The sequence below is a fragment of the Caretta caretta genome, chromosome 15 (assembly GCF_965140235.1).
Source record: "Caretta caretta isolate rCarCar2 chromosome 15, rCarCar1.hap1, whole genome shotgun sequence".
Lineage (NCBI taxonomy): Eukaryota > Metazoa > Chordata > Testudines > Cheloniidae > Caretta > Caretta caretta.
In genome coordinates this window covers 26998734-27575449 of record NC_134220.1, presented here as the reverse complement: position 1 = coordinate 27575449, position 576716 = coordinate 26998734, and the positions used below count along the sequence as shown (strand labels likewise).

The 576716-nt window shown below is 41.9% G+C and overlaps 17 protein-coding genes and 2 long non-coding RNA genes across 57 annotated transcripts; 12 read left to right on the top strand and 7 right to left on the bottom strand.

Moving 5' to 3' along the window:
• The first annotated feature begins 22535 nt into the window (after positions 1–22535).
• Positions 22536–29970, top strand: MYL2 (myosin light chain 2). Of its 4 annotated transcripts, none has more exons than XM_048821927.2 (8): positions 22536–22775; positions 23956–24045; positions 25501–25576; positions 26437–26541; positions 27900–27975; positions 28079–28127; positions 29555–29666; positions 29875–29970. In XM_048821927.2, the coding sequence occupies exons 1-7, from the start codon at positions 22773–22775 to the stop codon at positions 29651–29653; spliced, it is 498 nt and encodes a 165-aa protein (XP_048677884.1). In that variant the 5' UTR covers positions 22536–22772; the 3' UTR covers positions 29654–29666; positions 29875–29970. The 4 variants fall into 4 exon arrangements, with proteins under 4 accessions (XP_048677884.1, XP_048677883.1, XP_048677882.1 ...); XM_048821926.2 differs by having other exon boundaries at positions 29806–29970; XM_048821925.2 differs by having other exon boundaries at positions 22539–22775; positions 29555–29970.
• Positions 29971–32282: 2312 nt separating this feature from the next.
• On the bottom strand, positions 32283–46337 carry CCDC63 (coiled-coil domain containing 63). 2 transcript variants are annotated; one of them, XM_048821447.2, is made up of 11 exons: positions 46173–46337; positions 45221–45387; positions 44312–44501; positions 42737–42856; positions 42001–42182; positions 40997–41178; positions 39418–39638; positions 36064–36138; positions 34628–34820; positions 33603–33800; positions 32283–32503 (listed from the first exon to the last, which is right to left on the bottom strand). In XM_048821447.2, exons 1-11 carry the CDS (start codon positions 46185–46187, stop codon positions 32388–32390), a joined length of 1659 nt encoding a protein of 552 aa, XP_048677404.1. In that variant the 5' UTR covers positions 46188–46337; the 3' UTR covers positions 32283–32387. The 2 variants fall into 2 exon arrangements, with proteins under 2 accessions (XP_048677404.1, XP_048677405.1); XM_048821448.2 differs by lacking the exon at positions 45221–45387 and having other exon boundaries at positions 46173–46336.
• Positions 46338–76672: 30335 nt separating this feature from the next.
• PPP1CC (protein phosphatase 1 catalytic subunit gamma) lies at positions 76673–112911 on the top strand. Its single transcript, XM_048820942.2, has 7 exons — positions 76673–76901; positions 102306–102437; positions 103770–104000; positions 108595–108699; positions 110415–110638; positions 110967–111101; positions 111701–112911. Exons 1-7 carry the CDS (start codon positions 76847–76849, stop codon positions 111788–111790), a joined length of 972 nt encoding a protein of 323 aa, XP_048676899.1. The 5' UTR covers positions 76673–76846; the 3' UTR covers positions 111791–112911.
• Positions 112912–130337: 17426 nt separating this feature from the next.
• Positions 130338–138410, top strand: HVCN1 (hydrogen voltage gated channel 1). Its single transcript, XM_048820948.2, has 5 exons — positions 130338–130541; positions 131448–131552; positions 132711–132942; positions 137448–137560; positions 137993–138410. The coding sequence occupies exons 1-5, from the start codon at positions 130338–130340 to the stop codon at positions 138056–138058; spliced, it is 720 nt and encodes a 239-aa protein (XP_048676905.1). The 3' UTR covers positions 138059–138410.
• On the bottom strand, positions 133746–156173 carry TCTN1 (tectonic family member 1). 5 transcript variants are annotated; one of them, XM_075120079.1, is made up of 15 exons: positions 155797–156173; positions 151983–152103; positions 148780–148910; positions 147722–147891; positions 146972–147059; positions 145680–145789; positions 143960–143980; positions 143215–143343; positions 142024–142149; positions 141548–141630; positions 140873–141013; positions 140397–140553; positions 139964–140089; positions 139332–139476; positions 133746–135813 (listed from the first exon to the last, which is right to left on the bottom strand). In XM_075120079.1, exons 1-14 carry the CDS (start codon positions 156113–156115, stop codon positions 139333–139335), a joined length of 1866 nt encoding a protein of 621 aa, XP_074976180.1. In that variant the 5' UTR covers positions 156116–156173; the 3' UTR covers positions 133746–135813; position 139332. The 5 variants fall into 5 exon arrangements, with proteins under 5 accessions (XP_074976180.1, XP_074976178.1, XP_074976181.1 ...); XM_075120077.1 differs by lacking the exon at positions 133746–135813 and adding an exon at positions 138312–138842 and having other exon boundaries at positions 155797–156172; XM_075120080.1 differs by lacking the exons at positions 133746–135813; positions 155797–156173 and adding exons at positions 138312–138842; positions 149530–149719 and having other exon boundaries at positions 151983–152104.
• Positions 156174–156264: 91 nt separating this feature from the next.
• On the top strand, positions 156265–168372 carry LOC125623104 (uncharacterized). Its single transcript, XR_007352899.2, has 4 exons — positions 156265–156362; positions 158349–158522; positions 163391–163489; positions 168153–168372. It is a non-coding gene; the product is annotated as an uncharacterized LOC125623104 (long non-coding RNA).
• A 3787-nt stretch (positions 168373–172159) lies between these two features.
• On the top strand, positions 172160–201222 carry PPTC7 (protein phosphatase targeting COQ7). The gene is made up of 6 exons (XM_048821906.2): positions 172160–172498; positions 186427–186606; positions 189922–190120; positions 192940–193063; positions 195796–195925; positions 197614–201222. Exons 1-6 carry the CDS (start codon positions 172297–172299, stop codon positions 197670–197672), a joined length of 894 nt encoding a protein of 297 aa, XP_048677863.1. The 5' UTR covers positions 172160–172296; the 3' UTR covers positions 197673–201222.
• A 3405-nt stretch (positions 201223–204627) lies between these two features.
• Positions 204628–226849, bottom strand: RAD9B (RAD9 checkpoint clamp component B). Its single transcript, XM_048821910.2, is given in 12 exon segments — positions 204628–205040; positions 205042–205100; positions 208381–208663; positions 209458–209580; positions 211035–211099; positions 211601–211707; positions 214423–214529; positions 218965–219064; positions 221416–221530; positions 222795–222944; positions 223977–224047; positions 226634–226849. Coding segments are annotated over 12 exon segments (1368 nt in total). The 5' UTR covers positions 226725–226849; the 3' UTR covers positions 204628–204943.
• Positions 226202–232549, top strand: VPS29 (VPS29 retromer complex component). Of its 3 annotated transcripts, none has more exons than XM_048821907.2 (5): positions 226202–226394; positions 226834–226881; positions 230162–230353; positions 231225–231460; positions 232124–232549. In XM_048821907.2, exons 1-5 carry the CDS (start codon positions 226392–226394, stop codon positions 232239–232241), a joined length of 597 nt encoding a protein of 198 aa, XP_048677864.1. In that variant the 5' UTR covers positions 226202–226391; the 3' UTR covers positions 232242–232549. The 3 variants fall into 3 exon arrangements, with proteins under 3 accessions (XP_048677864.1, XP_048677865.1, XP_048677866.1); XM_048821908.2 differs by lacking the exon at positions 226834–226881 and adding an exon at positions 227405–227416 and having other exon boundaries at positions 226204–226394; XM_048821909.2 differs by lacking the exon at positions 226834–226881 and having other exon boundaries at positions 226206–226394.
• Positions 232550–233956: 1407 nt separating this feature from the next.
• Positions 233957–314530, bottom strand: KNTC1 (kinetochore associated 1). 6 transcript variants are annotated; one of them, XM_048821899.2, is made up of 64 exons: positions 314269–314530; positions 308838–308989; positions 308530–308650; positions 307199–307314; positions 306677–306749; positions 304555–304632; positions 303841–303875; positions 303493–303603; positions 302087–302180; positions 301437–301489; positions 301035–301147; positions 300195–300249; positions 299604–299702; positions 297476–297519; positions 297311–297376; positions 297153–297228; positions 295872–295997; positions 295692–295781; positions 294291–294356; positions 293689–293750; positions 292626–292737; positions 291574–291717; positions 291287–291343; positions 290834–290935; positions 288319–288435; positions 285475–285618; positions 285170–285268; positions 284118–284221; positions 283824–283929; positions 279322–279456; positions 277119–277238; positions 274371–274440; positions 274228–274295; positions 271522–271811; positions 270281–270453; positions 269975–270072; positions 268603–268744; positions 267736–267792; positions 265193–265356; positions 264496–264600; positions 262156–262284; positions 261502–261618; positions 260129–260238; positions 259687–259897; positions 259026–259115; positions 258501–258672; positions 258025–258083; positions 257651–257867; positions 255475–255548; positions 254254–254464; positions 254037–254146; positions 253263–253309; positions 252044–252122; positions 251185–251303; positions 248304–248439; positions 244287–244382; positions 242672–242728; positions 242012–242066; positions 241857–241920; positions 238800–238929; positions 237945–238034; positions 236577–236722; positions 235073–235163; positions 233957–234778 (listed from the first exon to the last, which is right to left on the bottom strand). In XM_048821899.2, the coding sequence occupies exons 2-64, from the start codon at positions 308967–308969 to the stop codon at positions 234755–234757; spliced, it is 6651 nt and encodes a 2216-aa protein (XP_048677856.2). In that variant the 5' UTR covers positions 308970–308989; positions 314269–314530; the 3' UTR covers positions 233957–234754. The 6 variants fall into 6 exon arrangements, with proteins under 6 accessions (XP_048677856.2, XP_074976174.1, XP_074976176.1 ...); XM_075120073.1 differs by lacking the exon at positions 233957–234778 and having other exon boundaries at positions 234897–235163; XM_075120075.1 differs by lacking the exon at positions 233957–234778 and having other exon boundaries at positions 234897–235163; positions 288319–288432.
• A 63-nt stretch (positions 314531–314593) lies between these two features.
• RSRC2 (arginine and serine rich coiled-coil 2) lies at positions 314594–338250 on the top strand. 3 transcript variants are annotated; one of them, XM_048821902.2, is made up of 10 exons: positions 314594–314744; positions 321356–321512; positions 322482–322525; positions 326519–326709; positions 327376–327519; positions 332171–332293; positions 332782–332861; positions 333778–334007; positions 335508–335597; positions 337613–338250. In XM_048821902.2, the coding sequence occupies exons 1-10, from the start codon at positions 314739–314741 to the stop codon at positions 337790–337792; spliced, it is 1245 nt and encodes a 414-aa protein (XP_048677859.1). In that variant the 5' UTR covers positions 314594–314738; the 3' UTR covers positions 337793–338250. The 3 variants fall into 3 exon arrangements, with proteins under 3 accessions (XP_048677859.1, XP_048677858.1, XP_048677861.1); XM_048821901.2 differs by having other exon boundaries at positions 333775–334007; XM_048821904.1 differs by lacking the exon at positions 314594–314744 and adding an exon at positions 323388–323465 and having other exon boundaries at positions 321422–321512; positions 326497–326709; positions 333775–334007.
• Positions 338251–342073: 3823 nt separating this feature from the next.
• ZCCHC8 (zinc finger CCHC-type containing 8) lies at positions 342074–367451 on the top strand. Of its 3 annotated transcripts, XM_048822209.2 has the most exons (14): positions 342074–342298; positions 344345–344387; positions 345762–345836; positions 347693–347798; positions 349162–349239; positions 349573–349676; positions 352883–352948; positions 355239–355299; positions 356700–356842; positions 357780–357922; positions 361415–361539; positions 362643–362726; positions 363826–363940; positions 365903–367451. In XM_048822209.2, the coding sequence occupies exons 1-14, from the start codon at positions 342109–342111 to the stop codon at positions 366727–366729; spliced, it is 2160 nt and encodes a 719-aa protein (XP_048678166.2). In that variant the 5' UTR covers positions 342074–342108; the 3' UTR covers positions 366730–367451. The 3 variants fall into 3 exon arrangements, with proteins under 3 accessions (XP_048678166.2, XP_074976172.1, XP_074976173.1); XM_075120071.1 differs by lacking the exons at positions 342074–342298; positions 347693–347798; positions 349162–349239; positions 349573–349676; positions 352883–352948 and having other exon boundaries at positions 342375–344387; XM_075120072.1 differs by lacking the exons at positions 342074–342298; positions 344345–344387; positions 345762–345836; positions 347693–347798; positions 349573–349676 and having other exon boundaries at positions 349168–349239; positions 352858–352948.
• Positions 367452–367550: 99 nt separating this feature from the next.
• Positions 367551–492025, top strand: CLIP1 (CAP-Gly domain containing linker protein 1). 11 transcript variants are annotated; one of them, XM_075120065.1, is made up of 29 exons: positions 367551–373347; positions 416672–416868; positions 418578–419149; positions 434795–434919; positions 435509–435725; positions 437711–437908; positions 439751–439854; positions 441662–441722; positions 442951–442983; positions 447699–447803; positions 453356–454300; positions 456093–456209; positions 457528–457585; positions 457855–457938; positions 460123–460279; positions 460959–461124; positions 461223–461438; positions 462583–464868; positions 466196–466333; positions 468603–468709; positions 472341–472461; positions 478557–478609; positions 481407–481427; positions 484422–484439; positions 484676–484793; positions 485277–485436; positions 486270–486319; positions 489285–489406; positions 490220–492025. In XM_075120065.1, the coding sequence occupies exons 2-29, from the start codon at positions 416775–416777 to the stop codon at positions 490440–490442; spliced, it is 6669 nt and encodes a 2222-aa protein (XP_074976166.1). In that variant the 5' UTR covers positions 367551–373347; positions 416672–416774; the 3' UTR covers positions 490443–492025. The 11 variants fall into 11 exon arrangements, with proteins under 11 accessions (XP_074976166.1, XP_074976171.1, XP_074976168.1 ...); XM_048822192.2 differs by lacking the exons at positions 367551–373347; positions 484422–484439 and adding an exon at positions 378906–379060; XM_075120068.1 differs by lacking the exons at positions 367551–373347; positions 462583–464868 and adding an exon at positions 378907–379060.
• Positions 492026–495860: 3835 nt separating this feature from the next.
• Positions 495861–512526, top strand: VPS33A (VPS33A core subunit of CORVET and HOPS complexes). The gene is made up of 13 exons (XM_048821490.2): positions 495861–496018; positions 497871–497936; positions 498455–498582; positions 499344–499533; positions 501410–501526; positions 503172–503346; positions 504096–504289; positions 508646–508772; positions 508993–509060; positions 510479–510616; positions 511193–511330; positions 511484–511652; positions 512134–512526. Exons 1-13 carry the CDS (start codon positions 495917–495919, stop codon positions 512325–512327), a joined length of 1806 nt encoding a protein of 601 aa, XP_048677447.2. The 5' UTR covers positions 495861–495916; the 3' UTR covers positions 512328–512526.
• A 1479-nt stretch (positions 512527–514005) lies between these two features.
• LOC125622903 (uncharacterized) lies at positions 514006–517444 on the bottom strand. Of its 2 annotated transcripts, none has more exons than XR_007352841.2 (3): positions 517170–517444; positions 516013–516123; positions 514006–514076 (listed from the first exon to the last, which is right to left on the bottom strand). It is a non-coding gene; the product is annotated as an uncharacterized LOC125622903 (long non-coding RNA). The 2 variants fall into 2 exon arrangements; XR_012665097.1 differs by lacking the exon at positions 514006–514076 and adding an exon at positions 515092–515210.
• A 226-nt stretch (positions 517445–517670) lies between these two features.
• On the top strand, positions 517671–520841 carry LOC142069326 (uncharacterized). Its single transcript, XM_075120064.1, has 2 exons — positions 517671–517821; positions 519081–520841. The coding sequence occupies exon 2, from the start codon at positions 519158–519160 to the stop codon at positions 519290–519292; it is 135 nt and encodes a 44-aa protein (XP_074976165.1). The 5' UTR covers positions 517671–517821; positions 519081–519157; the 3' UTR covers positions 519293–520841.
• A 3088-nt stretch (positions 520842–523929) lies between these two features.
• Positions 523930–532482, top strand: DIABLO (diablo IAP-binding mitochondrial protein). 2 transcript variants are annotated; one of them, XM_048821662.2, is made up of 6 exons: positions 523930–524036; positions 525913–526033; positions 526972–527103; positions 529156–529266; positions 529422–529518; positions 530596–532482. In XM_048821662.2, exons 1-6 carry the CDS (start codon positions 523984–523986, stop codon positions 530808–530810), a joined length of 729 nt encoding a protein of 242 aa, XP_048677619.2. In that variant the 5' UTR covers positions 523930–523983; the 3' UTR covers positions 530811–532482. The 2 variants fall into 2 exon arrangements, with proteins under 2 accessions (XP_048677619.2, XP_048677620.2); XM_048821663.2 differs by lacking the exon at positions 529156–529266.
• A 2717-nt stretch (positions 532483–535199) lies between these two features.
• B3GNT4 (UDP-GlcNAc:betaGal beta-1,3-N-acetylglucosaminyltransferase 4) lies at positions 535200–540994 on the bottom strand. The gene is made up of 2 exons (XM_048821660.2): positions 540485–540994; positions 535200–537197 (listed from the first exon to the last, which is right to left on the bottom strand). The coding sequence occupies exon 2, from the start codon at positions 537168–537170 to the stop codon at positions 536082–536084; it is 1089 nt and encodes a 362-aa protein (XP_048677617.1). The 5' UTR covers positions 537171–537197; positions 540485–540994; the 3' UTR covers positions 535200–536081.
• A 2387-nt stretch (positions 540995–543381) lies between these two features.
• On the bottom strand, positions 543382–558873 carry LRRC43 (leucine rich repeat containing 43). 8 transcript variants are annotated; one of them, XM_048821701.2, is made up of 12 exons: positions 558742–558873; positions 557122–557406; positions 555507–555617; positions 555168–555307; positions 553300–553538; positions 551592–551770; positions 550511–550643; positions 548514–548653; positions 548212–548316; positions 547397–547588; positions 546248–546335; positions 543382–544346 (listed from the first exon to the last, which is right to left on the bottom strand). In XM_048821701.2, the coding sequence occupies exons 1-12, from the start codon at positions 558871–558873 to the stop codon at positions 544183–544185; spliced, it is 1908 nt and encodes a 635-aa protein (XP_048677658.1). In that variant the 3' UTR covers positions 543382–544182. The 8 variants fall into 8 exon arrangements, with proteins under 8 accessions (XP_048677658.1, XP_048677659.1, XP_048677660.1 ...); XM_048821702.2 differs by having other exon boundaries at positions 543382–543606; XM_048821703.2 differs by lacking the exon at positions 558742–558873 and adding an exon at positions 558280–558438.
• Positions 558874–576716: the final 17843 nt, after the last annotated feature.

Sequence of the window (576716 nt, the reverse complement as noted above, 5' to 3'; positions counted from 1 at the left end):
ACTTGGATTTCATCATCTCCCCCAAAACAGGCACTTAGAACCACAGAACACTACTTTGGACACGAGCACCCCATATCCATTGAACTCCAAGCGCTTCACTGAGAAAGGCAACTATTGTTATTCCCAATTTACAGAAGGGGAAACTGAGGCACAGAGAGGCAACTGGACCTGGTCAAAGTAATACAGCAGTTCAGTGCCAGAGTCAGGTATAGAACCTAGCTCCTGACTCCCAGTCCAGTATCCTACCCACTGGATCTCACTGGCTCTACCAACCCTAGTAAGTGGGAGTTTTCTCTTTAATAGAATTGAAGGGCCAAATTCTGCTCTTGTACGGTGGAGGAAATCCAGAGTAATTCTGTAAAAATCTCTAACCCCAGGGGTGGGGAGGTTATGAGACCTGTCTGTATTGTATAGACAGAGATTCAGCCATAACTAGCACTCAAATCACAAGAGCAGCACACAACACAGTATAGAAATCCATCTTCGAAGCAGCTTTTTCCTTTTAAAAATAATCATTACCAATACAAAATAAATTAAAAAAACCCACTAGCCAAGGTATATAAGCACCAAATTAAGTAGCTACATGCATTTGTTATATCTGATGTAGCTTGGTTAACTGAAAATCCTGGGTCTGGAATATATATTGATTTCAGCAAACATTTTACTGTAAGTACCAGCATCTGTTGTAGTTAATATACACCTGTTTAGTTTAAAATGCATGAAGGTTTGTTTTTTTAAAAAGCACAGAATAGAATTGTATTAGCTTCAATAAAACCATTCAATTTCATAAATATTATCCAGTGTTAAAATGCATTGATTTCCAGGGAAAGTGCATTGGTTAAAGGTAATTTACACTGGTTTGAATGGGAATGGATAAGTTTCTATACATAATTAGTTTAGTAAAATGTATCGGATTGTAAAAAGATAATAATAATCTATATATTGGTTAGAGAAAATACTATTCATAAAAAGTAAAAACACACTGGTTTTGAATAAACACGCCATAGGCTAGTTTCAGAAAAATCCTGTTGAATCTAGTGTTAGACCAACAAAATGGTTAATTCTAATAAAATACCTTGGGCTGAGCATGGACTATCTGATTTCAGCTTCTGTTTAGACCCAGATGGGCCTAGTTGCACCCAATTTTATTGGAACAGCAACTCCGTTGCATTCAACTGGGTCTCCTGGTGCTCCAGGGCCTGATTCTGCCTTCCATGGTATTGAGAGTCTGGTTTTGTGGTTTTGCTTTGGCATTGTACACACCAGGTACCCTGTGCCCCTGGCAGCTGAGGTGCGTCTCACAGAGACGATGCACGTACAAAAACCAGAGTGGGTTGAAAATCATGGAGCCAAATGTCCCTGAAAATCTGGAGCCAGAGCCACACTTTACAGCTGAATCAGACACGCCTACACTCAGGGCAGTTCAGAGCCAGGGCTCATCTCTTCCAAGGAGAAAAGGAGTACTTGTGGCACCTTAGAGACTAACGAATTTATTTGAGCATGAGCTTTCGTGAGCTACAGCTCACTTCATCAGATGTTTACCGTGGAAACTGCAGCAGACTTTATATACACACAGAGAATATGAAACAATACCTCCTCCCACCCCACTGTCCTGCTGGTAATAGCTCTTCCAAGGAGCAGCTCAAGCAGGAGGTCCAATCTGCCCACTGAGATTCAGAGCCGAGAGAAGACGTAACTGGCTGCGGGAGAGGGAGAGAATCTCCTCCTATCACTCACGCAGCACGGCCTGAGAGGCCCTGTCTCAGTGATGGTCCTGGAGCTCTTCAGGGTGAGAATTAGTCACCCCTTGGTTTTCTGATCTCATCTCAGACCCCTACAGTATGGGCATGCTCTTCTGCGTTCTCTCCTAATGGGGCCATGGCCACATCAGGCCCGTGTGGCCGCTGCAGCCTCCAGATGCTAAGCACTGGAATTCTTGGGAGTGGGGGGGTGTTTTATAGTAACCGCATCTGGGTCTTTAACAGCTGCCTCCAGTCACTTCTGGGACTGAACTGCCACCATCTTGAAATCCCTCAGCATCTGCAAGTCCCAGGCTCAGAGATTCTTTCTGGACCCATGATGCTCTGGGGTGCATTGCCCTGTCCAGTCAGCACCGCTCACTTTTGGGGCACTGCAGAGGGGAGCTGCCCAATGTTTTCCTCCACCAGCATCTCCCCGCTCCCTCCCCCCCCCACCCCGCAGGGTTTCCACCCCTAGGGATTTCCTCCAGGGTCTGCAAAGCAGAAGCAAATATAGATCCTGGGCCAGAAGAGTTTGCAACTTGCCCGCATTCACCCAAGTCAGTGGAGGCGCTGGGGACAGAACCCAGGAGTCCTGGCTTCCCCTGCCTCTAGCCTCCAACTTCACCAACATACAGGGGTTACAATACAGTGAAGCAGGGCAGATGCCCGGCAATTGGACAGGCCAGCTTCCGATTCCAAGGACAACAGCAACAATGCCGAGCAAAGCTGGAGTGCTGGGAGCGGGCGTGGTCTCAGGACCAGCCCAGTCTGCACGAGCAGATGAACCTGGAAACTTGGGGAGAGGCTGGGAAACCTGGGCTCCTTTAAACAAAGGAAGCTGTCAGGCAAACAGAGCCTTGAGGACGCACGGCTGCAGCACAGCGACTGGATGGAAGGGAATAACGGAGCAGCATTGGAACTGCAGAATCAAGTGTCTTCCCCCCTTATCTGCAGAGGAACCCGTGTTTTACATGAAAAAGCCTTTCTAATTAATAGGCCGGCCCCTCTCGAGTGTGATAAAAACGCAGTCAAAGGGGTTGGATTAACCCGCGCTCTTTTCAATTTGGCGTGTTCTGCTTGAGCGAGATGTGTGGCCTGCAACGGCGCGAAGCCCGGCTCGGCCTGGCGCGGGGCGATAACGTTCTGCCCTTTGTTACATGGCAGCTTAGCCCTCTGCCTCGGCGGAGCGGGAATCCACACCGGAGCCTGCACACGCTGCGTGGGGGCCATTTACCCATCTGGAACAGGAGCCCTTGCAAACCTGCCCTCCGCTCCAAACAGGTATTAATCCCCAGGCCAGGCTGCTGAATGATGCAGGAATGAGGAGGAAGGCAGGGCAGGGGTGGGGCCTCAGGGGTCTGGTTGCCAGCAATTAGAAAGGTGGCAACCCTTCGCTGAGCCTCCTTAGGATCCTTTGCCAGTGATTGTGGGAGAACATTTTCTGTCCTTCTGGGACTTGTGGGAAGGCACTGGAGGACTATCAGCACTGGAGTGATTTTGCCTGTGTCCTCACTGCGCAGTGGAACCTGGGTTTAACCCACACCCCCAGCTGGGCCAACTAGCCCAGGTTGATAGCATCACCACTCTTGGTGAGGGGGTGTCTGTGTGGGGATAGGAGGGGGATTTAGGGACAACACACAACTAAGAGCCCCAGATCACTGCAGTGAAGACAGACAAAGGGATTGCCAGGCTGTCTACACTGCAGCTGGGACTGAGCCTCCCAGCCTGGATACACAGAGACTTGTGCTACCAATCCCTGTGTGGCTGTCACGGCCCAGGCCGCAACTCAGACTCTCAAGCCCACCTGACCCTGAGCTCAGGACTAGCCCATGGCTCTTCTGCAGCCACAATGTCCACGCCGCGATTTGTAACCTGCTAGCAGGGCTAGAGCTAGCAGGAGCCTGAGGCTTGCTCCCAGCCGCAGTGTAGACACACCCTAAGGGGCCCCTGCCCTGGAATTGGTTTTGCCTTGTCTGCAGCTGGTTGCTGAAGACCTGGAGCTGGGTGGCTCCAGGATTTGGAATGAGCTACGGAGCTGTCTGCCTCTAGGGCTGGATTTGAGCAAGACCCCAAGCCAGTAAGGACTGGGAAATTCTTACCATCTGAGCTCCCAGGGGTCAGATTCTCCTGAGCTGCCACATCAGGTCTAATGGCCACATTGCTCAGGCCCAGGACTGAATGGGCCATGGAGACCCAAATCACCTCTGCATAGCTTGGAGTGGGTTGTGGTACAAGCTTCTCCATGCTGCCCCAGTCCTGTCCACGCTGGAGGGGCTCAGCAGACCAGGAGAAGGCCGGCACCTTCCCCAACAGGAAACTCCCCCGGGTGGGACATAAGTGAAAGGCCTACACCCATGAAGCAGAGAGGAGACCACAGGGAACGGTGTGGGAGCACTCCAGTTGCTGTCGGAAGTACTAGTGCAGGTCTCTGCTGCAGAGACCCACCGGGACCGACGCACACTCCTCACCCTGCTCCAGCCTCCCTAACACTCCCCCAGAGAGATTTCTTAGCTCCCTGGCACCCAGCCTCACTTCTCCACCCGGCACAACAACACAACACGCAGGCTGCTGTCTGACTACTGAGAAATGAGCAACGGAGCAGATGTACAGTCTTACAAATTACCACAGAATTATACATCGCCATCTGCACCCTACCGCCCGCCAGAATCGTAATGCTGCACCAGGGCTCTCCATATGTAGTCATATGTTTTTAGGATCGGAACCATCCTGTCAACATCTTGTAATCCGTCATGGATTACATAGGAGAGATTCGAGGCCACAAATGCAGTGCTGCCATAGGCGTCTGTTTCTGACAAGAGGGTAACAGGGTGCTCCGCACTTCGAGAGCATCTTTCATCCTCTGACTCCATGCATTTTACAAATGCCAACCAATACAGCCTCAGAGGGAAACTGAGGCACAAGGCAGCAACAGGTCTTGCCCAAGGTGTCACGGTAAGTGTGGCAGAGCAGAGGCTAGAAGCCACAGGCCTGATTGTCTCCACCGATGCGCACACAGCCCCTCCTGAAGTCGACTGCTCACTCATATTGCAATCAGACCCCAGGAGTTCAGCCTGCCAGTCCGTAGCTGCCACCAACTCCCTGTGCAACCTTGAGCAAGTCACTTCACTGTGCCTCAGTTTCACCATCTATACAATGGGGAGAACAGCACTGCCTCCCAGGGTATCACAAGTTCATTGAAGATTGTGATGTGCTTTGAGATCTATTGATAAGCCATTTCTAAAGAAATGGGAAGTATTCTTATATGTAAGAATCAAAAAGCATGAGCCTCTATGGCTTTACCTAGGGGACCAGGTCCATAAGCTCAGAGGCTGTAGCAGCCCCATAAATCTCCATTCCGCTAGAGAGGGGGCAGACTCACTTGGCTAACATGAATCACGTAAGCAATAGACCATGCTGCCAGCAGCAGCCCCTGGGACCATGCAAAGAGCAACTACCAACCTGCTGTGGGCTCCAGGACCGTCACCATGGCAAAGTTCCAGGGACCCACGGACAGGCCAGCAGGGTCCTGATCGTTCAAATAAGCAGCCCAAGTTCCCTGAACTCTGGTCCTCTGTGCTTTTTTACAATGCCCCCAGCACCACTAGGGGACACCAATTAGAAGTGGCTGCTGAATGACCTGCCTGGGGAAGTGGTCAGTAAGTTAGTGGCAATTGTGTGTTAACTCTCCCTGCCCTCCCACCCCAGCTTATTAGCGACAGACTGTTCAAATGCCCACCGCACACTTAGCCTGTAGTCTCAGATAATCCAGTTTCCCAGTCTGGCACTTCCACTTGCCTTTTTCTAAATCTGCTTTTAGAGTCTTGTATCAACCCCTTCCACTGCTGCCAGGCACCAGCTCACCTCCACTGGTAGGACAAAGCTGCTGCAGCTAGCTCCCTCTGAGGGCCCAGACAGGGCCACTAATACAGGAGAGTACTGAGCAGTTGGAGACCAGGTGGGAGCTGGCCCTGCGTGGCTGACCACGGTGCAGGTATTTGTTCCCCTTTGTCTCCTGGGTGCGATACAGCAGATACTCAAATCCATCCCCGGGCGAGGCAACAGGGCAGAAGCACGTCATGGCAAGTGGGGCTGCCATGCATGGTTGAAGGAGGGGCAGGGGTGCAGAGGGCACCTGTTGCATGTCTGGTTACCCTGCAGTGAAAGGAGACCATTAGCACAGCTCAGTTAAATCTCCTGCCCCAAATGCCTGGGCGCTCAGGCTGCAGAGCTCTCTCCGGCACTGGCTATTTCCCAGCTAAGAACCCAATACCAGGTTGGGATGTAGAGGACGGGCGACACTCCCATTTCCTGGGGCACTTGGCTGGGAAGGAGCCACAGAGCAGGATGGGGAGGGCAGGCAGGAAACCCCAGTTAGCGCAGAAAAGATCATGGGCTCAAATTTCAAAACCGCTACCCGCATGTTTGGTGGCTGGTCTCTCCTTGATGGAGAGAGAGTCATTTAACTCCAGCATCCCCACGCCGGGGTAAAGGACCAATAGCTCCCTAGCAGGACTAAGACTCCCATCACGCCCCAAAGCAGGCAGGTCATTAGTCCTGGGCAGAGCTGTGGAAAGCTTCCCTGTCTAAGATAGGGACCAACACCTTCTGCGAGGTTGCCTAGGGCTGGCTCAGTGGCCAAGATGGGCAGAGGAGAGTGCATTCCATTCATAGCCTCTGTGGCATTTCACTACTCTCTCCATGTAAGAGAGGAGGCAGTGTAGCCTAGTGGATAGGGAAGTAGATGGAGTTAGGACACCTGGGTTCACCTCCCCACTCTACCATGGACCTACTGCGTGACTCTGACACGTCACTTCCCTTCTCTGGACCTCTGCTCCCCCCTGCCCTGTCTAGATACGCCAGAAGCTCTGCAGGGCAGGGGCTGTCTCTTGGTACATGCAGCCCCTAGCACAATGGGGCCCTGTGTGAGTTGTAATACAAGTCACAAGAATTGTGTGGCGAGGGATGGGCAGCTCAGGCAGCATGGAAGCTATGAGATGGGTTAATACAATAGGGATACAGCAAGTACTGTTACACCCTGCCCCACGCTGTTGGCAGGGCCGGCTCTAGGCTTTGTGCCGCCTCAGCTGATGGCCTGAGCCGCCAGTCAGCTCTCAGCGGAAGGCGCTGCAGTCTCACCAGAGACCAAGAACCCTGGAGATTCAACTCCCTCCTGGTGCTCCTCACACAGAGTCCAGCCACGATGCGGGAAGCTTGCAATGCCCATGCCAAGCCCAGCCCAAGGAAAGGGATTCAGCCCCAGGTCCGTTACCCTAGCAGGACAGCCACCCACCCAGTTCATTCAGTGCTACAGCCAGTCTTAGGCAACGGCCATAAACCCAGCCTCACAGGCTACACGCTGCAGATTTACGGCTTACTGGCTGCTCTGGCAACAAACTGGCCTCACCAGAGGCCATCCTCATCTGGTGCCAGAGAAGTGATACAACTGACTCCAGTCGGTGCCTAGCACAGAGCAGGTAAAGTCTGGAGAGAGTCACCTAAAATCCTCACCTGTGTCACCAATCACAATGTACAATTCCTTGGGCCCAATTTAAGAGCTCACAGGTTGGTACACCCTCTCCCGGTGGTGCCTTGCCCACCGTCACTTCTGCTCTTGGACCCACATCATTCCAAGGACCATGGCATCCTCTTCATGACACAGCCCTCCATCCATGTCACAATCTGTGCTCCCCCCTTCTGGGGGCCTGCAGTCAACTGTCAAGCCACTTCCCCAGTGGCAACTGCAGCCAATTGGCCAGCCACTTCCCCCAGTGGTGAGTGGCCGGAGGCGGGGGAGGTGACCCAGGCCCACCCTGTGATGGGTTCCACTGAGCCCCTCCAACCCACCAGCCTGATTTCCCTTTGCACTCTACTGCTGTGACTAGCCTGCCAAGCCCTTTCCCAGGCTCCACCTCACATACAGGTAGGGACACCCAGCTGCAGATGCAACATACAGATGCTAGGATCAGCTCTGCCTGGGGAGGCTACAACTAAGAAACTGCCCAGCTCCTCTAGTGCACATCCCCCCCCCCCCCACAGTGTAAACCACAAATTATACCATCTTGTGCTGCATAGAGATCTGTACAGTGTAAACTCATGAAATTCACCCGCCTCTCTTAATGTGGAGAAGCAATGGGGCAATAAGCTGTTGTCTAAGTTATGACTCCCACACACTGGTTTGTAATAAAGCAAAGCTGTATTAGCTACAAAAGATACATATTAAATGATAAGGGATAGCAAAGATCAAAGCAAATTACCTAGCAAATAAACAAAAATGCAATCTAAGCTTAATATACTAAAGAGATTGGATAGGAGTAGCAAATTCTCACCCTAAATGAGGATTTAAGTAGGCTGCAGAGATTCTTAAAGGGCCAGCTACACTTGCTTGCAGCTTAAAAACCCCAGGTGTTCCTTTCACAAGATTCCTTTAGCCTGGGTCCAGCACTCCCCCCCAGTTCAGTCCTTGTTCCTCAGGTGTTTCCCAGAGTCTCCTTTGGGCAGGGAGTCCATGAAAAACCCCAATGATGTCACTTTCCTGCCTTAAATAGCTTTTGCATATGGTGGGAACTCTTTGTCTCCAAGCTTGGTTCCCACGCTAGCCAGTGGGTAAACACTGGTATTCCAAGATGGAGTCCAGTACCAGGTGACCTAGTCACATGACCCCGTAGGGTTACTAGCAGTCATGAGTCAGAGGCTGTTTACAGAGTCTTCAGGGAGGCTGCCTGGTGGGAGATTGGTTTCAGAGTAGCAGCCGTGTTAGTCTGTATTCGCAAAAAGAAAAGGAGTACTTGTGGCACCTTAGAGACTAACCAATTTATTTGAGCATGAGCTTTCGTGAGCTACAGCATCCGATGAAGTGAGCTGTAGCTCACGAAAGCTCATGCTCAAATAAATTGGTTAGTCTCTAAGGTGCCACAAGTACTCCTTTTCTTTTTGGTGGGAGATTAGCATCTTCCAGGACCTATTGTTTTCTCCTAATGGCTCATTGATCTGAATACGCCCTTCCCAGCCAGCCATCTCGACAGAGTGTCTTTTGCCTAGTGACAGGTTTCAGAGTAACAGCCGTGTTAGTCTGTATTCGCAAAAAGAAAAGGAGGACTTGTGGCACCTTAGAGACTAACCAATTTATTTGAGCATGAGCTTTCGTGAGCTACAGCATCCGATGAAGTGAGCTGTAGCTCACGAAAGCTCATGCTCAAATAAATTGGTTAGTCTCTAAGGTGCCACAAGTACTCCTTTTCTTTTTGGTGGGAGATTAGCATCTTCCAGGACCTATTGTTTTCTCCTAATGGCTCATTGATCTGAATACGCCCTTCCCAGCCAGCCATCTCGACAGAGTGTCTTTTGCCTAGTGACAGGTTTCAGAGTAACAGCCGTGTTAGTCTGTATTCGCAAAAAGAAAAGGAGGACTTGTGGCACCTTAGAGACTAACCAATTTATTTGAGCATAAGCTTTTGTGAGCTACAGCTCACTTCATCGGATGCATACTGTGAAAAATACAGAAGATGTTTTTATACACACAGACCATGAAAAAATGGATGTTTATCACTACAAAAGGTTTTCGCTCCCCCCACCCCACTCTCCTGCTGGTAATAGCTTATCTAAAGTGATCACTCTCCTTACAATGTGTATGATAATCAAGGTGGGCCATTTCCAGCACAAATCCAGGTGGGATGGGGAGGGGAGAAAACCTGGATCTATTAACCCCTGATAGGCCAGTATGGGGCCCACACACCATCACACAGGGGCATTGGGAAAGAGACAATAGTATAGAACGTTGCAGCTACTGAGGATTGTAACATCCTTCCCCCCTCCCCCAAAATACCAATATTTTCCGCTTAAAGCCAGTTGCCGGTTTCTCTTTGAAGCACCCGCAGAAGAGTCCGTGGTTCAGCTGCCCCACACCACGAGGATCTTGGTTACTCTGAACGGCACCTCTCCTGATGGTCACAGCTGCAGTAATGCACAGAGTTTCCTGCTGTAGCCTGCAGGTGATGCCACAGCTCAAGCCCATGCTTCTTCAACCCTATTTCTCCTCAGTCATGCTGCCACAGAAGTCAGGTCAAAACTCTCATTACCTTCAGTGAGAGCAGGACTGGGCCTTGAAAATCCTCCCCCTGTGATGGGTTGTCATTGCCCAGGACCTTTCCCAGAGCTTTATTCTGGCAATAGGAGCTTCTCCGGCTCCTGCCTGCACAAGCCCATTCTCACCGTTCAGCCAGAGACTCTTTGAACTGATTTGCATGTGGCAGGGTGTAACGATGCTGGCTTTGTACTGAGAGTACCAATTCAGGACACATTGCTTAAAGCAGGGCAGTTACAACCCAAGGCTGGGGTTCCTTTGCACACCAAGCAAACCAAACCAGCCAAACAGAGAAGACTTTGGTTTTACCCCACTGGCTAACCATAAGTCACACAAGCAATGCCCTTAGACACTCCAGTTTCCCAGTATCACCACCAGTGCCACTCGTTATGGGGACAAACGGTTAGGAAAACCAATACCCCAGTAAAAGAAAAAAGGTTCCCTCAATCCCAAAGGACCAAGCCCCAGACCCATGTCAATATGCAAATCAGATCTTACCCACAAATCATGCTGTTGCCAATCCTTTAGAATCTAAAATCTAAAGGTTTATTCATAAAAGGAAAAAGATATAGATGAGAGCTAGAATTGGTTAACTGGAATCAATTACATACAGTAATAGCAAAGTTCTTGGTTCAGGCTTGTAGCAGTGATGGAATAAGCTGCAAGTTCAAATCAAGACTGGAGAACATCCAGAGCTGGGATGGGCCATTCAGTCCTTTGTTCAGAGCTTCAGTTTGTAGCAAAGTTCCTTCAGAGGCAAGAAGCAGGACTGAAGACAAGATGGAGGAGATGCATCAGCCTTTTGTAGTCTCTTGCCACATGGTCTCTGCTTTCTTTGTCCCAAAGACACGCTATCCAGCACATGGCATAAAAAACCTTAGAGTTCTGTCCATAGGCAGGTCCCTGAATACCTTGCTGAGTCAAAGGTGTACCTGCCTTCTCTCAGAGGGTCAGCTGTAGAGCTGATGTTCCTTAATGGGCCATCAAGCAGGCTAGGCAGTGCTGATGCCACATTGTCTGACTCTAGGGTGTCACCCAGAAGCATAGCACAAGTTTGAAATACAGACAGTATAGAACCAATACTTATAACTTTAAATACAAAAATGATACATGCATACAGATAGCATAATCCTAACCAGCAAACCATAACCTTGTCCTAGACACCTTATTTGACACCTTTGTACAATATTTGCTGCAGATATATAACAGTGGTTGCAACAATGATCTATACGGTCAGAGGTTATGTCAGTAACGTCACACAGGGGTATTTCCTTTGAATCCAGGCACAGGAGATCTATCCATCTCAGGTACTTATACAGCACCTCACAATCATGTAGTGCATTTACCTTCCCAGCATCCCTGCAAGGCAGGGCAGTGCTATGATCCCCACTGTACAGATGGGGCACAGAGAAGCTAAGGGACTTGCCCAAGGCCACACAGAGACTCCGGAGCAGAGCAGGGAACTAAACTGATTCTGAAGTCCTGGGCTAGTGGCCAACCTTTCGGATATACTTCTGTGAGATTACTGTGTTTGGATGCCTTAGCCACCTACAGTCATGAAAGGAGAACAGATATATTCTAGACAAGAGTTGACTCATCATTGGAGTGCCCTCTTGTGGCTGGGCATGTCAGCCCCATGCTGACAGCTATTCCAGCCCTGCAACAACCTGCCTCTACTTGTGGTTCAGCCCCCAGCCAGGCCATTTATAGTCTCACCCCCCAGGCGCTTCTGGGTAAGGCCCGCCAAAAATAGTACAATGTTGTTACATCAGGTCTTCAGCCCACAGCTCTGGGTCTGTGCTCCTTAATGCTTCCAGTCCCAGTGTGGGGTTTACACCCCATCCCAGGTTGCTTGTACATTTTCCATACACAGAGAGCACACCATGTATTTCCAGTCTGGATGAGATTTATTTCAGGAAACAAGAAAGAACGAGTGTCAAGTTTCCTTGAGGGAGGTGGGAGGAGAGAGAGAGCATGCAGTGACTCTTTCTAACATTCTACAGCTGAGGGAAAATGCAAATAGCACCTGCCTCTGCAGAAAGATTTGGAGGAGGAGGGGAAGTCTTCCATATTCAAAGGTACACTAGACAGAAAACAGAATGCCAGCCCTATCAGTTCCACCCCTATAGACCCCACCTCCCAAGCAGAAAGGGGTTTGTGGGGAAAGGAACGGGGCAGGCGTCAGTAAACAAAGCACAAAAGAGAACTGGATTTTGAGAGCACCAATGTTCAGCAAATCTTCCGACTCACTCTGAAAGGGGCAGAGTCAAGCCTTGCACTGATGCAAAGGGCCCCCAGGCCAGGTGTGAAGGGACCAACTTCACCACAGAAGATTGTGATGATTTTCTCAGGATCCTCCTCTTTCCGATGCTCCACACATTGGAATGGCTTTATCTTTCCCGTCTGGAGACAGCTCAGATAATACAGTATCACTCCCTTGCACTTCCCTGCCGTCGTTCACCGGGGGATCTTCCCGGCCAGTGGCCATTCTATGGGCTCCGAAAACAAGTGATTTGCCCTAGTCCCAAGTAAACAGCCCTGGTGTCCTGCTCTCCACACTTCTGCTCTCACACCTGGAACACACCATGGTCCACAGCTCACATCGAGCAACGTCCCCCCCCCACACACCCTCTTTTTCTCTCCATGCTGCAGCTGGGAGGTTTGATGCAACTTTGGCACAATCCTAGACCTCTGTAACAACTAGCATCAATGGATTCTCCAGCTCTCTCTTTTGCAGGCTGCCAGCTGCTCGGCTGCCTGGACCGTCACTAAGCAGGAGAAAACACCCATGGAATGTTAAATGCACAGTGCAGCAGGCCCAGACAGTCGCTTTGGCTTCGTCTGTGCCTGCTAGCCGTGGCCCCTTTTGCAATGAGGAATTCTGCTCCTGGGTACCAGCATAGGGCAGCTCAGTCTGCACCCAGTTCTGCCTGCTCGTCCAGTTCCCTGCAAAGAGAGGGCAGCGATAAGGGACCGAGCCCTTTGGATTGAGCCTTCTCATCACTCAGTCTTCAGGCCAGAGGCAAACCTATGCATTTCCTTGTGGCAGCATACACTGTGGTCTGTTGAACAGCAGGCATGGGGCGGGGGGATCAAAGACAGAGCCCAATGCTCACACTGCATGGGATGTTTAGCCAGGTGCACGGTCAGCCTGCTCAGCTCTAGATCCAGACTTCACCGCTGGGGGTTCTCCCTGGAACAGGCTTGATCCAGAAGCCCAAGACTGAAAACCAACCCTCCCCCAAACTCTGGCGAAGGCTGGTTTGGATCCAAATCCAGACTGAAACGCTCCGGCTCCAGTTTCTAGCCCAGCACCTATTCACACCGGACTGCAAAGGGGTCTCCCACTCGCACCAGAAAAGTGGGGCTCACAAGAACTAACTGCCCAGCTCAGGGAAAGACCAAGCCCTTCAACTCAGGAAAAAGAAGCCAAAAACCCACTTGAGATGAAGACAGTGGAAGCCCGGATGGTTTAGGAGCAGTCCTGCGGCACTCAGCAGTCCGTGTGCCTGAGCCATGGTAACTTAGCTCTGAGGTAGCACTTTACACATCCCAGCACCTTCCCACCAGCTGGGGGGCACGTCACTGTGATGACTGTTTTCTGTGCATCGTGCCGTTAAATTTCTGAGGGAATCTGTCCATCTGCAATGCAGCCACCATTTAACCAGGCACGGTGGGTGCAGCATGCTGCAGGGAGTTGCACACACTGCACTCGCTCCTGGAGAACGGGCTCAGTTCCTTTTTGCTATTTGCCTTATGCTAAAATCCAAGCCATTCTGAATGAAAGTCTGCAGCAGCTCTTTGTGCATAGAAAAAATGTAAGCCTCTTGCGAGCCTCAGTGTTGGCCAATGGAGCCCCACAACACTCTGTGAGGCAGAAAGAGAAGGGCTAGTAGCACACTTGACACTGGGGAAACTGAGGCAAAGCGAGTTTAAGTAGAAGAAGGACTTTTACCACCCGCTCAGTATTGCCAGCCTACATGGGAGCTGGGGTTTGCCCTCCTATGAAGCAGCAGATGCTGGACTGGAGCCTGGATACCAGGCTCACTGTTAGAGTGCGGTGAGAATGAGAAATGGTTTTCCTGTCCTGTGGGAATTTGAGATTTTAAATTTTCCTGACCCGAATCAAGACGAAGAGTCGAAATCTCAAAAATGTCCACGATCTCAAAATCTGAAGGCCATTTCCGATCAGGTCAATCAAAGTGTTTTGATTCGATTTAGTCCCTTTGGACATTGCCTTAACCTTAAATTAACTTTCAAATTCTAAATGAAAAGTCATTTCCTGCCCAGTACTATTACTAGATGAGATAGCACAGGGCTAGGAATCAGGACTCCTAGGTTCTATTCCTGACTCTGCCACTGACTCACTGAGTGACTCTGGCCAAGTAGTCCCTGTCCCTTTCTCTGCCTCTGGTTCCCCATCTGTCATCTGTGGTTAATGACCCTGGCCTCAGAGAGTCACGTGGAGACTGAATTCATTAGGCTTTGTAAATTGCATCAAGATCCTCTGCTTGGAGCTGGGCAGAGGCTGCTACACTTGGGTGTTTCCAAGATGACTGGTCCATGTCAGGGCCTGGAACACTGTTTCAGAGGGGAGGAGAGCAAAACCCAGCCGAACGGGACAGGGGTGCAGAATGGGGAGGGAACCAGCTACTCCCCAGCATCCACAGAGGCCCCTCCACTAATGCCTGGGGATGCTTGGAGGCAGCATGATGGGGCTGAGCCAGGAAAACAGCCTCCGAGCCTCAGCAGAAGCCTGCCTGGGAGTTAACAAGCTGAGCAGGGAAGCTGCTGGGAGGGAGAGGGGTGACTCGGTGCTAGGGGGTGGGGGGGAGCCTGAGCCAATGGCAGCTCATCTACCGAGGGAGCTGTGTTGTCACTGGGCAAAGAGGAGACGAGAGATCCTCCACCTCTCCACCTTACACTGCCAGGAGCTGCAGGGAGGCTTGGCCCCTATTCCACAGGCTCTCCAGACTGAAATCCTTAGAAACCCTCCCCACTCAATACACCCAGGGGAAGGACCTCACCCCTCCTGTGGGCTGTATCATAGGCAGGGGGAGCAGGCCCATGGCATGGGTACAATGGCTGAGTGGGGCCCTGACTGCGGAATAGCTGGAAGGTTAACAAGCCCAGCCATGATCGAACTCTGAGCAAAGGCCGGTCCCCTGGGACACTGAGTCCCTGCTTGCCAGCAGCCAAGCCTCAGCACCAGCCTCCCCCAGGCCCGGGAACATGCCTGCCATTGACACGGAGCCTTGGCAGACAGCTCGCTGCACACAGCAAACCAGTCTGCCTCCCAGGAAGTGCCTCCATGTTCAATGCGATGGAGTTCGCGTTATGTTTTAACCAACAGAGGGCCCCCAAAGAGCAGGGATGGGATCAAGAAATTGCTTTTGCTGTCGAGCGTTTGCTGGGAATATAGATAGTCCTGCCCTTCTGCTAGCACCACTGAGATTCATTCTAGCCCTGGGAACTTAACCGCTTCTTGAACACAAAGTGCAGAGGCGGGAGTGACAGCCTAGCTAGCTCAGAGCCGTTAGTGTGTTATGAGTACAGGAGAATTACCCTGTCCTGTGCCCAGCTCTGCAGTAGCCAGAACCCGTCTCTGTCTCTCCTCTCTCTTTCTACACTAAAATCCTGACAATAAGTAACCTGAAGGTTCTGAACTCCAACCTACTTATCTCGGGAGAGTCTGCTCTTGGCCCGAAGCTTTGAGCCGGGTGCATATGTACTAACAAGGAAAAGAGACAGAATCCAGCACCGCGTTAGGAACTATTCTCCCTCCTTGAGCCAGCTGTGTCTTCACATGATTTCTCTACTGTTGTTATTTGAAACGGTCGGGCTATGAACTGGTTTTTATTAACCTATTCCTGCTGGAGTCATCAAACACACAGACTAACTCCGGAAAGGAAAACGTCAGTTCAGAATCCTCGGAGGGCCAAGGTCATTTTAAAGAGAGGTTCTGGACAGAGCAAACCGGCGAATGTTACATTTTAAATAATTCACCTCCTTGCGTAAAGTTTCTGCACCCTGTGTTCTGACTCCTGACCTTCGCTAGCACCCCAGCCCCGGCCTGCACTGTAAATGCGTTCCTATTGACACAGAGGGGTTATTTCCCCTGTGCACTGGCTGATCGGAGGAGACAAGAATGTCAGTTTCTAACACCTGATGGGCAAAATGAAATCACCACATATATGCCATGCATGCACCTGTTGGTTAGCTCTAGTGGGAAACGGTAACATAATGCTGCCCTCTCCTGGGCTTCAGGGGTAATACAGCCCAAAGGCAGGTGCTGGGGCTTCCTGCTGAAGCTGAGAGACCCCAGCGTTCCAAAAGCGAGACAAGTTCCATGTGGCATTTTCCTACAGGTCATTCACACCCTAGATGCGTGCCCAGAGGGGCCACAGCCTGGAAGCCTTTCCCCAAACCTCTCACATTGCAGGGGTTTGGATGAAATGGGACTCAGAGCCCAACTCCCCCAGCCTCACCCGAAAAGTTAGATATTTGTAAACTTGAAACCTGGCTGAGGAGATTTTTTTGCATCGATGGAGATTCACGCAACCCTAGAAACTTGCCCAGAGCCCACCGATCTCAACCCAGGCAGTGCTGGCAAGGCCAAGAACCACACCAGTTCCTCCAGCAACCGCAGGGCTCACCAGAAGTCACTTCACAAAGAGGGGAATTTAGGGAGGCAGAGAGAGCGGTGAGCTGGATTGTCCTTGGGACTGCGCAAAATGCCATTGACTCCACAGAAACGGTGGAAAATGCACTTGCCAGTACTAGCGAGGAGCTGAAAATGGTTCACTGTGTTTCTCGTAGGCCTTCCCAGGGAGTGGGCTGGCACACATTGGTAGGACATGTGCACCGCTCTTCGGGAGGGGAGAGGTGGTTCTAGGCAGGGACTCTGCAGGGATGCAGAGAGAAATAGGAGCTTTAGGGCTGCTACTTTTCCACTTTTTCTGAATTGGCTCCTTGTTGAGTGTCAGAGGAATCTGACTCTCTGCAATTCACTGCGAGAAGACACGGGTGGGTCAGTGTGTTCAGATCCTCAGGTCAGGCTCTGCTGCCCAGGACATGGGCTGATTCTGGCAAAAAGTGAAACCGAAACTTTAGCAGCCGCAAGTCCTTGGTTGGACGTGGCATCGCCCCTTGAGCAGCACAACAACCCCTCTCACCACACAGGGGTATTAGCTCAGTACCAAGTCAAAGAGAAGATCTCCACCTTCTGGATCCCCAGTACCACTTCCGGTAGCACACTAGCTTTCCCCTGTTGGTCTCCCAATCCTACTTCGCTTATAAAATCTCACAGATCACAGCCAGAAGATGAAGGATGAAGTCATTAAGGTTTGGGATTTGAAAAACCCAGGTTCAGTTCCCATCTCTGCCACAGACTTCCTGTGTGATCATGGGCAAGACACTTTGTAACTCTCTGCCTCAGTTTTCCCATCTATAAAATGGGGATAATAGCATTGCCCTACCGCACGGAGGTGTTGTGAGGATAAATATGTTAAAGGCTGTGAGAGGTTCAACTACTACTGTAATGGCAAAAAGAAAAGGAGGACTTGTGGCACCTTAGAGACTAACCAATTTATTTGAAACCTGTCATTATACTACTGTAATGGTGAGCCTGACACATTTGCATGTGGGTGAGTCACATGGAAGCAGATGAACTGTCCTCTAAACTGCAAGCTTCTTCACAAGAGGCTTTGTTTGGAATGAGTGAATCTACAACAGCTGGCAAGAGTGTGTTCTTTTATAAATTCTCATCATTATCAGAGCAGAGGTTGGGGGCGCAGGTCTGGGACCTGTGATAGTGCATTTTCCTGATAGTTTTGCTTTAATGAGGGCCCTGAATTTGCCCTGCTCCTCTGTGACTTGTACTATGCCAGCTGCAGACACTTTGTAGACTTTGCTCTAAAGTCTGATCTGTCTCCCTGTTTCTCTTTCATCCTCACAGTCACCCCAAAAAACCCCAGGGCAAGTCGTTAAATCCTTATACACGATCAGACTTTGGTGGGAGTTCTGCCCAAGTAAGGGCTGAATATCGACTTCAGGACTTGGCTCAAACGCCCCGTTCAAGAGTTTATTCTTATACCATCTCTTTGTCTTACTTGTTTAGCCTCTTAGCTATTTAAATCTCTTTTCCAACGCCCTGGCTCAGGGCCAGAATAGCTCCCATGCTAGCACTCCTCTTCAGTTCACAAACCCCCTATTCCATGAAGGAAAGGGGACACTGTCCATTTTGCTTTAGCCGTTTGACTTTTCTCCTGGAATGCAGTTCTGCCTTCTGGTTTTCTCCCGTTCACCACGGTGGGGACCAGATTTCACCTGTACACACCCAGCTTCTTTCCCGGGTCTTTTCTGAGCCCTTCATTATGTTTGGCTCTGTCAGCTGACCCTATAACAAATGCCATCTTGGAATAAGTGGAATAGCATGCAAGGCCTTTAAAGCCCATGTGCCTTGTGAGCTAGCTTGCAGAGGCAGCCAGGCAGAGGAAGGTGTCATTGAGAAGCGGCTGTCAGGGTATTAAAAAACGATATTCAAAGCCTCTTGGCAAACTAGGACAATCTTGCAATCAAGAAGCTAGCTCATCTTACCACAGTCCTTGAACTCCCAGGGATCTGGTTTCCCAAGTGCTTATTAAACACTGTTTCCTTTTGTTTCCAAAAGCGTTGTAACCTTCTAGCTTCCCTGGGGGAGGAGTGTTCCCTAAGCCGTATGCTACTGGGAGGGAAGGCTACCGTACCACCTATGGCTTCTGGAGATCTCAATGTAACTAGACGTGGTCTCCCATCAGGGTAGGTAATAAATAATGTCACTGAAGTCGGTGAACTTCAACTCCGCTAAGTCACCTGAAAGGTGCCTCCATTACATGGAATTACTGTTCTCATTAAGCAACAGTCATTGCTGATAAGAATCTTTAGGCTTAGATCAGTTCCCTAGCACATCCCCCAATTGAAATGCAGCCCACCATAAAAAAGTGTCCAGCTCTCTCATCTTTTTCACCAGAAGGCCTGATAGTGTCCCATACCGTGTGTCACTAATATATACTCAATGCAAGTTCTGAAACATAATTATCTGGGAAGAACATTATTCGTTCCCTGGTATCACAGAGCATAGTCATCATGTTGTTAAAGATTTAAATACAGAAACTTATCCCTTCCGCCCCACTCCCTCCCTCCGTGTACCTGGCTGGAGTAGGGCATGTGTCAGGAAATGTACAGGAAAGTTGTCACAGTGGGACACCTAGTGACACCTCATTTTAACATGATATTCAAACAACATTTTAATCTTGAATCACGCCCTAGCCACCAAAACAGCCATTTCTTGCACAATAGAAACAATTCAACTCTTTGACTGCCGAATTCTTCTCTCTCATCTCGCTTCCTCTCTGGGCTGCCAAAACCTTGTCACACCAAGAACAGCCCGGGCAGCTTGCCCGGAGACCCAGGGTATCACCTACTTTTACAGATAAATATTGATACATTATTTAACGAAAACTGAATGCCCATCATTGTGATAGCCGCTGGTACTTGACAGAGGAAGAGAAATTGCTTGCTGGTCAGTTTCCCAAGCAATGAGACCTGCAATCGATCAGCTCCGTCCTCACTCTGAGGTTGCAGGGGAAAGAGCGGGTGGGCATAGCCTGCATTTTCGTACACTGCAGGCCACATCTGGCCCTTGAGCTACACCCTGGAAGATCCCTGCCTTGACCCTGCGTTTGCCAGCAGCGGAAAGGGAATTTCAGCTGCAACATTCTGCAGCCGCAATTCCCGTTTGTAGCACAGCTAATTGGGAGGATGTGGATTTCAATGTATTGTGCTGTATTACAAAATACGTTTATTTTTAAAAGCCGGGAGCTTGTTCCTAATGTCTATGGAGTCCTAAATCCTGAGACACCTAGAAAATTCCCTGATAAATGTTCATAAAATGAAGGAAAATAAGGAATTCCCCGCGCTCTGGGGAATATCTCAGAATGCAATAAAACCAGGTTTCCTAGATAGCTCTATATTCTTTCCTGTGGAAAACAACAAAATCAGAGACTTGTGATGATTGTCTGAATTGATCACTCAGGTTTGGGTTTCTTAGTGTGTGTGTGTGAGCACATCCACATATATGTGTGCAGGTATCTGGATAAAATAAGAACCAACTGGCACCCTGTCCAAACCCCGATTCTGGGGGGTTGGGGAATCTTTAGTTAACTTGCTCTAGTTTGCACTCCCCGGTTTCAGATAGGGTGGGAAGCACATGCAGACTCAACAGGAGAGGCTGACCCCATGAAGCCCTGGAAACCCACCAAGAACCTCTCTCTTGACACTGGTGCCCCTGTTCATTCAGAGACTTTTGAGTGATCTGAGAGCAACAACCAAACAGACCTGAACCTCCATGTCTTTGAGGCTGGCCAGACACTAGCTTGGGCACTTCTCTCTCTGCGGCCCCAGGCTCCCCCTCGGCCCCTTTCTCACACTATAGCCATATGTTCTACATGCACCTCACAAACAGCGTGGGTAAAATAGCCACCCAGCTCCGAACTCCCTCTCCATGGGGCCCAACGGGCCAAAGGCAGCGTTCCCTATTCAGGCGATTCCAGCCGGAGCTGGGCAAGCTCTGAGGTCCCAGCTGCAGCTGCCTAAATATGACTGACTTTAGGCACTCCCAGAGGGGGTCTGGCCCACCGTGAGAAGCACAGCCCCCCATTTCTCCCATCCTTCCCTATTAACAACGTCTCCAGCAAACTGAGGAGTGTTGAAAGCAACTTTGCCCGGGTGTCTCGCGTCCAGTGGATGGCAATGTGAAGAGGTCTGGCCTTTATATAGCTCCTAGGTCTGAGCACAAACAGGTTCAGCTGTAACAAGGCCATTTCCACAGGGTGGCAAAGGGGACACCGGAGTAGCAGCTGTTGTTTGCATCTTAGACCCTGTAAGACAAGAATCTGCCGGGGCAGCGAAGACAGCTGAGAGCCGGGAGGGGACACGCAGGGCATTGTTTAACCAGGAGTGTCGGTCCAACTCCATTGGACAAGTATGTCTACATGTTAGACTTCAGGGGGTGGGGGTAGGGGGGATCAAATTAACAGGCTAAATATATGAAGAGGGAAAAAAAAGTTTACCAGTGAGTTCAGCTTTGTGAGTCGATGGCTCCTTGGGTTAGTGCGACCAGATGAGATGTAGCCTGTCCAGCTGGGAGGAGGATCCACCATATCTCTCCTTCAGTAACCTCTGCTACAGTTGTCTGTTCTTCCAGGACAAATCAATTGCAGCAGCAGTGGCTGCCTGGTGAAAGTGCAGCCACGTCTGGGGTGAAACAGAGCAGCTATTCAACAGCCCAGTGCAACGCTAGCTGAAAATGGACGGAAGGCAGAGGGTTAACAACTGCACTGCCTCATACTGGAGCTAAAGCCATAGTAGGCGTGTGGCATAACTGGGTAGCAGGTGGGTGCCCATCAGTAAGGACCAGTAAGAGGGTATGGGTGTGTGTGTGGGGGGCATTGTCCCATTCATGGCTTTGAGGGATAGTGCTGCACAGCCTCAGGAGGGCCACCCTGACCTGTGTGGGGCCAGACCAACCCCCAGCAGCCCCAGGATGGGGGAGGCATGAGCCACCTCCTCAGGATGTTATGCCAGGCACCTGTGCAGGGCTGAATCTGGCCCGGTGGCTCTTTGGATGTGGGGCTGCTTTGCGATGTCCCTTCACTGCAGCAGCACCTGCTCATGGTTCTGCAGCCCAACGAGCAGCATAATCCCAGCTGCACTGGCTGGGCCAAGCTCCACCCTCACTGGCAGCCACGCACTGACCTCAGCAGCTCCAAAATAGGACCATGAGATGGGGCCTATCGGGCCAGTGATCCCTGGGGGCAACTGGAGGAGAAGGAGGAGGGAGCAGGTCCCCTTCCATCAGGGAGACTGGAGACAGCAGCTGCTGGACACTTGGGTCCCTCATTACCACCAGGCAGATGGGTGGGGCAGGAGCTCCTCAGCCCCTCAACAAGAATCCAATTGAAAAAGCACCTACCCCACCACCCCAGACAAAGGGTTCTGACCCACCCAGCCCTGCTGGTGCCACGCAAAGGGCTACATCAGCCCTGGCACGGTGGCAGCTCACACCACCTGGACCATAGGGGCCTTCGGGTAGACGTGGGTAGGGTTGTGTGATTGCTATGTTGTGACAGCTGCCACATTCCATCCCAGAGGAGGCTGCATTTGTGTGGTGAGTGCTGCGAATCCCAATATCTGTGTGGTTGGTGAAGCACTCTGGGATCTCCCAGCGTGGAAGGTGCTATCTCAGAGGCAGATCTGGGTGATAGATAGATGTATCTCACTGTACATGGAAGTCACCCCAGCTCTCTAATGAGGCAAAACAAAACCCTCCATCTGAATACCCCTGGACGGGGAGAGGGGGATGAAGTTCAAATCCTGGTTCAGATCTGACATTCACTGCACTGAACCTTCTTGATCTGCGGGCCAGATCTTCAGCTGCTGTAAATCAGTGCAGCTCCAAGAGCTGGCTCTGTACGTCTGTATAGACAGACATCCCTAGCTACCAGGATATATACTTTCTAGCATGCTTGTCTCGCCCCCACCAAGCCACTGACAAATGCAGGTGTCACTCATTCTGCACAAGCTGTGCAGCACGACTCGTGTCAACATCTTCAAAGTGGCACCCACACAGCCTGCTGGCATTTCTCTAACCTTGAAAACCTCTGGGTCTCACATGTCACAGGGACAACAAGCTGTTATTCAAGATGAGACCAAGACAAAGACGGAGAGACAACAGAGCTGGGGGTGGCGGAGGTGGCGGCTAACTTACCTATTACAGCCAAAAGTGGGCATGCGTTTATTTTTAAACTGCCCTGGGCTGTATTTATTGTTTCAGCGCAGAGCGGCCTGGGGGATTGTCTTTTGAATTCCTCTTGCAAGAACATCAGGGGCCGTGCAAAGCAACTCCGGTGATGGTGAGTAACGAGAGTGGGCAGCTGCGGGAATGACAGTGAGATGAGCTTGTCAGCAGCAGGATTCTTTACTAGGAGCATCTCTAGCGATCAGTGAGAGAGAGAGAGAGAGAGAGAGAGAGAGACTTTAGTGCCCTAATGGCACACACATGCCTTATAGCTCCTGAAACAAGGTAAGCAGTCTAGGGGTATTTAATACACGGTGGCATAAAAATAGCAGCAGCAAAGTGGGTTTTTTCTTCTAGGTTAACTGCTGCCCTGTCTTCAAATCAAGAACTAAACAGAGCTTGCAAAATGGGACTGAGAATATTTTAAGGTCAAATTGGAATTCTTTCCCTTCATCCATGCACCTTCTAGGAAGTACATCTCTATCCCTCGAACTGGCACATTTAAATCTTTTTATTTTTATTTTGCAGTACCTAGGAATACCAGACATGGACCCTCTCAATGGGGTCGCTTACAAATCTGTGATATTTATTTAAAAGGAAAAGATCATAGCAGATCACATGTGTGCAGCTAAGGTAGAAAGGACCAGAAGTTCTCAATAAGGTAGAAACTTTAGCACGTGTGTTGAAACATTTCCTGTTTAAACCACAAGAATCGCAATCAACTCAATTCTGGGTTTCATCTTCTTTGGTGTAGGAAAGGGCAGATTTTAGAGCGCTTTAATGTGTAGCCATTGCAGTAACATCATTCTTAATAAAAAGTACAAAACCGTGATAAAGCTCATAATAGTGACAGCCATTGCATGAAATCTCCAAGACGTGCTTAACTATCTTTTCCACTCCTGAATGTCTATTGTTACAAGGGGAGATTTCTTTGCTTTTACTTCTCAGCCAAATGTCATTTGAACCACAGCAGATGTCACACTGTAGTGTGGCTAGTCATTTTTCATGTCGCTTCCCTACTAATCAATTTGGTCAAATGCATCAGGAGCCCAAGAAACTGAGCTCTACCCTACCTTGTGAGAAGAAATAATAACTCCCATTGCTACAGAACAGCATGTACTTTACCCCACACTTCTGAGCTGAGAAAGAGCGGATCATTTCAAGAACTAAAGTGCACCAGCATGGAGCAGTCCCTAGCTATTCATAAAGATTTAGGAATAAATTCAGGGTAGTTTAAATTTATTCCACATTGAAAAATACAGTGAGTTAATGATAGCATGCTTGAATTTTCCAAGGCACCCAAGAAAGCTAAGAAGAGATCAGAGGGAGCTAATTCCAACGTCTTCTCTATGTTTGAACAAACACAGATCCAAGAATTCAAAGAGGTAAGTGGCCTTTGTTGCAATGACCATGAAGGGTAAAGCCAAGAACCACCTATATGGTGGTATCGTCAAACTTTTTCTAAATGCTTTTAGGTTCGGTGATGTTGGATTTGGAACAAGAGTCCTAGAAGCTCATTTAAAAGACAACTGCTTTACTGGGGGGACAAACAAACGTAATTCAACTACATAATCAAATACGGGGTCTTCTCTCAACTTCATGACACTGCACTCCCAGCAGAAGAGTGAGTGACAAGACACTCAGCCAATGGCACACAAGACAGCAGCCCTGTATAATCCGAGCAAATTCTCATTGGCTGAGCTGTGACCATGAGGCAGGGCATTATTACCGAGAACTGGTTAACCCTTTCATGGGTGTCATTAGGTTACACATTTTCAGGTCTTCAAAGTTACCCACAGAGAGTCTTTGGACAGGGTGATAACATGAGGCCTTCTTTAGCGGAGTGTATCCATATTCCTCCGAGTACGATAACTGAGGACAAGGCAGTGGCCAAAACTGAACTCCTGCATGCTGGGAACCATGGGAGCCAGTTGGGGCAGGAGACCTCATGCAAGTGAACTCCCCAACCCCTGTGCTCCACAACGCCTTCTCCTGGCTGAGTCCTTCCCCCCCGCCCCACTCCCTGGGCTTGTAAACACTGTCATAGTTACTCCAGCCCTGGGCTGCAGACAGAGTGGTTACTGCTTAGACAACTCCAGGCCTACTGATGAGCTTTACAAAACTAGAGAATAGCTACCATGTGGGAGAGAACATCTGTCACACCCCCTTTCCCCCCGCACAGGACTCCTACAGAAGGAATTCTCCTACCTGTAGTGATACCTTAGGGATAATCTCCCACCCCATGGGTCCTGCACCCTGACTGAGCTTTTGGACAGGGACATCTGCTCTCTTCTAGCTGATTGGCTGCAATGTCCATCAATCAGCGAGGCCCATCCCCTGCTAGCATTCACAGTGCATCTTCTAATGTCATTCTTATGAGCACCGTGGTCAGCTGGGCTCCTAGGACATTAGCAATTGGTCACATAGGGTGAGGCAGTTGGGTGGAGACACCTGCTCTGGAAGGGATGCAGTCTTGGGCAGCTGAGCAATGCCTCAGCCCGCATCACGCAGCCACTCCCAGAGGGGATCGGGCAACAGCCTCCAGCCCTGCACCACCAGGGAGCCTAATAAATGCTGCTGTACTGCTGAACAACAGGGGCTCTTTGGGCCCGATCCTGAATGCTGCTGGAAGCCCTCGCCTCTGCTCCCACTGACGTAAATCACTGTGAGAGGAAGGTGCAAGAACAGCTGTGAACAAAGACAGTTATGTCCCTTGCCACACCACAGTTCCTAGCCAGGCTGAAATGTAACATGGCTAAACAGAGGGAGCGATATTACACTCTCAGGGAGCTGTGGGTTATTGTTCTGCATGCTGCCATTCCCCTTTCTCCCCTTTCTAGGCCTTCACCATCATGGATCAGAACCGGGATGGCTTTATTGACAAGGCAGATCTGAGAGATACGTTTGCTGCAGTGGGTAAGCCTGCATCTTACAATGCCCCTCCTTCCTCCCAGAAAAGGCTTTGATCCTGTTAGACTAATTATTAGATGAGAAATCAACGACTCTGCTTTCCATTTCATTCAATCCCTGGTTAATTGGATCTTCCATTTCCTCTGCTCAAAACTACGGGACCCAAAATCATTTCTATTACAAAGAGCAGATTATTTTACTTTCTGAACATTTTTGGTCAGTGTGGATCATTTTTGAGGCTGATGTTGTTAAATAATTTAGGCCCTGGCTAGCAAAAATGGTTATTAAATTAATTAGGGCCCAATTCCGCCAGACTTACTCCTGCTGAGTAATACCTTACTCTATGAGTAGTCTTGCTGGATTATGTGATTTATGGGGTTTATGTACATCCTTGGAGAAACATAAGGCCCGGTTATCACCTCACTTAGAAGGGTGCAAATCAGTTGTGACTGCATTGTAATCCAAAGAGGATCAGGCCCTGTTTTTGTAGCTCTATGGATGACAATAGGCAGACGTTTGGTTCTGTTCATTTTACTGACAAAATGTAGGTGGGAACTAATCATGGTGCAATTCTGTGATGTTCTCTAGACTCATAGAAATCAGAGTAGCGGATACCTCAGTCAGTGCAGAATTCTTCCCTACGATACACTTTCTAGTGCTTTGTCTGGTCCAGTTCTCTTTCTCTCCAAGGATCGAGCTTCTACCACTTCCCTGGGGAGACTATTCCCATGGTAAAAAATGCACCTTTCTATGTCTTTTAACTCATTCATAGGCTTGTTTGTGTATAAAATGGGCTCATGTACCTGAAAATCTGCATAAAGTTTAATCCATGTCCCAGGTGATTTGTCTTTTTGTTTCTTGTCTAGGTCGTTTGAATGTAAAAAACGAAGAACTTGATGAAATGATAAAGGAGGCTCCTGGAGCAATTAACTTTACTGTATTCCTGAGCATGTTTGGAGAGAAGCTCAAGGGTAAGATAAGGCAGAGGGACGAAATGAGTGGAAGGATGGTCCGGTGGCTGTTACAGCGCTTGGGGGGGGGCAAGAGATCTAGGCTGTATACCTGGCTGTGCCACAGACTCCCTGTGTGACTTGGGCAAGTCACTTAACCTTTCTGTGCCACAGTGGCCCATCTGCAAAACAGGGATAATGACCCTGCCCTACCTCACAAGGGGTGCTAAGACTTAGCGCTTTGAGATCCTCAAAGTGAAGATGCTAGGAAAGGGCAATGTATATTAAAACATAAAGTAACTTTATTTGCAGTTTCTCCCCAAGGACCTGATCCTGCACTCAATGGGTGCCTTTGCGTGCACTTAAGGGGGCTTTGGCTCAGGACCTAGGAGTCAAATCACCCTCTTCCCCCCAGCAAAGTGCAGAAGGTGAAAATGTCCCAATGCCATTCCATGGAGTTTCTCCTGCATCTTTCCCTCAGCATGGTGGGGCAGGAAATGGCAAAGACAGGGTGACAGGGTGTTGCCAGTCAAAGTCTCATACACAGGATATTCCCAGAAACCGTGCATCTTGGTCTAATGCACACAGCAATCGCTCCTATTCGTTCTCAGCCTCCCCTGCACTCTTCTCAGTTCTGCCCCTTGCCTGCTGGGTGACCTTGAGCAAGTTGCCACTGCTCTGTGCCTCAGTTTCCCCAGCTACAAAACAGAGATAGCAATGCTTACATCGTTGTGCAGCACCCTGGGGCCTCTAGATGAGACACGCTCTCTAACAGCTGCCCACACCCCTCAGAGGGGTTTGGTGCCACGGACTCCAGGCGTGCCGATGTGAACTATTGTGGCTCTTTGCTGCCTACGTCCTGACAGGTTTTCAGGAGAGGATGTTGCGTAGAGCAGCAGCTTCTCTGTGACTCAGAGTCGCTCCTGCTCAGCAGCCATATCCCCTCACCCATTGTGCAACCCAAGCTATGGGACACTGGTGCAGAATTCCTTAAGCCCACCGAGCCCGCAGCTCCTCTGAGACTAGCATGCTATAAATACACTGGGTAGATTAGCTACATATTGGGGGCAGGGAGGGGCAACATGAATGTGCATCTGTTCCTCTCCATGCCATGGGATGCACATGGCCCCGACAGCAGGGGGTGGGTGGAGAGATGCCAGCCGTTGCTGTGCATGGCGGTGGTAGGCCAGGGCACGTCCATCTGCAGGCCCCTCCCTGCAGGGAATGAGCTTGCTCGACCACACAGCCCCTGTTTCCTGGGAGATGGCACAGGATCTGCGATCCCCCTCCCCGAAGGGGATGCCACTCCCCGGTGCGGCCCGCGGCAGGCATAATCCCTGCTCTGTGCCAGCAGCGGTTGCATGTGCTCCCCATTGCAGGTGCCGATCCAGAGGAGACGATCCTGAACGCGTTCAAGGTGTTTGACCCCGAGGGCAAAGGCCTGAAATCTGACTAGTAAGTGCAGAGCAGCAGTTGGGGTGTGCATGGGGCAGGGGGAGTTGTTCTGGTTTTCTCACCGTCCCTCCCTCTTTCTGACAACATGCTCTTTTATTTGCAGCATTAAAGAAATGCTGATGACGCAGGGCGAGAGGTTCTCCCAGGAAGAGGTATGCACAGGGCTCCTTTTCACTTCCATCCTTATACAGGGTGCACCATTCAGCAATGCCTAACACTGACCTGTTTACTGCGCATGCGTGGGCAGCAGGCTCAGGCTGTAACAGGTTGGCTTACCTTTCCAGGGTAGATCACAAGTCCGTGCCTCAGTTTCCCTGTTGTGACTCAGTTTCCCCATTGGTCTGCCGTCTCCCATTTGTGGCGGGGTGATCTAGTGCTTTGGACAGAGGAACAAAGCAAGAGCCCGCCCTATGGGGCAACCACAAGAGTTCAAATGAAACCGTCCTTCCCCTGCCCTGGACTGAGCAGTGCCTCAGTGTTTCCCATAGAGAATTCTCCTCACCTCACGGCGATGATAGGGGAGCCCATGCCCGGCCTCTACGCTGGGACCCAGCCCTGGGACCCTGCTGCAATCCCAAGATCATCCTGCGGCACAATTCCCATTGCCACTTCCGACCACTACCCATACAAATTCTCTCCGGGGCTCACCAAAAAGCCCTCTACAGCCCAATTCTTACTTCTCCTCAGGGTCCTCGCACTGTTCACCGCAGCCCTCCTGGGCAGCCCCCCAGCTCCCCTATTCCAATTCTTGCCGTGTCCCTGGCTGCTCCCACATTGTCTACAGACAGTCCTTCGATTGTCCAGCCCTCATGTGATGTGGGGGCTGGGAGTACCGAGCCCAGGTCAGAGCCATGACATAGGGCTCCGGGGTGCTGGGGGGTCCATCGCATCAGGCCATTGCACAAAGTAACGATGAATGAAGCAAATCAGTCTATTGCAACAGAGCCCATCTCCCACAGCCTGTACCATCCTACATCCTGGGGTCCAATAGCACTGGGCTTTGGGGGAGCCTAGGAGCTAAATTTCACAGCAGGCCTCTCTTTCCATAACCAGTCAAACCCAAGCCCCTGGATACAAACACCCCCAAAAGGTGAGAATTCAAACCCAGCCCGGATCCACATGTCACCATCTCTGTGATGGCCGGGACCAAGCCATCTCTGAATTGTGTGGGGGTTGGCAAGCAGCACCCAGGGCTGGGCGTGGACCCAACCTCTCCGCGATAGTGATGAGCGATGGAATCCCATCAGAGCGTCGCCGTATAGGAGTGCACTGGCAAGCGCCTTCAGCGGAGCTGGGGGTCAGGGCACAGGATTAGTGTAGATCAGTGGCCTTGCAGTTAGAGGTGCGCTGGAGACTTTCCTTTCCTTCCCATATTTCCATTGCTTGGTTAACAAGCGAGCGAAATACGGGCAGGCCGCCGCAAAGGGCAGTCTCCCCGTCCCAGCCTGCTCCCATTGATGCCAAGGGCAGAACTTCCTGTGATTTCAAACAGCTCCCAGCCCCCTCCTTCACTTCTGCTCACCTGAATACCCAACCAATCTGTTTAACCCTTTCCCATCTGGGCCCATTTACACTGCAGGTCGACCAGATGTTTGCCGCTTTCCCCCCAGACATCACTGGAAATTTAGACTACAAAAACCTCGTCCACATCATCACCCACGGGGAAGAGAAGGATTAAGAGCCGGGGTTGTGTAAGTTCCTCAAGCACAGTGATGGGGGTGGCCCCCTTGTAACGCTTGCCTCCCCCTACGGTTCTAGCTGGGTTTGGCCTGACTGTTTTCAGTGCAATCGTTTGTACGTGGTCCCACTCTTGCCTGTTTTTCTCTGCAGGGAAAAGCTTACTGTCACTGGGGAACTGCATATCTGAACTGTGTCCAAATTAAATTATCCATTTTGCAGGAGGAAATCCAGCTGCCTATGTCAAGAGTGAAAAGGGTCTGTAAAATAAATGCTTCTGTCTGGGGCAAACACAACCCTGCAGAGCTCTGAGGAAAAGTGGGATGAGTGTGAGTGAGTGAGTGTGAGAGAGAGAGATCTCCCCAGCTGTGGGCTGAGTCACACAAGACTCACTGAGCCACAGCTAGACAAGGTCACCACCGAAAAATCCCTGTGACTGAACTTCTGACGACGAGACTCAGTTACAGGGAAGGTGGCAAAGGCTGGTCCGAGGTGGGTTGTACAGTTTGCAAACATCAAACAGCAGAAGCCCAGCAGGGAGGAAATGGGATCATTCTGCGTGGCTTGCTGTCAAACTGCCACTAATCTAATGATGCACGGTACATCGCTGGCATTAGTAAACTTTTCTTACTGGGCAGCATGCGCAGACCACTAAAGCGTCTCTTTCTCTCTCTGTGACGGGTATCATGTAAGGTATGGGGTGCTTAAAAGACAAAATAACTAAGGCTCAATTGTGCTTTTGATGGCAAAGCAGGGCTACCCTGCCTCCTTTTCCAACTGCTACGACTACAGCTGTTATGACAAAGCTGCTGCCTTGAGAGCACAAAGACATGCAGCTATTTTATCCTCTCAAACCCACTGGTGCAGGCTCCCTTCATTCACACCCCTCTGGAAAACCCCCTGCTTCTGCAAAGCGCACAATACTGCTGTCCCACGTGGCTACAAAACCATCACCATCCAAAGTGAGAAATCTTTCCAAGCTACTGCCATCTCTCTGGATCTCCCAGGCATCTTGTCAGAGTCTCATCTGTCCTTGGAACAGGAACTGTGAGTGAGATGTTCAAAAGCATCTAAGAGGCTTAGGCGCTCTAGTCCCCGTCCCACTGACGTTCAATGGCACCACTGTGCTCCTCAATCACTTAGGCGCTTTTGCAAATCCCACATGATTTGGGATTTCTTCATGCACAGTGCCAGGCATCCCACTAGCAACCAGGGATTCCGATCTCGCTTTCCCCCAAGTAAATTTGGAGTCATTCCCCTGAAGTCAGTGAATTTATGCCGCAGCCAACTCAGATCAGGATTTGGCTGAAAAACCTTTGTCCCATCTGCCTTTGGAGTCCAGTTGGGATCTTGAGCAAAACTTTAGGTCCCTTTATTATAGCATTTACTTTATCCTTCCTGCTGGCTTCTCTGATTCCAGGGGGAGGCAAACTGTGATTATCATCTGACAAAGTGGGTATTCACCCACGAAAGCTTATGCTCCAGTACGTCTGTTAGTCTATAAGGTGCCACAGGACTCTTTGGCACTTTTACAGATCCAGACTAACACAGCTACCCCTCTGATACTTGATCATCATGTGCTTTCCATTTGAGCAACTATGGCTGAAGGGTATTGCAGAAGGGGAAATCTCCTTGCTCTGTGTGCTAAGCGATCAATGTCTGTTTCAGACTGGAAGATCAGGCAGTAGCTAGCAGTCAAGCTGGTTGCTTCCACTTTTGAGCTTTTCTACAGTAATAATAGACCACATAGTTCTTATACAGAGCTTTTCATGAGTAGATCTCAAAGCACTTTACAAAGGAGGTCAGTATCCGTATCCCGATTTAACAGATGGGGAAACCAAGGCACAGAGACGTGGATGTGAGTTGCCTAAGGTCACCCAGCAGGCCAGTGGCAGAGCTAGGATTAGAGCCCAGCTGTCCAGAGTCCCACTCAAATGGTTGATCCACTAGACAACAGTGTCTCTCCTGCTTTCTAGTTTCCCCCCTTTTGTCTAGTTCTCTGGGATTCTCGCCAGTGTTTGTCTACAGACAGAATATTTGTTAATTAAAAAAAAAACCCACAGAAATGTTAAAAATCATGGACCAGATCGAAAGCTGGGGTAAATCAGCTCTATTGAATTCAATGGCGCTCTACTGATTTACACCAGCCGAGGAGCCAGCCCCACGTACTAAGAAGTGAGAGGCAGCCACGGTCCAATAGAAGAATCATCTCAGGTCTGAAACACCTGGAAGTGCAACATCAACTCAGGCCTCCATCCTTTAGTTTAATGTGTGGGGACTTTAAACAGGGGCCTGCCCGCTCTGTGTGGATATCGATGAGCCCATGGCAATTTGCACAGGCAGAGGAGATGGAGAAGTGAGGTCATGCCCACCTGTGGCCATTAAATGCCGATGTACTTAGTGCACCAGCATTTTGCAACACAGAGGACGTTAGTCCCAGTGCCGCGGCCAAACTGTTGTGAATGATTGTTAGACAACTGCTGCCCTCCTTTCCACCCCAGAAATGGTTGCATTTCTTTATATGTGATGCCTGCCTATAATTGGTAGAGCTTCGTTTAAGTTTGTAAAAGGCTTTGGGATCCTGCCGGATGGCAAAGCCTATTGTAAATACAAGACAGTACTAGCATTCCTGAGACTTAAAGTTAGCTTTGTTTAAATTAAGCACAGAATCAGATTTTGATTTCAAGTGAATTAAGAACCTATTATTTATACCCAGTGTATTTGCTTTTCCCCGTCTATAAAATTATCCCTCTCTTCTTCTCTTTGTCCAGTGAGATCCTACTGGACTCGTCCTTCTCCAAGTTCCCAATAATCAGGCTGCGCAAACTGCCATGGTCCAAAGGCCAATCAACTGTTTCAAAAGAAATTGGGATTATTAGGGTGAAAAATCTCTCCAGAGCTTCAGTGAAAGTCCTAACTTGTCACTGCGCTTGCTGCAAACCCAGTCTTTCTGATAACTGTATCAGAAGGCTGCTAATCTCATTAATACTATGCAAATCCAGGGGCCCATGGAGTTTCACCCACTCACATTAGTGTTAAATATTGCCCCGGCTCTGCTATTGCATTTCATTCCCATGGCCATCTGAGTATAAGGGTGCTAAGTCCCCAGACTGTCAGAAATTTGCCCACGCCAATAAAGCAGTGAACCAAATCCTGGGTAGGCAATGAGCCCATACATCTCCTATTGACTCCAGCAGGAACTGCAGGCACTAGGGAACTCCCAGCATTTGGCCCCATCTTAGAAACTATGGGGCCTGATTCTGTGACTCCATTCCTCCACTAGAGGCAGGGGTGGAGGTGACTTTTAGCCACCTTTGCTTCCCTATATTTTGGGGCTATAAAGGATCCCGTTTCGTCCCTGGTTTAATTTAGAGCAGTCCCAGGGCTGCTCTTATGCTTCACTTCCCCTGGCCACTGTGAGCCCTGGGAAACAGAGAACAGCCATAGTGCAGTGCACTCCAGCCATCCCATCACAGGAGCTGGGAGCAGGGCTGGTGCAGAGCCCTTATGCCCAGCAGGGCAGCCCCCTCCACAGGGGATATTATCATAGCATCCTTTCCACCTACTTTAAGGCTTCTTTATGCCAGGGCAATGTAGAAGGGCCTTGGCGTAGTTGAGAATCAGGCCCAGCTAGATCTTTTAGAACAGACTCCCAAGGGAAGTCGTGAAAACCCCATCACTAAAGCCTTTTCAAGCCAGGCTAGATGGAGCATTAGCCAAGATGTGAACGTATTGGCAAGTGGGTGGGAGGAGACAGTTATAATCCCGGGAGCCTTTTCCACCTCTGACTGCTACGATCCTGCCATTTGATTCACATTCCCCATTTTGTTCCTTTTGCAGTCTCCTTGCTTCTGCCCCAGCCAGGCCTCTATGGTTCTGTTCCCATGTAAGATAGGTTCTGTTCCTGTGAGCGATAGGTAGCGTCTGGGAGAGAAGATATGAGTACTTACCATCCTCTACGTTCTCTACTACATGCTCTATGGTAGGGGAAGATGGGGGTAATTTCGCTGCATCTGTACTTTTAAGGAGTCCGGTGCCACCCAAAAATGGATTCAATAAAGGGAGCGAATCCTGCTCTCCCTCGACCTCCTTATAGCGCAGGAAGGATTCAATGAGCAGGAGATCATTGGTTTTCTTTTCTATGATACCTGTGTGGGACAAGTTAAAACTGATGACCCCCCCCCCAGATTAGGGTTGCCAACTTTCTAATCGCACAAAAACAAAGACAGCCTGCCTTAGCCCTGGGCCCCCTTTGTGCCACTGACTGGACTTTTAATGGCCTAGTTGGCAGTGTCAACCGGAGCTGCCAGGGTTTCTTTTTGACTGGGCGTTCCAGTCGAAAATTGGACACTTGGCAACCCTACCCCAGACCCAGGCATAAGATACTGTTCATTCTGAGCCCACTTCTGGCAAAAGCCCCACTGGAAGGCAGGAGCCTGGGTTCTATTTCAAGCTCTTGTGTGACATAGGTTATCACTGGGTAGGTGAGACCTTGGGTTTGTGGGGCCCTATACAAAACATACTAGACCCTATGGTCCCCCCCTAGAGACAAGAATAGAACTCAGGAGTCCTGGTCCCCAGGCTTCTGCTCTAACTAGTAGGCAACACTTCTTCCCAGAGCGGAGAACAGAATCCAGGCTCCCCAGGCCCACCCCAACCACTGGAGTGCTATACAAAAGAGACCAGGTCCCACATTCCCCCGCTAGAGTCAAGAATAAAACTCAGCAGTCCTGATCCCCAGACCCTGCTCCAACCCCAAGAGCCTACATTCCCCTCTAATGCCAAGAAGAGAACTCAGAAGTTCAAGAGCCCCTTGTTCTAGCTACTAGACCCACACTCACTCCCACCATAAATGTGTGAGTGACTCACTTCTCTATCAGTGAGTTTCTCTGAAATACTTTGGGGTTGGTTTTGGTGTTTTTTTTTTTTGAGCTTTACTAAAATTTGTGCAAAGGAAAAACCACTAACAACTCACCAAAATACTGCATCAGGTTCAGATCCGTGATCTCCCCGCTCTCGCCAAGCTGCTCCATTATTTTGGTGTCCTTGCACTGTATTTGTTTAAACAGAAAGTCCACAGCGGATTTGAGCTGGTCCAGGACCTTGCTGCTCTCTTTACAGGTGTACTCATACAGGTTGGCCTCTTCGGTGGTTTTCTTCAGCTTCTCCTAGCAGCACAAAGCAAAGCCATCCTAGGAGTTATCTAGGCTACAGGGCTTGTACCATGCACAAGATACGGGCCCAAAGCGAACCCCCCCAAAACTGTGCCCCATCCGAACACCCCAAACTCTATTTGCAGCTCACTCAGGCCAAATTTCAGTTTAGGGTTGAAGGGTTCGAGGAGCATCTCCACACAGAAGGTGAGTGTGAAAGACACTGAGCACAAACCAGTGTGGAAAGGTTTTGGATTGATCTCGTCCCCGCTGTAATTCTACTGATGCCATGTGTCTGGGGGAAGTAGCCCTCTCCTGGCAGCCCCTTGAGGATGACAGAATCATAGGACTGGAAGGGAACTTGAGAGGTCTTCTAGTCCAGTCCCCTGCTCTCCAGGCAGGACTAAGTATGCAGGACATCACCACCAAGTGTTCCCTGAAAGATCATGGAGCAGGAGATACTCAGCACTTAGGAGTCAGGCTAACAATGCCCCACTTGCCCCAAGTAATCTCAATAAGTTGGGAGGCCCCAGGTGGCTGGGAAGGGCCACTTGCGGGGAAGAATGAGCCAAGGGCTCCATGGATTGCATAGACTGGGGGCCTGGGGTGACTGACAGGGCTACACCCTGAGCCCATCTGACTTGGAGGGTGGTCAGGGTTGGTGTGCAGTTCCCAGTCACAAGGTGAAGCCTGCGCTCACAGAGCCCACTCCAGCATGCTGAGCCGGAGGGGTTTCAGACAGGGGCTGAAGGAAAGGGCTGGCAAAAGCCAAAGCAGGGTCCTCTGCTCGGCTAAGCCTATCCCTGCCCCCTCGGCACACACTGGTATCAGAGCTGACAGCAGGGGAGGGAAGCGACGTCCATTGTCGTCAAGGAGGGTCTAGAACTAAGGGCACTGGAAGGGGCAGGGGCTGGACCGGAGGACCCTGAACAGTGGGTCTGCACCCCTGTACGCTACAGAGCTCTGAACCCCACTAGGGAGAGGTTTTCAGGGGTGGCCTGGAGGCAAAGGGGCAGAGCAGGACCAATGGAGGGCAATGGCCATTCTCCTCCATCGGGGGGGTAGCATTCGGCTTCAGAGGCTGCAGCACTGGCAGTGAAATAACTCCTTCTGCCAATGCCTATGTGGATAAATCCCAATGGATGGCCAGGCCATGCAGACGGTATCCAAGGGCCCAGAATTAGGCCCATACAGTACATAGCGTACTGCCAGGAGGTAAGTCACGGGCTAGCGAGGCTCTCCCAGGACAGCTCCTTACCTCCATCTCCTTGAGACTGGTGTTGCTTTTGTCATCAGCAAACTTCTGTTGGGATTTTAAGTCAAGAATTTCATTCTGCATAAAATATAAGCACATAAGACTAATAATGAGGGCTGCCCCACACTGCTGAGCAAACCACATCCTGGGACTTTGTACGTAGTAGTGTCATGGATTCATCTGTACACTACCAATGACAGTGTCTGTGTTACACCCTCAGCAGGGCTGATTACACGTAGGGTCTGCTTCCTGCAAAGTTCACTTCCTGCTCTCATTAACCCTGACTGCCAATGGGCTTGCATGGGAACAAGACAGACCAGAGTATGGCTCCTTGTCTTTTTCCACCTTCTGTTAAAACAGTCCCTTCCAAAATCAAGCAGGATTTTCTGAAAGCAGCAGCAAGTCCTAGCAGTATTCCCTCCCTGGGTGTGGGAAGAGCAAATGGGAGAAAAGTTTTACTAATCGCTGCAAATACCATTATTCTGAGCTCACATCATTGCAGCTTGAAAAATGTGGGCCAGTTCCTCATCGGCTGGTGTAAATCAGTGGGGCACTGCTGATTTACCCCAGCTGAAGATCTTGTCTTTGGTGGAGGGCCTGAAGCTCAAGGGATCGGTCATCAATCATTCTCTGCAAGGTATCTATCACCTTAGGATCCAAGTGATTGGAAACACTTTGGGGCACGACTATCTTTTTGTTCTGTGTTTGTACAGCCCCTAGCACAAGGGCACGTTTGTACAGCACCTGACACCTCCTAGGCACTACAGTTATACAAATAATATATAATAAAAAAGTGCTTCCACCCCAGTGCTATACCCCTAGTGGAAATGCCAGTGCAGTCCCTTGGAAGGTTTCAACCCATCTATATTTGTGTCTGTTGGATTGAACTGGAGGACCAGTAGTCCTAGGATCCAGTAGGACCAGTACACCCGTGGCTCTGCTCCAAAATGTAGTGACCAGCTGGAACCAGCTGAAAAATTTAAACTGGAGAATAAAATCACAAGAGATCATAAACAGCCCCATTGTGCTGTTCAACTCCAAGAGTGAAACGAGTGTTACAAAGTCAGCATAATGGATTTGTGTTAATTGCTTTCAACTGCCAGTCTGACGGGTGACTAGACCAACCACCCAATGCCTGATGGAAGTGTTCCGCACCTGGAAAGCACAGAGTATAGCTGCCAAGCACATGTTATGCATCATAAAGTTAAGCAGAGTGTGAGTCCCTAATGTTCAGTTTTCACCTGCAACAAATACATTTGTTCTTGCATTGGCTGCATGAATTAGCCACTGCTTAGGACACGTTTCCAAACAATCAGATCACAGTCACTGGGATATAACTGCTTCCTAGTTAGAAGGCAATAAAGGAAACATTTTTGGTTAGTAGCCAAGATATTTCTTTCCCACCACTAGGCTTCCCTTATCTCCCAGCTCCCAGGCACAAGTATCAGGGCTGAAAAAGTGTTTTCTTCTTTAGTGCCACACAAACAAGAGGAAGTATTGGGAGGTAAAGCCTTGGAACTAATCCCTTCATCCCGGGGAGAATTAACTATCACTGACAGCTAACACAGAGACCACTATCTCTAGGTCACTGGTTCACATGCAGGTCAGCAGTAACTGAAAGGTGACATCAGTCCAAACCCCCAGGGGAACAAGTGTCCGTAACACCAAATTCTCCACTAGACTGACCCCATTGCGGAAGTTTCCACAGAGCAGTGAAGGACTAATTGGCCTTGAGGACAGAAATCTTTCTCCCCCGCAAGAGTGGTCCCTCCAGATCTGGGAGAAGGCATACTGGCAGAGCCGCTGCACTGCCTGTGCTGTACCCTGTTCAGCAGGGGAACACACCTCTTCTTTGCTGTCATCCTAACACCCTCCCAAGCACTAAATCCCCACAGAAGATACATTTTAAAGCCCATCTTCTGAAGAAAAAGGAAGCAGAAGAGATTGGCTGCTTTGCCAATTCTGCTGTGTCCAAACACAGACCAGCAGCAGCCTCTCCCTACAGTCCCACTCTCTTTGGCTGTGCAGAAGATGGACCCACCAGCACCCTTCCCCTAAAGATCTCAGCAGCAGAGCCTGGTGGAATAATAATTCTAGGCCCATTCTGCTCAAACACAGGCCAGAGAGTAACAGAGCCCCACTGGTTTTCTCACCATATTTTAGAGGTCCAGATACGCTGGGCCATGTGCCTCTGGGCGGCACAGAAGTCAGTATGGCTACACTGGGGAGCATTTGGCCAGCTATTCTCAGCCATGCATCTCTACTAACAGGAGACGCCATAGCCACTGGGGAAAACCTGAACAGCTGAGTGTTAAGGCGTGTCTTGAGTCTCTGGGAGACCCCTGACCAGCTATGTGCAGTATGGGGCCCCATTTTCTCTGGAAAACAATCCTTTGTAGCAAAGTAAAACTTTCTCTGAAAGGCTTCATGTTTCCACCCTCCTGCCACGCCTAACCTGTCCATTTGATGGGTCCCTCCCCAGCTCCCAGTCCTCAGTAGGCTGAGAAAGTGCAACATGGAATCCCTTCCAGCTGATCCTGCTTTTACGTAACCAGAATGCATGGGGAGGCTGCAGTCCGCAGCAGTAACAGACAGCAGTTAAAGCATATGAATTAGAGCATCATCCCACAGCTGCAAGGAAGCTATAGAACACTCCATTTACCCATCAAACAAACCAGAGCTTAGACAGTGGGCAAAGTAAGATCTGGGGATCCCGTCACTAGGGGCTGGAGTGTAGAGTCTATTCAGTTCGAGTTTGGATTTGATGAAAATTTTATGGCAGGTGGGGAGCCAGGTTCCCAGGCAGGACAGAAATACCTTTCCACTGACAGAGGTAAAAATACTTCTCTCTACCACCAAAACCTCAAACCAGGGGCCAAAATCCTGAAGTCCTCCGGCACTCATGTCTCCCACAACACTCAATGGGAGTCTCGCCCCGGGCAAAGCCCTAGGAAGAGCTTTCAGGCTTGATCCCGCCCAGTAGAATTTTCTGCACCATTTGATGTCACATTTCTGTGCACATTTCCAGTGATGGCCACTAAAAATAACATCAGATCGGGTTTGGTCAGCATCTCATGCAGCAAACTCCCCCAGCTCCGCACAGCTACTGAGCATCACTCTCTTGCAGTATCTCCTCTGGGTACAAGGTGGCAGCAATGAGACGTTGATTCTGTCTCCTAGACGAGAGTTCCTTTCTTTGGATACCCCATTTATGTTCTAAAAGTCACACGCCTGCGGTGGGATCGGCAGCTGAGGCCCTAGCGTGGGCGGCAACAGCTGCAAGAGCAGAAAGAAGAAAACCTCCGTCTAAAAGCGAAACGGCAGCGTGAAGGGTGCAGAAAAGCAACCGGAACTAACCTGAATGTCCTGTGTCTTCTTCTGCAGCCTCTCCATTTCGTTGTTCAGCTCGGTGACGTAACTGAAATACGCAGAGTTCTTCTCCTCTTTCTCGATGAAATTTGTCACCAGCTGGCCAATGTCCCCGTCCTCGCTCAGCTTCAGCAGGCGCATATAAGCCACCTCGTAGCTCTCAAAGCTTTCGCCTTTGCTCTTTCTGGCCCGCTTGCTTGACTTGAGGGCTGGAAGAGATCAACGGCAACGCAAAAACTGCTGGGGCAGCAAACTACCTCTGTTTCTTGTCATTTCGTTCATGCCCATCACCGGGCAAACTCAAAAGAATTCACCTGAAAACACTGGGGATTAAATTCATGCCCCCCCAGGGGGAGCGGGGAAAGTTTGGGGCATGGAATGCAAACTCAAGAAGGCCCACAAAACCGATAGCAGGGCTGGAGAACAGGACATGCCAGAGAGACCAAGGGAGAGGATTTAAAGAGACTAAGGATACATCTACACGGCAGCTGAGAGTTGTCAAAGCACTTAAAGATAGCAGTGTGGTTGGGCACCTCGGGTGAACTCCTGCCCGACACCCTGGCTACGTACCTAGGGTGGCTAGCCCAAGCCGCTAGCTGGGCCGCCGTGGCCACATTTCTATGTCCTGAGCAGACCTAGCGCACATACATCTACCAGACCTGGGATTACACCTTCCAGCTGCTGTGTAGACATGGAATAAGGAAACCCAGGGTGGAGCATGTGGCCCATAAGCACCTGCCAGGTAACAGGACAAGTGGAGGATGGGAATTTCTCCCTGAGGATGGCAGGAGAAATTACTTCTGCCCTCAGTCCCATTGGTGCCACCTCACTGAACTCAGCTGAGGCGCAATAATAAATGATTAGCCCCCTCTAGTGTACCTGAAACTAGAGCCCATTTCCCCTCCCCCGCCAACACCTCTCTCCAGCACCTCTCTCCCTCCTATTGCCGCAAGCTCCCAGAGAATCACAGAGATGTAGGCCTGGAAGGGACCCAGGACACCAGCAGCCCAGGTACACAGCTCACTGAGGGTTGCTTAATTTAAATCCGGAGTAACACCACAGAAGTCAATGAAGTTATCCCGGAGTGAGTGGAGAATCCAGACCACGGTGTCTCTCTATTGGGTCCTTATCCTAGCTTCCCAGATCCAATGGGATTTTTGCCAATGACTTCAGCAATAGCAGGATTTAGTCCTCTGTCGACAAAAGCCCAAACGACCTTTCACATCATCATTACTTTTATGGATAATGCCACCCATTCTGTGGGAGAGGGTAAGGGGCACTCCCTGGTCCCCTGTGAGCAGGGGGTAAACCCCAGCTAAGCGTCCCCATCCCCTCACACCCAGATTCAGTGCTGGGGTTATCGGAGTGAGAGACACAGGGGTGAGAACCTCTCTGGGAAGGTCAAGACCAGGATGGACCCCAATCTGAGCGTGTTCTGTCTTCCTGTTATGGACATTCTCCTCAGAGGACAAGACCCAGCTGACTGTGACCATGAAGTTTTAAGCTGAGTCACATCAGCTTCCATATTGGGGAGAGGAGGGGGGAGGTTTGTTATCCCATATGGTACCTTCTTCCCTTTTGGCCTGTTCCTCAAAGTCTGAGCGATCCACTAATTTGATGAGCATAAAGGCTTTCAGCTTGGTCTCGTGGTCAAAGACTCGCTCCAGTTCCCTGAATTCCACATTATACTGCGCGATGTCTTTGCAGCGCCTTTCCTTCATGGCGGAAACCCGTGCCAGTGCTTCCACCCTAGACCCAGCCAGAAAGCACACAGCGCGCCCCGTTAACTAGTTAGTCTTTCCTGTGTGACAATCCACACGCATCGTTCCAGACACCGCTTCAACAATTAACTAGCAGCATGGCCAGACGGTGGCTCCTGAACAGCACAACTCAGGAGAATGGGGTCCAGAGTCCTTCCCCTTAAGGACATTGGCTAGACTACGGCCCAGGTTAGTAGTCACCAAGCATTGTGCCACCTTAGCTGCTGTTTGGGAAATGACTTGGTGTGGTTCAGTTTCCATAGGACAGAAGTTTACCACCCCATAAATCACCACTGCAATGGGCACGGATAGACCCCCACCCCCACCCCGTCTTAGCTAAGAGGCCAAGTGTTTGACTGGGCCGTCTCTACACGGTCCTGGCTGAGGCGCACTGGTAGTGGGCAGTGTGGGTGAAGACCACCCCATTCTGCCTGTCCTACGGATGAGCAGAGGAGCTCAGATTCCAGGCCCACCAATCAGGCATCTTTCCTGGGCACTAGAAAACTCGTCGAGGCCCACATTTTCACTTCGCTTTTGGTGACCAGCTTCGGACATCTAGGGCCTGATTTTCACAGGTCCTGTGCACCCATAGCTCCAGCTGAAGTCAATGGGAGCTGCCAGAGATCAACCCTTCTGAAAACCAAGTCCCGAGTATTTAACACTGAGCGCCCAGAATCAGTGGGCACTTCTTAAAATCTGATCTTAGGTGGATATTTATTAATGAATGAAATGGGCATTTGTGCCCTGGAAAGCAATACCAAATGTACTGCCAAGAGCTAGTGCGGCCTGTGCCTTTTCCTCTCCCATTTACCTTTGTTCGTATGCTTGGCTGGACTTATCAATTGCAGCGTCCATTGTTTTCCTCTGCTGATCTAGTCTTTTATGAAGTTTTGAATAGAAGTTGTCAAAAATAGCTTTCTGAAATCGCAGGTTTTCAATCTCTTCTCTGAGTGTGGCATTCGTGGTCAGGATGGTATTGAAACGGACAGTGGTCTGGGAAGACAGGTTGCAAATGAAAAGTCTGTAAGGGAGGCAGAACAGGAAAGAGGAGCCCAGCTATTATGGGTCAAACAACATAAAACAGGGCTAGGACAAACACAGCCCAGGGAAGTCTTAAGTGGGCCCTCTGGCTACCCTTGTCTTTAATACTGCAGTGCAGCCTACTGAGCCTACAGGAGAGGCCACTTGGATCAGGACAGAGCTGGGATCTTTTGCTATTGAAATCCACCTCCCCTGTTTCACAGATGATTGGCTGCAATCAACTTCGTTTTGCTGCAAAGTAGGTGTAGCCCTTGGAGCTCCTGGGAAATTGCAAACATTGCCCTTGGATGGACAAGCTTGAAAGAGCCTTGGATGTGCAATATACAGCAAGAGCGATCGGGTCAGCGAAGACAGGAAAAGTCCTTTGCATTGCTTGGGTGAACCTGAATTTTTAAATTATCTTGATAACAGAAAAACATTTTCCAAACACTCCACATGCAGGTAGCCATCTAGTCAAGGAGTTGCAGTACAAAATGTGTCAACAGCTCGGTCAAGCAATTGCTTACATGGTTTAGGCGATTCTCCAGCATCTGAATCTGCTTTTGCAGCCATTTGCTATCATTCGCTTGTTTCACCTTTGCTACAATCAGTTTTTGAGTTTTGATCTTTTTTTCCATCTCCATTACCTAAAAAAAATAAAAATCTATCTTTACGTTCTGGATTTTTGTCAGTGTGCTTAGCCATTGTAAATACCCATGTGTTGACCTGAACTACAGTAACCCACGTCAGTAATGATCTTAAATTTAGATTGCAGCTTTTATCTCAAATGATCCCTCTTTACAGACACTGAACTACAAACAGGAGTCACTTTATTTTTATGTCACCACTGAAATATGGCTCTGGGGTGAAACAGCAGCTGTTTAGGGCACAACAACACTATGCAACAGAGTAGAACAGAAAAAGAAGAATATTTTATCATGGTACCTCTTGTGCCGTGGTCCATGTCCACCTACTGTCTGTGGAGCACTTCCTGAAGGTGCGTATAATGAAATGTTTGGAGAAATGGGGAATTGGAAGAATCTCCCAACACAAAGTGGTCAGAAGAATGAAACAGTTGGAGGACCCCTGAAACTGACCCCCTACCAGCACGATGGACAATGATTCCATATTGACTCACAAGGGAAGGTGCCACCTACTGAATCTCCCAGATCACTTCTGCAGCATTTGGGTGTTCCTTGGTCTCTAAAAATACTGGCCAGACCCAACTCTGCTCAGCCTATGAGAGCTGAGGATATTTTTATTGTAAGTATTTGGTTGTTTTTTTTAAATGTCAAGTCTCAGGGCACATAAATGAATGTAACAAAAAACACAGTTTTTGCCTCTTTTCCAAGAAAAACAATGAGAGCAAGCGTGGGGTAGGGAATATTCCCCAGCAAATCCCACACTCCCTTTTCCCCATCCAGACCACCACCTCAAACCATAGTGGTGTATCGGAACACAGGGACCAGAGTCAAACCCAAAGTCACTGGGAAAACTTCCACTGACTGTAATAGGAACAGCTTAGGTGGTCCATAATGTCTTCAAATCATGTGGTCTTTTGCTCGAGAGGTGACATTATATTCCAAGGCCTGAGCTGACACATTTTATATACAAATGCTTCAAACACTAGATTCCCCTGCAAACAAACTGCAGACAGGCCAGGTTTTTTCCCCTAAGACTTTAATTATTTGATTCAGAGCTTTATTCCCTTTGGCTATTTCATGCCATGATATTGCCATTGTGGTGTTCCAACTAATTAGGTCACAATCCTTTGGATTACATTATCAATTACAGCAGAAACCTGAAAACTTATACAATTTAGGGTCTGATCCCACAGACACTTATCTGAGTAGTCCTTACTTATGCAAGAAGTCCCACTTACTTCACTGGCACTAATCAGGTGTGTAATGGATGCAGTAATGGAACCCGGGTAACAATCAGTGAATTGCTCTTTTAACAAGCTATGAAATGTGAAGACACCTGAAGCTGCAAAGCAAAGAAAGAGCTACCATCCCGGTAGTGACAGATAGGAGGGCGTCGCTTGTTTTGTGGCTTTGCTAATGTATTTCATGTTTATCCATTTAACTGTTCAGATACTCTACCTTATCATCAAGTTCAGCTATCAGGGCTTTTGTTGCTTTAATCAGAGAATCATATTCCTCTTTGGTCTGTAAAAGGAATTTAAGCTCCATACAATTTCTGTCATCTAACATCATATTTCTCTGTGACTTTGTAAGGCTCAAGAGTAATGCAATCTCTTCATGTTCCTGCTTCAGTGAATATATTTCTTTTCTGTAGAAAAAATGATAAAAATAATATTTGGCACTTAGCATCTTCAAAGCACTGTGCAAACATTATTCAACCCTTGCAATTTTAGCTTCAAGCTTCTAGCGAGGGAGAAATTAGTTTAGACAAATTATTTTAAAAATGTATAAAAGACATTCCCCTCAACCAAGAAAATTAAAAGTTTTTCAAAAAATGTATACACTTCATAGCCTAATCCTGTCCTCTTGCATTTAAAACTCCCACTGATTTCAAAGGGAGTTCTGCATAAGGAAGGATCAAGACCTAAATAAAGCATCTCTAATTATTCTAAGCAAATAGATTAGTTTTGTGAAAGCAGGAAATTCAAAAGGTTATCAAGAGAATAGTATCATATAAAGAACCCAATCCTGTAGTTTTTGTGCATCCAATATTCCCAGTGGATGAACCTGAGCTGAAGGATTGGGCCCAAAGCCCATAAATGTGTGCTTTTCGGACTACCAATATCATGTAGTATGCAAAACACAGAGGGTCATATTCCCTGCTGGGGCACAGTGGCATAGTTCTGCTGCAGTCAGAGCAGCTACGCTGTTTTACACTAGCTGAGGATCTGGCTCAGAGTGGTTTTAATGTAACTGTTCCTGGCATAAGTAAGAGCAGAATCAGGCCCACAGAGGACACGTGCAGCCCAGATTTGAAGGTGTCTTTTCTTTTTCAGCCACGGACTAGCAAAATGAAGCTGCCCTTACTCCTGATGGTACATTTGCTGTTGAGCCTTGACACCAAAAGACTTCCGTCTTTCTACCATCATCCGAAATTGCTGCTGCAGCTTCCGGAGCTCGGTCTCAGCCATCATTTCCTTCTCCTTCTCGGTGAATTCCGAAGGGTCACTTCTGGACTGGGACTCTTTCCACCGCTGGGGAAATGGTACATTTTTGCCAACATCTTAATAAGTCACTTACGAAAGTTCAAGTACTAACACTTAGTGCCTATATACAACAACACCTTCTATTAATTAACATTTCCTAGTTCAGCCTCATAGCCATGCTGAGAGCTGGGGAAGCAGTCCGACCCCTGTGTTACAGCGGGGAAACTGAGGGACAGAGAGGGCTCTGTTGTGGCTTTAAAAGCCACAACAGCATTAGGGGGTGTCCTGCAGCTGACAGAAGAAAAAGTCTGCAGGGTCTCTTGGGAAGCACATGCGGGAGCAGCAATTGCTACACTCTTGTAAAGGGTGCGGCATTGCCCGCATGCCTGACTTTAGCAGTTATTGTGTACAGGAGTAGGGTGTGGTCATGGCTGTGATACCCCCCGTGGGCTGCCTGCCGAACACCACAGCACGCACTAACACTGCTTTGCACCTGGAAGTCCGAATCTCAGGAAGCTGGCGGCCCCCAGGACAGGAGCACAGAAATGTGGGGCGAGGGCTCACAGCCCCTTCTTCCCCCGGTTCCACAAAGCTACCACAACAACTCAATGACAAAGGATCAGGCCACGGCTGCAATCAGTAGACAATCCTCCCCACTAAAGCCAACATTTATTCATACGAGTTGAAATCCTGGCCCCTGGGAGTTCTGCCACTGAGTTCAATGAGGCCAGAGTCTCACCCATGATCTTCTTGACAGCCGTGGGAGACAGTTTGTGCAGTTTTGCTCATAACCCTCCCTACAGTCTCTGATGTTGGCTTTGGGGATTTTTTACCTGTGAATCCTTCATTGTTTCCTGTTGACGTCAGCCTTCCGTTCTGGGCAGATACTGTGATAAGGTACGTAGTGAACCCTCCTCCAGAGAAGCTCTGTTCTTAAAGAAAAAATAGAGAACTAACAGGCTATGTCAGCAGATTCCCTGCACTGACTCGGGATTCAGTCTGTCTCCCTGCCCCAGCCCTAAACCCCTTTATTATCTTTGGCACATGAGCAAATAATCACAGATGGCTGCATGCTGAATAAAAGAAGAACATTTGTAGTGATGTCACTGTGAAACATGTTCCTCCTATCCAGTTTATAATTAGGGGAAGAACAGATGGTTCAAGCCTATTCCAACCCATTCAGTATCTGAGTTTCCATAGAAATCATAGAAAGGGCTCATGTTTGCAGAGCAGCTGCATGAACCATACAGCAGACATGGGGACGAAGGGGTTAAAAGAAGATTGGGGAATCAGATTCTGCCCTCAGCTATGGGCACAGAACTTCAGCAGGAGAAGTGATGGTGGACGTGAGGACAGAAGTTAGCCCTAGGATTTCCAACCCCTCTTCAAATACAGCCCGGATAGTCATTAGTCATCAGTATGGGATGAATCCTGCCATCCTTCCTCTACCATTGGCTACAATGAGAGTTTGCACTGTGCCAGGACTGAAGGCCAGATTGAGCCTGACCTTTCTGCAGGGGTGCAAAGGAGCCGAGGTACAAGGGGCCTTCTCTCCCTTCCCTTGTGGCATCTGCATTAGGGTCCGACCCTGCAGTCTGCTCCTCCCAACTCCTCCGGGGTCACCCAAAGGGGACAGGGAGGAGGTAGGGCCATGAATCTGCCCCCCACTCCCCCACTCCACACGACAGGGTTGCAGGTGGCCGTCTGTATAAGAGATGGCATATAAGGAACACTTCCCCAACAAGTTCAGGTCAGGGATGCCATCTGCTTCCAAGGGCTTGTGCTGAGTGGGACAGTTCTGTCTGCCCCTTCTTCTGGACTGCTAAAGGGTGTTGCTATAGAAGCCCACAGGGCTTGCAATTAGGGCCAGATTTTTCAAAGAACTCAGGCACATTGGATGCTGAGTGCCTTTGAAAATCTAGCCTGGATCACGGTACCTAAACGGGAGCTGGGCTGCTGGAGAAATCTGTCGCCATTTGCAGGTGCTAAGCACTTGAAAACCTGACCCTGAACTCTTTTGAAAATCTGAGCCTGGCAAACAAATCAGTGCTCATGAGGGACCCCTAAACAGTAACGTGTCAGTATCCAACACACCCTTTCTGTCCACTACTGTTGGCTCTGTGCAAGGACTGTAAGTATATTGTGGAAACTGGAAGCCTCTATCTATAGTCGGCTCTTTTACAGATACCCAGCAACAGTTAAAACTTGTCTATACTTGAGAGTTAATTCAGATTAAGGTAGGTGTAAATTTAGAGCACAATAGCTATTCCTGAATAGCTCCATGTGTAGACAAGCCTTTACACTTAACCCCTAACTTCATTGGTGGGCTTTACAGTTAAAAAATAGAGTGAACCTGCTAAAGAAAATTGAAGTCATTAGAAACTATTTGTCCAATAACTTGGTAGAAACCTCCAGCAAGGTAGAACTCTTTGACCAGTTGTGGATTAAAGTCGTTTCAGTATTTACACACTTCTTGTCTTTGGGATACAGGCACACACGCACCCCCACACTGACAACTTCGCATCCCACTCCTAGAGGAAACTTGTCACAAATCTCCTAAAAATCAAGGCCAGTCCTTGCAGAAAGGGCTTAAAAAACTACAAATTAAAGCTTGGTTTATCCGTAAACTCTCAAATTAAAGGCCAGACCCAAAGCCCACAGGAGTCAAAGGGAGACTTTCGGGGGCTTTGGATCAGATCCCGACACTTTCCTCGTCAGATACCATGGTCTCTGAATACAGCCCCAGGGCTTCAGAGCAGGTGCGACTGGGAAGAGGCGGCGGGCTGTCCAGCCTTTGTAAGGGGTGCAAAGGTTTCCTCCCCCAGGAAAGCGGTTTTTAATAGATGACATTTAGAGGCAGGGGGTGTATTCCACAGGGGAACATCAGCTCCTGCTTTCTGAGCCGGGGCCAGCCGATTGGCCAAGGGAGGGAAGGGGAAGGAAAGAAAAAGGCCCCGTCCCCGACCCGCCGCCCGGTGCGTCTCCCCGGCCCCGCAGGGGCCGCCCCAGCTGGCAGCCAGCCTAGGGCAGGGCCCCCACGCCCCGGCCGGGCATGGAGCGCCTACGCGGAGGGCGGGCTGCGGGAGCCGGGCCGGGACGCAGCTCTCCTGCGCTCCGCAGCGCGAAACAGAACGCGCCGGGCCGGGGGTTCCAGGCACACCCGGGGCCCCTCTGTGAGGCGGCCGCCTGCCATTGGCTGCCCCGGGGAGGGGCGGGGACACTCCCCGGGGTCTGCAGGCTGCAGCCCCGCTCTCCCCCCGTTTTATGCTTCCCTGCCCCTCCTCCCCCCTCTGCTTTCCCGCTGCCCCCCGGCCGCTCCCAGCTCGCTGGGATCTGACCCCTGCTGTCCAGGGCACAGATCGCCGCAAAGTGCCTCCCTATTGGGATCCGGGAAGTGGGCGGGTGAAGCCCCTGCACTGCTAAAGGATCCCCCCCCCCCACAGCCTAAGAGGGGGATGCACAGGACCTGGACACCAAATAAATCCGGGGGACAACTAATGAAATAACAGGGACAGGAGTGTGGTCAAAGGGTCAAACGAAAGGAACCGGAGGGGGACACCGAGCAGAGAACCCCGGCCAGCGCCCACTGCTCCTCAAAGGCGTCAAGGTGCCTGGGGGAAGACAGGATTTCCTGGAGCCCCCCCGGGTCACTCCTGAGCTACTGCGTCGACCCTCAGCGCAGAGCGCTTCGCTGCTAGCCCGGCCTCGTCTCTGGTCCACTCTCAACGGCCTGGCCTGGCGGGCGTATTAATGGCCCCGCACATTTTGTGATTCCAAAGGGCTTTGATTGGCACAAATGGGGTTTTGTCCTCATGTGTTTCTTGTTTCGCAGGAGGGTGATACATCACACTGGGCTTGAAGAGGTTGATTGATTTGCCTGCATCCTTGCTCTGTTAGATTTGGGCGGAACGATGGTGGTTAGATACCTTTATTCTCAGCATTCTATTTAGCTCAGACTGGTATAGCTGAAATTTGGATTTTATTTCTGAGTTCAGAAGCCAGCTCCAATTATATAATCCAGCTGATTTACACACTGTATATATATGGGTGGATGGATGCACTGGGATAATGATGACTTGATTACAGAGCCCAGAGGTAGCTGATGCATGTTTTCCCGTTCAGATATTCACCACTAAGGCTGTCTATGATGATAACCCTGACATAACATCTGCTTGAGTTCGCTTCCCTTATTTACAATGGTACCTTTTTGCACCGAGCGGGTGAGGTAATATCTTCCATTGGACTAACTTCTGTTGGTGAAAGAGACAAGTTTTCCAGGTCACACAGAGTTCTTCTCTCACCAACAGAAGCTGGTCCAATAAAAGATATGACCTCACCCACCTTGTCTCTCTAATACCCTGCAACCAACACGGCTACAACGCTGCAAACAAACTTGATGCACATTCATTTGGCTTATAGCTAATTACATTTTCAAATGCAACATTTGAAGCGACGTTTCAGTCTTTGTCGAGAATCCATCCCCCACATACTAGTGCAAGACTGGTATTTGCTTACTGCAGCCTTAGAAAGTAAAAAGTGAAGGACTCTGTTCTAGTGGTTGCCAGCAGAAGAGGCCAGGGAATCAAGCAAGTTTCTGGGTTCTTTTCCCAGTCCGGCCATTAACTTGCTGTGTTCTCCCAGCCTGGATCGATAGACTCACGCTAGCATGCTAAAATACCGGTGCTGATATTGCAGCGCTGGCAGATATTCAGCCTGGCCACATGAGCTCAGGCCCACCCGACCCCTAGAGACACTGACCTGTCTCGCAGGGGGTTTGAGAGGATCAGTTCATTAATGTTTGTGAAATGTTTTGACCTCCTTGTGTGAGAGGTGCTATAAAAAGGCAAAGTACCATAATTAAATAACCTCACTGGCCTACAGTGAGACGCTGCAGTACCTGAATAGTACTCCAGTCCCTATGAAGTCTCTATTTTGTACTAGTTGTATTGCTTACTTCGCTCTGGACTAAATGGAAATACCAGTTCACTGCTGGCAAGACAAGGGCATTTACACTCCATTTCATATGGCCAAGGTTAGCACAGTTAGTTCGAGAAAGTGAAGGAAAAAACCCACAAAAAATTCATTACTCTTAGGTCTGGTTTGCCCAGTTACTCGAAAGACCTTAATGATCTAAAGATCAAATGATCAAGTTTCAAGCTAATACTAAGCCAGATACACGCTGATAATGTATTTAATTGAAAACTACCTTTGCTGAGGAAAATGAAATGTGGCAATAGATAAACGCCAGCAGAAAATAATGAGCCTCGGGGAGGGATGATCTCAACAAAGCAGCCAAACCTGAAGCCACATTTGATCCTGGATTGCCACCAAGGCTAATGAGAGACTTGCTGGTCTTGGTTTCAGTGGTGTGTGGTGTAGAGTCTGAGCTGCTTCCTATTGACTGAGAGCTCTGGAACTGGGCTCTCTCCTTCTTAGACAATCCTGCCTGGGGCACGTTGCTGGTCCCCCTTCCTCCTGTTTAACAGGCAACTTCATCCATTCTTCCCATCCATGGAAGTAGGAGCAGTACCTGCAGCTGGTGCTACTGCAATGTTTGGGCCTAACGTGTCATAAAAGTCGTAGTTGGAAGACCCAATCTTAGAGGCCCTGGATTTCCTTGGACTGGTCCTGCTACACAGAGTACACTTCAGCTTAAAAATGCTGGTCATATTGTTCCTTGAACCCATATTCCATGAACCTATTCTCAATTGTTTAGCAGCCACCAAGGCGGTGCATTAAATTGTTGAGAAGGGAATTGATTTGGTAGAGTGTGTCTGTCACTCTACCGCAGAAACATTTACTTTACCAAAAGGGACATATGTTTTTACCCAAACAATGAACAACTGTCAGGCTTTTCTTGGATGAATGTGACTTTATTGTCTGAACGGACTCTTATGCTGCTGCTCAGCAAAACAGTAATCAGAGTGGGAAAAGATCATCAGTAACATCTGAATCCACCAGCAGCGCTGCCTCTATTTACTGGTGCCCCCAGAAAAGGAATTAATCTGTATAGAATTTCCATTTATCCAGCCCTCTCGAGTGCTGTTTTAATCCTCTTTAAAGCTATGTGCCCTGATTTAGCAGATACACATACAGTTGATTGACATGGAGGAATTATTTCAATTGCAGCTATTTAGACTAATTAAAATTACTTTTGCTACTTTGGGGACCAGATTCTGAACTCAGTAACTCTGGTGTAAATCCAGAGCAACTCACGGACTTCAACAAAATTACTCCAGCATTACACCAGTTTACCTGAGAGCATCGTCTAGCCTATCTAGATGGTATCTACAGAGGGCTGTGACCACCAGTGATACTAGGCCTGATTCTGGTCTCATGTGCACTGGTGTAACTGCACTTGCTTCAAAGGAGATTGCTTCCGATTTACGTTACTCCAAGTGAGAAGAGAATCAGGCCCATGTTTTTAATGCAAATGTAATAAATTAATGTTACTTAATCCCTATTTATAACAAATCCAAAACTTAATTCTACTTAACCAATCTTCAGTCTTTGACACATGAAATCTGTGAGTCAGAGGGCTATATATGGAACTGTCAGAAGTTTCTTTTTTGCTGAGGTTAAATCATATTCAAACTCAGATCAACTCCCGCAGCATCACCGGGCGATGCATGTAAAAACTGACAACCAGTAAGGCATACACTATGGTGGGAGGAATATTCCCAGCTAAGAGTCAAAAGGCAAAACCTAAAAGTAAAGTTCTGATCTGAGATATTCATCAGGTACTGAGGTAGCCTGACAAGTCTGCTCCTGTGCTCGTGCCAGAGACACAGTACATGTAGATTTATATTTTGGGCCTACAGTCAATGGCTTAATTAGTTCTCTGGCTTGTGCGCACAAACTAAGCTGGTCTCCATCGGCCAATTTTAGCCCTGATTTAAGTGGGTGCTACTCCAAAAACATCGCTGGATTGGCATGCTTTTATAGTGGGCTGAATTTTGCCCCTTGTGGCTGCTGTGTAAAAGCCAAAATGGTGCTTTATAAAAATACCGCACAAAACCCACAAATGTTGAAAAACCCACTGCATGAAATTCCAGTGCAATTTTTCTCTGTGTCCTTCCTTGGTTAATAAAAGATGCTAAGTAGACAAATGGCGCAAGCAACTATTATTTATTTTCATTAGTTAATACTTGTATGACAATAACACCTGGACACCCCAGTCAGTACATAAAGGAAGGCAGGCCTTATCCCAAAAACGTACAGGATAAGAAGTAACAAGCATCGCTTTAGCAGTAGTATTACCGAACCAGAAAAACAATGCTTAACTTCCTCCTCTCTGGAGGTTTTCCTAGACAGTCTATAACAGCAGCTGACACTATGCTTTAGATATCAGAAACGGATAGATACTTCTCTGCCAAGGAGGTTACATTTCACATCTTAGGAGTAATTTTTACTGAGAAGCTTTTCTGGATCTCTTCTTGTTGTGCAGCAGTAATTCCTTTTCCCTTGAAATCTCCACTTATCTGCCTCTGAATTTCTAATTGTAAATTCCTTACAAACAGGTTTCCTCTGAATTATTAATAACCAACAAGATGGAATTTCATGCAGTGGACAGACTCCTTTCGGTCTGATGATTTGGGTCTCCTTTGGGTCTGATGTGCTATTTTTAAAAGGAACATTTAGGGACTCATCCTATAGTCTTCAGACCTCCATCAGGCAGTGTGAACCTGATGGTATAAATTAGTTTTGTCCCATTCTGCTAACTTACATGCTACTTAGGCTGTGACAGATATTCGGCTTATGATGTTGAATTGAACTGGTGTGAGTCAGCAGGGATTTGTGAAAGGGAAATCATGTCAGGCAAACTTGATTCCTTTTTTAGGGAATAGCTGTTGGTCTAGAAAAAGGGAAACATTAAGATTTAATATGCCTGGATATTCAGAAAGTTAAACCAAGTGTAAGGTTTCACATGTTGAATTACTGTATGAACACTGTAAATATGGATTAGGTAATTCATTTTTAAGACAGATACAGATATGGGGCCTGATCCAGAGCCATTTGAAGTCCATAGAAAGATGCCCATTGACGTCAATGGGATTAGGATCAGGGCCCTGGTTAGATAGCAGTAGGCACTCAGACATGGCAACGATAGAAGCCACATAAGTATTTAGACATACAGAGAAACAGACAGACAGAGAGCAGACTGGAATTAAAGGCAGGAACTTTTTGTGGAAGCTGAGGAGTCATGGGGTCCTGCAAGGTTGTATATTTAAAATGTTTTTCTTCATGATTTAGACAAAGCTGTAAGAACATAACACCATCAGTGTGTTGATGATACCAAAAGAGAGAGAGTGATTAAGTCTCAGAGGGATGTAGCTGTTTTACAGGATAACATTGGCAGATTAGGCAAACCAGCCGAGAGGTAGAATATGAAGTGCAATGTGTCTGAGTGTAAAGTGATGGCACTTGGCTAGAAATGTTAACAATAAGTACAGTTTTAATAATAGTAATAATAATAATAATAATTAATATCTTACATAGCACTTTTCATAATAGAATTGAATTAGCTAATACAGCAGAGGAAAGGGTTTAGATCTCTGGATCAGGCCCCATATCTGTATCTGTCTTAAAAATGCTGGTCCTATCCAGTGTCTAGCAGCAAGAACACCAGTGGGATGTTGTCTTGTATCAGAGAAGTAAACTAATTGCTATGGGTGTCAGAAAGGAAAATCTCTCCCTCTACCCTCAATACACAGTTGGCTCCATGCATTAGATGGGCAGATGGAGATGGGGAATATTTCACTTTCCTTTAAAGCATCAGCTATTGGCCACTGCTGAAGGAAAGATTACAGTTAGATTGACCATGTCCTGACCTGGGATGGCAACTCCTATGCTCTTGTTTCCTCACCAAAATGTTTAACAGTCAGAGGGCCAAATTCATTGCTGTGTAAGTAGGCTTAACTCCATTGAAGTCAATGGAGTTGTGCCCATTTCTGCCAACACTGAATTTGACCAAGGGTGTTTAAGCCCCCCATCCCCCAAAAAGTTATCTGAACACCATGAGCCAAATTCTAAGCCCACATTGGTTTAACTTTTGCATGTGTGGTTCCATTGATATAAATGGAGTTTCTCCTGTTTTATATTGCTGTGCGATCAGAACCAGGCCCAGATTATGTTTACCGAATTGTTCTAATTTACAACATTGAAAGCAGTACAAATATAGTGGCCAAGACTTGTTGGTGCCCACCTTGCCAAGCACTCTCCTTCAGGCTTAACAGGAGTGAAACAACCATAGACAATGGAGACTTCCCCATGAGGCACTATACTGCATGGCCAGGCCTGAGCAGAGTTAACCCGGGTAAGATTAACAGTGCTTTCCCCAGGCGAAAATGCAGGGGCTAGGAGATTGGTTGCTGCTTGTGTATGTTGCAGCAGAAAGCCAGAGAAGCAGTGGTAAAAGAGCTCCTTGAGCACAGAGCTCACTAGAATGGCAGACTTGGGGATTTCTGAGCAAGGAAACTGCCTGTTTGCTTCTACTGTGTTCAGGGAAACAGGACTTTGGGTACACATTTTTTTAAATAAACAAGATTAGACCGAGAATTCCGTTGACTCGTCGCCTCAATTTCTCCTCCCAACAGAAACAACCCTGTAAAGTCCCAGCTAACCACTTGGTACAAAGAGGAAACAATATGTAGCTAGGCCATGCATGTTGTATACAGTTAATACACACAATCATTTGGACCCCACTGTGCCTGTGTGGTTCCTTCGTATTACATTTATTGTGTAAAGAGCAAAGAACACAACAAAGCCATCAGGGAACTTAGAGATAAGTGACTCTATTGAAGTGAACAACTCATGCATTTTTTTGAGTCATCAAATAATTGGACCATCTTCACTTTGGAATTTTACTCCCGCTTCCATTTTTCTGAACAGACATTTCAGTTTTTCATTCCAAAGAACAGGAGTTTTCCCAGCTTCCTTTTAACATGTTATTCCTCCCTGATACAAGGAACAGATTGTTCAGAACATTCTGGTCCATTTGCTGTTTACGCTTGCTGGCTGGATTTGCTGTTTGTCACCACATGCTCAGCCACTGAGCTTTTGCAAGATCACAATTATTGGTCACCTCTTCTCCCATAATCCTTTGGGTTTTGCCTTCTCCTTTCAGCTGCAAGAATTTCAAGTGTGCGGTTGCTGTTTGTTGGCAATTGTCTGGTGTTACTCAATAATTTCATTAAATAAAAGCTTTAAAAAATTCCAAGGGTTTGAGATGCATATTTCTCTGGACAGCTTGAACCCAATTCTGATCTAATTTGTATCAGTGTAAATCAGTAAGCACTCCATAGAGACACAAGTATAACTCCAGTGAAAGTAGGATTGTAATCAGGATTATTGTATGTTTTGTTTGACATGTTAGTATGCATGTTTCTGGTGACTAGCTCAAAGGGAGGCTGCATGAGCTGAAGGAATAACACAGGGCTGGGAAACAAAGTCCTGAATTCTAATCCTGTTTTTGCCACTGATTGGCTTCATGTGCATGGGTAAATCAGTTAAGTGACTTGACCAAGGTCACACAGGAAGTCTGTAGCAGAGTCAGCAACAGAGGCACAATCTCCAGAGTCCCAGGGCAGTGAAGAAACCACAAGACAATCCTTTTCCTCATCAATTACATGTATTAAATATCATTAACGGTCTTCTATTTTACCTTCAGTTTAGGGCCTCCTGTACAAAACATACAGAACAGGTTTTGGATCGCTGGCAGGGTGGTATGGAAAGGTACTTCACCGTACTTTCTATTGGCCACGTAGACAAGTTCAATAGGCATCAGAACTATAGCAGTTGCCTAGCAACTTAATGCAAACGTTCATCCTTATCAGAAAACATTTCTTTCAGCAACTTGGACTAGATTCACAAAAGGAGGATCAGGCCTAGCTCATCAGATGGTTTAAAAAAATAACACACACAACCTAGGAGGGCTCTGGATCTAATTTATCTGGTCGTCAGGAAAGCTGCCATCCACAGGGCTGCACAAACAGACCAAACTAAAAAAGGCAGCAGTTAGGGGTGAATGGATGGGGAGGCAAACCACCGGGAGGACTGGTTTGGAGAATGAAGGCAAAAAGTGCCCTGGAGTGGGGCAAGGATTTCAGCCATCTCTGAGAAGTGAAGGGTCTGCCAGAATTTCATTAATTCATAAAGGCTGAGGTTGAGATTTTTTAAGTGCCCTGGGGATTTTGACACAGTTCCCAGTGATGGAAGTTGTGCATCTAAATCCCCTAGGTGGCTTTGAAAATCTCAGCCAAAAGGAATAACAACCCTTTGTTCTTGTGGCCATGACAACAACCCTCCTACAAGACCCTTTCAGCAGCAGTTTGGGGACCTCCAGACACTTTGAATCCACTTACCAGAGTAAAAATTGAACTGGGAGTGGTTCATTATCCTAGATTTAGGGTTGACTTGTCTCCTCTATCTTTGTGTGATGGATCTGCAGGGCCAGTGGCACAGAAAGGGGAGCACTACCCCTGTGAGCTCCCTGCTCTTCTTCCTGCTCAAGGGGCAGCAGCTGGCTGGCAAATCCACAGTTGCAAAGGAAGGCTGAACAGGGCCATTTTTGAATGGCTGTAGAAAAGAGGCTGAAAGCCCTGTGCCTCACCACACACCGAAAGTATGCACGCCACTAACCTTGTAATTGACTCTCTCCTGGTTTATTTCTCTATCGGTTAAAATGATTAAATGCACACCTGTCATTTTGCATTACAGAAATGACATCCGGGGGCGGATCATTGGTATGGTATCGCCATCTCTGTATCTGAAAACAAACAGCCATGGCCTTAGCACTTTGGACATAGCAGGTGACAATTATCCCATGGCTGTGGTCTGTTCCTTTGAAACAAACTCTGCAGTATACGCCATTATAACAAATTAAACAAAACAGAGGAGCAACACTCATGGTGACATGCCCAGAAGAACACAAGATGGTATGGCATTTGACTTGTTTGGAATTATTTAGCCCTCAACAATATTTGTCACGTGTATGCAACTCCATATGGCACATACAGAAGTTTGAAGAAATTACTTGATGCTTGTACTGAAAGGAAATTTAGACTAAATCATGACTTTCTGGATGAGAGGGCCATATTTCCTAGCTGACTGCAGAAAAACAGCAAAGATTCACATTGACATAACCACCTTTCATCCAACAGGACTTCAGAGAACTTCAGTACAGAATTAACTAGCTGGTGTGTAGGTATACTGCTGCAGCCTGCTGGACAAAAGCAGAACTGCTAATCTGTGTCTTAGGCCCTATATGGCTCACAGCTAAGGAGATTCTCCTTTAACTCAAGGGTGCTTTTGTGGAAGAGAAGCTGAGATACCACTGAGCTTTGTGGAGTTCTCAGGGGCCTTGGTGTGTGTCATAATGACAACCATGAAGTCCTATGTGGCCATAGATTTTTTACATTACGGCCCAGATCCTCAGTTGGTGTAACTCCACACAACTCCATTGGTCCTCACTAGGTATTTATTTATCCACTTACAATTGAAACGTAGCCGCTTCTGGGTTGGAACGCAGCAGCTGCTAGTGCTCAGCAACAGTATGCAATTCTTTAGAATGGGAAGTGACCAGTGCTGTATCCAGCTGGAACTTTCGGTAGTCTGGAAGTAATTTCCCAAATGGGACTGGTGGCCAAAAGGACACAGGGGTTAACACTTCTACTCTTGAGAAAAGTGCCATCAGGCCTTTATTGATCCTAGGTAGTCATGTCTGCCATATCCCCGTCAGAAAGTTGGCATCTCCAGAAACAGAGTGGAGCCAGCAGTGTTGATTCACTACTGATTCAGAGGACAGAAGGTCTCCTACTTCATCACCAGTGTTTGCAGTACCCAAAGCCTGGTCTCCCAGCCCTGTTTAGTTTTTGGGACTCTGACAAGATCATAACCTAAGCAGCTACAGCTGCAGGAGAAGAGTGATTTCTGCAAGTGAAAAATCTCTGTGCAATAGGAGTGAACCGGATGCCTTTGCTGTTTGGAAAGCTGTATCAATTATCTGCTATTCTCTCTCTCTTTTTCTGTTACATCTTAATTAGGCTGGCACCGCAACTATAGGGTGGTTGTCATGGATCAGCTCTGAGTGACACTGCTGGCAATTCAATCAAGCAGAAGTCGGAACTGGCCCACGTGTATTAACTGAAGTGCTAGAGCTTTCCTGGCGAGCCTTCCTCAATCGAAGAGAGCACATTTAAACTCCGTTTTGAACTGACTGTATGTTTACAGCTGCCGCTGTGCATCAGAAAAGAAACCACATCGCCCTTGATCTGTGTGGGGAAACAGTCGACTCATATTTGTGTCTTCTGAGAAACCACTACTGTCATCACATGGTCACAAACATTTTGACTTAACTTGGGCTTGATCCAAACCCCATTGATATCAATGCCAGTCTTTCCATTGACTTCAATAAATAGGCTTTGGATCAGGCCCTCAGTCTATATCCAGACTGTTTTATGCCTTACATTTATTACATTTGGGGCTGCTCTCTCATAGACACAAACAGACAGGTGCAGACCTGATTCAAGCAGCTGCAGCTCCACGGAGGTCTTTGGACCATTTTCAGGGAGGATGTAAACAGGGCTGTAACTCAAATGCCAGTTGGAAATTGGTCAGGAAAAGAGTGCAAGTGAGGATGGTTTATTTTAGCTCTTTTCCAACTAAATCCCTGGTATCCAATAACTTGTTTTACAAACTCTGGGTCAGAATCTGATCTCACTCAAACTACCGTAAGTCTGGAGTAAGAGCAAATATCCTGGTTTAAATTAAGCTAATAGGATTTTTCCATTAAATTAATTGGGATCAGGATTTGTAGCTGACTCCATTGACCACAGTGGAGTTACTCCAGATTTTGGGGCAGGGATGTGTCTTTATTCTGTGTTTGTACAGCGCCTACCACAATGGGTCCGCGTCCATGGCTGGGGTTCCTAGGGTCATGACAATATTAATAATGAATAATCATAATACACCACTGGAACAAAGAAGATTGAATCTCAGACTCATCCCTTTACATGGAAAACAGAACAGGGGATATATATGGAATGGAATACTGTTGGGATCAGAACTCACTTTGATTAACCCGTCTGGCTTTGTGTAGGTCATTGTGTACAGAAATACAGTTCAAGGAAGGAGACCAAGGAAGTGCAAATTGGCTCTGTACAAACTATTCTCTAGCATTCAGCAGGTGTCTGAGTAACAGCCGCGTTAGTCTGTATCCGCAAAAAGAAAAGGAGTACTTGTGGCACCTTAGAGATTTAAATTTGTTAGTCTCTAAGGTGCCACAAGTACTCCTTTTTTTTTAACATACAATGTCGCTCTAGGTTTATGCTTCACTTGTTTCAATGCACCTTGTGTTTTCATAGCATCACACTTGCCAAATAGCAACTTATTGGCATTATGTTCTGAGATGTTTAGCTAAAAACCTGAAAGCAGTTCCTGCTGCTCCTGTAAACAGCCAAAGTTCCAAAGTCTCAATTCATCAGGTTTGTTATACATGTGAATATTTCCAGAGGGGAAAGCAAAGGAATGAGCAAAAATCTCTGCTGGGCTACTGCATATTTTGCAATGAGCTGATTTGTCAGTTACTCGGAACTAGCACTGTTCATTTTAGTTGGAGCTAATCAAGGACTCAATTTTCACCATGTCTTGATTTGTAGAAAGTGAGACATAAAGAACATGATGACACTGGTCTCGGCTTTTTTTCCCTAAAGATTTTTCTCAGAGGTACTGGGCAAAATTTTCCTCTGGATTACACTGATACAACCTGATCTACCACAGTGGGATTGCTCCAGTGTGAGAGGAGAATCTGGCTCACTGATACTATACAGTGAAGTATAGATCAGGATAATAGTATACTATCTGGCACTTCTAGAGAATCTAAGGTTACTTTGCAAATATTCATTAACCTTTACAACACAGCTGTAGGAGAATGAAATATTATTGTCCCCATTTTAAAGAGAGGCAAAAACTGAGACAGAGGGAGAGATTAAATGAGTTTCCCAAAGTCACACAGCAAATTAGTGGGAGAGATGGAAATAGAATCCAGTGGTGCTGAAGCCAAGTCTCTCGCTCTCATACACCCTCCCAAGCAAAGCAATCCTGTAGCATCATTTTATATTAGCGCACAATCACTTTCTCTTTTATATTTAGCTACCAAGTACTGTAAAGAGACATTATATAACATCCCTGAAGTATGGCGTTTTATAATTTACAAGGTCTACTTGTGATGCTTCTAGAAACACTCCTTTAGAGTTTATTCCATTGCACTGCCCAAATTCCTCTTGTTTCCCTTTGATCAGATAACGAGCTTGCACTGGGCAGTCGTGTATCTTTCTGTACATACCAGCTACAAACCCCCCGTTATTCCATCTCTCCTGCTATTAGCACCATTGTCAGCTAAATTCTAACTATAGAACCATTAGTATTGACAATGCTGCAAGAGGCAGAAGAGTCAATTGAACATTCTGTTCTCCCAGGGAGCTTGCACCTTTGGCGGATAAAAAAATCCTCTTTTGGATGGGAAGCTGATCAAGTGACCTCTGAAATCACGAAGAAGACATGAAGAGAGAAGCCCCAGGATGGCACTTCTCAGAGTCGGAAAGCCTTGTGTTACCAACATCCACGTATGAGCTACCTGCACTTGGCTGCAGTCCTGGTAACTGTACATTATGCAGAGCTCCATATTTCAGCCATAGTTAAGCAGCTGGGTCTCCAAGTCACACATTGCTACGAACCTCTGTGCTTTCCCCAAATGAAAGAAACTGCTGCATCATGACATGGTGTGAGAAGTGCAGCTGTCTGACTGCAGGAACTTTTAGCAAATGAAGATAGATGCCTGTTACTCATGGTTACAATGAAAGAATCATTCCAGCTGCCTAAATTACAGGCAGGGGGAGGAAGGGAGCAGCAAGAGGGCCCTTCCCAACTTGCACATCTGGGCCCAAGAAGGAAGGGTGAATTAGGTACAAATGAAGGCAGCCTGTGCTGAGAGCCAATCCAGCCTGCAGCAGTCCCTAAGTAGGGGAGATACAAGCCACCTCTCCTCTGTCCCTGCACTGGTGCACAGATGAATTTGGCCCACCAACAGTGCTAAACACTATATCCCTGCCCCAACTCTCCAGGAGGGGCTCGTGCTCTACCATGCGCTGCGTCTCAGTCATTCTGCGAAAGGGATCCCATCCTTTCATCTAAACCTCAGCCTCTCTGCTAAGCACAATGGGTCAAACTCTGCCCTTGGGTCTTGATTCTGTTGACTACACTGGGACTTACTCATGAGCATCCAAGGGCAAAATAAGCCTTGTCAGACGGAAAGCCCGATGGTACAGTGTTTTGTGCAGCACTAAGGCCACAGAGCTTCAGCTTGGAAGGATTCTGCTGCAGAGATCAGAGCCTAATCCACCGTGTTGTAATGCTGCAAAGAAAAAAGCCGCAGCAGCAGCGCCGCGGCTTTGATGTGCAGAGCTTCTGACAGCTTGTCTTGTCTTCTCGGAATCTAGTTCTGCAGTTCAGCACCGGAGAGCAATGTATGCATTAAAGGATTTAATAGCAAAAAGCGCTTGATGTTTTTGGAGGGCACCATTTTACAAGGGGGAGGTCCTCTCTCCTGAATACACAGGCCTTCTTTCTGTGACTGATGGGAACCATTAAGCACAGATACACCTGTTTGTACAGGAACATTCTAGGGTATTGTAAAGAGTACGGTTGCATAAGAACCAGATCTAGTGCACTCCCTCTCTATGCCTCAAGCAAGTTGGGTGTTTCTGCTTCTGTAGAGCTTGCATTTACAACAACAATTTCTTCTCTGCTCTCCCAGTGCAGAGATTTTTACACAGTGCACCCTGTTCAGCCCTTGTGGAACTCCACCAAAGCCAGTGAAGTTATACCAGGACTGCACTTGGCCTCGCATCTCCAAGGTAACTCCAGGATGTGTATCTTGGTTTTTACCAGGGATTGAACCAAGGACCTATTCTTTTCTAGTCAATATAGATTTTTACACCACCCTCACCACCACAGCATATGACATCCAGAGCTAAAGCACTAAAATACAGATTTTTCAAAAGGCTCAGCTCCCATTTAGGCACCCAAATAAGTGCCCCATGTTGCTAAAAGTTCTCAGCATGCTGGGTGCACGTTGGATGCTGAACACTTTTGAAAATCTGACCGAAGTTGTGGGGGCTGATCACTTAAAAACTTGGCCCTGAGCTCCTTTGAAAATCTGGTTTTAAGTCCTCTGGCCTCTATTCACATCCTTTGTGCACCGAACACAGAGCGGATCACGTAACACACGCTGAACAGGGGGTTCTTACATAGGCACATTCAAGGCATCTTTTGGTAGCTGTCAACTTCTAGACTTCACTGCACCACTGGAATCCTCAAGATGTGCCGGTCCTTGGCGTGGAAGCACAGAGCGGGAGCCAGATTGGCAGGGTGTGTGGCTATTCTCACCTGCTGTTTGGAAAGTAAAGATGGAAGCCACATCAAAAGATGTTTGTGGAGGCGGCAGTGACAGAGAGAGAGAGAGAGAGAGAGAGAGAACACTTTTCTGAGTAACGTAATCCAAAGCTGGGCTCCTCCAGGACAGAAAAAGCACACATGGAAAAATTATATTTAAACATAGACCAAATACAGCAGCAAAGCTGAGCCTCCACTATGTTTTTTATCTTAAATTTGTATTATGTCCACACAGGGCAGCTCAACTGCGTTACAACCTGTTTATGGAGCAACTGTATTGGAGCCATATTTAAAGGCAGTTCTGTGGGCTGTGTTGCTAAGGCAAGCCCTGGAAATTGGCCAAGGGTCTTGAACAGATAATAAGAGGCTGCTTTCTGAATAATAAACTTGGCATCAGTGAGAGGCTACGAGTGAAACTTCATATAGTAATACGTGCAGATATGAATAAGTGAGCCCTTTTGTCCAAGAAAGTGTGTGTGTGTGTGTGTGTGTGTGTGTGTGAGAGAGAGAGAGAGAGAGAGAGTTTTTGCTTCTCTTTTGAGAATACATATGGTTCAACACTTGTTTTACAATCCCTTGTGTTTCTTGGACATACTTAGCCACTAATTTCTGTCAGACTTATAAGTAACCCTGTTTTCCATTTTCCATGAGCCTGCTGTTTACACTCTAAGGAACTGTAATTTCATGCTTTGTGTGTATAAAAAGATCTTCTACACTTTCCACAGTAAGCATCCGATGAAGTGAGCTGTAGCTCACGAAAGCTTATGCTCAAATAAATTGGTTAGTCTCTAAGGTGCCACAAGTACTCCTTTTCTTTTTGAGAATACAGACTAACACGGCTGTTACTCTGAAACCTGTCATTATGATCCTGGCTCTGCATGCTTTACTTATATTGAAAAGTCCTTACAAACTCAAGCAGTTTCCATAGTTGTCAGAGTATCAGCTTGCTTTCTAGGGTCCATCTGGCCACTATGCAAAACATTTTCAAAATTGCAAAAACAGTGCACTTGGGGGGATTTTCACTGTATTATTTCCATTACCAACTTCATTTTGATATGTTTGCTTTCAGGCTGTGTGTGTGTTTTATTTCTTTTAACAAGGCTTGGCAGAATTCAATTGTTTTTTTCTAATTTTGACGGATAATATCAATGTTTATTTTCAAGCTTTTTTCTATTTTCATCTGTTTAAATTTTCACAGTGGCAGGAAATAATGGAGGAAGTGGGACAGCCAATAACTATTTAATGATAGTAGACATTGAGATTCAAAAAGTTAAAGCTTTATAACCATTAAAACACAAATTGTCATCATCACAGGTCAAAATATACAAAGTAACTATCCTTAAATCAAACTTTGATAAGTTCTTAAGCAGCATTTTTCCTACTTTGCCTGTCTGTGCATTTTGATTATTATTACTGGAAATATTTGTTCACCAGTTTGTGTGCATATGGTGAAATCAACATGTACTGATAAAACTCTAATACTTCCCAGATTAGTTTTAAACTAAAATCAAGAATCCTATTTATATCATATAATGACCTGGCACCTTCTTAGTAAATAATCTTCAACTCTGAAGTACGGCGCCTCCCCTGGCAATGTAGCATTGTTTTAGACTTTGTTCGGATCAAAGTATTCTAGAACTTTTGTTGTTATCCATCCAGTAACATCCAGCTTCTGGAGACCCACCCAAAGCCCAAAATTAGCACAACAGTCCTGGTGTGGGGCTATTTGCCTAAGTACTTTACTTATTGTGAGTAAAGGCTGCAGAATCAGACATTAAATAGTGAAGGATGAAATCTAATGCAACTGGCTTTGAAATACATGACTATAATGTTATAGAGTGGCCAGCCTGACAACCTCTAATCTTGAGAAATATACAAACAAAATAGGTTTCAGAGTAACAGCCGTGTTAGTCTGTATTCGCAAAAAGAAAAGGAGTACTTGTGGCACCTTAGAGACTAACCAATTTATTTGAGCATGAGCTTTCGTGAGCAAGCTCACGAAAGCTCATGCTCAAATAAATTGGTTAGTCTCTAAGGTGCCACAAGTACTCCTTTTCTTTAAACAAAATAGGGTTATTCAGTGGTTGTTTCATTTTCCATTTAAAAGTCAAATACCAAATTCCCTGCAGGAACCTGCCAGTTCAATGCACAACAAAAGTTCAAGATTGTTTTAATCTGTGAATCAGGAAAAATAACCACCACAAACAGTAAATCCTGTATAAAAACTGCAAGTGCAGTAAAAATTTAAATCCAACATTGTTCAATACAGGCGTTTTTCATCATCCTTTGAGGTGTATTAATTTTTTACTAACAAGATCATAACTTTATCATCAAGAAAGGTGAAACTGAAGAGCATAGCATAAATAATCACTTCATGATATGGTGCTCAAAATCTTTTATCAGGTGAACCCAGAGCATAATGAGAGGTATTAAATGCTGTTTTTCTGAACCACACCTGCTTTGCAGATAAATCATGCTAGCTTTGTCTGAGGAATTCCTCAACCTGAAGGTCAAATTCCAAAATATAATAATAGTCACATAAAAACATCTTTCCTAGACCTGCAGAAGAGCTCTGTGGAGCTCAAAAGCTTGTCTCTTTCATCAAGGGAAGTCACCCACCTTGTCTCACATAAAATTATAGACATTTCAGTTGCAGATTTCGGTCACGTGTTACAATGTTTATATTAATCAAATAGTGCCGCTAAAGCCCTGATGACTGAGGCAAACAGCAGAGAGCTAGTTGACTTGGTCAACTCTTCTGCTGCGTGAGAGACTGGGCGAGTTCTTGTTATTCTGGCTGCTTGCACCCGAACTATTATTACAGATCTCTCCTATTGCCCTGGTTTCAGGGTACAGCAAATAACAGCAGAGTTATTACAGTTTCACCAAGTGACTCACTCTATTTTGCCTTTAGATTTGATTTCCTCATCACCTTTCTGTTTTTCATGCAAATGTTATGGCTGGCACCTGCTGTATTGCAGCTAACTGGGAACATTCCTACACTTGCATGCAACTTTCATCAACAAAATTCTTGCTACAGTTAGAGAAAGCTTGCACTCCAAAGATGACCTGAGCTATCTTAAAAAAATATGAGTAGCAAGTGGCTGCAGTATGCATCAAACCAAAAGATACCATAGAACTTTATATTAACATATATTTGGTATTTAGTAACTTTCATCCTAAAGAATTGCACATATTGTGTACATACAGCCTCATTGAAATGCAGCCACTTCTGGGGTGGAGGGCTGCAGCCAGCCAGCCAACACTGGAACAGAGGAATTATTTGGCCAGGACACCTCTTCCTAAACAAAAGGTGCTCTACATAAAGTGGGTAGGATTTAGGGGGGTTAAATCTTATTATAATGATACACACACACAGGACTGCATGCTGCTCATTTTAGTTAATTATTTCAGGAGGATAAAGGCTAGGGTGAACCCTTCTGGGATATGATCTTGCAGTACTACAAGAGCATAGGTATTCCAAGATCCAAGCAGAGATCTCTAAGCTCCTTTAGCTGTAAGGTTCAGTTCAAGCCAAATAAGCATATTTGGAAAAAACAGTGTGCATATGACTGAATGATGAGTCACTGAACCTTCTATACCCACTCTGTTTAAGGCAGATGGTGGGTTTTTCCAAAGTGAGACACACTGTGAAAAACAGGGAAGCCAAAAAGGCAGCAAAGGAGGTCTTGGGACGTGCAAACCAGGCTCAGAGAACAGGACGGAAACTGAGCAAAAGCAGAGAGGACCAGGAGCCACAGGGCATGGGAGAGAAGTAGAGCGAGACCTGAAAAAGGTCCTTGTAGCTTCTGCAACGAAATGAGCCACAGACAAAATCATTTGGGAAAATGTTTGTTTTTTTTCTGTATTGTCCAAGAGGCACGTCATGCAATTTAGTGTCAGAAAGGATTCCAAGGTAGCATGATGATCAAATGATTCAGAAAGCGCATAACAAGACACTATTTCAGCAAGCAGCGTATATTTGAAAAGTGGGCTTTAATTTCAGTTGCCTCCATTTTTTGGGTGGCTGCCAGAAGCTGCACTCAGCACCTCTGCATATCAGATCCTGAATGTCTCAGGTTGGTCACGCAAAAACTGGGACACCCAAAATTAGAGACCACTGTTGAAAATCGATGCATTAAGACAGATGAGCCTGTAAAATGGGAAGGTAATACCTACCTCCATCAGAGGGGGACTGTGGGACTGTATTAACTTCTGCTAAATTCTTTGAGATTTCAGAAGGAAGGAACTTGGGAAACGCTCATTATTTATTTTTATTATCTTCATCTCCATATTCAATCAGTGACAAAACCATCTCCTTACATGTCTATTTTTACATCCTGTACGGAGTCTTCTAGCCCTTTCTGAGATGTTTGTCCTTCAGCCAGTCACTTTTCTATTGCCCTGCTCTAAATGTACATTGTCTTGTATTAGCTTTAATATACATTTTGTTTGTCCTGTATGTATTTTATTCCAAATCATTGTCTAGAGCATTGAGTGACTTTCTGGGCTTGCATGTGGAATGGCTGCAATGCAAGCAAATTCAGCAACCCGTTGAGCGCAAAGCAATAACCCCTACATGCTCATGGGCACTGACATTAATGATGGTTAATCTGCAAGGTTAAGTGGTAGACACAGAGAAAAAGAGATATTTCAACTGAAAATATAAATGACCTTTTAATGGAGGAATACGGGCTCCTTAAATTTTGACTGAGCCACTCAACAACAACAAAAAAAGGCAAGTGGGACCTTGCTGAATCCTTTTTATATTTGTTTCTTTAAAAACCGATACTGGCAACAATATTGTCCTGGGAAAGACATTTAATTACAACTATGCTAAAAGAAGTCAGCCTTTGCTTTTATTGCCTCCAGAAAGCTTGATGCACAAACAGATTCAAAATTAAGGCTTGACTATCAGCTGGTGGGTCCCTAAGGCTGTCTGGTGACCTACATGCTACTGTGGGGAAGATAAACCCCACAACAGTAGCTTACAGTGACAAAGGTGGATGAAATTCATTGGCAGAGTCCTGTAAGTTTGTATGAGAAGTGAATACTGCAGGTATGTTGCATCCTGCTGAAATAATTGTCCCCTTCATGCATGGTGAAAGCGGCTGTCAAAAGGATACATCCAAGCAGCTGTGGAACCGTAAGCTAAAAAAAAAAAGTTTACAACCCTAACGTAGGGTCTCCTATTACAGTGAGGGTGGGGAAACATAAGGGTGAAATATATTCCTGTGTGGAGGGCTAAAACGAGGTCTATGGACCAAGTGCGACCCCACTTAAGTGTTCAAGATAGGAGCTGAGTGGTCCATAGACTTTGTTCAGGCCTTCTGCACAGGGTGAAATATACCCCTACAGAGTTTCATTGTAACAGGAGAGGACCTAACAGGAAAAAGTCCCCTCCTTTTCACTCTAGCAACTGTGTGGCAAGGCCTCCAAGCCCTAACATAAACCTCAAATATTTTGGGAGCACCAACACCTGCCTTTACATACATGGTACTATCTTGAGTTCATTGGCAATGAATTCACTCCTGTTACAAACTTCTAAGGCTGACAAACCCTGGTAACTCTAATCTAGATAAACCCTCAGAGGCCCGTGAAAGCTGTTTGCTTCTTCACTGCTATTTTCTCCTCTCATATTGGGGAGCAGCTGTGGCAAGGCTGGTTCCTTTTCACATTGCATCTTTCTCGGAGCAGCTGCAGCAAGACTATGCGCTAGGAATTTCTTTTCCTTCATCACCACATGAGGTAGTGGTAACTTCTTTCTCCTCTACTGCTCTGCCAAAGGCTCCCTTGGAAATGCAGCACGCTTGCCTAGTCACAATTGTTGAATTAAAAGAGTGAGGGGAGTGGAATCCATTTATAGCAGAGGGAGACGTCATTGGAAACAGAAGGCAGCTTTACTAAAAGGAGTGAAAATCCATTGAAATGTACTGAAGTGTTTCAAGGCTGTCACTATAACCAAGACCACTAGAAGCACATTCTGACTATGGCTGTCTCTACGTTAGACTCTTCTGGGAAATCTCCTAGCATTGCCCTAGCATTGGTGCAGTCTGGCAACCCGTTTTGTAGCATTATCCAGCGCCGATTAGGTAAAGTTGAGATTTGCTGTCAACAATTGTAAAATGTAATCAGCAGTTGCTAACAATGGTCATTTCACCCCAGAGTCTATAATATCTCGGTCTGAAACATGGTTGTCAAAGTCCTAAAAACCCCTTTTTGTCAGGATTTCCTCATATCTTTTAATGCCCTTTTTCCTTTGCTGTTAGTACAAATAACCCACTGGAAATGTAATACTTAAACCTGTTCTACAAAGGAATTTTAATTGAATGTACACACCTTGCTATTTTATTATCAGCTGCCATGTCAAAATAGATGCGCTATTCATTGTCCGTTTTGCCTTGGATTTTTTGATTAAATTCCCTTTTTAAGAGGCCCAGTCCTGCTCCTATTGAAATCAGTGGGAGACTTGCCTGAGTACGGACTGGAGGTCAAGTTCGCTGCTATGCTGAGGGCCTAAACCAGTGCTAGGCACCACTTAAACCCTCCAGTGAGGATGTAAGTGGTGTTGGGGATTTGTGTTCTCTATGCACAGGAGTGAATTCCACCCAGAGTAAACATGTAATGAAGGCTTTGGGATGTGGCCCATAGCGCCAATGACAGTTACATCACAGCTTTCCCGCAGAAGGATCCTGCAGCCCTTGTCTTTATGTGGCAGAGCAGATCCCACACATCAGTCAGGAAGGCATTAAAGAGCTCATCTGGGTACAGTCAGCCTCAGTTCTGTGCACCTGTGAGGTTTGTCAAGCCTAGAGAGGGGCAGGTCCTGAAAAAGGAGGATCCCTGCCCAGTGCAGAATGGCAGGATTGCAACTCAGCGTTCCCTGTAGTGATGCCATTTCAGATATTTCAGGGGAGAAAATTCTGATCCCCACTCCCTCCAGCAGGGACCCCAATCTGGTCCCTGCTCATCTCCCCTCCTCCCACAGGGACCCTGGGTCTCCCTCACCCCAGGAGTCTCCCCTCTCTCTTACCCACACAATGCATGAGACAATGCTGCCAGGAGTCTGCTTCTCAGTGGACTTCCCTGTGCTCCGCTGTGTAGGAACAGACTCCCTATGAAGCAGGTTGTGACACCATTTGGCCTGGTCATCCTTCCATCCAGACAGAGAGGTGGTCAGGTCAAATTTCAGTGGCTTAGTGACCCTGTGCACCGGGTCGCAACATCACTCACTGAAATTTGGCCCTGCTGCCCCCCTGTCAGTAGGGAGGGGTGGCCAGATCAAATTTCAGCGGCATTGCGACCACACAGCTGGGGGGTGCTGGCTGGAGAAACAACCTGAGAGCCTTGGTTGCCCAGGCCCTCTCAGAAAGGAGAAGGGCCAGTACTTTTCTCTCTTTTTTGGCTTCCCAAAGGCCCACAACTACTTTTTGTGGGCGGCAGAAGCATCCTGACTTCTGGTGTGGGCTACTTTAACTCCACCCTGTATGGGTGCAGATGCCCTGAATAGCCCAGCTGGAGGGCTGTGCCCAGGACTCTGAGACAGGAGCACTGCCTGCCCTCTCCACAAGGGGGCACTAGAGAGGTATAGCCTACTGCAGCTTACCTAACTCAAATGAAGCCACCTCAGGGGTGAAGCTGGACTGTTTGGCAGTACCACCCGATGGCTCACAGCAGGCTTTACCTAGCTGCAACGACCAGGCGAGCTGATAGGACCCTTATTTAGATGGAAGAGTGTGGCCTACTGAGTCACCTGCGATTTCCCTGGAGATTTTTTCATTTTTCACCTCTCTCAGTGGGATGCAGAGATGCTTCCTTTTGTAACTAACTGTATTATTAGAGAAATCCAACTCTCTTAATTCGGGGTGAAGTCTGGTGGTTGCTGAGCATGGCAGCTCTCTCAGGAGGCAGATACAGCACATGTTGCACTTGATCAATACCTCTGACAGCCTGATTCTACAAAAGGCAAGAGCCAAAATCTGAAAGACGTCATCCTATGGCATTATTGCTGGATTCCAGGAAATCCCGAAAGCAGCAGGAAACTACAGGGCAAAGAAACAGCCTGCAATGGCATGTCCAAGGCATTTGAATGAATTCAGAGGGAGCAGTGATTCAAAACTGGCTTGAGTCTCACATTCCTTTGAATTCATTCATATACCTTTCGGTGTAACATTACGTAATAACAGCTTTGCTCCTGAAAATCTGCCAGTTTACACTAATAGAAGAGCTAAAAGGAGGAGGTGCGAATGAAAACAAATGAACACACGCACAAATAAAATAAAGGCAGCTACCTACACAAGGCCAGGTTCTCAGATCATGTATGGTAGTGGAAATCCAGGCTAACTGACTGACGTCAATAGAGTGACTGTGGACTGACACCAGTGTGAGTGAGATCAGAATCTGGTCCACAGACAGGAAGGGAGGGAAAGGGAACAGTGATTTCACATCCCCGGGACTATGGTCACCTAACTTCAGCATAGGGAATAGCTTGGCTGTATTGAGATTCCTGCCTTCAGTAGCTCAGTGAGCGCTCATATAGTCCCATCTTGCATTTCAGGCATACTCAAAACTCCCATTGGAGTTAGTGCTAATTTTGGATGCACAGAAGTGAACGGTCAGGCCCCTTTCAATTGTCTTTTTGGAAACCTAAACGCATGACTGTGTCTCTGGCTGGCATTGCATTTACTCACAAATTGTTAAGCCCTTTTGTTCAATGTTTAGGAATTTTTCTCCCCCCCCCCTCAATGTTTTGTTGCCCCAGTTTTGGTCTGTGGTTTCTTGCAACTCACTGTTTTGTTCTTTCAAGTGCCTCAGCTGGCTTGTTCCAGACTGATTTTTTTATTCTTGTGCCTCCTCTTGTTAAGTGGTGTTTCTTCCACTCTAGGGTACAAAGGAACTCTGCCCCCCTTGAAACCAGGAGAACAAAAATCAAGGTAAAATTTACCTTCATCCTAATTCTATACACTGCTCTTCTTTATAGCCCTTCCAGACAAATGTCCAGAGAGTCTGATTTTCCTCTCACGCTGGTGTGAATCAGGAATAACTCCACTGAAGTTAGTTAGGTTCACTGGTGTAAAATCAGTGTGGGTGGAGAACTGGGTCATGTCTCAGGGCAGCCACTCTACTGTTCCACCTGCGTCGTGCACATTTCAAGAGGGGGCTGCAAAGCAGCAGCACATCACTACTGAACAACCAGGCCATAGCGTCCAGGGGCACTTCACTGGGAGCTTTCTTCAATCCATGTGAAACTAACGCAAGCTACATTTCTGAGCAGGAGCTGTCACTGCTCCTGTTTCTGCATCTGATCGGGACTTTTCACAGGGGGAATTCCGTATGTAAGTTTCGTATTTTGAGAAGTTCTTGGATGCAAAGTGATCACAGACCAACTTGTTAAAGTGAAGGGGTGTGCTTAAAATGCTCTCCTTTGTGACCAACAGCATGAGCAGAATTGGTCAAAAATTTTCCAGCAGGATGCTTCTCTGTCACAAAATACTGGTTCATTGAAACCAAAACTTCCCGTGGGAACATGTCAATTTTTACAACATTTCATTTAGAGAAAACATTGAAAAAAGCTTTTTGATTAATTTTAAATCTTCCTCTGACATTTTCAGAATAGAACATTTCACTTTTTCTGTTTTGAAACAACTTTTTGTTTTGAAATTTCTTTGGCTTGATATTAGTAAAAAAATGTTGAAATTGAAACGAAATGTTTCGACTGACCTGAAGCAAATATTTTCCAAACGTGTCACATTGTAGGAAATTTCAAAACAAATGTCAAAAACGTGGCATTTCGTACAACATGAAAAACCTGGTTCCTGCACAGTGCTAGACAGGAACAGCTCAGCCCTCTCTAGTGCAAAACAACTGCATGCAAAGGAAAGGGCTGATGCCTCAACCCATTGTCAGACCTTTCAGTTCAGAAGGAAAATGTGGAGCTTATGTGCTTCCCTAGGTTTCATACATAGGGGCTGAGGGCACAAACAGAACTATGTATTAAGCAGTTAGGAGAGAGAACTTAGTGTAGTTTCTGGAAGGAAGCAGGCTACACATGTTTGACTATGGACTCGTCTACGTTCCGCTTTTGCACCAATTAAATGGAGGGGGCAGAGGCTCAAGCTAGTTGGTTCTAGGAGCAGGGCAGTGGTTTCTTACTTGGGATTTCTGCACAAGGAGCTGCCTGCGTACAGTTTGTCCTGACTGCTGTTCAGAGAAACAAGACTGGTGTTTATTTTGTAAATAAACAAATTACACTAAGAAAAAATTGAACTGATTTCTGTTCCAAACAGGAAACTGACTTGTGTGGCCCAAAATTTGCCCAGTGCTCAGCCAAAGGGGGCAACATTACCACCAACTGGTGGTATTGCCCAGAAATTTGTCCGTTGTCAGACTTAAATGGCCACTGTCTATAAAGAAACATCTGAGGCTTCTGGGTCAGCAAACTTTTTTAGACATCAAGATTGAATAAAATGTGGAGAAATTTTCCCTAGATAGAAACGGCAGGATAACTAGCTGTAAACAATAGGAGGCATGGAAGCACACAAGCCATGTTTGAAAGTCGAGCTTGGGAAAGCCAAAATTGATTCAGTTTTATTCTTATAATGTTTGCAAAATGCAGGTAATTCTTCATTTAATACACATGGAATTTCATAGGTTCAGCAAATATGTAACCTAAGTCAATAGGGACTTTGGCTAATTCACATTTCTTATGATCAACCCATTCACAGCAATAAAAAAAGAGCATTCATTAAAAAAAATTTGTCTCAATCTGGGTGTTGGAACTGTCTACTACAAATAATGCAGCGTATGTGCTAGTAATGGAGGAGAAAAATGGGTAAGAAAAGGCATTTCATATTCAGGCTTCCAAGGAGTTCTAAACCAGTGATTTATTTATTCCATAAATAAATCACTGGTTTAGTTCCTAGAGGAGAGGGAGGAAGCAACCCAAAGGTCTTGAAGCTGTGGAGCGAGACAAATAGCATGTCATCATGTATTTAGCAAACTATAATGCAAACCTCAGAAAAATAGAGAGGAGGGGAGATATATGTTCTGTAGGCTGGAAAGTTATTGAATGCTTGAAGCCAGCAAGCTGTTTAAAGGATGGAGGGATTTCCCTGGCTATTTCTCCCACAAACACCCTGAAACAAATAACTGGTGGTGGTGGTGGGAAAATTAAATTAAAACTATTAAAAATACTTTGGCTGTGCCCCTTTTTTAAATCAATGACATTGTTGCCGAGTGAGACTTGCTATTTTCTGCAAAGAACAATTAGTTGATTTCAGAAAAATTCATTTTAAAATGGCACTTTAATGACTGTGGTTTGCAAACACTGTATTTTATTGATATTAATTGTAGTTTAGTATTAGAACAGTGAGTGTTTACGTAGCACTGTAAATGTACCTAGTGCATTGTAAAAAAGGGCCTGATCCTAAACCCCTGGTGAGGCTACTGGGAATTGTTAGTCCTCTGCACTTTGCATGATCAGATTCAGAGCAAGGCATATTCCCTTCCCTGAAGAGTTTATGTTCTAAAGGCCAGTCCTGCATGCATGCAAGTAACTTCACACAGCTGAATGGTCCCACTGACATCTTTGCTGTCAGGATTGAATGCTAAAGGCCTGATTCTGCAAGGTGCTGTGCCCTTCCAACTCCTACAGAAATCAACAGGAGTTGAAAGTACTCAGCACCTCACAAGAGGTGCTCAGGACCTTGCAGGATTAGGCCTCTAAGATAAACAAGATGTGGAACAGCACTTGAAATATGAGAGGGGATGGAGACCTTATTGGCAAGGAGAACAAGACAGGAAAGATTGCTTGGAAACATGGGGCCAGATTCTCTGCTGATGTAACTCTACTGAGTTCAATGGAGTTAGCTGGCAGAGAAGTTGACCCAGGGAATTAAAGGAGAGATTTAAAAGAGAGAAAGGGTGTTTGGTGGGCAAGAATTGGGAAATTGTTCCAAGGAAAGAGGCAGCATGAAAACAGAGGCAAACCTGAAGATGGAGACAAATGGAACAGTAAGGAGAATCAAGAAGTTTAGGGAGTGAAGGGGGAGTAGGTGGAAATGAGAAGGTTTGAATTTAAACACACAAATTTTGAAAATACAAAAGTTGAGTTTCTCATAGCAACTCATTACACGTGGCTGGCAAGATCCGGATCTCAGTCACACTGAAGACAATAAAGTTACTTCAGATTTACATCAGTGTGGGGTTACTTTGGATTTACACGGGTGTTCTGAGATTAGCATTTGACTCTGGGGTACCCATTAGAATAGACATTCACTCCAGAGCTAAATTTTGAAGGTGCATTTTGTAATCAGCAAATGCCTGTGGTTACCTATGGTCTCTACATCTATCTCCTTTCAACTGCTTCTTCATTATTGGCTCTAAAATGTGCTGAGACTGCAAGTTTCCTGCTTCATCACCATGATCAGCTTGAACTTTGCTCTGGCCCCACCATGATAATGAGTTGTTATGATTATTATATAACTGCTGTGTAAAGAATCCAGCACGTGTACAGTGGAAGCAATTTATTTTGGAGAGGGGAGGAGGAAACTGGGTTGGCAGAGACATCCCTGCAAATTAAACTAGGAGTAAATAAACCCATTAAACAATATTCAGGCATAGATGCAAAGCAGTGAGCAATAGTAAAAGCCAGCACAGACCATCTCACTACCAATGCAATTTAATTTGTCAGAAACTCAGCTGATTTTAATTGTTTTTGACTTTGCCTCCAATGTGTTTCTACTACATGTAGAATAAAATAATTTTAAATATGGATTACAATAATAAAATATTTTTTAAAGGATATGCTCATTTCTTGTGCCTTCCTCCAAGAATTTCAAAGCACTTAACAAACATCCTGGAAATAACTACAGGCCCAGGGAGACTCGCATGCATAGTTACTCATCTGCAGAAAGTATTGGCAGGATCGGGGCCATTACTGAAGTAAGTTTCAGATCACATCTGGGAGGTAGGTCAGTATGATTTACCCCATTTTATTGATGGAGCAACTGAGACTCCAGTTGCGCTATGGGAGGCCCATGGCCAAACCCCTACACCCACATGGAGTTCCTTGGAGGATAAGCATTTGAGAAACAGAGAAATTGACTTCCCCAACACTAAACGGTGAGTCATTGTCAAAGTCAGGAATAGAATCTGTGGACCCAGTTGTGCAATATGCTCTGCGCAGTGGGAGCCGTGAACCTGCATAGGGCCCTGCTGAAGACACTGGGAGCTCCATTTGGGTATAAGGGTTTATTCCTGTTGGGCACCTTGCAGGACCAGGACTTCAATCTCCGGAAGCTCTAGTCTGTGCTCAACAGACCACGTTTCTTCAACAAACTCCCCACATCTGTGGTCGTCAGACAGTTGTTTTCCAGGGTAAAGCCAGATGTCCTAAGTGGCTGGTCAGGTCTGTTTAAAAGCAAAAAGTGGGCACCTTTAAGCAATAGAGCAAATAGTCTCAAAATATGATCTATTAATAACACAATTATCACTTGAAATAGTTATTGATCATTTTTCAGTTAGCACAGTTATCAATGGCAAATTACGATTAATATTAATTAGTTATGTGTATTATATTTATGGATCGACAATTATTATTGATATTAGTTATTCAGGATTGCCATTAACAATAATCTTCGCTCTTTTTGGCTTGATCTAGTCGATTAGGGAGCCAGACTCGCACGTCTGGCTGCGAGCGGCTTTCTGAACACACCACCCCTTTGCAATGCTGCGGGCACATGCCGGCTTTAAAGCTCCGGTCGGATCTATGTCCCTGCTCCCGCCCCCTCGCGGCGGAAGGATTTCGCGAGCGCGGGACGCTAGGAAAGCGAACTCTCTCTTCGCGCTCTGCCTATAAAGCGTTCCCGGCCGCCGTGCCGTTGCACTTAGTGTTCGTGCGCCACCAATGCTTCCTGAGAGGGGACGGCGGCCATTTTGTTCGGTGCTGGGTCGCTGCTGAGAGCGGCGGGCGGGAGGCAGGCGAGCGCCGGGCCGGCGGGCAGCAGGGAGAGGCGGGCGACTCGGCCGCGGGAGCCCGCATTGCCGCTGAGAGGCGATGGCGGATATAGACAAGCTCAATATCGACAGCATCATCCAACGGCTGCTGGAGGGTGAGGGAGCGGGGGGTCCTGGCGGCGGAGCGGGGTCTGGGGGTAAGCACGGCGGGCGGGAGAGCGGCGGGGGGTCCCTGAGGGGATGCCCTCGGCCCCGCCGGCTGCAGCCGAGGGAGGGTCCGGTGGGGCTGGAGCCTGGGGGCGGCTCGCGGCAGGGGGGCGGGCGGCCGGGCTCGGCGCGAAGGCAGGGGCCGGCGCGGTGTGTCCGAGGGCAGCCGGGGCGGTGAGGGGGCCCTGCCCCATACGCGCCGCTCGCCCGTGCCGGGCCCCCCCTCCAACAGGGCTGGCCGCAGCGGAGCGGCGCTTTGCCCGTGCCCCCGTGACCTCCCGGCTTCGCCCGCCCTGCCGTCTCGCCCCCTCGGGCCGGCCTCTGCGTGGTCACGCCGGGAGTTTCCTTCCGCGCCGGCCCTGGTGGAAAACCAGTGTCCTGAGCGGCGCTGCGGCGCGCTTCCCCTCCCCCCGCCCCATTCCCAACCGGGGGGCGATTGGGGGGGAGGAGGGAGAGAGAGGTTCAGAAGCTGAATGTCCAGTATCCTGCCCCCCGCACACATGCGCAGTAGATGAATGCTTGGCTGGGCAGTTACCGGGGGGCTGCAGCTTGTCTCTGTCTAAAGCAGTGGTTCTCAACCTCCTGGGGGGCCACGGCCAGGTTTCAGGGGATCCACCAAGCAGGGCCGGCATTAGAGTTTCTCGAGTCCGGGGCAGAAACCCGAAGCCCAGCCGCGTGGGGCTGAACCCCGGAGCCCCGCCATCCAGGGCTGAAGCCAAAGCAACTTAGCTTTGTGGCTTCACCTGTGGCATGGGGCTGTGGGCGGTTGCCCTGCTTGCTACCCACTAACGTATGCCCTGGCTTTTATATGCAGAAAAACCGTTGTTGTGGCACAAGTGGGCCATGGAGTTTTTATAGCCGGGGGGGCTCAGAAGGAAAAAGGTTGAAAATCCTTGGTCTAAAGGACAGAGATTGAGTCTGTTGTAATAGCCTTTTCAGAATAATCTGTGGGATTTTCTGTGTGGTTCTTCAGGTGGGAAAGGTTATCATTTTTAATTAGAACCTTGTAATCTGTTGTTTGTAGGAATACAAACCTCTGACTTTGGGTGTGTAATTATGAGTTTTAGTTTATACAGCCTCATATTTGATTTTTTTAAAGTGGAAGTGGGCTGCTTTTGCACTTGTAAATGCCATTTTATTGAAATGGTTTGTTCTGTCCATCTGTAATGCTTTGGGAGATAGGGAGGTGCACCCAGTGTCTAGTCTTTTCTAAATAAATATGGGGGTTGTGGTGGGTTTCATTTTTTTTATTTGGTCAGCATCTGATTAAAATGGTTTGTTTTTCTTTGGCAAAGGTACAAGGTTGTGAAGTAGCCAGTGGATATTCTCCTTGGAATAGAAAGCAAAATAATTTATTTAAAGAAGAAAACTGGATGTATCCAGCCTGTCTCAAGTCTGTCTATGCACTCATAAGTCTGGATTTACCCTGGAAGAGCTTGGCTGGGTTTTAATTTTTTTCCCATTTGGCACGAAGTAATCTAGGACTTTGTTGAGCCAGATAGTAGATAAATGCCTTTAATCTCTTCCTTTTTGTGAGATTTCTTTGACCTGGATAATGAAAGGCCAGGGCAAAGGGACAATTTTGCTGCTATAGAAACTATTAGAATTTACAAATCCAGTGGATTTGGTTTGTGATTGTGCTGCTTATATATAGAGAGACAGAGCGCTTGTCTCTCTTGTTAGGGGGTGTTGAAGGAAAAAAAATTTTTTTTGCATGTCTTTGACAAGTTTAGGCAGAAGTGTTCATGAAAAATTGCTGCTTTTTGCAGGTGTCAGCTCCTTGTTTCAGTGTGTTTGGTGTTTAATAGAGTTTAAAAGTTGTTTGTATAGTGGCTACTTACTGTTGTTGTTGTTTGCCTTGCTATAGCATAACTATCAATAGTATTTTCCAGGAAAAGAACATAAATATGTCAAAAGTTCTTTAACAAGAAAAAGTAGCTGAAATGTTAAAAGGTAGAACAAGTAGTAAGATGTATTTGATATTTTATATAATGCTTATTTGCTGTCTAAGACTTTTTGGGATTGGGTGGGAATGTGAAGGTTGCTGTCTTGAAATTAGGGTTGTCAAGTGATTAAAAACATTGTGATTAATCGCACTGTTAAACAATAACAGAATACCATTTATTTAAATATTTTTGGATGTTTTCTAAGTTTCCAAATATGTTTATTTCAATTATAACACAGAATACAAAGTGTACAGTGCTCACTTTATATTATTTTTGATTACAAGTATTTTCATTGTAAAAAAACAAAATAAATAGTATTTTTCAGTTCACCTGAAAAAATACAAGTACTGTACTGCAATCTGTCATGAAAGTTGAATTTACAAATGTAGAATTATGTACAAAAAATAACTGCATTCAAAAATGAAACAATGTAAAACTTTAGAGCCTACTAGTCCACTCAGTCCTATTTCTTGTTCAGCCAATCGGTTGCACAGACAAGTTTGTTTATGTTTGCAGGAGATAATGGTGCCTGGTTCCTGTTCAGTGTTACCTGAAAATGAGAACAGGCATTCGCGTGGCACTGTTGCAGTCAGCATTGCAAGATGTATGCATCCGATGAAGTGAGCTGTAGCTCACGAAAGCTTATGCTCAAATAAATTGGTTAGCCTCTAAGGTGCCACAAGTCCTCCTTTTCTTTTTGCGAATACAGACTAACACGGCTGTTACTCTGAAAATTGCAAGATATGAATCTTTAGCACATCTGGCACGTAAATATGTCCCTTCATGTTTCATCCACCATTCCAGAGCACCTGCATCCATGCTGATGACTGGTTCTGCTTGATAACAATCCAAAGCAGTGCAGACTGACGCATGTTCATTTTTGTAATCTGTGTCAGGATGCCACCAGCAGAAGGTTGATTTTCTTTTTTCTTGTTGTTTGGGTTCTGTAGTTTCTGCATCGGAGTGTTGCTCTTTTAAGACTTCTGAAAGCATGCTCCACGCACCTCATCCCTCTCAGGTTTTGGAAGGTTTTCAGATTCTTAAACCTTGGGTCAAGTGCTGTGGCTATCTTTAGAAATCTCACATTGGTATCTTCTTTGTGTTTCGTCAGATCTGCAGTGAAAATGTTCTTAAAATGAACAACACGTGCTAAGTTGTCATCTGAGACTACTATAACGTGAAATATGTAGCAGAGTGCGGGTAAAACAGCCGGAGACATACAATTCTCCTCCAAGGACTTCAGTCACAACTTTAATTGATGCTTTTTTTTTTAATGAGCGTCATCAGCATGGAAGGTTTCAGAGTAGCTGCAGTATTAGTCTGAATCCGCAAAAAGAAAAGGAGTACTTGTGGCACCGTAGAGACTAACAAATTTATTTGAGCATTTAAGCTTTCGTGAGCTACAGCTCACTTCATCAGATGCATGGAAGCATGTCCTCTGGCACGGTGGCTGAAGCATGAAAGGGCATACGAAAGTTTAGCATACCTGGCATGTAAACATCTTGCAATGCCAGCTACAAAAGTCCCATGCAAATGCCTGTTCTCACTTTCTGGTGACATTGTAAATAAGTGGGCAGCATTATCTCCTGTAAATGTAAACAAACTTGTTTGTCTTCGCAATTGGCTGAACAAGAATAGGACTGAGTGGACTTGTAGGCGCTAAAGTTTTGCGTTGTTGTTTTTGAGGGCAGTTATGTAACAAAAAAAAGAGATTGCACTACAGTACTTGTATTTTTCAGTTCACTTCATACTATTTCTTTTCATCATTGTTACAATGTAAATATTTGTAATAAAAAAGTGAGCAGTGTACACTTTATTCTGTGTCGTAATTGATATTAATATATTTTTAAAAACCATCCAAACGTAATACATTTCAATTAATATTCTACTGTTTTGCAGTACGATTAATTGCGATTCATCTTTTGAATTAACCTGCAATTCACCGTGACACTCAGCCAGCCAGTAAAATAGAAGATTTATTGGATGACAGGAACACAGTCCCAAACAGAGCTTGTAGGTACAACCAGGACCCCTCAGTCAATTTCTTCTGGGGGGGCAGGGAGTTCAGACCCCAGTATTGGGGCTCCCTCCGTTTCCACAGCCAGCTCCAAACTGAAACCCCCTCCAGCCGTCTTGCACCCCCTCCCCGTAGTTCCTCCTCCAGCCTTTGTCCAGTTTCCAGGGCAGAAGGTGTCACATGGCCCCAACCCCCATCCTGGGCTCTCATGTTACATGCTCAGGTATCTTCTCTCAGGGAAAGTCTCCCATCCCCAGTGCAGACAGTCCCAGTAAAACTCCCCTGCAACATTCCCAGGTCAATATTCCCCACTCCCTGCTATGTCACAGAGATTAATTGTGATTAAATTTTTTGAATTAATCACGTGAGTTAACTGCGATTAATCAACAGCCCTACTTGAAATACTACATAAATAGGACTTTAAAGAACTAACTAACAAGGTACTCAAGGATATGGCCAAGTCACTGTATTTGTCACTACAAAAATTAGCAATATTAACTAGTGTTGCATTGATTAAATGCCAAAGCTTCAACATGGAAACTTTATATAAAATCAAGAGATTCAAGAGAGGATTTTAAACTGCTTGGGGCAGGTATTGTTTTTCTAGATTTAAATCACCTATGACACTAGTTACAAATATTAACAGCATTCCCACATCAGCTAGTTCTGCCCCTTTATATGTATTTAGTGTATTATATATTTACTCCTATTTTAATATGAGCTGTAGCAGTCAGTGGCTATGTGGAGTAAAAACTTTGTTATAAATCTCAATGATATTGGATTAATGTAGCCTTCTGCATTTAATACCATTTTTTACAAACGAAGGCCAAAGATCCATTCTTGCATTCAAGTAAATAGCTGTGTTTTGAATAGAAGTGTTAAGATGTGATTTGTGTAGCTTAAAAGGGAAATAACATGTAAAACCCACCATACTATTTTAGGTTTCAGAGTAGGACCCATGTTAGTCTGTATCTGCATAAAGAAAAGGAGGACTTGTGGCACCTTAGAGACTAACAAATTTATTTGAGCATAAGCTTTCGTGAGCTACAGCTCACTTCATCGGGCATCCGATGAAGTGAGCTGTAGCTCACGAAAGCTTATGCTCAAATAAATTTGTTAGTCTCTAAGGTGCCACAAGTCCTCCTTTTCTTTATGCATATGTCTGAAACTGTTGCATAACTTCATATAATTATATCTCAATCAAATTCCCCTCAAATGAATAACAGTTCAGACTGAGTTCTCCATTGATTAAAAGTTTGCTCTGATGGACTAGCACATTACCAAAAAAAAAATCTTTTCGTAACTGGACATCTCTCAAACCGAATCTTAAAACTCTTTAGTGAAGGCTTAATCTTTAGAGCTATCTTGTATTTCAATACACCTGTCCTTAGAAACGACATACTCCTGCATTTGTAGGTAATAGTCATTCTAAATGTTTTGCTAATAAAATTTTAAGCATCTAGACAGATAATTTGGAGCTAACAAAACCTAATATCAGTGGAAATTTCCTTGTGAAACACTTCAAATCAATGAGAAGGTGTTGGGATTTAAACATTGCTTCCGTATTTATAACATACTTTTTAGTCTTGTACTCTCTTTGCCAGAGACTCAAAGTGAAACTAACCAGAAAATCTATTTTCATTGTCCAATCAGAATGAAGTGATTAAATGGTGAAGAGTAAATTACTTTGTTTTAATAATAGAATGTTAATGTAATTGAACTTTCATGAAAAGGATAAGTTATGTTAAAAATTTAGAGTGTAGAAATTGAATGTAGTGATTGTGCAGTTACCTATAACTTTTAACGTCAAAATATAAAGGAAAGAACTACAGTTGACAAAACATGGATTCATGTGTAAAAGAGAAATATAATTTGTCCAACTCTTAATACCCATTTGAAATGTCCCATTAATATGATACCTAGGAAAGATTCAGTGTGAAATGAGTTAAATTAATAAACTTAAATCTAAACAGATTATGGTTAATTTCAGTGCAAATTATTTGTAGTTCTTGGGCTGAAATTTTTAAAGACAGTTTAAAAAAAAAGTTGCTTATACTTTATTTTTGTTTTTTAAAAAGGGGTAATAATCTAACCCCATGTTCATGGACCCATAGAAATGTGGGGCTGGAAGGGAGGGACCTCAGTCATCAAGTCCAGCCCTCTGTGCTGAGGCAGCACCAAGTAAACCTGAAAGATTTATGTCTAACCTGTTCTTACAAACCTCCAGTGATGGGGATTCCACAACCTTCCTTGGAATGCTATTGTAGAGTTTGACTATGCTTGCTTAGAAAAATTTTCCTAATATCTAACCTACATCTCCCTTGCTGCAGATTAAGGCCTTGTTTTACCTTTGGTGAACTTGCAGAACAATTGATCAGTCTTCTTTTTGTAACAGCCCTTAACATATTTGAAGACACTTATCGGGTCCATTCCCATCCCCCTTCTTTTCTCAAGAGTAAACATACCCCAGTTTTTTAACCTTCCTCATAGTGCAGGTTTTCTAAATCTTTTGTCATTTTTGTTGCTCTCTTCTGGAGTCACTTGAGGTCGTCCACATCTTTCTGGGGGTCCCAGAATTGGACACAATACTCCCGCTGAGGCTTCTCCAGTGTTGAACAGATTGGGACAAATGCCACCTGTGTTTTACATACAACATTTCTATAGGTTTCAGAGTAACAGCTGAGTTAGTCTGTATTCGCAAAAAGAGAAGGAGTACTTGTGGCACCTTAGAGACTAACCAATTTATTTGAAAAAAGATAAATAAAAAGATCTTCTACACTTTCCACAGTATGCATCCGATGAAGTGAGCTGTAGCTCACGAAAGCTTATGCTCAAATAAATTGGTTAGTCTCTAAGGTGCCACAAATACTCCTTTTCTTTTTGCAAACACTTCTATAGATACACTTTGGAATATTAACCTTTTTTGCCTCTGCATGACACTGACTCATTCAATTTATGATCCAATATAACCCCCAGATCCTTTTCAGCAGTACTACTACTTAACCAGTTATTCCCCCTTTTGTAGTTTGTTTTTTCCTTCCTTGTGCAAGTGGTTCACTTGTCCGTCTTAAATTTCTTCTTACTGATTTCAGACCAATTCTCCAGATCATCAAGATCTTTTTGAATTCTAATCCTGTCCTCCAAAGCGCATGCAAACCCTCTCAGCTTGATGTCATCCACAGATTTTAGAAGCATACTTTCTATTATCTAAGCCATTAATGAAAATATTGAATAGTGCTGGACCCAGAACTGAACCCTGTGGTGCCCTACTAGATTCGCTGCTCTACAGTTCGTGAACAAACCATTGATAACTATGCTGAGTACAATGTTTCAATAAATTGTACACCCACAGTTGAGTAGTTTCATGGAGACCACATTTCAAAGTAGCTGACACTTTAAAAAATGAATCTGTATGATTGGATTTTAAAGACTTGCAGACATACTTTAAACTTTCCTCATTGTTATGTAAATATTTGACCCTTCCTTTATTCCTCAAACTCTTATAATACAAAGCCATTCGACTGGTCGCAACCTTAAAGAACAATTCAATGAAAATATAATACTTAGTGATTACTCTGCCTGTAATTGACGCTCCCTTTCTCTTCCCTTGTTCTGAGGGCACTGAGAGTTTATATACTTTTTCTGCTTATTCCCATTTGCAGAATATTCCAGTAATTTTCACAGCATACATTGATAGAAGAACGAGACTTGAAGTGGGGAGTAAGTAACAGGAACACTGTGCAGAAGAATGAAGTTTCTTAAAATTCCCCATAGTAATAGAATGAGATGTACAAAAATGTGTGTAGCAATACCTGAGCATATATCAGCTGTATAAGAATAAGAAAGGAGATGTAGTCAGCAGCAGTCAGCTTGTGGAATGGCCACTTCAAGATTGCATTTGCCTGTTGGTAAAATTAAAAGCGTTAGTTACAAGAACAGTATGCTAGGAAAGATGCCTCTGAGAGAATGACCCCTACACTAGGAAGAGTCAGTAGTGATCAGATAGCCATGAAAAGGGGTTCTAGGAAATGGCTAAACTCCCATTCTTGGGGCCAGAGATTTTTAATCAAGATATTCCAGGGTTTTCAAAGCTGGAGCATGGCTTTGAAATACCAGTCTTTGTGCACTTCTGATATTTTGTTTTTATAACTTGAGCCTTCTAACTGCTTCCAGCATTTAGTGCATCACACTACCCTTATTATATACAGTATAAAAGTAGGTACTGATCAAAAATGGAACTTGGTAGTTTGTATTGACGCTTTCTAAATCAAATGCAACAATTTTTTGATTCAAAACGTACTTGTTTTATTTTAAAAAGCCAAACACCTTAACGATTAAATGAAACATTGCTTTTTTTGAACAAAACATTTAATTTGACCTGGAACAAATCTTTTTACTCTTTCATTTGCTGAGAAACCCAAACATTGCTTTGGGTTGACTTAAAATGAGTTTTTAAATTTTATGGAATGGTCAGCAAACTGAGAAATTGGTTATTCATGCAGCTGGACTCCACAATAATATAATGTCTTGAAAATGAGATTGAAACTTGCTCAACTTACTGAGGTGGCAAAAGAAAAGAAAACAATCACAGAAAGAAGGATTAACTGACATGTTAAAATAGCTGACCAAGATCTTAAATGGGTATCTAAGGGTAGGCTCCTAAAACCTATCATAAACCATCTGTTTCTGAAAATCTTGAGAGCGCAAGAGCGTGAGTGCTGAGATCCTGGCTAATACATGAAAGTCTTCAGAAAGACTCCAAATCAGATATGCACACTTTCTACACCCAGATTTCTGTTCCTTGTAATAATACCTCTTACATGTTTGTTTGGGGAGACATCCATTGATCTCTGTAAATAGGGAAAGAGGATTTCCTGGGCCTTAGAAAGGGAGGCCTTGGGTGGGAGGGTTGCCTAGGCAGTGTTTATAAAGTTTTTTGCCTTTTTCCTAAAGCAAATAATTTGATTAAAAAAAAAAAAATTCCTCCCCACCCCACACCCCCGGCCTATTAACACTGCATCCACTCATTCCTACCTAACCAAAAGTTTAAGGAAGCATTTTCTAGCGGTTAGTGCATTGGGCTGGGACTTAGAGCCAGGAATTGAACCCAGCCTCCTATTACATACTTCCTGTGTGACCTTGGGCAAGTCATTTACCCTCTCTGTGCCTTGTTCCCACCCTTCTGCTTGAATGTATAATACTGCTGTCCCATGTTTTGTCTGTTTAGAAGGTGTTCAGGGCATGCACTGTTTCTTACTATGTTTGTACAGTACTTAGCACAATAGGGCCCTGATGCTGATTGGAGCCTCCAGGTGCAACTGTAATATATATAATAACTTACTAATCAATGTTTTAACCTTACAAAGCACTCTGAGGTATGCTTTGGGAAGAAAACTTTTTGTGGGAAAGGAAAAGTATTACATGGAATTCTTATTTCCTAACTCTTCCTTAGGTAAAAAGGCTTTCATTTTCTAGAAGTAAATGCAAATATTTTTCATAGTTTTTCAAAAAATTGAGCTATATGTTCTAAATACTCTTGCATCTAACATTTCAATAATTTCCTTGTTTTTGTGAAGATCCTTATAGGGTTCATGCAGTTGTGGAAATGCAGTCTTCCTCAAAACAAGCCACCAAGTTCAATCATTGTTGTCTTTCACAAATACAGCCACTCCACCATGTTCTTGTAAGGAGAACCACTGCCCATGTGCTCCCATAGCTGGTCATAATGCCAGAGATGTGAGTTGAGGTGGTAGTGGTGATCACTGAAACTGCAACAGTGTTTGTGTGGAGGTGTCTCCATGTTTGCTCCATGGTCAGCCTCTTTTCACAAAGGAGCTAGTGTGGTGAAGTTGTTGAAAATGGGCTTGGAGACATGTTCTTGTAGCATTTAGGAGCGCACAAATGTTGACTTCTGTCTGAACAGCTACGTGCTGAATATGAACTCGTCTGTCTTTTTAAAAGTTCACTGCACTCAGATCTGGCAGCTTGTTCTGAGACTTCTCTGGCTTTCTTTTAAATCCCATGCTGCTGACAGAATTATAGGAGCATTTTATTAAACAAGCTATTTAAGTAACCCTATTTCAAAGCTCATTGGGCAAGCCTGGTGCATGTGGGACGCATGGTGTCCCTAATTAACAAGGAGTGCTCACTAGTTTGGAATGGGTCATACCCTTTAGTATGGATATCCTTCTGCAGAGATACAGCAATGACTTATAGAATTAGATACTTAGAATCTAGGTCTTCCAACATTTATTTCTACCACTGTCACTGATGTGAGCAAGTCATAGAATATCAGGGTTGGAAGGTACCTCAGGAGGTCATCTAGTCCAACCCCCTGCTCGAAGCAGGACCAATCCCCAACTAAATCATCCCAGCCAGGGCTTTGTCAAGCCTGACCTTAAAAACCTCAAAGGAAGGAGATTCCACCACTTCCCTAAGTAACCCATTCCAGTGCTTCACCACCCTCCTAGTGAAATTTTTTTCCCTAATATCCAACCTAAACCTCCCCCACTGCAACTTGAGACCATTACTCCTTGTTCTGTCATCTACTACCACTGAAAACAGTCTAGATCCATACTCTTTGGAACCCCCTTTCAGGTAGTTGAAAGCAGTTATCAAATCCGCCCTCATTCTTCTCTTCCGCAGACTAAACAATCCCAGTTCCCCCAGGCTCCCCTCATAACCTCTACCTCAGTGAATGCACATTACTACTTAAACAGTCTGAGTAAATATTACACAAAATGCTATTTTGTTCTTCAGTCATATGTGAAGTACACACTTTCAATTTGGTGGTGCTACTGTGAGTTTTAGTCTTATCAAAGTTAATAGCCTTAGAATTTTCTCTCCTTGGGGTATGTATACACTGCAGTGTAAGCCCAGGGTTCAAACTCAGACTCAAACCTAACCCCCTTTTTGTCTGCACACAAATTGCTCAGATATAGGGTCTCAGGACCCCATGGGGGAGGAGGGTCCGGGCCTGAGTCAGGCCAGAACCCAGAGTTCAAACCTTACTGTTCTGCAGTGGAGATGCCCCTCCCCTACCCCCTCCCCTTGGATTCATGCTCTAGGAGTCTGCCAAAAGTATTCCACAGGCCGACGCTTTGTCCTCTGGACAGTCAAGTTTGTTGGGCAGTCAAGTTTTCCCACATTGCACCATGAACAGAGGGCTAGAGCATCCACGTTTTTTTGGGATAACATTAGGAGGTCTGGGATATGGATGGTTGGACTTAGACCTGCATAATATGGTGTAGATGCTGGAGCCTCAGGCTGGGATCCACATTTCAGCGATTCCTAACATGGGGTTAAAAATGAGCTTAGATGCTCATGCCCTAGGTTAACAAACCCAGGGTCTGCTAACTCAAGTTCTGCTAATCCTGGGCTTATGTTGCAGTATAGCTATACCCTTAGGTTGCCTACGCTGCATTAGAAACCCACAGCTGGCCTGTGCCAGCTGACTTGGGCTCTAGGACCCTGTGAGGTGGGAGGGTCCCAAAATTTGGGTTGCACCCCAATCCAAAACACCTGCGTGACAGTTAAATAGCTAGTTAGCCCAAGCTCTGTGAGCCTGAGTCAGCCGGTGTCTAATTGCTGTGTATGCATACCCATAGAGGCTCGAGCATCTAGGAGTATCTTTTCAGTTCCAGTTCTGAATCTGAAATGGCCACCTCAACATAGCTGCTGCTCAGTCAGCTAATAGTTGAATTTTAACCATTCGCAAGTTATTTATCCCTTTTTTGCCCTTGATACAAAATTAAGTGTAAAATTGTCATAGGAATGATCTGCAAATGCCTTTAGTTTGGCCTTACTTGTTTACTATTGGATACCATGTTAAAACTCAGGAAAGATTGTTTAATCTAGTATTGAACTGTACTGTTGCTGTTAGACCAAGTCATCTTGGGCCATGTCTACATGAAGTGCTTTGCCATTATAGCTGTGCCAGTATATTGTACTGGCAACGTGCTACTAGTGTGGACACCTCTTATGCTAGCAAAACTTGCTTTTGGCAGGAGATGTAACTTCTCCACTGGAGGAGAGAGCAACTCTGCCATAAGAGCAAAATAAGGTATATTGGCAGAAGCACAGTTTTGCTGGTGTAAGAAAGATGATCCCTGATCAACATAGCTGTGCTGGTAAAAGCCCTGGTGAACTGTGCTTTTGTTTATGTAACTGCATTACAGAAGGGGCTATTGCTGGCACAGCTGTGTCATATCCCTACATCTCATATCCCTGACTGACATAACTGTTCTGGCAGATGTTTGTAGTGTAGATATGATCTTACACAAGCTTTGGTAAAGAAAACATGAGTCCCGCATTTTTTTTAGCTGTCGGCTCTGTAAGTGTTACTTTTAACCTAATCTAAGGACAAGAAGAAATTTGGTTTCATGTTTGAAAGAATATTTTGAGTAGTAATGTATGTATAAAGGACTCGGTCCATGAGTCCCTTCCAATTCTCCCTCTACACCTTATTCCTGAGCGACATAATCTATTCTTGCAGCTTTTATCATCATAGGGCCATCTTCATTAGAGAATTGTACTGCTTCTTATTGAAGTAGTGGGATAGCAATGACAAAATGTGCTCACACTGACCTTTCTGTTTAGGGTGCAGTTCTGTCCTTTGTGCGCACAGCCCTCTAATCAAGCATTGCTGACTACTGTCCAGGGTTTTAGAGTGAGATTTTTTTTTCCCCTTCAACTTCTGGGAATTTGAGTGGTTGGAACCTGTCAGTCTTTCTTTTATGACAGCTTGAGGCTTCTGTGATGAATCTTCATGTCTTCAGAGGTCAATCGTGTAGTAGCAGGTTATTATGAAGGGAAAAAACAGTCCCAAAGGCACCATTGGTTCTGTTTGTCTCCCCACAGCTATCTTCACACATTGCAATTTAGAGTCATGGAAAGCGCCAATAGACTAGTGCTTCTGGCTAGCTCTTTTAGACTTGTGACTTCAACCTCTGATTTGTCTGATTTGACTTCAAGATGGCCCTGGGTTGCGTCAGCAGCAGATCTATGTAGAGGTGATGGTGGCTTCCAATTCAGGCAGCCTTAGAAAAGTACATGCATTAGAATGTTGACATCTGGTGAAGTGGGAATTTTCTGTAATACTTTCATAAATTATGTGCCTGGCAGTAACTTACTTGACTAGGGGTTGCTACTCAGGGGGTATAAAAGGGTTAAAAAGCTACTTTTGGGACAGATCAGGAGACATGAGGGGTTCTTACATAACTGTCTATGGTGGAACGAATGTGTCATTAGAGGACTGGCTGACACCGACCCATATCCATGGAGGATCTGGGAAGACAATGGGAGCACCAAGAACTGATCAGTTAACATCTAACAGTGAAACTCCTGCAGGCAGTGGAGTTTGTGAACTCAACCTGGCTCTGCAGGAACACAAAGGACTAAGAGGTGATAGGACTGTGTGGCTTTTGGAAGAGACTTGGAATCTCTCACCTGGGACGACAGAGAGATGGAAAAAAATGGATTCCATGTCTCCTTGGCTGTATGGAATGCTACCTTAGCCAGGATGGACTGTCTTAACCTTGATTCTCTATGCTAATGTAAAGACTTCCTGATGCTGTGTTTCAGTTGACTAATAAATCCTCCTGCCTTTTGAAAAGACTGCCTGGTGTCACTTGTTGAGATGCTTTGGTTCCTGAAGAGTGTAAAAGTCTCTGATCAGGAGTCTGGCACAGTTGGACTTGCTGAGCAGAGCTCACATATGATACAGTGCTGGGGTCCAGAGGCTCAGTCTCAAGTGTGGAGACTGAGTCACCTACCTGTAAGGAAGAGCGAGATCCCTTGGGGGCGTGGCACACTGAAAGGATTCCTCCAAGGGACTATTCAAAAGCTGGGGTGTAGCACAGGACCCAGAGGATTATCATCTTTCCCTTATATCTTTCATTCTGGCCACAGAGTTTCTCCATAATTTCTCATATCTCCCACAATGGAGAAGATTGTCTTGCTAAGAGAAACAACTAAACCAAGAGGCCTTAATCCAAGTTTCTTCTTTATAAAATAATCTCTGTCTAAAAGAGGAAAGAATCTGTCAATGTATTTTATTGACATTGGAGAATAAGACAGCATCATAAATATATCCATAAAGATCAGGTGCAATTAGTACTTGTGATGAACTATTTTATTCTGTTCTCAACTGAATCCTCCTTAGCCTGAGCCACTATCAATCCCAGAATACTTCAGTTCTTGTATGTAGAGATAGTGCTTTCAGTGCCTCTAGAAAAATATTAATTAATATGTACAAAACTATCAAGCACACCTAAAAGAAAAAAAAAAAGTGATTACATGGCCAAACTGCCAGGTGGTATCTTCCTGCATGATCTCAGCCCAAGCTGCCTTATGTTGCTTCAAGTTCAAAGAAAAATCAGAAGTTTACATCATTATGGTAACATAATTTGTGACTTTTAGTGTGACTGATCTATTTGGAGAATCCCTCAGAGCAGCCTCTTAAGGATTCATTCAGGCTGAATATGCTGCTTTCTCTGGCCAGTTCTTATTGTGGATGAGAGAATCCTTGTTCCAAAAATATAGACAACTTCTCACACCACAGGCAGTCCTGCTGACCATCTTATATTTCTGAAGCCAGGAGGTACCTTTCCAACACACCAGGACAGAGGTATCATATCTCCATCAGCAATTCAAGCAGATTATGCATATCAGCTAGTTTAGGAGTCATTAAGACTACAGAAAACTAAAATTTCCGTTCTCTGGCCTGGTTACACCTTTGAATCAAAGCATTTCAAAAGTCATGCAAAAAAAAAAAAAAAAAAGTACTGAATTTCAAGAGATTTCCCCACTTCTCTCTTTCCTTCTATCATTCTGTGGCAATGAGTTTAATGTGCCCTGGAAACAGAGCCATCAGTTTATATTGTCAAGACTGTCAGCATCCAAAGGACTAGAAATTGCTTATTCTTACATGAAAACAAGATTCTGGCATGGACATCTACAGGACAATCCCAGAAAGTTTAATACTGATTTCTGTTTCAGATTATCACTTCTAGCAAAAATAGACTCGTGCCATCTTTGGTTGGTCTAGTTTCAAATATAACGGAATGCCTGTGGACTGCATAATTTTGCTCATTCTAAGCCTATTTAATCTCCTTGCTTTTTTAAAATGTGGGATTCAGGGTTTCAGTGTCGTGGTACCTAATACGACTGACTAATGCAAGATTAAATCTGTTTCCTCTCCACAGAAATTACAGATAAACCCATACACTTGTTAATCTTTAAAGCAAAGGTTAACTTTAATATTTAAATGTTAATTTTTCTCTAGTGTCTCTTATAATGCAATTAACTTTGATCACTTTTTCTATAGATTTGTTAGTTGCTGCTGGATATTTGGCATTTTGGACAACTTGCTCAGCTCAGAAAGTGTTTAGAAAATTGCTATATGGCTGAGTAGCTTCATGCACAATAAACTATTATGAAATAAAGATTTAACTTATATTTCTATGCTTCATTACTTGCTTTGAACATTTTAATGGAACACTTGAAATTTAGTGGCAATTCCAGTAATGCCATGTAATGTCAATGCATGATGATATTACAGATATGCAGTGTTATAGCCATATTGGTCCCAGGATATTAGAGACACTGTGGGTGAGGTCAGATCTTTTATTGGATCAACTTTGTTGGTGAGAGAGGAATGCTTTCAAGCTTACCTAGAGCTACACCTGCGGGAATTCTGTGCCTAAAAATGATGCGCACAATATTTTAAAATTCTGTGTATTTTTTTGTCAAAATAACACTACATAATCACACCAGTTTCAATTATTTTTGGTAATTTATTTCAAAATACCTGTCAGCAAGTATTCCTGTAACAATACAGACAACAAAAAAGATTCAGAAAATGTTTTTTGACAAATAGATTCCTTACTAGGCATACAGAACTCTGAGTAATAATTTATTTAAACTATAATACAGAACCGTTTTCCACACACCCCTCAGAAGCAGTATAAAGGCTTGGACAGGTCGCTGGCAATACCAGGGGGTCCCTGGTATACGTTTCCCCCTCACCTGTCGTTTCGCGTATCCATCGCTCATCAATAGGGGAACGTGTTCGGATTCAGTCAGTCCTGATCCGCATATCTGTCGCTTCACCTTTTGCATGGCTTTTCTTTGGGTGCTTCCCGCAGCGTTCAGGTGATGTTGGGAAAGGAAGGGGGAAGAGCGAGTACGGGGTGTGCTTGGAGGAGGAGGCGGGGCAGGCCATTCTTTCTTATGGAGAAAAATTCTCTGGTATCCTTTTTGGCGTCAGTCACCCTTTTCAGGAATGCAACCCTGACGTACACCGGGGACCCCTGTAAAGAGAAATTCACGGAAGCCTATGACCTGTCCCTGACTTTTACTAAAAATATCCATGATAAAACGGGAAGGGGCAGGGTAGCTGGGAGCTCTGGGGCCCCCACCACCTGTGGGGACTCAGCGCTTCAGGCTCCCCCTGCCCTGTGGCGGCAGCAGGGGAGCTGCCAGGGTATCTCACAGCTCCCCGCCACTGTGGGAGGCCCTGGGACCCTGTAGCTCTCAGCCACTGGGGCTGAAGTCACGGAGGAAGTCATGGATTCTGTGACTTGCTTGACCTCTGTGACAAAATTGAAGCCTTAATTATGGGCTGTAGTTCCATGCCTCATGAGTTTGTGTCAAGTGGTAGGTGACAGCTAGGGGTGTGCTGTCCAAGTGGGTTTTATTTCTGTAGTGAAGCAGGTTCTCTTGGGATATTTGGGTGGCCCGTTCCATGATGTGATCTACTTCTCTTGTGGAGTGTCCTTGTTTTGAAGTAAGGTAGGTGGGGTGTGTGTGTGTGTGTGTGTTACGGTTTTTATCCCAGACTTACTCCTCCAGTCATACTCTGTTATCTGAGTGTCTGGCTATAGACTTCTTAAGACTTAGTGTTTAGGTAGTTACTGGATCTCTGAAGGTATATGTGGTGATCCTTGGCAGTCCAAAATATAATAGATTAAAAACACGTTTCCCCGACCTGAAGAAGAGTTCTGTATAAACTCAAAAGCTTGTCTCAGACAGAAGTTGGTCCAATGAAAGATATTACCTCATCCGCCCTATGTGTCTAATATCGGGGACTGACAGAGCTACAACATCGCTGCATACAATATTACAGATAGTGAAGCATGTATTCCTTGAGTGGTGGTGATGTTACACCTTTGACCTGCAATTAATTTGCATACAGTTAACACACTTTGTAATTTGAACTGAAGTTCAATTTCAAAACTTCAAAAAACTAGATTTGTGAGTCTGCAGCCTTGTCTACGCTAGGAAAAAATAGTACCTGTGACATCAACTGACACTACTAATCCACAAGTGTAGGCAAGCCTCATATGCTGGAACTGTGTCTATGCTATTGGCTAGGCCCTGGTCTACACTAGGACTTTAGGTCGAATTTAGCAGCGTTAAATCGATTTAAACCTGCACCCGTCCACACAATGAAGCCCTTTATTTCGACTTAAAGGGCTCTTAAAATCGATTTCCTTACTCCACCCCTGACAAGTGGATTAGCGCTTAAATCGATGTTGCCGGCTCGAATTTGGGGTACTGTGGACACAATTCGATGGTATTGGCCTCCGGGAGCTATCCCAGAGTGCTCCATTCTGACCGCTCTGGACAGCGCTCTCAACTCAGATGCACTGGCCAGGTAGACAGGAAAAGAACCGCGAACTTTTGAATCTCATTTCCTGTTTGGCCAGCGTGGCAAGCTGCAGGTGACCATGCAGAGCTCATCAGCAGAGGTGACCATGATGGAGTCCCAGAATCGCAAAAGAGCTCCAGCATGGACTGAACGGGAGGTACGGGATCTGATCGCTGTTTGGGGAGAGGAATCCGTGCTATCAGAACTCCGTTCCAGTTTTCGAAATGCCAAAACCTTTCTGAAAATCTCCCAGGGCATGAAGGACAGAGGCCATAACAGGGACCCGAAGCAGTGCCGCGTGAAACTGAAGGAGCTGAGGCAAGCCTACCAGAAAACCAGAGAGGCGAACAGCCGCTCTGGGTCAGAGCCCCAAACATGCCGCTTCTATGATGAGCTGCATGCCATTTTAGGGGGTTCAGCCACCACTACCCCAGCCGTGTTGTTTGACTCCTTCAATGGAGATGGAGGCAATACAGAAGTAGGTTTTGGGGACGAAGAAGATGATGAGGAGGAGGTTGTAGATAGCTCACAGCAAGCAAGCGGAGAAACCGGTTTTCCCGACAGCCAGGAACTGTTTCTCACCCTAGACCTGGAGCCAGTACCCCCCGAACCCACCCAAGGCTGCCTCCTGGACTCAGCAGGCGGAGAAGGGACCTCTGGTGAGTGTACCTTTTAAAATGCTATACATGGTTTAAAAGCAAGCATGTGAAAGGATTACTTTGCCCTGGCATTTGCGGTTCTGCCTTTGCAAAAGGTTTCTGGGGAGGGCAGCCTTATTTCGTCCTTCATGGTAGGACACTTTACCACTCCAGGCCAGCAACACGTACTGGGGAATCACTGTAGAACAAAGCATTGCAGTGTATGTTTGCTGGCATTCAACCAAAATCACGCGGTGGGAGGAGGCAAAATGCGACCTTGTAACGAAAGCACATGTGCTATGTATGTAATGTTAACAGCAAGGTTTACCCTGAAAGAGTGTAGCCACTGTTTTATAAAATGTGTCTTTTTAAATACCGCTGTCCCTTTTTTTTTCTCCACCAGCTGCATGTGTTTCAATGATCACAGGATCTTCTCCTTCCCAGAGGCTAGTGAAGCTTAGAAAGAAAAAAAAACGCACTCGCGATGAAATGTTCTCCGAGCTCATGCTGTCCTCCCACACTGACAGAGCACAGACGAATGCGTGGAGGCAAATAATGTCAGAGTGCAGGAAAGCACAAAATGACCGGGAGGAGAGGTGGAGGGCTGAAGAGAGTAAGTGGCGGGCTGAAGAGAGTAAGTGGCGGGCTGAAGACAGGGCTGAAGCTCAAAGGTGGCGGCAGCGTGATGAGAGGAGGCAGGATTCAATGCTGAGGCTGCTGCAGGACCAAACCAGTATGCTCCAGTGTATGGTTGAGCTGCAGCAAAGGCAGCTGGAGCACAGACTGCCACTGCAGCCCCTCTGTAACCAACCGCCCTCCTCCCCAAGTTCCATAGCCTCCACACCCAGACGCCCAAGAACGCGGTGGGGAGGCCTCCGGCCAACCAGCCACTCCCCCACAGAGGATTGCCCAAAAAAAAGAAGGCTGTCATTCAATAAATTTTAAAGTTGTAAACTTTTAAAGTGCTGTGCTTAAAGTGCTGTGTGGCATTTTCCTTCCCTCCTCCACCACCCCTCCTGGGATACCTTGGTAGTCATCCCCCTATTTGTGTGATGAATGAATAACGAATGCATGACTGTGAAGCAGCAATGACTTTATTGGCTCTGCAAGCAATGATTAAAGGGAGGAGGGGAGGGTGGTTAGCTTACAGGGAAGTAGAGTGAACCAAGGGGTGGGGGGGTTCATCAAGGAGAAACAAACAGAACTTTCACACCGTAGCCTGGCCAGTCATGAAACTGTTTTTCAAAGCTTCTCTGATGCGTACCGCGCCCTCCTGTGCTCTTCTAACCGCCCTGGTGTCTGGCTGCGCGTAACCAGCAGCCAGGCGATTTGCCTCAACCTCCCACCCCGCCATAAACGTCTCCCCCTTACTCTCACAGATATTGTGGAGCACACAGCAAGCAGTAATAACAGTGGGAATATTGGTTTTGCTGAGGTCTAAGCGAGTCAGTAAAGTGCGCCAGCGCGCCTTTAAACGTCCAAATGCACATTCTACCACCATTCTGCACTTGCTCAGCCTGTAGTTGAACAGCTCCTGACCACTGTCCAGGCTGCCTGTGTACGGCTTCATGAGCCATGGCATTAAGGGGTAGGCTGGGTCCCCAAGGATACATATAGGCATTTCAACATCCCCAACAGTTATTTTCTGGTCTGGGAATAAAGTCCCTTCCTGCAGCTTTTGAAACAGACCAGAGTTCCTGAAGATGCGAGCATCATGCACCTTTCCCGGCCATCCCACGTTGATGTTGGTGAAACGTCCCTTGTGATCCACCAGAGCTTGCAGCACTATCGAAAAGTACCCCTTGCGGTTTATGTACTCGGCGGCTTGGTGCTCCAGTGCCAAGATAGGGATATGGGTTCCATCTATAGCCCCACCACAGTTAGGGAATCCCATTGCAGCAAAGCCATCCACTATGACCTGCACATTTCCCAGGGTCACTACCCTTGATATCAGCAGATCTTTGATTGCGTGGGCTACTTGCATCACAGCAGCCCCCACAGTAGATTTGCCCACTCCAAATTGATTCCCAACTGACCGGTAGCTGTCTGGCGTTGCAAGCTTCCACAGGGCTATCGCCACTCGCTTCTCAACTGTGAGGGCTGCTCTCATCTTGGTATTCATGCGCTTCAGGACAGGGGAAAGCAAGTCACAAAGTTCCATGAAAGTGCCCTTACGCATGCGAAAGTTTCGTAGCCACTGGGAATCGTCCCAGACCTGCAACACTATGCGGTCCCACCAGTCTGTGCTTGTTTCCCGAGCCCAGAATCGGCGTTCCACAGCATGAACCTGCCCCATTAGCACCATGATGCATGCATTGTCAGGGCCCATGCTTTCAGAGAAATCTGTGTCCATGTCCTGATCACTCACGGGACCGCGCTGACGTCGCCTCCTCGCCCGGTATCGCGTTGCCATGTTCTGGTGCTGCATATACTGCTGAATAATGCGTGTGGTGGTTAATGTGCTCCTAATTGCCAAAGTGAGCTGAGCGGGCTCCATGCTTGCCGTGGTATGGCGTCCGCACAGAAAAAAGGCGCGGAACGATTGTCTGCCGTTGCTCTGACGGAGGGAGGGGCGACTGACGACACGGCTTACAGGGTTGGCTTCAGGGAGCTAAAATCAACAAAGGGGGTGCCTGTACATCAAGGAGTATTTCAGGCAGGACTGCACGGAGGGTTCCAATAAGAAATGGTGCACCTAAGTTATCGTTGTTATTGGAACAAGGAGGTTAGCCTGGCCTCTGATTGATACATGGCTAGATTTACCTCGCTGCACCTTCTCTGTGAGTGACTGCAGTGTGACCTAGAGGAATGAGTCCCCTAGACAGGGGAGGAGGCAAATGAGTACAAAACAAATCTGGTCTATTTCTTGTTTTGACCCACTCCATCTATCTTTTACATCTTTGGCTGGCAGCAGACGGTGCAGAAGGACTGCATGCCATCCACATCTCATGGCTGCTCGGCAGAAGATGGTACAGTACGCCTGCTAGCCATCCCCATCTCTTGCCTGCCTGGCAGAAGATGGTGCAATACGACTGCTAGCAATCCTCATCTCTTGCCTGCCTGGCAGAAGATGGTACAGTACGACTGCTAGCAGTCCGTATCGCCTGCCTGCTCACCATAAGACGGTTCAATAGGACTGACTGCAGGACTAAAGAGAATGACCTGGTCAAGTCACTCCAAATTTAGTCCCTGCGCCCATGTCTGCCCAGGCGCTCCCAGCCGACGCGGCCAGGAGCACCTCGGACACGATGAGGACGACTACCAGTCGTATTGCACCGTCTGCTGCCAGAAGGCAAGGGGTTGCTGCTACTGTGCAGCAAAGCCGTACCGCGTCTGCCAGCACCCAGGAGACATAAGGTGACGGTTACCTGAGCGGGCTCCATGCTTGCTTTGGTATGGCGTCTGCACAGGTAACTCAGGAAAAAAGGCGCGAAATGATTGTCTGCCCTTGCTTTCACGGAGGGAGGGAGGGAACGGGGGCCTGACGACACGTACCCAGAACCACCCGCGACAATGTTTTAGCCCCATCAGAGCGCTCCATTGTGACTGCTCTGGACAGCACTCTCAGATGCCCGATTGTTTGCCATTGCTCTGACGCTGGGAGGGGCGCTTACAGGGTTGGCTTCAGGGAGCTAAAATCAACAAAGGGGGTGGCTTTACATCAAGGAGTATTTCAGGCAGGACTTCACGGAGGGTTCCAATAAGAAATGGTGCACCTAAGTTATTGTCCTTATTGGAGCAAGAAGGTTAGCCTGGCCTCTGATTGATACATGGCTAGATTTACCTCGCTGCACCTTCTCTGTGAGTGACTGCAGTGTGATCTAGAAGAATGAGTCCCCTAAGACAGGGGAGGGGGGGAAGCAAATGAGTACAAAACAAATCTGGTCTATTTCTTGTTTTGACCCACTCCATCTATCTTTTACATCTTTGGCTGGCAGCAGACGGTGCAGAAGGACTGCATGCCATCCACATCTCATGACTGCTCGGCAGAAGATGGTACAGTACGACTGCTAGCAGTCCGTATCGCCTGCCCGCTCACCATAAGACGGTTCAATAGGACTGACTGCAGGACTAAAGAGAATGACCTGGTCAAGTCACTCCAAATTTAGTCCCTGTGCCCATGTCTGCCCAGGCGCTCCTGATCGACCTCACAGAGGCGACCAGGAGCACCTCAGACATGACGATGACGGCTACCAGTCGTACTGTACCGTCTGCTGCCACAAGGCAAGGGGTTGCTGCTACTGTGTAGCAATGCCGTACCGCGTCTGCCAGCACCCAGGAGACATAGGGTGACGGTTACCTGAGCGGGCTCCATGCTTGCCATGGTATGGCGTCTGCACAGGTAACTCAGGAAAAAAGGCGCGAAATGATTGTCTGCCCTTGCTTTCACGGGGGGAGGGAGGGAACGGGAGGCTGACGATATGTACCCAGAACCACCCGCGACAATGTTTTAGCCCCATCAGGCATTGGGATCTCAACCCAGAATTCCAATGGGCAGCGGAGACTGCGGGAACTGTGGGATAGCTACCCACAGTGCAACGCTCCGGAAGTCGACGCTTGCCTCGGTACTGTGGAAGCGCTCCGCCGAGTTAATGCACTTAATGCACTTAGAGCATTTTCTGTGGGGACACACACACTCGAATTTATAAAACCGATTTCTAAAAAACCGACTTCTATAAATTCGACCTTATTCCGTAGTGTAGACATACCCTAGGTCATTGCTACTACCATTGCGACTTTACCTGGTATGACAGCATTATATACAACTTGGGCCATTTGCCAGCTGATGTATTTTTCTGCAGACTGTCAGAGCTACTAGCTACTTCCTTCTCTATGTAATGGATGTAGATAACTCTCTCGGTGCGCCTCTGATTGCTCAGAAACACCACTGAGATAGAGTGTGTGATCAAAGATGCTCTCATAGGAGAGCAGTGTTTGAAGACTACTAGAGCTGCCTTCACAACTCAGAATTGTAATTGGTCTTTGACATCAATTACTAAAAACCCACTTCTCTATGGCCACGCTGCAGCCCAGGTGAAGATCCTCTTTTATTCAAACTCTCTCCCTGCGCAGATACAAATTTATATCCGCAGATGCGGGTGTCCGTGGATATAAATCAGTATCCATGGAACTGCAGCAGTGAAAGGAGCAGAATGTGGGGCCAGTGCCCTGTACTGTCAGCTCCTCCAGTGTGACTCTACCGCCCCCAACCCCGCCCATTGGGGCAGGCACCAGGCTCACCGGCAACTGTTACTGGTCTCACCTTTCTGTCCAAGCAGTGCGCACACCCCCCAGATGGGACATGCAGACAACTGTGTGGAAGGGATGGCAGCAGGGCTGGGGGTGGTTCAGCCATGCTGGAGGAGCTGCTGGCATGGGGTGCTGGCTTCTGGGAGTGGTGGCCCCATGTTCTGTTCCTTTCACCGTGAGTCCTGCGGTTCCGCGGATATAAATTTTTATATGTGCAGGGCTGTAATTATAGTTGGCAAGTTAGGTCTTTGAGCTCCCACCACTACCATTCTAGCCACTGATGATAGCTTTTAATTTACTGAAGTTGGGGCTTTAATCCATGAAGTTCAGACCTCTTTGATCTTGATTATGTTTGGGGGTTGATCCCAACAGTTTTCACTAGTTCAGCTGAACTAAGGGAGCAATAATATAGACAAGTTCTGCTGGCTTCTCATATTTTAGCTAAACCTGCTGACTAAAATAGTGATTAAAAATTCAGAAACCACCTGAGCTTTATCAACACTATGGAGCTGGCTTGAATGGTGGATGGGATTTTTGTAAACTTTTCTTGTGAAGACACTGCCTTGGATACTGCCACTGTTAGATTTAAGGTATTAAAATCCCCAGGACACGCTGGACTGCCATTTGAGATCTGGAGGGATGGGCCTGTAATGAGTCAACTGTTGAGGTAAAACACTTTGCCTAAGAGGGACATTTACAACACACACCCTTTTTTCCTATTTAATAGGGCAAGGAGGAGACAAATATTGTCTCCACTCTGCTGTTACTGCACAGGGCATATCCCTAGCAGGAGCGATCTTACTATCATAGTGTCATTTTAATGCTCATTTGCAAAGAGCCCCGGGAGGCAAAAGAGGGGAGAGAGATGAGATCAGTAAAACTGAGGGGAAAGCTGCACTGGTAGCATGCTAACTCAGAACAGAGTTGGGGTTTTTACTGTCAATTTAGCAAAGGTTGGAGACAATTTAAAGAAAAACAAAAAAAACTCTTAACACCCTTCAAAAACTGAAGTACCGGTATTATTGACAGACTTGGGAGGGAGCCAGTTGTGGGGATGCAGAAATGTTGGGGTACAAGGGCTGAAGAGAATATTGATGATACCAACAGTTAGTAACAGAAGGGGTAGAGGATGGGGAAAAGCAGGAAAAGAACTGAGGCTGGGATATGTGGGGCGGTGGTAAGAAACAAGATAGTGAGAAACCCAAATCCAAAAGGGCTAGGGTGAAAGCTAGGAAAAACAATGGTGCGTTGTATTTTTTGTTGTTTTTTGTGTTACAGTGAGGATCTTAAGAGTTTCTCTTGGCTATCAGTCGGGTAGCCCAAAAGCTCAAATGGAAAGTCTAGAAGATCTGCTGTCTAAAAGAGTAGAGTAGATTCCCTCTCAAATTAAATTCAATTCAATTCTTTGTAATCTTGAACCAGTCTTGTTCAGAATGAAACTACGGCTTTGCAAAGTGATCATCAAAATTTGGTAGCCAGAATGCTTGGGGACGGGCACACTGGGGGAATGCAGAGCTCTCCCTGCAGCATAGACTTCAAAGGCTTCAGTCCTGCTGGGCTGGGCTCTCTGCTCTGGGCATTGTGACATGCTGCACGGAGTCACAGTGCTACTCACGTTTGGCCCAGCCACACGTTTCATAATGACAGGGCTGTCTGGGCCAAATTTGAGTGAGTGGTGCTACAGTCCCATAAACCTAGTCACAATGCCACTCTCACAGATTTGGCCTGGATGGCTCCCTCCTCAGGGGGACAAGACTAAACTTGAGCAGCACTGCAACCTTGGAGGTTGGGGGCAGGTTGGCACTTAACAAGTCATTTGATTCATTTAACCAGTTTTTAACTTTCCACAGTGAGGGGTTCAAAACCAGGTAAAAACGTCCAACTTCAGGAGAATGAAATTAGAGGACTGTGCTTGAAATCCAGAGAAATCTTTCTCAGTCAGCCTATTCTACTAGAACTTGAAGCCCCACTTAAAATATGTGGTAAGTATTGTGACTTACTGTGTATTGGTCAGTTGACACTTGACTTTCAGTGAACAGGCGTTAACTTGGAAATATCTTTGCAGAAATATTTTGTTTCTTACATATCTATCAATAGGTGTCTTAAATGTAACTAAAATAGAACTAATGTAAAACATCAATTGTAATCAGCTGATTTAAACAAAAGGCTGTATGTAGCATAAGGGCATAAACAAACCAATGTCCAGTTAATCTAAAGAATAGTAATGAAGAGGGTAGCAAATACAGAAGTAAAAAAGTGGGGGATGAGGAGCAGAAACCCCAATGACAAAGATAAGTTGGCTGAAACTAGACTACCAAAAAAGGATGGATGGACTGCTTCTGGGCGGGGGAGTCCCAGAACAGAAGATCTTGTATGAAGCAAGCCCTGCCCTTAGCACAGTCCTGAGTGAATCTAGGGATAGAACAGAGACCCACCGTAGTACTAGGCAAGGTATTTGGGGCATAGATTCCTAGCCTGTCTAATTTATATTGTGATGAAAGGCAAAATGGAAACCACTCCAGTAAGAATACGTAACTCTTTTAAATAGTTCTTAAATTAGGTCGTTTTATTAAATCCTTTTCTGAGACTAAAGATCACCTCAATTTAGAGTAATTTGTTCATTCTATCTTATAACTGCACAGCTGGTTTAAAGTCTAGTAGTCTTTATAAGTATGATTGCTAGGCATGCTCTGTTTTTAAAAAAAGAAATCTAAACCAGAAGTGAAAGTAGCATTCACTTTAAGCCAACTTTGCAGCTAGGATTTAAATAATCTTGTTACTTTCTTAACACATCCATAAATGGTACTCAAGATTTATATCTGGGAGAGATCTTCTAATTCTTACATATGCAGCATTCTGAAATGAAAAGCTGCAGATGGATGCCATCTGGAGGCATTAAGACCAAAATAATGGGTCTTGATCATAGAATCTTTTCTCAAGCAAAGATTGGAGTCGAATGGGAGTTTACCTGAGTAAAGACTACAGGATTGGGCTCAAAGAGCTTTAACTTTTGGATTGAGGTATTAAAAAAATATGTATGAATATTCTTAGATAGCAATTCTTTGGTCATTCAGCACAACGTACTGGGTTATGTAACTTCAGTGACTCTGTATACTGCTGAATGTGCATAATTTTCATACTATGACTAGAGACAATTTGATTCTTCAGACATCTATGATGGGCAGCATGTAGCTTTACATGAGATATCAGAAATAGATGTAACTTTTCTCAAGTTTTATTTGGCTAGTAAGTCAGTCAGCAATTGAAGTGAAGTTCTCGCTTATGTACCACTTATGATTGCCTTTGTTTTTAAGGTGACATCCATGGACAATACTATGACTTACTTCGACTCTTTGAATATGGAGGTTTTCCACCAGAAAGCAACTATCTATTTCTTGGTGACTATGTTGATAGAGGAAAACAGTCTTTAGAAACAATTTGTCTCTTATTGGCCTACAAAATCAAATATCCTGAGAATTTTTTCCTTCTTAGAGGGAACCATGAATGTGCCAGCATTAATAGAATTTATGGATTTTATGATGAATGTAAGTAACATTTGTTTTTTGGTGGATGGGAGAGGAGGGTTGTTATACACTTAATTATGCCAGCTTACAAAAATTCTCTCCTGGTCTCTGGTTTTATTTGAACTGTGTACTAACTTACAGCTTCTCTCTTGCATAGCTCAGATGGCCTCTTGGCTTGTTTTAGCAGGTGAAATTTGTACCCTCAAATGATCCAGTTATGGTCTGATCAGCAAAATAGAAACTATTGCTTAGAATGACTTGTATAATTTTATTCCTGTTTAATCACTGCTGTGATTAACAGCTCTAACTGCTGTACACTGTTAAAGTTCAAATTGTAAGCCTATCTAATCTTGTATAAGATCGAAATTCTAAATTGGAGTACAAAAATATTTACCTTTTCTCTGAAGTATAAAACTTGTATGTATAATTACATTGTAAATCCTTTAGAGAATAAATGGTCCTTTATCCTATACCCCACTTACCAGATAATAAATACAAGATTTGACTTTTTACAAAACTGTTTACATTAGAAATAGCTGGTCCTTACTTTCCCTTTTCAGGAGGACCTGAATAGTGACATAGCATGAGGATGTAATGTGAACTAACTAGGATGGATTGATTTAAATTAAAGCAGTTTAAATCAACAAGCAAGAAACATTGATTTAAATCAGTCTATTTTAATCATGTTTGCATTTGTACTTTCTTTAGGAAAATAACTAAAAAGGTGTTGTTTTTTTCCCCTTTGGGAACCATTTGTAACTACATATAGCCTTTACACTAAATTTGATGCTTTCTTTCATGAACCAGTAGGGTACACTATATCTATACAAATGTATTTAAGTAATGATACAACTTAACATACATGGTGATGGTACTGCCCACCTAATAACTTTTGGCGCCCCCCCCCCCTTGCTCCAGAGACACTTTTATTATTTATCTACAGTGGAATAGCATGACTGAGGGAGCCATATATCAGAATATCTCATAGCTCACTGGTTAAAGAATTTTCCTGAGAGGTGGGAGACCCCTGTTCAAATCTTCTATGTCCTGACAGAATGGGGGAATTGAATCTGGGTTTTCCACAACCCAGGCAAGTGCTCTAACTACTTAGCTAAAACCTACAAGGTAGGTGCCACCTCAGTTGGCTGGATTTTCTCCTCCATCATCTGGATTTTGAATAAGTCACAATCCTGTAAACAGCATTTGAGCATGCCTACCAGATTGGGCCGTATACATGACTTAGGTGGCCAGATACCTGGTTCATAAATCACTCTGGGGATTTGGCAGGAGATAAGACTCCAGACACCTAGAACGAGGCAGGAGTGTACATTCCCAGAGGCAGAAATAGTAAGCTCCTAGGGAACTCTTACAGCAAAAACATAAGAGCCAAATGAATGTAGGCACCTACAGGGTTCAGCCAGCAGAAGTTTTGTGGATTGCAGTGGAGCTAAAACATACTGGATCCAATCCTATCCTATGTTTTTCAAGATTCAACCTAGTAGATCTCATCCTCATGCCTATTTTTTTCATAGATTGGAAGACCAAAACAAGCTTCCCTGCTTTTTCAACTTCCAGTTGATTTCTTAATTTCAAATGAACTAGTAATAAAACTCAATTAGCAGAATAAACTGAAATGAAGGGAAAAATCTCTCTGCACCTGTAGAAGTGGCTACTGCTGTCCAAAAGCTGGTTTAGCACTTCAGCAATATCTGGTTCCAGTTGCTTAGGCAGTGACTTCCACCACTTTAGTAGTTTGACTTTCTTTAAAAGTTGGCAACAAATATGTTGTACTATTTAATATTTTTTTGTATTTAATTTAAATGATTTTAATTGTAATTTTAGGGTTTTTAAATAAACTTGTATTTAATTCAAATAAGTCCACTTTTTTAAAGTTATCAGCTTTTATCCACCCTCTGCTGCCCCCACTCTTTAGAGGAGACAGAGAGGCAGCTCAGATTACAGGGTTGACATGTTTCATCTCTTCCAAACATCACGTTAAGGTCTTCCAACAAAGGGAAGACAATAAAGACCTGATATATTTCAAATATCGTATATATTTTGGGGGCAGGAGGAGAACTGAAGCTATCTTTGTGCATCCAAATGGAACAGTAAATACTAAAATTGACTTCGGCTTGCAGTTTTACTTCTAAACTAAAATTGTAACTGGCATTCTTGTCTCTTGGTAAAAACAATCTTGCTGACAAGTGACTCTTATTTATTGTTTTGATTCCACTTCACTACTGGCTTATTAAAAGAAAACTCTTAAGATTTAATTATTCATAGTTTGGCAATGGAATGAGGAATCTTTCATGTCTTGTTCAGATCCATCAGACTGGTAAATTTGATCTTGGTGGTCTTAGTATAAATGTATCCACATCATTCAGTTGCTACTGTGGATGACAGAAGAGGGGCCAAGGAGTGAATGGTTCATGAAGACTGAATTACCTTCTAATACAATAGAGTGTGCTGAATTCCTATTACCCCTATTGTGACTGTGGCGCATAGACCTTCTGGTCCTCTGAACATTGGTGAACCTAATCCTTTACGAAGAGGACTTAAGTCTTCATAGTCAATTTGGCAACCAGCAATAATACTCTTTAAAAGAATGTTCATGTAAACTATATGAAAGCAGAATAGAAACTGACATGCAGTAGCCCACTGTGATGCGCTTGTTGCTTTAATGTTATTTTTCAAATACATGATCAGTAATTACACAACCTTTCAAATGGAATTGATTAAATTAATGCCGCTTTCCTAGTTATTGTGCCTTGTGACCTTAACTGTTGGCTGTGTGTGGACTAAAAGCATGCATAAAGACAGTTTTTTTTCATATGTGCTGTCCACAATATACACATTTGATTTTTAAAGTGCTGTGCTATTTCAAAATATAAACTTTGCTTGGAAAATATTACCTTTTTAAGTTTTAAAATCCCTTAGCCCTTTTTATACTATTGGGAGAATAAGGATACGAATTGTGCAGAAAACTAAGACAGTTTTTTGTTTTGCCAAATTTTATAAAGCTGGCTTCATAACTTATGACTCTTCATTATTAAAACACTTTCATAGTCAAAAGAACACTCTACTTTTGATACAGTTGAGGGTTACTGGTGTCCTCTGAACTCTGAAAAAGATAATTTAGGTTTATATACCAAAATGTTAGTGTAGCTCTAATACCTTGTCCTATATTATCTTGTGCTGTGATCTAATTTGATATTGCATGCTGAGCAGTTTGGACTGTATATGTGTGGATGGAAGACCTCAAAGGAAAACCAAGGTCCTCCATGAAATTACATTGCTGATTCAATAGGTGGCCCTTGTCCCTGAGTGTTGGTGTGAACCCATTATTCCACCATGGTGTTGAGGGTAGCTTTTGGTAAACTCTGAGCCATGTATAGTGTTGCTATGTACTGTTATCACTTGCCACTGGGAGAAAGTGTTGATTCCTATATTAATTAGGCTCTTTTAGGACAAAGACTACATAAGTATACAGTGTAAATCTTAACATAATTCCGTACACAAGTTGCCCAACTTTAGGGGGGGGTCAGTAAGCAAAATACACTCTCTGAATACGTTTGGTCTATGCTAAGAATGTCTCTAAACAAGTGCTCAGTTAATCATAACTTCAGTGTGCTTAAAGTTACGTTTAAAAGCCTTCTGGGGTGAAATTAAAAGTGAAGTTATCCAGCCTGTTAGGATTTTTTTTTAAAGAGTTGAATGAAAATAGGGGGAGAACATGTAAAATACAGTAGACTTCATATGGGAGTGGGGGTCTCTTGCAACTTTATCTCACATTGATTCATCCAGAACATTCTTTGGATGAATTAATGAGGCTTCTAAATCTTCTACATATTCACTGTTGAACAACACAGATTAGTCATAGATGTCTTTATATAAAACAGCATGCACCTCTTGTGCTGCTTAGGATAACTTTTATAAAGACATAACTTTTTTTAATATGCTTAAATTTTAGGTCCAGGTTTTCTGCTAATCTTAGTTTCAACTGGATACAGTTGAGTAGAGTCTGGGTATTAGGGAGACAGTTACACTCCCTGATTCTCTGACTGGTTTTATATCTGCTACAGTACCTGCTAAGTTAAGATTCGCCTCAAGGCTGCTCTGAACACTAGTCAACAGTGGCTTCCAAGGGACAGTCTTTTAGTTACGTATTTCCAGAGTGCAGCATGCTCCCAAAATGCCCCTATACTGGGGCTGCGTGGGTCGGGGGGGATAGGAGTTGGTTGAACTGTCTCTGTGCCTGTTTGAGAAGGTATGAGCAATGCAATGGAAGTAGAACAAGCCAGAGAATCTGGCCCTAACTTGTAAAAGGTCAGTCTCATTCTACACATGGAAACTCCTACGACTCCAAAAGAAACTTTTAAGAGCCACTTGGCTTTTCTGAATTTGCTACAGTCTGAAACTCATTCAGACCTTTTTTTCATCAGCAGTAGAATGCATTGCATCTAAGAGGAGCTGATCGTGTGTGTGTGCACTCGCACTTCATTTCTACACTGTGGCAAAGTTAAGACAGCAATGGTAGTATTGTAACATTGTTGGATCCTTTCTAGTTCTCATTTGGAGACCATATGTGTTTTTTTTCTCTAAAACTGCTTTGTAGGTAAAAGAAGATATAACATTAAGCTGTGGAAAACTTTTACAGACTGTTTTAACTGTTTACCAATTGCAGCCATTGTGGATGAAAAAATATTCTGCTGTCATGGAGGTATGTGGTGTTTCTCTAGTGGTTAGTCAAGTGATTGCTAATCCCTTACCTCTAGGTGTGCTAGTTCCATGTTTGTGTTTATGCATTTTCCATAGTTGGAAAATGACTCCCTGTTGGCTTAATCCTCGTTGCTGAAGTTCTGGAACACCTGTTCTCCCAGGGGGAATATGGGAGGCTCAATTCATGCACTGAGCTGGATATTGAAGGTTGAGGTTGAGGTTGAGCTGGATATTGAAGGGTAAGTTAAATAAACCAACCCTAAATGGGTTGTCAAACTCTGGAACTTGCTGCATATATTTTTAGACATTGAAATACTTAATTGAGCAAGTAGTTTAGTACCATTTGGGATATATGGCTGGCTGCTTTTCCTGTTCCATAGATGTTCATCTGCACTCACATCTCCTTTCAAATAGAGAATCTATGCAATTTGCCAAATAGATGGCCTCAGAGACTTACATAGGTTCTAAAAAGAAGAATAAATTCCAAGGACCTCCCTAGGACATGCCAGGGGGTTAGCCTATGCTTAAAAGTCAGTCTTATCCTTTTTGAATTGTACTTAGGTTAGGTTTTTTAACAGCTGTTTATACCACTTCAGTAACTGAATGGGTCTAATGTATAACACAGTCCAAGTGTCACAGCAGTGACATGTGGCTTATTGCAACTCTTGGTATTGGTCTATAATTTGCAACAATTATAGCTTAGCTAGACTCTAGGTGAAAAATAGTATGAATATTCCTCAGTGTTACAGTAACTTAATATCTCCCCATCTTAGTATTTCATGTTACTATTCCTGAACAATGAGACAAGTACAGTATTCTTTCTATTTAAATATCTTTCCGTTTGTGTCTTAAAGGCACACTTTGTAGGTGTTCACAAATATTAAGCAGTGAGAATGATGTATTGCAGTTCTGTAAAATGCAGAAGTGACCTTTCTCATCCTTCTACCTAAATTTGTGAACTTCCACAATAGGCCACTGTTCCTGCTAAATCGTAAAACTGTGAAGACAAGTCACTAACACCTCTTTGTGGCATGATGTGGCCCTTCAGAGTACCATCCACTCGGTTCCTTCCTGATTCTTCCATAATTCATTTATAGCCTGGCGTATTTAAAGTAATGTCCCCCTAGTTGGAGTCTTAATTTGTTAAGTTGTTATACAATAGTGTCTTAGCCCTTCAGATCCAACCTGTCCCACTTGAGGCTTTCAGTTCATGCTTGTAGGCCACTCAGTTCCTTCCCCTTAATTAAGGGGTTTTAACCCTCCTTGTTGAGCTGTGCTATATTTCAGCAGCAGTCAGGCTTCTCCTCACCAGGCTTTTTCCCCTCTTCTTTTTCTCTTTTCCCTTCTCCACCCCCCCACTCCCCCAACAGTTGGGCTTTATCATGTTCAAGAGGTCCTGTATACTACCTGGCCCTCAATTTGCTAGCTTGCATGCCACTCCTATGCACTTTTTTCTTTTATGGGGCCATGTCATGGAATAGGGTTGGCCGGCCGTGGGCCCCACTGCTTCTTGATGGTGAGAGACCACCCTGTTACAGAAAGCTTTTAAAGTTGAATAAAAATAAAACTTTATAAATACTAATCACCACCAGCAAATCAACAGGGTGGACTTTAAGGCTTTTTGTGTCTTAATAGATGAGTCAAAATGTTTGTTAATGTGTGGAACATACTTTGAGTAAAACATTAACCATTTATACATCTTTAAACTCCTAACAGGCCTGTCGCCAGACCTTCAGTCAATGGAACAGATTCGGCGAATTATGCGTCCCACTGATGTACCAGATCAGGGTCTTCTTTGCGATCTGTTATGGTCCGACCCTGACAAAGACGTCTTAGGATGGGGTGAAAACGACAGAGGAGTGTCCTTCACATTTGGTGCTGAAGTGGTTGCAAAGTTTCTCCATAAACATGATTTGGATCTTATATGTAGAGCTCATCAGGTATTTTAACTTTTTTACAAGTACAATCCATGGTCCGGAGCTTCCAGTGGGATCCTAGTGCCTCAGCAGAGTCCAATTAACTTCATTGCTAATAGATCACACTGCAGGATTGGGCCCTGTATCCATTCCTAATTGTTTTGATCTACTTAGTTTAGAATGTCTGTTGTCTAGGCTTAAATGGCTCTTCTACAGCTGTCTGTGCTAGACAGTCATACTATCTCACAGCTGTATGTGGGCTAACACAGAAGCATGTCATTTGAGAAATACTGTTATATGACTGTGTAGTAAGAAACTGTTCCACTCTAATAGAGCTATTTGTCTATTAAAGGTGGTTGAAGATGGGTATGAGTTCTTTGCAAAAAGGCAATTGGTAACTCTATTTTCTGCCCCAAATTACTGTGGAGAATTTGACAATGCTGGTGCCATGATGAGTGTGGATGAAACTCTCATGTGTTCTTTTCAGGTACAGTATTTTAAGATTTTGATTTTTAACAAATTTGCTCTTTAAAAAAAACCAACATACTATTGTAGAAATAAGAAAAGGAGTACTTGTGGCACCTTAGCTTACGCTCAAATAAATTGGTTAGTCTCTAAGGTGCCACAAGTACTCCTTTTCTTTTTGTGAATACAGACTAACGTGGCTGCTACTCTGAACTCTATTGTAGAAATAGTTCTCACTGCAAATAGACTTTTACAAATGTGAAAGGTGGCTGGAAAGGCTACATTCAGTTCAGTCACTCATTCTCTCCTCAGAAAGGATCTAGGTTGCTGTCCACGTTGGCATAAAGTAGAGCACACTTCTCGCCATGAATTAGATTTTCCAACTGAAGTCTTGTCTGTTTTTCTGAATCTTACTGTCATGTGATTCCAGATTGTCTGGTCTAGTACTAGCATAACTGTTGGGTGGGCAGGGATCACACTACTCCTAGCATTGAGCATGCAGAGCTGCTGGCTGACTTTACTCATCATGGTCACCTGTAGGATGTTTTTTACAAGCAAATTAGCAGATTGGCTTATTTGCTGGCTAAATCACCATAGTAAATGACTGAATTGTCTTTTCAGATTTTGAAACCTGCAGAGAAAAAGAAGCCTAATGCTAGCAGACCTGTAACGCCACCAAGGGGTATGATCACAAAACAAGCGAAGAAATAGTAAATTTGGTACTGCCTAGTTGGGACTTGTATTATAGTATATAACCTCCATTTTTAAAACTGTAACGTGTACTGTTCAGCTTGCTCAAAATAGATAAACGTGTTTGTGGTTTTTCATTTTGATTTAATGAATGGCATTTGCTGGTTGTAACAGCAAATGAAAGACTTTTCTCCCTTCCCAAGAAGAGTTTTTAAAACTTCCCTTATGTCGGTGTTACAGCTGTACAGTCCACAGCATCTTATCCTGTCATTATGGGTAATTGTACAACTGACTTTTTTGAATCTGTACAATGAGTAGTGTAAATGCTTGTTTTCTTCTTTAGGAACTAAAGAGGGCACTAGTGTGCTGTGAGATTAGAAATTTGTTACTGTCAGAAGTTACATACTGTTTATACAAACCACTGTGAACTTTTTTTACTTTAAAAATTTGTTTTAAAGGGATTGCTTTTCTTTTAATGTCTTGTCATGTACACATTAGTTTTATTGCTGTCAACATAAGAAATAACCCTCAACCTGACCAGCATCACTGGTATGATGTATATTTAATTAAAGCACACTTCCCCTCTCATATGCTTTAAATGAAAATTAAAGCCATTATTTTAAATGTTTGTGTCTCTTTCCTGAAGCCAAAGTTTCTGTTTAAAAAGCTGTATCTACACAACCCATCAAGATGAGTTGGCAGGGCTTTACATTCAAGCCTTTCTCTTGGAGATAAAAGGAAGTTTTGACTTTAAATACCAAGTTGTAATGCTGTGCTGTTTGTGCTATTAATGGTAAAAGTAAACAATGTTTTGTACAATTTCAATATTCTGTTGAGTGAACCTTCTTACAGTTGCAGTTGTCCTGTGGCAGCCAGTTCCAGAAAGCAGTAACTTGTGGAAATGGTTCTAGATCTGCCTGAGAATTTGTCCATATCTGGCCTAAAGACTTGCTTCTGCAAAGAAGCCTAGAAAATAACTTGATAAGCCAACCAAGCTCAGGAGTTATTTCTGTTCACCAGTTTATACAAATCTAAGTCTCTTGTTTTTAAAAACAAAACTGTTAATCTTTTTTTGAACAGATGACAGTGTACAATACCATGTAGTGAAAATAATTCACTTATTAAACAAAGAAATTGTTAAATCTTCTCAGTGTCTATTTATCAGCACAATACACACCTGAATTGTCAGAAGATTTGACCAAATTAGATGAATATATTGATCTGGAAATGCACAAACTCATCTTGGAATTATGTCGGCGCTTCACACACTTGAGGTATGCTTCTAAAGGGAAGGTCTTGATATAGATCCATTATGCTTGCCTGTAAAACTTGAGTGCCTCCCCATTAAAAGTGAGATGGGAGAGTTGTGCTGTCAGACTAACTTGCTAGAGACACTCCTGTAGATCCAGTATAGTATACAAGTAAATTTAAGTTCTAAATTTGTCACTGAAAATACAGCAGCTTAAATATTTGTCTTCCATATATCAAGATAGCTGGAACACAACTCCTAGACAGTTTTGTTCGCTTTCTGCTGGAATGGGGAAAGAATGTGCTGTAAGATCTTCCTGCAGCCTTGAACTGTGCTATTTTGCTTTCCCCTCAAAATTCAGACTCTTTGATACTCCTCCCCCAATTTCACCTTTGCAACCCAAAACTTGGCCTCATATCTTCAGTAGGCTTTACTAGTATAATGGTACTTCCATTTAGTAGCAGTATAATGTGAGAGGGAATGTAAGTTTATATTTAAAGCCAAAAGCTTTAAATGATAGTAAGTTCCTGGTGATTAAGTTCCCAGATAAGAATGCTAATGGAGAAAATACTACACATTTTTTCTGAAAGACTTTGCAAAGTAGTATTTTAAAAGTAGAATGAAGTAGTTTGTCCAGCCTTCTTTCAAACAGCTTTGTCAGGAAGAACTCTTATCTCATATCTAAGTATATGGTTATCTGACTGTAATTACAGAACAAGTCTTCATCACTGTGAATGTTAGATTAATAGATTTTAAGGACAGAAGGAACCATTAAATCATCAGTCTGACTCTTTTGTATAACACAGGCTAAAGAATTTCATTGTTACTTCAATATGAAAGGAATTATATGAGGGGGTTGGCTGTGATAGCAGGGGACCGGACTCAGATAGGACTGAAGGGATCATTGAGCCCAATATTCTTTGCTCAAATGCAAGTTATCTCTGAGAGTCCTCTAATCTTGATTTGAAGACTACAACAGATTGAGCATCCACCACTTTCTTGGTGGCTTGTTCCAATAGCTAATCACCCTAGCTGTTAGCAATAAGGCAAAACATTTTAACTTTAATTTGTCTGGTTGTAACTTCTAGCCATTGGCTCTTGTTCTACCTTACAGATAGATTAAAAATCCATTTAGTACAGTGGTTCTTAACCTTTGCTGCAGCCTGCACCCCTTTGGTTCTCAAAATATGTTTTTGCACCCCTTATAAAAAATCATTTGAAGTAGGTCAGTTCTTTAAACCTAGATATATTTTGTTTGTGTATTACAGTAATTGTTTAAAAATGTATAATGTTAATAAATACATAGGTTTGATGAAACAAAGTAGTTGTACTTAATTTGTGTTTTCCATGATTTACCTTCTAAAAAAAACCTGGCATGTCTCACACCCCCAGAAAGAACATCTTGCACCCCAAGTTAAGAACCACTGCTTTAGTACCAGATACCGTCCCCATATGAAGGGGAACAAGAAGCAGTAGTGAGGATTTTTTTTTTCCCTGATCAACCTTGTATAAGAGAACTTGTAGCAAGACACAGTTCTTATGCCATGCCCATCATGGTAAGTATCTGCATCTACTGAGGCTCATCTCTTCTCCCTGTTATGCCCTGCAGCACTATTTGTTTTACACCCATCTAATGGGATAAAGTGTTAATACTGAAGTATTATGGTGAGCACTAACTAGCTAAAACAGTTAAAATATAGTCTTAAATATTGCATGTCCTTGTTACTTAGACGTGAATTCATCTCTTACTAGAGCAGATGGGAACCAGGAATGGAGGCTTCTCGCCTGCTTGCTCCTATCTTTGTGTTAAGTGGCCCCACAGTGCCCTATTTATCAGACACAGCCTTACAACATCACAGATGGGAACCATTTGCCTGATCAGAGTTCCTCCAGTAGAGTTGGGTCATATAGCTCTGGGTTAATGCAAGTCAGAATGGAGATTTGATTAGGAAGATCTCAGTGAAGTTTCTGTCATACCACGTGTTTTAACCTTGTAATATTTACAGTTTATTTTCTACTCGCATTGAATAGGGGAGTAGAAAATCCATTTGTCTCTTTGGACAAAATTACACATCTGGTTGATAGAGGTAGTTACATTGTTGTATACATGGACTTCTTGAAGGCCTGTGGCAGCACTGGTAGGACTGCTACAAGAAGACTTCAAGAAGAACCTGGAAATAGTGGAGAAAGTTCAAAGGAGGATAACAAATGTTATCCAAGACCTGGAAAACAAGTGTTAGAATGTGAGGCTTAAGGAGCTCAATTTATGCAACTTACCAAAGAGAATAAGAGGTGGCTTGATAAAAGTATATACGAGACGCGCGTGCGCACACACGCGCGATATCTAATAGTGGGAAGCTCTTAACTCATATTGACAGACATAACCAGGTTCACTGGCTGGGACTTGAAGTTAGACCAGTTCAGCCTTGACATAAGACTATGTCCTAGCAGTGAGGATAACTAAACATGGGAATATCTTACAGCAGAGGTAGAGTTGTCACCATCACAGGGAGTTCTTAAAATTAGATACTTTTCTACAGCTTGTGTGCGCAGAGGCTTGGGCTGGTCCTGGGTGTCCTTTCAGGCTGTGAAGTCCTTTCCTTCATGGCCCATGGGGAGAACAGGATTGCCTACGTTGCCCTCGGTACACTTACAACACTGGCAACTCTGCATTGACCATCACGATAATCAAAACTTAGGCTTCACCTGGTCACCTGCAGCAGTCTTGAAAGATTTTTATTTTTTATGCATAATTGGCAATATGTATCCAGGGTGTGTTTTACGTTCCTTGAAAAACAAATTCTCCACAGATAAAGATGGTGCACCAGATGGGGTGGGCCTTGCCAGAAGATACCTGGGATTACCAGACAGCCCCACCCATCCTTCCATCACTGTCTCTTGTTTGGCATTGATCATGGATAGGACAGCTCAATCCTTGTTTCTGTGAGGATTTTTCATTAGCCATCTTGTCAGGCTGTGCAGACCCTCCTGTGGGCAGCCTTTTGTGCCTATCACTGTTGCATTGCCCCTAGGCTGTTGCAGGAGGAGCAGCATTCTGTCATGAGATGCTGAGTGGATTAAAGTTGCCATCAAATAAACTTTTTGGCAACACCACCCAGCAGTTATTTCCTTTATGTTCAGAATATTTACAAATGCTCACAGAATACAGCTTCAGACATCTGTCAAAATGTGCTGACCCCTCCTGCCTTGCCCTGCAGAATCTCTCAGGCAGTAAGGTGCAAGACCTAGCACACAAGACATGGTTACAAGAGGATAAATCTCTGCCTAGGGCCACCTCAAAACTCCAGCAGTAGGGATGCTCAAAACTGCTCTTTCAATGCAAGATACGTGATCTGTGCTAGTAAGAAACCACTCTTGGCTGTTTTTAAAAATGTTTTGTCAACTTTTTAAATTGAATCATATTTTCACTCCCCACATCCTTACCTTTTGTAATAAAATATACAATCTGTGGATTTCAGTTTAAAAAAAAAAAAAAAACCCACTCTCCTGTAGCCGTTTGGCCCAACCCTGTCACGCTACATATGCTCTAAAGGCTACCTCCTATCCAGACCTTACTTATAGTTCATGTTTTTGACATCTCCAGGCTCAATTAGTATGATTCGTTCTAGGCCCAAGTGCTCTTGAAACTTCATTTTATGCAGAATGCTATAATCAGCTTAATCTTTGCTGTTAGATTTACTACTCTTTGTTTTTAAGAGTAGTTCAGAATGCTGGTTATAAAGCCCTGCATTTTCTGGGCATGGGAGAAGCTTCCCCTTGCATCTTGTTAAGGACAATTAAGAGTAGTTTGCAAGTTTGTGCTGTCTGTTCCTGATTAAAATCTGTGCCACTGGGCCACTGTCTTCACTTCCTCTTGTGAAGAGCCAGATTTGGGCAGTCCCCAGGCCCCTGAACAAGTTTGTTCCCACTTGACTCATAAGCAGTTTAAGTAGCTTTGAAGCAGCAAAATAGGAAAGTTTAGATGAGATACCTGCATTTTATTTCAGTTGTGTACTTTCTAAAACTACTGTTTTCAAATGGGTCAGAAAGAAGCGCGAGCGTAATACCTAGCTCTTTCATAGCACTTTTTGTCTTTAGAGCTCAAAGCACATCATAAAGAAATTCCGCAACATTGCCCGCATTTTACAGATGGGGTAACAGTCTTTGTTTTCGTTAGTAGCAGGAAATCAGAACTGAGTCAATTTTATGGCAGTTTTCATATTAGAAATTTGTATCAAAGTGCTACCTCTTCTTTCTGGTAATTTTGTAGAAGTTACTCACTTATAGTTAGCTAGGAGCTGGGCCTTTTCTCTATTTCTCAGCATAATATAATACCTTGCTCTTACATAGAACTTTTCAGCAGTACCTCTCAAGGTGCTTTACAAAGGTCAATATCATTATCCTCATTTTACAGATGGGAATACTGTGGCACAGAGCGTTGACATGACTTGCCCAAAGTGCCCTAGCAAGGCCTGGGGCAGAGCTGTAAATAGAACCCAGATCCTTAGAGCACTAAATGGGGACTATCTACTCAGTAACACTGCCTTCCTAAGCCTAATATAAGGCTATTAATTTGAATAAGTTGTTATCCAGTCTAATGTTCTGTGAGAACATTTTAATCAATTCTTTGGGATACTATTTTGGATAATGGTGCATCATATTTAACTTATCTGAACAAACAACAAGATGGGACTCTTGGTTTAGCATCTCCCTCCAGAGAGCACATTCTCTACAATGAATCACCTTTTAATTTCCCCTGTTTCTCTTCACCCAGACTCCCACTAAGCTATTAACATCAGCAGGGCCTTGAATCTTAGGTTGATAATATCCTGTAATAGTTTAAAACCAAGAAAACACATGATTAACTGGGCCCTTAGATGTGTATTCACTGTGCAGTAATTGAAATAAAAATATTTGAAAATGTAGAAAACATTCAAAAATATTTAAATAAATGGTTTTCTATTATTAACAGCACGATTAATCGTGATTAATTTTTTTAGTCGCTTGACAGCCCTAATTCGTCAGATGATGATAAAAGTCCAACAATTAATTTCCACTTTAGCAGCATTTCTAAAGTGACTCCCAATGCAGTGAATGGATTAAAAAATAAAATGCCAGCAAAAGGGATGCATGTGGAAGATAGGATTTATATAGTTTGGTTAAAAACCAGTAACTATTGGAGACTTGCTCTCATACTTCCCCAGAAGAGGGAGGATATGAGGAGTGTCTTGCAAAAAATGTGCAGTTAACTTTTTGATAAGAAAGAGTTTGGATGAAGATTCCCTGTTGCATCAAAGACTTCATTTATGATTGCTGGGCTTTAGGATAAGGGAGCTACACTGTTAGGCTGTTGTGCGTCAGAGGCTCCAGTTTTGTTGCTATGCTTTTCATCGTCCATGCTCAATTATTTATGGCCTCTTTTAGCTGTCTACCCTCGCTGGGTCTCTCTCATCATGTGTGATGGCTGTGTTCCTCACCAGGGCTAGGATACAAAGGGCCTCAATGCCCTGTTCAAAGGCCTCATGCTCTTTCATGGACATATGGATCATGCGGCAATTCATTTATTGCATCTTCTGAAAATGGAGCCTTGGGTTTGTAATCACCCTGATAAGCTCATCACCTCAACAACTGTGCTAATAAAGTGCCAGGGCCCTGTCAAATAAATCCACTCTAATTCATGATTATCCGGCTGACCTTGGACTAGGTTTATCCTGTATTAGAAAGACCTCTTTTGGCTCAGATCACTGTAGTGCTATCCCAGTGTTCTCATAGCAGGGGGAAAGGAAAGGGGAATTGGTTAGCTGTAATCTACAGGGAGTCAGTCTTTTTTTCATCTCCAACTTCTGAGATTCCTTTATACAGTAATTGTAAAAAAACGAGGAGTCTAGTGGCACTTTAAAGACTAACCGATTTATTTGGGCAGAATCTTTTGTGGCTAAAAAAAAGCCCCCTCTTCAGATGCATCATTTGCATCTGAAGAAGTGGGTTTTTTACCCACGAAAGCTTACACCCAAATAAGTCTTTAAGGTGCCACCAGCCTCCTTGTTGTTTTTGTGGATACAGACTAACACAGCTCCCCCCTGCTACTTTATAATTGTGTGGCACTCTGCACTTTACTGTTTTGGTGCTTTCTGCACACGAGTGGGGTAAAAATGCTTAGATGGATGGAAATTTCCAGAGTGAAATCCTGTCCCATTGATTTCAGTGGGGCCAGAATTTCAGCCTCAGTCTCTTTTGCCCCTCCTCAGTACTTTCTTTGTGCAAGTAGATGGTTGTGGGGCAAGGCACTACCACTTCTGCCTTCTGTTGGATGGAATAATAGATTGACCCTGTCACCTGGAAATAATATTAAGTCCTAAAACTGTTACATCCAACAGAGGCTCCCTCATGTTAAGAGGGCAGAGGCCTGCATTTTTGGAACTGAAAGGAAGCATTTTGAAACTGTAAACTAAATATTATTAAACTTCTTTGACACCAGGCACCGTTTGAACATTTGTTGAACCATTTTTGCAAGGAGTGGGTGACAGTTTGACTTTTTCATTAGCAGTTAACTTTGAGGAGATTTGATTTCATTTGACTAGAGAACAGCTAGAACAAAATGAGGAGGGATTTATTTTCCTTCAGTGAGACTATTTCAGATTTATTCCAACAAAGGAGAACATTAGACACAGTCCCTTAATACTTTTTGGAGCTTGCCAGCTGCTGTTCCAAAATCAGGCCTAGCTTAAAATGGGGTGGGGTGGTTGGAGAACAATCTAAGAAGAGGATTCTTCAAGACTTCTGATGAAGCATGGGGTCTGTAAAGTGAGATGGGTTAATCATGGCCTAATTTTCTAAGGCTTACACTTGTGTAATCCTTTTGACCCCTACACCTTGGACTACTTTTTAGAATTAATCTGCACACATTGTCTTCAGCTGAATTCTGATCTCTGCATAGACTCATGCTTTAATGTCATGCCTTGTCTGAATGTCAATGGCATTTAGATGTTAAAGCTTGTTATCAAATCAATAAATGCCACTTAAAAGAAATAGGTGTGTTTGCATGATATACTGTTCCACCAAATGGATGTCTGCTTAGCTAGGCTCCTTTTAGTATATAGGATGAAGTGATTCTTGTAGTAAAACATTTTCTGCTAAGGAACTGTGAGGCCTGAGAATGAAAAATGTCAGTGATAAAAAATAAGAAAAAAGTTTGGTTGAGGGGAGTGATGCAGATGGTGTGATACTTAAAGACCATTGGGGAAGGAGAGAGCTAACATTTATTCAGCAATGGAAGGAAAGCTAAAGGAATCAAACTTATCTTAACTGTTACAGACTTTCACAATAGAACTCCACTCTTCTTATCCATCATATTACCATGAGAGCAGCTTCTGCCTTAACTCTGCCAGTGAGGCCAATATGATCAGCTGCTTCTTCCTCAAACATCTATGTGCAGTCTCCCATGCTGACCCTTCAATGTGGGAAGAACTCCCAGTCAAAATCTGAAAAGCTACCACCTTACGCTCCAGGTTAGTTTGCCTCCTCCATAATGCATATAGAAAACCCTCCTCTTAGACTGGTTAGGCAAGTGGTGAGTTGTGATTATTGCTACTGATTGACTAGGATTTGCATATGTAAATCTTGGATGCAAAACCATCCCATTTTCTTTATTCCATTTTCTTGACTTCCTAAGTACTTGTTTGTCTCAGCCAACAATATAGCTATCATTGTTCCACAGTAGAATCTAAAATGCTAGTGTAGACAAGGCTATAGGGAACTCAGGTGGCAGAGATTATAGCTTCTATATTCGGCTCATCCCCTTTATCTGAGTTCCTTCCAGTAGTGCACTAAGTCAGTGGCTCTCAACCTTTCCATACAGCTGTACCTTTTTCAGGTGTCTGATTTGTCTTGCGTACCCCAGGTTACACCTCGCTTAAAAACTACTTGCTTACAAAAGCAGAGATAAAAATGCAGAAGGGTCACAGCACATTGTTACTGAAAAACTACTGACTCTCATTTTTACCATATAATTATAAAAGATCAACTGGAATATAAATCTTGTACTTACATTTCAGTGTATAGTACACAGAGTGGTATAAACAAGTCGTTGTCTGTATAACATTTTAGTTTGTACTGACTTTGCTAGAGCTTTTTACGTAGCCTGTTGTAAAACTAGGCAAATATCCAGAAGAGTTGAGGTACCCCCTGGAAGACCTCTTTGTACCCCTGGTTGAGAACCACTGCATTAAGTGACCTGACCAGCATTGTCATGTGTTGTTTAGTCCCTCATCCTATCCCAAGAGGGGAAACTTGAGGATCCTTTGTGGCTTACTTATTTACAAGCCTGAACTCAGTAGTATTCATCAATTTCTAAACTCTAGTTTATAGTTACCTCCAAGAGCCATTGTTCAGACAGGGAGCTCTAGCAGTATTTAAATAAGAAAGGGGATGGGAGTCGGAGGTAACAGATACAGTAGCTGCTATTCGTGATTACACTTATCACAGCAACCCAGGGCTTTCCCATTCTGAGTTTAGGGGATACTGTAACTAACTGTGCTACAATAAATAGCAAAGTGCAGTAACCTATGTATTTATTTACAGCCACTGTAGGTGAAGTGCAACCAACAAGGCGATAGGTGATCAGCAGCTATGGTGAAAGGTAGGGCACAAAAACTGGAACAGAACAGAAAAAAGAGCTTTCCCTCCCACGCTGGGCATAGCGACCCAGCTTTTCCTCCCACACAGGGCATAGCCCTGATCAGTGACCAAGAACTAAGGGGAAATTGTCAGGGATAGATAAAAAGCCATTAAAATAAATCATAAAACTATAAATTATGTTTGTATCTAAATGAAAACAGGGTTTCCTTTCCCTGAAACGTCTGCCGCGCAAACAGCGCAGGAGAAGCACCTTAAGCAGAGGGGAACAGACCAGATTATTGTCACTGTCCTGCAGCCGGGTGAAGTGCAAACGAAGTAAGCAAACAGTAGCAGGGGTGAGTAATGCCCGCGGAGGCACGTTCAAGTCCCCCAGCTGTTGTTAGTGGCAGGCCGAGAACCTCCCCCCTGGCTGGGAACTGCAGAATCCACCGCAGCCGGCGGGGTTTGATGTCCCCCGCACGAGCAATAGGGACTCGGGCAGGGGCCGGGGCCGGGGTCTGAGTTTCGGGGCGCACCTTGCCCCGGGGGCGCGAGCGGCGAGGTCTCCTTCGCCTGGCGTGGGGGCCGGAGCACGTGTGGAGAGGCGTGGGCGGAGGCGGGCTGGAGGATGCCCGGGGCCGAGGGAAAGTTTGCAGGAAGAATCCACCTTCCAGGAACCGGATAACGGGACGCCGAGTCCACTCCTCCAACTTTTGTTTTCTTCTTCCACGCTCCTGCTTGCACCAATGAGGGGGAAGGGGTGGAGGAAGGCCACGCATCCGGCGGAGGGTTACTGCCAGCCCTGGGGCGGGGGAGATCGCAGCTCGCTCCGGAGCCCGGCGGGGTGACAGCGCCTGGCGGACGCGGGCAGCCCGGAGACACGGTACCGCTCTGCCGGGCGGGGGACTGGCTTTTCCGGGCGGGCGGCCCCTGATGCTGCTGCTCGGGGCTGGGGCTCGCTGCACTGAGCGCCCCGGGGGGGGGCCTCCGCTTCGCAGGGCAGCGGGCGGGCGAGATGCTCCGGCCGGGGCCCCTTCCGCGGGGCGTGGGGGCCCTGCCCGGCGGGGAACGCGGCGTCTCTGAGCGGGCAGACGCCGGGGCTGCTGCTGCTGCTGTTTCCCCTGGCCTGAGCCAGGAGACTTAACGAGTCCAACAGAGCAGCCCCTCCATGGGGCAGGGCCCGGCCGGGGAGGGGGCAGACGCTGGCAGATCACCGGCAGGGGAGGCCTGGGGGGCGCTGACCCAGCCTCCCCTCTGGGTCCGTGCTTAGGAGCAAACGGCCTCCCCTGGTGCGCTACCTCCGGGTGCCTGAGGAGTTCATGGGCTAACAGAGGGGAGCAGAACCAGCGCGCCGGTGGCACGTGCCCTCTGTCCCTGTGATGTTTGTTCAGGGAGCCCGTCCCCGTAGCCTCTGGCCTCCGCACCGCACGCAAACCAGCAACCGCTGCGCGGCGCCCCCTGGGGGCGGAAAGGCGGAAAAGTGTCTCCCGGCGGCAGAGGCTCTGCCCTGGCCGTGGTGCTTGTGACACCGATGCCATCCATGCAGCCTGCCCCCTGCTCAGAGAGAGGAGCGCTTCCCAGGCCATCTACGGTGGACTAAACAGAAGCCGCCCAGTTGTGCTCCTGCTCCTTATTTTCACTGGTTTATCTGTAGATTTAAAATAATAACGGCCCCTGGCCAAGGCTCCAGGTGCCCACATGTGGCTAACTGTAAATACAATGAAAGAGAGGCATTAAAACACATTCCAGGGGCACTCAGCCAGCTGCCAGTCCCCTTCCTCCTCCTCCCCTGCACTTTCGCCAGAGATGGCCTCAAACGGGCCTTCTGCACTGGGCCTGGAGAGTGGCCCAATCTAGGTTATTTTGAACCAAGGAAGGAAGCAAGCTCCGGAGTCTTGGAGCCCAGCCAGAGGACACCCTCCCAGTCCCCCCTTCTCTTGTATGACAAGAGGGAGCCGGCTTGAGTGCAGCTATGGCGGTAAGGCATGGAGTAGGAAGGCTGGTCCCAGGCCCGTTAGGGCTTTAAAGGTCATAACCAGTAGGCAGCCAGTGCACGTCCGGGAACGCTGGTGTCATTTGCTCCCCTGAGAAGCCCCTCGCAGCAACATCTATGTGGCGGCTGGGACCGTGCCTCCCAGCCCGGGTAGACAGACTCATGCTAGCTCTGCTCGTGGCGTCCACGCTGCTAGTTTTAGCATGCCAGCTCAAGCCGTGCCGGCGTGAATCTGTCTGCCCAGGCTGGGAGGCACCCCCCCTGAATGGTTTGAAGGTGCAGCCTCATGTCAATCACGCTGCAAAGTCTAATCTTGAGGTGACAAAAGCACGGGCAACCATGACTATGTGCCCTTATCCTAAAGGAAAAGTCACCTGGTAAAAAGCGGACTGGGACACTGCTGTAAGGTGCAGTGTAATATAATATTTAATGCTTGGTCTACATGCAGGGGCTAGCAACAGCCTCTTTGGAAGAACCTCACACAAACTTTCAAGCATGTTGTTCTTTCAATCCATTTTAATCAGTCCTGAGTTGTGATCAGTGTACAAATAAGTAGTGGGGCGGGGTCACAAGCCTAAGAGGGATGGTGGACAGGAAGGGGTTATTACTAACTATTGAGCAATATTACTCGTTAGTGGGTAAACTAGACTTGGCTCTCCTTTTCGTTTTTACACCACCACCAGTGATTCATGGTGGACTGAATGCATATTTGAAGAATATTTCATTGTTTACAGTGTATTTATTGTAACAATTTGAGACTTGATTTTTTTTTAATATGTCACCTGACAAAATTTTGCATTTGTTTTGTTACTGTGGCTTTATGGGCCTGTTTTTGGCATAGCGTTACTTTCATTTTTTCAATACTTCCTAATTTGGCAGCTGGGTGTAAATATCTAATTTCTCTTAATGTCATGTAACAGCTGAGGGTGTCTATGTAAGAGGTCAGGCTGAACCAGTCACCCCAGGGTTTTGGCGAAGTTTGGACCAGTGTGAATCTAAACCAAATGTCCTGTGTTTCTGGAGAAGTTTAGACCAGGATGTAATCTTTGCCTGTGGACCCATCTGATTCATATGGGGTTCACTGAAGTTAATGGAAAGACTCCCCACTGACTGCAGTAGGTTCAGGCCTGTGTAGTGTAATTGAGTCCAGGAACTACAGAATAAGCAATCAATGAGGCAGATTTCTAATTGAATTCTATTGATGAAAGTGAAGCTAAGCTAAGGATGTGCACTGAGCGATGGGGTGTAATGTAGGAGTGGAAGTGGTCCAGTAGATACAGCAGTAGCCTGGGACTTGGGAGGCTTGTGTTCTGTTCCTGCCCTGCCATAGACTCCCTGTGTGATCTTGGACTAATCCCATAGTGCCTCTCTGGCTCAGTTCCCCAGGTGTGAAATGGGGTAATAGCACTGCTGTACCTCACAGAGGCACTGGGAAAATAAGTCTTATCTGAGCTCTTCACAGTGGGGACCAGATAAGTATCTAACATAGATTAGTGGAGACTAATAAATCGGAAAGGTAGCCATGTTAGTCTGTATCCACAAAAACAAGGAGGAGTCTGGTGGCACTTTAAAGACTCACAGATTTATTTGGGCATAAGCTTTTGTGGATAAAAAAACCCAGAGCCCTCCATTCATCTGAAGAAGTGGGTTTTTTACCCACAAAAGCTTATGTCCAAATAAATCTGTTAGTCTTTAAGGTACCACCAGACTCCTCGTTGTTTTAATAAAACAGTGACTCCCAGACCCACCCCAGGCTGTATAACCCCCTGACCAAAAAACAAACACTGAACTGTAGCATCTTGCATTTTAATCTGAAATCTCCAGTGTTCCCAAGGACTGTAAAATTGACCACACCACTGCCATGTTTCAGGAGCTATCTTCTTGTGAATGTCTGAAGCTGAAATAGTAAATGTTTGACTAGGGGAATTCTGACTTCTGTAAGAGGAATCTTGTTCTTCTTATTTTAATATTGGAAATAAAAGGGTTTTCTTTTGTTTATTGGTGCAGATCTCAGCCCATTTGGCAAGATGCCAAGATCAGCTAAAGAGATGGAATAAAAGACAACAAATAATAAAGTCCGGAGAATTTCTTTTCCTGCCTTTTGGGGCCACAGGCCTGTCTTTGTAGCTGCCCTTAAGAGGAGCTAGGGAGAGCACTTGAGAAGGGTAAAGTCCTCCAAGACACGATTTCAGCTGCAATTCAGTGAGCTATTTATTCCCAGCCAAAGGGGAGCCAGAGGCTACAGGTTATATTGCAAGGCAGGGCAGAAGATGTTCTGTAGCAGCAAAGTTGACAAGGTAACACCAGATGCAGCACCCCCATTTTATCCCATCACAGACTGGTCTAGCCCGTGTTCTAGCCCAGTTTAGGGCCTGTTCCAAAGCCCAAAGAAGGCAATAGAAAGACTCCCTTTGACTTCAGTGGCTTCTGGATTAGATCATTAACCTGGTTTGGTTTTAGGCTTCAGAGTCCTCTGTCCCTTCCCGCAGCTACATCAACTTTGGTGTTTACCTTGAACTTTCTCCTATAGCTTTTCAGCTTCTGAAGGATTCTTGAGGAAGCAGGATTGTCCCTGAAGCTGTAACTCTGAAGTTTACTCAGTACAATATGGAGGCCTTAGCCCTGGTGAAAATAAAATATCATCATAGTGACAGTTTCACACAATGCACAATCAACCTGTGGAACTTACTAGCACAGGATGTTGTGAAGGCCAAAAGTATAATTAGGTTCAAAAAGTACAAGATAGGTCCATCAATGGGTATTAGCCAAATTGGTCAGGGATGTAATCCCATGCTCAGGGCAACCCTATGCATCTGACTGCCAGAAGGTAGGAGGGGAAGACAGGTGGATCTCTCCAAAATTGCTCTGTTCTGTTCACTCCCCCTGGAAGCTCTGGCACTGGGCTAAATGGACCAGTATGGCAGTTCTTAATTCCCAGCACTAATTCTGCCTGTGTTACTAGAATCATAAAAGCTCTCCAATCCCCCATTTATTTTAGGATAGGTTGTGCTGCTCATGGTTTTTTTTCAAGTCCGCATCCTCATAGATCAGGGGTGGGCAAACTACGGCCTTGGGGCCGCATCCAGCCCTCCAGATGTTTTAATCTGTCCCTTGAGCTCCTGTCAGGGAGTGGGGTCCAGGGCTTGCCCCGCTCTGCGTGTCTCCTGAAAACAGTGGCACGTCACCCCTACAGCTCCTATGTGTAGGGGTGGCCAAGGGGCTCTGCATGCTGCCCCCCCCAAGCTCCCTTTAGTCGGGAACCACGACCAATGGGAGCTGCAGGGGCAGCGCCTGCGGACAGGGGGCAGTGCACAGAGCTGCCTGGCCATGCCTCCACGTAGGAGCCAGAGTGAGGACATGCCATTGCTTCCGGAAGCTGCTTGAGGTAAGCGTGGCCCAGAGCCTGCACCCCTGACCCCCTCCTGCACCCCAACCCCCTGCCCCAACCCTGATCCCCCTCCTGCCCTCTGAACCCAGCCTGAAGCACCCTTCTGCTCCCCCAACCCCTCATTCCCCGGCCCCACCCCAGAGCCCTCACCCCCAGCTGGAGCCTGCCCCCACACCCCAGAGCCTTCATGCTCCCCAGACCCCAACCTCCAATTTTGTGAGCATTCATGGCGTGCCATACAATTTTCATACCCAGATGTGGCCCTCGGGCCAAAAAGTTTGCCCACCCCTGTCATAGATAATCATGTAAACCAGGAGACCTGAGAAAAAACTCTTTGCTTTATATTTTGTTGAGAAAAGTTTGACAGCCATGGTTAGATCTTCCTGCACTTCTGTTTCTGATCCACTGTTACTGTTCAACAAGCATGTTGTGGTCAGAGGCCTCAACCTGGTGAAGAGTCAATTGTGATAGGCACTGCACAAGCATAATTTTCAATTAAATTCAGTTAGACTCTTTGGCATGACCCATGACGTAAGCATTGCCAAAGCATGGGGAGATGACAAGACCCACCTCAGCCATCTGTCCACAGGTGGGTACGACAGGTACTTACCCAACACTGTGTTGGGGTTTGATCCCTTGTGGCCATTACTCATTGTGGTCTGGTCTGATCAGATGACCGATTGATACATCGTATGATGCCATCTCTCCTTTCTGACAGCTCTTCCGTGTCACTTTTTGAAGAGACGTCTCTTATCGTTCCTGATCGTTTGCCGAAATATTTTTCTGGCACTTCCCCATATCTGGGACACTGGAGCAGAAAGTGTTTCTCTGTCTCAGTCTCTCTCTCTGTCACTTTGAGGGGACAGTCACTTCACCCAGGGTCATAGTAAATGATGGTCCCTGCTCCAAAGAGATCTAATTGTTTCTATCCTTATGTGTTTCAGAGGAACAGCCGTGTTAGTCTGTATTCGCAAAAAGAAAAGGAGTACTTGTGGCACCTTAGAGACTAACCAATTTTAAATTGGTTAGTCTCTAAGGTGCCACAAGTACTCCTTTTCTTTATCCTTATGTGTTCTCTCTGGGTTATGTACATTCTAATTTTTACCTTTCCAGTGTTACAATGTAGCCCAGCTTCTTAAAAACAAACACTCCATATTGCTCAACTTTGAGGATATTGACATTTTTCACAAATGGAATGATGTCCATATCCATTCACTGCACGGCAGTATTAGAGAACCCTAATCAAGTTTAACTGCTAAGAGCCAATCTCCTAGTACGCATAAATTAATGATAACCTTTATATTGGATTTCCAATAAGTATTGTTTATCTAACTTCCATGTGTTACATTTTTTACTAATCTTCCATTGTTGGTCTTAGTAACTTGGTGCCTGATGGAAATGCATCCTTTTGATGGATGAGCAGGTCAGTTGGGCTTTTTATTTTTCACCACTAGGTTGTGGGATAAGTGTTTGTGTTTCACCTCTGTAATTTTATTATTTGTTTTTAGACATTTTGAAGTATCTAGTTAACCTCCCTGCTGTTTGGCAACGCACAAGGAACAATTCTCAGACAAGTAGTATAAACAGAGATTAGCTGGATCTGTGCTGGGCCAGGTACCTTGCCCTCTTCAGGGGAAAGGACTTCCTTGCTCTAAAAACTTCCCTAAATCCCACGTTACCTATAGCATTATATCAAGGATGATGGAGGGGTAGGGGGTGTACGGAACCCTAGCCGTGGTGGTGGAGGGGCGGGGGTGTACGGAACCCTAGCCGTGGTGGTGGTGGTGGTGGGTGTACGGAACCCTAGCCATGGGTGGTGGAGGGGCGGGGGGGTGTACGGTATCAGTGAAGCATGTGGGTAGCTGCACAATGTTAATTTAACCCCTTCCTCCCTATGGCCTAGATCCTGCTGTGGGTCTGATAACTCGGGCTCTCTTTCCTGTGCAGATTCCTGATCCCCCTCATCCCTTCAAGAGAGCAGAGCACCATAGAGTAGTCCTCAGGCTGCCAAGTCCTCTTGTAAGGGATTAGCTCAAGGGCTGACAGGTTACATTCCACTAAGGTGTGCAGTAAAGGTGGGTCACACCCACAACAAACAGACACGCAATAATGATTATTTTAACTGTAATCTCAGTTAAAGTGCTTATCCATGTTGCCCCAACAGAGCCAGCCCTAGGGCAGTGGGTGCAGAGAAGGACATGACAGGAAAGGAAGGAGTAGATGGATGCCCCCTATTGCAACAGTGACCTTTGATACAAAACATACTGGGGAAAGGAAAACGCACAAATTGGTCACCAGAACCTTTCTTCCTTGTTCTCCTGAAAAGACCCAAACAAGCAGGTTCCGGGTTAAACCCACCGCCTGGTAAAGCAGCCAGGTCCAGGTCAGTTAACAGAACCCCTAGGAGCTGAAAGAGAATATGTCCTGGGGCACTGTCAGTGTTGTGGGGGACACCAGAGAACCATCCTTGCCTGTGAAGGGCATGGAGAAAGAAGGCGGCACTTGAAGGAGTAAAGCACAGAGACCCCAGACAGAGCAATCAGGAAAAATGTACCCCAGAAGCGAGAGGCAGAAACTTAAGCTACAGAAATACGCTGAGGCGTGAAGAATACGTCTTTTCCTGAAAACGTGCCTGAAGCCTTGCTTGAGTAACCGTTTGGTTCCATGACATAAGCCTAGATAGGCGTGAGACCTGTCTCCGCGAAAACTTGTGCTGCTTGCAGACAGGTGGCAATAAAGCATTTAAAGGGACTCGTTTTTCTTGCGCTATTTGTCCTGCTTATCTGTCTGGGTGTGAAAATATTTGATTTCCCCCAACCCTATGACAACATGCAGGGTATGTTAAGCAAAGTAAATGACAGTGTCTCTAAGCAATTTTTGATCACCAAGGTCAATTTCACGCCAGCCTACAAACTACCTGCTATCTTCTAAAAATAAGATACCGGTAGTAAAGCATCTGTTAGATGGGAAGGCAGACCTGGGTGTTAACCAGCTTATCTTTGTGGTGTGGTTAAGAATCTGTCAAGATTTGATATTGGAATAAATCAAGCAGGAAACAGATATAAGTTTCCATTGAGTTGAGCCTCACACTCGGAGATCTGAATGTCAGTGTGGTTCTGATACCTGAGTTGTAAGTAGATACAATATGCAAGTGTTCAAAAGGCTTTTGTTGCTTTCCCATTTCAGAGCATTGATGAGCTTGTTTTGGGAGGAATTCAGATTCCTGGGATGTTTCAGGGCAGTGGTTTACATTGTTTTACCGTTCTGACTGTGTATTCCCATAGTGTGTTTCTGCAGAGTAATGGTCGCTTAACCAAGAGCCATGTCCATGTATCTGAAACACTTCACTGTTGTGGGAGACGACCCCGTGCAGTGGGGCAATGACTACAAGAAATGGGAGGAAGAGCAGGTGGAGGAGGAAGGTGGGCAGAAGCCGGAAGATTCAACGATTAACATGAATTCCTCAATCAGACCTCGTTCCTTCCGGGATGTGATGAAAAAAGTCTTCAGTTCCCGCAAATTTCAGGTAGGGTGACAAGCAGGCAAGAGAAACCCTGACTCATCCAAGTAAGCCTGTTGAAACAATTGTATTAAAAATTCATGGAATTAGAATAGATGTAAAAGAACTAATAAATTCTAACATTGAAGGGGGCAGATAAAAACTCTTTAAAAAGACCCATAATCTCCTATGTGAAAATCTACAAATAATCTGCTGAACTAGTGCATTCTTTCTAAAATCCACGACTCAGTTTGAAGTGAGTCTCAGCATTTCCTGAGATGCTGAGCAATGTAAGGCCTTAATACATGCTTTTGTAATGGTGAACTTTCTGTGAGGTGAAGGCTGAGTGGGAATTTACCCTGAGTTCCTATGTGAGCAGGGATTTCCTAATGAACTCCCATTGCTGAGTAAGGAGAAATCTTTAGCTGATCTGGAGGGATTTTGGCTTATTTTCAGTAATACACGAGGTCACATGTAAATGAAGCAATTTCATACATTTAAACAAGACTTTGCAAATTTAGTTATAAACTACTTATTGTGGGCAGTCACCTAAACTGGAAAATCAAGGGCCAGATCCTGCAACCCTTACTAAAGTGAGTAATCCCCATGATGTTAATGAGACTGCTTCCATGAGTAAGGAATTACAGCATTGAGACAAGTAAGTGTTCCTTTCTCTGCAGCAACTGTCTGCGTTCGTGATGAGGGTCTTAGATAGGCACAAATGGAAACTAATCTAAATACAATAAATCCAATCAACAATCCAGGGCAGCCTTCATAGCTCTGCTAGTTTTCAGGCTGAATGTCCTGGTAAGATTGTACATATGCAGGCTGGATAATTTTAGCATGAATTTGTTTGTCAATTGCCCTAAATAGTGCAAATATTAAACAAAAGAGAGTATTTATTATCCTGCTGTTGTTTTCCTCTCCTCACAGATATTGGTTGTTTGCTTGGTCATTTTGGATGCTTTGTTGGTGCTCGCTGAATTGCTTCTGGATGTGAAAATCATCCACCCAGACAAACATGAAATAGCACCAAAGGTAAAATGCAGACAAACCTCTGAGTGAACCAGTCTCTCTTCTCCATGGCAATTCAAGCCAGATAGCAAGATAGGGAATTCTTCCTTCTGGCAGCCACTGGGATTGGGGGACCTCAGATCCATCAAAGTGGTAGTAGTTGGAGGCTACAAAAGATGGAGATCCCGTGCAGGGCCTAAGGATCGCACCTGGCTTCTGCAATTGAGAACTGACTAATCTACCCTTCCCCACTCTCTGGTCTGAGTCCTGCTCCAAAGCATTTGTCTCTACAGGAGCTCGAAGCTTTCCTGACTTGTGGAGTGAAATTACTGTGATCCCTGTCTGTTTTATGACTGCCCATAGAGTTCTGAAAGGCAGCAGTAAAAACTGACAAGACTGTTCTTGGGAACGCTCCAAGCAGCACAGGCCTTGTAGCTGTTTGTCTGCAGACTAAGGAAGACAACACTTAGGCCTGGTCTATGCTAGAAAATTAGGTTGGTTTAACTATGTTGATCAGGGATGTGAAAAATCCACACTCCAACCACTGTTGTTAAGCTGACTTAAGTCCCCGTGTAGACGTCAATGGAAGAATTCTTCTATCAACCTAGCTACTGCCTCTCGGGGAGGTGGATTACCTAAACCAACAGACGAACCCTTCCTGTCTGTATAGACAGCATCAGCGCAGTTGCATTTTAATTGTAGACAAGCTCCTAGTTATCCACTGTTATTGTCTTAGGACTTGCTTTTTCACTAGGAAAAAAGTGTATTTTTAAGTGGTGTTAAAACAAGCAGTGTTACAATCCTAGTGAAGACAAGGCAGTTGTAGTTTTAACCCATGTTAGCTGGTTGAGGTAAACTCTAGGAGGGACCTCATTTAGTATGTGTTAAAGGCCTTGTCTACACTAGACTTTTAAAACATGTTAGCTAATGTGCTAACATCACACCTTAAATCCTAGTTTAGGTAAGGCCTTAGACCATCCAGAGATACTATACAAATGTTTGGTAGCTTCTCTTCTGTTCAGCAAGATCCTTTTGTTACACACATTTAATCACTTTGCCTATTTGCTGGTCAATCAAAGGGGCAGGAGTACTTCTAATATAATGAAGGACATGCATCAGACTAATTTGCTAATGTTAATAGTTATATGGCTTCTACATATACCTGGCATTGTCTTTTCCCAGGTATTTCACTACCTGAGCCTTTCTATTGTAACCCTCTTTTTGGTGGAAGTTGGGTTTAAAATATTTGTCTATCGCCTGGAATTCTTTCACCACAAGTTTGAAGTCCTGGATGGAATAGTGGTGGTGGTTTCGTTTATCATCGATGTCGTCCTTCTGTTTCGGGAACATGAATTTCAAGCGGCTGGACTATTGATCCTACTTCGACTGTGGCGAGTGGCCAGAATTATAAATGGTAAGTTTATGTCAGATAGTTAGTTTCAGGGAATTTGCTGGCTATTTTTACAGTACACTTGCTGAACCAAGTTGGGGGGGGGCAGGGCGTGCGCGGGGGCGAAGCGTTCCAAAGACGTATGCAAGAGGCACATTTGCTAACCTGCATCCTGATCGTGCAGCAAGTGCCATGTGGACACAGGTGTTTTGCCCAATCAGATTTTGTTGCAGGAGTTTAGCCTGAGTTAGTTTGTAAGCTCTTTGGGGCAGGGATCATCTGTTTGTTGTGGTAGCACAGTTCCTACACAGTGGAGACCTGATTTATGGCAGAACCCAGATGCCCTAACCAAATAATACCCATGTATCCAGCACACCACTCTTAAAACATTCTTAGATTACTCACGCTTGAAGAGGGATAACATATGCGTTGTATTATGTGAGTGTCTTAATAACATGTCGGGGGGAACAGTGTAGTCTCTCTGTCCTTCTGGGATTCCAGATCACTAGTAAAATATGCATTTTGCCACTTCAGCACTTCCTCTTGTCACTTGTGTTTTCCAGACTGCTGCTGGTGGCGATCTGGATAATGGTCATTGTGCTACTTGAGAATCTTTTTCCAGTTGATTCTGGTTTAATTGTACAGTACTATGAAAATATGTACAAGCCTGTCTGCCCTAAATGTCACTCTCAAAAAAGGATTGAGAATTATTTACATTTTTTCTTGACATCAGCAAAGAAAAAATTAAAAGGCTGGCAGTGATATTTCTCCACCCCCCTCCCCTTCCAGACCTTGCTGCTACTGTAACAAAACAAGAAAAGGAGTACTTGTGGCACCTTAGAGACTAACCAATTTATTTGAGCATAAGCTTTCGTGAGCTACAGCTCACTTCATCGGATGCATAAAGTGGAAAGTACAGTGAGATTTTACATATACACACAGACCGTGAAAAAATATACATTGTAAGGAGAGTGATCACTTAAGATGAGCTATTACCAGCAGGAGAGTGGGGTGGAGGGAGAGAAAACCTTTTGAAGTGATAATCAAGGTGGGCCATTTCCAGCACATTTCCAGGAGTTAACAAGAAGGTCTGAGGAACAGTGTGTGTGGGGGGGGAGGGGGGGGAGGAATAAACAAGGGGAAATAGTTTCACTTAGTATAATGACTCAACCACTCCCTGTCTCTATTCAAGCCTAAATTAATTGTATCCAATTTGCAAATTAATTCTAATTCAGCAGTCTCTCCTTGGAGTCTGTTTTCGAAGTTTTTTTGTTGAAGGATAGTCACTTAGAGATCAGAAATTGAGTGTCCAGAGAGATTGAAGTGTTCTCCGACTGGTTTATGAATGTTATAATTCTTGACATCTGATTTGTGTCCATTTATTCTTTTATGTAGAGACCGTCCAGTTTGACCAAAGTACATAGGCAGAGGGGCATTGCTGGCACATGATGGCATATATCACATTGGTAGATGTGCAGGTGAACGAGCCTCTGATAGTGTGGCTGATGTGATTAGGCCCTATGATGGTGTCCCCTGAATAGATATGTGGGCACAGTTGGCAACAGGCTTTGTTGCAAGGATAGGTTCCTGGGTTAGTGGTTCTGTTGTGTGGTGTGTGGTTGTTGGTGAGTATTTGCTTCAGTTTGGTGGGCTGTCTGTAGGCAAGGACTGGCCTGTCTCCCAAGATTTGTGAGAGTGATGGGTCGTCCTTCAGGATAGGTTGTAGATCCTTGATAATGTGTTGGAGGGGTTTTAGTTGGGGGCTGAAGGTGGTGGCTAGTGGCGTTCTGTTATTTTCTTTGTTGGGCCTGTCCTGTAGTAGGTGACTTCTGGGTATTCTTCTGGCTCTGTCAATCTGTTTCTTCACTTCAGCAGGTGGGTATTGTAGTTGTAAGAATGCTTGATAGAGATCTTATAGGTGTTTGTCTCTGTCTGAGGGGTTGGAGCAAATGCGGTTGTATTGTAGAGCTTGGCTGTAGACAATGGATCGTGTGGTGTGGTCTGGGTGAAAGCTGGAGGCATGTAGGTAGGAATAGCGGTCAGTAGGTTTCCGGTATAGGGTGGTGTTTATGTGACCGTCGCTTATTAGCACTGTAGTGTCCAGGAAGTGGATCTCTTGTGTGGACTGGTCCAGGCTGAGGTGGGATGGAAATTGTTGAAATCATGGTGGAATTCCTCAAGGGCTTCTTTTCCATGGGTCCAGATGATGAAGATGTCGTCAGTGTAGCGCAAGTAGAGTAGGGGCATTAGGGGACGAGAGCTGAGGAAGCGTTGTTCTAAGTCAGCCATAAAAATGTTGGCATACTGTGGGGCCATGCGGGTACCCATAGCAGTGCCGCTGATCTGAAGGTATACATTGTCCCCAAATGTGAAATAGTTATGGGTGAGGACAAAGTCACAAAGTTCAGCCACCAGGTTTGCTGTGACATTATTGGGGATACTGTTCCTGATGGCTTGTATTCCATCTTTGTGTGGAATGTTGGTGTAGAGGGCTTCTACATCCATAGTGGCCAGGATGGTGTTTTCAGGAAGATCATTGATGGATTGTAGTTTCCTCAGGAAGTCAGTGGTGTCTCCAAGATAGCTGGGAGTGCTGGTAGCATAGGGCCTGAGGAGGGAGTCTACATAGCCAGACAATCCTGCTTCAGGGTGCCAATGCCTGAGGTGATGAGGCGCCCAGGATTTCCAGGTTTATGGATCTTGGGTAGCAGATAGAATACCGCAGGTTGGGGTTCCAGGGGTGTATCTGTGCGGATTTGTTCTTGTGCTTTTTCAGGGAGTTTCTTGAGCAAATGCTGTAGTTTCTTTTGGTAACCCTCAGTGGGATCAGAGGGTAATGGCTTGTAGAAAGTGGTATTGGAGAGCTGCCGAGCAGCCTCTTGTTCATATTCCGACCTATTCATGATGACAACAGTAACAAAACAGTACATATAAAAAACCACATACCCAGCAGCTGGGAACCATTTCCTTCCTGCATCACAAAGAAGCCATTTTAGCATTAAAATTTTGAAGTCCTGATCTTCCCCCATTCAAGGCTAAAACCTCAGACCTAGAGCTGTACTGCAGCCCCTGTACACAGAGCCTACAAATTCACTGTACACAACTGCCCATTAGTTGACACAGTTGTGAATCACCATTTATTTAGGACAAAGCGAAGATATTTGTGTCCATAACATGTGGCTTGCACAGATTTAATGGCCAGCTCAAGGAAAAAGGGAGAATAAATGAATTTTGGGGGTAGAAAGCAGACACTGACCTCAATCTGGAGTGAAGGTTGGAGACTGACAGTGGGCTAAAGTGAGTCTCTAATGATGCATGTAAGTCACTGCTATCTCAGTCTTAAGATGTAATCTTAGTTGAAGCTAAACGTTTTAGTCCTGTCTCAAATATTTACAAGCAAGGAGAGTTCTTATCTTTGGGGTTTTGCTTTCCCTTCCCTTTGATCCAGATCTCCCTAATGTTCATAACAGGTGTCTGTCGTACAAATAAATAAAGGAAGCCAGATCGCTCATGTTTCCTGAATTGCTGGAGACTGTGCCTGCAGCAATGCAGTTGCGGGAAGGAACGAGCTCAGACAGGGTGGGGACAGATTCTGGCTTTATCAGGATTCCATAGCTTTCAGGTTGTGTTCAGGCCAGGAGGGTTGCAGTCATCAGGTGCACGCACATGCCTTGGAATCTATGCAAAAAAGCGGTGTGGATGTTTCCATTCTCCTCTGGAGAGGCAAGAACTTGAAAATCAGGGCTGTGAAGTATGTAGAACCGGCTCCAGTAGCACTGCATATAGCAGCAGGTATAAAAAGCATAGGGTGCCAGCTTTACGATTACACTGCCCTGTCCCCCAACAGGAGGCTCTTGAGGCTAGGAAGAATTTGGTGATGCAGTTCTTTGTAAAGAAAAAGGTAGTAGGATAATTCTTGCCTCAGTTATGGGGGAGGAATTATGTGCAATGGCTTTAGTAAAGGAAAGACACTTGTATCGTGAAGGGAAATGGAATGTCCTTCTTTCAGAGGCATTTAAAGAGAAGTTAAAAGCTTTAAAGAACAAGTGAAATCCTGGTCAAGGCAGCACCCCAGTCTGTGGATCTAGACTGGATGGTCAGTGTTTTTGAACCCACTAAAACAGGAAGATAAAGAGTACTTGCTCTCCTCAGTTGTGCTTTACACTAGGTTAAGGCCAAGGCCATAATAATGGAAAACCTGAGTTTAAAATGGAGGTACAAATTGCTACTCTGCCACACATCCCCTTGAGTTCTGCTGAAGGGCTAAATTCAAAGTAGAGATTTGAATGACCAGGACCTGGTCATTGGTGGCAGAGTGCCACTTCCCAGCAGAATGCTGGCATTTGAAGCCCCTGTGGGACTAATCTGGGAACCATATTATGAAAAGCATGATTTAGGGGCAGAAGCAGAGTTTGAGAGGCTACATGGATATAAAACAAATTACTTGAGCACAAACCACAGATGCTATTAACTTCCTATTGTTTGCTGTTTTACATCATAAAACTAATCCTCCATGCATTGTTTCCTAGGAATAATTTTATCAGTAAAGACACGCTCTGAACAACGGGTGTCGAAGCTGAAGCAAGCAAATCTGCAGCTTGCTACAAAAGTTGAACAACTTGAATACAGCTGCACAGAGAAGGTAAGAAGACTCATAAAAATGTAAACAGCTGCGTGAGCTGGACTACAATCCTTTCCCAGCAACTAGCTATCTAGGAGACCAATGGCCAGGGTCATGCTCTGGGCTCTGTCTTATCCCAGCAGCTTGATTTGGGATGTTGTACCTTGGCCATGAAATCTACCCAGCTCCTATTCAGTTGGTATGAGAACACCCTGGGGCATCCTATAAACATAAGGGCCCATTCAAAAAGGGATAAAGATATTTCCAATTCCCTCCACAACTTCTATTATGTAGGGTAAGCACACATTCTATTTAGCAATGCCTTGTTGAAGAGCTGTGTTTTTTCCCTGCAGGGATGGCTACCTTTTCAGCAATGGGAGAAGAGCTCTCTTGTTGTAGCTTAGAAAGTGTTTTAAGATATGAGCTACAGTAATAAGATTTTGTTTCCAACAGGAGCAAGAAATCGAAAGGCTCAACAAGCTGTTACAACAGCATGGACTTGTCCATCAGCCACAATAAAAGACTGGCTGTGTAGGGCGAGGGAAATCCTTCCCTGAGGAAGTTCCAGTGCAAAAAATGCTAGTTTGATGATCCCTTGTTGACCTCTAAGATACTTTATATACCTCCGTGCTCTCTTGTATAGCATTGTCTATATGTAGTTTCTACTTTACTAACACTGCGATTTAATGAAAAAAGTCTGGTTAAAGGTTTTGCAAAGCTCTCATCGTGTACAGGTAGTTTTACAACAGATTATTGAAAAATTAAACCAGCATTCTCCCTTAGACAATTTTATTGCATAAATCTTTAATTGTATAGCTGTACAGTCAATGCTGCAACAAATTTAATAAAGCCATATTTACAAAGCTGTGAATATTGGGGGCATAACTTATTTCAAGGAGTTGCTGTTTTTTGCTGTGTTCTTCATTTGCAATATGCAGCAGGAGCTTGCAATGTAAGAAGACAACCAAGGTAAGAGTGCAGTCTGAGGAAGGTCACTTAGTTTACAGCTCAGCATTACTCTGTCTCTAAACCACCTCCTGCTCTATTCCCATTTGTCTTCTGTCAGAGGAGCTTCCTCGCTAATCTTTGCTCTGGTTGTATCATCCTGTTGCTGGGTAGCGTTCACTTCTAGAGGTGCTGTTGTACTTAATTGTGCAATTAGTCCCACCACGTGCAATTCTGAACAAGAGAAGAACCACATCAGCTACATCCAGATAAGTTGGGAGTCCTCAGCAGCAGGCTGGAATACTCTGCAGTGTATTATTTCTTCAGTTCTTGCTCTTCATTTTCATTTGCATGTGGGCTGCAGAAAAAGGGAACTGCATAACTGAAGCTCTTAAAATAAAACATTAAAGCAGTGGCGTGTGTAAAAGTTAGCGCACTACTGAAGAGGATTATGCTCCAAAATAACCTATCATAACAGATTATTCCAGCTAGCAGGATTGTTCTTTAGACTCAGTGCAAACTTGACTAAGGTCCTGGAAAAGGCCCACCCAGTAAGTGCACTCTTACTACGTGTGCAAGCACAGTTTTGAAGTGTGAAAACTGAGGGGTGGGATTTCAGGAGCACTTGGTGTTGGCAGAACTGCTCCCGTTGATTCCCATACAAGCAGGTCAGCCAATAATGAGGACATTGGAAAATCCCAGCCTGTTTTTTAAAGAGAGTTACAATAAGCGGCATATTTCCTACTATCTTTAAAAGCAGATGAAGCTGAGGGCTTTGTTCATCTAATGCATAGTGACTACTTAGTTTAAGAAGTAGAACTTGAATGGGTTTTAGATATATACTTACATTAAACAAATGGAAAGAAAAAATCAAAGGGTAACTTGGCATCAATTGTTGGTGGAGCTTTATAGCCTGGCTCTGCCGGTGTAGAAACATCAATGAAAGTAACAGAACTTGCTATCTGAATAGTTCTTTCACTTCCAAAATGAGTCTGCAGTAAAGATAAGTGTTAGGCTCACTCTGGTTTTATACAGCTGATTTTTCACTAGGGGTTAAATATTTAGCTGTCTCTGGTAACATAGGTACTTTGACATCACTGAATTTCCTTTTTGAGTAGTGGGTACAATTTCACTGGAAACTTGTTTGTAGCAAGGAGTCCACACTTGTTTGAATTGCAGTAAAAACTGATAGATACACTACATTCTAACAAAGTTTTATCTTGATCTCTTTCTGACAGACTAAGGGCTCTCTCCCTGCGCTCTGCGGCGACTACACAAGCCACGTTAAAGCACTGCTGCAGCAACGCTTTAACGTTGCCAGTGAAGACCTGCCCTAAGGGAAACATAAGAGCAACAATGTTTATATAACAAGGCCTCTGTCATGTACAACTCATAGGTAATGTATAATAAACCGCCACCTCTAGTATTCTAAATAAAACACATTCTTCCACTCTTAAAGCAAGCAAATTAACCACATACCTGGGCCAGTATGGTAGTAATGACCGTTGCTGAGACGTTCACGATTTTAGCTTGTGGGTTGATCAAAGATCCATATTTAGTCCACTTCACTTCTATTTCAAATGATACTGGGATTTGGCACAGACTCTGAAAACATTACAAATTAGCTTATATTGATTGATGCTTCATTCATTTTATTAAACATGCACACTACCCAACAGCTCAATGTAGGAGTTTTGTAAATTACCAGAGTAACTCTATAGTCCCCCTCAATAGACAATGCTGCTATCCCTGTGCTCTGGTACACTATTCATGCACGCATAAAAGCACTTGGGTCGTCACCTGATGTAAATCACTGTGGCTTCATTGACTTTACTGTGGACTTCAGTGCCCACTTACAGCAGCTGAGGACTCAAGTGTGCGTGTTCTTAAAAGAAAAATTAGTTATTTTCACCTGTTCTGAAGATTGGATGTGAGTGATTGGCACCCAGTCCAATACATCTTGAGCCTGAGAATTTCCAAATGAAGCTACGTATTCTGGAAAATTTTGTCCTTTCAGTACATTCAAGATGATATTGGCCAAGAGCTGACATTCTGTACTTGCAGTGATTCTTTCAGAAAAGAAAAGATCAATTTAAGTGAAATCTTGTAGGTTAGCATAACAATAATTTCCCCTTGCTCTCATACAGTGCTCTATTCTTCTGACTATAGCTGGTAATAATATATATACACACACACACAGCTATTCCAAGACAATTCCGTTAAATTACTTTTAAAAAACTAAGTACTCAACACCCACCTCCACTACTAGTACATTGTACAAAAGTTCTAGCACCTAAAGATTTTCTAATCAGGTAAATGGAACCATTACTAGTGGATTATATCTTGAGAATAGACTGATGAATGCTCAATGGAAAGTTACCCTCTTACCTTAGTTTACAACCAGATATCATATTATAACCAAATAATACTGGGGTTCTGACTCCTTCTACAGCAAGACAGTCCTGGTTAGATGAGCTTTGCAAAACAGTAAGTTGACCATGTGTATTAGTGCTCTGAATAATGCCAGATATAATAGCAGAGAGTTAAGGCAAAATATTAAATATTCAGACTGTGTTATGAAATAGGAATCCTTAGTAAAATCCTCAAAATGCAAGTGAAAATGCTACAATAATATAAGATACTCTGTAGGTAGTTTAGAAACATTACTAGAGTACATAATTAGAGCCTGATCCTGTTTCCTTGGAAGTCAATGTAGGTAGTTTAGAAACATTACTAGAGTACATAATTAGAGCCTGATCCTGTTTCCTTGGAAGTCAATGGCAAATCTCCCGCTGATTATAGTGGTACAGGAATTGAGCCAGTAGATATTTCTGAAATATGGGCTAGCAGGAATGCATACCTTTGGGAAAAGATAATGCTATAAACCATCCTTGGCAAATCATCATGAAGATGTATCAACCCAGGCACAAAATCTACTTGCCCACCTTTTACCATGCAGATGGTCTATATGCTTATATTTCATTCATTGATCTAAAGTACTTGCCCTAGGCAAGAAGCTTTTTCAAAACTGCTATAAGCCACATTTAGATGTGAAAAGGATATCCGGTAGGTCTAAATCCTGCCCTCAGAGGCAATCCAATACCATAACCGGGATTTCCACTAAGAGGGACTGGCTTTGTGTTTAGCTGTAACACAAATTACACAACATCAGTTCTTATATTTTACTTAAATGTTTGGAAGACAGAGACAGTCAATTCATTTAGGATAAACTGTCTTGAGTAGTTTGAAATATCAGTTCATACAAGACTTCTGCCTAGGACTATAAGAGGGTTTACTGAAATCAGAGCAACACTTTGCCTTGATTACAGACAGGTGTACAGTCACCTGATGAGCCTTCAAAAGGAAAACCACCAAAGCATTTGGAGGATGTGAACACACAGCTCTGAAATTCTGCCTGGCTCATGCATCCAGTGTAAGTTGTGTTCTACTTTACTGGTAATTAGTTCGGAGGGAAGTTTAATAAGGTTTGTTATTAAATTATCTTTCAGTAAGTCATCTATAATATCTTTAGACGTTACCTGAGTAAAAGTGATTTCAAAGCTTTGCTGTATTGGAAGCATTTTAGTGTTAATTGTCCCCAGGACAAAAGAAACAGCTGCATCTGTTATTTCTCCTGCATTCGTGTACGTAATAGAATAACTCACCTGAAAACAGAGTTTTCCATATTAATTAGAACAAGTAAAAAATGAGCTAAAAACCAGACTATCTACGGAATTTTTCCACACTTCTCCCATTCTTTAGGGATAAATGTGCTGGAAGATCACCACCATCTAGAAACATGCACCTTCTCATTTGCAATACCATGTAAAGTCATGTAGCTGTAGCCGCAGGATTTGAATCACTAAATCAGTACATGTCTGATCATTCTATAGTGGCCACATATTAGAAGTCAGACATACCTGCATATGGTTTTATAAAATGTTAATGGGTAAGGACTGATGGAGTCTGGGGAAAAAATAACCTTTATATTCTGGCTTTTCTCCTCATCAGGAAGGAACTTTGGGGAAAGGAAAGAGAGTGCCTACTTATCTTCCCATTCATCTACTGACTACAGAAGTGACATTCAAGGAAGTAGTTGTGGTCTAGCCTAAGAGAAAAATGTAATACTTGCAAAGAGAGATCAGTATCCCTATCAATAGATGTAGGAGATAAAGGATACAAATGTAACAAAAATCAATACATTAGTTATTGGTGAATAGGAATGATTTAATGCATCTCAGTTTCTTCAAAACTGACTTCCTGACACCATCTCTCCTACCTCGCTGTCCTATACCAACCCTCAAGTTTCGTTATTTTCAAAAAAGGTAAAGAAATAAACTAACTTGCGTTGTACCAACCCAACCAGCAATTTAATCTTATTTTGTGTATTCCTTCTTCTCCCAAGCATCCTGTCTCAGACTCATCTTAGAGTCTAAGCTCCTGGAGACTGTATCTTGTCTATGTAAACTGCCACACACAAATAGTAAATCTTAAGTAATAAGAGATGGATTTTATCCCACAGCTCCACTTTGCATTAGTGTGCATTTCCAATCCAGCTGTAGGATACCATGCTGTATGTTGTAAGGCTCTGTTGTCCCAAAGATCAAGTTTCTCTTCACCACATGTTAGCTGAAAGTGTCATGATTTCCAATAGTTTGAGAAGTAGGAGTGATCTAATACATACATGCCTTTAATTTAGTACAAAGAGGAAAAACAATTTGTGTACCTACTCCAAGAACTACATTTATGCACACTTGATTATCCAAATTCTTGGGGAGCAAAAGGACATCACTACTGTTAAGCAGAGTACGTGTTCCACTCAGAGACTGGACAGTTATGGCCTGGACAGTAACATTAACCTGAAACATAAACAAGTGTCATTTCTGAATACTGGGTATAACTGAACTGTAAGGCACACACTATCATCCTGCCTGGATGACTTATACTTTTTCCTGTTTAAATGAACTCCAACTGTTATCATTCGGAAGTCTTAGAACAGCGGCTTCCTGGAAAGTAGTAGTTTGCTTCCTACAGACAGGAAGCTACAAGCATTTGTCTGCACCCTCAAAGGGCATGCTCTAAAATCCTCAAGCGCTAGCCTGAGGTTTCTGTTCCAGAGGGACAGAACAATGGTCTTGTTACATGAACTGCTGAATACCAGTCAGATGTTCCATGTTTAATAGCAACTATGAGCTAACCTAGAGTCTATAATTATACTTGGGTGGGAATTCAATCACCAGAATTAATAAATCATCTCAGAGAGAAGCTCCAAGCTCTTGAGCACCCTTTCACTTGTTAACTGTACCACTGCTGACAGAAGATAGGCTAACTGGCTTAAACTGCACATTTTGCTTGGATTAAACAGCAAGAGTGAAATCTTGGCCCTGCTGAAGGCAATGATAAAACTTCCATTGACATCAGTGGAGCCAGGATTTCATCCCAAGTGTGTCTCATCTAAGAAATAATGTTACTTACCAGCTGACTTGACTTTGGTACCTAGGGGAGGGAACAAAAACAAGCTATTTCAAACAACAGCTAAATCATTAGCAAAAAATAGCAAATAAATAAAAAGGTAAGTGGTTAAGACTTAATTGCTTTGTCTATTTCCTTCTCCTCTACCAACAATTATCTAATATGACAATGGCTTTCACATCAGGGAAGTAAATAGAAATACCATATATTATCCTCAGTGTCAAAGTGTTAGCTACTCCTCATGATTTAAGAGCAAAATTGTGTAGTCCTTATGGTCTGATCCAGTGCCTGTTGAAATCAGTGGAAAACTTCCTAGATTTCAATGGATTTTGCATCAGGCCCTAACTTTGGCTAAACTCCCACAAACAATTAATAATAATAATAAAATCAGCAAGGAATAGGTGGATCTAAGATTTCCTTAAAAGGTTACCAAAACTTGGTGTCTGCTCTTACTATTTCCAGTCTTGCCTGCCTTTTTGCAACACAGACTCTGAAGATAAAGTGAGCAGGATATACTATGAAAGTTTAGTTGTATCAAAAAAACGGCTTCAGAAATGGCACCTCTACTTTACATAACAGTTCTTTGTATGTCATACTGCTTAGCTTATTGACAAGAGTTTATGCTGCAATAATTCTGTGGAGCTCCACGAGCTCCAAGATGGATTCTTGCATTCTGCATTAAATCACCAACTAAAACTTGTTTTTTGTTGGCAGAGGCACACAAAGCAGAATCAGAAATGTTTAGGTCCTGGGTTTGTTTGCAGTGCTGTCAAGACAATGAAGTTGGTCTTAGTAAACTGAGCAAAACTGATGGAGGTTTCACTGGCTGAGAATAATAATGAATGCCCATGTGTCATTTGTGCAACCGTGGCTAAGTCCAAGGCCCAATGTTTGTCAAAATGTCTCCTTTTCCCCGTTTTTGGAGAATAACTAAGAAGAGAAGAATAGGAAAAAGATTTATTGCTGAAAAAGTAAGTTTTAAACTAGAACAATAGTGGGTTAGACAGCAGCAGGGCTCTGTCTTGCTCCAGTAAAAAGGGGAAGTGAGGGATAGTTATGGCCAACCTGCCTTTTATGGGAGCATGAGGAGGCAGAGGGCACAGGTATGGCCCCAGACACTGCTATTCAAAAACATCCTATCTGGGCCCATGAAGTGCATGCGTACCTACAGTGGGATCCACACACACAAAGAAGAAAATTAATCTCACTCTACCAAAACCCTGGCCATTGCCACCTTAGGCACTCTAGCCCAGACCCCCAAAGGTATGTAGGCTCCTAACTTCCAGTGAAATCAAGTTAGGAGCCTAAATACTTTTGAGGATCTAGACTCTTAGCAATAGGCTCTTTATGAAGGCCTAGGCATGCACATCGAAAGTGGAAACCCATGCCTCTACAATTAAGTCCACTATCTCAGCGACAGCAATCCTAGAATCATACACAAACTCACATCTTCCAGGCTGTCTTTTGGTTATCTAAGCCCCCAACAAACAAGTGCTTTTCTTTTCTGAGCTTGAAAGGGGGGTGGGAGGGAATGGCTATTTCTACAAGGTATGATGGTTATGAAGATTTTTTCCAAATCCCATTTAAATTCCTATATAAAGTAAACAGTCATCATCCCACTTCCCTTAGGAAATGGAAATTACGTAATTCTAAAGATGTGAAGAGGAGATAGGAAATAAATACCAACTGTCAGTCAGCAGCTGTGTTTCAAAACCCTACTTACTGCTAAAATGCTGGAGTTGGTGTAAAACAGCATACTAAGTGCTTGAGTGGTGTTACAATTTCCCACATTTATCATTCTACTGCATTTCACAGCCTGGTTTACTAGAAAACCTGTAAAAAAGTATTACTGAGAAAACTAAAGAAAACACAATTATGAAAAGCAAAAGACAAAAATCTCAAGTAAATGCAACACAGAAAGTGAATGGGAAGTAATGCTTAGACAGCTGTCAATTAAAAGATTGTCTATTAACATCTCCACACTGCGCACAAACTTGCCAGTGTAGACAGGGCCTTAGAATCAGTGCCTATTATGCAGCCTTTGGTACAACTGTAGCTAAAAAGGTTTATCACTTTTGTAGTGAAAATCCTCATGTTTAAGGTTAAATTCAAAACTAAGAGTTTACCTTTTCATTAAAACTAACTGTCATGGAGGGAAAAAAAAATAGGGAATTTATTTTCCATTTCTTTGGCATTTTTACTTTTGTTTAGAGACAGAAAAGAGAGCCACACTTTTTCACATAATTTAAAGAGGATTTTCATGATTTTATCATAGATCATTAGTTATGTGCATGTATGCTCATTTAGGACATGGTCACATTCTTACTAAACGTTATTTCCTAAAAATAGAAATTTACAAAAAAAATCTACCATTAGACTTATGTTTGCATTTACAGCTCTCATAAGCTCATCATTCTTCCTTTAACTAGGGATTTCTGAGTTTCTCTTCCCCCATTATCTATCTTATGCCAATACTTTTATTTCCCATCTAGTATTTTCTGTAACATATACCATCGGTATTTATCTCTGAAGCATTTTAGGATATTGTTGGTATGAAAGTTCAGGACCCAATCCTACAACTCTTACTCAGGCAAACAGAGCTTACTCATGTGAGGAACTTCCTTGGCTTCAGTGGGGACTCCCTCCAAGGTATGCAGGATTGGGCCTTGTTTCATGTAACCCCATCCCACTTTGCATCATCACCCTCACACTAATTCTATTGCATCCATAAGGCCACAGGGGCTCAGTTTCAAAAACAGAAAAGCAACCTATTAATGGGACTCAGTGATTTATATTTGTGACTCTGAATGGCTTAGTCTACATGGAACACAATTTCTTGTTTATGACCAAAAGGAATTAAAAAAAGCTAAGTACCATTTTTATAAATGAAACTTTACCCACGGTTGAACAGGTAAGTGTGCTAGTTCATTTGAATCATCTGTAAATTGGTGTGGCAGGATAACAAAAGCACACACTAAAGAGAGGATAAACAGGAATTAGAATGCACTTGCCAACCTGCAGGATTAGCATCGGAGCACTGAGAGGAGACAAGGGGAGCAGGCAATCTCAGAAATGCATCAGCCGTCTGGATAGGAACACCATACTGCCAAATAAAGGGGCAAACCCAAGCTTGTAGATTTTCAGTACACCGAAAGATTCATAAAATATACAACAAATTTAACCAGAACTATTAACATTTTGTTTGCTTCTACCATGGCTCCCAATAAACCAAACTTCTCCACCCACCAATATCTCAAGCCAAGATCATGTTACCATTGTAAACTGACTGCTAAATTAAAGATCTGCTACAATCACTGGAAATTCTCCAGCTTATCTGCTCTTATAAAAATAAAACAAATCTTCTCAAAGACTACAAAGTCCATATTTTAGAAATTTGCACTAACAACTGACTAGATAAACCCTACTGGCTAGATTTTAATGGCATCTTGCTCTTTTTTTTTTTCTTGCCAACAATAGCAAAAGTAGCATAAGGAAGCTGCACATGTTTCCCAGATGTTAAAAATTCACTTTGATTTTGTAGAAGACTAAAGCCAAATGCTGCACTTTAGTCTTTTGCTCTGAAATTTTTATATTTAATGAAGGACTATAATGAAGTCTGTATTTTTCAGAAAAGTAACTTTAAGTTGATGCAAACAATGTTTATTCAATTATATATGGAAAGATTCATTAGCGAGAAAGTGTTTTATGATAAAAGAAAGTACATTTAAAATACTGCAAATATAAAAAGAATCAGATTATTTTTACCTCATATCTAGCAGTTTCATTTGTATCAGAGAAATTCTGAGCATCTAATTCAGTATTCAAGAGAACATCAGATTCAGCACTGAAGGTAACACCTTCAAACTGTTTAAGCAAACTATCAAAATTTTGTGAAGTAGGCATTTCAGGAGGAATAAAGGACAGTGCTTGTTTATCTGTGAAAAAATATTTTATAAGTGAGAAAGTTTTAAGTTATAAAAATTGTGTTTAGTAACAAACATTTCCATTGTGGAGACAGGAACATACCCTTAGAATTTAAAAATGGGAAGGAAAATACCAGAATAAGATGAATATTTCTCAAAGTTTTCTAGGAGGTATTAGCTGGTATCCGTAATTTGGCCCTGATTCAAAAAAGCACCTAAACATGTGCTTAAAATTAAGCACAGGATAAAATGCTTTCCTAAATTTGGGACCTTTTAGACCAAAATCTCTGATTTGATCATACATTCAGATACCAAGACATACCAATTAATGGATAGCACTTAAATTACTATTTCACAGTCATGGTGAGATGAAAAAATTACAGCACGAACTCTATTTCACTTATGTGAAAGCCCCCACAAAACTGACATCAGAAGATTTGGAAAAAATTTCGCCAGTTGCACAGTCACAACTGGAGCTAGTTAGAATTAGTTCCCCCTGCAGAAAATATTGACTTTTCATCTAAAAATTTAAACATTTTTAGTTTTCTGATGAAAAATTTAAAATTTGAGAAAAGCAAACATTTTCTGCAATAATCTTCATTTAGTCAAAAGCCCAATTTCCCACTGAAAAAAGTTTTGATAGAAATCTTCAACCAGCCCTAATTAGATCCCAATCCCATTCTCTCTATAGAGAGGCTCTGTATGGGGGCAAAACTCCTTTGATAAAACCGTTAGTGTTTTGTCAGGGCAAGGAGTATGGCACCAGACCATCACCATACAGGATAACCAGTCTTCTTGCAAGTTTGGTTACTTGCAGTTTTAGTCTTTATTTTTGTCACCCAAAAAAGTTTTGAAGATGACAACATTGCACTGCTCAGCATGAGTTACAGATCTACTTACAGTTTGTAGCATGAATGCAGAAAATACTTGGATTGTTCTGATCAACTAATTTAAATATCCTTTCAGGTGGATGTGCTGCAACATTGATTGAATATATAGCTGCTTCCTGAGTGCAAAGCTGGCTGTCACCTCTGCAAACAAATATACAGATCCAACAAAGTCAATTTTGACAATGTTATTTTAAAATCTTTATATGCATGTATTGTTATAACAGAAGGAAGGCAACAGTGGAGATGGATAACTACAGTAAAGATTTGAAGATCATTTATGCACCCTTACAAGGTTTAACATTTTATACTGTTTATCCCAGGAAAAAACAACAACAATTAGCCATTCTCCAATATCTTTCATTCACAGATTTCAAAACAGAGGGATGTGATAATAGCCACTGTTCAAAGTAGGACAGCATTTGATGACAATGATATAAAAGATGACAACTCAGATGGGATCCAATTGGCTTCAGATACCACAATGGCATATATGTTAAAGACTGGACATTCAGAAAGTGCTTTTATTCATACCAGAGAGAAGGTAGGGGATGGATCGGAATGAGGTTGAACATAGAGAAGGCTGCAAGAGGATCAGGGGAAAATGAGGTGCATAGACTTGAGATAGCAGCAGAATCATATCACTCATCTTCATAAAAAGAATATAATGAACTGCTCACAACACATAGGAGACAAAGGATGGAATGAGAAACATCAAGGAGGGGAAATATTGAGTCACTTTAGGATAGGTACAATGTGTTACCAGCATCCTCAATGAAGATCAACAAGAGAATTTGGTATTGCAGCGGGTATGGTCAATAGTGAGTGGGGTTGTCCAATAAGACCTCAGTGGATGGTAAATGTCACACTCTGAAGAGTACTAATCCCCCCTACGTTGGCTGGTGGACTTGAATATGAGATGGTGATTCCTCATATGCTAGAGAGAGTGGATACTGCAGAGTGGTCAAAAGCAGTAAAAGAACATTATCAAAATTAAAAGAAATGGCATATATGGAATTTATATAATCCTGAACACTACATTTCTCCTTTATTAAGTTATGCTAGTTAGACATGACCCATTAGGTAGAGTGTTGTAAACTATTTCATAAGGTGAACCACATCTTAACAGGCCCACATCATGGACTATATTCCTGCTCCCTCAGGATTCCACAAACCACCTCCCCTCCTATTCATAACTATAACACCCCTGTAGCAACTACAGCAGTTGCTTACATGAAAGTTACCATCTTTAAAATCAGATGTAAAAGTGAGATGTAAAACTTGTGGCCATTGACAATCCCTTGACATGTCACAAAAGATAGCTTGAGAAAAAAAGTACAGCTTGATTTTATGCATTTCTAGTTGACAAGAATAAAATATTCATAGCAGAGGATTCAACTGTCATTCAAAAAGGCTTTGATTACACCTTTCCGATATATATATAAAATACCTATAAATGGGTGGCAATATGCATTGTGGCAAGAACAAAGAAATAGCAGTCCCAGGTGGCTGAATGATTCAAAGTTCAAAGCACTGAGAATAAACTCAGTTATTCAGATTGGGCTAATTTATGCAGGAAGTGGGTTGAAGAGCTATGCTTATTGTTCTGAGAAGTCACATTGAGCTATTTTAAATACAGACTCTAAAATGAGCTTTCTTATCTCCTGTTTGAGAGGCTGATACCAGTGCAAAGCTACACACTGAAATAGGTTGTAAACAGCAACAAAAGACAAACAATAAGCCAGCATTATATTACTATCATGTTATATTTTAATATTTTACTATGTTACTTTAGAAAGGCAAAAATTGCCAATGAGATGAAGAGATTCTATGCTTGCTCCTAAAAGAGAGATCAGAGGAAAGCTCACATTATCTAATGATGGCCATGATGCTATCACATTCCTAGGACTAGGACTTCTTACAGCAAAGGGTTCCCAAACTAACACTGATGGACTATTGGTGGTCCATGGAGAGAACCACCAGTTTACCAGGTGCTAATGCTCCTAATTTCCAGCTTCTAAATTGTATTGATAGGAAGCTGCAAATGTTTTACTCTTTCTCTTAAAGATGGCACCCGCAAAAACAATGCCCTTAATGTCACGATAAGGCATTGAGTCAGTATTGACATCGAGGGAAAGGTGTAACCTACATCACGCCCTGCAAAACCTGCATTTTCCTTCAACATCTCCTATCCAAGCAACAGACAGACATGACCTTGCTTAGTTTGACAGGTCTGATGAGATTACAATCCAAGGCATAGCACAGTGAAATTAATGTAGAAGTTCAAACATCTGTTCCAAATAGCCACCCAGTGCTATAATGGATACTAAATTACCTTTGTATCTCCATGTCAAGATGTAGGCTGAAGTCATTCCTGAAGTATTAATAAGAATAGTGCCAGCACTCAATTCTTGACATCAGAACAATTAGAGGCTCAGCTCCATAGCCTTAAATATTCACATCCCACTCAAAAGTGATCTTTTACAAACCTACAGCTCCCTTTTTTACTCCAGAAACAGTTCAGTGCAAACAGACACATGTCCCAACAAGAGACCATTATCAGCCTCCCTTGGGACTTCTCTTCAGCTGTAAAGAGATATCACTAAAACTAATTCCAGACTGTGACGGAGGTATACAAACCCCCCATTGGACAGGAAGGGGTTAAAAAGCAGGACTAAACTGAAGCCTCCCTGCTCCACCACATCTGTGAGGCATTTCAGGCCTGGATGAAGAGCTTTAAAAAGAGGGAAGCCCAGCCCAGTTTGGGGAGAAGTGTAAATGAGGACAAAGACTCCTCCATGACCACAGCCAGTCTAAGCAGAACTGGGCATACCCTGAATGTCTATTTCAAAGCTCCTGTCAGTGATTTACCTGAGGGCTTTGAACCCTTATACAGATTGCTGGAGGTCCCTTGTTTGAAGGCAGGCCTGCTGCTGTCTTTCATTAGTTTGTTTATGACAGTCCCAGAAAGGGAAGACTCCCATGGGATTCAGATGAAGGCCTGAGTCTCCCAGGCCCAGTAGAGCTGTGCTGATGACTGCCTAGGTGCTGAGGACTGGATGGTGGGTGAATGCAGTGCCCTGTCACACAGCAAGGAGGTTCTGTGGGAAAACAAGCCCACAGTGCAGACCCTAGCCTGTATCCATTGAATTCAATGAGAATATGATGGGACTCTGCATCGTCGAGCTGAAAAAAAAAAGTTATTTATGAACTTACGTGACAATGTGAACTGAACATGTAGTAAAGAGACTGAAATCTGCAGCACTGCAGTCTGGGTCACAGCAGCAATTTACATCACACTGTGCCACCGAGAGGTCACAAACACACAATGTAGCAACTGGAGAGAAGAAGATTTAAAATAAAATTAGGAATGAATTTTAATGCCTAACAAAACATTTTTTATATTTTTTGTTTTCACAGTGTCCTTTTTTAACTGCAGTTAAATGTTTATATCTAAATCCTAAGGTATCGTTTTTAAAACCATGAATTATTATTTAAGATACACATTTTCTCAAGAAGTGACCATATGATGAGCAATTAACAATATCAAGGGCATACTAGAGACCTGATTCTGCATTCCTTAGGAATCCAAAACTCGTAGTGAAATAAACAGGAATTTTGAAGGTGTCAAAAAATATGATCACTACCCAATACTGATATAGAAAAAGTCATATTAATAAATGTTGATCTATTTGTTTAGATTCTAACACAAATATAAAACATTTTGTTATAACTCCCACACAATTGCAAGGACAACACATGCTCCATGTACAGTAATATATTTTCCTGATGTTTCAATATGAGTTGATTTTTTTAAAGACGTGAACTTTCTTTCTTTCTTTCTTTCTTTCTTTCCTCTTGTTTCCATATAATCTTTGCAGCTTTATCTTAAAATTTTTTCTAGTTTCAATTAACTCCCTATAGACTGCCCCTGGAGGAAAGCCAGGGCACGCTAAGGCCTAATTTGCTGATGAAGTCCAGCTTGGAGAGGAACTGGGCTGGGCTTATAAAGCCAAGATGCTGGCAACAGAGAGTCTGGCTGTAATCATTCCCTGAGAGTAGAGAGGTGAGTTTGAGACTATAGGGTGCTACAATCTGCAGTTACTCCCTGTGAGGGGGGAGGACCAGAGGATGTAGGAAAGAGCAACAGCATCTGAGTGAAAGGGGCCTACAGTTTGCAGGTATAGGGTCTCTGGACTGTAACCTGGAGTAGTGGGCAGACCTAGGTTCCCCTACTGGCCACTAGGGAAATGGCACAATCAGGGCACTGCTAGATAAGACTGCCTGAGATCAGTCCTGCAGAAGGACTTTGGCACCCTGGGGGGATACAGGCTGAATGACCTGGCTGGAAGGCTGAGTCATGAAGAGGAGGCAACAGCTCCTTAAGCAAAAGAGGAGCCACAGCTGGCAAAAGAGCATGGTGGAGTTCAACCACAGGAAGGGGTGTTAGTTGTGCAGAGGCAATCCTCAGAAGGGGGTGCCATCTGTGGTGAGTAGTGTACCCTGTCACCTATCAGTAAGTTTATTTGCTTTTCCTTTTAATCCCCATAATTGTTTCACTTAAGACAAAACCAAAACATTCTTTGGAATATCACTTTTGGAAGTGAGGGAATTTGACTGACAATATGAAATTGCCAAGTTCTGTTAGTTGTAAAATGGTTATTCTTTGCACATCCATAGTAGCTTTAACAGGATTTCAAGGCGTTTAATCATTTAAGCCTTATGGCCTGCTGTGAAGTAAGCAAGCATTACTATTCTAATTGTAAAGGCAGGGAAAGCCAAGGCTTGAACAAGTCTCTAGAGAGTCAGTTGCAAAGCAAGGAATACAACTCAGCAGGGCTAGCACCCTGGCCACTGCTCACCATTATATTTTTGTCATTTGCTATTATGTAAGGAAATATAGATTGGAGGGAGGCACTAGAGATCTTGATTCCAAAGCCTCTGGAATTTGGATCAGTGATGTATTTACCCATGGATTGCAAGGGCCAAAGGCTAGAACAGGGGTCTCAAACACATGGGCAGTTATTTCCTGAGGCCCGCCATAGGCGCCAACTCCACCGTAGCCAAGTTCTCCGTGCACTCCCGCCGAGCACACCGCATCCCTTCTCCTCTGCCTGCCTCCCAGCACTTCCGGCCGCCAAACAACTGTTTGGCAGCACTTACGACTTTCCAGGAGGGAGCGGGGAGGAGGTGGAGAAGAGGCGGGGCTGGGGCAGGGACTTTGGGGAAAGGGTTGGAATGGAGGCAGGGAAGAGGTGGGGTTGGGCCTCATGGACTAGACAAGCAGTCTGAGGTATGAAGTTCAGCATGTATGATTCTTTGCTGTGAGTAGTTAAAAGTAGCAACGTATTTTGTATGAAGTTACTTTAAAAAGTTCCTGCCATTACAGCTATGTTGATAGACGGTTAATGTAGATAATCATCAGTGTTACTGACCACATAAGGAATAGTTACAGGTGTTTATTAAAACCCCTCTTCACATTACAGTTTTTAAAAAGTTAATACATTGACTTTTAATACCATGCAATTTTTTTTTTTCATTTTTGACTATACTTTTGCATCGTTGTATGAAAAGGTTTCAGTGATGCGGCCCTTGGGCCAATGTACTAGTCCTCATGTGGCCCTCGTGGTGATTTGAGATCCCTGGCCTAGAACAACAGTAAGTGAGGGACAACAGCTGGCAGTCAAGATACAGATGACTTTTTCATAATATCTTTTTTTAATTTCAATTTGTAACTTTTAAATTTCACTATGGCCCACTGGATGCTATCTGATCACCTAGACAGTGTCCAACATGTTCTCATTAATGCCTGAAGAGCTCTCTGGACACTTGAAAGTCTCTCTCTCACCAACAGAAGTTGTCCAATAAGATATTACCTTACCCACTGTCTCTCTGAAGTTCTATTAGCTGAATTTGGCACCAAAATCCTGAATTGGAAATGTAAAACAGGGATCAATTTTGAGGGATTTTAAGTCCCCTGACATTTGGAAAGGAGTACACGTGGGCAAACTTCTTAGTTCCTCAAGTGATGTGGGGTCAGCAGCAGCTTTCAAGAGAGACAAATCAGGAGTGAAATGCAAAACACAGCTACCAGTTGAAAGATACTGTCAGGATGAGTCTCTCTCAGCATAAAATTATTTGTAATGTAGTAGTGTCTCGCAGCCCTACTAACAGCCCTCAATCCCATCATGCTAAGCACTGTACAAACACAAAACCAAAACACAGCCACTTCTTCAAAGAGCTTTTGGTCTACCGAAATCCTGAACCCCACCAAACAACCCTTACGTGTATCGGGGAAAAGCAAACTCTAAAATGCAGGTTTCCAATTTCTTATAGGAAAGTGTTTTTACTCAGTATGCAGCACCATAAATGTAAACAGGGCTTTACAGAACACAAAAATGGTAGGGTCCCTGACCTGGAGAATTTATAATGTGCTTCTGAAAAGGAGGATGCAAGGCACAAAAGTGAAGAGAAAGGTGATGTGGGGCTTTGCTAGCAAGAAGACTTTCAGTAACACCTTCCCCACAGAAGTGGGGCTTCACGGGGATGATTTCCAGGATGAATAAAAGGGCAAACTGGCCAGCAAGCGATTGTTCCAAGTCATGGGCAGGCATGGAAGAAGGCATGAAGCCAGAGGGGGAGAAGGAACCAAAGGGAGTAGTTAAGAAGCAAAAACCATTTACAAATCGATATTCTAAATACACTCAGCAGGCCCATGCTTTCATCGAGGATTCCTAGGAGTCACCCAAAGGCCCTGATGGCATCCCGCTGGAAGTGCCACCCAGGACTTCAGAGAATTGTAGGGATAGAAGCTGCAGGTGCTGGACTAGTGCTGGGAGCAGGGAGAACGCCCCAGATCCCCCCCCGCCCCAGCCAGAGCCTCCAGCCCCCCCCCCTCCCGAGCCAGACCCCACAGATCCTCCGCCCCATCCCGACCCAGCCCCACTGCTCCCCTGGCCTGATCCTCCCCCGTCCATCCCCTCCTCAGCCGGTTCCCGGCTCCCCCAGCCGCTCGCCGGGCGGTACCCACCGTCTGTGACGGGGGCAGGCCCGGGCCCAGCCCGGGCCGCTGCAGTGGCCGCAGCCGCAGGGGAGGCGGCGGGCGGAGCGGGGGTCTCTGGCGGCGGCGGCGACGACTCCGGGGCTGGGGAGGAGCCCACGCGGGGCCCGGGAGCTGTGGGAATGGCGGCGGGGCGGCGGGGAGTCTCTCGAACGGAGGGGGCGGGCGGGCCCGAGGGCTGCGCGGTGGCGCTGGCGGAGCGGCTCTGTCCCGAGATCCCCCTAACGGCCGGGAGCGGCGGCGGCGGCAGCAGCAGGAGGATCCCGAGCCTCAGCGCCACTGCCGCCATCCCGGCTCCTGCGAGCCCCGCTCGCTCGCGCCAGCGCCTCGGTAACCAAGGCGACGCCCCGGGGCCTCATGGGAGAGGGCAAGCCACAGCCCCGGGGCATCACGGGACAAAGGCCAAGCCCCAGCCTCGGGGCATTATGGGATGGGGTCGGGGTCGGGCTGGCTTGGTCCCTGTCATGGCGGAGGTCGGGGGGCCGCAGGGCCCCCAGTGTGTGTCTCCAGACTGGAAGAAGGGAGGGTGAGATGGGGTCAGTCTGCCCATAGCTTGTTGTCATTTATTATTTGTGTCGCTGTAGGAGCTAGGAGCCCGCGCCCTGGCCCAGGAGCCCATTGTGCTAGGTGCTGTACACCTCAGAACAGCAACATGCTCCGGGCCCCACATAGGTGCCCGTGCCCGGGCCCGGGCCCAGACATTCTTTAGTCTCTGTAGCACCTTCTGTAGTAGGTGCTTGGGCCGTTGAGTCCTGCAGTTCACGCCCAGGCTAAATCCCCACGGACTTCAGTATGCGTGGGTAGATGTGAGCATATTGTATGCTGCGGTTTTGTCCACCAGGAATATTCGCATTTCCCACCATTGCAGCTCCACCAGTGGTGATGGCTGTCAGGGCCGCTCCAGTGTAGACCAGCCATTGGCACTTTAATCACTTTATCATGTATCCTACTCAGAGCAGGTCTACAGGACACATTAGTTAAAAAGCTGGTGGCTCACTGACACTAGCACTCCCATCATTGCTACCACCAACAGGCCTGTATCAGTGGTAGAGCAACTAGGGAAGGTCTTAGAACGTAAGAACGACCATACAGAGTCAGCCCAAAGGTCCGTCTAGCCCAGTGTCCTGTCTTCCCACAGTGCCAATGCCAGGTGCCCCAGAGGGAATGAACAAACAGGTAATCATCAAGTGATCCATCCCCTGTCGCCTGTTCCCAGCTTCTGGCAAACAGGCGAGGGACACCTGCCCATCCTGGCTAACAGCCATTGATGGACCTATCTTCCATGAACTTATCTAGTTTTTTTTTAACCCTGTTATAGTCTTGGCCTTCACAACATCCTCTGGCAAAGAATTCCGCAGACTGTGCATTGTGTGAAAAAATACTTCCTTTAGTTCGTTTTAAGCCTGCTGCCTATTAATTTCATTTGGTCACCCCTAGTTCTTGTGTTATGAGAAAGAGTAAATAACACTTTCTTATTTACTTTCTCCACACCAGTCATGGTTTTATAGACCTCAATCATATCCCCCCTTATTCATCTCTTTTCCAAGCTGAAAAATCCCAGTCTTATTAACCTCTCTTCATACGGAAGCCATTCCATACCCCTAATCATTTTTGTTGCCTTTTTCTGAATGTTTTCCAAGTCCAATATATCTTTTTTGAGATTGGGGTGATCACATGTGCGCGCAGTATTCAAGATGTGGGCATACCATGAATTTATATATCAGCAATCTGATATTTTCTGTCTTACTATCTATCTCTTTCTTAATGATTCACAATAAGAAAATTGCTAGGGTCAACATAACTTCAGTGACTTCAGTGGAGAACAACATACAAAGTGAGGGTAGAATTTGGCCCTTAATTTGATCAAATCTCTTGATTCATAAATTGATGCAACTATTTGATGCTATCTTGAACTAAGTAATACTGAATAACTACTAAATAAACACTTAATGCATTATTGCAATTGTATTTTTAAGACTATAATTAAATATCCTTTTTTCTTAGGAAGAACTCTATGGCTTTTGGGACACTTTAATGTTTGTAATTAATTTTAACTTCACCACATCTCTGAGATATACAATCATTATACCCATTTTATAGCTGGGGAAACTGAGGCAAACTGGCTTACTCAACTCACAAAGTTAGTTGCATAGTTGTTCCAGACCTATTGTCTGACCAATAGACAACGTTGCTTTCCCAGTTAAAGGGCCATTAATGACTGTAGGCACATCAGCCACTCTCAAGTTTATTGGGGTAGCTATACAACAAAGCTCCTGCAAAAAGATTCTCACTCCTGTGCATGAGTCATTAGTGGCCACTTTTCCTAATTCCCTATGGTGTTCTGCACAACTGAGGTTAGGCTGCAGGATATTTTGAAAGATCTGAAGCTTCCTCTTCTTCTGTTTTGTCATAATCTGAAGATGAATGTTTTTGCAACAATTATTTTCTGCTTGTGACCTGACCCTGCATCATTATACAGGGCTTTCTTCTTTTTCTGATCAAGTTCATTCCTGTTACCGTAGAACCTCAGAGAAACAAACACCAGAGTTACGAACTGACCAGTCAACCACAAACCTCATTTGAATTGGAAGTATGCAATCAGGCAGCAGAGGCAAAAAAAACCAAATACTGTACAGCACAGTACTTTGTTAAATGTAAACTACTAAAAAAAGTTGTTTTAAAAGAAAACGGACAAGGTAAGGAAACTGTTTCTGTGCTTGTTTCATTTAAATTAAGACGGTTAAAAGCAGCATTTTTTTTTCTGCAAAGTAAAATTTTAAAGCTGTATTAAGTCAATGCTAAGTTGTAAACTTTTGAAAGAACAACCATAATGATTTGTTTGGAGTTTTGAACATTTCAGAGTTACAAACACCCGAGGTGTTTTGCAGTCTTTCTTGCATGCAGCCACCAGGGGCTTTTCTTGTGGCCACAGCCTCCTGGGCTGTGATTTGCGGGGGTGGGAGGGAGAGTAGTGCCACTCCTCGCCCCCATTTCTCTGGATGCACTGCCTTGGTATTTGGTTGCTGGGGCCACCTGCAGGGGTTGGGCTCTGCCCCCATCTGGCGTCAGCTAGGGCACAATGCTATAGGTGCAGGGAGCTGGTGAGTTCCCTTCCTTCCCAGGGCCGGTAGGGCTCAGGCTTTGGGCTTCACTGCTGGGGTGGGGGGCAGCAAACTCTGGTCGTGAGGCTTTGGGCTGCAGCTCTGGGCTCTGGCTGCATGACTGCAGACCCCAGGCTCCAGCCACACAGCTTCGGGCTCTGTCCCTGGGCTCTGGCCATGGGGCTTCGTGCTCTGGTCACAGGGCTTCAGGCTCCAGCCTCCTACTGCCTCCCTCAGCCAACCACCACCATCTCCCCTGGTCCCCACTGCCTCCCCTGACCCTCCATCCAGCTTAATTTTTCCCCAGGCTTGCCAGGGCAGAGTAAGTCTGTTGTGAAAAATTTCAGAGTAACAGCCGTGTTAGTCTGTATTCGCAAAAAGAAAAGGAGTACTTGTGGCACCTTAGAGACTAACCAATTTATTTGAGCATAAGCATCTGATGAAGTGAGCTGTAGCTCACGAAAGCTTATGCTCAAATAAATTGGTTAGTCTCTGAGGTGCTACAAGTACTCCTTTTCTTGTTGTGAAAAAGTGATACTTATGGTTGTTAATATCACTTTTTCACAACAGACTTACTAGCTAGTAATAAATAAATTACAATGATTTGGATGTGTTTGTGTGTGTATTTATTTGATTTTCCTAAAGTTAATTAAATATTTTAGGGGAAAGTATGAGAGCAGCCACCAGCAAGAGTTGGTGGCCCCACACTGAGATCACCAAAAAAATTTGTCCTGAGAACCCCTTGCTATCTTTATGACCACCAGAGGGCGCATTGAATTTTGTAAATAGCACATCAGAATGCTTACAGTGCCATCAACAATATCTGAATAACATAACTTCCAGTTGTAACTTTTGTGTGCGAATTCTTAAATTTTGGAGAGGTTTCAGCTGTCATACTGGAGACTGAAATATTTCCATAGACTAGGTACAGTATGGGCAGCAGCAGTGACAGCTTCTTCACATTGTCCTTTGTCAACATGCTGCACACCTGATCTGGACAGACCTCATGTAAAGTCCCTATGGTCTTGTCAGGCTTTGACTTCTCTGCTGAGACTGCCAGCAAGAGGACTAATTAGTGCCAATTGTGTTTGAGTTTTGTTAGGCAAACAACTGTCTGCCTGTAACTGTATCAAGACCACAAAATGGATGGTTCTCTATTTTAAAAAACAGCCCTCCATTGGTAACAACTGTCAGTCACTACTAATTTAGGGTGGATTTGAATTTACTTCTTATCGTGTGACAGTTTCCTTGAGTCATCCTGCTCCCTAGAAATTCATTATTCTGTTAAGGACAGGTCTCTTCAATGCACCCCACTCTACCTGAAACCCCAGAGCAGTTTACTTGCTACAACTGTATCACTTGGTTAGCCCTCTAATACAGTGTTCTGTTAAAATGTGTAAAATCCTACTTTATTTCCTTCTATAAGCAGAGGGAGGAAAGTTGATACACATTGACATTTGGGGTTTTTTTTGGTACCTTTTATCATTCTGGGTTTTTTCTGGGTTTGATGCAATTGGTAACAAGTCTATGCATTTCCTTTAAGTTAGGTCTAAGGAAAGATCCTGGTTCTTTTTATGCTTAGTTTTCACATTTGGGAAAGAAGATCAACAATGACTTAAGATATGGTTCTACTTTGGAAAGTGACTGTAAAAATGACATTGGGGGACACCATCCTTTTTACCTATCAGTGATTCTATATTGCATGTGCTCATTTTACAATCACTTTCTAATGGAAGATTTCTAAGTCAGCTTTGGATCTGAATTAAATCTGTAGTTTTGTCTCCCTCCATCCCTTCTTGTGTGTGTATAATGGTTGTGTAGGCTGAAATCTGCCCTCCTCTTGAAGACAATGTGGTTGCACAGGTGATCTTCACTGATACCAGTGCACTCACACCAATTGGGTTTATATATGTCTAATGCATTGGCACTTAGTGAACAAATCTGATGATGCACAAGGAGAAATGGAATCCAGCTGACTCTCCCGTAACTGTATTGACTCTGCAGAGTTAACCTGAGCAAAAAGCAATCACATCTTGGGTGAAAGAGGGAGGGATAGCTTAGTGGAGGGGGAGGGATAGCTCAGTGGTTTGAGCATTGGCCTGCTAAACCCAGGGTTGTGAGTTCAATCCTTGAGGGGGCCATTTAGGGATCTGGGGCAAAAATTGGGGATTGGTCCTGCTTCAAGCAGGGGGTTGGACTAGATGACCTCCTGAGGTCCCTTCGAACCCTGATATTCTATGATTCTATGAAATCCTGGCCCCAATGAAGTCAAGGGGAGTTGTGCCATTGAGTTCAATGGAGCAAGGATTTGTCACCTTACTGTTAGTCCCTAAAGCACATGGAACTCTGAAGACATGCATGGAGCAGGTCTGTTGAGTAAAAAGTGCCATTTTTACACCTTCCAGAAGAGAACCATACTTTAAACACCTCATCAGGATGACCCTATTGCTGAAGCAATATCTGCTATCTTTATTTTTATTTTTCAGTTCAATTCCCTAGATTGATTGTATGGAATTAGCATCTATATCTGCTTCCCCTGTGAAGCACATCTTTATGTCCTATGTATGTGACTAGTGCTGTAGATGTTAATGTTCACATTGGTATTCTATATAATAGTGGATGTTGAGAAATGTGGTTATCTAGCTGAACAACGTAATCTTGGAGGTTTTGAACAGTTCTTCTTTTATACATAACTCTGGAACACTGTTCGGCACCTTTTCTGTTTGAAATAGTGAAGACCTCTATCATCACGTGCTGTAATGATAAAGACTTACATTTACGTAGCACATTTCATCTGGAAGGATCCTAAAGTGCTTTATATTCTTTTTATTCATCTCTGTCATTGAAATCTGCCACTTCTGAAGAGAAACTAGAGAGCTGTCTAACATATCATGTTATACTGTATTATCAGCTCTCTCATGATTAATATTTTCTTAAGTGTTTTACCAGGGTTTCTCTGAACTTACAGGAACTGTGACACTGACAGGCCTTTTTTTTTTTTTTTTTAATCAAGCTGCTTTTTACTCATTAGGTGTTGGCTAAAGCAAGCAGCACTGTCCTACTAAGTGTGGGACCAGATAATTTAGTAAACTAAGATTTTTTTTCCCCAAAGATGTACACATACATCCAATCCACAAGTAAATTGTATAGAACAACAGATAAACACAAAGAAAACAGAAAAATAAAACTTCTTCCTGCACAAAATAAAGGCAAAGTATACCCAGAATAAAAGAGGAACAAAAATAAAACCCAGCACACATTCGACCTGAAAAGCAGGTTCCAAACAGCACACTTTGGAGTATATAGCACAGACAAACCAGGCACAATAATAATATTTACCTCCTTCACAGATGTGCTGGTAGATTAAGTTATTTAATTATTATGAAGTGATCCTCACATGGAAGGTAAGATAACCTGAAAAATCAGCCAGTTAGGTCACAAAATATTGTAGATTTCAACAAATTTTATGAAACTTGATTTTAAAAAAATTCATCAAATTTAAAAATATCACTGCCTATGTGCCCTTGGGCAAGTCACTTAGCCTGTCTGTGCCACCATTTCCCATCTGTAAAATGGGGGTGATGATAAGCTTTCCGAACTCACAGGGGTGTTGAGGATAAATACATTAAAGAACGTAAAGTGTTTTAAGATCTACTGATGAAAAGTGCTGTATAAGAGCTAAGTGATAGTATTAGTACCTGAAAGAAGTGCAAAAAGAAAACAGCATTACTTTTTAAAATAGTTCAGTTCTACCCATCTAATCTCTTATTTAATAGCACAATGAACTGTTTCATTTTTAACTATGATTTTTAACTTAAGTGTCCTTGTAAAACTATATTTCTATGCATCAGAGCAAAAGATACTAAGATTCCATCAAGCCATTTCATCAAGAGCAATTCAGTAGCACTGTTACTTAAGTGCAAATCTTGGCCTGGCTGTGTGTGTGTTTTGGCAAAGTCAACACGTTTCTTTATGCTAGGGTGAAATTGAGGAAACTTGTTGGATGGGGTCAGACACTTTCCTGGCTACATCTTTTAATTTTTTTAAGGTACTTGCACTAATTTAGAACTGGATAAGGTTCATACTGATATCCATACTTTTGAGGAAGACATTAATGTGAGATCATTTTCCTATTGAATATGCCACATGAAGGACTCTTAACTAGCCTGCCAAATGTTGCAATGTCTACTATCTTTTTAGTAGGGAAAAACTTCCTGCCAGTAAGATCTATTACCAGGGAATAGCCTCCCAAGGGAAGTGGTGGAAGACCCATTATGGCAGACTTTTAAAATCGGAATGGACAAAATCCTAAACAAAAAAAATAGTAGAATTACGCAAATACAGGATTGCATCTCAAACATCTATAATTCTGTTTTCACATGAGTCACGATTCCAAGTGATTCTAATACTGACCAAAACATACTCCAACTGTGTTTAAACCACCAGTTGTCCTCATTTTACAGGCAAGAAAACTGAAAGAGAAATTGTGACAAGTCTATGAAGAAGCTGCAAACTGAACCTAGATCTCCTGACCACCTTGTCCTGTGCCTTTACCAAGGCAGGTAAGTAACATTATCCCATATAACTGATGGAACAACTGACACACATCAAAATTAAGTAACTTTCCCAAGGCTTCACCGAGAGGCGGTAGCTGGGCTGGAATTAGGAGGTCCTGGCTCTCAGTCCAAACCATTAGACTGTGCTGCCTTCCTGAATACTTCTCTGGTAGGGGCCTAATCCTGTTGCCGTTACTCACATGAGTTTCCTCCCTGACTTAGCTACAGATAAAGATGAGAATGTTGTCCTTGACAAACTTATTTTAAAGCAAACATTGTTTCCACTCTGTAATAGAAAAGTTTAACAAGTCAAGTAGACAGATGGTTTTGATGCTAAATAAAAACAAGTCAAATAAGCCTAAAATAAACTCCATTCTGGTCTAGCAGAACATTAGCCTTTAAATAAATACTAAGGAGCCTGGGAATATTAGTCCCTTTCTCTGTACAGTGGATGGCATTACAGGTTATATTTATCAAACTCAAATCCCTAAAATAGCAGGGGAGCGGGATAGTGATGTCAGCTGTTCTTCAGACACAAAACAGGTTGTTTTAAATGTCTTAGTCTGAGCTGAAAAACTACGTGTGTGTCTGACAGTTTATTACACTGCATGGTACCTCCGCTCTTAATTCACTGCTCAGTTTACACTTTAGATAAGCTATTACCAGCAGGACAGTGGGGTGGGAGGAGGTATTGTTTCATATTCTCTGTGTGTATATAAAGTCTGCTGCAGTTTCCACGGTATACATCTGATGAAGTGAGCTGTAGCTCACGAAAGCTCATGCTCAAATAAATTGGTTAGTCTCTAAGGTGCCACAAGTCCTCCTTTTCTTTTTGTAATCTGGTTGAGCAAACTTCACAGAAATACTTCATTTTGTTTCGCAGCTTTAAATTAATGGGTATGAATGAGTCTTGGACTTTGAGGTGGGAGGATTCAATCCAGCCACAGTAACCAGGGGGGATACACTTTGCCCCAGTTTTTGTGCATTTTAGAATTGTAAGCAAATGTTATTTAGTAAGGGTCTAACCTTCCCTTGAGAGTAGAATATAGGACAGCAGGGGGCACATTTGCCAGTACAGTCAGGGGGTTTACATGGAGAGCCAGCAGCAGGAACGCTGATCAGCAGGGATCCTAAGTTTTTTCCATGATCAAAAAAAACCCAAAATTCTCTGATTTTAAAAAAAGCATAACAATTGGCTTTTTTCTGCAAGTAAAATGAAACGCTGAACTTTAGTTTCCTTATCCACAATATATATAGGTATAAATTGAACACTATTTTATTGATATATTTACAATTTTTAAGCAAGTTCAAAGTCTACCAGTTCCATCAATCATTATATTAAAATAGAATGATCCAGTCACAGTGCATTGTTTCTTTGCTGTTGTCAATGGCCCTGCTGTTTCAACCTCGTTTTAGTTTATTTTCATGTTTTATGTTTAGCACTTTCCATGTATTCTACAATTGTCTGCCTTTGAATGTAATCTAATGCCTTGCTGCATACAGTAAGAACAGCACATTACCATCAATGTGAAATTTGTTCTTGCCAAACTCAGTGACATAGTATTTAGGCATGATTTTTAAAGTTTTCAGCATCTTTTCATAACTTTAATTACGTCTGGAGGCTGAAGTGAAATTTGAGATGTATTAACCTATACGCTGTTGAGGAACCTCTATATGCTGGAAGCAGTTTATCGGAGTATGTTTAGCTGTGAACATTTAAAGCACATTCAAAAAATCAACCAAAAGAAGGGGAGGGTGTGCTCATTGAATAAGTGACACTGGTACTTTCAGTAAACTTCAGTTAATGTTTTTCATTTTTTTGCAATATGTAAAAACTAAAGATTCTCTGTACAAATGCAGATTCCGCGATTTTCTGTGGCAAACGGATTTCTAGGATCCCTGCTGATCAGTGAAAACAATGAGGAGTCTGGTTCTTAAAGGCTAACAGATTTATTTGGGCATAAGCTTTCGTGGGTAAAAAACCCACTTCTTCAGATCCATGGAGTGAAAATTACAGATAGTGACACATGAAGAGAAGGGAGTTACCTTACAAGTGGAGAACCAGTGTTGACAAGGCCAATTCAGTCAGGGTGCTGATCAGTGAGTGAAACTAGTTGTTTCTTCCATGCCATGAAAACGATCTGGTTCTTTCTTTTGTAGCAGCCCAATAATCCTCCAGAACAGAAAACGATAGTAATATTTTTAAAGGGGTAAAGCACCTGTCATCCTGCAGGATTGTATGGATCAAAAGAGATCAGCAACATTTAGTTACTATTATAAGGCTGTGTGTGTTCTCCCCTTGGTCTCTGTGCAAGCCTCAGATCTGATGTGGACCGAGGGGAGCATGAACTGAAAACTTATTCTGGCCCAAGGACCATACTTAAACTTGGAACTAGGCCCTCTCCTCCAAATGAGTTTGATGCCCCTTCTCTAATATCAAACTAGTAGGACAGCCCATTTTGGAATTCATGCCCTGTCATCCAGAAGCTAACCAGAAAATAGCCAAAGTAGTTTTTGAGTAAGTTTTTAAACAAATTTGTTCTTATGTTGAAAATCTGCAAGCATAATTTCAACCTCTAGCAGTTTTAAAGTGAGTTTTAAAACCCTCAAGATGTACACCAGTTGAAATATCAACAGCCCTCTAGTGCAACAGTAATACTGTTAATTTCATAGTAAAAAGGTTCCTTTTGAGTTGCCAGTGAGCTGTTAATGTACCATCAGTTTTGTCACTCTCACTTGAATCATCTGGGAATCTGAGTTTAAGTGCCACCTTTGATTTCTCCCTGTTCATTGTTTTGCTGTTTGCACATTCAGCTGCTTATATATTGCAGAGACAGCCTCTTGCAGATAAATGTTCATGCAGAAATTTGTCACACCTGGAAGATCCAAATCACAGCACAACTGTTATTTTAAACTACAAAGGACAAGATTTTCAGAAGTGACTAGCAGTTGTGGGTGCCTAACTTGAACACCTAACAGGGCTGATTTTTCAGAGGATAGATGATCAGTGCCTTCTGAAAATCTGGATCCATTAAGGTGTCTCAGGTTGAGTACCCAAAAACAGAAGCAACCAAAATCACAAGTCTTTTTAAAAAAAATCTTATCTAGGCCCTTTTAATACAGTGATTGTTTTCAGACCTATGTGTCTTTTGGAATACATTATTAAAAGAAAATAAATTGTTGCCACTGTTGTAGAAAAGTGTAGTGAATCTCTTAGAAAAGACTGAATAGGTTACTTAATATTACCCCGTATTTGGTACTGATTTGTAAGAAATATAATAATTTGCCCATTATGAATAGTATTGAACAATTAAACCTCAAAGAACTTACTAAAATATGGACCAGTTCAGAATCCAGCTATTAACTTTACAGGTTTCAGAGGAACAGCCGTGTTAGTCTGTATTCGCAAAAAGAAAAGGAGTACTTGTGGCACCTTAGAGACTAACCAATTTATTTATTTATGAGCTCACGAAAGCTCATGCTCAAATAAATTGGTTAGTCTCTAAGGTGCCACAAGTACTCCTTTTCTTTTTGCTATTAACTTTACATACATCCTTGGTGATATTCTCTTCCAATACTCTTTCTCATCAAACTGCCTTTATTCAAGGAACATCTGCAGTCAGCAACATTAAAAAGGTCACAGTACGTGAAAAGCATGTCTTTGATCCCTATGAAAGATGTAGAAACAAAGGAAATTAAATACAACCTACTTTGTAGAACCAGAGTCCTATTTTGACAATCTGTCTGGAGTTACTGACTTTTAATTCTTTTAAGAAAATCTAATGGGGGGGCAAGGCATTTTCATCCTAAATTGGATATTTTAATCACTGTTTGATATGGCTATTGTGAAAATGTTTTCTCATTAGCTGAGGACACATTGTAGAAAAGGTTTTAATCAATGAAGAAAGTTTCCCCCATGGTTATTCTGCATATCAAGTCAATGTCTCCATTTTGGTGTCCAGTCTGTTAACAAAGGCCTGATTGTTAAATTAGGAGTAGATCAATTTAAATCATGGGATTTATACTGGTCTAAAACTGGTAAAAGTGAGAGGAAAACCAAGACTTTGAATATTTTTGTTTTTGAAACTGTCCAGCTCCATGGGGCTGATTCAAGGCTTGTTATTTTTATCTAAGGATAATTGTGAAAAGATCAAATTCAATCACTTTCTTCAAAAAGATTAGAACTGAGGAATTGGCGTCTGCACATTTTGAATGTGTTCATCACTGTCATATTTAGGTGCTATATGTATATGCTTTATAATTATAATTTTTAGGGGGAAGGCATCAGGGGGGAGAGGGATAGCTCAGTGGTTTGAGCATTGGTCTGCTAAACGCAAGGTTGTGCATTCAATCCTTGAGGGGGCCATTTAGGGATCTGGGGCAAAAATTAGGCATTGGTCCTGCTTTGAGCAGGGGGTTGGACGAGATGACCTCCTGAGGTCCCTTCCAATCCTGATAGTCTATGACTGGAAGTCAGGAGACCAGAGTTCTATTCTTTGTGCTGTCACTGACTTTGACTTTGTAAATTGGGAATAGTAATATTCATCATAGGGAATCTGTGAGGCTTCATTAATAATTGCTTGTAAAACCATGTTACATCTTCAGAAGAAAGATACTATAAAAATGCAAAGTACTGTTAGAAATAACACTTCTTTTATTTGTCTTCAAGGACCCTGTTTTTGTGATAGATGTAGCTGTTTTCTGCATAGAGTGCTTAAAAATATAAGAAGTCAGTTAGCCTGCCTGTCAGGCTGCTGGTGGTAGCGCTTTGAGGAGATTGAAAATGGAGGATCTTGCAGAAGAAAAAACATGTTGACTTCTCTTTTGTGGAGACTTTATATTTGTTGTTTCCCTTACTCTAAATAAAAGTATACATTTTATTCTCTGTCCGTGGGGTAACATAATTTTTTTTGTGCCCCACTTTATTTACATTGCTTTCTTAAGTGGGGTCATGGCAATGTGTTATGATCATTTGTGGCTGCTAAATAAGATGACTTTATTTTAAGGGCTGTCTGTTATTTGGTACTTCATGTCTATCATCCTATACAGCTCAATATACAATACACTTTATCCCATATTTCAGCAGTAATCCTGTGAAGGATCATACATTATGATACAAATGTATGCATTTGTCTTCTGTATGATTTTGTACCATGAATAACATTGTAGGGAACTATCCCTTAAAAATAAGCTTTGTCATGCATGAATTCTGAAATAGAGGTGGTCACTATGTCCCTTAAAGTGAGGTGGGAGGGTGTGTGACATGGAATCATCTGACGAACATGAATATGGTCCTCAAAAATCTAGGACAGACACAGTATTGCCCATGCCAGCTGTTCAAAAATTGAGTCAAGCTCCAAAAAAAGGTTTTTTGTTTGTTTGTTTTTTAAAATAATAAATTTGAGGGAGGTTGTTTCTTTGTGTGTGGTTTTGATGTATTGTTTTGCCTTCTGGTGTTTGAGCCGTTAGGTTTCATGCTTTCCACTTTACTTCACAACCATGCCCGCTATAAACTTAGAAAAAATAAAAGTATCACAAAACTTGCAACCTTGTGCTCTGGGTGTCCCTAAACCTCTAACTGCCAGAAGCATTGGGCACTGGCCACTGTCAGAGATAGGATTTTGGGCTTGATGGACCATTGGTCAGACCCATTATTGCTGTTCTTATGCACAAAGCACAAGAGCTGGCAATGCGAAGGCCATAAGGTGCCTGAAGTATGGTTTATGGGTAGGGTGACCAGATGTCCTGTATTTAAGCCCTCCTGCAGATGTCCTGACTTTTTCTTAAAAACTGGCAAATTGTCCCATATTTTCTGTATGGATAGGTCCTGCTGCTGGTCAGATCCCTGCTCGCCCGCCATCCGCCTACCAGCGGTGGGCAGGGAGAGGTGGGGGTGTCCAGTGGCTGACGATGGGGGTGGGTGTGCAAGGCTGGTGGCGGGGCGAAGATGCAGTGCGGGGGGCCAGCTGCTCCCCCTGCTGGTCTGTCAGTGCAGCCCCTGCTGCATGCTGGCTCTCTGCCAGCTGCACCCTATCCTGTTTCTGGCCAGCAGTGGCTGTGCGTTGCGAGCTACAGTGCCTGGTGAGAGTGGGCAGGGGCCGGTTACGTGTCGCCTCTGCTGCCCACCCATCAGACCTGTACATGCTCCCCATCTTGCTGTCTTCTACCTGCTTTGCCCCTTTGCTCTCCCAGCCCAACTGCTTCTCCATATCCCCCCCAGCAGGACCCATCCCACTCCCAGTGCTGTGTGAAGAACCAGCCCCTGGTCCAAGTGGTTAGTTCACCAACAGCCTGGCTGGCAGGCTCCTTCCTTCCCCCACTGCCTGTGGCTGGGCTGGTGCGCTGGAAAACCCTAAGACATTCCCGGCCTGCACAGTGCTGCCACAGGGACATCTCTCCACCCCTCAGCTAAGCTCTGGAGTTGGGCAGGGGTGGGGGTTAAGCGTAAGTGGTTTCCAGCCTGTCTATAACAGCCCCCTGGGCAGGGGCTTAGCACCCTCCTCACCTCCCCAGCCCCGGGCACTGACCCCAGGGCACGCAGAGCTGTTCTGTCCTAGGCACCCTCCTCTGCTGAGCCACCTCTCTGGCCAAGTTCACTGAAGCCCCTGCAGTCAGGTTCCCTGGGCCATGGTGCACAATGCATCCTTAGGGCTTAACCCCTTCCTGCCCATGCTGTAGCTGGGGAGGGCCGGGTTATGTTGGTGGCCAGTAGCAGCTTGGAGATGTTAGCTGCTTTTTGACACTGTGGTGGCAGGAAGGGACAAGCTGTGTCCAGCCACACGGGCGGGAGAAGAGATGAGTTCTGCAAAGATGGGCCCAGTAATTCTCCCTTCCTCTCCCCCCCGAAGTAGCTCCTATCCCTTCCCTCCCATACAGTGCCCAAAGGCAGCTCTGGCCACATTCTAGGGCAGGGGTAGCTAATCTGATCCTGAGAAGGAGCCAGAATTTACCAATATACATTGCCAAAGAGCCACAGTAATATGTCAGCAGCCCCGTATCAGCTCCACTCCCAGTGCCTCCCACCCACTTGCAGCCCCGCTGATCTGTGCTTCCGATCAGCTGTTTCATGGCATGCAGGAAGCTCTGGGGAACGGGGAGGAGAGAGGGCACGGCAGGCTCAGGGGAGAGGGCAGGAAGGGGTGGAGTGGGGGCAGGGCCTGTGGGAGATCCAGGCGTTGAGCAGTGAGAAACCCCCCCGGCACATTGGAAAGTTGGCACCTGTAGCTCCAGCCCCGGAGTCGGTGCCTAAACAAGGAGCCGCATATTAATTTCTGAAGAGCTGCATGTGGCTCTGGAGCCACAGGTTGGCCACCCCTGAATTAGGGTGAACCCTGGCAAAAATCTGGGGAGGGAGGGCAAGTGACCTTGTGTCATTCCCCCCGCCCTGCCCCCCCGTTGTTGTCTTGGGAAGATGTGGTGCAAGGTACCAGGAGAGGTGGGTCCAGCCTGGGGCCTAGCTAGGCTTGGAGAGCGGAGAGCGCTGGGCAGGGGGGGTCTGGTAGGTCAGTCACCCCTACTGTGTGAGAGAGGTGAACAGGAGTGTTTGTGTGTCACCTCTGAGTGAGGGTGAGGGGGTAGGGGGTGTCACCCCTCCCCACGTGAACCCTAAAGCCTTAAAGATAAGCAGGTAAATAAAAAGAATCCAGCTACGTAGTGTTTCATTTTAACAGGGGCTCAGTCAACTTGATGTTAATTTGAATGTTTGTCCTGCATAGTTCTGATTGATTACCATTGAACGCGCTTGAATTTGAGTAATTTTACCAGGTGTCCCATAGTCAGCATAGGGTAGGGTGACCAGACAGCAAGTGTGAAAAATCGGGATGGGGTGGGGGGGTAGTGGTAATAGGAGCCAATATATATAAAAAAGCCCCAAATATTGGGACTGTCTCTATAAAATTGGGACATCCGGTCACCCTAGCATAGGGACATCTGGTCATCCTATTCATGGGCCACATGTATGGAATTACAACCTGCAGCTGCCCCCAGCTGGACTGGAGGGGGGATTCCAAGGTCTTGATCTGGGGGGACTACAAGTTCCAACATGCCATGCTCCAGCCAGGCCAGAACAGCTACTGTTCATTGCCTAAGAGGCGCGCTTTGTAGCAGCATTGCACCCCGGGAATTGTAGTCCTAAGCCTGTTGCATACTGGGAGTAGAAATCACGTTTAGACATAAAGCTGCGGGGAGCGGCAGACATAGTTTTCCTTTTTATGCAAATGAGTTGAGACCAGTAGCGAATGAGGACCCTGCCGGGCGCCCGCCCTTTCTTGGGGGCCGTGGCGAGGTCCCGGATGCTGGGGGCGTGTCCCCAGCCGGCGAGGCGGGGCCTGTGCTGGGGGCGGGGCTGACCTCACTCTCTCCCCGTCGTCGCGGTTGCCGTCCGGGCCTGACCCCTGAAGCGCGCGAGCTGAAGATGGCGACGCAGCGCAGCTGGGGGCGGAGGCGGCGCAGCGACCGCTGCCGGCTCTGACCGAGCCACCGACCCGCGCGCCGGCGGCTAGAGGCCTCTGAGGCGGAGCGAGCCGGCGGGGGGAGCCGGCCGGGGGGCGGCGGAGCCGGCTGTGAGGCAGGCGCTGAGGGGATCCCAGGGAAAGCCGGGGCTGAGGGGGGCGGCAGAGGCTCCGGGGTGCCCCGCAGGGGGACCCGGCTCCGAGGAGCGCAGGGGGCGGCGGGGGGGTCAGGGCGCCAGAGCCGAGCGGGAAGCCTGGCTTGGCCGAGGGCAGGGCCCGAGGGGGAAGCCGGGGCGGGCTGCTGCAGCTGAGGTGGCCTCGGCCCGCGGTTCCCCTCGTGCCGGCTGCCGGGCGGCCCGCGCCATGTTCTCGGTGCTGTCCTATGGCAGGCTGGTGGCCCGGGCGGTCCTGGGCGGGCTCTCGCAGACCGACTCCCGCGATTACAGCCTGGTGACCGCCAGCTGCGGCTTCGGCAAGGACTTCCGCAAGGGCATCCTCAAGAAAGGCATGTGCTACGGGGATGACGCCTGCTTCGTGGCCCGGCACCGGTCCGCCGATGTGCTCGGTAAGTGCCCAGGCTGCGCCCGGCCTCCCTCCCCACTGCCTGCAATGGGCCGCCTTTGGCACAGGCCGTGTGGGGGCCGCCTGCACCGCAGGCACCAAAACAGGCCCCCCATGAGTGTCCAAAGGAAAGGCCTTTGCCAAGCCATGGAGGGGCTGGTAGTCCCGGATTGCCCTTCCTATCCCAGACAAGGCCTTGGAGAAGTGGTGGGCTGACTGCTGGGTGGTTAGGCCCAGTCTTTGGTATCTTACCTGTAATTGCAAGGCCTAATGTGTGTGAAAAGCAGAAAGGCAACTGTTCATGCCGCTCTCTTTGCTGAAGTGGTTAAAACTGAACAGTGTTAATAACTTGAACAGAAAATGTCATTGAAACAGACCCTTCCTATTGTCAATGCACAGGATGCCCTTGTCAGTTGAAAGGCAAAGTGACATTGAGACTGGTTTCAAATGTCAGATTTCACTTTCAGCATCCAGTTTACCTTGGTTACACAGTACGGTTTAGATCTATACACAAGACTTTTCTGATTCAAATGTCATCACGAGCAGTGAATAAGTTTGGATAATTGTTGTCTGTGTAAGTAATAATATTGTGGAGGCGCGTGACCTTTCTCAGACATCGTTGAGGTTGAATTTTATTTAATTGTAATCAAAGTTCAGGGGTTGAGCTTCTCAGCAATTGAACCAGCTTTGCACCATAACTTTATTGTACTAAAAAGATCTCCGTGGAGTTTCAGCCTTTTTTGATTAGACCATAATAATGGGCCGGTGTTGGAATATTTCATGACTTTGTGATATTGGTAGTACTTCAGAATGTGGAGCTTCGGTGGTAACTTGATTACTTGAATATGTCTGAGACATTATTTCAGAAAAATATATAACTTGGTGATAGGAAACAATGTTGCTGTTCACCTTTAAGGGAGCTGTGGATGATGCTGTGGCTCTCCAGGAGACATGGGAACCTGATCCGTGTGTTCAGTACTCTGCATCTTTTCCACTGGGTCTGAGTTTTTCCCCCTTACCCCATTAAAAGTAGCTGTCAGACTGCTGTACCTGTGACCCATTTTGTCTGTTTTTAAAAGTTCAGTACATGTCCAGTGCTGATGGATGACTGACTGTTCAGTGATTAGTCTCCTCAGAAATGAAGCACCTGGGGCACTTTTTTCCCAGATAGGTGGACTCTGTGCATGGGAGGGAGAGGGAAGGTGAAAGGAAGGAGGCACTTTCCACTTACAGTGGATCTACTCACTCTTCATTTTTTTTGTAGAATATTTGGTAGTCCTATCATATTTGTGTGCTGCTCTTTTCCCAGCCCATCTTGCCTTCCTGCTGAACCCAGCAGAGAATTACAATACTGAGTTTGTCATTGCATTAATTTTCATGGCAACATTGTGACAAACACAGGATTGTAACTTCGCTGCAGGGTCAGACAGAAAGAGAGTTATTCAAAACTAAATATATTAAATAGGAAAGTGAAACAGAAAATTACTGACAGACTAATAGAATTTATAGAAGAAGCCATCTTGGCTTTTTATTGCTTTTCTAACATTAAAATGTACCAATAACTTCAAAATTACTTTATGCTCTGCAAACATTAGAACCCAATATAATTCTAGATGACATAAAAATTCATCCTTATGTCTCAATCCATATTGCTTAAAATCATGGAAATATAGGATTGGAAGGGACCTTGATAGATCTTATGCACTGAGGCATAACTAAATATTATCTAGACCATCCCTGGCAGGTGTTTGTCTAACCTGATCTTAAAAAGCTCCAATGACGGAGATTTCATGACCTCCCTAGACAATTTGTTCCAGAGCTTTACAGTTAGGGAGTTTTATTTTAAGCCCATTACTACTTGTCCTGTCCTCAGTGGTTAAGGAGAACAATTTATCACCCTTCTTTTTATAACAATATTTTATGTGCTTGAAGACTGTTATCAGATCCCCTCTTGATCGTCTCTTCTCCAGACTAAACAAACCCAATTTTTTTCAATCTTTCCTTGTAGGTCACGTTTTCTAGACCTTTAATAATTTTTGTTGCTGTCCTCTGGACTTTCTCCAATTTGTCCACATCTTTCCTGAAGTGTAATACCCAGAATTCGACACAATACTCCAGTTGAGACCTTATCAATGCTGAGTAGAATGGAAGAATTGCTTCTCAGGTCTTGTTTACAACACTTCTGCTAATACATCCCAGAATCTTTATCACTTTTTTTTTTTTTTTTGCAGCAGTATTACATTAACACATATTTAGTTTGTAATCCACTATAATCTTCAGATCCTTTCCTTTCCTGTGGTGGTACTTCCTAGGTAGTCATTTCCCATTTTGTATTTGTGTAATCGATTGTACTTTTGTACAAAGTATAGTACTTTCCATTTGTCTGTATTGAATTTCATCCTATTCAGACCATTTCTCCAGTTTGTCAAGATCATTGTGAATTCCAATTCTGTCTTTCAAAGCACTTGCAGTCCCTTCCAGTTTGATATCATCTGCAAACTTGATACGTGTACTCTCTCTCTGCTAGTATCTAAATCATATATGAAGATATTGAATAGACCAGACCCAGGACAGATCTCTGCAGGACCCCACTTGATATGCCCTTCCAGCTTGACTATGAACCATTGATAACTCCTCTCCAGCTAGTTGTGCTCCACCTTATAGCAGGTTCATCTAATCTGTATTTTTCTAGTTTATGAGACAGTCATGTGAGACAGTATCAAAAGCTTTAAAATTGAGATATATCATATCTAGTGCTTTGCCCCATCCACAACGATTGTTACCCTGTCAAAGAAGGATGGTAGGTTGGTTTGACGGGATTTTTTCTTGACACATCCATGTTGACTGTCACTTATTAACTTATTTGCTTCAAAGTGCTTACAGATTTGATTGTTGTTTGTTTCATTATCTTTCTGGGTACTGAACTTAAGCTGACCGATATACAATTCGCTGGGTTGTCCTTATTTCCCTTTTTATAGAGAGGCACAATATTTGTCCTTTTTCAGTCGTCTGGTGTATCTCCTGTCTTCAATGAGTTCTCTGAGGTAATTGCTAATGGCTTAGAAATCTCTTCAGCTAGTTCCATAAGTATTCTAGGATGTATTATCAGGCCTGCTGACTTGAAGATGTATAACCTGTCCAAGGAATTCTTAACTTGTTGTTTTCCTGTTTTAGTCTCAGATCCAATGCCATTGATGCTGGTGTTCACTATGTTAGTTGTCTGATCCTGTTCACTTTTTTTTAGTGAAAACTGAAATAAAAAAGGCCTTTACTGCTTCAGCCATTGCTTCATGAATAGATATGGATTTTGTCTTATTTTAGCTACTGTAATCACCATCTCTGGCCTCCCTTCTTCCCCACCCCTCTATCTGTTCTCAGTATTGATGCTGAAATTCCCTTGTTCTTCTGACATCACTCCATCCTCAAATATCCCTTCCCTTTTTTTAGTGTAGTAAGCTGAAGCTCTTCACCCCTGCTTTCTGTGCCCTATGTAACTTGTATTGACCTACTCTCTTCCATCTGTGCTCCTCCCAACCCTGTCTCCTTTTTTGTCTTGGCCTCCCACCTCTTGTCCACTTGGCATCTTTTCTTTCCTTAAAATTCTCTTCTGTAAACTCTTTCTGTTTCTCCAGACCCTCTTGCATTTGAAGTGTTGCTTTTTTTTAATTTGGTCTCCTGTTTTGAAACTCTTTAGGGCTAGTTTCTCATTAATTTGTTTAATGAAGAGCCTTGTACATTTAGTATTATAGTAGAGTGGAATATTAGCAATTTTGTTGGTAAAACATTTGTCGGTCAGGGGTTTGGGATAAAAAACACACCCCTAACTGACAAGTTCCACTGACAGAAGCACCAGTGCTTGTTGCGGGTGGTTTAATTGTGCCATTGGGAGGGCTCTTGCTTGTTGGCATAGAGTGGCTACACAGGAGACCTTACAGCAGCGCAGCTGTGCAGCTCTAAGGTCTGTAGTGTAGGCATGGCCTATATAAATATATTTGGACTGTTTGTAGTTGAAGGATAAATGTAAAATCTTTTTTCCATTTAGATTTGATTTTTCTTATTAGTCACTCAGTGACAAAAGTCTGCCAGATACTTTGGCAGAGTAGTTTTAAATAAACTTTAAGTTTATGAAGAGCAAGCCTGAGTGGGCTGACTGTGGGTGTGGAACCACTCCCATTCAGTGGAAAATGTGCATCGGTACTTGGGATTTATTCTTTCTTGAATCAAAAAAGAGTTGACTAACATCAAAGAGGCTACACGCTTTTTTCCTGTTTTTAATAGCTAAAAGTTCAGATAGTTTTGTTTGTTTTAGCATAGAACTGTTCAAATACAAAAATGCTGGTGACTCTGTTTCGTGTGTGCTGTGTAGTTCAAAGCTTGAAAAAATTAGTTACCTAGAAATCAGAGACTACTAAGTATATACCAATCTTTCATATCAAGATCCAGGACAAACCCCTAATGAAAAGTCATGTCACACTCATCTTGCAGCAGCTGGTAAAGGGTGTTCTTGAGGCTTTATCTTTCCTGTTAACCAAGAACTGATAGGTATCTGTTAACCTTGCAGCCATACTCTGTGACCCTGACTGGAAGGGAGAACAAATTCACCAATTTAGAGACTCCTCTTCACTGTTTTCTTCTTTGGGATTTTCTTGGAGAAAAGAAGCCAATTTCTATTACTATCCCTGACCTCTGTTTCTGGTACCTTCATGAGTATTTCCATTGCATGCTGCTGCTATCCATAGATCTCATGTGATCATTGCCAATTTCATGGCTGCCAATTTCATGCTGGCCCAGAGCAGGGCATTACTGTCCACTGTAAAATTCAAATTGGACAACTATTTCCTCTGCTTAAAATCTAGGTCTTGGGAGAATGTAGTGTAATTGGTTAGAACTTTAGTGAATAGTACTGTCCTTGAAAATGAATGTGGCAGCAGTCTGTCTAGTTACAAGGTAGTCCCCCTCTCCATTTTCTTTTTTACACTGTAACATACGTACTGTAAGTAGGTTAAAAAAACCCCACTTAGTGTAAGACCTTTTTCTGGGCAGGAAAAAGACCCAAGAGAAAGCAAACTATGGATGATCTGCAAAAATTATCAAGATAATGTCAAAGCTGTTTTGGTCCATGAGAACGGGAATGTGTTCTGTATCTGATGCCTGAAGGGCATAGAAGGCAATGTTAAAAGGATTATTTTGTTTCTGAAGACATGATTCAGAGAAACTTTTCCTGGATCGCACCAATGGTGTGCCTAGTTCCGTACACTGAGTGTAATCCAGGGAGGTTGGTGGTTGTGTGGTGTGTTTGTTTTTTAATAAATAAAAATTAATTCATGGGCCTATAACTTTTAGGTGTAACATTACTTAATATATGAATGAGCTAAACAAATATTGTCTTGTCAATAAAATACAGTTTCTTTGTAGGTATGTCAGGGAATATGGCTTCTAGCAGACCTTTTTGTCTGATGGATAATGGATATGTCAGCAGAACTCTTAAATACTGCTTGAATGTAGCCCTTTGGAAACATGATTCATACCTCTTCAGCAAAAAAAGCTTTTATTTGGTCTTTTTCTTAAACACAGTTTCTGTAATGGTGTTGAACATGATTTGTTGGCCTGTGCTTACAGTTAGATGCATGTTCGGCCACACCCACTGTTGACACTTTTCAGAGTAACAGCCGTGTTAGTCTGTATTCGCAAAAAGAACAGGAGTACTTGTGGCACCTTAGCGACTAACCAATTTATTTGAGCATAAGCTTTCGTGAGCTACAGCTCACTTCATCGGATACATACTGTGGAAAGTTTCACGGTATGCATCCGATGAAGTGAGCTGTAGCTCACGAAAGCTCATGCTCAAATAAATTGGTTAGTCGCTAAAGTGCCACAAGTACTCCTGTTCTTTTTGTTGACACTTGTGAACAATATGTAACTTTCCTTGTATACCCAAGGCATGAGTGTGGCTGCCTGAAGGAAGAATACTGTTCTGTCAATTCTGTGCAAGGAAACAAGAAGCAAAACTGAACACAGTAGCCAAAGATCAAGCCTTGTCTATGCTGGCAAAACTTTGCAAAAATATCCCACTGTTTACACTAGTTCATCTGCACTTGTTAGCAATATTGGGAGCCTTAATGTAGACAGGTGACAGCATTTTAAATACCGGGTCAATTAGATCTGTTCTGTGCAGGGATAGATGACAATGCTTAAAATGACAGGTTTCAGAGTAACAGCCGTGTTAGTCTGTATTCGCAAAAAGAAAAGGAGTAGTTGTGGCACCTTAGAGACTAACCAATTTATTTGAGCATGAGCTTTCGTGAGCTACAGCTCACTTCATCGGATGCATACCGTGGAAACTGCAGCAGACTTTATACGCTACCAGCACTCCCAGCTACCTTCGAGACACCACTGACTTCCTGAGGAAACTTCAATCCATCAGTGATCTTCCTGATAACACCATCCTGGCCACTATGGATGTAGAAGCCCTCTACACCAACATTCCACACAAAGATGGACTACAAGCTGTCAAGAACACTATCCCCGATAATGTCACGGCTAACCTGGTGGCTGAACTTTGTGACTTTGTCCTTACCCATAACTATTTTACATTTGGGGACAATGTATACCTTCAGATCAGCGGCACTGCTATGGGTACCCGCATGGCCCCACAGTATGCCAACATTTTTATGGCTGATTTAGAACAAAGCTTCCTCAGCTCTCGTCCCCTAAAGCCCCTACTCTACTTGCGCTATATTGATGACATCTTCATCATCTGGACCCATGGAAAAGAAGCCCTTGAGGAATTCCACCATGATTTCAACAACTTCCGTCCCACCATCAACCTCAGCCTGGTCCAGTCCACACAAGAGATCCACTTCCTGGACACTACAGTGCTAATAAACAATGGTCACATAAACACCACCCTATACCGGAAACCTACTGACCGCTATTCCTACCTACACGCCTCCAGCTTTCACCCTGACCACACCACACGATCCATCGTCTACAGCCAAGCTCTGCGATACAACCGCATTTGCTCCAACCCCTCAGACAAACACCTACAAGATCTCTGTCAAGCTTTCTTACAACTACAATACCCACCTGCGGAAGTAAAGAAACAGATTGATAGAGCCAGAAGAGTTCCCAGAAGTTACCTACTACAGGACAGGCCTAACAAAGAAAATAACAGAACGCCACTAGCCATCACCTTCAGCCCCCAACTAAAACCCCTCCAACGCATTATTAAGGATCTACAACCTATCCTAAAGGATGACCCAACACACTCTCAAATCTTGAGAGACAGGCCAGTCCCTTGCCTACAGACAGCCCACCAACCTGAAGCAAATACTCACCAACAACCACATACCACACAACAGAACCACTAACCCAGGAACTTACCCTTGCAACAAAGCCCGTTGCCAACTGTGCCCACATATCTATTCAGGGGACACCATCACAGGGCCTAATAACATCAGCCACACTATCAGAGGCTCGTTCACCTGCACATCCACCAATGTGATATATGCCATCATGTGCCAGCAATGCCCCTCTGCCATGTACATTGGTCAAACTGGACAGTCTCTACGTAAAAGAATAAATGGACACAAATCAGATGTCAAGATTTATCACATTCATAAACCAGTCGGAGAACACTTCAATCTCTCTGGTCACGCAATCACAGACATGAAGGTCGCTATCTTAAAACAAAAAAACTTCAGATCCAGACTCCAGCGAGAAACTGCTGAATTGGAATTCATTTGCAAATTGGATACTATTAATTTAGGCTTAAATAGAGACTGGGAGTGGCTAAGTCATTATGCAAGGTAGCCTATTTCCCCTTGTTCCCCCCCCCCCCCCCCCCCCCCCCCCCCCCCCGATGTTCTGGTTAAACTTGGAGAGTGGTCAGTTTGGATGAGCTATTGCCAGCAGGAGAGTGAGTTTGTGTGTGTGTGTCCCTGGGAAAAAAAAAGGGGGGGGTGAGAGAGCCTGGATTTGTGCTGGACATGGCCCACCTTGATTATCATGCACATTGTAGGGAGAGTGGTCACTTTGGATGGGCTATTACCATCAGGAGAGTGAGTTTGTGTGTGGGGGGGGGTGGAGGGTGAGAAAATCTGGATTTGTGCTGGAAATGGCCCAACTTGATGATCACTTTAGATAAGCTATTACCAGCAGGACAGTGGGGTGGGAGGAGGTATTGTTTCATATTCTCTGTGTGTATATAAAGTCTGCTGCAGTTTCCACGGTATGCATCCGATGAAGTGAGCTGTAGCTCACGAAAGCTCATGCTCAAATAAATTGGTTAGTCTCTAAGGTGCCACAAGTACTCCTTTTCTTAATGCTTAAAATGTCAGCAGCAGCTGGCAGTCCAGGTGCACAAGAACTCCCAATATTGCACAACACTGTGATGCTGAACTTGTGTTAGCTATGCTGGGAAGCTCTTGCAAAACTTCCCTAGTGTAGACAAGACTTCAGTGTGTTCTTGTAACTCTTAAATCTGTTGATAAGCAGTCCGCAAATGATAAGTTTGTGTTAAGCATTTAGAAAGTCCCACTCTTTCCTGTCCCACCCCCCAAAAATGGCCTCCTACTTGGCTATTACACTGATCTCCTTTCTGCTGTTGAAGTTACTAAAAATGTTGCTACAGAGTTTGAGAACTAGATCTGGCCTTGGGCGGAAAACTGACTTAATTGGGATATAAATTCTCCTCAGCTCCCCTGATATGCTTGTGATGCTCCCCAGGGGTGCTCCAGTTTGTGAGGCACCTTGCCACTACTTGCCCTCAGCATGAAGCAGTGTTGTCTATGCCTGATGTGGTTAAGCTCCCTGAAACCAGTAGCCTTTGGCCCTGCATGTACTGACTTCCAGGTCTCCCCACACCTCATCCTCTCTTTACAGTCAAGTGCTAGGTACACATGAACCCTTGAGTCTTGGGAGGGCTCCCTGCAGTATCCACCTCTTGTGCCTGGACACTCACAATAATTACCAACTAAGCTTTCCCCAAAGAGATAGTGTACCCACAGTTAGACTAACACAGCTGTGGATCAGGTCCTTTACAACAGCACAGAGAGAATGAGTAGAACCAACAATTGGTTATACATATAAAACAAAACATAAAATGCAATTGTAGATCTATGCTTATTAATGGTTACATTTCCTATTATATAAAATAGATTTTCTCCCAAGGATTCAGACTTCAACAAAGCTGCTGGTTTTCAGTCAAAACCGGGATTCAAGTTTTCATGAATATCTCTATGCCCTACAAGCAGTTTTCTCAGTAAATGGATACCAGAATGGTGTTTTTGCTTCTTATTTCCCCAAACTCATTGTTTTGACCTCCGACTCAGGATGGCTCCCTGTTGTTTGTTCTCCAGTGTGCTGGCTCCAAGTTGTCTTTTGTATCCTTGGGTTGACTTGAAATGCAAATGTAGCTGCCATTGTGTTTGACTTACAAAGTTTAATTTACATAGGAACCTAGGCAAATGTGAATATACATTCCTTTGCCTGGCAAAACCAGTTCTTCACTTCTAGGGAGTAACACACTGATATAAACTATAAGGACACATTTTCAGTGTATATAGACATACTTTTTAAAATCTGTACATTTTTGTAATATTAATGACCAGCACAATCCTGGTTTTTATTTGAGATCTCACAAGATTCTTTATAGATAAATACTATGACAGCAATATGTTGGGTGAGGCGAGTTTGTCGGGCTTGATAGCAGTTGCTGTTGTCATCAAGGGGGATTTGGGCTCACAGTGGTTTTTAATGACAGGTTTCAGAGGAACAGCCGTGTTAGTCTGTATTCGCAAAAAGAAAAGGAGTACTTGTGGCACCTTAGAGACTAACCAATTTATTTGAGCATGAGCTTTCGTGAGCTACATCTGATGAAGTGAGCTGTAGCTCACGAAAGCTCATGCTCAAATAAATTGGTTAGTCTCTAAGGTGCCACAAGTACTCCTTTTCTTTTAGTGGTTTTTAAAGCATCTTACATATGTTGGCTGAGTGTGTGCAGGGGAGGAATGTGCACAACTAACCCATCCGTTGTTAGCTTTGCATGTTTGTTGTTTTCCCCTCCAGTTAATTTATAACTACTTCCACTGAAGTTCAAGGTATGCAGTATGCTGAAAATTTAATAACTTCAAGTGATATTAGCCACACTTTGATTCACTTGGGTTTGGCATTGCAGCCTTACTTGCTTTGTGCTTTGCTCTGAGACTTCTGAGGGTCCTTGATGTACTGGGTCATCAAGAAGTTGGATGAAGACAGGCACACAGTCTATAATTTGGCAGTAACTCTGGGAAGTGCTTGTCTAGCTTTTAGCAAGATAACTCCCATTTATGAATGCTGTAGGAGAAGCTGTAATCCAGGGAATCTTGCCCTTCGCATGTTTTTCTTTAAAATGTATTCAGCTGCTTTACCTGCTGACATTATTCCCTTTTTCCATGATTTATGATCTCTTATACAGAAGCCCTGACTTAACCCTGACTAATGCTTTTGAACATAGAGTAATACATATGTCCAAGGAAATGTGCTTGTGTAGGTGTTCTGATTCTTACTGAATATCCTGAGAAAGTCAAAGATTTCATACAACTTAAATTTAGTAATTCTTCTGTCACTTAAGCAACATTTTAAACTTAAGCAATTACTGTGTTATTTGACAGGTTTCAGAGTAGCAGCCGTATTAGTCTGTATCTGCAAAAAGAACAGGAGTACTCCTGTTCTTTTTGTGTGTTATGGGTGTTCAGGGTTTGAGGACATTGCATGTTATGAAATATGATGGAAGTAGTAAGTAAACTGAAGTTAACAATGCTGTTAACTCAAGACAGTTGTTGGTTTAATTATCTTTTTATATTGATGTTCTGTGTCCAAGGTGAAAGGATGGATAGTATAAATCAGTACAGCACATTCTGATTCCTCAGCAGCAACATAACAAGTACCAGTAGTTTAGTTCTGAATTTTATTTGAATGAAATCTGAGGTGATGTGCTATTATACAGACAAGGCTTACTTGTAGGAGTATAGTGGTAGTACCTGAAGTTGTCTTAAATTCTCCCTTTTTACTGATCTTGGAGTGTCAGTTTTCAGTCTATTATTCAATGTATTGAAAAATATTCAAAATTTCTTTGCTTAACTTGAGCCTCATTGGCCTTTAAAGAAAAGAGATAAATTAAAGTAACTCTTTAATCTGAAGCTGATATGTCACATTCCTTTTATGTAAAATAACATACTTTACCCTGACAAGTTACATGTAACTTTTTTAATTTAAAAAACCAGCTGGTCTGCAGGACTGGATGGTTCAGGACTGGGAATTAAGAACCTTTTAGTGCAGGTCAGAAACAGCTCAGGTTGGTATTGTGCATTGCAAATGTTGGCTCTTTGACTTGCACTACATGAGCTGATGATCTGTCCACTTTGCAGAGAACACAGATGTCCACTGCCCAAAAAATTTGGTCCCCTTGCTAGCCGTTTTAGAAGAGAGAGGCAAACAACTAAATGAGATTTTGGGGTGGGAGGGGAGTGAGTTATCCTCATTCCTAATAGTCCTTGTAGGGAAAAGTTGAGGCACCCAGGTGGTCCCGTTTGGGAAGCTTGTATTATCAGGCTATACAGATGCTGGCTCTAACCTGCTGTTGGATTATGTAGTTCATGTCAAGGTCAACTCTAAATCTTCCACTTTGATTTCAAATGGCATCCTATGTGAAGAGCATTTTTAGATGAACAAATTGCATTTTACTGCTTAAATTTTCACTCAACTAGAGGTTAATTCTATCCTTTCCAAAATAAATCCTTTACTTAAGCATGCTCTGAAAGAGTAACTCATCATGCTCTATCATGATTAACTTCATTTTTTTTCACAAAATACCATATAATACAGAATATTCCTTTAAATTATGACTTGTATGTTGAAGATCAGACAGATCCTTCACCAAATTAAATAATGGAAACATTTTCAAATAGGATTATTTTTCTTATTGGGTATCTGCAATCTATCTTAATATGTCCTGTAGACAATATTTGAATGCAGTAGTGTTAACATTAAGAACAGACAGTGAAAGACTGTAAAAATATTTTAGCCAAACAGACAGCGCTTTAGCATTAGCTGTTAACAAACCACCACGCCGCTATAATTTAAAAGCTTTAAAATTACTGTGTGGTCAGGTGAGCCAGTCATATCTTACATACTATTGCAGCTCAACTTTCTTTTGCAGTAGTTATAGAATTTAAACTTCCTTTTTGATTGTAATTTATCTTAAACTTTTACTGCCCTGTCACTAATGAACCACACACTTAAAACAACGCTTGAAATATTTTTCTCAGCACTTACAGGGTGGCTGGTAGCCTTGGATAGTAACTTGAAGGAGTAAATCAGTTGTGTTGTATTGGTTGTAACATTGTCAGTTGGCATTTTAGTTATTGCATTTAAAAAAAAGTCTCTTTTGTTCTACCTGTCCCTTCTGTGCTTCACTTTTTTCCTTCTCTCCCTCACCCCTATATCCCCTCGTTTCCTTACCATGAATGCCTTATCTGCTCCCTTAGATTTTTCTCTCACTTCCCTTGCAAAATAAACAACCAACCCCTCCCTACCCTACTTTTGGTCAGTATCTCCCCCACTGCCACCATCCATGCACCCCTTATGCCTTAGAAATTGTAAATTTACCGTGCACCTAATGGCCAAAGGACTAAACCTACCAGTCAAAGATAATACAGAAAAGGGAAGAAGTGTGGCACTGTTGGGGAATGCACAGCCCTGCAGATTTTGGAAAAAGTTAGGATGGTGGGGTCTTTACTAGAGCACTCATTGGACCCAGTTCAGAGGTTCATCTCTTGTAGCCTCTGGCTAATAGGTGCCTTGACTTTTCCTCCCCCTACTTCCTATCTCTACTATGAGAGAGAAAAGGAACATTCTCTCTCCTCACCTTCCCATCCCAGAGACTCCAGACTGCTGCTAGAAGTGAGGGACTCTGCTAATTCACCAATCGCCAGCCTCCTGCTCCACTGTGCTTAGCTTTAGCACTTGCCACTGCTGCAGCTCAAAGCTTGGGAAAGCTTTAGCAGAGTGAAACTGACTGAATTCACGTTAGATTCAACGCTGTTCTTAGTAGTTACAGTGAGCCCTAGTGAGTTTTAATTCTCTTGCTTGGTTGAAGGTGTAAGCATTACAACAGAGGCTCTGGAGTGCTCTTTCTGCTGATGTAGAACAAAATTTTTTATTGATTTTAATAGTTCACATTTGGAAGCCTTTCTTCAAACACTTTTTTTTTTTTTAAATGGAAGTTTACTTTCTGCAAAAATTGCCACTCACAGGAAAGGGACCACCACACTGTGAATGAGCGGTAAAAGAACACCTATCTAGAGATGTTGGATGGGGAGGGAGTTTCTCTGCATTATCTTCATTTCTGTTCTATTTAAAATCTTCTTTATGCATTTTCTTCCCCAACACTTCTATCCCTCTCTTTGTGTGGGCTAAAGAAAGTGTAATTTGTATCCCTGAAAAGCTACTTAACCATCCAAGAAATCTATCTTATCGAAAAGTCAGTCTCTTCATAGATCATCATTCTAAGTAGCTTTTTTTTTTAGCTTTAGACTTTTAATCTGTTTTACTAGCTGTCAGATGTGTCTGGACCTTTACCCCACAGCTAACATTAGAAGTTCACTTAAATATGTGTACTTTCCATAGTGTGTAGTTTCTTTAAAACCAAAAATTCCCTTCCAGGTCTCTAACTATGTTCTGTTAGAATATCTCTGTGCTGTTCTCATGTCATAGTAAAATTGTAAATAACTATTTGGGAAAAAATGTTTAATACAGAAATATGGTTAGCAAACTGTGGTGTCTGTTTTAGCTATTGGACCCTTTCTCTCTCCATGCTGAAATGAATATCAAATGGTTTGAAACTTGTTTTATTAACAGTAAGGTATTTTTTTCTTCTTCTTTGCTTTTTAGGGGTAGCAGATGGTGTAGGTGGCTGGAGAGACTATGGGGTTGACCCTTCTCAGTTCTCAGGGACTCTAATGCGAACATGCGAACGTTTAGTAAAAGAAGGACGGTTCGTACCAAGCAATCCTGTTGGAATTCTTACCACAAGTTATTGTGAGCTGCTGCAGAACAAAGTACCTTTGCTTGGTAAGTGCAGCAAATATTCTACAAATATTGTTCATATGGTGCATGTCCTCTAGAAACAGGTTTGTAGATTCAAAATTGTTTTAATGTTTAAACTTTGTACACCGACAAACCAGGGCCAGCTTTTTAATTTGAAAAGGGAAACCTGAAATGAAATTACAGGTCTGTAACCCAGTAGGTCTTCTGAGCATCTTGCAGAATGGATACAAAATAAGTTCCTACTACAATCAGCTACTAGCTATATATTCAACAAAATCATTCTTAATTTGAAACCTTTTGGGAGTTTGTAGTTTTGTGACTAACCTCTGCCTGAACCCATATTTTTCTGAAGATAGTAACAGGGTACTCTGGTTACTGGGTCTCCTTGCCTTACTGCTACTTTTGAGCTTTCTGTGCACTGTGGGTTTTAGACTTCACTGAATGTTGTTTAAAGGGACTGTACTCTAAATGGCTTGTGCTGCACAGTCACTGATATTCTATTGTACGTCCGTGTCTTTGTGGGAAGAGATATGAAGCACAGCTAAAGAAATATGCTACGAATAATGGTTTGTTAAATGTTGTGCACCAAGTATGCCTTTGGATATGTGCATGTAACTCCCTTGGAAAGCAGTGGGAATTATGAATGGACACGAATGCAGAATTTGGCTCTGAATAGGCAACCTTAAAAACTGAACACTAAGGGGACACTTACAAGCTTTCAGACTAAGAGCAAGTTACCCTGCCTGACTCACATGCTTCTCACCTGACCTTAAACTTCTTTGCCAAAAGAGCTCTGTGTAAACTATATTTAGCTAAAGTTTACTGAGCTCAGGAACAGATGTTCACTTTTTATTATATATGTAAAAAATGGGTACAAACCCCAGAAATGACCTTGTGTCACTTTAGAATAGCACTGTTTAGTAGCTCCTTCAGTGGGTTTAAGTGTTTAACTATACTGGTGCTATTTGTACAAAACAGTCAAAGTAAAGAAGTGATCGACAAGGTGGACCCCTGGTAATGAGTTCTAGCAGCCGTTTCATAGAGGGAGGCAACTTCGTGCTGCTTGACCTTTCAAAATCACAAGAGCAGCATATGTTGTCACAAGATCTGCATTCCACACATGGATTTCTAGTTACAGTACCTGTTAAGTTAGAATATGAAAGTAATGAACCTTAGTCTTTTCCTGCTCTTTCTTCCCTTCAAAGCACTGTAAAGATTCACTTGTGGTGGGAGTTATTCTCCATGTTTTTATTCTTTAACTTCTTCCCCCCCCCACACCTCGATCTTTTTATGTCGTATCTTGCAGTAGTTCCTCTGCTTAAGAACACCGAAGTATGAACTCTCTTTCCTTGCTTGTGGCCTGGTGCTTGTTTCCTCAGTGCAGAATTCTGCAAATACTTGGACATGAAATAATGAGGGGGAGGGAGGAAAACTGAAGTTACTCTAGGCACAATATTTGTGTTGCAGTGCTATTTTGTCCATTCTATTTTGGACTCCATTAGTTTCTTAATTCTGGAGTCTTAACAGTTTACTTTTTGTAAGTGTAAAGTGACTTTTTGGACTTGAAGGCTGATCTTGTTGTCTTTTAAGAGTTTTAATACCAATACAAATAAGAGTTAAGACTTCATTGCTCTTCAATTGCAACAGAGACCTCTGTCAAAGGTAGAAGAGTTAATGGCCAGTGTGCTAAATAAAAGGTCTGAGTCTAGCTCATTGTAAACACCATGGTCTATCAGAAATGCAGCTGTGCTTTGAAACATCTGCTAGTGGAAAATTCAGATTTTTCTCTAATATATGGTATCAGAACGTCTACTGAAGATGGGTTCTAACAGTGTGTGAGAACTCTATTTTAGATTCAGTTGTACTTCAATTCACACTCTTTAGGAAAGACTTGTTTTTCTTTTTCTAGTTAGAATTACCACCCTCTCTATGGAAGTCAGTGTATTTCGTTCTCTCTGAAGGACCTGGACAGTGTTGGCCCTTTTCCAATATAATATTTGCTGTGGTTTATCTACTGTTGCCATCAGCAGCCAGTCCCAGATTCTACATTGGAATGAAGGAAAACTCTACAATGCCCTCAGCATGAGTGCAATATTTCTGAAATTATCAGGGATGTTTCAATTCCTCCCCTCCTTAGTCTACATTTTAATGCATCTAGAATGGTAAATACAAAAGTGTTTCACAAAAGGAAATTTAGTAGGAAGTTAGTGTACCAAAAACAAGATGATAACTTTTCTTTAAGACCACCCCCCCAGAGATAAATACCAAAGACAACTGCAAAACCATCAGTTACAAAACAAGTGATAATGTTTGAATGAACTTCTGATAGTCCTAGTTTAAAAACTTGGCATATGCTGTGGTAAATGTTACAGAAACTTTCCCAGTTGTCAGGATGTTGATCAGCCAGCTATAAAATGTCTAAGCAGCTAACGGTGCCTTGTGGCACTTATTTAAATATTGAAGCTAATTTCTTGAGCTTTAAAGCAATGCACTTATTTCTGACTGAATTATATTAAGATACCATACATTCCTCTTAAAATCTAGACCTCCTTGGGAGCCAGTCTTACCAAGATCTTTGTCTTAAAAGAAAAAAGGAGCGTGTTCATTGCTCTGCCACCAATAATGGAACAATATCTACTGACCACTTCCATTAACCTATTTACTCTATACACAACGTTTGTAGTTGTGAATGAAAGCATGTGGACTCCAGTAGGACAGTGGGGTGGGAGGAGGTATTGTTTCATATTCTCTGTGTATATATAAAGTCTGCTGCAGTTTCCACGGTATGCATCCGATGAAGTGAGCTGTAGCTCACGAAAGCTCATGCTCAAATAAATTGGTTAGTCTCTAAGGTGCCACAAGTACTCCTTTTCTTTTCACCTAGCATAGTGTAAGCGCTACAGAATCCTGCTACTAATAGCTTCACTCTAATCATAGTTTCATTATTTAGTGTACTTTCTGTAAAACAAGCCTCCTATAGGAGACTGCTGACATAGCAACACCTAAATATTGTGTAATAGGAAATATGTATTGGAATGTAGCAGCACAATGTAATGAGACAAATCAAAGCAAAATTAAGTAAATGTATTACAAATAAATCTGTAGCTGGGGTTGGAAATGATTGCAGAAATCTCAGTGTGGTTTGTTCTTTGTTCCTACTCTAATACATATTCACTTTGTTTTGTATTAACGGATATTTACTTCTGATTTTTTTTGTCAACAATAAGTGAACAGCTGGCCTAAGAAGAAAATCTGTTGAACAGATAGAGCCTATAATGTATATGCTGCTACTTCTAGTTTATCTCCCATTGAGCAAAATACTATTATTTTTTTTCCTAGGAAGCAGTACAGCTTGCATAGTAGTTTTGGACAGAACAAGTCATCGTTTACATACGGCAAATTTAGGAGATTCTGGATTTTTGGTAGTCAGAGGAGGAGAAGTAGTACATCGGTCTGATGAGCAGCAACATTACTTCAACACTCCATTCCAGCTGTCAATAGCTCCACCAGAAGCAGAGGGAGTCGTCTTAAGTGATAGGTGAGGTGGGGAATTAATCAGAAACATGGATCAAGAACTTGAGTTTTTCTCCCAAGGTTTCACGGTTCTCGTCTTTGTACTGAAACTTTGCACTTAGGCCTTTTAATAATGCTCCCATTTGAAAGGTGAATCTCCTTCCCCACTTGCTTGTCTTCAAGGTAGTGTAAGCATTTCTCAGGCTTAAATTTATCAAATTTTATAGGCTGTTGCTGTGGTCTAATCTCTGCTCAGGGTAGCAATGATCTGCTTACATGCAAGTGATTACTTTCCCTAAAGTTAGGTGCACACTGAATGTAAAGCGTTTCTGATATCCTCAAAGGGACTTGTGTATTATGGAACTGTTCTGATGGAAAATATAAATATACCTGTTTCTGTACATTGTACACCATAAATGTGTCTACTTTATGTCCAGTTCCTAGAAATGACTTCACCTGTCATTTGCTGCAATATCTGGACACGACAGGCAAATTCACGTTGTAGTAACCATGATAAAAATCCATTGCTTCTGCAATTTAAGTTGAACTCCTAACATTATTGCAATAGCAAATAGCTTTTGGCTGCCGCCTCTTTATTTGGCTGTATTTGTAAGAGCCTCAAATGCAAGTTAATAATGGCCTCCTATGATTCAATATTTGATGTCTTTTCGCTTTTAAAAAAAATATTCTGAACCAAGTAAAACTGAAGTTTTTTTAGCCCATCTAAGGTCAGGGAAGATAGCATAAAATATTTTATGCCGTAGTAAGGTGTTTTTTTTTAACTAAAATATGAGCATTACATAAGTTCCATAAAGTAAAGTACATATTATGCCATTATCTGGAAGAATACTGAAGCATGGAAAAGTAACTGCCAGGCATCTGGCTGCGACATATCTTCAGTGCAAATAAAGCTTGACATAGAGGTATAACACACAGTGCACAACTAGCTAGCAAAGCTGGCCTAATGTATAACACTCACCCCCCCACCCCCCCCATTTGACTTAAGTCAAATATAGTGTGTTCAGGTTGTTGCAGGTTTTCCTTCCCAACCCCCATGCATCATTTGAGACTGATTGGGAATACACTAATTTACATAGCCAGGCAGTGAGGTAGTGAATACTTGAGGAACAGGGCAGGGAAGCATGTGACTGCAGCTTGCATTTCAGTACAGTTAAGTTTCCAGCAGCACATTGTGTTCAATCAAAATGAGCGAAACTCCGTTTTGGCAGAACAGCGAGCTCAGAGATGGGAATGTTACAGAAGTGCACCCGGTCCAATAGAAACTAGTCATTTCAAAGCAGAGGACATGATTTCAAAGCAATCTGTATTTCAATGCTGGCTAATCATTTTTCTAAACTTAATGAAACTTCACTAGTGAAATCTAAAACACAAAATGCAAGACATACCTTCTTGTCTAATGTCTGTCTGTCCTTGGGCTATTTTTGTAACAGAGTAAAGGAAATGCTTTTTCTTGACTGATTTGGTAAATATTTTATTTAAACACTGTACAAGTTACATTTCTTAAATCAAAGATTATAGACTCATTAAAGTGCTCTTTTTTAAACCCTGAATATAGAAAGTGATAGAGCTGTGGCCAAGGAATGCAGTATGAATCTGAAGTTCTTGTTCTGAGGTTGTAGACTCCAAATTGGGCAAGGTTTGGGCTTCATAATTTTTAATACCAAAATAGTTCTTTTGAGGATGTTTTGGAAATAGTTCCAACTAGTGATTGTTCTTTGTGTATGGCTTTAATTATAGGAAAGTATACAAAGAGTGAAGGGAGGAGAGCTGTCATAGGAGTTTGAAATCCATGCACTTTAAAAGTCCCCTTTATTGCACAATAACTGTAAATCATTCTAATAGTTGAGTGAAATCTAGGTATTGTCAAAAGTACAGTCCATTATATGAAAAGACATAAGTAGCACAAAGGTAGTTATCAAGAATAACATTCTTGGAAATTAGAAAAACAAAGACTGAGTCATCATGGAATAAGGAAAGTGTGAGATGAATCAGCTTTTAAGATGCCCACACTTCCACTCTGACTTGTGGTTATATCAAGTCACCTGGTCTCTTGGACTCTTGACATTAATTGCAAAGACAATTAAAAGTCAGAGTAAATATCAGTATTTTTCTTCTGTTGACTAAACTTAATGTTAAACTGGTTCTATCCAGGGGAGAGTCAAGTGACCTAAAACTCGTAGTTTCAGAAAGGCTAGCATTTCAAACTAAAGTTCAAATCACAACCCTGCATCCTTCTATGGTGTGCTATGCATTTTTTTTTTTTTAATCTAAAAATCTCCCAGAAAGATCTGGTCTATTCCAAAATAAATACTTTCTCCTCCTGTGTATTATGCACCAGTGGACCATCTGGGTACTGCCTACTGTTGATGGTGATGTACCTAAGTAATCTGAAATACTTTGGGATCCTTCATGATAAAAGGTGTATCCAGTAAGCAGGCTAGACATTTCAATCCTAAATTAGCCTTTCGGTTACAGCCTTGTTCTGCATATTTAAGTGGGAGTGAGAAGGAAACCTTGAACTACAGTATCACCTAATGGTTACAATGGAGATATACTTGCAAAATATATTAGACTGAAGAATAGTCCAAATCAGGCATTTTAAGTGCAATTCTCTGGTGTAGTGTTTTCAGATGCCCTCTATTTGTGATCATACTTCTGTTATACTGGCTTTCATGACAAAGTACACTGCTGTATTTTTCCAGAGAACAGATTTCGTAATACCAGTGAATTGCAAAACCTATTGATGCTGTAATTGAACAGGATTTGGTACCATTAGCATACGCTAATGTCCATTTCTTTGATATGGTGGTATTCTCTTCACAGCCCGGATGCTGCTGACAGTACTACTTTTGATGTTCAGCTAGGAGATATTATTCTGACAGCAACAGATGGACTTTTTGACAACATGCCTGACTATATGATTCTTCAGGAACTGAAAAAGCTGAAGGTAACTGAAAATGAAGTGTGTGCAGTTGAGTTATAGTATTGAAATTCATCTAGAATATGAATAATGGGCAAAAGTTGATACTTCCTCTTAAATGTTCCAAGAGCAGCTTTTTTACATAACTAATGAATCAGAACACCATTGCATTAAACAACTTTATCTGGGGTGACAGGATTATTGGACTTGAAAATACAATACAATTCAGCTGTAAAAGCTGAAAATGGAGTATAAGAACTAGTATAAACCTGGTTTCAAAGTAACAGCCGTGTTAGTCTGTATTCGCAAAAAGAAAAGGAGGACTTGTGGCACCTTAGAGACTAACCAATTTATTTGAGCATAAGCTTTTGTGAGCTACAGCTCACTTCATTGGATGCATACTGTGGAAAAACATCCGATGAAGTGAGCTGTAGCTCACGAAAGCTTATGCTCAAATAAATTGGTTAGTCTCTAAGGTGCCACAAGTCCTCCTTTTCTTTTAGTATAAACCTGTATAACATCCTTGAGGAAGCTACTTTGATACTGTAATCCTGCATATTAACTTTTCAGTGGCCTTTCATATTGTGGTTTCAAAAGAGGCTTGTCTGCTGATAGGATCTTATCCCTGAGATAAATTACTGAAAGTTGTTGGTAGACAGAAAGTAAGTGACTGCCTTTGTAGACAAAGTGAGTTGGAGATGCTCTAGGAATTGTCTAAATGCTTGCTTGAAATTTTGCTCTTTTGTGGGTAATGGGAGAAATTCTCATTATTTTCCACAAGAAATCTCTCATCTTTCATCCTTTTTTCCAAACAGCATTCAAATCTGAAAGGCCCCATTTCAGTCTAAAGCTATGGCTAGGTTAGGTATTATGTTTTTTTTTTTTTTTTAAAGGTGTAGTAGATAGGGTTCAACACCTTGAAAAATGTGTTGGAGGGGAGCCTAGGGTTGACCATTATCTAACACTTTTAAAACAACATGTTCTTAGGCCTGGTCTACACTGGGGAGGGGGATCGATCTAAGTTATGCAACTTCAGCTGAAGTTGACGTACTTAGATCTGCTTACCGCGGTGTCTTCACTAGGGTAAGTTGATGGCTGACACTCTCCCATCGACTCCACCTGTGCCTCTTGCCCTGATGGAGTACTGGAGTCGACGGGAGAGCGCTTGGTGGTCGATCCAGCGGATAATGTAGACAAGCCCTTAGTCTAGAATGGTTACAATGGGTATACATGGTTTCAGAGTAGCAGCCGTGTTAGTCTGTATTCGCAAAAAGAAAAGGAGGACTTGTGGCACCTTAGAGACTAACCAATTTATTTGAGCATAAGCTTTCGTGAGCTACAGCTCACTTCATGGGATGCATACAGGGGAAACATGAGCTCCACCTATTGGCACATTTGGGAAAGACCGCAAATAGAAATCTGAGTTACGAAAAGAAAAGGAGGACTTGTGGCACCTTAGAGACTAACCAATTTATTTAAGCATAAGCTTTCGTGAGCTACAGCTCACTTCATAGCTCACGAAGGCTTATGCTCAAATAAATTGGTTAGTCTCTAAGGTGCCACAAGTACTCCTTTTCTTTTTGCGAATACAGACTAACACGGCTGCTACTCTGAAACCTGAGTTATGAAAGTTGAGCCAAGAATTGTCAAATCCTGTTCACTCCCCAAACTGTTAGGGAAATTCAGATATGCTCGTAAAAGCATGTATAAATTACAGAGACGATAAAAATGATTACATGTGAAAATAGCTGTTTGTCACCTGTCTTGCTCAACATGGAAAGGAATCCTTTCCTGAGTAAAGCAGCAGGCACTGAAAATGTAAAGATGATTGGAACTCTTGGAGGAAATGCATTATACAGAAAGCTTGTATTCTCATTGGATTTTATCACTGAATTTGAAAAAACTAACCTAGATAGTTATAGGGGAAAGCTTATTGGCTTCCTCCATTAAAAAGTGAAGTTTTTTTTTTTTTTGGTGGGTGGTAAACTTACATTGTTAGGTGCAAGCTGTCTGTGCTGGGTATCCAAACTTCTTGTATCCCACAAAAAGGTAGGTTTTATAAATTTTCATTCTGATTTGATCCATCACCCAGTGTAGGGCATTTAAAGCAGTTGGCAAAATGTATATTTTTAAGCATTTTTATGCTGCATGGTAATATAAAGCCTTTGTTCCACACTTACCCTTATTACTAAAACTAGCTTTATTTTTCCATTCCTTGGTCTAGGATGGTGCTTTGGTGCTGTGATTGAGCACTCTGCATTTTCTGGAAGCAATATTTTTTGAGTGAACACTTCTTTGGTTTAGCATTCCCTTTGCAAAGATTAGGTGTCGGGCTATACACCGGAAAGGAGCTGGATGAATGAGGGGATGCTCTGAGTAGTCAAAATAAGCAAAGGGGAAAGCCTAGTTTCTCAACAAAGATCCCCCTTTGACACTTAAAATACAGGGAAGTGTAGACTGCTGCTTTCTCCCTTCCTAAGATAAGTGGTTTGTGCATGAGTTTTATGAAATGATTATAGTGGCAGATAGAGGCTGAGATTTAATTTCCTACACAAACGTTCTTAAAGTACACTGATTTTAATTCAAGATATAATTGAGATTCCCTTGAAATAGGAAATACCTACTGTCTAACTTGTAACAGGTGTTTATATTCACATCATGTTAATTGAATCAATATTCCAATAATGTGTATGTGCCTGAATAAAATTACCTGTGGTGGGTTGCTTTTGTAAGAATAACTTGTTCTTCCATCAATTTAGAATTCTAATTATGAGAGTATACAACAGACAGCAAGAAGCATTGCTGAGCAAGCTCACGAACTGGCATATGACCCCACTTACATGTCACCTTTTGCACAGTTTGCATGTGACAATGGATTGAATGTGAGAGGTAAGATTTCCTACTATTTGGTAACATAAGTCTAATGGTGTCACATGAAATTCCTTTCTTGGATGCATGCCAGAGTTCCTGAATAGTAAGTGATCTTAGGTATGTTCTGGGAAAGAAGGATGCCCGTCATAATTGGGAGGCAGTGTGATACCATGCATAGGACACTGGACTGGAAATCTTCAGACTTGTGTTCTATATTTGGCTGTACCACTGACCTGCTGTGTGGCCTTGGCCATAGCATGTCTCCCCTCTTTATTTTCCCTCCCGTCCTCTGTCTGCTCTGATTAGATTGTAAACTCTTCTATAGGCATTACCAGAGTACATATAATAACTCTTGTTTTTATTTTAGTAGTTTGTTTGCAGAATGCTCCCCATTCATCTGACATTGTTCAGTCCCTTTGCCCTCTGTGATCCTTGTCTCCCATCCTCTGGAGAGGTCTCTAGTACCCCTTGCAGAGTCCTGAGGGTTCCATTTAATACTTCACTTTAAAGAAAGGAAAAAGTCTTCCTAATGTAGAGGGCAAGGCTCCCTTCAAGGCCCAGTGAAACCCGATCCTGTTGCTGGGAGGCTGTTAGCCTGTGTGCCTTGCTCATCGTTTCCATCTGCCTTGTGGGTGTGAATTGCTGATCTTCTTAACTCCTGCCAGCCAGAGAATCTATTGCTAGCTGTGCAGAGCGCACTCATTTGCTGCTTCCCTTCTGACTGGCTGCTGGTCCTTTGTATCCACAGGCTTAATGGGAGTTTGTATAACAAAATACCACTTCACAGAGTAACTTCACCAGAACCTTACACAGCATTCTTACAGCACCACAACCCACAATCCTTTTTAATGGGTTTTGCAGTTGAAGAGTTTGGTAATATCTTGCATTAGCAAAATGGGACAGTAGCCCTCTGAGATCCTTGCAATATATCATGTGGGTGTGTCACTGTTCCCTTTAAGTTGTGCGCGTGTGCGCGCGCACACAGATCCTAAACCCTGCACACACGGCAAAATACCACGTGCACAAAAATTTGCACAGAAGCACAACAGTTCGCACAGAAGAAATTTTTTTGTGCACGCAGCCTGTCAAAAATTAGAGGGAACATTGGGGTGTGTATACATCTGCATTTTGTATAATACAAGTCATTCTGTTACTGCAAATACATGCATTACAAAATTATAAAAGTTTTTCAAAGGCTATTAAACCCACCCAGCTGCTTTTCAAATGTGAATAACCATCTTCTTTAAATCAGGGGAGGTATCTAAATACATTCCTTATTTTTGAGTGACTTACTAGGTCTGAGTTCAGTGATATGTTAAAATTTGATTTAGTACATGTCCAGACTTGGAGGGGTAAGAAAAATCTTTTGAAAGATCATTTGAAAATAGGCTTTCCACTTCCCTGTTAAAAACAATGCTGAAGGTTCTCACTAATGCTTAAAATAGTATATAGGAAAGTGCTTTTCTTATAGGTATCTCTGATGCCATCAGTTACTTTGGAAAAGGAAGTAGAGGAGTTAGAGGCTTTCAGATGCATGTGTGTGAACGTATTACTAATTTTGAATCTAGAGCAGTTTCTTTATTTAAAAAAAAACAAAAAAAACCTCCTTGTAGAATTGTTTCAAGAAACCATACATGCCTTTTTTCATTATGTAGTTTCCTGATCTGCTCTTCAGATTAAAACATCTGATTTTTCTTAAATTACAGGGGGAAAGCCAGATGACATCACCGTCCTTCTTTCTATAGTAGCTGAATATACAGACTGATTTGCCTAAAATGTCAATGTCTGTTTTTCATTATCCTGGAGTTTCTAGCTTCATGTGTACGGTTTCCTGCTGGCAGGATCGGTTTCTTTCTTTGCAGCTGATCTCAATGGCCAGTTACTCAAGTCTGTTGCCTCTTATGACACAACTGAGATCCTTTAAAAACCACTATTGTAGTACACTGGTCTTCTTCTGCCAGCAAGAAATGAAGAAACTTAAGGCATGAAGCTTGTCTCTCAAAACTTTAGTAATCATTCACAAGGTGGGGGAACCCAGATCCATATGGTTACTACTTCTAAAATGTGACTAGTTTCAAATGATTGATTGGTTACAATTCAAAACTAGATTTAATAAATCAAATTGATAAACCTCCACAAGAGGGCGTATTACTATTCTGCTAGAATCAGCCATTATCCAACAAAGGAGATGTTACAAAGCATACGTTCATAAACATAGTCTTGTTACAGTGATAGGTGAGGGTTTGTTTATATATAAACTCCAATTTTCAAGGGGTTTATAGCTGCTGTAAACATTTTGCTCTTGGCATACATGGTGTCAGCCTTAGCCTTTTTCTAGTACAAAATTTGGGAAAAAAAACATTAGTTTGCGCTGTATGGATGCACAAGTGTTTTGTGATTTCAGGTGCTTAATCGTGATCTTATAAATGAAAGTTTTTTGCAAATAATTCGTCCATAACGGAGCCTGGTATCTCTGGATATTTTTTTTGCAGTGGGGAACTTTTTGTTTAAAAAAGGTTTATTACTATTTTAAGTTGTAACTCAAATTCACAAAAGCCAGAATATTCAAAATTGAGGCGTAGCATATCCTTAATCTCAGCGTGTGGTGATATGCCATGTATGCTGCACTATCTAAGAATGATGGGTTGCGTTAAAAACAGATAATCCTCAGCTCTGAACTTCCTTGCTTTTGTTTGCAGAAAACTTTACTGTTAACTAGGCATAGTTTGTGTTAATACCGCCATTCTTGCTTTGTATAAAATAGAATCTGTACCAAATTAATTTGATGGTCATGCTGACTCAAATGTGCACCTCTGCTTATGCTGTGGCAGCAGCAGTAAGTATGCAAATGGAAAATAGTTAACTAATAACTAGCAAAATTTACATTTCAGTAACTGATATTTAGGGTTTTCAGAATGAACCTTCATTGATGTTTACAATTATTTAATAGCCACTTTGCAATATAGCATTTCCTTATGAATTTTAGTAGCTCGCAATTGTTTTCCCAATTTCTTAAAGCTCTCTTTCTGAGGTGCATAAAAGCTGATAGCTATAAAGATCATATATATTTTTGGTCAGTTTTTCATTAACTTTTTTTGCTGGTAGAAAAGTACTTAAAAATAAATTAAAGCCATGTTTTATATAAAAGTCAGGTAACGATGTTTAGATGAGTGCAGTTAAACTTGGTCAGTAAGGAATCTCCTTATCTGAAAGGAGATTTTTACTACCTGGTTCATTGTATTAAAACTGTTAAGTTTGAGAAAATCTCAAATTGTTTAAAGAAAATTTTTTTTGGTGGAGTTGTACTGTATATTTGCATAATTGTATGTCAAGCTTTTATTTTATTTAAAATCACTTGTCATGTACCATGTACATGTCATTTTACTATATTTTAATGCATCATGCTTGTAACAGGCATTTCATTTATGAGAATGATTAATTTCAAAGCTGTTCAGTAATTTATCTGCTATTCATAAATTGGCCTAATGTTAGATATATTTTAAATCACCTTTAACTACTTGTCAAAATGCCTTAACTACCCTAACTTGGCCAAAATAGTAGTAGTTTGGTGGGGGTATGGGAAGGATTATACGAATGAAGAAAATCTTAGTGTTACTTCTGTATTTTATAAATTTATAAAATATAAAAGTAAGACTAACAGTGAGTGGCAGACAACTTTGCATAAACTCTTTGCAGTCCCTGCAAGCTGTATCTAGATACATTTTGTTGGAAGGAATATATTCCTGCTGCAGAATAGGGCTTAATTTCTAGTGTTTGAGGAATGTCTCTCAAATCTGGATGTTCTCTACAATAAATTCTCCAGTATTTACTGTCTCAGTTCCTTGTTAGAGCAGACTTGATAAATTACTATCTTTCCCTATTCTTGAATTTACTCTGATATTATGCCCCTGTGGAGCTGGACTGTTTCCTCACTTTATAATCCTGCTCAGCCCTCCCTATTCACTATTTTCTATAACTAAAAATTAGGGTATGTATGTGGATCAGATAAGTGAGTGGCAAAGGTGCTTTTTCCCTGCCCTGAACTCAGCTGTCACTGTGCTCTGCCTCTACTGATCCAGGGTCTGGAATCCTAGGTCATAGAAATTCAGCTGTCCTGTTAGTGGCTGAACTGTCTCACCTAATGAGTCTGATTCTAAATCTTGTTTTTGTGTTAATACAGTTTTTAGTCAAACAGTATATATAAAGCCATTTGCATCATAGATCATGATTTTTTTTATAAAGAACAAATTTGGATTTTAATTTACAATTTGTAAATTTATCCCTCACTGGACACACCAAAGACCAGCAAAGTTTATAGCTTTTTCCATCTGTTAAAGCAATACTGTATTATAAAGAGTTAATATTTTTATCACATGCTTGAGAATTTTGTGTTTTCTGTTTTTAAGATGTGCACTCTAAACATATCAGAACCTAATTTCTTCCTATGAATTTAAGCTGTCTGCGCACAATAAATATTTACAGAAAAGGAAATGACAGGACCCATGTACTTAAAGCAACCTTAAAATGATGCATGGAGCAGTAATCCTTCCTAGAAATTAGATTATTGTAATTTTATCATGAGAGAGACAGACACAGGAAAGATGTTTCACGTGTATTCATTTGAGATGGAAACATGAAAGATGAACAAACTTTCACCATCTGGAGAGGGTTTGCCCTGTATCAACAGCTGCTTGGTGGGGAACAGTAATCTGAAAAGATGGAACAGCTTGGTATACCAGTAACCTATCACACCAAGTAATGAAACAGCAGTTGCAGGAGCTGGGTGTCTGCAGGTGAGAGAGGCCTAGGATAATACTCTTTTGGAGGGTTTGAAATGTCCCTGGTTCCTTCTCCCATTAATAGCTATCTTTGGGAGAGCTGCAGCATCCAGTTTCTCTTAAGAGTTGCTACCTTTGCATTTATAAAAAAGGAATGGGAAAACTATCTAGAATTTGGGACCAGACTGGATGATAACAAAACTATATGAAGGGGTGTGTGAAGGTGTAGCAAAAATGATAAGTATTTTGTAATTGGAATTCATATCTCTTGATAATAGGTAACTTCTCAGTGGAAAACCAGACTATGAATGTGTAGAAGTTGACTGTGTGTAGTAGTTTCTGACAAAGATAGCTGAGATAATGAAACAAATCTGAGTCTGTATCTAATGAGGATGCTTTTGTGTTAGACTATCATTTTACCTATACTTACCTAAGAGGCAATTATGTGAATTGGATGTCTGAAGTATGCAGGAATAGTTCTGTAAATACATTTAAATGAACTGTAAAGATATTTAATAAATATAGTATTTATACTAACGTGGTTTTAAGGTAACTGACTTCAAACTTATTTTCCATTTATGCAATAAGAGCCCTATTGTGTGTTGCAGAGGAGCCCAGTCACTGAGTCTCTGCTTTGGAATGTGTCTCTATAGGATGTTTTAGTTTTCACATGTTCCGTTGTTCTAGACTTTATTTTCATTTATTAAATCCTCTTCAATAGTGAGTCACCAAGACAAGCAGTAGCAATCCTGTAGCCAAGAGAAGTAACAACCTTGTGAAGATATAATGCTGGTTTGCATTACATACTGATAGGCAAGTTCAAAGAATGCATTTCTTACATTGCTGAGAGCCTAACCTTTGCAATATTTGCACCTTAAAGAACTACCACCTAATAATCTTTCCAACATAGTTGTGGACAGCCCTCTACCAAGCCACAGAGTGACTAAATTACAAAATTTATGGTAATACACAAGAGGTCCACTCAGCTTTGCCAGACAGTCCCAGAGTACCAATCTTATTCCAAAATGTGTACATAAGGACTGTATAATGGCAAACATTCATTACTTTTGGAATTCGGTAAAGATGCATTCTAAGAAACTACACAAACCCCCACCCTCAATCAAAGTACAAGTCAAACTGAGTTCTTCTGATGTATTGAAAAGGCAGTCCTATGCCCGTTCTCATTCAGTGACGCAATCTTGAGCATAGAATGACAATGGTGAAGTCTGACTACTGTTTAGTAGGTTGCTGTGGGTAACAGACTGTTACCAGGATCAAACAACCAAACTCATTCTGATTTCTTTGGTTTTTTGGCGTGTGAAGAATTACTAAGTTCTAAAATGAAACTTTTGTACTTCACTGCATCTTGTTCCGTACTTCACAAAATGTGTCCTACAATATACAAGTCATTTAAATTAAAATACTTCTAATTTTAAAAAGATCTGTTGCAAGGCGCTGTGGAAATGCAGACTGCAACTAGTTTTACACCTAAATGCCAGTCTTGCAAAAGTTACTGGCCATTTATTATAGCAATAAATGTGTCTGGCTGTGCTAGAATTAAGGCTGTCAAGCGATGAAAAAAATAATTGCAATTAGTCACACTGTTAAATGGTTTTCTATTATTGTTTAAATAGTTTTGGTATTTTCTAATTTTCAAATATATTGATTTCAATTACAACATAGAATACAAAGTGTACAGTGCTCACTTTATTTTTTATTACAAATATTTGCACTGTAAAAAAAAAAAAAAGAAAATAGTATTTTTCAATTCACCTAATGCGAGTACCGTAGTGCAATCTCTTTATCACGAAAGCTGAACTTTCAAATCTAGAATTATGTACAAAAAGCGTGCATTTAAAAAGTAAAACAATGTAAAACTTTAGAGCCTACTAGTCCACTCAGTCCTACTTCTTGTTCAACCAGTTGCTCAGACCAAACAAGTTTACGTTTGCAGGAGATAATGCTGCCTGCTTTTTGTTTACAGTATCACCTGAAAGTGAGAACAGGCGTTCGCATGGCACTGTTGTAGCTGGCATCACAAGATATTTATGTACTAGATGCACTAGATTCATATGTCCCTTCATGCTTCAACCAATGTTCCAGAGGACATGCGTCTATACTGATAATGGGTTCTGCTTGATAACCATTCAAAGCAGTGCAGACTGACACACGTTCATTTTTATCATCAGAGTCAGATGCCACCAGCAGAAGGTTGATTTTCTTTTTTGGTGGTTCGTGTTCTGTAATTTCTGCATTGGAGTGTTGCGCTCTTAAGATTTCTGAAAGCATGCTCCACACCTCGTCCCCCTCAAATTTTGGAAAGCACTTCAGATTCTTAAACCTTGGGTTAAGTGATGAAGCTATCTGTAGAAATCTCACATTGGCGGCATCTTTGTGTTTTGTCAAATCTGCAGTGAAAGTGTTCTTAAAATGAACAACATGTGCTGGGTCATCATCCGAGAGTGTTATAACATGAAATATATGGCAAAATGTGTGTAAAAGTAGGAGACATACAATTCTCTCCCAAGGAGTTCAGTCGCAAATTTAATTAATGCATAATTTTTTTAACGGGCATCATCAGCATGGAAGCATGTCCTCTGGAACAGTGGCCGAAGCATGAAGGGGCATATGAATGTTTAGCATAACTGGCACACAGATACCTTTCAATGCCAGCAACAAAAGTGCCATGTGAACGCCTGTTCTCGCTTTCAGGTGACATTGTAAATAAGAAGCAGGCAGCATTATCTCCTGGAAATTTAAACGAACTTATTTGTCTTAGCGACTGGCTGAACAAGAAGTAGGACTGAGTGGACTAGTAGGCTCTAAAGTTTTACATGGTTTTGTTTTTGAGTGCAGTTATGTAACACAAAAATCTACATTTGTGAGTTGCACTTACACAACAAAGATTGCACTATAGTACTTGTATGAGGTGAACTGAAAAATACTATTTCTTTTGTTTGCCATTTTTACAGTGTAAATATTTAATCAAAAATAATGAGTACTATCAACTTTGTATACTGTGTTGTAATTAAAATCAGTATATTGGAAAATGTAGAAAAACATCCAAAATATTTAAAATTCAATTGGTATTCTGTATCAATTACTGTATTGTTTAACTGTATGATTAAAACTGCGGTTGTTTTTTTGAGTTGATTAATCGCAGTTAACTCAGGCGATTGACAGCCCTAGCTAGAATACATGGATTTGCTACCCCAATACTTTCAAGGTCACATGTATAGCCTTAATTCTCCTGAAGCAGTGTACTCCGTGGTTCAGGTGACTATAACCAACTATGGAGTCACTAGAACAGTGGTTCTCAAACTGGGTTGAGACCCCAAAATGGGTCATAACCCTGTTTTAATGGGGTTACCAGGGCTAGTTTAGATGGTCTGGGGCCAAAGCCTGAGGGCTTCAGCCCTAGGCAGTGGAGCTCAAGTTACAGGCCCCCTACCTGGGGCTGAAGCTCTTGGGGGTTTGGCTTTTCCCCTCCCAGCCCCGGGGTGGTGGGGCTCTGGCTTTGGGCCCCTGCCAATTGGGGCAATGGGGCTCAGGCAGGCTCAGACTTCAGTCCCCCCTTCAGGGGTCGTGTAGTAATTTTTTGTTGTCAGAAGGGGGTTGCGGTGCAATGAAGTTTGAGAACCCCTGCTCTAAAACACCAGCACTAAAATGGGTTGGGGTGATCGTGTGCATGACAACTTAAGATTCTTAATCCAGCACTACACCAGTACTGAGTAATGAAAATTTCAACTAGTTTCAAGATGATACATCCTTACAACTGGCTGACATAGAGTGGTATTGACAGAGGGTGAAAACACTCATGCATAAACCTTTATGGATGCATATTACATATTTGCTAAACTTCCACATAACCGTTGGAATATAAAATATTTACATGTTTTAACCTGTGACTATAACAGGAAATGATAAAAACACTGAAAATCATTGAGTCTTAACCAGTTCCTTTTTATTGCAGAAGAGGGAACCTGTACAACCAAATGAGCTCTGACTGTTCACTTGAGAGCTCGAAACTCTAGCCGCCTTAGGCCTTAGTGATTTTGAGTTTAACGCTAGTAACAGGCTAAAATATAAAATACAAATAACAGCAGTTTCTATTTACTATTCTAATTTCTATGTAATCTGAGAATAGTAGAAAGCCCTAGGAAACTTGCATAATGGAAGTGTTGCAAGACGTTGCTCTGTAAAACCGCCCCTAGCTATTCACTGGGCATTAAGTGTGTGTTACAAGCATAAAGACAATTTAAACGTCTGTGAAAGGTTGGACAGGCACTACAGCTTGGGAGAGCTGCTCGTTGTCAACAGCGCCTTCGACATCGCTAGCTGTGGCCAAACTATGGCGTGTGGCTGACGACATCTTGCTCCTTAAATGAAACTGCTCCAAAGAAAAGTGAACGAAACTGGAAAATGCAATATTTAATAAAGTGAGTTTTTGTACATATAAAGTATTCCTGGGATTTTTTTTTACTGCTGATTTAAGTCCTTTGGGCAAGCACATTATTTAAAAACAACAACAAAAAACACCTTAGTAACCAATGTAGACAAACACATTTAGCATCTACAGATATTTCCAGCTGTCATTAGAGGTGTACCAGTGTATAGGAATTTGCCAACTGATTTAATTGCAACCACTAATTCAGTATTTCAAAGCAAATTTGAAAGTCTAGATACGGGAAAACTGTTGAACTTATACATAAAGCTGCCTCAAAGGTTTGAATTTAACAGGGGAAAGATGTGAATATTTAAATCCTAAATATTTAAAATATTACTACATAAATGTAAAAGCAGAGATTATGCTTGTCTGCAGCTATGGTATGCATAGGACACAGTTTTTGAATATACAGCTCTCTAGAGAGAGACTTATGTATGGTAGATGGAAATGAAGAAGCCATTGGCAGACGTGGTCTTCACAACCCTCTGGAAACAGGTTTAGCTATCGCTAAACCTTTTCAGAAGGGTAGAAAGGAATGGGTCAGATGGCAGAAGAAATAATTGACAAGCCACTCCTCCCCCAAGAGGAGGAGAGAAGCAGCTGATGTAAGTAAGCACATCTGTCATTTTTGTGAAAGACCTCTGCTGCTGTCCTTGATTTTATTGCTGCATCTTCACAGACACTACTTTAACTGGTAGTGATAACTCTGGAGCCTTCCACTGCCCTAAAATAGACACTGAAAAGGCTCTGTGGGCAGGTGTTTGCTGGCATGTGTATGTTCCTGTGAGGGTTCTCTGTGCGAAATGGGGGGGGGGGGGGGAACAGGTCAGAGCATGAGGTGGGGGTAATAGAAAGCATATAGGTGTCTTCCTCTAAGGGGTGGTGGAGGAAGAATTGGGTTCAAATCCTGGTCTGAGTAGGAAGGGAGAAAAATAATAAATCCAAGAGGAAACATGGACTTTTAATTTTATATTTTCTCATATTCATGACTCAGAATACATACCTATTCAACTTGATTAAATAGTCACTCAGACAACAGTAAGATTGCTCAAAAGCACTGAACTGTGACCATGTTGGTCCATGGAAACCAACAAGCACCCACAGGTGTTGGAGAAAAGCTAAAGAGGGAAGGATTATGGCTCAGGATCAAGCATAGATCTGGAAATGCTGGTTTCTAGTAGCAACTCAACTATAGAGAGGCTCTGAACAAGTCACCTTCCCTCTGCTTCCTCTCGCTGTAAAATGGGGACTGGCTGTTCAGTGGCTGTTCAGCAATAAGTATTACAAGAGAAAAATTTGATTTGAAAAGACACTGATTATATGTTTAAGATAACAGAGATTAACAATTGCATTTTTAAACTAGCTTTATATTCCTTTACAGATCAAGCTCTTTAGAAGTTGTTTTGGTATGAAATGATGTTTTTTAAGGGATTTATGTTCTAGCCAGTCAGATTTTATTTGTGCTAGTTTCCAGCGTAGCTTTCACTTTACTGTCACCTTAACTAAAGCGTATTCTCAAATCCATAAAGCAATAGGCATCATATAAAGCTCACTATTTCTCAAGAAACCTACAGGTAAGGCCTGGTGGATTACATAGGAATTTACCTGTTACAGAAAGAAAAAATTCTAGTCCTTTATGATGGAAGAACCTCAAAAAGTGAATCAAGCATAAACTGAGGCAGTGAAATCAGCTGTACTCTAAGTAAAACCTGAAATATCCCATTCGTCATAAGCAGGGCTCTGTTGAACCCCACAACTCCATAGCTAGGAAATCTACAATTTTTCGATGATATGGAGGTCAGTGATTTCCTACAAAATTTGCCATTTTGCTGAAACCTAAAGCCTATCATCTTGTTCTATCTTCTTGCATTACCAGGACTGCCTTAAGCTGCCTCTTGCTCTCTAGTTTTCCTCATAAGAGGAGTTAATTGGCTTATAGTGCTTGCTGTCTATAGGATTGCATAGGCAGTTGGGGGTGGGGTGGTTGTCTAGTAGCCAGAGCTGGAGTTCAGTTTGCAACTAGGGCATAGGGGCAGCTAGAGAATATAAGCAGCTAAGTAGGGCGATCTGGAGAACAGCACAACAGCGAAGGTGTGAGGAATCAGGCAGATACGTCACTGAAGTAGTTACAAGCTGTCCCTGTTTTTCCCCTCCCCACAACTCCCTGACACACAATGGACAGGAAATAAGATGCTGAAATGGACTCCTAGACCACATAATGGGAACTTGGGAAGTACAGCATAGCAAAAAATCCTCAGTCCTAAAAAATCCCTGTAAAAGTAATTCTGTGGTGGATGAACTTTTTCAAATATGAACTACAGGCAGCTGTAAAGGGAAGGAGAATAGAGGGCACTGTGGGGCAGTAGACTGAATTAACATTGCCACAGAATTTGGGTCCATTGTACTGCAAAGTACATGGGGACCTGTCTATAGGGGAACTGTTTAACTGTAGATTCTAGAAATATTGAAAATCATATTGTTGCACTGAACTTGACTGAAACAGCAATTTATATAGAACTGAACACTGTGGTGTGGTAAATGGGGCTACATGTAGTAACTAAACCAGGGGTGGGCAAACTTTTTGGCCTGAGGGCCACATCGGGGTTCTGAAACTGGATGGAGGGCCAGTTAGGTAAGGCTGTGCCTCCCGCCCCGTATCTGCCCCCTCAGAACCCCCCACCCACCCAAACCCTCCCTGCGCCTATCCCCTGACTAACCCCTGCTGGGACCCCACCCCCATCCAATCCTCCCGCTCCTTGTCCCCTAACTGCCCTGACCCTTAGCCACACCCCCACCCCCTGACAGGCCTCCTGGGACTCCCACACCTACCCAACCACCCTCTACTTCCTGTCCCTTGACTGCCACCCAGGACCCCCTGCCCCTTATCCAACCCCCCTGCTCCCTTACCATGCCTCTCAGAGCACCAGGACTGGCAGCTGCACTGCTCAGCTGGAGCCAGCCATGTCGCTGCACAGTCTAGAGCCCCGGAGCAGGCTGGCGGCTCTCGCAGCCATGTTGCCCGGCAGGAGCTTGCAGAACCCACCGCCCAGAGCACTGGCAGCATAGCAAGGGGAGGCAAGCCTCCCTGGCCGGGAGCTCAACAACCAGGAAGGACGGGGCCCACGGGCCGTAGTTTGCCCACCTCTAAATAATACTAGTTTAAGTACTAGTTAAAAGTATTATTTTGCTGTCTGGACCAAACTCATTTTTCTTTAGCTTACAATGTAGATTTGATTTGGCATTCTTACCTTGTACTGATTAGAATATGAGGGTTCTACTTCCTCCACAATTTTAATGTCACCTGCTGCACTCATGTCCAATACTTCTAGGTTCACGTCTTTTTTTGAGATTATGGGAATAATATCTCCTTTTGACAGAGGTTTACTGCACTCTACAGGTGACTCCGTGTTGCTATGTGCTCTTCCAGTCCAACAAGGCTTTTTTGAAGCTATTGTTTCTGTATTATCATTATCTGCAGAATTGTTTGAGACATTTTCAGCATTATCTGCATGGGCCTTCATCAAGGTAGGCCTGAGGGATTAACAGACACATTTGAACCTGACTTTGGATGTCTTACTAGATAAAGAATAAAACCATATAAATAAATAGATATTACAAATGGCTAATGAAAAGCATGATGACTCTAGAACTAGGCTTTCATCTAGTGTGACCTTTCCCCCCAGCTAAGCTTCATGGATCCCAGGCAAAACTGACAATAGTAAGAATGCTGCTGTTTGTTCTGCTGCAAGTTCCTGATGCTGGCTCCTCTTGTAATCCTAAGGAGAGGGTATTGCACCAGTCCACTTCATGAAACTGAAGCATGGGTTTGAGAAGGTAATATAAATCTACAGAAAGCCATTTCCCACAAACTAGAAATAGGGAGAGATCTGAAAAGGCAATGAGAACGATGACACAGGCAGCGAAACAGTATTTTAAACACATATTGGCTGTCAGAAATTATGGTGACAAAGTGCCACCATAGTATTGGAAAGATAGCTATGTACTCTGGATAGGAGAGGCAGCAAGTAAGAAAGAGCGCCCTCCCCTCATTATTGGTGCACTGTCTTGGGTCTCAAGTTGTCATACCAGCTCTTCATCTTCTGGTCAGGCTCTTTAATCTGAACCTGATCATCCTTTTAATCCAATAAGACATCTGACTTGTGCAAATGCCCTAATATGAGTTACCATAGTGACGAATGCTGTAGCAGAACCAGTACATCTCTTCCCTCCCACCTCAAATCTAACAATTGGAAATTGCAAAAAAGGACAATGGATGTTCAACCTTTAGGAGCAGAATACCAAAACAATCCTAAATACTGCATTACCTTTTCTGTCTTTGTGAAAGGCATAGAGATTGCTGAGAAGATTCCCTATTTTCAATGTCAGCTAATGTAGCCAAAACAAAGCTGGCTTCTACCATCATGTCCTCAATACTGAAAGCAATTGGTCTAAAAATGTAAAATCAGAGACTGAATTGTATGTGTAAATATATATATATATATGTGGGTTTTTTCGGGGGGGGGGGGAGAGGAAGGAGGCTAGTTCATATACTTCTACGGATATATACATACAGATAGATATACACACACAAAGATGCTTGGTATAGATCAGTGGTTCCCAAACTTGTTCCGCCGCTTGTGCAGGGAAAGCCCCTGGCGGGCCGGGCCGGTTTGTTTACCTGCCGCGTCCGCAGGTTCGGCCAATCACGGCTCCCAGTGGCCATGGTTCGCTGCTCTAGGCCAATGGGAGCTGCTGGAAGTGGCAGCCAATACGTCCCTTGGTCCGCGCTGCTTCCAGCAACTCCCATTGGCCTGGAGCAGCAAACAGCGGCCACTGGGAGCCGTGATCGGTCAAACCTGCGGATGCGGCAGGTAAACAAACCGGCCCAGCCTGCCAGGGGCTTTCCCTGCACAAGCAGTGAACAAGTTTGGGAACCACTAGTAGAAAGAGTATTTCTATTCACTACTTATTTAAGAAACATGAGAAACTTCTTTGTTTCGCATTACAGCTTTATATACTGCAGTGAGTAAGTACTATGGAATTTTGTGCTTAAAATAATTTATTACCAAAGGTGCTTCCACACTTGCGGACAACTTCTCAAAGTTCAGATTTAAATAAAAAATTTGTTTCCTTAACTGTTCTCAGAAAAGGAAACTGATGACCTGATATTCAGAGGTATACTGAGCACCTGAAGTTTCCCTTGAATTCAGTGGGATGTGTGGGTGCTCAGCAATCCAGAAAAATCAGACAAATTATGTTTTGTATAAGGTCTATCATATGAAAGTAAGCTCCTTAAATCTGATAAACTATTCAACTTTTGTATTACTGTGGTTAATTACATATACAGCTCTTAACAATAAGTGAATGCTATTGGTTATTTTAGGGGGAACCACTTTATTGATATACAGTAGAACCTCAAAGTTATGAACACCAAAATTACGAGCTGACTAGTCAACTACACACCTCATTTGGAACTGGAAGCATGCAAACAGGCAACAGCAGAGACAAAAAAAAAGCAAATACAGTGCAGTACTGGGATAAACATAAACTACTAAAAAAATAAAGGGAAAGTTTAAAAAAAAGATTTGACAAGGTAAGGAAACTGTTTTAGGTGCTTGTTTCATTTAAATTAATATGGTTAAAAGTAGCATTTTTCTTCTGCATAGTAAAGTTTCAAAGCTGTATTAAGTCAATGTTCAGTTGTAAACTTTTGAAAGAACAATATTTTGTTTAGAGTTATGAACATTTCAGAGTTACGAACAACCTCCATTCCCAAGGTGTTCATAAATCTGAGGTTCTACTGTAATGGCTAAATATTACTCATAATTTAGACTGCAAATGAAAATTGAATGCAGCGCTGTTACTAAAATATTACTGTACAGTTAGGTTCCCAAAAATGTACTTTCCAGACACATCAAAATGAATTGAGACAGTAGCGCTAGTAGCCTCTGCAAATGCTAGTAGACCCTACAAATGGAAAAGAAAGGATTATTGAAGTATCTTAAAACACAAATATTAAGCACTGCATTTTCCTTTACATTTATCCCATGGATTAATCTTCATGGATTAGGGATACCAATCTACTGTTACATGTATACATTCTTGCCTTCTGTGCCCTGAGATTTCCCCAGAGATATTTTCCACATCTAGTATGAGATGCATTATTATAGCTATAGATTATAACATCTTCAAAACATGTATGATAAATTAATCTTTACTCAAACCTCAAGCTTTTACAAAAAAATTATCCTCACTTCCCTGTTCCCCACCATACTCTCTGAAGGTAAACCTCCAGTGCTAAAAGGAAGCCTGCTTTTATAGCTACCCCTCATCCAGGTAGTAATACCACTGTGCATGTGAGGCACTGTATAACAGCTGCCTCAGTGAGAGTCCTGCAGTGTCATGGTGAAACATTATATATTCTACACAAATATCCTACTATCAAGAACATTTTATTTGTATCTTTACCCTCAGTTCTTTAAGGCAAAACGTTACTTCAGAGTCTACTCCAATTTGAAAGTAGTCAAATTCATCTGGATTAAGATGTATTTTAGTGTGCATTGTCTTTGAAAAATCTGTTCAAAAATTACAAGAAAGGCAAGGATTAAAAACAGAAGGTGAAATTCTAGCCCAGTAAGTCAGTGGGGCCATGATTGCATTCACAGGCCCTGACCAGCAATTGTAAAAGTCTAACAAATAACTTACAAACATGTATACAAATATTTAATGTAAATATATAGTGACTCCGATATTGATAATTATGAAATATCAGCTGAAATATTTACACATGTTATCTTCCAAGAGTAACCCCTACTAGCACAATTACAGTGGAAAACAGTATATTAGAAAAAAGATTCCAATAATTCCATCTAATCACAAAGAACAGTAAATCACTTCTTAAACTAATTTTAAGCTTATCAAACAACTAAAAAGAATTAACAATCAAACAGGAAGTTACTAACTTGACAATGTCATGAGGAAGACTGGAATTCAGAAAATTAAGTCCCATTTAAGAGACTGTAAATCAGATGTCAAAGTTGTTTTAGGTAAAATACTCTTGAAATGCTTTGGTTAATGTAATGGTTTGTCTAACCATTTTTTTTAACTATTTAAATTCTAGAATTTACCCTGTGACCTAGAAGTTAAGGGCAAATATTTTTGATTATTTAAGTTAGCTTAAGATGATTATTAAATTAAATAAAGCATTTAAAAATATTACTTAGAACAACTTCTAATGTTAATTTCCAATTATTTTTAATGCACCCTACATTTTTTTCATCCTAGGGTTTGACCCTGAAGTCCCTTGTACAAAGTCCCACTGACTTCAATGTTGATAAGGTGTTCATTATAAGCCCTGTATTCAGCAGTTTTTATTTAAGAGTTTATTTTAAAATGTAAACATTCATATGGAGGCAATTGCTGTGTGATTTTTTTAAATAGACTTAATCGCAGTTGACAGCTATCTGAAGTATAAAAGAAGGCAAAAAAAAGTTAGATTTTTTCTTTAGATTCGGTTTCCTGATTTTTTAACAAAATAGTCTTTCACTGATATTGTACAATTGATATAAACAAGGGAAAATATTATGCAGTTCATTTGTAAGTATTAAATTTTTCACTTATAATGAACATTGCAATTCTCTTAGTTACTGTAAGAAGAATGAAAGATGTTCTCCATTCATGGGTGCTCATCTTTGGAGGGGCGCAGAAAGAAAATATAAAGACATTTTTATTATGTGTGTGTGTGTCTCAGAGAGGTGCAGAATATATTAAAGCAGTATGAATAGTGAACTCCTGTGGAAACCAGTCTCAAGTCTTTTACTCTTCCTGTTGGAATTTTCGTCTCTCAACCTCCATCCATGCACAGTTGTGCATGCAACAATAACCCTGTAGTGTTCTATAAGGTAGAAGAACCACAATTTTGTAATATAATTGCCAACTCACAAAATGTAGGATCTATAATAAGCAAATGAAGGCAGGTCTAGGGAGGCAGTGTCATCCCTTCCTCCTCCATTTCCAACACCAGGCCATTTTTCAGGGTTTATTTTTTCTATAGACATCCAAACCACCACTAAATCATATATTCAAAGGTATAAATATTGCTTTGGTTGCACAGTTTTATATATAGAATGTGGCTTAATATGTTCTATTAAGCAAATGTTTTATAATACCAAAAAAAAAAAAAAGTACGTCTCCTTTGTCCCTCCCTTCTTTCTCTTCTTACTCTCCTCTTTTAGTTGTTTCTTGATGAATCTTTATGCAGCTTTTTCTCAAATTATTCACCCTCTTTAAATATATGCTTGTTTCTAATAATGTCTCCTTCTTGAAGATGTAATCTATTTTCACTTCTCTTTTTCACAATCTGCTCCATTTCTACTATTTGAGCCTCTCTGCCCTCCCTTTCTATAGGCTTCCCTCACACCAATCCATACACCCCCCACTGCTTGCAAAAGCATCTTTTTCCTTAACTGCACCACCATCAAACTGGACCATTTCAGGAAGGATGCAAAAGTGTGGGGTCTTACTCTCCAAATGCAGTGGCAAATGTTTCACAGGAGGCACGGGTTACAAAGAACATTTATAGGTGTCTCCCTCAAAAAGTGTATGAATTGATTACACCATTGTAAAACTGTATTAGTAGCATCGCTTTCTGGGGCCGTGCACGAGAACACTATGCTTTAGAAACAAATTTATATTTTCAAAATACTTCCAAATCAGATGTCAGGAAAACACTCTCTCCATCTTATATTCTCACACATTAGTGCACAACATAACATTACTAGACCAGCTAAAATGTAATACTGCTGTCATACATTAACTTTTAGAAATATGCTCATTGCCGATGATGGCCATTACAATGATGTTATTTATGTTTAAATATTTATCTCCTTTTTAAATACAAAATTCTCCTCCTCTCCCAGTTTGTTGCTGTTTCTTTACAGCTATTGTAGAATAATGATCTCAGTTCAAGCCCACAGCAAATTGTGTAATTTTAGCTTGATGTACTGCTCTGGTGGCATCTACTATTGATACCAAAAAAAGTCTAACTGATGCACCAGAACAGGTTTCCTCAAAAACTTTTAAGGGTTACAGTCCTATTTTTGATTTTCTATCCTGGCATCTTCTCTGACCTGAAACCCTCTGTGCACCTTTAACTTCATTTAAGATATCTAAATTATCAGTTTAACTTCCAGCCATGTGATACCTTTTCCCACCATGGTGCAAAGTTATTATTTTTTTCAATTGTTTTAAAGCACCCTTATCCTTCAAAAATATTGTGAACTAATTCTTACCAATTTCTTCCTCAGTATAACTCTTGAAACAAACTTTCATTGGTGTAACAGCTACAGTTACTTCCTCTTGACAGGTTGGAAAATGAATCATTATATCAGTCAGCAGCCTAAGAAATTTTGTATAGCATGTTAAGATTAGTTTGGACAACAAATTACTATCTATTCACGTTAGTAACACAAATTAGTGTCACTGTGCCATAAGAATTGGAAACATTTCAAGAGAAAATATAGGTTGTTGTGTATTATCCCCCCTTTTAAACGTGATTTAATTGTATTTTCTTTTCTTTTAGTATATGATGATGATTTTATATATTATGCTTCAATAATGTACAATAATTATATTTTTATCTAACCAGTACTGTTAAACAGTTAATATCTAATTATCATGATAATTATGACAATCTTAATGTGATTTTGTTTTCCTTTTAGTATTAATATATCAAGAGCCAAATAACCATTTTAGATACATTTGCCATCATCATTTACATTTATGCATCACAAATTTCAGTGGAATCCAGCAGCAATATTTTTATTATTCTTACTTTGTTCATAAATTTGTAGGTGATGGAAAAGCAAAATTCTTGCATTAAATTTTGTTTACTACAGACAAACAGGTTCAATTGATGGCTGTTTCTCCATATACTGATTGCAAAAAGAAATACACTGATCATTCTTTTCCCAAGGAATCCTGACATATCTCCTCCAGCCTCCAAAAGCTCTGTGTTGTAGTTGTAGCAACTCTCTCTCCAGAAAAGGAAGGCCGGGACACAGCTCTCTCCAAAACCCCTCAACACTGCTTCCTGAGTTGACGTGTTGGGAATAATCTCATTAAGTAGAACAACAGAATGTAAGTACTTTGGGGGCAATGACCTTCTTTTTACTGAATATCTGTACAGTCTGTATAACAATGGAGCACAGAGCCACCTACTGCAATATAAAAACGAAGCGGGCAAAAATCCAAGACCACTCCCATTTCCCCTTTTTTTAAATTGAGAATGATTCCTCCCAAATCATAAGTAAAAAAAAAGACCCATGATAGAAGATATTTTATGCAAGGCACAGAATTATTAAGACCCTTAAAAGTATTCCTTATTGTGTAGCCTATCATGACAGTATCCACTTCTTGATATTTTAAAAAAATATGGCCTCATGCTTTACATCCTTTTTACTGTTTCTTTTTTTTAAAAAAAGTCAAGTGTGACAGTTTTTCCAGCTTGGCAAAAACATCTACTTTACATTATGAACTGCTTCAATTTTTAAAAATAGGTTCATGAAAAATGTCATGGATGTTTCCCAATTTGTCAACTCTATTGAATTAATGTTTAATTTTTTAAAAATCTACTCTGCACATACTGGTATTCAGAGTCATGCTATAGGTAACATTATAAATATTTGGCCTTCACATGATGTGTACCCAGTCACTTCCTACTGTGAGCTTTGCACCAAGTCTTCAAAAACACTTATTTCAGTTATAAAAACAATATCATGTAAAGTCTATTTTGTGGTTTTACAGACTTCTATTTCTATAGTATTTGAACAATGAAACTGAGAAAGGGAAAATAGGGAATTTAGACACATTATTAAAATTAATGGAAGATATGGACCTAAATCCCCTACACTGTTTTTGAAATATTATTAACTTAAATATTTAAAAATATGGGAAGAACTGTAGCTGTTTATGTGAAGCATTCAAAATGGTAGTGATGTGCTTTTATCACAAATGATATTAAGGAGGATCTTCCAGCTGGCCCATGCAGCTGTTGTTTTGTTACCAAATTAAATGATGATAATAATATTTTGTTTTCCTACAACATTTTCAAGCTGAAGATCTGAAAGCTCTTTACAAATAGTAATTAATTAATACTTTTAAGAATGCTGTGTGTTGGGTAAATATTATTACCCCCATTTTACAGATGAGGAAATTGAGGAACAAAGAGATACAGGATCCTATTCAGTGCACACTGCAGTCAGTGGAAAGACTCTAATTGACTTTGATGGATATTGGATCAAGCCAGAGCTTGCTACAGAACTCAATTTGTCAATCTTCAAGTCCTGTATTTAAACACAATAAGAAGCAGCTAATGCATTCCAGAATGTCACTGGCATGATTTCTGAAAAACAGCAAGTTTGTCAATATAAGACCAATTGAGATATAACTTTGTCAGGCTAATACTCTTTTGTATAGGTAAATACTTTTTAAACCTATATACACTTTTAATGGCTACAGGAACAGATTGCTCTTGTTCACTGCTCTAGAATTTTCTTTTCAGGAGACGAGCTAAAATCTTTCTATATAAGTTCAGCTGGCAGGGCACATTTAAGAACTGTACTTTTAGCACCCTTACAATGCTTGTTCCAAACTTGACTGTCCCATTGGTAAAAATATTTAGCTTTTTTTCTATTTACGCTAATATGATCATTGAATTTTTTTTCTGACTTGTGCTAAAACCAACTATGCACAGAAAGCCAATGGAAATTAAAAACTTTTCTATCTTCATACCACAACAAAGGCCTAATTCAAAGCCCAGTGAAGTCAATGGAAGGACTTCTATTGTCTTCAGTGCACTTTGGATCATGCTCTAAGTCTTTGCGGTATCTTCTCAAGACATATTCTCCCTGACTGCAGCTCTCAATTCTGACCAAGTCACTGGTATACCTTTCGTGTATCTTAGCTCCCTTTTGTACACTCAAAAATATGCCTGCCTGATGTACAAATTTGCATTTGGACAAAGACTATTAGATATTAAATAATCCTTTAATTATAGCATTAGCACCTGCAACAACTGAGCTGTTGTTGCTAAGCACAGTTTTCAAACTGTATCTTTTGCGAATTAACAATGAGACTGCTGAAAGCAGGGAGCATGTTTAAAAAAAAAATCCTAAAAAGAGAGCAATGTTTCAGTGAATAGTGTAGAAAGGTTTGGTGTATATATGACTGTGATACTAGTGTTGTTTTTACAGAATGTCCAAATACTTGCAAACTAATGATGATTTCTCCCCAAAGCAATATTTAATCAAAAGATTTCAAACTTCAAAAGAGTGGCTTTTAAAAAAACATACAGATAAGAACTATTTCTTTACTTCGAAGAATTGACTGAGATAAGTAAGACTGCACATCAAAATCCCTGGTATTTTCAAGTGCATAGTATAATTACTTCTGTGCAGTAACCAATGTATATTATAGTATGCAGTGTTGTTATTACCTCACCCACCTCATCTCTCTAATAGGCATTATAGAAAGGTTGATATTTCATTTTGAATTGGTAACCATTATATGAATACATTTTTGCTATAAAATTCCACTGCTTATATTCTTAATAGTAATTTTCAATAATAAGGTCTTTGCAAACAAGGCTTTGTGAGAGAAAATCAGTCTACTCCGCTGTTTTGGTAACTTTTTAGTTATTTTTCCTGTTTCAAAATATGAAATGTAAATGCTTTGCTATCATTTAGTGTCACTGTAGCACCATGATTAAATATCTCATTATCTTCTCCTGAACTGGGGGAGTAGTGTAGCTGCCATAATCAGGATTTTAATTGCCAGGAGTAATACTCAGAATATCACAGTCATACTCCTCACTCCTGACATATACCTCAGTCCCCTTCACCAAAAGTACACAACAAAGGATACTACAGTATTTTTCTTTTTTCTAGAGGTAAAAGAACACCTGTTTCACAGAAGTTCCAGTAATCTCTCCCCTATGCCAATATTTAATGTATTTATTGTGAATATATAAAATATAATATACAATTATCAATAATGCTAAAGGATGGTTAAGGTGAGGGAAGCTGACTATGTAAAAATTAAACCTTCTTACTCAACAGCAATGTTGAATATACACAGTCAAAGCCTATTTTTTGTATAAAAATAATTTTTTGCTATCTTTTACCTTTGTTAGTGCTGCCACTAGGGAAGAATAACGTGATTCATATCTAACACATTCATCATCACCAAAAAAATTGTTAACTAAGTTCAGTTTTAGAATCTTTATAATAGCAATAATGCAGGAGCCAAAATAACCCAGCTCAATTTCAGACTCCAGGTGGAGTTCGCAGCAATGATAGTCAGACAATCATCATTTTCTTTGTTAAACTGAGCAAATTTAATCTAGAAGTCATGGAGAGACAATAAATGTTGAATCCCATAATGCTTGTTACAGAAAGCCACTTTTCAGAGTAGAACTGCACTTTAAGTAGCTATTATAAAGTTTGTAATTTTACCTTTAGATTCCTTTGTTTAAACAACTCAAGCACAACTTCATTATTTATGATATTCTGTAGGAGCTTCTGAAAGCTTCTAGTTATACATTATAGACTTTACTCAAAGCTGGATTAATGGTAGGGCTGATGCAGCCATGACCTAAGGTCCCCAAGATGTAGTATTATTTAGTATAGTAGTATGAAACTAATCAAACATTGGTTATTACTATGTGACATTTAGGTGCCCAAAATATGTTCATCCCTGATTCTCTTAATTGGACCCTGAGTGAACTACTTCCTCCTATATTATTTCTAAAACAAATAATATATTGAATTCATTACCTTGATTGAATCTTCAGTACATTAGGACACATATGCCTTGAAAAAACAGCTTGTAAGGGTTCACTTTCATGAAAAGCCAGGTTATGAGTTTTTACAATACCTAAAGATACAGCATAGGTATAAAAATTAACATATGTTTGCATGTTATCTTAAACTTAACAAATGTTAAAATAACACTTTCATTAATCTCAGTAAAAAAACCCAACAAAGGTCCCATTCTGCCCTGTGTGGGAATAGCTTGCCTAAGTATAGGAAAGTCCATGAATTTTAACTCAGTTTCCTAGGAATTCTTTCATCATGAAAAAAGATGAAGGTTCCACTTCCAAAACTTGTGGGTCTCAAGAGTTCTCTCTGAATCTCAGGTGATCCACAAGAGCAAAGGGTCAGGCACGTTAGCTCCCAGAAAGTACATTTGGTGTTTGGGGTGTAAAAGAAAGGCGGAATGGTTGGCTGGTATAATAATGAAAATAATAAACTTCTATAAACATTTACTGAATAGCTATCTTAATTACCATCTACTATTGCATACAAAAAGAAAAGGAGTACTTGTGGCACCTTTTTGCGAATACAGACGAACACGGCTGCTACTCTGAAACCTACTGCATACAAGTATACAAATACTCTGAGGCTTAGGTTTTATGATAGTGTTTAGTGATCTGCAGTGGATATTGAGAGATGTCACAGGCTCATTTTCACTATCAATGTATGTGTCAGGTTCACTTTACTCCACTATTCAAATTAATAATTTTTATTAATAAAAACACAAAAGGTTATCAGATGAATAACCTTTTGCTATCAGGTTCTCTGTACATATATAGCAAGTTTATACAAATACAAATAACATTTAAAACGAATTTTAAAAAAGGAAAATTATATACTGTTACATTTTTCCAAATACACCTCTAAAATGCAAACTTTCAAAATTAAATATAACCCGAACAACAAATGGCAAGAAATCTGTTATTTCAGTGTAGCACATTAAGCTAGCACTAAATCAAACTCATTGCCTTGAGCCGTAATACATTATTTCCACTTATTAATATGAAATAGTATGTTTCAAATATTAGAAAATGCATTATGTACCATAGTTCTGCTAAGTATACTGGCAGAAATAATTATAATGGTGCTTTAAGGGTTCATTTTCCAGCAGAAAGTGATTGTGCATCTCTGTCTTGTACTGGACAGAATATGTCAGACCTTTTATAAATTCACAGAACCATATAACTTGGAGATGGAAAAGACTGATTAGATCATCTAGTCCATCTAACTACCAAAACAGGCTTTTTCCCCTATAATGCATTTTCAGTATTTTGTCCCACCTAGTTTTTAAATGTGCATGCATTAGAGCATTCACTACTTCCCTGAGGAAACTATTCCATTATTATACCAGATTTCAGTATCCAAGTTTTTCCTTGATATTTTTCCTACATTTTCCCTTTCTTAACTTCATCCAATTACTCCTAGGTACATCTCCTTGTACTATCCCAAGACCTCTTCAAATGTATCAGTTTCTTATACTGGCAGTTAGTGGAGCAGCTCCTTTGTTTTGGAAATTGAAGTTTGTGAGTTCTATTCCCCATGCCACATGCATTTATTTGGATGATGAACACGGTATAGCATAACCCACCATGGATTGTTCAAAGAATTTGAGGCATAAAATAAATCTTGTTATAGTCACCATGTTTACTGTACAGGACCCAGGTGCATGAAAGCAAACATCATTAATGATTATGATGTGAAACTGCTATTCCATCTACCAAACGCCTATTTTGTAGAACACAACTGTTATGACAAGTTCCCCTAAATAACTAACGAGCATCAACATTTTATAAAAGTAATATTACATTTTTTGAGAAAATTACCAAAAAATAATCATCTATCATATGAGTAATTGCAGCCCAAAGAGAAAATCAGTCTGTAGCAGCAGATGAGAACTGAATACACTAGTGCCTTATAAGCAAAAAGAACGAAGAGTACTTGTGGCACCTTAGAGACCAACAAACTTATTTGGGCATAAGCTTTCGTGGGCTAAAACCCACTTCATCAGATGCATGCAGTGGAAAATACAGTAGGAAGTGTGTGTGTATATATATATATTTTCTGTACTGTACTTTTCCACTGCATGCATATATATATATATATATATATATATATATACACAGAGAACATGAAAAAATGGGTGTTGGCGTACCATACTTTACTTTATAAATTGTATTATATTATACAAAACCACTTTAGATTTTATTAGGTTGCAAAGCTTTTCAGTTTGCAAAGTCAAGCACCCAAAAGATAGGAAATGGTTGCAAGAATCTTTTATAATGGAAAATGTTACGCATAACATTCTGCCAATGACAGAAAATAAGTTTAACAATCAAAAATACAAAGCTGACAAAATATTTACAAGTTTAAAGTACTTAATGTTTCTATAAAGTCATATCACATTTAACCTACCATGTTTGCAGAAGAGCTTAAAAGTTATATGGCAATCATTAACATTTGTATAAATGTTGCACTTCTCTACATTCCTTTCTAGTGTGTTTAGACATCTAAATACAGGGAGGACTGACTGTAAGAAAAAGTGCATTAATAGTGTGCACCTTAAGAGCAACACAAAGAATGCTAAATAATAGCACGTGAATCACAAAGGGAAACATAAAAAGAAAAGCAATGACAGCAAGAGTCAGGCAAATCAACACAACCACACAATTAAAACAAAGTTAAACTAGCAAAAGCACAGGAGAAAGATGGATCCATGATTTAGTTCTGTACATACAAATATGTTTGTATTTTTATTTCCAAGAACAGTATTTAGTGTACATCAGCATCATCAATTTTTCTAACCTGAGGGCCAAATATATTATTTCAAAAGGTCAAAACCCCACAATCAATATTTTGTGGCAGATTCTCTGCCCTGTTCTGCTTCCTTTGGAAAGCTCAGGCAGTGTAAAAAGAGAAGAAATACGGTTTCTGGAGGACTCCGCAATAGCTGTAAAGCCAACATAGCCACCTCCTACCCCTTCCTTCCCACAGCCCATGGTGCAGGGGAGGAATGTCAGGGGAGGATAGGGATAATGGCTGGAGTGTGTGTTTCACTCTGGATAACCCCCCTGGTCCATGACTAAAGACTGCTGCAACCTGGGCTGGTGTAGAGAATCAAGGAGTCCTGTCTAGTTGTTGGTTTCCAAGCTTTGCTTTTTTTCCCCTCTCCTGCGCTGACCTAGGTGGCTGTGTGGTAGAAGTGAGCCACCTTTTACTACCTGCTGCTCTCTTAGTCTCAGGCAGACCCTCTGAAGCGCCTATTCTGATATCTTTAGAGCTTCCACAGACAGGCAAGTAAGCAGGGAATGAAGCAACCAGAGTGACCCTCTCCTCCCACCCCTACAATGCAACAGGTGGCCAACAGGGCAGCTAATGAACAGCTGAAACAGGGATGGGACAGTAACTGCTCAGAGTGTACCTGGCTCACACCAGACCTGCTCTTGGGACAGCAGGGTAAATGATCAGAGGCAATTAGAAACATGGTGCCCCCTACTGCCTCTCTGTAGTGATGAAGCTGTTTCAAACACTTCAATTTAGATGAAACTGCAGGGCATAGCTCAGGGAACACGTCTAATCATAAATAAATACAAATTTTGTTCCTACCTCAGTTGTCTATAGGGCTACAAGTTAGAGTTTTAAAGGCCACAAATGGTCCCCAGTTCCACAAAGGGTGAATTCTACTCAAATAGAGTAATATATCATCCTGTCCCCTACAACACTCACAATTCCATTGGAAAGTTGAATTGCCTCGCTGTTTAAAAAGTCATCTTTACCAGTTCATTAAGATTTACCTTCATTACTAATTTACACATAAGGGATAACTGTCTTTTTTTCCGACACAGTTCAGGCTCAGCTGTCCAGCAGTAATGTTGAAAAAACATAGATGAAAAGAAGACACATGCATATGCTGACCTAGAAGAGTTCACTGATCTTAGAGCAAGCTAAAAATATAATTAAAAAATATTTTATTACCTTGAAACTATAAACAAAAATGGTTGAAATGTATATTTTTATTTAATTCTATTCTCCAATATCATATATAAGAACAAAACATATTATATAATGTATGTATAAATCGAATAATAAATATAGCAGATGGTTTGTTGGATTCATATACATACATCATCATCATGTTTAAACAAATCAGTTTTACTCCTCCTGCTAGTCAGAACTGGTTGATAAAATCCAGGGCCCCAATTCAGCAAAATGAATGCGTATGAACAGTTCTACTTTACCCCAGTGGGACTATTTATATGCTTAAAATTAAGCTTGTGCTTAAGGGCATTGCTGGATCAGAGCCTGTGGTAGCAAAATCTAATAGTTCCTTTCCCTCATCTAAGTGGGGTATTATTATCATGGGTCTATTAATGCTTATATGAGAAGGTTGGTTTACTTTACAAATTAAAAATATATCTCAATTTTTTATCTGATGGTCTGCAATCACCCCAACTTAAGCTATGATCTTTGCAAAAGTTAAGTAGGCTTGGACCTGGTCAGTACGCGTCTGGATGAGACCACCACAGAAATGCCAAATTCTGCAGGAAGTGGTGTTGGCGATTCTGCAGGTGGGATTCTTCCCTTTGAGTCAGAAATGAACAAATGTTGGAATATGGTCTTAAGAGGTAATTTTAAATTAGATGTAAATCGGAGACCCTGACCACTTGTCGTCATTAAAAATCTGTGGCACTAATCCTACTGTCATAGACAAATTCTAGTTTGGCAACTATGAAAAAGCAGGAAAACTATAAAAAGCAGGAACAGAGTTTCCATGGTATCGTTCACCTAGTTAAGACGATACCCAAAAAATTGAATGTGGCTATGCCAAAAATGTGAGACAGTAAGGAAGAGAAATTGAATTATGCTGTAAGGCATGTATAGAAAAATTTTCAAAAAGCTACCTAAATTAATGTAGAGACTGTATTTCCCCATAAAAAGCCATTTAAATTATTTTAAAAAACCCAAAATGCACTTACACCTTTTTCATTTGGGTCAAACCAAAACTCATCACTGATTCGTGCTATGGCATGTATTGCTCTTCCAAACACTGTAAGAGAAGACAAAAGAAATGTGGTATTTGCGTTCTGTATTTGGTTAAATAAAAAAAAAAAGGTGATATAACACTGTCTCCAGATTAATTAAAGAAGAGAAAAATTCTAACTTTCCTACATATATTTTAAAAGAAAGTTATGATGTAAGGAGGAGCATAAAGGCAAAAATGACTGTTTTACAGCAAATCTCTTCTGTATTGCTCACAACGGCAGCAGAAAGCACCATAGTATGAACTTTTCAAAAGTTGCCACCAATGCTGGGTACCTCAGTTTCAGGAGCCGAACCTGAGATAACTTGGATCTGATTTTCAGAAGTGCTAAGCACCCACAAACCCAGTTGCTCAGCACTTTTACAAACCAGCCCCAAGGTACATTAGATTGGGCTCTTAAAAACTGAGACACATAAAACCAGTGGTCACAGCTGAAAAATCTGGCCATGGAGCCTTGAAGCCATTAAACAAAAATCAGAAAGCACACCACCAAGTAAAGACAGCTATTAAAGGCAACATTTCCACTGAGTGGGACTCCAATATCTGACCTATTGAGTCCTTACCTCCCATACTTAACAGGAACTTGAAATTACCAAGCTATATTTGTTTTTATTTTGTGCATCAGGTCAGCAGTGGCGCATTACTCAATTAACAGAGTTAGTTCTTAAAATACAGTTACAAAGCCATCAGGAAGCACAAGAGCAATGGTTTTGGTCTAGGTCTTATACTGAAATTTGCTATTAGGACTACTAGCTTTTAGGCATTAAAACAGCCAACTTATTTAAAGATTATTGCTGTATATATTGAAAGAAACTTTAAGGTTGCATGGCTGAAATAAAATAGTTTTTGAAACAATATAGGAGTACCTTGATAATTTACATTAATGACTGGGAAATCCACCATAATAATCTTAAAATAACATCACGTCAAAGATGATCACCAGAATAATGTTTCCCTAAGACTGGCTTTCTTTAAAATAAAATTTAAATAAGTAAGGATAGTCTTGTATCCAAAGAATTACTACTAGTAGTAGTTTGAACTTGTATCACACTTTTCTTTCATAGATGGATTTTACAAGAGCGTAAAAACCAGTATGCCCATTTTATAGATGGGTAACCGAGGCATAGCAAGTTACATGCCTTGCTCAGGATCACACAGCACATCAATAGCAGTCAGAATTAAAGGCCAGATTTTCTGACTCTCCCTCTCCTTCGATCTACGCATCCCAGAATCCTTGGTACTGGCAGCTGCGGCACTTCCTTTGAAACACCACTGAAATTAATGCAAAGAAAGATTCTGTTGGGGATATGTAGAGCCCTAGTTGCTCAAATGACCAACAGAGTCTTTATTTAAAAGCAGACATTTTACATACCAAAAAGTCCTCCTCTTTCTAATAACATTTTAAGGTCCAACAAGTCACACTGTGTCTTAAATTACATGGCAACATCTGTTTAAAGTATATTTTGTATGACAGAAATAGACAGGTCTTAAAACCCAAATTCCAGAGGCCTTTGGAAACAACTCAATAAGTAGCTGTACTTTTCATCAAGTTGCACAAGGGTCTGCGTGTTCTGCATGCATGTGAGGGGCCACTGAGCTCTGCTCACAGGTAGGGACAATAGGGTTTTAACAGAGCTCCCATTACCATTCCCACCAGGTGTTCTCTGGGGAGACCTGTTGGGTTGATGAGAGACCTCATGCCACCGATCTCAGGCAAAATGCACTCACAAGGCTGTGTGCGTGGGTGTGTGAGGGGGAGGCCTTGCAGCAATATGGCGCCATTGGCTTCCACATGCTGTCACACCTCATATTGTTCCAAGGGATCTGGGTAGCCTTGGCTCTCCACTCCCTGCCCCTGTACATCCGCTCTGGAGGTCCGTCACCGTGTCCCTAGCAGCAGGTCTCAGCCTGCTCCCTATTTCATGGTCCCAATGATGTGCTCCCCTGAGCAGCGCCACACATCTCCCTACCTCTGAGGCGGCTGCCCCCAATCACACACTTCATGGTTCGGGGGCTGGGCGACAGCACCTCAGTCAGGCCTCCCCAGCCCAACCTCTCCCCTCACACAACAGGTCCCCAAAGGGCGGGAAACCAGCCAGTTGCTTGAGGGGCGGGGCCATCCGCTCCTCAAGCACCCGGATGGGTCTCATCCTTCTCGGTCTGACAGCGAGGCGGGAAGCGCGAGGCCTGACGGCTAAGGAACGCGCCCTCGTGTGTACCGACTTGGAATGATCCCTTCTAGCTGCCGTAGGCCGCAACCGTCCTTGGCTTCCGGAAGCCGCGGCGGCCCGTTGCTCCCTGGCCCTTTGCGGAGCGGAGCGGAAGAAGGTGACGAGTGGGCTGGAGCAGGATGGTGAGCACCCCGGGGACCGTGGGCGGTCAGAGGGAGTTCCCGACCCGCACCCTACGCTGGAGAGGGCCCTGCTGCCCTTCCCACCCGCGGCGCGTTGTTGCCCCAGGGCCCCCGCCCCGTCCCCCCGATTCCCATCGCGCTCCTGGGCCTGAGGCCTTCCTGCTCCCCTGGGATCGGAGCTACATTAGCCCCGGCGGTACAACAGAACCGTGCTCCTCCTCCCGCCCCGCGACGCTCACCGCAAGCGGACTGCGTGTCCCAAAGCTTTAATGGCAGGGACAGCGCCGTGCCGGGGCCTTGCTGTTCCTGAGGCGTAACCTGACCCAACATGTAGACTAACCCGCTTACTGCAAAGTAACAGAATAACTAAAACTAAGCAGCTGTCTAGAAAACAATCCTTGGCTTTTTATCTCCTGCTCACGTGCATCTTAATGCCCAGTTCAGACATTCATATTGGGGCCCCCAGGCATTGAGGCAACTTAGCAAGGTTCGTCTATATTTCTTTGGAATGCTGTTTCGTGTTAACCATGTAATCTTCAGCATTGTTTGCTTTAATAGTATTCATTCACATGAATAACCTTTTTCGGGAGTATATGTGACCACTATCTTGGAAGAATAGAAATCCATGAAATTGGCATCGATGGAGATTCTTGTTTGGGGGGAAAAAAATTCTGAACAGTCACTGTTTACGAAGTCTGTCTAATGTGAAATTCAAAAAGATGGGGGTAGAAGGAAAAATATTCAAAAGAATAACTGGTTCACTGGAAAGTTACAGCAGATGGTATGAATATTTTGTGACGTGGCAGCTTGAAAAAGTCTTCCAATATTGTTTCAGACAGTTTCAGTAAAGCTGATTTTTTAACACTTCCTTTCATAACATTAAAAAAATCATTGTTTGTTTATTCATATGTCTATTTTTTCCTTTTCTGTTGCTTTCTTTTAACATTGTTCATGTTTCACCCTGTTTTTTCATTCCCCCTGTCTGCAATCAACTTCTTCATTCCAATAAGGCTGGGCACAGAGTAAGTTTACTCCTCTTGGCTCTTGCTAACACGGGTGGTAGGTGATTTGTCAATGTTACTAGATGTTAAAATAGCTAAGAATTATGGAATAATTCTAGCCAATCCGTAGTCAAGACTGCAACTAAATTTCTGTTGAAAACCAAATTCTTATGTGCTTTTTGTCATGATTAAAGAAAAGGAGTACTTGTGGCACCTTAGAGACTAACCAATTTATTTGAGCATGAGCTTTCGTGAGCTACAGCTCACTTCATTGGATGCATCCAATGAAGTGAGCTGTAGCTCACGAAAGCTCATGCTCAAATAAATTGGTTAGTCTCTAAGGTGCCACAAGTACTCCTTTTCTTTTTGCGAATACAGACTAACACGGCTGTTACTCTGAAATTTGTCATGATTGTTGTCCATCAGAGATAAGTGTGATACCGTTAGTACAACAGAAGATGCTGCTTGTTGTAGTCTAGCAACTTATTTTGATAGGTTGAAACTTGAATCTGAATGAGGGGCTAAAATGGCCTCTCTCAATTCATCAGCACATATTGGATTCAGTGAGGTTGAGTGTCTCTAACTGAGAGCATAATTTGGGCCGGGTGTTACATATGTAACTAACTAGCGTTACATGTAAATCTTGTAAGATATGATTAAAGACCCCACGTATTGTTTTGTTGCCATCAAAATCAGTTATGCTACAAAATCAGCCATATTAGGAAATTGTTTTAAAACTGTTTCATTCTGCTATCAATGTGTACGGGGTATAATGTTAAAATGTAACTTTAAAAAATTTCTAATGATATGGCAGCTCAAGCATGTTAACTCACTTTTTTTAAGTTTAATGAAGTCCTGTCCACTGAACAGGTACAACACTGGCACTAGCCAAGCAAACTTCACTGTCTTGCCCACGTGCTTCCTTTTTGAGCTGGAGGGATCATCTTTAGGAGTAATAGGACGTCTGTCCACGGGGAACTAGTGGAAGGCCTTTTTATTTCTGAGACTACCAGAAGAAGTAATTGCTTTATATCACTACTGACCTGGGCTTGAACTGGTGGCTCACAGGTTAAAGATTCTGTATTACGTTACCAATTCTTTGAGTTATAATATTCCCCTCGCTTGCATAGTTTGGATACTTACACTGAGCCGGCTTTCACAACACTGGTAAAAATGCCTGAGCCCTATCTGCACTTTTACATTGTTGAGTACTGCTGCATGGTTGCTGAAATAAAATGCAAAGTACAAAATTTTATAATGTAGACAAGGTTACAGTTAGTTTATAGCGTAGCTATAAGTAGTAATATTGAACTTTTCTATTTGCCTGGGAGAGCAGCCCATATGTTTGTTTACAATGGGCTTGTCTACACTGGCAATTTACAGTGCTGCAACTTTCTCGCTCGGGGGTGTGAAAAAACACCCACCCAGCAAGTTTCAGTACTGTAAAACACCAGTGCTGGTAGCTACACCCCTCATGGAGGTGGTGTTTTTAGAGCGCTGGGAGAGCTTTCTCCCAGTGCTCTGCCGCAACTACGCAAGCCACGTTAAAGCACTACAATGGCGCAGCACTTTAGCATTGCCAGTGTAGACTAGCCCAATGTTATCACATTTTGGGTGTTACCATAAATCAACAACACTACACGTGGAAGAAAACAAGTATTATGTTGACTTATTTATCAGAATAATAGGAATGCTTGCTTTTTATCCAATCCTCATGTGGCCTGTAACAATTTTTTCTTTACAACCCTTTTCACACAGTTGTTGCATAATCAAATTAAGCTTGGCTTATTGATGCTTTGTCTGCATTAATTTTATTTCCTAGATAACAAGTTTTAAAAGTCTGTGACATTACATTGTAGGCTACATTTGTAATCAAAGATTCAGATTAAAGGTGTGATGATGGTACAGGTGATTTACTAAATAATGGTGACATCCTAGAGTAGAGATATAGACTAACAGATATTACTTGTTGGCTGATTGCATCACTTGTATTCTGTCAGCACTTATCGTACTTCATAGAGCATTTCCTTTAAGTTTTATGTATTCATAGTTCTATTCTGGTCTGGTTTATCTTCAGCTTGCAATGCTCTATTAAAATCCGCTTTTTGACAAAGCTGTACTTGATACTGTCCAGTGGAAGCTCAGATGTTTTATCATCTTGGCTTTTGACAAACTTTGCATTCAGTTTAAACACTGATGCACACTGCAGACTCATTTTAGGAAAACAAAATGAAGATTAAATATTGAAGTAAAGGGAAACTTGAAATAATGAAAGAAAAGTAGCCATAACTTAGGTCTGCTCTAAACTTAAATTTTACCAATAGAGCTATGTCTGACAGGAATGTGTCTTTTTTACTAACATAGCCAATATGTACTGTAGATGCAGTTACACCAGTATAACTGTGCTTGTACTGGTATAGATTATGCCATTTCCCCAAACCAGCATAAATTATACAAGTACAAGGACTTTCATATTAAGTGCATCTATTGCTAGAGGGTTTTGCTGCCATACCTATATTGGCAAAACCCTTGCAGTGTAGACAAGGCATCAGTCTGTACCACTCTACCTTAGTGAGACATCACTCACTTTGAGACCCACGCCCCAGTCATAAGCTCGGTTTCAGTTCTTTTTTCAATAATTTTACATCAGAAATGCAGAATTGTGAAACTGAAGATAACCAACCTTGCAAATTTCTTCTTGATTTTTATTGGCCCCAGTTAGGTTCTGTAATACTTAACTTTTTCCTGTCCTTGACACCTTGTAAGCTGGTGTTAGTATTAGGAGATCTTCACATCCCACATCGATGCAACAACCTCCCAGCTAAATTCAAAAAACTGCTGGTCCCAGGAAAGATCCAGCACATCCTCTGCACCGGAAACCTCTGCACCAAGGAGAGCTATGACTACCTCAAGACTCTTGCTGGGGATGTTCACATTGTAAGAGGAGACTTTGATGAGGTAATGACCTCTCTACAAAGACTTTTAAAAAACAGTCTGACACGTGAGTTGTTTATAACTCCCTTTACACCATTTAAGGAAAAGGACAAAATTGAGACAGTTACAGTTACTTAATAAAGAACAGGGTAAAAAGCAAATAAGCAGTACTGTGTAGTCATAACCAGTGAAATGACTTAAGCCTAGTTCTTACCCCATGCCCAACAAGGACAAAGCTGACTCTTGAATTCATGTACAGATGCCCCATGACTTACGCAATTGTTCCGTTCTGGAAAGCCTTAAGTAACTCGAATTTTGCGTAAGTCGGAAACGTGTACCCGTATGTTACGCAAAAATTTCCGCAACTCGAAAATCTTATTTCTGGCTTATGGAACTCTTTCCGTAAGTGCGAATTTGCGTAAGTCGGGTCTTGCGTAACCCGGGGAGAGTCTGTAGTTTGGTTTATTTAATTATATTTGATTAAACATTGTAATAAAATAGCTGAACCTATTTGCCATCAAATAGCTGCTGTTGCCAAAATGTTGAAGTTCCTTGGTCAAATGCAGTTTTGTAATTCTAAATTTATTTTTAAACTGTAAATAATAAATTTATTATTTCAGTATTTCTGTAAGCTTTTCAGTCTTGGTGCCACCTTTGAGTCAACATATTTGGCTTTGATGCAGTTGATTTCTGGCTGGGTGTGGTATTCCTGCTAGAATTTTCTACATTCTTCAGTGAAGAAAAACTTAAGTTGAAGAAGATCTTTAGATCATTCTCGGGAGCAGCAGATTTTTGTGTGATATGAATACATAGCAAATAACTTAATTCCTTCTGAAGATGGAGTCTGTTTCAGTATATGTAATCTGTATGTTGTATATTTGTTTTTAATTTTTAGAACCTGAATTATCCAGAACAGAAAGTTGTAACCGTTGGGCAATTCAAAATTGGGCTGATCCATGGCCATCAAGTTATACCGTGGGGAGATATGGCCAGCCTGGCACTGCTACAAAGGCAGTTTGATGTGGACATTTTAATTTCAGGGCATACACACAAATTTGAGGCGTTTGAGCATGAAAACAAGTTCTACATCAACCCCGGGTCAGCTACAGGAGCTTATAGTGCCTTGGAGAAGTGAGTTAAAATAAGTTGGACAGTTGTCAATTTATCTAGGTTTTTATATCACACCCATCATTGCTCATCAGCACTAATTTTACAGTAATAACAGTTCTCTAATACACCAGTTACCAAGATACATGTTTATCTTCAAGCCTTATACACACTAACATTAATTTATTTTTTGAAATGTCAGTATTGCATTTCTGTATCACTTACCAAAGGTTTGGGTCTAGAAAAGAAAAGGCTGAAAACAGCTGCTCAGCATTTGTGTGTATTCATTGTCACTGCCTATTTCCTGTGCACACAGACTAGAAAGTAATAACTAAAGCCTTCCTAATCTTTGTCAGGTTGAACAGATAATCCCCAGCAGTGATGTTAACTATCAGAGGAAACAGCTGCTGTGCTTAAGTTAATTTTTAGGGTTATTTCGTTATCTAGCAAATACATTGTGCTGTTGGTGTCAAGGATTTTCCTACAATACCTTCTAAATCCATTTGCTTAAGATGAGTTTGTTGAAATACCTAGTCTTGTTTTCCAACTTGTTAGATCATGCTTATAAAATTCAAATTCAAATCCAAATTCCTTGGAGCAACTCATATTAAGGAATCTAGCTTTGAGAAATACCTAATGTTGGAGTTTTATAATTACCTGATATTAACAATCAGTTTTTCTTTCCAGCAACATCATTCCTTCATTTGTGCTGATGGATATCCAAGCTTCCACAGTAGTTACCTATGTGTATCAACTAATTGGAGATGATGTGAAAGTAGAAAGAATTGAGTACAAAAAACCCTAAAATGAATCTTCTGGTGCTCTTTACCATCTCATTTCCTCTTGTTCTAGTCAAGTAACTAAGCATTCAAGAACCACAAATTGTCTGCAATATTCGATTGTTTGCAGTATTAAACACTTTCTAACTGCTTGTAGCCTATAGCAGTGTAACTGGTTTATAATACATAGCTTCCAAACAATGGCACACTCTTGTTTTCTATGTATGGTTCAGCTTGTAAAATATCCTGTTATGGTGCAAAATGCCATAGGTGTACAATGAGTCTTGTTAAATAACTACCTTTTTAATGTTGTAATAAACTTGTTTTTCAATCAGTCAGGTTTTATTTATATAAAACTTAACTTCGCCTTAATGGTTTATCATTCAAAATTATGTGGAACTGTTGAAATTGTCCTAAAATATACTGAATTACTGATACACTTGTGACAGTACTCTGCTTTTGGTAATAGCATTTACAGAACCTGCACATTTAATGCAATTTAGTAATTTATCCATTAGCTGAAGCCTCTTGACAGGAAAAGACTTGTCTAACCTGTGAAATTTATATTGGATTAAAGTAGGGTGTGAATTTAGAGTGCAGTTGCTATTCTGAAATATGCCCTATGTGGTGGAATAAGAGTTTATTGTTTGGAATTAGTTTAATCCACTTTGAAACTGGCATTTTTAGTTCAGAGTAAGTGGGCGCACAAAATTATTTTGGAATAGCTAAAATGAAGCATGTGTGGACAAAACTTAAGAAGTGAGCCATAACATGTTTGTTTCAAACCACATTTAATATTTCTCACTCAGATTAGTGTCTAAGCTAAGAGCAAGAGTAAAATGATTTAATACTGTTAAAAACTACCAGGATAAAATTAAATAATGTTAAGGTTCTGTTACTTAGAGTACAACTTCTCTGTGAAATCATAAAGTAGTTCTAAAGCACTGCACAACCAGTTTTGGAGCGTACACAAACTATCTTCAATTACTGGTACCAGTTTAACCAATGATCATCTGATTACCTTGCCTTACTTACTCCAGCTTCAAAGGAAAAAATATAACGAGATAAAATGTTAAACTGAAGTTATATAGAAGTGGTCCTGTCTGTGTACAAGAATTTAGACAGTTTTAGTTTCACTTGACTTACTCATCTTTAGAAAGTTGAAGACCATAGTTCATTTATTTAGACCCCCAAAATTGGTTTTGGATGACTAGGACTTGTGGATTTCCTATTCTCAGTTGAAAACGCTCAACCCAAGCTCCCCATAGTAGGATAGTTCTGTTGCTTATGCCTGCCACCAAAGAGAGTGATTCTCCTTTCACGTGCTGTGAGTATTGTAGGATTCCAGGTGTATCTTCTTATAACTCAATTAATTTGTTAGACAACTTCGTATGATGCAAACCCAAAGCTTTTTCTAGTTTCCTTCTCACTCAGCTTGAGTAACACTTACTCAACTTAGTCCCTTATCTGTTTTACTGTGTTGTCTGCATTAGCTGACAGCTGAAAAACAACTATTGCTAGACTAATTAAATGGTTATAACTTTTGTTAGTATGATTACTAGAATATATACATGGGTCTTAAAGATACAACCTTTCTGGGCCCTTATATCTATTTTGCATCTATTTTAAGCGTACTCAGTTTAGTGGCATGTTTCCACTCAGTTTTAGTAAGGTATTCAGTTTTCTTTGGAGGAATTCAGCCATACTTTGTCTCAAAGAAAGAATAGTATCACAATAAAACTTAATGGCAGTTAAATTGTTTATTTAAATACACAGTTGGTTTTAGAGAAGTTATCTAAAATATTAATTTCACTGAAATGAGTATCAGCTTACCCTGTTCAAGTAGCATGTATAGAAAGTCAGGGGAGAATGTCTCCATTAGTTTACATTACAAACATTAGTATTTTCTAAGTTAAGTTCAAAATTTGAGCTTTATCTGTTTTATTTGTGCCCATCCTTGAATGAAAACCAAGTCTACAAAATATTTTACATAAGATACACTAACATTTACAGTCTTGTTTAGAAACCCTTATCACATAGCTATACAAAGTGAATTTTATCTTGACAGGATTTGCAAATAGGAAAGGTTGTTTAAAAAACAAAGCAAAAAAAACCTGACATTGAGGAGAATTAGAAAGCCACAGCAATTACTTCATGTAACTCTTGAAAGCAAGTGAAGTTTAAAATTCCTACTTAATTATTTCCAGTATTGAAGTGCTGAGATTAAACCAAGTTGTATGGGAGGGGGAAGCAGAAGAGAAGGAAGAGGTCATACAAATGTAAGTGAAGCCTTTAGCTCTTTCACATGGGACAGCACACTTAAACTAATGTGAATGTCTGTTAGCTAGGAGCAATAAAAAAAATCTGAATGGTAACTTTTGTTGAAAGGGTACTTAAGAGGTTTCAGTTTTAGTTCCCCTTTAAACACCATGCATGTGACCAATACAGTTTGAAACAATCTTGCCCCTGGAAGAGAAGGGATATAGATAAAGTTACTTGCTCCTCTGGGTAGCTGTTTCCAGTAAGGGAATACAGAAGTCTACTCTGGTCCACTCAGAAACATCTGGAGGGGAAGAAAAGAGCAACACACAAGAGTTTAGTAACTTTTTATAGGAATAGAAGTATTACAAAAGGATAAGTTTTTATAGGAAAATGGGAAAGGAGCATTAAAATAGGGATAACATTCACTTTTTATGTAAGAAATATTGCATAGATTTTATTTGCATATTTGAAACTTAGAAAAATAACTAAGAGTCTTTAACTGGTCCAAGAGCATCTTGTTCTTTAGTCTGAATGAATGTCTTAGTTTAAAGAGAAAATACTGAAACCTATAAGTCTGATAACTAGAGCCTTTTACCTTCAAAATATCACAAGATGACTTATCTGCCAGAATAGGATTTCCACATCGTTTTTGATATTCTACAATTAGGGCTGCTGCATCATCCATGCTGTAAAGGACAAAACAAAGTGTCTTTCACAGCTGACAAAACTAATTTTTCTCAACTCTCATAATACTCTACAAAGCAGAGAATTTAGACAATGTGCATTTAACTATAAAACAATGCATAAAAACAAAGTTTTGTGATTTCTCTTCTTAGATATGTTTACTTATTTTCCAGTTCCCTAAATGCCTAACAGGAGTTTTGACTATTTTCCTCTACCCCTTTTCAGTAGATAATCCTGGAAGGGGGAAAAGGCTTCCTAAAACCTAGTTATTTAGGTAAAGCCAAAACCAGCTGTACCCTATAGCAGGAGTTTAGACTTACAGTGGATTTCTATCCATTTGTAAGGCTACGTTTTAGTCACAGGTATTTTTCGTAAAAGTCATGGACAGATCACAGGCAGTAAACAAAAATTCACGGCCTGTGACCAGTCCATGACTTGTACTATATAGCCCTAACTAAAACTTGGGCCCGGGGGCTGTGGGGTGGTGGCCCGGGACCCCTGCTGGTGCTGGGGGTGAGGGAGGGGATGGTTGGTGGGGCTAGCAAGCTCCCTACCTTGCTCTGTGCAGCTCCCTGGAAGCGGCTGGCATGTCTCTGCAGCTCGGGGCGGGGGGGCGCTACATGCCTGCTGCTTTCAGGGAGTCCCCCTGAGGTAAGCACCGCCCTGCACCACAACCCTCTGCCCCAGCCCTGAGCTCCCTCCCACACCTAAACTGCTGCTGCTGCTGAGGTGGAGGGTCCACAGTGGCCTGAGACTGGCCCAGCAGCAGCCAGTGCGGCTGGCCCCAGGGCTGCCTGAGCTGCTTGGGTAGCCCTGGAGCCAGATGCACGGGCCGCTGCAGAAGTCATGGAATCCATGACACACAGCCTTACCCATTTGTGATCACAAACCATCACTGTGGCAAGTACAGTTGTTCATATGCAAGAGTAAATATTTGTTTACCGCTGCTAAATTCCATAAAAACCCCCTAGAGAGCCAGTCCCACGTGACCAGCCAGTTCAACAGGCTGTTTCACAGGTCCAGTTTGAAAATTGCTGCTCTGTGGAACTTTCAGTAAGCTTACTCTTTCCATCCCAATAGAACACATGTCTAAGTCTTATTGAGGCAAGGAACAAAATGCCAACTCCTGAAGTTTGGTACAAATAACTACCAAATAAGTGATCCATTACTTTCAGACAATGCTCTCAGCACTGTAAGTAGAGTGCCAGGGAGCATGGAGGATTTCTTAGTCACCTTAAAGAAAAACATTTAATTGTCAATGCTTGTAAAACTCTTGGATACTGTGTGCTGGTATAAGTCACTAGAGTCCTAGTAAACAAAAAAGCTACATTAAATACTGTAAGATTCTGACTTCCATAGGAGTTTTTTCTAATTTTATCTACAGTGCACCACCATACTACACCTTGTTAACCTACCAGCTCTTGGTGGCAAGGTAATCCACTAATTCTTTCACTCTGTGAGTGTTCATCACATGTAGCTTCAATAAGAAGAAGTATTTTGTTTTCAAAAATCTTTCATACTGTTTCTTGTTTATGATGTTGTCCAGAATTAAACATCTAATCTGAAAGTGGCAGAAGAGTTATTTAAATATTTTAGATACAATTAATTTTCCTATACTGAGCTCTTATTTATTTGTCAAGGGTCTATCCTACTAGCTTTTTCCCACTTAAGTCTCACATAAGGTGATTGAAAATATAAGCTCTCTCATAAGAAAGGTAGGATGATCTGAGGAGTAAATATTCTTGTCTCTCAGATAGGGAAACATTAAGTTAAAAACTCACCTACAGTGAGTCAGACACAGCCAGAAAAACAGTATTGGGCTGTTATTAGCAGTTTTGTTTGGTTAGAGCCTTGCTGTGTCTAGTTAGTAGCATACTATTGATTTGACAGTTAGCTATTCTTCAAACAGTGCTGCTCTCTGTACATGGAGTGTGCTGCAGAACAGGATTGTGTAACCACAGTCAGCAAGTCAATTACAGAATAATTAACAGACTGCAAAAATTTATTTCCTTACAACTGCTACTGACTTATTTTGATAATGGACAAAGCGTACTAACAGTGTCCCTCTGTGCATCAAACTTGTTTTTCTTTGTCACCATCTTATTAATCAAGGATAACTTGCTGAACGGTGGCAAAAAGGGCTGGTACAATCCTTGGATGTGTAAATGAGGGAGAAATGAGTAGGGAGGTAATCTTTCTGTATGACATTGGTGTGACCGCTTCTGGAATAATGCATAAGGTTCTGGTGTCTACACCTTAAAAAACACACAAACAAACAATTGAACAGGGTGCAGTAGAACTGCAAAAATGATTCCAAGGCTGGAGAAAATGCCTTACAGTGAGAGTTAAAGAGCTTAGTCTGGTTAGTTTATCAAAAAGAAAAATTGAGGTGACTTGATTAGTGTATAATCCCTTCACGAGGTAAGAACACTGGGTACTAAAGGGCTCCTTTAATCTAGCAGAGAAGGCATAACAGAAACCAATGGCTAGAAGCAGAAGCCAGACAAATTCAACCTAGAAATAGGGCACAAGTTTAACAGAGTGACTAACCACTGGAACAAACTCCCAGTGGAAGTGGTGGGATTCTCCATCTCTTGCTGTCTTCAAAATCAAGACTGGATACCTTTCTAGAAAATAGGCTTTAGCCAGACACTTTATTGGGCTCAACATAGGAATAACTGGGTGAAAGTTAATAGCCTGAGATACACAGGTCAGACTAGATGGTCTAATGGCCCTTTCTCCTCTTAAAGTCTATGAATTAGGAGATTACATTAGTTTTTTACCTGTGATGCAAAGCTTGCTACCTCACCAGTGTTCATGTGTTCATCTACTTGCTGAAGGACAGTCTCTGGGTTACATGAAGATAGGAAACCCTTGGAAAAATTCGTTTGATGTTAAAGATATGCAGAATTTTATAGTCTACAAATTCTCTTTTGTTTTTATTAACTCCTGCAACATGTTCTACAGTAGAATTTATTATACACTTGCGGTTAACAGTCTGGATTTACCCCATTGTGGGAAACTGAGCCAAGGAATTTCTCTCTCCACAAAAGAATTGCATAAAGAAATACAAAAATATTGCATAAAGAAATACAAATACAATTAAATTTGTGAAACTAAAAATAGACAAGCATTTGTAAAATGTAGACAAACTAAACCTTGGATGGCTTGTAGATGTATTCACAAATTAATATTGTGCCATATGCATAGATAAATTAAAAATGCATCTATTAGTACTGCCAGTGCTATCTTCGTAGTTGTAGGAGCAGCATGCAGGACCCCATGAAGCTTTCACTCCATCCTCCTCCTTTACTCCGTAGGAGCAAATGCTGAGAGAAGGGAATAGTGAAGATACAAATTGGCAGCTGGGACACAGCTTTAATGCAAAGAAAAGGTGTGGGTCACAATATGTGAGATGCTCACATCAAATGTTCATTCTAAAGAGAGGCAAAGGTGTCAAGTGTCTCATATTAAGGAAACTAAACTATTAGACGGATTACAAGTTTTAAAAATTATGGCAAACAAGTTTGTCTGAACTAAGGCTTCACAGCACTATAGCTTACATGGGACCAGTCCCATGATAATCACACTGCTTTTTTGCAAGCTCAGGTGCATAGAAACGTAAACCACTTGCTTACCTGAATCTGTTGCTCTCTCTTCTCAGTCTGGGGAATCAGCAGCAAGCATCCCAGAGCAAAAGCTGTAAGGTCCAACTGTGCATATTGCCTTGCAATTCCAAGTATATCTAGATCACCTAGAACAGGACACCTTCAGATGGGGAGGTGTCTTAATTAATATACTTATCCTTTACTTCAGATTTTTGAGAGAAAGCTTGTATTAATTCCAGGGTTGCATGGCTTTGTACCTACTCTATTCACTAGTTGCTTAAAAAGGATATTTTTATATTCGCAGTTAACAAATATTAAGTGCAGTTGTTGTCTCACTCAGCTTGCAGCCAGAGGAAGGGAGCACACAGTCCATGCTAATGTGCCCTGCTACCCCGCATTTCTCCAGTGAATTAACAGAAATAAGTTGTTAAATAGCATTTGCTGCTTCAGTCAGGTATTATTAGATCAATAACATGCTGCAAATTCAGAAGTTAATGGGGGCAAATTAGGGAGGTTACCAAAACAGCATCATGTCTCTGTCAGGTAAGAATGCTTTTTTAACAATGTCTGCAAGAGGGGAAAAGCCAAATACGCATTCCCCTCCCCTTCCTTATGTCACTTTTTGCTTGTATCCCTCAAATACTAATCCACATAATTAAAAATGTAGTCACACCAATATTTATTGTATATCTTGACCCCCATACATTATAATATATTGCATTTTAAAAAACTGGTAAAAGAACATTAAGGTTGCAAAGTCAAACATAATTTGTGTGTAATGGAGTAAAAAAAACCCCACAAAACCCAAAAAAATCTATGCTATCATGTGAAGCTATTCTGACCCCCAGCATGGGTCATCAGTAGAGGTCAGAACATTAGTTCCATGGCACAGACCGGTACCACAGGAGCTAGTGGGAGTAACTAGTAAAAGCAGTAGGCTGATATTCTCTATGTGGACCATTCACTAAATGGGGATGAAACATTTTGCCACTGGATTTCACAGCTATTTGCTGACACCAGGGGAACGTGGAGACTGAGGACTTCTGCATTCAATTCCCGATTCTACAGAGCAGTGGATTCTAGTGGTTATAGGCTCTTCCCTGTGCCATTTCTCACCCCTCTGCATTCTTGTGTGGCTGCTTCTTTTTCCTCCTCCTCCACAATGCCGTAGCACCAGAAAAGTGGCAGAGCACAGGAGAGTCTTCCTGCTTTCAGGTCAGGTGCTCGGCAGCTGGGAGGAACAATTGGGGAAAAAGATCCTGCTGAGCCCTAGCACCTCTGATCTGAAGCATGCTCAATGCAGACAGAATCTTTAGAGAATTTAACTGCCAAACAAATCTGAGTATGTGTGAACTAGGATTTTTTCCAGGGGATTAAAACTTGGGCAAATCTGGACATATGTTCACAGAGAGGGCAAAAGGCACATACCTGATGCTAGGAGGACTGCTTTCCTGCTAAATTTAAAAGCCCATGAAAGCCAAAGCATGCAAGCACTAGAGCGTCTTAAAAATGTTTTGAACATGAGCAAAACAATGCGTTTTCCCCTAATCGTACTCTCAGAAATAGCTGAACCATTTTGGCTGAGACTTTAAGGCACATACCCAGCATGGGAAATTTCAGCCTGAATAGTTAAAGTTTGGCAGAGTTAAAGCAAATGAAAACAGGATCTGACAATGGGAAGTGTCGGGCAACCTTAAGTGTAAATTAAGCATTAATATCAGCTCTGCCTAGAATATTGTTCTAATATATAGTATAACTACATATACCAGTGATCTAAGTTAGAACCATGGCTTGAATCTCCTCTCTTTTGTGCTGCTCATGTATTTAGACAAGTACTGCTATTGCAGAGCTTCGCAGACCCTTAGGGGCCCACTGGTACAATCAAGGAAGTCCGTGAACTGATTGGTCCCTACCCCAGGCAACTGTGTGGGGGTATGAGGGTCATGCCTCCAGCATCCCCCCAAATACCTCTATATATCACCTAGCAATGTTGTAATTTATCATTAGTATCAGGTAAGCGGTCAGTATTTTAATTTGCTGTGTTTTTTTGTTGATCTGTTCAAATAATTTCTCTAAAGTAATATTTGTGATAACTATTAAAGTAATGTGAAAGAAACAAATTAAGGAGGGAGGAGTTGGGGGTCTGCGGATTTATCTATTTAAGTTTAGGGGTCCCGGGGTAACATAAAGTTGAGAACCACTGTGCTATTGTATCTTCTGCCAAGTTAGTAGTTACAAATGCAAGACAGAATTACTACTGAGCATAAGCAAGCACACTTCCATAAGTAAACATACTGCCTTTAAACAGAGCTAGGTACTATTTTGTTGAAGTTGCCACAAGAATTTCTACAATTAGCTGTGGCAAAGTTGTAGGACTTCATTAGAATGTAGACTGATACAAATGAGGGAGAACGAACCATTTATGCAGATACAATTCGATTCTGGATAGATTAACTTTGTGTATATCTATCTCTGTGTTTGATTATGAGTGCTAATACTTTAAAATGTCATGTTTATTCGCTATAAGAATATAAATCAACATGATTTTTTTAGTGCTATAAACTAACGGTCTGGGAAGTTTCTCACGCACTTCATGCTCTGTAAACATTTTTTATGATTAATTGCACTTTTAGAGTGAGATTGTGTGATGTGCCTCTAAAGGCAGCACAGAACTCACAGCCCAGTGGAAGGGACAGGGTGGCTAAGTGGCTTTAAGTGACTGTTGGATTGTCCAGATACTGGGCTTCTCCAGGGGCTGGAGCAGGCCCTGGTGTAATTCAGATGCCGTGAGTGGCTGTCTAACTTTTAGCACCTGTCCCTGGCTGCCTACGGACAGCAGTGCTGCCAAGAATCTACAGCACTATGTACTGGGCCCTGCCCTGCAAAAACCTGCGGAAAAGGGGGCTGTCTATCTTAGTTCCTGCACCACAGGGGTTTCCCCCAGTCAGATCCAGGGCTTTTAGAGTTTCTTTACATTGATTTAGCCTTTTACCAGGTGCAAAGGGTTGGAGGAGGGGTAAGAATCTCTCACACAGTATTTCCCACCTCCAATCTTCCAACCAAATGCAGGATGTAACATTTACTTACTTCAGTAGAACCACAAAACATTCACAGCATGCCTCTAACTGCTTAGGACTTGGTGGACAAGAAGCTGAGAAAAAAAAGAAAGGAGATATTGACAAACTAAAACACAGTACTGCTAAAGTATTACACAAGCATGAAAGAGCTAAGGATAAACCTACCTGCAAGAAATGGTGCCAGAATTACACTTCTCCAAGCTCGGCTAAAGTTAGGAATCTATTGAAAGTAAATAGATTTTTAAAACATCCATAACATTCACAAGCCAGCACAATATGGAATTTTGGGAATTGTCAAATTCATTTTTTTAAAACAACAACTCAACTTTGGACTAAGGTAATATCCAGTACTATATTCTAAATTATAGAATTTAAGCTGTAAGATTTTGAACACTGGGTTCTTGGATGTCTACCTTCTGAGGTTAGTGTCTAATCCCTATATTTTTCTTTTTAAACTCCATGGCTCCCAGAGGCAATGGCATCAGACACTAAATAAATCTCTAAGTATCAGACCTCCTAGTTAGTCTTTACCATACTCCTGACTTTGCAGGATTGACCTAGACAAAATAATGTTACCACCAATTTACAAATCCCTCAAAATAAGGGTCTGATGAAGGAAGAAATGATACAACCTTACAGTACAGTAGAAAATAACGATTACATTTAACAGCAATAAAATCTGGTACCATTTATTATGGAGTACTTATGTCTAGCACTTTCCATCAACAGATGACAAAACTGTTTGCAAAAAGGAAAGTAAGTATCCTTATACTATTTTAGATGAGGAACTGGGGCGCAGAGCAGATTCATAAGAGATTTACATACCTGCCATAATGAAGGAACCCCAGTAATTGCTATCAAAACTTTCCTGAGATAATGAATCTGAAAAACAATTATTCCAGTACAAAATGTCTTAGTATTTTGTAGATTTACACAAGAACCTACAGGATAAAATCATATTTATGCTCTTGACATTAAATTGTGAATTTGCAGTTCCTAAATTGGACAACCCAAGCAAACGTTAATATTTTGTATTACAAAATTAAGAATGTTATCATCAATGTATCCTGCATTTCAATAAGTTGAATGTAACATTTTATCAATTATATGTCTGTGTCTGGTGGTGTATATACTGTACTGAAATTCTTTTCCTCATTATCATCATCATATATGATTTGGACTCCTACAACTAACTTTGAAAGGAGTCATTTTCCAAAATTCATAATGTAGATCTTGAACTGTTCTGCTCAAGTTTTCACACAATAAGTTAAAAAACAAATACAAAAACCCCTGAAGCTTTAAAAATTCTCACTGCCAACAGCACAAAAAAATAATCAGTCACAGATAAGACAGCAATAACCCACAGTGGGCTTATATCTAGACCAGTGGTGGGCAACCTTTTGGCCTGAGGGCCACATCTGGGTGGGGAAATTGCTTGCAGAGCCACGAATGTAGGGCAGGGGGTTGGGGTGCGGGAGGGAGTACGGAGAATGGGAGGGGATGTGATGTGCAGGAAGGGCCTCAGGGCAAGGGGTTGGGGCAGAGGAGCGCTGGGGGGGGTGTACAAGAGGGCTCAGGGAAGGGAGTTGGGGCACAGGGGGGGTGCACAGTGTGGGAGGGGGCTCAGGGCAGTGGTGCAGGAGGGGTGCGGTGTGCAGGAGACGATTCAGGGAAGGGGGCTGAGGTGCAGGCAGCAGGCTCAGGGCAGGGAGTTGGGGTGCGGGAGGGGTTCAGGCTCCATATCCGGCTGGCGGGATTGCCACCCCCGTGGCGCTGCGGTTCCCTGTTCCTGGCCAATGGGAGCTTCGGGGGAGGTACCCACAGGCAAGAGCAGTGTGCAGAGCTCTCTGTGCCCCCTCCCCCACGGACCGCAGGGATGTGGTGCCGGCTGCTTCCTGGAGTGGCGCGAGGCCTGCAGTGCCACGGGGGTGGCCATTGTGCAGGCTGGATCCAAAGCTCTGAGCGGCTGAATCTGGCCCGCAGGCCGTACTTTGCTCATCTCTGATCTAGAGAGATGGTGTGGCATGCTGAGATGTATATCTACAGATGCTACATGCTAGCTAGCTGTGTTGCCCCTGCCTCTGTGCACTAAAAAGTTCCTTAGTGCACTTCGATGTATTCCACTTTGAAATAAGCACACATCAAAGAGCACTAGGGAACTGTTAGAGCACAGTAGCAGGGTCCGCATGGAAAGTTAGTGTGCAGCATGTTAGTGTCATGTAAATTTATACCCCAGCTTGCAGCACGCCAACTGTTGCCTAAACAAGCCCAGTAAGTTTGTATAACATGCATTTTAATTTCACTGTTTAGCAATCAGAAGCTGACGTTCCTAGTGTGTGTTTGTTTTGCATTTGCTTGCATACACAGTTGCCCCAATGCAGCATCTCTTTAATGTCCCTAAAGAACAGTATGTTTCAAATATTACCTAGAAGTTCCTTACCATATTGAAACCAAGTAGTTTCTGCAGTAAGCCACTCCAAAGTTGAGGATCATACACTTTATATTCTAAACTAAGTTCAGTCACCAGTCTGGCAGCCTAAAGCAAAACAAGACAAATTGAATTATTTCATTAAACTACATTACCTAGAAAACTACAGAGGATTCTAAGATAGAGTTATTTTAGTTTTCTAGGTAGAGTTATAAACCCCAGGGGATTTGCAGAACGTTACAGGGAGTTCGCCAGAAAAATTTCACTAATGGCGGCCAGAGGACCCCGGGCACTGGAGGCAGCAGGTAGGACCCGGTTGTAGGGCAGACAGCCCAAGCCCCAGGAAGAGCAGGGCCAGGCAGTTGGGGCTGGCAACCTGAGCCCTGCCCCCTGCCGGGGGAGCCGGCAGCCCGAACCCCAGCGCTCCGCATGGGGCTGGGAGCCTGAGCCCCAGGAAGAGCGGGGCAGGACAGTTGGGGCCGGCAGCCCGAGCTCTGGCGGTCAGCGGGACCTGCAGCCCGAGCTCAGTGGAGCTCAGCTGCCCGGGGTGGTCAACGGAGTCCAGTAGCAGGAGCCCCACGGAGTGTGAAGGTGGCAGCCCAGACTCTGGCGCGGGGCCAGTAGCCTGAGCCCTGCGGTGAGCAGGGTGGCAGCTGAGACCCCCGCCGCGCACGTGGCAGCTCGGACCCCGGTCCTTGTCAGACAGGGGAACTGGCATCCAGGGCAGAGTGAACAGGGACCACACTGTACGTGGGGGTGGTCCAAGCTAATTTGTCCCTCGCAGGGCACCCTTGTAGGGACAGACCTCGTGGCGGAAGAAAAGCTGTTTGCGAGCCAAACCAGCCAGAAGCACACTGTAGCCAGTGTTGCAGTGTTAAGGTGCCTCAGTAATTGTTATTGTCTCTGGAGTGCTGTTTTGCTTCAGTGAGACTTAAGTGAATCGTCTCATTTTCTAGTTTGTTGGTTGTTAGCAGTCTCTCTGTGATATTTTTATTAGAACTTTTGTACACAAGTTCAATGGATAAGTGGCTGAAAATGGAAAGTGTAAAGATGCAAGAATCATCTAGTGTTTCCTCAAGTCCACACTGTGGAAAAATCTAAGTCTAATGATCATGATGGTCCTGGAAAGTCACTTACAAAGAAAAGAAAATATGATGATGATTATATAAAATATGGCTTTACATGCATTGGTAATCAAGAATGTCCAAAACCACTGTGTGATTTGTGGTGATGTTCTAGCAAACAGCAGCCTCAAACCTTCTCTACTTCGGCGCCATTTAGAAACTAGGCATCCTGCACAACTTGACAAGCCTGTTAATTTTTTCAAGCGAAAATTAGCTGAGAGGAAAAGTGAAATTACCAGTTTTATATCCAAAGAAAGTACTGGTAATGAAAATGCACTTGAAGTGTCACACTGCGTGAGCTACCAAATAGCAAAAGCATCAGAAGCCCATACCATAGCAGAGAGCTTGATTGGTCCATGTATAAAAAACGTAGTTCATTGCATACTCGGAGAAAAGGCTGCAAAAAGGATTGACATGGTACCTTTGTCCAATAATACGTTATCACGAAGAATTAATGACATGTCAAATAATGTAGAGACCACAATTGTACATAGAATGAACGATAGTCTATATTATGCTACACAGTTGGATGAATCAACTGATGTAGATAATCTAGCTATTTTGCTACTGTTTGTACATTATGTGAATGATGGTATCGTTGAAGAAGACTTGTTTTGCCGACCACTGGAAGAACGTACAACTGGAGAAGATATCTTCAATCTGACTAATGCATATTTTCAAGAAAATGAAATAGATTGGTCTCGTTGCCTGGGCATTTGCACTGATGGGGCCACATCAATGGTGGGGAAGTATACTGGATTTGTAGCGCGAACAAAAAAGGTTGCATCAAAAGTCTCTTGGACTCATTGTAGCATCTATAGACAAGCCCTTGCAACAAAACACGTGCCTGAGGGACTGAAGGAAGTGCTGGACAATAGAATGAAAATGGTGAATTTCATAAAATCGCGGCCAACAAATCCAGAATATTTCACATACTTTGTGAAGAAATGGGTAGTATACACAATTGTCTGTTGACCCATACTGAAGTTAGATGGCTCTCATGGTGCAAAATCCTTGTGCGCTTGTTTGAGCTTAGAACGGAAATCCTAGTTTTTTTTTCAACAGCCACCCTTTCCAGCTTGCCAGCTGTATGGAAAATAATGTCTGGCTCCAGAGCTTAGCTTATTTAGCAGATATTTTCTCAAGAATTAATGACCAAATTTATCTCTTCAAGACCTCAATATAACTGTTTTCAATGTGCAAAGGCGAGTTGAATCCATGATAAAGAAGTTGCAGTTCTGGGAAAGTTGTTTGGAAAACAATCAAACTGAGCATTTTAGTAATCTTCATGAATTCCTGGCAGAACATAAACTTCAGTTGGTTCAGTGCACTAAAACCAATATAACTGCACACCTAAAAGGACTTTCAGGGAATACTTTCCAGCTGTGTCAGGCAATAATGACTGGATTCGCACCCCTTTTGATGATACCACTTTCTCAACACAGATATTGAACACTGAGGAAAAAGAGAAATTGAGTGAGATCTCCTGTGATTACGAACTGAAAGAGGAGTTTCAGAAATCTGTCATTGATCAACTTTTGGCTGCGTTTAAGAAACGAGTACCCCCTTCTGGCAGAAAAATCTGCTGCAGTTTTGTTACCATTTTCAACAACATACTTATGCGAGAAAGCGTTTTCCTCGTATGCACATCTGAAAACCAAATACAGAAACAGACTTGATGCCGAACCAGACCTGAGACTTTATCTTTCGCCAGTGGTTCTGGACTTCCAAGAGCTATGCAAAGCAAAGCAAGCGCATCCAGCTCACTGAGGAAATTTAAACTTAAATCCCTGGAAATATTCATTTTTAGAAAAAAGAAAAGGAGTACTTGTGGCACCTTAGAGACTAACCAATTTATTTGAGATAAGCTTTCGTGAGCTACAGCTCACTTCATCGGATGCATAAAGTGGAAAATACTTTTGAAGTGATAAACACCCATTTTTTCATGGTCTGTGTGTATAAAACATCCTCACTGCATTTTCCACTTTATGCATCTGATGAAGTGAGCTGTAGCTCATGAAAGCTTATGCTCAAATAAATTGGTGCCACAAGTACTCCTTTTCTTTTTGCGAATACAGACTAACACGGCTGCTACTCTGAAACCATTAATTTTTAGGAGTGGGTTCACAAGATTTCACAATTTAGTGAAAGGGGTTCGCGGGCTGTTAAAGTTTGGGAACCACTGTTTTAGAGAGGTTAGTGGTCTTATACAGACTTTTCTCCTGAAAGGCCAGATATATCCCCAAAGCTGGTTTAGATACACAAGCAGGATGTTAGCATGTTTAAAAATCCCCACATTTTATTTGATGTGTTAGTGTTTCTTCCGTTACCCCGTTTGTTCTCTTATTTCCATATTTTGAACTATGCCCCTCTGCTGAAGATCTGACCATTTCCATCTTATGGGTATAAAAACAGAAGTATTGTCATTGAAACTTTCCTCAGTAGGATAGTGTCCTTTCTACACAAGTAATAATTTCTCCATAGAAACTTGCCTCTCTGTCTTATCCTCAGATATTTATTAACTCAACTTTTTAAAGTTATAAATGCAGTACTGGATATTTTAATGCAGCAAATCACTGGATGTAAAACAAACAATTCAAAATGAAGTGTGTCACAGGGTATAGCTAAGGCTCCACTGCCAATTTAGCATAGTCAGATAACTAACAGTTGCTCAAAAGGTATGCACCTGTCATCCTTTGATATTTGTACCATTAAAATAGAATAGGTTTTTATATTGTGAAATTATGTATATTTTTCAAGGCCTTTTAAAAAAATATCAACAAGCAACTAAAACCTAAAAATATACAAAACATGCAGCATGTAGGCATGCGCACACACACAAAATGTATAATATAATTATTCACACATATACACCATCAAATTTACTGTCTCTTCTTAATCATACCGTGGGTTCGTGGCTATGGTTTTTCCACAGTCCCTTAATCATTCCTTCTTTAGGACTCCTGTGAAAGGATTCATAGGTGTATGGAATGTTCAATGTTTCAAACTCTGCCAGATAAATGAAGCATTGTAGAAAATATCTGCAAAAACAGAAGAGTTGTGATACTTATAGTGACAGCTGTTTTATAATCCATGTAGTTCTTACCAGTTAGATTCAAGTTTAGAATAAAGCTAATTTAATTCACTAATGATTAAAAAAATAAGAGACAGTACCAATATCAACTATAGTCTTATGAAAGCAAGTTTATTGAACACAACATTTTTCTCTGAATTAACCAAATACTGCACAATGAGAAGGTGTGACGCTATGTACCTCGGGGGAACACCCTACACCCCCAGGTTCATCTTTATAAAATGATTGTGTGGTATCCAGTGCAAAGTCTGTCATGTTAGGTGTCTTCAGAAGCCTCATGATGACCTGAGCATGGTTGTTATAGTGATATTATAGTAATTGTTACAGTAATGTTATAGGTTATAATTTCATGTATATAGTTATGAGGCTGAAAATGTATCCTCATGGTTTTAAAGCAAGCCCAGGCAAAAACTCTCCAAGAGCAGAGAGGCAGTTCACACCTCGTCAGGGTAGGTATGGGACAAGCCCAGCCCAGCCTCACAGGAACAAAGGACGCTGGCCTAGGCAGCAACAAAGGAATCTGTTAGACTCTTGAGGGAGACACCCCGCTCGCTTCCTTTGGTCAGTTTGGAACTGTGATGAGGTAATGCTCACCTGACTCTGAACGGGGGGGGGGGGGGGGGGGGAGGGGGGGGAAGCCAAGAGGGAAGAGGGACATGATAAAAGAGAGAGACTTTGTCATGCTCTCTCTCTCTCTTCCATCTACGTCTCCAGACACCATACCAAGCAACTGAAGTGCTGATCAAAGGGGAGAGCCTGGCTGAAGAGCAACCAGCCAGCCTGTGGTGAGAAGCATCTAAGTGCGTAAGGACACTGAAAGTGTTAAGATCAGCTTAGAATGCGCTTTGCTTTTATTTCATTTGACCAAATCTGACTTGTTATATTTTGACTTATAATCACTTAAAATCTGTCTTTATAGTGTGATACAGCATGGCCAGAGGGCATCAGGAGGGTGATAGAGGGGAGATATGTAAGCCCCATGATGATAAGAGCCTTATTCCCTGTAGAGGGAAGAGAGGTTGCTATAGATTAATTAGAGCACCTGAAGCCAGTCACCTGATAAAACCCCCCTGCTTCAATCAGACAGTTGGGAGGAGTTGAAGCAGAGTGATTTGGTGTTGGAGCAGAGAGCAGTCTGAAGGAGAACAATTAGGAGGGAAGCAGAGGAGAGTTTGGAGAAGTGCTGTGGCGGGCCAGAAGACCAAGACCCTAGGTAAAGGGAAACCCGGCTTGTGCAGAGTAGAGGGACTCCTCAGACACAAGGGGTTGGGAGAAACCTGGCCCAAGCAGAGAGAGAGGGTAGGAAGCCCCACAAGCTGAAGGGCCAGAGAAGGAAAGGGGAAGGAATCACTAGTTCAAGTGGTTTGCCACTATCCCTAGGGCCCCTGGGCTGGGATCTGGAGTAGAGGGCAGGCCCGGGTCCCTCCCTCTCCACCCCCCTTCTCTGGGATACTAGTGGGACAGTTAATACCCCAGATCAGGGGTGAAAAATGGCGCCCTGAACCTCCCCCACAAGAAGAGAAAGCGCGGGACCCATCATAGTAGTGCCAGCAATTTGCCACAATAGTTAATAAATTTGTTTGTTTATTCTACCTGAAGCAGTGCATTTGGTTTGAAGCGTGTCAGAGGCTCCCTTTGGGATAACAAGCCTGGTGCATATCAATTTCTTTGTTAAATTGATGAACTCGTAAGTTTGCAGCGTCCAGTGGGCATAACTGGGCACTGCAAAATGGAGGTTCCAAGGGTTGTGTCAGAGATATTGGCTAGTGTCATTCAGTTGCACAATCCAAGAAGCAGCTTACATGCCAGAGGCTATGCATGAACAGCCTAGGAGTGGGGATTCTCACAGCAGAGCAGGGTAAGGCTGGCTCCCAGAGTCAAGAATTGGAGTGACCTAGTAGGTCACCGGTCCAGATAATACCAGAGGAACATGTCACAGAAGGATGGGTAGTTCAAAATATCACTAGTGACTAAAAACTTACTGTAACTCTTACATTAGAATCTGACTCTCACACAGAGATGAATAGAATTACACAGACACATGTAGTGCACAGCATTATGCATTTTAGACATAGTTTTCTATGGATAAAATGGGCCCTTGCCCCAGATTAATTATAAAAGAAATCCACAATCCAAATTCTCAAGAGGAGTTGGAGAGCATGGCTCTATAGGAGATAATACCTTAAAAGAATTACAATTATTCATAATTTTTCTGCAGAGGCAAATATCCTCCCAAGATGCCCAAATTTAGTGTCTATTGACTAAAGAGAAGGTGTGTACCCAAGACAAGACTCCTAAAGGGACTCTGAACATAAGGCCCATAGATGGTAAGAGGAAATACTTCAAATATCATGGAAATAACCATAATCTATACAAAGAAAGTAGTTAAAATCGGCTTCATGGCCGAGCATAGACATAGAAATTTCTCAATCACTTTCAGAGTAAAAAATGGGCACTATTATTATGCAGTATTGTATATATAATACATGCAAGAAGACAAAGTGTGTACTTTTGAAATAAGTTAAAAAATGGAGGAGAAAAAGGAAGGCAAAATAATAATAATTAATAAAAAAATCAACAAAAGTACTTCCCCTCAAATAAAAAACAAAAACACTTCTGTCCTAAGAGGTTTATGGAAGCATATTTGGATTTAATTGGAATATTTTCTAATACGGAAGAAAATTCAGCTTACTTTACTTTCTCAATGGGTTTCTTAAACAGTGATTCAACCGTATCTGCATCTGCTAAGTAGATCAGACACTTAAGAGCTCTGCTTCTCTGGGCAAATGTCAACTGGTTCACACCAATAGGCTGAAAGAGAAAATATGGTTCTTGGTAAAGTACACCTATTTGCTGAATAGTAACAAAACAGGATTTTTTAAATAATTTACATATTCAGTCTAACATTCATGGGCTCTGTTTAGCACAAATGTTGTGCAGATTAACCTGGACAGGTTTCCTTTCAACCTATAAGAATTTGTTGTCCAGTTAAACTATTTGTTGAACTTCAAGGCACACTGCTGGGCCCATCTGATTTTCCAGGCTTTTAGAATGTAACAGTAAAGATTAAATAGTTATGGCCTGTTGTATTGGTTGTTTTTTTAAAATTTGCATGGACTGCTGGCTCTTGTAAAGTGGAGAAGGAACCACAGTTGTTTTAACTGTTGGGTTGGAGTTCCCCTCCTCCACTAAGCAAACATGAGCCAATAGCTTAGTGCACTATAAAGCTACCTATATTAAGTGCTCTTAAAGTTAGTCCTAATACCACCCAAAGGCAAGTTCAATCAGCAATAATTCAAAGTCCTGGAGTTCAAGGGTGAAATCCTGGCCACGAATGAAGTTAGTGGCAAAACTCACATTGACTTCAATGAAATCAGGATTTCACACCAAAAGAGAAATTATTAAGTATAAAACTGAATAATTTATGTGCATATGCTAAAGCAAGTTACAAAGCCTCATAATTAACACCAATTCCTTTCAACAGATTTATTAAAGTATAATAAAGATGGGAAATCACTAAGTGTTTTTTTTAAAGTCGTCTCTAAACTTACAGATGTGGCAGATGTTGTAATTGCAAAAAGCATTCTTGAGCTGTAATCCATTGGGCGTGGTTGAAGTAGATATATAACTCTGAAAAAAAATCATTTCTCTTTCGTAAAAGTACAGCATTGCATAGCCTTTGCATTATAATGCAGCATATTCATTTTATTCCATACAAATATATTTTACTACCAATATGAGATATGGATTAACACTGCCCTACAATGTACATGACGACAAAACTGTGGGCCCAGTCATGGAAACCCTTACTTCCATGCATAGTGCTTAATCTCACATGTAGTTTCATTATGAATGGGACTACCTGAGGGAATAAGTATCTGAAGATTCAAGCCTTATGTTCAGAGAAAATACTGATGGGATAATACAAGATGTGCAACATAGTTCTTTTCCATTTCCCTGGTGTTTAGAGAACAATGACTGCCCACTCTGATTTTGCACAATGTGGTAATCTTTAAAACCTGCTCAAAACTAATTTGTAAGAGGCAACAATTTAGCTTTTGTAACTTGTAATGAAGTAGCTATATGAAAGTGCCATCTTGTGGCGGTTCAATGATGAGACAGAACACAGCTTTATGCAAGCAAGCAGGCTGGTCAGCTGAGATGGGCTGTTCTGCCCCCCCCCGCCTTCCACCTTCTCCTTTTATTATATTTCTCCCCCCTAAGCATTACACACTGCTACTGCAAAAAGATACACAAAGGAATGTATGACGTTGATTACTATACTTATTTACCATCCTTTATCTACTACAATCCTGGTTCTCAGGCCTTGAGCCCAGGCTAAGAAAGCTTCCCACAGTTGCTGTCCCAACAATCAAGTTCTCATGGTTCATATCTAGCCCTTGTCCTTGGATAGAGCAATGTGTGCATTGCTTCTACAAAACAGTCAGGGTGTGCCCTGCCTGCTTCCAGGTGGAATAGCGAAATATGAACCCTTCACCATCTGTTCAGCCCAATCTAACATACAGCCTATTTCCGCACATTATCATCAATTAATCTACAGCATCCACCTGGATGTTTAGCAGGGCAGCAGGATCATGTTTAAAACCACAACAGCACTGTGGGCCCAATACTACATTCCTTCCCTACGCCAGCATCCCATTACAGCCAATGGGAGTTTTGCCTGAGTATTGTGTTTTATCTGCTGGGAAGCCAAAACTCATTAAAACCTAAGTTAACAAAAATTGACTATATATCAGAAGACAAACATACCTCCTGAGTTCTTCATCTTCCTGTACATCCCCAAAACTTTGAGTTTTCTATAAAGCAGAAGTGGATAAAAGTAGTTATGGAATTATTTGAACTTGCAGGTTTTGAAGGGGAAAAATCATTCAAGGGCTAGATTGAGCCTTTATTCAAATCCTGTGTAAGGGACTGTGCATAACTGTGCCACCCCAGAAGGAGCACTGGAAATAAATTTTTGACTGTCACAATTCCTCTTCTGCTCTACCCCTTGTTGCTCCATAATATATGCTATCCCTTCATCAAGTGCTAATTACTCCTCACTTTGCTGACTGCTGTTTTGGAGACACGGAATGTTGAAGCTAAGGGTCTGTCATTCCTTTTCCCTGTCCATCCATTTGCTTAGGATGGACATACAGTACAGAGTATTGGACAATGAACCCCAACACTGCTCTAACTTGCACTGGGAGCTGAATTACCCCCAAGCTGGCTCCAAGATCAAGGATGTGTAAAGCCATCTTTACTATTCTCTACGTTTCCTGAGATCTGCACTAAAGACAACTAACAGCCAGACCAGAAAATGAGGGTCCTGATCCCTATACAGAGTACAAGGAAAGCTATTTCAAATTGTTCTCATCAGGAAAGACCTAAAAAGACATTGAAATGAAGTTGGTCTGAAGTCTGTTTTAGATACATCTGCACAGCTCTATCTTCTCAATGCTCACAACCCTGGTTTGTGAGGAGCTGAGAATAATAGTTTTCTATAAAATATAAAGCTCATTCCCTCATGAATTTCCTACTTACTTCATCTGTTGGTATATTTGGACACAGCCATTTTTCAAGCAATTTATCCCAGATTTTGTTCATATCCAAGTTGTTAATTTCAGCTATTTCCTTAGCTGCTGCATGAATATCTACATATATAGAAAATGCAAATGTATTTTAAAACTCCTCATCAAGATTCATTTGTAAATTATACCCATGTAGCCCCTCAGAAATTTACTAGAGAAAGTTTACTAACCTGGATAATCTCGGCTGGTTGGATTTTGAATCCTTTGGTTTATGCTGCTGTGCTCATAGAGTAAAGCAATAAGATTTGCTGGCTTTCCAGTAAGTTTTAGATGCTCTGCAGTGCTTAATTTGTGGGTTATTAGCACAGTTTCTGTGGCTGATCTCTTGTACTGCATACGTAACTTCTTCAGCAGTACTTCAGCTTTTTCATGCGATTCATCCTTTATCAAAAAATAGGGACATTTGTAACAAATCTAAATAAACTTCCTTCCATTTAGAGGCTTGGGAAAAAAAAATGTTGACTATTCACCATAACATTCAGTCTGATGTAACAGTTGAACATGTAACTAGTGTATAAAGCCTGTTGCTTTTGTAGTATTTCCATCCGAGTTTCTAGACCTTTATGTGCCAAGCAGAGAGACAGCTCTCTGGAGCAGCTGCTAGGAATGTAACAGTAACAGTATTTTAATGATATTATTCATTGCCAATGCCCTTGGACAATAATGAGCACTGTGGAAAAGCCAGCAAAAGTGATATGTCTATATGTAATAGTAGATAAGAAACATTATGGGAAAGAGTTTGGATAAAGCTGAAGAAAACTTGGGTTCAGCTATAAGCCTAGCAAGCATAATAAACCTTCAATTTAAGCGTGGTTCTAATCAGAGATGTGAATTTTCGAAAAATGTCATCGTGATGTTTTATGTTCATTGTCTCAGTGACTCCACAGCAAGTTTCCCCCTCCCTCCTCTGTCCCCAACTGCCGGCCCAGAAATTCAGCCTGGAATCTGAGAGTCGAGTTAGGGATGTGCATGCTAGAAAGAATCTATCAGCAGTAAAGGTTCTGTAATTGGAACGAAATTAATCTGTTTATTAATAGAATCCAGCTCATTCGCTCATAGCAAAGTATGAGAATCCCCCCCTGGCTCCCCCAAAGAGTCAAAAAACCAACCCACAACCCATATTTGTTAGAAAATAACAGATAAATGACAACTGAACAGAGAGAGTAATTCTGTTGTAGATGCAATTTTTTTCCAGTCACTTTCCATTGGTGCACTTCATATAAAAAGGGATTTATTGTTTATACTGTGGAGTTTTTTTTAATTTGAATGAAAAAAGTCTTTGGTGGTTTGATATGATGCACACTTTATAATCCAAATTTCAACAAAACAAAAAACATAAAAATTATCATTTCTATATATTCAGGTATGTCCTGTGGATCTGGTGTCATTACCTTGGTTGTAGTATTCGTTAGCCATTTCTCAGCTAAATAGAGACAGAATTTCAATGCCTGAATCTGGTCAGGCCCTTAAAAAGAAAACAGTAAAGAATGATAAATATGTTTTCATAAATCCCTTCTATGGTACATAGAGCCACCTGTTTAAAATGTTTTGCTCCCTTCTCTTGGGGTTCAAAAGCATTTAGTTTAGAATATTAAGAAAATGTTTACAAGCTAACTGTTAAGGTTTTCTTGATCTAGTTTTCAATCAGTTTTCCTTAGCAAGAAAAGATGGAAAATTATCTTACATGTATAGCTAAAACATAAATGAGAAGCAAGTTCATTGTTTTAACACTTTAGGGCTGCTGGAATATTTACTTTCAAGACTCTAAAAACTATGACTTGAAATTACTCTGGTAAGTAACCAGTACCAGATTTTAGCTTTTTAGCCTTATACTTGTTTAAATCCTGTGAACAACCCTAACCTGACAGAAATTTAATAGCAAGATAAGTCTCTAACTCTTCCCAAAATGTAACTTTTCACTTTGCTTCCCACCACTGACTTCCACTTCTGCATCTGCCACTCCACCTCAGTCTTGACTTCAAAATATCAGAACACAAAGAAGACTCTCACTGATTTATGTAACCCTTGTCCCTTTTTTCCTCTACCCCTTTACTTTGTCTGGTCTCATTTATGTTGAGGACTCTTAGGGTCAGAGATCACTCTACGACATCCTGCCTCTATTTCCCTCCTTCAGGGCCCCTTACACAGACTCTACTTTTTCTGTGGTCAAAAAACCCCTCCTGGGAGCCTGGGTTTCTTTTACTGAAAATAAACTCAAACAAAAACTCAAAGTCACAAATTACAGCCCCACAAACAAATGTTCCTCTTCCTACCCCTAGGCTTTTCTGCCTGGAGAGCTGTCATTCCCCTGCTTGTTCAGGGGCTCTCCTCCTTAGCAGACTACTCCCAGCCCTTCCTAGCTGGAGTCTCAGTGCCAGATCTCAGGACTCTGCTCATTTCTAGCAGTCTCTGCTTTCCCTAATCATTCCCCAGCGTAGTCTGAACAGTACATGAAACACACAACCCTGGTGTCTCTCACCACACCCTAGCTCTCCACCACAGCCCTGAACTCCGTAAGTTTTCTCCCGTCCTTATACCAAGATGGCCACCCCAGCCCTTCCAGCTGGTGTATACTTCCACTCTTCCCAGTGGGAACCATCACAACATCCCTTCTGGGAAGCATCTTTGCGGAACCCTGGTGTCTTCTGCCACACCTCGGTGGCCTTGTCCATTCACTTCCTTCCCACTTTCAGGACAGCCATCCTAGCCCTTCCAGATGACGTACAACTCTGCTCCCCTCCCTGTAGGAACCCCCACAGGCTCTCTGCTGGGAGATCATCTTTACCAGGAGAGCATCCCTCACTCCTCTGGCCGTCTCATGGGTCCTCTGGGTCCAGCTCTCCAACCCTGGAGAGGTCAGCAGGTAGGCTCCTCCACTGCTCCCCTGGCTCTCACGCATGGGGATGCCAGCCAACAAATCCCTCTTGCTGCTCTCCTGCCTTCAGCCTTTCCCCCAGGAAACACTTTCTACATCCTTCCAGTACCTTTCAGTCTCCTGGCAGCAATCATCTGCCCTTTCTGTCTGAACCAGTCAGCACTGACTCACTAGGACTCTCTCTCCTGACTTCCTTCAGGGACTTCCCCTCATTGGATCTCTCCCTGATCCTTTACAACCACCAGGTGTTGCCTGCCTTCTCAATTGACCAAATGGGGGCACCTGCTCTGGTGGAGGGGAGCTGGACTTACTTCTTTCATTGTGGCCAGTCACATTCTGACAGGTTTGAAACATGGTTAAAAAACGAACAAAACAAAAAAACCTTTGAAGTGCCATTCAAAGTTATGGCATGACAACATAAATGTTTATTAACAAATAAACAACATGTAAAACATCACCTCCACCTATATTCAGCAACTGGCATCTTTCCATTTTTCCCAGACTAGGTTTAGGAACAAAAATGGTAAATTATTTGGGGAGGCTAGATGTAGGTTAACCTCCAAAAATGCTACACAGATGATGTTAGAAGCAAAACTAGAAAGTTGCCCATCTCATTCCCCCCTCACCTCCCAAACCAAAAAACCCCCCATCAAACCTAAAACAAAAAAACCCCAAACACATGCACACCATACCTGTTGGAAGTTCTTGTGCAATCTTGTGAGCAATAGCTACAGCCCATTCTGGATTAACTATGGATAGCAGGTAGGATTGAATGGTTTGCACTGTTTTAGTAGTTTCCTTGTTAATCACTGATGAACATCCAGCTTTTGTCAGTTCAAATACCTTTGGCTTCAATTTTTTTTCAAAGACATGCCTGGCTGCCGACATATATAGGGTATCCAGTGAAACCTAGAAGAGTATCAGGTGCAGGTTAAAAATTGATTAAGTCTGATATGTATACAATGAGGCCAACAACACTCAAAAGAAAAAACAATGCTTTTTTCCCTCAGGAAAAGAGTGAATGATTCTGAAATAAAAATTCCCCTAGACAGAGGCACAGCTTTACCTTCATTAGTTTGGAAATCAAGAGAAGAGTTGGGAAAGACTCCTCAGTAAGCTCTGCAGCTGTAAGAAAATCAGACAATGATCTAGAAAAAGTCACACTATCCCAATATAATTTCCCCCTAAGAAATGAAGTAATTTCAATTTTTTGCTAGATGTAGGAATCTATTGATGAGAGGAAGGATGATTCTCTGATTAGGGTGTAAATTCCCTCCTCCTTTATACACGCCCTGTGTAACCTTGGATAGGTCACTTGTGGGCAGGTCCTCAGTTGGTATAAATTGTCATAGCTCCACTGCAGTCAAAATGACCCTTAGTTTCTCTGTGCCACAGCTTCCCACTCTGTAAAAGGGGGGCAACAGTTCTTCCTAGGAGTGTTGGAAGGATAAATACATTAAAGATTGTACATCTGTGAGGTTTTAAGATAGTACAATGAGGGGGACTGTATATAAACACAGATAGCTAGAATACTGATCATACATATAATACTCCAGAAACACTGCGTGGTTCTAAAGAATATCAAATGAAAAGGAAGCCTGGTTTGAGCAGCTGGAGATAGGGAAATCACATGCTCTAAAATATATTGGTGTTCCAGATCCACAGGAGGGGAAGTTCTTTTATAGGATTCCAGGTGTTTCAATAAGCTCAAAGCCTAGAAGAAAAAAACAGGAAGAAAAGTTACATAACTACTGTATTTTTCTGAAGTAAAAAAATGGCCTCAACATCTGCCCACAAGTTTTGGGAATATTTTTTGCCAGGATTATTGTATAGCTATAGTGTTTTTTCCCCCCTTGTGAGCCTTTGCTGAGAAACAGCTACACTTCACTGTTTAGTTGAATGTATTTTGCCCTCTCTACAAACATGCAACTCCAACTGATGCCAGTGGAGATAGGCAAATGGAGTTATGCAAGAATCTATGTTTCAATTAGTTTAAAACTATATAAATAAACAAAGATTGAGCTAGAAGTTGTAAACAAAGTACCAGTGGCTTATTTTTAATTGTACCTGGTTAAGCTGGATACTTGTGCTATTTTCATCAGCTCTTTGTATCACTCTCAGGACATTTTCTATAGTTTCATAGTCATATGGATCAAGCTGTTCCAAGAAACAAAACAAGAAAAGAACTGATAAAATTCAGTCTTCATGGTTTTTCAAATTTTATTTTCAACTAGATACACATAATGATGAAGAACCTGAGCGCTTCAAAGCACCTTCTTATTTACTTCTGGCATTTATTACTTCCATTCTAGAAAATTAGATCACTACTCATATACCATAATCTCAAAACCTTACAAAGTGGTCATGGCATTCCAGAGAGGCCAAATTATGTCAGTAATGAACAAACAGAAAGAAGAAAAGAGAGTAAGCTCCCAGGATACACTCAAGTAAATGTATATTTTTAATTGAAACTTTTGAAGAATTTCTAGGTTTTTTTTTGTTTTGTTTTATTTTCAATCAATAGGGAGAAGGGGGAGAGAGAGAGGGAAAAAAAAGAGGAAACTCTAACACATTGTCTCTTGCAGTATTTTCTTAATTAAACTAACAAAACATTAACAGCAGTAACAAAGATCTAAATGCAGTTCTTAAAATAGCCACATTCATCAGAGTGAGAGGATAGCTATGAAAGTAGTGTTTGAAGTGACATGCGTGCTTTTAACTGTTTTACCTTGTGCAGTATTCCACTGAGGCTAATGACCAGGTCTTTTGTGCTTTTCAGTAAAGGAATTATTTTTACTGATTTGGCCAGTAGTGTGGAATGAGGCTGCTTCACAGTATCCCCTGCAGAGTCTCCTTCAACTTGATTTGCATTAGCACTCTGGAGAAGGAGTGTTTCAATGCAAAGCTGCAGTGCTGCATCACTGTCCAACATGAAAGTTCTGAAAAGGGAGAAAATGTTTTCATTTTAAATTGGCATGATTAGGGTGTGGATTTCATTATGAATAAATTCACAACAGCCAGAATTACTCATACTGCATTTTACAAAGGTGGACAGTTGTTTTTCGAGTTTGTTTATTCATAAACAGCCGATATTTAAATTGAAACAATCATATAAACACATTACTTATTATGGCAGCAATAACACAATTTTGACTTGCTTCAGATATTACCTGCAGTATTTCAATATAAGGTCTGTGTCTACATTCGGATTCTGTACCAGGGTTCTTATGAGTTCTTTCTTTCTTACTGATGGCTGCCTAAATACAGTCTGGAAAGAAATCTGCAGATACAAAAAAGGGGTAGTCTAGTAATGGTGCTTTAAATATTCTTCCACAATCAAGGAATTATTTTCAATATGCTTGGTATTACTCATTTGTACTCTTCTATTCTAACAGTTAACTTCTGTTTGTTTGAGCTCCAGAAGAAGTGGTGCTAGAACAGAGGTGGGCAAACTATGGCCTGCGGGCCACATCAGACCTGCGGAACGCTCCTGCTTGGCCCCTGAGCTCCTGGCCCGAGAGGCTAGCCCCCAGCCTCTCCCCTGCTGTTCTCCCTCCTCCGCAGCCTCAGCGCGCTGCGCCGCTGACACAACGCTCTGGGTGGCCTGGCAGCGCAGCTGCAGAGTCATGGCCTGACCTGGCATTCTGGGTGGCATGACTGTAGCGCTGCCAGCCTCTGGTACTCCAGGCAGCGCGGTAAGGGGGCAGGGAGCAGGGGGGTTGGATAGAGGGTAGGGCAGTTGGGGTGGTGGTCAGAGATCGGGGGTGTGGATGGGGTCGGGGTGGTCAGAGGGCGGGGAACAGGGAGGTTGGATGGGGCAGGGGTTCCGGGGGGGCACTCAGGAAGGAGGGGGGGGTTGGATGGGGTGACGGGCGGCAGTCAGAGGCAGGGGTTCTGGGGGCAGTCAGGGGACAAGGAGAAGGGGTGGTTGGATGGGGCAGGAGTTCCGGGGGGAAAGTCAGGAATGAGAGGGGGGGTTGGATGGGGCAGCAGGGGGCAGTCAGGGGTGGAGGGATCCGGGGGTGGTCAGGGGACAGGGAGCAGGGGGTGGTGGATGGGGTAGGAGTCCGGGGGGGGCCGTCAGGGGACAGGGGGGGTTGGATGGGGCAGGAGTCTCAGGGGGGCCGTCAGGGGACAGGGGGGGTTGGATGGGGCAGGAGTCCTGGGGGAGCCGTCAGGGGGAGAGAAGCGGGTAGTGTAGGTCAGATAGGAGGCGGGGGCTGGGCCACGCCTGGCTGTTTGGGGAGACACAGCCTTCCCTAACCAGCCCTCCATACAATTTTGGAAACCCAATGTGGCCCTCAGGCCAAAAAGTTTGCCTAGAACTTAGAAGTTTGCCTAGAAGTGCTAGAACCTCATTACCATGGGCCCCATTCAGTAAAGTATTTAAGCAAGATTCTTGCATGGGTCCTTCAAAGTGGTAAATTTGCCACAAATTTAAGTTCAGTGCACATCCTGAATGATACGTGTGTCCATGAAAAGCAGTATATTGGCATTTTAAATTAAGAATGTAACTGATTAAAACATTTAAAAGTATACTCACACCAAGTTTACCAAACTGGATACCCCACTCTGCATCAGTAATTAATTCCTCAAATTTTTGTGTCTCTCCTGCTTCACCATAGTGACTAGCAAGCTGCGCTCCAACCAGAGCTACTGCCTTAAAAAAAAAAAAAAAAAAAAAGTGTGAATTAAAAAGCATGGTCTAGTGCCTAGAAAACTGGAAATCTTGAAATCTAGGTCACTGCATGACCTTGTGCAAGCCATAAATTCTGTATTTCAGTTTCCCAATCTGGAAAATGAGAATAATAATCCCTACCTCCTCTTCTTTACATTAAGAACAGAGTTCAGATAGAATGAGATGTCACTAGAAACTCCTAAAACATAACTCTGTTTTTTTTTAAAATACACATATTCTCTGTCACTCTTTCCTTCTCTTTTCCCATTGCCATGTTATCTTTTAATCCTTCCCTTCTTCCTTACCTCAAGGCCCATTCCATTCTTTAAATTACTGCCTGAAAGACTTTTTCCCTTTAAATTACTGCAGGTACAAGCTTACTTCAAATTTCTCCAGAACACTTTCAAACCTTAGTGAGGCCAACTCTAATGCACTGCTACACTATGTAGTTAACGTCTCCAAGCAGCACTTTAATAGTATGTATATGCCAAGATAAGTATACCGCCTTTTCAGGCTTACCAGAATTTTGTTGTAATTGTGTCTTGTGTTGTTTATGACATTCCAGAGATTTTCAAACATATCTTCCTTGGGCAAAATTGTGCAGTAACCCAATGCCAGGTTATGATCTATCAAACGACAGTTGAAAACCTATAGACATTAAATCCACAATAAACATACTTTAGAAGCTGCCAGTTAAATAAATGTCCAGTTGTTATACATATCTAGTGTCCAGTTATACAAAGGTCTATTGGCCTTTTAGTTAAGTTGTATAACTGTACATTACTGGATTCACAGGTAGCCTTTTAAAACCTTGATTAAATTTAAGAAGGTTGTGAGAAATAAGAGAAAAGTACAGTAAACAGGGAGAGAGAATGCATATAGATCATACATGTCATTATTACTTTATTTCAATAGCACCTGAGGGCTCCAAATGAAATCAGATCCCATTGTACTAATCACTGTACATACACATAGTAAGAGACAGGTCTCCCTCTTACAATCTAAATAGAAAAGACAGCCAAAGAATGGGAATACTAATTCTCCCTCTTTACAGATGAGGAACTGAGGCGGAAATATTAAGTGACTTGCTCAAGGTAACATTAGATGCCTGTGGCAGAACTGGGAACTGAAATCAAGTCTCCAGGTCTCCTGATTCCAAGTCAAGTGCCTTAACCACAAGACCAACCTTATTATTTAAAGCTGATACTACGCTCAGTTGGGGCCCGTACAGCCTAGATGTGGGATTGGAGAAGTAATAAAAGAATGCAGTAATGAGTCTCTGGAGTGAGCGCTCTAGTATTCTTCAGAAGAGAGGGACATGGAGTGAGGAAAATGAGCTAGAGGGGGTTTCTCAGACCTCAAATCAGAGACGGGAAGGCCCCATGCAATGGTTCTTTCTGTATACATAAGAATGGCCATACTGTGTCAGACCAAAGGTCCATCCAGCCCAGTATCCTGCCTTCTGACAGTAGCCAATGCCAGGTGCCCCAGAGGGAATGAACAGAATAGGTAATCATCAAGTGATCCACCCTCTGTCGCCCATTCCCAGCTTCTGGCAAACAGAGGCTAGGGACACCATCCCTGCCCATCCTGGCTAACAGCCATTGATGGACCTATCCTCCATGAATTTATTTAGTTCTTTTTTTAACCCTGTTATAGTCTTGGCCTTCACAACATCCTCTGGCAAGGAGTTCCACAAGTTGTGCAAAAATACTTCCTTTTGTTTGTTTTAAACCTGTTGCCTATTAATTTCATTTGGTGGCCCCTAGTTCTTGTGTTACGAGAAGAAGTAAATAACACTTCCCTATTTACTTTCTCCACACTAGTCATGATTTTATAGACCTCTATCATATCCCCCCTTAGTCATCTCTTTTCCAAGCTGAAAAGTCCCCATCTTATTAATCTCTCCTCATATGGCAGCCGTTCCATACCCCTAATAATTTTTGTTGCCCTTTTCTGAACCTTTTCCAATTCCAATATATCTTTTTTGAGATGGGGTGACCACATCTGCATGCAGTATTCAAGACGTGGGCGTACCATGGATTTATATAGAGGCAATATGATATTTCTGTCTTATCTATTCCTTTCTTAAGGATTCCCAACATTCTGTTTGTTTTTTTGACTGCCGCTGCACATTGCGTGCATGTTTTCAGAGAACTATCCACAATGACTCCAAGATCTCTTTTGAGTGGTAACAGCTAATTCAGACCCCATCATTTTATATGTATAGCTGGGATTATATTTTCCAATGTGCATTATTTTGCATTTATCAACATTGAATTTCATCTGCCATTTTGTTGCCCAGTCATGCAGTTTTGAGAGATCCTTTTGTAGCTCTTCAGTCTGCCTGGGACTTAACTATCTTGAATAGTTTTGTATCATCTGCAAATTTTGCCACTTCACTGTTTACCCCTTTTTCCAGATCATTTATGAATATGTTAAATAGGACTGGGCCCAGTACAGACCTGTGAGGGATACCACTATTTACCTCTCTCCAGTCTGAAAACTGACCATTTATTCCTTCCTTTTGTTTCCTATCTTTTAACCAGTTACCAGTCCATGACAGAACCTTCTCTCTTATCTCATGACTGCTTACTTTGCTTAAGAGCCTTTGGTGAGGGACCCTGTCAAAGGCTTTCTGACAATCTAAGTACACTATATCCACTGGATCCCCCTTGTCCACATGCTTGTTGACCCCCCACAAAGAATTCTAGTAGATTGGTGAAGCATGATTTCCCTTTACAAAGACCATGTTGACTATTCCCTAACAAATTATGTTCATCTATGTGTCTGACAATTTTGTTCTTTACTATAGTTTCAACCAGTTTGCCCGATATGCTTACCTTAAAGCATGCTTACCTTGTGTAATAAGGCCAGGACAGCAGCGACAATCACTGAAGTGGACTTTTGTTTCATAGCAATAAGAAAGCTTTTGGCATCAGCTAGCATTTTGCCATCATGTAACTATTGAAAAGAAAAAAAAAAAAAAAAAAGGACAGGAAAGTAACTGTTAAGGGTTAAAAAAAATCACTCTTTTACAAATTATGACTTTTTTTTTGTCACTTAAGAGATATTTGCAAGTAAGTTGTAAGTTATATTTTCAGAGTGAATTAAATGCTTGAGAAACATTTCAGACTGAGAGCACTGGACACAGAAGTCCTCTGTTTATCCAGAAGAAGGATGTAATTTGGATAGTGAAACCTGCAATGTTCCCCTCACCATCCTATGGTAATATCCCTCAACCCTGATGGAAAAGAGAAGCCACATCAGAAGAGGGAAGACAGTGGAAGGGTATGTTTGTTATCAACACCCATTCAACCCCTGGTCTCCCTAAAAAGTCTCTCAAGAGTCCCAGTTAGGATAGTGGTTTTGCAATGTGCAACTGTCGTCCATTAGAAGGGGAGACCACCAGCTTGTTTCATACAGGCAACTAAACAGCTCATCAGATGGTGATGAGATGAACTTCTAGTGAGAGGTTGTGTATCACAATACCTATTCCTCAGCCATATTTGGTAGATTTACTTTCAGTGAAATTCAGCATAGGTTTTGTCCATACCTTCTCACCCAGGCACATATCCATGTTGTTTGATACACAGTGCTGAAGACAGGATCCAAACAGACAGACTATTAGTCGCAAGGCTAACTCACACTGACTGCATTCCATTAGGTTCTGAAGCAGTGCACAGATGGGCGTTTTGACTGGCAACAGGAGGTTCTGTCCTATGGAATGTTTCACCAGAAAAAAATGATTAGCTTATATATTAAGGAAGCTTGTATGTCAAGTCTAATTAAGTTTTTGACATTTACATTGAAAGCTGATTTCTCTCTCTCTACATTAAGGTATTCTTTGTTAAAAAATAATGATAATGGTGCAGATGATATTGGTAGGTCAATTTTAGCCTCCTTTACAAACTTCATGTTCAGAAGTTAATGCCTAAATAAAAAAATCCTCTTTAGGTTAACAATCAGATGTTGTTTGTCAGCTGTGGACTCTTGCAGAGACAATCAGTCATTTCTGAGCAGTTCTCTTCTCTTCGCTATGAAAGGACCTACAGGGTATTATTAGTACTAATTAGCTGGTCATCTGTATCTCAAAGTGCTTTAGAAATGAAGGTCAGTAACATTTTCTTCATTTTACAGATGAGGAAACTCAGGCGCATAAAAGTAAAAATGATCTGCCCAAGGCATGCAGGTGAGTGGCAGATACAGGTCTCTTGACTCCCAATCAAGTCCCCTATCCACTGGAGGGGAGGTACCTGGAGGAGCAGCAAGGCAGCACACAGAGCCCTGTGCCCTCACCCCCCTCCCCCGGGCTGCAGGGACATGGTTCCGGCTGCTTCCTGGAGCAGAGCGGAGTGGCGCAGGGGCCAGGGCAGCGCCCTGGTGCGTGCCGCTGCCACCCTGGAGCCCGCACCCCGAACCTCAACTCCCTGCCCTGAGCCCCCTGCTGCACCCCAAAAACCCTCCTGCACCCCAACCCTCTGCCGCACCCCTCCTGCACCCCCTGGGGCAGGGAGGGGGCAGAGTTGGGGTAGAGACTTCGAGGAAGGGGTTGGAATGGGAGCAGGGAAGCGGTGGGAAGAGGCGGGGCAGTGGCGGGGCCTCATGGAAGGGGTGGAGTGGGGGCGGGGCAGAGGCAGCGAGGAGGGGGTGTCAGTGATGCGGCCCTCGTGCCAATGCACTAGTCCTCATGTGGCCCTCGTGGTCATTTGAGTTTGAGACCCCTGTAGTAGACAATTGCTTTTCTGTTTCAAGAACACTCTTGTGTGGGTTACCATAGAGTTGTATTATGTCAATCTTCTTGTTCAATCTGTATGTGAGGTCCATTTTTGGACAGTTATATTCATTTTAGATATATTCAAATGGGCCTCTCCAAAAGTGCTGGACACATACAAGAGAGCCTCAGAGTATGAGCACCTCGGGAATGGAGGTTCTTCTGAAATGTTCTTAACTTTGAACAAAATGTTATGGTTTTTCTTTCAAAAGTTTACAACTGAACATTGAGTTAATACAGCTTTGAAACTTTACTATGCAGAAGAAAAATGCTGCTTTCCCATTTTTTTTTTTAGTAGTTTACATTTAACACAGTACTTTACTGTATTTGCTTTCTTGTGTGTGTGTGTCTCTCTGCTGCTGCCTGATTGTGTACTTCCGATTCCAAATGAGGTGCGTGGCTGACTGGTCAGTTGGTAACTATGGTGTTTGTAACTCTGAGGTTCAACTATAGAAATAAAACCCTTCCATCTTCAACCCACTCATCCACATTCAACCCATCCCTGAGGAAGTGTATAGCTTTGTGACGTGCCCTGTAAGATAACTGAGGGAGGCAGGGGTCCATTTCATATTCAAGAATGAGAGATGAAGGATCATCTTTTGGTTAAAGTACTGGATTGGAACTCAGGATAGGTTGGGTTCAATTCCCAGTTCTGTAAATTTCCTACATGGTAAACAAGTTGCTTAGGCTGTCTGTACTGCAGTTTCCGATCTTCCACTTGTATGTTATACCTCTTTCTCACCTTTTGCCTGTCTTGTCCATTTAGAATGTAAACTCTTCAGAGCAGGCGGGTGTGTTTGTACACTGCCTACAACAAGGCCCTGAGGCATTATTGTAATGCATAATAATAATACTCATTAATAATGGACCTTCCACTAAGAGTACCCAGATAAAAACCTATCTAAAGATAGACAGCTCAGGCACCCAAGTTGATCAGCTGCTGGAATAAGACATGAAGAGATGGGTTCTCCAAGATGCAGAGGATTGTCTCCTATGAAGAGCTCTATAGGTCAAAACTAACATTCAGCAATAAAACAGAAAGAAGGGCAATCTCTAGAGCACAGGTACAATATAGTTACAATACAGTCAGTACCGGAAACTAAATTAAAAGCTGTGTTGTGCACTGTTTTTAAGTGGTCCTCAGCTGTAGTTTATAACAGAGGGTTGTGGCCATGTATGGGTATAAATATTCCATATTAGTGGGAAGTCTTAACCAATTGTTTAGCATTAAATAGGTATGTTCTTGCTTTTGTGGGATTAAATTAAACACTTAGTAACATTTTAGAGTATTTTACTCTTGTGCTTTTACTATGTCTTCATAGTACCTTTAATAAATGGACAGTTTGCCAAGCTTACAGAGTCCAAAGGATACATCTTGTTATCTGCAAATGAGACAAATGTTTGTGAGCAGTGCACTAAGATCTTAGCAAAGTTATAAACATTGGAAATTACTATTAAAATATTATACTTTGAAACCAATACAAAAATAAAGCTAGAAAATTAATTAGTGCCCCGTTCTGACTGTAAGAGCTAGGATCTTTTCTGTGATTTTCTTGTGTATAACTGGATGTTACTTCGTAAGAGGGGAACCATTTTCTCATCTATGCCTGAAGAAATATAAACAGATTGTTTCCATTAACCCTGCTGGAGCTATGTGTAAATTCCTTTGCCTGGATGGGACTATAGATCTCAGACATTTTCCCATGTGAGGGAAAAAACAAAACCAAAACCACCACAGCCAAAACAATTTCCTTCATACTCAGAAAGTTTGATTTTCAGCTTACTAGTCAATTAGTATATCATTTATAAATAGATCTGACCCTATCCAAGAATGCTTATAGATAAAAAATGAAATATTTAGAATACAATGAAATATTTATACAATGAAATATTAAGAAAATGAAAGTGTATATTTACCATTCTACACAAGAAATAAATAGTTTTAGAATATTCAGTGTTTCTGATGCATAACTCAAAATGTAAGTCTCTTGACAACACCTAATACAATGCAAAAGTCTATTAATAATTGCTGAAGTTATCAAAAACCTTTGTTAGGGGGAAGACTGGGGAATGATATCGGTTTCAAAAAAATTGTGTACTGAATTATGTATATATTCCTACCTAAAAACAGTTTAATATGAAATGGGATAAAGACTGTACACTAACTCATAACATTAAGGAATAAAGATTACCAGCAACAGGCACAAGGGAAGAAATAGTTTCATATGCAACTGGGAGCGCCATCTGTGGATCAAGAACTATTCCATCTTCACTAAAGAAATCATCGTAAGTCCATTCTTCATAAGGATCCTTATCAGCTCCAAAAGATGCTGCCTAAATTAACACATTGCAAAAAATATGAACAGGTAATAAAATGCATGTAAAGTTCCATAAAGGTATCAGCTAAAAAGTATGCATGATTGTAAAACTAATAAATTGCATGACATTACAGATCAAGTTTCCAAATTTAGGAAGAAAAGATGCTCATGTCTGAAAATATGTCCTCAAGATACTTGTTTTTGCTGGGCACTGGGAATGAAAGACATTCCCTACTTCTTTTGTGGGCATAACGCCCACTAATTTTGAAAGGGAGATGTTTTTTAATTTGGCTTTTAAAAACAAAAAACAAAAATCTTGTGTTTTTGTTTTGAATTTTCAATCCCATATATTTAATCTCAACTAATTCTCCATTGAATTAATGGAGGTTGGCCAGCTGCTCCTGTATATGTGTTTCAGGCACAATTTCCATGTGCATTATTTTTTGAAAAATACTAACCAGTGCATTAAAGTGTATTCATTTATTGTTAGCATTCCAGAGAACATTTGCATTTTCTAATATTAGTTTTCACAAGAACTAAATGGAACTGAAAATTAACCATTTAAGATTGGACTCTTGAATCCCAAATCAGGGGCTGATCAAAAGCTCATTGAAGTCAGTGGAAAGATTCCCATTGACTTCAGTGAGTTTTGCACCAGGCCATAAGTGCCTTTTTTTGTTCCACTTGTTTGGTCTTTGCTAGTTAGACTGTAAGATCCTTACATTTTGCGCAGCCCAAACTGCTGTTGGCCCTCAACAAACAACAAAAACAGTAACAAAGGGATAGATCAAACTCTTGAATGGTATCTTAAAGTTGTTAACTGATGGGAGCGTCCCCAAGTTCTACATGTATTTATCAAAAAACCAACCACCCACATACATATCATTGTATAACCTGACCACTTTTTGTAAAAGCTTTTTCAGAATCAGTGTTCTATGATTTCAAGCTGTCTTGGCAACAGAAATTAATAGACATTACATTAAGAATATTAATAATGGTACCCAAACAGATGTTTTGGCAAGACAAGATGCATAATATAAGATATAATCGTTTTTGTTCTGGGATATAGGAGACATGAGGCAGAGGAGTTGATAATATCATTTAGGTCTGGATGGCAGTAGCTAATTAGCATCTATGATTAGATATTCCTCGGCAAGCTGACAAAGATGCACAAACAGTGAATATTTCATAAACCATTGTAAAAGAAAAATTTAAGCCTCAAATTGTTTAAATTGGAAGATGTTACCTTTGCTATAAATCCATAGTTTTCTATTTGGCATTGCCCGTAAATTTCCTTAGCAGCCAATGTATATTTACATAGCTCCAGAGAATCTAATAACAGATCTGTGAGAAATTAAAGTTATTGTCATTCTTTTATGTAAGTTATATATTCTCTATTATAAAGAAAATCACCATCTGGTGTCACCCATTTTTACAGAGATATGCATGCATAGAAATTCACTTTTTGTTTTCAGATTTCATAGAAAAGTGATTTGTCTGAAAATCTAGATTTCATCATGAACACAAATAAGAAACTATGATACTGGATTACCTGGACTGCATATTGTAGCTGCTTGGCATGCCATCTCATTTATCACTGCTGGAAAGTTCAGTCCTTTAGGTGTGATCATTGGAACGTCAGCTCCCAACATATGACAAAGCTTTTGGCAAGCTAAAAACAGCAACTTCCCTGTTTGTTCATTACAGTGATGTTCATATAAATCTCTTTAATGAAAAAAAGGGAAAATTAATGTTAGATTTTTATTTAAGATCAAACTCATAACTTGTCTTTCTTTTGAGGTATTAATATTAATCCAACAAAATCTAAGAAGTGAATTAGCTCACCAATAGGTGGTGCTGCTGGTCCTGAAATCTGAATAAACTGATATGCAAGAAAAAGGACAAGTGCTTGTCTATAACTACGGACTGTTGTGAAATTACTTATAAATTATTTTAGTTTAACTTCCATTTTGTGCCACTTTCAGGAAGATAACTGAAAAGTAACTGAGGGCCCTAACTAAACAGGTGTGTTGATTAAAGAGTTTCAGCTACCAAAGGCAGGATAGCTTAGGGTTTGGATGGTTTCCCTGTATTCATGGGACTCAGGAAGCTCAGCTATATATAGTGGCTGGCTAATCTTGTCTACTTGAATGATTCTTCATCCAGTACAACAGTATTAAACTGCTATAATTAAAATACACACCCTCGCTCAGCTGTGTTACCGAGATCCTTCACCTCGGCTATCTTCACTAGGAAAGCTGCAGGGGCACAGCTGCAGTGCTCCAGCTGCGCTGGCGTTTCAGTGTAGCTATTCTCTACAGCAAGGAAAGGAGTTCTGCTGTTGCTGTAGTTAATTTGCCTCCCTGAGAGGTGGTAGCGAAGTCGACGGAAGAATAATTCTGTTGACGTAGCATTGTCTATGCTGGGGGTTAGGCCAACTTAACTATGTCGCTCAAGGGTGCAAATTTTTCACGCTCCTAGGTCGACTCATCTACATCGCTTAACTCTTTAGTGTAGACCTAGCCTTAGTAAAGAGGATGGCATTAATAACCATGTCATGGAAAAACACACGGGAAGGCTCCAAACAATCCAAGGTGAACCTACTCTTGCAGTCTTGTACACAACACAGTATATTGCTTAAGTGGATCTGCTGTGCGGCTCCTCTTCCCTCTAGTCAGTCTTGCCTTTGCATTACAGCTACCAGAGCTACTATTGCAGAGTACCAGAAATAGTTTACTGCATACTTTTTCTTACCTTAATGCTAACCAGTCCTAAACTCTTCTGAAATTTTACCTGCATATCTTTAGTGCCTCTTCAATTTTTCCAGCATCTAATGACCTCAGTGCCAGCTTTGCCCCCAACTCTTGCTCTGTCCTTTGCAGAAGCAAAGCTAGTCTGTAAAGTCTTGATTCAGTGGAACGGTTCTTTGTTTTACTGTCATCTTTGGAATTTGTTGCTTGCATTTTTCTAGATTTTGCCATGGATTGGATACTTTCATAGGCTTTTATGTGCTCTTCAAGGAGCTGAGACATCAACAAATGATTCCCATAATCCTTGCCTGAAATAAAGATATCAAAATCCTCCTGCAACAAAAAGTAAAATAATAGAACAGAACTTTCTTACTCATGTGACTTACTTTAGAAATTTGTTTTGTTTAAGTTTTTACAAAGTTCCAGCCTTGCCTCAGGTTTCTCACTTTTTGAGTGGGGGATACAGAGCTTAGAAGAAGCTAGAGAGCTAAAAGCTATTGAAGCTAACTTAGAATTTTACCTAACTGACTTAAAACTTAAAACTAAAACTTAACAGACTAATAAACTAAGAACAAAGAAGCTTGGCACTTAGAAAACTTAGTAAACAAGCTCCGAAGCTCCGAAACACAAAACTTAGAAGAAGCAGCTTAGACGCTTAGATGCCTCCTTGGCATGGTGGGTCACCCCTCTTATAGGGCATGGGTGCTTGAGCCCTTCTTCCATGACCAAACTTAGTTTTCTTACCCACCAAAATGTTGGGGTACACTTTATAGGTGGGTATGTTTGTATGTATGAATAACATATACCTACATATTAATAATATTAAATTAGTTTTACATTGGTTATTTTTGTTTTTCCGGTTATTTTGGTTCTTTCCTTGTGGTGTATCTGTTTACCGAGGGCATGAACTTCGGAAAGCTCCCTAAGCCAGCCTACTTTAATGCATCCTTTATCTATTTAAGTTAAAGGTTACAGCCATATATGAACCTTATGCTTAACTTATTACTTTTTATCTAATCCCAAACGTATGTTTGCTCACTTTGCCTTAGCTCAACATACAGGATATGGCCTGTAGGTCCCTCGCAGTACAGCCAAACTACTTTAATATAAACCTATAAACCTATTATAATAAAACGAACAATTAAAACCACAAAAATATATATATACGCAAGCAAGCAGGCTAGCCCTATAGGCTACACTAGAAGGAGACTGGAACAGAGCACATTAACAGAAAACAGGAAAAGATTTCTGAGTTTTAATCCCAACTCTGCAAATGACTCACAGCATGGCTTTGGGCAAGTCACTGCTAACAAGGCAGTGACTAGCTTGGAGCATGCCATAAAAGTAATGGTGAACATCAACACCACTAAGGGCATGTCTACACAACAAGGCAATGCGCATTATGGAGGTGTGATTTCTAAAGAACATTGAAGTGTTATGCATTAATTGGTTTGTGTAAACCCTGCGACCCTGAAGGTGCACAATAAAAGTTCCCTGGTGTTCTTTAATGTAAGACCATTTAAAATTGTACCATTAAGGTGCTCTGTCCATTAGACCACAATTCCTGACTAGTAAGAATCCTAAGAATCATACTCCGAGCATGTGTCTTGCTGCACCGTGTAGATATGCCCTAACTCAAGATTAAGTGGTATGAATTTTTTTCAGCCACCAACAACATATGCCCAGGGAACTTTAGACCAGGATGGACTGATTTAAATCAGCAAGCAAGAAGCCTTGATTTAAATCCATTTTAATTTTGTTTTCTTGGGCTATTTTCCCAAAGAAAGGTTCGTTCTCATTGATTTGCAACTAAATATAGTTTTTACACTAAGTTTCACACTTCACTTTTTGCTAACCAGGAGGATATACTATATCTATACATATTTATTTAAGCAGTTATAAAGCTCAAGATACATTTATTCAAAATTCTTAATTTTTACGATTTTTATTGTGTTAGAAATGGGAGTCACATTTCTTATTTACTATATGATTTTTTATTCACAACTTCTGTCAAGCTGCATTTAGATGGAAATTGGAATTAAATTAAAAGTGTTCTCTCTGCACCTGCTAGCTAAACTGCAACGAAAAGTAATTAAGGCAAAATCATTTCTACACAACAGAAACTGGAAGTATTCACATTTGAAAAAATGTAAATACCAACATCTTTGTAAAGACTGAAAATAATATAGATACTGAATATAGTATATGACATTTGAGACATTTAATAAAATTTGAGCTGATATTTTCCCCCTGATTCTGTATATATTAAATAATCAGAAGCCTTTAACTCATAAAAATTTGAGGAGGGCTTATTGATGCAGCACATTAGTTTTATTAAATTTAAGTTATACTAAGTTTAGGTCTTAACATAGGTTGTCATAATTTCAAATTAAAAATAAACCTGTTTAAAAGTAAAAAAGAGAAACCTATTTAATGTAAATAAAATCAGGGTTAATGTATATTTTTTAAAAAATATATATATTTATTTTATCCACTCTGCTTTATATTCCTTAAAATACTAGCATGGAAATATTTTAAATGACAAAATCTCTCTATCAATCTTCATCATCCATAGCCATTTGAACATTTTAAATTTATTTGTAAGTCACTATTACACACAGAGAACATAGTAAAATAGTAGCTAAAATTACATTTTAATAGGATGGATTTTTAAAAATGCATCATTTAATAACATTACTCAGGGTAATTTCAAACTTATTTTAATTTCTTGTAACTATAAAATACTTACCTGCAAGCTAGCAAGTGTTTCAAACATTTTTAAGTTTGCTTTACATTCATCTTCCTTCAGAGGATTTTCTGTAAGATAGGAAAAATAGTTACTTATTGAGCTACTTACTGGGACAATACATAAAGGGGTAAGTTACAATTTACCTTTCTGAATGCTAAGCAGGAATTTAAGAACCTCCACAAGTGTCTTTGTTATACACATTTGTGTTTTGCGCTGGAAAAAAAATAGTGATAAGTTAATATTTCATTTGGCCTTTTGTAGGTAAATAGTCTTAGGTATACAGCTCAGATTAACTAATTCTGCTGCCATCACAATTACATCTAATATAGGCAATATTCAGACATTACTACCAATGTCAGGTAGAGACCTCTCAAGCTTTCATTATAGTGAAGACATGGTCAAGACTACTTATTTTTCTAGGATTTATTTTAATGAATCCAAAAGCAAAGGAAACAGAAATTCAATAATACAAATATGTATACTTTGTACATGTAACATTGTAGTACCAAAATTATTTACCATAGTCACAGCAATTTACTGGATTATAAATGAGATTTGAAAAAACAAAACAAAACAAAAAAACACAACACACACCTGGTAATTTAGTTAGACAAAAACAGAATCTAGAGCCTAGAATAGCCATTTTTAAAATACATTTTATTCTTACTAGTGAAAGTGCATATCCATAACTTGCAAGTATTGAAAGAGAAGGTTACTCATCTTGTAACACCCCTCGGTGGGCAGCAATCAATCCAGCGGGGGTTGCAATAATATAGACACGATAAATCAACTGCTGAGTGCTCTCCCGTCGACTCCGGTACTCCACCAGAATGAAAAGCGCAAGCGGAGTCGACGGGAGAGCGGTCAGCTGTCAACTTACCGCAGTGAAGACACCACGGTAAGTAGATCTAAGTACGTAGACTTCAACTACGGTATTCATGTAGCTGAAGTTGCATATCTTAGATCAACCCTGCGCAGTAGCATAGACAAGCCCTGAGGTTCTTCGAGGCCCTGTGGGTGCTCCACTTTAGGTGTCTTGGTGCCCTGTACTTCTAGTCAGAGACTCGTGGTAGCAGTGCCCCAGTTGATCACACACGCACGGCAGCCGTCTTGTGCCACTCTGAGCGGTTACGCACATGCAACCAACCATTACCCAGTTCCTTCTTTCTACCCCCAGAGGATCAAGCTGAAACTCCAAAGTAGAGCAGAGGAGGGTGGGTAGTGCAGCACCCACAGGGACAACCATCTCGAACAACCTCAGTTACTGCACAAGGTGATGAATCTGATGAATCACATCTGATGAAGTGAGCTGTAGCTCACGAAAGCTCATGCTCAAATAAATTGGTTAGTCTCTAAGGTGCCACAAGTACTCCTTTTCTTTTTGCACAAGGTGAGTTACCTTCTCTTCTTCTTCGCGGATTGTCCCTGTGGGCACTTCACTTTAGGTGACCGAAGAGCAGTGTCCCTCGGTGGAGAGAAGGGGCTTCGGAGTTGATGTATACATGGTGGAGAGCACCAATAGTCCAAAGTGAGCATCTGCAGCTGACTGCTGTTCCAGGGCATAATGTTTGATGAAAGTATGAGGCGATGCCCAGGTCGCTGCTTTACAAATATCAATGATGGATACGTCTTTGAGAAAGGCTATCGATGTGGACATAGCTGTAGGAGGGTGTGCGAAGTCCAGAAGAACTTGCAGATTGTAATTTTGATAACAAAACTGGATACAATTAGAGATCCATTTAGAAAGTCTCTGTTTGGAAATGGTTTGGCCTCTTGATCGTTCTGTTGTGGATATGAATAGCCTGGACGATTTCCTGAATATTTTTGTTCTCTCTACATAGAACGCCAGCGCTCTGCGAATGTCTAGTTTGTGGAGGAATGCCTCCCTGTTATCTGCGTGCAGCTTGGGAAAGAATACAGGTAAGTAAATGGGTTCGTTGAGATGGAAGAGGGAGGTGACCTTGGGTATGAATTTAGAGTGTGGGCCATAGCGCTACTCTGTGCCCGAGGTTTGTTTGGTTCCCTCAGAGTTGAGTTAGGAGGCTTAGTTTTGCTCCTATGAGAGCTAGACTGCACCAGGTCTTTTGCTCCTCGGGACGTCTCGGTACCGGACGGCCCCGGTGCCTCGCAGTCCAGAGCTCTTGATGCCATCGGTACTGGGGCAGTTTTTGTGGTCGGAGATCACGTTCTAGGAGGCGAATCATGGTGTGGCGAAGAGCAAGACCACTTTTTTGTGGCTTTTTTAGGACCAAGGACCTTACCTGCAGGTGAGGACTGGTGAGGAGGTGTCCTGGACTTGGGGTCGGAGGCAGGTCAGAGGGATCTCTTCATCATTAATAGTTTTAGTTGAAGGTCCCTAGCCTTCCTTGTCCTCGCTGTGAATTTCTTGCAGTGGGGACTTTTGGGAAAGGTGTCTCTCCCTCAGGCAACAGACACACCACACGTGGCTGTCAGCCACTGGTATTGAAAGTCTGCAGGTCAGACAGCGTTTGAAACCTGGAGAGCCAGGCATGTCTGAGAGGCTAAACTGAATAGAGAATGGGAATAATCCCAGTCTAATGCCTTTTGAGCAACTGCCCCAAATTAGGATTTACATTTGTAATTTAATTAATACTCATGGGAGGCAACTATGCAGGTCTCTGTACCAAGATGAAATGTGCCTCAAAAATATGGGGAACATTTCTGACAAAGTGGTTTTACCTTACATCATTTGCTTTTTTACAAATGGATGAATGGATACAGAAAGCAAAAGATATTCACCTTCATATCTCTGAAAGGTACATTAGCTTTTACCAATTCTCCATTAATCACCCTCTTTTTCTACGTGTGCTAAAAGCAGCATTTAGAATGATCAACGTACATGTATTTTGTGAAGTGAAATTAGTTAGTACCTCTTCAGAATTATCTGCTTCTTTCTGTAATACCAGTCTTGCCCATATAGACAATCTCTCTGCAACTTTCTCAGCGTCAGCAAGAGGCAGAGATTTTAATAAGTTTAGAGATTCCTCTCCCTGAAAACAAAAAGGTATAAGTCAAAAACAGTTTGACAAGACTTAGTATTTGCTGTTGAAAGAACTTGAATTTTCTTGTCAGTTATCTTATGCATATTATCTCATCTCTTTACTGTCTGACATTATAATGGTGCCCCACCAGATGAGAGACTTTTTAAGTTCAATTTACAACTTGGGGAGTCTATTAACTTTCTCCTTTTATAGAACAGACAGTTTGCCATAACATACAAACTCGCTAACATCCCAGAATAGTTTTTAGCATGTGTAGATCCTTTGATTCAGAGATCTGAGGGCAGCTAAACTGCAAGTTTATTTGTTGATAATTACAATAGGTAAAGAAAAAAGCAATTTCTTTAAGAGTTCTTGCAAAACCGTTGATTAGATAGCATTTGTACAATGCTTCTACATTTACAGCACTACACAAGTATGACTACTTTTATTACCACATGCTGGTAAGAAAGTGGAATAGCAGAAGTTGGCTAGTGTTGAAAAAGTGACTTTCAGATTTTTAAGGTCAGAAACTGTACTTTGGAGGGGGCCTGTCTGGTTCCTTTCCTCAGTTAGAGGAGCCTACCACACTGCAGGTCCATTACAGGGAGGAATATCCTAGACCCAGATCCTGATATGCAAGAATAATCATAGATAAGGCTACCTTTATGTCACGGAGGTCATGGAAGTCACGGAATCCATGACTTTCAGAGATCTCCCTGACATTCTCCGCATCAGCCGCAGGGGCTGTGGGACTCTGGGGCTGGCAGCCAGCGGGGCCCTGGCAGGGTTCCAGTGACAGCAGTAACAGGGGGGAAACCTCCTCAAGGTTCCAGTGATAGGTGACAGCCTTGTGCGGGGGAAAGGGGAAACCTCTGGTGAGTGGCTCGGGGCGTCCCATTTTCTCTTTGGGAAATACGTTCACCCTGGAGCTTCCAGCTGCCGCAGGCAGAAGGGGAACCTCACAACTCCCCGTCACCACGGTGGCGGGGGAAACCATGGAGCTGCAGCAGCAAAAGTCTCAGACAGGTCACGGCTTCCATGAATTTTTTGTTTATTGCCAGTGACCTGTCCGTGACTTTTACTAAAAATAACCATGACAAAATCTTAGCCTTAAATCATAGATAAAGGTGACCAGCAATTCAATGACTAAACAGTCTCCTATCATAATGCAGCAGTACTAAAGCCTTGAATTCCCTACTAATGCATGCTGAAGGTTCAGCACATTCCTGAGCTCCACTAACATCAATAGGACTTAAGGATATGCTTAAGTGCTTTGGTGAACTGTGACCTAAAATGTCCAGTCAGAAAGCTCTGCAGAAGAGGAAACCACTTGCTAGTCACAGGGATGCAGAAGGAGGGTGTTTGTGCTAGTAGAGTTGCTCAATACCCCTTCCCACAAAAAATGGTTTGTGACATACTCCAACTCTTAGGCTCTCTTTAAAACATGGAAACTGACTGGTTTTGTAGTGATAAACACCCATTTTTTCATGGTCTGTGTGTATAAAAACATCTTCTGTATTTTCCACGGTATGCATCCGATGAAGTGAGCTGTAGCTCACGAAAGCTTATGCTCAAATAAATTGGTTAGTCTCTAAGGTGCCACAAGTCCTCCTGTTCTTTTTGTGTCAAATATGGCAATTCTGCCAAGCCAGAAATGACTTTTTTTTTTCTTGCTGGCTTGGAGAAAGTCAACCACACTCAACAGCAACTGCAGAAAAGCTTCTTAGAAGATTTCTAGCATACCTTATTTTAGCATACACTGTTTTCATCCTTTCTGGCAGTGAATGAAGGAGGATTTACCATGTTTTACACTTTATGTCAAAACATAGTAGTTTCTGTAGTGTACACATGCTTTCAGTGACTATGCATTAGTTCATGGAAAACCATGATAAATTTAACTTACTCATATCTTAGTCTATATATATAGGCTTGATTTTCAATACTATCATACTGGCTACAACCAGTGTTAGTATGATTGAATGAATTGCATACACAGATGTTTGTCAAACTGCAGTAACTGTGCACAGTTCTGAAAAATAGGCCCCAAGTATTTTTAAATGTAGAGACCAAATGACTATTAAAACTTTCATACCCTATCTTGATCAATCAGGTCCACCATCCTCAAAATATAGACTTCCACACTTGGCAACATGTATGCTGCTACAATGTTCAAAGCATCTTCCAAAGAAGTAGGGGTATCTTGTTTAAGAATGTATTTCACGAGTCTCTGAAACAAGAAAACAGACATGGATACTAAATCTTGCTGGAAATGTTTAGAAGTAGAACTGCCAGGGCCTTGACTCCCTGCCTGAGGTTTTCCCCAATGCTGGAGCCTTTCATTACAGCAGGGAAAAGCTCTGGCATCAGGGAGGCAGCAGTACACTACGCTGCTAAAAATAGCAGTGTAGATGTGAGAGGCAGTCCCTGGGCATGTAGAGAGCCATGCAGGGTACATACCGTAAAGTTCTAGTGCATCTGGATTTTACTTGCCTAAACAGTGCCTCACCAACTACACTGCTATTTATACCCGTCTTAGCTGGGCTGTGATGCTGAGCCAGCAAGGGTTAAAACAACCAGCAGGCTGCATGACCCAAACATAACCTTTAAGGACATATTAGAAGAGTACTGAAATGGTAAACAGGGCCACTCTTTGTGGATAGTTAGAAAAGCCATGTTAAATAGACTACAGTCCTTGAAATGTAGGCCTGTATTGTTAGAGAATTAAGAACAGATACTAATTGTATTTATCTGTGTTTACTGATATCTTCTTAGAAGTTTAACAATGTGATCTAATTTAGCTTGCAGATGCTAAACTTCTGTTCCTGTCAATGATGTTTCAGGACTATATTCTATTGATTCAGAAATCAAAAGGGGATATTAATATTTAGATGGAACGTGTGGTGTAATATAATTGTCTTCATTTGTCTTTGAAATTTGTAGTAGACTACCTGTGAACTGTCTGATGGTTAATTGTCTTATGCTAATGCAGCGTTTCCCAAACTTTTTTGGCCACGGAACACTTTTTAGCCTATTACGGAACACTTATATTATTTTGTAGTCGTTTGATTTTCAAATAAAAAATTGCGTTATTTATGCTCAAATATATTTTATTTTATAAAACAAAGCAAAAATACAAATTTAAAATAACTTGAACTAACAATTTCTAACTGGAAAGCACGTATAAAGTAGTACAAAAATCAAGTGCAAGGGTCAAAATTAAATTCTAGATTCTTTCACGGAACACCTATTCACATTGTGTGGAACACCAGTGTTCCGTGGAACACAGTTTGGGAAATGCTGTGCTAATGAATGCAACTAGTTTCTGGTGTAAGCCTAGGAAATAGAAATTAGCTTCAAAGCAACAATATACATTACCTATTCTTCAGCCAAGGAAGCCCTGCTGTGACCACAGCTTGCTTCCACTAGAAAGGAAGTCGTACCTGATCCTGTTTTATCTCAGATCTGCTTAAATTTTGTCACGGAAAGTCTAAGTCACAAGACTGAGGTCTCCAGGTCTACTCTGGATTATCTCTGCAATTTCTCAAGGAAGAATTTGTAAAACTATGCACATGGACAGCCTATTGGACTATAACCTTTTAAATTGATTCTAGAAGGATTTTTACAAATCAGCAACCTCACCACTTCTGCTATGAAACTGACCTAAGAACTGTATTCATATCTGTATGTATAATGATCTTTAACCATCACAGTACTTTTTATTAATAAATTTTAGATTTAGTTAATAAGGATTGGCTGTAAGCATGTACGTGGGTAAGATCTGAAATATTCACTGACCTGGTAGGTAATGTATCTGATCTCTTGGGATTGGTAGAACTTCATATATGGCAAATAAGGCTTTCAGTAACCCTCACTATATTAGACTTGACTGTCTGGAGGGGAGCCAAAGGTTGGAATGCTTAAAGGGAACTGTATTTTGGCTTCTTGATAACCAGTAAGCATTACGGAAGCTATTTAGTTACTGGCTTGGTAAAATCTAATTACAGATAGGATCCTATCAAATTCATGGTCCATTTTGGTCAATTTCATGGTCATATGATTTAAAAAAAAATAAAAAAATCATGATTTCAGCTATTTAAATCTGAATTTTCAGTGTTGTAATTGTAGGGGTCCTGACCCAAAAAGGAGATGTGCGGGAGAGGCAGTCGTAAGGTTTTCATGTGCAGGGGGGGGTGGGGGTAGCGGTACTTCTACCCTTACTTCTGCACTGCTGCTGGCGGCAGCGCTGCCTTCAGAGCTGGGCAGCTGGAGAGCGGTGACTGATGGTGGGGATCCCAGCTCTGAAAGCAAAGCCAGCGTCAGCAGCAGTGCAGAAGTAAGAACATAAGAATGGCCATACTGGGTCAGACCAAAGGTCCATCCAGCCCAGTATCCTGTCTACCGACAGTGGCCAGTGCCAGATACCCCAGAGGAAGTGAACCTAACAGGTAATGATCTAGTGATCTCTCTCCCGCCATCCATCTCCACCCTCTGACAAACAGAGGCTAGGGACACCATTCCTTACCCATCCTGGCTAATAGCCATTAATGGACTTAACCTTCATGAATTTAGCCAGTTCTCTTTTAAACCCTATTATAGTCCTAGCTTTCACAACCTCCTCAGGCAAGGAGTTCCACAGGTTGACTGTGCACTGAGTGAAGAAGAACTTCCTTTTATTTGTTTTAAACCTGCTACCCATTAATTTCATTTGGTGGCCCCTAGTTCTTATATTATGGGAACAAGTAAATAACTTTTCCTTATTCACTTTCTCCGTACCACTCATGATTTTATATACCTCGATCATATCCCCCCTTAGTCTCCTCTTTTCCAAGCTGAAAAGTCCTAGCCTCTTTAATCTCTCCTCATAGTGGACCGGTTCCAAACCCCTAAATCATTTTAGTTGCCCTTTTCTGAAACTTTTCTAATGCCAGTATATCTTTTTTGAGATGAGGGGACCACATCCGTATGCAGTATTCAAGATGTGGGCGTACCATGGATTTATATAAGGGCAATAAGATATTCTCCATCTTATTCTCTATCCCTTTTTTAATGATTCCTAACATCCCGTTTGCTTTTTTGACTGCTGCTGCCCACTGCGTGGACGTCTTCAAAGAATTATCCACGATGACTCCAAGATCTTTTTCCTCATTAGTTGTAGCTAAATTAGCCCCCATCATATTGTATGTGTAGTTGGGGTTATTTTTTCCAATGTGCATTACTTTACATTTATCCACATTAAAGGATGGCATGGTATGGTATTGCCACCCTTAGTTCTGCGCTGCTGCCTCCAGAACTGGGCCCTCAGTCAGCAGCCACCACTCTCTGGCTGCCCAGCTCTGAAGGCAGCAGCGCAGAAGTAAGGGTGGCATGGTACAGTATTGCCACCCTTATTTCTGCACTGCTGTTGATGGGGCACTGCCTTCAGAGCTGGGTGCCTAGCCAACAGCCGCTGCTCTGCAGCTGCCCAGCTCTGAAGGCAGTGCAGAAGTAAGGGTGGCAGTACTGCAACCTCCCTAAAATAACCTTGCAACCCCCTGCAACTCCCTTTTGGGTCAGGACCTCCAATTTGAGAAACACTGGTCTCCCCCATGAAAACTAAGTATAGGGGAAAAGTATACAAAAGACCAGATTTCACAGGAGGAGGCCAGATTTCATGGTCCGTGACATTTTTCATGGCCATGAATTTGGTGGGGCCCTAATTATAGAATAAACCACCAGTCTTGAGGTTGTTTGCCCTATTCTTTGCAGTTTGCCTGTTTAAGCATTCTCACTATAGGCCTCCAGTGACCATGGCCACATGTGTGTTCAGTGTCTGTATTCTACACCTCGCCATAAGTGTAGACAGAGCCCAAGGGACATGAGAAATGCTAAAGATCTAATCTCTAGTTGTCTGAGAATTGCCGATGATGCATTGGGGCGGGTGGGGGTAGGAAGCAGACTAAGACTGCTTTTCAAATACTTTGCAGAGATCTGTATTGAATAGAGTTTTTCTTTACCAAGCATCTCATTAAGAAAAAGGACAGTGCACCAAACCACAGGTAGTTACAAAATCCCATTTGGATTAGAAAATGCAGGACTACATTTTCTTTCTTTTGTAACCATCTCATTCATATTATTTGTGTTTGGTTCCTTTGTACAGGATAATAGCCTGTGGTAGCATTAAACAATGGAAAGAACTAATAAGCACCTTTCTGAACATGTCTCAACAGTAGACTACAAATGCTCACTTCTAATCCAGCCAACAAGCCATTTTAGTAGTTCTTAAATTTTCCTGTCTCCCAAAAGCAGGAGAATGAGGACTAAAAGTTACATTTACTTTGCTGATTTTATTTTTACTTGTTCTGGATTGTCTTTGTGTGGTCTGATTTTTTTCAGTAGAGCTCGGCTCTCATTTAGACTATCTAAAGGAAGAGGCCAGACTTTTCAAAAGAAATAACAGAACAATGGGAGCTGCTGGGTGCTAAGAGCTTTTCAAAGTCTGGCCCCTAAAGTCTTGTCAAAATACTCAAAGCCTTGTGCAGCCTAGTAATCTTTATTTGAATATATATTACAGAAGCAAAGTAAAAATATAAATAAAAATAGTATCTCTCCACTTACCATTATCATCTGTTTGTCCTTTAAAAGATTAGTATCTCTTATTCCATAGCCCCGTAACAGCTTCTTCATCTCCATCAGTCTGGAACTTTCCTGCAATAACTTCACTCTACAAATAGATGTGTCACTATTATTAATAGCTTTGCTTCTTCTTACTGCATAATTTTTTTAAAAATAAAGGTAAAAGAGTTCTACCCTGAATTCTAATTGAAAGAAAAAACAAACCAAAAAAAAGAGTGAAGTATCTTACAAGATTTTGAAGAGATGGGTGTTAGGAGTTAAGTAATGTTCCCTTACTTGACATGTTTCATTTCCAAATGCTGCTTCACTAGCTGCTCCACAGCAGCACTCCAGGGCACCACAGCACCATGCATTATCTGCAGTACTGCATCAAATATCAGCTGCAAAGAAATCCAAATTTCTATGAAAACAAAGCTCTATATTACATAAATCCTTCAAGTGTAGTTTACCCATGACTCAGTTAGATATGGAAGGTTTCTCCCTTCCCAAACTCCATTCATACAAGGAGGTATCCCCAAGTTTTACACAACACAGACACACCCTGAAAGCCTTCAAACTATCAGAATAATTTATAGCCCAATTCTATAATTCCACATGCAGAACTCCCATTGATGTTATAGCTGTGTTTTATATTTTTATAGTTTTCTAAGATGTATGCTTTATTTTCTTCTACGTTTCTGTCTTTTGGCAACCTTATTAAAAGGGATTAGAGAGCTTCTTCCAAAAATTTTAAATAAAATATTAAATCATGCAAGGTGTGCTACAAGGTTGTATAAAGTTCTTGAAGGTAGGTCTAATTGTTGTTAGATTACTAAAAGACTCAGGAAGTTGCTCCTGCAATGCTTCAAAAAATGTATATGTACCTTAACATAGTATTATACGAGAAAAAGAATTGCTGATAATGAAACAACTCTTCTAAAAGATAAACCTAAAACTACAAAGCCATGGTGACTGAGGTAATCCTGGTGGCTCAATGATAATGCAATGCACAACCACACTGGATGCTCTCCAAAATGGCACCACTGTGATTCCCCCCCTGAAATCATGAAAATCGAGGGTGCTCTGCACCTTGCAAAAGGCCACTTGTATAACTACCCAGGACAGTGGGAAAGCAGAAAAAAAACCAGCCTTAACTAAAGGGAAAGCGAAAAGGCACCAGATGAAGCAAAGAATCCTCTTAGGACTGACTGAAATGCAGGACGGTATTTGGCCCATCCCTTACTCCTACCACGCAATGTATTCTGTTCTTGAATATAAACATAATTTTTTCATTCATAACATAAAAAACAAGCTTAAAATCCATTTGTACATTTATTTAATGTACTTACATCTGTATCAGATATGCAGCCAATGACAGCTATTGCCTTTGCCTCCCACGCAGTTTCAAACACGGATGTAGATCGTGTACAACAACGTTCTAGCAAGTCCTGAGTATTTTGATAAATAAAGTTTAATATTAAACATTCAGAATTATGGCAGAAGCATTCCATAATTTCAACAACACTAAGGACCAGATTTTTTCATTCAAGGATATCAGAAGCTGGCCCTAAATTGTAAGAGTATATAGCAAACAATCATCCTTGACTTCTTGCCTAAAATAACATCCCTTTAAAAAGGGAGGGAAAATGGATACCTTTATATACTGCAAGAGAAGTTCATCCTGTTGTAGATTATGTTCCCGTATGTATGGCTTTATAAACTTCTCCAAAATGGATGGAATGAGCTCTGGTGCCAAAACTTTATCAAACATGCGGAATACTATTGTACTTGCATTCTCCTAGGGGGCAGAAAAACAGTTACAAAAACACAAGCTCCAGAGCATGTTAGAGTAGCACAACGAACAGCATTCTTCCCTCATTTCTCTAAGGGCCTTATCCAATGCCCACTGAAGTATAAGGAAAAACTTCAGGCCCTAACGTTCATTGCCCAGCCCAAAGAAAACCAACCCCCCTACAGACTTCTTCCACAAAGCCTTCTTGTGTTGAGCTAAACTTTTGATTTCTCCTCCACTACAAGCTTGTACTGTCACCCAATAGACACTATCAGAAACTGTAAACTAATAGGGGAAGGGACGATGCCTAATCACATATATATAGCAGTTTATATCTTGAAAGCATTTCCATGCAATAAACATACTTCATGACACCCTTTTGTGGTGGTTTAATATTATTATTCCTGTGGAACTCTCTTCCAGAGGATGTTGTGAAGGCCAAGACTATAACAGGGTTAAAAAAAGAACTAGATAAATTCATGGAGGATAGGTCCATCAATGGCTATTCACTGGGATGGGATCCCTAGCCTCGGTTTCCAAAAAGCTGGGAATGGGTGACAGGGAATGGAGCATTTGATGATTACCTGTTCTATTAATTCCCTCTGAAGTACCTAGCAGGGGCCACTATCTGAAGACAGGATACTGGGCTAGATGGACCTTTGGTCTGATCCAGTATGGCCATTCTTATGTATAGGGAAAGCAAGGCACAGCAAGATTAAATGATCTACCCAAAGTCAAAGGCCTTGTCTACACTTGCAGCAGCATGTAGGGTACATGTAGCTACTTGGTATGGACACAGTGGCAAAATGAGGACAGACACATGCATGGAATTAAGCAGCAGGTCACAACTTTAACACAATGGAGGGGCGCTACCTGCCCATCACCCATATTCTCTTATACCAGGCATTTAATTGGTTCCAGTGCAGGGGTTACAGGGCTCCTTACTACATAACCCATAAGACAGGGTAAGCTCTACTCAGCCAATCTTTCAGGCCTGAGCTCCAAGTCTCATCACCCTCCCCACCAAGAGGGAGACAGAGGGTCAAGGGTCACAAGGTCTGACCTTGGACCGCAAAGGCCACTAGGTCTCACCCTATCACTTGAGCCTGAGGCCCAGTACCAAAATCCCAGGTCTTTTACCTCTGGGAACCGTTCACAGTATTCTCTTAACTGCACTAGAAACCCAACGCAAGTTGCGATGAATAAACAACTCCTGTTAGGTACTGTAGAGGGGCGAGCACCCCGCTCTGGGGAGAAAGGGGTTAAAACCAGCTCTGGGAAAGAGTTGCCCCAAGAGGCCAATCAGGTGAAGGCAGGTAGCAGCCAATCCAGGCCTGGTAGGGTTGGTATAAAAAGGGCTGTGAGCTAGGAGGCAGGCAGTCTCATTCCAGCCTTAGGAGAGGAAGGACTGCACTGGGAGCACAGGGTACCTTCAACAGAGCAGTGCTGGGGAAGGGGAAAGCTGAGCTGGGGAGCTCAGGCCTGGTGACCTCCCAGGCTGAGGCCTGACAGGAAGGCCTAAGGAGGTACTGGGGCTGCAAGGAAAGGCAGCAGGTCCAACCCCCTAGCCAATGGTGAGTGGCCATTGCAGACTGCAGTTTGTCCCTGAATAAAGGGGCTAGATGAGGACTGGCAGTGGGTCACTGAGGTGAGGTGGTCTCAGGGGAGTGGGGTTCCCTGGGTGAGGGGCAGCACCCCAAGGTAAGGGGCACTGTGGTCCAGGAGGAATGTGAGGCCTATACATGGTGGAGATAAAGGGACTGCAGAGGGGCAGGTAAGGGCAGGGAGAAACTGGCCAGAGGAGGGTGCTCCTGAGCTAGATAAGCTCATTCCTGGACTGACCAGTAGGAGGTGCCATGCTGGTGAGTCAGCAGCAATCGACTACAGGTACCAAGTGTGTTCCTACTCAACCCACTGTGGCTTGAAAGTGCTGCAAGGAAAACTCCTTGATCCTTTGCTAATGGGCATATGGGAAGAACCTCATCCCTTACCCCCCCTAAACAGCTGACTGGCTAGACCCACAGCATCTGTCAGGCTAGGTTCTTATTCCTAGTTTGAGTGGTAGAGTGGGCTGCTGGCACAGAGCCAAAAGAGGCTACACATGGCCCCTGAACTGGGCTAAATTCTGGGAAATGCTGGCCAATCAGCACTCCTCTCCCACAGCTGGCCAATGGGTGCCTCAGATTCCCAGGGGGAGGCACTACCTATTGTTGTTTGGTGAGTGTCTCCCTCCCTTGCTACTGGGACTGTCCTTTTCATTGCTGGCCCCATCAAGTTCACTCACCTGTTGATGCAGGAGGCTGGCCAATGCTGCAGTTAAACATGGGCTGTGTCCACACTGGTGCATAGTTACGTGCAGCAGTGAAAAGTTCTGGATGGGGGGAGGCTGCGGGACACTATACTGCTAAAAATAGCACTGTAGACGTGGGAGGCAGTGTTCGGGCTTGTAGAAAGGTTTGGCGTGTTTGTACTCTACACACTTAAGCAGTGCCTCACCATCTAAGCTGGTATTTATACCCAGGCTAGCTGAGTGTACTGTACATGCCATAAAGTGTACACAAACCAAAAAGTCAGTGTCAGAGCAGGGATTATTGGCTTGAAATCCTATGCTCAATCCACAGAACTATTCTGGCTCGGTGACTTTTATGACGTGCCAACCATACAGACAGTTCTCAGATATTATTTTTAATAAGCCTGCAATACTACCTTTTCAAAATCACACAGCGCTAGTTTGCAGCTGTACTTTCTGTAGAGATCTACCAATTCTTGTAAATCATTCACCAGCTTCTTTAACCGATGCACCTCTTCACAATCACCACACTTCTGAAACATCAGAGAAAAATTTCCTGAGGAACTTATCGATAATTGTCTGAAGTTTGCGTATTATGTGAAGGTCTTCGTAGAACTGCTATTTTTTTCATAAAAAACATACAATTTAAAAAGTCAGCCCATAGTCTGAAAAGGGGACATATCAGGAGCGGCAAGAGACAATTCATCTGCTTTTCATTGAGCATTTAACATGTAGGGCTCAGACGGTTTAAAGACAGCAGCTCTGACAATTACTGTGTTCTACTGATAGTTTCCACATTTTCAGCTTTTGCAATGAGCAGTTGGTTTGCTTTGTGCTTTATTTCTTGTCACCTGTCCCACCATATTTACAGGTGCTACTGTATCTATAGAATACATATGACTATAACCTACATAAATTTACTTTTATTTGCATGGACTAACCCATTATTTGAAAAAGCTACTTGCGCCTACACCCCCATTGCATGGGGAGGAGGGGGGGAAGTCCTAATTCTGTGGAATGTTTGTTTTAATGAAAGCTTAAAATCTACTAAGTTTGTCTTTCTTTTGTCGAGATACATTCAGCTTACATTTGAAAGAGTAAGCCAATTCAGTGTCACTTTCTGCCTCTACAAATAGGCATGTTCATTGCCTTTGCCATGGTCCAGAACTTTGGCAAACAGCAACAAGTTAAACAAGACTAATTAGTTTCACCATTTCTAGTCAGCAGTGACTGTCGGTAGCTACCGGTGTGGTGCTCCGCTCTTGTTTGATGATAACAGTTGGCTGCGTGTGTGTTCCCTCTGTGTGCTGCTCCAGCTCTGTGCAGATAGCTAACATAGCAGACCCCAAGAGAACCCCCAAAAACCAGACTCTAGTAAGGTACGAAGGAACCTGAGCCAGGTTTATTGTCAAATGAAGCATGGTAATAGTTCCCTATAGCCTCTACAGGGCATACGACTCTGGCAATGGACACAGCTCAGTCAGTGGCAAGACACTCCACTGCCCCCTAGGCTGGTCAAAGATATGCGCTCTGGGACCTACTTTTATACCTTCGTGGGACTGATTACTCATCATAGTTCAAATGAATCTATCCATCATGTTGTCCTTTTGACCCTGTCTTTAAGATATACCTGCCTGTTCCTTGTTATGTCTGTGGAGTATCTTGCCACTGTCTTGGCACAAGTTCCTCTCATTAGCACTTTGTGTGTGTGTGTGCACATGCCTCGAACAACCTTTTCTTGCCAACTTCTGTGAGTGGGACCTGCCTCTGGCTCACAGCCCAGCTTTGCTTATCACTGCCTGGAAGTACTTTGGTTCAGGCTTTACTTTGATTCAGGCTTCAGGCCTTAGACTGGGCCTCTGATACAAGAATTTATGTTTCAGGGCCTTCTCTTTCTACAGTGACACTCTCAAGAACCATGTCAATTTCATGCTGCTGCTAAGAAAAGCTGACAGATACCAGAATTATTAATGTAGGAGTAGGATTCAAAACAAAAAGAGGCTGGTGAGAGAGTAGCAAACACCATATCGTCCCTCTTCACTGCACCCAGAAGGCTCTAGAAGAGGGGAAGAAGAACTCCCTTTTTATTTCTATCTGACAATTTTGTATTGCTGTCCATCATTAATATCTGTGTGCCTGAGTTGGTCCCTGAACCTGACTGGTGAGCACTCACCACACGGTAGCCTTCCATGTCTTGCTAATAGGTTTATGTCCTCCTGATAATGTGTTTTGTTTTTTTTTTAAAGCCATAAATTGTTCTGTAGTAATGTTATATTGCAGGTACTATACAAAATTGTACTATAGTATATTTACTACCTTCATATATAGGGATTTATGGCAAGAGTGAGATTCTCAACTTTATTGAACACAGGAATTTGCTAAGTGTTATGATTTGTCACAAAACAAAAAGAAAAGGAGTACTTGTGGCACTTCAGAGACTAACACAATAAAAGTGACTGAAACTGCAAAAATATGTTGTATTGCTGAAGAGACAGCAACAAACAAACTGTCAGAGCTACCATAATTGATTTGGTTTGTATAATCACAAACAAGTTCAGAATGTGTCAAAAGATTTGTTGTAAATATTGTTGAGAAGATCAGTCAGGAACTTTGACATGCTATAAGTAATTCCCCCCCTGCCCCCTTATGGGCTAGGGAGAGACATGTTACATCCCAATTTCGGAACTGCAAACGTGTTAAGGCTAGCAAAAAGGACATTTTGTTAACACGGCTAAAAGATAAGACAAAGGAAGATAGGAACTTAATTCCTCATTTCCCTAAAATTAGTCTTCCCTCACCAAAAGAATGTATTTGATTGCTATTACTGGGTCTTAGCAATCATATTATAAAAAGACTACATGTTAAGATCTGTCCCAGTAATGTAAATATTTAGTCAGCAACATAGTGTTATCAATTAACTATACTCCTTACCAAGGGAATCCAACGCCAGGAAGATGCCAGGCCCAGTTCACCTGGATTTTTACTTGTAAAAAACACCTCTGCCATTTGAAGTCCATTTTCTGGCCAATTTACCTAACCAAAATATTAGAAATTAGTGAGACTATCAGTACAAGTGTAGAAATACAAGGTTTTTTTCAGCATAAATATACTTTACCTTATCAGAAACAACAAGGAGTGCGGTGGCATCTTAAAGACTAACAAAGTATTTGGGCATAAGCTTTTGTGGGTAAAAAAACACTTCAGATTCACAGAGTGAAAATTAGTAAAGTTAGAAAAGGTAGTTTTCACTCCATGCATCTGAAGAAGTGGTTTTTTTACCCACAAAAGCTTATGCCCAAACAACTCTGTTAGCCTTTAAGGTGCCACTGGACTCCTTGTTTTTTGTGGATACAGACTAACACGGCTACCGCCCTGATACTTTACCTTATCAGTTAATTCAAGATTTCGGGCTCCTTGTTCCAGCCATTTTGCTAATATTTTCTGAAATACATAATGATTAAAATGTTGTGTTAAAGAAAAACATTTACAATAATATGAAGTAAAATTATTAATTTTTGAAACAAACTATAGAAAGTCACTATTAAAGAAATGGCTTTTCTGAGTATCAAAAATACCATTTCTGCAAGAGGCTTGCATATAACAGTGTACCTTAATCTGAAAAAAAAAAAAAAAAAAGTCATCTGCATGGATGTTTCTTTTAAGAGTTTTACCTGTCCTTTTGGCACAACCCTCCTTACAAAAGGAATCACAACATTTTTAAACCACAGACACAGTTCTTTTACAGGAATGGTAGCACAGATTGTGTTAAGCAGGTCCTCCAGCATTTTCACATCAAAGCTGCTTTCAAAATCTGCCTAAGATATAAAAAGCAAAACAATTATGTTTTTATTATAGCATATGCTATTATATAATAAAGATACTGCTCTTTCTAACTTGGCTTTTTATATTACTGAAGAGTTTGGCCATTCAGTGATATGAAAACATGTCATGTTAAAAAGTGTAGTCAAGTTAAACAAAATCTAAGTGAAGTGAATTTATCACAACATATAGAACACAATCTTGCTGCCACAAACTTCAGTGGAAGCAGAAATGGGCTTACAATGTTGTTGCTTTAGAAAACCAAAAAGTTATGGATCTCTAGCTCTCTCCAGCAAGACAATGGGAAATTCAATACCTTGTGGCCAGCATTTTGGATTTGTTACATCTCAATCCACATAGCTGTTTTCAAAGCATTTTCAAGGCAGCAGTCAAGTCTTAAGCAAGCCTTAAAAATTCTGTTAGTGAGCAAGATTCATGGCCCCTAAGAAGGTAAACACGAGACAGCAAGCCTAACAGAGTCCCAAAAATGTCATCTTTCATGGCTTTGGCATCCCCCAAAATGGACTTATCTGGAATGTTACAACAGAAATTAATTTGTCTAACCAGTAACAAGTTCAGAACGCAAAGGAAATAGGATAACGTAAGTCAGCCTCATCAAAGATGGGATTCTCTCAGACTTTCTACTCGTCAAGGAGGTGTTTAATATTAGACTTTCTAGAACAACAGATTTTAAAAAAAGAAAAGGAGTACTTGTGGCACCTTAGAGACTAACCAATTTATTTGAGCATAAGCTTTCGTGAGCTACAGCTCACGAAAGCTTATGCTCAAATAAATTGGTTAGTCTCTAAGGTGCCACAAGTACTCCTTTTCTTTTTGCGAATACAGACTAACACGGCTGCTACTCTGAAACCAGAGATTTTAAAAAACACTTGAGACTTCATACCTGATGCCTAAGCCAGAGGTATTGCGCACAAGGAAGATTGCCTCCTTCTAGCTGAAAAAGGATGTTCTTGAAAATGTCTTCATTATTCAAGAATTCAGTCCAAGCAATTCCACTAGGAGTGTGATGAGGAAAAGTGTTTAGGCTTTCATGTAAAGTATTTAAAATACATACACATGTTCCACCAAGTTTTTATAGAACAAAGATAGTGGTAAAGTGAATATAGGTTTTTGAAAAATCATCTCTCTTCTATGACACACACCCACAAATTCCAATTTTCTGCTAAATAATGCTTAAAATACAGCATCTGCACCATAAAAATCTAGGTTACATATTTTCACCATGTAGGCTTGACTTAACTTCTCTTCTGGTTCAAATGGCCAGGGTTTACTTTGTACGCTCCCTTCTGGCCTCCTCAGTTTTTGTTTTGCAAGGAGGCACAATACAGCTACTTGGTGGTATATCATGAGCCCAGTGAAGGAATAAATACTAATGTCCAAAAAAAGGCTGCAGTGTGCATTTCCCCCTTCGTGTGTGGCAGAACTACCACCAACCTAATGGTTACATAGAGGGAAAATTAGACCCCACATACAAGGAAGATACACATTTTTCTGTTTAATTTGCTTGTAATTAATAAATAAATCAATCAAGGAGACAAACAGCAGAGCAGGCTGACCTCCTATGCAGATAGGAAATTAAACAAGACCATAGAAGAAAAGGAAAAAGGCTGACATACTAGATTGAGCCTTTGGCTAACACCAAAGCAGAGCAGTTCTGGGGAAAAATTGAGATTCAGAGTAAAGGAACTATGACTGATGGTCACAATTCCTTTTTTTTTCTCCCACATGCTCCTGGAGGCAGAAGTAGCTTACTGCAGCCCACTGGAGCTAGGTTACTTCCCTCTCTTTTGTGCTACCTCAGCTGTCATGTTAGGGACAGGAGTGGAGCTCTGCTCCTTTCTCACTACCTGCTCTGGGGGTGGGGTGAGAGAGTAAAAGTATGAATGAAGGAGGAGACACCAAGTGGAAAGCCCGACATAAAAAGAAAAACATTTTTTAATGGAAACCTGAATTTCTCTGGTCCAAAGGCTCCATAGAAAGTAGTTAGCCTTGCTTGAGCTCTCAGTACCTGTACAGAGATAAAGGAGTTATTTTAGTTGAAGGGAAAACTCTAGCTATTCAGAAAGTGATGTTAAGAAAAACCAATATAAAAATGATAGGTACAGGTGGTTTCCAAAATCTCTAACCAATTAGTCAAGCAGGACAATTTACGTAGTACATATTATTCCAAAAATTCAAGACGATAAATGGCTTACACTCCACCTCCTGTACACTGTCAGAATACCATTTTAGCTGCAACAGGGCTTAATAAACACAAACATTTTATAATTGTTTAAAAGCTCCTTCAGAACATTAAAAATTCAAGAGACAAACATCAGATTGATCTCTCTAGCTTCTAGAGTACTCAAGAACCATTCATTTCTATAGGAAGAGGAAGCATTTCATTCTGAAAGCAATATCTGTATCAGGATCTCATCTCATTTTAAGAGTGTTTTTAGATTAAATTTTTAAGACATTTAGACATTAATCCAATTTTTAAAATTGCCTAACTGTTTAAAGGAAGTCAACACATTTTTAAAATTAAGGCAATTTTTATTTGTTCTCTTACTTCTGTTATGGACACTTGAACCCCATCAGATAAGGAAGCAATCGTTTTGTTATCTCTCTTCAAGATCTGAAATGAATGTATTAACACACAATAGTTGACAATACTGTTGATGCATAATGTATCAGATATTGCACAGCACTGTAGAATTTTAATGTAAACACTAACAAAAAACTAGTATCTTCATAAATCAAGGACTTGATCCTGCAAGTTCTCAATCTTTCCACAGGATCTCTGCATGTATGTAGAGCCTTGCAAGTTCACAGGTATCCACTTTATATCCATGGACCATTTCTGCGGATAGCAGACAGATGTGGATACAAATTTTGTATCCGTGCAGGGAAGGGGGTGGCTTGGAGCCGCAGCCCGACCACGGTCAGAGCCAGGCAGGCAGCCATGGGGAGCCGTGGCGGACCTTCCACCTGCCCTGGGCTGGGGGCCCAAGCAGCCCCCAGGCAGCTCCACAGGTCTCCCCCCTCCCAGGCCAGCGAGGAGCCCAGCCAGGGAACCGTGGTGGACCGTCCACCTGCCCGTGGAGTGTGTGTGGGGGAACAGAGGAGGGTGTGGGCAGGGGAGCAGCCCCCGGCCATATCCCCGCCCTCCAGGCTCTCTGCCCAGCCTAGGACAGGTGGAGGGTCAGTGACTCCACACAGGCTCCCCACAGCTGCCCATATGGCTCTCCCCAACCAGGCTCTGGCAGGAGGATGCCTCGGAGCCTAGCCCAGCCCCCAGTGTAGAGTCCTGCAAATCCGCAGATATCAGTGGATATCTGCAGATACACAAACGTGTATCCGATCTGCAAAAAGTATCTAAACAGGGCTCTACATGTATGCAGTGTTTGCAGGATCAGGGCCATAATATATCTACCTGGTTCTTTTAAATAAGGCAGGAAAGTCTGGAATGTGAAAAGAACGAAAAATTCAAATAAGTGTTTAGTTTTCAGTCCATGCAAAGGGCTTAGTAAACCTGCTGCGCCCAAGACTAAATCCTGGTTTCCAATGTGCAAACGAAACCCTGTCCTGCTCTTTGTGCAGGGGAAAGAGGAAAAGGATCCCTTCACAACACTCAAGAGCATAAGGAAAGTCAGCTAGAAAACTAGTCCACACACCACATCTACAAGCAAAAATGATTTTCATATTAGGCAATGTGTCTGGAATGCTTGCTGTTGACAGTAAGTGTTAACTGGGAATATGCTTTACCCTAGCATAGAGAAGCAACAAAGTGTGCTCAACAGCATCTCCCCTTTTGCTTAGCCCTTAGTCTGCATAATTTTTTGGCCAGTCCTCCAAAACAGTATCATTCTTTGTTGAGCTGCAACATCCCTTGTAGAGTGACAGTCATTCAAGTCAAGTGGGAAAACAGAGCAGAAATGTACTGGTATGAGCAATTTCATATAAAACTTACTCTGATTTTAGCATAGTTTAACATTTCCTGAGTTGTTTCATACGTCAGCCATGGAGTATTTATGCAGTAATTCACGACAAAATGGTTATCCTGTTTGATTAAAGAAACAGTTTAAAATTCTTAACTCTAGGCTCCCTTTCAGCTTGGTTGAATGTGTGCAACAAGAGTCGTGCAACATACCTGTATTTTATGCAGATTTTCTTTAGCTTCATCCACAAGATCTAACCAAACTGTTTGACCATAACTCCCAATGGAAGATGAAGCCAATTTCTCTAAAATGGCACTTGCTTTTACTTTGTAAACAAGCTGTTTTAAAAAACAAAGGCAGACACTTTTAAAACTAGTGTCCTACTGCTTTAAAGAGATAATCTCTCTCTCTAGTTGAAAGGTCATCACATGGTCAGATCACAATATTATTCTGGAGGAAACTACGTCCAAATAAGGTGAATGTCCTCATTTAAGAAGTGCCTATCATGGTACTTCTTGGCTTACTAAACTATACATGTTTGCGCAGGAGTGCAGGGTGGGTGATAGAGTTCTCTGGGCTTTTTCCATATGATGTTTTATAAAGTTGAGTTAAGTTGTATAAACTCCTATTTATCTTCAGGACCCTGGAAAGATTAAATTCTTTAAAAAAAAAAAGCGCCTATGGCTATTTTAACTCATTATTAATACAACTATAAAGTTAACTAATCAAAACATGCTGCTAATCCCATCTATCTTGATCACCCATTAACTCACTCTCTTTTGAAGTAAAAAATTATTTGTTGATAAATTCTAATTTCTCTTGATCAATTTCAGAAAATATGTCCACTAGAAAATTTGGTTAATCATAAACAGTTAGCATTTCATATCTAAGGCGAGTGCTACAGTCCTGCTTCTGCTACCATCCGAGTCAAATGGCAAACTCCAGTGAATTGCCATAGAAAAAGCTAGTGCAGTATTGGCCCTAACGTGATTTTTTGTCAACTAAGAACAGTCTGTCTAAAGAAATAGTTCAAGTTCAGAATAAGGCCAAGAGAGCTTCCCCCGGGAGATGCTGAGGTCTCTAATAGCTAATAGGAATTGAGGGAGCTCAGCACCCTGCAGGATTGGATCCAGTATCCCAAGGAAGTTCTAATAATAATGCAATGACTCAAACCAATTAGTCTTTTTATTGTTAATCAACATACATTAAGTGCTGCTCTTCAAGCAGCGCTACACCCCTGATGCTTATATGGGTAACCTCCATCAGAAGGCATACTTTATGAAGAATGGTTCAGAGATATATTAGTTATGTCAGATGAAAATTTACTTCTTTCACACACAACTGCTCATCTTAAATCAGTTTATTTTAAAGCTAATTCATAATTTGAATGTTTTTTATATCCTATTAAGAAATTAACAAAGACAGAAACTCAGTTCATAAATTCAATCTCACAAATTAATCTCTTAATTTATTGCCAAGTATGAGTCATTTACCTCAACATCCAGTCCAAACTGAACAGCAAAATTCTCAGCTTCAGTAAACTTGTGCTTGTGAAGTAAGCGACTTAATCTAGGGAGAGAAATTAAATAAAGCGTGATAAGGTATCAAAGTTACATAAAGGGAAAGCAAAATTTCAAAACAGAAAATATACCTGTTTTCCGGCAAGGCTTCTGTTAAACTTCTCAATACTAAAACAGACACCGGGCCTTCAGGGGACCTGAAAGCAATTATGGAATTATGACATTGTATGAATATAAAATAATTGTACACATGTCCATATAACAGTAATCTAATTAAATGCAAATATATGACTTACTTTTGGTGATTTTCATTAATTCCTTCCAAAAAGTATATTGTATCCTGCAGTAGATAATTATTAGAAACTAAAGTTACAAAAAAAAGAAAAAAAAATCTCAAGCAGTACAAAGCAACTAACAATAATGAAGAGGTTATTAATTTGGAATGTAAATATTTATTTTCTCTTACCCAATATCTCACCTATTGCTGTCTCACTAATATTTTGTCCAGGATGGTTGCCACCATCTAAAACTTAAGATGGCCCAAACTGAACTCTGTCTTTCTACCCAAAATCCCCCCATTACCTCAGCTCAATTACTGGTGACACTTTCATTCTAACACTCATGCCCTCAACAGTAGTGTCATTTCTGACCTCTCCCTCACCTTCTTCCCCACTTCCAGGCCATATCACCCTGACAGATATGGCAATTTCCTGCAGTATCCTTGGGAGGCATTATTGAATTAAGTTTAAATATTTTTGAGGTCCAATGTATTAAATTAATGATTTGTGTGTTACTTTAGGCCAGGATTTTATGTAACCTCTTTGAGGGAAATGGAATGCAAGGCCTGGATGATCAAAGGAATATACTGAACAATATGCCCAGCCTGAATGGACATTTGGGACAATATGTGTAAAGTGAATTTCCTGGTAAATATCTAGGGGCAAGTGAATGCAAATTGCCCACCAATGGTTATACAAAAACCCAGCCTTTTCAAAATATGCCCCCAGGAGTGGAGCTTTGTCTGTGAGGTTCACCTGTTACATGAGGCCAAGATCAAAGGCCCAAGCAATATAAAGAAAAGATCAAACTATTCATGGTTATTCTGGTTCTGAATCTGAGACTTACTACAATGGGGGAAGAAAAAAACAGTTGTGGGGTTTAAAGGACTAACATCTACCAGAGCCTGAGGTTGGAGTCGGGGATGGGGTGATCTCTGATAAGCTTTTTAGCAAGTGTGTAGTTTCCCTTATTATTTTTTAATGTTTTTTCTCTAATGTTTTCACCTTAAAAATAAACGTACTTGCTTACGTTTGTGTGGTCACTTGTGACTGCTGATAATTATAGCTGTTCATAGCCTCTGGAAAGAATTTGAAGCACAGATGCTGGCCTGTTTAGGCAGTCTGGCTCGCTGGGAATATCTCAGTGTAGGCAGGAACTGTGCAGCCTGGAAAAAACCCGGGCAGGAGGGAGGGACGCATGGCTGTCTACCCAAGAGCCAGGAGTCTAAAGTGGAGGCCCAAAGGGACCATGGAGGGGCATACAGGTGGAGTGGCCCTGAACCATGACAGTCACTTTTTCCTTCACGTCTTTAAAAGTCAACCTGTCCTCTTCATCTAGAAAGCCAAAATTTCTGTCCTGACCTCCTGCCTTGACTATCATCATCTCCTCTTCTTTGGCTTTTTATATTAGCCTCTATTGTCTCCAAATGCCATGGCCCAAATAATCTTTCTTGCCAAGTACTTCAAACATATTATACTCCTGAGTCATTTGACCAGTTCCGCACTGTGCTGCACAGGCAATCTAGAACTTATTTAGCATCTTGAAAATGAGGACAGTAATGCACAGCTACCTACACCTCTGTCTTGGTATCCATTCACATTTCCCAATACCCACTCCACTCCACCAGTGACGCAAGCGTTGATAACCCTTTGGCTATCTCTCAGCTCCTTCTTCCAAACTGCCCTTTGTGTTTGGAATGTCCCTCCAAAAATCCATTTGTCAAGCTGTCACCTCATCAATTAAATCTTCCATAAAAACCTACCTCAGTAGCGTCACCTAAAAAAAAAAAATTTACGCTAAGAAAACAAAACCCCACAAACCATAAATCTAACAGCAAGATTTATTGGCAGCTGCCCATAATATAAAAATATTAAACTAATAAGACATGGGCTCAGCACCACCCTGATCACCGTTTGTATAATTTATCTCTTTCCTGTGTCCTTTGGATTATTTTTTAGGACATGGGGTTTTTTTGTTTTGTTTAATTTAGATTGTAAGATCATCAGGGGAAGGAATTGTTCTTATATGAATGTATAGTTTTTACCACTTTTGGGGCTCTAATCTAAAAGAAATAACAAACATAGCAACCGCTTTAGAAGTTATACATATTAAAACACTTAAATTTTTAAAGAAATATAAACATACTGTGTTAATTCCACTTTGAACCAGTGAAGAAACATCAGATACTTCCAAAGAATAGAGCAGGTGCATTGCAGGCAGTGAAAAAACCATGAGGTTTCTCATCTATAAAATAAGGGAAAAAACAAAAAGGTAAATGTAGAACTCAAAATTTGGTGCAGCCTGATAAAATAAATTAATCCCCACAGTTATTTGCAGGATTCTTTCTGGAGTGTTTCTACAGAATGAGGTAAAAAATTTATTGAGCACTTTTTGGAGCCCCCCAGAGGACAAACGCCAAAAATTTGAGAAAGTTGAACACTGTTTTAGAAGATGTCATCTATGTTTATTATATTTTTAAAAACAAGCATATCTACTAATCTCACTCCAACATTCTGTTTCAGTTATCTTAACTCCAATGCCTGTTCACATTGGGCAACTAATAGAAAGCAAAATAACGGTTGCTTTTTATACCAGTTTGGGGTTTTTTTAGTGCAAACACTGAGGAAAAAGGCAACTATTGACTACATGCACAATCAGCCATCTCGTATCTTCACGCTTTTCAACTGCTGTGTAATCAAAATAAAACAGAATATAGATAAATAAAGAGATTCGTACCTGTTTGTTAACAGGTACTGTCAAGGTTATTAGTTTAAGGCTGGCAGTCCCTTGCCTATAAAGAAGAAAAAAACCCCGAATCAATCTTATGTTAAATTATGAAGTTTATAAAAAGATACTGAAACAATCTGTAAAATTTAGGTATTCTATGAAAACTGAGATATTGTAGTACTACAATATATGGCCCTGTAGTAGCACAATATGTTACCATACATAGGATAGGAGTTCAATTTCCAAGCTTGAAACCATGCATGTGGTGGCAAACTTGGAAGAAAAGTATGGTCTAATGGTAAGAGCTAGAATTCTTGTGTTCTAATCTCTGCTCTGTTACCAATTTCTTTTGTAGGTATAGCCAATTCACCTAAACTCTGTGCCTCAATTTCATAACCTGCAAAATGAGATACCACTTATTTTCCTACTTTGAAGATAACTAGAATTTATATAGCATTTATTATGGATAATGTTATTATCTCATAGTCTTGAGAGCAATACTCCAGTGTTCAGTCCAGCAGATGAGAGTGTTGCCAAAATGATGCTTGCAACTCTAGGGGGAGGGTTCTAAACTGCTTTAATAGTAATAAGGAGAGTCACTCTGCAGGAGGCCTCATTTTTACCCTCTCTGGAAGGAAGTCAAGGATACTTGGGCTGCAGATCCAGTATTGTGCTTTACTGAGCTAGAAAAATGTCAGTGGAACGCTGTGAGAAGCAAAAATGAGATCTGTCATACGTCACCAACTGGGGATTACCCCAAGACACACAGGAAGTCAAATGAGGGTTGGACAGTTCCTGCAGTAATAGGCCCTTCATATTCCAAAGATGGTACTATAATTCTTCATTTACCTTACGACTGAAGAAGAATCTGATTCTGTAGTTAGAAGAAATTCTTCAATACGAACTAAAGGCCAATCCCAAATCAAAGTAAGAGAATAAACATCCCACATGCTCAAAATGTTCTAGAAGAAAACAAAAAGTCAGGTATCCACTTCATACTTTCTTGACATAATCAAGACATGTTTTATTAGGTTGAGAGGTCCAAAAAGGAGAACACCAATATATTTACAATACAGCAAATAAGTGTACCAGGTCTTGAAGTATTTCTATCAAAAGAATAAAGCACAGTGCAAGATCAAACTCCTCTATAAGGAAAGGCATATTTCTACCTTATAAAAAGGTTTTTTAAAATCATTAGTTAAAAAAATCATTGTAAAACAATTTCAGACAGATCAGTGAAATTATACTTACTTCCTTATCCAGGACAAACAACAAGTTGTCTATGACCTGAAATTGCACTGCATCTAGGAAAGAAAATATATATTTGTCTGGGAATAACATATTTGAATTGCAAATATTCTGTAGAAATACCCATTTACAAAGCAGTTTCTTTAAAGTTTTTTAAATGGATCTTACAGAGTCAGTCATCCTAGTAGCTCAGTAGGCCCCAATCCTAAAAATGCTTAAGTTTTCATCTGCTGAACTGCTTTGTTGGATTCAAACCAGAGCGCTCAGCACATTTTAGGAGTAAGCCCAGGAAGAACAACAATAACATTACTAAATAATGCTCCCATTCACTCCTCAGCTAGAGACAAATATTTGAAAGCAGATTAACAGGAAAAGTTTATTCAACCCTGTAAAAAATGGAAATCCAGCTGTAGGTCATACATCTTGTAATACTTCACTGCAGAAAAATCTGTTTCAAAAAGTTAACTTTGAAGCATAGATTTAGGCTTGCAGTATATACTCAACCAAATGAAATCTCCTTTTGCAATACTATATGTATTATTAAAACAGTAAACTAACAATTACAAAAAGTAGCTCAAGATATTTTCAGTTATATTCCTGTCTATTTATATAAATAGACTTCTTATTTTACAGGCAAATTTTTTAACTTTTACCTTTAATCATACTTGAATCAACAAAACTTTGAACAGACACCAGGTTTTTACTAGGATCCACCTCCCATTTGGAGAGCACACAGTCACCTTTACCCTGTTTTTAAAAAAACAAAACAAAATGTGGTTGTATATTAGAAATTCTGGTAGTTGTCAAGTTTGTCTCATTCATTGAAGTTTAATAGAAAAAGGTTTCTAGGAAGTTGCAAGTCACGCTGAGTATCCTACACATTAATAGTTAAGATAAACACATTTCAAAAATCAAAGTAGCTTTTTTCCTTTCCTATTTTCAGGAACTGACTATATCACAATATTTAAATCAATCATTCTTGCCCACTAAAATAGATTTTTGTGGCTCTTCCAAAAGCACGGAACATTTACAAACAGACAATTTGCATCCAACTAGGACATGGTGCCTGATCCAAAGCCCATCAATGGAAAGTCCTGCAATGAAGTTAATGGGTTTTGGATCAAGTAGTATGTATCTGTCGGACTACATTGAGCCCTAGTCCAGAAAAGAGCTTCAGTATGTCCATAATTTTCATTCCCTTAAAATCAATGGGACTATGCACGTGCTCAAGTACTTTGGCAGACTGGGGCTTTATATTGTACTTTGGCAAGTCTCTGTTGAATGTGGGCCTGATAAAAAAAACTCTCATTGACTTCAGTTGACATTAGATCATAGAATATCAGGGTTGGAAGGGACTTCAGGAGGTCATCTAGTCCAATCCCGTGCTCAAAGCAGGACCCGTCCCCAACTAAATCATCCCAGCCAGGGCTTTGTCAAGTCTGACCTTGAAAACCTCTAAGGAAGGAGATTCCACCACCTCCCCAGGTAACCCATTCCAGTGCTGCACCACCCTCCTAGTGAAAAAGTTTTTCCTAACATCCAACCTAAACCTCCCCCACTGCAACTTGAGACCATTACTCCTTGTTCTGTCATCTGCTACCACTGAGAACAGTCTAGATCCATCCTCTTAGGAACCCCCCTTCAGGTAGTTGAAAGCAGCTATCAAATTCCCCCTTATTCTTCTCTTCTGCAGACTAAACCATCCCAGTTCCCTCAGCCTCTCCTCATAAATCATGTGCTCCATGATTGGGCCCTCTGAGAACAAGGATTAAATGAGAAATACAAGAGTGCATGCAGATGAACTAAAATCCTGCAATGTAGTATTGTCACTAATAAAGCTCCACACATTTACCATTAACCGTCATAGCACTATGCCCAGTTTTGAAATGACAAATTGTCCCTTTAAAACTAAAATCTTGACATTGTCTTTTAATCCATCAAAAGATTACTGATATTGCAGACTATCATTATATTAACAGACATCTGAATGCATCAGATAATTTTAATCATTTTGTCTCCATAACATTTTTTTCAATAAAATATCAGTATGTACATTTACCCCAATTATCAGCAGGATGTTGTTCATCGAGTAACCAATCACAAAATTCAGACAACCAAGGGTGTGATAATCCTTTGTAGAAGTATAAGCAGTCTTGATCATTCCTTGTAACTGGAAAAATGAAAACACACAGTTATTTATGGAATAATAAATAAAAGTTTGTTAAAACTTAAACGCTGACTTTAGGATGTAAAGAAAACTTCGGTTTACCCATTTATCAGTTAGCTTTACAGCAATTAAAAAATTTTCAAACAAAGTGTTTGATAAACTATACAAATCAAAATTTTGTTAAATTGGAGATTTGTAACAGATGCACCAATTGGTACACTAGCAGATACTGCTATTTACCTTCTTTGCTGTAATCATGTCCATCTTGTCAATTGCTACATAAAAATTAAAAAAAAAAAAAAAAAAGTAAAAAACAAAAAATGTGGTTTCATAGTTTCATATTGGATAGCTATAATGCCAACCTGACAGCTCTGTACAGCACTAACAACGCTATAATCAAAGTTCTCATGCGTTTCTATTGGTCATACTATGGCGTTATAGAAAATTAACTTTTTGAAAGCCCAGGGTGGTCCTGTGCTCTTGGTGACCTCATTAAAGTAATTTCTAATATTGTTCAATATAACTAACACAGTAATACTATGACTTGGAATTCTATTCCCGTAACAAGCAATACTCTCAATAAGAAACAGAATTAGTGAAGGGAATGTAAACTATAAGTAATTTGCAGTGGGGGTTGGGTGGGAGAAATAAAAATAGTATACAAAACTAGTGGGAGGAGAGGGGGTTTAAGACTAAACTAAAATCTTGCATCATTCACAATTAGTTCACACTGTCTTAAAAACAAAAGCCCTACGAATGATTAAGACCCTTTCCTGGAAGTTGCTGAACATTCTCAGCTCCCTCTGAAGCCAATGGGAGTTGAGGTCACTCAGCACTTCACAGGACTGGACTCTGAGCCACTACAGAAAGCAGCACGCAAAAGTATTTTAGTTATTATAGGTTAATACACAGCAATCTGGAATTTAATTTTAAACATGAGTTGTATCATCATACCTTCCTGAATTTTTGCAAGTGGGAGGCACATAATGCAAAAGAATCCATTGCTTGTGAGAATGAATATGTGATAGATACCTATAAAAATAAACACAAATACAACAAACTTAAGTTTCTAAAGTCTAAAAATTATTTAGACCAAACTTTTCACCAGATTAGAGTAATTTTAAATTAGGTCAAACTAGTTACTTTAACAAATAAAATGTAAGAACATTACCAAGCACAGAATGAGATATATATATTTTTTAAATCTATGTGGGACCAAAATTAAGAACAACATACATAACACAGCCTGAGATTACCCCATGCAACTCTAACAGCAGCTGAATGACATAATTCATAGAACTTTGCTGATACTAGTGATGCTGTTAAGTATTATTGTAACTGCACAAAAATCCCCTTCTCACTAATGTCACTAAGTACATATACACCACTAAAGGCCAAATCCTGAGATTCTGAAGTCAATAGGCGTTCATATATATAAAAATAAAGTTCTCAGAACTCGTTCTAAATCAACCAAAAAGATGCTATTAACAACATAAATTTAAAATCTCACATTAGTGTCCTAAGAGAATAGATCCTAAATTCATCCCCTAAATTCCCACCAGTCAATGCTGTCAGACCAGCAAAGGAAAGGATATCTGAAGTTACAGGCTCTCCAATGAAAATGTAACACCCCAGACATTCATATCTAAGGACTATTTGAAAACATGCCTCAGCAAAGACAGGTAGTGCATAAAGAAAGAAACAAACAATCAGAACCAGGTTAGTTTCAGAGGGAACATATGCCAAATAGAGAAAAAATAAATATTGATGTCAAACTTCTAAATAACAAAAAAAGAACTCAAGTACTTCACTTAGAAGCCAGTACTTGTAAAAAGACATGCATCAGAAAAAAATTGTTTAAAGCATCCACCGGCCATTATAAAATTTTAGTCACTAACTACCTTAAACAGATCTGTCAAAAAACATTTGTTTTTCCAAAACATCAATAAGCAGTTCAATATATAAATTAGTACCACAAAAATGTAGTTACAAACAATGCAATTTGGCTTCTTTGGTTAGATTAACAGAAGTGAAACAAATTACTATTAAAGACTCCATGTACTTACAATGTATAAGGGTGAAATCCTGCACCACTAAAGTTAATGGGAGTTTTGATACTGACTTCGTAGAAGTCACGATTTCACCACAAGAATAACCAGATGCTCAGGATGTGCCTGATGCAATGTCAATTAAGTCAATAGGAGTCTTTCCACTGATTTCAGTGGGCTTTGGATCAGGCCCTATTGCCTGTGCCACCTGTCAAGTGGGGCATAATAATTAATTAAAACAATATATAAGAAACCTGAGCAGCTTCCCTGGTACAGTAGCTGTGGAAAATGAAAAGTTCTGAAGTACAGTCATTCCAAATAACATACTTATCTCCCATTTTTTTATAAATAAAAAACAAAATGAAAAATCTGAAATTAAATGTAACCAAAACACTTTAGTAAGTGATTGTGGTCTGGATTCTGCAAAAACTCATCCATGTGCTTAACCGTACACATTCAAGAAGTTCCACTGAAGTAAATGGAAATGCTCACATGTGTACAGTTAAGTACATGTATGTTTACAGGATCTGGGCTTAAAGGAGCAATGAGACAGTCTGTTAAACAATATCCTGAATGCATGTGAATATCCACTTTTAAATATTAACACACACCAAGAAGAGATGTACAGAAAAATATAACATACATAAATGGTTACTAAGGAGCACATTTCTCCTTGTTTTCCTGAAGTTGTCAGTCATGAGCTCAGTCAAGAGTTCAACCCTGGAAGTACGGAGCACTCTGGCCCTGATCCACCAAAGTACATAAGCATGTGCTTAACTTTAAGAATGCAGTTCAATGGGACTCCTCCTATACTTAAAGTTAGGCATGTGCTGTTGTGCTCTGTCAGATCAGGGCCAGAGTGCTCCACACTTGCAGGATTGAGCCCTAAGGGGTCCAGTCCAGCTATCACAGCACGTACATTTTTATTACAGATAAATTACTCATGGTTAAGATCACATCCAGCTTATTTTTTCTTCTGAGAGTTAAAACCAGGCTATTTTTAGGAAGAATTATAAGAAAAAACTTACCTCCATCTGCATTATCTTTTTCTATAATAAGGTTTAGATAAGACTTTTCATTTTCAGATTTCTGAACCAAAACCTAAAATAAAAGTCAACATAAAGACAAATTTTATTCCATCTTGGATTAAAATTATGTGCTTATTAGGAAATAATACATATTAATTTAAACCTGTACTTTTTTCCCTACAGAAATTCTGCATTAACGTGCAATTTTGAATAATAAGGAATTGGTAACATAAAAAATTACTTTAGGGATCAATCCTGCACACTCTTGGAGAAATAGTCCTTATCCTCATACAAAATGGGGCTGTTTTGTTTTTTGTATTTAAATAAAGTTCACTAGATCTGTTACGCACAGGACATTTACGCGCGGGGTGGGGGGGGCGCAGTTCCTTATAACCTAACATGCATAGTCAGCCAAAGCAAGAGTCACCTTCAAGATACTCAGTTTATTAATATTTTGATATTTGACACACACAAAAAAGCATGCAAGAAATTGAGAATGGAACAAAAAAGTAAGTTCCGTACATTAGTTAGCAAAGTTTGCTTTGATGGTACATGAATAAGATGTAGGTTACCACTTCTCTCACCGACCACAAGAAACTGTCCTTTTTGACACAAACCAACCACATCCACTTCAGTGTCTGAAAATTCCAAACCAAAATTTCAAATATTAGGTTGTCATAGATAATGCAGTTCAAGCATGAATAAGTTAGTAGTGCAGCATCTCAAATTCTTTCAAATATTTATTTTGATTTATAGAAGTCCTAAGAAAGGAGCATTCTTCCACATGCTCTAAGTCAGGGGTTCTCACAACAAATTTTTTGGTGGCCTCAGAATGTGGCCACCAACTCTTGCTGGTGGCTGCACTGACACTTTTCTACTAAAATACTTAATTAACTTCAGGAAAAACAAATCAATATGCATGTATACACATTGCAATTTATTTATGTAGGTTTTTTTTTTTTTGCAGACTCAATAATAATAATAATGCTGTGAAAAGTGATATTTGTACGTTTAATATCACTTTTCACAGCAAGTCCTGGCAAGTTAAGACCTGGATGAAGGGGCGGGAGGGAGAAGCAGCAGAGGCCAGGCTGAGCACAAACCTCCCAAAATCAGGCTTGAGACTAATATAATGATTCTAAAAATTGTCCACAATTCATTTTGTGTGAAGAGCTGGTAAATCACTGTTCTAATATCAACAGGGTTTTGTATTCTATGATATATGGTTTTGTTTAACTTTTGTGGTAATATAAATCTTTTCAATCTAAAAGCAATATTAGTTGGTCATGTTTTTTTTCTCACATATTACATACTTTCAAGGTAATAAAAATAGCAGATATAGTTTGTCTCCATGGTTATATAGATTTGATCTCCCCCAATTCTCACTCAAGATGCAAATTGGGGAGTCTTTGGATCATATCTGTAGTTTCACTTTTTGATCCCAATCCGGCAAATACACACACATCTTCATTCATGTGAGTAGTCCCACAGAAGCCATTAGGATTCGTCACATATTTAATATTAAGCTCACCCATAAACGTTTCCAGAATTGAGACTTCAGACCTCAATCCTGCAAAGAGCTTCACATAGGTGGACCTCTATACTCTGATAGATCCCCCCGATAAAGTTAATAGGAGCCTTGTTAATGACCTCTAGGGGCAACAGAGGTGCCATATTGTTTATACAAATGTTCTATTATAATGGGTTTTTTTAAAATCTAGGATATATTGATGAAGGGTACTTCCTGTATTTTCAGTTAGAAAATAATTAAAATAATAAAGCTGTTTTTAATTAACTGAATCCATAGGCAATTTTCACTTGCAGTTAGTTTAATTCCAAAACAATAAACTCACCAAATTGAATGTGCATCTGAAAAGACTGGCAAATGCTATCAAGAAGTGACACTGATCTGTCAGCCACAATAATACAGCCATCACTTGAGTTGCATGCATATAGTTTTGGATTAAACAAGACCTTAGAAATAAAAAGAAGAGCTATGAAATATAAGCAACTAAAAGTACCTTTAAAAATACAGATAAGAGTAATGCTTTTCAACAATTAAAATAAGACAATATATAATAATCTACTAGTCTAAAACAGTTTTTTTTACATAGTTCCAATAAATTCCAGCATAATAAGCTCTGATCCTGATAAATTCTACCTTTTCAGAGGAAGTTATTTTAACTAGCGTATCCTCTTGGTACAAGGCAGTTCCACATTCTTGTCTCGAACCTATGTTCAGTCGTCCACTTTCTGTGTCATCATTTGTCAGAAGTTCAATATCATTCCACATATTGAAGAACTTCTTTACCTCTGATAAATAGATAGAAATCATAGTAGCAAAAGCTAAATGGCATTAAAGCGAAGTGACATTTAAACAACTGGTATTATCACATAGAACCGACTTTGTCATGATACTATGATTCTATATTTAAAGAGGATGGTACAATAAGCTGTGTGTATCCAAGGTTAAGGGACTCTGTGATGGGGTAATCACACCACACAAGGCCTGAGTAAGAAAGAAACGGTCCATCAACCACGTGACAGGCTGCACCTGGAGGAGAGTCAGGACTGATAATGTCTAACTGATGATGAAGCCCAGCTGAGCAGACTGGCCTAGTATATAACCAGGAAACGGCCCCCAAGAAGGGTTTATAGGAAGGAACTCTATGGTCACTCCCTGAAGGGGAGGTGAATTGGCAAGAGTCCAGGAAGAGGTCTGGGGGAGAAAGCCCTGGGATCCTGCCATTGACTGTAGATTCTGGCAAGAACAAGAGACATGATAAAGTAGTCATAGGGAGCTGAGGAAGCTCCAGTGGCAACCCAGGGGTAGGTCAGAAGAAGAAGGGAAAATGGGAAAGAGCCCAGGGAAACAGAAACATGGTCTGGGATTGCTTGGACCATAGTTAGTGGACATAGGGTCCCTCAGCTGGAACCTAGAGTAGTAGGTGAGTCTAGGTTACCTTATTAGCCACTGGGGAAATAGCATAGCCTGGGCAGAAGAATGGAAGGCTGCCTGAGACAGATCATCCAGTGGGACTTGACACTCTGAGAAGGGGAAAACTACAGTGACCTGGCCAGAGGGTCAAACCACGAAGAGGGAGCCCCCTGAGTTTCAAAGAAGGACCAATTGAGTCCAGGGTACAGAGATGTCATGAGCAACCAAAGGAAGGGATGTTAGACTGGCTGAGAGCTAATCCCCAGATCTTCCCACATTGAGGTGCCCCAGTGGTGAGTAGTAAACCCTGTGACAGATACTGTTTTAAATTATTTTAAGTTCAGGTTAACAATCTGTTTAGTTCCAAGTATAACACTTTCCCCAAAAATTTTCTCACCAATTTTGCCAACAGGCTCAATATTTCTAGGTGAGTATAGGAGCCACAGTTACACAGCTCTGCATCAGTTTGTCCTGGGATAGTGGCATGAGATTGCATGAAAATTCCACCATAGCCTGTTACAGCTTGGTCCAGTCCCACTCTCTCTAAAAGGATACTTGTCTGCTATGATGGGATCCAACAGCTGAATCTTACATGCTCCTAAAGGCCCAGGGTATAGATGGTGATTCCTGCTCCAGATTTTGGGTCAGAGGTGCACTTCCCCCCCTGTGGATCCTGTTTCATATCCCTTCTGATAATGGGACTCCAGTCTGGCTACCTAGAACCAGTGCTTCGGCCTTCCTGAGCCTCCAGTAGTTTAGTCATTTTCCCTACAGGGTCCTTCTGGTTGCATGAGCTCTGATTTACCTAAGTTACATTCTTTGGGGGCAACATGGCAGTAATGCAAGAACATATAGGCTTAACCAAGGAATTTCTTAAATACCCACACACTCTACTCTTGAAAAGCTTAAGAGTTACAGATCTATGGAAGATAAACTTCTGAACATAATCCTCTTCAGTCTGATCTTGCCCCTTCTGTGAGTTCCTGGTATTAGCCCAACTCTTAAAGGATAGAGTCCCTGCTATCTCCACTTCCTCTTGCTGAGTCTTCTGTTCCTCATGGTGAATGGCTTCCTTTGCTGTAGAAGGACACTTTATAAGACTGCAGCTGTCCCAGGCAGATGTGTAGCTGAAAGGGAATGCCAGTCCCCCAACCCTACCCTTGCCACACCCCCCCCAAGCAGGTTTCTGTAAAGGAAGTCCTTGTGACAGATATGACAATATCCTGAATTAAGGATTTTAGGAATTTTTTGTATTAAAAAGGCAAGTGTTTATGTACTGTTTAGGTGTTGGAATTATTAATATTTGAAATGATATGGGAAATTATCAAACACCAATTTAATCAAATTATTTTATTAAATCAAACGGCCAAATGATACATTATACAGTTGCTCTGAACATGCCCCCAAAGCCCAAACAATAAGTAATTTACTACCTCTGAACACTAACAAAACATAAGCATTTAATCAAGACACTTACAAACAGGCTAAATCCAGGGGTGCTTAGACCCACCTTGCTTCCAACATAGTCAGATGGGTATTGGCAATGAACCCTTTAAGAGCTGACTTCTTAAATACCCTTTAACAAACACGTAATGTCATTACCAATTCACCCTTATTTCCAGTCTTAATTCAGATAAGATTTACAACATTCTTTCTTCCCAAGGCCTTTCCTCCTTATCTCTTCCCCTCCTTCCTGCTGTCCAACAGCTTTTGTTTTTGTTCAACCTGTCACATAGGAGAACACTGGTATGTGGGGTGGGAAGGTCCATGTTGGCTCATTTTAAGATAGATTTTTTTTTTTAATTTAAAACCCATCTGCAGTCACCCCTATGGGTCAGAGGTCTTCTTTTTAGAAACTATCCCTTATTTCATTAGTTTAGTCTTTGAACCAGACATCCTCCCTACTTTATTCCTTCTGGCCTTATCACTTATTATTTTCAAGGCTTTCCTTCTGCTTGCTAGTCAGGGCCTTTCCTCAAAACATATATTTTCCTAACTAGACTTAAGCTAACTTTTTAATTCTTTAATTTTACACTTGTATACCATCCCTCATATAGGATATTTCTATGGGGAAGAGAGACCACAGATCTCCAGGAACTAAGAGCAATAGATCATGATTGGGCAAACTCATTCAGTTTGTAACACCACCACCACTACGTGGAGAGATGCTTGCATATTCTAGTCAAACTAGATGCTCTAGGGACCAACAGACAAAAAGAATTTTTGGTTATACAGCCTGAGTTAAAACTGATTCAGGATTTTTTTTTGATCCGGCAAACAGACAGGACCTCTGGTCCAAGTGGGGCCCAATCCTTAGGGAAGGTTTGGAAGGTCTTTGCCCCACAGAGTCTCTACTAGACTTGTTCTGAGTAGAAGTTGTGATTAAACTTGTGACCACAAGAAAAAAACCTATATTGGGTTTTAAGGACTAATTACCAACCAGAGCCCCTGCTGGAGTGAGGGGTGATCTCTGGTAAGCTTGTTGTGTGTGTCAGTTTTTATTGGCTTTTAATGTTCTCTGTAATGCTTTTATGTTAAGAATAAGAGTGCTTGCTAAGAAAACTATATAGCAAATTATAACTTGACAATTACATTGTCTGCCGTCTCTGAGGAGAGAAGCAAAGAAGGCCTGCTTAGGCAGTCTGTCTTTTGGGGAATAATACAGTGCAGACAGGGAACTGTTTAGCCTGGAAATACCTGCCTCTTTCCCCCTTCTGAGCAAGGTATCTACCCAAGACAGGTGATGGTTGAGAAGGCTGGAGTCAAGAGTATATGCCCTTGCTGGACTATAGAAGAGGATTACAGGTGAAGTTGCCCTGAAACCTACTCTGATTGGCTGCTCTTCCCCAGGTGGCAAGTGTGACGAAGTGGGACTGTTCTTAATGTTTCCTCTGAATAGTGTGGGGGTGCCTCAGTTTCCCCTAGGCAGTTCTTAAGTATCTAGGGGGTGGGGTAAGGGTGTATGATCATTGCAGAGCCCTAGAGGGCAGGTGTGTGCAGGGGTCTGGACACAGAGAATGGCCAACACCCTGTTTCCTGGCAACTGATGGCCTGGGCCCTTCCCCCCTGCAAGGTGAGAGCTAAAGGGTTGGAGAACAAAGGAATCAGGTGACCACCTGGCCCGGGAAAGGAACAAAGCCCAGAGGAGGAGGGGCTGGAGGGGGTTTTCAGTTTGGGGCTGGCTGGGACATGGAGTGAAGTGCAGACGTGGTTGTCTGGCTCACTGCCCCCCAAAATGGACCCAGCTGAGGGGTCCCGTTCTCTGCACCTGCAAGCTCTGTTTTAGACCATGTTCCTGTCATCTAATAAACCTTCTGTTTTACTGGCTGGGTGAGAGTCACGTTTGACTGCGAAGTTGGGGTGCAGGACCCTCTGGCTTCCCCAGGAGCCCCGCCTGAGCGAACTCGCTGGGGGAAGCGCACGGAGGGGCAGAGGATGCTGAATGCTCCGAGGTCAGACCCAGGAAGGTGGAAGCTGTGTGAGCTGTGTGTCCTGAAGACAGGCTGCTCACAGAAAGGCGACTGCCCCAGAGTCCTGACTGGCTTCATGGGGAGCAGTTCCAGAGCATCGCCCAGGGACTCCGTGACAGCAAGGTGGGGGGGAAAGCAGCCAAACAACAACTTCTCCAGGAGGCAGACTTTGTGTTATCCTGTTGACTTAATGATCAGTTTAGCTGCCAAAACCATAAAGCGTACAACCCTGGTGCTTCAGAGCATAAACCACATCCACAGTCAGTATGCTCCGAGCTTGTGTCAGCATCATAGATCACATTCTCCAACACCTTCAGCACTCTAAGGCTCTCTTCAGAGATCAAATCTGAAATACACTTCACCCCCTATCCCCACATTGAGCCAACTGATGAATAGTTGGCTTGGTAATACCTTGGATGTTAGCCTGAAGCACTTTTTGATGGTGGTTCGTGCTACCACCCTTTCTCTAACCCTTTACCACCCTCACTGTGCCCAGACAGGGTGACTGAAATCACACACAAGCAGCGCTCCAGGAGCCAGGCAGAGCTCTTTCCATACAGGGGGAGCTGAGCCCACATCATTCTGAGAAAAGCAAAGAAGAAACGAAACAGCCCAGCCCACCTCACCCTACCCTACATGCAACATCCAGCATTTGAGAGGGGAGAGGAGCTGAAGAGCCCTGGAGTTGCCTGTTAGTCCTGGAAGAAGACTAGCTACAGCTGCCCTGCCAAGCCTGGGAGTGGTGGATGAAGAGCCCCAGAGGAGGCTTTGTGCAAAACTGATGGGGGGGGGGGGGTGGAAATAAGTGTTAGGCAGGGGCGGGGCAGATGTGGACGGGAGAGCTCCCGCAACGGGGGCCTGAATAACCGTAATAAGGGAGGGGAGCAGTGACAACGTGCACGACCATATAAACACGGGAGTGTTGTTCAAAAATTAAGACAAATCAAAACCTCAAAAAATCCTCATGTCGGTGGGACCAATCTCATAATTTCAGGGGGTCTGACTCATGATTCGTGAACCTTGGGGGTTGACAACGCTACACTTTGCATCATGAGCCTTAGCTCAACCCAAGGATCCTCTTCCCCCCCCCCATCAGAGAATTTTGTCCTTATGACCCCCCGAGTATCAACCTCCTCCCCCGCTCAGGGGTACTTTATCAGTACCACACCTCCCCCCAACAGTACCTCAGCTTGGCATCCAGTAGCAACGCGTAAGCCCAGAGGCACTGTATAAAGGTCTCTCTCACCTCAGTCACAGGAGGGAGGTGGCGAGCCGGGCATAGGACATAACTGCCTCAGAGGCTGAGATTCAAATTGGCGGGAATTTCCCCGTTCCTTCTCAGTCAGCTACAGGCTGCTGTAAGGGTCAAACGCAAAGTCGCGCCCGAGGAACTAACTATCGCTCCCCCCGCCCACTAGGCTTGGCCCTTTACTGCCGTTCCTAAGGTAACAGGTTCCGCCTTCATCCCCAGAATGCACTGCGGTTATCCTCCCTCGGCCATTGTTACATCCGGGTACCCGATAGGAGGCGCTGGAGCGAGCGGGCGGGGTCTGTCTCCTTCAGTCAGTGAGCTGTAGAGCCGCCGGCAGCCGCCGAGGGAGGCTGGGTCCCTCTGAGGAGCCTGTGAGGGGAGCGAAACCCCAAGCGCTCGAGCATGGCGGTAGGTGCTGCTCATCATGGGATATTTTAAGGAGCGGGGAAGCGAGAGGAATGGGGGCATCTGAGTCGGGGGAACTGGATGCGCGCGTAGACAAAATGGCGCCCGCCTCCTCCCCTTGCCGGCGCCATAATAGGCTTCGGTGTGGGGGAGGGGAGGCCACTTGCCACTTTCGCCTCTTCTTCCAGAAGTTTCTATTTCTCCCCCCTCCCGCCCCGGTTTTGCGAGAAAAGCAGAGAGTCTTGGGGACGTCTGTTTTGGGCTTCGCTACCTGCTGGCCCTCAGGGGCGGGTGCTCCTGCGAAGGGGGAGGGGGTGCCTTGAAGTCCAGACTCTCCATATTTCGCGTCCTGGCGGATCCCTCTGTTCCTCCCCGCCCCTTTATACCTTTCTCCATGTTTGGGACTAGACCTAATATCTGAACATATTTTCTAACACGCAGTATTTAAACGCACTCAAAACCTGTCCCGATGGGTAGCTTTAGTGGGAGATTCCCTTAGACTTCTTTTTCGCCTTTTCTCTTTTATATGTGCGGCTCTTAAGAGGGGGGATTTGCTTTTTTGGTTAAAGTATTGGTTAATCTTGTACTCTATTCCTGATTAAAAATTCGTGTTTGTAACTTTTAAGATGCAAGTCAAACATAACTGACGAAGAAGGAAAATGTAGTAGGCAAGTTAACATAGGCAGAATTTTCAAAAATAGGGATTTTTGGTGCACCAAACGTGAGCTGCCTTAAAGGGACTTGATTTCTTGAAGTTGGGTGTGCATGGTACTTTCTGAAAACCATGTTTCTTCAAGTTTTCTCTAATTGGGAGAAATCACTAATGTCTTGCAAAATGATTCTATCAAAAATAGAGAAAGATAAGTTTCTTTACTTTTACAGCCAAAATTTGCATTTATAAAATTGGTATTTTGTGTTTGACAAGTCAGATTACGTGAATCATTTAGTCTGTCACATATAGGAAGGAAATTAATGTCAAAAAAGTGAGCTGTAGGTCACGAAAGCTTATGCTCAAATAAATTTGTTAGTCTCTAAGGTGCCTCAAGTACTCCTTTTATTTTTATGGGAGTAAAGAGAATCTTAGATTTGCTATGCACCCCAGAGCTGCATTGTGATGGTTCTCAGGGTACCCAGAATTAGGAGTCACCTTGTTACCCGCTTGCTCCAGTGTGAGGAAGTCTTGGTTGTACTTAACTCGGTGTCATCTTCTTAACATGCACCAGCCTGTTACTCACTTGTCTTGACCATGCCAGCCATTACTGTGCCTTGCCGTTTAACAATCCCTGTACTCCAGTGCCTTTGAAGTGTTCCCCTGTGATAGCCAGCCCCTGACATAGGTTACACACAATTACCAGATCTGTTATTCCTAAGGGAACAGAACACCCCAGCTTGTAAGATTCAACTCAGGATCAGGACTTTGCTTAACATTAAGCACTTCGAAATGTTTACATTGAAAACAAAAATATATTATCGAAGATTCAGGGTGAGTAAGAATATTGGAAGCAAATACTTTATATATATAAAACAATATAACACACTTTCTAGAGACTAAATTTAACTACCAGGTTAATCTCCTATCTAAAGAACTTTATCTCACCTAAAGTTCTCTATAGTAAATACATTGTCCGTTTTGTTTTCTAGGTGCAGGATGAGGGAATGTCATCATTGCCTCATTGTCTTTGCTCATAGACAGAAAACCCACCCTTGGCTTGTTTTTACTGTGTGCTCCTTCCCTGTTGATGTCACATCACTTCATTAACATTAACTTTGTATGTAAATGGGTATCTTTGTGCTAGTGTATACTGCTTAATCTACATACAGAGAGACACACACTTTTTACCTCCTGTCTGGAGGAAAACCTGTTTTTCACCTTTGCTGGTGATTAATACCTCGATACTGACTTTAAAAACATAGCTCCTTGCATAGTGTCTGTGTATGTGTTTCACAGACCGGTGTGACAGCAGCTTTGATTTGAGATCTCACATATTCTTTAATGAACGTAAGGTACAAACCAGACTCATGACCTTTCTGTAACCCTTTGCCTGTTGGAATTAAGAGGTCCTTGGGTCACATACATGAATTAGCTTTATGATGCAGCTCATTGAGTCCATTGAGCAATAGCTTGTTTTCACAGTTAGGCCCTGATACCTGCAGGGACTTAGACATGTGGCTAAGTTTGCCCATTGTGAATAGTACAACTCAAATCAATAAGACTACTCGCAGTGTGTGAAGTTAAGCCTGCACCTAAGTTTTTGCAGAATTCAGGCCTTTCTGTGTAGTGTAGAAGTGTCCTTACTTTGCTGAGTGGTGGATGAGCAATTTTGGACATGAATAATAAGGCTTTTTTGGACTGGAGAACAGTGTTGTAATAGGCTTACAGTAGAACCTCAGAGTTAGGAACATCTCTGGAATGGAGGTTTTTTATAACTCTGAAATGTTCATAACTCTGAACAAAATGTTATGGTTATTCTTTCAAAAGTTTACAACTGGACATTGACTTAATACAGTTTTGAAACTTTACAAAAAATGCTGCTTTCCCTTTTTTAAGTAGTTTAACACAGTACTGTACTGTATTTGCCCCTTTCTTTTTGGGGGTGGGGAGGGTGTCTGCTGCTGCCTGATTGTGTCCTTCTGGTTCCAAATGAGATATGTGGTTGACAGGTCAGTTCGTAACTCTGGTGTTTGAAACTCTGAGGTTTTACTATATTTTCTGCTGGGCATGGTATGTGGACAGCAAAAAAGACAGTAAATTAAAAAAAAAAATTGTTTGACTGGTACTTCAGCCCCTCATCTCTCTATTCTCCAAAGAAAATGGGTTTAAAATTTAATGTCAGCTTTTTAAAATACATCTTAAAAATATACTCCAACTGAAGAAATAACAGACACTGGTTGAGTTGTTGAAAATAAAACACGTCAAATTTTTTTGACACCGTAATATAAATCATCCTGTGAAACTCATTAGTTGTGGGCATCTGCAAATATCCCACATGATCACTGTACCAACAGTACTCTGAAGCACTCCCTCTCTCTAAAAAGTATGAGAAACTAGTTAGAGAGCTTTGGAATGCCAAGGACTGATGGAATGGCAAATGTGGGGTTGTTATGCTCCATTATCTAAAGGTCTACCATGGTTTCCTGTGGGCTGGGAACTTTAGAGTTAAATATGACTAGACAAGCAAAAGTCAAGATATTCAATCTGGGGACTAATGCTCTGTTAATATAAGTATATTAGCAATATAAAACCAGAATTTCCAAATATCAAATTTTGAAAAGACTAGTACACAAACATTTATTTTGGGTACATAGGTGGAGGATGCTGTATCTTGAAAATCATGTGCATAATTTCTTTTGATTTTTCAAGATATATAAGTGGAGGACACCTTGTATCCAAAATACATTTTTGTGTGCTACACGTTTACAATAAATGCTATATGAGAGAGATGTGGTGTGATCCTGATAATAGAAAAATAATAATTGCTTGCTTGCTTTCTCACCCCAGGCGAGTGTTTGAGTAGAATTTTGCAAAGATGCTGGTGTGGAAGGAAGGAAGCAGTGAAAAAAGAGTAGCTGCCTGGACAACATGGAGTGGGTGGGCTAAAGCATGTGAATTGTGAATATTGAGGAGATGTGAAAGGACTGTGTAATGTCACAGATGAAAAAAGCTCACCATTAGTACACTATATATAGTAAAAGCTTTTTTAACCGGCATGCTGAGGGAGTGGGGGGTGCCAGTAAATTAAAAATGCCGGTTAACTCAGAGGGAGAGGTTTGGAGTGCTGGGGGAGAGGGGTTGCCGGGCACAGGCTCTGGGAGGGGGCGTGGGGGATGGGGGGAGCTTGAGGTGCTGGATGGGGTGGGGCACTCACCTCTGGCATCTCCCCGCCCCCTACTGCTCCTGGCAGAGGTGCGGCCAGGCGACTCTGCAAGCAGGCACACTGCCTCTGTCTGCAGGCACTGCCCGGCCCAATGGGCTGGGAGCCACGGAGGCAGCAGAGCCATCTGGCCACACCTCTGCCAGCAACGGCAGGGGCGGGGAGCTGCTGGAGGTGAGTGCCCCCCAGCCGGTACCCCAAGCCCCTCCTGCACCCCAACCCACTGCCCCAAACCCCCTCCTGGACCCAAACTTCCTCCCAGAGCATGCCCTGCAGCCCCTCCCACACCTCTGCTGGCTCCGCACCAACTGGACTTTCAGTGCAGATCAGAAATGCTGGTTTATAGAGCTTGCCAGTTGGTGAACTGCTGGATAAAAGAGCTTTTACTGTGGCATTGTTTTTACATGAATAATCAGAAGAATAACTAAAGTAGCAGGGTGCATTGATTTAAATTAAGGCAATTTAAATAATGATTTAAATCACCAAGTGGAAAACCTAGATTTTAATAAACTTTTCCATTGTACTTCCTTTATTTTCTAAAGAAAGGTGCATTCTCATTGGTTGATATAACCATTAAAACATGTTGATTTACAACAAAATAGAGCTTTTAGACTAGATTTGGTACATCTTTTTGCAACCTAGGCGGGTATAACTGTATACATCTATTTAAGCAATTATATAGCTTAGTATTTTCAGATTCTTATTAATTGTACATTTCAGTATGTTAGAAAATGGTGAATGATACATTGATTATTTACTAAATAATTAACTTTTTAGTTATGATTTGTGTCAAGCTGCAGTAGGATGGTGACTGGAATTTAATTTAATTACACACAACAGCATATAAAAAGAAATTTTAATCAACAAAACCTTTAATGTTTTGGATACATAAACTTCTTATCAAAGCCTGTTTTCACATTTAGAACTCAATGATTTATTAAACAGAGGGATTAACTAATTAATTAATTAAACAGACTATTTCAGGTCCTCGCAGGAAAATTTTCAGATATGCCTAGTGATTGGATCTTATTTTCCTAGTCTTGTTTGATTCTCTTGAAAATGAGACAGTCTCCTAAATTATTTAGGCTGACCTATTGTGCCATATTTAAAAAGCTTGACTTCAAAAGTAAGATTTTTTTTTTCCCGATTCTTTCTTTATGTAGATAAGGAGCCTTTAATTCAAAGTTGTTGATAGTCTCATGTATTCAGCAGATTAATTTTTTAATTTAATGTTGTAAGAGAAAATAATGAGTTTAGGCCTTAACATATTTTGTACTGAATTCAGATTTCATTTCAAATAGGTTTATTTTAAAAAAGAAAATCTTACAATAATTTACAGTGAAAAAAACGGATATAACCCGCTTTTCTTGATTTCCTCCCTCCCGCTGTTAAATCATTAGGTTTTTAAATCCTCCCTGTTAAAATCTAGTTCTATCCCTGAAATTGATGCTGTTTAAAACAAACAAAAAAAAATCATCAAGGTAGTGTTCCATATTTGCTGTCTAACTGATTTCTACATCTGTTTTGTTCAGTTTGCCAGTAAAAGCATGGCTTTTCTGTCAGCCATACAAACTCACCCTGGGCTTAGTCAAACTGGATTCTGTCCCTCTTGTCACCAGTAACGCATTCTTCAGGCCAAATTATGCCCTCAGTGAAATCTCTGCCACTTAGTTGTCTTCACAGGTTTGATTATGCCTTCATTTCACCTGTCAGAACCACAAATCAGTGAGAGCGCATAGGTGCAAATGAAGGCATAATCTGGCTTTGCAAAATGTCTTGGTGGTGATGCATGAAATGGAAAGAATTCATCTTAAATGTCAGATACCAAGGTGAGTTCATGGAGCTGACAACAAAACTGGGGAAGAGTGGAAAAAGCATGTTCTTGCAAACTGAGCAGATCTGATACAGAAATCATTGAGACACAATGTGTATGGATCCCTCCTATTCTTACAAACACGCATCTCACATGGAATGATATTTTAATAGTAGCACTGCTATATGGCTGACCATTGTTTAACACTTAGTAGCTTGGAGCTCTGTAAGGATACTGTTTTGTTTTTTATTTCATGTCTCTTTGAGGCCAATTCTGCATTGCAGATTTTGGTGCTTAGAGCACCATGTTTTAGCTCTGTTGTGCCCTGATTCATAACATGATTTAATCTGGCCTGGTTGTACAGCATCATGCACCAGAAGTAACCTTAGTGATATGAATTTATAAAAGCAGCATTAGGATGCACAGATAAATAACATAATTTGGAGAAATTCAAAAAAACTTCAAATGGTACACAAATTAAATGTGTACCAAACAATTCAGAAGGTGACAATTTTTCACTGAAAAGTTAAAAAGAAAACAAACCCAGCTCATTTATGAAAGTCCAGTCTTCTTCTTTAAGAGTGTTGTTCTTTTATGGTTATGCTGGTTTTGGGTGATGTTCTTAGTAATTCTGTTCTCCACACTAGACTGGATGCAGCGTATCTTGATAACGGTGCAAAGAGCAACTGTCATTTTAGTACACAAACATGGAGACAAAATGATTATGTATCCATAACATTCACTAGATAGAAAATCAAGTCATCCTGGAATGTTTTAATTTTAAAAGATGTCTGATTTAGTTGAACACTTTAAGATCCAAGGTAAAAAGAGCAGCTTATGTGCTAGTGTATCTCGTTATCTTCTCTTTGAATTTAAAAAGAAAAAAATCGTTGATCTTAAGTTTAAAATATTTTAATCTGTCCATGTAGGGTAGCGATACAGAACGAGATGGAATAGCCCCAGAAAAATCATCCCCAGAGAGAGAGAAGAAAAAGGAACAGTCAGATGCATCTAATTCTCCTAGAACCTCAAAACATCATTACTCAAGATCGCGTTCACGCTCAAGGGAAAGAAAACGGAAGTCAGGTATGGTCAATCTCAAAGTGATGTCGCTTTACCTGTGTAGGTATTTATTATAACAGATTGTAAAATGCTGTCATAGTGTATAAAGTTGATCCTGGCTCAGGAAGTTCTGGAGATGTGCAAATAAATTAATGAAGCAAGTTATAAATTATCTCTGATAGAGAACAAAATTTTTGATTCCTGTGGATTCACTACCAGCAAAACATGTAAATTTCATCCTGGCTGTGTGACTGTCCACATCCTTTTGAAGAAAACTGACATATTAGTCATATCTGCCTGAATTTAATTAATTTCTTATAGTAGAATACAATGTTTAAAAATACTCTAAAATAGAAACGTGCACACTTGCAGAACTTGAATCTCGATTTTTAAAATATAGCTTTGGAAAAGGTTGCTCTTGAAAGTCTGGTGCTGGTGGCTTAAGACTGAGAAGCTGAAAGTCTGGAACTCTACTAATTCTGAGCCTGACACTGTTTTTGAAATACTTTGTACTGAGACTTGCTAACTTTTTTAAATGATTCATGTGCTGAAAATAAAAATTGAATATTTTTCCAAAGCCCAATGGATATTTTTCTTGGAGACTCATAAGTATTAGAAATAGTTAGAAAACCTGATGTGTAAATGTCTTCTGTTAGATGTGTTTGGATTAAGACACTTTACTCCATGGTTTATATCCTAAATACAACAATTATGTTCTAGCTGATCAGGAAGTAAGTATGAAACAAACTAATCAGGCAAAAGTAAATAGCATAAACGGTGAAAAGAAACACATTTTAAAAATTCTCTGTTCTGATAATATGGTTTCTAACATAGATAAGGAGTCTTTAAGTATAGTTTTTAACTTTTGTTAAACTTTTATTATTGACTTTGTGGGGTAGAAAAGCTAAATGTAACTTAAATGAGTATAAACTAATAAAACTAGACAAGAAAGTTCATGTTTACTTGATAACTAACAAATATTTTCTTCTTCAGATAACGAAGGAAGAAAACACAGAAGCCGGAGCAGAAGCAAAGAGGTAATTAACACTTTGTAGTGCTTAGGTAATTGTACAATACATCTTTAAAAGTATCTTGTAGTCATGTGCGTGTGTGTAAAACAATATATAAATGACTTTATGGTAAGTACAAAAAAACCATTGGAAACTCATAAACTTAAATGGGTATGGAGTACCTATCATAGTGAAGCATGATTGAAGCCATCATTTTGACAAGAAGGTAATAGTTTATAGCAAAATTGCATTCAGAAACTGGTAACTTAAACTTCTTGTGGAAACAGCCAAATTAAAATTTCATATGGAGAAGTAGAATTGGTGTTCTTGGTGACTATCTCACAGAGCTTCCATTAACCAGAAGCCTTACGTCTTCTGATGCCTGACCCCTGCTCAGGGGTCTCAATGTTGAATACCCATCTACCTCAGGATATTTCTTCAAAAGAAATCCCCACTGACTAAACTCTGATGATTGCAACTTCGAGTTTTAAGGAATGCTGCAGCATTACATATGTAGCAATTTCAGCAAGAGTCAGCTGGAAGTGTGGCTGTGACAGCAAAGAGCTCACAGAGGGCTTCTTTAAAAATCGAAGGCAAGGGGAATGAGAAGAGGCAGTAGCAATGGTACATTGGAGATAACTGACTTACCTACCAGAGAAGAGGTGAAAGGAGCAAACAAGGAGCAGCAGAAGTAGCCAGGAGGGAGGCTGTCACGTGGGGCAGTAATAGGCTGGGTAGATGGGGAACTCCTAAAATTTTAATGTGGGACAGGAACTTTCCCTTCCCCCATCCCAATGGAAGCTCTGTAACAATTAATTTAGGAGTTTTTGTGAAATTGACTATATTGTTTAGATCACATGATAACATTTCTATAATAAATCATACTCAGCGTGCTAATGCGCGAAGAGACTGAACTGAAGACGCTCCAGACTCAGATAGCAAAATTATAAGCCTACTTCATGATAAGGTAACTATTAGTCATTCAAACTCATATTTCCCTTAAAAATATCTTAAATCAGTTATGGGATGTAATGGTGTTTTATTACTGAGTGTATGTCTAGAAGACTGAAATTAAAAAAAAATTCTCATTACACTAAATGTTCAGAAAGTTTTTTTTCTTCACTTATAAGTAATTCCAGCGTTTTACTATACTGTTAGGTCTCAGTGAACCTTTTACATCTTGCAGGTTGATTTAATTGATGAGCAGGTTTTTCATGAATAGGTCACCTGGATAGTGTCTCATGGTACATCTTAGCTTTCAGATTGTTTTTGCTGGGAATTGCAGGTTCTTAACGTTGTTTAATGACCCCAAACTAAAGACTAAAACATCAGTAGCTGTTTCTGAATATATAGGTCAAAATGTCTTGCATTGTATTCATGGATGTGAATAGTATTAAGTAACTGACATTAAAAATAGACTTCTGTTTAACTCAACTATATTTCCATATATTATAGCTATTTTATGAGATAAAACTATAATAATAGACTGTAAAAATAGCAAAGATATTTCCAGTTTGTTAGAAATGTGTGTAATGAAGGATCTAGTACATTTCTAAAATTTGAAATTTACCAGCAAAAGTTTAGTTTAAAGAATCTGGGTGAAAGCATCTTAAAAGCTTATTGTTGGTATTATCTAATTATGACAAGTCTGTTCCAGGCTTGACTATTTTAAGTGATAAATAGGTAGTTGGGGGAAAAGGATATTTAAATGTTCAATATTAGGTTAGAGCAGATGTAGCTGAACCTGTAAAATGACTGTATTTCAAAAACGTAGGATTTGCGCTGATACTACTATACGATTATAGTTCGATTTTTTTTAAAATGACTTAAATGGTCTAAAGAACAAGGAGTACTTGTGGCACCTTAGATGAACAAATTTATTTGAGCATAAGCTTTCGTGGGCTAAAGCCCACTTCATCAGATGCACGCAGTGGAAAATACAGTAGGAAGATATATACAGAGAACATGAAAAAATGGGGGTTGCCATACCAACAAAGAAAGTAACAGAACACCACTAGCCGTCACCTTCCGCCCCCAACTAAAACCTCTCCAGCGCATCATCAAAGATCTACAACCTATCCTGAAGGATGATCCCTCATTCTCACAGATCTTGGGAGACAGGCCAGTCCTCGCTTACAGAAAGCCACCCCAACAGGAAGCAAATACTCCCCAGCAACCAGACACCACACAACAAAAACACTAACCCAGGAACCTACCCTTCCAACAAAGCCCGTTGTCAACTCTGTCCACATATCTATTCAAAGGACACCATCATAGGACCTAATCACATCAGCTACACTATCAGAGGCTCGTTCACCTGCACATCTACCAATGTGATATGTGCCAGCAATACCCCTCTGCCATGTACATTGGCCAAACCGAACAATCTCGATGCAAAAGAATAAATGGACACAAATCAGATGTCAAGAATTATAACATTCAAAAACCAGTCGGTGAACACTTCAGTCTCCCTGGACACTCAATTACAGACCTAAAAGTCATAATTCTCCAACACAAAAACTTCAAAAATAGACTCCAACGAGAAACAGCAGAACTGGAATTAATCTGCAAACTGGACACCTTTAAATTAGGCTTAAATAAAGACTGGAAGTGGATGAGTCATTACACAAAGTAAAAACTATTTCCCCATGCTAATTTTCCCCCTATTGTTACTCACACCTTGTTGTCATCTGTTTGAAATGGGCTATCCTGATTATCACTACAAAAGTTTTTTTTCTCCTGCTGATAATAGCCCACCTTAATTGATTGGTTTCATTAAGAGTTGGTATGGCAACCTCCATTATTTCATGTTCTCTGTGTGTGTGTGTGTGTGTGTGTGTGTATGGATAGATAGATATCCTGCTGTATTTTCCACTGTATGCATCTGATGAAGTGGGCTTTAGCCCATGAAAGCTTATGCTCAAATAAATGTTAGTCTCTAAGGTGCCACAAGTACTCCTCGTTCTTTCTGCTGATATAGACTAACATGGCTACCACTCTTAAATGGTCTACAGTATTTTGTATTAGAAACAGCTAGTAAATAAGCTGGATATATTAAGAAGAAAAATTGTTTGTCATGGTTTAGTCTCCAGTGAAAAAACTGATAAAAATCAGAACTGACCTTGCCAAAGTACTTTTGGCACTGCAGCTATAGAAGGAAGAGGAGCCTGCTTTAAAAAGAGGCAATGCAGAAAAAAATTGCAGTGCAGCATTGCAGGATATCTCCATTTTAAACTAAAGTGTGAGGCCTCAAATTTAACTTTAATAAACACCTTAGTTTAAGTCATCAGTACATACTTAATCGTGGGTAGAAGAATTGTTAAACTTCAAATAAAAAGTTGTTATATGTATGTCTGAAGCTATATCTGGGTTTACAAATGTGCTTGTGTACATGGTATGTCTCTAGACATATTAAATGTACTTTATTTACAAATATCTATATGCGTGTATATACATGCTCAGACACTGGTAGAGACAGAAATGTGCTAGGTTTTTAGCATTGCTCCATTATAGATGGTGTAACCAGTAACTGAGGATGAACACTGTTTTCCTTGTAATGCTTTGAACTGTCATGTCAGGAAACAGTGTAATAATATAGTAGAACCCCTTTTATCTGACCCTCCATTATCTGGCTCTCCATATTAACCGAACAACCAGCGTGCATAGGTCCGGAAGTGGGCGGTCTCTCTTGTGGCCGCAAGATGGTGCTGCCCTGCACTTTCCCATTCTTCGGATTATCTGATTTGGCCCTGGTCCCAGTTAGATTGGATAAGTGGGGTTCTGCTGTACTCTGATGGGTGCTTTAGAAATACCTAAGATAGGTGGTGGGGGAAATGATAGTGTGTACTTTCAACATTGGGTAGATGATGGTATTAAGTAAAATAGCCATCACCCTTGACTGAGCCACACTCCTAAGGTTACTAATGTTGCATCACAACATATCATTTTTATCTTCTGATACCATACTAACTCTTTTTGTTGCACTATCTTCCTGAAAGAACCAACTTCTTCTTAAAACAGGCAAGAAGACACGAGTCCAAAGAAAAGTCCTCCAAGAAACACAAATCTGAGGACCACAATGAAAAAGAACACTCTTCTGACAAGGGAAGAGAGAGCCTAAATTCATCTGAAAATGGTGAGGACAGACACAAACGCAAAGAAAGGAAATCATCAAGAGGCAAAAGTCATTCAAGATCCAGGTCTCGTGAAAGGTAAGTTGTCTATATATGTGATTATTGAATAATAATCTCTTTTATCCTTGAAGTGCTTGACAAAAATTGAGTGCTTTGGAGTTTTATTAGATTTCCTGTGTACAGCTGAATTGTGTCTAACTCTGGGTTTTTGAAAAAAACAGATTTGTTGCAGAATGTTAACTCTAAAGTAGCAAAGATTCCCGTTTTATCATGCAATGCATTTAATGCTAGTCCAGATTTTTTTTTCCTGAGTTGATAGTAAAGTTATTGAGCCTCTTTAAGGCTTGATATAGATAGTGTCTAAAATTAATCCAGCATATGCATATTAATTTATGCAATGAATGTATATTGTATAAATATTTAATCCCTAAGCACCGATGACCGTACATTTTCTCCTACTGTCAGAGCATTGCTTTTCCTTTTTTTGTGTTTAAGGTATTAGAGTTCTGCTGTCTTAGATAAGCAACTCAAGTAAGCTCTGAAAATTGGGACTCCTGCATTGGAATGCTCTTTTTATGTTGTCTGGTTACTGCACTAACATATTGTGTATCAGTATTAATGAGTAACATTGCTTAATGAACTAGTGGCTTTCTTATAGTGGTAGTCTTTGGGGTTTTTTTCTTTCATATCCCTCACTTAAATTGTTCAAGATACTAACTTTATTACTGGAATGTATGTTTTCAGGCGTCATCGTAGTAGAAGCCGTGATAGAAAAAAGTCACGGTCTCGAAGCAGAGAGAGAAAACGCCGTATAAGATCTCGTTCTAGATCAAAATCTAGACACAGACATAGAAGTAGAAGCAGAAGTAGGACTAGGAGCAGAAGCCGGTAAGTCTTATGTTCTTAATTTGTCATTTGTGTAAATGCTGTTACTGGACCACAGAGACTTTGTCACCACTCAAATGTAGCACATTTTAAAATCTGTTCAGATTAACTGAAATGGCATAATTTAATGGAAATAGCTTTCTATTGCATTAATAGCTAGAGAGTCCAGTGTGCTAGTCACTGTACAAATTCATAAGATGATGCATTTGCCCCAAAGAGCTTACCATCTAAGAGTTGGGTTCTCACCTTTTTTTAGGAGAATGTCTCCATGGTATAACTTTAAAAAAGTGTCTTGGGACCCCACAAGTTAAAGATTGTTGGGGGGGACCCTATAATCTGAGACAGTATAGATTATAGGATTTGGAATAACGATATGAACCCACAGAATGAGAGGACAGATGGCTTTGTTAAAATTGCAGAACTAAGTCCAAAGTTATGGCTTTGATTCCCATCTCTGCCACAACTTTGCTATATGTCCTTGGAAAAATCACATGATGTTTTTAGACTTCAACTCCCATGGCTATAAAATGGAATTACTTAAGTGCAGAGCTATAGAGAATAACTTGTAAACCACTTTTAAGATCCTCTGTTGGATGATGGTATAGAATACGAAGTATAATTTGTTACTGATAGATGCGTAATTCCATTTGAACTACTTTTGACTGAATTATTTCTGGTCAAGCTCGCTTTATATTTCAATCTAACCTGTTCATGCCACGCTTTCAGTTTAGTCAGCTTGGAGTATAAAGTACTCAAAAAGAAAAAGAACAGTGCAGAATGAAAGAGGCAACAAAATTTGTTGTTTGATGTTACTAGAGTGGTGAGATTGCCAAAGTGCTTGTTAAAAATAACTTTACTGTATCTGCATCTTGTTGTTTCCAGATGGTGCTTCTCTGTAAAACACACTTCAGGAAAGGGGAGCTACCCACCTTGAAAATACTAGCTATCAAAGATATTGACCCTCTGTATATCTGGTGCACTTGACTCCACAGCTTTGTTTGTTTGACAGATCTGGAGCCTTTTGCGGTTCTTGGTGGTTGTTGTTGTGTTTTTTTTTTTTGTTTGTTTTTTTAGCTTGTATTGAGATAGTGCACTTGTATTCTTAGTAGTGTGTTTAATATGCTAATTTGCCTATGGAACTTCAAGATAAACTCACTGATGAGACTTGTTTTATTGCAATTCAAAATTAAGTACATGAAAAATTTAGTAATACCATCTTTACTACTGTCTGCTGCCCAATGAGACTCTTGCCTCATTGGAGCCAGCTACCAGCAGAATAAGGCATGAATGTTCAGAATATCAGAATCTAGTTGTATTTGCCATCTTTTGCATAATATGCTGCAGTTTTTGTTCTGAAAAAACAAATGATTTGCTGCAAGCTCTGATCCAAAATAGGTGGTAGATGCTTATTCTGTTCAACAAACTTGGGTAAAATATGCTGCAGTTTTTGTTCTGAAAAAACAAATGATTTGCTGCAAGCTCTGATCCAAAATAGGTGGTAGATGCTTATTCTGTTCAACAAACTTGGGTAAAAAACATGTGAATCATAGATGTGAAAGTGATACACCCTCAGAGCTCTCTGAGATCCTCTGAAATATTCAAATTCCCATCCTTATAACGTAACCCAAATATTTCAGGTAATGACTTTAGTTTGGAAATCTGTAGTGACTATTTAGCATTAGATTAGTTTATAGTGTCCTAGTATGTTCCACTATGAAAATCAGGGTTCTGGTGTAATATTACAATGACACTTGTGAAATATTCAGCAAACTTCATCTGATCAGCCACAGAATTCAATAGTATGGTTTTTCTCACAAAGATATATTATTTCAACATGCACTTCTCAGAAGACAGCTGAGGGGACATACGTGACATAATGAACATGCTCCTGCCGATATTTAATGTAGGATTTTAAACTGGTTTTTTTTTTGTTTGTTTTTGGGGGGGGGGGAATATGGAGAATGGAATGTGTCAGTTCCCTTAGAGTTCTAAAACTACAGACTGCATGTATTTTACAAAAACAATTCAGTATCATTTAAAAGCTGTCTTTCGTATATTTTAATGACCCTATGTCCACTCCCATGCATGTATTCTTGCTTCCTCTTCAAGAACTGAGTTAAAAAATAACTGAAACCAAGCAGCAAGTGTGCAGGAAAAATAAAGGGCTTTCAGTTTAGTCATGACCTTGCCAATCAAAAATATGCAGTGTATTGGGTTGTAATAGATCATGACAGTAATCCACTTTTTTGGTGATTGCTGTATTCAGACGTAATCAAAATCCTGGAAAAATGAGCCATTAATATTTGAAATAAAGTGTGTGTGGGTCACACAACTCTTGTGCTTTTTCTCACAGCAGTTGGGGCCTTCGTATCACATCTGAGCTCAGTTAGTCTTTTGAGATAAAACCACTGGACTGAGCTCCAACAAAAATTTAATTAGCAAGACATGGTTATACTTCCACCACAAAATGAAGCCTCCTATTTATGAAATACTGCATTCGCCGTGATACAGCGCAGCATTTATAGTTGTCAAAGCCTGAGTTACTGGTGACCATTTCCAAGAAACTCCCCAGTCTCAGTTTTCCAAGTGAGCTTTCTTTTTGGCACTTAGATTTCTGAACTCTTTGTCTTTTGGTATTTATAACTTGGTAGCAGTTCTGCCATTGTCTCGCTCAGATTCAGATCTGAATGGGGTGCATAAAGCACACAGTAACCATTTTCCAACTCTAAAATGCTCAGATACAGAAGTTAAAATTCTTTAATTTTCTTGATGCCTTGGTTGGGCACATCATTGATCAGTCTCTGATAACTGGTGTTATGACAGGTATGCAGGTGTCTCTGAAACGTATGCTGTGGATTGACTCAATTCTGATGAATGATACAATTCTGTGCCAAGTTTCACAGTGCTTGAGTCAGTATTTTGACTGTGATCTCTTCTAATGAGATAGTAAACTGACCTCTTTTGTTCTCCATTAATTTTTTTAGTGAAAACTGATCTATTTTGTAACTTTACTCAGAGTTAGTTCGCTGCAAATTGTTTGCAATCCGTGCAGCTTTGAAAAAAAGGAGCAGAATATTTAAAATAGCTGCTCTGTCCCCAACCAGCCATATTCCTTATCACAGCTTATATTTATGCTTCATTAAATGTCAAATGGCAAAAACTTCGGTCACTGTACATCTTAAAATACTTTCAGTCTGTCTGTGGCGTTATTTAAGAGCCATGTGGGGTGCTGTCTCTGCAATTTGCTGCTTGTCAAGCACTTTCAGAAATTTAGGATATGGTGGTTGTAACGTTCCTCTTGTCAAACGCCTTGCAATTGAATAAATCTTCGATGTCTTGTAATCGAGTGATCAGTGATGTTGGATGAGAGAATCGGTGGTAGTTGTGCTTCACATTGTGTCTGAGCAGCTATTGGTTAGCAGCAATATTTTTTACAGTCAACAGAAAGCGATCATGCTTTATATCAGGAATTATATTGCTGGGGAGGAAGGGGCTTACCAGACGAACTGGTGTCCAGTTTCTAACATTTTTCTTTAGTGCCCAAATATTCTGTAATTGAAATTAGCTTCCTATCAGTTTACTAACCTTCAGAAAATCCATGCTTCAGAGTTCTCTGCACTGGATAAAAATTCCAAATGAGCAGTGTTCCCTTTCAGGGGTATTTGTATGAGCTTCTGAATCCCTGGGTTCAAGGTGCTCTTCAAACTTAATCTTAATTTTACAGCTCTTAGTTTTAGCAGAACTACTTGCCAAAAAATATCTATGGAGTTATTTTCCTCATTTCTGTCTAAAGATTCAGAAGGAAAGTCTATTAGGGTTTAAAATCATCCAGTCAGAACACAGCATCTGCAAAGCAACAGGTGATAAGTGACTACCCAAGATTGGGCCTCTGTTAGCAATTTTGAAATCTTGCAGATTTATTATTATCCTGCTTTCTTGTACCGAGACCAGTGTTTTTTCCTATGTATGTAAAACCATTCCTCCTCTAGAGGGCCATGCATTTTTTCAGAGCTAAGCTCGCTTTTTGACCTTTTATCAGGGTTTTTTTTCCTACTTCACTTTAAGATGTAGTAATATCTAGTATTTGACATGATAGTGACCTATTCATAAAATTATTAGATTACTGTAAATTACTCCTTCAAACTTTTCCCCATCAAAAATAATATTTTTAGGACAGACATCGACCTGTTAGTGTTGGGTGGGGTATGGAACTCTTCCCCAATCATTTTATTGAATTTCACACCATTACTTCGTGTGTTTCTGGCAATCTTAAGATATTGGTTCAAAAAGGGAGGCTCCCATGGGCATCTGTTATGTCATATTTAAAATTTTGAATTTCATAGCGCATAAGAACTCTAGATTGTAGATTTCAGTCAGAGATGAATAAGGAGGAACTTCAGTTCTTAGAATTGAGTGTTCTAACATCCCCTATTACAGAATTCTGGCCTCAGTATTTTAATTTATTCACTCCCCCCCACGCCCCACCGATGTATTGTTTTATATTTGTAATTGTGCTTCCCACATTTTAACTCTCCACTGTGTCCTTGGAAAGCAGTTGAAGGATTTTAATGTTAAATTATTTGTGGAATATTAAAATACACATGGATTTATTTCAGTGACTAATGGATCTTTTTATTAATATGGTCACTTACAGAGAAAGAAAGAAGAGAATTGAAAAACCCCGAAAGTTCAGCAGGAGTCACAGCCGAAGTCCAAGTCCACCACCTTTTAGGGGGCGAAACACAGCAATGGATGCACAGGAAGCATTAGCCAGAAGGTACTCAATTTCATTTAAAAAAACCCTAACAAATACTACAGACCGAAGTACTTTCCCTACCTATTAAGGACAGTGCAAATAGTGACAGTACAAGATTTTTTACAGTACTGGAATCAGCCAGTTAATGCCAGTTGTGGCTTTGGGGATTTGAACAGCAAATCCACTTAAGACTGGATGAAGACCACCAATTCACTACTGGTGCCTGTGTGTGGTGTTAAATTTTACTTAGAATTTTCCTTACTGCTGCTAAGCATCTGTTTGCTACTATCTGTAATCTTTTTTTTTTTTTTTTTTTTAATCTTTAAATGTTTACAATTTAGTTTCCCCTTAGAGCTTCCAGGTTGCTGTGTAAATAATGGTAAAATTCATGTTCATTCTGACTTGTCTTACATAAATAATAGACATTTGTATGGAAGCTGACCAGTATTGCTAATCTTTTGCATGTTAATGTGTTTCAATTACTTTTTTATTATGTAAATCACTTGTAGGTTGGAAAGAGCAAAGAAATTGCAAGAACAGAGAGAAAAAGAAATGGTTGAAAAACAGAAACAACAGGAAATCGTTGCTGGTAAAAAATAAATAAATAAATAAATAAATTTTTTACCTAAAGTATTCGTACGGAACAGTAAGGGGAGGAAAAATAGGATGTAGCTTTGTTAGATCTTGGACTTAAACAGTTCTGCAGAACCAACTGAAATACCTCTAACCCTTTTTCCCTTATTCAGTGGTTAATTATGGTAACTTGGATCATATGGTGTTCAATTGCATGAGAAAATGTTTGAAAACTTCCTGTTGGGGATTTTATTGTTTCCATCAGTGCCCAGCACCACAATCACCATCCTGAGGATGACTTGATAACAAGAACTCTGCATGTTAATTATTTGGAGGGGGGACACTTTCCACACCCCATGCCTGAACAAGCACCCAAGAGCATTCCTGAGCCCCTGTTGGCCGAGGAAATGAGAGAATTGTATTGAAGAATAGTGCTCTAGTTTCCCATATGGTATTCCAGTCAAGTGCTATATTACATATTATACTTATTCCAAAAAGTATACATCACTATCTTCTGGCTTTTAATTGTTCATTGCTTAAAAGTGATGAGGGATGTGCAGTTCTTCTTTTTTAGCTATTGGTTCAGAAACAAATTTTGTGAACTTGGTATACCTAGTTTTTTTTAATTGTCTAAAAGAATACAAGGGGAGTTTTAATGTAATGTTAAATTAACTCCATTTCACTAAAATTCATTGCAGACTTCCATTTTTAACATAAACCTTGCTATTTTCTAAAGTGTATCCCATGTCTCATCCTTACATTTTCCATCTATTTTCTAATAATGCAAGGTAGAAACAATTGCTAAAATTATACTGGAGTGTTGCTCTAACTGATTATTCCTCGTGTTGAAAATTTATTCAAAACTTTAACATTTACTTTAATTTCCCTCCACCTTCTCCCCCCCCCCTTTTTTTTTTCTTTCTCTTCAGCAGCTGCTGCCACTGGGGGTTCTGTCATCAATGTTGCTGCTCTTCTGGCATCAGGAACACAAGTAACTCCTCAAATAGCTATGGCAGCTCAAATGGCAGCACTACAAGCAAAAGCACTGGCAGAGACTGGAATAGCAGTACCTAGCTATTATAACCCAGCAGCAGTGAACCCGATGAAGTTTGCTGAGCAGGAGAAAAAGCGGAAAATGCTCTGGCAAGGGAAAAAAGAAGGGGTAATTCTCTCTTTTCTACTTTTAGTGTGGAAGCATCTTAATATAAATCTGTTTAAAATGTTTGCTTTCTGTGGGACAAGATTAAACTGAGAAGAATGAAATTGCTTGGTAACACTGACTATTTCTGTTAGCAACAGCACAACATTAAATTTGGAGTGTAGGAAATAAGAAATGACCTACTCCTTGAATGTCAGATGTTAGTGATGGGGGCCATATAAGTACCCAGACTGCTCCTAAGGCATAATTAAATTTTAAAATAAATTTCTTGGGTTGCATAAAGGTTGCAAGTAAATATCAATTGCAAGATGGTCTTTGCTATGGGATATGCAGCCTGTTTTAAGCCTAAAGACACGAAGTAAAAGCTCTTGGTTTCCATGAAGTAACGTTCTGACAAAATTAAAATATAATGCTTATGCAGCCTGTTATCCTGCTTTGACACCCCCCTCACCCCACCACCCCCCCCAGAACATTATTTCTGTCATACCATCACTGTGAAAGTTGGATTATTTACTTTGGATAAGCTGTTTTTCTGGCACACTGCAGGCTTACAGTAAATGAATTCTGCAGCCTAGAAAACAATGTCTTGGGTATAAAGCAGCACATTAATATGATAACAATTTTGTGCTTATAAAATTGCAAATTTGTAGTCTTTAAATCCTTATTCGTTTTAGGCTGTCACATTTATAATAGTATTTACAAAAATACAGATCTTTGAATTAAAAAATAAAAGGTTTTGAGGGTAGTTGAATTTGAGTAGAGTTTCAACTTTCCACCTCCCAGTGCCAAGGATTTGGTATTAGTGTTTAGTGGTTGTAAACACCATATGTTGCTATAAAGAGTTTGTGGTACATCAGATTCATTGCCACCAAATTACCTTAATAAAAAGTTCAGGTTACTTTTTATATTTGGATTTTTCAAATTTCACTTTCTACTTAGTGTCTATTATAGAGTGAAAGATTGAAAAGTAGCGAAAGCTTCAAACTATGCTGTTGGACAAAATAAGAGACATTGCCAGCCAGAAAAACTCCAGTGTCCCATAAAGTATAATAGTAAAGATAAACTACACATGTTCATGTCCCATCAGCTCTACTGCAATAAAGAAGTTCAGGGGGACTCAGTCTGTCACCACCAATATGTTCAAAGCAGTAAGTGTTATCTGGGAAGGATAATCATGAACCAGCTTCCCTTCTGGAGCTCATCAGAACTCCTGCTTAGTTGTAAGAAATGTTGCTTCTGAGCAGTTATAATGAGGGTTTAGTGTTTCAACAGCACTTCCTCCCTTTCTTGACCTACAACACCAGACCTGGACTAAAAATTTGAACTGGGAACTTCTATATGGCAATAGAGAATAATACCACCAAAGTAGGCCATTGTCTAGACCCCTTAGTGTCAATCTTTTTAAGGCATCTTTCTGTCTGTTTGTTACTACTTGAGTTGTAACTTTATTGGAAATGTTCTGAAAAACTTTTAAATTTGTGTAATTGTTTCCTATTCTTGTAGGATAAATCACAGTCTGCAGAAATATGGGAGAAATTGAATTTTGGAAACAAGGACCAAAATGTCAAATTCAGAAAACTAATGGGCATTAAGGTATGGAGTTCTGAATTTCTTTGTATTTGGGTCTATAATCTTAATATTCCTTAAGAGTGTGTTTTATGACTGACTGATATCCATTGAAATTGCTTAAAAATAGCTGAAACCACATTTTGGGGTTTTCCAAAATTTAAAACTTGAATTCATGTTAAGATGCTGTTTGTGAATTTAAATCAGAAATACTTCCCAATTCAAGTAGAAGTTCTTGAACTTGCTTTGAGGAGATTCTGACTAAATTGTCTGTCATGGCTTGGAACAGAAACCATTGTAGTTTAACTCAACTCAATATTCACCATCCGTAGTTAGCTGCACAGGGTTATTAAAGGTATTATTTAGTAATTGCAGATATGTATATAAATTTAATTCAGATTATTCTTTTTTGTACGAGGGCTGTCAAGTGATTTTAAAAAAATTAATCACAATAATATTTTTGGATGTTTTCTACATTTTCAAATTGATTTCAGTTACAACACAGACTACAAAGTGTACAGTGCTCACTTTGTATTTATTTTTGATTACAAGTATTTGCACTGTAAAAAAACAAAAGAAATAATTTTCAATTTGCCTAATACAAGTACTGTAGTGCAATCTCTTTATCATGAAAGTAGAACTTGCATATGTAGAATTAGGTACAAAAAACCGGAATTAAAAAAAAAAGCAATGTAAAATTTTAGAGCCTGCAACTCCGCTCAGTCCTACTTCTTGTTTAGCCGATCACTCAGACAAACAAGTTTCTTTAACATTTTCAGGAGATAATGCTGCCCACTTCTTGTTTACAATGTCACCTGAAAGTGAGAACAGGCGTTCTCATGGCACTGTTGCAGCCGGTGTCACAAGATATTTATGTGCCAGATGCACTAAAGATTCATATGTCCCTTCATGCTTTAACCACCATACCAGGGGACATGCTTCACTGCTGCTTGATAACAATCCAAAGCAGTGTGGACCAATGCATGTTCATTTTCATTATCTGAGTCAGATGCCACCAGCAGAAGGTTGCTCTTTTAAGACTTCTGAAAGTGTTCTTCATACCTCGTCCCTCTTAGATTTTGGAAGGCACTTCAGATTTTTAAACCTTGGGGTCAAGTGCTGTAGTTATCTTTAGAAATCTCACATTGGTACCTTCTTTGCGTTTTGTCAAATCTGCAGTGTTCTTAAAATGAAAAACATGTGCTGGGTCATCATCTGCGGCTGCTATAATATGAAATATATGCTATAATATGAAATATATGGCAGAAGGCAGGTAAAGCGAAGCAGGGGACATACAATTCTACCTCAAGGAATTCAGTCACAAATTTAATTAACACTTTTTAATGAGCATCATCAGCATGGAAGCATGTCCTCTGTTTTTTTTACAGTGCAAATATTTGTAATAAAAAATAATATACACTTTGAAATCAATTACAATACGATGCAATATATAAATGAAAATATCGAAAATATTGAATAAATTTCAGTTGGTATTCTATTGTTTAACAGTGCGATTAATCGCGATTAATTTTTTTTATTTTGAGTTAATCGCATGAGTTAACTGCTTTTGATCGACAGCCCTACTTTGTACTAATAAAAAAAAAATCCATTGAGAATAAGGAAGAAACATGTTTTATTATTTGGGAGTGAAGTGATGATCAGACTAGTAAATTAGAAAAAAATTCCAGTTGTTACTGGATTTCACCTCCAACTTTAAATTGTTCTACCTTACTGTTAAATATCCAAATGTTGATTTCAGTCTAGCTTTTTTTAAAGCTGAGCAGATGTTTAGTATAATTCAATATTAATGTTTTTCATAGGTGAGGGGAACTTACTTAAAATTAATCAATTTTGCTAAATGTCATTACACTTGAATGCCCCTTCTGGCACGTAGTTCATATTATTGCTAATCATTATTGCCAGCTGCTACAAACAGCCAAGTAAAAGGTCTTGTATGAAGCTTAAACAGCTATAATACATTAATATTTTGACTGTTAATAATATTTTAATCTTTTTCTATAAATCACTTGTCTAATTTCTAGAGTGAAGATGAAGCTGGTTGTAGTTCAGTTGATGAAGAAAGTTATAAAACTCTGAAGCAACAGGAAGAAGTATTCAGAAATCTGGATGCACAATATGAGATGGCACGATCACAGACTCATACACAAAGAGGAATGGGATTGGGGTTTACATCTTCAATGCGAGGAATGGATGCAATTTGAAAAAGAACATGATTTTAAAGTCTGGGACTTTGTGAATGATTCCCGTTCTGAGGTTGGGTCCTTGTTCACCAAAAAGCTAGCATTCTAGCTTGCATGGGTGTTGCATTGACTTTAATTTATTGAAAAAGTACAATTTTTCTGTAAATATGAGATCAGTGATACTGGTGTTAGTGTTGTAATCAGGTTATACCCACTTCCATTAAACTTGACAGAACTATAGAAGGACAGTATTTTTTAGTTAAAGTTCTACTTTTTCAAACAAAGCAGCAGCTGGGGTAAACTCATACATGGATATTTCGTGTCCACTGTCTTGTGTACTTTTGTACTTTAACCTTGTACAGTTATTTTCAACTCTTGAAACATGAAAGAAACATTGTGTAGATGTTATCTAGCAGATTGGCCAATTGGCACATTAATCCAGTGCAAAAACCTGGTTAATAAACATGTTTTTCTCTAAACTGCTATTTTTAAGTTTACTTAAAAGCTTGTTTTAATGGGTTACTTTTAAGTTATCCCACCCATAAGTAATTTTTAAAAGTTATGTTGAATTTCCAGCTATTACTTTAGCACAGGGAGCTCTGTAGTAGAATAAGAAAAAAGGTGAATGTCAGAGGGGTGGTATTAAAATAATAGTAATGGGTACGGAAAATTTGTGTTTTAACTTGTCAGTTTCTGCTTGACTGTTACTGTGGTGTACCTAATGTGTCCCAATGTATTAGCAGGTTTTGGAAAACCCAGCACCTACTAAGCAAGGGATTAGTCTTCTCATGAGAGTGAAATACACCACTTCCCTGAGCTACTCCTTCATCCCTAGCCAAACCCCCTTCCTCCCTAGTCTCCTGTTGGCTAGATGCTCTCCATTGCTTGGATTCAAAGACGCTACCACTTGCTAAATTTTGTACTCTAATTAATTACACCCTTACACCAGAAAAAATCAGTGTTTTTCCATGACCACAACATAAATCAATGCTGGGACAACACCCCATACAGTGAATTTAATTTATGCTGGACCTACAAGCAGAGCCCTGCACTTGATGGCAGAGAGGCACAAGTTTCCCTCTCCCTCTTGGGCCAAAATAGGGAGCCACAAGCTGAGGAGCAGGAAGGCCTTGATCAGCTGGAGAACGAGGAACTACAGGCAGGGTGAGGCAAGAGTCTGTTCTACCACCTCAAAGAGGGCTTGGAATGGAGAAATGCAGAACCCTGCTGCTGCTCCCACAACCCCACCCAAACCTTCTGCTGAAATGATAAAGTAGCTCACACATTGCCATATCAGTTTGTTAGTCTGAGTTTTAGATGACTACTTATGCTTCTATAAGATGTGTGATTCTCATGGTTGGTCTAACCCTTGGCCTATCTGAAGACTGGACTGGCTGAGGTTTTCTCTTTTTTTTTTTTTTTTTTTTGTTACTGTAAAGTGATATAAAACTTTGTGAATAAAACTGACAATACAAAATTGGTTTCCTTTCTCAAACAGATACAGTGGAAACATTTCAATGTATAGGGAAAGAAATAAAGAAAATGTATTGAGGAGATTAAATATGGGGAACAGGAGAAGTAGTGGGTAAATTTAAACTTTCCTCCTGTGTTTTCTCTTAAGTGAGCATTCCAATTTAGTCCGTTTCCTAAAATAACTTAAAGTGCTACAGGCACAAATCTGTATGCCTTCTCAGAATATCGTGTGTAGAATTGCATGGTTGCAAGTGGAAGAAGTTTTCCATCTCCAACAAATAAGCAAAAGTTGAATTAACATCCTATTATGTCACATCCTTGAAAGTACCAAAGACCAAAATTCTGGAGTGCTGGGCAATGAAAGGCAATTGTGCTTTTTTTTCATTGTGATAAAAAAAAATTGAGTAATAGAGAATTCATCACAGAAGACTTACTACTATTGTTGTGATTGTGTGTTTAATTTAAACTCTAATAGTGATTTTTTTCAATCTTTTTTCATTTGTGGAATATAAAAAAACATGCCAAATGGATATGTGGTCCCTTTGGGAAATCTTAGATATAGTCTGCAGATCCTAAGGGGTCTACAGACCACAGGTTGGAAAAACACTGCTCTAATAGATTTGTTGAAACAGAAGAAATGTATTTATCACAGACATATGGAATCGTGAAACTTAAGTATTGAAATGGAGAAATTCCTCTTTCCACAACTTTCCAAAGTTCCTAAACAGGATTTGCTCATAAAGAAATTGCTCCGAATACTGGCCATTTTGACTTCAAACAGACTAAGAAATGGTATGTTCCATTTCTGTGTCAAAGTTCTGAGAGTAATTTCACTGTTGAAAAAGTTAGAAGTTTATCAAATTAAACTTGTATTTTTCCAACCAATTAGCAGGAACAAAGTGAGTATTAGATTAAATGTGTGTAAAAGAGCGTTACTTCTCACTTAATTTCTATTTCTTTGAAGTAAGTGTTCAAGCTATTTGGGAGTAGGAGGAAAGGAGTATTTGAATATAAAGATTTATGCTTCTCAATCCATAGAAGTTGTAAAAATTTCCCATACTGAAGAATGTGCTATTTTCAGTCAGTGACTGACAGGAGAACCTTCTTTACAAGACAATTTGGTTCTTCTATCTAGGACCCCTACCAAATTCATGGCTGTGAAAAACACATCATGAACCGTGAAATCTCGTCTCCCCCAAGAAATCTGGTCTTTTGTGTGCTTTTAGCCTATACTATACAGATTTCATGTGGGAGACCAACATATCTCAAATGAGGGGTCCTGACTGAAAAGGGTGCTATAGGGGAGTCATGGTATTGCCACCTTTCTGTGCTGCTTTCAGAGGTGGGCGGCTGGAGAGCGGCAGATGGCCTGGCACCCAGATCTGAAGCAGCGCTCTGCCAGCAGCAGCATGGAAGTAAGGGTGGCAATACCATTACCATACCATACCACCCTTACTTCTGCGCTGCTGACTTCAGAGCTGGGTAGCCAGAGAGTGGTGGTTGCTGACTGAGGGCTCAGCCCTACAGGCAGCAGCCCAGCAGTAAGGGTAATAATACCATACTATGTCATCCTTCCTTCTGGGCTGCTGCTGGCAGCGGCTCTGCCTTCGGAGCTAGGCTCCTAGTCAGAGCCACCACTCACCAGCTGCCCAGCTCTGAAGGCAGCGCTGCTGCCAGCAGCAGTGCAGAAGTAAGGGTAGCAGTACTACAACTCCCCTGACAACCTTGTGACTCCCCAGAACTCCTTTTTGGGTCAGGACCCCTACAATTACAACACCATGAAATTTCACATTTAAATAGCTGAAATTGTGAAATTTGCAATTTAAAAAATGCTATGACCATGAAATTGACCACAATGGACTGTGAATTTGGTCGGGTCCTATTTATATCCTTTAAGGGCAATCTACCATGCTTGATATAAGCAAAAATGATGAGCTTTGCGGAGTACCTTTCCCCACCCCTGTTAAAACTAGTGAGGTCTATCTTTTGAAGAAGTAAGCCGTAAGCTGAAAACAGTAACATTTTTTCAAGAAATCACTGGCCAAAGGGGAGAGCGCTCTGCTGTGCCTGCTATCTATGCATTTAGTAAAAGTATAGCAATAGCTTTTTGGTAGTCTGTTCTCAGCTCCTACCTTTCTATACAGGTGGTTCTAGCTAGTTTCTGAGCACAGGCTATGGGTAGAGATTTGCAGTATTATGTGTAATAAATAACATCAACAAACAATGCTACATCCAGGCTCTGTCATCTGAAAGATGGGTTTTATTTCTCATATTAGTTGGAAAGTCCTATATTTGCTTCTTTAAGAACCACTGTTAATATTTTGTATTTCTAGAGTGTCCTCAGAAGATCTTGAACAGCTTTTTGGGATCCTTTTCACCATAGGAGAGTAAAATTAGCATTGGATCCTATCTATGTTCCCTTTTTACATGTACAAGAGATGCTAGATCCTTCTGTGCATATATGTACATTATTGTGGCACCAGCCAAATCTTCAAATTCAGCCCAAACCATCCCCTCTGGACTACAAATCCCAGCATACAATGCGCCACCTAGAATTTAGCGGGGAGGGGTAGAAATCCCAACATGCCACGCTCCTTCTTGCTCTAGACCCGCCCCCTGGACTTCTAATGCTACACTGTAAAGCGTCGTTGGCCTATAAACCGCTATGATTAAATTGCGCTGTTGCATGCCGGGATTTGCAGTCTTTGGAGGCCACCGCCACTCTGCGGTGACGAGGCCGTTCCCGTTGGAGATCCCGCTCCGCCCCTCCTCCCCCACCCTCCGCGCTTTGAGCGGCTGCGGCGGCCGTTACCTCTGCCCTTTGCCCCTTGACCGCTCCCCCCCGCTTCCTGCCGCAGCCTAAGATGGCGGCGGAGGTGGACTTCGGGGATCGCGAGCTCTTCGAGCAGCTGGACGGGGACGAGGCAGCGGCCCCGACGGCGCAGCCGCTTCATACCCGCTTCGAGGAGGACGAGGAGCTGGAGGAGGCCAAGGAGACGCTGCGGGAGCGGCTGAGGGACTCCGAGGAGACGGTGCGGCAGCTGCGGTCCGAGAATATCCTGACAGGAGGGATCTGGGCCTGGTTTCGGTTCATCCCCGGGCAGGGAACAGCCCGAACCGCGGTCTAGTTTCGACCCTCATGCTGGTTCCTTTCCGGCGCAGCCTCAGTTCCTGCTTCTCCGGGGCCTGGGCTGAGGAGTCTCCTTGGCCCGCGAGGCACAAAACCTTTCAGCCCCTCTACTGTCCCCCAAAGGAGGGGCGCTGCCTCTTCCCTACTGCCGGGGTGGCGGCGGCGGGGTGTCTTTCTCCCTCCCTCTCAACTCTCTCTCTCCTCCTCCTCCCCCCACCCCCCAATGAACGTGGTCTCTGCTTCACCGGGGTGAGGCCTTGCTACTCCGTGGTCACTGAGTCTAGTTTGGGTTTTGCTGTGAGTTCCGCCACCTCACTCAGGTCGTAGTGATTTTCTCCGGGGCTGTGTCATCTGGGCAGTAACACAAAGTATGGCTTGATGAGCTGTTTTAAAAATCTCCTTTAAAGAAAAAAGTGATTCTAACTCAAATCATCATAGTTTGAAACAAGTCTGGATTCCTAGGGGTATTGGATGTTACAGTAAAGAAAAAAGATCCCTGGCTGGTCTGAGGGTCATGTTTTTGCGGCTGTCTCAAGCTTTGACCGTTTAAAAGATCATTTTTAGTTTGAAGGGATGGATGCAATGCTCGCCTTGTTCTGAATTACTTTTGCATTTTGTAACTTTATGTAATCCAACAAAATGGTAAGTAAGTAACTTGAAGAGCAATTCTTTTTAGAGTCATTTAAATGAAATAGTTTTTGTACAGTCCTTTTCATCATATGAGGGTGAGAGATGCGGGTTTTGGGGGTTGGTTGGCTTGTGTTTTTGTTAGTTAAACAATTTTTTACCAATTAATCTAAAATGAGAAGGCTCTCGTTCCTCAAATGAAAGAGAGTTGGCAGGTCTGAATTCCTCTTCATCCTCTTTGGCCTTGAGTTTTCAGTTTTTGTTTTTGTGGTGGAAAGATTTGGATTCTTGATCATCTTGTGTTACAACTAAAAATGTGTAAATGAGATGGAAAGTGTATTTAAAAAACAATTTTTCTCTTGGTACTTCAACCTATTTGTTTTCCAGAATAAAGGAAAGCACCAATAAGCGTCTTATAGTTTAGAATTTAAAAATCAATTTGTACATTTTTATGTTGAATTTTAAACCAGAATAAAAGCTGTAGTCTTACACTGCGTCCCGAGTTACCAGTGTCTCAGATGTTAACTTGTTTTTAAGCAAGATGACAACAAGGTGGACTCGGAAATGCTCTTTGTAGCTAAAGTTTTATTCTCCTGTTTTGTTTAGTCTAACTGCGAAGTATTTCTTGGCACTTTCAAACTGTGAAACTGTTGGACTGAGTAAAGTATTTGGTGTTTCCTTTTAAATTTAATGTTTTTTCCTTTTGTGGGGATGAAGGTATTTGTGGAGGAAATATGTATACCAGGGCCAAATGTGACTGTTAGTCCTGCCTGTTTGTATTTCTTAATTTATTCAGCATATTTGTCTTTGTATAGTGGGGTTTTTTAAATGATGATCACTGTCTGGTTCTTTAAATTTCCTTTCACAACTTATAGTTTTAGGCTTGAACTTGTCCATATCTTAGTTCTCCATTTACTTCTGACTTTCCTTGCATTGCTTTCTCTCCCTGTAATGCTTGCTTTGGTCAGTTTTATTTGAGTAATTTTAACTATAGCTTCTGCCATGGGAGTGATGTATCATCCAGAGTAGATGCCTATCAAGTAGAGACAAAATACCATCATTGTGGTATGTGTGCATATTGTGAGTCTGTGTTTAGAAAGAGACAATTTTCTCTCTTTAAATCTGCTTTTCACACTCACTTTGTTCTAGCCCTCTAAGTTCAGTTTTTTGGTTGGTGAGTTTATGAATGGCTTTATGTAGTGCAGTAAAGTAAGTGAAAGAGCCCAAAATCCTGTTCGCTGTTCAGTACAACTATTGTAAGAGTTGATTCTTTCTTAAAGTGGTATACTTTGATTCTAATGATTAATATAGAGGAAACCTGTGTTCCTTGACAAGTAATTAACATCAAGAACTTAGAAGAAAACTGAAGATTCTGACACGACCAAGGTATGTTAATATTGACTTTTCAAGTTGGAACACTCAAGCAATTGTGTATTGTAGACATAAAATGGACCTATGTTAGGCCAACTTACGGCCACCACAGCAATTGCTGCAGTTTTTCATGTTCACACTACTCTCCTTCTGTTGGCGGTACGTGTCCTCACCAGGAGCGCTTACAGTGACTTAAGGCGGGGGGATGGGGGTTTGAGAGCCCAGGCTCTCAGCTCCCTGCAGAGCTCCCAGCTGGAGCCTGGCTGCTGCCTAGGGCTCTCCCAGTGACAGCGAGGCTCCAGCTGGGAGCTCGAGCTGAGGGCTCTGGGTGGCAGCTGGACTCCAGCTGGGAACTCGGTGGGGAGCCCACGGCTTGGGCTCTTAGTACTGGGCAGCAAGGTTCCAGCTGTCAGTACTGCTGGGGCTCACAGCTGGAACACCCCCTCCCTCTCACAGAGCTGTCAGTTAACCTGACAGCCAACAGGCAATGCAAGTAACCCGAACTATGTTGACTAAGCCTTATGCCTCTAGTCCATGTGGATTTACTGTGTTAGCGGGTGAGTTACAGCAGCAGGAGAATTGCTGTAGTGTGCATGCTTACATAGTTACACTGACTTAACTTTGTAGTGCAGACATGCCCTTAGTAATACAAGATCTAATCAATGAGTATATTTAACATAGACCCTTTTAGAGCATAGGTAGCTTGCCTAATCACCATCTTCTACACGAGCACCGTGAACGTATAAAATGATCTTTTCTAGAAAAGGTTTCATTTATTGTTTGTGTTTAAAGTTATTGGGTTTCTAAAATGTCTGAGCACTCTGGACACGATCTCTGTGCATTCAGACTTGAATATGTAGAATTTAAAGATGTTTTATCTTTTTATATAAATAACTGTTGACATAACCTTTAGGAAAATGGATTTCTCTGAAATTGAGTAACAATAATGATCAGATCTGATAATCACTTTGACCTGTTGGAAATTTCTCACTGAATAAATACTAATTGAATACATATATTTGTGGTGATCTGTCAATTTTGAGTTAAACTGCAGCCTGTTGTATTTCTTACATGTGCCAATTACTAGTAAGAGGAAAGCAGTAATAGTCTTTCAAGCAACTTATTGACATTTCCTGCTGCGTTGCTTGAGGTGTAAAAACTGGATTTAAACCGTGGGAGAACTGTAGCCTAGAATAACAGAATCGGTGAAAAGCAAATAGCATTTGTATTGGCCAAGCCTACTACGTGTCTGCCTTGGGGAAAGTGAGAGTCCCCTTGACTAGTGGCATTGCTGTGATAAAATGGGTGGGCTGCTGCACACACTGTTCTTGCAGAAAGGAGGGGAAAGTAATTACACAGTAACTTTACAGTATCTTTTTTTCCTTCCAGTGGACTTTCAGTGGACAGTTCTAAGTTAGATGGACCTTTGTTACAGATTTTATTTATGAACAACGTTATTTCAAAGTAAGTAACTTCCCCTGCTAATAAAGTGTCAGTCTAATTCCCTTTTAAGATTGCCTTTGTTTGGGATTTGTTAGTGTGCAACTGTGACATGTATTAACCCATCTATGGCTGTGTTACAACAGTCTAATATAAACCTATTGTACCCTGGTTACTTATTCAGTTATAGCAAAATGTCTTTAATATCCTGTTTCCAACTGGTTTCAGAGTAACAGCCGTGAGCTCACGAAAGCTTATGCTCAAATAAATTGGTTAGTCTCTAAGGTGCCACAGGTACTCCTTTTTCTTTTTGCGAATACAGACTAACACGGCTGTTACTCTGAAACCTTTTTTTAAAGGTGTTTGACAGAACATCCTTTAAGTTCTGAAATGGGTATTTAGTGCTTATATTTAGAAGCCTCTCTTTAGATGGGCACAAGATTGGCAATACAAAATATTCTCAGACATACCTCTCCTTCCCTTCCTTTTTATGCACACACCTGTCAGCTGCCCTTCTTATTTTCAGTTTCAGCTCTGCTGCTTCTTTAGTAATCACCGTTTTTAGGGCTCGAGGAAAATGAGTCTGAGTTCCCCAGACCTCTGTGTTTCTGATAAGAAGGTCATCTGGCCACAGTGTAGTGAAACGGACTATATATAATATATATATTGCTTTCAAATGCACAAAATGAACAAACTGAAAACTTTTTCTCTAATTTTAAGTATAGTAAGGGTTACTTTTAACAGTTGTACGTACCTTTTCAGATAGAAATGTCACTTAACAGTTGTTTGTGTCCCTTTTAAATATAGCTGCTACTGTTTTGCAGTATTATAAGTAACAGAACTATTAGATAAAAGTATAAAGCCATCAGGAGTTTGGTTGTAAATAGGTACTAAAGGCTGAAATTTAGCATGCAGTCTAATATTACTAACTTCTTTGTTACTAGTATTGCAAAATTTTGAATATTCTTTTTAAAGGAATATTTGGAGTTGTTGCTAACTTATTTCTCATTTAAAACAGTCATTAGACTTTTTCTGCTGTTCATATACATCATTTTTTAAAAAGAAAATATCTTTGAAAGAATCCACAAACTGATGCTTATGGTTTGTCTCAGTCAATTTTAGAGCAGCCAAATGAGTAGGAAAAGTGTGAAGTATTGTAAAATCTGAAAAAGTTGGAGGAGGGATATAACTATTGGGTCTGTAGTATATTTCTGTTTCTATTTTTCCCTTGTCCTATATCCTACTTGGAGCCAGTTTGTAGTACTTTATCCAGTTTAATTTAAGCATTCCAAGCAATGGGACTTGTACCATTTTCCTTGAGAAAGTGGACTGTGGAATAGTTTCTCAAGTACAAAGTCTTTCTTGATATTTAGCCAATATTTTACACTACTTATGGAAGTGTCCTTGTCCTTGGTAGTTACTTATAATTTTTTTAATGTAAAACCAGATTTTTTGTTTTTGTTTGGTTTTTTTTTGTTCTAATCTTGATCTAACTATGTGGCTGGATATGTGGCATCCAGTTCCATTTGTCTATGTTTAATTTCTTTTCATTATTTAATCCAGTTCTGAAATCCACAAAAAATATATTAAATAGCATGGTTGCAGTTTTGAATTTTCTTTTTAATACATTTGTACGTCTTTCTTTTCCAATTTATAGATGTGATGTGTTGGTTACATTGGGGCAGCATGAAAGTTAGATTTACCAGCTGTACCTTAAGATGTACACATCTAGCAATAAAAGGTTCCAAAATAAAATTCTTATCCTGAACATTGAACAAAGTAACTTAATACAGTGATCAAAATTTATAATTTCAGTTTCAGGAATCCTTAAATACACACATGCAGTCTGTTGTATTCTCTTATATTTCTACCTTTTGCAGGCAGTATCATCAAGAAATTGAGGATTTTATTTCTAGTTTAGTTCAAAAATATGAGGAGCAACAGAGAGCTGAACCAGAAAGGACCCACTTCAATGTTAAGCCTCAGGTATATAAGTTCAAAGAATATAGACCTCATCTGGACTACTGTGTGCAATTCTGGTCTCCTATGTTTAAGAAAGATGAATTCAAACTGGAACAGGTTCAGGCTACTAGGATGATCGGAGGACTGAAAACCCTATTTTATGAGACAAGACTCAGAGTTTGGCTTGTTGAGCCTAACCAAAAGAAGGCTGAGAGAAAATATGATTGCTCTCTATAAATACATCAGAGGGATAAATACCAGGGAGGGGGAGGAGTTATTTAAGTTAAGCGCCAATGTGGACATAAGAACAAATGGATATAAACTGGCCATCGGCAAGTTTAGGCTTGAAATTAGACATGGATTTCTAACCATCAGAGGAGTGAAGTTCTGGAACAGCCTTCCAAGGGGAGTAGTGGGGTAAAACTTATCAAGTTCAGTCTTGAAACCAGTTAAGTTTGTGGAGAGTATGAGACTGCCTACAATGGCACGTAGTTGATCTGCGACTGTTAGCAGCAAATATCTCCAATGGCTGGTGATGGCAAAGTAGATGGGGAAGGCTCTAAGTTACTATAGAGAATTCTTTCCCAGATGTCTGGCTGGTGGATCTTGCCCACATCCTCAGAGTCTAACTGATTGCCATATATGTCATTGGGAAGGAATTTCCTCCGGGTCAGATTGGCAGAGATCCTGAGTTGTTTTTTTTGCCTTCCTCTGCAGCACTGGGTGTGGGTCACTTGCAGGTTTAAACTAGTATAAATGGTGGATTCTCTGTAACTTGAAGTCTTTAAATCATATTTTGAGGACTTTAGTAACTCAGCCAGAGGTTATGGGCCTATGATAGGAGTTGGGTGGATGAAGTTCTGTGGCCTGCAATGTGCAGGAGTTTAGACGAGATGATCATGATGGACTATTCTGGTCTTAAAGTCTGAGTTTATAGAAAGATAATGGTTTGGGTTTTTTCCCTCCACTTTTTTGGTTGCAATATCACACTGCTAGTGTATCCAAATTACAGAAAGATTTTTCCTGCTACTTACAAATGGTATATTTTTCTTAAACGTTTGGAAGGAGATAGTTCATTAAGTGAAACACGGCATTTCTCTTCACCCTCTCCTCCCAACCCTCCCTTTTCTTCTTGCCGTCCCAGAGGCCGAGCATGTTTCCTCCATAGCATTCTCAGCCCATGACACCAAGGTTCTAGCCATGTTGCATCTTGGGTTGTACACAGTATTACCACTAGCCTACAAGTCTCATACTTCATATACTAGCATGTGGTTAATTTGTGTGTACATGGCAATGAAAAGCTGGAATTGGCAATTATATCATCTGTGTTTTATTTGCAGCAATTAAGGAGTTTTTTATGTGGTTTTTTTTTGACTTTTCATATTAGCCATCCAGTATTCTGTTGGAAGAGGACCATAAAGTGACAAGCTCTAATACAATAAAAAAAATTAAGGAAGCTTTCAGTGTAAGTTAAACTTTATATTCTTCACTGGTAATACAAATAGTTCCAAAGTTCTATTTTTACATTTAGTCCACAATGTCATTATGAAGATATGCAAGGTTTTAGCAACGTAACTCTGATTGACTTTATTAGAATTCATGGTGCTTTAGCTGCATAATACTTGGAAAATTTACCTATATGTACATTCAGAAGGCATGGAGGGATGTTTTTGTTATGTTTAAATCCTTAAATAGGAAATAAACTAATTCCATTATTTTTGAAATATTAAAATACTGTGCCTTTCTAATATCAGGTAATCTGATTGAAATACTGACAATTTTCTGACTCTTTCAACAGGTTGTAGGAAGTGTTCTGTATTTTACCAATTTTTGTCTTGATAAACTGGGACAACCTATATTAAATGAAAATCCACAGCTGACAGAAGGATGGGAAATACCCAAGTATCCTGTTTAGTAAAATGGAGCTCCTTTTTCTGTTTATATAACCAAATAACACAATCAGACACAAAGTTGAGATTAAAACTTTTTCTGCAATTTTTTTTTAAAACTTCTAACTATGACAGTCTGCTGGGTCATATCAGTGTTGTATCTGAAATCAACTGAAGTATTATTATTACTACTAGTATTTCAAAAGTTTTAAAGTAGTTGGATGATAGATGTCTAATATGGTTGACTTGTTCATTGAAGGAATCATGTTCTGCATGAATGAATGTTGCATTCCCATAAACATGCTCTGCTGTCAATCCAAGAATTGCTGTTGGGACCACGTGTGACAGGCTCTGGAATGACTGCTTATTTCAGAAATGCTGGCTGTTTACTTCTATAAAGCAATTTATTTAAAGTGGTGAGGAGGGAGAGCTAACAAATCCTAAATGTACTCTGGTGTTTTGACTAAATTTTAACTACATCTTGAAATTTTTTGGGGAAAATGAGTCATATTTAAGCAGAGAATATTTTAATCCATTTTTCCAGTTGCTCTCTTCAGTATTTGAGAGCTGGAACTCAGGTAGAACATTCTTATTTATGTGATAGTTCTTAATTTCAGAAGAAATTATATATATTAAAAAAATACAAACAGAAATTGGATGTTCTATCCTCTTCTCTTCTCCTTCCCATTCACTTCCTGCCTGCAAAAAGGCCAAAGTCTGTTTAAAGCGCCACAAAGTATTTCTAGGATCTCTACATTTTGTTAGGACTGTAGTAAAGGGGGACATTCACAGTCCAGAAGCCCAAAATGTCTGCCCTATTGCTTTATAATTCTGTAAATGATTTAAAGTGTGCCTGCAGTGAGTGAGAAATCCCATCTGTTTAGCAGGCCAACCTGGGTTTGTTATGTCTGCCTTTTGACCGCATACACATCACATTATAATTTGCTCTTCCTGTCGTCTGCTTTTTCGTAAACTGTCAGGAAATTGAAATTAGCACAGCTTCTCTACTATTTAGTACTTTAGAGAGTAGGGTTCTGGTCAATGTAAATATTTTAGTGGCTTCCAAGAAAGTAGCTACATGAAAGAAGAGGATGGTTTGATGTGTCTGATAGTAAAGGAGAAGGGAAAGACTTTGCAGGGGGTGGGGGGAAATAAACCTTTTGGTCTCAACCTTGATATTTTCTTTAAATGTATCTGTTGCTTTTTATTTCTGAGGTCTGTTTACATATATAAAGGGTGACATACACCTTAATTTAGCTTCTAGTGGCAAGGCCAAAGGAAGACTCCCTTTAGGCTTAGCCAAGGAAGCTTCTGTCTGTTTTGGCAGGTGGCAATACGTACTGAGTAAGTCAAGCGTTCAGGTGGGGACTCCTTTGTACAGATATTTCAGTGAATAAGTTTATAGTGGACTGCAATTGGAATTTCTGTAACTTGAAACTAGGGCTGTCAAGTGATTAAAAAAAATTGCGATTAATCACATGGTTAATAATAGAATACCAATTATTTAAATATTTTTGGATGTTTTACATTTTCAAATATATTGATTTCAATTATGACACAGAATACAAAGTGTACAGAGCTCACTTTTATTTTTGATTACAAATATTTGCACTGTAAAAAAACAAAAATAGTATATTTCAAGTCACCTCATACAAGTACTGTAGTGCAATCTCTTTATAATGAAATTGAAATTACAAATGCAGACTTATGTACAAAAAAATAACTGTATTCAAAACCAAAACTATGTAAAACTTTAGAATCTACAAGTCCACTCAGTCCTACTTCAGCCAATTGCTCAGACAAACAAGTTTGGTTACAATTTGAAGGAGATAATGCTGTCCACATCTTGTTTACAAGGTCACCTGAAAGTGAGAACAAGCATTTGCATGGCACTGTTGTAGCTAGCGTCGCAGATATTTATGCGCCAGATGCGCTAAAGATTCATATGTCTCCTCATGCTTCAACCACCATTCCAGAAGACATGCGTCCATGGTGATGATGGGTTCTGCTTGATAATGATCCAAGGCAGAGCGGACCAACGTATGTTCATTTTCATCGTCTGAGTCAGCTGCCACCAGCAGAAGGTTGGCTTTCTTTTTTGGTGGTTCAAGTTCAGTAGTTTCCGCATTGGAATGTTGTTCTTTCAGGATTTCTGAAAGCATGCTCCACACCTCGTCCCTCTCAGATTTTGGAAGGCACTTCATATTCTTAGACCTTGGGTCAAGTGCTGTATCTATCCTTAAAAATCTCACATTGGTACCTTCTTTACGTTTTTGCCAAATCTGCTGTACAAGTGTTCTTAAAACAAACATGTGCTGGTTCATCATCCGAAACTGCTATAACATGAAATATATGTGGTAGAATGCAGATAAAACAGAACAGGAGAGACACAATTCTCCCCCCCAGTCTCAGTCCCCATGGGTCTGAGTCCTAAATTCTCAGTCATAAATTTAATAATCGCACTCTTTTTTTTTAATGAGCATCATCAGCATGGAAGCATGTTCTCTGGAATGGTGGCCGAAGCATGAAGGGGCATATTAATGTTTAGCATATCTGGCACGCAAATACCTTGCAACGCCATCTACAAAAGTGCCATATGAACGCCTGTTCTCACTTTCAGGTGACCTTGTAAACAAGACGTGGGCAGGATTATCTCCTGCAAATTGTAACCAAACTTGTTTGTCTGAGCAATTGGGTGAACAAGAAGTAGGACTGAGTGGACTTGTAGGCTCTAAAGTTTTACATTGTGTAACCAAAAAAACCCTACATTTGTAAATTATGCTTTCACAGTAAAGAGATTGTGCAACAGTACTTGTATTAGGTGAATTGAAAAATACTATTTCTTTATAATTTTTACAGTACAAATATTTTTAATTAAAAATAATATAAAGTGATCACTGTACACTTTGGATTCTGTGTTGTAATAGAAATCAATATATTGAAAATGTAAAACATCCAAAAATATTTAATAAATTTCAATTGATACTCTATTTAACAGTGCGATTAATTGTGATTAGTTTTTTTTAATCACAGTTAATTTTGACTTAATCGTGTGAGTTAACAGTGATTGATCGACAGCCCTACTTGAAACTTATTCTTGAGGATGCGCTTGTAGCTTAACCCATGGGGACATTTTTCTGTATAAAGTACTATCGCTGTCAATTAAAACAAGATTGAAATTCTGCTTTGTACAGTAGCAGTTCCTTATTGAAATCTAAGATACCAGCAAGTTTTCAGCCATATTCTCTCTCTGGACGGGCAAGAAATACAAGTAAAAGCAAAAAGGTTTGTATTTATCTTAACTATAAAGTTTTTCAGATTTAAAAACTTTTTAATAGTCACAATGCACATTTTAGGATCCAGTATGTGGGGGAATAAATTGCTTTTTATGGTCCTAAATTAAGTTAACAATATCAAATTTTGCACTAGAAAAGTTTTGGGTTGTTTGGAATATAGGATGCTCAAAAGAGAGGCAGTCAAATTGATGTGTAAGAAAAATCTGTTTCTGAACTAACTGGTTTTGTGTTTTGCTCGCTTTTTCTAGCTAGCATTTTTAAATAAATGTCCTTGTCATCGTTGCATTGACGTGCTGTCACATAGCTTTTGTTCTATGCAGCGTTTTTTGTTTTGTCTGTTTTCTCTGCATTTAATAGAAAATGATCTTGGAGTAGTTTGTGTAGCCATTGTGAGGAAAAGTAGAATTACAGCAGAGTGATCACTTTGGAAATTCCGGATGACCCTCTGCCTAGTTTTTCCAGCATCTGAAATACCTTATTTCAAATGTAAATAGTAGTCATGGGGGCAAGTTCAGTTTAGCTTTTCTATAATCTTCTGCATACTCAAGTGAAATATTACGTTTTGAAAGAAAAGTAGATTTGCAACCATGTTGCGCTGTAGATACTTCTAGATGGTGGATAAAGTATTCTGAGAGAACAATTTGCACCAAATCAGTTTGAATCATACCTTCTGAGAAAACAAATATGCCTCCCCCTTCTCCTTCAATTCTGTCATTAAAAACAAACCCCTTTTAAGAGACCTTAAAACCTAGGTTGCCCTTAAGGTTGCCAGTTTTGGCTGGATATGTTTCTGGAGGTTTCACCACATGATGTAGTCTTTAATTTGAAGATTAATCTTTAATTCCTGGAGACTCGGCAATCCTAGAGGGTTGGCAACCCTGGTTGTCCTCTTTATCCGCTCTCCCTTATCCTATTGGTAAAAGTGACCATGCACACAGGGAACTAACTAAGCAAGTGCTCAAAGAGGCACTAAATTTAAACTTGGCCCAAATATTAAATCTTTTGAAAATCAGCCTTTTTAAAATCAAATATCAATAGAAACACTTCTATGATTTAAAAAAAATTCCAAGAGCTATTGTTTTTAGACAAGATAGTATTCTCTTCAGACCCAATCACTGAAGCACTAAGAACCTGAAAATGAATCTGTGACAACAAACAAAATTAAAACTGGCTTCAAATTTCATTTTCCTAGATGAGAGAAATTCAGACAGTGAATTGAGCATATTAGCAAGTAAATGAGATTTCTAAAATGTTCTTATAATAATCCAGAGTGGTGGTATAGCATCTGAAAATAATGGTTTACAGCATATCTGTGAAGTAGATAGTGTCCTTTTAACTGAATCCTTCAACTACATCGCTTTTATAATTCTCTCCTTTCCATCTTTTCCCCCAGCCTTTGTGTTGTCTGCAGGGAGCGTGGAAGCTCCTTGCAAATGGGGGAGCAGAGTGGGAGGTACTGGGAGCTGGCTCCAGGCTGGGAAGGAGGATCCCAGGGTTGCTACTAGACCCATTCCAGCCCCTTCAGGTCCTGCTCCCCCACTTGATCCCAGGTGGCACCACAGCCTCTCCATCCACTCCAGGTCCTGCGCCCATCCCTTCAGCGGCTTCTCTAGTCCCAGGGAGTCCTGTTGCCACCTCCATGCCTCTTCCCCTCCCCCTGGCTTACATGAGTTCACATGGCAGCAGAACCCCCACAATATTTCCATTACAGGGTTGATAGCCCCCTACGCCCTGGTTGTCTAGATTGTAAGGTATGGGGGGCAGAAACCTGATCTTACCTTGCTAGCTATTTGCAAAGCAACTAGCATACTATTGACATTTATATAACTTTCATTAAAACATATTTCAGTCAAAGGAAAGAGAGTTCTTTAATGGTCACTATCTTCCTAAAGGGACATAATCTAATTTCTGTCTGGAAATATTACTTCAATTCTTATCTTTTCAGTTTTTGTTTTCTGCATTTGATAGTGCTTTATGTGGCTTTCTCCGTGATTAGTTTCTCATGTTTCACCTAACAGCAACAGAAACACTTTTTTTAAATAGGAAGATGTGATTTTTTTTATTTTTGTTTAAACTATAAAAATTGGGAGGAAGATGTATGTTTAGGTATAGTACACAAGTTACTTTACATATTTCTTAAAACTGAATATATTTCAAGTTAATGTAAATCTCTGCATGTAATAGAATAATGAAGAATAAGTATGCACTTCACTTCAGAAGTACACTTTTAAAGGGATAAACTTACAATATAAATTTATTTTATTGCTTTCCTTAAACAGGCCAAAACCTCATTGTTTTAATTGTGGTTCTGAAGAGCATCAGATGAAAGATTGTCCAAAGGTAAACTTTTCTTCAATATCTAAGATTGTCTCTGAATTACACAAAACATATTTCGGTGCAACAGGACATTTGTAGAATGGGAAGAATCATATTGGTCATGATCTTTAATTAAAGATGAATAACTGTATTGTATATCTCCGTAACACTTGTAACTTCAGAGATTTAAATCAGTATTTTAAATGAGCCTATCGTAGCATAATACACCTCTACCCTGATACAATGTGGTCCTCGGGAGACAAAAAATCTCACCGTGTTGTACGTGAAACCGCATTATATCAAACTTTCTTTTGGCCCCTCTGTTCCTTGTTCCCTGGCTGCCCTCTCCAGAGACCCCTCGCCCCCTGCCCCCTAACAGGCACTCACTGGCAGTGGCAGGAAGCGGAGCAATGCGGCCCCAGCCCACTCCACTCCGCCACCTCCCAGCTGCGGTGCTCCGCTTCCCACTGCCGGTGAGTGTGGGGAGGTTGGGGAAAGGACACCCCTGTACTCACTGGTGGTGGGAAGCAGAGTGCCGCAGCTGGGAGCTGGTGGAGTGGAGCAGGCTGGTGCTGGGCTGCTTCACTTCCTACCACCGGTGAGTGTGGGGAGGTTGGGGAAAGGATGCCCTCTGCACTCACCGGCAGCGGGAAGCGGAGCGATGCAGCCCCAGCCCGCTCTGCTTTCCTTTCCCCAGCCCCAGACATGTTGGTTGGGGAAAGGTCCCGTGCTCACCGCTGGTGGGAAGCGGAGCACTGCAGCTGGGAGCTGGCGGAGTGGAGTGGGCTGGGGCCAGGCTGCTCCACTTCCGTCGCTGCTGGTGAGTGCAGGGGGGATCCCTTCCCCCAAATCCCCTCCCCTGAGTAACACAGCTGGGGCCGGGGTGAGGGAAGCTGAGCGGGCTGCTCCTGGCCCCCCACGAATCCCCCGGGCCACTCTGGGACTGCGGGCCCCACCCCCCGCTCCTGCCTCCCAGACCTGGGGCAGGGGGAGCCCCTGACCCCTCCTGAGACCTTCTGCCTCTTATCCAACCCCTCGGCCCCAGCCCGGCACCCTTAACACGCTGCTCAGAGCAGCGTGTCGGAAGTTTACCGCATTGTATGCGAACCTGCGTTATATCAGGTCGCGTTATATCTGGGTAGAGGTGTAGTTTGATCCTTCCTTTTTAAAGAAAAGTCTCTTTACATGTTTCTAGCTTTCCTACTGAAGCTGGCAGATTTCTAAGTTACACTGGAAGTTATAATAAAAATGAAACCATTCAGTGAAACAATGAGCTGGCCTTGGTCTTTTGATGTAAGATGTGTTCCATGCCCTTGACGGGTAACTTTCAAGCAGCTTTTAATAACTTGGTTTGGGTTGAGTGAATTGTGTGCTTAAATTGCAAGTTGCATTATGGTGAGTCTCCCAACTCTATTGTCTTTAAGCCGCGGAACGCTACCCGTATAAGTGAGAAAAGAAGAGAGTTCATGGAAGCCTGTGGTGAAGCAAGTAACCAGAACTTTCAGCAACGTTATCATGCAGATGAAGTAGAAGAGAGGTTTGGGAAGTTTAAACCAGGAATAATAAGGTATTTCCCCCCCCTCCCCCCACCCACCCACACATTGATTGGGTCACTGACTTCTCACAGACGCATCAAATAACTTTTCTGCTATTTGTAATGTACAAAAGTTGTCACTTACTGTATAATAATTCTCTTGGTAACTATATCATCAGTTGTGTTAAGACCCCTTTTGTAAATGTCTTCATGTGTTGATAAATTCCTCAAGTTTTTCTTTTCATGCTGAAACTTTCCCCATTAATCCTACCCTGTCCAAAGTTTTCCCTGATTTGACATGTACTGAGTCCTCAGGTTAGTCTTTTAATGAGGGAGACTACAAATATTTCTGTGGTTCCTGTGACCCTTTTTTAGGGCCATTAACAGTTCATGCTGGATTCAGGAAATTTTAAGCTTTTCATTTAAAATGTTTTTTTCTATATAAAATATGGCTATCCTGTTTAACAAGAAGACAGCACTTCAGTTTAATCTAGCTTTACAGGAAGGATGTCTTTTGCTATACAGATTACCTTAAAGGTTATAAGTTTCATCTCACAAATCCAGAATGAATTGTGGCTCTCATAGTAGAGGCAACTTTCTAAGATCTAGATTTAGACATACATCCATTTATTTGCATTGTATAGGCAAGTTAATGTCAGAATGAGAACTGTTAGAATGTGAATTTTAGCTTTCTAATTTCCTGATTTCTCATTTAACTTTGTAATTTTTAACATTAATGTAGTTCTGCATCTAATAGAATGATTCAAATAGATATCCCAAGGGATTAACAAGGTATACAAATGAAACAACTTCAATTTTTTTTCCTCTAGAAGGTGACTGTCTTGCTTTTATAACTAGAGACTTCTGTAACTGAGTAACTTAATCTTAAATCAACTAAAAGTCTTAAAATATATAACAATGGTTCTAGGAAGATTATTTTTGAGTTTTGGTATTCCTATGTTCTATCTAGTGAAGAACTTCAAGATGCGCTTGGTGTCACAGATAAGAGTCTTCCTCCATTTATATATCGCATGCGCCAGTTGGGTTACCCACCAGGTTGGCTCAAAGAGGCTGAACTGGAGGATTCAGGACTTGCACTTTATGATGGAAAAAGTAAGTAGTATGCAGCTATGAAAGTCTAGCTGACTGTAGAGGTAACGCATTCCCTTCCTACTTTAAAGGAAGAATGAAACTACTGAACTCTTGAGTATACAAGTTTGCCAGTTGCTTGACATTGACTGTGGGTTATAATTAAGGCTAAGATTTTTGTCATGGTTATTTTTAGTAAAAGTCACAGACAGGTCACAGGCAATAAACAAAAATTCACGGAAGAGTGACCTGTCTGACATTTGCTGCTGCGGCTCGACAGTTTCCCCTGCCACCGTGGTGGCTGGGAGCTGCAGTGTTCTCGCGCCGCCCCCCTGCCCCCGCAAGGCTGTCTGTGCTGGAACCCTGAAGAGGCTGTCACCTGTCACTGAAACCCTGCAGGGAGACCTTGAAAAGCCTTGCCTGTTGCTGGACTCCTGCTGGGGCCCCACTGGCTGCTAGCTCCAGTCCCGCAGACCTAGGGGCTGAAGCATAAAATGTCACGGCTTCCATGACCTCCATGACATAAACGTAGCCTTAGTTATAATTGCCACTAGTTTAGAGAGATGGTATGAAAACAATCAAGGTTGCAGTAGAGTTACTTTTAGTTTACTCTTTTTCCTGTTTTCACATTCTCCTGTGTGGGAGATGTCCCTGTCTGGTCATCCTGGCGTTCTACTGAAGATAGACTGCAAAATAATTCATAGAATCATAGACTTTAAGGTCAGAAGAGACCATTATGATCATCTAGTCTGACCTCCTGCACAATGCAGGCTACAGAATCTCACCCACCCACTCCTGCAATAAATCTCTCACCTATGTCTGAGCTATTGAAGTCCTCAAATCATGGTTTAAAGACTTCAAGGGGCAGAGAATCCTCCAGCAAGTGACCCGTGCCCCATGCTGCAGAGGAATGCGAAAAACCCCTGGGGCCTCTTCCAATCTGCCCTGGAGGAAAATTCCTTCCCAACCCCAAATATGGCAATCAGCTGAACCCTGAGCATGTGGGCAAGATTCACCAGCCAGATACCCAGGAAAGAATTCTCTGTAGTAACTCAGATCCCACCCCATCTAATATTCCATCATAGGCCATTGGGCATATTTACCGTGAATAGTTAAAGATCAATTAATTGCCAAAATCATGTTATCCCATCATACCTTCTCCTCCATAAACCTACCGAGTTTAATCTTGAAGCCAGATAGGTCTTTTGCCCCCACTGCTTCCCTTGGAAGGCTGTTCCAGAACTTTTCTCCTCTGATGGTTAGAAACCTTCATCTAATTTCAAGTCTAAACTTCCTGATGGCCAGTTTATATCCATATGTATATGTTCTTGTGTCCACGTTGGTACTGAGCTTAAATAATTCCTCTCCCTCTCTGGTATTTATCCCTATGATATATTTATAGAGAGCAATCAATCCTATCTCCCCTCAGCCTCCTTTTGGTTAGGCTAAACAAGCCAAGCTCCTTGTGTTCATACAATTGTCCGCAGAGGCACATGACTTCACCACCACCACCACCCCGTCCTGATTTAAAAAGGAGTGGTTTGGTTACAAGGCAATATTTCTGAATGGTCCTGGGCTCTGACACTGACTTTGATCTTGGCGTGCTAAAGCTTGGATTTATAACCATTTCTGGGAGTGCCAGAGCTTCAATTTTAGGGCATGCTGCAAAGCTAATGGATTTGTCTTTGGCTTTTGGGGAATGCATGGATAGAAATAGGGATAATAGCAATAGCCCTCACATAACACATTCTTTTTCTCTGGTAGCTGTTTTCTTCCTGCATCAGATGTGCTCCTTACAGGAAAGGTTGAGACTGCTGTGAGCCAGTTTTTCTCTTAGTTTCTCCAGTCATGTTTAAAAATACCAATACTGCTTGACACCTAGCTTTGCTATGACAGTGAAGCAGCTCTGCTCTTGCTGAAATGACTTAATCACATGGTTGGAAGGATTTTGTCCCTTTGATCTCACTATCTTTTAAACCTCTGATACTAGACCATGGAGTTTGTGGAAAAGCTATTTAAGTTTCATATATGACCTGCTGTCAGACCTGGTCTTGCTTGATCACACTTTTTCAAAGTTCCGTAATTATTTCTGTATTAGTGTTTTGTACTCCCTCATTCAGACTAGTCTAGAGCATATATCAAAGCCCAAGTTCTCTTCTCTGTTTTTTTAAACAAAAAACCCAAAGACTTAATTTATTACTGAGTAGTTTGCCAGTTTCGTTACATTTTAATGCTGATTATTCTCAATCCCCACAGTTAAGTAGCAACGATACAAGACAATCTCCTGATTTCCTATCATGTGTATTACCTGACTGAGGTATTTAAGATGATGGAAAAAATAATTAATCTTCTTTTCTCTTCAGAGTGACATTATTCTTTATCAGTTGCTCTTCCAGTTCATTCTCTCAAGAAAATTCAATTGATCCAGACTGCGTCAATAAAGCCTATGACTAGCACAGATTGTTAGCACACATTTCTCCTATCCACTCTCCTTACACAGGCTTTGCACACACTTCAACATTTATTGTAAAACTTTAATTAACCTTATAAGTCTTGCTTACTTAGATTAAGTTGTATCTCCTTTCACACTCATGTCCTTAGTTAATGGTTCATTAACCACATCCACATAGAAATTGTTGCCAGAGTCTTAGATATTTGTTTCTCAGGGCTGTGTTGCTCTGTGCCTAGCTTGGTTAAATTGTCCAATTCTGAATCTGTTAAAAGAAGATGGAGGACATTCCTAGTTTATCAAGTGTTTTAGTTGGTTTTAAAACTTCAGACAGTGGTGCTTCTTGATGAAACCTCATGAGAAAATGTTCATTTTATTATTTTAATTCAGTGTCTGGCAGCAGGAAAACTATAATTTATGTATGGCCATTATAAAAATATTAATATTTCCCTTGCCCTCTTTCCTTGTTCAACTTTCTTGTTGTGGAGAAACTTTTTTCCACATAACCACCCCACTATAGTCTTGGGTTTCCTTAAGTATCACACTATTAAGGAGAGACCCCAAAGAGACCAGTATTGGAACATTACTCGAGTCAGTGGAACAAGAATAAGCAAAGCTGGTTCTTTACCCTCTTGTGTAGTGTGCCACTCTTCTTTCCTTATCTGCCCTAGCTATGCCAATTCCTTGAGGTAATGAAGACTGACTCCCACAGCCAAAAAAAAGAGAGCAATGATTTCCAGACCTGTCTTAAGTCCCTGAGTGGAAAGAACACAAGCTAGTGACACAGAACATAGGATCAAACAACAGATGTAATGTTCTAGAGCCAAATTCTGCAAGGATACCAATAGTAGTGTCAGAATACTGCTCTGGCTTTAGTTGGGACTTCAGTGGAAGCTGTGCACGCATCTAATGAGAAAATTTGCCACTATATTCCTGCTACATTGGTTGCAAACCTTTTCTCTAAACTGTATTTCAACTTTGCAACGTGTTTGTGTTTTTCTGCTGCAACTCTTTCTCTAACGTTTTTCCTCAGTAGCAATATTAACATTTATGATACTTTGTTATAGATGCTACTGGTTGTGAAACAGAAGATGAAAGATCCTATCAACAAAACAAGTGTGTCACTTACGATGTTTCTAAGTTAATAAACTATCCGGGCTTTAATATGTCTACTCCAAGTGGGATCTCTGATGTAAGTATATATGCTACACACAATTGGTGTGGTATTCTAAAACAAAACATTATTACCTACTTATGGATTATTCAAACTTTGATAGTCAACTTCAAATAAGTTTGTTTTGAATTAGCCATTATTTGTGTGTGGGGGGGGAGATTAAGTATTTAAAAGTTAATAAAGATCTCTGAAGAAACCTGTGCAATAAACAGTCTATCTGGACTTTTGCTGATGCTAGTAAACCTCCAGGAGGCTATTAATGTATAATGCTGCTTATTTCCACTATGAGACAGGAGCATATAATACTGTACCTGATGCTGATATTCAGATTGTCACTTAAATGCCAGTATTTTTAAAACAAAGCTGAATGCACGTTATTCATATGGATCTAAATTTTCTAAATATAAAAAATGTTCTTGAAATGAGTGTTACCATAGCAATGCTGTACCATATAATCTTTATCTTTGCTAAACAAAAACTACATCATAATGTGTCTCAGGAATTGATGTATAAGTTGAGTAATGCATCTTTTAACACTTGGACAAAATGGGGCAGGTTAAGAAACCAGTTAAATAGGCACCTGTTGAGCCTTGATGTTGGACGGTGCCATAAAGAATTTTTTATTCCTTACACTGTTTTCTATCTGGTGGTTAAGAGTGGCCTCCTAATGTAGCTTTGCCTCAGTCGTCTTTGTTTTGAATGTATTGTCATAGGTTTTAGCTTAACTATTACTAATAATTAGGAAGACTTTATTCAAGTTGTAGCTCTTTATGTTCACTTTTCCTCCTGAACAAAATTTTAATAGCTACACTACAAACTTTGAATAAGAGGTTTGCAACAAAATTGGCTAATATTTCATTAAAGTGGTGCTGTGTTTTCTCACCCAATATAGCTCTATGCAGCAGACCATTTATATTTGCAAGTTGGAATGGAGCTCATCTTTTTTGCTAAAAATTCATATTTAGGGATCTTCCTCCTTCCCAGTTAGACAAATTTCTGATTGGAACATTTACTAATCTCAGTCCATATCATGTGTGTCATAGTTGCATGTGCATTATTAGCCACAGCTTACTGAATGTCGAGCTTTATTGCTGATTTTTGTTTTTGTTTTTTTCCTGTAGGAATGGAGGATATTTGGTTCCATACCCATGCAGCCATCTCAACAGAAGGACGTTTTTGCTAGCTACCTTTCTAATTTTCAGGCGGTGAATATATTTGTGTTATGTTTGCATACAAAAAATTGGAAAAATCTTGTATTTCTGTATTGATGTTACCAGTTGTCACTGGTCTCTTGCCTCCAACTTTGGCCAAAGATGGCTAATAGAGGGTATTGGGTTTTGGTGTGAAGTCCTGAGGTTTTCATCAGTACAATAGCCAAAAACAGTTCACGAGACAAGAAGGTAGCCCCTGAATAAACCATTCCTCTTGTCCATATCCTTTTTAATCTTTTGGGCCGCCTGTTTGATGTCAAAAACTACTATCTTATAAAACAACTTAGACTCCTTTCTCTTTATCTGATCATCTCCTAAACCCAGTGCTGAAAGACTCTAGTTCATAGTTTGTAGGAACAGTTAGCTTTCCATTTGGATATATGCCTAAGTTTTAAATTTTGTGCGGACTATATCTGAATTCCATACTTGTCTAAAGGTCCACTTTATAGTTGATTATCATAGGCATGCTTTCAGATGTTTCATGGTTTAACAGCTTAATACTATGTTTACAGGACATATGTGGCAACTTTGTTACATAACTTTCTCTGAGACCTTACTGTAAATGTTTAACTCCAACCTAGTGTTTCTTGCTTGACGCGAGGAACAGTAGGTTTAATTTCAGTCTCCTGTTTCTTAAGCTGGAAGTACATTACAGTTGACCAGACTTTTTTATGGGAGTTGAGAGTAAAGCATTAAGTTGTTCTATAGGTAATTAAAGAACAATTTCTATGAGATTGCTACAAAGGAAATGTCCTGTTCATGTGACATGGTGGCTTCATGAGATCTAGTTGGGTAAGCATGGAGAAAAGGAGTGTTCTTGAGGCTCTAATAGGGATGCAGACAAAATTCCTTTCTCATTCACCACTGAAAAACTAAACAAGATTGCTGGGGTTTTTTATTCAACTACATTAAATGTCTCAAGTTTCTCTGACAGGGTCCATTTTGTAAGCAAAATATTGAGCTATCAAATTGAGATCAGTGAGGATTATAATTAGTATTTTTGTAGCAGGAAATCTTGCTGCCTTATATCACATCAGAGTACCTGTATATAATACTAATTTGTATTCTGTTTTCCTGGCTGACTTTTCCTCAGCCAAGTCCAAAATCTAGCAATAAAAGGTCTGCATATCCATCAAGTTCTCACAATTCAAAGAAGGTAAAAGGAGACAATTCAGCAGTATCAGTAGCTGACATGGACATGGATTCCGGTATAGTTTTCTTTTTTGCAATTATGATTTTATACTTTCAGAATAACTCTCTCCTTACTCTGTAGTGAAATGTGGACTTCAATGCTAACATGGTTATCAATATTTCAATTCATACTGAATTACTGACACATTATCTAAATGTATTGTATGATATTTTAACTGTGCTGCTAAAATAGAGAACTAACCATATTTGTCAAATGCTTGTATTATTTTGGATTACAGTTGGGTCTTCTGTAATTTACCAGTATTCTTTGTCAGAGTATTTTACTCTGTATTGTAAGAGAGTGAGGGCTATAGCTCAGCCCAAGAGAAGTGGAATCTTTAGGTTGCCACTCCCAATCTAGACTGGTTCAGTAGTGACCATTATTATTTGGGTCACTGAATAACCCACAGAAACATGAGTTGGTCCCATCCAAATTTTGGTGGACAGGTATTCTTGCTACAGCTGATGCCGTCGTTGGTATTTTCAGAAGAGACCAACTGTCAAGTGGGCATAGAATTTGAATTGCTTTTCACCCTTAAGTGAGAGAAGGCATAAGAATGGTCCAGTGATTAGGGCATTTAGCTTTGGGTTTGGGAGATCTGGGGTCAAGTTTTTCCTCTACCATAGATTTCCAGTGTAATCTTGGGCAAGTCACTTATCTTCTCTGAACCTCAGTTACTCATCTCTAAAATTAGGATTATAATATTTCTACCTCAGAGGGATGTTGTGATAATGTATACATTAGTGAGAGGTTGTTAGACTACAGTAATAGGGGTCATATAATTACCTAAGGTAGACAGAAGTGGCACAAATTGGGAATGAGGGCCAAGGAACCTTGTACTGCAGATACCTTCTCTGTGGATAAACTGTTTAGTTTTAGGGCTGTCACTCTTGCACTTTTCTAAATCCACTTTTTAGAATTAGGGGGTGGGAAATTACACATTTTGAAATCATGAATTTTACCTGATTATAAGTTAGTTTGAACTAAGAAAATTCCTGTAATAGAAACAGGATTAAAAATATACTCTCCAAGCTAACATGTGTTAGTGTTGAATATTAGTATACCATATAAGAAAGCTGGGAGGCAAAATCTAAATCAGTGAAACAATTTTTCCTAGTTCTCCCTAGATTTTTATGGTAGACTTAATCAACTGGGTTTGCCACCCACAGAATTCTCTAATTTACTGGTTACAGGTATCATTTTATATTTACTAAAGTAATAAATTTGAAGGGCTAATGTGCAAAAACAAGAATACTGTTTATATAGCACCAGACAGCGCGTTTGACCCTGAATAAGCCCCAAAGAGTTCCCTGCTCTGACGACTTAATAGTTTAAATGAAGCAAAGATAAAATGTCGTAGAAAATTCAGAAGGAGATAATTTCAATTTTTTTTATTCTAAACTGTTCCATTCTTACAACTTGTGGATTGCAACAGAAGTGAGATTTTTAGGAGGAATTAGAATGAGGAAAGCTTAATGGCTGTTTAAAGGACCAGAAAGGTTTCTTCTTTAAATGTTCTAAGAAGTCAAATTTGAGAATAATCTTCTATAGCAGTTCTCCCAGCTGCCCTTCTGGATTCCCTCAAACTGAGGAGGGAATTTCCACACATCTTGGATCTAAAATCTTTAAGGTTTGGCTTCAAACTTTGTTCAGTATTATCCATATTTAAGAGCATTTAAAAGTGCAGCTTTTAAACCAGCCATCAGGGTTCCCTCTGGAATCCAAAATGGCAGATTCAGAATGGCAAGTTTCAAGGATACTGGGACGTGCAAAAATGTAAGCATCAGGATAGGCTTTTCAGCTGATATGGAATAATACCGCCATAAGCTGCTGTTACGGTTCCAAAGGCTGAGAACATAAGTTTACGGTATTAACCAAAGAGTATATTTTAGATTTGAAATCTGATTAAAAGTAGGGTAAAGTAGGAATTACAGCCTCAGTACTACTAATGGAGATTTATTTAATCTTCTAATTTTAGATTTGGAAATGCCACACAGTTCTCTATCTTATGACAGTTTTCAGTTCCAACCTCCACTGCCACCTGGGTCTCCATCGATTGCAACTCCGCCCCCACTGCCACGAGGAACTCCTCCACGTACTCCACCCAACTTCACATCCCCTTTACCTCCAGCGCCTACTGCCTCTCTTCGCAGGAATACTCCAGCATCAACTCCTTCCAATGATTCTGCTCAGCCAAGAGTGGGGGATTCAGCCATGGATGAGGATACTTTGACCCTAGAAGAACTTGAGGAGCAGCAGCGATTGATTTGGGCTGCACTTGAGCAGGCAGACAGTACAAATAGTGACTCTGATATACCTGCTGATACACCTTTAACTGGAAACTCTGTTGCATCATCACCATCTAGGAATGAACTGGACATTATTCCAGAAGGAAGAACATCTGAGAAGCTGGTTGCAGTGGAAATTGGGATATCAGATACTAGCATGCAGATATCCAGAACTGAACATTCTAAAAGTGACCCTAATTCAGGGGATGGATTATTTGATCTAAAGGAAGATGACACTGATCATGTGGATTCTGAAGGCATGCTGGAGAACAGCACTACAGGCTCAAAATGTGAGATCAACAATGGAGGAAATGAAAGTGTTACTCATGTGGTCACGAGTGCTGAATCATCTACAAAAAATTCAAATCCTGTTCCTGACATGAGCAAGTTTGCGGCAGGGATAACACCATTTGAGTTTGAAAATATGGCAGAATCAACTGGTGTTTATCTTCGAATACGAAGTGTATTAAAGAATTCCCCAAGAAACCAGCAAAAAAACAAAAAGGCTTCAGACTAACTTGTCTTCCTTTAAGGTTTTATGGTGCCCCCAAAAGAAACTTAAAGTATCTACCAAGTTGGATAATCTCTCATGTGCCCTTTTGTGAAGAACATCTGAGTAGTTAAGAGTGGACTAATATAGTTCTTCTGCATTCTTCCCTAGTGTTTTTTTGTTTTTTGTTTTTTTTAAGTTCGTGCAGGGCTTCCATTTGACCAGGACCAGTGTTGACCATTCAATACATGAGAACTTGACTAAATCAAAACCTTCCACTAAGGGGTGAAAGGACTATTGATTTATTTGTTCAGCATATTTTACACTCTGTGATACATGAACCTCTTAAAACAGTGAGTCTTCGGTTGCTGTTTAATATTTTGGTTAAGATTTATACTATCGTTAATGGTGAGTTTCAGGTGGAATGGTGGTTTTTATCTGTGCTTTGTACAGTAGTCTGCTCTTTCTACATTTTGCTAATTATCCTGTAGATAAGTTTAATATATTATTACAGTTTTTAAAAATTCCAATATTTTAAAATGCTCCACATGAAGTCCTGGCAATCAGATGGAAATAATCAGGGATTACCAGCATTATCCTCACCATTTCGGATATTTTTTATAAATTAATTGTGGGTCAGTTTTTAAGCACCACTTCTACCTTTTGTAACATCATTCTTTATGTAAACTTGCTGTACATACCTGTTCATTCTTGTGTACAGAGGTTTAATAAATGAGTTTTCATATAAATATTTTCAAAAATGGTTGATTCTCAAGCATCAAAGCTCCAGTAAGAAACTTGTTACTACAGCTACATGAAAACGGAGGTTGTTTGGCTGTTGTCTGATTTAATTTGTCAGATATGTGAATTGTTATACATACATAAAAAAATTAGTTGAAATATGAGAATGAATGTAGTTTAGAAACCTCTGAACTTGTGCTTTGCCATAAAATACATTTAACTATTAGTTATTTTAAGTAATTACTTAAAATCATAGCGTTAAAAGGGACTGCAAAGGTAATCTAGTCTAACCCCCTGCCAAGATACAGGGTTTGTTGGGTCTAAACCATCCAATCCAGATGGCTATCCAGACTCCTTTTGAAAACCTCCAGTGAAGAAGCTTCCACAATCTCCCGAGGCAGTCTGTTCCAGTGTCCTGCTGTTCTTACAGTTTGGAAGTTTTTCTTGAAAAATCTGCTTTGCTGTAGTTTTGAACCCACTGCCTCTTGTCCTGTCTTCTGAGGCTAAAACTACTTCAAAATTGACAATTTTATACCTAAACTATTTAAGAATGTCTTCTGGATTATAAGTAATTCTAAATTCTCTTTAATATACTGTTTTTATCAAAGATTTTTTTTTTTTAAATCTTTTTATGAAGGACCTATGGATGGATTGCCTGGGCCTTACTGCAGCACTGCTGGTAGAAGGAGCCCTTCTATAGCTAGCCAAAGCTTTTGTTAACCATGTTCGTCAGTGCTGGCAGTGGGTTTGTTCTTCGTAAATGCTGGGAGGAAAAATCAGTTGCCAAGTAAGAAAGATGAATAGAGGAAGCAACTTATTTTCAAGACTCTTCGAAGCCATTTCAAAAGAAGGAAGAAGAATGTAACTGATACTAATATTAATGATTTGTTTTAACAAATAGTGAAAGATGCTAACCGGAGCTTTGAAGCCCACAGTCCTCCTCCCACAGAACAGGTACAGAATAAGCAGTGTCAGTGCAAGATTTCCAGACCACCCTTTAAAGTGTGAAATAGTTTTTCAGTTGGAAACACTTCAAAATATTTTTACAGTCAAAGATTTTTAAAATCAGAAAAAATTGGGCTGAGTTAGTATGTTTCTGTGTGTAAATAAAATGCCCTTCTGGAAGATTTTTCTTTACTAGGGGAGGATACAATAGCAAGAAGAGTGAGTTTGTTTGAACTTGTCAGGGCTATGATTGGACTGTTTAACTGTGGAAAGCAATAATAATAAGTTAGCATTTGCGGGACATTAAAATGTTCCAAACTGAGTCATTTGTTTGTTTTCTCAACTTTTGCCTTGGGGGGGGAGTTAGAATTATAGAACAAGAGAGAATTTACGCTCATTTCCTTTCCCAAATAGGTAGAGATATATGTACTGTAGTTGTGAAACTGTGGGTTACAGAGATTTGTTTTCATAGGTTTTCTTTTGCAGTAGTTCCTTACTGAGGGCTGGATTCTGCCTGACTCACATGCAAATAATGCAGCACAGGGTATGAGGTAATCAAGACCTGAAATGTACACACCTTGGGTGTGTTGAGGCACTTATGCCTTGAACATTCACTTGCAGTTTTTGAATCTCTCCCCGCACCTGGAAGGCATTTTATAGCACTTGTGAAATTATTTTACTTTTAACATGACGTGTGGCCTGTATTTTATTTACTGAAACATGAAGTTTAAAATTGTTTGAACTATACTTAAACAGCCCTTTAACACTATTTAGCCTTTTAACAATATATACAGTATGTTTACAATAAACTCATTGTGCAATTTTTTAACAGCTCAGAATAGAAAATTATTCCATAAAAGATAAATTGGATTGGGAAGAAAAGTGGAATGCAACTGTTAATTCTGCCTCTTGTTTTTAAGGGTATTGGGAAAACTATTTTGAGCCTAAAGTTAAAACACATAACTACTTAAGATATAAGCAAAGGCGGCTTGTGGAGCTTAACACTTTTCTATCGGTTGTAAAGAAGCGTGTTTGCTATTTGCTATTTGGAAGATGATAGACTGAAGTTGCTCTTCTGAAGAAATTCAGAGTTTTTTGTTTTTGTTTTTCAAAAGCTTTTCTTAGACTCATTTAAAACCTCTAGTTATTCAGGTTGAGTTTACTACTGTACATTCACTGTAACTAGCAGATTTTTTCCCATCTTCCCTGATAGTTGATGTTTATGGCAAGTGATGTCAAAATTAAATACACACTTAGATTAAAACTCACACCATCTAATTAACTCAGTTTTTAATATTGCTCACTTTATAAATGTTCAAAAGCTTCCACATAGCCACAGACATAGAAATGTACATATTGTTTGCAGCACCTTTACCGCTTTTCCCACAGGGAGTTAAATCTGGAAATTGAACTCAGGTGTGTTATAGGGCAAAGAAGACCCAAACCATAAACGTGAGAAAATTACTGCTCTCTCAAATCAGTCAGATTTGCAGTATATAGTGGATATCATTAACTCTACTAAGACTTAGAATTCCAAGCATAAAGTAGTAATGATTATACTAATAAATCCATATGGAGAACTTTTTTTCACTCCATTTAAATTCACTTCATTTTCTTATTCTAGCCATATATAATTGAATACCTACAAACATGATTTTTCTTTACAATGTAGGCTGCTAGCTTCTAATCTTTATCTCCAGTGATCTTTAATAAATCAAACTGTTTAACTTTTCATTAGCCTAGAAGTCTTAATGCCGGATCTGTCAAAAAAACAAAATTAGAAATCTGTGATTTTTGTTTTTGTGGTCCAGGCCTTGCTTCAATGAATGTGCTTTAAAAATAGAGTGGGAAAAATAAAAGTAATAGTAAGTTAACAGATTTTTTTTTTAATCAAACTCAAAATGACAGGGAGACAGTGGGCATGTGTGCAAGTCTCAGAACTGCTAATAAATCTTCAACCATAGCTTAAATTTTTTTTTCATTCCAATGGCCACTTCATGCCTTAAGTTGCCATAATTTTATAGGTAATATGTTCAGCATTTTACTGCTTTGAGAAGGCTCCTTTGCATTACTGTGTCAGCAAAAGCAGTGGGCTAAATTAATGTTTGGTCCACTTCCACCTGAAGTCAGCAGAGCTATACTAAGGTTGGATTTGGCCAATTAAGTTTTGACAGTAACAGATGTTCTCACTGCTGCTGGCACAGATATGACTGAGAATCTTAATTTCCAAATAACTTTTGGATTGACTTTAGTAAAACTTTATGAAAAGTTCAGTATGTCGTTAGACTAGACCCTTTTAAAGACACATGTATTGAATATTTCTAGCTTTGTCTTCCATACCTGCTCAACATTTGAGTAGTTATTTCTACTTTATCCCAGAATTCACCTTTCATTTCAGTTGCTCGGTTTTGCTGAGACAATGTATTTTCTTGCTCTTTTAAAATATTTCTATTCATATTATGGTGATGGGTGTGGTATAGGAACCTAGATTACTCATTCATTTTAATGAGCTTTAATAACACTTGGCATGAGATAGGTATGGTGTGAACAGACACTGATCAAGTTTTCCCACATCCCTCTGTCAATGGGATTCAGTTCTGACTTGCATCGCTCCTGCTATTCTAGTCTTGATGCTCTTTTCAAAAGAAGTTCTATAAACATTGTGCATGATTGCCAGTAGGAAGCAGGAGAATCCATGCTCATTTGTACCCCAAATTACTACATAGGAACCCAAGTCTTAAAAACTAAATACCATGTACTACCCCTTCTCCCTCTCTTCCATCACAGAACAGTTGAAAAGTTGCATTAGAAAAGTAGTATCAGTCAAAAGGGAATAATTTAAAAATGCAAACAGAATACTTTTGAATGAGAACAAATTTGAATTGACAGGTTAACACTATACTTAAACGGGTAATCTCTGCTCAGTGTCGTTTTGTTTTTTGTTTGGTCTGGTTTTTGTATTGTATGTTTTGTTTTATTTTTTTGAGGAGAGGCCATTGCATTTATTACAATATCAATAGATCAATTAGAGCAGTAGCTTGGTTTCAGGAGTGACTAGTACTTGCTGTTTTAGAAGAGAAAGATATGATGACTGTAACCAATATGAGTTTGCTGTGCAGGTTATCTGACATCAGGAAGCTTGCTCTTCTATCTTAAATGACAAATGTACTGTTCATAAACATGGTATTGGATTTGTCAGGTCTGTGAGCAGCTGTTGTCCCTGTCTCAGAACTCTAAAACTATGGACCTTAAGTATGTTTAATATCCTCTGTTAAGGGAAAAGGATACCTCAGATGCCTGCCAATGGGATACAGAACTTTAAATCTTGTAGTCACTAGTTCAAATCCAGGTCAAGTCAGAAGCAATGACAATAGATTGTCCGCTGTTTAGTGGTCTGCATACCATATGTTTCTGTGTGTTGTGATCATCTTTTTACTAAAACTGCAGTGAAATAGTCATTACAACTAGTCCCCTTCTCAGCAGGAGCTAGATATTGTTTTGCTGGATTATCCTCTTGCCCCTAGAAGTGATCACTCTAGAACAGGGTTGATGGATGCTGGTGGGGGGAGTATAGAGAAGTTTGGACTGCTGCGGCCTGTGCCCTATTTGTTCTGCTGATGAACAGGATACTTCAGTCTCCAGGGCTGTCAATTTGGCAATGTTTGCAAGCACTGAATTCACCTCAGGAAGGAGAACATCTGCCATGTGTCCTGTAATTTGGGGATGCAAATCTTATCTCAGTTTGCTCCCATTTTTGGAACCATATACTTAGAGCATTTAGAATAGTGAAATGCAGTCAATGAGACTATAGTCTTAAATATGCTTACATTAATTTTTAAATGAAATATCTGCAGTACTCTCAGTGTAACTGCTATTCTGTAGTTATTCATGTAACATTTGGTAATCTAAGTTGGTTGTAATATGTATGTATTAATAGACTATTGAGTGCTTTAAATATGAAGTTGAAACACAGATGAAATGTTATCAAGATATTTGCAAGACACACAGTAACTTTACTGAAAGGAAATATATATTACAACATAAACTCTGGAGAGATAAGTCCAAAAGGAACAAAAACCATTTAAATGTATTAAAATTGAGTTAGTGTGTCAGGCTAAATAGGGGTCCTATGCTACTGTTTACCACCTGAATCATGTACCCAGATTGTGTTGTCTTTAGATAGAAAGATTTGTAATTGAAAATGAATGACTTTGCAGATTGATTCACCTCCCTGAGAGCATATTGTGTTACAAGGAGAGAAATTAATCAGAGGAAAAGGACTAGCAATTTAGTCATCAAAAAGCAGTTTATTAGTAGGGTGGATTTAATAGCATTAAAATTAACATGTTGTGTAAATGACTATTGTGTGCTCACTAACCCCAAAATGCTTCAAATAATACAACATTGCAAAGTAATCTATAGTGAACCCTGTCTTATGTGTTTCCCCCTAAAGACTCAATAAAAAGGATTGCCTATCCAGTGGTTCTCAAACTTTTTGTATTGGTGACCCCTTTCACATAACAAGCCTCTGAATGCGACCCTCCCCTTTATAAATTAAAAGTGGGGGAGGGAGTTGATTTAATTTAACAGGCTCAGGCTGTCAACCCTGTGCCTGGTGGAGCTGGGGCTGACGGCTCACAACCCCCAGGTAATAACCTTGCGATCCTCTGAAGGGTTGCAATCCCCAATTTGAGAGCCCCTAAAAACCCAAACAAAAATATTTAAAGTGGTCACTAAAGACTGACCATTGCCTTTTGTAGGTGGGACTTTAGTGCAGCTTTCACTGTAATACATTGTAGTTGGAAGAACTTTATAAAACATCCTTGTTTTTGAGCAAGTACATTTAATTATTTTTAATTACTATTCTTTTTCCCCACTGCAGGACACTGCCGCAGAAGAAAATACACTTTTCGGTCGCATCAAGAATTTTATTGAAGTTAAAATTAGTCTGAAAATGAGGTAAGCAAACAAATGGGGATCATTTAATAGCATCTGTTTTTCATCCAAAATTATGCTGTCTTAAATACTGTGCAAAACTTGGTAGATTTTGCTTGCTGTAGACCTGCAATAAGGGAGGCATGGATTTGGATTGGTTTTTACTGGTCTGCTGAAGCAGGAGAGGATTCATTTTAGGCAAGTGAAGAATGGGGAATTGTGGTGGTGGTGTTTGGTTTTTTTTATTTTTATTTTTTTCCCCCAAAGGATGACTCTCCCTATGTAACTTTTGATCTAGCTGTGCTGTGAGAGTAGCTCCTGATTCTGGATTGGCTTACCAAGGTCACTAGTTCTGAGAGCGCTCTTTGTTACTGTTTACCCAATGCAGTGAATGGCATTTTACAAAACATGTTAGAGGAAATCTGAGACTCACCTGGCCTAACTTCAGTGTGGTGTCTGCCCCAGATAGTTCATTATTGCAGACAAATTATATATGCAACAACAGTTACGATACAAGAAGGACTGGAGAGATCACTGATGCCTAATGTAGGAAAAGCTTATTGAAAACAATTCTGTAATCTTCCACTCACCTTTGCTGAGATTAGATTCCCCCAAGTCTGTTAGCTTATTACAGGAGCCTCTTTCACAAATAAAATGTTTATCTAAATCTGCTTTACACGCCAGCATGTTTTTACACAAGTCCCACTTCTTCCCTCCCTCCTGTTTTGTCATCTGTTCATTGGACTTTATACCACATAACTACACACACACTAACTGTGGTCCTGTTACTTGTGTTTGCAAGATTACATAACACAGTATTCAGCTGGATCAGTCAAAAGATGTCCCATGCACAAGTCGTGGAGACTACAAGGAGGCAATAAATACAAATGAGAGCCAGAACAGAAGTAAAATGGAAATAAATGCAGCTGTCTTTCTTAATTAGAATCTGTAGTAACTCAATAAAACCATATTTAATGGATAATAAATTTGCACAAGAGCCTTCCTTCACTGAACAGAGTCCTGCTATGTACAGAAGGAGGAAACAATAGGAATCCCAGTAAGTGCACAGGTGAAACTGAAATTTATGAGGAGCTAGAAACTGAGTGCAAACTGGGAACAAGCAACTGAAGAAGTGAACAGGAGCATAAAGGCCAAATAAATTTCCCGTGCTACATATTGCAAGCATAGCTTATTTCTCTGCTTGACAGAATATTTTCTCTTGTGTGCCTCTATGCTGCTGCTGCTTGATGAAAGTCCACGGGGACTGAAATCTTCATCTTGCTAGAAAGCCATTCTCTGTGCTCGTTCCTTAGTGCAATAAAAGTCAAATTTTGCCATGTGTTCTATACACTGCAACTTCTAGAAGAGAAAATGGGCATTTGCCATAAAGTAACACTCTCCTTTATACACTAGAGGAATATTGCACTTTGTTTTTGCATAAGGTCACTTGTAAACTGACTTTGTATTTTATTTATAATAAACATGTGAACAGTTTTATTTTTATCATGAGATCCTATAGGATGTTTATCGTAAGAGAGCCTCAGTACAAGTAAACTCCACTTGTATGTATATTTGGTACCAACAGGGAGGAAAAATATTAAGCATGCAAAAATAGAAGGATGAACACACACCAATCATGTTTGGATTGATTGTAGAGATAACTGAAAACTTAGGAACTAAGCTTTACTATGAAATATAGCTTAGGTCAGAAGCACTGTTTGTTTATTACATCCCTAGCCATAACCAGGGACGTAAGATCTTAATATCTGTACAATATCTAGCACATTGCAGTCTGTAGGTACTACTGTAATATAAATACTAGATATAAGTAGCAACAATAGGGCTTATTTCCTACCTTTTTGTACACTAAGTCTCTCTCCCCCTAGAGGTTTATCTTTCACTACACGCTAGAAGGGCAGTGAGGAAATGCACACATTGTAGGAGGGCAGCCAGTTGCAAAATTGAGTGATAGATATATAACAAGAAAAGGAGTACTTGTAGCACCTTAGAGACTAACCAATTTATTTGAGCATGAGCTTTCGTGAGCTGTAGCTCACGAAAGCTCATGCTCAAATAAATTGGTTAGTCTCTAAGGTGCTACAAGTACTCCTTTTCTTTTTGCGAATACAGACTAACACGGCTGTTACTCTGAAACCTGAGATATATAACAGACACACACACACACACTCTCACACTCACACTACTTTTTATAATTGAAAAATGAATCTAATTAAATTGAGGACTGGATTTCTAAGGAGAGTATGCCCAAAAATGTGTTTTAAAAAATGTTTTCTACTGCTGTTTTGAAAGCTCTAATTGGTTTAGAGACTGTACAAAGATGAGAAAATGGAAGGAAGAGCAGTGTCACTTTCCCACATTCACTGAAGGAAAAGATCCTCTAGGACTGAAATAGGCTTAATTTATTGACATTTTACTATATGGTTACGATGCCAGAAGTTCTGTTCTAGCTGCATGTCACTGGGATATCCAGTGATTCAATATTAAGGGGGTAGGAAAAAGTGCAGAGTGCCTCAGACCATACAGCTAAACTATAGTAGAGCTGCTATTAGAATCTAAGAGTTCCTGGCTTCCAGTCCTGTGTCTAGTCTATATGGCCACTCTTGCCAATGCTTTACAAGTCAAAACAAAGTACATAGCTAAAGACTGGATATGTCTATCTGCAATGAATGCATATGTAATTCAATCTATTTAAGGCTTGAAAGTGATCCATAGAAATGGACTCTAGTATCAATGTGGATTAATCAATCACTTTTAGAAGTTGCCAAATAGTAGCTTTTAATATGTATATTCTATATATAATATAGAATGCTGTGATATGGTTCAAATGATGGCAGGGTGGTCCCTCCTAACTCTCCATTCTTTTCTCCAGCTGTTCCCTTTCTAGGGGTAAATACAATAAAGCTCTTGTTTCCTGTAGGATGGTTGTGCTCTTAATGGAATGAGAGTTCAACAAGAACTACATCTAAAATGATTGCACATTTTGTTATAGTTGGAGGCTTTTTAAACTATGCTTTACCCAATTCTTGTTTCATGAGCTAGGGCTTACCGTTTTAGCGTGCTTTCTTTTCCTACAAGTATTAAGCTATTCTCTATAGTTTACTTGTATATATTTCATCATTTCATGTTATACTTCTTGCATTTTACTCATTTTGGCTAGTAAAACCTTCAAATAAGGTAACATATCTTCCGATCACTACTTCTCGCTTTATAATTCCTATGTATTAGTACAGTTCTGTTTTTTTACTTTGTAGAGCTGCAGCATATGCATTTGAATTGTGATTTAAAACATAGAACTACAGCAGTTGTGTATATAGAATAAGAACTGTTAAATGACTGAACTAGTCTCCCTCCAGCTGCAGGGAAAAGCTACTTACCTAAATCAACAGATTTTTTTAATTGACTTCAATGGGAGCAGAAGTAAGCTGCACCCCTTACTCTTAATTTTAGATATTAAACTGATTTCTGTTCTTTACATTTTTATAGAGATAGTTTGTGTGTGTCTAAAAGGCCCCTTGAAACATATTCTTAGAACTGTTTTTCATATAGAATGTTAAAATGACTACATAATATTAGTGTACTCTACAACAGCAACTCCCATACATTTATCAGGAAAAACAAATGCATGGTACTTACACAGGCCAAGAGAAATACTTTGGTTCAGTGCTGATATAAACTTCAATGTGAAAAGCACTAGAGAGAGACATGCCATCTTTGATCTGATCTAGATGCTGTACACAGTGGGTTCCAGGTCCATGACTAGGCCTCCTAGGCACTACAATAATACAAAGAAATTTACACTGCTCTTTACAAAACAGTCTAACACAGGGTGGGAGTCTGATTCTGCAGACCTTAATCTCAGTTATGAGTAGAGCCCTGCAAATCTGCAGCTATGCACAGACACAAATTTTGTAGCCACACAATAGAAATACTTTTATAAAGAAAGATTACTCACATCAGTAAGGTTTGCAGAATCAAATCCTTATGTCATAAGCACAGGATGGATCAATGTATGTTTTTAAATTAAAAAGAATGCATTAGTTAAAGCATTATTTTTATGATAGAAAAATTGTAATATTAGACCTCAACCAAAACTCATTGGGGGAGGGTAGGGGAAATCAAAGTTGTCTGAGGATGGGCATCAGTATTTGATTCAATAACATTTAACAATTAGAATAAAAGCTAGTACTTAACATTTACGAATTAAAATTCTACCAGACATTGCTAAACACTGATCAGTTTATTTTAAACCAGTTATTTAGAGTCCCTGTTGCCCTCTTTCTCTTTGTGCTTTCACATGCTATACAAAAGACTGGGCTAATGCCAAGGAATGAGGCAAAAATTAAATACAAATCCCAATTAGGTTTCAGTCAGCAGCCAGTGCAACTGCTTTTTTGTCTCCCTTTTGTTTAAACAGTATCTCTCATAAACCAAATGATCTATGAGACTGCAAACTCAGGTCTGCTTCAGGACTAATACAGCAGAGGTCTAGGACAACGTTGTCTGGAAATTGCACACTATACAAGAGGTGGCATCTTGGAAGTGAAACAGAGTCCTTTGTGTCAGGCTTAAGAATTTATCTAAAACAGCTGGTGCTGCTGGCATTAACAAGCAAATCTGTTTTTAAGGTTAGAAATAGGATAATGATACGTCCTTATATGGATTACTTCATAAATGTCTTAGAAATTAAAATATTTTGTGTTTCAGGGGATGGGAATGGAAGATAAATTTGTGGGTATTAAGACAAAAGGACAGGAAGATAAAAGCAGCAACCAGTGAAGCCTCTTAAGACCTAGGCTTATTTGTATTGCCCTGTCTCATATCCTTTTCTCCCTTCTATTCCTACTTATTTGCCCCAACTGAAGCGGTCATCAGTTCGGTTAGCCACCTTCCCATCCTCTTATCTCCCCCCCCCCCCTTTTTTTTGTGGGAACAAAGCCTTTTATGAAAAGAAAATCCCTGGCGTAGCACTTCGAGTTCTCTAAACTTGCTTTTTCCTATATCTGAAAATTCTTTACGGGAGCAACAGCCTTGCTGCTGTTGCCATGGTCGTTGGGAGCCCCAGAGCTGTCCGCTCTGCAGTGGGCTGTGACTCAGCCCGGCTGCATGTCTTGTCAATTTCAAAGCCGAAGCTGTGGGAGGAACGTGTGATACTGACAAGTCGGGTCCGTGTGCCTGGGAATGACAACAAGCTTCCTCTTCACCAGTGAAGGGGGACGATCCATGGGTCTTAAGGGATGGGGCGTTTCCAGCAAGGTCTGACTCTAAAACTGTCCTTTCCGTGCTGGAAAACCTCCCTTCTACTCTCCCATGCTACCACTCCTTCCATTGACAGGGACAGGTCTTCGCCTCCTCTAGCAGCAGGAAAGTGGGGGTGGGGGGGAAGGGAAGAGAAATCCCCCACCTGGGCAAGGGCCTTCTGACATTTCCTGCCCCCGGAGGAGAACGCGAAGGACCCCCGAACCGCCCCCCCTCCTCCCCGCCCCGGTGTGTGAGCGAACAAAGGCGGAGAGGGAAGGAATGGGGGGCGGGGAGACAAAGGGAAGGGGGAAGGAAGAACAGGGGAGGGCCCCCTCTGCGGCAGTCTCCGCCTTGAAGTGCCTGAGGCCGGGCCGGGCGCAGACGGCTGTCTACCCCGCCCCCTCCGAGCCGGAGAGGCGCCACGCCGCCGCCGCCGCCGCAGAGGGGCCGGAGCAGCAGCGAGGAGGAGACAGCCACGGTGAGCGGGCCCGCTGGGGCCGGGGCCGGCAGGAGCTGGTGTGGCTCGGGGGAGGGGGGAGCCGGAGCCGTGTCCGGCGCGCGGGCCGCGGCTTCCCGCCCCCCGGCGGCCCCTCTGGGCTCAGCGCGCGCCCCGCCTGAGGGGGCGGCGGGGACCAGCCTCGGGCCGGGGGTTTGGCCCTGCCCTGCCTAGGCGGGTGGCTGGGTGAGGGGCGGGAGCGGCGCCCCGGGCCGGGGGGCGGCGGCGGCGGCAAGAGCCCCTCGGCGGCCTGGTGATTTGCCCCCTCGGCTATGGCGTTGCCGGGGTGACAGCAGCCGGTTCCGCTGGATCTAGCGAGCGGGCAGCGTGCCCGACTGGCGTGTGCCGTGGCTCCGCCTGACCCGCGTCCCGCGCGGGGGGCCGGGGCCGGGGCCGGCCGGGGCGGCGGGGCGTTTCCACAGCCCCGCTCGGGCCCAGAGCGCTGCCCGCGCTCCGTGAACTGGGGGCGGCGGCGGCGGCGAGCAGGAATCAACTGGTGTGTGCGGGCTGGGAGCGCTCCGGCCCGGGAGACCAGAGCCGGTCTGGTCTCCCACAGGAAGTGTTACGGCGTCTTTAAAGCCCGTGCAGCGCCGAGGGGGGTTTCCACGGTGCCATCTGAAAGGCCCGCGCCTGGGAACCTGTCAGAACTTTGTCTCGGGCTTGGAAGGAGCAGCACTGAGCCTTCTGTGATTTGAATGGATTTATTTTTCTGGGGTGTCTAGGTGCTCTCACATGCCCCTCGTTAGTATTTGCTAGGTGTTGATATATGGCTTATCATATTTTCTTTTAATGTGCCCGGAGTTTCGTGTTTTAAGCTTGGTTCCTCATGTCTCCATTATTTTTGGGAATTGCTGATCTGCAGATGAGACGCCACCTCGCCAACTAGGGGAACTAGAACCAGAATCAACGATTGTGTTAGAATCAAAAGTGGGTCTAGCAGCTTCTTAGTGGTTGTGGTGTTTTGGGGTTTGTTTGTTTTTGGGGGGGTTTTTTTGGTCTGTTCCTAAAGCAGATAAGGAGAGGAAGCATTGTCTAGTGGTTAAAGCATAGCACAGCACCAGGAGAATTGAGTTCTTTTCCTTTCCTAACTCTGGGCAAGCCACACAAATTGTGCTGTGCCTTAGTTACCGCAGCTGTAAAATGGGGGTGGGAAGATAAGGACATTCACAAATTGCTCTGAGATCATTGGGTGGGAAGAGTTAAAAAAGTGTGATGTATGTGTTGTATAGGAAGTAATGTTATAAATACCTTTTAGGGCAAGTAAACCCAGAAAGAGAAGGGCCGCAGGAGAAGAAATGCAGGGAGAGGACCTTAATGGCTGGTGTTCTGTTGTGTATTTTAGTTAAAGAACTCATGAGTGGTATACAACCTTAGTTTCAACAGAAAAGTTATCAGGGAGTAATTTCTTTTTTGTTCCTGATACAACATGAAATGGAATTGCAAATGAAGTAAAATGGAGAGAAACTGAGCAACATGTTTGGTTTTTTTCTTTAACAACAAGGTATCTTGGGCCGTGTCTACAGTACACAGTTTTGTCGACAAAAGTCAGCTTTCGTCGACAAAACGGAGGCATACGCACATCAGTACTCCTCCCGATGATTTAACTCCCCTGCTATGCTGACAAAAGAAAATCACTTTGCCAAGTGGCATAGAGCTCTTTGTGACATAGTTAGAGCGCCGCAGTGTCAGTGTAGAGAATGCACTTGCTTATGTCACCCTAACTGGCTTCCAGGAGGTGTCCCACAATGCCCATCATGACCGCTCTGGTCAGCGGTTTGAACTCCACTGCCCTGCAGGTACGCAGGCATGTGCCCTTCCCCAGTGTAAAGGCCCAGGAATTTTTGAAAGTCCTCTTCCTGTTTGCTCAGTGTGAACTGTTCACACAGCATCTTCCCAGCTGATCATGCTGGCTTTCCATGACAGACACATTTCCGCATGGAGTACACTGGAGCTGTTGGATCTGCTGGGTCTGTGGGGAGAGGATGCTGTGCAGTCGCAGCTTTGCTCAAGCTTTAGGAACTTTTGATATCTACAAGCAGATTGCTCACGGCATGAAGGAGAAGGGACATGCAGCAGTGCTGTGCTAAGATCAAGGAGCTGAGGCAGGCCGACCAGAAGGCAAGGGGCGGCAACCATCACTCTGGTGCAGCGCCAAAGACATGCTGCTTCTACGAGGAGCTGTATGGCATTCTTGGCAGTGACCCCACCAACAAGAGCCCTGTGGATATTTCAGGGGGACTGGAGGCTGCGGCCAACGGAGTCATCCATGAGGATGAAGTGGTGGATGAGGAAGTGGAGTTGGAGGAGGATGTGGAACATGCAACAGGGGTATCTGCTGGCATGGCAAACCAGACTTACTTTTGACTCAGGACTGGCTATACCCCTCTAATCCGCCCAGCTCATGAAGCAGGAGAGGCAAGCTCTGGTAAGTGTGCATTTTGCTTTGATACAACACAGTGATAGCTACTGAGATCTCACTTACTTTGTTATACGGAGGAGGAGGGATAAGGGATAGAAATTAACAACAGAGCCTATGCAGCTACCTAGTGGGGGCTTAGCAGAAAAGTTTGTTAATGTACCCAGGATGTTCTGGGAATCTTCCATAGAGATTGCAAGGAAACTTTTGTGTAGGTACTCTACAATCCTTTGCTGAAGGTTCCTTGGCAGAGCTACCTTGTTTCTTCCCCCGCTGTAGGAAACTTTGCTGTGCTAACCAGCAATTATTTCTGCAGGGACCAAAGTGGCAAACAGGAGAGCAGCATACAAACCTGATCTGAAGCTGCATGCATACAGGAGATGCAAGTTACCCTCAGGAGTGAGATATTGAGTTAGATTACCCCAGCCTGTGGAAAAGAGTGCCAATATTCAGAATACTCCCCCTACACACATGCAACGACCCTCTTCGCAAACCACCTGGACCCTTTGTCCGATCTTGCCCATTTCCCCCTTCCCGACCCCTCCCTCCCCACAGAACTTACCATATTTGGGACTCTCGCTGAGCTGTGTGCTAGCAAAGGGACAGTAAGAAAGAGGTGTATATGACTTTATGATTCATGGCGTTGAGTGCACTCTCAGTACTGTCTCTGTTCATTGTTTCTTTGGTTTATGCAGATGTGCCCTTGAGGACTAACTCCTACACACTGGCGGAGTACCTCCATCAGATAAACAGGTGAACCAGAAAGAGTAAGGAGGTTACATTTAGAGAGGTGCTGCTGTCAACAGATGCAGCACATAGCGAAACAAGAGCATGGAGGGAGACACTTAATGAAAACTCAGGCTGGATATCCTAGAAAGGAGACATGGCCAGGAGCGGATGATAAATGGACAGGAGTGGATGATAAAGCTACTGGAGGAACAGACAGCGCCCCTTGTAATCCACACCTAGAGCCTGGTTTCATAATGAAAGCTGAAGTTACACACAGCTGTGAGAACGTGAACTGAGAGACTGCTCCTCATTGCCATGTCACCCGTTTGAAAAACAATACATTTTATCCTTTATTTAAAGTCTAGTCTTTGAAACAAAATGAGTCTTTATTTGAGTCATGCACATGGTAGTTGCTGCTAAAATTCAAGCACAGTGGCTATAGGCAGGAACACTTGCTCACTACAATGAAACCTCAGGAAGCAAGCATTACTGGGGTTATTTAAGGTGGTAAGTGAACATTGCCTGACCAAATGCATCCCATAAAGACACACTACTGGTGCTTGTTATCAAAATGCTCCTTCAGAGCCTCACCGATTCTGATAGCCCCCCCGCTGAGCTGCTCTAATTGCCTTGGTATCTGGCTGCTCGAAATCATCAGCTAGATGATCCACCTCAGTGCTCCACCCATGGGGAAACATTTCCCCTTTTGCTTCACAAACGTTATGCAGAGCACAGCAGACTTCTGTGACCATCGGAATATTTTCCTCATTGAGGTCTAACGTGCCAAAAAGGCAGCGCCAGCAACCTTTTAATCTGCCAAAGGCACATTCAGTGGTCATTTGGCACCTGCTGAACCTGTTGTTGAAGTGCTCCTTGCTGCTGTCTAGGTTCCCAGTGTAAGGATTCATGAGCAACAGGAGCAAGGGATTGGCAGGATCTCCCATGGATCACTATGGGCATTTATACATCCCGCATTGGAATGGTCTGGTCTGGAAAGAAAATCCCAGCATTCAGCTTTCTGTACAGTCCAGTGTTCCATAAGATGCATTCATCATGAACTTTCTCTGACCAAGTGGCATTGATGTCAGTAAAACGGCCCCAATGATCCACCAGCATCCTGCAAGACCATTGAGACGTAGCCCTTTTGGTTGATATACTCTGTCGCAAGATGGTCTGGGGCCAAAATTGGGATATGGATATGCGTGCCATCTATCATCCTGCTGCAGCAAGGGAATACCATTGCCGCAAAGTCATCAATTATTTCCCACACATTACCCAGAGTCATAGTCCTTCATAGCAGGATGTGATTAATGCCTTGCACACTTGCATCACTGCAACCCCCACGGTGGACTTTCCAATTTCAAACTGATTCGCGACCGACCGGTAGCAGTCTGGATTTGCTAGCTTCCACACAGCAATCGCCACTTACTCTGAAGGCAGCTCTCATTCTGGTGTCCTTGCATCACAAGGCAGGAGTGAGCTCTGCGCACAGTTCCAGGAAGGTGACTTTGTGCATCTGAAAGTTCTGCACCCACTGCTTGTCATCCCATATGCCTATCGTGATGCGATCCCACCACTCAGTGCTTGTTTCCCGACCCCAGTACCGAGGATCCACTGTGGCAAGCTGTTCCATGAATGCCAGCACCAAACTTGAATTATTTGTTTCCATGGCAGACAGCAGTGCAGGCATCACTGATTCATTCTCTGTTTTGTAGCCCATGAAATACTGCAGGACCATCTGCGTTGTGCTCATAACGCTCATCAGCAGAATGGTCAGCAGCTCGGGATCCATGCTGCCAGGCAGAGATGGCAGGCGCAGAGTTTACAGAGGTAGTTAAAAAAATGGCACAAAACAAAATCGGAAGCCCATGGAGTGATGGGACGGAAAGAATTGCATCATGGGATGGTGAGCATGCTCCCATGATGCACTGTGATCCATTCCCAGATCTCCCAGCAGCAGAGGGTGGTGAGTGGCACAGTGGAACACCCACAATGCAACACTCTCTGTCAGTGCAAGAGCTCAGACTGTGGATGCGCTCTGCAGACACAAAGAATGTTGTATGGATGTGCACAACAAATGTAATTAAAACAGCATGTGGTTGTTGATATAACTTAAGTTGACTAAACTCTGTTGTGTAGACAGGGCTTTAGTTTTCACCATGTGTAAGTATTTAGTTACTGGCAAGTCTGTGGTTCTTTGCATACTTAAAATACATGATAGTCATAAAGTGCTAGTGGAAACAGTGTGAGTGGGTTATTAGTCCTTCTGTTGTTTAAAATATCAGCATTACAGTCTATTTTTGTTCCACTTAATACGTAATAAAGGATTTCTTGTATTGCTGGGGCTGCATTAAACTTTAGTATGTGCAATATATTTTCCCCTCTAATATAGAGTTGTGGGAATAAATTCTTTTTGAATTTTAGATCACCGCTAAGGTCAACCTTGCTGATTGTTGTATGCTTTTATTTGTATGGTTGTAGAGTGAGTGTGTGTGTGTGTGTGTCCCTTATAATTGGAAATTTTTCTTTTCCTGGAGGTGTACTATGTTTGTCTTAGACTGGGTCAATGAGGTGAGATAGGGCGCAGTCAGGGAAAAGTGCAAAGTTCTCTAGTTTTTTAGATGATACGGTCTTTGGAACTGGAGGCTAAATGCATTTAAACTGAAGCAATATAAAATACTGCATTTCATATTAACAAAGACTAGTTTAAAGTAGTGTTACTGATAATCTCCGTTTCTGTAGCACTCGTAGGGTATTCCGTTTAATTGAATGTGGCTAATGCCAATTAACACTTTTTAAAAATGTTGTAGCTGCAACCTTTTTTTGTTAAATTTTGCATGGCATTCCTGAATAATAATAGAAATTAGAGGTAGAGAAGCTCTCTTAGGTCCGATCTAGTCTATCCCCTTCTCACCCAAGTGCAGGATTCTTCTCTACACTATGCTCTCCAGATTAATTTTGGGTCTTGGTCCTGCAAATGTGCACTACCTTAAGCTCATACATGTAAGTAGTGCCATTGATGTCAATAGGATTACGCATGTCTGTAAAGTTAAGTATGCCTTTGGATTGGGTCCTTAAAAACTACTTAAAATGGGGCTTTCAATTCTTCTTTCAGGAGATCATTCCATTGCCCTCAATCTCTTTCTTAAATTTTTCCTGATATTTAGCCTAAATTTTCCCTTGCTTAAAGAGATGCCCACTTAAAAATCGTATATTAAAAACAACTTTATTTATTCATGTTACCAACTGTATATTAAAGATGAAATAATTTATTGATTAAATTTACTTGTCACTAATTATACTGTTTCTTTACTTTTTGCATTTCAGCTTGAAAAGTCAAGTAACTTTCAAATTTAGGCTTTTGCTTCTTAGTGTTGCCAGCTCTTGTGATTTTTTTATTTTTATTTTTTTTTATCATGAGTCTTGTGATATTTGGTGCTTTTCTTAAAGCCCCATCTCCTGGAGTGAGGTGATTACTTGTGAATCTGTTTTCTTTTTTTAAAGAAAAGTACACTACTTCTAGCCCTTATGGTTGTGGAGAAAAGCTTGAAAACATGAACCCTAAAGGCTCAATGACAAGAAAGCAAATAATAATAATTTTTTATTTTTAAAAATCATAGGATTTTTAAGTTCATCACATTTTGGGGAATAGAATCATGATTTTTAAACACATAGGGTCAGCAATATTGTGTTCTTAGTGCTGTGAGGTTTTGGGTTTCAAATACTACAAAGGAATGTGCTTGTTTAAATACAAAATATAAAAAAACAGTTTTTAATGTATGGAAACGCTTGTACTTGCTTTTTTTTTTTTTTTTTTTTTAAGGGGGAGACCTTGAATACTTATGTATGTGAAAAAAACTACAGACTGCCTTCTTTACATTAGCATGTTATATCACATGGTAAAATAGACACCTTTTTTCCTAGTGCAGATACAACTTTAGGGGGAAGAGTGACTAGCACCACTTCCTGGGAGGCTTGAGTGTTCCTTGGGGATCTCCTATCCATGTTCTGACCTAGCCCAAGTCTACTCAGCATATGATTAATGTTGATGTATGTCAACACCCAGGGTGGCTTGACTTTTCTTCCTTGTAGTTTAATGTCCTTTTCTTTGTTCCCTTAGTTATGTCAAGATTTTTCTTGGGATTGATTGAGAATACTTCACCTTAGATCTTTGTCAAGGAAAAACTCACGTCATCTGTCTCCCCAGTATAATCTTTTCAAATCCCACTTTCTTCATCTGTCTAAAAGATTCAGGTCAAATGTTAACTCAGGCCATGTCTACGCTACCCGCCGGATTGGCGGGTAGTGATCAATCTATCGGGGATCGATTTATGGCATCTGGTGTAGACGTGATAAATTGATCTCCAATCGCTCTGCCATCGACTCCGGAACTCCACCACAGCGAGAGGCGGAAGCGGAGTCGACAGGGGAGTGGTGGCTATCGAGGACGTGCTGTGAGGACGCGAAGTAAGTGATTCTAAGTCGATCTAAGATATGTCGACTTCAGCTATGCTATTCTCATAGCTGAAGTTGCATATCTTAGATTGATTCTCCCCTTCCACCCCCAGTGTAGACCGGGCCTCAGTACCCTAAATGCAAGCTTTTGGATGTATGAATTAATGCAGTGGTTTTCAAACTGGGGTACATGAGCTTTCGTCAGGGGTGGATGTGAGAAAAATCCTGTAATGGCGAACACCGCTCTCTATTTAATAAGACTTGGCAATCAATCATAGGTATATTATGACCCTATCTCAGATGGAGGAATGCAGTAGACTACATTATTTGGAAAGGTGCATGCAGCCTAATAGTTTGAAAACCATTGAATTAATGCAACCTTTGTTTAGGGTTTTGACATTTCTTGAGGGTCTCTGTATTGCTGACATGTAGAAAAGAGTTGGGCTCCTCACTGGTTATTTCACTGGGTATGTTAGCATGTCTAGAAATGCCTCCATTGGATGCAGTTTTGTTGTTTTATATTTTACATGTTTATAGTGCATTGGTGGCAAAGTTTGCAGACGATACTAAACTGCTCAAGATAGTTAAGATCAAAGCAGACTGTGAAGAACTTCAAAAAGATCTCACAAAACTCAGTAATTGGGCAACAAAATGGCAAATGAAATTTAATGTGGATAAAAGTAAAGTAATGCACATTGGAAAAAATAACCCCAACTACACATACAATATGATGGGGGCTAATTTAGCTACAACTAATCAGGAGAAAGATCTTGGAGTGATCGTGGATAGTTCTCTGAAGATCATCCACGCAGTGGGCAGCAGCAGTCAAAAAAGCAAACGGGATGTTAGGAATCATTTAAAAAGGGATAGAGAATAAGATGGAGAATATCTTATTGCCCTTATATAAATCCATGGTACTCCCACATCTTGAATACTGCGTACAGATGTGGTCTCCTCATCTCAAAAAAGATATACTGGCATTAGAAAAGGTTCAGAAAAGGGTAACTAAAATGATTAGGGGTTTGGAACGGGTCCCATATGAGGAGAGATTAGAGGCTAGGACTTTTCAGCTTGGAAAAGAGGAGACTAAGGGGGGGATATGATCGAGGTATATAAAATCATGAGTGGTGTGGAGAAAGCGAATAAGGAAAAGTTATTTACTTGTTCCCATAATATAAGAACTATGGGCCACCAAATGAAATTAATGGGTAGCAGGTTTAAAAGAAATAAAAGGAAGTTCTTTTTCAGTCAGCGCATAGTCAACCCGTGGAACTCCTTGCCTGAGGAGGTTGTGAAAGCTAGGACTATAACAGGGTTTAAAAGAGAACTGGATAAATTCATGGAGGTTAAGACCATTAATGGCTATTAGCCAGGATGGGTAAGGAATTGTGTCCCTAGCCTCTGTTTGTCAGAAGGTGGAGATGGATGGCGGGAGAGAGATCACTAGATCATTACCTGTTAGGTTCACTCCCTCTGGGGAACCTGGCATTGGCCACTGTCGGTAGACAGGATACTGGGCTGGATGGACCTCTGATCTGCCCCAGTATGGCCATTCTTATGTTCTTATGTTGGTGATGATCTCAGCTGCCCTGAGCTAGGTGGAGTAACTGAGGCACCACTCCCCACTTTTTGATCAACAGAATCAGAACCAGCCCTGCAGGTCACATAGAGCCTGCATTCTGAAGTAGATCTTGACTTGGGCGTCTTGGTGTAAGAGGGAGAGGTAAGGGAGGAAAATAGTGGAATGTGAGTATATCACATTTCTTCTCTCATCCTTCCCCTGCTGCCAACCTGTCACACCCTGATTAGTAGCTTAAAATTATAATTAACTTTATTCCTTGCTCTGTACTCTGAGCAATTCCTCACGTGTTCTGGGCTCTTCCAAAATGACTGCTGGGGAATATAAAATTGGAAACAGAAATTACAGATTTTTAAGGACTCTTAAGTGTTAGAAGATGGAAGGAAAAATTCTCTAGATAACCAGTTTTACACTCTAGTGATTGGAGGATAGGTGCCGTTTGTGGAAGCATGAAGAGTTATTTGGGGGATTTTATTTGAGAAATATTAACTTTCACCTTTGTTTCTAACACACAGAACTTCTCAGCCGCCAGAAAGTATTCTAATAAAATCTAATATTGACTATGGAGAGGACTAGCAATTCTTAAATAGATTGATCTGCAGTCTCCTTGGGTTACTACTGTCTTGCCAACAGCCTTTCAAGGCATGTGGTTCTTCCCATAGCACTTGTCATAGTTACTGGGCTAAATGCACCTCTGACTCCTCCTAGTCTTAGACCATCACCTCTCTTGGTGATCACATGATCCTCACACTGGACCTTTGGTGGTTGTCTCCTCTGTATCAGTCATGGCCACCTGTACAGGTCTAATCTGTGTTCAGCAGCTGCAAGTCTGTTCCCTCCTGGGACAATGACCGTGGTAACTTAGTGACCAAACAACCTCCTTAAAGTGAAGTATTTCTTTATTTTAAATAAAGGAATTTGGGCATGTACACACTACCACTTATGCTGGTATGAATAAGCCACCCCCCTGAGTGAAGCCACCCTCCTGAGTGACGTTGTGGACAGCACTTCTCCCATCTTGCGGAGGGGGTTTTATTTTGCTGATGGGAGAGCTTTTTCCTGTTGGCATAGAACATCTTCACCAGACATGCTACAGCTGCACAACAGTGCACTCTGCCACTGTAGCACTCTTAGTGTAGACTAGCTCTTTAAGCGAAAACAGGCCTGCCTCTGGGGTCTGGCTGGCATAATCCATTCCCTTACCTCACAAAACACTTACCCCTTTGTTCCAGAGAGAGCTTCCCATTCCTCAAGCCGGTCAGTCCTTTTGATCTCCAAGTTCCTAGCCTAGCAAAACAAACAGTAGATCTTAACTGGGGACAGGATCGGTAAGATCCTCCAAGCTAGTAATGTCCTCCAATGTCCTGTAGTTCCCTCCCTCCCTCAAAAAAAGTGTTTGGAGGTTGCTTATCTTGGATCCCTTCTGCTGCTTCCTGAATGTTTTTCCAATAGCCTCCATTGAGTTCAAGCATTATAGGTATGTGATAAACATTCCATTATACCATTGTAAGTTCTATCTATATCAATAACTAGGTTACATATCGGTATTCCTAGATTGTCAAGCATCTGTGATGTAATAATCACAGAAAGGTGAGAGCTAGAAAGGGATTGCTGATTTTTAATGGACAATTCTGAATGGCATGAATTGTTCTAACTGCTCCCTCCACTCCCAGAACCATCTAAGTCTATCAAAATGAATGTTTACTCTGGAAAGTGGCCTCCTTGCTTCAGCTACTTCACTTACAATTACATCAGTTAAAAGCCTGGGGTGCTGGATGTCCTTGTTTATATGCATTCCATTTTTGAGAAAAACGGGAGATGGTGGTATTATTACCACATCCTACCTTCTGTGCCTTGACTACTTTCACTCCCAAACTTTCATCAGAACAGCACATTTTTAACAGTTTAGATGCTGTGCTCAAACTGATGTACATTAAAATTTCAGTCTCCATCACAAGCTGCATTTATTTAGCAAGGGGTGTGTGTATATATATATATATATATATATTTCAGTGTCAGGTGAAAACCAACCACTGTAGGTAAACAGATGACCTGTTTGAATCTACACACACTTTTAAAGGTAGGGCTACAGCAAATCCTTGTCTTTTAGGGGATCTGTAGAATCAAAACTTCCACACTGTTCACCTTTCCCACGAGGGTTAAGAGATTTCAGGATGCAACTAACTAAGGGTGGAAGTCGATTGTTTTGTAAGGTAATGGGACCAAAGATCTCCCAGTGGCCAGTCGTATCGCTTCCTTTTGTTCTCTTGTCAGCATTCTGCTCATTAAATTAATATTTTTCCCAGCAGGACTTAATCTCCTTATGTTGAAAGGAAATTGATTTTGTAACTCCACCTAGTTACAGGTAGGAGGAGGGAGCCTTTTCATCACGCAGTACCTAGATGCAAGGCTGTTGAGATTCCTCCTTTGGTTCCCGTTGAAAAATTCAGAAGGAAAAAGTAGATGTTAAGGAACGGCTGATTAAAAGGGGTAAGACGGTAAAAGGTTCTTCTCCTTCCCAATCCTAGAGCTTCAGACAGGACAGACTGATGTATGCTTAAGACAATGGACTCTCTAATCTTTCAGTAAATTACAGCAGCTGTAGATTTTATAATGTATGTATGACTTTAAATAACGGAATATACACTAACAACTTGAACCAGGGTTTTACACCTTAACATTGTTCATTCTGCAAATTTTGGCTTTTTATCAGCTATTTCCCTCTGTTAATTAAAGGTGGCGAAATCTAGCAACTGTTTTGAAATGACAGCATAGCTTTACAAAGAATTACTCATAATGCCAAAAGTTTATAACAATTCAGAATGGCCTCTTATTTATCTTTCTAATACTTGACTATAGAAAGTGAAGTGCATAATTCTTCATGGTTCTCTGGTGCATTCCATCCAGGGATCTCAGAGCACTTCAGGAATCTGAATTAATTAAGCAGGTAGATAAGTAACCATCCCTCTTTTACAGATGGGTAAACTGAGGTACAGAGGTGAGGTGACAGTCCTGTAGGAAGTCTGTGGCAGAGCCAGGATCTTTGCATAGAATGTAAGCCTTTCTGGGATGCTGGGATAGATAATTAATGTCTGTAAAGTGGTTTGAGATCTCAGGCCTTCGACTACATCATCCATGCAAAGCGTCTCCTGGTGCCTTTACTGTGCCTTAGCCTCTACTTCCTCCCACAAAAAAACCCCCAAACAAATCCTTGTTGTTTACCCAGTTTAAATGAGATGCTGTACTACGCAGGGTGAAGAGGAAAGAATGCAAAAAATGGGTACAGGACGATCAAGAGGTCTCATTAATATTTTTCAAGTTTACAAACTCAATGAGCAGTAAAGAAAAGAGCTAAAGATTAAATATAGAGAGACAATATGCATAATTTGTAATATTTTGTTAATATTATATGTGACTGAGAGGTGTAGAATCTATTAAACTATCTCAGATACGAAAATCTATGTAGATTGTTAGTTAATAAGTAACGTACTGTTTGTTCACGACCTTGGAGCTGGTCAGACCAAAATTGTGGTGCTTTTATATTAGTTCCAAGGAAGATGGGCTTGGTTTTATTCCCTGTAAATCCCTGACAACTGTGTAATATTGGCAAAGGACACAGTAGAACCGGTGAACAAATTGCAGCAATTGCAAACACTTTCACGTGATACCGGGTTGGAAGTGAACATGTCGAAGACGAAGCGGATGCAGAATGAGCATTGTGCAGCAGGAATCATCACTCTAAATGGGAAAAAGAAAAGGAGTACTTGTGGCACCTTAGAGACTAACCAATTTATTTGAGCATGAGCTTTCGTGAGCTACAGCTCACTTCATCAGAAGTGAGCTGTAGCTCACGAAAGCTCATGCTCAAATAAATTGGTTAGTCTCTAAGGTGCCACAAGTACTCCTTTTCTTTTTGCGAATACAGACTAACACGGCTGTTCCTCTGAAACCTGTCTAAATGGGAAAGTAATCGAGGAGGTTGACAAATACATTTACCTGGGTCAGCAGCTGAACAGAGACTGCTCATTCGAAGGGGAATGCAGTAGGAGAAAGGCGGGGTAGGCAAGTTTCAGCAAAAGAAAGACATCTCTAACAGATGATCAACTGCCCATGAAGAAAAGGAAAAAACTGTTTAACTCTATTATTCTACCAGCAATAATATATGGACTGGAAAGCTAAAGTGGAGGAAGAAAAATTTGCTGTCGCCCAGAGAGCAATGGAAAGGCAAATGTGTAAGATACCACTTCATGATCACATACTGAATGAGGAGATCAGAAGGCATACAGAGGTGGCTGATGTAGTGCAGGCGATGTACGACACAAAGCGGAGGTGGGCGGGTCCTGTAGTCCGCAGGCAAGACAATAGGTGGACAACCTGCATCAGGGACTCGATCCCCAGAGACCACAAGCGACCGCTGGGCCGACCAAAAACGCGCTGGGCTGATCCCATGACAAAATTCTTTGGCCAGAAATGGAAAGAACGTGCTTGCAATAAAACGGAATGCTGTGGCGTCAACTTGTGTTCTTGGAGGGATGGACAAGGACAAGCCAGGCAAAGATAAATTTCACAAAGGTGAAATTTTGTATCTGTTTAAACAAGAGATTCTCAGCTCTTGGCTCTGGAGCCTCAAAAAGCATGTGGCGGGCTTGCCGACAGCACTCAGGGTCTGATCAGAGTCTGATCAGCACTATCTTTGTTCTCTGTCTCTGGTGAGACTGTAGGGGGAGCATTTAGAAAGTGGGACTTCTGTTGCTTTGAGCTGTCCTTCATGATACCAAGGAGGAGAGGTGGGTGCGGGGGGAAGCAACATTACTTCCCCTTCCCCTTTCAGAATCCAGGAAGACCATAACAGGTGACAGAGAGAGAGCCCCTTCCCTCTTAGTTCCTGAGAAGTAGGGAGATATAAGACTCCCTCAGTTACAGAGAACCAACAAATATTCATGGTGCAGTATCCTAATGTGCTTTGTGATAATGTGGGATGAGTCGTGACAAAGCAACATGTTGCGACTGTTGTGTGTGTCTACAACTCTATTTGGTGAAGTGGCTCTTTAAGGTTGATTAACAGATCAAAACCAGTGCCCAGTGGACATAACTTGAAGATATTCTGTGTCTCGTCTAGTAATCACATAAATGTATAATAATACAATGTATAGCTTTAAACCTTGGTGAGCATAATCCTTGAGTAGCATTATCATGGTCACTCTAACTGGTTATATTATCTGTCAAGGTGTGCTGTGTAGGTGGAGAAATATCTTTTAAGGAGAAACTTCTTAATAGTGAGAATCTTTTGGTTTATATTTTTTAGACAATTTGAAATACAATTTACCACAATGTAGTCTGTGCATTTACTAAAAATCTTATGCAGTAAATGAGTGTCTTGCAATGGTCCAAATAGGTTTCCAGTCTTCTGAAGGCAGGTCAGAAGTGCAAAAGATGGAAACAAATTTCATTCAGTTTACTTTAAATAGAGATAACTATTAAAATATCAGATGTGCACACATCCAGGAATATGTCCCTAAAGAAAGAATATATCTTATAAAATATAAAATGAGTCATAATGCTAACCTGGCCTGAATCTTACAAAATATCAAGAGAAAATCATGCTTTGTGGTTCAAACAGGATGGGTATCTAGCTAAATAAGCTCTTCATGAATACAGAATTCTTCTTTTCATGCTAGGGATAGTGTAGTTCTCACTGGAATATGTTGAAGTGCAATTATAATCAGAAAAGTAGCTGTGATAACTCAGAAAAGTGAAAATGGCAACAGCAGATGTTTCGTCTGAAAAAAGTATTTCTGCTTAGTTTACTGATGAAATTAGGTTTTTATTCCTTGTAGCCCTGCAAAGTCAACACAGTTATGGAAGAGTGAACTGAACCCTATTCTGCCTTGTCCATCATCAATTGAATTGTTAAGCAAGTTTCAAATGCAAAATATTTACTGTTGATGCATGATCTGCAAAGAGCACAATCACGTAGCAGGCTGAGTTTTTGGTGCTGGCAGTTACCAAAACATCTTGTAAACTGAGCAAATGTGATCTGGTGTCAATAAAGAAATAATAAACATAGAACTGTACAATGCAGATTTTTTAGTTTAACTTTTTTATAACAGAACTGCTTTTTAAGAACGTGTCTCAAATCAACAGGGGAAAAAAATTGGGATGATTCATAGTGCCACCATTAAATGACATATACAGTATGTAGGGAGATAAAACAAGATGGATGTAACCTTCTAAACTTTGGGCTACTCATTACTGTACTATCTTTAGTAATTCTTGGTGGAATACAAGTAGCCAAACATGGACTCCAAAATGCAAGCCTATATAATATGGTCTGAAATTTATTTATTTTGATTTTAAATAATAACTAAGGAAATCTGTCTAAAGTACTGTATCCTAATACATCATTAAGAATATAATTAACATCTCCGCAGGATTAAAATGGTAACAATTGATTAATTTAGTTTAAAAATGACCCCTCCTACAAAGGCTGTTTCATCAGTGCAGGCTGTTGCTTTATTATTTGAGATGCTTACAGCTTTTTTCCTGGCTAGCATCCACCTTACACTTGTTACTGTTTCAGTAAAGGTTTGCAGCTAAAAATACGGATTGATTCTTGCACTCAGTCACATGCCCTTCAAGTTCAGCAAAGCATCTAATTGCCAAGTAGCTAATGATCTTTAGTGGGTATGTACATGGAGAGCCTGTTGTGATCTCATAGTTCCAAAATGGTTGTATTTCAGTAGTAAGTGGGTAAGAACATAAAGTGTATTGTGGATTACACATGAACAATTCTGTAAAACTAATGTATGCAGACTTCCAAATTCATCATTTGGTTTAATTATCATAATACTAGCACTGACTTTGAAGCTTAGTGGGATATTATATACTGAAACATTCTTTTATTGTAAATGTGTAGGCCAACATTTTCAAAAGTGTTTAGTGATTTTGTGTGTCAATTTTTGGGTTCTCAACTTGAGACACCTTCATTTGAGGGGGAAAGAAGTCCAGGAGAGCTGGCTGTATTTTAAAGAAGCCTTATTGAGGGCACAGGAACAAACCATCCCAATGACCAATGGTTTCAAGTTGCAGTGTGGGAGGTCTAGGTTGGATATTAGGAAAAACTATTTCACTCGGAGGGTGGTGAAGCACTGCAATGGATTACCTAGGGAGGTGGTGGAATCTCCATCCTTAGAGGTTTTTAAGGCTTTGCTTGACAGAGCCCTGGCTGGGATGATTTAGTTGGGGTTGCTCCTGCTTTGAGCAGGGGGTTGGGCTAGTTGACCTCCTGAGGTCTCTTCCAACCGTAATTTTCTATGATTCTAAAGGGCACTGATATAAAATGATGGGGTCTAAATTAGCTGTTACCACTCAAGAAGCAGATCTCACAGTCGTGGATAGTTCTCTGAAAACATCCACTCAATGTGCAGCAGCAGTCAAAAAAGCAAACAGAATGTTGGGAATCATTAAGAAAGGGATAGATAATAAGACAGAAAATATCATATTGCCTCTATATAAATCTATGGTACGCCAACATCTTGAATACTGAGTGCAGATGTGGTCGCCCCATCTCAAAAAAGATATATTGGAATTGGAAAAGGTTCAGAAAAGGGCAACAAAAATGATTAGGGGTATGGAACGGCTTCCATTTGAGGAGTGATTAATAAGACTGGGACTTTTCAGCTTGGAAAGGAGACGACTAAGGGTGAATATGGTAGAGGTCTGGCTGGTGTGGAGAAAGTAAATAAGGAAGTGTTATTTACCCCTCATAACACAAGAACTAGGGGTCACCAAATGAAATTAATAGGCAGCAGGTTTAAAACAAACAAAAGGAAGTATTTTTTCACACAACACGCAGTCAACCTGTGGGCCAAGACAGGGTCAAAAAAGAACTAGATAAATTCATGGTGCATAAGTCCATCATGGCTATTAGCCAGAATGGGAATATATGGGAATGGGAGACAAGGAATGGATCACTTGATGATTACCTGTTCTGTTCATTCCCTCTGGGGCACCTGGCATTGGCCACTGTCGGAAGACAGGATATTGGGCTAGATGGATCTTTGGTCTGACCCTGTATGACTGTTCTTATGTTTTATAGGGAGGGTGCTTTCTTAAAATCAGGCCCCTTTAACGTGTCTCAAGTGGGGTACCTTAAAGAGCTATTACAGAAATAAGTCAAATTATGACTTTATGCAACTCAAAATTGCCACCGCCTTGCATTTAAAAATGAGTCAGACCCAAAAAATTAATGAGATTTTAAAAATAATAAATATGGCCACCTTTTTATTTACCTTTTGGTTTTTGAGTGTAGGTTTCACATTTTCAAGCTTTTCTCTCAACCATGTGGGTTAGAAACTTTTTTTTCTTTGAGAAGCTGGGGCTCTAAAGAGAACACCAAACATTGTGAGAGCTGGCAATACAGGTACCTGTAAGTGACCGAGGCTGCGCTCAGGAAATAGCAGCAATATACAATTGCAAAGTAAAGCACGTAGATGCAAAGAGGGGAAACATTTTCACTGAATTTAGTTCCTTTCAAAGTAGATATTGGAAGAAGCAAATACTAAAGTAATGCAAAAAAATGTATTTTGTTTAGAAATTGAAGTTTGATGGCAATTTTAAATTATGGGAAACATTTTCAAAAGGTCCAAATCCTATGGACTTTTAATGAAACTTTTAGGTTTTAAAGTCACTTGGGGTCAAGGTCCTCAATGGTGGGTCCTAACTAATGCTGATTTCAATACTTAGATATTTTTGGAAATTTAACCCTCGATCTTACGGAAGTTTGTTTGTGGTCACTTAAACTAGCTACTCTAGGTGGTATAAACAGTAAATCTGAATACTGCTGAAGGCACTTACTTTACCATGAATAAATATCTGCCTTTGGAATTTTATTTTGTGCTGTTGTAAATGTATATAATCGTACAAAGTACTGCTTTGCTGCGAGGGTTTGAGCTCTGTGTAACGCTTTTGAACCAGAAGACAGCTCCTCGCTCCTCACCCTAACTTTCAGTCTTTAAGCTAGGGGTGGGCAAACTACAGCCCGCAGGCTGGATCTGGCCCCTCAAGGCTTTGGATCCAGCCTGCGGGATTGCCCCCTGTGGTGCCGCAGGCCCCGTACCACTCTCAGAAATGGCCAGCACCATGCCCCTGGGGGAAGGGAGGGCAGAGGGTTCCGTGCGTTGCTCTTGCCTCCAGGCACCGGCCCCCGCAGCTCCCATTGGCTGGGAACGGGGAACAACGGCCAATGAGAGCTTTGGGGGAGGTACCTGGAGGTATGGCAAGGGCAGCGCGCGGAGCCCTGTGCCCTCCCCCGACCCCCCCCCCCCCCCCAGAGGCCCCACAAGGACATGGTGCCGGCTGCTCCTGGAGCAGCGCCATGTGAGGCTAGGGCGGGCATGCAGGGAGCCTGCCCTGGGCCCGGTGCGTGCTGCAGCCACCCTGGAGCCGCTTTAGGTAAGTGGCACTGGGCTGGAGCCCGAACCCCTCCTGCACCCCAACTTCCTGCCCTGAGCCCCCTGTTGCACCTCTCCTCCACCCCAACCCCCTTCCCTGAGCCCCCTCATATGCCCCACACTTCTCTTCTGCCCCAATCCCTTGCCCTGAGCCCATTCCTGCACACCGCACTCCCTCCTGCACCCCAACCCCCTGCCCCACCCTGCATACAATTTCCCCACCCAGATGTGGCCCTTGGCCCAAAAAGTTTGCCCATCCCTGCTTTAAGCCAATCTCATGATTTGAGGTATGACCTTTTTTATTATTATTATTTATTAATGCTTGGGGTTATAGAAAGCACCACAGATGTGAAACGAAGTTACGAAATTACTTTCAGGCTGATGTTTTAAACAAAGCTTCCTATGCTGAACCATTTTAATTCAAGAAAAGTCAATTTCCTAGTTTTTGGTGAGCTGTGTTGAAATGCATTTTCCATAATTTTTTTTACCAGCTTACACCAAATGAAATTCTTACTTATAATATATGGCTTCTTCATATATTATATGCTTCATATATACGTATGCTCACGTTTTCATTTGAGATTTGCCATTCAGCCAGCACACTAGTTGAGTCTTACATTGTAGCATTACATATTTATGTGTCCAGTCTGTTAAATACTTTAAAAAGCTTGTGTAAAGTAGGTAGCTTTGTAGGCAGCGGTCCTTAGCATTCATATAACTTCTGCAAAGCATCAGTATGCTTAACAAAATTAACACACTGGAATTTTTCTTCTTTAGAATTTTGAAATTTGTTCGCATTAAAAGGCATATGCCAAGGGCGTTTAATCTCTTAAATGAGTTTATTATGAGTTTAATTTTGATCTTCTTAATGAATCTTTTGAATAACTCATGCATAACTTGCTGTGGATGAATGTACACAAAATAATTGTTTCACACCAGTTATTCTACATGTACACCTAGTATGAGAAATAATGTTCTAGCAGGAAAGCATGACACAGACAATCAAGGTGTGTATGTTTAGATATATAATTATTGTGAATAGGAGAGGGGGCTAGGCAGTGTTGAGATGATTTAAGCAATAGACGACTTCATTCTAGATTGTGAAATTGATAATATGTGGCTAGGGCATTCTCCATGTAAACTCTGCATTTATCCTGTGGCTTAGTTGGTGAGCTGAAACATTGGCCAAAGAAGTTACTACTTTGAACTGTAACAAAGCCATAGGTGCAAACACAATAATTACCAGTTAAAACAGTATATGACTGTGATGATACTATCTGTAAGGAGGGAGAGTCTAGAGGTGGTAGAGCATTGTGCTGTCTTTCAGGTGATATCAACTAAGTTTTATTTAAAAAATTATCTATATTTATCTCTCTACTTGACATTGTATGGACTACACTGAGGGTGTAGCTTTTTTAACACTTGATTATGGGGACAGTCGTGGCTGTTGATTTAGAAGTATGGTATATTTAAGAGGATATTTAAGCCAGTTCCAACCACAGGACATTTCTTCCTTTGGTTGTTTCAAACAGTTTGCTTTGAGCCGATGTGAACAGAAGCAGAAATGTTTCTAAATGTCATACTGTGGCATACATACTGTCTGAGACAATTGAGAGAGCCTGACCACAATAGCTGTAAAGTGTCAGGGTCAAATTCATATTTTGAATTTAATTAATTAGCATCTTGTATGATTGGCTGGAGCTAAATGTGCTTCCTCTTCCTGGTATACTCTTAGAGTTGCCAACTTTCTACTCATGCAAAACTGAACACCCTTGCCCTGCCCTCCTCTGAGGCCCCGCCCCCCGCTCACTCCATCCTTCCCTCCCTCTGTTGCTCACTCTCACCACCCTCACTCGCTTGCTCATTTTCACTGGGCTGGCTCAGAGGATTGGGGTGTGGGAGGGGGTGAGGGCTCCAGCTGGGGCCTGTGGGCTCTGGGGTGAGGCCAGAAATGAGGGGTTCAGGTTGCTGGAGGGGGCTCCAGGCTGGGGCAGGGGGTTGGGGTGTGTGTGGCCAGTGAGGGCTCTGGCTGGGGGTGCAGGCTCTGGTGTGGGGCCGGTGATGAGGGATTTGGGGTGCGGGCGGGGGTTCCAGGCTGGGTATGGGGGTTGGGGGAGCAGGGGCGTGTGAGGGCTCTGTCGGGGGGGGGGAGGGGGGGAAGGCTCTGGGGTGGGGCTGGGGATGAGAGGTTTGGGGTGCAGGAGGGTTGCTCTGGGCTGGGATTGAGGGGTTTGGAGGGCAGGAGGAAGAGCAGGGGGTTGTTGGGGGAGCTCAGGGGTGCAGACTCTGGATGGCGCTTACCTCAAGCAGCTCTCGGAAGCAGCAGCATGTCCCCCCTCTGGCTCCTACACGGAGGTGCAGCCAGGCGGCTCTGCGCGCTGCCCTGTCCTCAGGCACTGCCCCTGCAGCTCCCATTGGCCATGGTTCCCAGCCAATGGTAGCTGCGAAGCCGGCACTTGGTGCGGGGGCAGCAGGCGGAGCCCCCTGGCTGCCCCTACATGTAGGAGCTAGATGGGGAGACATGCCACTGCTTCCAGGAGCTGTGCGGAGGCATGGCAGACAGGGAAGCCTGCCTTATCCCCGCTGCACCGCCAACCATACTTTTAACGGCCAGTGTCCCTTTTTGACTGGTTGAAAACCGGACACCTGGCAACCCTGTATACTCTGGCTGAAATTTTCAAAAATTACTAGGGAGTTTAGAGGCCTTAGTTTTTGAATGCCCAACTTGAGATACCCTAAAAAAGCTGGATTTTCAGAAAGTACAGTAGAACCTCAGAGTTCCTGAATTCCTAGGTATTCAGAGGTTGTTTGTAACTCTAACTGTGAACAAAAAGTTATGGTTCTTTCAGAAGTTTACAGCTGAACATTGACTTAATACAGCTTTGAAACTTTACTAAGCAGAATTAAAATGCTGCTTTTGACCTTCTTAATTTTAATGAAACAAGCACAGAAACAATTTCCTTACCTTGTCACATCTTTTTTTTTTTAAACTTTCCCTTTATCTTTTTTTAGTAGGTTACATTTAACACAGTACTATACTGTACAGTATTTGCTGGTTTTTTTGGTCTATGCTGCCTGATTGCATACTTCCGGTTCCAAGTGAGATGTGTGGTTGACAGGTCAGTTCATAACTCTGGTGTTCTTAACTCTGAGGTTCTACTGTAATGTGCATGTGCCCTCTGAAATTTAGGTTACTTTTAAGGTGAGCCAAGCGGAGCACTCAAAATTTGAGGGTCTTAATCACTGGTCATTTATGAAAATGTAGGCCTCTAAAAAATACTGTTAATCTCAAAGTAATCCTGCTAAATTCAACAGCGTAAGAATGCTTGATGTTAATGAAAGTTGAAATTTTAGAAACCATCAAGTTGTCTGTTACCTAATTTAGCACTGTGTGTCTAAAGAGAAATCACAAACTCTTAAAGTGTTAATATAGTAGTATTTATTCTCTTAAACATTATTTTCTGCTGTCCTATACTAGACATTACAAATCAAGTTGGTATTGATGAAGCAATGATAAAACTCTGGATCCAATGAAGTGAGCTGTAGCTCACAAAAGCTTATGCTCAGACAAATTTGTTAGTCTCTAAGGTGCCACAAGTACTCCTTTTCTTTTTGTGAATACAAACTAACACGGCTGCTACTCTGAAACCTGTTTCCTTTGGTGACTGGTATTGCAAACTCTTGGGTTTCCTGGGACAGACAAAAAGTTAAATTGCACAAGAGAAACTAGCGATCAAATTAGCAGTGACACCAACTGAGTCCCAAGGAAAGCTGCTTTGTGTTAATTTAAAATGTGTAGCTGTATAATAAAGTGATATACTTAAATCTAATTAGCAGGCATGTTATACTTACCATTATTATGTGCTTCTCAATTGAAGAGTGCGGGCTCACTTTGTTGCCACATAGGATGTGGCCCACTGAAAGAGAACTCAGAGCAGGAGTATCAAACTCATTTGGTGGAAAGGGACAGATTCCATGTTTAATGATGGCCTGTGGACTGGGACATAAATTTAGGACTACTTCTTCCTCCTTCAGTCCACAATAGATTTCCCCCACTGATGTTTGTTAGAGGAAGGAGGAGAACCCACCCTTTATGTAGTATCTAAATGTTTATTCAGTCCCTTATCACATTCAGCATCACTCTGTGAGAAAAGCAGCTCTCCTTCAGGCTGCTGCTACATGTGCTCCCTCTTCTTTCTCCAGCCTCATTTCTGTCTGCCTCTTCCACTATCTTTGAGAGTCTCTACTGTGCTTCTGTTTACATTTCCTTCCCAAAGGAGCTTCCAGTTCCCACCTCTCTGAGGGCATCATTCCCCCATCCTTTTCCTGATCCATCTGTTAGGATGACCAGCAATGGAATTTAGCGCATGGTTTTTTTTTTTCCTGTTTGCACAGCACCTAGCACAATGGGGCCGGGCCCCAATCCTGATTAGGGTCTTTAAGCACTACCATAATACAAAATTTTAATAACTGTTAATCTTGATGTTGAAGTGTCATCACTGGGTCTTGGAGCTGATGGTCCAGTGAATGGAAAGTGGGGCACTTTACACTCATGAGAGCTATTGTATCAGACTCTCTGCAAACTCAGGCAGGCATCGCTGTTGGTTTACATTTGGTTCACATTTTCTTCACAATCCTGAGGGCTAGAAATGTTTGTTTTGCTTTTTTATGAGAACTGAAATTGTGCATATATCATGTGGGCCATATCAATATGTCATGCAAGCTGGCTCTCGTTTGCAGGCCATATATTTGACACCCCTGCCATTAGTCCTTTGGACCTCTCATGTCCTTTTATGTTGTTGTGTTCTCTAATGCTGGTGGGAATCTCAGGTATATATGATAAGAATGTACAGGATGTTGTAATTTTGTGTGTCATCTTGGTGTCTTGTGTGTATGTTTGAGACCATCTCCTTTAAGTGCAGTTCATTTGTATCGGTGCCTGTGGTGATTCCCATCAATAACAGCACAAATGGAAGGTTTGTGTTGACTAGAAGTCATTGTTTGAGTGTAGTTATGTAAGACCATAGGAATGGCTATACTGGGTCAGACCAATGGTCAGTCTAGCCCAGTGTCCTGTCTTCCAACAGTTGTCAGTGCCAGATGCTTCAGAGGCAATGAACAGAGCAGGGTAGTTATTGATTGATCCATCCGGTCATCCAGTCCTAGCTTCTGACAGTCAGAGGGACACCTGGAGCTTGGGATTGCATCCCTAACCATCCTGGCTAATATCCATTGCAGTTTCAATGGGATACACCGCTTCATAAAGACTTAGGATGGGCATATATTTGACGGTCTCCCTCTGAGCATTCTCTCACCTTCTCGTATGATCTTTGGGAAACCTGCAGTTGAGTTACTATGCAATGCCAGTAGAGATTTGTTTGCACAGAAGCGGAGAGAAATAAAGTGTCCAAGGAAACAAGCTGCTATTACATCATGTTCGTTATCACAAGAGGAGATGGTGTCAAAATAGGGAATTGTCTAGGCCCTAAGAGGAAATAACAATGCAGAACAGCTTAAAATCAATTTGTGCAAAGCAAAACAAAAAAATATTTCCATGTTCCCCCAACTCTGCTAGGAGATACTAGTGTGAAAAGGAAGGTGCTGGGCTCTTTCTAAATGTAGAATCTGCACTTTAGCTGTGAAGATAACACATTTTAGTAAATTGCTGCTTGTTACATTTTTGTGTGTAGTTTGTTGTATTAAGCTAAAATTTCGGTAAAGCTACATTATGTGGACTTAAATATACAGGTGATTGTGTTACGTTTGACTTGGTTGGAGGCTTGTATATTGAAGAAAACAAATGACACAGCAGATATATAACCCATGACTGCAGAGAATGAGATTAAAATATGAATGAGCACCCTGAGCCAGGAAATACAATATTAGAATGTTCTTGCTTCTTGTCTTCTGAATGTTTGCCAAACTTTATTTGAAAATCAACCTTGGGAGCTGCCTGTGCAAAAACAAAATGTAACCTCTGAGTATATTTTATATAAGTTGCTAGAATAAGATCTTTAGTCCTCTCTTGGCAGAAATTAGATGACTGCTACAAAGTGTAGCGATGTAATTAAATTAGTTTATGCTAAGAGTAAGTATGATTGCTTGAAGCTTAGCCCCTATCAGTTTGCAAGGAAGCAAGAGCTCAGTTAGCAGTAGGAAGCAAAGGACATTTATGCTTCTGTCAGTCCCTCTGTCTTCTTCCTGCTGCTTCAGTGCATCCTGCTCTGGCAGAGAGAGAAGAAAGTGTAGGATTAGATGACACCAAAGGATACCCTCTCTTCCAAGGGAGCAAAGTGTGAGTAAATCTCAGAGCTCTTTGTATTTTTAAATTTCCCCGCATTTCAAATCTAGCTACAATCTGTTTTATTATATTTCCTTAATAGGTTGTCCACAATTGCAGTTTCCTGCACAGTGAACACTGTAGAAAAACCGCACAGATATTTACAGAAGTTAAGTAGCCCTCTAGGAACTCTTTCCCTCAAAAACAAAACGCCAAACAAACCCCTAGTATGAAGAATACTGCAGAGCAGCTGTAGTTTGTTGTATTAAAATTAGGATATGTTAATGTATAATATAATCAACACAAAAATAGTCGTAAGTATCCTCTGCAAATGAACATGTACCTGGATTTTTATAGATTTATAAGGGAGCCACAGAATGTGTTTGTGCTAATATCTGCTTAGTTTTATTAGGAAGGAATGAAGTAATTCTCCTCCCTGTAACCTATATGTCAAATGGTAGCAAAGATCTGTCTTTAGAGCCTCAACAATAAATTGTTGCTTTCCAGGATTACATATATTTATTTAACAAATATTTCAAATTTCAACCAGCCACTGTTATAGTAAGACTGCACCAGAGAGGCAAATGGTGCTCTTAATTGGAGAAGACCGGCTACCCCACAAAGCTAGCATGGCCCTTCATATAGTTCCAAGAGGAGTTCTAACAGACATTCTGGCAACCGGGCTGTTTACTTGTGACATCACAGCCAGCGAGGTCACAATACAAAGAGCGGGGAAAATGCACACATTCTTAACTTACATGTTGATACTGTCTGCATCCTAAGAGCCCAAGTTCAGGGAATTTCTGCTTGCAAAAGTTGATGCTGTCACAAGCAGTACAAGGATCTAAACCCTTGGATCCTGTTCTAGGCATTAGTGTTGTGACGCATGGGTCCTGGAAAGACGTATCTCAGCTCTTTGCAGGTGAGAAGAGGTGGATCAGATTTTCATCTTTTAAAAATATATTTGTAATATTGTATCTTTGGTTAGTGTCTTGCACTTTTTTTTGTAAATAAAAAAAAAAAGCTCACTTTTAACCACTCACAGCTGTTGTATCTCTAAACCTTAATATAATTAAACTTCAGATTTCAAGTAATTTTTCTTAAATGTGATACCCACAAGAAATTGGACAACTAATTATGCAAAGACTGATGGTCAGTCATATATAGTTGATGTATATTGAAGGGGAAATACATATTTAAAATGTAAAGTACATGGTTTGACTACATCCCTTTTCCCTAACCCTTTATATGTTGTTTGCTCTCTTAGGCCATGATCTTGCAATCAGATATGCTAGTATGGACTTCTGCATCTCTGGAGAGCCCCAATGACTTCAAGGAACTTTTTGCACACGTGCATGGGTCCTTGCTAGTGGGTTGGATTCCTGGATTGGAGCCATAGATTGCAGCCTCCTTGGGGCAGGGATTATGTCTTCATGCATGCCTGGGCATTGCTGCAATACAATAAAATATAGCACTTATTTTCCACTACAGAATTTCTCTACAGAACAGCTGCATGCAAAACAATGAAAAAACAAATATTATGACGGTTAAAGGAAAAACAGTTTTTGAAAATTTCAAATAATGTGTGTTAAATACACTATTAAATACATCAATTTTCAAGAAAACCGGTTAATGAAATTGAACTGTTTCATACAACAAGAGTCTATTGCCGTCCCATGGTTTAGTATTTCCCTACTAACAATCAATCTGTGACAAAGGGTAGATCTAGTTAGCCGAACAGGGAAAGACCCCAGAATTCTGAAAATATCCTGTCTTAGGCTGTACTTATGGAATACATATTTTGTCAAAGAATCTTGATAAACTGCAAGTGCAAAGTTTTCATGGTTTAAGGACTATAACCACAAAGATAGTTATGACATATGTTGTGCTTTTATCAGCATCAGTAGTCTTAACACTAAGAAATCAAAAGACAGGTTTGCTTTTTCAAACGTTCTGTTCCAGCTGCTGGCTCAGTTACTTCTGATGTCATACAGCATGTTGAATAAAACTGCTACACAATAACTAAGCTAAGCTGCTCCACATTGCCTATTTTGGGGAGCTTCCTTTTGGACAAAGAGGGCAGTTTAAGTCTTCATCCATGTCATTTCTTTGGCCCATGTACTGGGACTAAATATGGTGCTAGTTGCAGGGTATAAGCAATAGGGAATCTAGATCCAAAGACTTCACAGACTATGAAGTCTGTGAAGTCTTTGGATCTAGATTCCCTATTGCTTATACCCTGCAACTAGCACCTTATTTAGCTATCCTCCTCTTGGCTCAGTTATACTGCCCCCAGAGAGAACTTACTGCTTCCCCATAGAGGTAGTAGACCCAGGACATTGCTGCTGGAGAGATGTTATGCCTAACTCAGGGTACTGGTTTAGACATACTTCCTCCAGAGCGCTACTATTGCTTTTATTTTGGTAACTGAAATGGCACCCCACCTTCTGGGATTAGAAGGAACAATTTTGATATTTAAATTCTGATCCATACATCATCATCATACTGGATGCAGAGTTTGCCAACCCAATTTGTGGCAGTCTCATCAGCGAAGTGCAGAGACCTCAGACCACCATCAAATCTGGCCAGAGGGCAGTCATCCGTGACGTGCACCATTGTCTGTCTTTGGCCACAGCCACATGTGGGATCCTCTCCTTGGCCCCGGGTATGAAGGCTCCATGTTGACCTTGACCCATTCAGAAATCTGGTCAGAAGGGCCCATGTCAAATCAAAACCTGGTACACATGTGGCTGGGTCATTTATAAGAGACCGGTTTCTGACATCAGCTGCATACCATTCTTTGATGTTGCAGTCATGCTGACGTTGCAAAGAAGCGTGGGCAAGGCAAGCGGGCCCAGATGGGTGCCGCGGCAACAAACGTGCTCTTGGGTGGTCGAAGAGGACTGTGCATTGTGATAGGCTTGGATTTGTCCTGATCTTCTCAACTATTCTGGGTTTAGCATCCTCACAATGGATGTGTGGAGGAGTGATGTCACTTAACATGCGGAGCCACAGCTCTAGTGTGAGTCAAATTGTCCCAGTTACAGTGTGTGTGGCTGAATATAGTTGTGTGTCAACCAACTTGATGCGAGACAAAGGGAGCCAGACTGGAGCACAGTATTCTGCTGCAGAGTAACAGAGGCTAAACTGGCTGATTGGAAAGTTTGAGCATTTGCACCCCACAAAGTGTGAAGTGCCAGCCAATTTGCTTAGAAGGTTGTTACGTGGCCTCTCCTTAGCTACAATTTTCCTCAGGTGGTTAAGATATCTTAGAGATTTTTCAGGGTTACTCCAAGAGACTGGGTGGGATTTATGTTTCAAGCGATGTCCATTGAGAAAGATATTCAGTTCTTGGGCTTCTTTGGCATTGTAAAGATGGAAAACACTCAAAATTTTCTTGGTCACACTTGATTGTAAATGCCACCGACTACAGTATTCGGCCGTCTTAATCAAGCCAGGAATTAGGGCATCTTCAAGTTCTGGGAATGACTGTGCTTGGACACCTAAGCAAATGTCATCTGCGTACGTGAACTTATGGGACTGGGTAAGCAAGCTGAAGGTCACTTGTGTACAGGTTGAAAAGTTTCAGTGCCGGCACAGAGCCTTGGGGTAGATTGTTGGTTTGTCTTTTCCACACAGTAGTTCTGTCTTCCACGTGCACTCAGAAACGTCTGTTGTGGAGGAGAGGGTCAACAATGTTGATTACCCATGCAGGAAGTGCTCTTGACAATTTGACTGTGTCACATGCTGTGTGCTAGACTGTGTCACATGCTGCTGTCCGGTCCAGAAATATGGCTCCCATCTTTGGGTTATTCTGAAAACCTTTTTCAATGAAAGTTGTCAAAGCTAGCACGTGATCATGCTCCAACCTGTCTGAAAGCCCCCTTGCTCCATGCTGAGTATTGATTCCACTTCTGGGGAGATGTACTGAAGAATGAGACACTCTAACACCTTGAATGGCATGGACAATAGAGATATTGGTTGATACTGACATAATGTTGTAAGCTCTTTCCCTGGTTTCAGGAGAGCAATGACTTTTGACATTCACCATGCCTTCAGAAGTCACTTTTCAGTGACCACTTGCATGAAGAACTGAGCCAGCCACTGATGGACACGAGTCCCGAGAACTCTGGTGATATGTCGTCACAGCCAGTAGCAGAGCATTCCTAATTCTACTCAGACTTTTGTCTAACTCTGTGGCTGTGAACAACTGTATAAATTGGCGAGTGGTGTTTCTTTTCTTTGAAACTTGACACCATTCATTACGGACTTGTCATCTGACTTGGTTCTCATTTAGGGCCTTTGATACGTTCAGCAGACAGCTGGCAGCTTGGTTTGGCGTGACGGGTGGTCAGCTTAGGGCTGGTGGTTGCTGAGCTGCGCCGAAATGATGAATCAAATTCCAGCACTTTCAGCTTGCATGAGTGACATCTAGATTCAGTGTTGTCTCTTCCCATCATCTAGCAGCAGCCAGTGACTTGGTTAAGTGATCAACAATATCTGGCTCACCAGAGGATTCATGCATGGTAGCATGCCTTGGTGCTACCGGGCCAGTTTGGACTCTTGCTGTCATAGGCAGCCACTAATGGGCTGGGTGCTGAGGACAAACGTTTTGGGAATGTCCCAGTAATAAGTTAGCAGTAGAGAACTACACTATTCTTATCCAAGTACCAATAAAAATACCTTAATTTCTCAAACATCTAGCTGTTGGTATTTTCCAACTGAATGACCCTTTCTTTGGTACGAGCCACCTCTCATCTTTGGTTTTGAGTTCAGATAAAATCAAAAGTGACTCTGTCACTAATCTCAGACACTGTTCATAGGTTCAGGCAAAATAAGTTAGTGGGCTCAGTTCAGACCATCTCTGAGGTTGGAACAAACCACAGTGGGGACCCAGGTTTGCTTTGGGGTGTTTTGATTCAGGAGAGGTTGTACAGTGGTATGTGTATACTTTCCATTTTGTCTTGCCCTGTCTACAGCAGCTGGAGTCCAGTAGCTTAAACTAGAACGCATATGGCTTACACTTACCAGCCTAGTGAGCAAAGGGCTGAGAGGCTACGTTGCCCACATTCTAAATATGGATAAGGCCATTGTCTATCTCTGGTTGTATGTGTAGACAATGTTTTTAATACAAATAAGGGTGTGGGGGAACTACAGTCCTTCAAAGAGCTTGCTACATTAATAAATTAATTTCTCAGCTTGTTTTCTGTTAAAGAAATGTGATAGTGATGCATCCCTAATTCCTTCCGCATGCTTTCACCTGCTTAATCCCTCCCAGAGTAAAATTTATTTTTCGTTGCTGAAATTGGCTCTGTGGAGTTTTGGGGCTTTTTTCCTTAGAGATTTTCTCCAAAACAGATTGAAAATGAGACTACGGTGCTGCTGCTTTTAGCCTTGATTTATTAACAGTGCAGGTTATCTGACACACATTGTGTTTGCATTATCTCTGTAGAAAATAACCTCATAGTACTAGCAAGGCAAAGAACTACAATTTATTTTGCCAGCATAAAGATGGACTAAATTATGACTATGAAATGGGCATTGTGACAAGGCTGCGAAGCTTGCCAGACTCCAGGTCTGACAGGTCAGACAAGGAATAGCTTCAATCTGTAGTGTGTGTTCATAATTTTCCTGTCCTACAAGTTATGGATTTGCTGCTTTGTTAATTATCCCCTTGGGAGGAAAGCAGTGAACAGCGTCATACTATTTAGCCATTGAGCCAGCTATTGAATCAATGTCTAGTGAAGCACTTTGATGTAGGAAGGAAGGGGGTGGGAAATGTCTTAAATATTCTGCCTTTGCGGGTGGGATTCCTTCTGAAGTTAAGGGGACAAGGAAGGCATTTTAAAAATGTAACTTTCATTGTGAGGAAATCAACGTATTAAGAACATGTCACTGACACTGAAAAGCTACAGAATTCCCAGGACCCTGATTATAGAGCACACCTGCCAACATTTGAATACTATAAATAGGGACATTTGAGCTCCAGCTCCTCTAAAAGATTGCCTGTGTCTTGAGATTGTTTTCAAGATCAGATGTTGCATTTAATTTAGCATGGCTATGCCATGCTGTGTGTGTGTGTGTCTGTGTGCTGTCTGTCTGTCTGTACTCCATTGATACAGGCTGGTGTAGCTGTATTTTACTTGACATGGTTTTTTACTAGTGAAAACAGTTTAAAACATGAACAAGCTTGTAGTATAAATCTGACCTTGGGGAGAAAAATAGATGCTGTTTTAAGCTTAAAAGAAGTGATCTGAAAAAGCTTTTTGGAGATTGGGGAAAAAAATTGTCTTTGAGACTATTCACTCCTTAGTGGGGATAATTGACACGTTTTGTATTTTTGTTACAAATTTTCATCTTAGGTAGACAAACAATATTCTGATTAAATACAAACAAAACAGTAGAACGCCATTTTCAACGAGTTGAAGATTGAAGCACAAACCAACAAAGGGAAGCAATGTCAAAATCTCCAAAAGAGATTCAACAACTCTGTGCTTCTGAGTTGATTTTTTTCCCTCTTACGGCATGTTTACATTACGGTTAAAAACCCACAACTGGTCGGTGCCAGCTGACTCAGGCTCGCAGGGCTTGGGCTAAGGGGCTGTTCAGTTGAGGTGTAGATGTTTGGGCGTGGCTGGGGCCCAGGCTCTGGGAGTCTGTGAGGTAAGAGGATCCCAGAGATGGGCTCCAGCCTGAGCCCGAGGGCAGGTCTACACTACCACTCTGGTCAATCTAAGCTACGCAATTTGAGTTACGTTAGGAGCGTAACTCAAGTTGACGTAGCTTAGATCTACCTACCATGGGGGCTACCCTATGCTATGTCAACCGGAGATGCTCTGCCGCTGACATTGCTTCCGCCTCTCATTGATGTGAAGTACAGAAACCGATGGGAGAGCGCTCACCCATTGATTGAGCATGTCTTCATTAGACCCGCTAAATCGATGCCGCTGCATCGATTGCAGCAGTGCCGATTTAGCTCCATAGTGAAGACAGTGTCTACACTGCAATTAAAGAGACCCATAGCCCAAGCCCCTTAGCCCGAGTCAAATGGCACAGGCCAACCGTGGGTGTCTCATTTCAGTGTAGACATACCCTAGTCGTGTAATTTCCTCGATGACTGTGTGTTTGCCTTTCACCTGTTATTGGGTCCGGTGCTGCTGCCGCTGCTTCTCTGGCTCAGCACAATAAACCCGGTTCAAGCTTATTTTTGTAACTGACTTTAGAGGCATGTCTGTCTTGTTCCCTGGCCCTAAGAATTATTTTTAAAATATTTGCTCATCCATCATCACCTCTGTAGATTTCACAGCAGTAACATTTTTAACCCTCTACACTTGGCCTCTCCCTTCTACCTGCCACTATTTCTTGTAGCAAATCTCCCAAAATCATCATCCTGGGGATTTTCAGATGTGTTTTAGATCAGGGATTTACACCACTGGCATTAAATTAAATAGATTTTGGCTTTGAAATGAATACAGGATACTGTAGCATTGAAAAGACAGAATAAAATATATGTCTTTATTCCCTGCCTGTTTACCCTACTTTCCCCACCCAAAGGGAAAGTGCTTATCTCTTCTCTCTGCATGTTTAGTTAATTGAATAGTAAGTCTTCCACTTTTTTTTTTTTATTATGAACATGTGATAAAGAGCAGAAATAGAGAGTTTGCAGATGATGGGTGAAAATGCAGGGAAAGAGTAAAAAGATTAGGACTGTTTAATTTAGTTAGGGGATGTGAGAGGTGTGTATGAAATAATAAATTACATAGAAAAAGTAAATCAGGCAGTCCCATTTATTAAAATGCATTAAGGGGACATTCAATATAAATTGAAAAGCAGTGAATAAAAACAAATACAAGGAAATAGCCTTTTCTATACACATGTATAACTAACCTGTGGAACTCACTGCCACAAGATTGAGTCAAAATGTTTAGGGGGATTCTAGGAAACGATTATATAGATAATGAGAATATCCGTTTGGATTTGGCAGGAAAGAGTAGAAGGTATATAAAACCCACATGCTTGAGGTCATAAGTCAACTTTTAACGTCCAGAATTTAGGAAGCAACTCTCTTTATGGCCAGGTTATTCCATAATTGTCCACTATGGGGTTCTGCACTTTCTTCTTAAAACTTTTTTACTGCCAGTGCCTGAGAGGACACAGAACTAAATGGATGACTGATCTCAACTGGTACAGCAAGTCCTGTGTTCCTGACTTCGTACTGAATCCTCATTTATTGCAAACTTGGACTTGAAACCAGCAGAGTCAAACTGGCCATGATTATGCAATTGGGTAGAGTGAGAGAATGAAATTCCGGATTACAACAGCTCTGTTGGGCCTCTGCACTCCTTATTGCAGCCTTTCTGCCCTGCTTATTTTCCTTCTAGGTTAATTTGTAGGGTTATTGCATGCCCTGAAAAGGGATAAACATGCAGGTTATTGTAAGTGGGATGTGCTTCAGAAGAAGAGTTAACTCCATGAGGTTTTAGTAATGAGAATCATTATGCGGAGTTAAATCTAGTACAAGGGTTCTCAAACTTCATTGCACCGCAACCCCCTTCTGACAACAAAAATTACTACATAACCCCGGGACTGGGGACTGAAGCCTGAGCCCACCCGAGCTTACTGCCCAGGGTGGAGGGGCCAAAGCCCCACCACCCTGGACAGGGGGCGCAAAGCCCGAGGGCTTCAGCCTTGGGCAGGGGGCCTGTAACCTGAGCCCTGCTGCCCAGGGCTGAAGCCAAAGCCTGAGCCCTGCCACCCAGGGCTGAACCCCGTAGGCTTGGGCCTCAGACGGTGGGGCTCGGGCTTCAGCCCCGGTCCCCAGCAAGTCTAAGCCAGCCCTGGCAACCACATTAAAACAGGGTCACGACCCACTTTGGGGTCCTGACCCACAGTTTGAGAACCGCTGATCTAATATTTCAATTTCAAGATACAGTATCTCACAACTCTGTACCTTTGTCAGATACCATGGTATTTCTTCTTTCTCCTTCTTTTGTATCCCTCTCTCGGTCTCAAAGACTTCCTTATCCAAAATGTGATGATTACCTTGGCTGAGGACTGTGTAAGATTCTCTTTCAAGCTAGTTGCTGGTACTTGGTCAGAAAGATGGGTACAAATTGCTTTTTAAGTTGAATTGCTCAGTTTAATGCTGCCTGGTCCTTTTCCTCTCCTTCACCTCTCCCCATGGGTTTTGGCTTTGAGTTTAGGTTTGGGCAAGATCATGTGACAGAATCCAGATAGCAATTTGTAGCTTTTCCCAAAAATACCTTTAAATCACAAATTCTTTAGGGAGAAGAAAATGGAGGCAGAAAAGCATATGAGCTGGGTTATTATAGCTAGCCTTGGAACGAACTACAGTCATGAATCTTGATTTTAAAATGTTTGTTTTTAGTGAAGAGTCAGTTTCCTTCACTTTGGGCTCAACGGTAAGCTGTCTTATTCAGTGTTGGTGGGACAGTGTTGCCTCTGAGAATACTGAAATGGGCTATGATTTTACTTATACAGCTGAGATCAATGAAGACTCTTGCAGTTGTAACCTGAAACTTTTGAAAGCAAGCGTTGCAATGGTGGTGTTCACAATTCCTGTATTGCTGAAGTTGGCTACAAACCTAATCGCTGATTGATTAAATTACCAGCCTTTACTTAATAACTATGTTTGAAAAATTTAAATGAGCAGGTATTCCAGTTGTTCAAAATGGACCTAAGATGAGTCAGTTGTACTGATGGATAATAAAAACTAGGTTTAGCATCCGTCTTGATTCAGTTTGCGAAAAGTGCTAAATTATGTTGAAATTATTTCTAAATCTTTCTTGAAACTTTAACGTTAATGGGATTGAAAGTTGAGAACTACCTGATTAGCCCCTTGTGTCAGAGGAAGTGCAGAATGGGGCTGCACCCAGACCCTGGCATGGGGGGGGGAAGGAGACAGATGGGGCATACAGAACCCTTGGGATGAGGGAGGGTTGGAAGTGGGGCTGCAGGGAGTCCTTGAAATAGAGGGAGATGGGAAGATGGCAGAAAGAGAGAGAGAGCTTGCGGGGGGCGGAATGTAGGGATACAAGGACACTGATGGATGCAGTGTATTTGGCCTTCAGAAGCAACAAAGTGTGTGACCCTCTAGTTCAGGGGAGGCCAACCTGTGGCTCTGGAGCCACATGCGGCTCTTCAGAAGTTAATATGCGGCTCCTTGTTTAGGCACCGACTCCGGGGCTGGAGCTGCAGGTGCCAACTTTCCAACGTGCTGGGGGGGGGTGCTCACTGTTCAACCCCTGGCTCTGCCACAGGCCCTGCCCCCACTACACCCCTTCCTGCCCCTGAGCCTGCCGTGCCCTCGCTCCTCTCCCCCTCCCCCCCCCCCCCCCCCAGCCTCCTGCATGCCACGAAACAGCTGATCAGAAGGTGCAGGGAGGGAGGGGGAGACGCTGATTGGCGGGGCTGCAGGTGGGTGGGAGGCGCTGGGAACGGGGCGGTGGGAGCTGATGCGGGCTGCTGATGTAGTACTATGGCTCTTTGGCAATGTACATTGGTAAATTCTGGCTCCTTCTTAGGTTCAGGTTGGCCACCCCTGCTCTAGTTATTCTTGTTTATAAAATGTATGCCTTCCTGTTCTTTCACAGCTTAGTCTGTATTTGTCATGACTGTCTGTCTGCTTTGATTTCAGAGGGCTCTTTTCTGTTGTTCATGCATGTAAAAGCTCAAGTTTAAGATTCATGGGTGATTTACGCATGCCTCACTAAAAGAATAGCCCCAGAGACTTTCTCTTCATTTAGTCATAACTCTAACGAAGGGGTTGGAGACATAGTTTCTAGGATCACTTGATGAAGAATGTTACTTTTAGCAACCTCAGAATTTTCTTATTTATGTGCATAACTTAAGCGCCAAACATCAGAGGTGGTAATTACAGCTTGTTAGTAAAGTGTAAATTTTTAGCATAGCTATAAGAACATGGTTTGAATTGGCACGGCTGACCTTGAAATAGTACAAGAATGCTTCACTTAGTCACAAAGTCTGCGAGGCAGCATGACTGATACTTTTTTTGTTTCACAGTGAATTGATTTTCAGCAGCTCTAGCATGCTGTCCATTAATAATACATGAAGAGTAAAATTTACTTCGGTAGGTAAAAGACATTGATGTTGTCCCTCCTTAGTCTTCAGTGCTGTAGAATGAATTTCGTGTAGCTCACGAAAACTTATGCTCAAATAAATTTGTTAGTCTCTAAGGTGCCACTAGTACTCCTTTTCTCCTTCATTACTGCTTCAGGATTTATCGTATGCCAAAATTGCAGGCCCGGGTGTTGGTAGTACTTGAACTGGGCGAACTAAAAGCCGCAAGCGTCTGCCCTGTGTACACTAAGATTACTTAGTACAAGACACTAAGGCTATGGCTACACTACAGAGCTTACAATGGCACAGCTGCACTGATGCAGACATTTTAAGCGGATGGCAGAAGCTCTCCCGCCAACATTATGCTGTCCACATTGGTGCTTAGGTCGGTGTAACTTACATCACTTGGGGTGGGGTGGCGGCTTACTCACACCCCTGAGTGACATACCTTATACCGACATAAGCTGTAGTGTGTACATAGCCAAGTAAATAGTAGGGTCAGGACCCACCTTTCAGTTCCTGCTTGTCATGCTCTGAGAAAATAGTTGAACAAGTAGAGTGTGATTTCTACATATCTAAATTTCTTCTAACCTTTTCCCCCAAGCTTTTGTTCAGCTCCCTAGTGCAATTTTAATAGTAATTTGTCATCACTGCCCTGTCAGTGCTATTAACTTAAATGCTGCCTTTGTAAAATTTAGTGTATATCAAAGGTATGTTGACTGTAGAACAGTGTGTAGTTTTAAAGAAGAAAACCAAAACACAGGCTTTAAATTCAAATTATATTTGAAGGAAGCAAATTCTAAAGCTTTTGTAGTCAGGAGAAAAGATGCCTTCCTTCTCTTAGAGCAAAAATCTCATGGCATGTCTCCTTGGGAAACCTATAGCTGGTCTCTGAGTCAGAGCTGCTCTTTATCCCAGCAACCTAATTCCTCTTCCTCCTGACTCTGGTTCCAAAGGATTGGAGCTGGGGCACTGTATTGGGGACTTTTATGATGAGCTAATGGGTCTCATGATTCTAAATGCTGGATTCCAAGAGAACTGAGGTGGGTGTTTACTTGTTAGCTCTCTGAGTCTAACAGACTCTGCTGATCCATCTTAGCTTTTCAGTTCAAATCATTTTAAAAAGCTTTCTGTTTGTCCTAAGTCCCTTACTGACTTGCAGTTAGCTCTCTTTCTAGTCTAAATTTGTTTTCACTGGGCTGTTGCAACACTTTAAAAATACTTGACTTAAAACTGTACGGGGCATAGAATGATTACATCTGTGCTTGGTGGTGTTAGTAATGCTGTTAAGGGCTTTGCTTTTCATTCTTAAAATAGCTCTTTAGTTTAAAGCGCAAGCTGAACACAGCAGTGTTTAATGTCGTGAATTGTCTCAATGCTTTAGCTTCAGACTCGATTTCTTTCAGTAGGAAATAGTCTTCTAAAACGTGGGAAGTGCCTGACTCCCTCTGAGAATATTCGTGTTGTAGTTGTATGGGACTTTTATTGTACTGTACTTTCTGTACAGCAATTTCTTTACAAATTTTTTATTCTGTAGGATTTAAAATGTATTTTATGTTGTCTCTAACGTTTTTATATACAGGCTTAACCCAAAGGCAGAAAACATAGAAGCACATACTGCATCCATGTTTGGGAAAAGATAGTTACTACGGACAAAGGGCATAAACATCGACGACATAAGAAAGATGAGTATGTTAAAACCAAGTGGGCTTAAGGCTCCTACCAAGATCAGCAAGCCTGGAAGTACAGCATTGAAAACATCTGCATCTGTTGCTGCTGGTAATGAAGATTTTAACATCTTAACACTTTTTTCTTAAGTATCCTTTCTTCTAACAAAAACTAATCTGAAGGTTGCGGTTGAATTCTTATATATCTGGTCTAACTGAACTGATGTCTTCAGTACACAGTAAAATCTGAATTTACAAACTGGGCATAATTCTGAGTTCATAAGAAAAATGCATTTTAAAAAACTTAAAGGATTAGTTTATTTCCTTGAATGTTACTCCATTTACCTAGTGATATAATGTTCAAAGACTTGATCGTTCTAAGGAAGAGCATTCTATTTCGGAGTGTGCCGCGCTTCCAGACTTGTGAATTGTGAGCGGATCACTCATAACAAATTAAGGATACCTGGAATGCAGCTGACATGTCATTATGTGGCATATTATTGGTTATGTGAGGTCTGAGGTATGTGCTTGCCAGTATAGCCAACTGCTGTTTATTTGCCCCTCAGTACAGTAATCTCTTAAAGTGATCATGACATAATACAAGGCTTCAAGCCTTTTTGACAGTAATATACAATTTTACATTCTAGCTCGTAAATTTAAATGTAGTGCCGTGGTATTGTGTATTATTATTTTTGATCTTTCAGAAAGTTCCAGCTACTGAGTAAAATATGCTGGTACTTTAGAGTCTTAGAAACAAACATTCATTTCTGTATCCATACATCTATTGTAAAGTCTTGAGGCCCAAAGCTCTCATCATCTCAAAGCAGCAATTTTTGCCAAATTGACCATCTAGTCAAGCAGCTCAAAAAATGAAGCTGATGATTATTAAATGTATCCCATTTTTAAATGGTCCAAAGGAGAGTAATGAGCTTATGGTTAAAACATAGGCCTGGGAGTCAGACTCCATGGATTCTAGGCCTGACTCTATGGACTTCCTGTAGGTTCAAGCTTTTTTGTACCTCTGTTTCCTCTCCTATCAACTGTGGCTAATACTACCTCAGTGGAGGGTTAGACTTAACTTGCTAAAGAGTAGGAGGACTTGTGGCACCTTAGAGACTAACAAATTTATTTGAGCATAAGCTTTCGTGAGCTACAGCTCACTTCATCGGATCAAATAAATTTGTTAGTCTCTAAGGTGCCACAAGTCCTCCTTTTCTTTTTGCAGATACAGGCTAACACGGCTGCTACTCTGAAACTTGCTGAAGAGTGTAAAGCATCTTGAGATGTTCAAATTAAATTCACAATAGAAATACAGACTGCGATGTTCAAAGGCACCTAAGGAAGTCAGGCATCCAGTTTCTGAGGGAAGTCAGATCTTGGATACCTTGGACAATCCCAGCACCAAAATGCAATTTTCAGTTATCCAGTTCTGATATGTTTATAATGGAACAATTTGGTACATATTCAGAATATGCTTAAGCCCAATTCAGAGTTCTGGGGCAAGCAATTTTTCTTGAGGAGTAAGTAGAACATTTTGTCGTCATAATGGTAAAGGTGGGCAAGTGGATTTTGTGCAGGGCTGGTAAATTTTCATTAAAACATTGCAAGACTGGATCAAAGGCTGTTTAGTTGTTAATTCCTTAAACTGGTTAAGGAAATGTGAGAATACTGCAATCTCAATATAGTAGTAAAAAATACATGTTTACTTTCTTCCTTCAGAGTTACATACTGGATATTTTTTAATGGAAACAAGCTCATGATGCATACTGGAATATAAATGTGTTTTAACTGATATTGCTTCCTTATTGTGTTTGGCTCCAGTTCCAGCAGAAAAAGCAGTGTCCAGTGAAAAGCCGTCAAGCACACCCACCTCGGAGGCACATGATGACTTTGTGGATGACTTCAGAGTTGGGGAGCGTGTTTGGGTCAATGGAAACAAACCTGGCTTTATTCAGTTTCTTGGAGAAACGCAGTTTGCTCCAGGACAGTGGGCAGGGATTGTCTTAGATGAACCCATTGGCAAGAATGATGGCTCTGTAGCTGGAGTTCGGTATTTCCAGTGTGAACCTTCACGGGGAATATTTACAAGGCCATCAAAGCTGACAAGAAAAGTGCTGGCAGAAGATGAAGCCAATGGTACACAGACAGCTAATGCTTCTAGAGCTACTTCACCAACCTCCACATCAGCTGTTAGTATGGTATCTTCTCCTCCTGCAGCAGCTCCCCCTACAGGAATTCCTCAAAAGACTTCTCCACCAGCAGGCAAGGAACACTCCACTCCTACTCAAATTAGTAATCTTTCAAAAACTGCAAGTGAATCGATATCAAACCTCTCTGAAGCTGGGTCTGTAAAGAAAGGAGAAAGAGAACTCAAAATTGGAGATCGAGTTTTGGTAAGTTTGGGTATGAGTTCATCCCCATATCTCATTTCAATCTAACAACCTATAACTTTTGATATTGTTTAAATCTATTTTTTGTTAATTAGTGTTAAACTATAATCCAGATTCAAATACAAAGGTGGTCCATGGTGGTGGGGTGGGGATGATCACTGCCCACTACTGCATGGAATCAGAACCTGTGTGTCATATGGGCCCTACACTACTAACAGGTATTGAATATTCTCCTTAGCTTGTACAGTGCGGGACTGTGCTGTTGGAGCAGGAGCACCACAATTCCACCATGCCAGGGATGTATGATTCAGATGGCTGTGCAGTATAGCACAGTGTCAGCTGTAAAGCTGCAGATTTGTTCTATGCCATGGCTTGGGTAATACAGATACTAGTCTCCAGTTTCCATTTTTGTTTAATAATCAGATTAATATATATAATTTGCTACTGTTTCTTTTTATGGCCTACTAAATCAATTTCCATCTCGCTTTCATATTGATTTATAATCATACATTAGAGTCCTATGCTGCTGCTGCTGTTACATAATGATGCCACTTATCAACATCCATCTGGAATTTCAGAAATACTGATTTTTAACTGAAATCTTCAAAATTAACATTAATTTCAATGTTGTTTTCTGTGTTTTGACTACTGGGCTAAGTAAAGCTGCTACAGCTCTCTACTTTAGCTCATCCCATTATGCCAGAGTATCACGAACATATGGTGTAGAATTTCTGCACCCTGTGTGGAGATCTCCGAAATACTAATGCAGAACAGAGGTTGGTTTTGCAGCTTTCATTCTATTGTGCTTTGCCAGCATTCAGTAAAACCCTTAATCATGCTTTAACAAGCTATTTATATTTTCTTCATCTTGCTCTAATTTTAAGCAGTACAATAGTGCTAACTACAAACTGCAGACTTGTCAGAGATTTTCGTCCAATCTTTCTTTTAGTCATTCAGGGCCCAATGTCTCCAGCAAGCTTCGCAACAGTAGAATGCTTAATGGCTCCCATTAGTTATGACAGGCAGCAACAGAAGCAGTCTTTTAAGACCAGCCATCACCTGAGGATTAGCTGTTCTGCCACTGATCTGTGAGTTTAGTTGGATGCCCTTCATAAGCTTCAGAACAGAAAACTTCTGTATCACAGTTGTGATTTTTATTTTTTAAAATAGCTTCAAGTTTTCTTACTTGAAATGACCATTTTAAAGCTTTAAAATGCTGTGTATTGATTTTTGGCCTTAGCTTAGTCCAGTGCAATAGAACCTGGTACCTTTTTTGATAACCTCTTTGATGTGCGTCTGTGTCACAGAAGACTCCTGGAGAAAGATGTTCAGAGTTGTGGAAGTGGTGTTCAGCTGCTGGATGTGAGCACCAAACTTTGGTTGTGGGAAGGCCCCACAGAACTGGAATTATGTTCTTACAGGACATTTTTTAAAGGCTTCTAAGCACCAAAGTGGTGGATTTAAAATAAAATTGAATTAATATTTGAAGGGTAAACCCCACCAGACTTACAACCATTTGGGTCTGAACTATTGAGTGTGTTCCTTGTATTAATCACTCTTGGAGCAGGAGGTATAGCTTGCTGTACCTTTAGTATTTAAAGTATAGCAAATGAAGAGGCATCTTATGTTTAAATTTCCATTAGCTAAGACAGGACAGGAATTTGTATTACTGGCACAATCAGCATGTCTGAACATGCTGTGAAAATCTTGTCAAGAAAATTGCATGGATGTTATTGTTTTGTTTGTGGTGATACAATAAAAGTAATGACTCTGTGATGAAAAGGTGGGTTGACAAACAAGGATACAATTTCTAGGAGATTATTCAGTGTATCAAGTGAATGGTGAGCTACTAGTCCAATTCCCCAAAGTTTAGTAGTGACTAAAAAGGAATTGGGGGTATCTTTATTATCTCATGCATTTTTAAAAAGTGTAAGTGTGTGTGAGAGAGAGATCTTTATAAAGAATATCTCTCTGCTAGTCTTAGCTACTTAAACACTGACAATCTAGTTAGTTGGTGCTCTAAGTCATTGCCTGAGGAGCTTGCAGTCTAATTAGACCGATCACACAGAATCTTCCTCTGTATTCCTATATGTTTCATCTTGAAATATATGATGGGACGGTGATAGCATTTTGCAGACATAGATTAATATGTTTGCACTTCATGGAGGAGGGTAGGGAGGGAATTTTCAGGGGGAATTTGACAGGAGGGGGGTGGTTGCTAGGCATGCCAGAATAGAGAGGGAGCTCTAAGCATATGGGCAGAATGGAAGAAGGTGCAAAAGAGTAATATGAAGTGAGAGGTGAGGCTTGATTCACTGGCAGAGTGAAGCTGAGGAGCTTTTGTTTTTGCTGGGTTAATAAAAAATTAAAGATCCACCATTTAACCCTCCTTCCCCATCTATCAGCTCTGACTTTATCAGGAGGTTGACTCCTGCCTTCGCTTCTCCAACACTGCCAGCCTTCATTGCCCATTCATTAGTCCAGTGGTTCTCAACCAGGGGTACGCTTTCCGCTGTGGGTACGCAGAGGTCTTCCAGGAGGTACATCAACTTATCTAGATATATGCCTGGTTTTACAACAGGCTATGTAAAAAGCATTAGTTAAATCAGTATAAACTAAAATTTCATACAGACAGTGACTTGTTTATACTGTTCTATATACTATGCACTGAAATGTAAAAGTACAATATTTATATTCCAATTGACGTATTTAATTGGTAAAAATGAGAAAGTAAGCAATTTTTCAGTAACAGCGTGCTGTGACACTTTTGTATTTTTGTGTCTCTCATTTTATAAGCAAGTAATTTTTAAAGTGAGGTGAAACTTGGAAGTACGCAAGACAAATCAGACTCCTGAAAAAGGGTACAGTAATCTGGAAAGGTTGAGAGCCACTGACTTAGTCCACTTCTCTCTCAAGGACCTTTCTGACCTCCCCCATGCTGCCCCAATGCAAGGGAGAAAAGCTTCTTATCAAAATGTGCATAGCCACCACTTGTCGTCCTCAAGACTCTCCTCTGCCATTATACATACTGAACACTGCAGTCTGACGTTGAGTAGGCAGGTGGCGAGTTGAGACTGCTTCTTGTTATGCTCATTTTACCACTACCTCATCCTTCCTGATCCTTGGTTTGCCTTTCATCTTCCTGTTGTCTTGTCAGACTTGTAGATTGTGAGTTCTCTGTGGTAGTGACTTTCTTTTGTACAGTGCCAAGCACAATGGGACCGTGATCTTTGATTGGGCCCTACAGAGTACTGTAATGCAAATAATTAATAAATTACAACAAAGTACATCATGCTGAGGTAAAATATAGAAGTTAAATAATCAATACATTTTTCTGTTTTTTTTTTTAAATGTGTGTGGGTCTTTTATAGCTGAGCTTCAACATTTGCATCAGTGGTGTGTGAGTGTGTGTGTGTTGTTTTTAAATCTAACTTCTTGGACTAATCTGTGTTCTAGATGCTAGACTCTGCTCTGCTGATGTCATCCCAAACAATACATTTAAATCTCCAATTTGATTTCTATAGTACAAAAATAAGTAAACTCAGCTGAGGGAAATTCAAAATGGCAATCTTATTTTGTAGAGGTGTGGGTTGCAGCTGATTAGTTAAGATTGCATTCTGAAATGGATTTAAAATGGGGCATACATTTCTGTTTACATGCAGGTGGCCCTTCACTGTGAAATTTGATACTTTTTATGTTCTTTGTATTTTCTATGTAATGTTTATTTGATTTTTTAAAAATACATATTTAATGGACATTGTTTGAAATTGGTCTGTCTGCAATTCATCGTTGGCAGACTGACCTTTTTGTTGACTGATTTTTTAATACACACACACACACATTGTTTGAACTGAAAATGTAAGCAGAATCGGTAGCTGACATATAAATGTTCTCTGACATGCACACAACTTTCTCCATCAGCTGCTATGCTCGTCAATCGGATTTTCTCCTACAGTGGGGAAGGCTTTATATGCAGCTGCTGAGAGATGTTGTATAAGCCATGTCTAAATCATTTACATATTAAATACACGTAAAAACTAATATATATATCACTTTTTGTTGTGACGCAGTTAAGAGCTCTTTCCCCTACAACATACTTAACACGGAAGCAAGAAAATGAAAAGTTTAACCCATTTTCTGATACCTACTGTCTCTTCCTTCATTGCCACTACTACATACCACTGACTCACATCACAACCTTAACTCTGCCCTCTAGCATTACTAGCCTTTCAACACCAGCATTACCAAATTACCCCAACTTAACATTACAACCAACAATGTTGGGAGGGGAAGTTTAGTAAAAGCAGTTAGGCATAAGGAGCATTTGAGGAGACAGTTAAGGTTTTGTCCATGGTCTCTGATGTATGCACTGGTAAAATATGTGCCTGTGGGTGGAAGACAGTTTTATAAGTTAGTTTCTTCTTCTGTGGTCTTGTTTCAAGTACATTAATTGTTTCACAACAGTTTTTTGTGTATTAACTTTGGAGTAGAACTTCATAACATTGCATGTTGCTATATTCAGCTCTCCCAAATACTTCTATTAGGATACTAATCTCTGTCCAAAACAAATATAGATCTAGTCATAGAAGTAGCTTCCATCATACATCAGTCATACAGAGAAGGGAGCCCTGAAGGATCTTATCTTATCTCAGTGCCTATTAAGAAGGATAGTGATGACGGGAGTGTAAGTGTTTGGGGCACGCACTGGGAGACAGTGCTTGTCAAAGGAAGAGAAATGCTACTGCATCAGTCTGGTAGAATTTTGAGGAGATGGCCTAGCTATGTTGACAGTGCAACCTCACCCGAGACACCTCGCATCAAGTTCATGTTGAATAATATAACTGTGGCTTACCTGTATGAACAAGGAGCACAAGAAGCAAAACTCAGAATTGGAAAAGACTGGAGGCTTGCTTTTTCAGTGGGCAGAGAACATCTTGTCCCCACATAAAAGGTTCCACGAATACCCAAACAGACAGCCAATACTTCAGGGCATGCAGAGTCTCAGCCAAGTTGTGTTCTCATGGATAATAAGAGCTGTAGGAAAATCTGTTTGTTTCAGGAGCCAACAGCATTTTTTTCCCTTTTATTTGAGCGGGGTGGACTCCAGATCATTAACACTAGAAGCAAACATCACAACTGGAAAAATAAGCTATTATAATTCATTTTTTTTCCTTTCTGACACTAATGTTCAGAGTAATTTAGAAATTAAAGGGGGAGACGCCCCATAGTATATCATCCTCTCAGCTCCTTGCTGTCCGTGGTTTCTTTAGATGTGCTTGAAATCCTTTTGAGGTCCTGATAAGCCAGGATCTAAGGGAGCCAGACCCAGCAAGTCTGTGCTTAGCTGCCTAGTTGTCTTAAGGAAATTGCAATAATCGTCCAAATTTCTAGCCAGCCAAAGGAAATACAACATACTAGTTTTTGAGTATTTATTAAATACTGGAAAACTAAAGTGATGTTGGTGATTTTGGTATGACTCCTTTTAATTCTGATCTTATTTATTGTACTAGTGTCTAACTTTTCGATAAATAGTTAAGAAACCAAATGGAACCTTTAATTCAGGTAGAACATAACATAATCAAGACAGCATTTTACATCTAAAGTAAATTCCAGAATCTGGATGCGAATTAGCAGTGGTATTCAAAGAGGAAAAAGTAATAACGATAGGTAGCCCATATTTTGGGATTATTGCAAAATAGAAAATAAATCTGAGTATTTGCCTTTTGAAAAGTTAATTAGTGGCACCTTCTGTTTCATTAGACCACAACATCATAATTGTATTGTTGGTACAGCGTAGCTCTTTTTTAAGAGTAGGAGGGCTGTGAAACCAACTGAAAATGAGAGATTATTTGCAGTGGTACTGCAAGTACTTTCTATTTGATCCATAAAATAAGTGATATGGCTGTTACTCTGAAACCTGTTATAAGAGATAGTGTTAGTCTGTATTCGCAAAAAGAAAAGGAGTACTTGTGGCACCTTAGAGACTAACCAATTTATTTGAGCATAAGCTTGAAGTGAGCTAGCTCACTTCAAGTTTATGCTCAAATAAATTGGTTAGTCTCTAAGGTGCCACAAGTACTCCTTTTCTTTTTACTATCTCTTATGTATTTTTTCCATGAAGGTATCTTATTGTAATAACAATATTAATGAGAAAATAATTTTGGAGATTCCTCTCTTGAGGAATATAGCACTTTCCAGGCGGATAAAATTAATAAAATTGAATTAATATGATCACATTTTTGGAAATAATCCCTCCATCCTTTTCCCAAAAGGTAAATGCAAAACTAGCAATATGGTTTGAGCTGGGTGGGTGTGTTTAGAGGTCTCTCTAAATTCAGATACATCTACTTCACTTTTTCTTACTCTTTCAAAACTCAGAGAAAAATAAATATCTAAGTCTGGCCTATTCCTGGATGAGTTAGATGCTCTATTCAACAATCTCTTATCAAATTAACCTTCTCAAGGGATTAAAGTTCCTTCATTCATTTAACCAGAGTTACAGCTTTATCATGGTCTAACAAATCTGATGCTTCTGCAGATGAGTGGTAAAGCTGCAACTTGGGCTTGCATCCATATGGTCACAAATCATTACAATCTAGATTTGCAGGCATATGCTGATGTGGCCTTTTTATAAGAGGGTGTTCACCTTGTGTGGACTCAGTGAAATCTGATCTTTTCTCATTTTATCTTATTGCTCACTGTAAATTGCTTGTTGCAAGTTACTTCCTTACAGTGAGATAATGGACATGAATTAATAAGGGAACGTGCTTGCTTGTCAATTTTGTCCCTTGAAATCAGGTGAACCTGTCAGAGAACTATGGGCAACCCTTCCCCCCTCCCCCAGCTTGAGGTCTCTGCCAATCCCGATCCCACATATGATGATCAGTTAGACCCTGAGCAAGATTCAGCCAGCCGAGCACCTGAGAGAGAGATAGAATACTTGATGCTTCCGCAGAGCTAGTTAGGGATTTTTTTTTTATTATTTTATTTTATTTTTAATGAAAACATGGATCTTGCAGACTTCCGATTGTTAAAGATGTGTGGGCAAGGTTCAAAGCTAAATTAATATATGTTTTGGATACTGTTTTGGGGTGAAGGGTATTGTTCTATATCTACTGTATTACCCAAGGGCCAAATTCTGCCATGACATCCACAGCGTAGTTCTCAGATTTGTATCACTGTATAAGCATTGTGCTTTAAATTCATGTGTTTCTAATTTTAAGCTAAATATGTTCCTCTGGACCACAGTGCCCTATATAAGAGATGGCTTGACTCCCCCCAAAATATTTTTTAGCACATTGCACCGCTAACGCAGATTCTTCTCTTTGGCTGTAGCTTGCTTAACTGCAGTATGAATCCATATTTCCTACTTCTTGGCATTCTATGCTAGTTTAACAACAAAAGGCTTGTTAGAAGAAATAATGGCATGGAAAAAGGTTAACTGCCTTATGTACAGATTGCAAGAACTGAATTTGTAGAGATTAGTGGTTTTGCAATTGTTAAATTTTATAACCATACCCCACGTATTTACTAGATTTTAAGTACACGAGATCATTGCAATCAGCAAGTCAGATGACGTTCAGTTGGGAATAAACAAAACTAAACTGGACTTTGCCCATAACCCTGGTGATTGTCTATGTAAAATATCATTGTACTTTTAGTGTTGCCTTTGAACACACATTAGGGCAAGATGTCTTCCTTCTAATTTGCTTAAAGATAGGCCCACGCATTTACTTTGCCTTTTTAATTATTGGCACAGCAAGGTGTTCGGTTGGTTAATTTTAAATTAAATGTGAGACACCAAGATGGAATGACAATTAAGCCATATAAGCAATTAACCTCTTATATGCACCTATTGATACTTTAAATTTGTTTCTGTATAGAGCCCTAAACTTTTTTTTTGGTGGGGACGGGGGAAGTGGATATTTTTTCTCCAAGGGGAAGAATGTCCAGGGAACAGTCAGAACAATTTGGACTTAGTTTTGCTAGTTTACATATTGGATGGCTCAGACAGCGCTTCTTCTTTGTCTCACATTGGAGCTTTATACTTCTGCAGTGGTAAATTTGTATGAATCTTCTGCACCATGGAATTAGTCCAAGCTTTTTCCAAACAATTTCCTCTTCTGCAATTCTATGGAATGCCTTCAGTTACTGACATTTGGATTCCCATGTAGTTTTACAGGTTGATGAAAGCCATGTTATCAGGAGTTTTTGTTTTGTTTTTTGTTTTTTAAGCAAGCTAAACTATGGGCTCAAGTTCTTTAGCAGATACTTCAGGCAACTAATCAAGCAAAAAGTGCTAGTGTTGTGCCAATATTCAAAAAAGGGCAAGCAGGATGACCTGGTTAACTATAGACCAGTTAGCCTGACATCAATCTGGGCAAAATAATGGAACGGTTGATATGGAATTCAGTTGAAGAAGTCTTAAAGGATAGGAATGTTATTAATGGTGGTCAACATAGTTTTATGAAAGATAGGTCTGGTCAAATCTGATTTTGTTCTCTGATGAGATTACAAGTTTGGTAGATAAAGGTAACGGCATCGATGTTATATATTTAGATTTTTATAAGGTGTTTCACTTTGTACTGTACAACCTTCTGATTAAAATATTATCACTATACAATATCAATAAAGCACATGTTAAATGGATTAAGACTGGCCTAACTGACCTTTCAAAAAATAGTTGTCAATGGAGAATTATCAAATGGGGTGTTTTCTATTGGTGGTTTACAGGGTTGGTACTAGGGCCAATTCTGTTCAACACTTTCAGCAATGATCTGGAAGTAAATACGAAATTACTGCTGATAACATTTGCAGATGATACAAAGATTGACAGAGTGGTTAGTCATGATGACAGGGCAGTCAGAAAGAGAGATCTGGATTGCTCGCCATACCTACAGAATGGGAAAACTGTATCTTGGAAAGCAGTGACCCTGAAAAGGATATTGAAGTCATGGTGGACAAGCTACTGAACATGAGCTCCCAGTGTGATGCTGTGGTAAAAAGGATGAATGTGATCCTTGAATGTAGCCACTGCGGTAGTATACTACCACACTCCACTCCTCCCCCTGTTTAGAAATTCAGAATTATATAAATATGTCTATTTGCATAGTTTGCTTCATTCACACCCACCTGCTTTCTTCAGGAACTTTTTGAAATGAATGCTTGTAAACTAGAGACGAACATCTTTCTTTCCTTAACATCACATTGGGGTAAATTTATGTAGTCTTAGAATTTATGACAAGTTCTGTTTAATCACTATTTTTTTCCCACATTTTCAATAAAACCCCAGCTGGGTCCCCAAACTGAATTTCCCATCCCACAAAGGCCAGTAGTCTATATTAGCCACTTAATTCATTACTATTTTATATTATCTATCTTGAATATGTTGAGAATGACGATCAGCTAAAAATATTTGGCAGGTCTTCTCTTCGCTGTTCAATTATTTAGTGACCTGCCTCAGTGTGAATGAAGGTCACAGAGTAGCTGTCTTCATCACATTGTATTGTTGCCCTATTATTCATTTAACTTTTTAAAACTCTTGTACAAGGCATTTTTTTACTTGGTCATTTATGCCCTATTGCGAAATAAGCATGCCTCCAAATACAACAAATCATGTATGTTGCACAGGTTTTTGATATACTTCTCCAGCAACTCCTTTCCCATATTTTAATGGGTGTAGTAAATTGCATTCAATGTTAATATTGGCAAGGAGTATTTTAATAGCAGGATGACTTGCAATTTAGCCATATGACACTAAGGCCTGGTCTATATTTGAAAAGTTTTACCTGTATAGGCATTTTGGTTAGGGGTGTGATTTTTCTTTTTTTTTACTGAAATAGTTACACCAGTAAAAGCCACATTGTGGACCCAGTTATACCAGTTATACTCTATAAATCAGTATAAATTGCACTGGTATAAAAGTGTTTATGCTGGTATAATTACATCCACAGTAGGAGGTTTCTAGCACTTTAACTATATCTGTATAGGTAAAGTGCTGCAACTTATGTGTAGACAAGCCCCTAGGGCTTGTGTATCATCCAGTTGCAACTCAGATTGTCCCACTAAGAAGTAGATTTTTAGAAATCAGTTTTATACAGTCGATTGCGTATGTCCACACTAAGAGCATTAAGTCGGCAGAGTGCGTCCTCACTACCATGGCTAGCATCAACTTACGGAGCAGTGCGCTGTGGGTAGCTATCCCACAGTTCACGCAGGCTCCGCCAGCCATTGGAATTCTGGGTTAAGCTCCCAATGCCTGATGGGGCAAAAACATGGTTGCAGGTGGTTTTGGGTACATGTCATCAGTCGCCCCTCCCTCCATGAAAGCAACGGCAGGCAATTGTTTCGCGCCTTTTTTCCGTGCAGACACCCTACCACGGCAAGCATTGAGCTCGCTCAGCTCAGCTCACCGTCACCACAGCTGTTGTGTCCTGGGTGCTGCTGTCGGCAGACGTTGTAGTAAGTCTGCTAACCGTCGTCATCCACCGCTTCCGCTGCAACCTTGCTCTCCTGCAGCTCGAGAGATCCGTTCTCGTCCTCCTGGGTGCTGCTAACCATCATCATCCACCGCTTCCGCTGCAACTCTGCTCTCCTGCAGATGCCGTACCACGGCAAGCATGGAGCCCGCTCAGCTCACAGTCACCACTGCTGTTGTGAGCATTGTAAACACCTTGCGCATTATCCTGGAGTATATGCAGAACCAGGCTAAAAGACGCCAGCATGAGGAGGATTTTGATGAGGACATGGACACAGAGGTTCCTGAAAGCATAGGCTGTGGATATTGGGACATCATGGCGGCAGTGGGGTTGATACCGTGGAACGCCGATTCTGGGCCAGGAAAACAAGCACAGACTGGTGGGATCTCATAGTGTTGCAGGTATGGGATGATTCACGGTGGCTGCGAAACTTTCGCATGCTTAAGGCCACTTTCCTGGAACTCTGTGAGTTGCTTTCCCCCACCCTGAAGCGCAGGAATACCAAGATGAGAACTGCCCTGACAGTTGAGAAGCGAATGGCAATAGCCCTGTGGAAGATTGCAACCAGTCAGTGGGGAATCAATTTGGAGTGGGCAAGTCTACTGTGGGGGCTGCTGTGATCCAAGTAGCCAATGCAATCACTGACGTTCGGCTATCAAGGGTAGTGACTCTGGGAAATGCGCAGGTCATAGTGGATGGCTTTGCTGCAATGGGGTTCCTTAACTGTGATGGGGCGATAGACAGAACGCATATCCCCATCTTGGCACTGGACCACCTTGCCAACATAAACTGCAAGGGGTACTTCTCAGTGTGCTGCAAGCACTGGTGGATCACAAGGGATGTTTCACCGACATCAACGTAGGATGGCTGGGAAAGGTGCAATGATGCTCGCATATTTAGGAACTCCAGGCTGTTCGAGCAGCTGCAAGGGGACTTACTTCCCAGACCACAAAATGTCCATTGGGGATGCCAATAGATATTCTTGGGGACCCAGCCTACCCCTTGCTCCCATGGCTCATGAAGCCATACACAGGCAGCCTGGACAGTAGTAAGGAGCAGCTCACCTATAGGCTGAGCAAGTGCAGAATGGTGGTAGAATGTGCCTTTGGACGTTTAAAAGCTCGCTGGCACTGTTTGCTGACTAAGTCAGACCTCAGCGCAACCAACATTCCCATTGTTATTGCTGCTTGCTGTGTGCTCCCTAATATCTGTGAGAGTAAGGGGGAGATGTTTATGGCGGGGTGGGAGGTTGATGCAAATCACCTGGCATCCGATTTTGAGCAGCCAGACACCAGGGCAATTAGAAGAGCACAGCTAGGCGCACTGCACATCAGAGAGGCTTTGAAAACCAGTTTCATGACTGGCCAGGCTACGGTTTACCGTTGTGTGTGTTTTTCTCCTTGATGCAAACCCGCCCCCCTTGGTTGATTTTAATTCCCTGTAACCAAACCACCCTCCCTCCCCCCTTCAAAATAAAGTAACTTTGTTTTGAAACCGTGCATTTTTTCTTTATTAATTAAAAAAAAAATGAGATAACTGACAAGGTAGCCGGGGTGGGGTGGGGTGGGGTGGGGGAGGAGGGAAGGACAAGGCCACGTTGCTTTTTATAGCCACACTACAAATCACTGTTTGAATGACAGCCTTCTGTTGCTTGGGACATCCTCTGGAGTGCAGTGGCTGGGTGCCCGGAGCCTTCCCCCCACCCCGCATTCTTGGGCATCTGGGTGAGGAGGATATGGAACTTAGGGAGAAGGTCAGGCGGTTGGTTATACAATGGATGCAGCTGGGGTCTGTGCTCCTGTTGGCTTTCCTGCAGCTCCACCAGATGCTTCAACATGGCCGTTTGCTCCCCCATTAGCCTCAGCATCGCCTCCTGCCTCTGCTCTTCATGCTCACTTAATGCTTTCCTGGCCTCTAACACTGAATGCCTCCATGCATTAAGCTGTTCCCTATCAGTGCGGGAGGACTGCATGAGCTTGGAAAACCATGTCATCGCGGGTGCTTTTTTTTTGGCTTTCTAATCTGCGATAACCTCAGGGACAGAGATGATAAAGGGAGCGTAGAAACATATGCACCTGGGCGAGAGAGATAAAAAGGGAGAGTAAAATTTAAGATGATACATTTCTGAGAACAAAAGAGAGACTCTTTCACAGTGAATCGAGCAATTCACAGCAGACAGCACATGTGCTTTGGGTGCAAGGTTGCATTTTGCCTTTTATATTGAGCACCTGCCGGTATGGTGACACATCACACACGGCTGGGCAACAGAATTCGGTTTCCAGGCAGCCATGGTAAGGCACAGGGTATGCAGGGTTGGCTTCTTACGCATAACATGTGGGAATGGTTTCAAACTGCAGCGCCATCCTTTCCCATAGCAAGCAATGGGTTGGGTTTCACATTTAAAAGGAGGGGCTCTGGTTTTCGGGTGGATGTGCAGCATACACCTCCCCCCACCCCACCGCATGGCTATTCTCTGGGATGATCCAGGATGAATGGGGTCCTTTTACTGTTCCCTTACAAAAATGTCCCTATTTCAACCAGGTGACCATGAATTATATCACTCTCCTGAGACTAACACAAAGACCGCCTTTAACAGTTAACTGTTCCTCTGCATTTTGTTTTCTACTTACCTATTTTAAAACTGTTCATAATTTTATGTAAATGCTGAGCACTTAACATATGGTATCTAAAGAACTAACTTTAAATTATTATTTCAGGCAGATATATAGCTTCTATGCAAGACTAGAAATCTGCAATAAAATCAGATTTATACTAGAGATTTAGGGCCAGTATTTCTGTAAAATCTAAGATTTGGTGAAATCTCAGATATTTCAGTGGGGTTAGAAATAGATGGATGGATATTTGACAAGAGCTTGAAGGACAGTTTTTTAGTTCTCTAACACTCTTGGTTGCATCCTGGTTTAAAGTACACTTGGTTTAAAGCACACAGGGTGTGGGATGAGGGCAGTGTGACGACTCTGGCATGGACTTTGCAGCTTCATTTTCTGTTTTGTTTTGTTTTGGTGTTTTGGGGGGTTTTTTTGTTTTGTTTTGTTTTGTTTTTTTCCTTTTAGCTTTTATTTTGAGAACAGGTTACGGATGTGTGTTTGCTGTTTAGCCCTTGGAAAAAAGTGGATGATTTGAGGGAGGAGGGAACAAATTTGGATTCAGGGATAGTTCTTCCAATGAAATACTGAATACAAAGCATGATAGTTAGACTGGAATGTAAAAAAGGTGTTGGGATCCCACTTGACTTCCGGTCTGTCAACTTAGTGTTTGTTTTGTTTTTTTTTCTTTTTGCTCTTTTACGAATGAAGACAAACACTGTCTTTTCTATGCCAGAAACACCAGATACCAAACATTTTCCTAGTAGTATATTTATATGTTAGCTGTAAATGTAAAGTGTTTTTATTCCCCCAGGGTAAAAATGACTTACTATTCCAGCATAAAAGCAAAGACACAAAGATACTCTGCAGATTAAATGTTACGAAAAGTGACCTGTGAAAGGGGAAAACACAGGTCTGCCTCCTTTAGCAGGTATAAAGACCACCAGAAAGGCATTTTTCTGCTTGTTTTCTCATTTTAGAAATAGGAGGGCCAATTTCCCTGTTTTATTGGAGGTTCCTGATATGCATATTAGGAGCTTTCTCTGTCATTAATTGAAGGATTGTTGAATCTTTAATGAGAATTCATGTTTCTCAGATAAATAGGTGTAAATAAAAATAAAACAGTTTAAATAAAAATCACTTCCCCTCTCAGTCAGGTTTCACTTCCTTCATATCTATGATGTCACGAAGCTATTAGTGCTCTAGTCATCCTGAGAGTTTCTCAGGAAAATGAAGTGAACGAGGCCTGAATTGCTAATGTAAAAAGCTGTATTTTAAAATCTAGATCAGGCTTTTGAACATAATAAATAAGAGAAGTGATACAAACCCTTTTTTTTTTTTTTGTCTTGGCAGGTCATTTTAAGTTTCTTGTCACGGTACAGTTTTCTTTTCACTGCAGGGTGTGCTGGGAATTGCAAATACAAAAAAAAGTGCCAAAAATGTCCTTGATGTGTGAGGGAACCTCTTGAAAAAGTAGTTTTGGTTGACATTTGGTGCGTATGAAACATATAGTACTGGAGGCAGGAGCTGCACAGATTTTCTCACAAGGAGGCCACAACACACTGTTACCCTGACCTGCAAGACTCCTACTGTGCTGGGCTTGTCCCTGCAGTAGATGGTCAGTCACACTGAACCCATCTTGAATCTTCACTTAATTTCTTCTCTCGTCCCTCCTTACCTCTCTTAGTGGTGAAGCTATGTCTTGTAGGGGTGTGCTGTAGGTGAGTAGAGCACCATCACGGTGTCTGGAAAGGTCTCCCAACACTTCTAGGCAAAGTGAATGATTTAGGATACACTGGTCAGGAGTACATGGTGAAGAAAACGCCTGGAAAGTGCTTTTTCTCCCTACACCAATTAAAACAGGTGCTTCCATTTGCAAGCCTGCCAAGCCTCATGCTTTATATTTCCTTTAAATGTATGAATAATTGTAGTATTTAGCTAATCTGAATTATTCCAATGAGGAAGCTAAAGTGCTGTGGTGTCTTCTCTCCTTCCCTCACAAACTTACAATAGGTTTCAGAGTAGCAGCCATGTTAGTCTGTATTCGCAAAAAGAAAAGGAGTACTTGTGGCACCTTAGAGACTAAACAATTTATTTGAGCATAAGCTTTCATGAGCTACAGCTCACTTCATCAGATGCATAAAAGTGGACTTACAATAATAAAAAAACTTACAATAATAAATCATTCTAAATAGGTGCAGGAAAAACTTAATTTAGAGAAATAGAGTTTAAGGCCAGAAGGGACCATCAGATCATCTGAAATTGGCTATAACCCAGGTTCCAATGCTATCAATTCCCCACATCTGTACTGGGTAGTGGTAAATATATTTTTAGTTTTATTCAGTCATGATTGTGGTTCCGAAGACACACTCAACATGTTAAAATAGAAGCAGTAGTAAAGATAGAGTAAGCATTTCTAAATAGTTACTGGTTGAATCATATTTAATCCTTAATTTGCGGAGTGTTTATGAAATTATGTAAAAATATTTAGCACCTGATTTGATGTTTTAGTTTGGAAACTCAGTAAAAATTATTACGCTTTCTCCCTCCCCCACCCCCTTCAGGTTGGTGGCACCAAAGCTGGAGTAGTACGTTTTCTGGGGGAAACTGACTTTGCTAAAGGAGAGTGGTGTGGAGTAGAATTAGATGAGCCTCTGGGAAAGAATGACGGAGCAGTGGCTGGAACAAGGTTAGTTTATAATCCTATAATAATAACCTTTACTAACACAAAATTGCTTGGAGTTTAAATCTTGGTTTTATATATCTTTCAAAACCTCCATATTAATGTTTACTTAGTCTGTAAGGTCTTTGGGATGGAGACCTTCTGTGTTGTTTGTGATTACAAAGTCTGGCACAGTGATGCCCTGATCCCTGACAGCAGTCTCTAGGTGTTGCACAATACAAATAACGATAATTAATTTAGTGCAGCTAGCAGAGGGTCTTGAAAAGTTTCCTTTTCTCTCTGTTTGCTTGGAAGAATGCATGTGACAGAAGGGAAGTGGAGATTTAACTCTGCTAAACCTGAATGGAATTTCTGTAGGCCAAGGGCTTTCTAACTGCTGAGTTTTCTGCAAGTGAAGTGTTAATGCTTCTCAGAAAAGAGGTTGTAAGAATTTTATAATGAAAACTGCTAAGCAGCCTTAATACCAGCAGCCCCTTTCCCTTGTTTAGGGTGTTGATGTGGAATTCCTTAGAAGTTGCCATACTGTACATGAAAAGGTGATTCTCTGCAGCCTTAATCTATTTAATGCCCTCATCTGATTTTGCTTTTTCTAAAGGTATTTTCAGTGTCAGCCAAAATATGGCTTGTTTGCACCGGTCCACAAAGTTACCAAGATTGGATTTCCGTCAACCACACCAGCTAAAGCCAAGGCAACTGTGAGAAAAGTGGTTGCAACGCCATCAGCTCTGAAACGCAGTCCGAGTGCATCTTCCCTGAGTTCTCTCAGTTCTGTGGCATCATCAGTAAGCAGCAAGCCAAGCCGTACAGGACTAGTAAGGTTCTTTTTCTATTGCATGCTTTACACTTCCAAACGGGAACCAATATGGCACATGCCTGTGGTTTACTTATGTAAACTGAGGATAGACCAGTTCTTGGGAAGAGCATAATATATTTCATTGTGCTCTTTTGTTTTTCACTCAAAGCATGCATGTAGGAAATCTTAGCTAGCCCTGAAGAACAGATAAATGTTTGTACATTTATCTTTATATATATAACAGTTAACTCAAACTAACTGAGGTTTTTGCAGTAAGAAAGGGGCTTATGCTACCAGCAAAATGAAGGGCATCAATCTATTCTGGGATCCACGTTGTAGAAAGTTGTCCATTTTTCCAGGGCCGCTTCTCTGCTAAAGCTACGTTAACGTTTGCAGACTTGGCCCACACTAACGCTTCCAGAGATGAACTTACGTCTGACTAAACATAATATGAGAAGCCTCAGCCAGGCCAAAATGCAATATCTTTCTCTTGTTCCATTGGAGAGATGGTTGTGTGTAATGTGGAAATCCAACATCTGCCTTTGCTGATAAGAAGCCTCTTTCTTTTCCTAATTAATTTTTAACTCTGTGAGCTTCTAAAGAGTAGAAACTGCAAAGTATGGTGTTGAGATTAATTTTAACATAGTACTAATTTGACCTAATATATTCTATATTTATGTTCATTTTTTAAAGTTTGGTACATAAATATGATAGTCTTGGGTCAATTGTCCAATCTTTGGAAAGACCATGAAAGAGACATGTTCCCGCTCTTGGTCACAACTGTTTAAAACTAATCTACCCAAAAAGCAAGGTTGTGATTTTGAATAATCGAGATTTTGATAGGAACTGCAGGAAGTAGGATCAAAAATGCTATCTATAGTTTAAGACCTGGGAAGAAAGTTTGAATTTCTAGGTTTCAGGTCAATTGTTACATATTATAACAAATTTACGACCTCTATACTTGCTGCACCCACAACTTGTTCAATAACTATTACTCATTAGTAGCAATTCTTGTACTTTCAGTTCTGCCACTTTCCCTCCCAGTGCAAAAAGTTTTGACAAAATGGAGGATAGGGGGCACACTAAATTCTCACTGATCATTGTAACAGCCAATTCCATTAAGTGGAACAATGGGCACACTTGATCAAGCAAAGCTTTAGTCTCATTTGAGAGAGATTACATTTTGCAGATAGATTCATTTATCTTTATACCCTTAATTTTAGTCATGCCAAAGTGGTTCTTTCCAAAAACTATTAGTTCAGCTCAAATCCTCAGAGTGATTCCTATCAGATATCAATTATACTTCTTCAGAATGTACTGATAGTGACAAGGATTGCAGAACTTTCCCTTTTAGTCAAGGAAAATCCCCATTGGCTTCAATGGGAGACTGTCTCAAATGAAAACAGCAGAATTTTACTCGGAATATTTATCCATCTTTCATAGACACAAAAGGTGGCAATGGGACTTCATGGGGAAGGCTTTTCACAATCCATTTGGAAACCTAAAATGTTCTTAGATTGCAGAAAGTGACCCAAGATTATGACTCCATATATAAGGGAAGAATGTCTAATTTTACTATGAGGACATTTTTATATCTAGCCAGGGCTCATGAAAAAAGGTGCTTAGCAGCAACCTAACAAGCTAACCTTCAACTGAGTCTACAGAACCCATCTTAGACTGAGGCCAGCCTTCTGTTTTCATTTGAACTCTTCAGTCTCCTATATACCATCTGCTGGTATAACAGTCTTGATGCTTGGTATAACAGTCTTGATGCACAGTCATGTCCCTTATTAACTTCCAGAGCAACTAATTTGAAATTAATTCTCAAAACAGGAAATAAATTCTTTTCCCCTCTCATTGGTTTTGATGTATAAAGTGTGGGAGGAGCTGCAGTCAGGTATAAACAACATCTGCTTAGCTAGCACCCAAAATGCTTGTACAATAAGATTATATCCTTCCTTTTTATTTGATAATGAGGTTTTTAATGTATTTGCTTTTTTGAAGTTAACAGAAACATCTTCCCGATATGCAAGGAAAATTTCTGGCACCACCGCTCTCCAGGAGGCTCTGAAGGAGAAGCAGCAGCATATTGAACAGCTTCTGGCAGAGAGGGACCTGGAGAGGGCTGAGGTTGCTAAAGCAACAAGTCATGTAGGGGAAATAGAGCAGGAGCTGGCATTGGCTCGAGATGGACATGATCAGGTAACAAATAATGCTGCTCTTTTGACATGATGATTGTAGGACAGCCAACTTCGCACACTAGGTTTTATTATTTGATTGGACAAGTCTGGGAGTAATGGGCACTGTTTTAAAATTAAGTCTTGTTTGCAGCCACTGCTCTTCTTAGAGGTTCCTGGGATGGTGAAGTTGAGACTTTTAAAGAAGTTATGTTTATAGTTCATTCTGAATGTTAAGAGGTGGTATTTTAAAACCACTGTTAAACATTGTACAGTGCCTTGAGCAGTTGGGTAGGTGGCGCTCTAAACATTTGTTATTAAAATTACACATTGGAAACCATCTTTCTTAGGCAATAACACCTTAATTAAGAAGCTCACAATAAATATTGTTAACAATCATTTCCAGATTGTAGACTAGAGACAGAAGCTACCTATTTGGTGCTATCTCGTCCATTCCCTAAGTGGCCATTGCTAGATTATTCCATGTAAAGTACAAATTTTATTCCTTCATCCAGTCTATTTTTACACATCCCAAATGCTGATGTTTCCACCACATTCTTTGAGAGACCATTCCATATGTAATTAAATGAAATTCAACATTGATAAATGCTAAGTAATGCATAATGGAAGAAAAATAATCCCAACTGTATTTATACTGGAGTGGGCTCTAAATTAGCTGTTACAACCCAAGAAAGAAATCGTGGAATCACTGTGGGTAGTTCTCTGAAAACTTCTGCTCAGTGCTTAGCAGCAGTCAAAAAGGCTAACAGAACGTTAGGAACTATTAGGAGAGGGATAGAAAATAAGACTGAAAATATCATACTGCCACTATATAAATCCATGATCCACTCACACCTGGGATACTGCGTCCAGTTTTGGTTACCCTATCTCAAAAAGGATATAGAGAAACCGGAAAAGGTTCAGAGAATAGCAACAAAGATGATTGGGGTATGGAACTGCTTCCATACAAGGAGAGACCAAAAAGATTAGGACTGTTCATTTTAGAAAAGAGATGACTAAGGGGGGACATGATCGAGATCTCTAAAGTCATGATGATATGGAAAATGTGAATAGACAAGTATTATTTACCCCTTCACACAATACAAAAACCAGGGGTCATCGGATGAAATTTAATATGCAGTGGGTTTGGTACAAACAAGAGGAAGTACTTTACACAACTAACCTGTGAAGCTCATTGCTATGGGATGTTGTAATGACCAGAAGTATAACTGGGTTCAAAAAAGAACTGGATAAGTTAATGGAAGAATGGTCCAGGAATGGCTATTAGCTCAGATGGTCAGGGATGCAACCCCATGGTCAGTGCAACGCTAAACCTCTGACTGCCAGAAGCTGGGAATGGAAGACAACCGTGGATTACACCTTAATTACCCTGTTCTATACAGTGCCCCTGAAGCTCTGGTACATGCCACTGTCAGAGACAGTAAGTATACTGGGCAAAATGAACAGTGGTCTGACCCAATAAGATAGCTCTTATGTGATAGATCTCACTTCAGGAAGCCTTAGTCTGATATTTAGCCTAGATTTTGCTTTTCATATTTCATCTAATTCCTTCTAATTAATCCCTATTATACCACACCTCCCCTTGCGGCTTATGCTGTTGGTGTATTGTTAAATGGTTATTGTGTGCCTGTCCCCTGGGTTATCATTTTACCATGCTATAAGTATTTTGTTCTTAATCTTTCCATTTAAACTTCCATGCAGAATAGTTGACTGTCCATTTTGACTTTCCTGCAAACCATATGGCTTTCTTCACACTTAAATAGAACCCTGTTTAAATTTTTTCAAGTAAATATTGACTTGCCTAATCTTTTTACTTTCTAAATTCTATGTCATTGCTGCTAATTAGCACGTACTGGAAATGGAAGCAAAAATGGACCAGTTGCGGGCTATGGTCGAAGCTGCTGATAGGGAAAAAGTGGAGCTTCTCAACCAGCTTGAGGAAGAGAAAAGGTGAACCAAAAACTTTATTTGGGATTTCTTTCCATCACAAACAAGGTTTTGTGTTTCAACTGTGGTGGTTTGCCAGTAACAGACTAATTCCAAAGGGACAAATATAGGGTGTTGTGTCTGGTGTGAAGTCACCCGCATAGTTCATGCTATGGAGTTGCTTAGACCAACAGTTTGCAACCTGCAGAGGCAGTGGTATTGAGGCAGCCTCTGCAGGTTGCATCACACAGGGCTTAAAATAAAAGCTCTTTCTATAATAAATGCTATGAGCCTGTTTTCACCAGCTGCTAGGGCAGTGAGGGACTACTTTAACTCTGGTCCTCGCTGGCCTTGAGCTCACCTTCAGCATGTTGCCAGGTAACATAGCTGTTGCTATACATGACTGATGCACGTTAACTGAAGTTTCAGAGTAATAGCCGTGTTAGTCTGTATTCGCAAAAAGAAAAGGAGGACTTGTGGCACCTTAGAGACTAACCAATTTATTTGAGCATAAGCTTTCGTGAGCTACAGCTCATTTCATCGGATGCATACAGTATGCATCCAATGAAGTGAGCTGTAGCTCACGAAAGCTTATGCTCAAATAAATTGGTTAGTCTCTAAGGTGCCACAAGTACTCCTTGTCTTATTAACTGAAGTGGCATTTTGCAACTGGGGAAATGTTCACAGCTTCAGCAGTGTAGTATTTCTCCCTCTTCCTCCTAAATACTCTAGGTTTATTTTCTTTGACAGTTCTCTGCACTGTGTTAGATACAGTCTCATGCAGTAACTTGAAATCCAACCACCTTAAATCTTTCACTCCCAAAAGCAGGGAGTTGTTGCGTAGACAGTGTTGTAATTACTGTTAAGATAAATACTAACTTAAATTCTTATTGTTCCTTTTCTTTACACTAATTGTCTGAAAGACCCTGTATCCCCCCAAGCCCTGCCTTTGACTGAGAAGACTCGACGTGGTCATCTTCAGAGTCACTCAACAAAGTTCCAGCCAGTGCATGTTGTTCAAGGGATATGAGGCACCCTTTCTCTCCTCTCTACATTTCTTGTGGAGTTGAGTGAACTATGGATCCAGTGTAGGTTGCTCAGAATCTAACTTCAGAGCCCTCTTCCACAGGAACACACCATCTGGTCCATCTCAGTCCACTTAAAGTTTGACTAGGATAAAAAGGTGGTGGTGGGGGAGTGGGGGTTGAGATCTTGTTCACGAATACGTTCTACCTATATGTTCTAAAACTCTAGTGTAGATGAGGCAAGTTGTGCTTTAGCACATGTCTGTTCCTCCCCCACGGGCTTCCTCTCCACCAGCCAGCACGGATAAAGATCAACTTGCTTTGCCTATACTAGAGTTTTAGAATGTGTATGTCTAAAAAAACCACCCCAATTTCTTAATTTTTTTAATACATTTTCTAATTTTCTTACCCATTTTTAGCATGAATCATAGAAATTAGTGATGGCAACTGGATCAAGTTGTTTTATCAGGTCATTGTTTGAAAGTCTAAAAAAGAAATGAATGAAATGGTGACTAGTTAATTTAAATATATTTTGTTTGTTTAAACTATTATTTTCTTGGTTAATACTGTGTCTTCCAAACTTCAAAGAACTTCAGGAAGGATTTTGATATCATACTTTATTTTTAATGAATTTTTCAGTGTTCTCTCATTTAAAATCAGGGTTGAACTTTTTCTCTTCTCCCACTTTTTCTGGTAACTTGATTAAGTAATTAAAATATAATGTTGCTGTAGTTTTTAATTTCTAATGAAAAGTAAGTACAAAAAACAATCTCTCTTTGAAAACTGTCTTCATTTATGACTCATAGGAAGGTGGAGGATCTTCAGTTCCGCGTAGAGGAAGAGTCCATTACCAAAGGAGACCTAGAGGTAAAATACTGCCAACTTTGTAAAAGTCACATTTGGTAGGATACTGAAGTGCAAACAGTTGTAGACATTATATTCCTAACAGTGTGAAGACAATGAAAGGAAGAGTTAAAACTGCATGTTGATATTCCAGGAGTACACAGAACAAATGGAAGGGGATCCCTAAACCTTCAAGTACCCAATTCTGCAGTCTTTGTGTAAGCTTAAATGGTCAAGATTGGGCCCTTAAGTGAATTGTATTCTTCAGCATGGCTTCTGTAGCTGAGTGGTTGCGGTTGTGGCAGAATAATTTAATTTATCCCTTGTAAAATTTCATCCTTTTTTGCCATTTTATAATCCTGCTAACATTTTTTTCAAATTATTTAAAAGAAACCAACAACTAGAAATCCATTTTAAATTCTAAAACTGGCAGTTAATAGTCATGTCCCTGTTGAAGTGGGTGCTGAAGATTTAACCACCTCAGTCTTCTGGGTGATTCATACCAAATAATGACTATCCCTGCACATCTCTCAACAAAGACTTAACATCGGCGTGCGTGGTTTAGGGAGGGTTCAGAATTAAGCACACCAGTGAAATACAAAGTATGTACTCTTATCACGATTTACCTTCCTACTTTGTCTAGCTGGTATGATGTACTGAACTCTACTCTAACATTCTGAAATAATTCTGTACACAATGTTTTTATTGTTAATAAGAAAGAAACAAATTGAGACCATTTAAACACTGCCAGTTTTTTAATCCAAATTTAAAATAAAAATGTTGGACATCTTCTGGTTTTTGAACATATTTAATCTGAAAAAACATTGGTTACTCTTATCCCATTGTAAAGAACAGGAGAAATTTAAACTGACTGACTTATAACCCTATGAACCATTAATGATGAAAGTGCTAGCCTTGTGGTCCATTTCATGTGACATTTCCTTTAGTTCTACTTTGTGTCAGTCTTCCATCCATTTTAAAGTACCTATCTATACTCTGCTCTATTAGTTGTTCAGTCCATGAAAGTGTTTTTTGGATTTGTTTTGTTAAATCAATTGATAATTAAAATTGACTTTAAAATCATGGCAAACTGTTTTAAGGACTCGGGTTGGTTGTTTGACAAGATGCATATCTTCAGGAGTATAAGCTGAATTTAAATTAATGAAATGCCTCCTGTTGTATTGGAGTGATAGTGTTAAGCATTTAATAGGTGAAATATATATCTATATTTTTTTTTAATTTTTACTGATAGCAAAAGAGGCAGATTTCTGAAGATCCTGAAAATGTAAGAGGGCATTTAAGTGTGTGGAGACATCCCATGTTAACAGATTGTGTACAGATAAAATGCTTATTGATAGACTTAATCACTAACTGCATAATCTGCTATTGAAACATTGACTCTAGTATTTGTGTGCATGTTGCTTTCAGAGCAATTACAACACTTATCACAAAGAATGTATGTAATGACTAAACACTGGCATCCCCTTTAATTGAAGACAGGGAGAACGTATCGTCATTAGTTTTTAAAATAAAACCGCAAACTTAATACAGTGCAATCAACTGAAAAGCAACAGGAGCTTGCAGGAAACTACAGTCTTCGGCCCTGAAAAGTCTCTTCTGTAAAAGCAGGCCTCAACTTGCATTCATCACAAAATCCTGCGTTCTTTCCCATGAGCTCCCACTACTGTTCAATGGATGGCACTGTACATCGTTTCATGAAATTTCCTAGAGAACAGATTGCATAGCCCCACCTCTCCTTCCTGATTACTCTTTTTTTTGTTATGAAATGCTGAAGAGAAAGCAGTATCCAAGGAAAAGCGATTAAAAATACAAGAATGATCTCATTATTTACACTGTACAAAGCTATGGATTTTTCATTGTAGCGTAACAGGATTTCTTCATGAAACACACAGAGAAATTGTTTAGGATTGGCTAGAAGAAATATATTGCTTTGCAAGTCCTTAAAATAAATCCCCTCTACACCATCCACAGTACAAAGCTGATGGAATTAAAAAAAAATCCTCTGCTTTTGATTTGGTTCAAGAAGATCTTATAATAGGCTGCCTCCTGCAACCCCTCTTCCCCCACCAAAATAGAAAGCTCTCAAGACTAAAACTGATTTCCTACTATGCATTCTTAGGTGTTCCTTTTATGAAGCTACTTCCGTGATCTGGGTCTCCTCTATTCTTCCAAATCAGGCACACGGTGTGTTAGAAGTAAATCTGCATGTGACTTTCCTCTTTCCTATTTTGTGCACTCCTCATTCCCCTCTGTCTTTATTCCAATTCTCTCTATTCTAATTTCTCCCTCAACAGGCTTATTTCCCAAGAAAAACCTTTGTTGCTCTCCTTTTGAGTGGAGAGTGATGTTGGATTATTTAATGGAACACTAGATTAGAAACTATCCAGACCATGTTCTGTGGTGAACATGCCAGCACAGGGACTGAAGACTTGCTGCCCCAGTTAGAGTCATTAGTCAGCATTATAGCTTCAGCATAGTAGTACGGATGGATCAGTAGGTAGATACAGGTGCACAACTAAGCTGTGAATTTCATTTCAAAGAGTGAGAGCAGACACAGAGTGCAATTGGCATGCATTGTTGATAACTGATGGCCTGCATTTGGGACTTAATGACTTAGGGTTCATCTACCCTACAAAAAAAACCCTTGGCACTTGGGTTTATGCTATGGGGCTCAAAATAGCAGTGTAGACCATCTCACTTGGGCTGGAGCCTGGGCTCAGAAACCCTGTATGGGCGGGGGTCCCAGAGCCTGAGCTCCAACCTGAGCAGGATTGTCTACACTGCTATTTTTGGTGCCATAGCATGAGCCCAAGTCAGTGGCCTGGGCTTTGAGATTCACTGCTACAGGATTTTTTGCAGGGTAGATGTATCCTTAATGGAATTGGAGAGGATGTAAGTCAGGGCAGGATTTGTCTCACCCCTCATCATCTAATTGTAATGCCCCAGACTAGAGAGAGTGTTCCCTGTCATTTTTCACATCTGAATCAAGCTTTAGTATTAAATTCCGCTCTCCTTTATGTTGCAGCAAAATAAATCTGGAGTAACTTCATTGAATCTTCTGAATTCATTCTGGTGTAACTAAGAGGAGAATTTGTCCCTTAGACTTGTCTCTTTGGATGATTGGAAGGGAGCTCAGACTGATCCACAGTTCCTCAGTGGATATCCCTATTTGGAATTGGAGCCTTTCCTTTGGAAGTCAGACTTATTTATTTTTGTTTGTTCTTTAAATGAGCAAAAGTGTTTGGAGTGGAATGTTTTAGATTACACCTCTATTTATATTTAGCTGAGTATCTTTATTTATTTTTGTTTTAGTGTAGATAATATCTGCATGGTGGGATATTTTTGAATAAGTTCTGTTAACTCTGATCTCTGAAGGTTTTAGTATTATTGGACAGCACCTAGATATGTTTGTTTTGCTGCTATATAAGCAAGGGATTAAAAAGAGGCTTTGTGTATGATGGGTGTTACAGAAAGAAAGCTTTAAGATAGTGCATATTTTAGTAGAGATTCATGATGTAAGGAGAATTCTGGATATGCTCTTCTGTATAGATCCACCTCAGGGAATGTGACAAAGTAAGTATGTAGGTTTATCCCAAACCACTAGTTAAAAAAACCTCAAGACATTTCTAGAGCTGTTTAGTGGCTTGGTTTTTTTGTTTGCTGGATCTGAAGTCACACTAACTAGTCCCACAAATGCTCCGAATTAAAGCTATTGCATTTAAAACTTTTAGACATTTTAAAAGTTCTCTTAACAACTCTAATTCCCATCAGAATATCAAACCACATAATGGAAAGCTGTTGGTAAAAGGACAATCCTTATTCTTCTGGAAAACTGGCAGTCTTGTCAAGCCCTCTGAAGGTCTTCAGGAACAAAGGAGACATAGAATCACATAAAAACTTCATTAGCCCAAGGAAATGCTGAAAGTTTGGCCTCTGAAGCAAGTTTAATACTTTTGGATCCCTGTGTTTTGGGGCCTATTGAATTATGTTGGTAGAATTAGCTTATCATTTCCATCATGATGGATACAGAACTATTTTGGTTCAGCACCAGTCAACTTCCAGCTTTTGACACAGATAGAGAAATAACTTGATGTGATCAGAATGAAATAGTAAGGAGAAACCATCTTTTTTATTAGTTGATGGGTGGAGGAGAACACAGCTGAAGCAAAACAAAGGCTTTTCCCCATCTCACTTCCTCTTCAAAGAGTACTTATGATCTTTATTTGATTGTTTGGGGCTGCTTTGAAGATGGTCACAATCAGCTTATCGGTGTTTATACATAACACTGCTTTACAAGGATTTCAAAATATCTTGCTACAAACACTGGCAGTGGAGACTTAGGTCTACATTACCTATGCCGGTGCACAATGCACGTAGAGTGCCTGGGTATACACAGATCTCCTGCCAACTGTGGGACCACTACAGTATGGGCAACGAGATGGTGACAGATGGAGTAGGGCCTTGATGGGATCCCACATATCTTAGTTCACATTATTCTCTTCTCCTTCGTATTCTACGGCTGGCTCTGCAAGCTAAAGACCTGTTTCTTCTAATTAATATTTCTTAGCTTAATTACATCCATCCACTGTACTTCACACTAAATTACAGCTACAACTAAATCACATAGAAGAATGTTGCTCCAGTCTGCCACGGGTAACTTCTCATGATGGGAAGCATGTCTTGCCATAGACAGATAAAATAATATTCAGCCTCCATCAAGTGGTCACCCTGTTGTTGGGATGGTCACACCTCTTTCTAGGAAAGGACACTTAAACCAACAGGCATGAATATTTCTTTTTAAAATATGGCATATTTTAGATTAATGATGATGTGCATTAAGATTGACACAATGTACTGAACTCTGCAGTTCAGAGCTGAGTGTGACATGCAGTTCTTAAGTCTGGATGTGCTTTTCTTTTTCCCTCCCACAGTGGTGCAAGTCAAGAAGGAAGTAACTGCTAGACTCTTTCCATCTCTCTTAAACTCCATGTTTTCTTGCTTTCTTGGGAAAGCGTCTCAGCCCCTTTGTTGAATATTCAGGAGCTGTATCCTGATATTCCACAGTTCTTTATAAAACCTACCCCTTTGTGAGCAAAGGGCAGAGGGTACTTGGCTCTGCTTTGTGTGGTTCCTTTTTCTCTCTTGGAACACAATGCCTTTTAGAAGAACAAAGGGCACAAGTCCTCTTACTTCCTCTTCTTGGCCTAACCAATTTAGACTTGAGTGACGTACCATGGTCAAATCAGCATTTTAGTTACAGAGCAATAAGTCTAAATCAGTCACATTTTCTCCCCTTCTGGAAAGGTGGGGAAAAGATGTTCTGCAGCTCTGAGTAACTCTGTGTGTATTCACACCATTCATATAATAGCAACAAATGAATCTTGACATGCCTAGGACTTGCCAGGAAGATTTTTATGGCACAAACTTGAAAACAATAGAGAAATTAAAAATAGCATTCTACAGAAGCCCTAATCAATATCTACAGCCAAATTCAGACCTGCTGGGTGCTGCTCCTGTTCCATGGTGTTATTTCACCTATGACACCAGGTCTGAATTTTGATCCCCTAGTTCATAATTAAAAACCTAACTCAGCTACATCCAAATAAATATACAGTATTAGTTGGGGGTGATGCGGGGAGGGGCTTATAGTTCTTTAAAAAGTATTAACTATTCTAATTTGTGCTGGTAAACTTCACATACTGATATATAACTTCTACTTGGCTGCATGAATCTACCTTACTTTTTGTCCGTATTTCTTCTTGTTTGTGATTGGTTTGTTTTATTTTACACATCAGACCATTTACACTTTCAGTCCATCTCTCTCATCCATAGTTTCCCTGTTCATTTTACCCACTGCATCTTCTCTGCTCATCCTTGGTAGAAGATACTGGCAGCACGGCCTGCATGTGGCATCCTCCTCTTGTGCTGGCATGTGATGGTGGCACTGTTGTGTTCTCTTCCTTTCCTTTTTACTAACAGACGCAGACCAAACTGGAGCATGCCCGCATTAAGGAGCTTGAACAGAGCCTGCTCTTTGAAAAGACCAAAGCTGACAAACTCCAGAGGGAGTTAGAAGACACTAGGGTAATGGTTTTCACTATTTAAATGAACAAGACCTATTTGTAACGTGGAGGATTTCTGATCACGCAGTCTGCGGGGTATAATGGATATTGAAGAGAGTGCCTGTCTTCTGCCATATTCTTTTATAGAAAGTAGCCAAGAAGGACACTACTAAAACGACTACTACATTTTGACTTTTTGTTACATTTTTATTATATATAGTTCTACAAAGGAATCCAGGTAAGATCTCTTCAAAATGGAAAGATATCACTTGACTACAGGTGCAAAGCGGCAAACAAAGTTGTGGATCTATTTATGAAAGTATTCAGCAGTTCACTTGTAGCAGATAGTGAGGTTCTTTGTGCTCCAAAAGAAATGCTGACATGCTGTGAATAGACAAATGTTCTCATTTAATTTACTCAAATTCTTCCAGTCTGAAGGTTTTTGGGGGATGGAGCAATCTGGACCTTATGTACAGGTTGTAACATTGGGTGCTTATTTTGCTGACCAGTGTGTACTGTGGCCATACAGTTTGTTTGTTTGTTCTCCGTTGGTATAGTCCTTCCATAGGGAACCCAGCGGCACTAGTTACATATTCTGCTTACATCCGATTTTTTTTTTAATGCCCTTGTTAGAAAGATGAAGAAGTTCTACATGTGCAGAGACTTGAAACAATGTTAGTATCTTTCTACCAAGAACCATATTAATCTCTCCTCTAGAAAGATGCTAACCCTGTGTCAAATTTCAGCTGAGACAGATCCTATGTGACTAGATTAGTTGACCCCAGTACTCCCTTTGCAGGTGTGTTTAGCAGAGTGTAATAGTACTTTATCGTACCGATGTAGTCTCAGAAGTCCAGAACCATGAAGAATGGAAATGACTTCCAAGTTCCATATTTGGATGCCTTTGTACATATGAAAAAATGACATTTTTTATTTTGTGCTTGAAGGAATGACTTGCTTATGGTTTCTAAGCTTAAAGCATTCCAGTAATTTGAAATGACTCTGGTCAGCCTACAGCTCTGATTACTCCCCATTGATTTAGATTATTTTAAATAACAATGCATATTATGCATTGTAATGAATGTCAGTGATTTGACATAATCATTGTTCTTAAAGTGCTTGCAAGTGATCCAATCAGCTTTCTTCTACGACAATATAAAGCACGTTGATTTCATTTAAACTGATCATTTTCTCCACACCAGAAAGTGCCACATGTAATTAAAACAGAATGACAGGCAAACAGTAACCACACCATTAATGACAATGTACTGCTTACTAGTTAAAAGAAAAGGAGTACTTGTGGCACCTTAGAGACTAACCAATTTATTTGAGCATGAGCTTTCGTGAGCCACAGCTCACTTCATCAACATCTGATGAAGTGAGCTGTGGCTCACGAAAGCTCATGCTCAAATAAATTGGTTAGTCTCTAAGGTGCCACAAGTACTCCTTTTCTTTTTGCGAATACAGACTAACACGGCTGTTCCTCTGAAACCTGCTTACTAGTTATTTTTGTCAGGCAAGGAAGGGAATTTGAGTGGGAAGAATATAGATGTGGATGGCTATTAGCCCTCTGCCATACATCTAATAAGAACCTGTGTAATCCCCACACTTGCCTAGCAAAAATCGTTTGTATTTTTGGATGCTAAAGATTAATAAGATGACTTTCTCCTATCAATCTGAAGTTTTAACTTTAGTATTTGCAGAAGTCCAGTAAGGTCTCTGTTTTCTGACAGGAAGTATATTCTATAGATTCCCACTCTTTGCTTATAAAGTTGTAGAGATGGATTGCTTTTATGTAGCAGGAAACAATCTTCTAAATGTATAGTAATCCAATAACTTTTATTTGGATGGGAGCAATGGATCCAAATTTTCATGTTTTAGAGGCACTTGCGAAACTGAGGAATCTTAAAACTCCTGCAGATGAATTACAGTTTAATATTACTTGCAGCATGTGCATGGTATCATAGCATTCAAATATCTCGCACTGAGAGGGGATTCTTCAAAACTTGCTAAACCTGAGCCCAATTTGTGAGCATCTTGGCACCTCTGGTTAACTGACCATCAGTTAGCAGATGCAACACAAGCCAGTTGCTTTTTCTTTGGGGGAAAGAAAAGAAACCTCTCTACAGGGAATGAATTCTGCTTGGCTGGAGAGCTTCCTGTTGATTGAGGTTTTTTCCCCACCTGTCAGGTCCTTACTATTCTCAAAGAAACTGAGGAACTTTGGCTCTTTTCTAGACCCCAGGAAGGCAAAAGTGAAACTACAAAGAAGAGAAAGAGGTGTGTCTGGTTCATTTTTGTCATTCTGCATCACTGTGGTGATGGACCAGACTAGTACAGGAGCATACAACTATGCGTTCCTTTAACATGAGATTCAGTAGAGACTGAGCAACTCCCAGTACCTGAAGGGCCCTTCTGTGCCAGGGTTTATGTAAAGCTACGGGGGGACTTCATCTGTGCCCAGTCCATTGCTGGGGTCCATGCTAGTGGATCCTAGGCCAGATTTGGGACATGTGTTTGTGGGGAGAAGAGGGTGCGTATTTTTTTGTAGAAATATAGTTGTTGCTCCACTCCAGCAAACTGCCCACATAGGGCCTAAAACCTCAGACTTTTTGGCAACAACCAGTCAAAATTATTTGTGTTTACAAAAGAGAAGATGCAAAGCCTACAACTGTAGGACAGGTTAGTAAGAATCGTGTATGTTGGCCATATTGTATCCTCGCTATTTTTGGCCATTTTCAGCAGACACCTCAGCATGACTGACCAAATTGTGCTAAAAAATAAGTCTGGTAAAATATTACCAGAAAGTCAATGACTATATGACAAAGGGTCATAAATCTTCCATTACATGATAGGAGTCTAGGTCACCTGTTGCAAGACATCACTGTTTATGAATTTCCTTGTTCCTAAATTCCTCTCACATGTGCACATCAATGCTGGGTTGAGAAGCCCTCGTTGATGGCTTCAGTGTTCATGGAATCTTGTAGCTGGAGAAGACAAACCCTCAGTAACTGAGAGATGAGAATAACCTTAAAATACACTACAGCTGTTCAGAATGTAATATCAAATATTTGATGAGAACCTGTAAAACTGGTCCAAGAGGTGATAAGTGAGCTCAGCCCTCTATGTGAAGAATTCCACTGGCATAGAAATGAACCAATTAACGCCAGCTGTATTATGATGTTCCTTGCAATGCAAAGGAAAATATTTCAAGGCCAGTTGGTGTATCCTTTAAAGATAGTCTGTGAATCAAGCAGCTGGCAGTTGTCTTCATCCTTCTCCTCAAACTGAAAAGCCTTGAGAGAGCTGGTTTGCTGAGGTTCTTGAGGAACTATCATTTTTCTGCATTAGAAAATTACTCATCATATCAGTTTCTGTTTTAGTTGTAGGGGGGCAGGAGTAGGGTTTCCAACTGTCTAATCGCACAAACCTAAACACACCTGCCCTGCCCCATCCCTTCTCCAAGGCCCCGCCTCCCATTCATTCTAGCCCCCTTCCCTCTGTCACTAGCTCTCCCTCACCCTCATAGGCAGGGGGTTGAGGTATGGGCTGAGGGGTTCGGAGTATGAAGGTACTCCGGGCTGAGCCTGGGGCAGGGAGTTGGGGTGCAGGATGGGTTTTCGGGTGTGGGCTCTGGAAGGGAGTTTGGATGTGGGAGGGGGCTGAGGGAAGAGGTTCGGGGTACGGGTTCTGGGAGAAAATGTGGGTGTGGAAGGGGGCTCAGGGATGGGGGAGGGAGTTTGGGTGCGGGAGGGGGCTCAGGGATAGGGCAGGGGGTTGGGGTGCGGGCTCCAACCGGATGGTGCTTACCTCGGGTAGCTCCCGGAAGCGGTGGCAGGGCCAGCAGCGGCTCCTAGATGCAGAGGCGGCCAGGGGGTCTCTGCAGGCTGCCCTGGCCTGCAGGCACCACCCCTGCTGCTCTCATGGGCCACGGTTCCCCATTCCTGGCCAATAGGAGCTGCAGAGTTGGTGCTCAGGACGGGGGCAACGCGCAAAGACCCCCTGCTGCCCCTGCACCTAGGAGCCGCTGCTGGACATGCCAGCCGCTTCCGGGAGCGGCATGGATCCAGGGTGGGTAGGGAGCCTGCCTCAGTCCCACCGTGCTGCCGACCTAACTTTTAGCAACCTAAAATCTCCTGGATTGGCTTCAGTAGCCTCTGGGAGATTGAGCCCGATTCCGGGAGATTCCCGGCCAAACTGGGAGGGTTGGAAACCCTAGGAAGGAGTGATGATTTGTTTTTTCCTTCTCTCATATCTATTTGGCCATCTTTTCCTTTGACAAGGTGAGCTTTGGTCTAAGAGTCATTGAAACAGTTATCTAATATGCTGTACATTTTCTTCATTGTTCATGGGGCAGGATTTTGTTGATTAGATTCTGCAATGATACATACCAGCTTTAATAGGATATGTGAAAGCCAGTCATTTAACTTATTAAACACTTCCTCAAGATATTGCTGCCTTAATAATATATCCTAGATAGACTGCAAGGTTATCAGTTGTTCCGTCAAGATAACAACTTCCAAATATCCTTGCTTATTCCACTTACTGTTTTATAGTAAGCAGTTCTTCTTCTTTAGCTTTCAAATTTCTTTCCTGACCTATGTCCCAGTACATACTGCAAAATATATTGCTGTTAATGGGTTATGTGGGAGAGATTTAAAACACATTATAGTTTTGTTCTTGAGGTCATAGATGGAATAATATAAAACAAAGAGTGGGATCTGTACAAAATACTTAAAAAGAATAATTTCAGGTAAGTAATATCTTTAATCTTGATGTTGATAATATAAGGAGGAGCAGAGACAGTAATTTCCTGATCAGGAACCAATGGTTTTGTGATGCTTTTGCATGTCACAGGCTTAATTCTTTAACCCTTTTTTGACATTCTGAGAAAGGCCTTGGGTAGTGTAAGAATAATTTTTAAAGACAGTCTGGGGATAGATGCAATGGGATTTTCAACTATTGGTACATCTAGACAAAATAAATATATTTGTATTTTTCTGTTAGCTTCAAAACCAATATGAATGGTATAAGGAAGCAATTATCAGGACAAATGAAGACTGCAAACTCTCCACCCTTCATCATTCCACTTTAAATTCGTCCATAGAAGCATTTTGCTAACCCGTGGTAACCTATATAAAAGCTGCGATTGTAAACTTTTGCCTAACAATTTTTTTTCTTTTAACAGCTAACTTCAGAAAGGGAGGTTAAATACATACTGGCTTAAATAAAAGTTATAGGGGTATAAACATAGGTAGTGTTACTTTTATTTTAAAAGAAAGGAAATAATTTAAAGAGTAAACAAAATCAAGTATATTAGATTGTCTCGGTTCATAGATTTCCATGTAAAGCAAACATTTGTTCTTACTTATGCTCCGTGAGCTATCTCAGTAGGAATAGGAATTTGGATTAGACTAGATCTGATTTTGGCCAGTTATTGTCAAAAAGGTTGGTATGGATATACTAATGAGGTTAATTTGTTATAATTGAAGATTTTTCTTGAGACTTAAAAATCTTTTCATGCTTTTATATGTGGTGTAACTATTTCTCTTTTTAAAATGCTGTTGATCATAGGTGGCCACAGTATCCGAAAAATCTCGCATCATGGAACTAGAAAGAGATCTAGCATTACGGGTGAAGGAAGTAGTTGAGCTCCGAGGGAGATTAGAGTCTAGTAAGCCAGTCAGCGATGTGGACAGTTCTCTCTCACTGCTACAAGAAATAAGTTCTTTGCAAGAAAAAGTGGCAGAAATTAGCAAAGAACATCAGAATGAAATAAATTCACTAAAAGAGAAGTTTGGAATTGGTGAAGAATCTTATCGGAAGGAGATCAAAGCACTTTCAGCTTCGCATGAAAGAATTGCAAAAGAAAATGAGTTATTGAAAACTAAGCTTGATTTTGCCAACAAGGAGAATTCAGATGTGACAGAGCTTTGGAAATCAAAGCTGGAATCTGCTATTGCTTTACATCAGCAAGCAATGGAAGAACTAAAGGTTTCATTCAGCAAAGGTGTTGGGGCTCAGACTGCTGAATTCGCAGACCTGAAGACCCAAGTTGAGAAAATGAGATTAGAGCATCAAAATGAAACATCAAATTTAAAACTAAAACAAGAAAATGAAAGATCTCAGCATATGAAAGAGATTGAAGCTCTGAAAGCGAAGCTATTGGAAATCACTGAGGAGAGAGAGCGAAGCCTGGAAAGCCTGAAGACCAAACTAGAAAGTGCAGAAGATCAACATCTAGTAGAAATGGAAGACGCTTTAAACAAATTACAGGAAGCTGAAATAAAGGTAAAGGAGCTAGAGGTACTGCAAGCCAAATGCAATGAACAAACCAAAGTTATTGATAGTTTAACAACACAGATCAAAGTTGCTGAAGAAAAGATTTTGGACCTTGGTGTGCTTCAGAAAGCCAATTCTGAAGGTAAATTGGAAATCCAGAAACTTAGCAAGCAGCTTGAGGCAGCTGAGAAACTGATACAAAACCTAGAGACTGAAAAGATTGATGGGAGTAGCAAGGTTTGTATCAACATACATCTTTTTACTTTAATTTGTTTTATTTTAATTTACATTTCTACCTTTTTTATCTACAATCATGAGCTCATCACAGAAGGGAAGGTCGTCTTAGGAGAGACAGTATATTTTTTTAATCATCTGAAGAGATTTAGAGAAATTGTCCACTACATCTAATCTGGAAGGCTGTATCTTGTCTTGTAGGGTTGTGGTTTGGGTAGAGGTGTGTGGGTCGTGCTCCCATAGAAGTTCTTTCTTGCTGTGAACTTATGAATCCTATAACCTCTGCTCTGAGAGCTGTGTTGGGGCACTGGTGGTCCTAGTAAGCAAGAAGAATCCATGTATTTATCGATGTGTAATAAGTTAAATAGTGGATGTATTGAGATTAAGTGATGTGTGACTCTAGGAAAATCTCTTGCCTCTCTGATAAACATATTGAGTTGCACAGAGGTTTCCTCACATTCCTCATACTGTTTCTAAAAGCCTAGGAAGAGCGTGTACTGCTTTGAAGGGGGTTTTGTGGTTAAGGGACAGGACATGGAGTCATGAGATGAGTTCTATTCCTCGTCTTCCCACAAACGTTATGTGTGATCTTGGGCAAGTCACTTCACTTCTGTGTCTTGAGTTCTGTCTGGGGCACAGTCCGAATAAGTGGAGCATTTAATGCCTGTGAGACTAGTGCAGGGAGCTATAAGTAATCACCTCATCAATGTGAAATCCAGTGGCCTCTGGAATTCATCTCCCTTTCGATAGAGGGAGGAGGGATGAAGGAGAGACTCCTTAGCCCTTAATTATCCAGGAGTGGAAAACTGATTGGATAAATAACTATTTTTCCTCTCTCCCTCCTACTAGCCAGGAAGGGGGAAGAGGCAAGGGAAAAGGTGCTGTATCTAACGGGCCAGGGAAAGCCATAAAATCACAGTGAGACAAGCTAATGGGGCATCTGTACATGATAATGGTGTTGTGTGAAACAGCATCATCACATGAAATGTCTTGAAGCAAAGATTGCCACACTGTGTGTGTGTCTCGGTGATTTTTCTGGCGCTCAGGCCAGTAACTGACAAAATGGCTTCGTAGTTGAATATCACAATATTATACAGGTGGAAGATTATTCTGCTACTGTAGTTTGGAATGAAGGGAGTGAAATGTAGTGTCTGGGCTCTTTCCCCTTCACACAAGATCTGGCAAGTCAGCTCTGTGATCATAAAGAAAAAGTAATGAGGCCACTTTCCTAAACCTCTCCACAAATGGTGCCAAAAAATTGGACTTACATGGACTTTCGGCATGATTTTCAGAGATCATGTTGAGCATCCACAATTCCCATGAAAGTCAGTGGGTGGTGCAGGTGCTCAGTATCTTTGGAAATCATGCCAGCAATATGTAATATTCAGTACAGTCAGTTATAAGGTGCTTACTAAATATTCCAGTAAGAAACATTCTATTGATGCAATAAGCACAATTTAAAACACTTGAATATACCCAAAATGTCTAGCATTAAAGAATGTTTGCAGAATAATTCTGAGAGAACTAAATTTAGACTACTTTCAAATCATAAGGATTGTCTCAAACTTATTCCAAGATGCAGTTTAATACTGTAGTGCAGCCTGCAGTGGAAATCAGCTATATTCAGTTAACACACAACATTTTTCCTTCAGCTTTTGTTCAGGTTTTTTTAATTTTTCTACATATGATGGTTTGAACATTCTAGTTATTTCCTTGAAGCTCAAGATTTTATGTTCTTCATGTTTTCATTCATGTTTGTAATTTTTGTTTTACTCCATCTAATCCACCCTGCCAGGCTAGTAATCTGGCCAAAGAACTGCAGGGCAAAGAGCAAAAGCTTCTTGACCTGGACAAAAACTTGGGTGCAGTAAATCAAGTTAAAGATTCTTTGGAAAAAGAGCTTCAACTTTTGGTGAGTAATTCTCAGAAATCTTGTCTCTACCCATTGGGTTCTCTTTGAGCTTTTTAGGGGGAAATAGTCACTATAATCCAAAGGTCAAATGTAACAGTCCTTACTCCAGCAAAAATCTCAGTCATTTCAAATGGACTTTTGTCCAAGTAAGGAATGCAGGCTTTGAGTCCAAGTGCTTTGTATATCGGATTTCAAAATGAAAAGTACAATAAGATTAACTTTTACTTTATCAAGTTGTTGCCTAAGCAGAGCTCAGCTGTTACTGGTTTACAGTTAAAACATTGAGCCAGATCAAATACATCATATAAGACATTTTTAGAATAGTCATTAAGGTAGGTATAGTCCTTTTTCATTATAAGTGCTGTATGAGTTAACTTTACTTCACTGTGTTATTTACAAGTAGCTTTTGAATAACAAATTTTCACTTCCTTCTTGTTTTGCAACATAATAATTAAATTTCTCAGTGTTCTACATTTGGGCTAGCTCCTGCTGTGATTATCCCAGCCTTAGGAGGAAGCAAGATGTGTGTGTGTCTCAGTCTTTCCATGTGGTCTTTCTAAGGCCATTGCTGTGTTTTATTATGTTGATTGAGGAGCCCCAGTATTTTATCTATCTCTGTATCCTGGCCTTTCCTCAGATGTCACTAACTTTCCATCTCTTCCCGCCATTATGGATGGAGGAGGGAGGGATAGCTCAGTGGTTTGAGCATTGGCATGCTAAACCCAGGGTTGTGAGTTCAATCCTGGAGGGGGCCATTTAGGGATCTTGGCCAAAAATTGGGGATTGGTCCTGCTTTGAGCAGGGGGTTGGACTAGATGAGCTCTTGAGGTCCCTTCCAACCCTGATATTCTATGATTCTATGAAAAGGCTGGCATGAGATTGGCCACAAGGCTGCATGGGGCTGTTCAAACAGCAAGTCCACCACAGCCTGTGAGCTAAAGTTTATAACTTTCTAAAATCGAGGTCCAGGGGCCCGCTACACTTTCGATACCTGTAAACCACGTCTCCCGTACAGAGCTTAGCTGCTGCTGTACCGCTGTCCTAGTTTACAAAGAAGCTCCCTTTGCTGCCTAGGGGACCCCCTTTCAAACGAAAATGGGGAGACTGTTTTTTTCTTTTACTTCCCTGTCTTGCCAAGTTCACAATAGACTATAAATTACAAGTCAAAAATGTCTAATACACCTATGGCAGTAGTGGGTCTTTATCAAATCAGGAAGTGAAAAAAATAGTAACACTACTTTTAATGAAGTTCATATTGAATAATAGTGTGTCATTACCAGATAGTTAAAACTTGTCTTGGGTTTTCATTCCCTTCTAGAAAGGCAAGTTTACTTGTGCTGCTGAAGAGGCAGAAAGCGTTCAAAAATCTATGCAAGGTATGTTTCCCTAGAATTGAAATGCATCCCCTCAAAACCCGCTGGAAAAAAATGGTGCTGAAAAAAATTTCTTCAAGAGCCTAAAGGTTATATTTGTTAATTTAGCAGGATTTGTCTTGGCAACTAGGAATAAAACAAGATTTTTTTGCCGCCTCCTTGTTTGATTTGAGTAATATGAATTCCTTGTAAAATTAGGTTTTCTTTAACAAGATGAGCCACAATAACTGGGGAATTAACTTTATCTTTTAAATATCATTTTATTTCCATAGAAACTATTAAAAAACTGAACCAAAAAGAAGAGCAATTTGCACTCATGTCCTCGGAACTGGATCAGTTAAAATCTAATTTGACAGGTAAGGAAATGACAAAACTGAAGGGTTTGAAATGTGCTATCAGCTTTATGTTTTCATGCCACCTTGCTGCTCTTAGCACATGGTGATGACTAATACCCGCATAGTGGCAGACATTGTGTCTGCAAACTAACGTTGGGAAGCTAGAAAGTCAGATTCTTGTTTGAACCAAGCCCTAGTCCTAAGCTAAAACAAAACACGCTATTAGTGTGAAATGTAAACACAACTGAAAAACTATATATTGGGACACTGCAAATTGACCATGGCAAGGAAGTAATGGTAAAGTATTTCCTGGCTCAGCTAGCTTCCTGGTTGAACCTTTGTTGCTTAAGTCCATTCCAGGGATCCGGTTAAAGCTTTGCATTAGTAATTTATCTGCTTTAATGGCACAAACAACACACATACAAAAATGTGTTAATATTGCAACTGATCTAAGTTGATTATTAGTGGAGATGCTCCAGGGTGAAGGCTGGGAAATGAGGATGACGCACTCAGGGTACGGCTGACAGCAGAGAATAGGCAATTTCTACTCTCAGTGAAAACCAGGATGTGCCTACTCTGCAGTATATAGCTACATGCATCATTGAAAGGCTCTGGCAGTGGGATACTGTGACAGTCTGTATCCCTATGTTCACCTGATGAAGTGAGCAGTTAAGCTACTGAAGCCATGCCTTTTTAATAGAAAGTTCAGGGTCTTAACAGATCATTCACCATTGATCTAGTTAAACAGAACTAAAGGCTCAAATTCCGAGCTGCTACACTGGGGTCTCATACTACCAGAATTTGATATGGAAATTGTGCACATAAAGGGAAAAGAAAACATGGTGGCAGATGCCATGTCCAGGAAAGAGGGCCCTGACCTACTGTCTACAGGTCAGCCCATGGGTAACCCTCCTGCAGCTTTGTAAAGGGGGAGGTGTGGCAGTCTATATCCCTATGTTCACCCTTTTTACAAAACTATAATGGATTTTATACAAAATATGCTTTGTGACGTACCATTTGAAAACTCATAATGTGCTGATCGTTATTGTCCTGGGAAAATGTGTAGCAACATTGTATGTAAAGTTATAAGATTCTACTGTATAACATTACTGAGACATATTCCAAGTTTAGAAAAACACGCATCCCAGCTTGGAGAATTGAGGGGACACAGGTCCATCAGTCCAGATTGTACCCTGGGTAATTCCATGGATATTACACTGGCTAAAATATCAGTGGAGATGGGGGAGGCACAGCTTGGTCATGTAGAGAAGGCATGTGTTTACTTGCCTGAAGAGTGGCTCACCATCTACACTGCTACATATAGCTATGCTGGGGGCGTATAGTGTATCCATTCTACACACTGCCATAAGGAGCGTGCAGTGTAGGGGTACCGTTAGTGTGTTCATGAAATGCAACATGTAAATGGCATGTGCCTTGTAACAGACACATAGAAAGCATTTGACAGCTCATGAAAAGAATATGAACCCTGTTTACATGTGAAGACTCCTTTTTAGTGTGGTTGTTAACTACTTCTGTGACCTTCGAGCTAGCACATCACCATCCCCTGTCTCATAACCTGTAGTACCATTTCCTGCTGTACACGTCCACCTAATCTCTTTTTACTGCAGTCTAAACTGACCTTATGTATATAAAAGAAAACCTCCTAAGCCCCGCTTCCTAGTCTCTTCCTTGGAGGTAGTCATTAGCTTGCATGTATATGGAGCCATTTTCTACAGTGACTTGATGTAGCTCTCATTGCTCCTTGTGTTTACACTGCTCTAAAGACTAGTTGGTCTAATATTCTTCCCTTGATAGCTGCATGTAACTTCAGTTAAGCGAGTATGCCCAAATGTATCTGCTGGACTTCTCTCCTAATGGTAGAGCCCAGTGTCAATTTTTAACAGCCTGATACCTATAGTTAAGTGAAGCATCAACTGCAAGTTGTATTCTTGATTAATTGCTTTTCCTGTGTCTTTCCATGTACAATGTTATACTTTTCTATTGGGAGTTTTACACCTTTCCATTACCCAAGAGCCTACAATTTACAGTCCAAACCCAAATGTGACTTTTAGTTTTGGAAGTTCAACTTGCTAATTTTATGGCACCAGGCTAACTCTGATGTTTACAGTCTCTTGTTAGCATTTAGGTGTGTTGTGCATGGCCTGTGGATTACATTTACTAGAACATTAACTTTTTTATGTTCAGTTATGGAGAAAAAATTGAAAGAGAGGGAAGAAAAAGAACAGCAGTTGACTGAAGCTAAAGCCAAACTCGAGAATGATATAGCAGAAATAATGAAGTCCTCGGGAGATAGTTCTTCTCAGCTGACAAAGATGAATGATGAGCTGCGGTTAAAAGAAAGGTATCCCGTTGCTGTCAAAGCATTTTCCTGCCATTTGTTCCTACATTTTTTGTCCTTTTGTAAGTAGCTATGAAAGCTCATCCTGAAACAAATCTGATTCCCGTTGATGTGACAACAGAGCTTGTGCCATCAAATTCATTCTGTCTTAAATACTCTGTACATATATCGGATTTAAAAGACACTTGGTTTAAAAATTATTTAATAACTTCTTATTTATATAACAACTTCTGGCACTTTTGAAACTAAATGAATATACTTTTTCAGGGTTTGAGTATCATTGCATTTCTTTTAGCTTAGACACAGAAAGTAAACTATACAATTTCTGGTTCTCCTGCACAAATACAATGCATGCAACCCAAACACTGCAAGAGAATGTGTGTTTGTTTTAAACATAATTTAATGCAAACATTTCTGTTTTTGCAAAACCCTGAACTTTGGGGTCAGATTTACCCTTACATTGGTACTTTTGTGTGCATTGAATCTTGTTACTGGTGCATTTAATTTGATAGAACATTCTGCGCACTTTTTAGTGATTGAACAAACCTGTTTCTAAACTTTTGGTCTGTACTAAAGATGTAATAGAAGCATGCTGCAACTTAGAGAGAGCTATGTGTCTGTACATTAGTTACATTTTCAGCAAAAAGTCATTTTGCTAATTTCTGATTTATTTATTTTTTAGAAAGCTAGAAGAACTACAAATTCAGCTTACAAAATCAGATGAGAAGTCAGTTCAGCTGCAGGAAAATATGGAACAGACAACACGTAAAGCTGAACAGAACCATCAGGAAACACTTAAGAATCATCAGGCTGAACTGAAGAAAATGCAAGATAAATTAGTAGACCTGGTAAGAAGAACTATAGAAAAAGCTCACTAGTTATGTTGGAAAGGGTATTAAAAAACCTAGATTTCTGATTGCATTCAAATTGCTCTAAAATCTGACAGGAAAAGCAAATTGAGAAAAGCCAGAATCAGTGCAAGGATCTGCAGATGACGCATGAAAAAAACAATTCTGAGATGGTTGCTGAGCACAATGCTGCCATCAAAGGGCTTAAACAGAATCTACTGGACACAGAAGAGATGCTGAAAAGTGCAGAAGAGAAAACCAGAGACTTGGAAAAACAGGCTGAGGAGCTGAAAAAACAAGCGGAACTTGCCAAAGTACGTATGTCTTTTAAGCAAGTAATTGCTCTATTATCTCTCTCCTTACAATGACTTACTCCTTTACCGTTTAACCTAACCCATCCCTATTAACTTTGGGTTTTGGTGTTCACTCAGCGAAAATTTATCAACTAGATGAAGTATTATTAAGGAAAGGACACCTACACTATTGACTACTAGATAATCTTTTTATCCATATTTTAATTTAATACAAAGTATGGTACTTAGCAATTAACTTTATATCCTCATAGATTTCTGTTTCAGTCAGAGCCAGTTGGAATTAAATTTTATTTCTCTTTAATAAGGGATTTTAAGCATCTGGATTTTAAATAATTAAGTGTACTTAGAAATATTTTCTTTACAGGCACCTTGTTACTGAAATTTTGTTTTGTAAATCAGTTCTATGTTGTGTATAATTATTTTTCCCTTAGCTTGATTTAAATAACTTTCACTGATTTTTTTCTCTGTTTCCTGGATATTGTTGCTTGCTTTCATCTCTCATTCATTTGTTTATTTGCCTTAAGCCTTGTGTTATGTTACGCTTTGGCAGAATATTCAGTGTATAAATTGACACACGAAAGTTAAAGTATCTGACATATTTCTGATGTAGTATTTGAACAAATTAACCTTTTTATGATAAGGTATCATGGGTACATTACCCATGTAGTATAAACACTATATAAAGTAACTAGAAGTCAGTATCTAGTATAGCTCCATGGATTAACTGTAATGCAACTCATCCAGGTATTGACTAAATCTTGTTTTGTTTTCTACAGTAGCTTTTTAAAATTGCTTCATGCTTAATCTATGTACATGGATCACTTTTTTTGGGCAGGGAGGCGTTATTGGATGTGTCTTACTAAAATGCCAAACTCTAGTATGGATGAACACACAACTAGTGCATCTTTAACATAACTATCATTAATTAGTTCCACTAGGTTCTCTCACTAGCTAGTCATTGTTTTGTAATAAAAATGGCTTTAACATTTTTCAGCAGTTGAGATTACCCAGAGACTTTTGTGTGTCAGTATATACGCTTTTTTAAATTTAAACTATAATAGCTCTATTTGTCCTTAATCCATACTTCTCATTTGTCTGTTTGACTTCATTTTTGTTTCCCTTCTCCCCAACTTTATTTCTTTAGTCTTTAACTTCTGTGTTAGCATCAGCCAAAAAAGAGATTGAACTAATGTCAGACGAGATGAGGGGTTTGATATCAGAGAAGGAGATTCTGGCACAGGAGGGAAATGCTTTAAAGTTAGAGAAAGGTTCGCTATTATCAAAACTACTAGAGTTGGAATCCAAGCTTGTGTTGTTGCAACAAGATCAGGAAAAGCTTTGGACAATAAATGAAGAACTTGATTCAGAAAATAAAAAGATCTTAAAGGAAAAGCAAGAAGCTGAAACTAAAAGTCAACAGGAAAGCACAGAAAAGGCAGCATTAATTTCTGAGAAACGAAAGTTACTTATTGAAATAGGGACAACACAGAAAGATCTTCTAAATATAAGTAGAGAAAATGATGCTCTACACTCTTCAGAATCAGTACTGCTCCAACGGCTGGAAGAACTTCAGACCAGCAAAGATGCTTTGGTTCTGGAATCTCAGGAACACATTAAGGAAAGAGAAGAACTGCAGGATAATCAGAAAAAGCTTTCTGAGGAGAGTGCTACTCTTCTTAAAGACAAGGATGATGTCATCCAGAAGCTGAAAAGCTCTTATGAGGACCTGGCCAGAGATCAAAAGGAACTCCTGCAAGAATTATCTGCTCTGGCTGCAGAGAGAAATTCAGTCTTGGATAAAAATTTGGCTCTTGAAAGTACATATGTGGTCTTAAAAAATGAAAGGGATGATCTGTTGCAAAGAAGCCAGGACCTGCGATCCGAAAAGGAAGCACTCCTTAAAAGTCAGGAAGAGCTCCATGTAAGCTTAGAAACTGCTCTTAATGAGGAAAAGACCTTAAATATGAAAACTGAAGGACTGCAAGCAGAGCTAGATGCTATGGTTAAAGAACTTAAAAAAGCTACCAAAGACAATGTAGAGTTGCAGTCCTCCCATGCTAGTCTCTCTAAGCTGCTTGAAGAGATTAAAGCCAGTAGGGAGACAACAGACTCCGAATGTATCCAGTTACTACAGGAGAAGGAAGCACTCTCTTCATCTGAGCGGAGGCTTTTGGCCGAAAGGGAGGAACTTTTAAATGAAAATAAAGCAATTGTGGAAAAGCTTGCCAAGACCTCAGAAGATGTCACCTTTGCTGAGAAAGCTCTAAATGAGAAAATAAGTCAACTGAGCAGAGAGAAGGAATTGGCTTCTCAGAAGTCAGTGAAACTTAAAAAGCAGAATGATGCCCTTCTTAAAGAAAAGGACATGTTAGAAACTAAATGTACAGAGCTGCTCACTGAAAAACAGTCTTCTGCAAATGCACTGTGTGACTTGAAAAGAAAACATGATCTGGACATCTCCGCCAAGAGAGCACTCATTCAAGAGAAGGCAAAACTCCAGAGTGCCATGGAAAGCCTCAAGAGAGAATTGGACAAGAAAACCCAAGAAAATCAAGAACTAGTAGCCTATAACTGTGAACTTTCAAAGTGTCTGAAAGAGGCTCAGAGTGCCAAAACACTGCTAGGAAATGAACTTTCTGCTGTTTCACAAGCCAAGCAAGTCCTGATGGCTTCCTTCAAAACCTGTTCCTCCAGTAAGGAAATGTTAGCCAAAGAGAGGACTGAACTGCAAGAAGAATGTCAGAAATTAAATGAAGAGGTCAATATTATGCAGGAGAATTTAACAATAGAAAGGGAAGCTAGAAAGCTGGAAAAGGATTCATTCTTACTGGGACATGCAGAACTTCAGAACACCATCAGCTTCTTAGAGAGGGAGAAGGAGCAACTAACAGTTAAAAATGAAGAATTGCTGTCGGAGAAACAACTGCTGGTTCAGGAGAAACAAAAATCTGAATCCAAACTAGAGGAAATCATTAAAGAAAAGGAGGTTCTCAGCACAGAGACTGATCAACTTGCCTCCAATATTGAAAAACTAAAGAGTGATTTTGCTTCCTTGACTAAATCGAAGGCGGAACTCCAGGACTTGCATGCCTGTCTCTCCAAGATCCTAGAAGATCTTCGGCATAGCCACGAGGTGACCGAATCAGAGCGAACGAAGCTGCTCCAGGAAAATGAGAGCCTGCTTGCGGAACAGAAGAATCTGACCATGATAAAGGAAGAAATCCTGAAAGAGAAGGAGAAATTCTCTGAGGACTATTACAAACTGCATGATGAAGTCATGCTTTTAGCACAAACTAATGGTGACCTTTCAGCCAACCTACTGGTGTTACAGAACAAAAATCAGATGCTACTGGTGGAGAAGGACAAACTTGCTTTGAAACTAAAGGAAACCGAGGCTCTTCAGACACATACAGTAACACAAAAATCTGAGGTATTGAAACACATTGTTAAACCAGTCAAGTACAGTTACTAACACTGAGCACTAACTTCAATGGTTTTGATGTCTGCACTTTAATTGCACGACCAGCACTTCATCTTAATGTAGACAGACTGGAATTATCTTCCCTCTTGCTATATTACCCTGTTTGTCTCAAGTTGTCTGTAATGATGAGTGTGAAAGATCTTTTAACACCCATAATATAAAACAATTCTATGTCTAATCATAAGGAACTATGTTGTCGCTGAATGCTGTAAGAAAACAATTTTGAAACTGTGAATAAAAAGGAAAATGTTTTTTTTTCCAAATTCTATAGGAGAAATTTAACATTGGTAGAAAAAGTACTTTCTAGCTAACTGTAAATGGGCATAAATGAACATGATTTTAGACTTGGTGCTCACCTTACCTTTTTATTTTAAAAAAATTGAATAAAAAGAATATTAGTTTAAATTTACACAGTGATATAAAACAAAATCTCACTCCAGTATATGTAATTGGACAAAAGGAATTGCAAGACAATCCCCTAGCAGACTTGGGTTTTTTTAGAACTTTCAAAACATGTTGTAATAAATTGCCATCTGAGTGTGTTCTTTTTATTCACAGTAGTGTTTACATTCACCACCAACAGAGCAGTAAATAGAACTTTGAGCCAGACCTTGCTTGACTTATAAACTGTAAAACCACTTAAAATATGAATTTTGAGGGGCGTTTTTTAATCCCAAATAATTTCAGAATATTTTATTCCAATCTAAAGCTTTGTGTATGATCTTCAAAGATTTAATTTCACAAGGGCAAGTCATCATTGACAATGTTAAAGTAACATGTAACATTAACTTGATAGCTAAATCTTTTTTGTTCTCCTATTTTGACTTTTAGGATCCTCTCACAGCAAATTTAATACAACTCCTCTTTATAATTCCACATCTTTCTAAAAGATCAGTCTGTTGGTAGTGAATATCTACTGAAGAACTATGATTATAAGATGTTTGGGGTGTTTAAGGGTAATCACAGTGGATATAATTAGGGCCATTCAGGGATTTAATGAAAAAAAATCAACCTCAATGAGGACACAAGCATGGGATTGTAATTTATTTCTGCATGGAATTTGACCTTTTAAGATCTGTTTATACTTTATGCAGCTTCAGAATGCAGATAATTTCCAGTTTAAGTTATGAAAATGAAGCTGTTTAACGTATTTGATTCAATATGGGCAAGAGCTGGCAAGTAACTGAGTTCTGCATAAAGTATACAGAATATAGTATAATGGCTGGTCTACTGCATTGGAGTGTTCCATCCAGTAATAATTCTTTCGTATATTTAGGCTGCTAAAATGGCAGAAGATGCTTTGCAGGTAGTGGAGCAGGTGACCAAAGAGAAGGATGCCCTTCATCAAGAAAAGATCAATACGCTGGCCTCCTTGGAGGACTCCAGACAGACAAATCAGAAGCTGCAAAATGAAGTAACCGCTTTTAAATGTTTATATATGAAAATAGTCACAAAGTTCTTTAGAGACTTTCTGGTATTCCTTAAAATGTTCCTGTATTATAATTCATGTGAAATCTACATCCAAATATCAAAAGCACTACAATTTATCAGTGAATATGTGCTCTTTGAGGTACCTACACTTCCCATACAACTTTAGTCATATGTTGAGCTGGACATGTGATCACTTCCTTCTGCTAGTCTGATCTGATCTTTGCAAGTGAGAGGTTGTTTGAAACCCATTTTTTCTGTATATAACAAATGACCTAAAAAGAAAAAAACTGTAGGTGCGGGTTTAGTTTTTACTCTTTAGTCCAGAAGTGTTTTTTTTTAAAGTGCCTAAATCAATAGGATCACAGCACAGGGGACAAGAGAAGGGGAAGGGAATATGGCGGAGTGGGGGAAAGGAGAAGAATGGGCTGAATAACCTTTGTCACTGTCTCACCACGGATCTCATCACAGCCATCTTGGCATGGACTACTAGATAGTGTAATACATAAAGAAGCTGTGGGTACTAATATAACTTTGTAGATTACATGCTTCTACCGCTCTAATGTGGTGTGTCCAGCTATAATTACAAATACTCTGTTACTTACATGCTCATGGACCCTGGCTCTCCAAGATACTGGAGCAGCATTTATCTACTATGATGAGAGATGCAGCATGGTACAGTAGGCAGGGCACAGATACAGAAGATCTAGGTTCTAAGCCTGGCTTCATCAGTGACTCAGTGTGTGGCCTTGGGCAAGTTGTTTACAATAACTTCTCTGTGCCTCAGTTTCCTCATCTTAAGTGGATAGTCCTTCCACGCCAATAAAAAGTGCTACAGAAGTGCTAACTAATAGTAGCATTAATAATCCACAAAAGTTCTCCCCTCCTAATCTACCCTACAAATAGTTTTTAGCTTCTGTGCATGGTTATTAAATGATGCTCTGTGTGACCTGAAGTTTCACAGCAGCATCTTCATTTCTCCTCCTCTGATTTATGTATTATTATTTATCATTTACTATTTATTATGGTAGCACATTAGAGGCCACTCTCAAGATTAAGGCCCTACTGTACTAGGTGCTGTACAAATACACGTGAAGTTGCAATTCCTGTCCCCAAAAAGCTTGCAACCTAAGAAATACCACAGTACTTTTCATGATGATTCTGTTTCCCCCTTTTTTTAACACTGCACTGTTTTTTGGTAGTGGTGTCTTCAATAGCACCTTAATCTCTTTTCCCCACATGTTGCCTCCAGGCTGCAGAGATTCAAGTATAAACTGACTGTTTGAAATAAAAAGATGTGGGGAAACGTACTAGAGCCCACTGGCTGGTAGAGGCTGTGCTGATGATTCTCTAGAATTTTCTGATGTCTTTAAGATAATGAGCATTTTGAATGCGAAATGCGAGACTAATCTAATGCCATAGGCTTCTAACTAAATATAATTTTCGATGATTTCAAGGCAATGTTGATTGCTTAGGAGAGATGGCATTATTAATGCCAGAAGTGGAATTTCTGGGTTGTTTAAAATAAAAAATCCACAATTCTATAATGCCATTGAAGTAGCTGGAGATTCTGTTACATAAGATAACGTATTACTGAGTGCTTGTGAACAGTTGAGGTTTACAGTCTAAGTGCTTACATGATAGATGCAGGCACAGTAAATACTAGAAGGCTCTCTACAATTTGTGCCAAAACAACAAGATCTCTGAAAAGAATGGATTTTCCATTATTGCAAACACAACATCCAGCCTACTATTTCTCGCTGATTAAGGTACAGTAAAGCTTAACCATATGGTTAATTATGTATGTTTTTACCTAAGATCAGGGGGAAAAACCACTATACAAATAGCACTCAATTATAATAAATCATACTGCATTAATTTTGCTAAAAACGTTGAGTTGTAGGTAAAGTGCTTACACAGGTAGGTGATCTGTGTGAAATGTGGTGGACAGATTTCTAATGTTCTTCTACTTATAATATTATCAGTTAGTCTTAAATTAACCTTTAACTTGCTATGCTGCTGGAATTGCATTGAACATAGTTAGGTTTGTTACACTTTTGTTAGTCAAATACTTCCCTGTGCAGACAGACTAATTTAACTCTTCACTCACCAAGACTTAAAAATAAAAAAGTGCAACAGTTCAAAACATCAGGCCTCCATTTTCACAAGTGCTTGACTATTTATTTACAAACATTTCATTTGAAAATTATATGATTCCATGAATTTTTAACAAGATTTCCTTCCCTCCCCCCAAGCTGGACAAACTTAAACAAAACAGCCTGAAAAACGAAGAGGAACTTAACAAGTCAAAAGAACTTCTAAATCTGGAGAACAAGAAAATGGAAGAATTTAGAAAAGAAGTGTAAGTATTTAAATGTTTGTTGAACCTTTGAACTCTTCCATAGTTGTTCTGTGTGAGTATGTAGCAGTTAACTTTCAAAATGAGTCTTTTTACCAGTTCATCTACAGTATCCTCATTTATAAAACAGAGGTACTTTGTTACAATTCACTACTAACTTGGCTTCTGAAATATGTAAAACATGGAAACCGAGCACTGCCATGGCTCTCTGAAGGTTACTGAATTATTTGTGGAGATGTTTTAAATTATGGTGCATTAATTGAATTAGTTTGAAGTGGTATACAGTTCTGCCACATGGGGGCACCAATTTATTTAAAAAGCATCAATCCAAACAAATCTTGCAGCATGTTTAAAATATGTTTTTGGTTAAAGTGTTAGTGGTTCAAATGATTTTGCACATATTATATCTTTGATTTTTATTTTTTATCAATGGCTTATTTATCAAATTTGCACATACTGCCAGGCAAAGCCTGGTTTTTCTAACTTGTATCAGAGAAAATTCACCATGGTATGTGTAAATCAAGTTGTCTGTCTGCTGTCTTCTCTCAGGTCTTGTCTAGCATAGGAAAATATGTGATGTTTTAAAATGTGTCAGGTAGCATGTTGTTAAACACCACTTAGCCTCAAGTGTAGATGGAGCTCAGCGTGATAGCTGACCATGGTCCATTCCTAATCTAGACTGCCTTAGCGTAGATTTTGAAATTGGAATGTAGCTGGCAATGAGTGAAGCAGAGTGTGCTGCTGTTTGGGCTCACATTTATCTTGACTCTAGAGTGTTAATATAATCATTTGTTTTGTTAATAAACTAAATCAATAGGACTCCAAAGAAAATGTAGGGAGTAGGTGTATCTGTAGTAACAAAGTGCCTTAGCTGAGGCCATCCCAGGGCAGTACTAAAAGAAACACACACAGTCTCTCTGGTTTAAAGCCCTCTGGCCACAATTTGATTAGTGCATGTTAACCTCTGAATAAAACTATTAGCTCATAATTGGTAGCCAGCAGCCTAAAACTGTGTCCCTCCCTGAACAAAGACACAACATGGCTACTGGCCCCTCAGTGTCCCAAGCTTTAGAGACCTGGCACACTTAACCTCAGGTCTCCAATCCCACCCTCTCTGTGTGGGGGGAATTTGGTGACCTGCTGGGGAGATTCAGAACCTGGAACTTGGACTGTAGGGCTGAGATAATTGCTTGAGATTTTCAAAACTGTGCAGGGGATTTTTGCCCCACACTTGACTGGTGCTCTGAGATCAAGGCAGTTGAGGCAAGGAGAGACAGTCTTTCTTGCAGAACACACAACATTAATGCTATGTTCCAGCACTGGCATCGTGGTACTGATTTTTCTGTCCTTTTAAAAACATAAATGGCCCCTTCTGGTGTGACAGGATTTTATTCCATCAGTAATTCCCACCTGCTTCAGCCCTTATAGAAAATGCCAAGGCAAAGTAATTATTTCCAGACTAGTTGCTCTACTCCTAGAACCCCAAGAAGTTAGCAGCTCCCATATTTAATTAAAAATTATTCTTCTGCAACTTGTCAGGCAAAAATTATGTATAGAAATTGCTGTTTAGGCTTCCGTGTAGGGGACTTCTAGATAAAGAAGATTGGTTTCCTCTCACTTGGTCCTCTTATGATTCTGTTTAAGGCAAACCTTAATCATAGCCAATTGCTGAACATGGTCTCTAATTACCTGTGATTTTGGACTTCATGGATGTGGGGGGTAACTAATCTAATTTGACAGGTAATTGTAATACTGATTTAAGATTATTACATTATAAATACTTTGACATGTAAACAAAGTAATTAACATTGGTAAAGGATGGAGCTGAATTTTGCAGCTACAGCTTTCCTTGAATTCCTCAGCAGTCTGTGATTGCCAGAATGCCTTTGGGATGCCCTGTAGGTGATGGTAAACTCTTGTAATTGTGGAGGGGAATAATGCAGGAGAGCCCTTTCAATAGCCAGCTGTGGCTCTGTAGGTAGGGAAGTCTTTCAGTGGAAGTGGTAACCATTTTTGCAAAAGAGCATAATGTATAAAACTGGGCACCAGAGAAGCAGTGATACTGATTGGATTTTACTTACCTGGTTAATAAACACCCTGTCAAATGCTCTTTTGGACATCAAATAAAATTCTCAGATACAAATGAATTACAATGGAATTCTGCAGTTTCACACAAATCCGTGCCACTATTTGTGTGCCTTTAACATCAGGAATCTGACTTCCTGACACAGTAGTGCCAAAATCAAAAGTCAAAGCACTGATATGGACTGCAGCACAGTAAACAAATGATGTTCAAATTAGATGTGTTCCTGCCTTAGCAAACAGATTCATACCAAGATAATTTGATTCAGTGGTGTGAGCCAGCACATTAAATCCAGTTTAACTAGGCTGCCTTAAATGAGCATGAAAAACTGCATCAAAAATTGCTTACACTAGAGCCTGATCTTTAATAACTAATGTAGCTATGGCATAAGATCTAGAGAAAGGACTGGAAAATGTTTGCGTTAAGTTTAATACACACCACACCGGATTACTTTTAATGTTGCTTGATAAAATGTTCATCCTATAATAAGAAATACTTTTGTTTAAACTGTAATTTAGCGAGTTAGACAATAATGCTCCTGTTTTGTGAATCCTGTTACATAAATGTATCCCTCCGGGGCACATCAGCCATGGGTCATCGTAACTTATTTTAGTATTCTAGTCAGTGTTCGACTGTGAAATATTGGCAAATATGACCACTGAGTATCCCTTTAGGAAAGCAAAATACAATGGTAAAAAAACTGCCTAGATGAAATAAAATGCAACTTTTTTTTTAAACATCCTGCCAACTTTTGTAGGTACCTTATTAAATGTCATACACACAGACTATGTAACAGGCTTTTTTTTTTTAAAAAATACATCCGTTAAAAATAATTATTAAAAAAGTCCAATCTTCTCAACAGCAACATGGATTAATGAAACTTGAAAATCCTAATTTTTTTTTTTTTTTTTTGCTATTAATGTTTGTTTTTGTTGTGCATTTCACTGTAAGGACCACGAAAATAGACTAGTCATCATTACGTTTCGGCTCACCTGACTTCGTCTGTTCTTCAGTGTTTGGGTTGCAAGCCATTCCAGAGAATATTTCAGTCTGAACAAATGGAGTTTCCCTGATAATTTTAATTTCAAACCTTTCTGTTTGTGTTAGATTTGGTTAAAAACTCTGGGTATGTTTTTGTGCCTGTACAGGGGGGTGGGATGTTAGAACTACCTGACTGTCTCTTCAGACATAAATAACATCATTTCAAACAAAATTTAATACCATAAATTAGCATATTTCTAAATCCGAGGGTTTTTAAACTCTTGGAGCCATGTAGAACTGGTAATAGGACGCTGAATAGACTTTCCCTTGCAGTGGTATCAGATGCATTTCAAGGAAAAGGAAGTAATTGTATGTTGTGCTCCCACCGCTCTCTTTTTCGGGGTTCAAGCCATCAGTGTGCATTTAAGGTGTAGATTGTCACCTTTATAATAGATCCTGTTAGACACGTGACCTAGATGTATTTTTCCAAGCTGTGAAGCTGATTCTCTCCCACAGTCTTTTCTTGCCTGTCTTGTTCCTATGGTAACCATGCACTCCCTGTCCTTGCAGAGAAGTGCTGAGACTGGCGGCTGCTCAGAAGTCCCAGCAGCTCACAGCCTTGCAAGAGGAGAACGTTAAACTTGCCGAGGAGCTGGGCAGGAGCAGGGACGAAGTCACAACTCATCAGAAGGTAGGGTGGCTAAACACTTAACTGTTCAGTGCTAGAGGATGCTGCAGTTTGATTGTTTAAAATAATCCATACTGTTTCCATGGATGCCTGTATGACCCTGTAATGCGTGTTTGTGATTTAAAGGGATAGTTCATTTCAAGAGTGTTTAAATACATTTGCAAACCACCTCCGTTAGAAGGTTAGAATCATAGGATGGTGGATGGTGATATGACCCATAAAGAGTCTTTATAACAGAGATGTCCATTTGAAGGCTTCAGGTAAGTGTGAATAAAATGTGCTGTAGCCAACTCCATATGCAAGGGTCTACTAAACAGACACTCTAGTGGGAGTATTTTTATTTTCCAAACAACTTACTTTTTACATCCTTTCCCCCCTATATTAAGAGAAACTGTAGTTGTTTTTAAAAATCCATCCTTCCAGAGAGAATATTTTAAGGTGGTTTGGAGGATACTGTTCAAAACCCCTTTACTATGAAAATGGTGGTGGAAATGTGCACATGTGCGTGCTTCTGTATTGGGTGTAAATGGTGGGTATTAGAGGACTGGGGTTGGTATAAGGTTTTCTGGTGGCAGTGTAAAGTCTGTAAAACTCTACTGCCTTGTACATGTCAATAGAACCTTAAAATACATTTATTGTGGATGGAGCTTATTACATTGGTACTTGCAAATAAAGATTTAGAACTTAACATTTAAGTGGCTTAATTGAAACTCTAGATCTCACATAGAATAATTCTGGTTATGTTAGAACCTCTTCCTGAAGTACAACCATTTAAATTATTTTTTCAAAGTTTGCATTTGAACTACAGCACCATGCCCTCCGACAATAGCGTGTCTCATTCTAGGACATGACGTGCAATGTGAAAAAATAAGGCTCAGAGCAGTATGTGAGCCGCTGTCAGACATGTCGCCATTGCATACAGCATTTGCCTTTGTGACAGCACTTAATGTGGTGTTCTGTGTTTTCAAGCTTTACTGGAAGTCTCCCTTTCAGCCCTGCTGCAGAACCTCATGCTCCACCAAGATTTGAGAGGGCACATTTTCCTCAAAGCACCTCTTAGAGCTGAAGCCAGAGCAATTTCTAAGTCCTCTTGGGTGCTGTGACAGGAATAGTGCATGGAATCGTTCACTCTACAAAGTGCTTTGAAAGATGATTGCGGAATGTCCCTGGCATGCAGGCTCTCACCCGCCTCCTGCGTAGTGGTGTGATAATAGGATGCTGTCTTCTTAAACAACCAATGGGAGCCTTTTTTCCCTTTCAAATTATGTCCGAGCCTTTGCAGGTAGCCAGCTCCTTTCTTCAGACCAACCACAACTAGAAAAGGCATCCTCGGCAGCAGGGCCATCCATTAATCCATGGCCTTCAGTGCATGGTCCAAGGAACCAGGCTTTGGGAGGTCCGAGGGAGAATGCTGCAGTAGCCCATGCAGCTCCTGGACTGTCTTCCCAGGGGGATAATAGCAGTCTGGATCACCTAGTTATGGATCTGCCAGCCTTAGCACTCCCCAGCCAGCCCCACTCCCAGTCCCCCCACAAACACACATGCTCTTTGACAGCCAGAAGCCTCTGTGGAGCTGTGCTTTGTTGTTGGGCAGAGGAGTGGACCTCCTGCCAGGCTCATCTAATCCTGCCATCCTGCACAGTGTAAATTTACCACTTCCATTGCATCCAGGGCTCTCTTCCCATGAGGGGAGCGCAGGAGTTGCCCCAAGGCACTAGTATCAAGGAGTCTTCCAAGGGCTTGGAGGAGAAACAGCTTACATGCTTACTGTAGCCATTCATATCACATGAAATCCTCCTTGGCGAGGAAGGAATCTTAGTAATAATCTGAGCCCTTGAAAAACTGAAATGCTGGCTCCTGGGTTTGCTCCCTCTGCTCGTCAGTCCACATTGCTGCAAACCATGTAATTCACAGTGCCTATTCGAATACCAGGGAAATGACCTCAGGGGTAATTGTGCTGTGGTACAAAGGAGCAAATGTGAACTGGTGCCATGGAAAATGTAAATTGTAGTGCCACATAACTCTTTAATGCAGCTCCTCTCAGCTCAGTTTTGGTTAGCTCAAGGTTGTGTAATGTGCAAGATCTCTGCTTAGCAAAACTTTTATCTGTTTCTTGCTTTGGATGGAACTTGGCTGCTTAGAATGAAGTCTAGCTGTTCATAAACTAATAGCAAGCCTCCAGTGAGATAAAAGGACCAATATCCTTCCCTTAAAAATAGTCCTTTGCACACCACTCCTGAGCACCTCTCAGATGTGTCTAATTCTGAAATCCAAGAAAAACCTTGTTCTCCTCATAGCTCTGATTCTTATAATGAAGTCAACTTGCCTTCTGTGAGGATTCTAGTTCATGAAACTCTGCCCTGTGCTAACACAATCCCACCGAATCCCATCACCTTCTCCCTTTTACTATCACTTGGGTAAATGTACCATTACTGGGACAGTGATGCTAGCATGTAGGCCTCCTTTCAGGATTCCATAGTGCAGGTCTCTGCATTTCTCTCTCTATGGAGGTAATAGTGAAACTGCTCCAGAGCCCCTGTAAGGGGCTGGATTCTATTCAGCTTGGAATGAGAATGTTGTTAACTGAATGAGCATGTCAGGATAAGAGTTCCTGTCCTTTCAGTCCATATGGGGTCCAAGCAGATGGTGTAGGAAAGCTCTCAGAGTGAGTAACATTGTAAGGTGAGTCCATGAAGAAGGAATTTTAATATAGAGCATTGCTACATTGGGGATGCTTTATAGTGCAAAGTAAAATTCCATCTTAACCAGGAGAGTCAGCTTTCACGTAGAGTTGACCATAGACCCAGTCTGCCTTTTTGTACAGTGGATATTATTCAAAAAATAAGGAAAGAACCAAAATGTAGCAATATTTTGCTCTTTGATTTTTGTGCCTTTTAAAATACAGTAAGACAGGTATCAAGCATATGTTGCAAGTATTTTGAGCAGTCACTATGGTAACCATATAAATTCTAGCAAGAGTGTTAGTCAACTGGGTTAGTGAATCTATGGACACATGACACATTTTGCAAAATTAATGAATACAGTGTCATGAATGATTTATCCTGACATCTAAAGGTTAAAGTGGCTTATGCTGCAGACACTGAGGGGGTTTCATCTATATTGATCCATAAATAATTAGCTATTTGTAATTAGCTAAAGGATTCCCCAATCAGATACATACTGAGCTTGGGGAGCTTTTCTGGCTTGCAATGTTTTTATGTTGGTGCTCTCAGGCTTCAGACCAACACATGAGTTTTAACTTCAATGAAGAGATTGTGGAAAGATCTGTTAGCTCATCTTATCCACTCCTCTCTAACCCTGCCCAGTAAGGTAGGTGGTGTCTGCTTGAGACCGACTTCTTAAAAAATATGCAGTGGAGCAGATTATTGGAAAGAGAATGATCTCTGAGTGGGAGGAAGAAAGGGCATCTGTCATGACCCTGGCCTCAGACACCAGCTGCCACCACCAAGCTTCTCATTTGAAAATGTTACCTCAGGGCATGCCTCCCTCTGCTTCCTTGTTACAAGGACACTGTCCTCAGGAGCAGGAAGTCCCTGACAGGGATGGTAGGTGCTCCTTGAAGGCCACTGCAGAAATCCCCAGTCACAACAGCTCCACTCCAGACTGAATTAACAAAGTTGTAATGTATTATTTACAATTAAAATCTTTGCATGAACTTAATATTGAACAGTTGGATGTTCCCACTATCCTTTTCAAGCCCCAGAAAGTCTTATTTCGTACTTCAGTTCAGGCTTCCTGTTTGTAAGTTATGGACTCCAGTGTGCTTCCAGTATGGTCTCACCACTGCCTTCTTGGCATTCTGGATTTGTCAGCCCTAATGGATAAGTTCCAGGAGAGAGCCTTCTTGGCAGCTTCAGCAACCCAGACAACACCACCTCCCACTGGCCAGTCTCCACACTCTCTCCCAACAGTCCTCCGCCAACAGCTGACTTTCAAACGAAGATTCCAGGGTGGTGCTGGCAACACAGTGGGCCCTCACAGCGTCCTGAGGATTCAAACCCCTATCTCATTTCCTCCCACATATTTTATCTTTCACACACTTTGTACCTAAAATAATATAAACCTAAAACATACCCTAACATTCTTCACAATAATCTTTCCAGCTCCCTTTCTACCAACAAGCTGCTCCTTGTGACTTGGTCCATACAGCAGACTGCATTGGCTCACCACCCCCCAGGCAGGTAACGAAAAGGGAGGCCAAAGTTCCCTTCTTGACTTGAAACCCACAACTTCATTGATGTTTTCTTTTCTGTTTCCATCTTGTCATAAATGCTGTGGGATTTGCAAAGCTAGACAGGAGCAGGAGTAACTTCTGCACCCATGGAACTGTTCAAAAGGCAGCTGAGCTGGCAGCAAGGTGGCAGTGTGACGTGGGAAAGGGATGCACATTTTGGGGGCATTATGATTGTGGCTTTCAGAGATTTTCAAAGTCTGAAGAGAGTAGAGAGCAAAAGGAGTTAAGCACTGAAAAATGAGGCCATCCCAGAGGGAACCCAAGCAACTGGATGCTGGACTGTGTTGCTTGTTGGTGCGAGGTTAATGCTGCACAGGTGGCCTGTGGGGAGCTGCAAACGATGCCTACTGATGAAGGAAAGCAAGTTGTTTACTCCAAGAAAAGGCAACCAAAGGGGTGTGATCCACAAGTGTCTTATCTGAGGATGAGGGAAGGATACAGAAGAGGACAAGGGGATATCTCAAAGGGGAAAAGTGACTAGCTGGGTGAATGGTGGACTTAGAGAGGGCTGAGATTCTGGACATAGAATCCACCTACCCCCATTGTCCTCCTATGTGATACTCATGTACATGGTCCCCTACCTATGTGAGCATTGGTTAAATATGTAGCTTTTTAAGGACACCGTTTCTTTCAGGACTTTTAAACTAAACCCTTCTCCCTTCAGAATTTCACCGCTTCCCCACTAGCTTCTACAGAAGCACAGAATTCAAGGAGATAATATAGCCTGCTTGTGTGTAGGAGGCAGACAACAAATCCTCAGAAGCAGGGGGTGTGCTTTGTTCTGTCAGTGAAATTGCTATTTTTGACTTCCAACGTGCTCGCAGGAATATGATGGCATATAATCCAAATATCCCTGCTATTGAGGTCATTTAGCAGGGTCTTGCACGGCTGCTGGCTCTTCCATACGATCAGTCTCCTATAGAAGGAGATTTTGTTATCTTCTGAGCCTTTAGATAATTCAGTGGCCTTAGTTCTCTCTCTTGGTTCTACTGCTGTTCAAATGAATACATAAGCAAAGTCATGTAACGTTGTACCCCAGCAATAAGAGAACCACCAATCCTAAAACAGGAAGCCTTACAGTACTTGAGGATGGGCAATGAAAATTAACATCCCTGTGACCTGAACTTATCCTCAGACCTGAGGATGACAGACAGACCTTCACTCCCCCTATAATTTACTTTGCTCTGGATGCCCAGTATGCGCAATCTCTTTGGACACCCTTATGTGCCACTGGCATTCCCAGGAGTAATTTAATTTGATGGTATTCCACATCTGGTCTGCACTGCACATTGAATAATGATTAATTGGTATAAAACAAGGGCTCACTGAAATGATGAAGAATTTCATCAGACTGAGAGTGACCTAGTTGCTATCTTTCTAATAAGGTCTCATTTAATCCATGTACCTTCTCTGTTGATCACTGCTTTCACACCCAGTTTATGTTAACAGTTTTTCCTGATACCATGTTTGGATGATGGGTTGCAGTTTACATCACCCATCATTGGTGAAGTAGATGATGTATTGTTATAAAGGTGCCTGGACTCTTGCAAACTAGTTGAGCCTATTTGCACTCATTAGCCCAGGCCACTGGACCTGTAGAGGCAGTGTTTTCCTGTGCAGCGTGTCCTGGTTATGCCTACAAGTGCTAGTTAACATCCCTGTTCATTGAACAATCTGTGATTATATTTATGTTGCCCCTGGAGAAAACAAATTACTTTGCCAAAAATGTTCCATGCTTCAGTAGCCGCGGCAGACGTGGGGAAACTAGGATATGTTAAATTGAACAGACCATTTGATTCTTGGTGTATTCACTAAATGCTCACTTCTGATGTTTATGTTTTAGCTGGAAGAGGAGAGATCTGTACTCAATAACCAGTTGTTAGAGATGAAAAAGAGGTAAGCTTTTCCAGGTGTGTGTGTGTGTGTGTGTGTTCAAGTATACAGTTCTGTGGAAACCGTAACAAAATGTAATACAAAGCTAATAGTACAGAAAAATGTGGTTCTTTTCTTCCTATCCTCCAGTAGTGAAATGTACTGGGACTGTTGCACAGTTTGGCATTGAAATAATTTTGCATATGGTATACTAAAAATACATGCAAACAATATTTTTACTATTTTCCACGCTAAAAGTTGGGTGAAAATGTAATTGGCTTAATATTAGGACACATTCAGCAGAACTTAATCTAGTATTTACCAGCTGCTGTTATTCAATTAACTGTCTCCTACCTTTTACTGATGCTAAATTCTCCTAATTTCAGTAACCAAATAGTTTAGTGATATTTTTAGTCTCTACCAGAGTATTAGATCGCTTACACATCTGACAAATGCACATAAGGCAACTCCCACTTCTTTCACCACTGTTTTTACATACTATGAGATTGTTCTGGATTGCTGGGACTCCTCCATTGGAAACCATATTCTCCAGTGAATGGTCCCAAAGTACAAACTTTACTCCGGTCCCATTTAATGTAGTGTTTGTTAAGGAAAACTAGAAAGCTCACTTGGACAGGTACCATCGTGTGAGCTGTACGTAGGAAAAACTGTAGATTTGTCTTGGAGAAATTGTGTGATGCTTGGGGAAGGATCCTGCTCTTCACAAAACTGATTCCTCTGGCTAACAGAGGGATCATTAAGCTGAACTCTATCAAATAAAACAGTAAAATTACTACTTTTTTTTTTTGTAATTTTATTGGCAGGTATCAGATGTCATCTTAATATTCATGCAAAGGTTCTTAGTTTTACTTCTAATGTGTTGACCCCATTTTTGTTCCCTAACCACTTGATTTCCTTTGGATGTGCTATGCTCTATTACATTTTGCACTTTTCCAAAGGACAGTATGTACATGGTATATTACACAAGTAAAAGCAATGGATCTGATCATTATAATAATGCACAGATGCAAGATCATAGAGTATCATAGGACACTGAGACCTTAACTCATTCTGTTACTAGGATCACCCAGTATCTAGATCAGCAGTTCTCAAACTGTGGGTTGGGACCCCAAAGTGGGTCGCGACCCCATTTTAATGGGATTGCCAGGGCTGACTTGGACTTGGTGGGGCTCGGGGCCGAAGCCTGACGGATTCAGTGCTGGGCAGCAGGGCTCAGGTTACAGGCCTCCTGGCTGGGACTGAAGCCCTTGAGCTTCAGCTTTGACCCCTTCCCTGCCCAGGGCAGTGGGGCTTGGGTTTTGGCTTTGGCAGACTCAGGCTTCAGTTCCCCCTCCTGCGGTCTTGTAGTCATTTTTCTTGTCAGAAGGGGGCGCAGTGCAGTGAAGTTTGAGAACCCCTATCTAGATACATTCTCTAGTTTAAGTATGTTTTTTAATAAAGGGATGGGAATGAGAAGAGAGAACCTGAAAATATAGAGGAGGGGGCAGATCCTCATCTAGTGTAAAATGTCATATCTTAGCAGAAGTCAATCGAACTGTGACAGTTTACCCCAGCTGGGGATCTGCTCCAGAATGTCTAATATAGAAGAAATGAGAAGGTGTGTATGGTGTGTTGGCTTCTTTGAGCTTGATTTCAACCAGGAACCATAAAATGTAATTATTTAAAGCTACAGTTAGATTTCGACTCCTTTTGCAAAGCTTCACAAGCAAGGACAATATCATTAGGTCCAGTACAATAAAAAAATAAATCCTTACCCTCAGATACACATTTAATGATGCATTTTTACATTTGTGGATACTCTATCTCTGGCAGCTGGTGTACAGGAACACTGACACTTGTACAGTGATTGCCAGATCTGTCCATCCTTATATACCGTCAGTCACTTGTCCTAAAAGTCTACATGCAACACCAGTGTTTTAATGGCGCATTTGACAAACATGAGTATCCTGTTTTATGGAATAGGCTGTGATATGAAGGCCAAAATAAGCACTAGAACAAGTAAGCCTGATTCAAACAGAGAGCAAGCCACTGATGCTAAAATTTGCTGAAATGTGACATTAATTTTATGTTAAAAAATATAGGAGTTAAGCTAACCATGCCTAATTAAATAAAAAATGTCTCTTTCCTCACCCATATCTCCCCCTGCTTCCCCCTCCCCCCCCCCCCGCACGCACACTAAAGATGGTGTCCATTTGATGTTTCCCCCTGCCTTCCTTAGACTTTTTCAGGATGCAGAAGCGGGGACATCTTTTATTTTAATTTGGCCAAACGTCCAGCTAGCAGCAGGTTCCCCACCTTCCTTCACCCACAGGAATTCCTTTTAGTATCAATGGACTGTCTATGAAATATTCCAGTCAGGAATGACAAATGTTTGATAGTTATGAATCTGAAACTAAGAGAGGATTCTATGTGACTTCAGCTCATTAGATTCATTGTGGATTGCTAACTGTCTTACTGTCTTTGAGCTTGCGCTATTTATCAATACTCATTTCACTCCTCTCTCTTCCCTTTCCCACCCTTGCTTCCTTTGCTATATCTGTGTGTCTTTAATGGTAAGACTCAAGAAAGTCTATCCACGTTACAATAAATAAATTTTTTTTAAGTAGAGTTGTTGTACATATTTTTGGCTGCCTTTGTCCCTCAGTGTCTTGCTTTTGTTTTGTAAAATATTCAGCAGTATATATATTTCTATTTTTTACAACAAAAAAAAGTCAGTGCAAATTTAGTTCTTCTTTACTGTATTTTGCATTTCTCTCTCATGTTTCTAACATGTGGTTCTTGTTATCTTGCATTTTTAAAGCTTGCCCAGTAACACTTTAAGGTACTTGCTTCATTATTGGAATTTCTTATTTTTGTAGTAAGGGAAGAATCTGGGTAATTTGATGTGAAAAGGAATCCATATCCCACACAACTTTTTATATACTCTGCACAGAGTGTAATTTAACTTCTTATACAGGTGTTTTCTTTACAGCACTTGGAATTGTTGTATAAAACTCATACGATCCAACATCTATGTGCTACTTAAACTATTCAAGACTTATTAGTAAATAGACATTTGTGGTATGAAGGGATGAATTTTGTATAACAGCACCCATCTTATTACCAGATGATCATGAGTATTTTCCAGCTGCTTTCTCTTGCAAGTCATTATATAAAGCTAATTCCAACTCAACATGCATCCTTCTAGTTTAACTAACCCTAATATTACCTCGTATTGCAGATGATATTGAAGATTAGAATATCAGATGAGTGAATTATCTGGTGATGCTGATAGGTGAATGTGATTCAGGCCTAAGTGAAAACGCTGCTTAAAGCAACACACCTAAAGTATTTGTAGGTTTTCCTTTTTGCACTTTTTAGAATGTCTGAGTGGGTCCATGACACTTCAAGATTTTCTTCCTAAAGACACTGCCCTCTAAATGATAAGGCAATGGTACATGAAAGGGATCTTTCTCTCCTCCTCTTGTTTTCTCTCCTTCATTCTGCTCCCCTCTTCTTTCTCCCTTGTGTTTTTATAAAATATAGAGTTATACACACACATAGAGTACTTATAAATGCATGCAATCTCTCCCTGTCTAAGTACAGTGTAATTTGCCCTCCTTTAGGTATCAGACCTCCCCAGTGCCCACATTGTATTTACCCCTTTTACCAATACTAAAAAATGGTCAGCCATCCAGTCCTTCGCTGATTTTCGTACAGAACATTTGTGTGATGTTTTCAGATAAAGATTTGATAAAGTTGAAATGTTGGACAATATTTTGATGCAAGCTTTTGATGCAAGTCCCCGAGGGCTCCCATCTTCCCTTCCACCTCTCCCTTCTGGGGAAAGACAAACCCCATGGTATTGGGTCCCTGTACATGAAGGGTTTGTGAGCAGCACCTCCACAACATATTTTCCCTTCTTCCAAATATACTGTGTGGTCAGGGCTCTATGGCTGGGGGGGAAGATCAGTGCAATATGTCATCAGCCCCCTCCCGCTACTCCCAAAAAACAGCGTGGGTTTCTCTGCAGACCTTGCTTTGTCTATCCAGTCTCACCACTCTACACAGCGTCCCCAGTTCAGCAAAGCATTTAAGCATGTGTTTAATTTAGAGCAGTGAGTAATCCCATTGAAAACCCATGACATTGCTCCCATGCTTAAAGTTAAGTACGTGCTTAAGTGTTTGCTGAATCAGTGCCAGTGAAAGCACTTAAGGGGAGACTCATTAAATGCTTTTTGTTAACAAAAGCCTAGGTTTGTATTAGTAGGAGAGATTCTTTACTCAACACTTCAATTTTGTGTTTCCGTGAAATTTACTTTCATTGTAAAAACAGGAACCTGAATGTTGTGAGGTGTGTACATCACTCTCCATAAACCCCAGATTCTCCACTTACTGCTTCCATTCATGAGTATAAGCATAATTTTAACAATGAAAGAATTACTTGTACGGTCATTGTTGCTTGATTTTTCTATTAATCCTGAGTCACTGACAGTATTGTATGTCGTGGGCTGGATATCATGGGTCTCACTAACTGTAGATATCATGGATATTAAAAATCTCCATCTTGGGCCTTTCAGTTATACTATATCTAGTGTGCATTGTTCTGTAAGGACATACTGTAATATTGACCACTTGGATAGTCTTAATAGATTGCTAGTTTCGTTTGATTACTTGGCTGACAATCATTATGACATTCAATCTTCTTGAAGAATCTGCTCCTTCATGATTAAAACTTAAGTACTCCTCCAGTTAAATTACGTGGTCAGTTTTCTCAGAAGTATATAAAAAAAAGACTGTTAAGAACTTGGAAAAGATGGCCATGATTTTCAAAAAGGAGGTGCCTAATGTTAGGCTCCTAATTGCAAATTTAGACACCTAGAAAAGTGGTCTGATTTTCAAAAGCATGGTGCTCCTAGCAGTTCCTGTTGAAGGGGATCAGTGGAAGCTGATGGAGCATCCATGCTTTTGAAAATCAGACCACTTTTCTAGGTGCTTAAATGTGGGGTGTAAGAGTCTTATTCTGAGCACTCAATTTTGAAAATCATGGTTTGTCATGAAACTCTGCTACTTTCAAAACTAAAAGGTATTTTTGCAGCAGTAGCCCTCAGAGCACAAGTTCTCATTATATGGGTACATGAATTAATTGGGACACTTATGAATATTACAATACAAGACTTTATCAAATCCCTTAACGTTTTGGGATTTTATTCCTATTCTGGTCTGCTGTTATTGGCACTCTTTTCCCTTGCTATTGAGAAGATAAACTATTTCCTCAATGCTCAATCCACACGCTCAATCAGACCTCACCACTGTGGGGTTATTTGTTAAATATGGTACCCATGTGGTATCATTTTGCACCACCTTCCAACCCATTGGACTACTTTTTAAGTCATTTACTCAACGCATGAAAACAAATAGGAATGGAGTGCTTTTCAGACAGCCTACTCATTTATGAACTGTGCCATTTCCCATGTTGGGGTTTAAAAAGTCTACTTCTGTGTAGTAAAAGAACAATTTCTGAGTGGATTTCTGCTAAGACAGTAGCTATTGTTAAGGCCCAATAGTTCTCAAAATATATCTCTATGGAGAACATGACATTACTGAAATAAGTGAGGACCAGCTGATATTTCCACCATCATCCATGCTTTGCATGACAATTGTATAATGAGCTTTGCATGTACTTTTTGTTGCTTGTTAATAGTTATTCCAAGAAGTAACACAACTCTGAAGTTAGTTTTTTGTGGATCATTCTGTGCAACACGTTTTTTTGATTCTATATCTCCCCAATCTATTAACTTTTTTCTTTAAATTCAATGGATGCGATGATATGCAGATTCTGGCATGTGTCTACGTAGGTAAACTTTTTGTTTTGTTTCCACAGTAGTAAAATCCAAAATGATTTTGCAAATATAAAATCTCAGTGAAATATAGAACCGAAACATGCTTTTAAGAAAATTTTCTAATGATAGTTAATTTAAAATATTAAAATATGAAACCTAATTTTCTTGTTTCAGAGTAGGTTGATTTAAGCAATGTTAACTGAACAACTCTTCAGATGATTTCTGGAACTCTTTGACTTTCTTTTAGAGAATCCGTATTAAAAAAAGAAATAGATGAAGAGAGAGCTTCTTTACAGAAATCCATCAGTGTTACTAGTGCCTTGATCACAGAGAGAGATGAAGAACTGGAAAAACTCAGAAATGAGGTATCTTTTTAGAACCATAGTAGTCAAAACTGTAAGCTGTCATTGGCTTTTTTAAAACATTTTATTAATGAATTCTGGAACATACAGATTTTTCCAAAACTGGTCCCTAAAGTTGAGCTTCTAAATCATTCCTTTGGTGTCCCAATAGGTGGCTGATATTCAGAGGAGCTCAGCATCCACTGGCTTCCTTAGTTGTGGGTTCTCTCAGCACTTCTGAAAATTAGGCCACTTGTTTACGTAGGTGTCTAAATAGGGATATAAAATCATGCTTTGAGGGCTCGCTTTTGAAGAGCTTGTTGCTATTTCTGTCTTTACTTTTTTCAAATCAAAGTAGGTTTTAAACATTGTTTTTGTGTTTCAGTCACGTGTTTAATGGCTTATCTTTTTGGTGGTAATCTAGCATTTATTCTACTATAATAACATTCCCTCATTGCTTTTGGTTTTACTCCAAACTGCCTAAGCATTTCCAATTAATTATTGCAGATCACAGTGCTCCGTGGAGAAAATGCCTCTGCAAAAACCTTGCAGTCAGTAGTTCAATCATTGGAGTCTGATAAATTGAAACTTGAGCAAAAGGTGAAGAACCTGGAGCAGAAACTCAAAGAGAACAAGAAACAGCCGTCTTCTATAACTAGCTCCTCAGGTAACACAGACTGTCCATTTACTGTATCAGTGCTCCCACTCTGGTCTACTTGAGCATTTTCGTACCTTTGCTGTTAACTGATCAATATTGCGTACCTGTAAACCAGACCATTAGCAGAGATCTTAATATGTTGAACTTCCTCTACTGAGATGGCTTTACCGTTGTTCAATAGTCAAGTTGAAGACTTTGAATGAAGGAAATGGGACTAAATTAAAATCTTAAAATCTGATAACATTATTGATGTCACTAGTTGCTCCCACTTACATCAGTGATGAATTTGTCCTGAAATATCTACGTGAATCCATTTCAAATTCCTATCCCTATAAATGGTGTATTTTTCCTGTGCAAAAGAGCATTTCTTAATGAAGTCTATTATGACTCCTGGAAACCTGTTTTCTCACACCAGGAAAAGAAATCAGACCTGGTCTTAGGACAGGACTGTGAGCCAGGACCCTTGTGAGTTCTAAACCCAGATTTTGTGTGGACTCCCTCTACTTTTTTCCAAGTCCCTTACAGTTTCTGCCTTGATTTCTCCATCTGTAAAATGGAGCGAATATTTGCCTCATAAGGAATTTGTAAGGATTAGTTATTGCTTGCATATCACTTGAACATGTAATGTATGATATTGAAAGTACTTCTGTATAACATACCAGTGCTAAATATCAGATATATCAACATAAGTCACTTTATTGATGGCTTCTACTGACTAATTTCGAAATATATGGACATGAGGTTATCCCAGAGGGTAGAGAACTTACATGGTTTTGGTTTGTTATTGTATGTTTCATAATAAGGTTGCAGGATTTTTACATGTTGCTTTTTTTCTCTAAAAGGTGACACTGCTGCTAATCCACTCCAAGAAGAAAAAGCAAAGGAGAGCCAGGTATTGGATCTGAAATATCAGCACTCTAAAGTAGAAACATACTTTTAGCAGCCTGGGCTTGAGTAAAATGTCTTCCCAAAGATAGCTTACTAGATCCTATCTAAATAGGGTTGTAATGGATTGATTTGTAACCCCTTCGTTCCTGATTCTCAGAGTAGATGAGGGAGAATATGAATGGCAGAGGGAAGAGGATGATGGAGGTGTGTGGCAGCTGTGGAAGTGGCCTTGGGGATGTGTAGCCAGGAAGGAACCAGGGCAAGAGGGTAGAGGCAGAAGAACAGGATGCTTTATGGCAAGTAAAGAGCCCCAGAAAGAATCCAGACACGCTGTCTGGTCACAGGCGACAGCAACTGACCAGCCATCTGAGAAGAACTGGTAGGAAGGTGCATGCCTGGCTGGGAGGAGCTGCCAGAAAGGTTGTTGCTTATTGAGTGCACTCAGTAGATCAAGGAAGCTGTTTCTGATTGGGCCACATTAATGGCACATCAGATTAAGAGAATCAGTTAAAAGCTAAGGCCAGAATTTTCAACCCTAGATGCTAAAGCTAAGCCTTTAATCCCATGAGAATCTTGATGCTTGCTAACTCAGAAAAGCAGGTACCTATCTTCAGGCTCATGCAGTTGAAAACATTGGTCTTTGCTTCATTAACCTAGCTACAGAATTTCACTCAAACTGGGGTGGGGGAATTGCTCAGGTATAACGGAATAGTCTTGGTAAAAGGCTTATGGAAAAACCTGCACAAATGAGACGATGGTTATTACTTTAGCTAAAGAACCTGTAAAGTTATCCAGTTTACCATCCATGAGGATAGATGTTGCAGGAAACAAAAAATAGTGTGCATAACCATGAAACAATTTCGCCTGTTTAAAGATGAGTGGAATGTAATATGTAACGTGCACAAGTCCATGGGTCCGGATCTAATGCATCTGAAGGTGCTGAGGAAATTGGCTGAGGTGATTGCAGAGCCATTGGCCATTATCTTTGAAAACTTGTGGCGATCAGCAGAGGTCCTGGATGATTGGAAAAAGGCAAATATAGTGCCCATCTTTAAAAAAGGGAAGAAGGAGAACCTGGGGAACTAAGACCGGTCAGCCTCACTTCAGTCCCTGGAAAAATCATGGAACAGCTCCATTTTAAAGCACTTGGAGGAGAGGAAGGTGATTAGGAACAGTCAGCATGGATTCACCAAGGGCAAGTCATGCCTGACCAACCTGATTGCCTTCTTTGATGAGATAACTGGCCCTGTGGATATGGGGAAAGCGGTGGACACGATATATCTTGACTTTAGCAAAACTTTTGATATGATCTCCCACAGTATTCTTGCCAGCAAGTTAAAAAAGTATGGGTTGGATGAATGGACTATAAGGTGGATACAAAGCCGGCTAGATTGTCGGGCTCAACGGGTAGTGATCAAGGGCTCGATGTCTAGTTGGCAGCTGGTATCAAGCAGGGGTCGGTCCTGGGGACGGTTTTGTTCAACATCTTTATTAATGATCTGGATGATGGGATGGATTGCACCCTCAGCAAGTTCGCGATGACACTAAGCTGCTGGGAGAGGTAGATACGCTGGAGGGTAGGGATAGGGTCCAGAGTGACCTAGACAAATTGGAGGATTGGGCCAAAAGAAATCTGATGAGGTTCAACAAGGACAAGTGCAGAGTCCTGCACTTAGGATGGAAGAATCCCGTGCATCGCTACAGGCTGGGGACTGACTGGCTAAGCAGCAGTTCTGCAGAAGAGGACCTGGGGATTACAGTGGACGAGAAGCTGGATATGAGTCAACAGTGTGCCCTTGTTGCCAAGAAGGCTAACGGCATATTGGGCTGCATTAGTCAGAGCATTGCCAGCAGATCGAGGGAAGTGATTATTCCCCTCTATTCAGCAATGGTGAGGCCACATCTGGAGTATTGCATCCAGTTTTGGGTCTCCCGCTACAGAAAGGATGTGGACAAATTGGAGAGAGTCCAGCGAAGTGTAATGAAAATGATCAGGTGGCTGGAGCTGAGGGAACTGGTTGTTTAGTCTGCAAAAGAGAAGAGTGAGGGGGGATTTGATAGCTGCTTTCAACTACCTGAAAGGGGGTTCCAAAGAGGATGGAGCTTGGCTGTTCTCAGTGGTGGCAGATGACAGAACAAGGAGCAATAGTCTCAAGTTGCAGTGCAGGAAGTTGGATACTAGGTTGGATATTAGGAGAAACTATTTCACTCAGAGGGTGGTGAAGCACTGGAATGGGTTACCTAGGGAGGTGGTGGAATCTCCATCCTTAAAGGTTTTTAAGGCCCAGCTTGACAAAGCCCTGGCTGGGATGATTTAGTTGGTGTTGGTCCTGCTTCGAGCGGCGGGTTGGACTAGAGGATCTCCTGAGGTCTCTTCCAAACCCTAATCTTCTATGATTCTATGTTTATTTGATTAACAGTAAAGTCCTGGAATGGGGAATACCATTCTGTTTCCTAGTAACTGTTTCCTAGTGTGTGTATAGATTAGAAGCAGTGTCATTAACATTCTAACCTCTGGTTTCTCTTTGTTTTTTTTTCTCATGTCCCTTGCTTTCATCCGCTGCTGGCAACATTTTCCTCCAATCAGCATATGGTTTGTTTCTGCTTTCTACACTTTTTTATTCACTGCATTAATTTGCTACGTATTGCTTAGCTCATTTAGCTGCTTTCTATTCAGCTATGGGAAAACTCATTCTTTTATCAGGATGCTGTAAATGTCTGTAATCTGGTCTGGGGGTTCAGTCTACCTTTGAGGGGCCCAAGTTCAGAGATAATGCATGCTCTGTATTGTTCCATTGCCCCTTTAGGGCCCATTCACCTATTATACCCATGGTGTCTCACTAATAATCTGATGAAGTGAGCTGCTCACGAAAGCTTATGCTCAAATAAATTTGTTAGTCTCTAAGGTGCCACAAGTCCTCCTTTTCTTTTTGTTCTAAATATGTTACTCTTTGTTCTAAATCTCCCAGATTGACTTCCTGAATTCAGTAATAGTGGATCTTCAAAGGAAAAATGAAGAATTAAAGTTGAAGGTGGAAATGATGTCTGAAGCAGCTCTCAATGGCAATGAGGAGATAAACAATTATGACAGGTATTAATATTAAAGGAAAAGGTGTTTGGTTTGTGTTGTGCTGATTCCAGTATAAATCACTTCTGTCAGCCTGTGCAGCTGAAGCAGGTCAGCCTGTGCAGCTGAAGCAGGTCAGCCTGACTGCTGACAGAGCGAGAGACCTGAGCCATGAAGTGCAAATGTGACTTGCCCATATCTCTGAGGTGGCTGGATCCAGACCTTTTCTGGTCCATCTCTAACTTCTAACTGGTAGCACATGCTCTTTCTCTGCAGCTCTGAAACAAACATCAGCATGTCCTAGTTATCAATTCCCAACAGTGACCCTGGCCCTCTACAAATTAGGAAAATACCCTCTACTCTTAGAAGCTGGTGTCTGAGTGCAAATGTGGAGGAACCAGTCCAGAACTCAGCGTTTTTTTAAAATTAATTGTGGTGTCATATCCCCTGTATCAGTGAAAAAAGAAACTATTTTTACCAGTTCATACAAATGCCTTTGAAATAGTGGATGTGTATTTGTGTAGATTGAAAAATGTAATGAATAATTTGTTTATTAGCTAGAGTGGGTATAATCACCATGTGAAGAATCTGAGCAACTGCAGAGCTACGGGGGAATCCAGAAGCTTTGCTGCCTTTTTTTGGCCGGGGGGAGCAATGATTCTCTTCGCTGCTTGTGATCCACTAATATATGCCTTGGTTTTAACCATATTGGATGTTGTTATAAACTTTTATTTTTAAAAAAGTGTTTTTTTGGTGGAAGTTTATTATAATGTCCTTTGGGTTTGTTCTCCTTTAAGAGAATATCCAGCCTAACCTATACCAATTTTGATCTTGCAGCGAGGATGAAAATCAGTCAAAGAAAAAACCTCGCCTCTTCTGTGATATTTGCGACTGCTTTGATCTCCATGAAACTGAAGACTGTCCAACTCAGGCACAGGCATCAGATGACCCTCCCCATTCGACTTACCATGGCAGCAGAAAAGAAGAGCGCCCCTATTGTGAAATCTGTGAAGTGTTTGGGCACTGGACAACCAATTGCAATGACGACGAGACCTACTAATGCAATACAAGGCCAGGAAAACAAACTTTATTTGTATGCACTAACTGGACAGTTTACTCCACCAGCATTTGTGTGTACAGACATCAGGAAAAGGGACAGTGATTCTTGACACACACATCCTCGGTTTCAAACCTATAGATATTTTGATCTTCCATTCATAAATACCTTATTCCCCCCTTAATAAACTAAAGTGACGTATAAATAAATTATTTAATAATGACTTTTTGCCATTTATTCCCAACTTCTAGGTATGAACCATTTCGAACAAGAAATGTCCCCTACGCCATTAAATTTATTGATAGGAAAAATGTATAGGAACAAAGCATTATAGTTATGTTATAGCTTATTTAAATACCTTAAAATTATGCTGTTAATTTTCATATTTGCACTAAGACATTCTAAGGCTGCATTTGTATATTTAGATTTTTTTTAAGCTTTTGACACTGGAATGGGTTGAGAAATATTTCATCTTTATTTTCCTCTACTCATTAACTATTTTACTGTGCTCTTGATCAAAGAACTTGAGCTCTGTGCACTACCTGTAAACGTAGTGCCTTTCTTTCCATTGGACTACAGTATGACATTTTTAAAATCATGAAGCAGGTAAGAAAACATAAGCTACTGTGGGGAATTTTTAAAAACCTGTATGCTGTGCACACTTACTACCATTTATGTGACATCCATTTCAGCTTCTATAGAGTGTGTGTATATATACATATATATATTAAAATTATATTTTGGAAAAAACATGTCTTCTCATTCACGTTTTTAAATTTTATTAGAACTCATCACAGGACCTGTTTATGGGATAAACAGTACAACATGACTACTTCATTTGTTGACTTAAAAATATAAAACCACCTCAGTATTGGGAGATTTTTATTAACATGTTTCCTGTGAAAAAAATCTTCCAGCACGCTTGTATCCTCGAGCAAGTTTTCAGTAAAGTCCATAGGAAACTAAGCATTTATGCTAACTATTTCATGATATGGTTTCCCTGGTTTTTATTTTATTTTCAGATGGATGTAACATGGAAAATTCAACATTAATAATTGTGGATTTTCTTATAAGCAAAAACATAATAAGGAATGAAGAAATCTAAACCATCAAACACAACGTGGTCTAGCTTGTGTCACTCGTACTAATGTTGAGATGTACCATATTACATGGACAATTAAATTAGTTTCAGAGGGGCTACTCATATAGTAAGAAAACACTCAACATGAACCAGGGTGGACCCCACTGGGCCCTAAATCATTTATTCAGATGGCTTAAATCTATCTTCTTTTGAATGTCTTCTAGCATATGTAAAAAGAACTGAAACTATACTGTATCTTCCCTGCTACCTGTACAACATACAGTATAGGGTTTACTCTTTTCTATAACTGTATATAAGCCTTTGATGTATTTTTCTCAAGATTATCAACCAAGTATCTGGCACATGATATAAAGTAAATCTGTAATCATTTTAAATTTGGGGTAATGAATGTATTATAGTAATAGGAACAAAAGCAGGGAAATCAGTATTAATTTGAAGAATGAGTGTACTGTTTCTCCTTTAATAAATGGTTATTCTCTTGTCACCTTTGTCTTGCATTCTTGCTATTTCTCAGATTGTGCAGAGGCCCTTCTTGTTATTTAGAAATCAAAAAGAAATAGATAAATGGAAGAACTTTTCTAGTGACTGATGTCTGATGTTCCCAGAACCCTGTCCACATCCCTGTACCTCCAAATCCCACAGGAAAAGAGCCCATCCATTATGGATTGTGTGGGATTATTCTACTAGAAAGGAAGTGATTGGGTAAGAAAAATTCCATTTGGGCCGCTGGGGACCCAAACAATGTGTGTTCTAGAGCCGATTATTTTTAATGAAGAAAGGCTGTCTGAGATTTACTTCTCATTCAAGGAAGATATGTTTTGGAAGGTCAAGAGGTGGCAGTGAAGCTTCTAAAACGTATAGTGGCTTTACATTCAAATGGATACTCAGGTCCATTTAAGACCAAAATTTAGGCTTTCTAAAAGAAATAATTTGCAAAACATAACTTTAATAGAAATGTTTACATATTATATATATTTTAAATTCCAGTGAAAACAGAGTCTCTGATGTGGATTTAAACACTGGGGCAGGTGCTGTATGTGCACAATGGAGCTCTGATCAGGGCCTCTGAACTACTGCACTACAAATAATTATTAACTTAGTACAGCTAACACAGTATCCTGACAGATTTGTACACTCTCAAAGGCATTTCCCCATCGGTTACATCTGGGTCATTTCCTTGTCTACCTGGTGTAGGGGAGGTTTGAAAGTTGTTGGTCAATAGCTAAACATTCACCATGGATTGTGCCAAAGCTTCTGCTGTTGCAGACAGAAATTGTGCCATGAAAACAACTCCCACTTGTCAGGAAATTCAATCTAGAATACAGCAGGATTGTAACATGCTGTCCTGGTGTATTTTTTACCTGTTGAGCTTTGGGGCAGTAACGAACCCGGACAGGATGGGGAGAGACAGCAAGAATAAAGGGATGTGGCTACTGCCTGGCCAGCTGAGAGAGAGATTTGGTGGAGGGGGGGTGTGAAGAAGCATGCTTGAGTAGAAGGAGTTGTCAAAAGGCCTAAAACAGTGATACTCAGACTGAGGCTCAAGAGCCACAAGTGGCTTATCAATGTGTCTCCTGCAGCTCTTTGCAGCACATATTAAAACACTGTGTAATTTAATTATTAACCAATCAAGATGCTTTTACTATATTGTTAACCAATTGTAGTTGATAAAATGATCCTTGGTCAGTCATTTTGCTATGAGAATTATATAATATAAATATATAATATAAAAATAGTAAATGAAACAATCAGTTCACACTATTGTGGCTCTTTTGGGTAAGGTTGATCGCTAATTTGCTCCTGAACCACTGTCTGAGTATCCCTAGCCTGTAGCATCTTGAGCACTCTGCAATGCTTTTCTCAAGGAAGCAGTTTCTGATGGTTTACATTAATGGCATGTCAGAATGACAGGGTCAGTTAAGAGCTAGAGCCAGTGTTTTCAAACATGGAGGCTAATGTTAGGCCCTTAATCCAACAGGAATTGTGCTGCTTGCTACCTCAGCCACCTCTATGTAGTTGCCTAACTTTAGGCTCCCACAACTGAAGAAGACCCTAGCAGAGGGAGACCTGGCTGATAGGGACAGAAGATGAGGGGTCATACGCAACTGAGGCTTATGGTCACATGTAAGTTATTTGGCACAAGGGGGGCCCTCCTCTAAGCAAGTTAAGATGGGACATTAGGGAATATTCTAGGCAATGGACTCAGCTGGAACCACTCACCACCTCCAGAAACCTGCCCTATGAAGAAAGGTTAAAAAAACTGGACATACTTAATCTTCAGAAAAGAAGACTGAGAGGAGACCTGATAAGTCTAAGAACTGGTTTAAAGAGGATGGTGATCAATTGTTCTCCATGTCCACTGAAGTTAATCTCCAGCAATGGAAATTTAGGTTGGTATTGGAAAAAAAAATTCTAACTATAAGGATAGTTAAGCCCTGGAGTAGGCTTACAAGGAAGGTTGTGGAATCCTGATCATTGGAGGTTTTCAAGAACAGGTTAGCGCAGAGGTGGCCAATGTGAGCCTGAGAAGGAGCCAGAATTTACCAATGTACATTCCCAAAGAGCCACAGTAATACGTCATCAGCCCCCCATCAGTCCCCCCGCTCCCAGTGCCTCCCGCCCACTGATAAGCACCTCCTTCTCCCGCCTGATCAGCTGTTCCATGGTGTGCTGGGGGAGGGAGGAGCAAGGGCATGGCAAGCTCAAGGGAGGGGACAGGAATGGGTGGAGTGGGGGCAGAGCCAGGGGTTGAGCAGTGAGCACTCCCCGGCACATTGGAAATTTGGCGCCTGTAGCTCCAGCCCTGCAGTTGGTGCCTATACTAGGAGCCGCATATTAACTTCTGAAGGAGCCGCATGTGGCTCTGGAGCCACAGGTTGGCTACCCTTGGGTTAGCCAAACACCTGTCAGGGAAGATCTAGGTTTACTTGGTCCTACCTCAGTGCAGGGGGATGGACTAGATGACCTCTTGAGGTCCTTTCCAGCCCTACATTTCTATGATTCTATGGCTGGAACTTGCCAATCACAGATTTATTATTTATGGATCACCAAGCCACAGCTAAAACAGTTTTCCACATTACCTCCAGCACTGCTCATAACACACTACAAGGCTTTTAGTTCTGTCTCCAATGTTTACTGAAAAGCAACAGAGACCCAGCTTTATCAACTTCTACTCTAGTGCAAAATTTTAACTCTATAAGGGCTAGAGACTTATACCAGTAATGAAATGAGATATAGCAGCATGACTGGCACTTGGGGGGGTGATTTTTTTTTTAACAAGACCTTGTCTTCATTGAAATGGGTTTGCTGGTATAACTGTCCCTGTGCGGACACAGCTAATACTGGCAAACAAAAGAATATTTCCCCAGTATAACTGGGTATTTCTAAACTAGAAATTCTTCAGTCGACCTACTGATGGTGACAGTGGGGCTTAGGTCACCTTAATTACACCCCATAAGCAGTGAGGTTTTTACAGCCCTGACCTACCTTTGTAGCAGGGACCAGCCCTCTGTGTCTACAATTTTTGCCAGCCCTAGCTACATAGGCTAGGGCTGCGATTTCAGTCACGCTCTGAGGTGAGGTGGCCAGGGTGGCAACCTATTTAACCATAGACCAGCCCCAAGATAGAGATTCCAGTAAGAACCCCTCCCGCCATGGCAGGGTGACCGGCCAGCAAGTGTGAAAAATCGGGACGTAATGGGGGGTAACAGTCACCTATATCAGACAAAGCCCCAAATATTGGGGCAATAAAATTGGGACATCCGGTCCCCCTACCCCACGGGTGCTGTTACCCCAGTAACTCTCCCTCCTCAGTGCAGGTGCCGTTACCCCAGTACCCCACCCCCGGGGCAGGTGCCGTTACCCCAGTATCCCTTCCCCCCCCCGGGGGCCGGTGACGTTACCCCAGTGGCCCCCGCGGGGGCAGCGGCCGTTATCCCAATATCCCCCCCAAGGCAAGGTGACGTTACCCCAATATTCCCCCCCCGGGGCAGCGGCCGTTACCCCAATATTCTCCCCCCCGGAGCCGTTATCCCAGTGGCCCCCCCGGGGCAGGGCCCGCTACCCCAATACCCCCCCCGGGGGAGCGGCCGTTACTCTAGTACCCAGCTGTCCTCTCCTCACAGCTCCTTCAATGCCCCGGGGCAGGACAAGCTCCGCGGCTAACGGTCCCACACCCGTCCCGTCACTGGGGTCACGTGTCTGCGCTGCCGCCTCCCGGCGCGCGGGGCAGCCGTTATAGCCGGGCCCCGGGGGCGGGGCCGGGTCGTTGGGAGCCTTCTGGGGCTCGAGGAGGCGGGGCCTGAGCGGGGAGATGGAGAGCCTCGCCGAGTCACGTGATCGGCGCTGTCATGTGACCGGCCGGGCCTGGCGCGGGATGGCGGCGCACCTGAGCTCGGGCCGGGTGAACCTGACGGCGCTGCGGGAGGCCGGGCGCAGGGAGCTGCGCGAGTTCCTGGACAAGTGCGCGGGCTCCAAGGTGAGGGGGCCCGGCCAAGCGCCCCTCGCCTGGGGGCCTGAGCTGCTGCTTCTGGGACCCCCCCCCCCTCCGGCGCCTGCCCAATAACTGCTCCCCCCGTCCGGCTCCGAGACCCCTGGCTACCGGGGCTGCCCCCCGCCCCGTCGCCGCTCCGACCTGTCCGGCTGCGGGGCCGCCCCCCTCTCCCTGCCCGGCTCCGAGACCCCTGCGGGGCCGCCCCCGGCTTTACCTCCTCTCGATTTGCAGCTCTGACTCCCGGGGGAATTTCTCCTGTCCTCCCCCGGCGTGGGGTGCCATGTCTCTCCCCGGGGCTGTAGTCTGGGAGCGTTATGCGATGCTCTGGTCTCCTTCCCCCCCATCCTAATCTGCAGCTGTACGATCCTTTCTGGGCTCTTCTCAGGGGCTGGGGAAGTGACTCCTCTTCTTGCCCTGGTCCTGGTCTATAGTTTTGACAACCGGGGGGGTTCCTGGTCTGCAGATATTTCCCTGATAAACAGCCTAGCAATAACAGTCGATACCCTTTCCAGGCCCTTCTGTCTCAGCATCTCCAGGCACCTCAGACTTCTGGTAAATGCACCTTGCCTCATGGGCTCTAGACCTTAGCTAGCCCCCATCCAAACATCCCATGTGGAAACACATCCAAACTAAAATAAGGAATATTCCTTTCTCTGTCACTCAGTGTCACTTGCATTCACACGGGACTAGGACTAGCACTTACATGCAGAGGAAGAGGTGTTAGGAACAGCCCAGCTGCTTCTTTGACACCCTGTGCGCTCTAGGGACCCCTGAAGTAAAAAGCCTCAGGAGCCCATGGCAACATCACTGCACAGGCCCGCGCAAGGGTGGTAATAAATTATCCCAAAATGCTTTGCAAACTCAGACTAGAAACTCAGCCATTGTGTAAGGCTGGCTCCAGTGCTGGGCTGTCCTGTGGTCAGAATGTGCCAAGCAACTGAGTCCCTGCCCTATAGGCCTCAAGTTCAGTCAGAAGACGGCGCAGGGTGTGTGGTTGTGGCATCTGGACTGCTCTGTAGGCCAGATGCGTTCAGTAGGTTCTGGGAGGGAGTGTCAGGTGCAGTGTGGAGTTAGTGGAGGATAGACAGAGTACCAGGGAGAGGGTGAGGGTAGAGTCAGGTAAGAGTGGAGTTGTAGTACATGAAGAACAGGAGTTTAGTGAAAAGCAGCCATGCTAGCCAGTGGCTGAAGTGGTCATGACAAATGGTTACAGGAGCTTGGACTGCTATCTCTTGGTGGCTTCGCAAACTATGTCCATGCTGTGCAGCATCATTAAAATGTAGCCACCTCTGTGGGGTAAGGCAGGCAGAGCCCAGCATGTACCAGTCACTGCACAGGAAGTTTTGCCTTTGACGTGTCTTCACTAGGGTGAGTAGAAAGCTCACTTAATGCTCTTACCAGGTGCCCTGCTAAACTGGCCAACAGTGACCATGACACTGGGTCAGGTTTTGTACTTGCACTGAGTGGAACTCCACTATCTTCCGAGTAGTAAATGCAGCTGCACCAAATTTGCCCCAGAGTCCAGCCACCTCAGTTCCTTGTCACTTTCCCCTTTGCTAGACTCACTGAGGCAGGGCTGCATGGTTTTCCGATTCAGTAAAAATCTCTTGGGAGGTTTAATTAGCATATTTGAAGCGTGTTGTGCTCCTCTAATGAAAGGAACTAGAGATGGGCAAAGGGTTGTTGAAATTCAACGGTTAATTCATGACTGTCTCTTAAAATCAGCACTTCCTCGGAAAGCAAATGTTTGAGCTTCTAAGGGCAGCTCACCTACCCCAGGGTTTTCTTTCCTCTTTGGAGCAACTGACTTTTCTCCGTGGCTTTTTTTTCTTCCTAGGCAATAGTGTGGGATGAGTACCTCACAGGACCCTTTGGATTAATTGCACAATACTCACTTTTAAAGGTAAGCCCTACATGGCATTCATGTTGTGCTGATTAATACTGAGACTCTCAAAAGCTATTCGGACCCTCAGTCTCATAATTGCCTCTAGAGACTGTTAGCACAATTTCTATAAACTGTCCTAGTTTTTGCTTTTCAAACCCTAATTCTTACTGTCCAATGCTGTCACCATGGTTTGCCAGTCTTTTATTTCTCTGCTATAAAGCAACAATCTAAATGAGCTTCAAGAACAGACTCTGCCTTTTCGAATATCACTTACTGCTCTTCTGCCAACTCGCCTCCCACAGACCAGATGTGCAGAACCTCCATCTTTAATGGTGGTGTAATGCAGTAAACTAATAATTTACATAATCAGCATATGGAAATAGAAGAGAAATCCATGTTGCTATCCTTAGATAAGGTGTCACAGTAACAACTACTGGATCAACTCCAGCTGATGTGGCCCTTTCTGAAACCAGTTTTCAAAATAACAGGAGTTGAGTTGGATACTGTGATTGAATACCATTTTTGTCTCCTCACAGGAACATGAGGTGGAGAAGATGTTCACCCTCAAGGCGGGCCGTCTGCCCCCAGCCGATGTCAAGAATATTATTTTCTTTGTCAGGCCCAGGCTAGAGTTAATGGATATAATTGCTGAAAATGTGCTCAGGTAAAGTTGGTGTTTCAGTGAAAAGACAACAGCTGCTTCCCAGAGCTGTGGTGGTGCAGTGGAGTTAATGTTTTCTTTTTCCCCCCTCCTCCTCCCATCCCAGGTTCATACCAGGCATAAGTTATGAGTGACATAAGTTGGGCAGATTTCAGCCCACTCACTAATAATAAATCTTTCACTTCAGTGTGAAACTGCTACACAACTTGGCATGACTGGGATCAGAATCATGGCCTATACGTACAGCATCACTGAAATGCCGTCATTTCTGGAGTTGGAGGATGAGAAGCAGGTGCATAGCAACAGGATGGAGAGGGGGAAATTTTTGGTTAAGGACACCAGGGAAAATCTCTACTCAGTTTTTATTAATTGCCCTGGAACCATTCATGTTCATCAGAGCAGATAGCTCTTGTTTGAAAGACCCACCCACAGTCAATGGCAAAAGGTAAAGGCCGAGTCAACCCTGCTTGGGATTCGAACCTGTAGATCTGGGCAGAATAAGTATTAGGCCACAGACCTACTGCTTAATCCTTGCGCCATCCCCTTCACTGTAAAGGTGTTGATTTGTACAAAATATTCTGAAATAAAAGGCTGTGAGAAGGGTTGCCTTTATTTATTAGGAACTTGAAAGTATCAGTCAGGAACTCTGTCTTGCTTCCATTCAGTGCCCCTTTGTCTTCTGTATTGCCAGTCTGAGAAACCAAGGTTAGTGTACTGTGTTACTGTACTCAATCTTATGACAACTTAAGCTGACTCTCTTCCAGTGAAGACAGAGTTCGCTCTCCGCTGAGGGACTTCCACATCTTGTTTGTGCCCCGTCGCAGCCTATTGTGCGAGCAGCGGCTGAAGGATCAGGGCGTTCTGGGATCCTTCATTCACAGAGAGCAGTACAGTTTGGACCTCATTCCATTTGATGGAGACTTGTTATCCATGGAGTCTGAAAGTGCATTTAAAGTAAGTGCTGATTTCTTCCTTGAGGGAAAAGATACTTTGCACGTTTGTGTTGCATCCATCATCCAAGGATCTCAAAGCACTTTTCAGACTGATTAGCCACAAGGCAATAAAAGGAGTTACAGAGCAAATGTGGTCTGACTGTAGTAGAACAGTGGACTGGGAGTCAGAACTCCTGGGGTCTGTTTCTGAATGCCGTGATGCACCCACGGACCCATCATTTTACTAGGCTATGTGTCAGCTTTCCCATCTGTTCTAATGGGGTAATACTTGCATGAACAGAATTTGTGAGGCTTAAATAACTAACCTTTATAAAGAACTTGAAGTTTCCTGTGTTAAATGTGTTACAGAAGGGTAAATTGTAATTGTTAGGGTGTCACACACCACAGCAACACAAAGACTTAACACTTGTCTTAAGATGGGCAACAGTGCTGTGTGTGTGTGTGTGTATATGTGTGTGTGTGTGTATATATATATATATATATATATATATATATATATATATCCTGCATTGCCAGCACATCACCTGTAGTGCCATTAAGTCTGTGTGCAGCTTCCTTTAGCCATCTCCCCTTAGTGTATTGAATCTAGCCCTGTGTGAGCAGCAGAGAGGATGTCCGGACATGATAAAACTTGCCAGCTTGGTGACACATTTTCTAATTGACCAAGTCACAGGAAAGAGACTTGTTGTTTCAGCTCTGTTACTCTGCTGCATTAAATTAGGAGCAGCACATTGGCTAGAGAATTCTAAAATAATGGGTTTGATCTCATAACAGTTCCCGAATGGTCGTTATTAACTCTAATCGCTCTGAGCAGAGAGAGCCCCCAGGACGAGGAGTTGTTCTGCTTGTGAATCCAGCTCCCCTTGTTGCTGGCCCACATCAAAGTTGCTGCTTTGCGGTCCTGTCGCTGGACCGCCGGCTGGTGTGACAGAAGCAGTGTTTCCGGGAGGAGTAATCAAACGACCCATTGTCACTCCTGGCCCCAGCTGTAATCTTCCCCCTCCTCTTGAATTCTTCTCACGGTTGAGGTCTCTCTCCTCTATGGAGGAGAGCGCTGGGCTTAATCTCAGGGTCATTTTTTCTCTCAAACTGAATTTTTGGTTGTTCTGTGCATGTGTCTAAACAACCAGCCTGCACCTGCAATGCTGTATGGACGGCTAAATAGCATGGTGAGCGGTAGCATTCACTTTCATGTTCTGACTTACTTTTTAAAGTGAGTTTAGTGCTGGAAACGTCCCCAGTTGGCATTGCTGGAGATCACTGTCCTATTTAACCACAGAACATGTACTGCAGGGGGTGTGGAGGAGGCGGGGCAAGGTTCCTCGACCCTGACCCTATGTAGAAGGGCAGGAAGGGCTAGCTTAGTCTCCACAGCCCATTCACTCCTGGAGCATCTTCTGTGGGCTTGTGTATACAAACCACTGGGTGCAGGGCAAGCTGGGGCATACATCTGTTGTGTGCTAGCTTTGAAAGCCGGGTAGATCAGAGTCCACTGGGGAACTTTTACCGTGTGGCAGCAGGGTCCTCATGGACAGTTGGTGTATGGCAGGTCAGTGTGGGGTAGATTTACACCCCAGCTCAGCGTGCACTCACTGTTCATATAGACAGCCCTTCAGTCGGACAGCTAGTGCTAACTATAATGATGATTTTGTGACCTGCATGCTTGTCCACTGGGGCCTGCAGCAAAGCACCAGCTGCTATCCCAGTGCTCGCTGATAGCAAGTAATGACTTTGGATCACTGAAACCTGGAGGTGAAAGGCTCCGTATCCTTTAAGCAATCCCTCAAGCCATCCAGTTCAGCCAGGTTCTACGTTTAAGATGATCAGGCTAATTAAATATCCTCCGTTTCTGTAACCTTCCTTTCCCTGTCATTTAGGAGTGTTACTTGGAGAGTGACCAGACAAGTCTGTACCATACAGCCAAGGGACTGATGACCTTACAGGCACTTTATGGAACTATCCCACAGATCTTCGGGAAGGGGGACTGTGCACGGGTAAAACAAATTTAAAACATCTTTGTTCTAAGAAGATAAATCCTTTTGTTTCTGGTGGTGGTTGTTTTGGAGCTGCCACTAGTGTGTTGGGTTTATTGATACTGTGGGTCACAAGCTGGATTTTGCTGCTTGGGCGCCTGTTGGTTGAAACAATTCTCAGTCAATCTGTCACTGCGGGTTTTACTGTCACGAGCCCCCTCTGAGTTGCTCCCCTAAAGGAACGTGTTTATAAGTGTGTTCCCTACTGGTCTTCTTGCCTGCCCAGATATCTTCCCCCCCTCCCTGGTGAAAGTCAGCTGGCTGCTGAGAGGCTGACACGCGGTGATATGTATGTCTGTATTTCACTGGAGTTTGGACAGTTCACTTGGTTTTCATGAACACTATGATGTTGGAATCCCAGAAATTTGTGGGTGAGGTTCTGTGGCCTGTAACGTGCGGGAGGTCAGACTAGATCAGGGATCGCAAACTCGAATCACCATGAGGGCCACATAAGGACTAGTACATTGGCCTGAGGGCTGTATCACTGACACGCCCCCCCCCCCCCCCCCCGCGCTGCCCCCGGCCCCGCCCCCACTCCACCCCTTCCATGAGGCCCTGTCTCTGCCTTGCCTCTTCCCACCTCTTCCCCGCCCCCATTCCAAACCCTTCCCCAAATCCCCGCCTCTTCTCCGCCTTCTCCCCTGAGCATGCGGTTCCCCGCTCCTCCCCCCTCCCTCCTGGAAAGCGCTATGCGCCGCCAAATAGCGCCTGCAAGTAGGCAGAGGAGCGGGGACGCGGCGCACTGGGGGGAGGGGGAGGGGAGCCTGGTGGGCCGCAGGAAATAACTCTGGGGGGGCGGGAAGCTTGGCGGGCCACAGGAAATAACTCCACGGGCTGCATGCGTGTTTGAGACCCCTGGACTAGATGATCACAATGGTCCCTTCTGACTTAAAGTCCACAAATCTATGAGTAAATTAGAGTTGATAAAGACCTATTGACCCTGACCAATGAATGAATGTTCTCTGCTCTACCTCTTTAGTGCTTTGTGTAATTTAATTTAAATATCCCAACCAGTTGGGCTTGCACGCCTCCCCACGGAAGACAGTTCCACAGACAAATAGATTTCACAGTCAAGAAGATTCCTTGATATTTGACCTAACTTCATCCCTTTTCTCCTAGTTAGACTCTCTTAACCACTCTAAATAATTCCCCTCCCTCCTTGGAGTTAACCGACTACTGATAGCTGAAGGGTTTATGTACCTTCATCTTTATTCATCACTTAGTAAAGTTACATGTGTTGTATCCTTTTGCTCTCTCCCCATAATTCAGTCCCTCTTACCAGATCATTTTTGTTCTTATTCTTTGAACTCCGTGCGGTTCATAAGTATCTCTTTTGGTAAGGAGGCATCTGGAACTGAATGCAGAGTTCAGGTTCTGTGACCATTGTGTCAGACTAAACTAACCAGTTTTGTCGTAGAATAGTTTGGTTTGTTTCTTAATGGCCCTTCCTCCAGTTGTACCAGTTACACAGCTTGCCTCTCCTCCCATTCACTTCTTATACATGCACTTCTTTTCCTGTTTTCATACGTGCATATGTCTCTAAAGCTAGTTATCACAGCCACCCTTCATGGACTGAGCCATAACGAACCAAATATTTTATTTCCAGCATGTGGCTAACATGATGATCAGGATGAAGCGAGAGTTCCCTGGAGGCCAGAACTCAATATTTCCAGTCTTTGATACCCTCTTGTTGCTTGACCGCAATGTAGACCTGTTGTCTCCTCTAGCTACTCAGCTTACTTATGAAGGCCTGATTGATGAAATATATGGAATTCAAAATAGTAAGTGCAGCAAACCATGGACAGTGAAACGAATGGAGTAGAATAAAATTCCTGAGTGCTAGAATAAAGTGCAGGGTGCCAAGTGGAATTTGGGATGAAGGTGAGAATAATTTAGCTGAACCTACAAGAGGGGTGGCTTAGTTGCTTGATGTAATTAAAAACCCTGGTTTCAATCCCAAAAAGGTGAGCTCAGTGCTTCATCCATCCCAAGTAGATGAATTGAGCACAATGCTCTTCGCTACGTGTGAGTCCTTGGGATGTCAGCTGTACATGGACATTAGTGATCCCAGGGCACTTTTCACAAGAATAGGGATTTTAGCTAAAATGTCCCCTCAACATGCTGTTAGTTTCCACCCTCCACTGAAGCTGATGCTCTCTGCACGCGCTTTGTAAAGCCGTTTACCCCGCTTTCTTTACGCTCCATGGGATGATGAAAACTCTAGGGCCAGAAGCATGTGGAGCTGGTAACTTCCACCTAATGTACTGATGAGGGTGAGCAGAAGGCATCTCTCTGGTACTGTATAGATCTGTGTATAGGACTCCTTGTTTACATATAGCTAGTAGGGATTTTTACCCTTTCAAATTAGGGGAAATCATCTTATATGTGGCAACATTTCTTCCAAGTTGTAATATGGGTGTTTACACAAGGCTAGAGCTGCCTCTTGCTTGGGGAAAGGTTTTGGTTGGTTGGTCAGTTTAAGTCCTGGAGTTTGAGCTCTAATTTGTCTGTTTTCTTGCTGTGTTGGTAGCTTATGTGAAACTCCCTCCTGAAAAGTTTGCCCCTAAGAAGCAGAGTGAGGGTGGCAAGGATCTCCCCACGGAACCGAAGAAGCTTCAGCTGAATTCTGCCGAGGAGCTGTATGCTGAAATTCGAGACAAGAACTTCAATGCTGTGGGGTCAGTGCTAAGCAAGAAAGCCAAAATCATATCTGCAGCCTTTGAGGTAAAGGACTTGTACACCATAGTACTGCCCAGTAGCATGTCACCTGGGCAGTCTGCTCCTTCCGGGTGGAGAGTTGGGTCTGACTGCTCTGCACATTTGAGCATGAAACAAGGCTAAGATCCACTAATACCCCTTCCAATGCCTACCTTAGTATTACATGAATGCAGCCTTTGGCATTTTATTTCCCTAGTAGTTTTCAGTAAATTGAACACATGGGATCCAGACTGTCCCATAGTTAGTGATGGTTCAGATTCCAGGTTTTGGCTTGAGCTCATCTCCACTTTAAAATTCTTTAGGGTCTTGAAGTAGCTTAAGCATCTTAAACTAATCTAAAGCCTCATTAACTTTATAGCACCACCCAGCATGCTAAGTGCATCATAAAAATACCAGAAATAAAGACTTGTCCCTGCCCAAAAGAGCTTACAGTCTAAATCAGACTTGATATTTATATAGCGCTCATTATCACACCTCAAAATCTGGAGTGTGTTTATCCTCTCAGCACTCCTGTGAAGTAGGAGAATTGTTATCCCCATTGTACAGATGGAGAACTGAGCCACAAAAAGTGAAATATTGGCCCAACTGAAGTCACTGATAAAACTCCCTTTGACTTCAGTGGCAACAGGATTTCACCCTAAGTGACTTGCCAAAAGTCACTGTGACATTCCCCAGGGTGCAATCTGAACCTGTGGCCTGCTGTGTCCCCTTAGCTCTCCAGCCTGGGATGCCTTTTATACTACTTTCCTGATGAACACCAACCTGTCCAGGCTCTGCTCACTCTGCCACCAACATGCAAAGTCACTCCCACCTGAACACATGACTGCTATGCCCAGCCATCCATGAATTGCATACAGGGCCACACCTGGATATCCTTCAGCCCACGCCTTGCCCCCCAGACACGTGCGTCTTGTACTGCTCAGTAGCCCGCTTGACAGTCCAAGCTCCTAGATAGTTCATCACTCCAACAATGGGTAATGATTACGCACCAGGCTTGTTGACCTAAGTAGAGATTCCCAAGTACTTCAACAAAACACACTGATTTAAATAAAATAAGTTTCTTAACTAGAGAAAGACAGATGACAAGTAATAAGGCCTGGAAGTCAGAATTGGTTACAAAAGAAAAAAGGATAAACGCACAACCTAATTCCTAAACTTTACCAAGGCTAATAGGCTTCAAAGCAAAAGGCTTGTCTCACTATGTGCTGCAATACAGTTCACAGGTTGGCCTGGGACCACTCCCCTGCTTTGTTCAGTTCTTTCAGAGTCGTCGTCATCAACAGAGAGATGGAAAGGTGGCTAGGGACACTTTTTTCTCCCCTTCTTATACCGTCAACCCTTTGTGCTGAAAAATTCCTTCCTGAGTCATGGGGCCAGGCAGTTCCATTGCATACGTGAGCTCCAAACTGTCCTTCAGATGAATTGTAAATTTCTTGTTTACAACTCCCCCACCACCACCCCTGGAGAATGTCCGATTACACCGGTAATGGCTCCTTAGCACTTTGCTGGCATGTTAGGGTGTTTTTGTCTCTGAGAAATTGGTTTGTGGGCCTTACCCAGAACCACAGCATGTTTCAGTAACAATCCTATAGCAAAACCTCATAATTTTACATGCCATGTTTGTTTCACACATTTCAACAGGATGAGGCATACTTTGCACAAAAGATATCATAACCATATACAAGTGTCAGAGTAACAGCCGTGTTAGTCTGTATTCGCAAAAAGAAAAGGAGGACTTGTGGCACCTTAGAGACTAACCAATTTATTTGAGCTCACGAAAGCTCATGCTCAAATAAATTGGTTAGTCTCTAAGGTGCCACAAGTACTCCTTTTTCTTTTTGCATATACAAGTGGTGAACATGGGGTACAGGGTGTCACAGTCACACACAAAGTCGGAGACACAGCAGGGAATTGAATCTGAGTGACTGGATCATCCTCCCTCCTTTAGGAAAACCAAAGAACTTGCAACTGGAGGAGTGGGGCGTAAGACCAGTGGAGGGCTGGCTAGAGAATGGGAGGCGCTTATGCTGGTTTAAGGATTTCTTCAACTACAAGCTCTTTGGGGCTTGGCCATCTCTTTGTGCTAGATTTTGTACACACAACAATGGGATCCTGACCGCTTCTAGCTGCTGCCACAGTCAAATACACAATAATAAGAGTGTACATGGCCAAGGACTAATAGACACTAGTTGCCTTTTAGCCAATTGGCACCTATTACAGGTGTGCAGTTTACCAACAGTGAGACTCCAGTTGGCCTGTCAGCTGTTGCTCATTAGCTATAGAATTGAATAGTCTTCTCCTGCTTTTAAAAACAAACACACATGCAAAACGAGGAAACAAAAGTCACACAGTGCTTAACTGTGTGACCTGCTGTGCTGACTGTGTTAATTTTTTGTTCCTTCCATCTGCTTTTAGTCACTTCTGCCAATCTTAAGGCCAGTTAGATGTACCATATATCCATCTAAATTGTGCATTCAGATTTGACTTGCAGTAATAGACTCTTACTGGGGAATTAGTGTTGGAAGCTCCCAAAGATTAAAATACTTCACACTGGAAGGGAGGAAAGAGATGTGAGATTTTGTCAGATGTAATAGGTGATAATGAAACAGCAGTACTTTGGCAGCGAAGGGCTTGTAAATTGCAGACTTCATTATCGCTCTCCTGCCTGTACTTGCCCATTTGTATAGTTTACATTTTAGTCAAGATAATTTTTAAGAGCGCTTACTTTTGTAGTCATTGTGACAAGATGTGGATAGGTTGACTGGGCAAAACACAAATGTCTGAATTGTTCTGACTAGGAATTCTTAGATGTCTGCGCTTCATCAGACCAGGTTTTCTAGATTGCTTGGGGCAGACTTTAACGATTGGGACTTACTTTAAAAGTTATTTCAAACTAAATAGGCTGCTATTCAGTTTTGGAGAGAGGGGAAATACTCTCTATTCCCCTTCCTCAGGGTACGCCAAGCACTTCACGCTTCTCTGACAGCTTTCATCTGAGGAGCTGAGAGTTTCAAAAATGCTAGTTAAGTCGTACACCGTGCGAGAGAGGGGTGTGTTCTCCCTGTTCTGCAGTGGGGGAACTGAAGCATGGTGGAGCTGGATAACATGCTTAACCATCAGTCAGGCAACAAGTCAGTGGCAGTGCGAGCACCAGAATGCCCCATGTTTCTGACCCAGTCCCTGGCTTTTACCACTAAACCTGCCTCCTTACACCATCTTGTCCAGCTCTCTAATGAACGTGAAGTTTTATACTCTCTACTACCCATTGATAGAACATTGTAATATCTTCTTTCAACCTGGGTTCCATCTTTGCAGTTTCCTTTGCCTCTTCTCTTTACAGCCCTTCGAGTGTAGCTTTTAAAATGTTTCAGGCAACACTTTGCAGATTGCAGATCCCTGAAATGTTTGAAACTGTTGCATAAGATTTTCAGTCTCTTTTCTAAACTAGACCTAAGGCAGGAGAGAGCAGGGAGACATCTGCAATCTCCTTTTCTTTCTGCTTTCTCAAGGATTCTCCTTATATTTGACAGAAATAAAGATAAGAATTTAAGCTAATATTTTACATGCCTGTCAAAAAAAGACCCACCTGAGTAAATGGGTCAGTAGAATTTCATAAGATTGGTTTAATATCTACTGTGTGTTACCTTATCCTAGGGATTTAACTCCTTAGCTCCAGAGCAGCTACAGTGTCTATGCTTTTGAAATAGTATGTCACAGTGACTGCATCTCAAATCCAGTGACACTTAATGATAAGATCTTGAATCTCCTCATACTACTTGATGTATTTGTGTGGAAGATCAGCAGCCGCTCCTCTCATCTACCAAAGGAAATAAAACTTCACTTTTGTGGGCCTCAGACTCCCTATCTGTGAAATGGGGATAATAATACTTGCCAGCCTCAGAGGTCAATTGAGGCTTGCTTAACGAACACTTGAGAAGTACTCTGGGATCTTTGGATGGAAGGCACAATAGGAGTGCAAGATGCTGTACTATTTTAATGTAATTGCACAGAGAAACGTGATTAGCAGCCTCTCTTGTAAAATAAGATATCACTCTGATGCCAGTGGTGTTTTTCTCATGGTGCATTTACTCAACAGCTTTATAAACTGATGAAGCAACAGTGCTGTTCTAGGAAACAATATATTTTTGTAAATGCGGCCTATCTGAAAGGTCAGATGTCACTGAAGCTAACGGATCAGTGTTTCAAGATGACAGTAATGAAGCTCACTACTTTCCATTTTTCGTAAAGCAATGAACACAGTACACACTAAACAGACAAAAACACACCTTTTGATGAAATGATTTACGGACATTTATTATTATAATGAATAAGCTCTAAAGTATAATTGCTGGATCTTTTTAGGAAAGACACCATGCTAAAACAGTTGGGGAGATCAAGCAGTTCGTTTCACAACTGCCACACATGCAGGCAGCAAGAAGTTCTCTAGCAAACCATACCTCGATTGCGGAGCTAATCAAAGACATTACTAGTAAGTATCCTTTTCAGTATTCCACCTACAGTTGATCTTGTGTTATGTCTTGCAGCCAAAGATACAACTTTGCTGATTTCATAAAAAATTCAGACACCAGGAACAAAATACTGGCCTTATTTGTACTTGGGCGACTCTGCGACACAATTTAATACACAGATAAACTGACCCTTATTTTTAGGTACCGACTTACTAATGTATTGAATTTTTTTTTTTTAAGCATCAGAAGATTTCTTTGATAATTTAACAGTGGAACAAGAGTTCATGTCAGGAATAGACACTGACAAGGTGGGTGGAAAGCAAGATCTTGCCTTTACGTGATTTTTATCTTCTAACCACAGTCTCCTAATCACAAAACTTGGTGGGGGTGTGTTAATACAGAGAAACCTAGACAATGGCTGACTCTGATTTGATGTCAGTCTTGAAAACTTTTAGTATGTTCCTTGTGCGTTATGGAGACGTTCTTTCTAAGTGGTGCATACCACTTAGGATGCAGTGGGCACAATTTAAGTAGGCTTTTTATAAGTATGTCTTGGTCTGGTAAGTTGGACGAAAAGGGGCTTTGCCCCTTTATGGGCTCCCTTGTAACAGGGCCAAAAAGGAGGAAAGCTTACAGCGATGGACAGGAAGGGAAGGATCCAATTGGGGCCAGGCCAAGATTACTGTATTGCCCTTCCTGCTGACTGGGAGAGGTATTTATACCCCACATAGCCACGAAGAGGGCTCTTTATGAGGATCTGGCTGGAAGCTCCCACCTACCTATCCATGTACTTTGCATAGGACCAGGTTTGCTTTTGGCATTCTGTGGCCATTACTCTGGTTGCCTCTTCTCTGGGGGGCTGGGAAGGAATTTTCCCCTCACTGCCAGATTGGCCAAGGCAGGGTGGGTTTTTTCACCTTCCACACAGCTGATCTGAGGACCCAAGGTTAGGTTATCTCGCAACTTGTATGTATAACTTGTAGTGGCTGTCCAGGGCAGGTACTTGCTATGGAAGGGATGCGCTTATCAGATCAATTGGATTGGGAAAGGCTCAGCAGGAAAGCATCTTTTATGGGAGCTGAGTATAGGGGGTTCCTAAATCTGCATCAGCAGAGAGCCCATTCTCCCTCCTCCCTGCACTGTACAATTTATTGTTGGCTTTTCCTAGACATTAAAGTGAATAAAGTTGCAGCCTAATTAACCTGCATCCGTGGCCTCCTGTCCGTCTTCTGGTGTGGATGGGCAATAGCTGCTGTGCTGCATTTTCTATCTGGCCTGGGGAGACTAAGGTCACCGTTACAATGCTGTGGTTCTGCTGCATAGAGTGCAGCATGGGCAACTGTCGACACAGCTTCAGTGCGCTGTGCTTTGACTTGTGTAGTGCTCTGATGATATGGGGGTGGGTGGGGAATCAAGGATGAGAGTTTGCAAAATACTTGCAGTGTATCAAATAGAATCATAGATATCCATTGTTGACACCATTGACAAAGCTTGTTAATTGGAACCACCGACGCTACAAAGCTATTTTGCATATATCTAAGCTGCTTATGTAACTGCTGTGATCCCTGTTTTACCTTGTCCATCACTATGGGAAGCGTAAAAGCATCTTCCAAGAATGTTATCTTTGCTTTGCCATTAAAAGCAAAAACAGAGCTTTTCTTTTCAGCTCTGTTAAAATCCTAACCTAGGTTTTTGGTTGACAGCTTGGATGTCTGTTTCTTTATAGGTCAACAATTACACTGAAGATTGCATTGCTCAAAAACATCCACTGATCAAGATATTAAGGCTGGTTTGCCTGCAGTCAGTGTGTAATAGTGGACTCAAGCAGAAGGTGTTGGACCATTATAAAAGAGAGATTCTCCAGGTCAGGCTAGAATTGTTTAACTAATAATGTGGATATTCCTTGCAAATTAAGGTCTCAATCCTGGAAAGATTTGCACACCATACATATCTGTGCACACATGAGTGATCCTAATGAGTTAAATAGGACTATTCACATGTGTAAAACTTCACAGGATCAAGGCCTACACGTGTTTTAATCACTGTCCTGTGTTTTTAAAAACTTTTAACAATGTGAAATATATTTAAACATATTTATTTAAAACATGCATATAATTTTGTTTTGGGCCACTGTCATGCTTTCTGTTGCACACTGCAAAAAGACATTTGTAAACATTCATTTTAACTTTACACACTCACTTGTTCCCCTATGAGTTGTCTTGAAACTGTGTCCCTAAAATCAGTGTTTAATTGAATTCACTATTTAAAATGTCTCTCATTGTCTTGCAAACCTTGATGGTGTCTTGTCTATAAATTTCAGACTTCAGCAAGTTGTTTGGTTAGTGTCTAGTGTTACATAAAAATCCCCTGATTTTATTTCTACTCGCTCTTGATGCGTAAATGACAGTACTACATTAAAGGCAAAATCTTCATGTTACAGACTTACGGCTATGAACATATATTAACCTTAAACAATCTGGAAAAGGCTGGACTCTTAAAACTTCAGACAAGCAGTAGAAACAACTACCCAACAATCAGGAAAACCATGCGGCTGTGGATGGATGATGTTAATGAACAGGTAAACTGAAGACTTATCAACAGACAGACCAGTTGGAAGATGGACACAGGTGGCGGGTGGGGAGAGCTTGTACATTTGCAAGATTTTAATATGCTGAAGTGTCACTTTTCAGTAGAAAACTCTACTGCTGTTCATTTCCCTCTCCTTCTACAGAACCCAAATGATATTTCATATGTGTACAGTGGCTATGCTCCATTAAGTGTGCGTCTGGCACAGCTGCTTGCTCGCCCAGGGTGGCGTAGCATAGAAGAAGTTTTAAAGATGCTCCCAGGACCCCACTTTGAAGAGAGGCAGCAGTTACCAACTGGCCTTCAAAAAAAGCGTAAGCTTCTTTGGAATAACTTGATTAGTCTGTGACCATTCTACTGTTAAATTCACTTACAGAGTCTGATATAGTGACTGACAGCATCCACCTGGACTGTTCATTTGATTAGTAATTCTAGGTTTATCATCTTCCCAACTTCAGTACAGTGAGCTGCCTCTGATCATTGCCCTAAGGTGGTAGAAATAATTCCTAGCTATTGTACTGTATAGCCTTTTTCATCAGTAAATCTGATAGTATTTACAAAGGAGGTATTACCTCCATTTTACAATAGGGAAACTGAGCCATAGAGAGGCTGGGATTTGCCTGAGCTCACTGGCAGAGCCAGAAATAAAACCCATTCAGTGCTCTATCCACCAGCTCCATATCACGTTTGCAATTTGACCGAAATCTGTGCTTCAGTTTGGCCCTAGGGTGACTTCATAATAACCCTGTCCTTTCAGCGCCAGTCCAGTTTGTAACTGTCTCTATAAATGTTCAGGTCAACAGGGAGAAAACAGAGTAACGCTGGTGTTCTTTCTGGGAGGTGTGACCTATGCTGAAATTGCTGCACTGAGGTTTCTTTCTCAGATGGAAGATGGAGGCACAGAATATGTCATTGCCACCACTAAACTAATCAATGGCACAAACTGGATCAAATCCCTGATGGAGAAACTGGAACCTGCACCTTTTTAGAAGCTATGTAAAGATTCAGTAAAATGCTTCAGGCTGGCATGGGGCCTTCAGAAATGACTGCAGCTGGAGAACATGAAATCATGTTTGCACGGGTGCATGCAGTGGCTACACTCTGCTCTGTTCCTGCTATATATGGAACTTCCTTAATAACTGAGTGACTCTGACAGAGGAATATGAGGAAATAAAAATCAGTATTAGAGCTGTTGGTGTCTGAACTATAAAATCATAGACCTAACACAATGTTACGCTGTCTGATCTGTCTCTCTCTCACAAAGCCCTAGGCCGCTTCACCTTCAACCAAGGGAGACTGGCCCATAATCTAATTGATCTCTGTGCTAGCAAGTCTTTCCTGCTGCCTTTAGTTCTCCATTTCTTAATATCTCCCCCCTTACATCCATGCCTGCTTACCCCAGCTAGATGAAAGTTGTCCCCTCCACTTCTGTCAATATTTGTTACTTTCCTCTCTTCAGTATCTGCTCAATGGTGGTGGCCTGGTAATAAATGTAGTTCAGCTGTGTTTGGTTGTATGAGGAGTGGGGGGGGGGGGGGGGTAGGAACAGTCAAACAGACAGCAAATGAGTTTGCAATAGACACTATCTCCTTCCTATCTGCCTTTGCAGGGAATGATACTCTGTGGATTCTTTCTCCCATTGCATAGGTCCCTTTTGTAGCAGTAGCTTGCACTGTACAAGTTGAATCTGTTTTTCTGGGTATGTCTACAAACCCAGCTGTTTAATCCTTGCAGGTCACTGACAATTAATAATAAAAAGACAGGGAGAGCTTGAGTGGCAGAAGTCACTTACATTCCTCAAATCTCAAGGGCTCATCCAAAATACAGCTTCTTCCCCTTTAGTTTGTCCTTACCACACAAGTTTCTAGCAACATCACTATTATCTGAAGAGCCATTGCAGCCTCCCATGGCTGCTGTGTACGTATTGATGTTACTGGCTGTGTGCGTGGCTGCTTCAGAGCACATAAGCTGCAATAAATATGTAAATCCTCAGTTACTGATGACAAAGGGGCTGCTGGAAACCACCATCCCATGTGAGCAATAAAGGAGAAAAAGCTACACAAAAGTTGTATATGAGTCTGTACTCGATAGACAAATATCTGCTTAACGAATTAATAGCAGGGGTAGGCAAACTACAGCCCCATGGGCTGGATCCTCAGGGCTTTGGATGCAGCCCATGGGATTGCCGCTCCCCCGGGGGGGGGGCAGAGGGCTCCACACACTGCCCTAACCTGTGGGTTCCACACCCAAAGCTCCCAGTGGCCAGGAACCCCTCCCCCAGGGATGTAGTGGGAGCCGTGCAGCATGGGGCCAGGGCAGGCAGCCTGCCTTAGCAGCAGTGCCGGGCCAGACCCTGCCCCCCAAGTCCCTGCCCCAGCCCTACATTCATGGCCCTCCATGCAATTTCCCCAAGCAGGCCTTGGGCCAAAAAGTTTGCCTACCCCAGTTATATACATCTTCATTTGTTACCTCTTAAACAGCAATGATTGCTTAACAAGGAGAAGCTGACAAACTAATGCTCCTTTAGAGCCCTTGTGATGCACTGGGGGGGGGGGAGGTCTCGCAAGACATTTTTTTTGGTAGCCTCAAAGTGAGGCCTAAAACTCTTGCTGATGGCCGCACTGACAAACTTTTCATAAATAGGCACATACACATGTCCAACTCCTTGTAATTTATTGACCCTTTCTACAGACTCAATAATAAAAATAATGTCGTTGTCTCTCTCTTCTTTACTGGCCCTAAACAGAACAGAAACACAAATAAGCTGCTCTGCAGGGTCTTGTCTTTTTAAAGAAGACTCTGCTTCTGTGAAAGTAACAAACAGCACTTTTCACAGCAGCAGACACACTCAGGCCTGGCAAGCCCAGGGACACATTAAGCCTTAGATGGGGAGGTCAGCAGGGGGCAGGTATTGGGGGGGGGGAACATAATGGGCTGGTGAAGGCAGCAAGGGGCAATGGGGATGTGAGCCTCACAGCTGGGGGGGGGGGGGTGGAGCCCCATGGCCCGAGCCTGCTGTCCGCCACCCAGGGCTGGACCCTGACCCTACCATCCCAAGCAGTGGTAGGCAACCTGCGGCCCACACATAGCCCATCAGGGTAATCCACTAACAGGCCAGGAGATGGTTTGAGTTGGATTCAGTTCTGCCTCCTGCATCATCGCCAGAGCTGGCCACTCTATTTCAAAGCTGTGAAAGGGCTCCCTTGTCTGAAGGAGGAGCCGAGCCACAAGGAGCAGCTGTGCCAGCAGACGGTCAGTGTAAATAAACTGTCTTGTGGCCCACCAACAGATTACCCTGATGGGCCGTGTGTGGCCTGCAGGCCGCAGGTTGCCCACCACTACTCCCCAGGAAGGTGAGGAACTCACTAGTTGTCTGCTCCTCCAGCATTAGTCTCTCCAGACAGGGGCAGGGTCAACCCCTGCTGGTGGCCCTGTGGGAGGGATCACTGCCCAGGAGGCTGTGGCTGCAAGAAAAGCCCCTAGTGGCCGCCTTTGGGAAACACTGCACTAGGCCTCCTACATGAGAAGTGCTGAGTATCATCAGCCACCCTTTCAAGCACAGTGGGTGCTTGACACCCCCTGAGTTTAGGAGAGCTAGATTAATTATTCTCAGTGATTCACCTAGCTTTCCTGAATTCATAATGAGCTGAATTCCAGTGTTACTTATGCAGCTGGAGTTCAAGTTCAAACCCGTCTAAAATGTTTGGCCCTTAAGAAAAAGAATCCAGGTGTTTTTTCAAGCAGAAACTCTTGCCTTAACAAATGTCTCCTGCTTTAGAATTCACCCCCTTTTGTGGGGCACATTCCTCCAACCCCATAGTTATACTCTTGTTAATCCTTTAAATAGTCTCAATTTTTTGTTGAATTGTGATCTAAAAGACAAGGTTTGTGATTAGATGAACATTCTATATTCTGCTACATTTGTTTATTTTAAATTGAAGTTCCGTGAACATTTGTGAAACAAACCCTAATATTTAACCAAATCCTCCCTTTAGCATGTATATTCTTCAAGCAGAAACAGAAGACTTTACTGAGGGCAGGTCTACACTACAGCTGGGATCGATGCTCTGCGATCAATCCACTAACGGTCAGTTTAGCAGGTCTAGTAAAGACCCATCAAATCGACAGCAGATTGCTCTCCAGTCAACCCCTGTACTCTACCCCCGATGAGAAGAGTAAGGTATGTCAACAGGAGATTTTCTCCCATCGACCCCCGCGGGTCAACACAGCCTCAATGCGAAACTGCTTAGCCAATATCTAGGCTATGTCTACACTACCGCGGTAAGTTGACCTATGTGAATAACATAGCTGGAGTCGACCTACCTTAGGTCAAGTTACTGCGGGGTCTACACCGAGGGTGGTCGACGGGAGAAAAAAAATCTCCCGTCAACTTACCTTACTCTTCTCATCAGGGGTAGAGTACAGGAGTCGACTGGAGAGCGATCTGCTGTCGATTTGGTGGGTATTTACTAGACCCACTAAATCAACCGCTGGTGGATCAATCTCAGAGCGTTGATTGCAGCTATAGTGTAGACCTGCCCTTAGATTTCTACCATACAAGTAATATACTCTTAGTTAACATTTTTATTTCTTTGATAAGTACTTGAGGAACATTTGACTTTTTAAAGTATGTAAAAAAACTGAACGGGAAATTTACCACCTGATTGTTCTTACCTCAGGTATGCGTGAGCTCTCCAGTAATAAAGCATCTGTCAAACTGAGGCCTTATATCTTATTACAGAATAGTGGGCTGATTTCCCAAGTATTGGAATCAATACTTAGCACCTTTGAAAATCAAGCCATAAAGAATTACAAATTGCACCTCTGCAGAGTTCTTTGCCTTCCACTTTTAACCATATACAAACACATTTATAGTACTCAAATATACTAGGAAAGATAAAGTGACAACCATGAGTTTAGGTTTAGTGTTTAAAAAAAAATCAAATTGACAGCTCCTCAATAGGCTTTCATAATTTTATTATTTAAATTGATTTTTCTTTCATTTGGATATACATTTTCTCCTGTAATACTGCATCATTTTGATACTGCCTGAGACTGAGAGAACAAAACTGAGGAGAGAGAAGAGTAAAACCAATTAATCTGGTTTTACTAGCCAAGCTAAGTGAAATGTAAAAGGTAATAGCATAAATAGTTAAAAAAACAAGAAGTGCTAGATTATTTAACTTTTTCATTTGTACTAAGTTGTTGGTAACTGGACTTGTTTCATAAAAAAATATTTTTAACGTGCGTATCAAATTAAACTTCAACTTTGGCCAGAAAGAGCGTTGTGTGTCAGCATATCATTTCTGAATGGACATCAGAACTAGCAGCTAGATTGACAGTTACACAGACACATCAGCTACAGGGTCTCTTCCTGGAAATATGCAAGAAACAAAGTCCGGAGTTGACCAATTCTCCTGGGGAGCAATTACTACTTAACAAGCTTCCTGAGCTTGTTTATGTTCCCTTCTAGCTACGGTCTTTCTGACCATGGGGTAATAATTTGATAACAAGAGATCCTGATTAAATTAAGAGGCCATTTGCTAGAGCATAATGTCTCAATAGGTAAGAGATTTGATTTGCAGTAGATGCTCTTGCTTCTCTGTGCTGCATATATGTCTGGTTGTTTAAAAGCCAAACCAAACAACCTTTACCTTTTAAAGAGGATTATTAGTAACCAATTCACTGAGACTAGACTGACATCTTGACATTTTTTCTGTCATTTTAAAAACCAAACAGTCTCTCTCTCTGAGGCAGAGATTCTGTGGTGTGGATATGTGAAATACAGTATGTACCAAACTGGACTTGTGATATTGCAGAGGTAAGCCTACCTTCATCCATCATTTTTGATGACCGGGCCTAACTAGATCTACAGGCATCCATCCAGTCACGTCCTGTTGATCTTAAGAGATTCCTCAGTTCCACTCCAGTATCATCCTCCTCCTTTTTAATGGCCTGTCTGTGAGAACAAGGCTAAGAGCAGAAAATTATACAAAAAGCAGAATATGCACAATAAAGTATCCAAAAACATAGGAAACTGACTGGTGAAATAAGAAGAAGGAGATGAGCTTAAGATCTGATGCAGAAAAAATAAGGATATTTACGAAAACACAGTGTTAAATGACAACTGGGAGGTGGGGAGTTTCATGCATTTTAAAGTATGCAATATATTGTTCACATCAAAAATCTCCCTAGGATTTATGGCAATACCAATGGTTGGACTGTTCTGTACTGGTGTGCTGTCAGCACAGAGAAAGCAAAGGGTCTATGTCATATATAATAATTGGTCTCTGACCACACCTAGTCCATTAGTACTGGTGCAGGCTGTAAATACAACCTCATTACTCCTGACTCTTCGGATTAGCAGACCAGAAGGGGATCAAACTACATCACCAACCTTTTAGAAGCCAGAAATTCAAGAGAAAGCTACAGAACAAAAGCAAACAGAAACTTTAAGAAGTAAATGCAGTCACCTATCCCACGGTAAGCAGTTTATTTATCTCTTTGTCAAGATATTGTTCCATAATTAAATTCACGTAAAACATTGGTTAGTAAATAATTTCCATACTCTGAAAAACTATATCTAACAGATTTTTTTTAAAATTGCAGTATTTTAATACACCTGACCATAGCGTGGGGTGTGGGGAGTTTAAAAAAACATTAAAACAAAATATATATATATTTTTAAAGCTGCTGTTTAGATTTCACTTCATGTTTCTAATTAATCACTCCTTTGTTAAGTGGTAGGATGGAATTCATTTTGCTTCGACTGGAGGTATATAATTTGAAAGAAAAATAATCCTTTTTGGTTAGTATTAGCCTACTTTCATTTTCCTTTTGGTCATGCATACAAAGGTACAAATATTTTTGCTCTGGTAATTTTCTGATGAAGGATCAATGAACATGCAACTGTAGATGGGGGTAGGATTCCTTACACCTTAAAAGCCTAAGTAAGTAGCAAACAACTATTGCAAATATATTGAGATTTTACATAAAGTTCACTAACTGGTGGCAACTGATTGGGCAATGCACAAATATATATTTAACTGGGGAGGAAAGAAGTTTAAAACATCTTATCCCTTTCCCTTTAAAAATAAAAAAGGTTATTTTAACAGGAGTTATGAAGCTTTCAGATAAATAAATTTATCTTTAATCCCAAATCTTCCCCTGATCCAAAACAAAAAGCCTGCTCTGTTCCTGTCTGTCCATTAGAAGCAATTATAACATTAAATATTAACAGTGGCTTCTCTGGAGGAATTGACCACTTTGATTAGAGCTTTTTGTTGGTACTAATGCACCATCGGCGAATGCTCTAAATACGAAGCTCACCAGCCACATATCAATTGACAGAAGGGAATAATTCCAGGAATTGGCTGGGACGTCATCTGTCTGCTCGTGCCCTAGTCCACCCATATGTATTTTTAACCTTGTTTATTTCTTCCACTCTCCCACCCCACCCCAAGTCCTAAACTGGTTTGTGATCAGATCCTGCAGCACCTTTCAGCACTATACATCCTGAAAACTCTGAAAGAGACTTTCCAAATACACAAACACCGTCCCAGCCTGACACTCTCCCCTGGCAATTAAAAAGCTTCTGACAAACCATAGTGTCTACAGATATTGTTTATACCAGAAGCTATCTGAATCCAGACTTTTCTACATGCAATTAGCAGGCTCTCCCTCAGCTCTGCATCCGCCTGCTCAGAATGGTTCATTCTCCCCTTTATTTCTCTTCCTTTCAGATCAGGGTACGTTAGTGGGGAGCAGAGTGTGAGACAACGGCAGAAATCCCATCTGGCTTGTGGTGCTTGGAGGAACCATGCAGGAGTCCTTCGCTGTCCACTTCCTGAAAGTGCTGAAGGAGCTCCTGGCCTTTGTGCTGTTCAGTTACACAGTGCTGATTGGGGCACTGCTCCTGGCTGGCTGGACAACTTATTTTTTGGTGCTTAAGTGACGGCTCCCCTCTATCTTCTTTGGCCACAGACTAGTGCAGAATGTGCAACAGTCACCACCAAGTACCCTGCAGCTGGCATCTGCTCAACAAATAGAATGTCAGTTCATTTTGGCTCCACAAACTTTGCAAGTCTTTGTTTTATTATTGGCTAAATACAACCCTATTTTCTTATGTAAAACAAAAAATGATTAAAAAACACCTTGCTGACCCCCAGTGACTCTTCCAGACTCAATCTTTGGGATCAACCCTGTCCCATGCCTGAAGGATCAGAAAGATGGCTGGCAATTTTGTTTTCTGATCAATCTTCTCCTTTTTGACATCACTCCTGAAAATAGCAGCTTGTTGAGGGTGGTGGATGAAAGGGAGGGAGAAAGCCCAGAAGTGGTGCAGAACCATTAGAGTGTGAGTTGGCCTCTGAGCAATCAAGTCCAGACATGTCTGCTTCAATCAGCCTTGTTATGGCGGTAAAGGCAGACAGAGGCTTAACTTTTTAATTTCTGATCCTCTTATTCAGTCCTGGAAGTGCTTCCTTCAAATCAGCATAACGCATGTCTCCTCTCTTTTTGTTTCAACATTTTTATCTGATGGTGTCCAGTTTTCCAGCCTTTCCCACCGGAGCATGATATTAGCATATTTGGAAGAGCTGAAACCAGCAAGGCAAGAGTTTTACTGGGACCATGCTGTATAAGCAAGCACTAAAAATATCCTATGCAACTAACCTGTCCCAGGAGAGAGGGAACAAAGTGACTGGCTAGGATTTTCTGTAATTTCTATGGGTCAGAACTGTTCATCTTAAAATAGTGGTAAGACTAAACAGTGGTATCTGGTAAATCAGCATCACTCCATTGAAGTCAGTGTAAATCAACCCGAAATCTCAAACATGCTGAAAATGTGCACCTTCATAAAGCTGTATTAATTTCTTATGCTTTTATTTAAGCAGACTGAAGTGTAAAAAGGACAAGTGTCCTTGGGAGTTTGTTTAAATAATTCTATGATTTTTAGAAAGAAAAACAAAACCTATCTTTTAACTTTCATGACCTACATGGCATGTTTCCAACTTCTAACAAACATTTTAATAACTGCAAACTACTGGGTTGAAAATGAGCCTACAGAATGGTAAAATATGGGCAACCACATGGTGTTCTTCTAGATACTGCAGTTTACACCAATTGCAGTGTTACAGCAAAACACAGATGTTGTTTTACTGACATCAACATCTTGGTCTAAGGCCTGCAAAGGCTTAGACGTTTTACAGTGAATAGCCCCACTGACTTCAAAGGGAGTCAGACTATTCACAGCGCGTAAACTTGATCATGTACTGTACATAAGTCTTTGCAGGATCAGGGTCCTAGTGCGCAAGTGATTTCTCTTGTGGTTTGTGTCACGCAGGGCAGTCCACTGAGCTGACGTCATGTTAGCGAAATCTGCTTCTAGCTCATTCAAGCCAGGTTTTATGCCACTTAAAATGTATTTCTGTATAAAAATGCTAGAAAAATTAAAGTGAGTAAAAAAATGTCATTTGAATTAAAGAAATTACCACACACACCTATTTCACAGTCCCTGCTCCTTTTAATGTCATCAGAAGTCTGTGGATCTTTGGTCATACACCGACACTTGGCCTGTTGTGCCCTATAACTGAAAATATTTATGACAGAGGGAAAAAATATTTTTCCCCTCAGAATGTATTTATACTACTCCCTTCTAAATTAGTGATCTGTTGATGCCCATGACAATGACTGAATAAAAAATAAATAGAACATTTTAACACAAACAGAAAACTTTTAGAAGTCAATAGTTAAAAGTTTGTCCGGTTAGTTTACAAAGTGCCGTTCCTGTCTTTAATTTCAGATCATTCAAATTGTTCATTACTTAAAGACTAGCAACTTCACTCCCAAGAACAAATGTAGTCATTGGACTTTATAAATAGCAAAGTAGCCCCATTAAAATAATTAGGTGTTTGTGTTGGATAATTCTAGATTACGTGTCAGAAAGGAACAAGAAAAGTTGCTAATTGTAGACTGAGTTTTAAAATGGAAAAATCCACAAAGGATACAGCTGTGTCTATAATGTAAAGAAATGAAGGAAGATATCAGAACGAGCTCTATTAAAAAGTTACCAGGCAAAATTCACACTAATGCCCTAAATCTGCAAGCCATTATGTGGCACAGAGAAGTGAGTTCAAGATCATTATACTCCAGCATGTGTGAGTTGAAGCTGTGCATGAGCATAAATAAGATTAAGCAATAAGGGCCTAACCCAAACCCCACTGAAGTCATTGGGAGGCTTTACATCAGGTGCTAAGCATAGTCCACTGAACTGCATTAAAAACAGAGTCAGAGAATGGTCACATCTAAGGAGACAGGCTTAAATATAATACTCACCATGCTAATAGAATGTTTATCTACTTTCTTAGGGCTCAGTCCTGCTACAAACCTGGTGGTCACACAGAAAAAATCTGATTTAGGAGCACATTCTCCTCCAGCAGTTCCTGTCCCTACTTTTTACTTGTACAGACAAGATTCCACATTTGCACTATCCACTTCAACCCCTAAATTCTCTTTACATATACGTATACTTTAAATCAGATGAGTAAGACTAAGTTATTTCACTTTTGATTCCCACTAACTCATTTTTATGGCATCGATACAGTTTAACAAAAAAGAAAGGAAAAAACAGATCTGTTTGCCAGAATAACAAGAGGTCAGCATAGACAGGAGAAATAGTTGTTATCAAGCCAAACCATAAGGAAAAAAGTTCAGATGAGCTGACAATTTCTCAATGAGACAATATTAGAGGCACAACAGCAAACTATCCCAATGCGGAGAAGAGCCTGGCAGACTAGTAAGAGGCCAACGTGACTCCATCAGTTCTTTAATGACTTAAAAATCAAAAATCTAAAAAATGAAAACATGGACAAATTGCTGAGTACAAATCAACAGCTCAGACATGTACAGGCAAAATCAGAACGGCTAAGGCACAAATTAGTTACACCTAGCAAGAGACATAAAAGACAGGAAGAAGAGGGTCTTTAAATAGATTAGGCACAAGAGAAAGACAAAGGAAAGTGTAGGTGCTCTACTTAGCAGGAAAGACAGCAAATAACAGATGACATCAAGAAGGCTGAGGAGTTTAATGCCTCTTTTGCTTCAGTCTTCACTAAAAATGTTAATTGTAACCAATACTTAACATAATTAAGATTTAGATAAGTTAGAGCTATTGAAGACATCTAAGTACTTAAGAAACTAGCTGAAGCAATCTTGGAGATTGTTGCAATTATCTTTGAAAACTCATGCAGGAAGGATGAGGTCCCAGAGGACTGGAGGAGGACATAGTGCCTTTAAAAAGGGGGACAAAAGACCTGGGGAATTATAGCCCTGACAGACTAATTTCCATACCTGGAACAAATTATTAAACAATCAATTTGTAAGCACCTGTAAGATAAGAGGATTACAAGTAATAGTCAGCATGTATTTTACAAGAACAAATCATGCCAAACCAACCTTCCTTCTTTGATAGGGTTACTGGCCTAGTGGCTAGAGGGGAAGCTGTAAATGTGAGAGATCTTGATTTTTTAGTAAGGCTTTTGACACAGTTCTACATGGCAGTCTGATAAGCAATCTAGGGAAACATGGTCTAGGTGAAATTACTGTAAGGTGGGTGCAGAACTGGTTGACAGGGCTTACTCTGAATAATTACCAAGGGTTGCTCTCAAAGTGTGTGGGGGGGGGCGTAGCAAGAGGGACCGACCCCCCAGGGGTGAGTCCTGGGTCCAGTACTATTCACTATTTTCATTAAGGACTTGGGTAATGGAGTGGCAAGTACGCTTATAAAATCTGTGGCAGACACCAAACTGGAAGAGTAGACTGGCACTTCAGAGGGCAAAATTAAACTTCAAAACAATCCTGACAAATTGGAGAACTGATCTGAAATCAACAAGAAGAAAATCAGTCAAGACAAGGGCAAAGCACTACACAAGGAAGGTAAAGCCAACAGCTGCTGACGGGGCTGAGCTCACTGTGGGGCGCATTAACAGGACCACACGCAGGCGGTAACTGTCCGGAGACCGGCGGGCAGGGCTGGGCGCCACGCGCCAGGAGCGAGGGGGGCCAGACCGGAGAGTCCCGGGGAGCCCAACCCAGCGGATCGCGGGTTCGAGACCCGACCTGTGAGGCGAGGCTAAAGCCCGGGGATGTTCAGAGCGGAGACAAGGAGCCCGGGGGCTGGGACCCAGGCCAGCCTTCGAAGCTGTGCGGGGCTGGGACTCACAGGGCGGGGCTCCGCGTCCACGGGCGGCAGCCTGCGGCCAGGGAGCCCGAGGCTCGCCGCCAGGAGACACGCCCCGCTCCGAGGCGGCCAAGCCCGGTCCCGGTCCCGGCTCGGCTAGGGGATCCGGAGGCGGGACAAAGAAAGCCCCGCAGGGCTGGGGCCGGTTCACGAGGCCCGCCCTCGGCGCAGGGGCTGGGCAGGCGGCTCTTCCCGCCCGCTGTGAGGGAGGGGAGGGGCGGGGCTGCACGCTGGAGACGCCCCCCCCCTAGCAGCGCGGCGCGCGCACTCCGCGGCTCCTCCCCCTGGCGGCCAGAGCAGTGCGGCTGCGCCGGTAGGGGCGGGGAGAATCGCCGGGAGGCGGCGCCGCACGCCTTTTGGGGGCGGCTGTTACGTCACTTCCGCCGCCCCGCCCTAGTCTAGGGGAGATGGCGGCCGCTGTGCGTAGCCGGTGGTTCCGGTGCTGCTCCACCCTGCTCAGGTATCGCCTGGCAACCCCCTGCCCCCCCCCCCCCCCCGCTTGAGAGCTCCTCCATCCGCGCGCCCGCCCGCCCCTGAGACTCCGGTGCCACGTCCCCGTGGGCCGCCGCCGCCTGACCCGCTCCCCCGCCTGTGAGCCCGAGCGCCTCCTGCCTCCTTCTGAAACCTCCGGTCCCCTTCCGCCACCGCGACGGCCCCCTTCACGCCGGACCCGGGAGACCGCTGCGCAGCTGCTCGAGCCACTCGCCGCACCCCTCGGTGCCTCAGTTTCCCCTCCGTAAAGCGGGGATGAGCCCCGCGCTTAGAGATCCGTGGCGCACCAGGGCTAGAGAAATTAAAGGGTCATTGGAAAGGTCTGGCCTTGGGGACTCACCCATTTTGAATGGGCTGCTCATTACAGTGGCTACAAAGGAACTTCGGGCCGCTCCATTTTAATTTTTTTTTTTTGTGATACACCCTCAGAAGTTTGAAAATAAAATTATTTTACCGCGCACACACACACACACACCCGTGTCCCTGCAGGATTATTGTCACAGTTCATGCACACATTTTAACAGATGTGGTTTGCTTAATACCATGAACCGCCAAACACTTAACGCATGCACTTAAGTGTAAGCACATGAGCAGTCCCACCTAAGTAAAAACATAAGAATTAATTTTCACTATTTGTTTACATTTTCATAATCCTCTCAATTTACGTAGTGAAATTAGGCTGTTCTCACTTTTCTTGAGAGTTGGTCTCATGTTTTGGTTCCCATGAACTAGTGCAGTGTTTGAGTTGTAAATAGGTATGGAGAATGTTTAAATCTAAAACAGTTTTTGTTTGGATCATAAAAAGTAATAAAATCATTTCTATTATTTAAAGTGTATGCCTAAATTATCTGAGAGGGCCCCTTTAAGTCTGTAGAGTGTTAAAGATGTTAACGTGAGCAAACACTGTTTGCTTTACACAAGAAGTCTCATTGTGTGGGAACTTGTGAGAGTGAGGTGAAGTGGCTTGGCTCATACATTTAGTTCTCACTGGACTGTTTGTTTAATTGAATATTTTTGTAGTATTTTAATATGAAGATGCTATTCTTTCTCTCCTTTTCAGCTAGGTAGACCACCTCCTCTTATTTGTGATCACATAAGCAATTGCTGTAGTTATACAGGGATGTTATCTGAAGTGATATTAGGACAGAATGTAACTTGTTTTAGTTGTCTTTTAATGCCATTTATCTGCTGCAAATGATAAGCCAGCCTTCCACAGACCACCGGTGTTCCACATGTCACACTTTGAGAATGAGTTACAAAATGAACTGATCGCGCATTCTCAGAAATCTTACCTGGAAACTATATAAATGTAGTGAGAGACAGAATAGATGCTTTTCACTTTTGGTTCAATACACTACCATACCATTTTATTTGAACAATAAGGCCCTGATGCTACACACCTTTACATTGACATAATCCCATTGACTACAATAGGACTACCTGTATATGAAGTTAAATGTGCATAAGTATTGGTTTCAGGACCTCTGATTATAAACCTACTATTCTGCTTATTTGGCCCTGTGAGTGTATTTTATTATTAATCTAAATGCTTTGTATCCCTGTTAATTATATTAACTGCTGACAATATGCTTATTACTGGTTACAATACACAATGTGTTTAGCTTGTATCTTTCCTTGAGACTGATTAGATAATTAACTTTAAAACAAACTTGAATTTATTATTTGTATTGTGGTAATGCATAGGAAACCCAGTCATGGACAAGTCTGTGCTAGGCAAACACATAGCCAAAAAAAAAAAAAGTCTGCCCCCAAAGTCTGCCTCCAGAATATTTATTTCCCTCTGTGCAGCTGTCTGTATGATTATATTTGTTTCTCATTCCCAGACAAAGTTTTCCTGTTCTGGCTAATGCTAGGAGACGCTGTTTCTCAGGACTGAGTAGCCCATGGAACAAAATGGTGGGAGTGGGTCTTGGAGTAGCCCTGTGTGCAGTCCCTGTTGTACAGGTAAATATACTGGAGTGAATGTAATTTTAATATTCTAAGGTGTTTAGTGTAAGAGTGTGCTTGTGGCAAATAGACCATTCTCTTGTATTAATTATAACAACCTCCCAGTTATTGTATGATGTTATTAGTATGCATATTGAAGTATGCCTACTGAGCTTTCTGGGACATAGTTGGACATCTAGAAATTCTCTGCATCTTAACTGACTTTTAAAAGCAGCACTAATTTAAAGTGATTCCACTATGAAGAGTATGACTTAAATCCACTCAGCAAGAAACCATAATTCATTTTTAAAGATCAGTGGCAACATAAAATAGATTTGCCCTAGTATCAGTTGTCACATAACTAAAATACTATTTTATAATACAATTATTGAAAAGTACTTGCTGTTACCTTGTGATGCCTCAAGCTGCCATGGCACATCATTCAGGAATCCCATTATTAACAGAGCAAACCCCGCAATTCCTGGGGGAAAATTTACTTGTGGTCCTGGTATGTAATTAAGAGAATTTCAGCTCTTGCACTTTGCCTGGTGTGCCTGAACTTTTACAATCCACTGATAACCATCAGACAGGAAACAAGATAAAAATGTTTTGCATATAAAAATATCCTAACACAGGCAAATATTGGGAGATAAAAATATAAACACTGGTTTAAAAAAAATCTTGAAGGAAAAGATGTTTTGGTGAGCTACTTCCTGAAACGTGGGCCCTTCAGAGAAGCAGTTACAGGATATGAGTAGAAGAGAATGGAACTATTGGAGTAAGATTTTGTTTTACTTTTTATAAGTTAGTTATTTAAGAGTTAAGGCAGACTAGCAATTTTTTATTTTAGCAATGGCGCCTGTGGTTTTTTTTACTTACCGGAGAAGATATTTTTATCATAAGTTGTCTGTCTTTGAAAACCAGTGTAAAGATTGTGTAAATCTTTTGCCTTTCAGAAACACGAGCCCACTTCTCTCAGTCATGAAGCTTTGATTAGAAGGGCAGTTTCTCTGGTAACAGACAGTACTTGTACTCTTCTCTCTCAAGCAACATATGCATTAATTGAATCATTAACAGAGTATACAAAGGTAAGATGAGTGACTGCCTACATTAGTACAAAGTTAATACTGCAGCAGCTGGAGTATTTAACTCTCTGACAAAGACAAGCTCTAACTGCACCTATTCAATCAGCTCTTATACCTAAAATGGATTTTGACTTCACAAATCAATGTAACAGGGATGTAGAGTTTCTGGGGTAGCAGTTTAGCTTGAATTGGTGCATCACACATGTCAAAATAAGTGAACTGAACAGAACATGTCCCTGGTGGACAATAGAGGAGGTGTTGCTGTGGTTTTGGAGTGTTCGTGATAGAAGGCACGAGCAATTTTTAGAGGTTTGTGAAACTCTTCAGGAGAAGCTTGGGCACGAACTACTTCCTGAAATGTGGGCCCTTCACATGAGGAGTGAGGCTAAATTTTGAAAATAGCAGACTAATAGCTAGACAGAAAAAACCAAAGCCAGATATCAAGCAGTCTTTAAAAAATACATCCATTACCTTCCTGACTTCTTTTCTAGGCAAGAAAAATATGTAGGTTCCATCAGAAACAAGTATTTTTCCCAATCCAGTTAACGGAGTCTGAAACTCCAGAAAGGCCTATTTGAAATGCAGTGTCTTTAAGTTCCAAATTAAGCAGTGTAGTAAGATGAGGCCCTGAAACATAAACTCTTGTATCAGAGGCCCAGACTGAGGCCTGAAGCCTGAACCAAAGTACTTCCAGGCATTGCTAAGCAAAGGCTGGGCTGTGAGCCAGAGGCAGGCCCCACTCACAGAAGTTGGCAAGAAGAGGGCTGCTAGAAGCAGGTGCATTCACACAAGTGATAATAAGAGGAACTTGTGCCAAGATGGCATCAGAACACTCCACAGAGATAACAAGGAACAGGCAGGTGGATCTTAAAGACAAGGTCAAAAGGACAACATGATGGATAGATTTGTTTGAACCAACATGTAAAGGAGAAGCAGCACCCTAATAAGTAAAGGGGCTGCACCTCAATACGTCAGGAGGGATGAGTAATCTGTTCCGCACCTGTAGAAGAATAGGTCTAGCCTAGAAGGCAGTGGAGTGTCCCGCCACTGATTGAGCTGTGTCCATTGCCAGGGGGCACATATTCGTAGTATGCCCTGTAGAGTCTATAGGAAACTATTACTGTGCTTCGTTTGACAATAAACCTGGCTGGGTGTCTTTGTACCTTACTAGAGTCTGGTCTTTGGGGGTTCTCTCGGGGTCTGCTGTGTCAGCTGTCTGCACAGAGCTGGGGCAGCACACACAGGGAACACGCGTGCAGCCGACTGCTGTCATCATCGAACAAAAGCAGAGCACCACACCAGTAGCTACTGACAACAAGCAGAATAGTTGTCCATATTAACTACTGATTAGCATCGCCTTTAATATATCACTGTAGATAAGTAAATGTAGAAACTGAAGACTTACATGCATACAGAGAATTTATCCATTACATGTCATTCGTGCCAATATTTTCAATAAAAAATAAGCAGTTTGGCAATATTTCAGTTCTGAAAGGTGTAATGAACTAGCCAGTTTTTGTGTATATGTATTACTGCCCTCTGTTAAATAGAATCAAAGTGTTTGTGTATTATAGGTCCATATTTCAAAGAAAATTCTCTTCTAGCTCGAGTGCTAATAGACTTGCTTTTTCAGCAGGAGAATCAGAGTTCTCTCTCTGCTGTTACTATTAAGTTCCTAGGATATCACAAAACTTGTTTTACAGTATTAAAAAACTGTCAATTTCTAAGTTTTCTAGACTTTAATTACAATGAAGTCTTTCCATTTTCAACAGATTTTCATATTAATTAAATTCATGAACACTTTAATACAATACCAGCAAAAGCAAAGTTCAAAAAGCACTTCGGACACTATCCAGAAATGATTTCCTCACTAAATATTATAGGGGATTAAAACAAGGGAAAGTGTTAGATCTTTTCCCATTTTTGTCTACTGTGTAACATAAGCTAATAATGTGAGAGCATCAGCAGATGCAAAATTAGTTTGAACATATGCAAGTACTACTTACTTTGAGTATCTTCATCAAGTAGCTGTGCTAGACTTATTCTCTTTTGTAGGCAGTTTACACACTGGTGTCTCTCTACCAGCAATATACAAATCTTCTTGAAAAAATGAATTCCAAAGAGGTGGATGCAGTATGGCAGGTGATCATAGGAGCAAGAGTTGAGGTAAAGAATTAACTAACTTCTGCAATCATCAGTGTGTCTCCTTTTTGTTATTTAAGAAGTATTTCTCCATTCATTAATTTAACATGGCTGTAAGAGTGTCTCTTACAAAAAGTGGGTTCAGATAGTGTTACATGGCATTTTGTTTTTAATTTTAGATGACTACAAAGCAGCAAGAATTCCTGAAGCTAGAATCCATTTGGATGACTGCTTTACATCTTTCAGAGATGGCAGCAGAAGCTGCATATCAATCAGGTATGCGGGCATTACTGTAATACACTCAGTATCAGCTGGAATTTGTAATTTTTAGCAAACTTTCCCCTGGCGCATAGGCAGTATTTATTATTAAAAAGGTGCAGGCAAGACAGACTAAATCTAAATATACTTAGTTAGTATGCAGACTGAAAAGGAGTACTTGTGGCACCTTAGAGACTAACCAGTTTATTTGAGCATAAGCTTTCGTATGCATCTGATGAAGTGAGCTATAGCTCACGAAAGCTTATGCTCAAATAAACTGGTTAGTCTCTAAGGTGCCACAAGTACTCCTTTTCTTTTTGCGAATACAGACTAACACGGCTGTTACTCTGAAACCTGTGCAGACTGAGAACCACATAGTCTGATTTTCAGAGCTGCCAAATACCTGTATCTTCCAGGGAGGACACAGCTGCTCAGTTCCTCTGTATTTTCAGTTGAAGTGCTTAGTACTTCTGAAAACCAGGCCCATAATTTAACACAATCATCTAATTATTTAAATTTAAAATAATAATAATGAAGACCTGATTATTTCATTTAAGGAAATAAGGAAAAACTGCGTTATAAATTTGACTTAAGAAATATTCTTGAAACTAAATATTATATTAATGAAATAGTGAGAGGACTAGGTTGTTCAAGGTTTGGTACTGTAATATAGTTATTCACAGAGTGCAGGTTCAAATTCAGAACAGATCACTAGTGACTGAAAGTTGCCACCATGTGATTGATGATTGTTCAGTCTTGTTTTATTTCTCACAGAGCATGTGGCCACATCACATAAAAATCACAACCTAATTTTGCATTAATTGGCAATCCGAACTTTGTTGGCAGAAATGTTCTGAGGAAAAATTCCCTTTGTGTCATATGATGATGCAGTCTAAAAATATCTACTATATCAAGTTAATAGACAATAAAGAGGAGTAAACTGTGATTTGAAAACTGTCTGATTTGCTTAGAACATGAACAGTTTAGTAAAACATAATATTTAATTACCACCAACTTAATCCCTGCCTTAATTGATGGCATTTTATCATATGGGCTGTTTCTGAATGAATTTACTTAAATTACTGTGTTTTTCAGGTGCAGATCAAGCTTCAGTGACAGCTCACAACCATATTCAGCTGGTGAAAACACAGGTGCAAGATGTAAGACAGCTATCACAGAAAGCAGAGATCAAATTAGCTGAAGCTCAGACAGAAGAGCTCATTAACACAAAAGTTGAGGAATCATCACAGCCATGCAGAATCCCTGAAACCACAGAGGAAGTTGATGAGTCCTATCTTCGTGAAGATTGAAAAAACAAAAAACCTTCTAAATATCACCTTTGGAATATTTGATAGCATACCACTAATTCCAGGGCCCTGAGTTTCCCACATCGTTAAGAAAATAGATGTTGGATAAAGAAAAGTCATTGAAGACAGGCATGCTATCTTTAGAATTGGTGACAGTGGGCAATAATTCTCTTCCCCACAAATTTGCTATACCTAACCACCAGCCAGATTCAGGTGTTTGAAACTTCTTTATTTTTTAAGTTACCATTATTATAATATGCATTGCCAGTACATTTTTATTTAAGTGTACCACTATGCAAATGTGAAATTACCTGTTAAAGATACTTTGTTGATGAGTGTTTGGGTCTGCTGCCATGAGGGTCTAATTCAGATGATTTAATACTAAACCCTTGCAAATGCCCAATGTCTAAAACTAATTGTAGATTGCAACCAAAGAGGGACATTTAAAAATAATTATTTCTAGTCTGTGAAGCAAGTTAATCTTGGTATTATATCTCCCATTGAACAACAGAATTACATTTCATAATCAGAAAGTCAGTTTGGTTAACAATGTAGACTTTTTTGTGCCGTTTTCTAATTATTTTGACTGACAATTCATAATGGAAATCTCATTGTTTAATAAAACGCAAACTACTACACTTAATTGTATCAAAAGATGACAATTGATAGAATTGCTACAAATCTTGGGAATCTGTAGGATCTACACTCAGTGATTACTGTAGTATAGAGTATGGCAGTTGTGTGTATGCAGAGTTGCTTGTAATCTAATAGGAACATAACCAGCAAGATGCAATACAGCTGGTTTTCCAGTGGTAGTGAAGAAAGGATTTTGTTGCTGTACCACATTTAAAAAACAGTGTTTATGTCAATAGGGAACATAGTGTTGCAAAGGCAGACACCACAAATAGTGGCAAATGCTATTTGATCATAGAACACTGCTCCGACTGTGAATTTTCAAGCAGCATAGCTGCAGTCTGCCCCCAATTGCACAAAAAAAAAAAAAAAGCTTCCTCCTGGATTGTCAAATGACAATGTTTCACTGCAGGCTGTGTTTTCAAGCCACATTTCAACAGTTCATGAGTATCTCATTTCTTTCCCTTTGTCATTTAAGCAGTTTGTTAATTTCATAAGGTTGTATTTCCCCAAATTCACGTGTTTTACAGTCTGTACTGTAGAATAGTGGCTGCTAGATTTTTATGAAGAGCTCCCTTTAATATTTGTGTAATGTTGAATTACAAGACAAATGACTATTGGTAGTAGATATCAAGCCAACAGGTATGGTTTAGGGAAACAGACTTCTGTGTATTAGTAATTGTTAAAAGTGCCATTTTCTACAGGACCCCAGTCTGTGTGAAAGTTCCCTCCCCAAAATTTCTTGATATTCTTGTGTTAGATTATAGGTTTTGGGTGGTACTTACACTTGTTTTGGCATTTATAACTAGCAATGTGTGTTTGGAAGTCTTCCAGCCCAATACCACCCTTCCTGAATCTTTCTGAACTTCATTTCTGTTTTACCTTTTTAACAAGGGGATCGGATCCCTGTAACACTGTGTGACTGCAGCTAATGGGGAGTTTTAAACTCTAGTTAGATTACTCTGCACTCTTTTCTTGTGTAGTTTAATCCTCGGTCATTTTAACTCTCCTGCATTAGTAAGAAATAAAATATTTCCTGATATTTGCTTTGTTGTAATCAAATGTTTGGGTTTGCCCTGTATGTGCAAAGTGCATTGGTATCGAATGAAAAGATGTAATAGAAAATAATTTCTCTGCCCCAGCCAGAAGAAATCTTACAGGTGGAGGCTGAATACTTTTGTAACACTAAGTTTAGAGGTTAAATTAAAGCCTATGTTTACCAGTGAATCTCTTCAAAAAACAACAAAAAAATTTACGCTTTGGTGATGGTCATAGCAGCCTTTAAGGACCCCTGAATACAGTTCTAGGATGGAGGATTATGGGAACAGAGGGGAGGGGGGAATTTTTTGCAGTTGCACTGTTGGCACAGGGCTCTAAGCAAGCCACACTGCCACACGGGGTCAGCCTCTCTCTGTAACTGCACAGTGTGAACAAAGGTAAGTAGCTGCTGATTAGTTGGTGGAGAATTCCGGTGCCAAGCCATTTATATTTATCATCCAAAATTGCACGTACTAGCGTTGTTGAATATACGTGTACTTGGTACTGGCCTCTTGTGCCTGCCACGGTGCCAGTGTAGCTCTGTCACGTGTTTTTGTGGCAGAGAATATCAAGAAAAGATTGGATCCTATTTATGTAGTTCCCTTTCTGAGTCAGGCTTCCCACCCAAACCAGCTTGTTTCCTTCTCCTCTGTGATCACAGTTGTAAAGCAGCATACACGCACTTGTAAGAATACAAAGAAGTTGGAAGGGGGAAAAAGGTAACTTTTTCAGCCCAGTACTGTTACAATATGCTGTTAGCCCATGTTGAGAGGAGGATGAAGGAAGCCATGTAAAGAGGAATGCTTCACCTTCTTGATGAAACCATGGCAAGCAGCGTAGACAGACAACTTGCTTGTTACAGACAATAACCAATACCTCTGCACCTGTAAACTCAGCCCTGTAACATGAGTCATTAACACCCAAACCAATTTGTCTACTTTGCCATTGGAGAGAGGTATGGTAGAAATCTTAGTTAAACATGAATGGAAGATAAGCCCCTTTCAAATGTATCCTTCTGTGAACCACATTTGAGATGACAAGAATTAGTGTGGTTGGACTTTGATCTAGTCTTTATTTTTCCAACACTTGTTTGAATACACTCAAAATTGATCGGCGCATAGATGCTGGAGCTTTTCACTGAATCAAAGTCCTTTCCAGTCCTATCTTCTGATTGCAGCTTATCGCTGCATGCTTAAGTTAGTTTGTACAGTGCTTGGAGAGGCACACGAAACATTTCTTACAGTATCTCACTGAATCTGTATCTGGGATTGTCTAGGGTAACAAAGAAATGATACAGTAGTATTTCATAAAAGGTACCAACTCCTATCCTGGATAGTGGCACTGATACACAAGATTTACACACCTCTGGAAATGGATAAAAAGCGCCCACACAGAATATCAGTGTCCAGTGAACAATCTTCCTCCCTCTCTCCTAAAAATCCAAGCATTAAGTTTTACTACCCTACCTTATGCCTTGGTTACAAATAGAGCAACATAGAAACATTTTTCAGACTTAAATACCTTCCTAACCATGTTTTTAACCCCTACATCAGGGATTACTACACCTGAATGGAAACGTGGGAGGGTACAGTAGTATTCATTAGAGACTTAATATAAAATCAGCTGTGGCCTAAAATTTAGGTTTATGTAAAGATGAACCCACATTATGGGCTAGTCTCTGAATAGCAGTTCTGCTTTCGTACATGCTCCTCTTCAACCACTAATCTATTTATATTAATCTCTTCCTAGATGCTTACACAGGAATTGCATGCTTATTCCATGGCAGAGTCCACTACAGGAACAGTGAGCAAGTATCTGTCATACAACAGTGACAAGTGGACTAGTATCCAATGTTACAATCCCTGATGCTTTCAGACAACTACAACCCTAAGTAAAATGGTGAGACCCTCCGACACCAAAAGGGAATTGACAAGAACATCAGAAGTAACTAGAAAGGCAGTTCAGGTTAAGCACTAACAAAAACAAGCAGAGTAGTGACAATGAAGGCATAATACACTGGCAAGCAGAAACCCACAACAGAAGAATCCATTGATTTGGTGTAGTTTAAATAGTCTTGTCACAAACTTTAAAAGACAGGGAAGCAGAAATGTCTTGCTTCTAGTACCAGCTCTGTCAGACTCTCCTCTCTCTGGCCTTGTGCAAGGATGTAACTTACCCTCTCCATCCCTCAGTTTCTCTTGACGAGAGACCTCCCTGCAGTGGATCTCAAAGCACTTTACAAACATAAATTAAGGACCATCTCACATCTGTGTGGTAGAATTGCCCCTCCAGTTGCAGGTGCTAAGGCCACACAGTAATCAGATGAGAATTAAGGTCTCTCTCTTCCAAGAGCAGCACTTTACTGCCACTTCCAGGCCTCCTCCCCTCACCTGCAACACAGCAGTGCAAGGATGAATTATTTCATGCAGTTGAAAAGCTCCATATGAGTACAAGGAGGATGGGTCTTCTTGAACTTTACTCAAGGGATTGACTCAGATAGTAGCACCAAGGTGACATAGGACCTGTGTAGGCATTTATACCATACTCCAGCACAAGGCCATTAATTAGCAAGTCCCACTTCCCACAAAGCCTTACAGATGTATCTTCCATTTGCAGTTGTGTAACCTCTGATGTAGGTAGCTGTCAGCTAACCCTGGATTTCCTTTTGATATTCTCATCTCAGTTGTACTTCCAGTAGAACAAGAATACTCAGAATGTAAATACTTTCAAAACAGTATTTATTTATATCTGCTGTTAAAAAAAAGCCATGGTTATTACAGTGATTAATAACGATTTGTTTCTTCTCCCAATCCCATTGTCAAGTATTTTTGTGCAAAAATTCCAATGCCAGTAGATACATTCAAGGAAAAAGAGCTGGTTAGAAGTCAGTGCTATCGGAACTAAGTACCTTGTGGCATAATGGCTGTGTTAAGAACAGACAACAGAAAGGTTTCTGGGCCATTTTCTCGGTGTTCTTTCCCTCATATCCCCATTAAGTAAACTTAGTGCTGGTGAAGTCTGCTGGATTGCTAACCCTGGACAGTGAAGTCCTTCACAGGAGATGCACAGACCCCGCAGCATAAGCTTGTCCACACTGCTTCTCCTTGTGCCTTAGCCCTGATTTCACGGGTTAATGGGGGATTTCAGGCTCTATTGCCTGTTTAGTTACAGGCCTTCCTACTAGAGACTGCTAGTAAGGCTGGCAGTTGTAACTGGGACACTGGTGTCCAAGAGCCACCATCAGAACTGGCACTAAGTCCACCACCTCACTTTGCATGCTACCAAACAGCCTCTCAGCACCACCCAGGTAGGCTGAATTCAGATCAGTGATCTAGAGAGGAAGCAATCCCAATCCCAAATCCCTGAGCTAGCTACCCCCTAAGTGTTTTCGGTTCAACCTTGTGATGCTTCAGTAACCCAGCTATATAGTTTCAGAGGCTCATTGCAGAACATTACCCTACTGTAAAACTACAGTCTGTTAATAAAAGTGTACCATCTACGGCAACTTTGTTTGGTTTGTTTTTAATGTCAGTTTAAGCAACCTGGAATAACCACCACCATCATTCTGTTCCCCCCTTAGCACCAGTAGTCTTGTTTTGCGAGTTACTGAGTTAATGATACAGCACATCTAATACGGTCATCCTTTACCAGCGTCCACATGATCCACATCTCGGTGGGGTTCAGCTTGTGCACTATCATCAGTTCTTTGTACAGACATGGATCAAAAGGATTAAAAGGCCTCTGGATTCCAAAGGTCTTAAAGCCAGCATGGTTCAATGGAGTCACTGCCATCTTTGCCAGACACATTCCCACAAAGACATCATCTATTGGGAAGAGTTCGGTGTCCTCGGCGGTGCTCTGGAGTCGCTGCACTGTCATTCTGGACATCACATAGCCACCGCCACCAGCATAGAGAGGATAGTAGGGCGCTTTGTACATAGACTCCGGGATGAAATATTTTACTTTGGTGTTTCTTATAGGACGGGCCTGGCTGATCACATCCCCAACAAAGAGATCCTGCCCAGGTTTGAATTCCTTGAGGAACTCAACAATATTGTAGGTGTTGACAAAAACATCGTCATCGCCCTTCAGCACAAACCTGGCATGGGGACAGTCCACCATGAACCAGCGGAGGAAGTGCAGCTCCTTCAGCGTCAAGTTGAAGAAGTTGTCGGTGAAATCCCACTGGACAATGTCATCGAACTCTTGGCTCTCATAAACCAGCAGCTGATGGAGGGAGTGAGCCTGGACTTTGGCCTCCGAGCGCCCAAGCAAGAACACCAGCTTGATTGGCTTGCTGCCAATGGCCACTTCTTTCCCCCATGTGTTCCTGATAGCAACCCTACGGTCTATGTTGATTGGGGGAGACTTGATTGCCAGCAAGAGGAATGTTTCCTCGCTGCATCTCGTGGGCTTCAGCAGTGTTGAAAAGTTCCTGCAGTGCTTGTACATTAAGAAGATGCGGTGAAGCTCTGGGAGTGCAAGAGAGGAATTGGCAATTGTCAGGTCTGGCAAACATTTGCTGAGTTCAGTCTGCTCTGGGGCCCAGAACGTATGGCTGGGATTTGGTGCAGCTATCTTCCTGGCTGCTGGAGACACAGCCAGCTTAGTCTCTTTCCTTATATACATAAGAAATGCAATCAATGTGACTGAAATGGTATATAGTCCAACCATTCTTATCCTGGGATACATCTCAAACTCTGGAGCAGGAGCCAATCCCTGCGTGGTTAAAGGAACACACAACATTTATTAAAGGAGCATGTAGGCTTCTTGTCTCAGTGCCAAAGAGACTTTCTAAATAATGATCACAAGAGACTAAAGGCTAGATTTACAAAGCTATTTAGGGGCCTAAAGATGCAGATAGGAATCCAGTGGGATGTACAAAAACATCTAAGCAGCTTACACACCTAACTGCCCCAGACTTCAATAGCAAAATTTTTATTGAATTTAATGGGATCAGGAGCTGTCCCATTACTCCACTTAAACAAGGCAGGACACATGTTTGTCCCTGCCCAGCCCAGAGTACTGATGTCAGGGCTGCTCACAGGAGCCCCTTGAGAGCTGCCAAAGTGCTCAGATTTGGGATTGGGGGGGTGGGGGCGTGGAGGACAGATTCTAATGTTGGACGGTGAGCTCATTAGCCTATGAAGTCAGTCACTGCTCAATTTGGGCCCAATTTCCATCCTCTTCTTTGGGAAAGGAGGGTATTCAGCACAAAACCAGCTCTGCAAATTCAAAGCTAACACTACTCTTGGGCAGTGCCCAGGTGCCCAATATGTATTATGAGAAGGTCTCAGGAAGCACAGCGAACCATCACACAGGCACATAGGCCAAGTGCTGCAGCTCACAAGGCTCTTGCAAGGACAGAGCTAGCTTGATGCAAGCTATTCAGACTGCTTTTCCCATCAGAGTCAAAGCCCTATTCGCATCATCTAGTGTCAGCCCGTTTTAGGAACATTGGGGGCAACACCAGGGATGCTTGGATAGCATGGTAGTTTGGTCTGAGGGCCTAGATGTGAGTACAGGTGGCAGGCAAGTCTCTGGGCTTCCTTCCCTGCTCACTTTCCCCCCATCTAGTTCTCTTTGGGGTTGCATGCTGTTTGCGAAGTCGAGACCTTGGGGCGCTTCACATCTGCCAAGTTCGTCTAATCTAGCCATTTGTTTGGCCAGCTGGAGCTGATCAGTCCATTCTAAGTTTTGCAGGGGGTTCTAGGTTCGCAAACCTGGAGTCCCATTTCTGAGAGAGTACACTAGCTTTTCCAGGGCCCTCATGACTGTCAGCTGAAGCAGCCAATGCTGCATAGCCTCTACATTCAGTATTGTTTTAAAGGCAGCCTTAAAAAGAATGTCATGGCATTTAATCACAGACATCCTCAATTCTATGCAGGCATTAGAGCACAGAACAAGCCAACAGGTTTCTATTAGTCACGTCAGAGGCAGTATTCTGTCCCTCCAGCTACCAAGCTTGCAAATTAGTGCAGCTAAAAAATTCATCTAAGTGAACAGCTTGTCTGAAGTGCAATCCTAAAGCTTGGGTTTTGTTAATACGCTCTCTCAGGTAAAAGCCCATATCCAAGTCCTACAGCACATGGGTTTTACAGCACCTTACTTCCTTTCAGCATCTTTGTGTCACAGTGGGGATCAGAAACTACATCTTCTGACACCCACCCTTGTGCCTTGACCATAAAAAACTTTTTTGCTTTTTAGCACATCTATAGAATCATAGACTTTAAGGTCAGAAGGGACCATTATGATTGTCTAGTCCGACTTCCTGCACAACGCAGGCCACAAAATCTCACCCACCAACTCCTGTAACAAACCCCTGACCTATATCTGAGCTATCGAAGTCCTCAAATCATGGTTTAAAGACTTCAAGGTGCAGAGAATCCTCCAGCAAGTGACCCCTGCCCCATGCTACAGAGGAAGGTGAAAACCCCCCAGGGCCTCTGCCAATCTGCCCTGGAGGAAAATTCCTTCCTGACCCCAAATATGGTAATTAGCTAAATCCTGAGCATGTGGGCAAGACTCACCAGCCAGATACCCAGGAAAGAATTCTCTGTAGTAACTCAGATCCAACCAAATTCTAACCAAATTACCTAGCCAATATCCCCATTATTTCCTTCAACTATTCTTGCCTGTCCATCTTCTTCCATGAAGTCCCCTTTACCTAGAACTCCCCTTCATACTTCTAACATCCTCTCCAAATACCTCTTTAAATCCTACTTTTCAAGAAAGGCTTATTATTCTCTATTAACTATCAATTAGGGCTGTCGATTAATCACTGCTAACTCACACGATTAACTCAATGTATCAACCACACTGCTTTACAGGCAACAACTTTCCCTCTTCCTTTTAAGAAAAGAAAAGCACTTACCAGGCCCCATTCCCCATCCAACTCCAGTTCTGCCAGAGAGTTCTAACAGGCCATTAAAGGCAGAAGGAATTAACCTAGTTTTCCCCTCACCAAACGTTCCCATTTAGAACTTTAAAGTGTCGGACAGGCACGCTGGTGCTTGCTCTGGCAATGAACCCCACATTTCAGTAGAAGGGCACTCATGGCCTGAATCCAACATTAGAAGCATTACAGGGATCCTGACTTTACACAGGGATGACACACCCTTTTTAAGAGCTAGAGAAGCTGAAGACGCAGATGCTGCTCCCAATTGAAAGTGTTTAAGTTTATACTGTTTAACTGTTAGTAAAGGTTTTTGGCCTAGGAATCCAGCAACAAGCAGGTTTCAATGCTGCCTTAGAAAACAGTGTTTATAGTTAGTCACATTTTTGGCATTTGCATTTAGGGTGGAATTTACCATGGCAGGATCAGAAGCCCATACCCATACTATGACAATACCAACGCCTGCAGGGTACACCAGACGAAAGGAAACCTCAGAGAGGTTAAGGTGTAAAAGCTGTGGCCAAACCATAAAGCGTCCTGTTACACAGGGGCTAATTTTGGGATTAGGGTTGCTCTACCAGGGCCAGTTTCTTGATGATCCATCATGCATGTGAAATTTAGAACTGGTTGCAACATTCCCGAGGTATCTAGCATCCGATCAACAGAAAGACTGAACTTTTTGCTGTCCTAGGCAAACTGGATCATTTATGCCATTCCCAGCCCTGTAACATTTTGTCTCCCTTTAATACAGACACATTATTTGTAGTGGCCTTGTCACTTGTATACTGAATGCACTGGTCAATAATTGAAGTAAATCAGAGGACTGACTTTAGACTCGCTGTTACAATCAAATAAGTCCTTAGTTATTAAAGGACCCAAACATCCCACTAAAGCCTAATCAGTAACGTTCCCAAACCTCACAACGCTGGGCTGTCATTTATTTAAAGGAGATGGCGTGCAGAAAAAAGAGCTAGTCTCCCAGCAAAGCTTTGAAGGGAGTTTTGCAATTCCCTTCCAGGATACAGCATCTTCTGCTGAACCCCGCAAGACCAGGCAACGATGGGTGCAAACCATTCCCCCGAGTTTTACAGGGCTCCTTCTCCCCTCTTACCTTTCCTGTAGCACCGACTGGTCCTCGGGGGCTGCTGCTCTGCAAGGAGCGCTCCTTAAATGCACCGTGCAAGTCCCCGCCTGCTGCAAACAAACCTTTCACCAGGCTCCAATTTAAACAGAGGGAGGCGGGGGTGGTGCATGGAGGCCTGAACCCCCTTCCGGCCCTCTCTTTCTGTTGTGCGCTTGCATCTGATTCTGGGAGCCGCTCGCTCCCCGAGCCTGCTGCAGTTAAAGGCGAAGCTGTATCCACTGGGGCTCGCGCTGCCCTAGAGCCCGGCCGGGGTCGCCATAGAAACGGCGGGCAGACTCGTGCGGACTGGAAATGAGCCGGCTCGCGCAGCGGATGCTCCGGGATTTGGGGAAAGCCGGGCGCGAGGCGGGGCGACGGGCGGCAGCGGCCGGGGAATGGGTCAGCTGCGGGAGAGCGCCCAGCCCCCCATTCGGGGATTAGTTTAATGAGGGAGGCATTTGCTCTCAGGCAGATGGAGCCTGAATGAATTCAAACCCCCCCCCCCCCCCCTGCTCCCGAAAGTTGCTGGGGAAGGCGGAAGGTGCAGCCGGGGGCTCGGGCACCGGGAATGCGACGGGCCGAGCGGGGTACAGTGGAGTGACACCGCTTTTCGGCCTAGGCGCTTTGGTTTGACTCCTTCTCTGCCGGCTCTTTGGGGGAGGAGGAGGAGGAGGAGGAGGCGGCAAGGCTCTGCCCCCGGGCTGGGAACAGTCAATACCCTCAAGACAGGGCCTGGAGTTTTACTGGAAATTCTCTGCCCACCCACCTGCTCCCTAATTTCCCTTTTGGCTGCAAGGGCTGGATTCGGATTGTGCGTGGCGCGGGGCCTTACCAGAGCGCCTCTGTTGGCTCCCGGGGATCAAGATTGAAGGGGGGGGGGGGACTCTGCTTAAATAGAGCACAAGCTTGGCCCACATGTAAACTTAATTCCTATGGGTGAGGAGTGGAAGTGTTTATGTCATCCTGCTGCGTTAGGCCGGGCTCCCAGCCAGATCTGCAGCTTTTAAGATTTGTTTTTGTTTTGCTTTTCTCTTTCCAAGGAAAATCTTCTAGGTCGGATCCAGTGCTGGGCTGCTTGCCTGACTCTTCAGAGGACCCAAAACAATAGCTAGGTCTGAGGAGTGTGAATTGTCTTAGAATGACTCTCAGCTGGTGTTAATTCAGAAAGCCACAGGGGACAGGTGAAATGTTAGCACTGTTAACTGATTCACCACTGATCACTTGAGAGACAACCAGTTAGACTGGGACTGTAGGCCGACCATAGAACAACACTGCTCCCCAGTTGGAGCTAGGGTTGTCTGGCTCTAATCCTTCATCAACAGCCATCCCCAAGGAATATATTTGACAAGAGCCCTCTGTATTGCCCAGCTCTCGCTCTTTTTCTATAGCACCTAGCATCATTTGCTGAAACGTATTCCAATGTGTGTGGAGCTTGGGGACTTCCCCACTTTATCCCATACCTTCCTGTGTCTTCCCTCTGCTCAGGAAGGTTCACCAATAAACCCTTAGGGAGTTTTCTTCATTTATAACAAATACACTCTGCCCTTTTCAAACCTCTTATTACTGCTATCCAACCATCTCTTCTTACAAGCTCCTGCGGCATAAGTAGGTCTCCACTTCTTCTCTAGCAGACCCATGAGGGCCACACAAGCTGCTCTCTTGTGACCTGTCTGGTCAAGTTCTCCTTGAAGGGCAGCTATGCAAGTTATTGTTTTCCACCCCAGCAGTACAATATCTCAGGTGTGCAGCTCTGGTGACACCATCTGGCTGAGAAGGCAAATAGACCTGCCAGCTTAGGACTCTGCCTTTATGTTTTCTCCCTGGAGAAAGCAGAGCATTGAAGACAGCTTATCCTCAGCTCTCAACTACTGTTAAAGATGCCACACGACAGCAGCCCACGAACAAACGTTCCAGACATTCTGAAAATGAATAGACGGCAGAGATGACATGTAGCTGTTGATAGTGGGGAGGGGGAGGGGCACAATTTAAAGGTTCTGGTGGTATGCAGCAGGGTTCAGGGCAAGGCATATAAAACACTGCAGAAATCTGGGGGCATGTGACCCTGCATGTTCCCCCATGTGTCACTTCTGATTCACACCCAAGTGACAAGAGTTCAGATGACACTAGGAGCTTGACCTGCTGATGGCAACAATTGTCAGGCCCAGGCCTCCTTGAAATGAAACAGTGTTGAAAACAGTTTGTGTGTTAGTGTGGATGAGACAGAAATATTTTTCAGCAACCACTACAGAAAGCATGAGTTAGTGGTACGGCTGGGAATAAAACCCAGGAGTGCTTGTATTTGCCAATCCAAACTCCATCAAACAACTGGAAAGGCACTCCCACTGAGACTCCTCCTGCTACATTTAAGCTCATTGCCATTAGTGACTTCTGGTTTTAAGAACTTCTCTTTGGCCATGAGGCGTGCTCCTGCTCCTGGTGGGGCTGCTAGCCCATCTCCCCAGCCTATTAGGGACCAACTCCACACCCAAAGGCCATCTGGAAACTCACAAAGTTATTCCCCTAGCCAAAACAGGAACCCAGAAGCCTTTCCCTTTGCATTTCTTCCCACAGCTCCAGGGCTGGCCTCAGCAGCCAGGGCCCTTCCCACAGTTCTTTTGTCAACCAAGCTCTTTCAGCCTGACTCCTTCCCAGCTGGGTCTGATCGTCTCCTCTCCGAAGGCCCAAACCCATGTCTCTGAACAGGGCTGGCTGGCTGGCTGGCTGGCTCCATACCCGTAACGGGGCAGATCACCCTGTTATACACCCACTGAAGTCTGGCAAAGCTCCTTCAGGGGGAGTCACAGCAAACTCAGCAGTCAGTGGGAGTTGAGCGTATCTCCAAGCCTCTCAGGCTTGAGCCCTACAAACCCAAACCAACCAACACCTAGCAAGCTTCACAGGTTTATTTCAGTGGTGGAGACTGTAGGGTTTTTTTGCTGCACATATATTACATGAACCTGCCTCATCAAGCAAGTGCTTCTCATTTCTTTATTGGTGCTGGGCATCGGATGCGGCTGTCCACTGAATCAACTGAACTTGGAATTCTACGGTCAGAGGCACAGGCTGGATTTCTTGGACTTCCTTCCCTTCAGGAGATTCTTTGTTTTTTCCTGAGGAAAACAGTTAGTCATTGTTTCTAGGAAACAACCCTAGAAAACCCCACTACTCTGAATGGGCTGCATGTGTCCTTGAAGTTTTTGCAGTCATTCCAGTTCCTTAATACAGATCAATTTGAACATGAATTTTGTTGGATAAGAATCCAGCACTGTTAAGTGTTAAGATGCTCAATCCAGCTGGGTACAGTTTTGCTTTGTTGTTTTAGAACTCAATATCCACCAGTCAGAGGAGAGAGAAACAGAAACTCCAAAGCACATGGAGAATCTGTTCAGGGGTCAAATGAAACCTACAGGCCTCAGGCTGAGAGAATACATTCTTTCAGTGTCTGGTCAAATCATTCATTGTGGATGAGACTTCACTCTTTCCCCTGTTGGTGAGGGATCCTGATTAAACGATAGTTTTCACTATTTGTACGTATTTGTTGAATAGATGATGCACACTAAGTTCAGACTATGGGTTATTAGCAAATCGTTCACTGTGGCTGCACCTGCATTAGCAAACTCTGTAGCTACCATTCATTGGTGCAGCTCCAAGAGTGGTAGCAATGGAAGCTGTGGTGTAGACAGAGCTCAGATGTCTTCTATGGGATCTATACTGCAGTGGTGAATTACATCTAGTACTGTTAGTACCACGTTTGCAAGTGTAGCTAAAGCTTTTGATCCTTCATAATTTGTAGTATGCGATCGGCCATCTAACTCACAAGACATTTCGGCTCCATGAATGGCTGACATACCTTTTAAACAGGAGAATAGCAAATGGTAAATAACCCACTGTCCAGTGTGATAATTTGTGATACAATTCACAACACTTTCAAGATTTGCACACATTTTCATGAGTCCCTGGCAGTTGTCTGCACAGCCAGGAAAAACAACAACAAATGCAGCCAATCGCACCTTAAATTATTGCACCAGCTCTTCTGAGCTCCAATAGTTCAGGTCTGACTTGTGGAAATACGACCATCTCTTTGCCTACGAACCCTAAACAACAAATGGAAACCCTCAAGCTACTTGGTGCATGCTGCTGGCTGAGCAGGGGTACCACAGATTATGTCCCTAATCTTTGAAAGACAATCAAGTATAGATGTAGTTTGACTTCTATATTTGGAGGGGCAGCTCCATTCAGGCCAACGGGGCAATGCGTGGGGGGCAGGGCAAATTCCACAGCTGCCGGAGGCTTGCAGTTTGGGGGGTGTGCAATGTCCCCTATCTCCCACAAACTATGCCCATGCAATCAACTTCTCCCCTGCTCTGCCAGCCAAGGGAAAGGGTTGGCTAGCCTTAATATGCACAGAAGTAAGGAAATGCCAAACTAAGCAAAATCCTCTGCTTAATCCCAATGGGTTTTCCAAGTCCATGATAACATACTTGGATATTTATTGCGCATCTGACTCCATCATTGTTGCGGAGGCTGCATGAGGGGATATTCCAGTCATAAAAAAAATAAAAAGAAACCCCAGGTGCTAAGTGCTACTTGAAACCTTTCAAGCCTACCTTCTGCAATGGTTACAATACATTTGGTTTGTTACAAATGTGCTGACACTAGGTGGACTAGCACTGTGGCCGTGGCCTCCTTCCCTATATGGGTGAGTGGGTTGCTAGGGTGGTGATCGAGTTCAGTGCAGCGTCCAGGAGCATGAAACTTCCAGAAACGTTTAACGCTTGTTTCAAATGTGTATCTTGCTCTATGGGGTGTGTGTCGCAGCTGGTTCAACAAACTGTCTTTTCATACAACTTTCTCTCAAGCAGGACAAGCACTGGCCGGAAAGCAGCTGGGACACTGTCTTCTAGGACAAGGTAGGAGCTAGGGCACTGGGGAAGCAGAAAGTCACCCTGAGGCTACAAGAGACTCCTCTTCCCACAGAAATATTGAAAAGCAAGGACCTCACATCCTGTTGTCACCTTTCAGATGAGGGTGGGTCTCATTCACAGACAGAGAAACTGAGGCACAGAGGGGCTAAGTGACTTTCCCCAGGTCACACAGTCAGGAGCAGAGCTGGAAAAGATGCTAAGAGTATTGATGGCCAATCTCTTACTCTAAAGACTAGTGAAGTCCAGTGAATAGGAGAGGCAGGGCTGAAAATTAAGGGACTTAGGTTCTATTCCTGGCCCTGCCATGGGCTCATTGTGTGAGCGTGAGCAAGCCACTTCCCCTCTCTGTGCCCTGATATTACCTTTGCCATGTGCGTTGAGATCTACAGATGAAAAAAATAGAATGAGATTGCTAAGTGTTCGTATACGCTATGTTATTACTAGACAACACTCCCCTATTGGATCAGCTAGCCCATGCCATGCCCTGAATATGTGTGTGTGTGTGTGTGTGTGTGTATACACATATACACATCACACACACAACTAGCTAGCTAGGCAACAATTGAGCAAGGTACTTAAGCATGTGTCTAACTTTAAGCACACGTAGAATCCCAGTTTGATGAATGGAACTACTCGTGTGCTGAAAATTAGGAACATGTTTAAGTTCTTTGCTGAATTAGAGCTATGAAGATGCTTGTGCGCAACCTACAGCTGGATGGATGGAGGATGCTGGTGCTGCCTTGCTCATTGTGCATCTCAGTGACGCAGCCCTTCCGAGGGGCTCTAGAAATGCTGATAGCTTAGATAGGTCTACCTCTGCTGTTACCTTTGGCAGCCACTGTGGTTTTCTGGCTTGCGGGACTTTCTCCCCCAGTTTTTGGTTTTTTGTTCTTGTCTTTGCTCTTCTTACCATCCTAGAGAAAAGAAATTTGTTGTTCTTAGTAGGGAAGGCTTCCAAGCAGCTTGTGCAAAGCGAAGTTTAGCCCTGAAGTCACAATCTCCCGACTGGGACATCATGGTCACTTTCACACAGCCAGGTGAGGTCGCAAACAGAGCATTAGGATTTAAAAGGCGCTGATCAGCAGCAGGAGCTCAGCAAAGAGCCTCTGTACTCAGAAACGAGAGAATGTCAGAAAATAGGAAATGTCAGAGCCACTCTACAATGGGAATATTTCCCGTAAGGCCTCCGCAGCTCTTTAGGATTTATACCCTACCTAGGAGCAATGCAAGAAGGGACTTGAGTGAATGATTTCAGTGTATACAAGGGAGACTGCAAACAGATCAGTTCCTCTTTAACAGAGGACCATATTAATAACACCACCACCTAACTCTTATCCAGCACATTTCATCAGTAAAATTGTCCATGTGGTGTATAAGGGCTTTTCCCCTTTCCTCTGAAGCATCACGCATGTGTCAGTACCACAGACAGGGTACAGACTTCACGGACCATTGGCCATATCAGACTGGCACAATCATATGGGCTAGTTTGGCTTTACGTTGACAAGATAATCGAGAGAGCCTGTGTGTGGTATAATCTCATCTCCAAAGTCAAACCTATGTATCTCCCTAAGGGCCCGAGCTCCTGCCGTCCTTCCTCACCAAACTGGCCCCTGGAATGAGGAAAAACTCTGAGCTAGGGCTGCAGGATCAGGCTCCAACTGACAACTTTATCTTTAGGCCTCAGAGTACTGAGGCCAGCTGAGATTCTGCACTCTGTGCCCTGATGCCCAGCAGCAAGGTTCTACTTCTGCTACCTCTCAAGCTTTGTCCATCAGCACAGGCCAAATTTTGCTCCCCTTGAAACACATCCAACCCTATGGGGTGTCCCGCAAGCCAGGACCAATCCCCATGCTCACACATGCAGAGTGCTCCCGCTGGCATCAATGGACCCCATTCATCCTGTAAGGTCAGCGTCTCGTGCTTCGCGTTATTAGCTGGGATGAGGATTCGCTGCTAATACTAGAGTGGCTGGTACCTTCTCCTTAGGAGACGGTGGCTGAGTTGTTTCCTCAGAGATGAGGACTCCTAAGTCACACACCACGGCCACAAGCTGGTCGCCTGTTAAGAGGCTCTCCAAGTTCACGTGCCCAGACCCCAGGCTTCTCAAAAGAGGCGGGTCACTGCGGAGTTCGATGGGGCTTTCCTTTTTCTTTTTCTGCTTGTCGCCCTGCACAGCACAGATTTGATCACGTCCAAGAGTCACGCACCTGAAGATCACAGTTCATTCCTCAAACACCATCAGATCTGGGAGCCCCAGTCTGGATTTATATGTGTGACACTATAACCACCCCCGCCCCATCCAGAATGAAGACTGAGTAAAATGGTTGCATCGAAGGTCTCCACCTGAGACTGGAAGGGGGCTCAATACCTGGGCAAGAACTTTAGGAATACGTGGGAGGCGTCTCATAGAAACTGAGGCCCTGATGATTACTTGGCACAGACCAGTCAAGGGACCAAGTGTTCAGTGCCTGGGGGAATCACCTCAGCTGAACAACATAGACACTGTTCTGTTGTGGCTCACGTGGATATTTTTTCTGTTTGATATTTTTTAATGCAGCCTCTCTGCAACCGCCTGCATCATATGGAGTAGCAGCAGATGCCCTTCTGCACCCCTGACAGGGGTCTGTGTAAGTGTAGATCATCGCTGGCAGGCTGAGCAGGAGCACAGGTTAATTAAAAGTGAACTGTGCTTGTAAGTGACGCTTCCTTACTCTTTGTGTGGGGTTGCTTAGCACCCTTAACCAGTCTTCACAATAACAACATCCTCCCTCACCCCATCTCTGTTATTACCTTACCACCATCCTTTGGCTTCCCCTTCTCTGCTTTTCCCTTATCCGCCTTCCCCTTCTTGCCTGCATCTTCAGCCAGACGTGCAGCAATGGGCCATGAAAACACCTAGCAAGATAGAACAGCCTGGTTCTCATGCTGCAGTATTTGGGCTGCAAACAGCACAAGGGATCTCGGTTTGTTACACCGGAATTAAAAATATGCAAATGCAGGGGAATGTTCACATTATTGTCAGGCTTTCGAAAAGCTTGTTTTCCTCCCAGCCAGACTGTGTCCCTCCATCCCAAAGCATGCCAAGCATTTACCTTTTCCTCTACAACAGTGACGGTGGTTCCAGCCATGAGGAAGGCTTTCAGTGCCGCTAAATCCTCAGTGACATGCTCCTTCCTGTGGCTGCACTCAATGGTCTCAGCCCAGTGCTTCCGAAGGGTGAGGTGCCTGTTCGCTAAACGAGAAAACACAAAAGGAGCAGTGAGGCCCACCTTGACATCTCAGCTGGGCCTGCAGAGCACACACAGGGGCAGTGACAGCTTCCCCCACACTGCTCTGCTCTAGAGCACCAGCAGGAGGGAGTGGGGAGCTGGGTTTCCATGATCCATTCAGTCCTTGGGCTCTCAGCTCACACTGCCAACATGGGGAGTGGCCGGAGGCAATTCATCCCAATTGTGGATGCCGTTTGTTAGTGATGTGGACACTTGCCAGCTGGGAACTAGACTTTGAGACCCACCAAACTCTATCACGCTTGCTCTGGTGAGATCCCAGAACAGAACCAGCTGGCCGCAGCCCTATAAGTATGTTTGGCTCCATTGCAGTCAATGGGCTTACACCAGGGCTGAATTTGGCCCACTGTTTTAAGTCCAGTCTGGCTACAACAGAGAAGCTCACCCATGGGGTGATCAGAGGAGAATATGATGTATAATAGAGAAACAGAGCATTTAACAGACCACTGTCTGGGATGCAGTAGAGAGCTGAGTGCAGGAGACAAGAGAAATCCCATTACCATGCGAAGCCAGGAGACTCTGGTGAGATGTACTCCTGGGTATTCAGCTAGCTGCCTAGATCAGGAGCAGCCTGAAATCACTTTCGAGGCAGACACGTGTGAGTGAGTTTGATGCCAGGAAGGAACAAGACCATTTTAAGGGGAAGAACAATTGTTGTCACATTCTCACTTATGCCACAAAGCACAGTAACACCCTCCCCTAAAATAACCCCACTGGCCTCCCATTAATGGCAGGACCCAGTTCAAAATTGCCCATCTCCTACAGTATTTAAAGACCTCCTGGTGCCTTCCTCCAGCTTATATCAAGGATTTTGTCCCTCTCTCCCCTCCTTCATTCATCTTGCACTGACCTCCCCTTCTGTCCCTTCACAGGATCATTCCACTTCTGGTGCAAGAGCCTGCTCCTCTGCAGCTCCTGCCATCTGAGAGAGCCCCCCTGAATCTCTGCTTCATTGACTCTCCATCTCATAGAAGATCTCAGCTCCTATCTCCTTTACTTTTGCCTCTTAGTTTCTCTCCCCCTTTGCTAGTATTTATTTTAACTTTGTGACTATGAACCCAACCCCCAAATAACTGCACACAAAGAACGCTCACTGACTTCAGCAGGAGCTCCACGCACAAAGCAGATCTAGGATTGGGCCCTGCATTCATGCTGTAAGCACCATATGCAGGTATGATGTTATACAAAATAAGGGCCTGATCCTGCAAACTGTTGCTCCCAGAAGTGGTGCTGGCTTCTATGAGTAATCCCTTTGACTACTTGCAGCAGCCAGCGGTCCTCCTTGCAGAATCAAGCCCTGTAGCCTTCTAAGCACTGAAGCAACATGTGCTGTAGAAACGGAGCACTGACAACTGAATAAATATTTTGATATTTTGTCATTCAAGGACATCAGTTTCAGGGTTTTTTTTTTAAATCCCTGAAATTCTGTTTGGATCAGGAATTGGTCTTTTTATTTCACACTGGGCTTCTGGGGTTTCATACGATCTATAATACTGTAATTATCACACCAAATGAAATTACAGATTCGAGACAATCACTAGGGAAATGTAAATCCTAAATCTGATTTGTATTGACTCATTTATTTGGAGAGCAATATCTGTCCCAGACCAGATGTCTTGCTGGAGAATAATACCACCAATTAATAAGTGGCATGGTCTTGATAACGTATCTAGCGGTGACCTACACTACTGGAGACATGTTGATGGCAACACATTTCAAAATGTAGCAGCTAATGACATTCCAGGAAGACTGATAAACCCCCAAGTTCAGTTTAAGGTAAGAATTTCTTGATTCTGTGGTACCCCTGTTTGCCGGAGGCTCCTGTTTAAGCAGAGAAGACAGAGCTGAAGACTCCGATCCTCCTGTGTCAGCATTCCCTGGTGGGCTCCCAGGGTTTGGTGTAGCCACCATTTGACTCTGATGGAATTTTATTACCTGTAACAGAAAGGCATCAAAGGTACCTATAGAAGGGGCCAAATTCTGGCTGAGTCTGCACACAGACACAGGTTGCAAGGGGAGAAAAGTGCCTGTCTACATCATGGCACTTCTGAAATGCCACTACACAGACTTCCCCTATCATGAGAAACATGGAAGGGGCATTGGAGGAATGCCCAGTAGTGCTGACTCTGGTGAACAGGTCTCCTGAAGTCAGTGAGACAAAGTCTACATATTTAAGCACATAAACACACCCTTCTGTGCAGAATACTACTGTTCACTGCAGGAACAGAGTACATGGAGGCAGAGGACCTATAGCGCTGATCTCAGACAGAAGGTAGACACACCTCAATACTACCTTTGCAGCATATGTCTGTGCCCAGATTGTGAGATTTTAAAAAGAATACATTGGAAATTCTTGTTATTTGCCTTTTGGTTTTTTAACCTGTAGAGTTTCCATTTTCAAGCCTATCTCCACATCCATGAAACTAGCAATTTACTTTTTTTTTTTAAATGAAAGTAGAGATTCTGTTGCACTCACATGACTTCAGAGCCTAGAGTTTTAAGAAAGGCATCAAATATATAAAAAAAATCATCATAAAAATCTCAAGAACTGGCAACATTCCCTCAAACGGTCTCTGAAGCACAACAGCTGGGCACACGCCCAAGGTGAAAGGGGAAGTTAGCTTCCATGGCCAACTCAATCCTTGGGCTCTTTGCTGAGACTTCCAAACAGAGGCCAGTTGCAGGGATGTGTTTTTTGAGATGTTGAGAGTGGCTGCTGAGAACTCACCAAACTCATTTCATACAAGCCAACTAACAACTTTCAGTCATTAATAACCTGGGCTGTGTTACACCAGCAACCTGGAGGTAAAAGGCTTGGGAATCCCTCTCATCAACCACCCCCTAGCTCCCTTTGCTTATATTTTAATTCATTTGAAAACAGACCTCAGAATTGTTAGTGTCCTCGGCTTCCTCCCTCTCCACAAACTCGTACGTCACATAGTAGCTGTGAGTGATCACTGGAGACTCTGGGCCACTTTCCAGCTCCTCTGGCTTGCTGGGGTTGGGGACGCCTTTGATTTTCCCAACATTCACCACCAGTTGGGCTTTATTCCCAATGAGATCTAAGAGGAAGACAATCCAGCCGTCGAGTTACAATGTACATTCTCCAGGATGGAATTTGAGATACTGTACCAAAGCAAATTAAAGGACTACTTGTGGCACCTTAGAGACTAATAAATTTATTTGAGCATAAGCTTTCGCGAGATACAGCTCACTTCATCAGATTTCCTAAGCAAATTAGGAAACTAAGGGGTCAAATATTTTAGTGGAAGGGCTGTTTGGCAGGGGGGAATCCTCTAAGATATGTCTACACTGCAGTTGAGAGGTATGGCTGCAGCAAGCATAGACACAAGCTAGCTAGGTGAAAACACAGCCTAGTTCCACCAAGGAGCAACCAGTTTAGTTCCTGATCCATTAATGCCAAGGCAACCACTGGCCACATGGGGTCACTCAAAAACTATGCAAAGAGCTCCCTTTCCCCAGGTAATGGGCTTGCTGCCTTCACAGCTCTATTTTAGCCTTCTAGACCCTCATTCAGGAAAGCAAGTTCAGTGCTGTCCTGAACAGGGGCCTTAACGAGAGGCTTTCCTTCTGCGGGAACCTTTCAAACATCTGACTTTAAATACAGTTAAGGGGATTTAAGCACTTGCTTAATTATTTACACGCTGAAAGTTAAATGTATGAACATATTTTCTTGAATCAGGACCCTAATCTACCAGCATAGAGCAGCAACCTTGAGTGGGAAAGGCCTGATCTAAAATCAAATGCAAGCCTAGGCAATAAGGGCTTGCTCATGCTCAGCCCAGCTGATTTTATTTCCCTTGCAGGGAGGCCAGAATGCGGAACTGGAGACAGCATCTCTCTTGGATGGCAAAAGACTGAAGTCACAAAGAGAGAAAAGTAGGATTTTATCACAGCTGGGCTGTGGGTCTGAAATCCAAGAACTGCAGATCTTTGTTTGATTAACAGCTAAAGACCAAATTCTCTCTCTCTAGGTTTTTATAAGGCTGTCTTTCACCATGGTGCCTGTTCTGGGATGCATGAGCGAAGTTCCATTGGTATCAATGGAAGTTGTGTATGCATAATCCAGATAGATTCTTCACCCAGGAATATAGAGAAATAATAAGAATAATGAAGACTACCTAGCTCTCACATACTGCCTTTCATCTCTAGCTCTCAAAGCACTTTACAAAGGAGGTCAGTAAATATCAATATCCCCATTTTACAGATGGCTAATACTAGCCAAGAGAAATAATTGGTTGTATAAAGTTCTCAACCATCTTCTATTTTGCCCAAATGTAAGAATTTAGAGAGAGTTTTAGAGGATACATCAAGACGCTTAATATTTATTAATCCTCACAGCCCATCCCCAGATAGGTATGTGGGAACAATTATCCTCATTTTACAGATGGGTAAATTAAGGCAGAGAGAAGGGGGACTAACTTGATCACAAGCAAACAGGAAGCCATCAATGAGTCTAGAATGAAAACTGAGGACCCCTGACTCCCAGTCCCATACTCAATACACTACCCCAAGATGTATAAAAAAAATTACAGATTACTACGGAGATATTTATACAATAAAGTCTCACCTGGCTTGCTAGACAGACCATGGAACTGATGCCTCTCATCAGGCGATATGTTCCTATCGTCCAGTATACAGAGTTTGGGCAGGCTGTCTATTACAAAACCTCTATAGCCAGGAATGAGCACTAGTGGGTTACCCTGGAGCACAAGCGTTCTGAGCCTCCGCAGAGTAGCCAGTTTAGAGACTATGCCCAACAGATCCGTAAAATTATTAAAACTTAGGTCAAGAGAGAGAAGATTTGGCCTAAAAGAGAAGAGAACAGTGTTAGGGTGTGTAACAAGCAGCATTCAGGTCAGTATATAGGGCCCAGCCTGGAGTCTAAGCAGAGCTCTCACTGAAGTCAATGAACCCAATGCATTTTACTTGGGCCACTGCATGGTAACAACTTGGAACTGCAGGAGAATGAAGATGGATTCAAACTGGGAACCCACAAGTTACATGCTCAATATGCTACTGACAAACCTCTGAGCTGTCCAGGCCATCCCTGGCATGCTACACACAGGACAGCTGACTAGCGTACAGTATCCTTTCCTAGCACAGGGTCTAATCCGCAGGCCCTTATTCAGGCAAGACTCATTAAAGACTTCAGGATGTTCCCCTTTGAAAATGCAGATTGAAACAGGAGCAGAGGAATTGCCATACAATCAGAGCCATGCTCCACCCAATCCCGAATCCTGTCTCTGACAGTGGCCAGGACCAACTGCTTCAGAGGAAAGTGCACAATTAGTGGATAATTATGAATAACCTACACAGGATGGAAGCTGTTTCCTAGCCCATCTGTTCATGGTTGGTTTGTGCCCTGAAGTATTTCATCTCTAAACTAATTCAATGCACCCTGCTTGCTATAGCTATTAAGACATAAAAGATAGAACAGACTAACTCAGGTGTGTGAGCAGCTCCTACCCAGGTGCTTTACACTAGCTACTTTAACTGATGCTGTGTGTCACTCTTCAGGGCAACCACACCTGTATTTCCTCTCAGTGCTCCTCCAGGCCACCCAGTCTCAGGCTTCCAGGTCCCCAGCCATTTTCCTTTCTAGGTGGAGACCTGCATCTATCTCCCTTCTGACCGGGGTATTTCTAGGCTGCACAGTTCCCTGACTACACTGGGTTAATCCCAGCACAGCCAGGCCACCCAAGGACACCTGATGGCTTTCTCTTCAGAGATAGTTAACAGGTGCCACAGGTTAGAAGGTACCACACAGCACTTCCTATACAAGCCTACTTTATTCTTAAGGTAAAAACACTATGGAGAAAATATATTAAAAACAAGAACCTACACACATGCTAATAAGCTTACCAGAGATCACCCGAGCCTCAACCAGGCTCTGGCAGGAGCAGTTCTTCAATACCCCATCTGTGGGATTTCCTTTGCAGTCACAAGTTCATCCGTGCTTGAGCTCAGAACAGATGCATGGTTTTATGTGGTCTCAGCAGGCCAAATCCTTCCAACCCTCCCCTAAGGATTAGGGCCCTCCATAGACCAGGGGTCCTGTCTGTTTGCTGGATCAGAAAGGGCCCTGAGCCAGTTTAAAACCAGGCTATTTATCCAAAAGTCCTTTCTTCATCTGTTGGTCCTTGGAGAATCCACTTTGAACTAGCATATGCAGCTTCTCCAGGGAGGTGGCTTCAAATGGCTGACAACAGAGGAAGTATATTAGCATCTTCCTTCCTACTAGAGAAGGTACAGATAATTCCACCATAACATGTACACAATTGCATTTTTAATGCAATGGGCCCCCAAAGGTATTAACCCTACTTCAATAAGGTTTTACTTAGTTCAATAAAGTTAGTTTAGTTCCATCAGGTTTGTTCAGGATATTATGATATTGTCAGGCAGTCACGCTATGGTCCCTTTAGTGTTGGGAGTTACCAGAATTCTGCTGTGAGATATTTATCCTCGGAAGAGCCCAACAGCCTGTTGTAGCCCAGCCCCAAATGCTGGAGTTCCGGAGGTGGGAGAGAACACAGACTCTGCAAACCAACAATCTCATTGCCACAGAGCTCCAAGACCTGCCAGAGAAAGAGGAAGCAACAGTTATTGGGGGAGGGAAATGATGCTCTAGAGGTTTTAAGTGTCTTTTTCTATGTGTTCCTTCTGCTGTAGCCCACTACGGTCCATTCAGTCTGTCCGAGGCAGAAGAGAGACTCATCTTGACACACCTTCTCTGTCTGGCCTCCCAAAGAAAGAGTCAGGAACCTGCTTATTTACCTTCAGTGTTCTAGGAAGGTTGGCAGAGTTTATTTTGCTGATTTGATTGGCACTGAGTATGAGCTCTTCCAGGTTATGAAACTTCAGCAAATTTTCATCAACTTCATTTACCTAGAAAGAGATTCACATTCACCTTCAGTCAGCAGCACAGATGTATCTTAGCATGACAATACAGCACACAGGGCAACATCAGTGCCTGATTCTATGGTTCTCACAAAGGCAAAACTCCCACTGGCTTCCAAGTAAGATTTCTATCTGATTTCCTCTAATCCAACCTGTTCAGGTTGCTTTATCGTAGTATCCAAGCACCTAAGTACATTTGTTTTGCCTGAATAAGAACTGCAGGATCACACCCATATTTTGTACAAATTGTGGGGTTGATCTTGAGATGCACTGGTCACCTGCAGCTCCCTGATTTCACCAGAGGCTTTGGGTGCTCAGCATGTCAGAGGATCAGGCCCTAGAGCTCCTAAAATGATTCTCAGAGTTACAAAACAGAGTTATACAAGGTGGCAGCAGAGGGAGAGAGAGGCAGATGAAACACGGAATGTGGTGGAGAGTGAATGAGGTGAAGGGACATCTGGAGGCACTCTGATCATTACTGATTATTGGTTCTCTTCCTCCCTAGGAACAGGCCCGCAGACAACCAGTGTTTAGGGGGTGCAGCATCTACAGCAGTTTCATTCCCTCTCCAGTATGTTTACTTGATAATCTGAACAGGAAACAGACCCAGCCTCCCAATCCCTTCTGTCAAGTCTTAATGAGTCTTTGGACAACATCTAACATCACCTGAGCCTGTTTCAGGAAAGCCCTTAAGCAAATGCTTAAGGCCACCCATATTCAGGGCAGCATTTAAACATGTGCTTAATTCCCAGTGAATTGAATGGGACACAAGCACATGCTTACAGTTCAGCATGTGTTTAAGTGCTATCCTGAAGAAGGGTGCTTTCCTCAGTCAAGGCCTTAATGCTGGACTTTTCTTATGGATAAATAAATGGGGTGAAAATGATCATCACCCCTGTTGGGATGGGTTTGCTGATATTACTGAGACATGTTTGAAAACTATAAAAAAATATAATGATATCACTGTTTCTGAAAAGCTCTTGTGAGATGTATATTTGTATATCTTGCCCATCACAAAGAGAATACAATGTTCAGGTTTGATTTGTTTTCTAGAACAGGAAGGTTATGGCAGCATCTTATCAGAGCACAAATCTGTGAAGAAAGGGGCTGAATGACAGCTATAACACTTAGCCCTCACACAGCACCAGGCAGTGAAAGCCATTGAACAAAACTGTAAACCCTGTATAAAACTGGAAACCACTTCAAGCCAGGGGATACTGCCACAGCCCCAGCATCCCCAGCTTCAGTACCCTTGGCAACAGTTGGATATTAATTAAGGAATACTTACAGCTCTTCTGTGAGATAGGAACATAGTAGCATCTACTTTATATGTGGGGAAACTGAGGCAGAAAGGCTCCGTGACTTGGCCAAGACCACAGAGGGAGGCAATGTCAGAGCTAGGATTACAACACAGGAGTTCCTGGCTCCCAATCTTGCACTAAGTCTTTCTCTACATTTTAACAATAGTGAAGATCCCGCTGGTTGAACTCACTCCTTTATCCACTATCCTTAAGGACCTGAAGAACAAGAAGATGAAGTTGTCCCGGATAAGCTGCGGCGATTGTACTGCCAGCTCCCTCAGGTGCTGATCCTCGGGGCTGCAGTCAGGTGGCAGAGCCCAGGGGGAGTCCTGGCTGCTCACAAACTCCATTAAGGTCTCCAGGCTCTCTTCACCGGGAGTTCCAATTTCCTGGTGCTGGGCTGTGCCTGCATCTGCATCTCTCTGGGCTGCATTTCCTCCAGGTTTCCTTTTCCTTAATTCGAAACGGGACCTGTTCTACATAGGCAGAAGGGGAGCGCATGTGCAGAGGAATGAGGGCAAACTGAGAATTTCTGGGGCTCTGGGCCTGGCAGACCCTGCCTGCTGGGGATAAAAGGGCTGGGCCTTTTTAAAAACCAAATTTAAACCATCTGAGGTGTCTAGGTCCATTCCCCACCTCCATATGCACATAGGCCTCCAAGTGCCATAGGATGATCCCGGCTCCTTGAGTAGGGTGACCAGGCAGCAAGTGTGAAAAATCAGGACGGGGGGGGGGGTATGAGGGGTAATAGGAGCCTATATAAGAAAAAGACCCAAAACCCAGGACTGTCCCTATAAAATCGGGACACCTGGTCACCCTATCCTTGAGCGTTCAGTCTGCAGCACAGCTGGCCCCCAGGGGCCACTGCAGCACCCCAAGGCGTGTGTTTGGGGGGCACTCGGCCTCTCACCGCCCGTGACACAGCGCCTCGCCGGGAACACAGCGCCTCGCCGATGCCGCCGCTCTCTGGGCGCAGGGACGCTGCCCGCAGGCCCATCTGCAAAGCCACGAACAGGCTGCGGCCGCCGGGCTGCACCCCCCGGCCAATGTCCTGGGCGGACGCGCCCCCACCGCAGACAGGGCTCCCCGCTGGAGCCAGTGCAGGGGATACTGGGGGTGCTGGTGACACTGGGCACTGCCGGGACCCCCCTTTTCTCCAGGCCCTGCCCAGGCAGCCCGGCTCCGCTGCCGCAGGACCAGGAGCTGCCCCCTCCGTGTCTCTGTGGCTTGGGGGGGGGGTCTCTGGCCCCCAAGCGAGGCTGCGCAGGGGCTGGGGTGCGAGGCAGCCCCCCCGCCCCGCTGCACTGGCCGGTTGCCGGACGATGCCCCCGCCAGGCAGGAGCCCTCACCCAGCTGCCGGCGCCGCAGGGGAATTCGCCCAGGCACAGCCGGCGGAGACGCTCCCGGAAGGCGGCGGAGGCGCTGAGGCCGCCCATGGCTTTGGAGCCGCCGCATGCGGCCGGCCGGGGCCTGTGGCAACACCGCGTCCCCAGTTGCTAGGAGACTGACCTGGTTGCTAGGTAACAAACCCCCTCCCCGCCCCCGTGCCCCTCCCCGCCGCCGCCGCCGCCGCCGCGTCCAGGGCAACGGTAGCCCGGGGCGCGGGCGCCGCCGACCCGCGCAGCCCCGCCCGCGCGGGGTCTCTGCAGGCGCACGGCAGCCGAAACCCCTGTGCACGCACGTTGCCCCCAGGGCTGCTGGAACAGTTTGCGGAGTGGGGGTGCTGGGAGCCACTGAGCCAAACTGTAAACCCTGTCCAGGAGGGACACCACTACGAGCCAGGGGGTGCAGCCGTACCCCACTGCCAGCACCTGTGATTGCAACCGCAGCAGCTCCGTGCACTTGGCGATGGCAACGGAGCTGCCCACGGCGCAGCCCGCACACGTCTGCCCAGGCGCTGTCGTCGCACGGCATCTGCACCCACAGGGTCTCTGCACCCACATTGCCACCGCACCGCAGCTGAGCGTGCAACAGCCTGCGTTGGTACCCTGTGCGCGTGTTCCGGCACTTGCTCAGCCGTTTTATTCCTCGACGTGCAGTGAACAGCTGTATATACTCTCGCCTCCAGTGGAATTGTTTATTGCAGTATCTACAGTACATGCAGTGAACTATCCAATGAAGGAATCAAAGGCCTTTTGAAGGTTGGTTGGTTGCTTGTTTATGAAGTGATTGAAAACGCCGCAGCAATTATTGAGTATGAGATCCAGAGAGCTTGAGGGAGCAGGACTTCACAAAGGGCTCGAAGCTATGGAGTAGGTTAAATGATGGGCCACAAAATGATTAACCAGTAAATACAAATGTGAAAATATATGGGGTGGGGAGAATACATTCCCTGACAGAGAAGTTATCGAACAACTGGATCCAGGTTTGAGATCGATTAGGAGGAGATTTGCTCTGGCTTTTCCCTTGCAATTAAATCAAGGTTTATAGGACTGTAGTAAAATACTGCAGAGTAAAACGACACAGTATTGATGATGTCAGCTTGTGGCATCCATTCCCCCTTCTTGCCCCCCCCCACTCCCTGCTACTGTAATGTGACCAGTGGTGTTTCTGTACTTGTGGAGACAGGGTGGTTGGCTGTGGGGAGTATAACATGTACTGCTTGTAGCTTTAAAAACACATGTGCTCAAGTAGCAGTAGTGGCCGAGCCAGGTTTTGCAACCTGGGGGCAATGGGTAGTGGGGCGGAGAATGAGCCTGCCCCACACTCACCCGGCAGTAGCAGCTCCTGTGGGGCTGGGACTGACTTCTCCACACTGGGAATTGTGACCTGCTGCATGGGGTCACAGTGCCATTCGGATTTGGACTGGCCACTGTTCCATCATGATGGAGGGCATTGTAACATAGTGCACAGGGTCCCCATGCACCACATTGTAATGGCCAGAGTAGGAGCCAGGCCCCCGGGACAGGAGCTGTAGCAGTCAGGTGAGAGCAGGGCGAATTTGCTCCCCAGCCCAGCATGAATATTCGTGTTGTACACCTCTTTTTGTCAGTTGCATAGTATACTTGAAAAAGTGCCACCCACACACCTAAAGGCTGCTGGGGGAGAGACGATAGCCCCTCTGGCCCCTTATTAGCTCCACCACAGTCCAGCAGCTGTCCAACCCCTCTGCTTTTCAGCCTGGAATGCGTGGCGTCACAAGGCGCCAGCAAAGAACCCAGCTACACAGTCAAATGTGAGGATGAGTTGGGCCACTTGGGATTATTTACGATTATCAAATATTTCTACTGCACAGCAAATCATGCTAGACAGTTTATAGTACAACTAGAAAGACTTGGGCTTCTTTCCGGAAGTTCTTGGTCTAATTAATAGTAAAATGAATACTCTAGATTGTGAGCTTCAAAAATTCCCCTCTTTAGGGATCTTTCAAACAAGCTTTTAATTGTCCATAAAACGCCAGTGGATCAGTTTTCAATTACTCTACTGTACATAGGGGCTACACAGGGGAACATTGTACCTCCCAGTTAGGCAGCTCTCCAGGACAGATGCTGATCTGTCATCTTATCAGCATGACACAGCATTGCTTATTGCAGATAGCTATGGAAGGATGTGCAAAGGGAGCCGCATACACACAAGATAGTGGTTTGGGGTGGAAGAACCATACCAATAGCTTATCCCCAGTTGAGTGTAATGTAGTGAATCCTGCTATTCATCTCTGAGAAGCTGAAACACCAAAGAGCATCAGTAGCACAGAGAGATTTTCTGGATCAGAGCCAGTTATTTATTATCTGTTTTACCAGAGCTCATCAGGGCCCTACTCATAGACCAGGACTCCACTCTGCGAGGTGCCGTACAAACATCAAACAAAAAAATGATTCCTGCCCCAAAGAGGTTACAAGCTAAGTACAAGACAATAGACAACAGATGATACAGTGCAGTCAGATGGGGGAGTGCAAGGAAACATCGAGACACCATTGGTCAGCATAATAAGCAGGGGTCTCAGCACACCAGCAGCCTAATCATTGTCAAATTTTCGGTTGGCATCACAGCAAAGGAGGGGTGGGGTTGAAGGAGGATGAAGAGGCAGCTTTACAGATGTTTGCAGGGAGCTCCACCTAAGTGCTTGTTTGAAACGTTAACAAGAGTGTGGTGGAGGTTGGCTTCAGGGGCTGATCAGAGGCAGGAGTCGACAGCTTGCTCATGAATGAGAGGTGATGGGTAGGGTGGAGATAGGCCGGGTAGGGCCTTGGAAGTGAAGCCGAGCAGCAGAAGAGGTATGTTTTGATGGTACATTGTGAAATGAAAGACGTGCAGGATACCCACAGACTGGATGGAAAATAATTAAACAGCCTGAGCACACAACACCTTTACTCGCTTTCCCATCTTCCCAGATCAGACCTGCCCTGCTGAATTACAGGCACTCTTCTACTTCCCCGTCTCAGACCTGCCTGCAGCACTGGGAGCTCTCTTGCTTTCCCGTCTCAAAAAGAGAGGGGCTGGTCCAATGATTAGGGAACTAGCCAGGGCATGGGAGACCAAGGTTCAATTCCTTTGTTTGTGACCTTGGGCAAATCGGTTAGGCCCAGATCATCAAAGGTGTTTAGATTTCCAACTTCCATTGATTTCAATGGCCTTAGCTTCTCTGTAACTCAGTTCCCCACCAGCAAAACAGGGTGTTGGGAGCAATGCCCTGCTTCACATGGGTGTTGGGAGGTTATGTATGTTACAGAGTGTGAGGGTCTCAAGAGGGGGTCCATAGAAGTACCTTAGATAGCTCTCCTTGCTGTGTTCTGCAGCCTGGGTCAGATGGGCTCACATGATGGGTGCCCACAGGCCACTGGTTGGTCCAACTCAGCTCTTAATCTGGCAAAGTGGAACAGCTGCACCCAAAAAGTTTGTGAGCCTCCGTCCTAAAGCATTAATTTGACAGCTTGAAAAATAACAGCACCCTAAGAGTTAAAGCCTAGTAAGTTACATTTGCGTAGCACAAGATGAGAAGAGTTACAGCCCTTCACTTATGGGTCCCTGTCAGCTTTGATTGACTCTTTCAGGACAAGGACTTGCTCTGATGGTCGCAATGCTAGGAAAGCCTTGATGTCCATAGTCTCTCTTAGAAGAAATAACTGCCTTCCTCAAAACACACAATGGCTATGAAGTCTTTCAAAATGATCACTGCAAGACTTCCATGCCATCCTGAGGCTCAGATATTCCTGTCTTTGTCTTCTTTGTGTTAATCCCAACAAATGGGATCCCCTTTATGAGTCCTCTCCCTCCAAAGTCCTCTGTCCAATGCCATAGCCTTTATTATACCACGTCTTCCTTTATGACATCCCACCCCTTCTTCTTGGGTCAGCCTCTCTTTTTCCTTCATCCTTAATCTGTAGAACTCTCTCACCTACATAGTTGTCAGCACTGCATTGTACGTAACCAAACCATCTGAGCTTGCATTCCCTCATTTTTTCTTGTATTAGTATTACTTCTGAGCAGGTCTCTAACTCACACATTCCTCACATGGTTTTTCTTGCATATAGACCTTATCCATCTCAACATTCACTTTTCTGTGGAACAGTTCATTTGCTTATGTTCCTTCTTTGTTGCCCAACAATCAGTGCCACACATTAAAACTGTATGGGGCCACTGTTGTATAGACTTTCTCTTTTCATCTTTATGATATCTCCCTGTCACATACTACGCCACTTAACTCTGTCAATTTGAGCCAGGTATCTATTATCCTAGTTCTTATTTTCATCCTCCATTTCCCCATTTTCCAGGGTTCTGGAACCTAGATACTTTAAATGTCATGTTTTTGGTATTTTCTGCCCATCTAGTTTCAAGAATAATTCTTCAATGTTCATATTATTTAAAATACAGACCATATACCTGACCCCAAGTCTGGCAATCAGCTGGACCCTGACCATGTGAGCAAGAGTCACCATCTAGGCATCTAAGGAAGAAGATTTTATGTCCGTGGCCACTGTCCTGACTCAAGTTGAGACCCGTCTCTGATGGGGTAAAAAACAAACAAACCGAAACAACAAAAACCCCAGAATTCAGCTGGCCAGTTGTACATTGGGGGAGAAATTCCTTCCTGACTCTGGAGTAATTTCATCACCTTACACCAGGGTAACAGAGAGACTATTTTCCTATTCTACTTTGCGTCCCTTTTCTTTAGAAATTTCCTGTCTCGAGGCCATTTCTTCAGTTCTCCTTTTCTGGATCTGTGTGGCCACATACTCAGAAACCGTCCTTTTGGAGATTTAATCTCATTGAGCGGGGTATTTCCCAAGGAGCTCTGGTGTTTCTCTTTCCCCCTCATAAGTAGGTCAGGCCTTCAGTTTTGGGTCACATTTTCTGATTTGGGGAAAATGGAAAGACTTGATCAAGCTGACACTAAAGAAAAAGTTCTTGCCTTTCACCGTCTTTCACCTCATTCTTCTTAGACTGGTTATCTCACATCTGTGCTCTAATCTGTCATTTCCTTTTAAGGTTCTGTCCCTCACTGATTCATTTTCTTTTAGTTCCTGCATATCACTTCATATTTTCTTGCTTAACTTCAGGAGTTCAAAGAAATTCGCTGCCTTTTATTGTTTTCTCACTAGCAGTTTTCTAATGCCTTTTTCTTGTTGCATTGTCCGTACATTTTAAAACCATCCGATGACTAGGCAGATCATTCCCTACTTCATCTACAGATCACAAGGCAAAAAGCAGCAATGTCACAGCAGAGTTCTTCCACACACATACACATCCCCCCCGAGCACTTTTGGACAGTAGGAAACGACTCGTCTAGTGCAGTAGAATGAAAATTCCATCTAATTTCCATGCAGCACCAATGCGTTTGGTTAGAGTGACGCAGTTCTGATAAAAGCTGTCCTAACTATGACTCAAATTCTGGTTCCTACATCCAGCCTGAACACATGGGTTTGTTGGGAGACAATTCTGCAGCAGTCAGTCTGGAATCCCCCACCCCAGGCCACTCCAAAGAGGCCCTTGCATCCTTTCCAGTAAACTTTTTTCTTTAAGGTCATCTTGATCAAGACTTTCCAGCAGGTAGTGGGAAGATGCAGCTGGGGCACTCTATGTGGCTGTGAAACCACTGGCCCTGCCCACATCATGGCCCTGTCCCTGGTGGGCCCCCCCATCCATGCTAGTGAAAAGAAAGGACTGCCTTCCCCCATTGCCTGCCCCCAAACATCAAAATTACCCCAATCCTGCTCTCTTCAGGCCCTCCCCTCTCCATCCACTGGGAGAGATTTGCCCCTGTTGCTGTATATGAGAACTTCCTAGGTCCAACCTTGTTTCCCAGGCCATCTGGATCAGTCCTTTGAAAACAGACATCAGTGGTATGATCAAGGGGACTATGGGCCTGACCCTGAGGTCCCTTGTGCGAGTGTGACTTTATTTTAGTGGTGGTGCTCAGGGTTTACAGTGAGGTGCAATCTGGATCAGGCCCTGTACGTGCCACCTTGACACTATGCAGTGAGACTCCACCTTCTCTAGCTATGGCAAAGCTTTCCCCTCTGTGTAGAGATTAATGTTGCATCAAAATAGGTCATAGAAATGAGCTGTGAATGTACAAAATGAACAAACAGAGAAGCCAAGATCACAATCAGTGGCTGGCAGTTCAACCCCTTTAATACAGTGCATTCACAGGCCTGTGAATTTTTGGTGACATTAATGTTCGGTGAGACATAAAGAGGGTAACCAGCTAGCTGGAAATCCTGTTGCATCCCTCATCATACCTGGTCTGCAAACTGGGATACAGGGTTTTGCAATGAAACTAGTTCAGCTTGTAACCCACATGCTTTATACTGCAGTAATTTGTTTTTTAAATTGCAGGGAGAGAAGCAGCACTGGGCCGTCTTTAGGCTTTATGGTGCCCTAGGCGAGATTATTAAACTGGTGCCCCTATGCCTGACTTGCTCTTAGGAACCCAAACATAAGCTTACAGTATTGGAAAACTTGCCACAGGCACTTTATGAGAAACAGTTTAACTTAATTAAGCACACTGTAATGCTGATGGACTAGCACTAAAGAAGTAGCGCTATAAAAAAATTCTGATTTATTGACAGAGTGATGCAAATAATATAATTTTTAAAATTTGTCAGCATTTTATTAGAAATTTCTATGAAGAGGTATTGAAACAAGGATTTGTTTTTAATTAAAAGCGATCTTTCTGGCTTTTTTGGCTGCAAAATCAGTAATAATGTCATTGTATGACAAAGACAAAGTGATGTCTTGTCCGATTGCAAGAATAGCAAGACCAGTCAATCGCTCCTGACTCATTGGAGAACGGAGATCGTTTTTAATGAGCTTTAGTTTTGAGAAACTCCGTTCTCCTGATGCTACCGTTACAGGAATTGTCAGTAGACTATGAGTGGCAATGTACACATTAGGATATATGTCATCAAGTTTGCTGGTATGAATAAACTGTACAATGTCCGTCACCGATTTTGCATGTGGTAACATTGATGACAATGTACTCAATTCTTTGTACAGTCCATTTAAATCAAAACTATCACCGTGCTTCAGGAGGCTCTCTAGGTTCTTGCACTTTGTCATTTGCTGCTCTTGTTTTCCTATTTCGTTGAATTTAGTTATGTTAACACTTATCTTACTAAACAACACACGAGGCTTTTTAGTGAAATACAAAGAAAAAGGATTCAAAGAAGCACAGGTTACAGCAAGAGAGCTTACACCAGCACTTGGTGCAGAACCAAAATTTCCATGTCCAAATGTGACACAAGTTTCATGGAAAAAACGGCAAGCAGAATATGAAGGCGCAGACGAGCCCACAGATGAAATCTGAGGTTGAATTTTTTAATGAATTTAGTTATGTCATACAAAATTCCAAACTGTTCATGGTGTGCTCGTAAGGTATTAAACCTTTCATCAATGGCAGATATTGCTTTATCGATCACAACATTAAAAATAATTGTCAACAACTGAACTTTCTGTTTTAAATATTGAAATTGGATTCAGGATTGTTAGCAAGCATTTTTGGCAAACAAAGTTGTTAAATGACAATCTAAATGGCAACACAGTCCTGCTTTCATGCTTGGCTCACCCTCCAGCCTGCTGGTCCAACAGCTGCAGTAGAGGAGGAGATAGGTGGAAAACTGCAGGACCCCAAAATCCACCTCTTGGGGTGCAGAGTGGTGGCAACAGCAGCAGCAAACCCTCAGGTCCGATCACAGGCCAATGGGTACCACTGCCAGCCCAACGGACCCCCTCCCCTTCCCAGAGACCCCAGCAGCCAATCCCCTCCCTCAGACTGTGCTGCATTCGGCTCTTTCTAGGACCCAGCCCTGCTCTTACATGCGCCACTGCTTCCACTGGTGCCCTACGTGGCTGCCTAATCTGCCTATGGCTAAGGATGGCCCTGAGCAGCAGAGAGGAGACATAGATTTTTGTTGGCATATACTGTGTCTCTGCTTAACTGCAGAGTACAGGGCAGGCTGGCTCAGCAGGAAGAGCCCAAAAAACACTGGGAACGTTGGATATAGCAGCAAACGGCCATTCTAGGTAGCTGTCTCTGAAGCTGGATAGGAGCTCAAGCCCTGGCCGGTCAGATGCTGTAATCACCACCTGTAAAAACAGCCCCATGGACTCAGTGGCTGGATCGAGAGATATGTCTGCAGTGGGGGCTGGGTCCCAATCTCTGTCCAATGCTGGACACAGATCCGGGGTATTCCAGCTTTACTAACTGGGGCAGGGGTGTTGGAACAATTTTTATAGTGGGGGTTCCAAGAGCCATTGAACCAAACTGTAAAACCCTGTATATAATGGAAACCACTTCAAGCCAGGGGTGCTGCAGCACCCCCACACCCCTAGTTCTAGCACCTATGAACCGGGGAAGCTCTCCACTGGGATAATGCTAGGCCGACTGCTGTGTATTTTATGGAGTCAGAGGGAAGGCTGGCAGGGGTGTATTTGTCACCCCAAGGGCCTACGAAAACTTTGGAACTTACATTTTGCTATTAAGTAACTGCTTCAACCTGGGGGTTTGGCTCAGCTAGAGAGATGAGGGTTTGTACATTCTTACCTGACTGAGCTAGGCTTACAGGGAAAATATAGTGCCCTGTACGAGGCTCATGGAAATCCAGGGAGTGGCTATTTTAGTCGCTGATCCCAACAGCTGGGGCACTTTGGACACAGGATACAGATTTCTGTTTCACCAGCCACTGAATGAACTATTAACCCAAGAGCTGGAATACTGCTAGCTATAGAGACTCCCACCTGCTTGTTTTCTGACAGGGTTCTGAAGACTTTTGAAAGGATTGAGGTGTGCCATTCTCCCCGAACGCTGAGGATTCCCAGTGACACATACTGCACATCAGAGACACTCTGTAAACACTGGGAAATCCTCGCTGAAAGAAGATCAGAGGGGAATGTGTGCTGCGCTGAAGTATAGACATGTAAACGTATCTTGAAACCTTGCATTTAAATTGGATTCTTGGTCAGCTGAAAGGCAAGCCAGTTGGTGGAAGTCACTGGCTCAGCACCTGAAACCAGTGTTTGTTGAAGTGCTAAGCCAGCTTTTGATGGCAGTAGCTTTTTCTGCATATGTAGAAAGAATATTTTCTTCATTTAGGTTCGTTCAACTAACTCAGTATCATTCAAAGTTGAGAAACCAACTGGCAGTTGAAAAAGCAGGAAAGCTTGTTTTCCTCTTCCAAACTATAAACAAAACAAGGCATGAGAGGATGCGATCTGCCAGCGCTAAACTCTCGAAGGACATGGTAACAAGAAGCAAATCAATTACTATGGATAATACTTCCTTTAGTTAATTAGTTACTTATTTAGTTTTAATGCAAAGCACGTTGTGATAAACATACTCCCATCCCTTACATACATAGTATAATTAAAGGTAGTTTTATGTAACTAATAAAACAATTTTAAAATGCTGCTTTTGTGCATTTGAATTAAATTCCCATTTCCATCCACTTGCAGTTTGACACAATCATGAATAAAAACATACTAATCATCTAGTAAATAAGAAATGCCTCATTCACCATTTTCTAATATAAAACTACAAATCTGAATAAGAGCTATATAATTGCTTAAACAAATGTGTAACGATATAATGTATGCTCCCATCCTGCTTAGCAAAAAGTACCAAATTATACCAGCCTGAGAGAGGCAATGTGACCTAGTGGCTACAGCAATAGACACTTGTGGCCTAGTTCCAGTCTAGCCACTGGCCTGTTAGCAGTCATTTCCTGTCTCTGTGCCTCAGATTTCCCATCTGGAAAATGGGGATAATGGTAGTTACTTCCGTTGTAAAGCTATTTGAGATCTACTGATGAAAAGAGATAGATAGATAGATAGATATTCTTTTAGGCAAATAACTGAAAGTACAAACCAGATTAAAATCAAAGTTTCCTGTTTGCTTGCACTAAATGTCATAGATTAGTAGCATTTAAATACAACTCTGCAGGCCATGGCAGAGACACACAAGCCAAAAATTTACTAGAAAACTGAAGGCAATCAGCTTCTGGTCTGTTCAACTGCTCCTCTCTGCGTGCCATGAACCTCCAGACAGGTGCGTTTTCACTTTACCTTACCATGGTTTGCCATTCATGTTATGTGCTGACCAAGTTTAAATTGATAGCAGGTTGGAGTAATTGTGCCTTAGCAGGCTTAGCAAAGAATGGAAAACCAAAGATTGTGTGAAAGAAATAGTAAGAGGTTTTAGCCTGTATTCATTGTATTTTTTCCCCTTTGTACACAGAAATCAATGGATTTATAATTTTCCACTTCTGTTTACTGGCCCCTTCATTCTCAAAGCCGCTGACAGTGTTCTCTGAATTAGAAGACAAGGCTACCGCACTGTTTAAATCCTATGTAAGTTCACTACAGTTCTTATTTATTGTCTATTTTTCCTTTCAATCTGTGCAGAAAACACTTAATTATAAAAAATTGTAAAGACAATTAGAAACAGTCATCTCAAAAGAAAAGAGAATGGGCTTTTTGTGTTCCAGTCAACAATGGAGACACTGTAATTATTATATTTTTTTAATGTTAACTAGAGTTTTATGGTATTGTCACTTTCCAAGGCAGTAAAGCCTGCAAAGTCTAGAAAGGAAATGATAGGCTTTTCAAATCTCGCTTCCAGTAGGTTCACTGCGTGGAAAGTTTTGTGCTTAAGGAAAGCCTCTGAATTTAGGACTTTCAGTAAAATACTTTCAAAGTTCAAAATTTGGTACTATAATGTGTATATTATAGGTAGAGCTGGTAGAATAGGAGCAAAGGGACAGGAGATGAAGACGGTGGGGTAGATAGGAGAGCGGGACAGGGACCTGGGAGGTGCAGGCAGGAGCAGAAGGGCATAGAAATGGGATGGGTAGAAGTGTCTCTAATGATGAGAGACACTGCCCTCCAGAACCTGGAGTTGAACCCAGGAGTGCAGCATCTCTACATTCCTCTGCTTTCAGTAAGTAACTGTGAAACCTGTGGAACCCGCTCTAATTGCTGATCAGAGCACAACAGCTTCCTACAGCTACCTGTTACTGTTAGCTCAAGCATAGGGGGCCATACTGCAGCTGAAAAGGTTGGATCCTTGCTGATGACATAAGTTGAAGGTCGATATCATTCCATAGGACAGAAATTCTGTTATTTTAGTTTGTTGTTCTTTTAAAGAGGAAGTTAGAGCTTAAAAAAAAATTAGAAGAACATAAGGTTGTAAAGTCCAGTGCTCAAAAGCGCCAGAATTAAGGCTGCCTATGCAATCTTCATTTGGCTCCTTTGTGCGGATGTCTGATACAGGCTTTAATCACAATTACATATTATATTATTCCCACAGTAACCCCTGCCTCATCCAGAGGCTGGATAGTTATTCTGTATTTATTTTTAGCCTCCTCACTCAGTGTGTGGCCCCCTCACTTATTTGTCTCACACTCTCTAACTTGCACTGAACACAGAATTTTTAATTTCCTCCTGAGTGTTTCTACAGGGCTCTTACTGGAATACCTGAGCTATTCACAAACGTTTGTTTATTTTCACAACACATGTGAGAGGAGGGGTTATCATCATCACCCCATTTTACTGCTGGGGAACAGACGCACAGAATTTAAGGCCAAAATTATTGAGTGTCCACTAACTATGGGTGCCCAACTTGAGACATGTAGGGCCTAATTTTTCGGACTGCTTAACGTTACATAGCACTTGATTTTCAATGCACAGCTCTCATCGACTTTAGTAACAGCTGTGAGCACTCAGCACGGCTGCAGCTCTGGCCCAAGGTGTCTCATGTTAGGCACCTAGAAAATGAGAACCACCCAATTAGTGACCATCTGTGAAATTTAAGTTACTTTCTTCGCATCACATAGCAAGGCAGGGCAGGGATAGAATCCAATTCTCCACGGAGGGGCATTCAACTGCCTTCCTGACTTGTTCACCACACACCTTCCAACTTCGGCAACAAATGAGGCAGGGGTCCTGCAGACAACAGCTTTATTCATTGCATAACCGTGATTCAGCCCCACAGCTGGTCCAGCCTGAGTCTTGTGGAAAAAACAACATGTGATCATGTAATTAAAGAGTATGTCAGAATGCATATGCACAAAGGGGTTAGACCTACTGCTGCCTTTTTTGGCTTCTTAAAAACTGTGCCAAGTCCCTAGTGAGTCAGAGAACACTTCTTCTTGGGGGCTAGTTTATTAAAACACATCGCAGTTCAAATGTCAGCTTAAACCCAAACAAATCCCTCCACCGTCGCTCCAGCCCTTGGCCAAACTCGATAGTTCTTTCCCAACCCCCAGCTTCTGCTGGCTACTCTTTCCCCAGACTCTTCCTTTTAATGCTTCTGCTCTTGTCTCTCACTGCAGGAAGCTCCAGCCAGGCCTCACCTGGCTGAAGCAGAGAGCTCTTCCCCCAGTCCTTGCTGATGCTGGGCACCTGAGTCTAGATCCCTTGGGGTGGTGGTGGTATGTCCTCAGTTACTCTTGTATCAGCTCATCAGACCCTGCAAACAGAGGAGCTCTGCTGGGCCTTTGCCAGGCTTCTCTGGACAGACCTCCCCAGGTCTTTCACCTGTCTTCTTGTAAGGAGCCTGGGCCCCCAGGCTACCATCACATGCTGCCTGATCACCTGGGGGGTGGACAGTGAGCCCTCAGAGCTGATAGTGCTTGCAAGAGCTCTGCTTTATTCTGGGACCGGTTCCACCTGGCTGTACTGCCCAGCCCCCTGCCCAGCCCCTGTCTGGGAAGCTTAGGCCTTAAAGGCACAGTCCCCCGTACCACAGCTTCCCTTCCAAAGCAGGGCACGTACAGGTAACCAACCTACGACCTAAAATTGCGCACACCGTTCAGTTAGTCTGAGGCAGCCGGCGTGGTCCCGTTGCTCGGACCTGTGGGGCTCCCCTGGAACAGCAGCATCACCGCTGTCAGGACGCAGCAAGTCCACCGGCCTGGTCGTTCCAGGGGCTGGGGCTTCACTGTCTCAACCTGCTAGGACTACCTCACTTCTGAGTGCTTGACTCTGCAAGCTTTTAACGGACCCCCTCTCCCACCCCCAGCTCCTTGTGTGGCCAGTCCCACTTTCTGCCCCACACCCTAGGGTCTTGGTCTGATCTCAGCCTTCCCTCCCCTCTCCCTGCCCCCCACCGGTTCCTTGTCCCAGTTCCCCTCCTCCACAGCTCCTTCCTCAATCTGTCTTCCCCACCACCACTGGCTCCCAGTCCCAGCCTCTCCCCTGCACGTTGCCTGAGCTCAATCTCCCTGCCCCCTCCACTCTGTTTCCCTGTCCTGGTTGGCCCCACAGCTCCCAGTCTCCTTCCCCAATCTTCCCCCCACTACCCTGGCTCCCTGCCTGTGCCTCTTTCCCCCACGCCTTAGTCCCGCGGTTCTCAAACTGTGGATCGCAACCCCCTTTGAATGGGGTCACCAGGGCTGGCTTAGACTTGCTGGGGCCCAGGGCTGAAGCCTGAGCCCCACTGCCCAGGGCCGAAGCCAAGCCTGAGGGCTTCAGCCGTGGGCAGTGGGCTCAGGTTGCTGGCCCCTTCCTAGGGCTGAAGACTTTGAGCTTCATCTTGGGCCTCCCTGCCCAGAGAGGTGAGGCTCGGGCGTTGCCCCCCCCCCAGGGTAGTGGGGCTTAGGCAGGCTCAGGCTTTCTGGGGTCGTGAAGTAATGTTTGTTGTCAGAAGGGGGTCACAGTGCAATGAAGTTTGACGACCCCTGGCCTCGTCACAATCGCTTTGTCCAGATAGTTCCCCTCCCCCTCTCCAGGCTCCTTGGGCCAAACTGCCCCTTCCATGTCAGTCAGTCCAGCTCGTTCCCTCCCCGCATTTGTGTCAAACAGCCTCCTCCTTCACGTTACCTGGGCACAAGCAGCGAGAGCACTGAGCGGACCCAAGAGCCGGTCGTCTTGCTCTTTAGTGCCGGTGCCTGGCACCAGTGCAGTCAGGAGGAGCTGCTGCACGGAAAGGCCTGCTCAGCACGCTCAGTTGCCCAAGCAGTAAGGATACAGGCACACTGCAGTCACCATGCAGGAGCTGTGCGGGGCAGGAGGGTGTTCGTTACAGATGAAATCTTTGGAGAATGAAGCTGGCAAGCTCTACCAAGGCTATGGAGTATGTGCAAATTGAGATTTTATTTCCCCAAAGGCTCCTACCTTGGCCAAATTTGGGTGCTTTATTCCCTCCCCATGGGAACAGCAAAAGGCCCATCTCTGATCCAAAATTCAATTCCTCGCTCCAAAGCATGAAGGCCCTAGAGCTTTCCAGTGAAAGACTTGGTTGGTTTTTTTTTTAAGGGCAAAAGAAACTATTTTTCCTGACTTTCATTTTTGGAAATGGCTGAATACATTTTGCTAAAAACCCTGCACTACTCAGCCTGAGGGGTGACTGCCACATTCATTGTTTGGGCTGAAATTTCCCATGCAGGCTAAGTTATAAGCTACTAAAACCAGGGTCATATGCTAGAAAGTGTTGGGCAATCTTAACTATCTATCTATCAGAGGCAGTGCAGCGAGAAATGACCATAATAGGTATTTAGTAAAAGGACTATAACTCTTAATATAATTAAGCATGTGTGAAAGTTTATGCAAAGTAGAAAACTACCAGGGAATAACTTAAAATGATAAATTATCATTTTTCTCTCTTTCTCCCCATTTAGAACACATGTCGGCCTTTTACACAGATAATTATCACTCTGACTAACTCATCGACCAACATGATGATGGAAAAAATACCAAACTGCTTGAAATTTGATCAAAAAGTGCTTGCCCCATATTGCAACGCCTCCTACATTTTCCACTCTGTTTTAGACTCTGTTTCATCAAAAAACAAAACTCTCTATTCATTGTGTAATGATTTTGGCTTCAAGAACTCAATTGTTGCTAATGTAGCCCAGCTGAAGATCCTGCTAAATAACGTCTTATGCTACCTTCCACAACGACCTAACGATATTGAACAAAATGAGCCCACCTCTAACATTGAGAAGCAAATTTATTTCTGGCGGGTTTTCCAACACTATGAACAATGTATGAAGCAAATGAATGTGGTCAAGGCCGAAGCAAATGTAGCAGTGTGAAAATATTTAAGTTTCTGACATTGTGGGCTTCTGTTAAATACAATTGATCATTATTTATGTGATGGTTGGTACTAGGGACACAATGGTTAGTTTACCTATTGGATTAGGTTTCTGAATTACATGATCTTTTAAAAACTAAAATATTTAAAGCATGAATGTTTTAAATTGTCATTATATTTATTGGAAGGCTATTTAGTCCGTATTTATTTGTGCTAGTGTATCAATATTGTGTCTAGGGCCCATGAGGAGCTCAATCACGCACTCCTTAGCCAGGCAAGACAGTGGGTCTTGCTGTGGGGGAGTCAATAGGAGTTTGAGAAAAGCACACAGAATCGGGTCCTGGTGAATTGAACTTGTACTAGGTTGCATCCCAGCTGCATTTGAGCTCTCCCTCTGTCTCTCAGAGGGGCTGTGAATGGCCCCATAATAACTCACACTAACTCAAATTGTGCTAACATGTTTTGGGAGCAAACACCCTGTATGATGTCAAGAAAACAAATAAAAGGCCCACCGAGTGAGTGGGGAACCTGTGGAGGTGTGCTCGTCTTTCTGATTTCCTGGTAGGACAGCTGTGCTCAAGCTGCTGTGAAGTTTCATGTTTCACAGGAATTGTGGGAGTCCCACAAATAGTTGGAATTCAATATTTGATGAAAGGAGCTGGGCTGCCTGGGCTGCCTGGGGACAAGATATCAGATGTTCAAAGGCTTAGGGGTAAGAAGCGCTGGCAGGGTCTGAGTGGAAAGGAGTGGAGGGATGAAATGGGTGCTCATAGGAGTTGGGTGTGTGCCAGAGTTGTCTGCTTGTGTATGTAATCATCCATGTAGGAAGACCTTGGGGGAAAATTACAACATGCCCATTTGTACCATCTGGGTGCATCCCAAAGGCCGCACAATTGCTCCGCAGAAGTGAGCGAGGCCATGGGCTCCTGTGGCAAACACTCATCAATGATGACAAATATTGTTCATCTGGGTGCTATGGGCAACCTGCCAGGCATGGGTGGGATGTGCTTCTGCCTGCTCTCCCTCAGACCCCTCATATCCAACTCATGGCCCCTGGTCCACATAGAGGCTCTCTCGGGGCATAGCTCTGTGAGGAAAATGGTGGTGGCCGTACGTGTGCATCAGCTTCCCTCTTTTCTGCCAGACCTCTTGGCTGACGCTCCATTGCTGGGATTCAGGAGGAGGGGAGGGCATAAAATGGAGGGTGACCCTGATTGTGTGGGGCAGGGAAGAGGCAGCCAGGGGAGCGGAACACAATTTCCCCAGCCACACCTGCTGTCCTGTGGAGATTTAACCTGGGACATAGTCTTTAGTGGGGAATCCCTCTTTCAGTGGCTACTGGGGGCTCAAGCAGAGAACCTCTAGACAGATGGCTTGGGCTCAAGACGCTTTGTGGGGCAACCCAGCAGCTCCTTCTGTGGGGGGCAGGCCCCTAACCAACCAACATGGGAGAAATCTCAGAGTTTTGCTTCCCCTTAGCCTCCTCCCATGGGTTTTACCAAGGGAAGGGGTAATCTGGGCTCCTGCACCAGGGCTCCGGTGATGGCTAATTAGCTGAAGCTCAGCCCTGACAGGACAGAAGTACTGCCTGTAAGTTGGGGGAAGCAACTAGAAGTATTGGCAGTGATTATGGCTGTGGCCAACTGTAACTGGGAGGTGGCCACTCAGAGAGGGACCCTCCCTCCTGGAATTCGCCTCCCCTTTTGGCTTGACTGACCACAAGGCTGCTGACCTTCAGGGTACACTGCAAAGGTTGCTGGTAGTCCAGTGGAGGAGATGCAGATGGGTTCACAGGGGGTTAACCTTTCAGAAGGTAGCACTGGGCTGTGTGACTCAGGCAGCATCTCATCTTTTATGGGTTTCTCTTTGTGATATCTGGGCTGGCTTTGTCACACAAGCTCCAAGTGCAGAGAGAGACATTTTAAACATCTTTCCGGATGGCTGCAGGGCCCTTTTCCAGTGTCAGTGCCTGGGTATCTATGTGCGTGCAAGATTATTCACCACACACATCTTCCATTAACATCTCTGTGCCTAGGAGAGTGCTTTTGGAGGTGAGGGAATAAGAGAAAGGGCATCAAAGAGGTTACACACCTGGGTGAAGAGGTCTGCACTCAGACCACTGCTCACACTCCTCCAAAAAAACAGTGAAAGAGAAAAATAACCAGTACATAATTCTAGAGCCTTAGGTCTGCACCAGTCCCACAGGAGTGTCACTTACACAGGGCTCAAGCTCCTAGTGCTGTATATGGTACAGCCAGCTTAGGCTCAAGCATTTCTCCTGGCTTAGAGAAACACTAGGGCTCTTGAGTTACCAGCCTGAGAACTGAAAAGCAGGTTAAGAGGCAAACAGAGAATTATTGGAATGGTTTTCTGGCTGGGTTTCTCGCACAATGTTGTGAATGGGGAGAAAACAAAAAACAGTCAGAGCCTGAGCCTGTTGACGTCAATGGGAGCAGGTTCAGACACTTAATATATCAGGAAAATTACGCCATGAAAAATGTAAAGCATTAGCTTAGAACCTCTAGGTCAGTCAGAGACTTATTAGGTCAGCTTGTTGGTCCCCAGTCACATTAGCTGGGCCAATTCTTGACTGCTTATGCTGCAGGTCCAATTGATTTCTAGCCTGTGTGATTTTAGAAACGGAGTACATTAATTATAGTTGTACTATGAGAAATAACTGTAAATGTGGTTCTGCGTGGCTCCATGGTTACTGTCTCTAAATGGATTTAATATCTAATGTATCCAGTTCACACGTAACAAGGTTTTTGTTTTGTTTTTAAAACATCCATGCAAATTTAGCTTGGAATCCAATAGTTTAGCAGGGGTTTTTCCTCCTCATGCATCATTATCACCAGGAAAAGAAGTTCTGCAGCCCGTATGAGGCCCCAGTGACACTGTGCAATGCCATAGTTTCCAGTGGATTGTTACAGGTGTCACTGAGCGGAATTTAGTTAGCAACTCTGTTGATGAATGAGCAAGAAGAGAATCCAGCTTCCTCTCCCATGGCTATATGGACTCCAGCAGCACTAAGAGGAGCAAAAGCATTAATATTTATTTTTGTCACTGAATACACACAGGGAGTGAATCTGGTGACATTTTTATCACTTTTTGGAGTAGAACTGCACGTTAAGACATAGGAGCTAATTCTGTTCTCATTTACACTGGCATCAATTTGCAGTAAATCAGTGGAAATTCTCTGGATTTTCCTTTGCGTAACTGTGGTGGGGCAGTCACCCCACTCCGAGAAAAGGTCTGAAACAGGCCTTTTGAGGATGCACAGACCGGCAGCCAATCAATAAAGGCATGTGGAGGGCCAAT

What these genes read in the sequence shown, in the direction of transcription:
- MYL2 (XM_048821927.2), top strand. An exon ending in AGATACGTTTGCTGCAGTGG is followed by an intron (nt 25,577 to 26,436) that starts GTAAGCCTGCAT and finishes TTTCTTGTCTAG; the next exon opens with GTCGTTTGAATGTAAAAAAC. An exon ending in AGAGGTTCTCCCAGGAAGAG is followed by an intron (nt 28,128 to 29,554) that starts GTATGCACAGGG and finishes TTTACACTGCAG; the next exon opens with GTCGACCAGATGTTTGCCGC.
- CCDC63 (XM_048821447.2), bottom strand. An exon ending in ACAGGCCAAAAGGGAAGAAG is followed by an intron (nt 39,639 to 40,996) that starts GTACCATATGGG and finishes GATCTCTTCCAG; the next exon opens with CCCTCAAGTCAAGCAAGCGG. An exon ending in CCAGTCTCAAGGAGATGGAG is followed by an intron (nt 34,821 to 36,063) that starts GTAAGGAGCTGT and finishes TTGTGCTGCTAG; the next exon opens with GAGAAGCTGAAGAAAACCAC.
- PPP1CC (XM_048820942.2), top strand. Translation starts at nt 76,847, where the DNA reads ATGGCGGATATAGACAAGCTCAATATCGACAGCATCATCCAACGGCTG. An exon ending in AGCCCCACTTAAAATATGTG is followed by an intron (nt 102,438 to 103,769) that starts GTAAGTATTGTG and finishes TTTGTTTTTAAG; the next exon opens with GTGACATCCATGGACAATAC. An exon ending in TTATATGTAGAGCTCATCAG is followed by an intron (nt 110,639 to 110,966) that starts GTATTTTAACTT and finishes TGTCTATTAAAG; the next exon opens with GTGGTTGAAGATGGGTATGA.
- HVCN1 (XM_048820948.2), top strand. Translation starts at nt 130,338, where the DNA reads ATGTCCATGTATCTGAAACACTTCACTGTTGTGGGAGACGACCCCGTG. An exon ending in TCAGTTCCCGCAAATTTCAG is followed by an intron (nt 130,542 to 131,447) that starts GTAGGGTGACAA and finishes CTCTCCTCACAG; the next exon opens with ATATTGGTTGTTTGCTTGGT. An exon ending in AACATGAAATAGCACCAAAG is followed by an intron (nt 131,553 to 132,710) that starts GTAAAATGCAGA and finishes GTCTTTTCCCAG; the next exon opens with GTATTTCACTACCTGAGCCT.
- TCTN1 (XM_075120079.1), bottom strand. Translation starts at nt 156,115, where the DNA reads ATGGCGGCAGTGGCGCTGAGGCTCGGGATCCTCCTGCTGCTGCCGCCG. An exon ending in CTCCGATGCTAATCCTGCAG is followed by an intron (nt 145,790 to 146,971) that starts GTTGGCAAGTGC and finishes ACTTTTTTACAG; the next exon opens with GTTTTCTAGTAAACCAGGCT. An exon ending in TTACTACCATACTGGCCCAG is followed by an intron (nt 139,477 to 139,963) that starts GTATGTGGTTAA and finishes TCTTTACTGCAG; the next exon opens with ACTCATTTTGGAAGTGAAAG.
- PPTC7 (XM_048821906.2), top strand. Translation starts at nt 172,297, where the DNA reads ATGTTCTCGGTGCTGTCCTATGGCAGGCTGGTGGCCCGGGCGGTCCTG. An exon ending in GGAGTCGTCTTAAGTGATAG is followed by an intron (nt 190,121 to 192,939) that starts GTGAGGTGGGGA and finishes TTCTCTTCACAG; the next exon opens with CCCGGATGCTGCTGACAGTA. An exon ending in AGGAACTGAAAAAGCTGAAG is followed by an intron (nt 193,064 to 195,795) that starts GTAACTGAAAAT and finishes CCATCAATTTAG; the next exon opens with AATTCTAATTATGAGAGTAT.
- VPS29 (XM_048821907.2), top strand. An exon ending in TAAGAGGAGACTTTGATGAG is followed by an intron (nt 230,354 to 231,224) that starts GTAATGACCTCT and finishes TTTAATTTTTAG; the next exon opens with AACCTGAATTATCCAGAACA. An exon ending in GCTTATAGTGCCTTGGAGAA is followed by an intron (nt 231,461 to 232,123) that starts GTGAGTTAAAAT and finishes TTTTCTTTCCAG; the next exon opens with CAACATCATTCCTTCATTTG.
- KNTC1 (XM_075120073.1), bottom strand. Translation starts at nt 308,969, where the DNA reads ATGTGGAATGATATTGAACTTCTGACAAATGATGACACAGAAAGTGGA. An exon ending in TCCTGGCCTTATTACACAAG is followed by an intron (nt 262,285 to 264,495) that starts GTAAGCATGCTT and finishes TAATGTCTATAG; the next exon opens with GTTTTCAACTGTCGTTTGAT. An exon ending in TCTGGCACCATTTCTTGCAG is followed by an intron (nt 241,921 to 242,011) that starts GTAGGTTTATCC and finishes TTTTTTTCTCAG; the next exon opens with CTTCTTGTCCACCAAGTCCT.
- RSRC2 (XM_048821901.2), top strand. An exon ending in CAGGAAGCATTAGCCAGAAG is followed by an intron (nt 332,294 to 332,781) that starts GTACTCAATTTC and finishes AATCACTTGTAG; the next exon opens with GTTGGAAAGAGCAAAGAAAT. An exon ending in GAAAACTAATGGGCATTAAG is followed by an intron (nt 335,598 to 337,612) that starts GTATGGAGTTCT and finishes TCTAATTTCTAG; the next exon opens with AGTGAAGATGAAGCTGGTTG.
- ZCCHC8 (XM_048822209.2), top strand. Translation starts at nt 342,109, where the DNA reads ATGGCGGCGGAGGTGGACTTCGGGGATCGCGAGCTCTTCGAGCAGCTG. An exon ending in ATGAACAACGTTATTTCAAA is followed by an intron (nt 345,837 to 347,692) that starts GTAAGTAACTTC and finishes TACCTTTTGCAG; the next exon opens with GCAGTATCATCAAGAAATTG. An exon ending in TGCACTTTATGATGGAAAAA is followed by an intron (nt 357,923 to 361,414) that starts GTAAGTAGTATG and finishes ACTTTGTTATAG; the next exon opens with ATGCTACTGGTTGTGAAACA.
- CLIP1 (XM_075120065.1), top strand. Translation starts at nt 416,775, where the DNA reads ATGAGTATGTTAAAACCAAGTGGGCTTAAGGCTCCTACCAAGATCAGC. An exon ending in AGATTGATGGGAGTAGCAAG is followed by an intron (nt 454,301 to 456,092) that starts GTTTGTATCAAC and finishes CCACCCTGCCAG; the next exon opens with GCTAGTAATCTGGCCAAAGA. An exon ending in AACAAGCGGAACTTGCCAAA is followed by an intron (nt 461,439 to 462,582) that starts GTACGTATGTCT and finishes TTATTTCTTTAG; the next exon opens with TCTTTAACTTCTGTGTTAGC.
- VPS33A (XM_048821490.2), top strand. Translation starts at nt 495,917, where the DNA reads ATGGCGGCGCACCTGAGCTCGGGCCGGGTGAACCTGACGGCGCTGCGG. An exon ending in AGTCTGAAAGTGCATTTAAA is followed by an intron (nt 499,534 to 501,409) that starts GTAAGTGCTGAT and finishes CCTGTCATTTAG; the next exon opens with GAGTGTTACTTGGAGAGTGA. An exon ending in CAGGAATAGACACTGACAAG is followed by an intron (nt 509,061 to 510,478) that starts GTGGGTGGAAAG and finishes GTTTCTTTATAG; the next exon opens with GTCAACAATTACACTGAAGA.
- LOC142069326 (XM_075120064.1), top strand. Translation starts at nt 519,158, where the DNA reads ATGCAGGAGTCCTTCGCTGTCCACTTCCTGAAAGTGCTGAAGGAGCTC.
- DIABLO (XM_048821662.2), top strand. Translation starts at nt 523,984, where the DNA reads ATGGCGGCCGCTGTGCGTAGCCGGTGGTTCCGGTGCTGCTCCACCCTG. An exon ending in TCATAGGAGCAAGAGTTGAG is followed by an intron (nt 529,267 to 529,421) that starts GTAAAGAATTAA and finishes TTTTAATTTTAG; the next exon opens with ATGACTACAAAGCAGCAAGA. An exon ending in AGAAGCTGCATATCAATCAG is followed by an intron (nt 529,519 to 530,595) that starts GTATGCGGGCAT and finishes TGTGTTTTTCAG; the next exon opens with GTGCAGATCAAGCTTCAGTG.
- B3GNT4 (XM_048821660.2), bottom strand. Translation starts at nt 537,170, where the DNA reads ATGTATCCCAGGATAAGAATGGTTGGACTATATACCATTTCAGTCACA.
- LRRC43 (XM_048821701.2), bottom strand. Translation starts at nt 558,873, where the DNA reads ATGTGGGTGCAGAGACCCTGTGGGTGCAGATGCCGTGCGACGACAGCG. An exon ending in AGCCAAAGGATGGTGGTAAG is followed by an intron (nt 547,589 to 548,211) that starts GTAATAACAGAG and finishes TGTGCTGTGCAG; the next exon opens with GGCGACAAGCAGAAAAAGAA. An exon ending in AACCACAGTGGCTGCCAAAG is followed by an intron (nt 544,347 to 546,247) that starts GTAACAGCAGAG and finishes CCTGTTTAAAAG; the next exon opens with GTATGTCAGCCATTCATGGA.